Consider the following 548,632-nt stretch of genomic DNA (forward strand, 5'->3'; position numbering starts at 1 on the left):
GCTAATCAGGGCGATATGCAAATTAACTGCCAGCTGAGATGGCGGCGGCAGCCAGGCAGCTTAAAGCGAACAGGAGGCTTGCTTGCTCCAGTGACGGCAGACTCCAACGTTCCCCGCCTGACTTTCCGGCCTCTCAGCTGCAACTCTAAGCAACTATGTTACAAATATAGAAGCTAAACAAAACCCCAGAAACCTGCTTTACTCAGCCAGGCTTCAGCCAGCTGGACCACAACATTGTATCAAATACAGAAGGTAAACAAAGGCCAGAAACCTGCTTTCAGCAGCCGAGGCCTCATAACTAAAGCTGGCCCAGAATAAAAAAAAAAAGAAAAGAAAAAAAGGAGCAGTTGGGAGCTTCAGTCACCCACCAGCCTGAAAACAGCCCTCAGCACCTCAGCCAGACTGGCCAGGCACCCCAGTGGGGACCCCCACCCTGATCCAGGACACCCTTCAGGGAAAACCAGCCAGCCCCCACCCATGCACCAGGCCTCTATTCTATATAGTAAAAGGGTCATATGCCTCCCGGCACTGGGATCAGCGTGACAGGGGGCAGCGCCCAAACCCCCTGATCACCCTGCGGCTCTGTGTGTGACAGGGTGCGGTGCCCCAACCCCCTGATCGGCCCTGCTCTGTGTGTGACAGGGTGCGGAACCCCAACCCCCTGATCGGCCCTGCTCTGTGGGTGGTAGAGGGTGGCGCCCCAATCCCCCGCCCCCCCACGGGCCCTGCTCTGTGTGTGACGGGGTAGAGCCATAACCTCCCCATCGGCCCTGCCCTGAGTGTGACAGGGTGTGGCGTCCCAACCCCCTGATCTGCCCTGCTCTGTGTGTGACAGGGGGCGGTGCCCCAACTCCCCTATCGGCCCTACTCTGTGAGTGACAGGGGGGAACTCCTCAACCCCCTGATTGGCCCTGCTCTGTGCATGACAGAGAGGAGCTCCCCAACCCCCTGATTGGCCCTGCTCTGTTCGTGACAGGGGGGAGCTCCCCAACCCCCTGATTGACCCTGCTCTGTGCGTGACAGGGTACGGAGCCCCAACCCCCTGATGGGCCCTGCTCTGTGAGTGACAGGGGGCAGCACCCCAACCCCCTGATCGGCCCTGCTCTGTGCATGACAGGAGGCGGCACCCCAACTCCCCAATCAGCCCTGCTCTGAGCCCGACCAGGGGCTGCACCTAGGGATTGGGCCTGCCCTCTGCCACCCGGGAGCTGGCCTAAGCCAGCAGGTCATTATCTCCTGAGGGGTCCCAGACTGCGAGAGGGCACAGGCCGGGCTGAGGGACCCCCCCCCCCCGGCCCCCCGAGTGAACAAATTTTTGTGCACCGGGCCTCTAGTCTATCTATATAAAACCCTAATATGCAAATCAACCGAACAATGACTGGTCCCTATGATGCGCTATGACCACCAGGGGGCAGCCGCTCATCACAGGAGCTGCTCTCAGCCTACAGGCCCTGACCAGCAGCGGTGGCAGGGGGCAGGGATGGTGAGTAGGTGGTGCCAGGCCAGCCAAGATGGGTGTGAGCAGGGGTCCCCAATTGTCCCACTGGTTGCCCCACAGATTGGCCCTGATCGCTGGTCTTCCTAGGGACCTTACTTGTGCACTAATTTAGTGCACGGGGCCTCTAGTCCTATCTAGTAATAGACAAACATGGTAATTAACCGTACCTCTGACACACTTCCCATTGGCTAATCAGGGCTATATGCAAATTAACTGCCAATCAAGATGGCGGCCGGCAGCCAGGCAGCTGAAGTGGACAGGAGGCTTGTTTGCTCCAGTGATGGAGGAAGCCAAGGTTCCCTGCCTGCCGCTGCCGGCCTCTGAGCTGCACTCTAAGAAACAATGTTGCAATTATAGAAGCTAAACAAACCCCAGAAACCTGCTTTTAGCGAGCTGGGCCTCAGAGCTTGAGCTGCAACAGTGTTTCAATTATAGAAGCCAAACAAACCTAGATACCTGCTTTCAGCAGCCGAGGTCTCAGAGCTGGAGCCGAGCCTCAGAGCTAAAGCCAGCTCTCAGTTCCAGTTACAGCCATAGAAGGTAAATAAATCCCAGAATGAAAAAAAAAAAAGAAAAAAAGGAGAGGTTGGGAGCTTCAGTCACCCACCATCCTGAAAACAGCCCTCAACCCCTCACCCAGACTGGCCAAGCACCCCAGTGGGGCCCCCCACCCTGAAGGGGGTGTGAGCGGGACCCCCACCCTGATCTGGGACACCCTTCAAGGCAAATCAGCCTGCCCCCACCCGTGCACCAGGCCTCTATCCTATATAGTAAAAGGGTAATAGGCAAACTGACACTAACAGCAGAAAGACTGGGAATGACTGGTCACTATGACACACACTGACCACCAGGGGGCAGACACTCAATGCAGGAGCTGCCCTCTGGTGGTCAGGGTGCTCTCACATGGGGGAGCTCTGCTCAGCCACAAGCCAGGCTGATAGCTGCCAGTACAGTGGTGGTGGTGGGAGCCTCACCTGCCTCCTCAGCAGTGCTAAGGATGTCTGACTGCAGTTTAGGCCTGCTCCCCGCTAGCAAGTGGATATCCCCCGAGGGCTGCCGGGCTGCCAGAGGGATGTCTGATTGCCATCTTAGGCCCGATCCCCTGGGGAGCAGGCCTAAGCCAGCAAGTGGTCACCCCCGAGGGTTCCCAGACTGCGAGAGGGCACAGGCCAGGCTGAGGGACCCCCCCTCCCCCCCAAGTGCACAAATTTTTGTGCACTGGGCCTCTAGTATATATATAAAAGCCTAAGCAACTGTTCAACTTTTCCACTGGTCCACTGGTTGCTATGACACTCACTGGCCACCAGGGGGCAGATGCTCAACGCACAGGATCCGGCTCTCTCCTGTCTGAATTGGGCTTGTGGGCATCAGGCTCCCTCCTGTCTGGACCGGGCCTGCAGGGATTGGGCCAAAACCGGCTCTCCAACATCCCCCGAGGGGTCCTGGATTACAAGAGGGCACAGGCCTGGCCGAGGGACCCCACCAGTGCACAAATCCATGTACCGAGCCTCTAGTTTTATTTATATAAACAGTAAGAATAACAACATTTCATAGAGCTGACATGGAGGTGAAATGAAATAATGCATGGAAAGCACTTCCAAACAGTGCCTAGCACTTAATAAATGTAAGCTGCCGTCACTGCTGTTGTAAATGCATGAGAGAAGTAAATATGTCAATACAAATTGCATATTGGGGTAGAAAATCAGTGTTATGGGGGCACAGAGTAGAAATGGGAGCTGTGTTAACTAGCGGCTTCTGTTAATCAGCCTAGGAAGACTTCATGGAGGAACTGGACTTTCCAGAGATCTCTGAATAATAGATTAGTTGTCTGTCTGGGAGTAGAAATTATATCTAAACAACTGATAAAATTTGGAAGAAGGTTGAGTGGGTGTAGGGTGATCAGATGATGGGAGATTGAAAAGTTTTGAAAAAAGAAGTTTGACAGCCTAAATGCAGGCCTGACCACTTGCTCTAAAATAGAGCAGACTAGGCTTCAAGAGGGTGTTTTCAAAGTCTTAAATTTGACAAGTAGTATGACTGAAAGCATATTTGGCTATGCATAGCTGAGTGGCCTTCACAGACTTCAGATAGAGAGGAGCACTTTAGTAACTCTAATGAGGACTGAGCAACGAGATTTGTTGTTAAAGACAGGGATTCTGAACAGTTCAACAGGCAAATGAATATTAATTGAAGTTTTATCTAATTATGTGGGTGAGGAGAGAAGAAGAAGAGGTGACTATTGGAAAAGTAGAAATTATGAGATTTTCAGGGGGAAGGGTGGACTCTCCACATATAAGAAAGAATAAGAAAAATGCTCTGTTTTAAGAGAGCAGGGATCCAGAAATAATATTTAATTTGTCTTTACAAAGATGTGGTTGATACTGTCTTTGTAAAGGATTTGGTGTCAGAAAGTCTACCAACTTCCAGCCAAAGTTCTTTAGGATGGTGGAGCATGCACCAAATCGAAGAATATTGAAGAGTAAATATTGTTAATCCCATACAAAGGATCATAGGATCACAAAATATGAGGACCATCAGAGATTAATGCTTGCTTAATGTCCTCATTGTATTAGATGAGGAAACTGAGGCTGAGAGAATGGAGTAACCCATCCAAAGTCACACACTTATATCTAGTTCAGTTCTGTCCACATTTTCTTTTAGCTCTCTAACCCCAAAATTTGAGGATTCCCCTAATTTCTTTGTTTCCCATCTGGATAGGAACAGGAAGAACATTCTAGTTTTGCTGTGTGGCGGGTACTGAGAGCAACAATTGAGTCCCCTTTAAGCGCACCCTCTCTTTTTCTCATCTGGCAGCCCACCGCGTTTTTCCATTGGCCATTATTTGTGTCTCCTCGTTCCTTTCCAAGATTCCCAACCAATCCACTGCTCCCTCCGTCGCCAAGGCCAGGCTTTGAGGAATGTACCATGTGAACCGTGAGGGGGGGAGTAGAGAAGGGGAATTGCGAGGCCACAGCTTATTTCTTTATCTTTTGCCTGTAACCGTGAGATTCTGGCACTGTTGGAGCCTGTAGGTAGCAACAGCGTCCCGGAGGTTGGGAGCTACGTGGCACTTCCCGAGGTGCACTTAGATCTGTCACCCCCCAAGGCCGGGGTCCTGTGGTCGCGCTGGAGGGCTGCAGCCCTTGCCCTTCCATGTGCCCTCCCAGCCGGCAGCCTCGCAGCTGCCTGAGCTGCCCGCTCCGTGCAGTGGCCCGCGCTGGATGCTGTTGAGCTGCTGGGTTGTGGCCAGGACCGGCCAGGGGTCGCCGGCGCCAGGTGAACACAGCAGCATGAGGCGGAGGTGAGGACCGGGCTGCACCCCGAGCTCGGGGTTTCCGCGGACGACGGCTGGCGGCCTGGAGCAGGTGATCACAACTACCCGACTTGTGCCCGAAGCGTTGCCGCCCTGGCTTTCGAGGGCGCGGGGGCCGCCGTGTGGCTAGCGCCTCCTTCTGGCGGACTTTCCAAGCCCTTTTCCGGCGGGGCCCGGCCTCCGGGTCCCTGGAATTGGGTGCGGCGCAGGAGTGCGGGCCCGAATCCCAGGGAGGTTTCAGCGCTTTGTGGAAGCGGGAGCGGGAGCTGGACTCGGGTGAAGGCTCTGGAAGGCATTTGGTGCAGGTTCTGGGAGCTGGGGGTGAGTGGGGCCTGCCCGCTGCCGGGCCGCCGGCCTTCCCCGGAGCTGGGGACCGGACCCTCTTCAGTCGCCTGTGGCCGGGCGGATCGTCGGCCTCCACGGGTAGGTCCTGTCCTGAGAGCCTTGGTCTGCAGGCCTGGCGGGGGCTGAGTAGGCTGTTGAGGTCTGTGTGGCAGATGGCCAGGAAAGGACCCTCAAGTTCTTTTTCCTTTTATTTTCTCGGACAGGGTGAGATGATGGCAGCCACATGCATCACTTATCTATGAGCCTCCCCCTCCCGCTTCCCTAACTGCCTCACCAGACCTCGCTGTTGGAGGTCTGCGTGGCACATTGGAAATTCCTACTTTACAAATCACCTCAAGGAGCCCTGTACCCAGATCAGAGGCTCACCGGGTGTTAGCAGGAAGCGGACGCTGTGGCAGCCTGAGCTGTGGGGTTCTGGGAGGATGGTAAGCTAGTCATCGCAGTTTGTTGGGCCCTCAGGCAAGACCTCTTACCTCATCCCGTCCAGGGACATGGACTGGACTTATATCTTGGCTGATTTTTCTCCACAGTCATAATTCAGGGAAAGCGTTTCCACTGAATACAAACCACATTTATGTTCTTTTAATGTTGGTATTTAACGCAGAAGTTAATTATGGTTTACATGAAATGCGTTAATGCAGAGGAATGTTAATGGTTTACATGAAGTGCATTAATGCAGAGGAATGGAGGTGAATTGTAAATAGTGTCTTTTTTTTTTTTTAAGGCATCACTTTTTTTCTTTTTTAGTGGGATGTGGATAAAGAGAATGGCATTTAAACATCAGAACACCAATGTGCATTTGGTCCCATCTGACAGTTTTCGACATAGACAATCATTTAGGATGACAGCTTGTAACCTAGGAGTGAGAATGAGTTGGGTTTTATAGTGAGAAAGACTTCGTACTTGGAATTGTTGCTGCCAGCAGGAAGGCTTTGCTCTCTCATTACCTGGCCACACATATGCCAGTTCATTGTTGTGGTTGCCTTCCCCTGTGAGCACATCTGTAAAAGGCCTTTAAGGGGATCTTATGAATTCCATATTTGTCAGATGTGCTTGAGTCAGAAATCTGGCTCAGGTTGTTTTAGCCCTACATTGAATTCTTGTGCTGCTCCAGGCTTAAAATTTTTTTAAACTTTTAAAATAGTACATTAAATAGCATGAGTTAATTCCAGAATTTTAGGGAAAACAGTTTGGGAGTTCCTCTTGCAAAGGATCTTTAGGAACTTGAACTTGGTTCCTAGCCAAGACTCTTTGTGTTCATAACACTAACCATTGAAATGTCTAGGACTTGATTACCAGATTGTGACTCCCCTCACACCCATCTTCCTGGTATGGTTCCCTGGTTCCCTCCCTGGTGATGGCTGTTTGTGGTGTTTCTAAGTGTGGGAGAGAAAATAGACTCTAGACTACATAGTAGATGTTTAATAAATGTAAATAATCTTTTTTCTCTCAGAACATTTGTGGGTGATGAAATTGGATGCAGTTTGATTGCATGCTCCCCTCTTAAGTTAGGAAGATTAGCCCCCGTCAGTCTTCTTCCCATCCCAACCTCTACCTCTCACATTAAAATTTTAATGTTAAGTTAAAAATGAAATTCAAACCTCTGGACCTAGAAATGAAAATCAAACAAGGAAAAATTGAGCACTTCCTCCTGGCTTGTGTTGCATTTTTTCAGAAAGGATGGTACACACTTAAGGACAACTCTGTGGGTCTGTTGAGTAGCTTGTGGATGAGGATTTTGGTTGTTGCTTTGACATGTCCAAGTGGAACCATAAACCTTTCCTAATTTCTGGCACTGGCATCAGAGCTGGCCCGGATGGGAGAGGCCTGACTGGCAAGTAAGGGCAGTCTTAAGTTTGATGGGCTCTGCCTCTGACCTGGGCTTTATGAAGAGCAGCTGTTTACCTTCTGCTGCTTCTAGCAGGCTCCATGTGACAGATTAAAAGGCTATCAAGGCTGGCCAGAGTTGCTCAGTGGTTGAGAGTTTGACCTATGTTAGATTCTGTCAGGGCATATGCCTGGTTGTGGGCTCAATCCCCAGTGTGGGGCGTGCAAGAGGCAGCTGATCAATGATTCCCTCTCATCATTGATGTTTCTATCTCTCCCTCTCCCTTATCTGAAATAAAAAATATATATATTTTAAAGGTTATCAAAATGTTCTTAAAAGAGTAAGAAACATTACTGGCTTATTTATGTCATATTATTGGGCGTTACATTTTACTTATTTATTTATTAAATATATTTTATCGATTTTTTTACAGAGAGGAAGGGAGAGGGATAGAGAGTTAGAAACATCGATCAGCTGCCTCCTGCACACCCCCTACTGGGGATGTGCCCGCAACCAAGGTATATGCCCTGATTGGAATCGAACCTGGGACCCTTCAGTCTGCAGGCCGACGCTCTATCTACTGAGCCAAACTGGCTAGGGCAAGGCATTACATTTTAATAATAATCATGCTCTGAATTTACTTACTGCTTTTCCTTTGAAGAAGTGAAAGCTTTTTCAAAACCTGTTATCTCATTGATTCTTACTTTTGTGAGGTCATCAAAGTTTAGTACAGTATATTATACCCTTTTTATAGGTGAAGAAATGGAGGTAACATGATTTACTCTGCCTTTTGCTTGGTGTGGGTTTCTGGTTCCCAAGACCTAGAACCTGTTATTGCCCTAGCTCAGCTACTTTATGGATGATTTTTATTTCATGTATTTAGTTTTTTAACCAAACTAGTCTGGATCCTAACCACTGATTGCAACAGAATCTTTTACCCAGTTTGATCATGACTGATCACTCATTTAATTTCCCTGTGAAAAAGAAAAAGGGAAGATTTTAACTAGTGACAGGGACATGTTTAGTTTGTTTTCAAAATAGGTAGGTTTGTCTCAAAAGCAGACATACAGAGGTAGGGGGAAAAATCAATCTGCCTTTTAGCATTATAAACACCATTTAGATAAATGGTTCCTATGGACAATTATATAGTAACTAGAGGCCCGATGCACGAAGATTTGTGCAAGAATGGGCCTTCCTTCCCCGGGGGACGACACTGCCTTTGCTCTGGCCAGAGCCGCCTTTCTACCTTCGTTCCAGCCTGGAGCTGCCTTTCCGCCTTCCCACGCTGCCCAGAGGCCCGGAGCGGCTGAGGCGGTGCGGAAGGCCTGCGTCCCGCCCTGCCCCTGGCCGCTTGGCGCCTGCATATGCAAATTAAGTGCCATATTTGTTGGGTTGATTTGCATACTCACTCCTGATTGGCTGGTGGGTGTGAAGGTACAGTCAATTTGCATCTTTCTCTTTTATTAGAGTAGATAACTGTCACTTACTGAGTTTTATTGTGGACTAGACACTGTGCCAAGTGCTTTGTATACACACATCATTTCTAGTCTTCAGGTAGGTCTAATCACTTCTATTTTACAATAGAACTATTCCAGAGAGTAACAGGTCCATAAACCCAGTAAGTTGCAGAGGCTAGATGACTCCGGGTCCTGTGTGTTTAATTACCTCGCTAAAAAGGTGAAGTGCAAAGGGAGTGAAAGGAAGAGGAAATGGAGAAGAAAAAGTATGGACGGGAAAGAAATTTGTGAGATGGCAACTTGAATCAGGCTCCAGGATTTACTGTATATGGTGTGCTCAGCCTTAGTGGGCAGAGTGGGCACAAAGAAGCTATGGACTTCAACCACCCTTAGGGAGCCAGGAAATATAAGAACTTTAGTTTACACACTGGGACTTTCTTTCAGCACATTTAGTGAGCAAGTACTATATGTGAGCAAGTGCCAGATAATATGATGTTCACCTACAAGAGGTCACTACAATTCTACCGGTGGCAGACACAAATACAGAAAACTATAGTGTTGTGATAAGTGACTTAATTGGCCAGGGAGCTCTGAACATGAAGTGGTAAGAAAATTTATACTGGCCAGTGTGGCTCAGTTGCTTGAGAGTTGTCCCATACACCAAAAGGTTGCTGTTTTGTTTATATTTTTTTACACTTTGTTGTTTGTTTTGTTAATCCTTACCCGAGGATATTTTTCTATTGATCTTTTAGAGAGAGTTGAAGAGAGAGGGAAAGACAGAGAGAAACATCGATGTGAGAGAAACACATCGATTGGTTGCCTCCTGCACTTGCCAGGGCCAGGGCCGGGGAGGAGTCTGCAACCGAGGTACGTGCCCTTGACCGGAATCAAACCTGGGACCCTTCAGTCTGCAGGCCGATGCTCTATTCACTGAGCTAAACTGGCTAGGGCAAGGTTGCTGTTTTGATTCCCTGTCAGAGCACATGCCCAGGTTGTGGGTTTGAACCCTAGTCCTGGTGTGTGCTAGAGGCAACTGATCTATGTTTATCTCTCACATTGATGTTTCTCTCCCTTTCTCTTCCTCTCTTTAAAAATATATTTTTTAAAAAGAAGGGGGAAAAAAAGAAAATGTATACTAATTGGCAAAATAGTTCTTGATTAGGTTTTGTTAATTTTGCACACATAGATTGAGAATTCCTAGAATTTACCTACCCGCTGTGGCTATTGTTTCTGGAATGTTTGTGTTTTTGCAAACAAAGGATCACTTTACAGCTCCTCTCTGAGGACCAGCCTGTACCTTGGTTGCAGGAAAGGCTGGTGCCATCGCCCCTTCCTGCAGGCTGCCTTTAGGCCCATCATCACTGTGGATCTGTTGGGCTTGGCAGATTGTCTTTGCAGTCACTACTTACCTGGAGTCACTGCTCCAGTGGATTGGCAGCCCTTGCTAGAAGAGCCTGCTGTCAGGTTGTTCTCTTTCCCAGGTGTTTCAGCAGGAGTGGGAGTAGTCCTGGGTATGGAGGTGCTTAACTGATGCTTTGGGAATTAGAGGTGACCATGTTATCTTCAAGGCTCTTTTCTCACCCTAGAACCACAATACTGCAGGGACCTTGGAACCTGGTAGTAGCCTTGGAGTGGTGTCTGCCAGGCCTCCCACTCCTCCATCTTCCTTAAGTCCATTCAAATAGAAATTACTTATGTTTTCTAGAAATGAGTTAAGCAACTTCTGATAATTGCTCTGCTATATTAATTGAGTTGTCTCGGTGTGGTAATAACATTTAGACCTTTTTACATGCTGCTAAGGAAAAGTTCTCTCTGTCCATGACAATGACCCCAGAGAAGGGATCATCAGCTTAAAGGTTTCCCTTGCTTTAAAAAAAAACTTGATGTATAGAAATGTGGATTAACTTCCAAAATACCGTGTGTATCTATACTTCTTGGCTTTAAATTTAATTCTTCACAGTACAAGAATTTTGCAAAAGAATTTCTTCTCTAGGAATTTAAAATTTTACTTCTCTAGATACAACTTTTTCAGGAAGTCTGATCTTCCACCATTGGTGGGAATGACTGCCTGTCACTTTTACCTGCCTTGCCCTCTCTGTTGCCCACCACACATGCAACCTTAGAGCCATGGATGTTACTGGGCTCTGCCTTTACAGACCTCCAGGCCTGTCATCCCGCTTGTTGGTGTGGCAGACAGAACCAGGTGCTGTCATGGCTGGCTGTCAGAGTGTGTCCTGGCAGCACACAGCTGGCTAGCCTTTGCTCATATAGTATTAATTGCACAGGAGTCATCTGGAACGTTGCCATCTGTGCTGCTTCACTAAGCTACTTGTGCACTGGCTTTCCTTTCATGCTTGTCTCCAGGCTGTTTTTTGCAGGCTTTTGTGGAATCCAGAGGCTTGGGCATAGGCAATACACAGGAAAACCCAGGGTGGAGTAAAGATTGTTCCCCAGTAGTAAAGGAGGTCAAGGAATTTGGCTAAAATCCTTACTTATATTAAGGATTATATTGAGGTATATGGGAAAGGTGGGAAGGGAACTAATTTATCAGGAGTCTGTTTTATAAATACACCTTATGACAGGATCTCCTTTAATTCTTTTTTTTAATTGATTTTTTTCCAGGAGAGAGGAGAAACAGAGAGAGAGAAAAACATCAATTGGTTGCCTCCCTTAAACCCCCGTAAATGCCCTGACCAGGAATTGAACCCTCAACCTAGGTATATGCCCTGGCCTGGAATCAAACCTGTAACCTTTTGGTGCATGGGATGGTGCTCCTACCAACTGAACGACCCAGCCAGAGCAATCTCCTTTAATTCTTACAATAAGTTAAGTAAATGATGATGCATTTAGTTTGGGAAACATGGGGCGCAGTGAGGTTAGATGACTTACCTGAGATCTCTCACCTGGTAAACGATGGAACTACATTAGATTAAAAAACAACAACCTCCAGCCCTGGCCAGATGACTCAGTTGATTGAAGCATTGTCCCATACACCAAAAGATTGCAGGTTCAATTCCCAGTTAGGGCACCTACCTAGTTGTGGGTTTGATTTTCTCTCTCACATTGATGTTTCTCTCTCCTTTCTTCTCTCTGTAAAAATCAATAAAAACATATCCTTGGGTGAGGGTTAAAAACAAAACAAAACCCAACATGTCTTGAAGAGCATGAACTCTAGAATTAGACTGTGTATGACTTTGGGTTTGTTCTTTAACCTCCCTGGGACTCAGTTTCTTCACCTATACAATGGTCTTAAGCATTTAGAATTCTTCCAAGCACTTGGTAAGTACACAGTGAGCACCCTAAGTGTCAGCTAGTACTATTATTGATCCATACTTATGAAACTCGAAGTGGAATTTTAAGACTTTGGTTTCCTTTCATCTACAAACAGCCTCCAGGGAGCATGAGTGGGTTTGTGCTTATTAATATGAGTTCCCTCAAGTGTCTCCAGCCCCCAACTCCTGCTCTCTATTTCATAATTCTCTGCCTTATCTCTGGCTCTGCATTATTTTTCTTATTAGCAACTCTTTAGACTTCTTGGGATAATTTGTTCATTAATTTACCATTTCTTAGGCTCCTCCTCCATATGTTGAGCTATACTGGGTATTAGGGCAGGGCACAGTTTGTAGAAGTGTATCACGTTATCCCTGCTCATGAACCACTCATTTGGGTAAAGGGGGAGGAAAAACAATGAAATACCAAAATGGGACAGGCAGGTGACTTCATTGAGAATTTATTGTATGCCAAGCACTGGTTTAGATGTTTCCATGCACTGTCAACCCTGCAGGTTAGGTGAGGCTGCAACATCCCACTTTACCAGTGATGACCCCAGAGGTCATCTTATCCAAGATCACACAGACTGGAGTGAGAGGAGCCTGGGGTTTGAACCCTAGTCTGCACTGATTGTCATGGACCTGTGGAGACTGTGTCCCCGGTCATTGCTAGGATTATCTCGATGAGATGAAGGGGTGGTGGGATGAGCAAAGCTTAGGGTTGAGAGTGAGCCTGGTGGGGTTGGGGGAGAGTTCAGTATGTATGGATTGCTGTGCCAGGTTCTGGGAGGTGAGTAAGATGTGTTCCTTGCCCTCTGGAATCTTCCTGTAGCTGGGGAGACAGACACACAAATAGATTTTTAGTGTAGAGTGGTAAGAGATGCAATGAGGGTAAGTATAGGGTGCTGTGGAAGCAGAGGAGAGGGAACCAGGAAGTATTCTTGGGAGATTAAGTTAGCAATGAGCTTAGCAGTTGAAGGCCAGAAGAGTTTTCTAATAGGCAGAGAACAGCATGAACAAAGGCATGGCCTTATGGGCTTTTCTTGTTAGAAGCAAGTTTATTCATCTGGTCTGATGGATGCTATGGCACAGTGTGTAGTATAAGCAACAGGGAGTTCATCAGAGGTGTCTTAAGACTGAACAACAGTATGAAAGTAGCATTTTATGTTGTTTAATCTCGTGGAGGTGGGAGAGATGACAGTCAAGCAAGACCAACTATGGGAGAAGCCAGCAAACTTTTTACTGTAAAGGGTCAGAAAGTAAATATTTTAGGTTTCAGTGGGCCATATGGTCTCTGATGCCTCAGCTCTGCTATTGTAGTATCAAAGCAGCCAGACAACTAGTAAATGAATGGTTGTGGCCATGTGCCAATGAAGCTTTCATTTATGTCCCCCAAATTTGAGTTTCATATAATTCTCACATGTCACCAGTCTTTTTTTTTTTTTTTTTATTTTTGCCTCAGCTGTTTAGAAATGTAAAAGCCATCCTTCACTTGCAGGTTGGATTTGGCCCACAGCTCATGGTTTGCCTACTCTGAGCAACTGGTGGTGTTCAGGTTTGACATGACCAGAAACTGGAACAAAATGTTGGTGATGGAAATAGAGAGGAAGAGACTTGATGCCAGAGAACTTTGGAGAACACTGATTAGATAGAGGAGATAAGGAGAGGTCAGAGCCCAGATAACACTGAAGTTTCAAGTTTGGTGCCTGCCCAGCCCCGTTTTGGTAAACCTGGTCTCGTTTTCCATGTACCAAGAATATGACTTGATTCTGGAGAAAAACCCAGAAAATATGACCTGATTTTAGGGAAAAACCCAGAAATAGCTGGTGTCTTAGGTGCTCCCAGATTCTGTCAGCATGGTTAATTGTTCTGATTGTCTCCCTGTGAGTGTCACAATGCCAGCCACCTTGCTGCCTTGGCTTCTAGGTGCTTTACGCAGGAAGTGGCTCCTGCTGTGACTGGGACAGCATGCCCATCTATCTGTCAGGGAATAGGTAAAGTTCCGTTTTTGGATAACTCTTAATTTTGATAATATTTCAGATTTACAGAGAAGTTGCAAGAGCAGTACTCGGTGCCCCTTCTAGCTGCTATCTACATTTCTTAATTGCATTTTATTAATAGTTTACATTTTGACCTGTGTGCTTTATCTTTCTCCCCCGCTCCCATATATATGCTTTTTTTTTTTTTTTGGACCCATTTGAAAGTTGGAGACTTTGTGCCCCTTTAACCCCTATTTACTTCAGTGTAGGTTTATCAAGAATAAGCGCATCCTCTTCTATAACCATATTATGGTGATCAACATCAGGTACTTAACATTGATACAGTACTATTATCTAATAGTTGTTTTTGAACCTAGCACCCCTCGATAGCTATTACTCTAAGATTACCTGTCATGTGTGAAAAAATAATGCTACTGCTTCCTTTAACAGCATTATAGACACAGGTAGGTACCTGTTCTGCTCTGGAACTCATACTCCCATCATTTACCTAACTGAGCAGCTGCTTAGTGGGGTGTGGCAGGACCAGCAATTGCCTAAAAAGAGCAGCAGTCTAAGAGCTGAAGGATAACTTGTTATCTTGAGCTTCCAGCTGCTAGAGGGCTGGCACTATGTTTTGCTTCACACAGCTCCTGCCATTCCCTGCTGTCTTCATGAAAAAGTTAATCTCTTAAATGGAACAACAGTCACAGTACTCAAGATCTCAATTTTAGTTACAAACATGTTCTTTCTGGGACCTCCACTGCATCTCAACCTATAGAAAATGATTCTTTTAGGATGGATTTTTTTTTTCTAGGTTTGATCTGGAAAATAAAATGAAATTAGATTGGAGTAATTTATTTTGGAAATAAAATGAGTGGAAAAGGTACCCTACCATTTCTGACTTAGTGCAGAAAGGGGTTTTCTTTTTGCTACTTTAAAAGATTGAAATCAGAGATAGGGCAGTGACTAATGCATATTCTGTAATAATAAGAATATTATTATTCTAAGTAGCTAGAGCTTGCTTACTTCCCTGGGAACTATGGGAAAAGGAGTCTGGAAATTCTGCACATGATGAGAAAGGAGTACAGAGAAGGCTCTTTGTGTAAAGGGGGTGATCACTGCATTTAGCTACATTCTCAGTGATGTAACTAAATGTTTGTGCCTTATGCCTGTGTTGATGTGTTTGATACACTGTGTCACTGTTTGGTTCACCGTGTCAATCATTACTATCTGTGAGCCTGTTCTTATGATCCAGAACATCTGAAGTCCTCACTGTCTTAGGTCTATAAGGTTCTGTGCTGGGCATGAGAGGGGATGGGTGGGCCACAAAGGAGGATAAAGCTGTTATGGCCTCTACATTCCCTGATCTCTCAGTCTAGATAAGAAAACTTTGATTCAGCTGCTGCTGTACAGTGAACTCAGGGGAATCACTTAATTGTTCTTTACCATAGTTTTGCCATTTGTAGAGAGATGTTGGCTGTCAGCTAGTTTAAAGGAACATACTAGAGATATGGGACCCTGGGGTGGGGGGTTGGTGTGGGGCAGGGACCCCTTTGCTCATCTCAGGCAACCTACCCTGTGACAGTCTCCCTCCCAATGAAAACAATGGTACATGTGGGTGTCAGACCAGCCTGTTCAGTGCCTCCGCCCCTCCTACCAGTCTCAGTGTGCTTTCTTCTTTACTTCTCTAGTTGTAGGACTTCCATTCAGCCATCTTTCAGGCGGTTCTGAATGATGGTTCTGTATTTTAGTTGTAATTTTGATGTGGTTGTGGGAGGCTGCAAGTACCTGCGTTTACCTATACCACCATCTTGGTTCTTTCAAGGACACAGAAATTGTAAACATTGTCTTTGTCCACTGGTGATGCATTGCAGGGGGAGCAGCCAGATATCTGTAGAGTTCTTCGCTTGGGCCACGAAGTATCAAGCGCACTGTACATGCGCGCCCACACGTGGTATTTTGTGGAAGAGCCACACTCAAGGGGCCAAAGAGCCGCATGTGGCTCGCGAGCCGCAGTTTGCCGACCACTGCTAGACAAAGGGGGTGGAGGCAACTAGAGAAGGCCTCAGCAATTTTTTAAAATAAACCAATGGGAGACAGGAAGACCTTGGCAACCTATTAGAAAATAGGTGATCAAATAGTACTCAGCCAATGAGGAACTGGAGGAAGGTCTAAATAAATAGGCTATGTTTCTTGCCCTACTCGTGATCCTATACAATAGACGCCTGCTCTCAAGAGTGTTAAAAAAAAAAAAAAAAAAAAGAGTGTTATTAAAAGTCTCATTTTCTCCATACTTCTGTTTCCTAGTCCGTCATTTGAAATTTGGGCAGGTGAGCCATTTCTCACAATGCAAATTAAAGTCTATTAGTCCATGTGTGGAGTCCCACATGACCATAAGCCACGAGGGTGCAGGGATGTGCTCCCCCACCACAGGAATGTCAGGAACCCATTACATGCTAAGGAGAAGGAGGAGGCAAGAGGAAGCACACCACTTTTAATCTAGGGGTTGGATACAGCCTTGCTAGCTCCTGATGGGTTCTTTTCCAAGAATCTGCCTTAGCAACATCCTTGGGATTGGTTTATGTGTCTTACTGCCTTGTGATTGGTTATCTGCAAGCTGTCTGTCTTAGCAACATTCATATATTTTAAAGTTTATGTCTCCTGTGTGTGTGCCCTTTCTTCCCTGCCCAGTTGGGGTGCCTTAGTAACAACCTAGATGGCCTTTCTGGTTTTATTTCCCCCTCCCCGCCTTGGTCTTGATTCCTGACTACCTAGCTTCCCTCTGTCTCCTCAAAAATAGTTTATAACTAGAGGGCAGTGCACAAAAATTTGTGCACTCGGGTGGGGGGGTCCCTCAGCCCGGCCTGTGCCCTCTTGCAGTCTGGGACCCCTCGGGGGATAACCACCTGCTGGCTTAGGCCTGCCTCCGGGGGATTAGGCCTAAGCTGGCAGTCAGACATACCTCTGGCAGCCCGGGAGCCCTTGGGGGATGCCTACTTGCCAGCGGAGAGCAGGCCTAAGCTGCAGTCGGACATCCTTGATGCTGCTGAGGCGGCAGGAGAGGCTCCCACCACCACCGCCGTACTGGCAGCCATCAGCCTGGCTTGTGACTGAGCAGAGCTCCCCCTGTGGGAGCGCACTGACCACCAGGGGGCAGCTCCTGCATTGAGCATCTGCCCCCTGGTGGTCAGTGTGTGTCATAGTGACCAGTCATTCCCAGTCGTTCTGCTGTTAGGGTCAATTTGCATATTACCCTTTTATTCTATAGGATAGAGGCCTGGTGCATGGGTGGGGGCCGGCTGGTTTGCCCTGAAGGGTGTCCCGGATAAGAGGGTGGGGGTCCCTCTTGGGTGCCTGGCCAGCCTGGATGAGGGGCTGAAGGCCGTTTTCAGACTGGCCACACCCCCTTCAGGGTGGGGGTCCCTGCTGGAGTGCCTGGCCAGCCTGGGTGAGGGGCTGAGGGCCATTTTCAGGCTGGCCACACCCCATTCAGGGTAAGGGGTCCTGCTGGCATGCCTGGCCAGCCTGGGTGAGTGCTGATGGCTGCTTGCAGGCTGGCCACAGCCCCTTCAGGGAGGTGGTCCCCACTGGGCTGCCTGGCCAGCCTGGGTGAGGGGCTGATGGCTGTTTGCAGGCTGGCCAAGCCCCCCAGCGGGGTCCCTCACCCCATGAGGGTGTGGCCAGCCTGGGTGAGAGGCTGATGGCTGTTTGCAGGCTGGCTACAGCCCCTTCAGGGTGGGGGTCCCCCCTGGGGTGCCTGGCCAGCTTGGGTGAGGGGCTGATGGCTGTTTGCAGGCTGGCCATGGCCCCCAGCCACCCAAGCTCCCAGTGGAGGCTGGTTGGAAACAGGTATCTGGGGTTTATTTATCTTCTATAATTGAAACTTTGTTGCCTTCAGCGGAGGCCAGAGCCGGCCAGGACAGGCGGGAAGCTTGGGTTCCTCCATCGCCAGGGCAACCAAGCCTCCTGCTTGCTCCAGCTCCGTGGCTGCCGGCCGCCATCTTGGTTGGGTTAATTTGCATATAGTCACTCTGATTGGCTGGTGGGTGTGGCTTGGGGCATAGTGAAGGTATAGTCAATTTGCATGTTTCTCTTTTATTAGATTAGATAATTTTCTTGGGAGACCCCAGAAGAGTAATCCACTTTTGACAAGACCCCTTACTGTCTTTATTCCTGATTTATCCCCATCATCTACTGCCCTGGAGTCTGATTATTTCATGAATGCTAATTCTGCCTCTAACCAGACTCCTACAGAGGGCCACATCTATACTTCTCTCCTGGTCCTCCTGGCCCCTTACATGCTTTCAGAACTATGTGTTGGTTTTTTTATCCACCAGAAAAGCATCATAGAATAGGTTTAGAAGAGACTTTAGACAAAGAATATCAGCCTTATGTTTAGGAAATGTGCTGGGCTGGGAGAAGCTGCTGAAGAGGGGCTCATGTCTCCTCCAGGCTGGGACTGTTGCAGAAGTCCCTGAATGCAATGGAGCATTCTTCTAATGAAATCTTCGGTAAAAAAGCTCAACACTTCTATTCTTTTTCTTTTACCAACATTTGTTGAGTATCTACTATGTGCCAGGTCCTGTGTTACTTATGAGAATACAGTGACACATAAGACATGGTTACTGCTCTCAATTTTATTTATTTATTTTTTAATTAATTTATTTATTTTGCTCTCAGTTTTTTAACAGCTTTATTGTATTGTTCATATATCATACAGTTCACTCACTGAACGTTTATGATTCACTGGGTTTTAGAACATTTTTGTTATCCCAAAAAGAAACCCTTTATACATAGCAATAACTTTTTATTTCTCTGTGGTCCCCTTTATCCCAGCCCTAGGCAATCACTAATCTACTTTCTATTTGTTATTCTGGATATTTCATATAAATGAATTCACACAATATGTGCGATTTTGTGACTGCCTTCTTTTGCTTGGCATGATGTTCATTTTGTAGCATGCACGAGAACTTCTTTCTTATGGCCAAGTAATATCTCATTTTATGGATATACTACACTTTCATTCAACAGTTGATAGACATTCCACTTTTGGCTATTTTGAATAGTGTTGATATGAACATTGAAGTACAAGTTTTTGTGTAGACATATGTTTTCATTTCTCTTGTGTATATACCAGGTACATACCTGGGAGTGAAATTGCTTGGTCACATAGTAACTCTACGTTTAACATTTTAAGGAACTGCCGACTGTTTTCCAAAGTGGTTGCACTATTTTCTATCCCCACCAGCAATGTGTGAGGGTTCCAATTTTTCCACCTCCTCAGCAACATTTATTATTATCTATCTTTTTTATTATAGCCATCCTAGTGGATGTGAAGTGATATCTCATGGTGTGTGTGTTTTTGTGGTTTTTTTTTTGTATGTCCCAGTGACCAGACCTTACATAACTTAATATGTGATTATCCCATTAAATCGTGCACCCATCCAGTACCACGCCTAGTTATTAGAATATTATTATTATTTTAAAAACTATTTTTATTGACTTCAGAGAGGGAGGGAGAGGGAGAGAGAGAGATAGAAAGAAATATCAATGATGAGAGAGAATCATTGATTGGCTGCCTCCTGCATGCTCCACACTGAAAATTCAGCCCACAACTCAGGCATGTGTCCTGACCGGAAATTGAACCGTGACCTCCTGGTTCATAGGTCGACGCTTAACCACTGAGTCATGCTGGCCAGGTGAGAATATTATTGACTATATTCCCTATGCTGTACTTTACATCCCCATGACTATTCTGTAACAACCAATTTGTATCCCTTCACCTTTTTCACCCACCCCTCCGAACACCCCTCCCATCTGGCAGCCAACAAAAAATTCTCTGTATCTGTAACTGTTTCTGTTATGCTTGTTGAATTTGCTTGTAGATTCAGTTGTTAATAGATATGTATTTATTGCCATTTTATTGTTCATATTTTTGATTCTCTTTCCTTCTTCTTAAATTAGACCCTTTAGCATGTACACTAATAAAAGAGAAACATGGTAATTAGCGTACGACCGCTACCCTTCCCATTGGCTAATCAGCATATCCTTATGCAAATTAACTGTCAGCCAAGATGGCGGCAGGCAGCCATGCACTGAAGTGAACAGGGAGGCTTGCTTGCTTCAGTGATGGCGAACTCCAACATTTCCCGCCTAACTTGCCGGCCTCTCAGCTGCAACTCTAAGCAACTATGTTGCAAATATAGAAGCTAAACAAAACCCCAGAAACCGGCTTTCAGTCAGCCAGGCTTCAGCCAGCCTGACTGCAACATTGTATCAAAGTTTTCAGCAGCCGAGGCCTCAGAGCTAAAGCTGGCCCAGAATTAAAAAAAAAAAAAAAGGAGCAGTTGGGAGCTTCAGTCACCCGCCAGCCGGAAAACGGCCCTCAGCCCCTCAGCCAGCCTGGCCAGGCACCCCAGTGGGGACCCACACCCTGATCCAGGACACCCTTCAGGGCAAACCAGCCGGCCCCCACCCGTGCACCAGGCCTCTGTTCTATATAGTAAAAGGGTAATATGCCTCCCGGCACCGGGATCAGCGGAGCAGCGAGGCTCCCGGCACCGGGATCAGCGTGACAGGGGGCAGCGCCCAAACCCCCTGATCACCCTGCGGCTCTGTGTGTGACAAGGGGCGGGGCCACAACCTCCCTTTCTGCCCTGCTCTGTTCGTGACAGGGGAAGGCGCCCCAACCCCCTGATCAGCCCTGCTCTGTGCCTGTTAGGGGGGAGCTCCCCAATCCCCTGACCACCCTGCGGCTCTGTGTTTGACAGGGTGCGGCGCCCCAAGCCCCCCCCCCCCCCCCCCACGGGCCCTGCTCTGTGTGTGACAGGGTAGAGCCATAACCTCCCCATTGGCCCTGCCCTGAGTGTGACAGGGTGCAACGCCCCAACCCCCTGATCCGCCCTGCTCTGTGTGTGACGGGGGGGGGGGTGCCCCAACTCCCCTATCGGCCCTACTCTGTGAGTGACGGGGGAGCTCCTCAACCCCCTGATCGATCCTGCTCTGTGCGTGACAGGGTACGGAGCCCCAACCCCCCTGATGGGCCCTGCTCTGTGCGTGATGGGGGAGCTCCCCAACCCTTGATCGGCCCTGCTCTGTGAGTGACAGGGGGCAGCACCCCAACCCCCTGTTTGGCCTGCTCTGTGAGTGACAGGGTGCAGCGCCCCAACCCCCTGATCCGCCCTGCTCTGTGCGTGACAGGGGGTGGCGCCGCAACCTCCCCATCGTCCCTGCCTTGAGTGTGACAGGGGGCGGTGCCCCAACCCCCCAATCGGCCCTACCCTGAGCTATACTGAGGGTGGCATCGCAACCTCCCGATCCACCCTACTCTGTGCATGACAGGGGGCGGCGCCCCAACTCCCCAATCGGCCCTGCTCTGAGCCTGACCAGGGGCTGCATCTAGGGATTGGGCATGCCCTCTGCTACCCGGGAGCAGGCCTAAGCCAACAGGTCATTATCTCCCGAGCGGTCCCAGACTGTGAGAGAGCACAGGCCGGGCTGGCGGGGACCCCCCTCCCCCCCCAGTGCACAAATTTTCGTGCACCGGGCCTCTAGTCCTATATAATAAAAGGTTAATATGCAAATCGACCGAATGGCAGAACAACCGGTCACTATGACACGCACTGACCACCAGGGGGCAGACACTCAACATAGGAGCTGCTCCCCGGTGGTCAGTGCACTCCCAAAGGGGGAGCACCGTTCAGGCAGAAGCTAGGCTCATGTCTGGCGAGCGCAGTGGCAGTGGCAGGAGCCTCTCCCACCTCTGTGGCAGCGCTGAAGATGTCCGACTGACGGCTTAGTCCCACTCCCTGGGGAGCGGGCCTAAGCCTGCAGTCGGACATCCCCCAAGGGTTCCCAGACTGCGAGAGGACACAGGCCGGGCTGAGGGATGCCCCCCCCCCACCCCAAGTGCACGAATTCCGTGCACCAGGTCTCTAGTTTCATATAATACTGGTTTGTTGGTGATAGTTCACCTTTAGCTTTTTCTTGTCTGGGAAGCTCTTTATTTTTCCTTTGATTCTAAATGAGAGCTTTGCAGGGTAGAGTAATCTTGGTTGTATTAGTAGATCTTTGTTTTTTATCACTTTGAATATTTCTTGCCACTCCCTTCTGGGCTGCAAAGTTTGTGTTGAGAAATCAGTTGATAGTCTTATGGTAGCTCCCATGTAGGTAACTAACTACTTTTCTCTTGCTGCTTTTAAGATTTTCTCTTTGTCTTTATCCTGTGGCATTTTAGTTATAATGTGTCTTGGTGTGGGCCTCTTTGATTTCCTCTTTTTGAGACTCACTGCTATTCCTGGACTTGTAAATCTGTTTCCTTTACCAAGTTAGGGAAGTTTTCTATCATTACTTTTCAAATAAGTTTTCAATTTCATGCTCTCTTACTTCTCCTTCCGGCGCCCTCCTGATGCAAATGTTGTTATGCTTGAAGTTGTCCCAGAGGCTCCTTATACTATTCTCTTTTATCCTCTTTTTTTGGGGGAGGAGGGGTTCTTTTAGCTGTTCTGATTGGGTGTTTTTTACTTCCTTATTTCAAATCGCTGGTTTGATTCTCAGCTTCATCTACTCTACTGTTAATTCCCTGTAAATTATTATTTATTGCAGTTAGTGTAACTTTCATTTCTAACTGGTTCTTTTTTATGCTATTGAGGTCCTCACTAAGTTCCTTCAGTATCCTTATAACCAGTGTTTTGAACTCTGCATCTAGTAGCTTGTTTATCTCAATTTTGTTTAGTTCTTTTTCTGCGGTTTTGTTCTGTTGTTGCATATGGGCCATGTTTCTTTCTCTCCTCATTTTGGCAGTCTCCCTCTGTTTGTTTCTATATATTAGGTAGAGCTGCTACATCTCCCAAGCTTAGTAGCATGACCTAAGATAGTAGGTGTCTTATAGGGTCCAGTGGCACAGCCTCCCCGATCACCCCAGCTGGGCACTCGAGGTGTGGCCGCCCCCCTTGTGGGCTGTATACTCTCCTGTTGTAGTTGAGTCTTGATTGCTGTTAGCACATCAATGGGAGGGATTTACCTAGGCCAGTGGTCGGCAAACTTCGTCTCGCGAGCCACATGCGGCTCTTTGGCCCCTTGAGTGTGGCTCTTCCACAAAATACTGACTTCTGCACATGGGCCATGAAGTTTCAGTCACACTATATGTGCGCGCCGCACGTGGTATTTTGTGGAAGAGCCACACCCAAGGTGTCAAAGAGCCGCATGTGGCTCACCAGCCGCAGTTTGCCGACCACTGGCCTAGGCCATCCAGCGGTAAGGACTGGCTGTGACCACTGACCACCAACCTCTAACCACCTTGGAGGATCAGCTGTGTGGATACCCACTGGACAGAGCAGGACTTACTTCAGTAGAGCTCTGGTACCCACTGAGTCTGCCCTTGAATATGTTGCTTATGGAAGTGGTGGTGCTTCGACATGCTCTGAAGCTGTCCTCTGAGTGCACTAGTTCTAGGGCCTCCTAGGAAGTGTAGGCCAAGGTCAACCACCACCTGTGTTCTGCCCAGCGCCACCAGGCAGAAGCTACAAAGTAATCTGCAGATGGCTGCTTCTTGTGCTTAGCTTAGAGGTGCTCAGGTGAGGCCAAGCTATGAACCAAGGCAGGCTGCTGCTAGTGCTGGACCTGAGGCCACTTAGTGAGAGGTACTTGGCAAGCTGAGACCAGATGCTGCTTAATTGAGAGATTTTAGGAAAATCTGAAGCATGAGCCAAGACAGGCCATTCCTATGGTAAAGCTAGTGGAAACCGGTTGGGTGAGCCCAAAAGTTGGGTGGGGCAGGGCCTCAGGGGATTATCAGAGTGGGATAAACTGTGTGAGCCAAGTTGATGGAGTCTCAAATATGGTGCCTGTCTGCTGGCTCTGTGGGGCAGGGCTCATCAAAGGAACAATGGCTTCTGCCAGCACTTCTGTCTGGGAGAAAGCTGTTCCTCTAGCCTTCACCTTGATACTAAACAGTTTAGTTCTTCCCATATGTCTCTGGTGCCTTTCAAGCTGCTGTCCCTGTGCTGGTGCTCAGAGGGTATAAGTCTGAGTAAGTCCATGTGCGAGCCCTTTAAGAGGAACTGTCTGGGACTCCAGCAGCCTCAGCCTTCCTCAGCCTCAATTCCCGCTGGTTTTTTACAGCTAGAGGTGGAGTGAAACCCTGAGCTTGGGTGTTTGGTGTGGGACTGGGACCCTTGCTCCTCATTGGGGACCTCCACAGCCAAGGTATCCCTCCCAATTTTTATCCCCCACTTATGGGTGTGGGACCAGCCCCTTCCAAGTCTCTGTCCCTCCTACCAGTCTCAATGTGGGTTCTTTAATTTCATAGTTGTAGGACTTCCATTCAGCTTGATTTCAGGAGATTCTGAATGATTGTTTTGCTGTAGTTTAGTTGTAATTTTGACATGGTTGTGAGAGGAGGCGGGTACCGTGTTTATCTATGTTGCCATCTTGGCCACCAGCAGTCCTCATTGTGGTTTTGATTTACATTTTCCTAATGGTTAATGATGCTGAGTAGCTTTTTGTATGTTTATTGGTCATTTGTGTGTCTTCTTTGAAGAAACATAATAAAATCTCTAGCTCATTTAAAAATTTGGGTTACTTAATTATTGAATTGTAACAGTTCTTTGCATATTGTGGATATAAGTTCCTTTTCACATATGTGATTTTCAAATATTTTACCCCGTTTTGTGGGTTGTCTTTTCACTTTCTTAATGGTGTTCTTTATGCTGTAAAGCATAAAATGTTTTAATTTTTATGGGTCAAATTTTCCCCCAGCTCTTGATAAACCCAGATTTATATGACAGATTTCTAAGCTTTCAAGTGTTTCTGTTATATTTCTTTGTTGTTGTTGTTATTTTTTTTAGTTATAGAATTTTTATTATTTTTGTTTTTTTCTTTATTGATTAAGGTATTACATATGTGTCCTTATCCCCCTATTACCCCCCACACTCATGCCCTCACCCCTTTGAAAGTCTCTAGAGTTGAATAGTATATAACCAGTCTCATAACTTTTAATACTCAGAGCTTCTTATGTTGGTGACTTTGGTTTAGCTTTTAAACTTCCTCCTTATATTGCTGGTGAAAACAACCATTAGCTGATGATTACTGAACACATAGATTTGGGACTAGACTTGATTTGGAGCTAGACTTCTGAGAATAGTTGGCAGCAAATGTACTGAGGTTGTATTTACACATGCTGGGAAAATGGAGCACTGTCAATTCCCTTTGTAATGTCAGTCAACTCCCTTGTGTTATCTAATATTTTTCAGCTTTATCTACTCTAGTATACGGCACGGAATTTAATAACAAGAAGTGCATTGGGTTATGTAGATAAATTACCAGAATGAAAAGCTTAAACTATCTTCTATGCTGATCCCTACAAAATATCTTAGCAGTCCACCCTCTCCCTCTATTGTTTTGACAAGATTAAGAAGTAAGACATTTTAAAAAATTAAATTTGTTGGGGGTAATAGTGGTTATTAGGATCATATAGGTTTCAGGTGCAGATTTCTCTGCTCCAAGATCTGTATATTGCACTGTGTGCCCACCACCTGAAGGCAAATCTTCTGTCACTATACATTAGGCTCCCTTCACACACCCCAACCCCCAAGGACATTTTACTTACACGATAAAGTTCTGTTTTAAGTCATCTGTGACACACCAAACACCTCTATAACAGTAAGTACCATTCCTGGTCACTGAGGGAGGGAGCAGGCTCAGGAGGTGTGACCTTGGACAGGAAACAGCGTGTCCAAGATCACATTCCCACTGGTAGGTGTTAATGCTGGGTTCTCTTTTGGGGGGCATACTTGTGATTACTTGCAAATGTGTTCTTTCAGAGCCTTATTTGTTTTGTACCCTTTTAACTCTTTACCAAGTATTGTCATTTTAAGATGGGGTAAATAAATGTGTTGGAGTTTTTTCTTTGCATGTAATCTGAACAAGTGGATGTAAATCATGTAGCTGGGGGACAGAGGTGGGTGGTGGAGTGTAGGAACAAAAATGTGAGAAGGAGCGGAACTTTGCTAAGGAAAAATGGAGAAGATGAGAAGTTCTTTCTTTCCAGATGCAACGAAGTTGTGGAATCTATTAAATGAATCAAGTATGGTATAGTACAGTTAAAAAAGTCCCAGGCTTGTTCATTAAGTATTACTCATTGGGCACCAAAGTGCTTGGATGACTTTTTAGTAGGTGTAATTTTGAGATGAAGCATGGCTCCATATTCCCTTTTTGTTTTGTTTTGTTTTAATCCTCACCGCGGATATTTTTCCCTTGATTTTTAGAGAGTGGAAGAGAGAGGGAAAGACAGAGCGAAATATTGATGTCAGAGAAACACATCAATTGGTTGCCTTCTGCATGTGCCCCAACTAGTGCCCAGGCTGGGGAGGAACCTGCAACTGAGGTATGTGCCGTTGACCGGAATCAAACCCAAGACCCTTCGGTCCGCAGGCCGATGCTCTACCACTGAACCAAACCAACTAGGGCCCATATTCCCTTTGTAGATGGTGTTGCCTGGGATCAAGTGGATGCTACTGGGTGATGATGGCATCTTGGATTGTTCTGGCCTTTCTTTTCTGTAGAATGCAGAACCATTACATATGGTTTTATGGTCACAAGTTGACCTGAGGGTGACAGTTCTTCCAAAGAAGTCAGTCCTTCTTGGGATGTTTTTGGAACCTGTGATACTTTGGCTTCTTTGCCTACATTATTCTTGATTTGGGGACAGATTTTTGTACTTTGAAAATGGATCTGATATGGTTAGATGTGTAGGCTTGTGTTCAGTTCTATTGTCTGCTACTTAAAACTATGTGACCTTGAGTACAATACTAAATTTCTGGTTTCTCATCTATAAAAATGTAGATAATACCTATCTCATGCTCTTATTGTGAGGATTAAGTGATATTGCGTGAAGTTCAAAGAATAGCATACAAAATAGTACTCATTACATAGTAAGTATGTATTAAATGTTAGCTATATTGTTGTTGCTTTGAAACAAGCAAAACATTAATTTCCACACAGCTCTTGTAGATGAAGTAGATGATCAAATTTGGCAGCAGTATTTTTAGTAAAACATAAATGTGTGAAAAGAAATAACAATACTATTCCCATTTATTATCTCCTGTGTTAGGCCCTGTAGTGTGTGTATATACATATATATAAATACTAGAGGCCCAGTGCATGAATTTGTGCATGGGTGGAGTCCAGCCGGCCTGCCCTGATGGGGGCCAATCGGGCCAGGCCAGCAGGGGGGAGGGGATGTGGGAGATTGGCCGGCCGGCCCGCCCCCAATTGGGGTGGGGGTGGCTGATCAGGGGCGGGGCTGGTTTGGGGAGGGGCCACTGGAGGTTAGGGGTGGCCTATCAGGGCCCGATCAGGCCAGTTGGCCGCCTCAGTGCAGTCATAGCAACCAGTTGTTCCAGTCATTCCGGTCATTCTGTTGTTTCAGTCGCTTGTCATATATATATATATATATATATATATATATATATATATATATATATATATATACTAGAGGCCCGGTGCACAAAAATTTGTGCACTCGGGGGGGGGGGGGGCGTCCCTCAGCCCGGCCTTTGCCCTCTTGCAGTCTGGGACCCCTCAGGGGATGACCACCTGCTGGCTTAGGCCTGCTCCCCGGGGAATCGGGCCTAAGCTGGCAATCAGACATCCCTCTGGCAGCCCGGCAGCCGTCAGGGGATGTCCACTTGCCAGCGGGGAGCAGACCTAAGCTGCAGTCGGACATCCTTAGCGCTGCTGAGGAGGCAGGAGAGGCTCCCACCCCCACCTCTGTGCTGGCAGCCATCAGCCTGGCTTGTGGCTGAGCAGAGCTCCCCCATGTGAGAGCACCCTGACCACCAGAGGGCAGCTCCTGCATTGAGCGTCTGCCCCCTGGTGGTCAGTGTGTGTCATAGTGATCAGTCATTCCCAGTCTTTCTGCTGTTAGTGTCAGTTTGCCTATTACCCTTTTACTATATAGGATAGAGGCCTGGTGCATGGGTGGGGGCCGGCTGGTTTGCCCTGAAGGGTGTCCCGGATCAGGGTGGGGGTCCCTGTTGGGTGCCTGGCCAGCCTGGATGAGGGGCTGATGGCTGTTTGCAGCTGGTCACACCCCCTTCAGGGTGGGGGTCCCCACTGGGGTGCCCGGCCAGCCTGGGTGAGGGGCTGAGGGCCGTTTTCAGGCTGGCCGGCGACTGAAGCTCCCAGCCTCTCCTTTTTTTCTTTTTATTCTGGGATTTATTTACCTTCTATAATTAAATCTTTGTTGCCGTCACTGGCGCTCCCAGCTCTGAGGCCGCGGCTGGCTGAAAGCAGGTATCTGGGGTTTGTTTGGCTTCTATAATTGAAGCTTTGTTGCTTTCGGAGCTTAGAGCAGGCCGCAGCAGGCGGGGAACCTTGGCTTCCTCCATCACTGGAGCAAGCAAGCCTCCTGCTTGCTTCAGCTGCGTGGCTGCTGGCCGCCATCTTTGTTGGCAGTTAATTTGCATATCTCGCTGATTAGCCAATGGGAAGCGTAGAGGAGGTACGGTTAATTACCCTTTTGTCTTTTATTAGATAGGATATATCTGGCATCATTTAATTCTCATAACAGTCATGCAAGGTGGTTTTATGAGCACCACTGAGGTCCATGCTCATAGTCAGGCAACTAACTGTTCAGTAGAGCTAGTCTTAGTTACACATTTCTCAGGAACTGGGCTTTCTCTTGTCTGTGTGTATCTTGGGAGCCAAAGTAACAAGAACATCATTTTTACCCTGGCCGGGTGGCTGTTGGTTGAAGCATGGTCCAGTATACCAAAAGGTTTCGGGTTCGGTTCCCAGTCAGGGTACATACTCAAGTTACGGGTTTGATCCATGGTCAGGGAGCCTATGGGAAGCAACCGATCTATGTTTCTCTCTCTCTCTCTCTCTTTCTCTCTCTCTCTCTCTCTCTCTCTCCCTTCCTCTCTCTAAAAATCAATAAAAACATATCCTCAGGTGAGGATTAAAAAACAAAAGTCAGTGCTTGCTTTGGCAGCACATATACTAAAATTGGAATGATACAGAGAAGATTAGACTGGCCCTTGCAAAAGGATGACACCCAAACTTGTGAAGCGTTCCATATTTAAAAACAAAAACAAAAAAACGCAAAAGTTATTCTTTGCCCTGGGCCTGTTGTTTCAGTTACTCACATAAAGCCATGGCCCAAAGGGAGGTAGGATATCTAGGACATCAACCCTTTTGGGGTGAGTCTTTTTAGTTGCGATGATTGAACAGCATCCAGGAAGATTTCAGGGGACTTGTCTTTTAAAAAGGCCTATGATCACCTCTTTTTAAGCCAGGCCCTATTGGTCTCTCTTCTACCCACAGGCAGATAGATACCCACAGCCTTAACAGTCACCCCAGGCTGGAGGATAAGAGCCTCATGTCCCCTCCTCACTATCACAATACAGGCTGCTTCATAACTAATTTTGCTACTGTTATGAATCGTAATGTAAATATCTGACATGCAGGATGTATTTAGGCGACCCCTGTGAAAGGGTCGTTCGACCCCCAAAGGGGTCGTGACCCACAGGTTGAGAACCACTGCCTAACTGGTTTGGCTCAGTGGAGAGAGCGTCGGCCTGCGGACTGAAGAGTCCCGGGTTCGATTCCGGTCAAGGGCATGTACCTTGGTTGTGGGCACATCCCCAGTAGGGGGTGTGCAGGAGGCAGCTGATTGATGTTTCTCTCTCATGATGTTTCTCTCTCATAGATGTTTTTAACTCTCTATCCCTCTCCCTTCCTCTATGTAAAAAAAAAAAAAAAAAATCAATAAAATATATTTAAAAATAAAAGAAAAAAGACCTGAAGTTCATTAGGCATTGAGTCTCAGGGTAGAGCTCTGCCTAAAAGACTTAGGGACTGCAGAGAATGGCTGAAGGCTTAATGCAGCCTTATGTGGACAGCCCAGGTGGGCTCTGAGCAGAGCACAGACATAGACTGCCTGGTGCTACAGAGCAGCAGGTATGTGCTGGCGGTGAGAGCACTGAGCATGGTAAGTTGCTTTCGGTTCTAGCAGTGCCAAAGACTACATATGCTGACAGGTCAGGTTATAGTTACTTTGGGAACTGTGACCTTTGAATTTCCTGGCTTACACATAAAATTTCAGTTGCATAATTTGCCTCTTCTCGCCCTCCTTGGCATTTAATTTTTTATCTCAGTGAATTAGATCCATATTTCTCTGCCTAACCTCTTATTAGGGCAGTCTCACTGTTCTTCTCCAGCTCCCCCAGAGTGTCAGGCAGGAGACCAGCTGGGGAGACGCGGGGAGAGGGGCGTTGGCCTGTAGGTATTTTCTTATATCTCCAGGCTAGTCACCTAGGCTGGGGCTGCCTCTGGGATGGATGGCAGTATGTTTCAGCTGCCCTTTCTACATCTGTACTTCTGTGCACACTGCTTTGTGTATATGCAGCATTCTCTCCAGGCAGCTTAGCCAAATTTTCCCCAGACTTCAGTTTCCACTTGGAGTTCCTTCAACTCCAGGAAACCTGTTTCACCACCATAGCCTAAAATTATCCCCCTTCCAATGAACTCTGTATAACCTGAACATTTCATTTGGCCTCAGGATATTTTCCTTGTTTCAAGAACATTTGTCATTTGTGGTTGAAGAGTGGTCTGGTTTCTTTTTTCTAAAAACTAGATTATAAGAATCTTGAGGGCTAAGATTTGAAATCATTGCATTGCTTGTTAAATGTTCACTGGATTTGCTGAAATAAACTTGTATTTTCTTAGTGTCTGCTATGAGAAAAGCAGTGGGCTGGGAGCTATGAAAAACATAGGACAAGCAAGGTCCTTAAATTAAATTCCTTAAGATACTTAGACTGGCCTTGCAAAGCATGGGCTTGCCTGCCTGCCAGCTTCTTCTTCATCTCCCAGTGAACTCTTAATCCACTGGCCTTGATCCCTGGAAAGGCCCAAGTCTATAAGTCTGTTCTCAAACCTGACAGCCTGTGTACGTGTGAATCCTTCTGCCTGCCCCCAGAGAAAGCTCCTTCCTTTACTTTGTGCCATTCTTCCAGCCTCAGTCAAGGCATCACTTCATTACCAAGGCCTTTTCTGATCTCCTCAGCCAAGGATGCCCCTTATATTCTGCTATTTTCCTCCAAAAACTTTTTTTACAATCCAGAAGTGTCTGCTGAGTCCTGGCTGGTGTGGTTCAATAATTAAGAGTATTGGTTCATGCACCAAAGGGTCGCAGGTTCAATTCCCAGTTAAGGGCACAAAGCTGGGTTGCAGATTCCATCCCCAGTCCAGGTCAGGATGCGTGTGGGAGGCAATTGATCACATTGTCTCTCTCACATCAATGTTTTTGTCTTTCCCGCCCTTCCTTTCTCCCTCCTTCTCCCCCTCAATCTCTCTCTCCCATTCTTTCTAAAAATCAATGGAAAGATTATCCTCCAGTGAGGATTAATAAAACAAACAAAAAAGAAGAATGGACTGATTTGTCTATTTGAATTATTGACATTTTTATACTAATGGTTATCACTCCCATCTGAATTTCCATTTCTGGGACATAGGAGACAGCATTTTATTCAGATTTTGTACTTAGACCCATCATGATGTCTGGTATTTACTAGTAGACTCACCGTAAATTCTAAGTAATTGAGTGTTCTTGTAGAAACGTATAGAATTTTTTTTTTTTTTCAGGGACAAGAAAGAAACATAAAATGACTAGTGATTTACCCTCTAGTCACATTGCTTTGTTTTTTTTTTGCAGTAGACAGGCCTTATGTAACCACCAGTGTCCCTCTCTTGAGATGAAAATTGGAATTTCTCTGATCTAGACAAAATACATGTGCTTTTGTTCTCCTTCTTTGTCCCATCTTTCTTCCCTCTTTATTCCTTTTTTGGCTTGTCTTAGAAATAATTTAAGGCAACTTAGGCTCTTGATCTGTGCTGTACGGTGAGGAGGGTAGGCAGGACTATTCTCTTGTGTGAAATTCTAGACGCTTATTTTGGAACCTTTGGGATACCCACTTTTCCTGAAACTCTCAGAAGTATTTTTAGAAGCAGCCTATGCTACCAAGAGATAGGAGAAACAGAGCTCTTAGTTTCATCTCTTTGCTGATTCCCCCAGAGGGTATGTGTGCTTTTCCTAATCTTTGATATCTCAACTTTCCCATGTACTGGATATTGTTTATGACTTGCCTGTGAAATCTTTACATAGAGAAACTGAAGTAAATGTCTCTGAAACACTTCAAGTTCGTCAGGGAAAAAAGAAGTCCTCTGTAAACTCAGAGTATAATTATTAATCAGATTTTCCTTTCCACTTCTCTGTCCTGGGTTTGCCTTCAGCACTGCTCAGACTGCCAGGATTAACACATAGAAAATAACCAGACCATCCCTCCCAACCCCCTCCTGGCACAGTGGCACAGACTGGAGATAAATACAACTCTCTAAGCCAGTGATTTTCTAACACCCTAAGGCAGCGATTTTCAACTTTTTTCATCTCATGACACACAAACTAATTACTAAAATTCTGTAGCCCACCAAAATCTGACAAAAAAAAAATAGGTATAATTCTGATTGTCACACTGGACTGCTATTGTTGTGTTGGCTCTTGGTCATTTTTTCATTTGACAATCAAAGGAAAAAGAGGTCCGTGCCCCTGACTAAATAGTCAGGTATTGCATGTTTTAAAAATTATTTTGACACTCTGGTTAAAAATCCCTGCTCTAAGCGACTGTCATTAGTGTGAAGGTGGCAGCAGTCTCTTTGAGCAGCACTTTGAGGGAGTCTTGCTCCTTCTGGGTATCTCTGGCCTCTATTGCCTTCAGTCCTGCGTGGCATTTTCAGTTGCCTTTGATACCCACTTTTCTTAGTCTGGCCAGAAGGGGGTTCTCCTTCATTAGCCCCCACTAGTGCTGCTGAATACTAGTTGGGAGTGGATGCCAAATTCTAAATATGTCTTTCAGTCCATTTCTGAGTGAGCAGTTAACCAGCTGTGGAGCCCACAGGTTTAGGGTCTCCATTCTCCACCTCAGTTTCCACTGGTCAGTGCTCCCTTTGGCAGTCAGATAAAGAGGCCTCTGTAGTCAGAGCTGTGTCCATTTTAGTACAGCAGCAGATTTTATTGTTTTCAAGCTTTAGTTTTCACTTCTTAAAGAGTATCAGATTTCAATAGTAATATTATGTGTACATTTTTGAAAGAACAAATTCAGAAGCAGAATTTGATAATTATCCCCTTACTGTGTCTCTTTCTGTGTTCCCTTCCTTCTAAGAAGACCTATTCCCTAATGCCTGTAATATTCTTGGCACACAGTAGGTGCTTTAATAGTCCTTAATTGGGCATGGTAGGAAGAAGTATCAAGTCTAACTGTCAAAGCCAGCGATTTTCAACCCTTTTTCTCTCATGGCACACATAAACTAATTCCTAAAAATCTGTGGCACACCAAAAATATATTTTTTGCTGATCTGACCAAAAAAGGTATAATTTTGATTCATCCACACCAGATGGCTAATGTATTGGTTGTTGTCATTTTTTCTTTTAATTTTTTAATTGTTTTTTTTTTTTTTTTTTTTTTTTTTTTTTGAGAGAGAGAGAGACATTGAGAGAGAAAAAACATCAATGTGAGAAAGAAACGTCAATCTGTTGCCTCCCATATGTGCCCTGACTAACCCACAACCTGGACATGTATGCTGACCAGGAATCAAACCCACCACCTTTTGGTGTATGGGAGGATTCTCCAACCAATTGAGTCAAACAGGCCAGGGCTGTTGTCGTTTTTTTAATTTGATAATCTCTTCTAAGGGAAAAGAGATCAGTGCCCCTTGACTAAATAGTCAGCTGTTACATGCTTTAAAAATTCTTGCGGCACACTGGTTGAAAATCACTGGTCTAAGCCATATAATTTAGCAGGATTCACAAAAATGTAGAAAAATGTTTTATTTATTGTGTCTTTCTAGTTCCTATTTATCTTGTCCTCTTTTTTAGCATCCCACCCCATTTTGAGGCAGCACTTCCTAAACTGTGTTCTATGGGCTGTAAAAAAGGGTTCTGGAGAAAATTAAAACATGTTTATAATCAAATGATTGGATTTTACTATTTTTTTTTTTTTTGGTAAGGGGAAGGATTATAAAGCTTTTAAAAACTGATTATGTTCTGCAACTGTTAATTCAGCCATCAGACATTTTATTAGTTGTGGGTTTTTTATTTATAATAATTTTTTTTTTAAATTTCAGAGAGGAAGGGAGAGGGAGAGAGAGAGAGAAACATCAATGATGAGAGAGAATCATTGATTGGCTGCCTCTTGCATGTCCCCCACTGGGGACCGAGCCAAAATCCAGGCATGTGCCCTTGACTGGAATCAAACCTGGACCCTTCAGTCCGCAGGCCAATACTCTATCTACTGAGCCAAACCAGTGGGGATTTTTTAATGAAGTCTTTTATTATTATTATTATTATTATTATTATTACTAGAGGCCCGGTGCACAAAAATTTGTGCACTCGGGGGGGAGGGGGGGTCCCTCAGCCCGGCCTGTGCCCTCTTGCAGTCTGGAACCCCTCAGGGGATGACCACCTGCTGGCTTAGGCCCGCTCCCCAGGTGATTGGGCCTAAGATGGCAATCAGACATCCCTCTGGCAGCCCGGCAGCCCTCGGGGGATGTCCACTTGCTAGCGGGGAGCAGGCCTAAACTGCAGTCGGACATCCTTAGCGCTGCTGAGGAGGCAGGAGAGGCTCCCACCACCACCGCTGTACTGGCAGCCATCAGCCTGGCTTGTGGCTGAACAGAGCTCCTCCCATGTGAGAGTGCCCTGACCACCAGAGGGCAGCTCCTGCATTGAACGTCTGCCCCCTGGTGGTCAGTGTGTGTCATAGTGACCAGTCATTCCCAGTCTTTCTGCTGTTAGCGTCAGTTTGCCTATTACCCTTTTACTATATAGGATAGAGGCCTGGTGCACGGGTGGGGGCTGGCTGGTTTGCCCTGAAGGGTGTCCCGGATCAGGGTGGGGGTCCCCACTGGGGTGCCTGGCCAGCCTAGATGAGGGGATGATGGCTGTTTGCAGCTGATCACACCCCCTTCAGGGAGGGGGTCCCCACTGGGGTGCCTGGCCAGTCTGGGTGAGGGGCTGAGGGCCATTTTCAGGCTGGCGGGTGACTGAAGCTCCCAACCTCTCCTTTTTTTCTTTTTCTTTTTATTCTGGGATTTATTTACCTTCTATGGCTGTCACTGGAGCTGAGAGCCGGCTCCAGCTCTGAGGCCCAGCTCCAGCTTGAGGCCTCGGCTGCTGAAAGCAGGTATCTGGGTTTGTTTGGCTTCTATAATTGAAACACTGTTGCAGCTCAAGCTCTGAGGCCCGGCTGGCTCAAAGCAAGTTTCTGGGGTTTGTTTAGCTTCTATAATTGCAACATTGTTTCTTAGAGTGCAGCTCAGAGGCCGGCAGCGGCAGGCGGGCAACCTTGGCTTCCTCCATCACTGGAGCAAACAAGCCTCCTGTCCACTTCAGCTGCCTGGCTGCCGGCCGCCATCTTGATTGGCAGTTAATTTGCATATAGCCCTGATTAGCCAATGGGAAGTGTGTCAGAGGTACGGTTAATTACCATGTTTGTCTATTATTAGATAGGATTATTGATTTCAGAGAAGAAGGGGGAAGGGAGAAAAAGGGAATCATCATTGATGAGAGAGAATCATTGATTAGCTGCCTCCTGCATGCACCCCACTGGGGATTCAGCCTGCAACCTGGGTATGTCTCCTGACCGGGAATTGAACCTCCTGGTTCTTAGGTCAGTGCTCAACCACTGAGCCATACTGGCCTGGCCATCCATCAGACCTTTTGATTTGTGATTAATAAAATACAAATTTATCAAAAATGTTATTGAATTTATAGGTTGGATCACTAGGCATTTTTAATTTGTCATCCCATGCCAATCTAAGTATACCCTACTACCTCTTGAGCTCTTTTAGTATTTTTGTAAATTTTAATTTAAAACTATTTTGTGGTCAAATCTATTTGAGGAATGTTGGACTAGCATGGAACCAGTCTTACCTTTAAGACTACAGTAAGTCTTCATTTAACAACATCAATAGATTCTTGGAAACTGCAATTTTAATTGAAATGACATCTATCAAAACCAATTTTACCATCAAATAATTGATATCAACAAGTGTTAAGTTCCTACAGCAAAAACATTCCTACTGGTCACAAAAACATTGCCAAACTTCTAAATAAGGACTCAAAACATAATATTAAAAAATGAAATAAATATGAGTTATACATAAATCTAAGAACTATTAATAAAAACAAGTAAGAGAATTATTTTTCAACCCACCTATTCCAGTTCAGAGTTGCATGTGGCCAAAGCCACTCCTGGCAGCTCAGAGCACAAAGCAAGACCCACACTAGACAGAACACCCTTCCATCACATGGTGCACTCACACACATACACATACTCAGATTAGGACAATGTAGACTCTCCAATTAACCCAACATACATATTTTTGGAATATGGGAGAACACCCACACAGACATGGGGAGAATAGGCAAACCACACAGATATTAATTCTTTCCGGGAACCAAAAATTTTTTTTCTCAACAGCATTAGAATGAAATGATGTTGAACAAAACAACGTTATTGAAGGACCTGCTGTACTTTGTGTACTGTGACTAGTCATGGTGATCACTGAGTTATCTGCTATGTTGGACACTGTCCTAATCACTTCAAAATAGTTATTTACTTTGAGCCTCCCTTCAAAACCATTATATTCCTCTGAGTTAAATGGCGTTAGATCTCTATTTAACAGTGGGGGGGCATGTAGGCTTGGGCCTAGTAAGTTTTGGATCCCAGGTTCACGTCTGGATCCTTGGAGCTCTGGAGCCTGTGCTCTTTCCACATTGGCTCTTAGCTGTGTCCTTTCAGTATTGCAGGTCTAAACTTTGTGCCAAGGTCACTAACCCTTCCTTTTACCTGAACATTCCTACAGAGGCAGGCTTTGGTACTTTTGTTTTGCTACTGCATTTCTCCTTTGCTCATGCTTATTCTCTCGTGTTCCTTACTTTCTAATTCTTTGTGCTCATTTATCTTACCCATTTTTCAGGATCTCTTCAGATCCACCTTTTCTTCTGTGAAACTTGTCTGGATCTTGCAACACAACTTTTCTCACAGAAATATTTCCCTTCTTTTTTAAGTAAAAAGGGGAGGGAGGGAAAAGAGGAGAATGCCTGGATTTCCTTCAGCCACAGTTTTCTGTCTGTCTGAGGACTTCTTACCTCTATAAGCAGGAGCCACCTGCCAAGGTCAGCCATGGGCCAAGGTCAGCCCTTCTGGATCTGCCCTGAGACTGAGTGGCCTGAGGTCCCCACTGTGAGCTCTGTCTGCTCTATGTCCCTTTAGCTACAGCATTTCTGTTTAGGAATGTTTTCTTTCCCTAATCCAGGCCTAGAACAGCCATGATTAGCTTCAACAGTGCAACTATATTCAGCAGCCAAGGCCAGTGTCTTGTGGCCACTCCTTCTAAAAAACCCCCAACCCTGTTCTTCCCCAACAGTTGTCTCTGAGTCTTAAATTTATCTGTTTGAAGCAATTCCTATTTGTTTTTTAAACAAAACTCAATCATTGGACTTTGTCCTTTGTAGATGAAGTGAGAGTTGCTTTCTGAGGACTGGCTCATACCAGCTACCAGCTGCTTTTAAATTGCTACAGGTCTTTAAAGAGACAGTTTAGTTGTGGACCAAATTTCCTACCCACAGAACCTTATTGTCTGTAGGATTCTAGTGTAGACTATGACAGTGTTGAGGTGGGTGACACCTGGCAAAGGTGCATGAGAGGTGAATGAGTTTGGTTTTAATCTCCCATTGGGTCAAAGTCTTGTAGAGTTAATCCCCCCCCCCTCTCACACACACACACACACACACACACACACACACACACACGGTTGGCAGTATGTGTGCCATGTGCAGGAATGGTGAACAAAACCCAAACACACACATTATAGCCATATGGGCTGATGATCAAACAGAAGTAAAGCCTCATCATTTGGAGGCCTCTGGCATTGGCAGTGTGTCCTATCTGGAGAGTATCCTCAGTTAGCAGTTACTTTGTAAAAGACCGAAAGACTAGGCTGTGCATATTTGGCCTCAGCCATACAAGATAAAAATGCAGTCAGAAGGATGTGATGGAAGACAGCCTGTTGGAGGAAGGTCCTGAAGAACACAGAGTGAAAGAATGGTAGCCTCAAGCTGGCCTTTCTCCAGCTTTGTCTCTTGGATTTTGCACTGGAGCTGAGAAGGAGGGACTAAGTTTTTGGGTAATGACTGGCTCCTTTCTGCCTTCTTGTTAGAATACAGAATCCCAACTCCAGTAGTAATACCACGTTGAATACTCCATTTATAATGCCCTAAAATTTGGGGTTAGAAAAAAACAGACCTCCATCTGCCTTTGGGAAAGACTAAAAGGAAGTTCCTCTATTAGTATCTTGCTTATTATTGCCATTGCATTTAAAAATCTGTGAGGGGCTCAGATTTTGTCATCCTATATACTAAAGAGGTAGTATGCAAATTGACTGTCACCTCGTACAAGATAGCTGCCTCCATGTGGTCACAGATAGCTGCCCCCATGTGGTCACAGATAGCTGCCCCCATGTGGTCAGAAGATGGCCATGCCCATGTCACAAGATGGCCACCACAAGATAGCTGGCAGGGGAGGGCAGTTGGGGACAAACAGGCCAGCAGGGGAGGGCAGTTGGGGGCGATCGGGCCGGCAGGGGAGCAGTTAGGCGTCGATCCGGCTGGCAGGGTAGTGGTTAGGGGTGATCAGGCTGCCAGGCAGAAGCGGTTTGGGGCAATCAGGGAGGCAGGAAGGCGAGCAGTTGGGAGCCAGCAGTCCCAGATTGGAGAGGGTGCAGACTAGGCTGAGGGACCATCCCTCCCCCCCGCTTGAATTTCGTGCACCAGGCCTCTAGTGTATCATAAATGCAATAAGGGTGGCAACCATGTCCTTAAAATAGTACCATGTGTATGGTATATCTGACCTGGTTGCTGAATGAGTGAAGAGGCTACTAGCCCGAAGTCAGGAGCATCTTGCCTTGAAAGTCTGTGGCATTTTATTTGGGTGTGGGTTAGGATGGGAGATGGCTCCCTCAGTGCATGTGACCATTGATTGTCTTCATTGGAGCCTGACTTGCCAGGTTTGTGGGGACTCCTGAGGATTATAGAGTACTTGTTGTTGGAAGTGGTCTCAGATGAGTGAAAAGTCTTCCTTAGTGCCAAGGGCTGTCAGAGGTACTCTTCAAGCCCCAGCCCATTTCCCCATCATTTGGCCATGGTAGGGAGACGTGGGCATATCACGTGTTAACAACTGCTTACCTTACTTTTTGGGAAGATAGGAATTTTCAGATCTTTCCCTCATGCTTATGTAAAACAGACGGGAACAAAATAATTGCCATGAATGAACAGAGATGGCTGTCATTTAATCTCATGCATATGTGTTCCTAACAGTCTTCCTTTAAACATTCTGTGACTAGGAAAGTTGTGAATAAAGTTAAACCAATGATTAGAAGTAATTGTCAACCTTCCTACCCCTGAACAGGATGCAGATAATAAGTAAAGTCAATATTTGGTTTGTATACTCTCTGTATCTAATCTGCTTTATTATATCTTTCTTCAAAATGTCTTTGGAAATTGGTTATCCTGGCACCTAAAATTACACTTGCCAAAATTGCTGCTCAGTGTTTGTTAAATTACTTTTCCTTTTAAAATTCCTGTTCCTGTTGCCATAGCTCTAAACTGGTCCCCCTTCATTTCATGTCCAAGGGATTGCCCAGGCCCCCTGTACACGCCTGTCTGCAGTTCCACCTTCCTTGGTACCACCCTCCTGGCTACAACCAGACCATTGTGCTTTGAAGGCTGGGTGCTCCTATTCATGTCTCCAGTGAGCTCTCCTGCCTGATCAGCACCACTTTCACCCTCCTCCCAGTCCCCTGCATGCACTCTGCTAAGTTTTGCTCTAGCTTTCTATGCCTTCTCTGTACCCAAAGGGCCTGGTCTCTCTTCTCTGCTTATCAAATCCTAAGCATCCCTACCCTGACAGCTTGGCCATACAGTTTAGAAAATGTTTGCTTGTTTGTTATAGTGCCTGTGTTAGTTTTTTCCTTAATTAGATTGTAAGCTTCTTGAGGGTGGCATATTGTCTTCTTTTCTGCTTGCTTCATTCAGTGGTCATCATACACTTTGTGAACAGTTAGCAAACCCTTCAGGATATAGCTTTTACATTTTGCTGTTGAGTTCAACTGCACCTTTTAATACTTTAAATCAGGGGTTCTCAAACTTTTTAAACAGGGGGCCAGTTCACTGTCCCTCAGACTGTTGGAGGGCCGGACTATAGTTTAAAAAAAAACTATGAACAAATTCCTGTGCACACTGCACATATCTTATTTTGAAGTAAAAAAACAAAACGGGAACAAATACAATATTTGTATTTGCATGTGGCCCGCGGGCCATAGTTTGAGGACCCCTGCTTTAAATCCTATCTAATAAAAGAGAAAGATGCAAATTGACCGTGGCCCCGAACGCTTCCCATTGGCTAACCAGGGAGATATACAAATTAACTGCCAACCAAGATGGCGGCTGGCAGCCAGGCACTTGAAGCGAACAGGAGGTTTGCTTGCTCCAATGACGGAGGAAGCCAAGGTTCCCTGCTTGCTGCTGCCGGCCTCTGAGTTGCAACTCTAAGAAACATTGTTGCAAATATAGAAGGTAAACATTCCCCAGAAACCTGCTTTCAGCCAGCCGGGCTTCAGCCAGCAGGATTGCAACAGTGTTACAATTATAGAACCCAAATAAACCCAGATCCCTGCTTTCAGCAGCGGATGTCTCATACCTGGAGCCGAGCCTCAGAGCTAAAACCGGCTCTCAGCTCCAGTGACAGCCATAGAAGGTAAATAAATCCCAGAATTAAAAAAAAAAAGAATAAAAGGAGAGGTTGGGAGCCTCAGTTGCCCGCCAGCCTGAAAATGGCCCTCAGCCCCTCACCCAGACTGGCCAGGCACCCCAGTGGGGACCCCCACCCTGAAGCAACAAGATGGCGCCTAATTTGCATACTGAAGGCAGGCGGCAGCGGGAAAGGCTGTCCGTGGTCCGGGACCGGGATCTGTGACCCTGCTGGGCGGGGGGCAGTGCTTGAGGCTGTCCGCAGTTCGGGACCCAGATCTGTGACTCTGCCGGGCGGGGGGCAGTGCTTGAGGCTGTCCGCGGTCTGGGACCCGGATCCGTGACCTGGCGGGCGGGGGGCAGTGCTTGAGGCTGTCCGCAGTCCGGGACCCAGGTCTGTGACCCTGCTGGGCGGGGGGCAGTGCTTGAGGCTGTCCGCGGTCTGGGACCCAGATCCGTGACCTGGCGGGTGGGGGGCAGTGCTTGAGGCTGTCCACGGTCCGGACCTGGATCCGTGACCTGGCGGGCGGCGGGGAGCACTTGAGGCTGTCGGCGGTCTGGGACCCGGATCCATGTCCTGGCGGGCGGGGGGCAGCGCTTGAGGCTGTCCGCAGTCCCGGGACCCGGATCTGTGACCCTGCCGGGCTGGGGGCAGTGCTTGAGGCTGTCCGCAGTCCCGGGACCTGGATCTGTGACCCTGCCAGGCTGGGGGCAGTGCTTGAGGCTGTCCGTGGTCCCGGGACCCGGATCTGTGACCCTGCCGGGCGGGGGGCAGCGCTTGAGACTGTCCACGGTCCCGGGACCCGGATCCGTGACCCTTCCCGGCAGGGCAGCAGCTCGCACAGGGGCGGATCGGCTGGGGTTGGGCAGAGCAAGACCCCTGGCTTCCCCCCAGCCCCAGTCACTCTGGGCAGGTGAGCAGTGCAGAGAGCCTCTGGACAGGGGAGGCAGGCCAGCGGAGGGCGGCCTGTACTCCCCACATGGCGGTGGTGATAGCTGTGAGCGCACCAAGCGGAGCCTGCAGGCTGAGCTGAAGTAGCGCCTGTAGGCCATCAGCGCCCAGGAGTGGCTGTGCAAGATCCGCCTCCTGGCCCAGAAGGTGCAGGATCGCAGGGACAGCCACCGTGGCGGGCCAGACTGACGTCCTCCTGGCTGCACCACGGGGCTTTGCGGATCTGCAAAGCCAGAGGCCTCCGGTGTGCACACACACCCCTGGCGTGCGAACATTCCCCAGCACACTGTCACCCTCCCATGCCTGCAACAGTTGCAAACGAAGGCATGCACAAGTTCCCCCCGCCTCTCCCCCGCACTTCCATCAACCCGACATGCCTAACACCCCCACAGGATGTGCACACATCCCCTCTGATGTGCTCACGTCCTTTGGAGAGTGTCTGGGTGTTCTGGGTGCTGTGAGATGACAGTGAGAGGGCAGAGTGGTGATGCCCTGTTCCCACGGAGGCCAGTGCAGCTACGAGATCACCTCTGGGGGGTTAATGCAGGTGCTGAGGCAGGAGCAGGTGCAGACAGACACACCTGGTGGGCACGGGCGGCCCTCGCTGAGGTGCCTTTGGTCAGTGTTCAAGATCAAGAACCCAGAGGCGGAGAGGAATTCCGTCCTCTCAGTGAAACAGTGGGATAGTCGGGGCGACTGTAGAGAAGGAATGTGCACTTTGGGTGCCAGCACCCATGAGCGAAGGCTGCCCTGACTGAGCCTCGCTTGCTTGAGGCCTAGCGCACTCCTGCCAGGCAGCGGGTGACAGGACGTGCTTTTCCGAATTAATGAGAGATAACGTTGATTCTCCTGCTGCTCACGAAGGTGGAAAGTGAAGTGGGGAGACATGTGGGGAGTGAGCGAGGTTCCCTGTCTGGGGGTTCCAAATCTGCTGTTGGTTTATTTCACCGCTGACTAGAGATATACAGGGTGTCCCCTCAAAATGTATACACATTTTGAATACCTACTAATTCCAATGGTTTTAAGCATAAGAAAGAAACAACAATGGAGCTGTTATCTGTTAAAAGTGTGGGCACAAACAGGTAGTTGGACATTCCCTGAGGGGTCTCAGATTGGAGAGGGTGAAGGCCAGACTGAGGGGCCCCTTTCCTCCCCCCCCCGCCACCCCAGTGCACGAATTTCATGCACTGGGCTACTAGTGTTATTATAATGTACTAGAGGCCCGGTGCACGAATTTCGTGCACTGGGGGGGGGGGGGGTGTCCCTCAGCCCAGCCTGCACTCTCTCCAATCCGGGACCCCTTGGGGGTTATCTGCCTAAACCGGCAGTTGGACATCCCTCTCACAATCCGGGACTGCTGGCTCCTAACCACTCGCCTGCCTGATTGCCCCTAACCACTCCCCTGCTGGCCTGATTGACACCTAACTGCTCCCCTGCCAGCCCAATCACCCCTAACTGCCCTCCCCTGCCAGCACGATTGCCCCCAACTGCCTCCCCTGCTCGTTCGATGGCCCTCAACTCCCCTCGCCTGTAGGCCTGGTCGCCCCCAACTGCCCTCCCCTGCTGACCTGGTCGCGCCCAACTGCCCTCCCCTGGAGGCCTGTCCCCCACAACTGCCCTCCCCTGCCGGCCTGGTCGCGCCCAACTGCCCTCCCCTGGAGGCCTGTCCCCCACAACTGCCCTCCCCTGCCGGCCTGGTTGCGCCCAACTGCCCTCCCCTGGAGGCCTGTCCCCCACAACTGCCCACCCCTGCCGGCCTGGTAGCCCCCAACTGCCCTCCCCTGGAGGCGTGGTCCCCCACAACTGCCCTCCCCTGCTGGCCATATTGTGACAATGTGGTGGCGGCCATCTTGTGATGATGTGGCAGCAGCCATATTGTGGCAGCCATCTTGTGATGATGTGGGGGTGGCCATCTTGTGATGACGTGGGGGAGTGGCCATATTGTGATGATGTGAGGGTGTGAGGGTCAATTTGCATATTACCGCTTTATTTATATAGACTAGAGGCCTGGTGCACAAAAATTTGTGCACTCGGGGGGTGGGGGAATGTCCCTCAGCCCGGCCTGTGCCCTCTCACAGTCTGGGACCCCTCGGGGGATGACCACCTGCTGGCTTAGGCCTGCTCCCCAGGGGATTGGGCCTAAGCTGGCAATCAGACATCCCTCTGGCAGCCCGGCAGCCGTCAGGGGATGTCCACTTGCCAGCGGGGAGCAGACCTAAGCTGCAGTCAGACATCCTTAGCGCTGCTGAGGAGGCGGGAGAGGCTCCCACCACCACCGCTGTGCTGGCAGCCATCAGCCTGGCTTGTGGCTGAGCAGAGCTCCCCCATGTGAGAGCACCCTGACCACCAGAGGGCAGCTCCTGCATTGAGCGTCTGCCCCCTGGTGGTCAGTGTGTGTCATAGTGATCAGTCATTCCCAGTCTTTCTGCTGTTAGCGTCAGTTTGCCTATTACCCTTTTACTATATAGGATAGAGGCCTGGTGCACGGGTGGGGGCCGGCTGGTTTGCCCTGAATGGTGTCCTGGATCAGGGTGGGGGTCCCCACTGGGGTGCCTGGCCAGCCTGGATGAGGGGCTGATGGCTGTTTGCAGCTGCCTGCACCCCCTTCAGGGTGGGGGTCCTCACTGGGGTGCCTGGCCAGCCTGGGTGAGGGGCTGAGGGCTGTTTTCAGGCGGGCCAAGCCTGCAACTGAAGCTCCCAGTCTCTCCTTTTTTTCTTTTTTCTTTTATTCTGGGATTTATTTACCTTCTGTAAGTGAAACTTTGTTGCGGCTCCAGCTCGGAGGCTGAAAGCAGGTATCTGGGGTTTGTTTAGCTTCTATAATTGAAACATTGTTGCTTCCGGAGCTCAGAGCTGGGCTGCGGCAGGTGGGGAACCTTGGCTTCCTCCATCACTGGAGCAAGCAAGCTTCCTGCTCGCTTCAGCTGCCTGGCTGCCGGCCGCCATCTTGGTTGGCAGTTAATTTGCATATTACCCTGATTAGCCAATGGGAAGCGTAGCGGAGGTATGGTTAATTACCATGTTTTTCTATTATTAGATAGGATGTCCCTTAGGAAGATGTTGGCTGTAATTCTATTAAGAGATGTTAACTTATGGTTGTTGTACTGGTGTACGAAAACTTCTATAGTTAATCTCCAGTGTGGTACTCATTTCAGTACACATGAACTGTACATTTGTGCAGTGTCATTACTTTAAGAATGACTCTGTGAATGCATTTTGTAGCCTTTCGTGGGGTTGTGGGGGAGTAGTAAAAGAAGAGCATTCCATGTTAAAATTATTGTTTTTTAAACATTGGTCGTGTATTGGGCAGAAACAGTGTTCATAACATTTTTCTGGACTTAGGTATGTTGTTTTGGAGATCTTTATGTATTCGGTATACCCTGTAGTGACCTAACATAGAAAATTGTAGCATGTCATTGCAAGCTTTCTCTGCTGTCACCAATGAAATTATTAAAAAACAAAATAAAATGACAACAATAACAACAAAAAACAATTAGTAAACCCTTGATTCACAAACTGAATCACTGGCCTAGAAAATATTCAGTAAGAAGCATTTTCCTACCATTACCCCATTTTGAATTATTTTTCTATAGGTCTTATTTTCCATTTGGGGCTAAATGTTCAGGACTTAGGAAAAGAAACCTCAAACATTTCGTAAAGTTGGCCTGTGGACTAAAGGGTTCTGGGTTCGATTCCGGTCAAGGGCACATGCCCAGGTTGCGGGCTCAATCCCCAGTAGGGGGCGTGCAGGAGGCATCCAAGCAATGATTCTCTCTCATTGATGTTTCTATCTCTCAATCCCTCTCCCTCTCTCAAATCAATAAAAATATATTTTTTAAAAAAACGAAAGCTGAATCTTGTGGTACTGCAAAGGACTGTTCTGCTCTTTGGAAGGTAAGGTGGTAAAGGAGAGGAGTAGCTATATAGATAGGTGTGATGTGGTAGTTGTGGCAGCAAATGTGGCATGGGGTTCAGAGACCTTCCTCTCAACAGGAGCCCCATACCACACTTGCTGCCACCACTACTGCATCATACCTATCTGAGGGTAGGCACAGCTGGCGGGTGGGAATGGGGTACAGACCCTTCAGCCTCTCTCGCTTTCCCTTTCTTATCTCCTGTTTACCCACCTCCACCCCCAAGTCTGGACAACTCTTGCCATGTTAGAGATATTGCCTCTTCAAGTAGCACAAGTGTAAGGAGCAAACTCTAGGAGTTGGTGTATGTATTGAGAATGTGGGCTTTTACTTTATCAGGAACCCTCTTAAGCTGTTTTGGACCTGTTGAGGATTGGTAAGGGGCTCCAAGAGCATTTCCTATGGGTCTGAGACCATGTGCCCATCTACTTAGGGAAGGATCATGGAGTCGAGAGTGTAGACGCAAAGTGGAGGCTGAGAGGCTGATCTGGAGATAGGAGTTCTCATGGTCAGATTTTGAGAATGGGAGCAGACCTCTGCCAGGTGGCCCTCTTCCCCAGGGGCTGACAGTTCTTGCACAGTGAGACTGGTCTTGGGGTTATTTAGGAAGGAGGTTTCTGTAGTTGCTCTCTTGTTAGTTTGTTCATTTATCTTCTCAGTTCTTCAAGTCAAAAATCTTCGGATTATCCTCTCTTACTCTCATACCTCATATTTTATTCATTAATAAATTCTTTAAATTTTATTTCATATTTTGATCCAGAATCTGACTACAACCTATATTGATACTTCTCTAGGCCATGCCACTATCACCTATCCCCTGGCTTTTTTTTTTTTTTTCCAGTAACCTTCAAACCACTTTCCTTATACCCCTGCCCTTGTATCCTTAGATTGTCAACACAACAGCCAACGTGGTCCTATTAAAACCTGGGTGGCAGTCTCTTCTTTCTTATTTAAACTTCTGCGGTGGTTTCCCAATGCCCCCATCCCACTCTGATGAAAGCTAAAGCCCATCTTGCTTTGCACATGCTGTTCCCTTGCCTCAGAGGCTCCCAGGTAACCCTGGCTGGCTCCCTTAGTACTTTGCTCTGCTTTCACTTTCCTTAAGGCTTCTCAGCCATCCTGGTTAACATCACCACCTCTTCTCAACCCATACAGCACTTCCAGCCCCCCTTCTACCCTGTTTTTCCTTCATAGCATATATTTCTTTTTAATATGTTAGGGTTTGCTGTGTGATGTCTCTCTACCACTAGAATGAAAGCTCCAGGAGGACAGGAAGTTTTGTTTGTTTTGTTCACTATTCTGTGCCAAGTGCCTGGAATATAGGGAGTGAACAGTAAATATCTGTTGGCTTCAGGCATTTATTCTGCATCCATTATGTACTGGGGACCAGGCTCTGGGGCCCATGCATGTACACACACAGGAATAAAACTGGTTGCTACCCCTACTGAGCTCACTGCAAAGTGATGGCAGTGCAGTGAGAGTAGTACTGAGGGAGTTGCGTAAATTTCTGTGGAGGTACAGAGGGAGTTGTGTCATCCCTTGAAGGTGAGCATAACTTCCCTACAACTGCTCTGCTATTCTTTATACACATCCTGTCTTCATCTTTTCCTGTGAGGCGGAGAGAGAATTATCAGCTTCCTTTTGCTAATCAGTCATTTCACAAATATTAAATGCTTTTTGCATATTAAGTGCATTTCTGGGCACTGTAATACTGCTGGATCTTAAAGGCAGGGGAGGTATCGTGTGTATTTTGTTTTATGCCAAATGAGTCCAGTTCCTTTAACCTTTCCTTATAAGACCTGTCTTCCATCCAGTTAATCATTTTTTTCCTGTGCCCATTCCAGTCCCCCACCTCCACCTTTATTTATATTTGTTTTTCTGTTCTAGAAGGATTCCATCCCTATCAGGAGGGAATTTATTTCTTTAATTTACCTAATGCTTTATTAGCAAGAACAATCCTACCCTTCCTCCCTTCTCCAAATGGTAGGCAGCCATTATAAACCACCCTTGGTGCCAGCTGCATTTCACACCATAAAACAGGCCTGAGGTCCAGAGCCACCACCGCCTCAGCCCCGTTCTTTTGGCCAGTTCTGGCCCACAGATAGTTCAACTTGACCTGTCAAGGGATATCTTTGGCTTTTGGGGTAGAGAAATTCATCTGTTCCAGCTTTAATAGAAGAGGATGAGGATTAAGTCTTAGACCAGCTAAGGAGCCATCTTTGGAAGAAGGACAGAGCCATGCTGTAACTTGGCTTTTTTTTTTTCTCTATAACTACTCCAGACATTTGTCATCAACACTACGAAGAGTGTTCATTTCACCTAGCCTCTGACTCTGAGGTGTTTACATTTTGGGGAACATAACACAGTTAACAATATGGCCTGCAGTCCTAAAATCACTCTAGTAAGAGTGAGTCTTATTTGTTGAGTTAATGAACTGTGTTAAGAGATTTGCTGAGCTTTGTATTAGTACGGCTTTTCTGCAGGAGTTAGAACTAGAAGAGGGCTGGCCTAAAAGTGTTAGAATTTGATTGTTAGGGGATTTACATTATTTTAAGGAAAATCTATAGGTTTATATCATCCACGGTTCACTTAAGAGATCAAATCATGCCATCTTATTGGATCTGTTTATCCTGAGATTTCAGTTATGGGTAATGGGAAATATTTAGTTTCTTGGGGGTGGATATTTCTTCCTTTTTAATTCCCTCAGAAAAGCTCTGCCCTTTTATTAGTCGCGGGACTGCTTACCACTGAACTCCAGCCACAGCTGTTTTCTGTAAGCAGGCACCAGTTGATAAGCTGCCATGGTGGAGTCTGTCCTGCCTCCATATAAGACTACTAGAGGCCTGGTGCACGGATTCATGCACCCATGGGGTCCCTCAGCCTGGCCTGCACCCTCTCATAATCCAGGACCCTTCGGGGGATGTCAGTCTGCAGGGATCAGGCTGAAACCAGCAGTCCAACATCCCTGGAAAGATGCAGTGCACGAAGCAGCAGGCGGCCAGGGAGGAGCCTGAGCCTAGGCCAGGTGCCGCGCCACTCCCACTCATCCTGGCCCTGCTGTGCCTGCTGCCACCACCGCCACTCACCAGCTGTGAACCCAGTGTCTGGCTCCTGTCAGTCAGCTGGGTGGCGCTCCTGCTATGGTAGCGCACTGACTACCAGGGGGGCAGCTCCTGCATTGAGCATCTGACCCCTGGTGGTCAATGCGCATCATAGTGACCGGTCAAATGGTTGTTTGGTTGCTTAGGTTTTTATATATATAGACAAGAGGCCCCATGCACAAAATTTGTGCACTGGGGGAGGGGGTCCCTCAGCTCGGCCTGCACCCTTTCGCAGTCTGGGACCCCTTGGGGGATGTCCGACTGCCGTTTAGGCCCGCTCCCCACGGGACCCCTTGCTTCTTACCGCCCACCTGCTCACTGCTCCTTACTGCTTGGCTCGCTGCTCCTTAGCACTGCCGAAGAGGCAGGAGAGGCTCCCGCCACTGCCACTGCACTTGCCAGCCATGAGCCTGGCTTCTGGCTGAGTGGCACTCCCCCTGTGGGAGTGCACTGACCATCAGGGGCAGCTCCTGCATTGAGCATCTGCTGCCTGGTGGTCAGTGCGCATCATGGCGACTGGTCGTTCTGATCATTCCACCATAACAGTTGCTTAGGCTTTTATTATATAGATGAGCCATTTTAGCTCTTTCAGTGTTTCCCTTAAGAAATATAGACTTCTATTAAGGTATATGCATCAGTTACGATTAGTTTCAGTTGGAAATTGCAAAATATGGCTTAAACATGAAAGGAGATTTTCTGCTTTATGTAATAGAAACTTAGAGGTGGGAAGCTCCAGAGCCATTATGGCGGGCTTCATGGTCAAAGTCCTGAATCCTTCTATTTAGAAAGATAGCAGTTTTAGGCCTATTAGCTGCAGCTTGTGGTCCACTCCATGCATTGACAGGTGAGAGTAACTTGACCTAACTTTACTACACTGGCACATGATTTCTATCCTTTTAGGTTTCCATGGTCAAACATGATTGTTGGAGCTCCAGCTATCATATTTTTGTCACCAGGGAAAATATAAAAGGGAGGAAATGTAGAGAAAGACAAAATGTTGCTCTCCCATGTGAGACATTTCCTATAAGGTCTTTCTGGAAGGTTCACACACTTCTGCTCACATTTTATTAGCCAGAACTTAGAAAACATGGTCGCAAGGAAGGCTGGGAAATGTGGTTTTGTAACTGAGCACATTGTTGACCCTAATAAATTTGGGGTTCTATTATAAGAAAGAAGTCTTTGCTGTACTTAGTGTGCTTTAGTTAGTGTCTAACATACTTTTTACTTCATGTGGATCCACTTCTTCCTGCCCTTTCTCTCGTGAACATTGAGAGGAGCTGAACATAAATACAGTGTTTCTTCCTCCAGATACTTTCTGGATGTTCTTGCATCTCTCCTTTGAACTAAATAATAATCTAATTGCAGGAGTTCGTTGGTATTCTAGTGAGTGAGAGAGTGCATGTATTTCTGTGGGTGATATCTTAGCAGCAGTGGCAATAAAGGCCTGGGCATACCTGGGAGGTTGCTGTTCTTATGTCTCTGAGCCCTTCCTCCTCTTCCCCTCTCTAAATCCTGGGGTTTTTTTTAGAAGTTGTGATCTTGATGTTTGGCTTCTCATAGCAGGATGCCTCAGAGGAGTGGGCACTGGGTGAGCACACAGCATCTCTGAACATGGTGGATTGAGCCAGTGCAGACTTAAGTATGAGAAGCTGAAGTGTATGTTTATGTCCCCTCCGCAGCTTCTCTTCTATGGCTGCATCTCCTAAGAGATGGCTCATTTTTCTTCCCTTGTGCACATATACATTCATAAGCACTGTTTAATGGACCAAGATTTTGGTTTATGACTAAAAATTATGAAAACTTTAAATTCTCTGGACCCAAGTCCTTAGGAAACCTGGATCCTATACTCAGCTCAGTGAGTCAGTTAGATACCTCTCGGATCTTCTTCAATTTGAATCCTCAGCAGCTCTGTGATATCAGCTTGGGGCTTTTCAGGCATGAGAAATGTTTCCACCTCCCACCCTGGCTGGAAGTTGTCCAGGAAATTGTCACTGACACATTGAGATGCACAAATGGAGCAAACTGTCAAGAGAAATGTGGAGTTCATCTTAGAAAACGTTGCTCTCAGCAGTAGCACAAGAAAGTGTGAATTTGTAAGAATTAGGTTAGTATATTGAGGGATGATGGTAGGTGAAAATAAGTGTGTGAGTCTAGGAGACTCTCTTGGCTCTTAGATTTTAACTGGTTCTCAGCTGGGAGTCTTTCTATATGTGCACTGCTGCACACAGCTTATTCCAGTGCTGGGTCTGCCTTGGGTGAACAGTCACTGCTAACTCCTCACTGTACTGATATTCACATCCTCTCCTAAGTGGAACAAAAGGAAGGATCCCTGTATAGAATGGGGAATGGGAGGGCATGGATTTCACAGGAACAAAGTCATAGAGTGTTTGGGGGTGGGGCAGACACACCTGTGATTTAGGTTAAGTTAGGGTCAGAATGGAACTGTCATTCCCAGTCCGAACCTTTGAGTCTTTCAGGTGCCTGGCTTTCTTTTATACCTGAACAATCCAGGGGGTTTTGAGGAGTGAGATGGAAAGAGGATGATTACAGCTAATAGCCACCATTTAAAAAAATATTTTTGATATATATTTATTTTTTTATTTCAGAGCAGAAGGGAGAGGGAGAGAGAGATAGAAACATCAATGATGAGAGAGAATCATTGATCAGCTGCCTTCTGCATAACCACTACTGAAGATCAAGCCCACAACCCGGGCATGTGCCCTGACCAGGAATTGAACCTTGACCTCCTGGTTCATAGGTTGGTGCTCAACCATTAAGCCACATTGGCCAGACTAGCCACCATTTATTGAACACTTATTTTGTGCTAGGCATTCTAGTGGCTAAATGCATTATCAATTAATTCTTAACAAAGTTCTATGCTGTGGGTATTGAGTTTCAGAGAGACTGAGTGACTTGATTAAAGTCACACAGCTAATGAGTAGCAAAACCAGGATTTGACTCTAATTCTGTTTGACTCAAGCCTATGCCCTTACCCATATCAGAATTCTGCTTCTCTCTCATTATTCATTCAACAAGTGTTTTAATGCCCACTGTGTTCTAAGCACTCTTCTGCTAGAGATAATAGTAGTGAGCCACACAGTTAAAAATCCTTACCTTCATGGATCTTATATTACAGCAAAGGATAATTTTCCACTTTCTTTCACGATCAGTTTACTATATGTATTACATCTTTCTAGCCCTGTATTTTATATAAATATTACACTTCTTCCCCAGAATATTTCTTTTTAAAAAAATATATATTTTTATTGATTTTAGAGAGGAAGGAAGAGGGAGAGATAGAAACATCAATGATGAGAGAGAATCACCTATCGGCTGCCTCCCGCACACCCCCTTACTGGGGATCGAGTCCACAACCTGGGCATGTGCCCTTGACCGGAATTGAACCTGGGACCCTTCGGTCCGCAGGCTGACACTCTATTCACCGAGCCAAACCGGCTCGGGCCAGAATATTTCTTTAATAACTCTTCTTTTTCTTAAAGACTGAAATGAGGGGATTCTTGCCCTGGCCAGTGTGGCTCAGTTGGTTGGTTTAAAAAAGAGAGGTTTCTTGTTTGTTGGATATTGGGATATTGATTCTTAATACACTTCCTACCCTCACTCCCCCCAAACCATCATAACTGGTCATGGGGTAGGTAAGATAGAGCACTTTATGGAAGGCCTGGGGGTCTTGGGAGCTCACCCATACCTGGGATCTGGCCTCACCTATCAGACCACTTCCCTTATTTCCCAGGGAGAGGTAGTCCTGGCTTATGTGGAGTTCTTTTGCTTGTCCTTCCTACTTCCCACTCTGAGAAGTTGTTTTTGAGGTGGGTGAGAGTGATGTCAGGAAATCAGTGGTGGTTTAGTTCTGCCTCTTCACCTCCAGAATTGTAGCAAATTGTAAAAGGCTGGGAGAGTGTAACGTGGTGTGAGATTTAAGGAGGAGGCATGCTATGCTGCCTTTGCATGTCAGAACTGATCATTTACTGCAGAGATTTATAATCTGGACACTGGAATTTCTTCGATGGTACCTCCAAGAAAAGAAAACACAAGATTGTTGAAAGGGTCTGGAGAAAGGTAAATGGGGTACTGGGGAGGCTGGGGTCTACCTACCCCTATTTCAGTCAGAGCAACTTTTACCTGTTCTAGATTTTGGGGATGGATACTAACAAAAGGTTAAATCACTTAGCTAGTCCAGTCCTGTCTTTTTTACAGAAAAGGAGTCTGCAGCCTTGCCCAAACAAGTGTTATATCCAAGGTTGGATGGTCTAATGAGCTGTTGAATCAGTATAGGAATCCTGTTCCCATCCTTCAGGTCACTTCCACGTTCGGTTTCACGTCAGATAATGTGAGTGGAGTTCTGAGTGATCTGACTCCTGCTAGGCACCTTCACAGAATGTTAACGTATTGATTCTCTAGAAATGAATTAGTAGATTCCTTTCTTAATATCTCATAAAAGAAAAATGTTTGACTTCATGGCATCCTTTAGCAGTCATTTCATTCCTCAAAAGTCATATTTGACCTTAAATAAGTCCACAGTTTCTTTTTGGTGCTTTGAGTTTTTCCTTTCACAAAAGGGATAATAAATACTAGATATAAGCAATGGAGTATTGACATGAAAGGAAGAGTGTCATAAAGGGCCTCTCTGATTTCCCAGTCCCTTTAGGAGTAAAGAATTGTGTTTTTACAGTACTTTACATCTGATGAAGCATTTTCACACACACTGTCAAATTTGATCCACAATAGTAAGGGAGATAGAGTTTGGATTGTAATTTCCATTTTGTAAATGTGTAAATGGATTTAGAGAGGTTATCTAACTTATTAAATGACAGAGCTCTGATTCAGATTCCTGTTCCTAATTCTGAATACAGTTCTTCCATACCACCCTGCCTCTTCAGACACAATGTGCAAGCTATGGGGTCATCAAGGTAACTTTTCCTTGCTTCTGGGCATTCATTTCTGTTTGCTGAGGAACTTATTGAGAACATCAGTGCCACTTGGTCTGAAACAGCAGAGGAATTGACCCAGCCAGGAAGTTGGGCCACATCACCAAATGGCACAGTCGAAGAGACCACTATTCTGGCCCTTCTCCTGGGAGACCTGTGTTAGGAGGCCAACATAGGGTGGAGCTGACAGTGGGATTTCCTTTCCTGTTCATTATGGTATGGTAAGTACTTAAAAATATCTCATGAAACATTCTTTGTCTAGTAGCTGAGTGTGTGCCAAAGTTCAAGGCATTAAACATCTGAGTGTTACCAAGTAGCCAAGCAGTTGGTGCTGCCTTCTGAAAGATGTTCATTCACCATGGGTGTTACCCTTTATTTGATCAACAAACTCAGGTTATTCCGTACTTCAAGCTTATTCTCAGGCGAGTCAGTAAGAAACTCTTATTCTCAGGACTCTTCAAAGAGAATTAAATAATTCTGTAATTCCTGGCAATCAAGGGTTCATACAGTTTAGGAATATTCTATCATTTTAAAAATAGATAACTATACCCTGAATGACCTGTGTGTTTGTGTTTCACCTTTGCCTAAGTTTTTTCCCCTCTTTCTAAAATATTATTTTCTCCCTTCCTGACATTTCACCCAAACTTCTCTAATCTACTCAGTCCTCTAGGGCTCTGTTTTTGATTCACATCTTTACCTTTTCTAGAGTACCCTGGCCCAGGCAATCCTTTGAATGACTTTAGCTCCTTGTTGATCAGTATGGGCATTGTGTAGGACGGGGGTGGGCAAACTTTTTGACTTGAGGGCCACAATGGGTTCTTAAACTGGACCGGAGGGCCGGAACAAAAGCATGGATGGAGTGTTTGTGTGAACTAATATAAATTCAAAGTAAACATCATTACATAAAAGGGTACGGTCTTTTTTTTTTTTTTTTTTTTTAGTTTTATTCATTTCAAACGGGCCGGATCCGAGTTTGCCCACGGCTGGTGTAGGAGCTTGTTAGAAATGTAGCATCTCAGGCACCATCCAGACATACTGAATCCACATAGGAACAGTATTCCTCAGTGATTTGGTGATTTGTGTGCATGGAGAAGCATTTGCTTATAGGTCTCATGTTGTATTTATTTATCACCTTTTATTATTAGTTAACTGTTTCATTATTTCTTCCTCCCCTTTACAAATTATTCTTTTTTAAAAATGTGTTTTTTATTGATTTTTAGAGAGAGGAATAGAGAAGTAGAAACATCGATAAGAGAGAAACTCTTACCCCTCCTGCACGCCCCCTTCTGGGGATAGAGCCTGCAACCTAGGCATGTGCCCTGACTGGGAATTGAACCAATGACCTCTTGGTTCCTGGGTTGACACTCAACCGCTGAGCAACACTGGCCAGACCAAATTCTTCTCTTCTTAATCTCATTGTAGTACCTGACCCAACTTTGACACAGAATAGGCACTAATTAATATTTGTAGATTGACTGGGAGTCACCATTTATTAAAAAATTTGTCAGAGTATGTAGGGAATTGTATAAGAAGTATGACATATGCAGGCTCATAAAAATTTACTTCTGAAAGGACAAGAAATAGTATGAAAGGACACAATAAAATTTAATTCACCAAGTGAGGCAATGTTGATGTAAGGGGCATAGTCATTGGAGCTAGCCAATCCTTAGATAAATTTTCCTAGCTCCATCACTTACTGTCTGTGTGTGACCTGAGAAGATTTGATTATTCTCTCCAAACCTTAACTTATTTATCTGATCTCTAAAATTGGGGTAACATAATGTTACTGAGCCAGGGTTCACTGTTTGACATGTGCAGAAGCGAATACTATTGCACTGGCCTTTGAGAAATGAAAAGAGGTTTTATTATGAGGTCAACTAGCAAGGAGACAGGAGGCAAAGCCCAAATCTGTCTCCTCTGTCCAGAGCTCAGGGCAAGATTTAAGGGTTTCAGCACCAGATCTTTCTGGGCAGTGGACCCTTTGCTTCTAAAAGGGTTCCAGTGTTTACTGTAGTTTCTCTTCAAGTCCCAGTCCTTTGGTTCCATGGCAGGGAGCAGTTAAGAGTTCACAAGTATTACTTGTGAGTGGTGATCACGTGTTACTCTAAGTGCTGAATTCAAGGTTTAAACGTTGGTTCCGAGTCTTGTTATAAACATGATAGGACCAATTTGAGCTGGTTCTGTGGTTACACTTACAGTGTTGTGCTGAAGATAAAATGAGATAATGTAGATAAAGCATATAACATAAGTGCTTGGTGAATGGTAGCTAGATGGTACAAAATGAATGTATTTAGGGACTCAACAATAACTAGAATTTAAAATTACTTTAATTGGATTCTTACTAATCTTTGAGATACTTTACGTTTTATAAAAGGGACAAAATAGAGAAAATTTTTTCTAAGAGTCATGTTATATCAGCGCCCCCACCCCCTACCCCGTATTGTTTTATGATTTCCAGGATGGGCCATAAGCAAGGTTCCTATCTGTGTCTGCTTTCCCAAGAATACCCATCTCATGGAGGAGGAGTGCCTGCTATCAAATGGTGTTTGATGGACATGTGAGGATGTGTGTGGAGCAGGAGCTTGACAGAGGGAAAACACTGCCTTGCTATGCCCTGCCTTGGAGCACTGCGCCCATTCCACCTCTACCCATCCCACCCAGTATTTATGCTTCTACAAATAAATGTATAAAACAGATTATTAGAAGACAGAATCTGAACTAAATAAGTGTCCTGCTAAAAGAACAAGAAAAAGTACCAAAGGACACAATAAATTTTGTGTCCTTCCCCAAGCTCTTGCACTTCCTCTGGACAGGGAGTGGGTGAAGGGACTTGCCAAATTGTAAAAATGATTTTTTCTTTAATGGCAGGCAGCAGAAGGGAAGATGGGTGGTACAAACATTTGGTAGGTCAGCTGGGGACCTGTTAAGCTGTTGTGCATTTACTTTGTTAGAGTAAAGGCTTGAGCACCTGAGACCTTAGCATGAGTGCCCTGTATCAAGTACTGACAGGTTGTGTTTTACCTGTTGTTAGTGATCTCATGATGTATTGGGTGGGAGGCATGGAATCTGTGGATGAATTAACAAATTAATGTCAAGCTCTTTGAAGATGAAAATCATTATGTTCACCAGCTGGACCATCATTTCCTGTACTCTTTTTTTTTTTTTAAATATAGTTTAAAAAAATATATATTTCTTTATTGATTTCAGAGACGAAGGGAGAGGAAGAGAGAGATAGAAACATCAATGATGAGAGAGAATCATTGATTGGCTGCCTCCTACACGCCCCCTACTGGAGATCAAGCCCGCAACCTGGGCATGTGCCCTTGATCAGAATCGAACCTGGGACCCTTCAGTTTGCAGGCCAATGCTCTATCCCAGTGATGGTGAACCTATGACATGCATGTCAGAGGTGACACGTGAACTCATTTTTTTTGGTTGATTTTTCTTTGTTAAATGGCATTTAAATATAAAAATAAATATTAAGAATATAAGTCTTTGTTTTACTATGGTTGCAAATATCAAAAAATTTCTGTATGTGACACGGCACTAGAGTTAAGTTAGGGTTTTTCAAAATGCTGACACGCCAAGCTCAAAAGGTTCGCCATCACTGCTCTATCCACTGAGCCAAACTGGCTAGGGCATTTCCTGTACTCGATTTTTTTTTTTTTTAATATATTTTATTGATTTTTTACAGAGAGGAAGGGAGAGAGATAGAGAGTTAGAAACATCGATGAGAGAGAAACATCGATCAGCTGCCTCCTGCACATCTCCTACTGGGGATGTGCCCACAACCCAGGTACATGCCCTTGACCAGAATCGAACCTGGGACCTTTCAGTCCGCAGGCCGACGCTCTATCCACTGAGCCAAACCGGTTTCGGCTCCTGTACTCGATTTTAAATAAAATAGAGGGCATGCCTTCTGTTAGGCATTGCATCTGTTTCACCCTCTATACCTGAAGCTTGTTATAAATCATGCTAGCATTTTAAAATTCAATACTTAAAATTTTACAATGCCAAGTCAATGAAAAATCAGATTTAACAGTCCACTTTTCAGTACACGTTGGTAATTCTGTAACAGCTGCCTGTATATAATACTGTGAGGTTTAATGAAAGGAGGGCCACATCTTGGAGTTTATCCTAATGTTTTCCTGTTTTCTTAAAGGATCTCTTTTTTCTAACTTACTTGCTTAGTAAAAAGAGAACACTGGCCCAACTCATTGGAGTCCTGGTTTTGCTGGTGGGCGGCGTTGGTTCCTCAGGTTGAGTGACTGTCTTGGCTGGTTCAGCCTTCTCTGCAGGGATACAGGCTGCAAAGTGAATGTGTGCAGTTAGCCATGGGCTTGCCCGAGAGAACAAAGAGGAGAAGGTATGCCAGTCCCGTCTTGTGGCACAGCAGCTTTGCACTGAACTTAGATGGATAAGAATTTATGTATAGTATTTCTCTTCTGAAGTAACACTCCTACTTTCTTTGAAATTTAAAAAATTTCTTCCCTCCCACTTTTACTCCAAGCTCTTCACTCCATACTCTGAAGTCTAAAGAGTAGAGAGGCAATCTCAGGGCTTTCAGCCCTACCTTCCTGCTTGGTGTTAGGGTTCTGTGTCCTCACTAGCGTAGTTTGCTGGAGAACAGAGGGAGGAGCATTCCCGAGGAACAGGACAGGAAGAACCAGCCGCTAAAAATAGGCAGCTTAGGAGAACCTGCTGACTGCTCTCTCAGTCAAATATGGTCCTCCTGTGATTACCAAGCGCAGAGTAGAGTGTGCTTTGGAATAAAGAAGAGAAAATATGTCAACCCTCATTAAAAGGAAGAAATAAACAAACATTACTGCAAAATATAAGCTTTTTACTATATGTTCCAGGTAAAAGGAACTTGGTGATTTTGGATGTGTGTTCCCTGGTAATTCTGGGGATATGTATGTTTGTGAATGTGTATGTGCAGGTGTGCATACGTGTATGACATTGAGAATATTCACTGTGAGGTGTTACGTACGACATTCCGGGTGGTGGTAGGTCTTCTCACAGAGGCTTTTCGTGAGAGATCTTTTGTATATATATATAAGCAGAGATGTGTCCCACTGAGAAAGCAACTCTCCTCACACTTAATGGAAGAAACTCCCACGGGTCATGTTTGTACAGTAAATGCACAGCCTGGGTCACTGTTTCACACAGGAGGCATACCAGCTGCAGAGCAGAGAGTCAAAAAGGAAGCTGTGCCAGCTATTCTAATATGATCTGCAAGCTGTCTTATTTGCCCTTTTTCTGTTTTAAAAAAGTAGGGATCCCAGTCCGACTGGTGTGGCTCAGTGGTTGAATGTTGATCCATGAACCAGAGGTCAGGGTTTGAATTCCCGTCAGGGCACAGGCCGGGATTGTGGGCTCGATCCCCATTAGGGGTTGTGCAGGAGGCAGCCGATCAATGATTCTCATTATTGATGTTTCTCTCTCTCCCTGTCTCTTCTTCTTTCTGAAATCAATTTAAAAAAACAAAACAAAATTTTTTTAAGCAAGAAATCTTTCCAAAATCATGGAAAATGAAATCTTCCCTGGCCTCCCAAACTATAAAGCAGATGCAAAAGGAACTGCTCTGAGTAAAGCTGGTGAGAGTCCCTAAACTCCTGGGACAGACAGAGGAGACCCCAAGGAAAACAATCTCAAGTACTTGAGATGTGACCAGCTCAAGTATGTCTGCATGCCACATTCTCTCCTAATGCTTAATACCCTGTTTTTGCCAGGGAGGATGTTCTGTCTCAACCTTCAGACCAGATTTTTAACAACTTACTAAGGGTATTGCTTTTGTATCCTTCTGGGCTTATTTCTGCCTGTTCCATCTCCTGAGAAAGTAGCTATGCTCTCAGCAAACTGCCCTCAACCCTGCTCTGCCCTGACACCACGTGGCCCGACCTTCCATCATTCTGACCAATAGTGAAGTGCTCATGTGGTGTTTGGCCTTTATGCCTCATTTCATTTCTTTTATCTTGGTCTGGGAGGTGATTATATCTCTCACTCCTCTTTCTCTGATCTCTGGGCAGAAGAGAAGCCTTGTCTGTGGTCTTTGATGTGGTAGGCTGGCCTAGAAAGGCATTCTTTGGTGGGTGGTGAGAACATGGTGGAGGTGGGGCACACTGGTGCTCCTGGCAGGCTGGTGGGGGGCTCCACTGCTTTCACAGAGCCCCTATGTCTCCCTGAGTAGCAGGGTCCACTTTCCCCATTAACAGCCTAGTCGCAAGTGGTCACTTCTCTGGTAGAAGAAATCACTTCCTCATGTGGATCTTGCTATTGTTTTATTTAGGGAAACCCAGGGACATAAATGATTGAGGATCATAGTTGGTGCCTTTGTTCTGGCTCTTCTTTTTCCCATAACGGGTGGCTGTCCTGTTCCCATGATTCAGTGTGGATCGGGTGCTTAGAAGGCTCACAGCAGATGTTGGCACTCATGCTTCAGGTGAGCTAGTCAAGGACCTTGCTTTCAGATGAGCCAGGATGAGCCATACTCAAGGTGTCATCTGAAATTTATACTTTCATATACAGTAGTTGATAAGAGAAAGGGAATACAAGCCTTTGGTGGCTTTAAGATTTAGGTTATATTGCCAAAACCGGTTTGGCTCAGTGGATGGAGCGTCGGCCTGCGGACTGAAGGGTCCCGGGTTCGATTCCGGTCAGGGGCGTGTACCTGGGTTGCGGGCACATCTCCAGTGGGAGATGTGCAGGAGGCAGCTGGTCGATGTTTCTCTCTCATCGATGTTTCTAACTCTATCTCTCTCCCTTCCTCTCTGTAAAAAATCAATAAAATATATATTTAAAAAAAAAAAAAAGATTTAGGTTATGGTAGGGGGAGAGGGTGGAGGGAGGTATAGGGGGAATAAATGGTGATGGGAAAAAATAAAATAAAGACTATCAGCTGGCAGTCTTCTCACTCCACTACAGGCCAAGCAGAACCAGGGGAAATGGACCTAATGGCTAGATTAAGTCTGAAGTTAATATTAGATCATATATTTATTGGCTTAATCTTAATTTTACATCTAGTCATACCTTAAAAAAAAAAGAACCCAAAGTTTCACTGCTTGTGATTGAGACATTCATATTTAATTCATACTCATTATTTAATTTATATTTAATTTGATAGTATATTTATCATTTATAGTAAGCTTTAAGAGCTTAGAGGGGTGCAGTGATATCAGAAGTAAATAGCACAGTGATTTATCAGCATGGTGTGCCCCATTCCATCCTCAGATAACTATGTGAAGACCCAGCATCAGACCATCAGAAGTCTAGGCATCTCCTAACACTTTCAGATGCACTGTTTTCATTTACAAATGCAGTTTTTTCTTATGTAGCTGTAGGTGAGCTGTGTAGTGCCCATCTCTTGAAATCCAGTTGCTTTGGCCTTTGATCAGAGCTAAGTGCTTGTCCTCCTTGCTGCCTGGCTGTGCCCAGCAGTCTTGGCCAGTGGATTCCCAGGAGAGCTGGCTGGTACACAAAATTGTCAGGGTGAACTTTGCATGGATGTTTGTTCCCTTTGTGTCATTAGCAAAGCGGGGGCTGGGTCAGCCATGCTCTCCCTGCCTCCAACTTTATTGTTCAGGACCTAATGTAATAATATGCTTGAATTGGCAGAGAGACCACATTAAGCTTAGCTCTGTGAGTTTTCTTCTTTACCCCCTACTCTCCTGGAGTCCTGTGCCCTCTGTCACTGCCACCCCCTCTCTTCTTGCATATTCTAACTTTAGCTAAATAGCTTCATTCATAATATGGTCCATATTTTCTGTGAAGAAAATGAACTGAAAATAACAAGCTGTGGTGCACAAGTAAGGCTGTTTAATTTCTGTGTAGAGATTTTAGCTAATGTCTGTATAACCAAAGTGTTTTCCTTTTAATCCCCACTCCCTTCACTGCTTTGAAACCCTATGTGAAAACACAGCCCTGGCCAGTGTTGTTCAGTGATTAGAGTGTTAGCCCATGCACCAAAAGGTCATGAATATGATTCCTGGTCAAAGGCACGTGCCTGGGTTGCAGGTTTGATCTCAGGGCCTCAGTTGGGCCTCGGTTGGTTGTGGAGTGTGCAGGAGGCAACCAATCGATGTGTCTCTCTCACATTGATCTCTTTCTCCCCCCTCTCTCTCCCTCTCTTCCTACCTCCCTCCTTCTTTCCCTATCTCTCCTCCCTCTCTCCCTTCCTTCCCTTCTCTTTAAAAATCAATGGAAAAGCCCTAACCGGTTTGGCTCAGTGGATAGAGCGTCGGCCTGTGGACTCAAGGGTCCCAGGTTCGATTCCGGTCAAGGGCATGTACCTTGGTTGCGGGCACATCCCCCGTGGGGAGTGTGCAGGAGGCAGCTGGTCGATGTTTCTCTCTTATCGATGTTTCTAACTCTCTATCCCTCTCCGTTCCTCTCTGTAAAAAATCAATAAAATATATTTTAAAAAAATAAATGGAAAAAATATCCTCAGATGAGGATTAACAACAACATAAAAAGTTAAAAAAGAATACACACATACATGCCCAAGTAACACAAAACAACTTTCCTAAAATTCTATTTCCTTGGCAGTGAGCATGGAGAAGATTTCTCACAGTGCCTCACAGAACAAATGTTTCTGCTGTCAGTCTTGGGAGGAGTAGGAGGTGGCGAGTGGTAGGGGCACAGGTATAAAGACCTGGATGGCCTGTTGCTTACACCTAGGAACTTTTGGGTTTCCCCCACCTGCTTCTCACTTCTATAGTTGAATGCAAAAACAGGGTAAAAGAAAACCCTATTGCACTGCCCCTTGCAATTTGAATTGTAGTGGCTGGTTTCATAGACAAAACCTACTCTGCCATCTCTGTGTTGATAGGTGGCTAATGATGTCATGGCATAAACCTCAAACCTGATTGTTTTCTCTATGGGACAGGCCTCAAAAAGCAGCCAGCAAAGCTCTTGCTCTTTTGTCTTCTCCAGTTCATGCTATCAAGCAAGATAGAAAAAGGAACAGAGCAGAGCCATAACTACAGATCTTTTCGATTTATTCATAAAGCTCAGTCTTGGGTACCTAGAAGAGAGGGGGGCTTCTCACATATGAAAAGAATCTTTGTTTTTTATGAAAGCACCTAGTACTTTTAGACTGAAGAGAATTTGGCTTTTCTGACTTAATTTTCTCTGGTAAGACAAAAATAGAGGCATTTTCAAAGCAACTATTCTACTGGCCTAAGAAAGGTTAGGAGGAAGGGTTAATTCCAGGAAAATAAGTAATTGAAAAAATTTAACTTGGTTTCTTGCAGAGCTTGGGAGCACTTGCTATTAGCATTCTTCCATCATAGAGGTAAATTTTAGCTATATAATGGCAACTCTAATATGTGAATGAAGAGGATGGTACAGCCTCAGAGTGTTGCCTCTGCTCTAAGGAGCTTAAGTTATAAGTGAGTTCCTAGACAAGAAAAAGCTGAAGGAGTTCATTACTACCAAACCAGTATTACAAGAAATGCTAAAGGGACTTCTTTAAGAAAAAAAATCTCACTGATCTCACCGACAAAGACAAACACATAATAAAAGCAACGGATTAACCAATACTAAAGCTAGTATTTAGGTTAAAAGTCAAAAGTAGGAAGATTATATATAATTACAACAGTAAACTAAGGGATGCACACAAACACACACTCACAAAATAAGTAAAAAATAATAACAAAAACATAAATGTGGAGGGGCTAAGTAAAAATGGTAGTGATTTTAGAATGTATTTGAACTCAAGCGACCATCAACTTAAAATAGACTGCTATAAACATAACTTAGTATATCTGAAACACATGGTAACTATAAACCAAAAATCTACAAGAGAGATATACAAGAAATAAAGAGAAAGGAATTTAAACACAAAACTATAGAAAGTCATCAACACACAAGAGAAGAGAATAAGAAAAGAACAGAAAAGAACTACAAAAACAATCCATAAACAATAAAATGACAGTAACTTCACACTTATCAGTAATTATTATGAATATGAATGGACTAAATGCTCCAATCAAAAGATGATTAGCTAAAGAAGATGTAGTACATATACATAATGGAATATTACTCAGCCATAAAAAAGAGTGAAATCTTACCATTTGAGACAACATGGATGGACCTAGAGGATATTATGCTAAGTGAATTTAGCCAGACAGAGAAAGACAAATACCATATAATTTCACTTATATGTGATCTCTAACGAACAAAATAAACAACAGAAACAGACTTTTAAATACTGAGAATAAACTAGGGTTACCAGATGAGAAAGGGGTTGGGGGGCTGGATGAAGAGTGAAGGGATTAAGAAGTACAGATTGATAGTTATAAAATAGTCACAGCGATGTAAAGTACAGCAATAGGGAATATAGTCCATCTATAATAATAATAGCGTAATATGCTATTTAGACCGAACAGCCGAATGACCTTCCAGACGAAGCTGCAGGGGCTGAGGCAGAGGCGGTTGGGGCAATCAGGCAGGCAGGTGAGTGGTTAAGGGCAATCAGGCAGGCAAGCAGAGGTGGTTAGGGGTGATCAGGCAGGCAGGCGAGTGGTTAGAGGCCATCAGGCAGTCAGGCAGGGATGGTTAAGGGCGATGAGGCAGGCAGGCAGAGGTGTTAGGGGCGATGAAGCAGGCAGGCGAGTGGTTAGGAGCCAGCAGTCCCAGATTGTGAGAGGGATCCCAGATTGCGAGAGGGTGCAGGCTGGGCTGAGGGACCCTTCCTCCCCGCCCCCCCCTCTAGAAATATTATAATTACGTATGGTGCCAGGTGGATACTAACACTATTGGGGGGATCACTTTGTAAGCTATATAAATGTCTAACCACTATGCTGTACACCTGAAATTTAATATAATATTGAACGTTAACTGTAATTTTAAAAATATTTTTTAATTTAAAAAAAATGGTACTACATCAAACTAAAAAGGTTTTGCACAACAAAGGAAACTATCAACAAAATGAAAAGACAACCCACTGAATAGAAGAACATATTTGCCAGTGATATATCTGATAAGGGTTTAATATCCAAAATGTATGAAGAACTCATACAACTCAACACCAAAAACAAACAATACAATTAAAAAATGTGCAAAGGACTTGAATAGACACTTCTCCAAGGCAGACATGCACATGGCCAATAGACATATGAAAATGTGCTCAATGTCAGTATCATCAGAGAGATGCAAATTAAAACCATGATGAGATATCACCTCACACCTGTCAGAATGACTGTCATCAATAAACAAGTGTTGTCAAAGATGTGGTGAAAAGGGAACCTCTGTGCATTGTTGGTGGGAATATAGATTGGTACAGCTACTATGGAAAACAGTATGGAGGATTCTCAAAAAATTAAAAATGGAACTGCCTTATGGCCCAGTGATTTCAGTCCTGGGTATATATATCTAAATAAACCCAAAACACTAATTCAAAAGAATACATGCACCCCTATGTTCATTGCAGCATTATTTACAGTAGCGAAGCTATGGAAGCAACCCAAACGCCCATCAGTAAACAAGTAGATTAAAAAAAAAAGCAGTGATACATCTATACAATGGAATGTTACTTGGCCATGAAAAAGAATGAAACCTTACTATTTGTGACAACATGGATGGACCTAAAGGGTTTTATGTTAAGTGAAATAAACATGTATGAATAGACTGATGGTTGGGTGAGGAGGTTGAAGGACTGGGTAAAAAAAGATGAAGGGATCATGAAGTACAGACTAGTAGTTATAAAATAGTCATGGGGATATAAAGTACGGCATAGGAAATATAGTCAATAGTATTGTAATAAGAATATCTGGTGCCAGGTAGCTACTGGAAATATTGGGGGGAACACTGTAAAGTATATGATTGTTTAATCACTATGCTATACACCTGAAACTAATACAAAATAATATTTGAATGTAAACTGTAATTGAAAAAAAATTTTTAATTAGAAAAAAAGGCAAAAAATTTACTACTTTATTTATTCTTGAGTGGGCTTTATGAGATTTGATTTCACCTGGGACCATATTGGGCCTACTGTGGTGTAGATACAACATTGATGATTCAGCAGAACAGACCCGGGCTGAATTTTGTAGGGTCGCGCCCATGAGACTTAAACCCTGCAGGGCTGCCTTTGATGACATCAGGAGTTGGGCTTGCCTTGTATTGAACAGCAGAATTACTGGACACTTGACATCTATAGCTACTCGGACTATTTGGAAACCTAATGAAGAATTCAGTCTCCTTTAGGGGGTTCTATAGCAGATTGCATCACAAATGAACCCCCTAAATGGAGCTCTCTTTTTGTCAGAGATCCACTGGAGGCTATTGTTAGATTTGGTAAGGTCCAAAAAGTTACCTCAGGACACATTTTTTCAACCCATCTTTCTTTCTTCGGACTCATTATCATACCTGAATGAACACTGACCATAATGACCATTTCCAAAAGCTTGACCAAAAAAGTCATACCACTCTGAAAAGTAGAGGAGGTGAATATGTCTGACAGGAGGCATCATTGGTGAGACAGAGGACTGCACAAGGTTCTCCCAATCCATAGAGCTATCCTTGGTGGGGTGAAGCAATATTTATTTACCCTTCTTAGAGCGTGCAGGATTTAGATTTGTTGGACAAAAAGAAACTAAAGCTGGCCTGGCAGCCACAGTCATTCATGTTTATCTTCCTTCACCCACTTGGATTGTGCTTAATTCTGTGCTGTCCTGCAAACATACAGTCACTGGGCTATCTTAAATATCTATATATATAAAAGGCTAATATGCAAAGTGGCCCCTGGGGAGTTCGACCGGGAGACAGGGAGTTTGATTGCTCGCTATGACATGCGCTGACCACCAGGGGGCGGAGCGAAACATGGTGGGTGTCGGCAATGCAGCGCCGGCAGTGGGTTGCAGTGGAAGTGCTGCCGTCCCTGATGGGCCCCGAAGAGAGTGGGACTGCAGAGAGCGGGACTGCAGCGGGATGGTGGAGCAGATGAGCAGGCGGCACCAGGTCAAGGTGGGTGAGAGTGGGGCCCCAGTCGCCCCCCAGACAGCAACTAGCAATGGCCGTGGGCGGTGGGGCCGCTGCCCAGCTCCCAGGTGCTGAGGGAGCTGGGCCAGGGGCCTGGTCCCAACGGATTGCCCTGCAAGTGGGATGGTGGAGCGGGTGAGGGGGCGGCGCCAGGCCGAGATGGGGTGCCAGGCGGGACTGCGAGGCTGGGGGCGCGAGCTGGGGCCCGATCTCCACAGGCCACCCTGAGGGACCCCACCTGTACACGAATTCATGCACCAGGCCTCAAGTATAATATAAATCAAGATATTGAGTGTCTGAGGTTCAGAATTACTTTTTTTCCCACTGGGTGCTCTTGTCTCTCCATGGAAGTATGAATTTGCTTTCCATTTTTGACACATTAGAGCTCTTTGAGACTAATTTGGGCTTTAGATTGGTGCCCAGCTGGGTTTGAATGTTGTCATCTGCAGCTTATTAGCTGAGCAAGTTAATTACCTTCTGATACTCAGTTTTCTCAGTTGCATAGTGATTAATTATAAGAGTTCTTATTAGGGTTCTTGTGAGGAACAAATGAAAATATTTCTATGAAGTGCCAGCACAATGCTTGGCACATAGGGAATTTCAAGAAATGATGATAGTTATATCAACAATTCATGATTGTCAAACCTTAGGCTTCCTCCTTCCAAAGCAGGGGAGTGCACACTTAGTCTTACATTTAGCTGGAAAACTGATTGCTATATCCATTTTACAAGAGGGAGCAGAGAATAATACGTGTTTTTTAAAAAGTGCTTTGTTTGGTTCATTCATGTCTTGATTGCTTCAATGATGGGAATAAGGTAAGACATGGTCCTGGCCCCTAGGAACTCACAAATCTGGGGAGATGGTCATATAACTCGTTACTGGAGTATAATTAAACCTTATACATGCCATGATAGAAGTCATTGTGAGGTATGGTAAAGTAGATAAAGTAAGTGATCTATCTTTGATGGACTCATCCCCCCCCCCTTTTTTTTTTTTTGCTGCTTTGGGCTGACTTGTCTTTTTTTTTTTAATATATTTTATTGATTTTTTACAAAGAGGAAGGGAGAGGGATAGAGAGCTAGAAACATCGATGAGAGACTAACATCGATCAGCTGCCTCCTGCGCACCCCCTACTGGGGATGTGCCCGCAACCAAGGTACATGCCCTTGACCGGAATCGAACCGGGGACCCTCGAGTCCGCAGGCCACTCTATCCACTGAGCCAAACCGGTTAGGGCCTGACTTGTCTTTTTACCGTAAGTATAGAACTGAAGAAGATGGGGGAAAGCTACACTTTGGCATTATTTAATTTAAAAAATTATTATTGGAGGATAGATGGGTCCTTGAAAGGACCTATGGTAAAAGAGTTAGGGAGTATTTCTTTGACTTATTTCTAAGTAATGACATAAAGAAGTAAAGGGAGGTAATGGAGAGGATTTTACCATGGTGCCACTGGTAGCTTGTTATGTGCCTCAGAACAAGTTATTTCATCTCTCTCAACTCCTATTTTGCTCATCTGTTGAGTGGACATTAGGTCTGCCTTCCATACTCAGAATGATGTGAGGAATAGTAGGATCGTGTATGTGAAAGTGCTTTGAAAAGCATAAAGTGCTGCTTCCATAGTGGAAGAGTTGAGATTAGATACAAAGCTGTCACTCCACTCATTATAGAGGAAGCTGGTATTAAGAATCAGCTAGAGAGGAAATCTGCAAGAGGGTTCAAGACTGAGCACATGTTCCTTCCCTCTTCTCGTCTTTTAGACCTCTGTTTTAGGTTACCTGCTCAGAAAAGCTTCTGTGACCACATTATTGTAGGTCCCCTTCTATTATTCGAAGTCACTATAACCTGTGCATTATGTTCCTGGCCCTCATATTTTGTATTTATATGCTTTTTTGCTTACATGTTTATTGACTATTCTCCACCAGATAGTACACACCACAAGGAAGGGGAGCACTGTGTTGCCATTCACCAATGTAAATTTATGCCATGCACAGGACCTGACATATACTACACACTCTGTAAATAATTTGCTGAGTGAAATAAAAGGCAGCAGAGAAGACATGTTGGTCTTCTGCCTGGAAAACAGCTACTTTGAGTACGCACCGATATACATCCTATTCTTTTTGTTGTTGTTAATCCTCACTGGAGGATATTTTCCCATTGATTTTTAGGGAGAGTGGAAGAGAGAGGGAAAGAGAGAGAAACATTGATGTGAGAGAAACACATGGATTGGTTGTCTCCTGCACGAGCCCTGACCAGGGCCCGGGCCAGGGAGGAGCTTGCAATCAAGGTACGTGTCCTTGACCGAAATCGAACCCAGGATCCTTTGGTCCATAGGCCAGCACTCTACCCACTGAGCTAAACCAGCTAGGGCATACATCCTATTCTTGTGTGGATACCCAGATGCAGAGGACTGTCTACCTGAGTAGACATCACTGGTTTGCAGGCTTTAAATGTCACAGACGGGATTTTTTTTTTTAATCCTGTCCCAAGGATATGTTTTTTATTAATTTTTTAGAAAGAGAGTAGGGAAAGGAGGGAGGGAGGGAGGGGGGGAGAGAGAGAGAGAGAGAGAGAGAGAGAGACTTCAAACGGCTACCTCCTGTATGTGAACCGATTGGGGATCTAACCTGCAGCCTAGGTATGTGCCCTGACCGAGAATCGAACCTGCAACCATTTTGGTATATGGGATGATGCTCCAACCAACTGAGCTACCTGGTCAGGGCCACAGGCTGGATTTGTGACTCATGTCTCCCTACCCCCACATGGCCCTTTCTGCCCATTTAGAGACCCTAAACCAGCGGTTCTCAAACTGTGGGTCGCAAACAATGAAAATACATCCTGCATATCAGATATTTACATTACGATTCATAACAGTAGCAAAATTACAGTTATGAAGTAGCAACGAAAATAATTTTATGGTTGGGGGTCACCACAGCATGAAGAACTGTGTTAAAGAGTCGCAGTATTAGGAAGGTTGAGAACCACTGCAACGCATTTGCATTCAGGTTACATTGAATTTTGTGAGTTGGCCTTCAAAAGGGAAAGCTCACTCTGGACTATGGAACTTGGTTCCAGGGAATTGATAGCTTGCCAGGCAGGGAGCATATGTCCTATGTGCTATTTTTAAAATGAACCCTGGCTCTGGTCAGAAGCCACACTTATTGGGCGTTCAGCTGTCTGCCAGATCTTATGCCAAGCAGCTCTGTGTTAGGGTATGTGAGATGTAGCTTAGATTCCATTCATGTGTCTGCTAGGTGATCCTCAGATTAGTGTTTACTCAGGACACTGAAAAGATGCCATTTTGGGGGTTATTCAGGAATTGAACCGTGACTTCCTGGTTCATAGGTCGACTCTCAACCACTGAGCAACACTGGCTGGGCAGGATAAGGGATTTATTATAGGAATTAGACTTTACACAATTGTGGGAGGAGTTGGGGAAGTGAAGGTTGGAGTGGGTGGAGGGGTCTGAAGTTCAGAGAGGAGTACTAACCAGTCTGCTTGACGAATTGGCATGGGTGGGCAAGATAGAACTTACAGGGAAATCTGAGAAGCCAGGCACGTTCATTACTGAAATGGAACCAACAAAGGGGAGCTTCTGGAATTCTCTATGGGAAGGTATTGCCTCTGGGTTGCCAGATTTCTGGTGGTGGGCCTGGGCCTGTCGGTTTGCAGGGTCAGCAGTGAGAAAGAAGAGCTGGATATAGTATGCAGGAGAGCAAGGCAGGCTGGAACCTGCCAGGCATCCCTGTCTTTGTCCCCTACTCCATTGGACTGCTAATACCTTCAGAAAGCAATGCTTACTGCTTTAATTCCATCCTCCAAATCTCATGCATGTTCTTTTTTTGGCCAATTCTAACTGGAGATTCTGGGATTCATACTTCCCAGCTTAATCAAGCTGACACAACACTATCTGGCATATTGTGTAACCACCATCCACATCAGGATCCCAAAGGCTCCCTCTTGCCTTTTCCCAGACAGTAGTACCACCCCACAATCCCCATTCACTGTTCTGATTGATTTCTGCACCATAGATTTGAGTTGTGTTTGTTCTTGATCATCATATAAATGGAGTTGTGCAATATATTCTTTTCTGTATCTGCCTTATCTTGCTCAACATTGATCTATGAGTTTCATCCATGTTGCAGTAGTTCACTCCTTTTCATTGCCGCATAATATTCCATAGTTTGCCTATAACTGCAGCTTATTTCTCATTTTGATATTTTTTGTCTTTGTGTGGTTTCCAGTTTGGGAGTATTGAGAATAAAGATTCTCTAAACATTCTTCTTCTTGTCTTTTGATCAATATGGACATTCATTTCTTTTGGATGTACCCCCAAGAATAAAATTGCTGAGTTTTATGGTAGATTTACATTCAGCTTTAAACTACTGCCGAACAGTTTTCCAAAGTAGTTGTACCAGTTTCTACTCTGTGTCTGAGAGTTCCATTTGTTCCATGTCCTTGCCTATTTAGCTTGATATTATCTGACTTTAGTTTTGTCATTCTAATGGGTGTATAATAATGGTTGGCGTTTTCCTGATGATTAATGATATTGATTCAGCTGCTTCTTGGCAATTTGAATGTCTTATTTTGTAAAGTACCTGGTCAAGTCTTTTGCCCATTTTTCATTTAGTGTCTGGTTTTTTTCCTAGTTGGTTTGTACAAATTTATTACATATTCTGATGTGAGACTTTTCTTAGTTACAGGTAGCCCTTTGGTTTTAAGGAGGCGTGTTCCTTCTCAGGCAGGGAACAGATGGGGATTCTGGTAGTTATTCATTGCTTCTTTCTCAAGGAATTAATACAGTGGAGGATTGGAAGTTAGCAACCTAACTAACATATGATTTTTAATATAAAATATTGAACCCACAAGCATTTCTACTGCTTTTTAAAGATACAACTTAACTTGAACACTGAAAGTATATACTCATAAACCAAAATTTTAATTTATTTTTAAAGATTTGAATGTTTGTTGTATGTCTGTCATTCTGCTAAACGCTGGTGATAGAAGCCTAAGAGAAACTTGCTATCCTCTAAGAGCACAGGGTCTAGTAGGAGGTATTTGAGGGACAGGAGAAAGATCTGTACCTAAGAGGAAGGGAAGAACAAAATTGTTCTGAGAAGCGCTCAGAGAAAACATGAAACTGAAGCCCTGATGGAAAAGATTGAAGGAGGTTGAATGTATGTGCATAGGTGGTGTGAGAAATGGCTCACCCATCTGAATTCAAATGACGGGCTGGGAAACAGAAGCATGGTGAAAATGAGACCTTTAATAACACTCTCCAGAGCAGGTGTCCATTGTACGGCACACACATGGGGCAGGGAGCATAGCCTATTTATTTAGACCCTCCTCCAGTTCCTCATTGGCTGAGTCCTATGAGGTCACCTGTTTTCTCATATGTCTCTTAGGTCTTGCTGTCTCCCATTGGGCCATTAAAAAAAAATGAGCTGAAACCTTTCTAGTTGCCTCAACCTCCCTTTCTTTAGGGGAATCTTTCTGGAAAATGTGCTGTTGGCCACGTGCACAGCTCTCATACCTTCTCCCCACCCCCACATCCTGTTTGCTCTGGAGAAATTCAGTAACTGCCTGGCCACATGCTGTTTCTTCTCTATGAAGATGAATCAGAGGCATGTTTCTTACAGGTGGGGAAGCACATTGTGGGCTATGAAGGCAAGATGTGCAGGAAAGAACATGGCAATGTCCTGGAGCAGCAAACAGATGTGAATGGCGAAAACATGGGGTGGGTGTTGGGAGATAGTGATATGGGTGTGCCAGCATAGGCTGGCAGCCAAGGAGTTTAGTCTGTCAGCAAAATGTGTCTTTCAAAGTGTGTAAACAGCCCGGCTGGTGTGGCTCAGTGGTTGAGCTTCATCCCATGCACCAAGAGGTCGCCAGTTCATTTCCTGGTTAGGGCACATACCTGGGTTGCGGCCTGGTTTCCCGGTATGGGCCATGGAAGAGGCAGCCGATAGATGTTTCTCTCTTTCCCTTCATCTCTCAAATCAATAAAAACCGGTGTTGTGTGTGTTTTTTAAATGTATAAATAGGGGAGTGGCATAATTAGATTTGTTTAGAAAGATCACTTTGAAAGAAACATGGTATATGAATTGGAATTTTAAGCTTGAGGCAGAATCTATAAAATAGCATTATTCCTCATAACCAAAAGATGAAAATAACCCAAATGTCCACCAATGGATGAATAATGTACATACTATGGACTATTATTCAGCAATAAAAAGGAATGAAGTTCTGGTACATGTTACATTACCGATAAACATTGAAAACATTGTGCTAAGTGAAACAGGCCAGATACAAAAGGATAAATATTATATGATTCCACTTATGTGAGGTACCTAGAATAGGCAGATTCATAGGGATAGTAAGTAGAATGTTGGTTATCAGAAGATAGAGGGGAGGGGAGTTTGGGGACATTGTTTAATGGGGACAGAGTTTCTGTTGGGAGTGATGAAAATGTTCTGGAGATAGTGGTAATTATTATACAACATTGTGAATGTACTTAATGCTACTGAATTGTATACTTAAAAATGGCTTAATTAGTAAATTATATATATATATACTAGAGGCCCGGTGCACAAAAATTTGTGCACTCTGGTGGGAGAGGGGGTCCCTCAGCCCGGCCTGTGCCCTCTCGCAGTCTGGGACCCCTCGGGAGATAATCACCTGCTGGCTTAGGCCTGCTCCCGGGTGGCAGAGGGCAGGCCCAATCCCTAGGTGCAGCCCCTGGTCGGGCTCAGAGCAGGGCCGATTGGGGAGTTGGGGCGCCGCCTCCTGTCATGCACAGAGCAGGGCGGATCGGGAGGTTGCGATGCCACCCCTAGTCACGCTCAGGGTAGGGCCGATTGGGGGGTTGGGGCACCGCCCCCTGTCACACTCAAGGCAGGGTTGATGGGGAGGTTGCGGCACCACCCCCTGTCATGCACAGAACAGGGCCAATCAGGAGGTTGGGGCACTGCCCCCTGTCACTCACAGAGCAGGGCCCATCAGGGGGGTTGGGGCTTCGTACCCTGTCACACTCAGAGCAGGGTCCATCAGGGGGTTGGGGAGCTCCCCCCTGTCACGCACAGAGCAGGGCTGATCAGGGGGTTGGGGCGCCTTCCCCTGTCATGAACAGAGCAGGGCAGATAGGGAGGTTATGGCCCCGCCCCCTGTCACACACAGAGCCGCAGGGTGATCTGGGGGTTTGGGCGCTGCCCCCTGTCACGCTGATCCCGGTGCTGGGAGGCCTCGCGACTCCGCTGATTCTGGTGCTGGGAGGCATATTACCCTTTTACTATATAGGATAGAGGCCTGGTGCATGGGTGGGGGCTGGCTGGTTTGCCCTGAAGGGTGTCCTGGATCAGGGTGGGGGTCCCCACTGGGGTGCCTGGCCAGTCTGGGTGAGGGGCTGAGGGCCGTTTTAAGGCGGCGGGTGACTGAAGCTCCCAACCTGTCCTTTTTTTTTTTTTTTCTTTTTTATTCTGGGCCAGCTTTAGCTCTGAGGCTTGGCTCCAGCTCTGAGGCCTCAGCTGCTGAAAGCAGGTATCTGGTTTGTTTGGGTTCTATAATTGTAACACTGTTGCGGTCCTGCTTACTCCAGCTCTGAGATCCCGGCTGGCTGAAAGCAGGGATCTGGGTTTGTTCTATAATTGAAACAATGTTGCAGTCCTGCTGGCTGAAGCCCGGCTGGCTGAAAGCAGGTTTCTGGGGTTTTGTTTAGCTTCTATATTTGTAACATTGTTTCTTAAACTGCAAGCTCAGAGGCCGGCAAGGCAGGCGGGGAACGTTGGCTTCCTCCGCCACTGAAGCAATCAAGCCTCCTGTTCGCTTCAAGCTTCCCGGCTGCCATCTTGGTTGGCAGTTAATTTGCATATCGCCCTGATTAGCCAATGGGAAGGGTAGCGGAGGTATGGCTAATTACCATGTTTCTCTATTATTAGATAGGATATATATACATATCTCTTACCATAAAAATAAAAAAAACCACCATGAGGCAGGATCCATGTGTAGGAGAAATAAATGTAGATCTTGGCCATTGCAAGGGTGCAGTTCAAGGCATTGAGGCTGGAAGGCAGGGATGGGAAGGAAGAACAAATGGGGAGTGCATCCTGTATGTTCTTCACTCCCTCCAGTACTTAACACAGTGCAGTCCCTGACCTCCCTTTTTTTGGCAATGAAAAGAAGGTGGAAGTAATGTTGGAGGCCAAGACCTGGAATTCTGGCTTGGGTGGATGGCAGTTTTACTAGGGTTGTAATCCAGGGGGAGCAATAAGTTTGGTAGAGAAAATAAGTAGTTCTGTTTTAAGTAACCTGACTTGGAGGTGCCTTCATATATTTAGATAGAGATGTCCAGGAGACAGTTAGGGAATAGTGCAGAATGAAATTTTTAAAAAGTCGGCCAAGGACAGAAGAACCCTGGGAGCCCTCATTATTTATCAGTGTGGCGGAAGTCAGAGGAGTGTCCAGAGAAAAAACAGAGGAGGAGACTTCAGTTGTATAATCCTTTGTCCTTTGCCAGATTGACTTTTGGTTGCTCCTAGTGAAATCAGACCTTCTCTCTTGGGGTGTTCCCTCTCCAAGCCAGACTGTCCTAGTTGGGCACAGGCATCTTGGAGTGCTGAGATAAGTGAGGTAAAATGGATTCATTTCCAAACATTTAAGCTGTGTATTGGGAATTTCTAGACCTTTAATCTTCTAACCCAGGGGTGGGCAAACTTTTTGACTCGAGGGCCACAGTGGGTTCTTAAACTGGACCGGAGGGCCGGAACAAAAGCATGGATGGAGTGTTTGTGTGAACTAATACAAATTCAAAGTAAACATCATTACATAAAAGGGTACGGTCTTTTTTTTTTTTAGTTTTATTCATTTCAAACAGGCCGGATCCGGCCCGCGGGCCGTAGTTTGCCCACGGCTGTTCTAACCTGTGCTAATTTTCTGATTCCACTATCCCTTTATTGCTTCTTTTGCTTACATTCTACATTTAACCAGTTAACTGCCACTCGTCCAAAATGGAAACCATCCCCACACGCCACGATATTTTGAATTTAATTTAAAAAATCAATTTGCAATGAATATTATAATAATAAACATAATTTGTGTGTTTTTGAATAGTTTTAGCTGAAAATTCTCATGAAAAATTATTTTAAAGTTGGTCAGGGCTGCCACTTAGGGAAAACATTTTTTTTTAGTGTGGCGTGTAGGGGAGATCCACTGCTTGTGTCTACAGACACTTATGGCGTACAATGGGTTAAATAAAAATTAACAACTTTTCTCCATGGCTAGTTTTGCTCAGTGATTAAAATGTCAGCCCATGGACCAAAGGGTCAAGAGTTCAATTCCCAGTCAAGGGCATGTACCTGAGTTGCAGGTTCCCTAGCCCTGGTGGGGGCACATGTGGGAGGCAGCCAATCAAAGTGTCTCTCTCACATTGATGTTTCTCTCTCTCTCTCTCTCTCTATCTCTCTCTCTCTCTCTCCCTCCCTCTCCCCCCTCCTCCCTCCCTTCCAGTCTCTCTAGAAATCAATGGAAAAAATATCCTTGGGTGAGGATTAAAAAAAAAAATTTGATAGCTTTTGGCCAACATCAGTCTCAGGATAAAAGGCATCTGCAACCCTACAGTCCCATGGGTAACATCAATTAAGATGCCTATGCATTTATTAAAGGTCAAAGCATTTTTTCATACATTTCATTTCTTTTATTGTTTGAGCAGTAATTTAGAAGATTATTAGGTTTGAGATTCATAACCCATTGCTTTCCATTGTGCTTTGGAAATCACACAACTGTCATGAGAAAGGAACAATGCATTTCAACATTTAACTGAAATATATTTGATTCCTTGGCTCTAGTACTTAAGTCTGTCATAATGAAGAGAGATTTGTGCAAGAGTACTACTGGGACATTGTTGGGGGGAGGATGCCAGGAGTTATAAGCAGATTAAGGATTTCTTTGTTTTAGTTTGGGTAGCTCTATTTTCAGCAGTAGTTACCTTAAAAAAATTTCCAGGTCCCCAAGCCAAACCCAGCCATGTGCTTCTCATGCAGAGGCAAGATGGCTGTGACTTTTTTCTGTGGCCTATGTTCTGAGTTCTTCCTGTTGCCAACTTGGCACCAACAGCAAATGGATACAAACGTCTTTCTTCATATCCATCAGCCCCTTAAACCTGACTAAACCATACTCATCTTCAGATTTGGGAGTTACTAAAAATCCCCTCTGAGTGTTGGAAATGTTCTTAAACTAGATTGTGATGATGGTTGCATAGCTTGGTAAATTTACTAAAAATTATTGACTTGTACACTTAAAACAGATGGATCATATTGTATGTAAACTATGCATCCCCTCCAGCCCTCGACACTGTAACCACCTCTCCTGCCTGGGTGCTAGTCTTCATGGGCAGCTAGAACCCTGCTTGAAGTCATAGTTCTTGGTCAAGTACTGCAGAGTTCTGATGTCAAGAATTTGGCACAGCTTGTGGCTCTCACCCAGCTGCTCTCCACTTGGTCTTCCCAGGATGTCTAGTACCTAATCTGGTTGGCATATCTACCATAGATAAGTCAAGCCCATTTACTAGTATATTTTGAGGCTATAAGATGAAAAGCTCAGGTTCTCCAGGGCCTAGGTGCCAATTATCCAGTTTCTGGTTTATTCAGATCCCATGGACTCTCTTTCCCCCCTTGCTTTTTGGCCATTTTATTGTTCTGTTAATACTCAGGTTACAAATTAAGGAGGGAATTTCTGGAAAGCTAAATCTCACAGTATGGCCATTTCTCAACAGTTCCATTTGAAGATTCAGTAGAAGAGGAAGTTAATTAATTATTCCCGTCGTGTATATATTTGCTAACCTCTTTATTCTTTTCTGCTTTTCCCCCCAAAATTATCTAGATGATTGAAATTGACGTAAAAAAATTTTCCCTGCCTTCACCCCAAGTGCCGCTCTATCCAGTTGGACTGCAGTAATATGAAACAAGTCTGGTTCACTAATTATTACTAATTTTCTCTTCAGAAACCATAACCTTATGATCGCAAAGAGCTTATCCACCTTCACTGTTTTTGTGTGTTTGTCAAACACCAGGTGGTTTAAAAAAATGCTATTATTACTAATAGGGATTGAAACTTTAATATGAACAAGTGAGTTAAATTGCCCCATGCAGAGGCTGCCCTTTTCTTTCCCCAATATATTTTTATTTATTTCAGAGAGGAAGGGAAAGGGAGAGTGAGATAAAGAAATCAGTGATGAGAAAGAATCATTGATCGGTTGCCTCCTGCACACTCCCTACTGGGGATTGAGCTTGCAACCCAGGCATGTGCCCTGACCAAGAATCGAACCATGACCTCCTGGTTCATAGGTTGACGCTCAACCACTGAGCCATGCCGGCCAGGGAGAGGCTGCCCTTTTAAATGTCATTCTAGCAGGAATTCCTATTGCCTTCACACTGTAGTTTGAGGTGCTCTGGGGCTTCTGATCAGGTGTTTCCTGAAACACAAACTAAGGCCCTTTAACAAAGTCTTTATAATGTTTAGTATCTGCATCAAATATCTATTTACATTCACTTTTCCCTGTCCTGAAGTGGGTGATATTTCTAAAAGTTGGGTATACTCAGTCTGTACCCAAAGGGGGAACCTGATAGGGTGGGATGCATCCAGGTCAGTTTGATCATGCTGGGCATTGAGCAGTCCTTAGTCATGACTGCAGGCATAGAAGTCCTTCAGTTCATGAGAGGGCAGATGGCATCCTTTGGTTGCCTTCCTGGTAAGGATGGTTTCCATGGAGTCAGACTTGCCTAAGCCATAGCTGGTGAGAGGGTCAAGAAGTATGTACACTGTGTACTATCCCCTATGGAGCACTGGGCTCACTCAGATTTTAGATTTCAGTCCACTGAGCAAGCCAAAGCATTTGCCTTCTGTGTACCACAGCCAGCAGGTCAATTAATAGTGGTCCTGTGCCTGTAATAAATTAGGCAAGTGTTTAGAAAATCAGGTGGTGGGCAAGGAATAGCTTGTAACATGAAATGCTGTTGCTGGACTGGAGAAGAATGCCTGAATGTGGCACTGAGTCTCTTGGACATCAAGTGTTGGCATTGTAGTATGAGGGTGCATGTGCCCTTTCGGGGTTATTCCATCTAATCTCATGGGTGCTGAATTGAGCAAAGATTAATTAGTCTTCTGTAGAAAAACTTTGGTAGATTACTGGCTTTGAGCCCAGAGTAATTGGAATTTGGGAGCCCAAATGTCTCATGGCAGTTAATTGTTGGATATTGGTTTTAGAAGAAAAGAAACTAAAGTTTTGGCTGTACTTCAGCACCCTCTTAGGTAGGGTGGGAGGTCATCCCTATGGCAAGGGAGTGGTATAAGTAGAAGTTGTGGATTATACACTTTCAAGAGCCTGTCAGGGTACAGCTTGGAGAATTTGCAATATTCTTTAAGCATAAGAAAGAAACACTTGTTGTTATTCCCTTTCTTTGGATGTTTTATTTCTAACCAAATGGACTCTTTTCAGTGTGAAGGGGTTAGCTGCAAGAATGATTATCAGAGTCAGAGCGCAACAGGAATCAGAATAGAGTGAGAGAGTGGGCATTGAGGAGCATTTGATCCAGAGAAAACCTATTTCTATGGGAAAATTTTGCCTGAGTCCTATACCCTTTTAAGCTAATTTTGGAGGGAAAGTACAGGGGTGGGCAGAAATAGGTTAATAATAAACAAATAAATAAAACAATAGTTAATGAATAAATAATACAAGAATTAACTTTGTATTTCACGTATTCACAACTACTTTTGCCCACCCCTGTGTATTCTGTAGAGCTGGTTTAAGATTGGCCCTCTTGGTTTCTTTCTGTTATGGAGACAAGTGAGGTTTTCTCCATGAAAATTGTTGAAATAATCAGGGCCTTGGAACCAACTAGCCCTACTCCCTCCTGTGGCCTGGAGTCAAGGCAGAGCTATCAGTTAGCTTGGTGCATGGATGGAGGTGGAGTGGGAACCTCTACCTTACTGGAAATTAAGATCTTTTTCCTTTGCTAGCTGTCAGCCTCTTGAAACAGCTTCTTCTTACCAGTCCTGTTTTGCAGCCAGTCTTCTCCAAAGAGTGCATACTTGTCCTTGGCTTTATCTCCTTCCTCCCCGATTTCCATGTAGGAACCCTGTGTAGCATCTGGTGAGTCTTTTCCTTTTGGACTGACACTTGCGTACTTTGAAATCACAATGCTAGTAACTTAGGGATCTTCTGGTATCTCAAAAAGGTAAATATCATCCTGGAAAGTGAATCAAAAACAGTTGTCCTTTTCATAATTGGTACCTGTACAGAGATGCCTTTGGGACCTCAGTTTTGGTTACTTCTTTGTTCTTTTCTCATCCCCCTAAATTAATAACAAGTTAATAACGAACTAAACATTACACAAATACCTTTCTCCTTTCCTATACTTCTGTGACATTAGACATTGTGGCCCAAGTAAGCCTTTTATTTGTCTTTTCCTTTTTCCCTGGCGCCTCCTTTTCCATGGGCATGTGCACTGACTACAGGTATAAACCTGAATCACCCTTCTGCTAACCAGTGCCATGTAACTTGATGGGTAGACAGTCAAGACTGTCATTCTAGAGCAAGTAGGAAGTATTGAAAGGGAGGTGTGTAGCAAGGTGAGAAGAAATGTAGAGGAGGGAGTGATTAGCTTTGCCTGGTGTTGGGGAGGTGGGGTCATTTCGGTGCAGTCTGGAATAAGTAGTAGAAGTCTCAAGTGGACAGGGAGGAAGGACATATTAGACAAAGGGAACAGCATGAACAAAGTCGAGGAGGCTCCTAAGGCTGTGGTACATCCTTGAAACAAAGTATGAGCTAAGAAAATGGTTTGTGTTTGGAAGTATAGGAAATAAGGCTGATGCTAAATTTTGATGGACATTTTGAACCTTGCTGAGGGTTTAGATTATTCCTTAAAGGCAATGGAGGGCTGTAACAAGATCACATTTGCTCTTAAAAAAGAACACTCTGGCACTCAGGTGGAGGATGGATTGGACAAGAATTAAGATTAAGAGGCTATTGGATAGTCCAGGCTAGAAATCACAGGTGCTTCCATCAAGATAATGGCAGGGAGATGACTTCTATAAGATAGAAGTCCTCAACAGGACTTTGCTTTTGGTTGATTGGATTGAGGGGTGGAGACAGAGAAGGTCTTGGATGACCCTAGATTTCCATTTGGTGGCTGGATGGTGATGGCTGTATGACTATATGAATTGGTGGAAGAGAACAGAAGTATTCCATTTTGGACCACTCAGTTTGAGGTACCTATGGGATGTCTAGATGAAGTAGTTTAGTAGCATCTGGATCTCAGGAGCAAGGTCAAACATGATAAAAGTTAAGGGGTTATCCATTTTATGAAGGAGAGAGGCAGATGAACTAATTGGAGCCTTTTCAGAGAACTGAGCAGCAGTGAGAACAGTAGTAGGAAAAGCAGGAGTTAGAGCCAAGGAAGGGAGAGTTTTTAGGAAGAGCCACAGAGTGGGAACAACTAAGAGAAGGGTTAAAAAGTGTCTGGCCCAGCCAGTGGCTCAGTGTTTGAGCATCGACCTCTGAACTAGGAGGTCAACTGTTCGATTCCCGGTCAGGGCACATGCTTGGGTTGCAGGCTCGGTCCCCAGTTAGAGGCATGCAGGAGGCAGCCAATCAATGATTCTCTCTCATCATTGATGTTTTTATCTATCTCTCCCTTTCCCTACCTCTCAGAAATTCATTAAAAAAATATTTTTAAAGTGTCTGAACCTTTCACAATTAAAATGTTATTGTTGACCTCAGTAGAGTGATGGAGACAGAAGCCTGATTGTAGAGGGAATGAAAGATGAACAGAATGAGGTCATTAGGAGATCTTAAAGTATTGATAACAAGAGTAGACTGCTCTTTCAGGAAAGCAAGAGGGGTAGCCAGTAGTAGCTTGGAGAACACAGTTTAAAGAGAGAGATTAACGATGAGAGAGACCCCAGAATACCGGTAGACTAAGGGAGAAGTAAACTGTAGTGAGGAGGAAGTTTAAAATGTATGACAGATGGACAGTGGTGATGATGCACAACAGGTGAATATACTTAAATGCCACTGAACTATACACTTAAAAAATGGTTGAAATAGAAAACATTTTATAATAGTACTAGTGGCCTGGTGCACAAAATTTGTGCATGGGAGGGGGGATGTCCCTCAGCCTGGCCTGCACCCTCTCCAATCTGGGACCCCTTGGGAGATGTCCTACTGCGGCTGGGATCGGGCCTAAACCAGCAGTCTTGTAATCCGGGACCACTGGCTCCTAACTGCTCACCTGCCTACCTGCCTGATTGCCCCTAACCACTTAGCCTGCTGGCCTGCTTGCCCCCAACTGCCCCCCCCCACCCCGCCAGCTTTCTCACCCCCAACTGCCCCCCTTGCTGGCCTGATCGACCCCAACTGCCCCCCTGCCAGCCAGCTCGCCCCCAACTGCCCCCCCCACCGCTGATCTGCTCACCCCCAACTGCCCGCCCCCCGCCGCTGGCCTGCTCACTCCCAACTGCTCCCCCGGCTGGCATGGTTGCCCCCAGCTGCTCCCCCCGCCCCCCCCGCCAGCCTGATCACCCCTAACCGCCTCTGCCTTGGCCCCACCACCATGGCTTTGTCTGGAAGGATGTCCAGAAGGTCTCCTGGTCTAATTATCATATTACTCTTTTATTAGTATAGATAATAGTCAATGCACAATGATTCAGAGAAGAACAAAGGGGATAGTCTGCATAGCCTCAGATTGGTGTGGGAGGCTTCTCTGGGGTAGAGGAGGGTAGGGATCTTAAGTGTGAGGGCACCCTTGCCCCTCCTCTGGGCCATGTGAGAGGCAAAGGTATTGACAGCGGAAGAGGTGAGAATGGAACCGGAGGCCTGAGAATGCAGAACCAGGTTTATAGGAACCAGTTTGGGTTCTGTAAAAGAATTGCTGGGCAGCATTGAGGCCCTACCTGTGGTTGGAGGTGATGGTGTGGTGTAGCCACATCAATCTGCACTACTAACTTTTTTCCCTCTAGCAGTTCAGAAAAGTTGTTTTTGTCTCATCTCCATCCCCATTTCACTTCTGAAGCTGGTATTTCAGGTATCTAGTGATCTTATCTCTATTTGCCTCTCTCTTTCCACCTAATCTCTGGTGAAGAGTAAAATGCACAATAACCTTTTGGCTCCCCTTTTTCATCCTGCCTTGAATAAAGAAGTGTTGCCTTTTCAGACACCCTGGGCTTATGATAGTTTTGTGGTTTTCTGATGCAGATTTTAAAAACACACAACTTGGATTTAGAAATATTATGGGTCCTTCAATTATCTCTGGGGAGGACTGGGGGCTGTCGTATAGCATTTCATGACACTGATACCACTCTTCTTTCAGAAACCAGTTTGTGTGTGTGTGTGTGTGGTGTGTGTGTGTGTGTGTGTGTGTGTGTGTGTGTGTGTGTTTTATAAGGGACAGATACTCTGAAACAATTTGGCTATTGAAAACAAAGATGCTTCCAGGTCTGGCTCCTGTCTGGAACTGGGTACAGGAGCCTGCAAGGCGGAGCATATATAAGGCAAATCTAGAACAGGTAGTGGTCATGAGAAGGAACAGGTCTCCAGGAAACGAGAGGGCAGAAACCATCTGGATTCCCCTTGTAAGATTTCTGGATCTCTGTGTATATGTTCCTTCTCCCACTCTGGTGGCACTTGCCTGAAGACACTCAATCCATTTGCATTTGATTTGAATTCTGCCTCAGATCCTAACAGAATTTTGCCTGAATTTCCCATCTTCTGGGCAGGCTACAGAAATTCACTTATCTATTCATTCATTAATTCAAGAGGCAGTTATTGTGTACCTGCTTTGAATCAGGAACACATTCTAGGTGCGATAGTACAGCAATGAACAAAATGTCAAAAATCCTTACCCTCATAGAGCTTACATTCATTCTAGAGAGGAAAACAAACAAATGAATATCATTGATAGTATGTCAAGTTGTGGTACGTGCTTTGGGGAAAATCAGGGAGTCTGTTTTTAATGGCAAGGTCATGGAAGGTCACACTGAGGTGATAGTCAAATAAACACCCAAAGGTGGTGAGGAGTCATGCATATGTCATTTCCACTAGAAGGCTAGCGCTCTTAGAGGTAGAGAGAGGCTTTTTTCCTCTGTTATTGTATTAGAGCCTAGATCAGGGGTGGGCAAACTTTTTGACTCGAGGGCCACAATGGGTTCTTAAACTGGACCAGAGGGCCGGAACAAAAGCGTGGATGGAGTGTTTATGTGAACTAATATAAATTCAAAGTAAACATCATTACATAAAAGGGTACGGTCTTTTTTTTTTTTTAGTTTTATTCATTTCAAACGGGCCGGATCCGGCCCGCGGGCCGTAGTTTGCCCACGGCTGGCCTAGATAGATGCTCAATAATATTTTTTGAATGCATGAATGGATTTGGGAGAAGAATATTTTCAAACAAAAGGAGCAGCAAGTGCAAAGGGTGAAGTAAGAGAATGTGTGTCCAGTGTGTACAAGAAGCAGCAAAGAGCAGTGTGGCTGAAGGGTGAGTGAGGAGAGCAACAGAAGGAGGTGACAGAGGTAGGGTGTGTATGGGGTACAGATCTTATAGGGGTTTCCTGAGACCTTTTTTGTTGTTGTTGTTAATCCTCACCCGAGGATATTTTTCCATTGATCTTTAGAGAGAGTGGAAGGGAAGGGGAGAAACAGAGAGAGAGAAACATTAATGTGAAAGACACATCAATTAGTTGCTTCCCATACGTGCCCCAACCAGGGCCAGGGATCGAGCCTACAACCGAGGTACCAGCCCTCGAGTGGACCCTTCTGTCCATGGGCTGACATTCTATCCACTGAGCCAAACTGGCTAGGGCTCCCTGAGAGTTTTTTAGGGGTTCATGAGGTCAAAACTACTTTCACAATACTAAGGTAATGTTATTTTCCTTTTTCACTCACATATGCTCATGTGTACAGTGGAGTTTTCTAGAGGCTACATGATATGTGATCTTGTAACAGAAGGAATGCAAAAGGCAGATATGAGAATCCAGTTGTCTTCTTAAGCCAGACATTAAGGAGAATTGCAAAAATGTAAAACAAGTTTATTCTTCTCACTAAAATTTTGTTTTGGAAAATATTTTTTCATAAAATATGTTACTGTTAATGAATTGTTATTTTTAAAGGAATTAATAAGTATTGACTTTTTTTGAGTTTTAACTTCAAATATTGTAAATATTGATAGATCTTTGGTCCCTCAATATTTTTAAGAGTATAAAGAAGCCCTGACACCAAAATTTTGTAGAACACTATTATAGGGCCTTCTAGGCCATTGTGAAATGTTTGCTTTTATGCTAACACTAGAGGCCCAGTGCACAAATTCATGCATCAGTTGGGTCCCTCGGCCTGGCCTGTGGGATCAGGCCGAAACCGGCTCTCTGACATCCCCCAAAGGGTCCCGGATTGCGAGAGGGCACAGGCCAGTCCGAGGGACCCCACTGGTGCACAATCAGGTCCGGGGAGGGATGCAGGAGGTTGGCCGGCAGGGGAGGGACCGCGGGAGGACTCCAGGGTGTGTCCAGCCCATCTCGCTCAGTCCTAATTGACCAGACCCCAGCAGCAAGCTCACCTACTGGTCAGAGCGTCTGCCCCCTGGTGGTCAGTGCATGTCATAGTGACTGGTTGACTGGTCAACTGTCTGCCCCCTGGTGGTCAGTGCACATCATAGCAAGTGGTTGAGTGGCCATAGCATATCATTAGCATATTACACTTTGATTGGTTGAATGGATGACCAGGCACTTAGCATATAAGGCTTTTATTAGATAGGATGGGGAGCCATAGCCATGGCTCTGGCCGAATCACACAAGATGAAATTTAGTGAAGATTTTTATTTTTCCAAAAAGGTCCCTATATATCTGGAAAACAAAGGGAGATATATAGGGACCTTTGTTTTAGAGGTAACACATTAGTAATAAGAGGACTTTGGAGTTTTCTGTACCATGTGTGTCAGCATCTAGGGGCACATCCCAGAAAGCTCTTTTCTAAATGGGGCTTATGTTCTATTGGAGTAGATAGACCAGGGGTCCTCAAACTATGGCCTGCGGGCCACATGCGGCCCGCCGAAAACATTTATCCGGCCCCCCGGGTGTTTTTGCCGCCGCTGTGTGCATAGGAATTTGTTCATAGTTTTTTTTTAAACTATAGTCCGGCCCTCCAGTGGTCTGAGGGACAGTGAACTGGCCCCCTGTTTAAAAAGTTTGAGGACCCCAGAGATAGACAATAAGCAAACAAATCATATATACTGTGTCAGGGGTAACAAATGCCAGAGGAAAAATAATGCAAGGTGAGGGGAAGGCTTGTGCTCTTTCATATAAGTGATCAGGAAAGTTTTCTCTAACAAGATGGTATTTGAGCAAAGACCTGAATACAGTGAGAAAAAAAAGATGTGACCATCTGGGTGGAGAGCATCAGGCAGAGAGACTATGAAGGGCAAAGACCCAAGATGCGCAGCCTGCTGGGGCTGCTTGATGGTCAGGAAGAAGGCCAGTCTGGCTGGAGCATAAGAGAAGGTAGTAAGGCATGAACAAGAAATGGGAGAGGGGCAGGTCACTTGGAGGCATATAGGCCATAGTAAGATTGTTGTATTTAACTCTGAGATGGGAAGCCATTGGAGCATTTGAGCAGAGGCATGAACTGATTTGACTAACATTTAAGTGAATACTCAGGCTGCTGTATGGAAAATATTCAGGGTTGGGGTGGAGGGATTTGACAGTGGAAGCAGAGAGAGAGAGAGGCTCTTGAAGTAATCTAATGATGGTGATGAGTGAAGATGGTGACTTTGATGAGGATGGTAAAGGAAGACATGGTGAAAAGTGGTTGGACTTGGGCTATATTTTGAAGATAGAACAGACAGAAGTTTCTGAAAAATTGATTATGGGATGTGACAGAAATTAGGATAATTCCAAGGTATTTGGATTGAGCAACTAGGTGGATGGTGGTGCCCTTGCCGAGATGCATAATATTAAATAAGAAGCAGGCGGGAGGTAGGAATGGAATCAAGAACTTGGTTTTATGTGTTAAGCTTTTGTGTATGCCTGTCAAATTCCAATTAAGCAATTGGTTCAGAAAAGAGAAAACAAATATCTGGGTGCTATTGACTATCTCTACTACAAAATGGTACTTAAAGACATGGGACTGGAAGAATTCATAAAGCAGAGTTTTTTTTCTAAGTGGGCTGTGTCTCATTAATGGGTCATGAAATCAATACAGTGGGGACCAGCAATTTTCAAAAATGAAATAGAACAGAGAATATCAGAATATCTCAGTAGTAAAGGTACGTTTATTTTGTGAAAGTTGTTTAAAATTCCACTTATATACATATATAGGAAGAGAACTGTATGTACGATTTCAAAAGTTTGAAAGCCACTGATGTTTAGTGAGTGGATGTAGACTAAAAAGAGACCCAAATGACCCATGGCCATTTCCACATACAGAGGTTGGAGATAATATAAGGGACCAGCAAAGGACACAGGAAGTGGCTAGCAAGGCAAGAGTGTGGTATCCTAGAGGCCAAGAAGACATGTGATGAGCTGTGACTTGTGCTGTGTGTAGATGGGTTGAAGAAACTAGGGTTGCATATTGACCATTGTATTTGACAGTGTGCAAGTCATGCATGTCCTTGAGGATATCTTTGAGGAGGCATTACTTTGGAGTGGTGGGGATGAAGCCTAATTGTTGTAAGTTTGAAGATAGTGAGAGAAGAGAAAGTCATGACCACGAGCACAGATAGTTCTTTCAGGGAGTAGAGTAAACTAGTCAGAGGGGATGGGAAGACGTGATCATTTATGTTGATGGTGATAGTTTGGTTTGTAGGGAAAGGATTGCTGCAGAAGCGGACCAATAAAGAGGCAGTGTGGTTGAGGAAGAAAGGGGGGGATGGGATCAGGTATACAAGTGATGGTTGCTTCAGGTAGGCATGTGGATAGTTGTCTGTTCCTTGTCATAGGAGGGAAGACAGATGAGATGGGTTTCAGTTGCCTTTCAGCAGCCAGTAGGAAGAATTACTTTGAAACAAGACCACCCTTACTTTTATTTATGAAAAGTCTCCATTTCAAAGGAGCAGATGTAGGGATAAATCGTGAGAAGAAAAAATAATCCTGTATTGTGTGTCTTTCCTAAATTTACTTGAAACTATATATCCATTGATAACTGGGCAGTTATCTTCCTAGCAGACAAGGTCTGTCTGTGATCTATTGACTACAGATTCTGGCTCTCAGGCAGCAAGGGGCTTGGAGCATGCATCCTGATGTGCTTTTATTTCTCACTCTGTGTTCTCAGGTGGTAGCAAAACATGGCGGCACTGCTTTCTTACTGTGTGACATTTCAGCTTCTTTAAGCTGCAGTCTCCCCATAGATTCTACCTCATGGGGCTATGGTGAAGATTCAATGAGATGAGGTATGGATCTGACAGCTCATAACTTGTTGGTATCTTAGTTATTTTTGCTGTTATTGATGAAAGTCCTTTTTCTTTTTTATTTATTTATTTTTTTAAAGTTTATAGTTTATTAATCCTCTCATGAAAAATCTGCACAACCATCACAGATAAAGTCACCGAAGAATCTTTACTCCTTCTGTAGTTCAATCTCCAGCTCACTTTTTGCCAGCACCAACGTTGGCCTTTGCAGTCCCCCTGACTTTCTTCATTCTGTTCTTGCGTTCCTTTCTCTGTTTTCTTGAGGTCTTCTTCTTCTCATATAGGCCATGTCTTGCAAGTCTGTGTTTGGGTTCATCTTTCTTTGCATAATCCAGGGAGTCATAAATCATGCCAAAGCCAGTAGTCTTGCCACCACCAAAGTGGGTTCTGAATCCAAACACAAAGATGACATCAGGTGTGGTCTTATACATTTTGGCTAGTTTTTCCCGGATTTCTGTCTTGGGTACTGTTGCCTTCCCAGGGTGAAGGACATCAATGACCATTTGCTTCCGCTGAAGCAGTCTGTTGGTCATGAACTTCCTGGTCCGGATGGTTACTGTGTCATTCATGATGAAGGTTGCTCTTCAGGCAGCCAGGGAGGAAAAGAGCGAAAGTCCTTTTTCTTGTTTTAACATCTAAGTTTGGCAGGAACTTATTAACATAGATCTTATTTCTTGAGCCCCTCCCACCCAATGCCACACCTTTCAGAACAGATGGAATGGAAAGGGTAAAGCGTGATGATGGGACAAAGAAAGTTTTAAAAACATTTTTCTTTTCTTCAGAAAACAACTATCTGAGCTCTCGCATTCTGTTATATAAGTGGCCATTTATTTAGATCTTTTGTTGCTGGGACGATAAACTACTAGATAGTAATAACAATACTACCACTTGCTATGTGCCTGGCACTGCTAAATAGTTTATACCCATGACCTTAATTCTTGTGATTTATTTCATAGATGAGGAAACTATTTATATGACACTTGGTTTTGCAATGCTCTTTTTGACTTCTTGTTTCTCCAGGTTATCTGGGGCAACAGCATCAGCCATTATGTTTACTGGGTGTTTGGTTCTGACTTGGTGACAATCACAAAGCAGAGATCACTTCATTTCTGATTCACTTCATTTCTCTGTTGTGAAGTAATAGGTTGTTAAAAAAGAAAAAAAAAACAAAGACAAAAAGAAAAGAAATAAGTTGTTAGCAAAGAGAGTAAAATAAAAAGTTAGAGAAGATTTAGCATAGGGTTATACCAGTGTCTTTCAGAATTGGAAACTTGGAAGAGAACTCAGGGCCAATGTGGTCCAAGCTCATCTCAGAGCCCTCTATAGAGGGCCATTCCACAGCCAAGAGTAAGGTTGTATAAGAATTCATAACAAAAGTGCTATGCTATGTTCTTGCTAGTTGCTCTTATTCAAATATCAGACACCCCTGCCTTGCTTCCCACAGCTACCCTCCACAGCATGGAGCTTGAGGGAGATTATGCACATCCAGGCCAGGTAGTGTGGCAACCAGATCCAGGGCCAAGTTCTGGGAAGTCATCAGCAATGAGCAGAGTGTAGACCCCAGTGGCAACTATATGGGGGACTGGACCTGCAGTTGGAGTGCATGTGTCTACTACAACAAGGCCTCCTCTCACAAGTATGTACCTTGGGCCATCCTGATGTACTTAGAGCCTGAAACCATGGACGGTGTTTGATCTGGGGCTTTCAGGCACCTCTTCAGGCCTGACAACTTCAGTTTTGGTCAGAGTGGGCCCCAGCAATAGCTGGGCCAAGGGTTACTCCATGAAGGGTGCTAAGCTGGTAGACTGTCCTGGACATGGTGCAGAATGGGCGTGAGAATTGTGAATGCCTGCAGGGCTTCCAGATGACCCCGCTGGATGAGGGCACGGGGTCTAGATGGGCACACTTCTCATCAGCAAGATGCACAAGGAGTACCCAACCACATCATGAACACCTTCAGTGTGATGCCCTCGCCCAAAGTATCAAACACAGTAGTGAAGCCCTACAACGCCATGCTGTCCATCCACCAGCTGGTAAAGAACAACGACAAGACATCCTGCATCAACAACAAGGCCATCTATGACATCTGCTTCAGCACCCTCAAGCTGGCTATGCCCACCTCAGGGACCTCATGAGCAGAGTCACCAGCTCCTTCCACTTTCCTGGCCAGCTGAACACAGACCTGTGCAAGCTGGCCATGAACATGGTGCCCTTCCCTCACCTGCACTTCTATATATATACTAGAGGACCGGTGCACAAAAATTTGTGCACTCATGGGGGAGGGGGGGTCCCTCAGCCCGGCCTGTGCCCTCTCGCAGTCTGGGACCCCTCGGGAGATAACGACCTGCTGACTTAGGCCTGCTCCCGGTGGCAGAGGGCAGGCCCAATCCCTAGGTGCAGCCCCTGGTCAGGCTCAGAGCAGGGCCGATTGGGGGGTTGGGGCACCGCCCCCTGTCACACTCAAGGCAGGGTCGATAGGGAGGTTGCTGCGCCACCCCCTGTCACGCACAGAGCAGGGCCGATCAGGGGGTTGGGGCGCTGCCCCCTGTCACGCACAGAGCAGGGCCCATCAGGGGGATTGGGGCTCCGTACCCTGTCACGCACAGAGCAGGGTCGACCAGGGAGTTGGGGAGCTCCCCCCTGTCACGCACAGAGCAGGGCCGGTCAGGGGGTTGAGGAGCTCCCCCTGTCACTCACAGAGTAGGGCCGATAGGGGAGTTGGGGCACCGCCCCCTGTCACACACAGAGCAGGGCAGATCAGGGGGTTGGGGCGCCGCCACTGTCACACTCAGGGCAGGGCTGATGGGGAGGTTATGGCTCTACCCCGTCACACACAGAGCAGGGCCCGTGGGGGGGAGGGGGCGGGCGGGTTGGGGCGCCGCACCCTGTCACACACAGAGCAGGGCCGATCAGGGGGTTGGGGCGCCGCACCCTGTCACACACAGAGCCGCAGGGCGATCAGGGGGTTGGGGAGCTACCCCCTATCAGGCACAGAGCAGGGCTGATCAGGGGGTTGGGGCGCCTTCCCCTGTCATGAACAGAACAGGGTGGATAGGGAGGTTGTGGCCCCGCCCCCTGTCACACACAGAGCCGCAGGGCGATCAGGGGGTTTGTTCGCTGCCCCCTGTCACACTGATCCCGGTGCTGGGAGGCCTCGCGGCTCCGCTGATCCCGGTGCTGGGAGGCCTCGCTGCTCTGCTGATCCTGGTGCTGGGAGGCATATTACCCTTCTACTATATGGGATAGAGGCCTGGTACACGGGTGGGGGCCGGCTGGTTTGCCCTGAAGGGTGTCCTGGATCAGGGTGGGGGTCCCCACTGGGGTGCCTGGCCAGCCTGGATGAGAAGATGATGGCTGTTTGCAGCTGGTCACAACCCCTTTAGGGTGGGGGTCCCCACTGCAGGGCCTGGCCAGCCTGGATGAGAGGATGATGGCTGTTTGCAGCTGGTCACACACCCTTCAGGGTGGGGGTCCCCACTGGGGTGCCTGGCCAGCCTGGATGAGAGGATGATGGCTGTTTGCAGGTGGTCACAACCCCCTCAGGGTGGGGGTCCCCACTGGGGTGCCTGGCCAGTCTGGGTGAGGGGCTGAGGGCCGTTTTCAGGCTGGTGGGTGACTGAAGCTCCCAACCTGTCCTTTTTTTCTTTTTCTTTTTTATTCTGGGCCAGCTTTAGCTCTGAGGCTTGGCTCCAGCTCTGAGGCCTCGGCTGCTGAAAGCAGGTATCTGGTTTGTTTGGGTTCTATAATTGTAACACTGTTGCGGTCCTGCTCACTCCCGCTCTGAGATCCCGGCTGGCTGAAAGCAGGGATCTGGGTTTGTTCTATAATTGAAACAATGTTGCAGTCCTGCTGGCTGAAGCCCGGCTGGCTGAAAGCAGGTTTCTGGGGTTTTGTTTAGCGTCTATATTTGTAACATTGTTTCTTAAACTGCAAGCTCAGAGGCCGGCAAGGCAGGCGGGGAACGTTGGCTTCCTCCGTCACTGAAGCAAGCAAGCCTCCTGTTCGCTTCAAGCTGCCTGGCTGCCGGCCGCCATCTTGGTTGGCAGTTAATTTGCATATCGCTCTGATTAGCCAATGGGAAGGGTAGTGGAGGTACGGCTAATTACCATGTTTCTCTATTATTAGATAGGAGATAGATAGATAGATAGATAGATAAAGAGAGGAAGGAAGAGGGAGATAGAAACATCAATGATGAGAGAGAATCATTGATCGGCTGCCTCCTGCATGCCCCCTACTGGGGATCGAGCTTGAAACCTGGGCATGTGCCCTGACCAGGAATTGAACCATGACCTCCTAGTTCATAGGTCGATGGTCAACCACAAGCCATGCCAGCCAGGTCCCACCTACACTTCTTCATGCCTGGTTTTGCCAGCTCACTGTCCAGTGCAGCCAGCAGGACCGGGCCCAGACAGTGCCTGAGCTCAACCAGCAGATGCTCGATGCCAAGAACATGATGGCTGCCTGCGACCTCTGCCACAGCCACTACCTGACCGTGTCCACCATCTTCCATGATTGCATTGCATGTCCATGAAGGAGGTGGACAAGCAGATGATGGCCATCCAGAGCAAGAACAGCTGCTTCATGGAGTGGATCCCCAACAATGTGAAGATGGCTACATGTGACATCCTGCCCCACGGGCTCAAGATGTCCTCCACCTTCATCAGCAATAGCATAGCCATCTAGGAGCTATTCAAATGCATCTCAGAGCAGTTCACAGACATGTTTTGGCACAAGGCCTTTCTGCACTGGTACACGGTTGAGGGCATGAATGAAATGGAGTTCACTGAGGCCAAGAACAGCATGAATGACCTGGTGTCCGAGTACCAGCAGTACCAGGACACCATGGCCCAGAAGAAGGGCGAGATATATGAAGACCATGAGGAGGAGTCCAAGACCCAGGACCCCAAGTGAAGCACCTGGAGGGCCAGGGCCTAGAGCCATGTAGCCACTGATGCCACCCCAGTCTCGCCTAGTACTTCTAGTGTCCCTCAGTATTTATGGCACTCATCTCTGTCTTCCCACCATAGGTCATTTCCATTTTTGTGTCACTCATTTGTCTCTACTCTATCAGCTCTGGGCCTGAAATTTTGTTTTGTTTTTTTACTGGTTTGTGTTCATATTGGGGGGCAGGGGGTGGGGGGGAGAATACTTAAAAATTTTGTTGCTGTCAGATTTTAAAAGAAAGAATATCACTCCGTGCCCAGGCTGACCATAACATTGCCAAATACCACTTTTTGGTAGCATATTAGGAATCTCCTCTGTCACATATCTCCCATTCTCCTCCACTCCCCCAGCCACATAGGCCAAAGCTAATGCATCGCCCCAGGATTGGTCCAGTATGGGGCTGCTGGGTTCCCATATAGAAACCTGAGATGGGGTTCTGTTCCCCTCATCAACTCCACAGAAACAGTACATTTCCACTATATGTCAGGTCATAGCTCGAGAGACCTGGTCCCCCAGGCAGCTCTGTCCTTGTAGAAATGCAGGTTCTGAGGAGCTCTGGTGATTAAAGAGCAGCTCAGTGGAATGGAAGGGACATGCAGGTGAGGGTGGGGCTGTTTTCCCATTACCTGGGCATCCTACTGAGTTAGTTTGGTGTTAAATGAAACGGAAAATCAGGAAAGAGCTGAGGGTGGAATACCTCAGAAACTAGAGAATTAAGAATATATGAGGAAGATTGCTTTCCTTATTGTATTTTGAGCTCTCTTCCTAGGTACCCAGTGAACCTTATTTAAGGGCTGTGAAAGACAGAGATGAGAAGCTATTGGTACAGGAGCTGGGAAGGCAACAAGCAATCTTATTCCTAGATGATCTGATTCAGTAGCCCATTGCTCCCCTGAGCGGAGGGCCTCAGTATCCCCACCCACAGATGATAGTGGCCTGAACAGCCCTTGTTTCAGAGGCATAACTCTATAATCTGAAAGCATTTATCATCTAAATTCCCTCCCAGTGACATTCCAAAATATGCTTCCTATATGTCTACTTCTAAGATCTATTTAGACAAGTCAGACTTCTGACTGAATGAGCTGGGAAAGAAGCGTTTGATAGATATTTAAAATAAGATTCAAAGATTTTGCACATTGCCTGGTTTAATGGTTCAGTGGCTAGGGAGAAAATTGACTGAACTCGACTCTGATTTTATACTCTTAAAGTATAATTCTTACTTTGTTGTTTATTTTTTCTTTTTCTATTTTTAAATATAATTCTCCCCCATCCCACAAATAACCACCCATCTATTCTAAGAGCTAGAGATTGAGTGTTCACATAACCAGCCATGAGTCAGTGACAACTGACTTTTTGCTTTTGTTGTAAATAGAAACATAAACATTGCTCCTGCATTTACTTTATAGACAGCCTCTCCAGCACTTTCCTCCACTGCCAAAGGATGTGCACGAATTCTGAGTCAGCAGTCAGCTGCTACAGGACAGAGCATACAGGATGTTGTCAACTGGTAGAAATTGCACTGATGCCTGGAAACCTGTCATTCATCTCTTCTTCCTCTTGCCTACTTAGGCTCCTCACTTCTCTTATCCCTTCCTTCCACATGTTGGGTTTCAGTCCCCAGGATTTCTGATACCTTCCAGCCATGTTTCCTAGTCTATAGGTTCCTATGATTATGAATGTTGATTTTCCCAGGATATTGGGATATAGCATACACAGGGATTTTTCATTTAGGGTATGATCGAGGTTTGACTTTCAGGAATGAGGGAAATGAGGGAGATAACAGGAATGGCCCTTCAGTTTTCCCCAGCTGCTCTAAGAGTGAATCAGAATGCCAGATGAGTCCCTTTGATAAATGAGACATCTGAGTCTGTAGATCTACAGAACAACTGTTCCACCCTGAGTATCTTCCCACTGCTGTCATTTGGCTTGCAAAGTAGGAAAAGTGAGGCAGCCCGAGGGAATAACTCTAGTGTAGTCTTACCTTGGGTGCCTGTCACATTGTTCCAGGAACCAACTTACCTCTATTTATCTGTTGTCATTAGTGACCCGCAGGTCGAAATCCCTTCAGCTGGGCACTTAATACTTGCCTGCTGCTTGGAAGCAGGCCCTTGCTCAGCTGTCTGGGAGCTGTGGCCGAAACCTGTAAATTTCAAAGTGTGTTATATCAACAGAAGGGTTAGGGGCCAGTTATTAGTGGAGGTGTTCATCTGTGCTGGCATTTGATTTGTACTCTCTGTGGTGGTTAGCAACTCTTTGGAAGTGAATATTTATTTCAAACAGAGTGGGCGATAGCCAACCAAAAGGTGTTAGCCTACATAGGCAAATGCTTCTCTGAAAACAAAAGTGTGAGACTCTTTTAGGGAGGTGTGAGCATAAAGTGGGCCTTATGACGGGGGAAGGGCTTTTGGAAACACATATTGCAGGATCTTTAATGTGTTGGTTTTAGCAAGAAAATTATAGTACTGAGTGCTCCAATTCTGGCAAGGAGTGGAAGGTGGCTGCTACTTAGGAACAACAACAACAACAACAACAAATCATTTTCTTTCTTGACACAAGGCAGAGAGATTAGACCAGGTGTATTAAAGCTTTCCAAACATTGTGACTCTGGTGGACTTAAAGTTAATGATGAATACAGGTAGGGTATGCAAGTGGCTTGCAGAGTGCTGTCTGCTTGCCAGAACAGCAAATAAAGCTACAGAAATATCCACAGAGAGGGCCCTTGGCAGAGCAAACACTCTAGGACCTTTGTTTCTAGTCCTTAGTTATGACCTGTCACCCTTCTGCCTTTGGACAAACACTTGTTTTTTTCCTGCCCCTACAGCCATCTATTGACTATCATTTCTAAGATAAGCCTTGATTTGTAAGAAAAAGAATGGACTCTTTAGAGGAACTTTAAAATATTTCTCTTTCTGTTATGTCTACCTAGAATAAACTTTTATTTAGGGGAAATTGGAGATGAATTCCAGTTAATCCCACTCCTTACTGGATTCTTGGCCAGGTAGATATTGGAAGTTTCTTAGTAGTGTAGTTTTTATATCCAAAGCTACAGGGGTTGTTGAGTAAGTGATATATTTGGGAGGAGAAGCCAAGTCAGTGTATTTTGGGTAAAGAATTACCGTCTTGGAGAAACCAAGATGGCGGCATAAGTAAACACCTGAAATTGCTGCCTCACACAACCACTTCAAAAATACAACTAAAAGACAAAACGGACATCATCCAGAACAACAGGAAGGCTGGCTGAGTGGAAATTCTACAACTAGAAGGAAAGAGAAAAGCACACCGAGACTCAGAGGAGGTCCGGAAGTAAAGTGCAGAGGTACAGAGGCGCACACGGAAAGGGCTGGCAACTGAGGACACGGTTGTCTTTTTCGATCAGGAGGGAGTCTCGAGCTACAACTGCTCTGAACTCCAGTTTCAGGCGAGTCTCTGGGGACCCAGACTCATACGGGGAGAAACTGGACTGTCTGGCAGCGGGCAGAACTCGAGGGCGGCTTTCTCTCAGAGGTGCTTGCAGCGATTACCACGGGACCCTGAGACCCGGGGCCTCTTAAGGCAGGACTGAGGATCAGCCATAGCTGTTTGTTCCGCCCTGTTGATTCCCTGAGACCCCGCCCCGCCCCAAGCTGTGCGCAGAGGCTTTAGCATATGAATGGCCTGTCCCTTTGCAATCTAAAATTACCTAACAAACTGCAGCTGGGTCAGAGAGACCCAGAACATCCAAAAGAAGGCCCAAGGCCCCACAGCAGCTTGCATTGCTTCACAGCTGGGCCTCATCTGGGCACCTCCAAACCCCAAACAAAGAAGAGGAATCTGCAGATCGCTCCGTAGCTCCTGCTGGGTAGCCTCAGGCAGAGGCAAAATTAGCACCTCCTTAGAGATCCAAGAGCCAGTGTACCCAGTGGTCAGAGTGGGACCATCCAGATTACAATTCCTCAGATCCATAAGGGACACACTCAGGGGCAGACTCAGTGAGCACCAAAGCCCCACTGAAGCAAGTCTTGCCCCAGAAGGGTGTCTCCAGCACAGAAGTTCTCCCACTACAGACACAGCTGATTCTCACAGCCAATTGGCCTGGAGGCCAATTCCTCCCAGTGATACCTACAACAATCAAGGCTTAACTACGACAAGACTGTGTACACAGCCCACAAAGGGGTGCACCAAGAGTGTCCACCTCAGGTAATTGGGGAGGCTGAGCCACTGGGCCCTATAGGACACCTAGCACAGAAAGCCATTCTATCAACACAGGGAAGCAGCCAAAATGCGGAGACAACGATACAGGTCACAAATGACAGAAATGGAGGAAAGCAAACTACTGGATATAGAGTTCAAAACCACAGTTATAAGGTTTTTCAAGAATTTTCTAGAAACCGCTGATAAATTTAGTGAGACCCTCCATAAATCTAGTGAGACCCTCAAGGATATGAACAAGGACCAACTAGAAATTAAGCATACACTGACTGAAATAAAGAATATTATACAGAGATCCAACAGCAGACTAGAGGATCGCAAGAATCAAATCAAAGATTTGAAATACGAAGAAGCAAAAAACACCCAACCAGAAAAACAAAAAGAAAAAAGAATACAAAAATATGAAGATAGTGTAAGGAGCCTCTGGGACAACTTCAAGTGTACCAACATCCGAATTATGGGGGTGCCAGAAGAAGAGAGAGAGCAAGATATTGAAAACCTATTTGAAGAAATAATATCAGAAAACTTCCCCTACCTGGTGAAAGAAATAAACTTACAAGTCCAGGAAGTGCAGAGAACCCCAAACAAAAGGAATCCAAAGAGGACCACACCAAGACACATCATAATTAAAATGCCTAGAGCAAAAGACAAAGAGAGAATCTTAAAAGCAGCAAGAGGAAAACAGTTAGTTACCTACAAGGGAGTACCCATACGACTGTCAGCTGATTTCTCAACAGAAACTATGCAGGCCAGAAGGGAGTGGCAAGAAATATTCAAAGTGATGAATAGCAAGAATCTACAACCAAGATTACTTTACCCAGCAAAGCTATCATTCAGAATTGGAGGTCAGATAAAGAGCTTCACAGATAAGAAAAAACTAAAGGAGTTCATCACCACCAAACCAGTATTATATGAAATGCTGAAAGGTATCCTTTAAGAAGAGGAAGAAGAAGAAAAAGGTAAAGATAAAAATTATGAACAACAAATACATATCTATCAACAAGTGAATCTAAAAATCAAGTGAATAAGTAATCTGATGAAAAGAATAAACTGGTGAATATAATAGAATCAGGGGCATAGAAAGGACGTGGACTGACAATTCTTGGGAGGAAAGGGGTGTGGGGGAAGAGACTGGGAAAAAATCTTACACCTATGGATGAGGACAGTGGTGGGGAGTAATGGCAGAGGGTGGGGTGGGAACCGGGTAGAGGGGAGCTATGGGGGGAAAAAGAGGAACAACTGTAAAAATCTGAACAATAAAGATTTAATTTTTAAAAAAATTAAAAAGAAGCCACCAAAAAACAAAAAGAATTACTGTCTTTGACTTGGCCTCCACAGTATATAAAGTGTATGCATCGGTTGACATAGAAAACAGAGGGAAATGGCTGTTCCTTGTATTCAGTTATTAACTTTCACTCATGAAACTTAAGATACATTTTCAGTTGACTTGGTTAACCTTATGATATCATGGTGAGCTTTGGAGAGAAGCAGTATGTTACTTCTACTTCACAAAAGGGGATTCTGTTCCTCAGAGGCCTACTCAGTGTAAGAGCTTCAGGAGAGAACATGGATCTCTTCCCGTGTTCTCAGTCTGGAATTTGGTGCCTGTCTTCTGAGAATTGATTTTATTAGCACATACAGTTTGGTGGCTCCCACTACCTTTGGGTTGGTTCATTAACAGTGGGTTACTTCTACAGCTGAACACAGTGGATCAACAACTCACTTCTTCCACCTGCCCCCATCTCCAATAGTAAATCCTCTTTAAAGCAAAGTTCCAGTGTAGTCCTGTTTATCACACTAGTGGTAAATTGGTGTTGCCCCTGTGGTGGACCATCATGACTACAGCACCAGAAATGAGTACTGTGACCATGAAGGTATTCTTAGCACTAAAATTAGAAAACTTCAGAATTAGAAGAGAGTCTTACTGCCTTGCTCTCCCTTTCTGTTCTCCCTATGGATTAGTTTTGGTCTTTGGTCCTTTGCCTCCTTACGTCTCCCCCTCACCCCCATTATACTTCTAAAGAGTGATGATAAATAAAACATGGTACAAAAATTATGAAAAAGACCCAAGGGAGTGAGTAGATAAAGTAGCACCTAACATACCATCTCTCATCTTAAAGCTTCTTCCCAGCAAACACAGGATGGTGGGTGTATGGATAGATGTTTTTGATAAGTGGAAGGTATAGACATCATCATTATTACTGTCAAATATATCGGTGGGCAAAGTGGAATGGCTATAAGATCGTCCCACCCTGCCATATACTATATGCAGTGGCAGGACTTTTTCAGTCTTTAAATCCCTGTTGACTTTGATACTTCTGAACTTTGTGCTTTTTAGACTGCTATGACACTACCCTTTGGTTCCCTTCAGACCTCTCTTCACTGTGCCTCATAATCTTTTTCTAGAGAGCTCATCTATCTCTGCCAGCTCCTTACAAGTTTATGAGTCCCAGGTCTTATTGGAAGCCTATGGCTCTTCTCTTACCACAGACTCTCCTTGTGTTCAGCTATCATTGTTTCAACTACCACCTGTATGCTAATGATGCCTAAATCTAGGGCTGGGTCCCTACCTACTCCCCAAGCTAAAGATTCATACCTATCTGCTTAGTGAGCACCTCCACAAAGGCAGCACAAACATATCAGGTCTAAAAGGTGACTCACCACCCCGCCCTCACAAATGAGTTCTTCTGCTTTTAATTCACTGGCCTGATGTCTTTCACTCAGTGGCCAGGAAACCTGGGGATCATTTTTTACTCTTTTACCTTAAGAGTCACTCCCAAGCCTTCTTGTTTCACTTCTTTTCCCAGGTCCTACACTTCTTCCATACCTGCTAACACTTATTTACCCTGAAAGACTCAGCTGTCACTTCTCACAGGTTCATCTTCAATGAGGATTCTCTCCCTATGACTTAGGTACTCTGCCTTAATGTTCTCAATCCCTTGTGCCTCTCTCACTAATGACACTTAGCATAGTACATTTAACATTCTGTTTATGAATCTGTCTCACCCACTAAACTGCAAATCCTTTGTTGTACTAACTAATATTTCCTTACCTAATACCTCAGTGCCTGGAGTATAGAAGGTGTGCAATATACATTTGTTGAATGAATGACTAGAGCACTTAGGAATTCCATTGAAAAAGAGTTATGTCTCCTAGAAAATGTTTGTAGATAAAATTTGGATTTACCATTTCTTTTTCTTTATTTTTGTTAGTTTAATCTGACAGTGTCAAGTGGACCAACAGCCATCCCACTGCCCCCTTTGTCTGGGGTGCTGAGGGTGGGGAAGCATGGAGGAGAGTAAGAATGAGACAATGAATCAAGCACACACCCTCTTTGACCAATTTGTGCAGGCTACCACCTGCAAGGGGACTCTTAAGGCCTTCCAAGAGCTCTGTGACCATCTTGAACTGAAGCCTAAGGACTATCGGTCCTTTTATCACAAGCTCAAGTCCAAACTCAACTACTGGAAAGCCAAAGCCCTCTGGGCAAAGCTGGACAAACGGGGCAGCCACAAAGACTACAAAAAGGGAAAAGCATGTACTAACACCAAGGTAAGCTTTGGCTATTCTGAGGCCTTGGGGTCATTGACCTAAGGATTTAACCAGAAAAGAAAAGATTTTTGAGTAGGGGTAGGCCTTGAAAAAAGGATCAAGTAGAAGCTGACTGGGTGAAAACTAGGCCAAGTCAGCCATGATCTAGTATAGGAAGTCAAACCTTATACCTTGTGAAGGTTTGTGGAGCCATTATTTATGTTCATTTGACTGTTTCATGTGCCAAACTTTATTCTTATTTCATGTACTTATATATTGAACATTCAGGGTTTCAACTATTTCAGAATAACTTTAATGGTGTAGCAACTTCATTCTTTTGCTGAGGCTTTGTTTTGAATCTCACATTGATCAGCTGCCTCTTGCGCGCGCGCGCGCGCGCGCGCGCGCACACACACACACACACACCACACACACACCGCCCTCATCCCCCCCCATCCCCTCTCCCTACTGGGGATCGTGGATGCAGGTCATTTAGCCAAGAAGTAGCCAGGCCCTATTAGCATCCTATACAAACACAGCTTCATGGTGTTTGGCATATCAACTTTATAAAGTCATTGTTCTATACTCAGTAAATGGTAAGGTATAGATAATATCTGCCAACGTGGGAATTTGCCACAGGCTTCAGACCTCTTTTTATCCATATTTCAAAAGTCTTTTTAAGGGCCTTATGAACCAAATTATTTCTTTTGGTTTCTTCACAATATATAGAAACAGTGTTTTCATGAAAAAGGTAGACCTGGGCAAAGACCTGAGCTATTCAGTCAGGAAGGGTAGGTATGAGGAAGTAGAGAAACAATGCCTTTCCTGCTTATATAAAAACACATCTTCTGGGAGAAAGCTAATAAATAAAGTTGCAAATGACTTCATGATTATGTCATTAATGCTCTTTCATGAGCTTTAATTTGCCTAGTATAGGTACTTAGAGACCCATCCCCAGTGGATTTGCATTTGGTTAAATTTTTTATATTTTTATTGATTTCAGAGAGGAAGGGAAAAGGAGAGAGATACAAACATCAGTGATGAAAGGGAATCATTGATTGGCTGCCTCCTGCACACCCACACTGGGGATCAAGCCTGCAACCTGGGCATGTGCCCTGACCGGGAATCGAACCGTGACCTTCTGGTCCATAGGTCTACTCTCAACCACTGACCCACACTGGCCGGGCCATTTAGTTAGATATTTATCAGCAAAATTCAAGAAATTCAAAGGCATGACTTTTATGAGTGAGTTCGGGAGTTTTATTAAGGATAAAAGGAATTCAAAGCCAAAATATTGCATGTTCTGTTTTTTTCTTCTGCACATGCAATGCAAATTAGTTGTGTCCAGTCTCACCCTAAATACTTCTATAAAATATGGATTTTCAAGATCCTTTCCCTGGACTTTGTCTAAAGTATGATTTAAGAACTTTTTTCAGCACATAAAACTTTGTCTCTTGGAAGTTACCTCCTGGGAATCATTTGAGTGGAAGACCCATTCCAGGACTCTAAGGTTGCGAGGACTATGTATTTAATAATCTATGTCTCCTTGGACAGAAATCTGCTTGACTTAGAAACCTTCCAAAAGAGCCTCTCCTGCCCAGCCAGTGTGGGTCAGTGGTTGATCATCTACCTACGAACGAGGTAGTCATGGTTTGATTGCTCTAATGTGCACTGACCACCAGGGGGCAGATGCCCTGACCAGTAGGTTAGCTTGCTGTTGGGGTCCGGCTGATAAAGACTGAGGGAGATGGGACAGACACACCCTGGAGCCCTCCCACGGTCCCTCCCTGGCTGGCCAACCTCCCGCGTCTCTCCCCAGCCCAGATTGTGCACTGGTGGGGTCCTTCGGCCTGGCCTGCACCCTCTCACAATCTGGGACTCCTCAGGGGATGTCAGAGAGCCGGTTTCTGCCCCATCCCACAGGAAAGGCCGAGGGATCTAACAGGTGCATGAATTTGTGCACCGGGCCTCTAGTAAAAATATATTTAAAAACAAAAAACAAAAGATCCTCTCCTTTTGATGAAAATGAGATGTGATTTTAAATCGTTTGTTGAAACTATGACCCATTTAAATATGTTGCAGATCTACAGGGTGAACATGTGCTAAGTTTGTATCTGGCACTGACAATTATGTCTTCTTTATTCATAGCCACCACCAGCTTTTCTTCAAACCATTGCAAATGTTCTGTTGTGGCCCAGATTGGTTGGAAGTGGAGAGAATAACCCTATTTTGGGGCTTTAGGGAATGATGGTTATGAGATCATGAAACTTTTCTAGAAGTGTGAGCTTTCTCAAGAGATGCTGCCTTTGCCCTAAAAACAGCTGTGTTTTTCAGTGTCTCATCATTGGAGCTGGCCCCTGTGGTCTCCGCACAGCCATCGACTTATCCTTACTGGGAGCTAAGGTAGTTGTTATTGAGAAACGAGATGCCTTCTCCCGCAACAATGTCTTGCATCTCTGGCCATTCACCATACATGATCTGCGAGGTTTGGGTGCCAAGAAGTTCTATGGCAAGTTCTGTGCTGGAGCCATTGACCATATCAGTAAGTAAAACCAGTTCTTTTAGTATCTGTTGTATAGAAACACACTCTACTTGGAGTCAAAATACCTTCCATGTGTTGTTCTGTAACCTAGAAAGATTTAACCTACACAGAATTTAGCTTAGGGATTTCTAAGTTAGATCTTGGACTCTTATTTAACACTTACAATGGTGGGATAGACATTGGGGCCAGGCTAGGAAATAGGATGACCAGTGTGGGCCTTGATTAGACTCTGGTGATTCTTAGTCCAGTAGAAGCAGAACAAAGCATGCAGTTCTTTGGAATGTGATATGAAAGATGCTGTACTAGTATAAGAATAAAAGCTATGAGGACACATCTGGGGAAACCACGGTTATAGAAGAAGCAGACTCCTAGTTTTGGTGAATGGCAAGTTGATAATGCGAGTTCTTTGGTTAGATCAGTGGTTCTCAACCTTCCTAATGCCGCGACCCTTTAATACAGTTCCTCATGTTGTGGTGACCCCCAACCATAAAATTATTTTCGTTGCTACTTCATAACTGTAATTTTGCTACTGTTATGAATTGTAATGTAAATATCTGATATGCAGGATGTATTTTCATTGTTACAAATTGAACATAACTAAAGCATAGTGATTAATCACAAAAACAATATGTAATTATATATGTGTTTTTCGATGGTCTTAGGCAACCCCTGTGAAAGGGTTGTTTGACCCCCAAATGGGTTGCGACCCACAGGTTGAGAACCGCTGGGTTAGACAATTCTCATGAGGTCTACAGCCCAGAGAGTTTTTGCTATACTCTTGTCATATTCAAGCTTTGAAGTAAATACAAGTTAATGCAGTCAGTGATTTTGTTTTCATGACTGTGTGTGTTCATGAAAACAGTGTCTACATTATGAGGTTGAAGTGTGATCATTAATTCCAGAGAAACCTTATCAAGGAACTTTTGTTCTGAGTTCCTTCAGTTGTGTCCTGTAAATACAGTCAACTATTAAACCTTTTGCTGTTTGAAGTGGCTGTGCCAGTTTACCAAACACTGGCCACAGCTGCCACATTCCCTAGGCAGAAGAAGCACTCTGCCCACCTATTGGGCTGTAATGTTTAAAGCATCTTGGAACCCAGTTGTCTGCAAATATAAAATGTGTGCTAACATGGGATTTAATGAGTCACTGCATGTGTGACTCTGAATGAGTCAGGTTGTAAAACCTGGGGAAAATAACCAAATGATCTAGAGGAGGATTTGCATGCACTCCTAGCACATTAGCCACAGGCTGCAGGTAGGACTGTTCTTAAGAGAGGACCAAAGGTCATTCATTCAGTGGATTTGTCTGCCTTATGTATGGCAGGATATGTCTTGGAGCTGTGTCCTACATCAGGGACTAGATTTTTATCTAGTGTGTCTGGCATCTGGCAGGTACTCACTGAATATTAACTATTTGTACGCCATAAGTGTCTATAGATGCAAGCAGGGAATCTTTTTTAATTAAATTCAAAATATCATGGCAGTTAACTGGTTAAATAAATCTCACTAGAATAATGAGCAAGATTTTCATTCATTTTGAACCTTAGCTTCTGCAACTATAGACCAGTAGTGGGAGGGGGAACGGTAAGAGACTACTAAACTTGCATTGAAGTTCCCCTTCTCACCTCTAAGCATCTGTGAAGATCAGTTAGGTAATAAGATGAAGGAGAACTATGTGGAATCCCAGGAAGTAGTACAGCCCCCTTTGGATCTAACTGGAAAGCATACTTGTGGGTGCATATCTTCTGCCTCTTCTAGTAACTACCATGTCCTGTAAGTATTGTAGGTTCTGCTAAATAATTGTGGCTCTAACTGAATCAGGAGAGCATATAAAGTAGAGTCTCCTGTTGGCCACAATTTCTTGTTATCTCAGAGCTTTTGCTTATTTTAAATACAGTGGGGCCTTGACTTACCAGTGTCCCGACTAATGAGTTTTTTGAGATACCGGCTGTCTCTCCTCTGAGTTTTTGCATTGAGTGGATAGAGTAATTTGAGTTAATGAGCTCCTTAACGAGCTCCTTAACGAGCTCGGTCTCAGAACTAATTAAACTCGTAAGTCAAGGCCCCACTGTATCTCACCCAAGAGGTGGGAGTGGGCTTGTGTGTCTCTCTAGAGCAGTGGTTTTCAACCTTGGCTGCACATTAGAATCACCTGGGAATCTTTTTAAAATCCTGATTTCTGGGCCTCATTCTCCGGAAATTCTGTTTCTTTGTTATGGGGTGGGGCCACAACATTAGTAACAAAGAAACAGAATTTCCGGAGGATGAAGCCCAGAAATCAGGATTTTAAAAAGATTCCCAGGTGATTCTAATGTGCAGCCAAGGTTGAGAACCACTGCTCTAGAGCATTTCTTGCCCTTAGTAAAGAAAGAGGCTGTGGAACATGGCTTGGAAAATGTCTCCTGTTATAGGAAGCGTTGAGAATCTGGATAAACTCTGCATAGGTGGACAGGTGGAAACCTGAGCAGTGACTGCTAACTGGTACTCTTTTGTTCAATGTGCCCTAACTTGTGTTATCTTTTTGTTTACCCAGGTATCCGTCAGCTTCAACTAATACTTTTGAAAGTAGCATTGATCCTAGGCATTGAAATTCATGTCAGTGTAGAATTCCAAGGACTTGTACACCCTCCTGAGGACCAAGAAAATGAACGTGAGTTGAATTGGAAAAGGGGGGAGTAGGGATAAAAGGGCATCAAATGGGTGAGAAAAGGTGAGATCAAAGCAGAAAACTATAGGAATCTGTGGGTTGTTTTCAGAACTACTTAAAAAGGGCTTCTCTGTATAGCCAGTATCTTTTGAGGAACTTTTGATTTAATGAAGAGGCCTTCGAGATAGTATTAGACATTGCAGGCACTTGTATTCATTATAGAAAATTGTATGGTGGGAACGTTCCTTTGTGAGGCCTCTTTCTTTCTGTGGTTTGTACCCCATGCTTTTAAACCTATTTTTGGCTTGGTGTTTGCCTACCTGGGTATCTTGAGATGTCTTAGGTGTATGAATATGATCTGGGTGACAACCTTCAATTTTACTTTGGTCTACAGGGATAGGTTGGCGGGCACTGGTGCACCCTAAAACCCATCCTGTGTCAGAATATGAATTTGAAGTGATCATTGGAGGGGATGGCCGTAGGAACACCTTGGAAGGTATTGGTCATTATTCCTTTTCCTGGTTTATTGCAGAGTGAAGGGTGACCTTCTCCAAACCCTGGGGTGAGAATTTGTGTCATCAGAGAGGATCTACATATGTGTGCTACCTACTCTAATTTAATGGCAGTCCCAGCCTTCCCTAGCTAAGTGGTACTTGGTTTACTTCTTACAGGGTACTCTTGTTAGGGTACTAAGAGACAAGCTATACTTTGAGCAGTTGGCACTACAGGATTAAATCTCAGCTTAATAAAAAGATGGCTTCCCTTTTTTTAAAAAAAAAAATGGAATTCCTAGTATTAAGTAACATTCTGGTTAGTCAGATTTCAAATTTTTTGTTAGTGTGTAGGAGACTTTGACTTCTTTTCTGGATTGTTATATTCTTTGATGGGTAAACACCTTATTTTCAGGTTGAGAAGAGCTGCCCTAAAATTTTTCCATTGATTTTTATCACCTATGTTCCCAAATGTCATCATCAATACCCACTTCCTGTTTGAAGTGACCTTCCTTCCTCTCTAGCCAACTGTTGCCACATCTGAAAATTTCTTTCCCTCCAGGATTTCGTCGGAAGGAATTTCGAGGCAAACTGGCCATTGCCATTACAGCAAATTTTATCAACCGAAATACAACAGCAGAAGCCAAAGTGGAAGAGATCAGTGGAGTGGCTTTCATATTCAACCAAAAATTTTTCCAGGAGCTCAGGGAAGCTACAGGTTGGTATCAGTGCCTTGAAAGCAATAAGGATAGAACTTTAAATAACTACTTGTGGCTTTCTCTTGGATAGTTTGGTGGGTGGGTAATCATTGGTGTTACTGTGTCATTTACCCGTTGCTCCTTCCTCACTCACATGCTTTGTTCTAAGTGTAATGCTTTCCATCACTGATTGCTACTCTAATGTTCTTTATCCTCATCACAGGGACTGAGATACTCTGGATTGGGTTTTTACTATATTTGTGTGTTTGTTTTTAAGTGTTCGTGCTGTCTTTTACCAACTCTTCTCCTACCCCTTCCTCTACACTGTGGCTCTAAGTCAGCGGTTCTCAACCTGTGGGTCGCGACCCATTTGGGGGTCGAACAACCCTTTCACAGGGGTCGCCTAAGACCATCAGAAAACACATATATAATTACATATTGTTTTTGTGATTAATCACTATGCTTTAATTATGTTCAATTTGTAACAATGAAATTGGGGGTCACCACAACATGAGGAACTGTATTAAAGGGTCGCGGCATTAGGAAGATTGAGAACCACTGCTCTAAGTGGTTTAATGCAGTAACCTATTGGCTGGTAGTTCTCTGGTTTATTGAGAACCTGACTTTAGGCATTGAGTGTACTACTTTGTCTACTAAGTTCTACTTTGGTCTTGAAGTAAACCATATGCTAGATAGGAATGAGATTTTTATATGATAGCTTTTGAATAAATTAACTTAGATGTTTCAATGCAACAAAAATGTACAGCAGATTCTAATTCTCTGTTTTCTAGAACATGATTTCTTTCCATTACATCTATTTTTTTAGATTAATTGAAATTAAAAGCCAGTAGTTCACTCTCTGCTTCCAGTTCTAGTAGATTCCCCCAGTTGCCTTGATGACTATAAAAGAGGTTTAACCCGATAACTAACCCAGACCGTCTTACTAAGGGTTAATCTTTCTTTTTCTTTCAATCTTTATATATTTCTGCTTACTATTGATCATTGTTTTTAGGATAATTTAGAGTGTCAAGTGAGTTACAGAGCAGTACAAAGATAAACAAAGTTCCCCCTCTTTTTATGAACCGAATGTTCAGGAAGTGAGAATCTGGACTCAGACATCTTTTTTGCTTTCTCTTTTCCTGCTTAGGGTTTTACAACCCTGGTCTCTGTGGACCCACATACAATCTCTCTGCCCTAATATACTTTCAACATTTTTGTTTTGCAGGTATTGACTTGGAGAACATCGTCTACTACAAAGATGACACACACTATTTTGTAATGACGGCCAAAAAGCAGAGTTTACTGGACAAAGGGGTGATACTGCATGTAAGTGATAGATTTCTTTTAAACCTCTTTTTATGTTGTACTGGTTAGTATGATCACCAAGAGAAAGAATTTTATTGTCAGATGAGTTTTCCTGCAAGGGAATGAAAACAAGCCCCCTAACTCATCTGGTAACATGTACTATAATGTTTTTTCGTTAAACTTAAAAAAGTAGTTTATTATGGAAATTTTCTAATATAAACAAAAGTAGAGAGGATTATCTGATGAACTCCCATGTGTCCATTATCTGGCTTTCAGAATTATCAACACATGACCAATATTGTTTCATTAGTACCCAACTCACTCCCCAGTCCTGCAATTGGATTGTTCCAAAGCAAATCTCAGATAATTCAGGAATAAATATTCAGTTTAATTTTAGGTGATTTGATTTGTGGTTCTAGAGAATTTCATGTATGACCAATTATTGGTTAGGTCATCTTTTGGAAGGGGTGCTAGAGGGAATGGAGTTTGACCAAGAAGCAATAGTTGGTGTTTATGGGAGCCTGAAAATGGTTCTGGTTTTACTCTAGATGTGGCTGTCAGAAGTCCAGGGAACCCTGACTCGGTCAGGGTGTATTGAAACCTCTGCATAACCTAACAGTAAAGGCTTCTTATTCATCCTTAGCCAGGTCCTCCTGCTCAGCCTTTTTTTAGGTGACTAAATGTATGACATTCTGTGAGATGATGATCTGAATAGGAAATCAGAAAACCACAGGGTAGAGGGTTCCTTAAGGAGAATTTCTTAAGTCTGATATGGTCTCAATGTGAGAATTACTATCCCCACATATACAATTCCCACCACAGACTCATGGCTGAATTTGAGGGTGTCCTCTGTCTCTGCAGGATACTAATGAATCCAGTCACTTTAATCTGCAGTATACTGTAGCCTTAACTGAGAGCAATGGTAGGGGTGAGCATATGAACATGTACCTGCAGCATAGCCTCTTTCCAGTTGTTACCTTGTATCTGCTTCTTAACCTTGTGGTCCTTTATGTCTATGAGGAGAAACAGGACCAAGCAGTGTGTGCAGCCCATTCTGCCAAGAGCATAAACAAGATGTATTTGAATGTTTTATCAGTAAAAAATAGGCAGTGTGCCCATTGTTATCAGTTGAAATTATGTAGGAACGATCTGGAATGCCAAGACTCTGATTTACTTTTCCTTTTTGTTTACTTATTTTTTTTAGAGGGCAAGAGCCATCCCTTCTGTGTGTGCTGCTAAACACTAAATTCATTCTAACCACTTAATTAATGGTGAACAAACTGTTTCAAGGGCCAACTTGAGTATTTGTGTTTTGGCTTTTAACATCTTGTAGTGGTAACTGAAAGTACCATCAGGGACACTTGGAAACCATAAGCCCCACTTCAGGAGAATAAAGATTTGGCTCAGTATGTCAGGAACTTCCAAAATAGAAAAGTAGTTTTTCAGCCATTTATGTGGAAAACCCCTTTTCTCTCATTATTGTTTTTCTTTGTTGGGGGGTTCTATAGAGCCTTTAAGAATCTTATTATTAATTTTTAAACCTCTGTTCCATTTTGAATATATTTCTTCCCAGTCCCCTGGACTGCTATTGCTCCCACCTCCAAAACCTTTTGGCACTGAAACTTTTGGGTTTGTGGAGTTATGCAAGTTAAGTATTTCGTGTGGCCCCAGTTGCCAAAAGTTATTTGCTACCCAGAAGGTAATAATTGCTGATAGTTACATAAACTATAAAGTGCTTTTTCAGTTTACCAGCACTATCACATAAGTTATTTTATTTAGTATTCAGAATAACTCTATGAAGTGGATTGGACAGTATCAAAGAAGTAGTAATTTGCTCCAAGTACATGGAAAAGCCAGCACTAAGCAGCAAAGCCTGGTCTCTTTTAGAAACAGCCCCCCACCCCTTTTTTTTTATTCTTTATTGATTAAGGTATTACATGTGTGTCCTTATCCCCCGATCCCCCACACACACACCCCTCTTCATGCCCTCACCCCCCTAGTGTCTGTGTCTATTGGTTATGCTAATATGCATGCATACAAGTCCTTTGGTTGATCTCTCCCCCTTCCCCCCACGCTCCCCTGCTTTCCCTCTGAGGTTTGACAGTCTGATCGATGCTTCTCTGTCTCTGGATCTGTTTTTGTTCATCAGTTTATGTTGTTCGTGATATTTATCCTTCTCTGACTGACTTATTTCACTTAGCACAATGCTCTCCAGGTCCATCCTTGCTGTTGCAAATGGTAGGAGTTCCTTCCCTTTTACCGCAACGTAGTATTTCATTGTGTAGATGTACCACAGTTTTTTAATCCACTAATCTGCTGATGGGCACTTAGGCTATTTCCAAATCTTAGCTATTATAAATTGTGCTGCTATGAACATAGGGGTGCATATATCCTTTCTGATTGGTGTTTCTGGTTTCTTGGGATATATTCCTAGAAGTGGGATCACTGGGTCAAATGGGAGTTCCATTTTTCGTTTTTTGAGGAAACTCCATACTGTTCTCCACAGTGGCTGTACCAGCTTGCATTCCCACCAGCAGTGCATGAGTGTTCCCTTTTCTCTGCATCCTCACCAGCACTTGTTGATTTGTTGATGATAGCCATTCTGACAGGTGTGAGATGGTACCTCATTGTCATTTTGATTTACATCTCTCGGATGATTAGTGACTTTGAGCATGTTTTCATATGTCTCTTGTCCTTCTGTATGTCCTCTTTCAAAAAGTATCTTTTTAGGTCCGTTGCCCATTTTTTGATTGGGTTGTTTATCTTTCTTTTGTTAAGTTGTATGAGTTCCCTGTAAATGTTGAAGATTAAACCCTTATCGGATATAACATTGGCAAGTATGTTCTCCCATGCAGTGGGCTCTCTTGTTGTTTTATTGATGGTTTCTTTTGCTGTACAGTAGCTTTTTATTTTGATGTAGTCTCATTTGTTTATTTTCTCTTTAGTTTCCATTTCCCCTGGGAGCTGTATCAGTGAATATATTGCTTCGGCATATGTCTGAGATTTTGCTGCCTGTGGATTTCTCTAAGATTTTTATGGTTTCCCATCTTATGTTTAAGTCTTTTATCCATTTTGAGTTTATTTTTGTGTATGGTGTAAGTGGGTGGTCTAATTTCATTTTTTTTGCATATATCTGTCCAATTTTTCCAACACCATTTATTGAAGAGATTGTCTTGACTCTATTGTATGCTCTTGCCTCTTTTGTCAAATATTAATTGAGCATAGTGGTTTGGGTCGATTTCTGGGTTCTCTATTCTATTCCATTGGTCTGTTCTTGTGCCAGTACCAAGAAGTTTTGAGAACAGTGGCTTTGTAATACAGCTTGATATCTGGTATTGAGATCCCTCCTACTTTGTTCTTCTTTCTCAGGATCGCTGTAGCTATTCGGGGTCTTTTTTTATTCCAGATGAATTTTTGGAGAGTTCGTTCTAGGTCTGTGAAATACGCCGTTGGTATTTTAATGGGGAGTGCATTGAATCTATAGATTGCTTTGGGTAGTATGGACATTTTAATGATGTTGATTCTACCAATCCATGAACACGGTATGTCCTTCCATCTGTTTATGTCTTCCTCTATCTCTATTTTCAGTGTCCTGTAGTTTTCTGAGTACAGGTTTTATACCTCCTTAGTTAAGTTTATTCCTAGGTATCTTAATTTTTTGGTGCGATGGTAAATGGAATTGTTATTTTAATCTCTCTTTCTGTAAGTTCATTATTGGTGTATAAAAATGCCATAGATTTCTTGGTGTTAATTTTGTATCCTGCTACATTGCCAAATTCATTTATTAAGTCTAATAATTTTTTGATGGATTCTTTAGGGTTTTCTCTGTACAGTATCATGTCATCTGCAAATAATGACAGTTTTACTTCTTCTTTTCCAATTTGGATACCTTTTATTTCTTCTTCTTGTCTAATTACTATGGCTAGAACTTCCAGTACTATATCAAACAGGAGTGGTGAAAGTGGGCATCCCTGTCTTGTTCCTGTTCTTAGGTGAAATGGTTTTAGTGTTTGCCCACTGAGTATGATGTTGGCTATAGGTTTGTCATATAAGGCTTTTATTATGTTGAGGTATGATCCTTCTATTCCCACTTAGCCTTCCCCTTTTTCTTTGTAATATGTTTAAAAGACTTGTTTTGGAATATGAAATCACTTTAGGGGAATGGGAAAAGCGGTGAAAAACTCAGTTATGTCCGATATGTGTAGTGTGGCTTGAGCCAGTTAGACTTGTACTTAGACTTTTCCACTGAGCCTCTTCCCTTTCTGGAGCTAGGACTATGCCGACACAGAGCTCTTGCTTTCCCGGGAGAATGTGGACCAAGAGGCTCTGCTGAACTATGCCAGGGAAGCAGCAGACTTCTCCACCCAGCAGCAGCTACCATCTCTGGATTTTGCCATCAATCACTATGGGCAGCCCGATGTGGCCATGTTCGACTTCACTTGTATGTATGCCTCTGAGAATGCTGCCTTGGTGCGAGAGCAGAATGGACACCAGTTACTAGTGGCTCTGGTTGGGGACAGCCTCCTAGAGGTGAGTATTAAGGATGACGGCACTTAATAGTAGTTGGAAACAAACCTAGGTGCTTTGATTGTGGAGTGAGAGTCTACAACATTATACCACATAAGTGAACTCCCTGTAGGAGTTATATTTCCTGATATAGGGAAGCATCATAGGCCATGGGGAACCCAGACTTGCTAAGTAACAATGGAAATGCTGCAACATCCTTGACTTGCCCTTCTACCAATTTATGAAGCAGAAACTTCCTTAACTTGCCCTTCTGCCAGTTTGTGAAGCAGAGAAGTCCAGTATCTGAACAGTTGCCAAAGACTACTTTCAATAGCAATCTCTTACTTAGTTACTTAGTTTACTTTCTCTCTTTTAAAATGTAAGTTATTTTAATTATTTGTTTTATATCTTCTTGATAGCCTTTTTGGCCAATGGGAACAGGAATTGCCCGGGGCTTTCTAGCTGCTATGGACTCCGCCTGGATGGTACGAAGTTGGTCTCTAGGAACAAGTCCCTTGGAAGTCCTGGCAGAGAGGTAATGGGAAGTAACCAGGGGTTCCTTTTGTGAGAAAAAACTGGGAGTGGTGAGTGTTTTGCTCTTAAGACAAAACACAGGTTTGTTCTTCCTTCTATCTCTCTTCCTGTTTTAATTAAAGATGTTTTCTTATTCAAGAGAGGAAAGGCAAGATATCTATTTAAGAAATTATAAAATGTAAAGATTATCTAAGTGTTTTTCTCTTATCCCTGTCCAAACTCAATTTGTTGTGGACTAATGGTATCTGAATCTTTGTATACCTTTGAAAGATGGTATCTGAGTCCTTTATGACAGTCACATAAACAAATACATAAAAATAGTACATTAAATCCTCTCGTTCTTAAACTAGAAAGGTGTAAACTAATGAAATCAATGTCGTAATAGGGGACATACTCAAATAAGAGATGAGATTAAAAGTGACTTTGAATTCAAAGGAAAATACCAAACTGCTTGTAAACATTTCTCAAGTTTTCAAATGTCAGATATTTTGAAGCAGATTATTGCAAATAAGGTAAGAATCTTGGTATTTGCTGATAATGAACAAATACCTTAACCTGAAAAACTAGAGAAAGAAGATTTCCTGGATGAAATTGGTGGTTGATGTCATTTTAAGTCTGTTACTTAAGGCACTCTGGGTAATTTGATGACAAGTTCTTTTTTCATCTGTGATTCTCTTACATATTAAATATTGGCATACTTCAAAAAACAAAGCAGTAAATTACTTGCCTTTTAAATTAAGGTCATACTTTTTATCTCTGCCCACAGCAATGTCTTTGCTATTCTCGTTGGCCCTTAACCAGGCCTGTGGAATTATTGAGCTGGTGGGAATGGGAAGCAAGAGCTGATGTAGGATTGGAGGAAACCAGTCAAGGATGAAGATTTATCATCCTTCAGATAATTTGGGGACTGTCAAAAAATAGAAATATTCTCAAAGTAGAAGGAGATGTTCGTGGTCCTTGTCATGCTCTGAGTATATTGCTGTGTTATTACAGGGAAAGCATTTATAGGTTACTGCCTCAGACAACCCCTGAGAATGTGAGTAAAAACTTCAGCCAATACAGCATAGACCCTGTCACCAGATATCCCAATATTAACATCAACTTTCTCCGGCCAACCCAGGTAAGTGTCTTCTAGTCAGTGATCCATATCTGGGTCCTTTGAAATTTGCCTATTAATAACAAACATATATACAACCTTTCCCTCAAGTAGATTCAAGTAGATGTCTCTCTGAGTTGGTTGAAGTAGATATTATTGTCCATCAACAAGTTGAGCAGCTAAGGCAGAGAGTTGTTGAATAACTTGCCAGAAGATCAGACGTGACAAAAATGATAGATCCAGGGATTTATCCCAGGTCTCCTGATTCACATTGTATCTTGTAGGGAAAGAGCACTTGTTCACTAGTCAGGAAATGTGACTTTCACTTGCATTATCACTAACAGTCTCTTGTAACTTGGAATGGTCATTTCACTTTCTCTGAACCTCAGTTTCTTTATTTGTAAAATGAAGGTGATCATCCCTGCTACTCACAGACAGGATCATTGTGAGGACAACTGAGATTATTCACTGGAAAGAACTTTAAAAGATAAGACACTCTCTACAATTAAAAAATATTGTAGGTCATTTTTGTACTGAGTTATTTTTCAGAATGTCTAAAGCCTTATAACTACTTTAAGAATGACATAGTGTAGACAGAAGTTATGATAATTTACAGAGCACAATTATCCTAAAGAGCCCATCAGTTTTTAGAAAGTAGTCTATTCAACATATTTGCCAATGTTGTAGAGTAATTGTTTATTCACTTTCTACCTGAAGTTGACACCTTTAGGCTTTTTATACTTACGTGTGGTAAGTCTATAAGACATCCATGAAACCTGCTAATAGAGGGCAGCACTAGGGGTCCAACATACCCAACAAAACAAGTGCATAACAACACCAAAAAACATATAATAGGCATTATTCATAACATGCAGAAACCAGAAACAACCTCAACATCCATCAGCAGTAGAATAAATTAATTGTAGTATATTTTACAATAGAACATGTACAGTCATGAGAAAGACTGAAATATTTGCTACATTCAACATGAATGAATCTCAGAGTCATTAACTGTGCAAACAAAATCCACATACAAAAGAATATGTACTTTATAATTTCATTTACATAAAGTTCAAAAACAAGCAAAATTAATCCTTGGTGATAGAAATCAGAATAGTGGTCACCTTTGGGATCAGAATACTGACTGCAAGCCTGGAGATGTTGTAAAGTTTGATCTGGGTTGTTATATGGGTACTCAAGGCCGGGTGCATGAATTCATGGACCAGTGGGGTCCCTTGGCCTGGCCTGTGGGATGGGGCCGAAACCAGCTCTCCAACATCCCCCGAGGGCTCCCAGATTGTGAGAGGGCGCAGGCCAGGCTGAGGGACCCCACCGGTTCACAATCGGGGCCAGGGAGGGACGTGGGAGGGCTTCAGTGCATGTCCAGCCCATCTTGCTCAGTCCCAATCGGCCTCACCCCAGCAGCAAGCTAACCTACCAGTCGGAGCTTCTCCCCACTGGTGGTCAGTGTACATCATAGTGAGCGGTTGAGCAGCCTTAGCATATCATTAGCATATTACCCTTCAATTGGTTGAATGGACGACTGGACACTTAGCATATTAGGCTTTTATTATATAGGATATTCATTTACAAAAATGCATCATTTTACTATATGTATTATCAACTAAAAAGTAGATTTTGCCCGGCTAGTGTGGCTCAGTGGTTGAGCGTAGACCTATGAACCAGGAGGTCATGGTTCAATTCCAGGTCCAGGCACATTCCCAGGTTGCAGGCTTGATCCCCAGTAGGGGGCATGCAGGAGGCAGGTGATCGATGATTCTCTCTCATCATTGATGTTTCTGTCTCTCCTGCCTTCCTCTCTGAAATCAATAAAAAAACATTTTTTAAGTAAATTTTTTTTTTCAAAATAGGTCCAACAGAGATTATCAGAAGGACTTCTGTAGCTGAGTAGTGAATTTTTAGCACAATTTATGTATTTGTTTATATGTAACCTAGGTCATCATCATAACTTCTGTCTAAACTTTGCCCAGTCTGCTATCACAATCTTTCATCTGTCATTCTCTTCTCTGGTGGGAATTTGTTACTTGTTTGATTTTCCTTCTTTACAACTTTTTACATTTCTGCCAGGTGCGCCATTTATATGATACTGGAGAAACAAAAGATATTCATCTGGAAATGGAGAACCTGGTGAATTCCCGAACTACCCCAAAGTTGACTCGCAATGGTGAGTTCTGATAATGCTCTTTTGAAATGTAGGTAACCTATTCAGAGAAGTCTGTAATTATTTATTGAGCTCTTAGTGTACATAGTACTGTGTAAGGCAGTGGTTCTCAACCAGACATGATTTTGCCCCTTAGAGGACATTTGGTAGTTTCTGGGGACATTTTTTATTGTCTTGAGTTGAAGAGGATGTTACTGACATCCAAGGATTCAGCTAAACCTCCTACTGCACATAAATCAGCTCCCAGCCAAAAATATCAGTGTGTCAAGGTTAAGAAACCTTGATTTAAGGTATTATGAAGAAATAAAGAGAAACCAGATAGAGATGCTATTGAGAAAGAGAAAAGGGCAGCATGTGGGCACATACACACGCCAGCTAAGGTTTTGGGGGTAAGGCTTTATGGAAGAAATAGTGGCATTTTAACTGAGTACAATGATATTGCCAGGATACAGTGACAGAGACAAAGGCCATTTCATATTTTGTGTGTATTGAAAGGTCCCTGAAGATTTGTTTTAAAGGAGAGTGATGTGAGTATACCTCTACATGTAAGATGGGATGGAGAAGGCAAATGCCATTACAATAGTCAGCTAACAGTTGTAAAGGCTTAAATCTGGTATTGATATTGAGGATGGAAAGAGAACAGTGGACCATAATTAGAAGAAATCTCACTTTGAGGTCAGGTACAACTGGGTCCCAGTCCAATCTTTGCCATTTGTGAAGTGTGTGGTCATGAGCAGGTTATATAGTATCTCTGAACTTGAGTTCCTTGTCTATGAAATGAGGATAACAACACCTACCTCACATTATGGTTATGAGGATTCCGTAACATACATAGCTGGTTTATCACGATGCCTGACAACTGTGTTCTTCCTACCTTCAATAATTTTTTTAACTGGATATGTGTACTACAAAGAGGATCCCATATAAATGCTACCAAGTGACAACACTATCATTAATATTATTTTTGTTCTTTTAGAGTCTGTACCTCGTTCAAGCAAACTGCTTGGTTGGTGCCAAAGGCAGACAGATGGCTACACAGGGGTCAATGTGACAGATCTCACTATGTCTTGGAAAAGTGGCCTGGCCCTATGTGCAATTATCCATAGATACCGCCCTGATCTGATGTAAGTTGTGACCAGACTTTCTGTTTCATTTTATATTCCCTAAGGATCTTAGAGTACCCTGCTATCAAGTAGCCAAATTTGTACTTTTTTTTTCTAGTAAGAAACTTTCTCTAGAAAGCAATGATTAATTTCGACTTAATTACATTTAAAACTCTGAATGTTAAGTATTATGTAGCTCAACAAAGAAATGATTAGCTGAGTTTTTAACAGCACTCAAAAGGTCAAAAATTTGTTTTAACACCCACTTGGGTGTATTAACTTCACATAATGGAAAACTCTGTTTACTGGCCACGGGTTGAACTCTTCATTTCAGCCAACTATCTCTCAAATGTTATTGGTCATAAGGAAAACCTGGCTAGAACATTTGGCTGGCTGATCGCAAATGTGTCAGGCACTACCAATAAAACAAAACAATTAGTGCTTCCCCACTTTATAATGGTTCATCGGTATTCTCTTATGTTAAGGATTGCACTTTCTGCTAAGATACTTTGTGAATCCCACAAAACTAAGGTCACCTCACCCACCTACACCAGTAACATCCCCTCTTTTGACCATTAGTGACTCACCCAAGGGCAGAATCAGTACAATAGGATGACCCCAGGTCACCTGCGGACACTAGTTCACTCAGGTTTCCACCATGGGCATTCTCCCAAACAAGAATACAGGGGGGCCTTGACTTACGAGTTTAATTCTTCTGAGACCGAGCTCTTTAAGGAGCTCGTTAAATCAAATTACTCTATCAACTCAATGCGAAAAATCGGAGGAGAGATAGCTGGTATCTCAAAAAACTTGTCGGGACACTCGTAAGTCAGGGCCCCACTGTATTTGGAAACAGAAGCAGAGCATGTTGAATTATTTTGGCTGCCTGTTCTTTTATTATTAGGTTCACTTAAGGGCCCAATTTTGGTGTGTTTATTTTAATGATTCCTTAAGAAATCCTAAAGGACATAGTTCCTATTTATTTTAGGTTATGAGTTAATGAGGCAAGAGCTGTAAAAACAGCCTTGTATAATGTGATTTAGGAATGGGAATTTCTGACCTCTATGCTCTTCTACCTTAGCTTATGCACAGATGACAGTAGGGCTTACCCCACCAGAAAAAAAAGGGGGTGACGAGGTGTAAAATTGGAGTTGCTCAAGGATTTACTAGGTGTACTGGTTAATAATGCAGATTTTTTTTTTCCAATAAATGGAGTTACACATATATTGATATATATGCAATTTGATATGTATGCTATTTTGTTGTATTGACAACAAGCTTCAAAACTTCATATGCCAAATTTTCTGAAGGTGTTAACTTCATAGATATTTTTACGCTTAAAAATGTCGAATTTCGTGCCAAAAAAAGAGCATTCGCAGGAAGTTTTAATTCATTACTTTATTTTGAAGAGAAGTGCTGCTGAATACTTCAGGAAGCTTATGGTGAACATGCTCCATCTCAAGATACTTGTGAACGCTGGTTTAAACTCTTTAAAAGTGATGATTTCGATGTGAAAGACAAAGAACGTCCAGGTCAACTGAAAAAGTTTGAAGACCGACAATTACAAGCATTATTGAATGAAGATGCCTATCAAACTCAAAAACAACTTTCAGAAAGATTAAACGTTGCTCGGAAAATAATTTCTGATCATTTACAAGCAATGGGAAAGATTTTAAAGGAAGGAAAATGGGTGCCACGTCAACTGAACAAAAGACAAATGGGAAAACTGAAAAGTCATCAGTAAAATGTTGCTTCAACGGCACCAAAGAAAGTCTTTTGCATCGAATTGTGATTGGTAATGAAAAGTGGATTTATTTTGAGAATCCCAAATGCACAAAATCATGGGTTGATCCAGGTCAACCATCAACATCGACTGCAAGGCCAGATCGCTTCAGAAAGAAGACAATGCTCTGTGTTTGGTGGGATCAGGAAGGTGTGATGTATTATGAGCTTCTAAAACCAGGTGAAACCGTTAATACTGATCGCTACCAACAACAAATAATCAATTTGAACCACGCTTTGATCGTGAAATGACCAGAATGTTCCAGAAGACACAGCAAAGTAATTTTGCTTCATGATGATGCACCATCACACACTTCAAAACCAGTTAAAGACATGTTAAAAGATCTTGCCTGGGAAGTATTAACCTACCCGCTGTATTCACCAGACCTTGCTCCTTCAGATTACCACTTGTTCCGATTGATGGCACACACACTTTCTGAGCAGCACTTCAAAACATAGGAACAAGTGGAAAATTGGGTCTCTGAATGGTTTGCCTCAAAACAAGAAAAGTTCTATTGGGACAGTATCCACAAATTACCTGAAAGATGGGGGAAATGTGTAGCTAGCGATGGACATTACTTTGAATAAAGCACTTTTGATGTTTCTCTTGAAATTATCGTGTTTTCTTTTATTACAAAATCCACCATTATTAACTCATACACCTAGTAGGCTGACGCAGCGAGCAAGCAGGAGGGAAGTTTATTAGAGGGAATGGGGAATGGAGCCACAACCAGGGAAGGTTAGGACTCAGCCTCCACTGTCCTTGGGGTTGAATTTTATGCGCAAAAATCACAAGGGTTGGAGGCTGGGGGATGTAAGTGTTCTAGTCTGATTAGATGGAGTTTATTGTCCTTCAGACTGGTTAGTGCTGGCCGTTGAGGCTGTGGGCTGTAGGTGGCCGTTGTTATCGTTGGCCTGCTGTCTCACCCTCAGGTGCGGCTGCCTCCTGTTGTGCCGGATAGGGTGACCGCAGGCTGTTCCATGAAATGAGGCTGGGGCCACTTTCTCCTTCAGGACTTTCTAATCTGCCTGAGCCAAATGTCCTCTGCTGGCCTGTCAGGAGGAAGAGGGAGAGCTTGAGAAAGACTGTGATAAATGGCAAAGAAGTGCTTAAAGAAGGGCCAGGTGAATCAGCTCTATTCCCTAGGGAAGGCAGTAAAAAGGATGAAATCAGAAGTAATTGACTTCAAAAATTGGTTTTAACACCTACCTGGGTATATTAACTTCATGTAATGGAAAACTCTATTGGCCACAGGTTGAACTCTTCGTTTCAGCCAACTATCTCTCAAACGTTATTGGTCATAAGGAAAACCTGACTAGAACATTTGGCTGGCTGATGGCAAATATGTCAGGCACTACCAACAAAACAAAACAGTTAGTGCTTCCCTGCTTTACAATGGTTCATCGGTATTCTCTTATGTTAAGGATTGCACTTTCTGCTAAGATACTTTGTCAATCCCACAAAACTCAGGGAGAGGTGGGGTGGAGGGGTGAGTGTAGGGTGAGGGACACATCCCTGTTGGAATATACCAAAGGCTGTCTGGAGAAGACCTAGGGCAGGGGTGGGCAACCTTTTTGTGAGTGCGTGCCAAAACCAGCAAAATCTCTGACTCAAAATTCTCCTTCATGCCAACCCTAATTTTTTGAGAACATGTTACGCCTACTTGATATCTCTTAAGGTGTACGTATGTGAAGAACCTTGAAAAAATAATAAAATTCATTCAAGCAACAAAAACATATATGATGATGAAAAATACATTTATTTTTTAATGTATACATGTACACTGATAGTCCGACAGAAAACTTTATGACTCCATTTGATATTATCAGTGGGACTTTTGCTGCTGCATCACTGATGACAGAGATTTTACATCAGGTTTATATTTCGTGACTTTCAGAGATATGCACGAGCTACTATCATCCGTCAGGCTACTCCTATTACGAGACTTAACAAAATTCATCACTGAGAACAAAGATTCACAAGCATATGTGGATGAAACCAAAACACTGGTCGGATCTAGGAAGGCAGGGGAGAGTTAAGGCAGAAGCATAGAAATTGCTCTTCCCCTCTCTCGTCAATCCATGTCTGTGGTCTTTAAGATAACTTGTTATGTAAAATTATTTATCTAAGATGCACCTACACTGAATTTATCTGAAAAATAAAAAAGTCGATAATAAGAAAAAAATTGTAAATGGAAGATTATAAGAGAGGGTTTCGCATTCCAGCAAAAGTTACTGACGTGCCATGTTTGGCACGTGTGCCAGGGATTGCCCACCCCTGACCTAGGGTATTTTCTTGTAACAGAAGGCAGAGCAGTGAGTAGGTAATTTGGCACTGTTTAGACCACAATAACATCATTCAAGATGAGCCTGTAGATTATGAGACTTAAGGAATTTTTTGAAATGGAGTTAGTAGGTTAGCATAATGTAAGGCCTGCCCAGTTAATCTGAAATCACCTGAAGAAGAACGCTTTTAGTTGTTACTTACGATTGAGCAGTAGGAAGCTTGAAATCCGGTGGGAAATGTTTGTTCATCTAAATACTTGGGAAATTTTAAGACATTTAGCAATGGAAAAATCTTTTGAGGAAAGTTTTGGAATTCCCCTTCAAGTAGAAGGCTGAGTAAAGTTTATCAGAGGTGATTTAGCACATCTATAATAGCTTGTCAGGTCCAAAGGACACTATGCGTAATAGTCCCAGGACTTTAGAAATAGTCTGATCCAAATAGGATTTTTATCATTATTTAACATCTATAATAATAAAAGGGTAATATGCTATTTAGACGGGACATCCTTCCCGACAAAGCCGGGGCCAGAGGAAAGCAAGCCTGGGTCCTGGGTGCCAGAGAGAAGCCTGTGCTGGCAGCCGCGGGAAGGAAGGCCTACTCTTACACAAATTTTGTGCATTGGACTTCTAGTTAAGTTTAATAAATACAGATCACACACAAGATGCAAGGGAATACATATTAATGATAGTTCCTATTCTTGAGCTTACATTTTAGTAAGAAATTTCTGTAATTGGAAAAATGAGGATAGTTTAACTTTCCCTCTGTTTTATTCTTTATCATTTTTTCTTTAATCATTTTTTCTCCTTTGAGGATGATTTATATTTCAAGTTTGCTCTCAGATTTCAGTGAAGCACTGCACATAGGATTTTAGCTGAGCAACAAAGACATGAAGTGACTTCTTGATACTGTTTTCTGGTGTGGGGACAAGCACTCCATCTTGATATATTTTTCTTATCCTGTTTCTCAGAGATTTTGATTCTTTGGATGAACAAAATGTGGAGAAGAATAATCAACTGGCCTTTGATATTGCTGAAAAGGAACTGGGCATTTCTCCCATCATGACAGGCAAAGAGATGGCCTCGGTGGGGGAGCCTGACAAGCTGTCCATGGTGATGTACCTAACCCAGTTCTATGAGATGTTCAAGGACTCACTCCCCTCCAGCGGTAAGGACTGAGGGCTCTGGTATGGGAGTCTTTTGTGTTCTCTGTTGTTGCCTGGCTTTCTTCCTTTCCCTGTATCCTACATGAGCACCCACAAAAGCAAACTTGTACTTACTCTGTTTTTACTGGCCAGCTATCAGGGTAAGTCCCTGGGATTTTGCTCCATTGTTTTTTTCCTTCTCAACCACTCATTCTTACCCAAATCTTTCTCACTGTATCTATAAATATGTAAAAATCATTCCTATCCAGAATTTTTTTCTTGACTATTATTTTTTTATACTCTTTCTTTCTGATCCAGCCTTTTAAAAATATATATACACTTTTTTAAAAAATTGTTTTCAGAGAAGAAGAGAGAGGGAGAGATAGATAGAAACATCAGTGATGAGAAAGAATTATCTATCGGCTGCCTCCTGCACGCCCCCCACTGGGGATCGAGTCCGAAACCCAGAATCAAACTGTGACCTCCAGGTTCATAGGTCAACACTCAACCACTGAGCCACACTGGCCTGGCTGAACCACCTTTTTTAAAAAAAGTGGGCTACTTCCTCAGTTGCCTAAACTTTGTACACTTTGCAACCTGGCTTCTGCCATTATTCCTCTGCTAGATTGTTCTCCTTGTTCATGAAGAATTGCCAAATCCATGTTTTTCACTTCTCATCTCTTATGCCCATGGCTTTTTGCATTGTTCAGCACTGTGGAATGACAACTTTTTTTCTGAAACTCTCTTTTCTTTGGCTTCTGTGATCCTGCACTGGACTGGCCTCATTCTCTTCTTTTGGTAACTGTTCCTTCTCTGGCTTCTCTTTCTTCTACATTTTAGTGTTTTCCAAAAATCTTCCTTTCTCCTCAGCCCAATATCTCAGTCTGTCAGCATGCTACAAAAAATATTTCTGTTGTCATTTATTGTCTCTTGGAATAGCATAATGATTAAGAGTGTTGACCTGGGTTTATATCCCAGTACTAACACCTGTTAAACCTTAGGCTAGTTACTCAGTTTTCCTGTGCCTCAGTTTCCCCATCTATAAAATGGGACTTTTTCTATGTATAATTAGATTGTGATATGCTAAGAAGAACGTTTGCAAAACGGAAGCACTTAATAAATGTTAACAATATATTATTAGTTTCAATTATTTTTAAAATTACTATTATGCCGAAACCGGTTTGGCTCAGTGGATAGAGCGTCGGCCTGCGGACTGAAGGGTCCCAGGTTTGATTCCGGTCAAGGGCATGTGCCTGGGTTGCGGGCACATCCCCAGTGGGGGATGTGCAGGAGGCGGCTGATCGATGTTTCTCTCTCATCGATGTTTCTGACTCTCTATCTCTCTCCCTTCCTCTCTGTAAAAAATCAATAAAATATATTTTTAAAAAATAAAATAAAATTACTATTATTACTAATAAAACATTGGAATCCACAGTTTGTGACTCACCAGTGTCTTCCAGCCCATGTACTCTCATAGATGTTTATAGCTTTTTCCAATTAGATACACAGTCTTTACAACAGAAGTCCACAACTCTAACATCAGTGTACACATTCATGGAGAGCAGTGTGCAGCCAAGTGCATGGGGTATGCATACACCAAACCAGTGACCCTGAGCTGCCTGTCCTCCCTCCCTTTCTCTCTGCCCTAAAATTTTATCACAAAGATGAGGCTTCAGCACTCTACTGTAACTCGTATCACGGGTGAATTATAACTTTTGAAAAGCAAAAGTGGAGGTTTTTGTGACTGGCGTGGATGGGGAAAGAATTGGTATTGTTTATGTTGATGGAAAAAAGAAGGCTCAGTGTATAAACCTAAGAATGCATTTTCTTTGTGAAATGTCCTGCTAAGTTCCTCATACTTTTGTCCGAGCAAATGAACCTGTAGAGCAGTGGTTCTCAACCTTCCTAATGCCGCGACCCTTTAATACAGTTCCTTATGTTGTGGTGACCCCCAACCATAAAATTATTTTCGTTGCTACTTCATAACTGTAATTTTGCTACTGTTATGAATCGTAATGTAAATATCTGATATGCAGGATGTATTTTCATTGTTACAAATTGAACATAATTAAAGCATAGTGATTAATCACAAAAACAATATGTAATTATATATGTGTTTTCCGATGGTCTTAGGTGACCCCTGTGAAAGGGTCATTCGACTCCCAAAGGGGTCGCGACCCACATTTTGAGAACTGCTGCTTTAGAGCTTTTGGAGGTTCTGGGAGCCACCTGCAGGCAAGGTAGTTCTGGTCAGTACTTTGAGGCCCCCCCTAATGCTATTGTTGAACATTGCTTTCTGTTCACAGATGCCTTGGACCTGAATGCTGAGGAGAAAGCAGTCCTAATAGCCAGCACCAAATCTCCTATCTCCTTCCTAAGCAAACTTGGGCAGACCATCTCTCGGAAGCGTTCTCCCAAGGTAAGTGGAAAAGATTGTTGTTTTTTACCAGCTGCAAACCCAATGGCAAGATATAGTGACTAGAATAATGCAGTTTGGTCCTCTCTTGGTATAGGATAAGAAGGAAAAGGACTTGGATGGTGCTGGAAAGAGGAGAAAGACCAGTCAATCAGAAGAGGTGAGAATTATATGGGATTTGTTAGAATGATTATACTCAATTGCCCTTTTTGTCTTAAAACCTTAATTTTCAAATTGGTGTTATTAGGTCTTTTTATATTCACCCTTTATGAGAATTTTTGTGAGCAGATGCTTTTTCTGTGGGCTTTTGCCTTTGTTTAATTTTTTGGAGAGCATCCAAGGGAACACACACACATGTGCACCAGAGCTTTCCTGTCTCTTTGGAATCACACATTTGGCAAAGGGCATTGGCTTTCCTGGGGTGTAATAATCCCAGTAAAAGTCTGAGTACCTCTTTGAACTCCATCTTGAGATTAGAACTTTGAAGAGAGCTGTTAAGCTCAACCTAAAGCAGATATACCAGCCACCATGCCAGGTCCTAGCTGTACTTTTCCTTTGAGGGAAGGGCATTTGGGGGCTTCACTAACAGAGGCTGGTTCTTGGGTGTCGATATTGATCAGGAGGAAGTGCCCCGAGTATGCAGAGGAAGATCCACATTAGTGAGCGCTCTGCCTGACAGGAGGACTGATGTCACACTCAGCAACCAGAACAAAGTGAAGTACATGGCAACCCAGCTGCTCGCCAAGTTTGAAGAGAATGCACCTCCACAGTCCACTGGCATAAGGAGACAGGTAAACCCATTTCACGCCTTGCTCATCCACACTTGATCTGACTACATAGGAATGAGGTAGCTTTTCAGCTGAATGAGATGGGATATGTTACAGACCCGAGGACTCATGGGCTCGAGACTGGTGTTTGATTCTCCCCATGTCTGACTGTGGCAGAAGAGAACATTTCAGAAGCTCCTCATGCTTTCAGTACTGCTTCATCCTCACCATTCAGGTCTGAGGTATCTGTGACAAAATTCAGCAGAGGGATTTTTAAATTTATATCTATATTCCTATTGATATGTATATGTTCACATTTAAATTATAAACATACATACTTATTAAGGAAAATGCTTAAAAGTATGATAAAGAGTAATTAAAATATCTCTAATTCTGTTAATATTTTGTTATAGTTCTTTCTGATCTTTTTTTCTTTAGTGCATTCTTGTTTTCATAGTTGAGGTCATTCTCTCTGTCTCTCTCTCTCTCTCTCTCTCTCTATATATATATGTATATATATATATACATATATATATATATATATTATTGATTTTTCACAGAGCGGAAGGAGAGGGATAGAGAGTTAGAAACATCAATGAGAGAGGAACATCGATCAGCTGCTGGGGATGTGCCCGCAACCAAGGTACATGCCCTTGGCCGGAATCGAACCTGGGACCTTTCAGTCCGCAGGCCGACACTCTATCCACTGAGCCAAACTAGTTAGGGCTGAGGTCATTTTTAACATACACTTTTCCATTCTGCTTTTTTTCATGTAACTTTGGTCATATTCCCACATCATTTCAAACTCTTTACAAGCACCTTTAGTGTGTGCCATGCTTCTCTTAACTCTCCTCTAGTGCTAGATGTTCAGTCGTTTCTCTTCAACAAACATTGTTATAAACTGCTTTTGTGTGTTGCAGATGACTTTACTAGGTTCTCTTTGAACTAGGTTGAGAATATGAACTCTTTTTTTTTTTTTGAGAATATGAACATTTTAAAGATTCTTCATGGATACTGACTTGCATTCCTCTAAGTCATACCTGAGAGTGCTGGACAGGAGCCTTGTCTCTCTCCCGCTTATCTAAAAGTCACTAAGACTTCTTGCAAGAGGAGATGCTGAGTTTTTGAAATTTACACTGAAAGTTTCTTGTAAAACTCCCTGGTGATTTGAGAGAGCCCATCCTCTGCATCCTTTCCCTCTTTCTTCATCTTCTCCACATGCATTAATGTTCCTGTGGACAGACTAGGTTGGGCACTGACATACTGACTGTGCTTGGAGTCTGGCCTTAATCAACTTCTCACATCTAGCCATTGGTTATGACTCACAGAGAAGATGATGATATTCATTCCCTGTTGGCTCTGGCAGCCCAGGTCCTACCCACCTTGGGAAGGCTGGAATTACTCTCCATTAGAGGAAGTTTGCCTCTAAGAGATAGTTGCTTCCTCATTTTGAGTGAAAGATTAGTTTTCCAAATCAGAATTAGTATTTTAGGCTCATAACATTGAGTTGGGGAAAAGGATAATGATAATTACAGCTTCTGTTTTTCTTTTTTTTATTTGTTTACATTTGCTTTTGGTTTGGGGAGCAGGGTATTTGCTTCCTTTATAAGCAAAGCTTTCTAAGAATTCTATGTCTTCACCACCACCCCAGTATATAGATGTATGTCTATCCTCCACAAGTATCTTTTTTCTGTCTTCTACTTTAATATATTTTATTTTGTTTTGTCTCCATGTCCTGTCCCCCACCCATACTTGGCCTGTGTGTCACAGCCAACACAAGAGCGTGGGGTCAGCCAGCCGTCCTGCTGCCTACCTGAGCAGGGTCTCCCTGCTCCCATCCCACAGTGGAAACAGGTAAAGGAACTGCTCAAAAACCAGAATGGGTGCTGCATCCCCAGGCCTTCCCACCCTGTTCCTTCTTCTGAGCCAGCCAAGGTAGAGGCCTGCACTCTAGAATCCCAGCTCAAGCATAGGACATCTCTGTGCCCATTTGAGTAATGACTCTAGTAAAAGTATAATAAACAGTACTGTTTGTAGTGCATGATTTATTTAACTCCTTAGGATTTGAGAAACCAGTTAGCAGGGTGGGCTGTGAATTTTATGAAACTAGCTGAAGCTATGTGGTTAATTGTTCAGGTACCCTAACCTTTGGGGTTTTGCTATTACAGCGTTTATTCCAAGTTGACTTCTTGTTCATATGTGTGCTTATGACCATGTTAGTAGGAAAATGTTATCCAAGAAATCATCTTGAACTATAATTTTTATTTGGTTCAGAACCTAGACAAAGATTCTTGTTATAAAGCTGCTTTTGTGTGTTGTAGATGACTTTCCTAGGCTCTCCTTGAACTAGGTCGAGAAAAATGGGCATTTTCTTGGTGTTTTGTATACATTTAAAATACTCTTTTTAGAAATTTTCACTAAAGTAGTTAGTTGTAGGATCTCCTAGAAAGCTGCTTCTCATAAGCAGTACAGAATAGGACAGAAAGAGGAGGAATGGCACTGATTGATAATAGGAAACATCAAAGGAACTGGAGGCCTGTACTGTATCTCCTCCACATCACAGCTGACAAGTTTTTGCTCCAGTGAGTGCACTGGACTTGTCTTGTGGGTTGGTATCATTTAAGACTAAGATTCTGAGAGGTCAAAGGAATAGGCCTTCAATTCCTTCTTATGTTATAGAGTGACAGCTATTGCTGGGAAGCACTGACAAGTGACTGGGTGGTTAATGTTTTTTTTTAACCTTTCTTTTAATAATATGCTGCATTAAAAGCAAGCTCATGAGGCTGAGATGGAAGCTTGGGAACAATGTCCAAACTCATGAAACCAAGCTGCCTCTTTCCCTCTGCTTGGGGGAGATTTGTGCAGGAGTGCTCATTAGAAATTTACCATTTTCTTTCCTCACCCTTTCCTTAAAGTCTAGGTGGAAGGTATAATAAAAAGGTAATCTTCAGTTGAGGATCTGCAGAAGGGGAACATGAACTCTAACCTAGACTTCCTGAACGTCAGATTCTCACAGTACTCACAAAGGCAGCAGAGAGGAAGAGCAGAGAGGAGAGGAGGGTAACTTAATTACATGCAGAGGGGTGAATAAATGACTCAATGGCATGTGTTTGGGTCACTGTGGGTGAGCTTGCGAGGAAGTCTCAGGGGCAGGATATGTGACCCGAGGAGCCTGGCCCAGCTGAGGCCTCTGTCCTGGTGAAGACTGGCACATCAGCTCACTGCCTGATGCAGCTATCCTGAGGGATATCAGGAGCTTAGTGTTTATGGGCTTTCTTGTGTTTTTCATGTTTGTGAAGGATCTGGCCCCTCTAGCCTTATGGACAGTGCTACATGGAGACGAACAGCTAGCTTGTCACCTGGGTAAATAGTTGGTCAAAATTAGTGAAGTAGAATACTGCTGAGCTGTGCAGGCAGCAGACTAGAGCCATTAAATTCAAACATGGGTTCTGTGGAGTGGGTCCCAGAGATGACAGTTAGAAAGAGCACCTGGGTGAAAAAGTGAGAAACTATGAGCAATGAAAATCCTGTGAGATCCTGTGTGCTTCATGTTATATAGAGTTGGGAATTGTAAATTTACTTGGCTGTGAAAGAACTATAATTCACAGTTCTTACATCCATGTGAAATGTATTGTATTCACATCTAATTTTTTTCTCAACACTAAAGCAGGAATGTTTTCATGAATCTTGGCCTTGTAAATTTCTCTCTAAAAAGATAAAACATTGGAAGGCAATGCCAGATGCTACAGAAACCTGGGGACAGAGGGACTCCAGTGGTGCATTGGGGCCCTCTGCTTCTGATTCACCCTGACTGCTGACCCCATTTAACACCCTTTAGGAATTAGGCAGGGGCTGACTGGCAGCACCTTATCATGACTCACTTTGTGCTTCTCTTGAAGTGGTTCAAGAGAGGCAGGAGGGTATGGCAAGCACAGTAGTGATGGCTGAGTTGGCACCAGGGCCAGTTTTTACTTAGGTCATAGTATGAGAGGGAAATGAATAATAATGCTGCTTACCAGTGACTTCTGTTTTTTACCTTCCTGTGTAAACACTTTGGATCTTCCCTCTCCACCCTTTTGTCTTTTGATCTCAGAAGTGCATCCTACAGGCAAACTCCTCATTATCCAGCCTTAGTTTACAAGAAGGTTGTCATGAGAAGTGGGAACAGACAGGGGAACTGCTTCCCTAGTCCCACTAGTTCTCTCAGACCTGTGTGCTGGCCCCACATAGTCTTTCTGGGCTCAAGGAAGCGAGGATTCCTCTGACCTAGGAGTATGTGATTATTTACTAAGTCCTGCAGGGTTCTCTCAATCATAGTTTCTCAAGGAAAAAGATGGGACAAGATTGGAGAGGGATAAGATGGGGAGATAATCTGTAGACATAGGTATGGTTTTCAGGTAGTGGAAGATATTTAATTTTTATATCCTATTTCCTGTACTTTCCTGCATTTTTTTTTTGGTAGTTTTCCAGAACCTTTTGAGTATGAGGGGACTCAGAAGAGGAAATAATGGCAGGATTTTCTCATAGTTGGTCCCGAGGGAGAGTGCTGCTCTGCTCCTGTTGGGTGGCAGGTGATAAGCCATTGGAAGGGTCTGCATGACTCCCTTCTGATGGTGGCCTGTGTGCCCTTTCTCTCTACTTATAACGAAACTCATTTCTTCAGTCCTCCAACTTTGATGATATATAGTCTTGATCCCTGGTGTTTAGAAAGTACTACACTGCAAGTCTGTCCCCAAGACCAGCTGCACCTAACAAACAGCGGGAGTCTGACCTGGAGACCAGTGACAAACTGTGACACGCCACCCTCCCTGACCATGCAGTGATTTGCTGTTGAGGATGGAGGGGCAGGGAAGGGGGCCTCTGATATGTTTTTTACAAATACCCTTTCATCCTTCCAGAACCAGCCTAAATGTGGCCACTGTTTTACCAATCTTCTCTCTGTTTGTGTCTGTTGGTATAAAAGCGACGGGAAAAGGAGCATTCTCGGACCTGCCCCAAAAAAGTGATTGCACTCTCTCCACCCCCTACTCCACCTCCCTGTCGGGCACGTGGCAGTCAGCAGGTGACCTCCTCCGCATGTTCCATTGTCCTATCTGTGTCTTCCTGCCTGCCTTTGTAGGTAGCTAGGGTAGAGACTAAATCAGGACTCCCTGCTTTCAATTATAACTTAAAAAAAATAGAAAAACCATTTGTAGAAACCATTTTTGTAGCAGTAGCAGCCTTTATTGCTACAAATGAGCAAATTCCTGATTGGACCTCAGAAGAGTACAAATTACATTCAAACCCTGGGTGGTTTAACCTAGTCCCATGTAATGGGAATATAACCATACAATCACAAACTAACATTTAAACTATATTTGTCACAGACATGAGATCCAAAAACCCTGGAGAGCAACAAATTTTTATATAACCCTACTTAAAGCAGCCATTTTTGCCTTGCTACCCAAGGAGATTGAGCTAAGATGAACTTTGGAAGCTTTTAATAGGGCTTCACTCTATGAATTTGCTTCCTTCTGATTTTGAGAACCCTATCTCTTGCTTATCCAACTTCTCCCGACAAACACCTGCCCTTCCCATCCACCCCATTAACACTCAGGCAGATCATTCAAAACTGCTTTATAGCAGAGTTAACTGGAGCAACAAGGTTAACGAGGATGACAAGCATACATTTGTGGCAAATACACTTACATAAAGCATATTTACAGAATCGCTTTGTTGACCTTTGTAGTATACTGCTATAAAATAAAATACAAATTTTAAACGTAGGATCTATGGGAAGGCATTTCTCAACTAAGGTGGCCTATTTTAAAAGTGACTCCTCCATAATGTGTCTGATTTTTAAAGGCCCAGCCTGTGCCCCCAGATCTAAGAACTAAGCTGCTGTAGGTGTAGTGCTACCCTGTCCCTTATCTCTACATAAGAGCTAATATTTAGGAGCATTCACTGTGACCCAGGTAGTATTCTAGGCTCTTTTTACATGTAACATTAAGCAGTTCTTTCTATAACCTTACAAGTCTGGTACTATTATCTCTATTTTATAGATCAGGAGACTGAGTCATAGAGTAGGGAGGTAATTTGTACAAGGTCACACAGATGGATCCAGAAACAGATTCTGGGTGGTGTGACTCAAACTCTGGCCTCATCCTGCCTGTGAAGACAATATGCTCATGAGCTCTGGACAAGAGTAGCCATACCGGAAGCTTTGGATCAGTTTCCCACCAGTACGAGGCCATAGGTGAATTTTCAGTTATCCAAAGAGTGATAGGAGCAGCAATTCCTGTCCCCCTATCCCCAGGATTGCTGCTTGAGTGGTTGCCTCAGGTCAGCGGAGGCAACCATGTTCATGTCTTACAGGTTCCTACCCAGTCATGTGTATTTTCCTGCTTACTGAAAATACTTCTAGTCTTTGTCCTCTTCTCCCTTGACAAAAGTATGTGTTTGTCCCATGTTCCTATGAAGGAACCACTCCCCATCCTGCACTTCCCTCTGGATTTTTCTAGCAGTCATGTATTCCAGCCAGTTTTCACCTCCCACCTTCCCTTTATGCTGTCTTACGGAAAGCTTCACCCTTCTAACCTAACTCTCCTTTTAAACCTCCCACTTAATGCCTCTGATCTTGTACCACCCTGTGAAAGAAATATGTGTGTTCCACCTTGGTACTAAGTAGTTCGTTTAAAAAAAAAAAAAGATTTTTTTATTTATTTTTAGAGAGAGAGGAAGGGAGTGGAAGAGAGAGAAACATCGATGTGAGAGCAACAACAATCAGCTGCCTCCTGCATGCTCCCTACCCGGGATCGAGCCTGCAACTCGGGCATGTGCCCTGACTGGGAATCAAACTGGCAACCTTTCAGTGCACAGGACGATGCCCAACCAATTGAGTCACACCGGCCAGGGCTGTACTAACTAGTTCTTTATTTATTGTGTAGCTGACCTCATGGCAGCCCAGGTGGGCAAAATAGCTGTACCAAAAGTTGTCCTTGGGTCACCGGGTTTGATATAGATGGGATTGTGGTTCCCTGGAATGGGGCTTAGTGGGAGGCAGTGGATTTGTGTTGAAATGAACTCTAAACTTCTGGCACTGTCACTTAGTAGTTCCAAATAGAGCATTTTGAAGGAGCTTAAATTTCTACTTTGTTGCCAACAGACATACAGGGATCTTGATGCTGACAGCTGTGGCAAGCAGAGTCCCCATCATGAGAGGGTAAAAGAGCATGAACCATGGCATGGGATGCTGCTGAGAGCCACACAGATGGAACACGCTGGAGGGGTGGGGGGACAGGGGGAGGATGGGGATGGTCCCTTCTCCCCTTGCTTTTTGCACTCTTTTGTCACCCAGCCAAGAGCCAGAGTTTTGTTTTGTTTTTGCTAACAGTGTTGACCCTTGCAGGTAGCATTCACCCACCCAGAGTTCAGATAAGGTATGGATCCTGAAAGTCTGTATTGTTCTAAAAAACCCAGTGACTTCCCATTTCTGCCCACCTTTCTCATTCCAATATATGTGTCAGTGGCAGAATAGCATTTGACTACCAGGTATGACTTAGAGCAAGGCTCTAGGTCAGTGGTTCTCAACCTTCTGGCCCTTTAAATACAGTTCCTCATATTGTGTCCCAACCATAAAATTATTTTCGTTGCTGCTTCATAACTGTAATATTGCTACTGTTATGAATCGTAATGTAAATATCTGATATGCAGGATGGTCTTAGGCGACCCCTGTGAAAGGGTCATTCGACCGCCAAAGGGGTCGTGACCCACAGGTTGAGAACCGCTGCTCTAGATCAAAAGGCAGGAGGCATTTGCTTAGCTCTTTTGACAGTGGAGTAACTTGAGGTAGAAATACTGAGAGAATTCTTACTGATGTGGGGATTTCTCAAGTATGAAGACGACAGAGGGGAAAGAAGGTGATAACAAGATGGGATTGCAAGTAAAAGGGTTTAGCCAGTCTTTCCTGAAAAACTAAAGGGGGAGATTACTGTTTATACCTGGCCATTTTATAATTTGATGAAAAGCAGAGATGGCCCATTTTTAAAGCCTGCTTATTTTATGAAACTTTTTTGGTTGTTATTATTACCCATAAAGATGACCTCTGAGTGGCTGTAGCTGTGCAGCTGCTAATTTCACATGGGTCTCTTAAAAACTTTTATCTCCCCTTCTTCCTTTGCTCTCTGAGAAGTATAATTATGGCTCAGCAGCAAATCTAGTTACTTCTCAGATCTATTGGGAAGTTAGCCATAGTGCTATCTTCCTGTGCCTTGTCACTGAGCCAAAAGCAGGCGGTCTGGACTGCCAAGAGCACTTGGTACCAGGTGCTGCGGCAGCAGGAAGGAGACTTCCTGAAGTGGAGAGTGGGGTCCTTTTCATCTCCTCACCCACAGCCCAGCTCTGCTTTGTTCAGTCTTGGGACTGCTTCCTCTCATGAGCTGTGTGTGTCTAGCCTCTGTCTTCCTTTTCCCCGGGCTATATACTTCTCAAAAAGAAAACTAGCCATTTTCACTGAGCGGGGCAATACCTACATTTTGGGGAATACATATTTAATGAGGTTTTAATGATTTTTACTGAAACTGTGAAATGAAGAATGGAGAGAAGTATGTTGAATAAAAGGAGATGTGGGCAAGGAGAGAATATTAGAAGTCTAGGGCTGCAGTGCACAGGAGGAAAGATAGCAAAATTGCAGGGAGTTTTTTTCTCCATTTTACCAAAAGGCTGGTTTCCAGATTCTTTAGTGCAGGCTCCTGTCTAGATGTTTTTAAGGGTCATTTATGTTCTCTTGCAGGACTTTCCACTATCCCCTAATTGTGCCTGTGCACTCACCTGCCCTCTGCCCCACCATCTTCTCAACTCCTCCCTTTCCCCATTAGCTTCCATTGCTCTGCCACCCCTGGGGAAGCTTTGTCTTCTTTCTACTGGGTCACACTCCTCTACCATGATCTCCCCATGCTCCTCCTTGGGCCTGTGAGTGCTGGCTGAGTTGAGAGCTTATGAGCTGGCTGAGCAGAGGCTGGTGACATTCACATTGTCACCCCTCTAAGCTATGAAGTTAGTATGGGCTGAAGTAGCAGCGCAATAGGTCTGCTTAGAGCTGGCGGGGGGCAGGGGGCTGGGGGGGCAGGTGTGGCAGAGGGTCTCCTCACCATGTTAGTACTTTTCTCTCCCCTGCAAATATTTCACCCTGAACCTGCTAAGAAACTAAACAGTCATTGTTTGTTAATGCCCTTGGCCACCTTCAGTGTCAAGGGACTGCATGGGCCTCTCACTGAGGAAGATCCTGACCCACTTTTGTACACACACTGCATGCAATCTGCAGAGGACTTGGGGGCTCAAGTTTTTTCTCCGGATAATTTCTGGGATTTGGCTGGCTCCTTGGTGAGCAGAGTTTCTCTGAGCACTAGCAGTAGGAGGAGGAAAAGCAATATCCCTAGGCTTTATGTAGAAGTAGCAAGCTTCACTCTAAATTTGTTGTCTCTACTGTCTGCTATTTATAAGGCTAGTGGAGTGATAGGTGGTAGTATCTCCTGCCCAGGAGAAATCCCAGCTCAGGCTGGTGAGAGACTGTGCAGAGCAGAGTATGTGAGTGAGCAGGACATCGCCTCTGCTTCTGGCCACCTTGTGGCTGACAGCGTTATCCACATGGGGCAAATGAAGTAAGCACCAAGAGAAGATGGGCTTTCAGGGTGTTCGTGGCTATGGTGATCATATTCTAGCACAAGCATCCCTGGAAGCAGGAGGGAAGGGTGAATTAAAAGCAAAATGCAAGCCTTGATTGAGCCACTCATGCTTCTGGGTACTAAGGATATGTCTTTACTACATTTGTATTTAAATAACAGTCTAAAGTTTAAAAGGACCCAAAACTGCCAGGTTCCTTATGTTCAGGTCAATGTGTAACTTACTTAAAACGTTTCCTTTGATTTTTTTTTTTCTCCATCTTGTATTTTTATAGCCAGGGCCTGAACCTTCTCGGCGATTTTTTGTCCACCAGTGGGAGCTTTCTCTTAATCTTCGCTCCTCCAGCCGCCCTGCCTCTCCTTCCTCTGACTCCCTCCGACAGGTAGCAGGCCTGGAAATTGGCAAAGCTGTGTTTCCTCTTAAGCCTCTACTCACTTAACCTACACAAATGCCACCTGGCACCAGGGATGATGCAGAGCTCTGAACTTTGCTTGTCTCCTGTAGGAATCCAGTGTGTGTGTGTGTGTCGCACATCAGTCTGTTTTACATTTGGGGTTTGTAAGCATAAACTAAGTTGAAGAGGCTACTAGCTTTCATTGCATCAAGTTCTATTGACATAAACCCACTTTCATTATATTTCAACTATACCAAAAAATTATAACTTTTTCAGCCATTAGCTTTTTTAACTCCAAATGTCTTTATATTAATATGTGTTACAAAATATGAACTACAGTGTAATTAAATCTTTTAAATGGAGTCGTGAATATGCAGTGTCCTGGGTGCCTCATGAATTGTGATCATTTAAGGAATGAACCCTGCTATGTCCTACAGTGGACCTGAAACAGCTATACTGTACAGTAGTTTACAGAGAACAGAGGGTCTCTTTGCCTTTCCTATTTGTTTCTTATTCTCGTGCCTGTAGCAGATCATGGAGTATATGTGTGGAAGCATGTGCATGTGTGGCAGAAATAGTATAAAGCCAGGGATTGCTATGTTGTCACTATTTCCTAAGAATAGGAAGAAGGAAACCATCTGTTTTTTATGCCAGAAACAAATAGAACTTCTCTTGGGGGGATGCTTGTCAGTATTATCACATCACTGAGAACTAAATGTGACAAATGCCTTTGTAGGCCGGCAGCTCTAAACTGTCTTTGCTAATTATAGGATGTAATGACAGCGCTGGTTTCTGGTGCAAGAAAAGGGCTTGCTAAGTTTCCCAGCCTCAAATTTGACATCTGTCCCATGCCCTCACTTACCTGTTGCAAAATTAATGAAGCTGTTAAACAATCTGCTCAACTCTGCCTGGTGTCTGTCTGTTCCAGGCCTCGGCTCTCCTAAGGACTTTAATCTGAAGAAAGTTTAACTTAAGCCACTTGTTATTCTCAACCACTATAATGCTATAGCATTAAAGAGCAAATAGCAGCAATTCTTGAAAATCTCCTTAACTTAAATCAAAAAATATAACTCACTCCTCAGTTCTAGCTAAACCTTAGAGAATGTTTGCCCATTTTTACATAAAGTTAGTTTTCTCCTACGGTGCTTCTCTTGTTGGTTCCTGCTAGCCCAAGGCATGCCATTGCTCAGGCCAGTGATTCCCTCACACATGGCTTTGTGTTTGTCCATGCAAACCAATTTCTAACAAGAGTTATTGGCATCCCCAAGACAACTGCTCTGAGTTCTCTAAGTCACAATTAGAGTCGGGCTCCTCACACTTGGCAGGCAGAACCTATTCCACATAGTTTATGAGAGAAGTGTCACACATTAGGTGTCTTGGCCATCTCCACATGGAAGGGTAACCTGGGCATGGAGTCTCTAAAGGACTGCTAGCAAGACTTTGACCTCTTTCCCTGGGGACAGGCTTGAAGTTAGGTTTCCTAGCAGGAAGGTTTACAGTGGAAATTTGTTAGTTTCTTCCTGTTACTTCTTCAACATTGTTAGGGAAAGGATTGAGTAGATTGGGTTTTTTATCTTGTTTCAACCTATTAAAAAAAAAAAAAATCCTGTGGAATAGAAACATATTCTGACTACCCAAGACTAAACTGACCAACTTGTCTATATGTTACAGGTGTTAGCCTCCTACAGCTGTGTCTAAAATGCCCAACCCAGTCTGGAAGGCTTTGGCATTAGTGCTTGGGTGGAACACAAAATCAACAATGAGAATAGGCTGAGAAGGGGTCTTTCAGATAAAGCTCAGGAATATTTTAGGTATGTGACAGGGCTTATGAGTGAAGTATTAACAATAAGGAAGGAAGTTATCTATTAGCCAAGTAGAGAGTCAGCCTTTGCAAGAATGAGCTTTCTAAATGAGGAAATAACTTCGAAAGCCCTCCAGACCCTTGAATCATGCTGTCAACAGTCTGACATCTGGTGTTTGGATGGGCATCATTCAAGTTCTCTATATGTAATTTGAGTCACCAGGATATAGGCCCTTCTTACTCTCTTCTGTATTTGCATCCGTCCCAATTTCCCACCTCCCCATTCCACAGCACTGTATATTCCAAAAAGACATGAAAGACTATGTTCTTCCTTAATGAATTTAATTGCTCCTGCCTCTGCTGATTGCTCTATGTGGACATTGACACCTGTGTTTCTTACCACCATGTTTCCTTGTCTGTACACTGTGTGGGCATGGTTTGCTGCTGCACCCTGTATTCACTTTATACCTTTCAAAGAGTTTTTTTCCTGTCTTCTTAATTTATTTATTTTTTTCCTTCTCATTTCCCTTCATTCTGGTCATTTCATAATCTCCAACCAATAGAAGTATATAAAGATGTACACGGGTGGAGTGAGCTCATTGGCTGAGCAGATAGCCAATCAGCTTCAAAGGAAAGAACAGCCCAAAACCCTTCTAGACAAGAAGGAACTGGTAAGATATATACTAAGGACACTGTCTCTAGATATAAGACAGCTGTGGTAAACAAACCTGCTTCATTCTAAGTAGTATAGTAACACATTGTATGTGCCAAATGGTAATTTTTTTTGAGGTTGTCTGAATTTTGTAGCTGAATTCCTAGGATTGTGATAGTTGTTTTAATTAAAATGTTGTGTGGGAAAGCATACTTAATATCTCTAAAAGTGATTGCTCTAGAGTCCAGCGTACCCACATCCATGTAGAACTACATGAACACTTAATATATATTTTTATGTTACCTTCAAAAACAGTTGTGTCAAAATAACTTGGTTTGATTTTTATGAAATTCTGTAAAACAGACTCATGTTTCCTCTTGGCTTGAATCACATGGATTCAGAATCCACTGGAGCTGCGTGCTATGTGGGACACATGTGACAGCCACTGTAGTAATGCAGCTGCTCTTTTGGAGAGCCAGGAGCAAAGTGAGCATCTTAGTCAGACTCAGAAGAAAATCCCTTAGTGAGGGTTGGTTTCAACTACAGAAAGGGTCATGCACCTCCTGGAGGTGAGCCCGAGAGACATTGCCCTGACATGTGTGCCCCACACCCCTTTATAGGGCTCAGTAAAGAAGGAGTTTCCACAGAACTTGGGAGGCAGCGACACGTGCTATTTTTGCCAGAAGCGGGTCTACGTGATGGAGAGACTGAGTGCTGAGGGCAAGTTCTTCCATCGGAGCTGCTTCAAATGCGACTACTGTGCCACCACACTGCGCCTCTCGGCCTATGCCTATGACATCGAAGATGGTGAGTCTGTTTTACTTGAGGCCATACTTAGAAACTGAACTTAGGGCCCTTTTTTCCATTTGAGCAGATCTTAGGGCCTCTTACCATGCTCTTATGTATACACTAGAGGCCCAGTGCACGAAATTCGTGCATGGGGTGGAGGGGGGGCGTCCCTCAGCCCAGCCTACACCCTCTCCAATCCGGGATCCCTTGGGGAATGTCCGACTGCCTCTCACAATCCGGGACCGCCGGCTCCTAACCGCTCACCTGCCTGCCTGCCTGCCTGATCGCCCCTAACCACCTCTGCCTGCCTGCCTGATCACCCCTAACTCCTCCCCTACTGGCCTAATCGCCCCTAACTGCTCCCCTGCTGGCCTGATCACCCCTAACTGCCTCTGCCTCACCCCACACCCGGGACCCAGGATTCCTTCCTCCAGCTGGTCACAGGCACCCAGGACCCGGGCTTCCCTCCCTCTGGCCAGCCATAGGCACCCAGGACCCGGGCCAGCTTCACCGGGGCCAGCCGCAGCTGCAGGAGACCGTGGGCAGGTGGCTTCGCCTGGGCCACAGCCTCAGGTGCCCAGGACTGCAGGGCGAGCAGCTTGTCCCTCTCCTGGGCTGCATCCACAGGTGCTGGTGCCCAGGACCTCGGGGCAGGCAGCTTGTCCCTCTCCCGGGCCACAGGTGCAGCCATTGGCGCCCAGGACCACATGGCAAGCGGCTTGTTTCTCTCTCGGGCTACAGGTGCAGACGCAGCTGCTGGTGCTCAGGACCACAGGGCGGGCAGCTTGTCCCTTCCCAGGCCACAGGCGCTGGTGCCCGGGACTGCGGGGCGTGTGGCTTGTCCCTCTCCCGGGCCGCAGGCACAGGTGCAGCCACTGGCACCTGGGACCACGGGGCGGGCAGCTTGTCCCTCTCCTGGGCCACATCCGCAGACTCAGCTGCTGGTTTTCGGGACCACAGGGCGGGCAGCTTGTCCCTCTCCTGGGCCATAGCCATAGATACAGTCACTGGCGCTCGGGACCATGGGGCGGGTAACTTGTTCCTCTCCCGGGCTGCAGGCGCAGGCACAGCCACTGGTGCCTGGGCAGGGCGGGCGGCTTGTCCCTCTCCCGGGTTGCAGCCTGGCTGGTCCCCATTCCTCTCTCTCGAGCTCATTTGTGCCTGGCTGGTCCCCCTTCCTCTCTCCCCCGTGTTGAATGTCTGAGCCATTAAGGCATGACGGCATGAGGGAGTGGTAACCATTTGCATATTAGCTCTTTATTATATAGGATTTTATCATTCTGCCTCTCCTACCCCTTCCCATCCGTCTCCCTCTAGTCTTTGTTTTTTTTCTCTAAAACTCTTATAAATAGTTCCCCAAAGTCATCAGGCTGTATCATAGCATTACTATGATGATGGTAATGAAAATGGCATGCACTTACTTAAATCACTTTCCCGGCTTCACAGACACTTGCTTTCTTACCTCATGGTGGGATCCTAAGATATAAGGGACATGATGTGGATAAGTCTTTTTTGTCTTTACTTTAGAGAAGGGGAATCACAGGCCTATAAAAGTCCCATTTCTTGCCTAAGGTCAATGACAAGTTGAAACCAGATCCCGTGCCCCTGCGTTCTCAGACTTTTGCCTCCTGAAGATGACAGAATTGTGCCCACTGTTCCCACCTCTCTGTAGCCTAGCACAGTGGTTGGCAAACTCATTAGTCAGCTGAGCCAAATATCAACAGTGCAACAATTGAAATTTCTTTTGAGAGCCAAATTTTTTAAACTTAAACTATATAGGTAGGTACATTGTTATTAACTTAATCAGGGTACTCCTAAGCTGGCCTTTGCTAAAAACGTCCTCAGTCTGATTGAGGTACGTTCGCTGAGGTCGACCCCTTCCAACTCTCCCATCCACACTCGTCTTATATACTTCTTTCATCTATCTCCTTTTGTTCATCCTCTCTATATGACCATCTCAACATACCTTTCTTAATCCTCAACACTACATCTTCTTTCACTCTACAATGTTCCCTAAAATTAACTTAATAAACTTTACTTAAAATTTTAAGTCTTAGTTAAACTATAGGTACATTGAATAAAACCTGATATCATACTTAATAATTATATTATTTATTGATAAAATTAAATTCCTTACAAGTTACCTTACAATATCCAAAAATTAAATCATGACAATGGCTGACAAACACTAATGTGAACAATGGCCTTGCATCTCCTTGGAAAGTTTGGGTAAGTCAGGTTTGTATGTTGTTGTTTTTAATTTTAGGCACGATTCCAGGTTCTCATCAATAAGACGACTTCTCAATTTACTTTTGATAAGGTTCATGCTTGAAAATGATTGTTCGCATAAATATGTAGACCCGAATAAGGAAAGAACAGCAAACGCTAGTTTTTTCAGTTGATTATATGAGTCAGGATTACTATTCCAGGTGTTAAAAATCAGCATATCTTCCTTCTCCAGGTCTTTCAAAGCAGACCACTTGTGCTGTGAACTAAGTTCACATTTGTTTTTCTTCAATATTTCTATATCAGCACAAAGACGTTCAAATTTCGAGCTCCACAGTTCTTTGTTTTTTAAATCCAGCAATTGCATTTCAAAGTTGCCAATGTCAATATTAAAGGGAGAAAAATTTAATTCTGTTACAGTAGCATTAAGAGGTTTTTTAACAAAGGCTAATGTCGCTTTGCTGTTTCTGAGTTCCTAAAACCTGTTGAGAAAAGCTTCCCTCATATTTAAAAGTGTTGTTTTGAAATAGCAAATGTCAATATCAATTATTTTCTTGGCGATTTTTCAACAGGCTTGGAAAGTGAATCAAAGTTTCTCTTTCAAAATCTTGAGCAAAAAGAGATAATTTGTTTTTGAATGAAATAACTTATTCTAACATCGAAAAAATTGTGTTTCCTTTTCCCTGTAGTTCACGATTAAGCTGATTTAGATGAGACGTAACGTCTACCATGAAATAAAATTTTTGTATCCACTGATCGTTCGTTAGTTCTGGATAGTGAACACCCTTCTCAAGGAGAAATGCTTTAATTTCTGTTAATAAGGAAGCGAAACGTTTCATCTTGATAACCAACGTACCTTGTTATGCAGTAGAAGATCTGTGTACTCACTCTTCATTTCAACTAAAAATTCTTTAAATTGGCGATGATTAAGAGCTTTAGCTATAATGGAGTTGATAATCTTAATCACCAATTCCATCACTTTGCAAATTTCTTCTGGAAATGTTTGCACACAAAGCCCTTCTTGATAAATGATGCAATGGTAAGTAAGTATCTCGTGATTAATTTTTTCTTTCAAAATAGCAACAAACCCGTTTCTTACGCCGGTGATACTTTTCACCCCGTCTGTTGAAAGTGAGACAGTTTTATCGAGTGGAATATGATGTTTTTCAATGCACTCAATTACAGCATTTGCTGACTTTGCCTGTGACCCAATATATGGTCTATCTTTGAAAATGACCCATGTGCACTTGAGAAGAATGTATATTCTGTGGCTTTGGGGTGAAATGTTCTGAATATGTCAATTCCATCCAATCTAGTGAGTCATTTAGGATTGATGTTTCTTTGCTGATTTTTTGTTTAGAGGATTTGTCCAATGGTGATAGTGGGGTATTAAAGTCCCCTACTATGATTGTATTGCTGTCAATCTCTCTCTCCCTTGATCTCTAGAAGTTTTTTTTTTGTATTTGGGTGCTCCTATATTGGGTGCGTATATGTTTACCAGAGTTATTTCTTCTTGTTGGATTGATCCCTTTAGTATTATGAAGTGGCCTTCCTTATCTCTTTTTATTTCTTTCACTTTGAGATCTAATTTGTCAGATATAAGTATTGCTACCCCAACTTTCTTTTCATTTCCATTCGCCTGAAAAACCTTTTTCCATCCCTTCACCATGAGTCTGTGTGCGTCTTTTTTTCTGAGGTGGGTTTCCTGTAGACAGAAGATATATGGGTCATGTTTTCTTATCCACTCAGTTACCCTATGTCTTTTGATTGGGGCATTTAATCCATTTATATTTAAAGTTATTATTGATAGATAATTGTTAGTCTCCATTTTTATTCTTTATCCCTGTGTTCCTTCTTTGTTTCCTATTTTTTCTTTTTACAGCAGACCCTTTAGCATTTCTTGCATTGCTGGTTTGGTGGTAATAAACTCCCGTAGTCCTTTTTGTCTGTGAAGCTCCTGATTTCACCCTCAATTTTGGTTGATAACCTTGCTGGGTACAGTATTCTTGGATTCAGACCCTTCCTTTGTAGGACTTTGTATATTGCATTCCATTCCCTTCTGGCCTGATGTGTTTCTGTTGAGAAATCAGTCGCTAGTCTGATGGGGGATCCTCTGTAGGTAACTTTCTGTCTCTCTCTGGCCGCTTTTAAGATTCTTGCTTTGTCGTTGGTGTTTGGCAATTTAATTATAATGTGCCTTGGCGTCGGTCTTTTGGGGTTCATTTTGTTTGGGACTCTGTGAGCTTCTTGGATTTGTGTGAGTTTTTTCTTCCCTATATCAGGGAAGTTTTCTGTCGTTATTTTTTCAAACAGATTTTCTATTCCTTGCTCAGTTTCCTCTCCTTCTAGCACCCCTATTATGCAGATGTTGTTTCATTTCATGTTGTCCCAAAGTTCTCTTAGGCTCTCCTCCTGCTTTTTAATTTTTTTTCCTAGAAGCTGCTCTGCTTGGGTGTTTTTTCCTAGCTTGTCTTCTAGCTCACTGATGCGGTCCTCTGCTTCTTCTAGTCTACTGTTGATGTTTTCTTTTGAGTTCTTTATAGCAGTGATGTCATTTTTTATTTCTTCTTGGTTCTTCTTCATTTCCTCTTGGTTCTTACACATATTGTTGAATTTGTCTTCCATTCTTTTCAGCCACCTTATGGCCATTTCTCTGAATTCTTTCTCTGACAGGTTGCTTGCCTCCATTGCCTCCATTTCGTTTACTTCCTTTTCTGGTGATGCCTGTTTTTCTTTCATATGCGGGCTGTTTCTTTGTCTCCCCATAATCTCACTTCTCCAGGTGTTTGGTTATGTAGTTCTCTCTCTGCTGCGTTGATTTAAAGGCACAAAATACAACACAACAAGGCACAACGCACAAGGCAATGAACACAAATGTATTCATGATACTACTAACCCCAAATAAAGGTGACCACCAGAGAAAAGAGAATTAGGGGGTAAGGAAGAAAGAAGAAGAGAAAAAGAAAAAATAGAAAAAGAAAAAAAAAAGAGTGCAAAAATGAAATTGGGAAAAGGAAAAGAAAAGTAAGAGAGAAAAGAAAGAAAATGAAATAGAAGAGGGGAAGAAACTATTTATATGGGGAGAAAACTCCAATAGAACAGCCACTTATCCCAACAAATTCCAGCAACAGATACCTAGAGATGATTGCAAACTACAAAGAACTAATATCACGTGAGGCGAGGGAAAACAGAGGCAAAAAATAACCGGGGAAAAAAAAAAAAAGAAAAAAAGAAAAAGCGAAACAATCTCACAAACAAGCATAAAAAAAACCCAATATAATCAACAATCAAGCAAACAACAACAAAACGACAGCGAGAAAAATAATTTTGGATAGTGAATAAAGAGAAGAGAGAGGTGTATATGTACTTAGAGCAGAGGATTGGAAATTAGATATATAAATAGGGTGAAATTTTAACAGGGGGTAAAAAGAAGGAATAGGGAAAATCTAAAGCAGGAATAGGGTAAGAGAAACAGGACAACAGAAGGGGAAAAGTGAGGAAGAGAGTTTTGGCATAAAGGTAAAGTTGAGATCGAGTGAAATGATGCTAAAGGAAAGATGAAAATAGAATGTAGAACACTAATCCTAAAATAAAATAAATAGAAAATAAAATGACACTTTAAAAAAAAAAGGTAAAATGGTAGTAGTAATAATACTGGTTAAAAATAAAAATGTAATTGAAAAGGTAAAATCAGGTGACGAAAAAAGAAAAAAAATTAGTTTCTTAAAAAAAATAAAAATGTGCAGTACTGAAGGTCCTTCACTTCCTCTATTCTTCTGTTTGGCACATCTTAGTCCTATCAGATATTCAGGAGAGTGTTGAAGTTCCCTGCGATACACTGTTCCTCCGTATTGTAAACCACAGTCCTGATTTTAAAGCAGGCAGTATTTCTTTGTTTCCCAGTCTGCCTTTATTTGTGTTTATAGAAGAGTCAGTTCGTGGTTCAGCCCCTGGGTGGCAGTGTTTCTGGATTGACCTCCGAGGCTATAAGTCCTCTCTAGCCAGTATTTAGTTTTTGTTTTCTCTATCGCACTTAATACTGGTTTGGGAGAGTTGACTGCCCTAGAGCTGGTTCCTTGGTCGTTACTCCATGCTCTGATTCCCAGGTTCCACAAAAACTACTTTCCCCTGCAGTCTCTGTGAGTGACCCCAACTGGGCAATCCTATGTACTGGGTGTAATAACCAAAATCAAAGATTTAAGGAGAAAACAAACAAACAAACAAAAACACAAAAAGAGCCAGAGTGCACAATTCTCCCAAAGTCTCTTCTGCACGTCCTCTCTCCCCTGGCACTAAGCAGCCAGCACGCTGGCAAAATCTGAGGCTGCCTTTTTGGCCCCAGTCCAGCTATGGGCTGATTTTTAGAGTTCCCTTCTGCCAGCAGCCCTGCGGGACCCCTTCCACACTCGCAGATCATGCTGGCCCCAACGGCCGAGGACTTTGTGAGGCGCAGACTTCCCCCGCGCGTGTTCCTCTCTCCGAGCAGAATTACAAACCGCACCTTTATCTGGGCGAAATCTGACCTTTCCGTGAGGAGGAGTAGGGCTCGTCTGAGTCCAAGTGTTCGAGCTGCTTGAGATCCGGTGTTCCTAGGTTCGTAACTGGACCCTGGGTGCCGTGGTTGCAGGGTTTCTGGATGTATACGCTTCTGATATCAGCCACTCAAGATGGCGCGGTCTCCGCAGCTGAGCCAGCCACTCCGGGAGAGATTTCAGCAGCAGTGGAGGCTGCCTGGTTACGGGCTATACTCCAACAGTCCCCTGGAGTATAGCTATCGCTCACCCACAAATTTACAGTCTCGGTACGTCCACACACTCTCTTTTCGTTCTCTCACTCTCACACTATCTTGCAGTCTGCCTTCCCTTCGGCAGCCATCTTCCCATCCCTCTCTGCTCTGATCTTTATTATCTCCTTCCTTCTGCTCACTTTGGGCTTTTCTTGTTACTCTCTTTCTAATTCTTTACATTGTAGAGTTAGATGATATGTTACCATTTTTTCTTGTTTTTTGGGGTAGACCTGTAGAGCTATAAACTTCCCTCTCAGGATTGCTTTCATTGTGTCCCATAGATTTTGGATTGTTGTGTTTCCATTGTCATTCATTTCCAGGGTGTTTTTATTTTCTTCTTTGATCTCTGTGGTAACCCAGTCATTATTTAATAGCATGCTATTCAGCTTTGAAGTGTTTGGATTTTTTTTATTGTTTTTATGGTATTTGATTTCTAATATTATGTCATTTGGTCTGAGAAGATGCTTGATATGATTTCAGTTTTCTTGAATTTGGAGAGACTTTGCCTGTGACCCAATATGTCGTCTGTCTTTGAAAATGTCCCATGTGCACTTGAGAAGAATGTATGTTCCGTTGCTTTGGGTTGAAATGTACTGAAGATGTCAATTAAGTCCATCTGATCTAGTGCGTCATTTAGGATTGCTGTTTCTTCGCTGATTTTTTGTCTAGAGGATTTATCCAGTGATGTCAGTGGGGTATTAAAGACCCCTACTATGATTGTATTGTTGTCGATCTCGCCCTTGATATCTTTCAGGAGTTTTTTTTAATGTATTTGGGTGCTCCTGCATTGGGTGCATATATGTTTACCAGGGTTTTATCCTCTTGTTGTATCGATCCCTATAATATTATGAAATGGCCTTCCTTATCTCTTGTTATTGCCTTCACTTTGAGGTCTGTTTTGTCAGATAGTGTTGCTACCCCAGCTTTTTTTTTTATTTTTTTCATTTCCATTTGCCTGAAAGATATTTTTCCATCCCTTCACTTTCCGTTCATATGAGTCCCTTGTTCGGAGGTGGGTCTCTTGTAGACAGCATATATATGGGTCATGTTTTTTATCCATTCAGCCATTCGATGTCTTTTGATTGGAGAATTTAGTCTGTTTACATTTAAAATTATTATTGGTAGGTACTTGTTTGTAGCCATTTTTATTTTTGTGGCTGTGTTTCTTCTTCCCTTTTTATTTCTCCTTTTTACACCAGTCCCTTTAGCATTTCTTTCATTGCTGGCTTGGTAGTGATAAGCCCCCTTAGAATTCTTTTTGTCTGTGAAGCTCCTTATTTCCCCTTCAATTTTGAATGATAGCCTAGCTGGCTAGAGTATTCTTGGATTCAGTCCCTTGCTTTGCGTCACTTTGTAAATTTCCTGCCATTCTTTTCTGTCCTGATGTGTTTCTGTTGAGAAATCATTTGATAATCTAATGGCAGATCCCTTGTACGTAACTTTCTTTCTCTCTCTTGCAGCCTTTAAGATTCTCTCTTTGTCCTGAACGTTTGCCATCTTAATTATGATGTGTCTTGTTGTGGGTCTTTTCGGGTTTATCTTGTTTGGGACTCTCTGTGCTTGTGTGATTTTTTTTCTTCCCCACATCAGGGAAGTTTTCTAACATGATTTCTTTAATTAGGTTTTCTTACCCTTGTTCCTCTTCCTGTCATTGTGGCACCCCTATTATTCATATGTTGCTTTGTTTCATGTTGTCCCAAAGCTCCCATAGGCTCTCCTCCTGTCTCTTAATTTTTTTCTCCAATTGCAATTAAGTTTGGGTGTGTTTTGCTTCCCTTTTTTCTAATTCGCTAATTCGGTCCTCCACTTCTCCTGGTCTACTGTTGAAACGTTCCATGGTGTTTTTTATTGCAGCTATATCACTCTTTATTTCTTCTTGATTCTTACATAAGTTGTTGATTTTTTTCATCCATCTGGTTTATGAACTGTATGACCCTTATTCTGAATTCTTTTTCTGACATATTGCATGCCTCCATTTCACTTAGCTGCTTTTCTGTTGATTTCTCCTTTTCTTTCCTCTGGGGGTTTCTTTGTCTCCCCATTTTTGCTCTCACTGAAGGATCTAGGTGTCGAGTCATGCAGGGGCTGCTCCTTGGGCAGTGGCTGCTCCTTGGGTGGTGGTGGCAGTGGCTGCTCCTCTTGTCTGCGCTGCTCGCAGTAGTCATGGCTCTGGCTGGCAGGGACAGGCTGCTCACACATTTGCTGCTCTTTGGATGGGGGCGGGCTGCTCACGAGGCTGCTGCTTCTCAGATGGGGGTGGGCTGCACACGCTGCTGCTCCTTGGATGGCTGCAGAGTGCTCATGTAGCTGCTGTTCCTCGGACAGGGGCAGACTGCGCTGGGCTGCCGCTCCTCAGATGTGGGCGGGCCGCTCGTGAGGCTGCTGCTCCTTGGACTGTGGCATATTGCTCACAGGGCTCCTGCTCCTTGGACGGGGGGGGGTGGGGGGGGAGTCAGCTGCTCGTGTGGTTTCTGCTCCTGGGATGGGGGCGGGCTGCTCACGAGGCTGTTGCTCTGGTCATAACATTTGAGATCCATTCTCTTGACAACATTCAAGTATATATGATACAGTATTATTAGCTATAATCAGCATGCTGTACATTAGATCCCTAAATTTGTTAATCTCATAACTAGAACTTTGAACCCTTTGACCTATATCTCACCATATCCCTCATCCCTCAAGCCCTAGCAACCACCACTCTGCTCTGTTTCACTGTGTTTGTCTTTTTACATTACACATGTGATATCATATAGTATTTGTCTTTATCTGCCCTCAAGGTCCATCCATATTGCTGCAAACAATAGTGTTATGTCACTGAAGGAGGAATGCACAAGGCCAGAATGCTGAGGGATTATGAATTTATTCTATCATCTGCACACCCGGTGGCTGAGACCCAGATGGCTCCATCAGCCCCAAAGACTGGGAGTCAGAGATTTTTAAAGGACTCTAGGCGGACTTTTTCTGGGTGGAGAATACTCTGTGCAGGTCCAGATTCTGGGAAAGTCCGGAGGGGAGAGATAATGGTCTAAGTAAGTGGAATGTCCATTGTGATGTGGCCTAAAGGTCAGTTCCCAAGGGGGAGGGTATCGATTCAGTTACTTGATCAGACCTAACATTCCAGCCTTTTTGTTTTATGGAATAGGGACGAAGGTCATATCTTCTGTATTTACTTCCTGCTGAGAGGGGACGTCGAGATCACAGGGGAATGGAATTTGATAGTAGTAGGCTGGACGAGGGGTCTCAGCAGTATGATTTCCCCAAGGGACTGGTTGGTGAAAGCTTGAAAACCTGTTGAGTGACTTGGGAGGTAAAAGCTGGTCCTGAGGCTGCCACAGTATCACCTGTCTGGTTTTGCTGCTTTTCTGGGCTTGGAGCTAAAATACAACTGAGGCTTAGATGTTATCTTTAGGGAGGAAAAGATCAGGGGGTCTTAGTTGCCCGACTAGTTATTTGCTAGGGGAGGATAGGTTATCCTGGGGGTGAGGTTCTTGTTTTCCCAGTTTTGCCCCTTGCTAGCATCCAGAGCTTTCTGGCCCAGTGAGTTTCTATGCCTGTACCTGGCCCATCATCCTTGTTCTGGGTGTCAAAGGGCCAATGAGGCCTGAGCACAAAAGGAGGTTTTGATGGTGTCTAGGGGTGATATTTCCTGAGTGCAAGTAGGGCTTGTAACCTGGTTGAGATGAACTATTTTATAAAATTTAATATTACTGGGGCAAAAGCTAGAAGTACAAGAATTATGATAAATGGTCTGGTGGAAGGAAAGAGACATTAGTTTGGAGGGCTGTAGTCTAATATACCAAAATGAGGTTTATCCTCAATCATTTACTCTTAAGTGTACTGGTTTAGGGAAGATAGGGTTTTCTAGATGGCTGCAAATTGCTTGGCATCTGGATTTTCTAGATGGTTGCAAACTACTGTTTTACTATCTCAGTTTCCCTATTCTGCTTGTAACCTTAATTTTCCAATTACAGCCAGCATTACTTAGATTAACACTTATGAACACTCTCACTTTCAAGAAACATAACTTTGCCGAAACCGGTTTGGCTCAGTGGATAGAGCGTCGGCCTGCGGACTGAAAGGTCCCAGGTTCGATTCCGGTCAAGGGCATGTACCTGGGTTGCGGGCACATCCCCAGTGGGAGATGTGCAGGAGGCAGCTGGTCGATGTTTCTCTCTCATCGATGTTTCTAACTCTCTATCTCTCTCCCTTCCTCTCTGTAAAAAATCAATAAAATATATTTAAAAAAAAAAAAAAAGAAACATAACTTTAACAAAGCACAAGACATTACATTCACAGTTCCAAATCTACTTTAGATGTTCTGTAACAAAAGCTAAAATCAGTTGAACTTAAAACTTATTGAGATATTTAGATATTTACCATTTAACCCAGCAATGCTCCAAAGCTTTTAAGTTGCCAAAGAAAACTTTGGGAAATTACATGTAGGCATATGAGGCTGGAGAAAAGGCTGAGGGGGGTGGCGGGGGGGAGGCGGGGCAGGCCCTACAGCCTGTTATAGGACTGCAGTTTCCAGGCCTCCAGCCGCTTGGATTTAAAACTGCCACATTTTTCCTTAAAGATAACATGCTAAGGTTTGGGTGATAATGAGTTCAGCTTCTGATAGTAGCCAGACTGTTAAGCTTTTGCAGTTTTAGTAAAGAAACTATTCTTTGGGAGCGGGGAGGGTAAGAAGGCGCTGAGGTGAGAGCAGTTTTTAGAGCATTAAAGAGGGTGATAATGCCGGCCTTGGAATCTAAAGGCTCAGTGGGGGGAGGGGGGTCCCTTCGCCATGTCATGTCATAGAGGAGTTTTGCGAGAAGACTGAAGTTGAGAACTCAGAGGGGGGAGTACCCAGCGAGCCCGAGAAAGGAGAGTATTTCTTGTTTAGAGGAGGGGACAATCATGGAGGAGATAAGGTGTTTACAGTCTAAAGCAGCCGTGGGCAAACTACGGCCCGCGGGCCGGATCCGGCCCGTTTGAAATGAATAAAACAAACAAAAAAAAGACCGTACCCTTTTATGTAATGATGTTTACTTTGAATTTATATTAGTTCACACAAACACTCCATCCATGCTTTTGTTCCGGCCCTCTGGTCCAGTTTAAGAACCCATTGTGGCCCTCGAGTCAAAAAGTTTGCCCACCCCTGGTCTAAAGAATGGTGCGACTTTGTGAGGTGAGAGAGAGACTGAGGTAGGCAACTGTGGTTTGGGACAACTGGGCTTTATGAGGGGATGCCCGGTAGCTCTGGTCGGGCATTGAGGTAGAACTAGAAAAGAGTGAATGGGTGTACTTAGTAAGATGCAGTGTAGAGGTGAGGTGGCTAATGGCTGTGAGACTAGTCTATCAACCCCCATAATAGAGACTGAGGAAGGGAAAAGGGTCACAGCGAATTTGGAGAGGGCAGAATAAGTAGCCCCAGTGTCAATTAAAAAGGAGATCTGCTTACCTGCCACCACAATCATTACCCGAGGCTCTGTCCTGGTCATGTATGTCTGTGGGGCCCTGTCAAGGCCTGGGCAGCTTCGGTCTTTGGTGGCCAGTCCCAGGAGGTCTGGGAGCTCCAAACCAGATCCAGTGGGCAGCCTTTCTGAGGTCCAACCTGGAGGGGCCAGACTACAGTCTGATTCCAGTGGCCTTCCCTTCCGCACCTTGGGTAGGGCCCAGGAGGGGATCTCGGGTTTGGACAGGACTTGGTCCAGTGTCCTCCCTTGTTGCATTTGAAGCACAGGCCCGGAGGAGGCTTAGCTCTAACTTACTGTTGGTTGGAGGACTTTGTTTGGGGTTCATGAGAGTGTTGGGCACTTCCTTTGGGGTTCATGAGAGTGGTGGCTAGGATCTGGAAGGCCTACTCTTGGCCTCAGCCTTTGCCTGATCTCAACTTTGTTTTTGAATTTGGGTCTCCTCATCTCTATTATCCAAGACCTTAAAGGTCAGGTTAACGAGGTCTTTCTGAGGGGTTTGTAGATCTGTGTCTATTAAGTTTGCAGTGTATGTCGGGGGCTGACTGGGATATAAAATGGGTGTTCAGAAGAAGGGCTCCCTCTGGGGAGGTGAAGTCTAAGGTGGTAAATTTCTGTAAGGTCTCTGTGAGGCAGAAGAGAAAGAGAGCTGCGTTTTCATCAGGGCCTTGAGTGATTTCATTAAGTTTGTCATAGTTGACAAAATAGGTGGGAAAAGGCTGTTTTGGAGCTTGCGTTCTTGGGATTTGGGCTCTCAGGGGATGGGGAAGAAGGTGGTTGCTGGTTAGGAGGGTCTAGGTTTTGGGAATCTACTGCAGGTGAGGGAGGGGATGTTTAAGGGGGTGGAGGTCAGTGATCTGTTGGGTCAAAAGTAGATTCAGAATCAGAAGTGTCAGGGGTATGATATTTGGTGTGAAGGAGAAGGTTCTGATGGATAGAGCAGGAGTGAGCGAGAGGATTGGGACTGAAGGGTGAAATGGCCTGGACGTAGGGAATCTCTGACCATTTTCCATTGCAGTGACAGCAATTATCTAAATTGTGCAATGTGTTAAAATTAAAAGTGCCATTTTCAGGCCATTGAGACTTATTATCTAGTTTATATTGTGGCCAAACAGTGTTACAAAAGAAAATGAGGTGATTGGGCATGATCTCCCCTGTGAGACTTGCAGAGGGAGTGTAGCATGGCCCACAAGAGAGGAAATGTGAGTGACAGACCACAAATCCAAAGGTGACTGTTTAGGGCAGGCATCCCCGCTGCTAAAAAAATCACCATGAGAAATGAGAGGTGACCCTCTGGACTGGGCGTCCCCAATCCAGAAGGACCCAAAGCCAAATGGCTGAGGAGTCTTCTGGCCTAGTGCTAGGACTTTTAAGACGGGAGACTTTTGAGAAGTCAGTGAGAGAGAGTGGGCAGAAGACTCAAGACGAGGGGAATTGTGGGACATCACTCACCTAGAGAAGATTGGCCAGTGTGGGATGGAGGGTCAGCAATGGAGAAGGAAAGGTTCCCAATCCAGCGTCCTCCTTGGCTGATTCGGGAGGGTCCATAAGGGAGCAATGCCTAATGGAGGCCAGCAATCAAGTCATCCGAATAGGATTCGAAGGTAAGCCCAGGTCAAGCTGCTGCTGCCTACTGCTCTCCAAGTAGCAAACTCAGGGTGACCAAAGCCAAGGCGATGGCTCCCCATCCTCATGGAACCCCCTTGAGTTTTGGTACCAAATGTTAAATCACCGAAGGAGGAACACATGAGGCCAGAATGGTGAGGGTTTACGAATTTATTCAGTCATCCGCACGCCCAATGGCTGAGCCTCAGATGGCTCCAGCAACCCCCAAAGACTGGGAGTCAGAGGTTTTTAAAGGACTCTAGGCAGGCTTTTTCTGGGCAGAGAATTCTCTGTGCAGGTTCAGAGGGGAGAGATCATGGAATATGGTCTCAGCAAGTAAAGTGTGGTCTCAGCAAAAGGGAATGTCCTTGGTGATATGGCCTGAAAAGTCAGTTCCCAGGGGAGGGATATCGATTCAATTGCTCAATCAAACCTAACAAATAGGATTTTCTTTTATTGATAATAATATGTTATTGTGTATATAATCACATCTTCTTTATCCAGTCATCAATCAGTGGACACAGGTTGTTTCCATATCTCGGCTATTGTGATTAATGCTATAGTTAACATGGGGGTGCAGATTTCTTAACAAAATCTTGACTTCTGTTTCTTTAGGTAAATACCCAGAAGTGGGATTGCTAGATCATATGAGTCTTATTTTTCATTTATTGAAGAACCTCTTTACTGTTTTCATAGTGACTTTACCAGTTTACAAAACCCACCAACACTGCACAAGGGTCTCCTTTTCTTCACATCTCACCAACACTTTCTTTTGTTGACAGCCATTGTAACAGGTGTGAGGTGATACCTCATGGTTTTGATTTGCATTTCCCTGGTGATAACTGATGTTGAGCACCTCTTCATCTACCTGTTGGCCATTTGTATGTCTTCTTTGGAAAACTGTGTATTTAGTTTCTCTGCCCATTTTTTAATTAGGTCATTAAATTTTTTGCTATTGAGTTGTATGAGTTCTTTACATATTTTATATATTAACCCCTTGTCATATAATGATTGACAAATATTTTCTTTTATTCCGTTGGCTGCTTTTTCATTTTGATGATGGTTTCTTTTGCTGTGCAGAAACTTTTTAGTTTAATGTAGTCCCACTTGTTTATTTTTTGCCTTTTTTGCTTGTGCCTTTGCTGTCATATCCAGGAAATTACTTCCAAAACCAATGCCAAGGAATTTTCCCTCTGTTTTCTTCTAGGAGTTAGTTTCAGGTCGTACGCTAAGTCTTTAATCCATTTAAAGTTTATTAAGTAGATTAAGATAGAGGTCCAATTTTATGTTTCCACATGTGGTTATCCAGTTTTCCCAGCACCATTTATTGAAGAGACTCTTTCCAGTTGAGTATTCTTAGTTCCCTTGTCAAATATTACTTGACTAGAGGCGCAGTGCATGAAATTCGTGTACTGGTACTGGTAGGGTCCCTAGCCGCTGGCGGCGGCCAGCCAGGTACTCACTCCCTTCCTCCAACTGCCTGCTATCACCTGCCTGCCGCTGATGCCAGCTGGGGCCTCCCTCTGTTCCCCCGGCCCTGCCCCCTGGTAGAACTCCCAGTTAAGGGGACAATTTGTATACTACGCTTTTATTATATAGGACTAGTGGCCTGGTGCACAAAATTCGTGCACATTAAAAGGGAATTAATTAGAGGAAATATTTTAATATTGCTATTTGCCCTTTGTCGGGGGCGGGGACACGAGCCTCATGTCCCGAGGGGCCCATTGCCAGGGTCAGGGACGCGAGCCTCAAGTCCCCAGGCCGGTGCAGGGGGCAGGGACGTGAGCCTCAAGTCCCCAGGCCGGTGCAGGGGGCGAGGACATGAGCCTCATGTCCCGGGGCCCATTGCTTTGGGCAGGGACACGAGCCTCCCGTCCTGGGGCCCGTTGCCAGGGGGCGGAGACACAAGCCTAAAGTCCCCAGGCTGGTGCAGAGGGCGGGGACACGAGCCTCATGTCCCGAGGGGCCTGTTGCCAGGGTCGGGGACGCGAGCCTCAAGTCCCCAGGCTGGCGCAGGGGGCGGGGATGTGAGCCTCACGTCCCCTGGCTGGTGCAGGGAACGGGGACACAAGCCTCACATCCCCAGGCGGCGCAAGTCCCTGCCCACCGATGCTGCAAGTTCCCGCCCACCCACTCCTGCTCACGCAGCCTGCTGATCAGTCGTTATGTGATGGCATCCCGACCAATTTGCATATTACCTATTATTAGATAGATTATATATGTGTGGGCTTAGTTCTAGGCTCTTGACTCTGTTCCATTGGCCTGTGTGCCTATTTTTATGCCAGTATCATAGTGTTTGATTACTATACCTGTGTAATGTAGTTTGAAATTGGGAATATTATGGCTCCAGCTTTGTTTTTCATTCTCAGGATTGCTTTGACTAGGGTCTCTTGTGATTTCATACAAATTTTAAGATTTTTTTTTCTATTTCTGTGAAAAATACCATTGGTATTTTCTTAGGGATTGCATTGAATCTATATATTATTTGGGGTATTATGGATATTTTAATAATATTAATTATCCTAATCTATGAATTTAGTATATCTTTCCATTTGTTTGTGTCTTCTTTAATTTCTTTAATCAGTGTCTTGTTAATTTTGATATACAGGTCTTTCATTCCTTGGTTAGATTTATTCCTCAGTATTTATTGTTTTTGATGCTACTTAAATGAGATTGTTTTATTTCTTTTTCAGATGTTTTGTTGTATCCTAAAACTTTACTGAATTTGTTGATTAGTCCTAGAGGTTGTTGGTGGAGTCTTTAGGATTTTATATATATAAGATCATATTATCTGCAAACAAAAATAATATTACTTCTTCCTTTCCTATTTGGATGCCTTCTGTTTCTTTTTATTGTCAGATTACTCTGGCTAGGACTTCCAGCACTATGTCAAATATATAAAACCCTAAGCAACCGTTATGACTGAACAACCAGAACAACCGTTGCTGTGATGCACACTGACCACCAGGGGGCAGACACTCAACACAGGAGCTTCCCCCTAGTGGTCAGTGCGCTCCCACAGCAGGAGCGCCACTCAGCTGTCCGACCCTTCCCAGCAGCCCACCAGCCCAGTGGCAGCCACTCACTCCTTCAGTAGTCCTGCAGGTCCAATCTCCAGAGTAAGGGCCAGGCACCAAGGGACCAGCACCGCCCTACACTGGGCACAGCAGCCACTTCCCTCCCCCTAGAATCTCTGCAAGGAAGAAACAATATAAAAGCAGCCGCCAGGTGGTTCCCAACAACCAGCATGAATGTCAGCCAGGATGGATCCGGATTGCCTAGCGCCCACTGGGAGGCCCGATCGCATCCTGGCTTCCCCACCCCCTGGGGATCCCACCACACCCTTCAGGACCCCACCAGGCCGCTAGTGTTAAATAAGCGTGGTGAGAATGTGCACCCTTGTCTTGTTCCTGATTTTAGGAAAAGCTTTCAACTTTTCACCATTGAGCATGATGTTAGCTGTGGGCTTGTCATATATGGCCTTTGTTATGTTGAGGTATGTTCCTTCTATACTGAATTTGTTGAGCATTTTTATCACAAAAGGATGTTGTATTTTGTCAAATACTTTTTTTGTAGTGATTGGTATGATCATGTGGTTTTTATCTTTCATTATATTAATGTGGTATATCACATTTATAGATTTGCATATGTTAAATCATCCTTACATCCCAGGAATAAACCCCAGTTTATTATGCCAAGTGATCCTTTTAATGTGATATTGAATTCTGTTTGTTAATATTTTGTTGATAATTTTTGCATCTATGTTCATCAGGGATATTGATCTATAATTTTCTTTTCTCGTAGCTACCTTATCTGGCTTTGGTTTCAGGGTAATACTGGCTTTGTAAAATGAGTTTGGGAGTGTTCCCTCCTGTCCAGTTTTTTGGAAGAGTTTGAGAAGGATTGCTGTTAATTCTTCTTTAAATGTTTGGTATAATTCACCAGTGAAACTATCTATCTGGTCCTGGGCTTTTCTGCTTGGGGAGGGTTTTGGTTACTGAATTTATGGATTACAGACCATTTGATATTGGTCTATTCAGATTTTCTATTTCTTCATGATTTACTCTTAGTAATAGATTGAATGTTTCTAGGAATTTATTTGTCTCTTCTGGGTTATCCAGCTTGTTAGCATATAATTAATTGTTCATAGTAGTTTCTCATGATCCTTTGTATTTCTGTGGTATCATTTGTAATATATCCTTTTTCATTTCTGATTTTATTTAATTGAGTTCTCTGCCTAGTTAAGGTTTGTCGGTTTTATTTATTTATTTATTTATTTTAAAAAACAGCTCTTAGTTTTATTGATCTTTTCTCTTATTTTTCTGGTTAGGTTCTCTTATTTTAACTTTGAGAATGGAAAAGTTCATTTCTCGAATGAGCACTTTATACAAATAAGAAGAATGAGTGGGATTGTTCCTGTTTCAACAGTCTGTATAATAAGGTCTACCCTTTAATTTTCAAAAACCTTGACTCTTTAAGTGGGAATAAAGAAAAGAATCAAAAAATGACCCTTTGTGACTAAGTCACTACCAGTGTCATGGGAAAAGCCAAGATCAGTGTTTTTCATAATTTTGACCATACCCACCATAGCAAATACATTAGTACCCAGTAAACAAATGTAGTCGCAGCTAAAAGTTGCAAGAAATAATACTTAATTCTGATTATGTACTATGCACCACTCTAATGTTTTTTATTTTATTGTATTCTGTTTCATTCTATTTATAGTCCATTGCAGGATTTTTTTGGTTTGGTTTTGCATTGTATTGTTTCTAAATGCTGATCCTAACCCACTAAGGGGTCATAAGTTGCAGTCTGACCAGTGCTGACAAGGGGCAGCAGAGGGGTCCTGTTTGAGTTAACTAACATTCAATGCGTGCCCCACCTCTGCAGCCTCCACACCTCCACCCTGCATTTGTATTCATTCTTGGTTTCCCCACAAATGCTACTCCCAGCTTTTCATGTGACCATGTCTTTGTTCTGCATACACTGCCACTTTGTTTGCTGGCCCTACCATGTAAGCCTTATATCTTTGTTCTGGGCACTGATTGGCTGATGGCTCAATGGCCTTCACATATCCAAAGGATAAAGGGAAGAGGAGGGCTGAAATCAAAGTTTTAGGGAAGGCCTGGCCTCCATGGACAAGAAGCCTGAACCTGGAAAAGGCAAGGGTGGTGATGATGCTCATGGCTACAGGAGATGGATAAAGAATGTGCCAAGACCAGGAAGTCAAGTTCAGAATTATAGAGTTGTGCTCATTCCCCTTTCCTCTGCCTTTTGCTGCCTGCAGGTAAATTCTACTGCAAACCACACTACTGTTACCGACTCTCCAGCTCTGCACAGAGGAAGAGACCAGCAGTGACTCTTCTGTCTGGAAAGGTAATGGTAATCCATCTCTAAGTGGGGAGAAGCAGCAAGCACTATGTATTTCAGTGTTGTGACAGTGTGTAGCCAGCAGAGCCTGCTGAATGGCCACTGAATTGCTTTTCCTATGAGTGGGAAAGGCTTGCTTGAGAGGTGGTCATAGTCGATTTCGGGGAGGGAACCAACTTTTCAAGCCTAATCTAATTCTGCATTTCACTGAAGTAATGTTCTATCCACCACCTTAGTTGGATTTGGAAGACTGTGTCAGACCTTCCCTTCTGCTCACTCTATATAAAAGAAGACGTTTACCTTTGTAAATAAGCATCTCTCTGAGAAAAGGACAGCCTAAAAATGAACTTAGCCGTAAATAATCTGCTCTGCCTGCCGATTCCTTTCACTTTCTTTCTTGTGTGAATAACTTATCTAAGAACCATTTTCCTTTCTCTCTCTCTCTCTCTCTCTTTAAATGAGAGTAACCAGCTCCTCTCTCCATCTTTACTCCATGATGTCTCCTTGTCAGGGAGCAGGCTAGCTAATGCTTACTTGGGAGACTCCTGTTGACTGCAGAAGGACTTGTAAGAAGAGGTATACTTGGGTGCAGCTAGATTTTGACTCCTCATGACTTACATGTGAAATATGTCCTGTTTTTTTAAAGAAAGACTTACTTTGTGTGGAATATAGCTCTGGGTTGACTGGTGAGAGCAACAAACTAACCAGTTGGGGTGTCATTGCCTCCTAAGATTCAAGTGCTTCAGTCAGTCACTCTTCTTTTTCTTTCGGACTTTCCTAGGAGGCCAGAGGACCCCTGCAGGATGGCCCCATTGCAGACGCAAATGCACCTGCCAGTACCATCACCAACCCTGCTGATAGAACTCCAGGTAGCCTCACTTCCTTGTTTGGCTGGGTGGCACGTCACTCGCTTGGCCTCTGTGACAAGGCCAGGGGGATGAGCCAGCACCTCCAAAGCAACATTTCTTCGATTGGGCATCAGGTGGCCCAAAACCCTTTGGACTCCTTTTTCATGTGCCAGCTGCTTGCATTCGGAGTCCCCTTTCTCTATGGCCTGTCAGAGGTGGTGGTACAAATCAGAGGGGAGTTTCACTGGCAAACCTTGGGCCAGTAGGGGCCCCATCTGGTAAGCATTATCACCCAAGCTTCGTAATGTCTACTCAAAGTATTGCTATAGTCTTGTGGCCTGCCCACCTCCATCAAACACATGGAGGTGATTGCTCTAGGCTCTGCCTAGATAAACAGGAAATCTAAACAGGCTGCTTTTGTCATTGACCCAGGCGATAATTCAGAATTTCAGGGCCTTCTTATAGCTCCAGTTTGGGACTCTTGACATAGCACTGAGTTTGATAAGGCCCCATTATCTGGATTTATGTTCTTTTGGACTTGCATCCCATTCCCTATTTAGGTATCTAGATGAACTGATACTTCTCGTCTACTTGATCTAGAACCATTAAAGGACATGCCCTGTCCTGATCATTTTGGGGCATTTGAACTTCTAACAAGGATCAAGCCCTAATTTGTCCCACTCTTACTAACCATTTCCTTGTGTCAGGAGGTGAATGATACCATCCCTCCCTCTAAAAACACATTTATTCTGATTTTTGCAGGGCAGGATTTGGCTCATTTTGAAGAATTGTGTTTTCCCCCCCTTAAAATTGCCCCTATCTATCTATCTATCTACCTGTCTGCTCCATGTCAAACCAGCGTGTGAGATATGTTCATAGTTCCATAAGCTGATGCCCTCAGTACAGCCCAGATTGTTAGCAGGCCAGGGTCGCTGTGTAAGTAAGAGGAAATCAACAGGGCCATGTTTTTATCTATCACACATTTCATCTCATTCAAAGCAAATAATGTCTAAAGCATCCATTTACAAACTCTTAAAAATTACCATATAAAAACTAAGATTATTAGCTAATGCCAGAAACTAAGGAGAAGGAATTGGGGGTGGGAAAAGACAAGAATTTCTTACTCAATCTTCAAATGAAAGGTTCCCAGGGTTGCTTCTTTTTCTGTATGTAAGAACTTAATGTGAACCCATGTGTTCTGGGAGAGAGAATGTGCTAGAGGCTATGTGATACCCCTGGTGAGGTTACCTGGAGGCTAAGACTCAGCATACCCCCGCTGAACTAGGTGAGTTTGGCTCCTTCTACTGTGTGTGCCCTTATTATAATCTGGGGAAACTTTTTTAAGTGCCCTGCAGATTGGACCAACAGTTTATAGCAAAATTTAAGCCACGAATGACTTTGAAACCTTCTATATCCTTGAAACCCTTTACCATCTGTCTCTTTCATGAAGTGCTGATAGCCCTTTACAGAACATAGGGGGAAGCGAAAAATAACCAAAGGGATCCAAGCAGAGGTTTGGGCTCTGCACTCTAGAATGTGCATTTAACCAGGTCTTATTCCAGCAGAGATGGATTTTCCAAAGAACCTGGCTGCTCAGTAAAACAGTTCAAGGAAATTAAACTTTCTTTTTGGGTATAGAGTACAGAACATTCTTTAAAATGAATAAACACCATGAAGTTCAGATTGTTCCTGAGCAAGCTGCATTTATTCACTTTCCCTAATGGTTCAGTTTGCCATTTTATTGTCTAGTTTGAAAGCATAATGGATTTCAGGTTTTGAGGAGTTATAAAGAATTAAGGGTTCCATAGAGAAGAAGCATACTGTACAAAGCAGGGAGAGAAGACGAGAGTTGATTAGGCAGTCATATCCTTTGCAAAGTGACACCCTCTCCTCCCCCCCCCCCCCCCCCGCCCTCCCCCCCTCCACCCCCGCCCCAGGTCTTGATAGTAAAAAAAAGTAGAGTTGGCAATGTGGTTAAAGAATCAAAGCCCTGAGGAAAAAATCAGTCCCCATGGTTCTTGATTCTAAAGGTAACTTGCCTGTTACAGCACAAGGAGTTCAAGATGTGGCATCCCAAGGAACGAGGCAGGCACTGTCCCTGGTTTAAGGGACACTCTAGGTCAGTGATGGCGAACCTATGACACGCGTGTCAGAGGTGACACACGAACTCATTTTTTTGGTTGATTTTTCTTTGTTAAATGGCATTTAAATATATAAAATAAATAGCAAAAAAAAGTCTTTGTTTTACTATGGTTGCAGATATCAAAAAATTTCTATATGTGACACGGCACCAGAGTTAAGTTAGGGTTTTTCAAAATGCTGACACGCCGAGCTCAAAAGGTTCGCCATCACTGCTCTAGGTGGTAAGAAGGCCAGGACTTAGTGCTGATGAGTGCTGATGAGATGCAGTTAGTATCTGCCTCTGGAGACATGAGCTTTTGGAAATCACAGCTCTGAGTCTGAACATGTTCCAAAGCAGCAGCCTTCCCCTATGAGGTGCCTAATTTTGCTAGCCTCTGTAGAAAAGGAGCAAAACCATGGGTGGTCTTTTATAGTTGCCATGAAAGAGATTTTTTTCTCTCCTTTGATAGGGGTTTCCTTCTTTATATCCCAAATTAAGCATTGATTGGTTAACTAGAATTTCCTTTTGAAACGCTTCAGAAAAACTCAGGTGCTTCAGCGGTATCAATGTGTGTCATAGGTAGCAGTCATTAACCCAGATCTATGGCAAATCTTCTCTGCTGTACTCTAAACAAGAAAAGGCTGTAAGTGAATGAACTTGATTTTGCCATGTACAAATAAACCATCCTCCTAGACCAGTGGTCGGCAAACTGCGGCTCGCGAGCCACATGCGGCTCTTTGGCCCCTTGAGTGTGGCTCTTCCACAAAATACCACGTGTGGGCGCGCGTGTACAGTGCGATGGAAACTTCGTGACCCATGCGCAGAAGTCGGTATTTTGTGGAAGAGCCTCACTCAAGGGGCCAAAGAGCCGCATGTGGCTCACGAGCCGCAGTTTGCCGACCACTGTCCTAGACTCATATCCCCAGGGGTCAGAGCCAGAAAAGCTATGACTATAGCTGGAACATGACCCTGCTGTGCTTTTGCTTTTGCTTTGTGCTTCCTCTTTATTTTGTGTCATTTGTCTCCGCTCCCTTATGTTCTTTTCCCCTCATGCCAAAATTACTGTTGCCAAAAAAAACACAACCCACAAGTTAAAAGACCCTACTGTAGGTCTGCCCTACAGTGTTGTCTTTCTCTGGTAACCTAGTCTGTAACTGCTACCTGATTTAATACTTGGAGGACATTGTTCACAGTATTTTTGTTATGTGCTTTTAATACAAAAAAAAAACAACAACCCTCTTTTCTGTTCTCAAATCTGTTTTGTTTCCAACCTTCTTATTCTTAACTGCTACAGATTAGTGGACCTGGCACAGATATTCCTTTCCTCAGAGTACACACCCTGACTTCAGGAAAAGTTATATCTCATGTAGTCCATAACCAAAAATAAAGCATAAAAATTGTGGGGTGTCATAACAAGAAACCGAAGAGCTTTTCTTCTAGTACAGGCAACAGAGATGGAATAGAAGAAACCCTTTAGTTATCTCTTATCTTATGGAAAGGTAATCTTAACTTAAAAAGGTACCTAGCAGAGCAACACATGGCAGGTGCCTTCTCCCAGTCCCCAGATACCCCTTGCATAAGCCATTAGATTTCATAGTGCGGATGCTGAATGGGCATTAGGAAATGCAGGCATTTCTTTGCACACCGGCTAGATTGGCCATGCTTGTACAAGGAATTCTGTTCAGTCCTGGGGCTCCTGTCTGGCAGGAGGAAGTTAGGAAATCTCACTGCTTCCCCTATAAATCCCTTAGGGGCATTTTTGGAAAACCTATTAGTAGAGCAAAGAGATTTTGCAATCTAGCTTAACACCCCAACCCTGGCCCCAAGAGTCATAGTTAATGGTAATGTGTGAGTATTTATTTACATACACTTATCTATTTTTATAGGTTTAACTTCAAATATATGAATAGATATTTAGATAATTATAACCTAAATAATAACAATAATGATGAAGCTGTTTCTAAACCTTCCTATTCCTTGGTTCTGGAAACCAAGGGATTGTACTTTGAGAGCCATGCCATTGGCCTGCTCAGTGCTCTGGTCAGACTGGCAGGGGACAGAGTAGCCAGCATACCTATAGCTCAGAAAATGGGAAGTACACACTCCCAGCCTCAGGAAATTGATTCAAGAGCAAACTAGGAAAGCCTGGGTTCTGTTGCTGGTGAAATGCCACAGAGAACCAACACCCCACCTGGCCTCTGTTTTGCTTTCAGGCTTAGCTACTTGTTCCACTGGGCTAGTCATTGCAGCTTGCTGCTGTCTCTTGGTGTTCAGTGTATCTCTGTAGGACAGTGGAACATTTTTAGTCCCTCCTAAAAGGGGCCCAGAGTAGCCTTGAACACATGACCAGTAAATTAATCGGTACCCTTTTCCACCGCCATTCAGCTCAGGGTAGAGAAAAGGGTGCGAAGGTAGGCAGCAGGCAGGGTTCTCACAGCAATGGTACAAAGAAGCCTGACCAAGGGAGGATGAGCTTTGCCCAGGAGCCCACCCCCTTTCCATCTCTGGCCTCCGTAGCCCTTGTTTTTAACCTGTGCTGTTGTGAGTTTTTGGTGTGTTTCTTTGTGAGTTTTTTTATTTCATTATGTAACTTCGTTTTTGTGGTTTCTGTGAAACTAAGGTGTTGTGCTTTTAATTTTTTTTAACAAATGTTATCATTCTTATTTAAGAGAATAAATTCCAAACAATCTTCAGGTTTCTGAGTTTTTCTTTTCCTTACCTTTTTCCTGGTTGGAGGGTGGGAAAGGGGGTAGCTCAGACTGGTCTCGGAGTTGGCTTGAAACCACTGTGGGGTGGAGTGGGGTGGGGCGGGGTGGGGTAAGGTAGGGCAGGGCAAGGATTAAGCAGAAGTGTATTAAAATGGGGAAACAGGGTATTTATACCTGAAATATAGATTCTCATTAATGGCAGGGCCCCTGTTCGGGCAGCGGGAGACATTTTACTTTGTAGTAGCTGTGGGTAGAAAAGAACAGGAAACATGCTACCTGTGTCCCATATTTGTTTAGCCAGCGTGAGCGGCGTGAGGGCTGGAGCAGATGGAGGGTGGAAGTTCCACACTGAGTGGTGTCTACCATGGGGACGCACAACCTCTGTTTCTGATTCTAGCAGGCTGCTATGGGGACTGTGAGCAATCCTGTCTCCTCTGCCTTGAAGCTTTTCCTAAGGTGCAGTGACTTGCTCCTGGTGACATTGAAGGTTCTTGCTTTGTGCTCCCTGGCTGGCATCTCTCCCGCAACACCTTTGCTGTGACCTGTCACTGAGCTAGTATATCCAGTTCTGCTCATCCACTCAAGCCTGGAGGGTCAGCCTGTCCCCTTCTCACACACTGCTGTGCCTTCGTGGCAGCGGCCTGGTGTGTTGGTCAGCATACTGACCACAGTGGCACAGCCCAGCTTTGGTGCTAAATTGGTCCAAAAGAGGGCAACTTGGTGGGGGAGCACTCAGTGCTAAGTCTGCTCCTACTGGGCTCTAGGAACTTGGGTGTCCGTTGTTAAAAAGGCCTTCCTGGCCTCCTCTACTCTGAAGCAGCTCTCCTGGAACTGGGGGAGTTCTTGGGTTTTCCCACAGAATAGAGCAACAGAATACTGGGTTCTCTTGGTGTTCTGAGTAACCAGTCTCCCCTGTCAGAAAGGGTCTGCATCCCTACATAGCTCACAGCTCTGCCTGAACACTGTCATTTGTTTCATTGTACTCCTCAGAGCACAGCTGTCTCAGTAGAGAGTCTGAGTGGCCTCTTAGCCTGCTCATTCCCACCCACCCCCAAGTTTTCAGTCTGTTGCTCCCCATTCTCTGAAATAAGTCGGTCAGTATCTGGGTGCCCGAAAAAGGCTAAGAGAAAAAGCGTTGGGATGTGGAGTATGCAGTAAGTCACAATAAATTGACTAAGAATTTATTGTGATGAGTGATGAGGAAAGACAGATACATGTATGTGTTCTTCAGATTTAAGCCTTTGCTACTGTTGCCCTCCCATATTCCAATAAGAAAAGAGAGGAGAACCATTATTATTTAGGACAGTGTCCTAAAGTTTCTAAGAAAGGTGGTGACAACAGATGTGACTCTGTGCCACCCTTTGTGAAGATGCTGGAGAACTCCATTTGAGTCTCAATTTCTTTCTGAAACTTCTTGAAATCCGTTTTCTTTTTTTCTCATAAACTCCCCAGTGATTATCCCAATTTAGATACTCCCTAGGAGGGATTCTATGGTGCATACATGAAACAGTACTGGCAATAAAAATGGGGCATTCTTTTTATACTGAAAAATAGGGCAGGATAATGCCATGTAGGGCACATGCCCCACAAGTGTCCCCCTGAGGTACAAATGGAAGAAAAATACCCCCACAGGGCTTTCTTAAATGTAACAGCCAAGCAGGGGATTTCAGGAAGAATCCTCCCTAAATCCCAGTCTTATAAAACTAAAACTTCATCAAGATTCCAAAACCAGCCCTAACCGGTTTGGCTCAGTGGATAGAGAGTCAGCCTGCGGACTCAAAGGTCCCAGGCTCGATTCCGGTCAAGGGCATGTACCTTGGTTGCGGGCACATCCCCAGTGGGGAGTGTGCAGGAGGCAGCTGATCGATGTTTCTCTCTCATCGATGTTTCTAACTCTCTATCCCTCTCCCTTCCTCTCTGTAAAAAATCAATAAAATATATATATTTTTTTTAAAAAGATTCCAAAACCAGTTCTTACCTTGCAACTCAGACCCAGTCAACCAGCCAGCCCACAAGTGCCAACAAGTACATTAGTCATAATGAAACAAGGGGGAGGAAGTCAAATTGGCGCTCCCTGCCTAAGTAAGGCCATGGGCTGCTGGGTCCTCCCTCTTGTTACTGCCCAGTTTTCAACTGTGTGTGTGTGTTCACTGCCGATGCATCTTTCTTCTCAATTGCTCCTTGTCTCTCCACCACTGATGTTCTGGATGGGACAGGCTTTTGTTCATAAACATCTTCCATACGCCTGGAAAGAGGTGGAGCTCCAGGCATATGCCAATCTCTTTTAATTACTTCCAGGTTTCACCAGCCACATGAATACCGTCTCCTTTTTACTTCCTGTGGGTCAACTTCCACATAGCTTTGCATACTTTATGAACATTTTCTAAATATTTCTGAGGCCCTTTAATGGGCAAGAGGTGGAATCAAAACCTAACTCAAACTAACTAATCTGAACCTTGCCTTTGATGTTATTGTTCTCCTCCCAGCATTGGGACAGTATAGTCAGCACTCCAAAATGTGAGGAAGACTCACCCGCTTCCAGTGGCCCCTCATTGGCATAAAGGGAAGTTTTGCCAATGAAGTTTCACCTTTCAGCAGAAGGGAGTCCAGGGCCCCAACTCTGCCTTGCTATACAACAGACTTTCTTGGGGCCATGCTGGGATAATCACTAGAAAAACCATTATAACTGAGTCAGAATTCCTACTGGCCTCTGATATTCAGTTCTCCTTACCTCCTCTGTTCTTTTTGTAGTTATCCAGCTCATTGAGATTATACACTAATCACATGAAGCTGTCTCAAGTGTGCCTATTAATTGACTGAGTTCTTTATTCTGTACTTCAGTAAAATATCAGACTTATTCCCACTATAACTATTATTTCATAGTATAGCCTGATTTCTTTTAGGTCTTTGCCTGGAACTGTAATATATAATAATTATTTTATATTAACTAGCCCCTGTCACTAGAAGAATTCAGGCCCTTACTCCCAGAGCCACCTGTTTCTCTGGGATTCCAAAGCTACCTTCCCAGCACCCTGCATCCCAATGTTACTGGGCCCCTCCAAAGCCATCCCCAAGAAAGGTGAACCCAACTAAAAAGTAAGGTCCCACAGTTCCATTATTGAAGACCAGCACTACCAGGCAAGGACCTAAGGGTACCAGAGCCTCAGTGGGTTTTGGTTTTCCTCAAAAAACATGACAAAATCAAGCTGTTTCACTGACAAAGGCCTACATAATATTTTCATTTAGTTCTCATATTCTTTCTTTTTTCTTTTTCTTTTTTTAGTTCTCATATTCTTTCAAGGTTAATAAAGCCAGGAATACTGTTGAAGTGAGTTCCAGAGAGGGTGATCTCTTGGCTTTTGGTAGTTGCTCAGAATTCAAACTCTAACTGGGAGCTTAAGGAAAGAATGTTGTCTCTAAGAAGCTAACCTATCATGGGTTCTTGGACCTGAGTTCAACCTAGTAACTAGGGAATAGCTGATATTGACTATAATGGAATTAGAACAGCTCATTGTTTTCTAGAACTAAGGATCTAGGAAGACGAGTGTTGGGGAGAGACCAGCTATAAAATATCCTTCCCACCATTCTACCAAAGACTTGAGTTAATAGGTTCTTCTTTAAAAGTAAAAAATCTCTTTGCTGGTAAAATGGTGGGAAGGCATAGAACCATGGAACAGACTGTCGAATCTCAAAGGAAAGGTTGGGGTGGGTGGGTGGGTGGGTGGGTCAGAAGAGATCAACCAAAGAACTTATATGCATATATGCATAACCCATGGACACAGACAATAGTATGGTGAAGGCCTGGGGCCAGTGACTGGTGCAGGCTAAAAGGGGTCAATGGGGATAAAGGGGGACATCTTTAATACTTTCAATAATAAAGATTTTTTTTTAAAAAGTAAGTAGTCTCTCCTGGAGCTTAGTCTTATGTGAATTACTCTAAACCAGCTACCTGCCTGCCTTTTAGATGGGTTCACCTTTCTTAGGAAATTGGCATTGGGAAGCCCAGTAACACTGGGACACGGTGTAGGGAAGTGGCTCCAGGGCAGTCCAAGCCTCAGAGGAGTAGGCTGGGCTGGGTGCCTGGATAACAGGCTGCAGGAGGTGAGAGCCAAAGTCTTATTGGCTTTGCTATGATGCCAGAGCTGGCAACCATGTTCCATGCTACTGAAATACCTGAACAAAGGGCTGTTGATATTTACAACCAAGAGAGTCCCCTTCTCCGTTGAAGTCTTTTCCTAAAAAAAATAAAATGAGACATGTCCAGTGTGGTTCAGTTGGTTAAGCGTCTTTCCATGCATCGGGTTTGATTCCCGGTCAGGGCACATGCCCAGGTTGTGGGCTTGATCCCTGGTAGGGTTTGCAGGAGGCAGCTGATAGATGTTCTCTCTCCCTCTCCCTTCCTTTTTATCTAAAATCAATAAAAGCATATTTTAAAAAAAGTTTTTTAAGGAGAAAAACTTGAAGTGTGCTAACTCATGTTTTCCTCCCATGTGATTAGTACTAGTTAGTTTACCATAGCCTTTGTCACACTAATTCAGAAAATTTGAGGAAGACACACACTAATGATAAGAGCTGGCTTGTAGTAATCACTAGGTACTGGGCACTGTCTAGATGCTTTGTGTGTTAACTCATTAATTCTCATGGCAGCCTATAAGTGGGTATCATTTTGCAGATGGGGAAACAGGCAGTCAAAACAGACTTTACAGAAGACACAAGAGTACAGTGTGCCCACTGTGCTTACACAGCTGCCCTCTTCCTTCTCTACAACTTCAACTTGTCAGCATGTAATAAGAGGGAAGAGTGTTATGTTTTTAGCTCCACAGATAAAATTTTTATTAAACATGCATGAATGCCCTGGGATTCTTATTCTTGGGATATATATGTCCCCCAATTTGCAATGACCCCTAGGAACATGCATTTGGAAAGATAGTAGTAGATTAAAGAGTAAAGGGTTTCATAACCGATATGTGAAGGGGAAAAGTCAAAAGACTGTAGGACCCTGGCCGGTGTGACTCAGTGGTTGAACATTGACCTATGAACCAGGTCACGTTTGATTCCGAGTCAGGGCACATGCCCAGCGGGCTCAATCCCCAGTGTGGGATGTGCAGGAGGCAGCCAATCAATGATTCTCTCTCATCATTGATGTTTCTATCTCTCCCTCTCCCTTCCTCTCTGAAATCAATACAAATATTTTTTAAAGACATTAAGGAAGAGAATTAATAACCATTGAATTGACTATAAATAATATGAAATGGACTCCCTCTTCAGTTTCTCCTTATCAATTCTTTTTTTAATTGAGCTAATATTGGTATATAAATTTTAGGTGTGGAACACTGTAATTCAGCATCTGTACACTACAAAGTGATCACAACCAAAAGTCTAGTTGCTATCCATCATCATACAATTGACACACTTCACCCATTTTGTCCCCAAACTCTCTGTCCCTCTGATTACCACCAATCTGTTCTCTTTATCTATTTGGTTTTGTACAGGGTTTTTTGTGTGTTTTGTTTTGTGTAGATTCCACATATGAATGAAATCAGATGGTCTTTGTCTCTCCATCTGACTTATTTTCACTTAGCAGAGTACCCTCAAGGTCCATATCTATGTTTCACAACTGGCAGTATTTCATATTTTGTTATGGCTGAATAGTATTCCATTGCATATATGTACCTTATCATCTTTATTCGTTCATCCACTGATGGACACTTTTTTTTTTTTTTAATATATTTTATTGATTTTTTACAGAGAGGAAGGGAGAGGGACAGATAGTCAGAAACATCGATGGGAGAGAAACATTGATCAGCTGCCTCCTGCACATCTCCCACTGGGGATGTGCCCGCAACCCAGGTACATGCCCTTGACCGGAATCGAACCTGGGACCTTTCAGTCCGAAGGCCGACGCTCTATCCACTGAGCCAAACCGGTTTTGGCCACTGATGGACACTTTTGTATTAGTAAGAATAAGCCCAGAACAAAACAAACAAAAAAACAGACTGTTGAATCTCAAAGGAAAGGTGGGGGTGGGTTGGTGGGTGGGTGGGTCAGAAGAGATCAACCTCCTTTGGAGGAGATGGGGATTATGCTCGAGGGTGAGGGGATGTTTGTTGTTCTCTGGTCCCCAGTGTGACTACTTCTAACTTATAAATCTTCTGTCATTCTCTTTCTGTACTATGTTATTTTATTACTTTTATAAAAGCCCCCAAAGGTGGTTGAGCTCAAATTTTCATTCTCTTGCTGCTTTTACAGCTACCATTCACAGTCCTTGTAAGAAATTACCTGCCCTGCCCCTGAGTGGAGTGTGGGTATAAGGATAGAAAGAGATGATTGTCTGCCTCTTTTTGTACTGACAGGAGAGAAACATGGAAATTCTTATCTAACTTTAAGCCACTTTGGACTGAACTCACATAAACTTAAACTATATAGGTGGGTACATTGTTATTAACTTAATTAGGGTACTCCTAAGGCTTAGGAAGAGCCACACTCAAGGGGCCAAAGAACCGCATGTGGCTCGAGAGCCGCCGTTTGCCAACCACTGCCCTAGCTGGTTTGGCGCCGTGGATAGAGTGTCAGCCTGCGGACTGAAGGGTCCCGGGTTCATTTCCAGTCAAGGGCACATGGCCAGGTTGCAGGTTTGATACCCAGTAAGGGGCATGCAGGAGGTAGCCAATCAATGGTTCACTCTCATCATTGATGTTTCTAGCTCTCTTTCCCTCTCCCTTCCTCACTGAAATAAATAACAGTATTTTTAAAAATAAAAAATATTATCAAGAGAGCCATGCAATACCCTGGTAGGATTTTTAATGGAGAGCAGGATGTATACCTTAAAGGAAACCTCTTTACTTCAGCCAGATAGAGTGACATGTACCAGGATTTTCAACTGCCAAAAGGCAACTTTGAGGGATATTGTAATAACAGTAAAAATAATTTAACATAAAGATAAAAGTTCCGTGGGATCACACAGAATGAGAGCAGAGGGCTGTGGTGATGAAAGAGCCCTCAGTATCCCTAAGGAATATGAGCACGTGCCCTTAGCGTTCCTGAGACCAGCATCCCCGTCTACATGATGTCCCTTTTCCCCTCTGGGTGGTTTTTCCTGGTACAGTTCTGGTTTGTTCCCTACTGGGGTTTTTCTTCCTTGGACTCTCTGTCGTATAATATTTAGCTTAGAATTTCCCAACTCTTGGTAATTAAATATCTCCAAAGCAACAGAGCTCTCCCTTGAATTCGTATGACCTACTTTTCTCCATGCCCCCACATAAAAATATAGTTATCACAAATGAAGAATAATAAATAGTTCATGTGCAATGGGCAGTTAACAATTCTGTCCTGTGTGGTTGGGTGGAAGGAGCCTCATTTCTGTGTATACAGCTCTGGTTTAGTCTTGGATCTGCCTCATTTGAGCCTTTGGACATATTGTTTAATATCACTGAGACTCAAAACCCTCAGTGTAACAATGATAATAATACTGATTGATGTGAGTGTTATGATATTCAGTGGCCAGTATATGCAACGTGCCTGTCATGAGGCCTGACACAGGTAGTTGTCCTTATTCCTTCATTGCCTGTTTCATAAACAAAGAAACATCTTATACCCTCATGTCATGTGATCTTGGAAATTTTCTGGGACCTCCTACTCCCTGCCAGTAAGAAGCCACAGAAGAATCTGTTAGAGGGTAGATGGGTAGGGACAAAAGTCATCTTGCCATAACAGTGCCTTGGAAAGTTCTTTCTTTGTCCTCCAAAGCAAGAGAAACCCTTCCTATGCACTACCGCAGTGCTTGCAAAGTGTTTAGTGCCTGCTGAGAATGAAAAATAGCTATAAAAGGTATAAAAATTTGAGCCCAGTCAAGCAGAGTCTTCCAAGACAAATTAATTGAGGGCGAAAGAGGGGGAAAGCCCAAATTGGTGGTCCCAGGCACCTTTTAATAAGCAAAGAAAGATCTTTAATAAACTTCAAGGCCTTTTAACTAAGCCCCATTAAATCTACTTCTTCAACCAGGTTCTAGTCTGGGAGTGGCCTCCTCCTCCTAAACACATGCTGAAGCCCTTCTCCCACAGAGGCCGGATCACATTACCCAGCTTGACCAGAGCAGTGATGAAATCCCTGAGGCAGAGAATGACCCAATCCATTATTTCAGGTTTATAAGCCAAGATGATACTCAATGTGGATGGTGGGTGCCTTGCCTACTTTTCAGACAGCTACACAACTCATACAGAAACTTTAGCTCAAAGCAAGATGGAAGGAGTGGACTAATCTCCAAGCTGATTCTTTATTGTTACCCACCCAGCTCAAGTCACTGGGGTCCAACTCCAGCTTAATACATTCCAAGAGAAAGACCTTATCCCATGTGGGAAAATGTCTCTGGGTGAGACAGTGGCTCTGTTTTATAATAGCCACCACTCCAAATGGTTTCATTTATATTTCTTAGTATATGAGGAAGCATGGGAGCATAGCAGCTGTATTATTTCCAACCTGAACAGGAAGAAAACAAAATTGAGGCATAGATCCGCCTTGAAGCCTTGTAAGGATTGGGATTCTGTGTGGGAAGGGACACCCTAATTTCCCAGGGTGATTTTGTGACTCTTTCCAATGGGAGTAAACTAGGCAATGGGAAAGCTCCTTTAACAAATTTTGCATTGGGGGTGGGAATTTAATTTATACTGCCAGCCTGGTAATCTCCTTTCTTCTAGAGCAGTGGTTCTCAACCTTCTGGCCCTTTAAATACAGTTCCTCATGTTGTGACCCAACCATAAAATTATTTTCATTGCTACTTCATAACTGTAATGTTGCTACTGTTATGAATCGTAATGTAAATATCTGATATGCAGGATGGTCTTAGGCGACCCCTGTGAAAGGGTCGTTCGACCACCAAAGGGGTCTCGACCCACAGGTTGAGAACCACTGTTCTAGAGGTTTCATCTTCCTTTACCTCCCTGAGACCTTATAGCTCAGACCTAGTTCATGGCTTCGTATGTTCCTTAGTGCAAAATCATGGACAGGCAAAGTTTGGGGTGGGTGTATGAGGAGGGCATATGAAATGAATTTAGTTAATCTTTTTTAAAAGTGAAGTCACAGCAAAAATATCCAGGAACTTTTTAAATTAAATTTATTGGGAGTGACATTGGTTAATAAGATTATATAAGTTTCAGGCTTACAACATTATAATCATCTATATATTACATTGTGTGCTCACCAAACTTTAGTCTCCTTCCATCACCATATGTTTAACCCTTTTACCTCTTCATCCTCCAGCAACCTTCTTCCCCTCTGATAAACTCCATACTGTTGTCTTTGTCTGTGAGTTTGTTTGTTCATTTTTTCATTTGTTGCTTTCTGTTTTATATCCCACATTTAAGTAAACTCATATGGTTCTTGTCCTTTTCCATCTGACTTAGTTCGCTTAGCATAATACTCTCAAAATCCATCCTTATTCTCACAATTGGCAGTATTTCATCTCTTCTCATGGATGAGTAGTATTTCACTGTATTTATGTACCACATCTTCTTTACCCAGCCATCCATAGAAGGATACTTAGGTTGTTTTCATGTCTTGACCATTGTGAATAATGCTGCAATCAACATAGGGGTTCATATAATTTACGAATAAATATTTTAAAATTTTTGTGTAGGTACCCAGAAGAGGAATTGCTGGGTCACAGTAGCTTATTATTAATTTTTGAGTAACAGCCAAGCTGTTTTCTATAATGGCTTTACCAGTTTACATTCCCACCAGGAGTAAATGAGGGTTCCTTTTTCTCCACAACCTCTCCAACACTTGTTATTTCTTGTCTTATTGATAACAGCCATTCTAACAGGCATGAGGTGGTATCTCATTGTGGTTTGATTTGCATTTGCTTTATAGCTAGTGAGGTTAAGCAGCTTTTCATATATCTGTTGGCCATTTGTATGTCTTGGGAAAAGTGTCTGTTCAGGTCCTCTGCCCATTTTTAGATAGGACTGTTTGTTTTTTATGTCAAATTGTATGAGTTCTTTATATATTTTGGATGTTCGCCCTTATTGGAGGTTTTGTTTGCAAATATTTTCTCCCATTCCTTTTTCTTTTGTATGGTTTCTTTTGCTGTGTAGCTTTTTAGTTTGATGTAGTCCCATTCATTTATTTTTGCTTTTATTTCCCTTGCCTTTGGGGTCAAGTTTATAAAATCCTCTTTGAGACCAATTTAGTACCTATAATTTTTTTCTGTGTATTTTATTGTTTCAGGTCTTATATTTAAGTCTTTGATCCATGTTGAGTTAATTTTTATGTATGGTGTCAAATAGCAATCTAGTTTCATTCTTTTGCATGCAGCTTTCCAATTTTCCCTATTGTAGAGGCTTTCCTTTCTCCACTGTATGTTTTCTGGGGTGAAAAATAAATATCAATTATGTCTCTTTGGACTAATGTGTCATTTAAGGCTGATATTTCCTTATTGATTTTCTGTTTGAATGATCTATTCATTGTTGTTAATGGGGTATTTAAGTCCCCTACTATAATTGTATTTTTGTCAGTTTCTCCCTTTAGTTCTGTTAGCTGTTGTTTTTATATATTTTGGTGCTCCCCAGGTTGGGTGCATAGTAAGTGTTATGTCTTCTTGATGAATTGCCCCCTTTGTCATTATGAGGTGTCGGTTTTGCCACGACCAGCATGGCCAGAGAGCAAACGAGACCTGAGTAGGGGCAACTAGGGATTGAGAAAAAGAAAGAAACAGACACAGAGACAGTAAGTAAAGCTGGGACCAGGTGGGACACTGTTCTCAGATGGAGAGATAGTGACCCAGAACTAGTGCAGCACATTTATTATATACGGCACATTTATTATATAGGAAGTTTTACTAGACTTTAAAACAAAGGAAATTATGTTAAAGTCATGCTTTAAAGATCAGGCTGCATTCTTCATTCTTGTGGCTTTTCGTAATTGTCAAGCCTGGTTGGACCCGGATAATTGCATCCGCCCCTGGTGCCTGGCTGAACCTAGATAATGGCACCCAGCCCCTGGCACCTGAGCTAAATGTTAGGACTGACAACATTCCTGCCTTTGGCGAGGTATGTTTCCAGAACATGGCTCTGCCTACGCCGCTGGACTCAGCTGACGACCTTTGCTCAGGTGCTCTCCCAGGCACTCTCTACAATAAAGCATCCCTCTTTGTAGCTTATTGCCTTTTTTATCTTTAGATCTATTCTGTTTAATAAAAGTATGGCTACCCCTGCTTTTCTCTGGATGCCATTTGCTTGGAGTATCACCTTGCACCCTTCACTATGGGCCTGTTTGTCTTTGCCGCTGAGGTGGGTTTTCTGAAGGCAGCAAATAGTTGCTTTGTTTGTTGTTTTTAATCCTTTCTGCTACTTTGCCTTTTGATTGATGAGTTCAGTCCATTTACATTCAGGGTGATTATTAATATAAGAAAGTTTTCTATAGTCATTTCAACTTTTGTTTTCTGGTAGCTCTGTTTCTTCATTATTTCTTTTCCCTTGTGTTTCTGTCTGTTATTTTAGTTTGGAGGTTTTCTATGATGTTTTCCCTTAGTTCTAGATTTTTGTGTGTGGGGGTACCATTACATTTGTGCAAAAAAAAAAAAAAAAAAAAAAAAAAAAAGTTTCCTAAGTGCAATAGTCCTTTTTCTTCTGAATGTATCTTATCTCCATTCACTTGTGCAAGTTCAATCCTTCCCTTCCTCCTCTTTTATGTTTTTGTTATCACAAATCATTCTTTTTTCTATGCTGTGGATTCACTTCCAAATTGTAATAGTTTTTTTCTTTTTTTTTAATGCTTTTATTTCCTTTAATATTTTTGTTATATTTAAGTATTTAATACCTTCATCTGAACAAGAGTTGCAATTTTCTGCTTCTGTCTTTTAGTCATCTTACAATCTTGTATCCTTTTGTCTTTTTGTTTTAGGTAGAAGAGCACCTTTCAGCATTTCTTGTAATGCAGGACTTGTAGTGGTAAATTGCCTCAGCTTTTGTCTGGAAAAGCCTTTATCCTTCACATTTAAAAGATAAATTTTCTGGATATATTATTCTTGGCTGGTGATTACTTTCTTTCAATAATTTGAATATTTGACTCCACTCTCTCCTCATTTATAGGGTTTCTGTTGAAAATTTTGATGACAATCTAATAGGGTTTCCTTTATAAGTTACTGTCTCCTTTTCCCTGGCTGCCTTGAGAATTCTTTCTTTATCATTAATATTGAACAGCTTTAATATGATATGCCTCGACGAAGGCCTTTTTGGATTGAGATAATGAGGTGTTCTGTTAGCTTCCTGGATTTGAAGGTCCAGTTCTTTCCACAGGTTTGGGAAATTCTTGTAAGGATTATTTGAATATGCTCTCTGTTCCCTTTCCCTTTCTTCTCTTTTGTGTGTGTGTTTTTTTGTTTTGTTTTGTTTTGTTTACTCTCAATTCTCTCTCCTATTTGAGCCATTTCTAGATTTCTATCTTCCATATCACTAAGTCTTTTGTCCATCTGGTTTGCTCTATTTCCTACGCTTGCTAGTTTATTCTTCATCTCATCTATTGAGTTTTTTCAGCTCCAGAATTTCTGTTTGGTTCTTTTTTATAGTTCCAATGTCTTTGATGAATTACTCCTTTCATTCCTTTATTTTATTCCTTATTCCTGAACTTGTTGACTTGCTTTTCTGAGTTTTATATCTTGAGGTTTTTTTAGAACTGCAATATCGAATTCTCTATCATTTAAATTACAGTCTTCCATGTATTTAGTTTATTTTCTGGAGGTTTTTTATTTTCTATCTGAACTCCCTATTACCTTGTTATTCATTGTGTTTGGTGGATTATTTCTCTGCCAGGGCAATTATGGGGATGCAATCTTTTTTTTTTTTTTTTAAGTATTTGACTTCACTGTTTAGCACAGTGGTTCTCAACCTTCATAATGCCGCAACCCTTTAATACAGTTCCTCATGTTGTGGTGACCCCCAATCATAAAATTATTTTTGTTGCTACTTCATAACTGTAATTTTGCTACTGTTATGAATCGTAATGTAAATATCTGATATGCAGGATGTATTTTTATTGTTACAAATTGAACATAATTAAAGCATAGTGATTAATCACAAAAACAATATGCAATTATATATGTGTTTTCCGATGGTCTTAGGTGACCCCTGTGAAAGGGTCGTTTGACTCCCAAAGGGGTCTCGACCCACAAGTTGAGAACCGCTGGTTTAACAGGTTGATAAGTAGGGGTTTTCTTTTGTTTTCCAGTAGGTGGTGCTAAAGTACTAGATTTTATTTTCTCTTATCTACACTACTGGGGCTTCTGGGATCTCTGTGGGGTGGTGTCACCTTGGCCATGGACAACACCTCATATTACCCAAGGAGGTGGGCATCCTCTATGAGCTAATCACCTCAGTCTCAGGGCACTACGCCCACGGTGGCATGTGACAGGCTATGGGTCTCCTGGCCTGTGTGTTCCCAGCACCTCTTTCCTATAGCCAGAAGCTGCTAGCAGAGCTGCTCTGTCTGAGATGACCCAGCAGCCTCTACCAGGCTCCACTGTAATGGGTATGAAAGGGGTAGGCACTGGGAAAGGAGTTCATGCATCTGTGGCTCTGTTTTTTCCAGTGGGTTTAACCACAATGAGAACAGACCACTTACGCTGGAAAGTTGTTTCTGCCCTTTCACCATCTGCCAAGTAAGGATTTTAATGCCAGGTGGTCCACAGGAAGTGAGCAGGGGCTGGATTCCCAAGACTATGGATTTCTCTGTGCAATGATAGGGATATGTGGAATGCTGCCACCCTTAGCACTGCTTCTCTGCCCTGATACTGGGCTCAGCCTCAATGTGTGCCAGCCACCAAGTCCCCATTGCTGTCTCTGCCTCTCCAGTTTGCCCTGTGGGAGCTGCACCCTGACCCTTCACTGCTAATCACATCTGCTGGGAGCACAGTAAGCTCTGAACTGCGTGTGTGGTTCCCATCTCTGCCTTTCCTCCATCCCATCTCCCCTGTTCACTCTCATATGCACACCTTCAGATGTCTCATTGCCCTGATTCCTCAGAAGTATTTGTGTGTTGAGCAGGGAGTCCTTTATTAATTACAGATGTCCAACTTGTAACTTCAAGGGGAGAGACCTGGAGGTCCTCTCACACCGCCATGCCACTTACCTCACTCTCTCAAGTAACTTTTGATAAGAAACAGAAGCAAGAGAGCAACTGTAAGGGAGAATTTCTATTCTAAAATGGCAGGAATGCTTTTCTCCATGTTTCTTCTTAGAACATGGCCACAGTTCACACCTTTTGACACCCTGGACGATTTGTCTATCCTGGCAGGTAGATGGTAACCATATTCCATGAGAATGCAAGCTTCCCAAGGACAGAGGGGTAGTCTGTTTTACTCACTAGAATGCCAGAACACCTAGCACAGTGCCTGGCTAGAAGCAGGTATGCAAATAAGTATTTGTTGAATGAATGGTTGAATGAATTAACCCTAGCATTCATCCTATTTATAGATATGGGGAATGTGATGAAAATCAATCTCAGTTCACTGTGCCCTTTCCTAGGTCCTTGTCAAACTTTTAGATTTCATTGAAGCTTTCCCAAGCTTATAAAGAAGGAAAGTAAAATGGAAAGAAAACAGGCCAGAAATTAATATAGGCAAGGTGAGAAAAGGCCTTCAGTTGTCCCCATCTCTTATATGGTACCCTTCACCATTGCCCAAAGTCCTACAGTGTCCTCAGCAGTTCACTCCTGGTACTGGGGCTTTGTTACTACTGTAGGAGGGGAAGGGGGAGAAAAGCTGCCTGCTGAGGACTCTTGAGTATCATCTATAATCCCTCATGTCTCTCCAGGAATCAGATAGATACAAATGACGGCTTTTGGCACCTCTTGCACATCAACTGAGAGCAGGTTGTCCTGTTAGGAAAAATATTTCTTTCAGGATAATATAGTTGTCATGTAGGCAGCAACTGTTCCCAAACAGAACCTTTAGGCCAGGCCGAGGTTTTTTCCTATTTAGAATGCTACCCAGATCCCAGGAGCTATTTCCTTGTGGTATGTGTGAAGCTGGACTTGGCCTCCAATGACCTGACATCTGCCTGCCCTTACTTAGTGAAGAACCAGCCTTAGGAATTATTCCAAATCTTTCATCTCACTTTTAGCTGGAAAGCCACTGTGTGGTTGTTGCTGCACTAGTATGTGAAGTGGAGGGGCCAGTGGGTTTTGGCCAGCTCCCTGGCCCCACTGGTTAAACTTTGACTTGCCAAACCTACATCTATCAATTTTTTTTCCCTCTGCTCTCCTAGGCTCTTCCATTAGTTGATAAGAGAGGGAGGACCCTGAGGGACAGGGGGAGGTTTGGTGCTTGTTGTAACCATCTGGTCTTGCTCAGGAAAAATAATCAAGGATACTCATTTTGTTAATTTCTTTAATTTCCCATTTTTTAGGTTATGGGCAAGTAATGTTAAGCATATTTTGGCAGGTGGTGAGTTTCATATATTTGCTGAATATCCTTTGAGTGCTACCTTTCTTGGGAAAACTGAGCCTCCACGGGGGCCTGGCCCAAAGGAACATCTTACAGTGCTTTCTCTTGTTGCAGCAAGCTCTGGATAAGATTAGTTCTGCATAGTTAGACCCAGGGCCTGATAGGACTAGACTAGTGAGCTGACTCTGTCTTCCACCTCAATTTTTCCAAAATCTCTGATGGAACACTTCTTACTGTTTTCATGGCCCAAAGCTTTTTTCTTTGTGGTACTGATATGTGAACAATCTGAACAGTTCTGAGTGCCTCTAATTGCTTTTTTGATTATTATAGCCAATCCCAGAATAAATCAACATTTTCCCTCCTCAAACCCCAGACTCTGGGCTTTGGCTGCCAAGTTCTATTGCTTGATGATTCATAAGTGCTCAGAACTTGTAGAAACTCCAGAGAAGTAACACTGGGAGTAGGACAGCATGTGACTCCAAATGCCAGATTCTCTGTTGTAAGATTCTCGCATGAAGTTCTCTGTCCTTCATCTTGAAAATTTCAATATAAGTTGGAGGAGATTATGGTGAAGACTCCTGTAGGGGATAAGAATAGGACTCTTTATAAAAACACATCTTTCATATCCTAAGTCAAGGGACACTGTGGTAGTCTTCTAAAATAATGCTGCCCTCCTCAGACTCAGATCTTGGCCCCACTGTTCACTAGCTCTGTGACCTTGGGCAGCTTATTTCATGTCTCTGAACTTCAGTTATTTCATTTGTAAACTGTTACCTACCTCACAGAGCTTTTTTAAAAAATATATATGTTTTTATTGATTTCAGAGAGGAAGGGAGAGAGAGATGGAAACATCAATGATGAGAGAGAATCATCGAGCCCACAACCCGGACATGTGCCCCTGACCTGAATTAAACCCGGGACCCTTCAGTCTGCAGGCCAACACTCTATCCCAAGCATGTCAAACTCAAAGGCTAACACGGGCCAAATAAACAAGGTTTAAGTTGATGTGGGCAACAAAAAAACAAAAGCTTCCATTTTCATAGAAACAGTTTTATTTCCATAGAGACAGGCTGAATACAAAGGACTAAAATAAATGAGTAATCATTAACATAAAATAGTAGAACATTTTAATAAAAATATTTTTTAACATTAACTTAACAGGCACTGAATAATTGCACAAATTAATAAGTGTAATGCAAATAAACCTATTCTTCTTGTTCTCCGAAAGCGAAATATTTCCTGTTGCACACACCAAACAAGTCAGTCCAAGACTAATGACATGGCAGTCGGCTGCTAAAATATTCACTGCTAGTATTAGTGGAGAGAAGTGGTGCTCCTGCACATAGGCACATAAGGGAAATGAATGCAACATGATTATAGTAATCAGTCGTTAGAAAATGTTGTAGTTCGTTATTAATAATTATGTATAACAGGATATTGTAAAAATTAAGTGATGAAATTATTATTAAAACGTTTTTTACATACCATTATATTGGCTGGGCCACAAAACTATTCGTTGTAGGCCGCATGCGGGCCGCGAGTTTGACACACTAGCTCTATCCACTGAGTCAAACCAGCTAGGACTCACAGAGCTTTTTTAAGCTGGCCTGGCTAACTCCATATTCCTCCAGTACCCTTTCCTTGAATACCCTGGGTAGACTAAACTGCCATTTTATGTATTCTCATCTTGCCACATGTTTCCATAAGTCATAATACTTGATAGCTGCATCAGACTGAAATGATTCCTATACAGGACTGTCTCTCCAGAGACTAGCCTACAGCTCCTTAAGAGTAAAAAGTTTTTTCTGCTTTGTTTACCAAGGTTCTAGTAAAATACCTAGCAAACAATATGCATCACCCACTAAAACAGATATCAGTTCTTGAGTGTTTTTCTACCTGAATGTGTTTTGTCACTTTACCTTGAAATTGCTTAGCTATGAATTGATAAGGTTAGTTGTTTGTTTTCTCGGAAGTGAAAGTTCTTATTCTATTTTTCTTCTCCCACCCAAAAGAAATACTGGGTTTTCTTTCATATTTATGGAGTTCCGCAAAATTTTATGCTTGTATAGTTGCTTCACATTTATTTCCCTTTCTCATCTGCTTTCTATTTAAGGACATTTGTCAAAAATGGTTTTAGAGTCAGGGAATCCTATCCTTCTCATCTTTGTCATATTGGGTTTTGATGAGAAAGAGAGAGGACAGGAAAACCAGTATTTGGAAATGCTATGAGGCAGCATAGTCAGTGCCTGTGCTGGCTGGGGTGTGGCAGGGCAGAATGTCAAGGTGGCATCCACCTGCCATTTCCCGCCTCTTTTTTGCTGTTACCCACTTCTAAGGATGCAGCAACTAGGACAGTAGGCATGTGCACAGGCACAAGCAAACCCAAGGATTGGTGCCCAGACCCCATTGTTGTGCGTTCTACCTAAATTTGTAAATGAACATGCCTGGGTCTTGCTTTTCAGTAAAGATTCTCTAGTAAATGTGAAAGATGCTGTTTGGTGGAAGACCCTGGTAATTCTGCAGATGCACAAAGACTTTATTCTGTGACTACCTGGGTTTATAAAAAATTCTTTCTAATGATATTACAAAGAGATTTAGCACATTGTACACCATGTGCCAAGTTTCCAGAACATGTTCTCCATGACTTATCTGATACTGCTGCTTCTGCCCAGAACTCTCTTCCCATCTTTCTTTGTCAAGTAACAGTTTGCAGTCCAGAACAAATGGATACAACATACCTACACAAGAATTCATACAAATTGGTGGTGAAAATGTCCAGTAGGACATTGGATTCATCACTTAACTCATATTTGCTGAATACTGCCCATGTACTAAGCTTAAGTAGAAGAGGAAGATAATATGTATGGGGCACACACACATACATGTTTATATGTATATAATTTCATTCCATGTTCATAATAATCCTGGGAGATGACACCACCCTTATTATACATCAGGAAATGTGTTCTTAGTTGTTACATAATTTTCTTAAGATCCTCCAGCCTGTCACTGGTGGAGCCTGGATTTGTCTGACCCTGAACCTGTGTGCTACATCATATTACAGTGAGCAAATTAAAGAATAAATCATTTTTGCCCTAGCCAGTGTGGCTCAGTGGATGAGCATCGGCCTGTGGACCAAAGGGTCCTGGTTTCAATTCTGGTCAAGGGGACATACCTCGGTTGCAGGCTCCTCCCCGGCTCTGCCCCGGCCCAGGCCCTGGTCAGGGCTCATGCAGAAGGTAATCAATCGATGTATTTCTCTCACATTGATATTTCTCTCTGTCTTTTCCTCTCTCTTCCATTCTCTCTAAAAAATCAATGGAAAAATATCTTCAGGTGAGGATTAAAAAAATAATAATAATTAATTTTTTTAAATTTGGGTTAATGAGGTGCATCAAAAACTAGTGATGGTGTAAGGGAGACAGAAACTGTTCTAGATTGACAGAAACTAAGTGGTGATAATAGATACAACATTTAAGAATTCAGATGTGAGTCCATAGTGGTACTCAAAAAAATAAAAAGAAATGGGAAAAGTTCTTTACAAAAGAACGCTAGTGGAGAAGGAATGTTAGAATATTTAAAATCACCAGGCAAAGATCACCAATGGATACTAACGCCAGTGGATGAAAGGGTGATGGAAGCAGAATCGTTCCATGTTTCCACATGTCACCACACAGATTACTTATCAATTACAAAGGGGAACGTATCTCTTTACAGCACAGAAATGAGTGGGCACCACCTTAACCAAGCAGTTTAGCCAGTGTCACCAGGAAAGAGGCAGCCTGACTGTATCTATCCTGACCAGGTGCAGTGAGAGGGGCACAGCATTACCTACATGGTATTCTTGTTAAACAAGTGTTCACTGTGAATCTAATCATGGGAAGACAGACAAATCCACAATGGGAGATGTTTAGCAAAACAAGCAGCCTGGACACCTCAGTGAACCAGCCAGATGCAGTGCAGGAACCTTGATTAGATCCTACATCAAGGGTGGGGCCACTGGAAGAACTCACCTTCTTCAGTGAAAGGTGCTTTAGAGCTTCCTCTTCATCTCAAGTCTCCATCACCACCACCCTAAGATGATACAGGAGAGCCAGTGGCCCTCCCCTTGAAGTGCAGTCTTGTTACTTCTCATATTTAGTGAAGTTTTGCCACTCTCAGACCAGGGCTCTCGCCTGGCCTCCATCAAATCCTTGACCTTGTTGACTTTCTATACCCCTCCTCTGGCTCCCTGGCCTGCATGGGGGGAGGGGCACTGTTCCTCCTTTCACTGAAATGAGCAGCGGCTGCCTTGGGTGCTTAGATATCCCTTCCATCAGTGCCTTCTCCCTCCCTGCACCTCCATCATCCACACAGCATGGATTCAGTTCCTATCGTTTGTCATAGAACTTTGCTTTTTTGCTTATCTTGCAGGTTCAAGTGTGAATGGCCTGGAGGAGCCCAGCATTGCCAAGAGACTGAGGGGCACTCCTGAGAGGATTGAGCTAGAGAACTACCGCCTGTCTGTGAAGCAGGCAGAGGAGCTACAGGAAGTGCCTGAGGAGACACAAGCTGAGCACAACCTGAGCAGTGTGCTAGACAAGGGCCTGGAGGAGGACGTGGCCAGCAGGTCAGCCTATGCTGGGAGCTGAGGCCTGGTTTTCCTGTGTGTTGCGTGTACCTGTGGCTTAGCAGCCTCTTCCCCAGATAAACATGCTGCCCTACTTGGGGAAAGCAGCATAGCACCTGCCAACAGCATGGGATCTGAACCAGACTGCCTGCGTTTGAATCTTGTCTGTGCCACCCACCAGCTGTGTGACACTAGTCAAGTTATGTCACCTCTGTATGCTTCTGTTTCCTCATCTGTGAAACAAGGGCAATACTAGCACCTTCCTCACAGAATTGGTGTGAGGTTTAAATAATGTATAGTGTTTAAAACAGTATAAGCACACCTCGTTTATTACACTTTGCTTTATTGTGCTTCACAGATGTTGCATTTTTTTCACAAATTGAAGACAAGGCCCTCTACCAGCACAAAGATTATGGCTCACTTTATTGTGATACTTGCTTTAATTCAGTCACCTGGAACTGAACCCACAATATCTCTTCAAGGTCTGCTGGTGCTCAGGCACATGTAAGCACTATCTATTACTTTGCATAATGCTGGACCATTTACAAGGGACTTCCGTCTCCATCACCTCACTTGGTCATCCTCTCAGGAATCCTGTAAAGTAGACAAGAACATGTATCTTGTCACTATACAGGTAAAGTAGTAATGGTGACTGAGTTAAGGATTAAGGATTGACTAAGATTCAAACTCATGTTTTCTGGGTCCAAGATTCTTCCTGTTTTCCCTGCTGCCTGCTGATTCCTCCTCCCCTGTTCCATTTAGATCCTTCTCTCTTCATCTTGTTAGCCAGTAAAGATCACAATCCATATGACTTAATTCAGAGATTCAGTAAGTATTTATTGAACACCTACTATCACTTTACACTTTGCTATTCATTGAAAAGGTAACAGAAAAATGACAGACATAGGTGCTGCCCTCAGGTTATTGTTTACAAACATAATGGAGGGAAAAGAATCCCACACAGGAACAACAGCAGATCTGAAGCAGTGTGCTATTGGGAGCTGGTGGTTCCGTGGAAGGAGCACCAGGGGTGAAATAGCTGGCTTCTGTTTTAACTTAGCCACCATCTCACTGTGCTATTTTGGGAAAGCTGCCTCACCTCTCTGGGCTTTATTCTTTCCCCTATACATAAAGAGAGGAGCAGAATATTTGTATCCCAGGAACCACACACAGCAGCCAGTGGTTTTATTCTTGGCCAGTCCTAGTGTTTTAATTATGTTTAACTGAGTGATGCCTTTGGGGAACATGCATGCTCCAACCCCTACCACACCCCTGTGTTTGCTGTCTTTACCCAAGGGCTTTATTCTTATTACCTGCCCAGGCCTGCCAGTGTCAGTACAGAAGGATTCAAAGTGCTCAATAGAAGATTATCAAGGAGCTAGAGAAACAAATATATAGCAATATGAAAGAGAAACAAACATTAAAAAAGGAATGCAAACAAGATAACTTTTTTTTTTTTAAGATGGAATAATATTGGTATTGGCCAGACTCTCCTGCAGAGCTGCCACAGTGGGACCACTTCCCATGGCCCCAGACTAATGGACACACACTTCTTTGTAGCCATGAGAAAGGGAACATGTGGGGATAAAGAAAACAGCTTTTTTTTTTTCAAGTTCAAAGAATGTTTTTATGAAGCTGTTTGCTGGAAGATCTCCATTCAGCTGCAGTCCAGCACCTCATCCCTGGTGCCAGACATACTCTGGGTGGACTGCCTTTGGGGCTGGCCCCACCAACAGCTCTTCCATGCATTCTGGGGCAGCCTCCCCCTTGGTACCTGCATTTCTGCAGCCATCACTACATGCATGTTGTTGTCATGCATCCCTGCCCATAGAGACATACCACTCCCTGCTGCATCCATGAGGAAGAGTCCTTGCTTACAGTCAAAGCAGAGCTGGTGGCATGGCCTCAGGTATGGGCCCGATCACTTTCCTGCGGGAATAATGTGTTCTCCGCTGTCATTTATAAACTGGAAACTAATGGGCAACAAGTTGAGACAAAGTAGGAAGGGCATTCCAGGAAGGCTAAGTCATGCCTCTATAGCAGGGTGTGATTGGATGGGTAGCATAGGAGAATATGATATCAGTTAACATCAAACAGTACAATAAATGCCTTTATCTTAAATTTGAGTTTAAAAAAATAAAAGAAACAACTAGCATTAGCTGCATACAGAATAAAACATGGTGTCTTAAAGGTGAAATGCTCTGAGGAAGGAGCAGGAGACTTGGCCTTGTTTCCCACAGGAAAGCAATGGCACATATTTTTTCCATCTTCCCTGCAGCACCAAGAAGTTAGGTGCATTTTCAGCCCTCAGTCCTTCCTTGATGAGGTGTTGGTCTTAAAAATGAGAAATGACAGAGTTTTAAGGAATTAAGCAGTCCAATCCAGAAACTCACTTTTTTTGTTGTTGTTGTTAATCCTTACCTGAGAATATTTTTTTCCATTGATTTTTTTAAAGAGACTGGGAGGGAGAAGGGGAGAGAGAGAGACAGAGAGAGAAACATCCATTTGAGAGTGACACATCAATTGGTTGCCTCCCACATACACCCCAACCAGGGCTGAGGATCAAACCTGCAACCCAGGTACGTGCCCTTGACTGGGAATTGAACCCACAACCCTTTGGTGCACAGGCCAACACTAACCACTAAGCACACCGGACAGGGCCAGAAACTCACTCTTGACTAGTTTAAAGAACTTTAGGTGTCTACTCTGGGAGGCCAGTGCAGTGTGATGTTTCAGAACATGACTTTGTAGTCAAATCAGAACTTAATCCTAGCTCTGCTAGATGTAGGCAAGTTACTTTGTCTTTCTGTGCCTCAGTTTCCTCAACTACAAAGCACACTTCATGGGTTTGTTATGAGGATTAAATCAAATAAAGCAACTGACAGTGTCTGGCACCCAGTGAGCACTGACTCACTGGCAACAGTTACTGTTACTGCTCTCCTTAGCTCCACACACAATGTAGGTGCTCCCACCAGGAGGGACAGGCTGGGCTTCTTCCATTCATTTCCTTAAGTAGTTTATCTGCCAGAAATTGGCTTTGGCTCAAAACCACTTGCCATAGGGAAGTGCTCATCAAAAATTGCCTGCATCAGAATTGCCACAAGGACTTATTAAAGCACACGTTGCTGGGCAGTTTGTGATCCAGTCAGTATGGGCAGAACCCAAGATAATCTATTTCTAAAAGGTTCCAGTGATGCTGTGTTCTAGAGACCCCACTTTGAGGTCCACCACTCAAAATTTTCCTGATGAAAACACCACATGGGACACTTAGTAAAAAGATGATTTCTGGGCCCTCCCCTGGAGTATCAGATATAGTGGATTTGGGATGGAGGCCAGGAATATCTGTTTTTAACAGACATTGGGTAATTCTTACCATGGGCTTCGTGAGTCAGTTCACACAATTGGAGACTCTAGCTCAGGCCTGATCAGCTTATGACCCTTTTTTGGAGTAAGGGAGTGGGAGCATCTTCCCAAGGAGATCCTGGAAATAGTACTTTTATTTTCTTTGGAAGAGACCAAGTGCCCAAAGACCAGAGAAAACTGGCTTTATGATTTTTGTTTTGTTTCTCCCTGATTGCTTATCTGGAAGACTTTGCTTCAGGCAATGAAGATGGCTTGTGCAGTGCCCCTCTGCTGAAATCTTTAGTGTTTATACATTCCTGGCTCTAAAGAACAAGTCAGTAAGAGCTGGAGCAGACAGCTCCAAATGGGACAGCCAAGGCTGTCCCATATGGTGCCCCAGAATTCTATGACAGGCCAGCACACAGGGCCTTGCCCTCCATCTGAGAAACACCACCAGGAAAAGCCTCTCCTTCAGGGCTGACTTTAAATATGTGGAAATTCTTGACTGTTCCTCTCTCTCTCCTGCCACACCCCTCCTCCAGCAGAAGCAGTAATGTGAGTCATTACTGAGCAAATGCCAGTTTTAGCATGCATTAAATTTCCACCATGTAAAAGATTGCTGGACGATGTTAATCCCCAGTAGTCTGCTCAGCTGGGGAGTGTTTACATGGTTGTCAGAGTGGGCGGGATCTAAGAGTGGCCAAGCAGGACAGAAGATTATACAGAGCCCTGACCAGTTTGGCTCAGTGGATAGAGTGTTGGCCTGTGGACTGAGGGGTCCCAGGTTCAGTTCCGGTCAAGGGCATGTACCTTGGTTGCGGCCACTTCCCCAGTAGGGGGTGTTCAGGAGGTGGCTGATCGATGCTTCTCTCTCATCGATGTTTCTAACTCTCTATCCCTCTCCCTTCCTCTCTGTAAAAAATCAATAAAATATATTTTTTAAAAAAAAGATTATACAGAGATTCACTGATTATAAGTACATTAATTTAAAAGTGAAAGCCATGATTCCCCATTTTCCCTTGAAAACATCCAGGAACTTCAAGTGGAATGACATACAATAGCTTGGTTTATTCATAGCAGAGCCTGCCCAAATCCCTGGTCTCCACATTCTGAGGTTTGACCCAGGCATCCAGGACTTGCTGCTGCTGCTCCTCCTGGTTTGCTACCCTGAGAGCTGCTAGTGGCTAAAAAACTCTTGGGTTCTTGGAGAACCACTCAAGAGGGCACAGCATGAGATAGTGTGGTCGCTGAGGGGAACCCTGATTTCTTACACAAATGACCCAGCATCTTTACATGTCAGTTTCTGCATTTATAAAAATGGGGATAATTATAATAGCCATGTCTTAGAGTTATAGTGTAGTTCTGTGAGCTAATATGTGTGCAGGGCCTGAGTAGGTCACCAGGGCACAGTGTTATTGTTGTCCTGAGATGTGTCCTCCTAGACTAGCATAACCTCTGTGGAGTAAACCTCATCTTGTTAGAACCTAGTCCATGTACCCAGCTGTTTTGCTTCCTCCCACCAGACCCCGTCATGGCCTCAAAGAGAGGAAAACACACCTGAGAGTTGTTTCAGGGAAGGTGCTTTGAGATGAGTGAGTGGGTGTAAATTGTAGCATGGAGGATTTTTGCTAGATATTATTCTAACTGAAAGGGGCAGCTCCTTCTCATGGACACTACCAAGAAGCTTCAGAGGTACCATCTCTGACACCTGAGAACTTAGGCAGACCCTGCCCTGGATTTCTATGGTGTGGTGGTCCCTTATATTTCTTGCCCATCTTGGCTGTGTGGTGACCCAGGGGAATCCAACCTAAATCAAACTGTTACATGGAACAATATATTGTTACAAATGACAGATACCTGTTATGACAGAGAGCTGATCTTGATGACTGGATTTTCTGGCCCTCATCTCTCTTTGGAGGCTGAGTCGTAGGAGGTCGCTTGTCCTTTCTAAAGGACAGAGGAGTTGGTTGTCATTATGCTTTGCTCTCATATAGTGATTCTCCCTACTTAAAGTTTCCAGGCTGTATCCAAGGAGGGTGGGGGTGTCCTACAGATTCCAGCCTCTTCAAAGGCCAGATTCAGAAATTCAGACACTAGGAGCAGGCAAGTATGTAAAATAAGCCTTGAGGTGCTGAATTTACATTGGAAATCTTTCGTGATATATGGAACCTGGTCAAACCCAGATAATTACTCCCAAGATCCTGTGGAAATGACTGCCAGGAAAGGAACACTTGGCAGCATCTGTCCTTCTCGAAGGTGGGAAGACCGGCTTGTCTGTCTCAGTTTCCAATGCATCTAGCAAAGACCTCTCAGAAATGGCCTGAGAGTTTGCCGCTTATGAAGAGAGGCAAGGGTTGACCTTTCCGTCCTATTTTTTTTTCTCGTCCTATTTTTTTATGCTCTGTGCCTCACTTGCTATTCTCCCAGGGCCCTTGAGCTGTCATTAAAACTAGCCACTGTGGCACTCATAGCTTTAAGGGCAGCCTCACTGCTCGCATTATGCACAGTGTAGCCCTCATCCTGAGTACAAGGGGCAGGGCTGCACTAAGGCCCCTCCCAGGAAGCTGCAGCGCATCTCGTCCTGCCTGCTGCCACTGGGCAACCACTCAGGCACATAAGAAGGCCAAGTTGGCCTTCCCTCTGCCCACCTAAGACTTAAGATGAGCATAGGAAGCATTCTTATGCTTATTTCATGTTCAAAAGCTATTGAATGACATACATTGGGCTACACGTTGTTTATTAATAAGTAAATAAACAAATGAAAATATAAAGGTTAGGTGAAAAAAATAATACCTAAGTAAATACTGAAAAATAATCAAAATCCAGATCCCAAGCTTTCTGTCTGTAGTCTAAATTCTTATATCTACCCACTTTAAACTGCTTCCCACCAATCCTCCATCCCACTACAGTCATGTTTTGCCTTATTTTATCATGATGTGTTTCCATCTTATCTCCTTTGAGAATAAGGATCTTTTCTGTGTCACATTTATGTTTCCTACAATGTCTAGGAAGTGCATTATAAGTAGAAGATATTCAGTAAATTTTAGTTGGGTGAATGGATGGATAAATGAAGTAGGATTCTCCAAACAGCTGCTTACAGTAAGGAGTTGGCTCTTTTTATTTCTGTGTCCATTGGCTGAGCTTCAGTAGATGCTCAAAAATGTTGAATGAATGAATGTGTAACGAGTAACCAAATAAATGAATGGCTAGAGTCCCAGATTGTAACACAAGCACAATAAAAATCAGTAGAGTTCCTAATCTCCACAACATGCCTACAAGGCAGGTACTAACACTGCCCCCTTACTGAGGCTTGGAGAGCTTAAGTAATCAGCTCAGGGTCACACATCTGGTAAGTAGCAGAGCCAACATGGCCCTATGAGGACCCACCCACCTGAGAAGTAGGAATGCAACCCACAGGAATGCCCTTACTTCTGACCCAGCTGGCATGTAGAAGTTCCACAAACCACCCTACGCTCAATAATTTGCTCGAAGGACTCACAGAATCACTGAAAGGTGTTACACAGGGAAAGGGCACCAGTTGAAGTCAGCCAAGGAAAGACAAGCATAGGGCAGAGTCCAGAAAGATTCAGGTGCAGAGCTTCCTATGCCCTCACCTCATGCAGTTGGGACAATGTCATTTTCTTGATAGTGATGTGTGATGATACCCAGGGAGCTTGGCTCTCCAAGCCTTGCCATTTAGAGTTTTTATTGGGGCTTGGTAACTAGGCAGTGCTTTATCACAGGCAATGCTGTTGCCATTTGAAACTGATTGGTTGACTGATTGATCAATTTACCATGTGGTTGTGGTTGCTCTCCAGGTCCACTGCATGACCCAAAGCACTCACCCTAAATTGCTGGCCTTTCTGATATGGCCAGTCCTTACCCTGAATCACATTAGTAGACTATCCACCATGACCCAAGGCCCCCAGCAAAATGGGCATTCCCACCCAGCAGGGCATTCTAAGGCTAAGTTCACCTCCCAGAAGCTGAGGGCAGGGACCAAACCTTTCTTTGAGCAGGTTAAGTTCTTTACTCCATAGGCAGTGATAGCATTACAGTGTACTAACCGGCCCCTCTCTGGCTAAGGGGAGAGTTACCCACTATCACAGGAAGTGGGCCAGCCGCCCACCCATGCCTGATGCTCCTGGGTTATGAGGCTCCATCATGCCAGAAGTTGGACCATGCTTTATTATGAAAGCCCATTTCCTCCAGTCCAGTCAGCTACACATTTCTCACTAAGAGAAAAGAATCTCCTGGAAAAAACTGGTAATTATCTACCATAAAACAGGTCTGAGCAAACTGTACAGCTTGTGCAGTGACATTTGGGATTTTCTTCCTGCCATGAAGCCCCACAGCGTTGTAGGGCACCAAGTGTTTTTTTTCCTCCACTTCCTGTTGTCCTGCTTCTCTCTGTGAGCAGGGAGGAGGTTGGTGCCTAAAGAGTGGAGCTCCACATTTGGGGTTTGTGTAAGTCATGGTGAGTATTTATCACAGGCAGTGCTGCTGCCATTTGAAACTAAGCCAGGCTGTGCTGTGAAGGGAACAGTAATGGGAATGCAGCTGCTTGTCAAGAGCGATGACCCAGGGGTTGGGGTATTTCCACCCTGCCCCCACAGTCCCTGCACTGTACTGTGCAGTTAATGGGGCCTTTGCTGCCACATTACCTGTCTGTTTCCCACAGTATCCAGCTCAAGTCATGGCACATGGTGGGGACTCAAGGAACATTGTGAAATTGAGTGTGATACCTCCCCTCCAGAACCTGCATCTTGCCTGCCAGCCAGAGTGTGGTTAAGACTTTATTCATTCCTCTCATGGCAGCTCCTCCTTCCTCACCATGGCTCTCATGAGAGCCTTCCTTCCAACCCACCTGAGTCAAGTACAATTGAGTTCCTCAAACCAAATACTGGATCATAATGAAAGGAGACTTAATCTCCATTCTTGATTCCTGGGGTCATGAATTTACATCAAAATGGGCCCACAGCCTGCAGCTTCTGAGGGCCTCCACAAGACCAGACTCTAACCCAGTGATGGCGAACCTTTTGAGCTCCGTGTGTCAGCATTTTGAAAAACCCTAACTTAACTCTGGTGCCCTGTCACATATAGAAATTTTTTGATATTTGCAACCATAGTAAAACAAAGACTTATATTTTTGATATTTATTTTATATATTTAAATGTCATTTAACAAAGAAAAATCAACCAAAAAAATGAGTTTGCGTGTCACCTCTGACACACGTGTCATAGGTTCGCCATCACTGCTCTAAACAGACCACCCACCAGACTAGGCTGTCCACTCACATGGGTTAGGTCATCATGGCTCACATGTAGGTATGCCATTTTGCCCGCTGTTCACTCTCCTCCCATCTCCTCATGTGTCTTACCTGAGCAGAGAAGTAGGCTGGTCTCTCCAAGGTTGTCCTCTCCCCGCCCAGCAGTGCTTTGTGGGACGCTTTGCCTCGGATGTGGCTTTTAACCATCTCCTTCATGGTTTTGTCATTCCCTCACTTTGGTTGTGTGATTGTTTCCCCACAGCAGTTCTGAGTCTGAGATGGAGGAGGAGGAGGAGCCTCCACTGCCCACCTCGGACCTGGGTGGTGTTCCTTGGAAGGAAGCTGTGAGGATCCATGCTCTTTTAAAAGGAAAGAGTGAAGAGGAACTGGACGCCTTGAAGAGCTACGAGCTTAACAATGACAATGAGGAGGAGGACTACTACGAGGAGGAGGGAGAGGAGGACTATGACGAGGAAGAGGAGGAGTCTAGTGAAGGTCAGAAAGCAATCTCTTCTCCTATCCCGGACCCTGCCCGTCACTGAGGCAACCTGTTTTATGCCTGAGCATGAGAGGTTTCTTTGGCTGGAGTCACTTAACGTGCTTACACAGAGCCCCAGAGACATCCTTCCTGTCTCTCTCTGACCTTAGATACAGGGGCAGAGAAGACCATCGACAGTGGAAATGGTGTCCCTTGTGCACGTTCTGAGTTGAAATTGGATGGTAGAGGGTCAAATTAGGTTCTTCATTCTCCTCTCCTCATTTTCTATTTTTTTCCCTTTTAGTTTCAGTGAATGAGGTTTATTTTAATAAAGAAAGGGAATTTAGCTTTCTAGAGGATTCCCTAACACCTAATCCTCGATATTGCAGGCTGCAAAGATTGAACTTCACATTCATTCAGAGCTGCTGTCATTGAGGAGGGAGCTGTGAGCTGGGGGCCCACTGGAGAGTGTTTAGTCAATGATGTGTAGTAGCATGTTTGGACCAGTGTTCTGAGAAGGAGCATCAGTTTCAGCATTGAGTTGGTCTGGTTGGCTCTGAAATGTTCTCTTGGTTTGGACTCAAGATGTCCCAACTCTGTCTCTATATCTGGTTCTGTGTGTCCTTGAGTGAATAAGGAAGAACTTGCTGGGCTTTCTTCTCTTGCCTGTGTAAGAGAGGGTCATTCTTTCCCTCTCCTGGCTGATAGGTGGTAAAGAAGAAAATGGGCAGATAGAGACCCGAGTTCCTCTGAGGGCGATGCCATGACTATTCCCTGTATGCTCGCCAGGAGGCATGGTGAGCACCAATTCCTCCAAGCCATCAGAAGAGCAGTCAGTTCTGGATAGCCTGGGCACGTGGAATTGGCACTAGATGGTTCCGCTGCCCCATCCATCCCAGGGTCTGTTTTCTCTGGCACAGTAAGGACCAAGTGTTGGCCAGACACAGTCCTGCCAGCCAGTATGCATGTTACTGAGTAGTCTCGGGGGGCTGTGTCACTGTAAGACCCCAAGCCTGATTAGGCACAGCAGGCAGAAAGAAAGCACATGCTGACATGACCTTGAGGTGCCCACATCAGCATGAACCGTCAGAGGCAGGACATGCACTCAGGCTCCCTAAGGAGTTTCTCTCCACCTGGTTCTTCTGCTGAGGTAGAACCCACCAGGTTGCACTGCCCCTCCCCCCTTACTCAGTCTTATGTGCAGAAGGAGGCAGGCCCTGGGTCAGGAACCTGACACTGGGTTCTTTTTTCCATATGCTGTGTCTCTGGCATATGGTCCATCACTGGCCTTACATCCCTGCTAGTCATAGGGGTTGAGCGTGTTCACAGCTCTTTCGGGGAAAGGTATTTTGTTTGTATCATTCCAGACATCATTATCTCCATCTGATGATTAATATGTTTGGTGGCCTGTAGCCCCAGACATGGCTTAGGATCACAGCCTATTTCCTTTGCAGGAGCATTTAGCCCTGCCTTCCCTCACACAGACTTAATTTCCCAGACCTGGACCTGGCATCAAGACCAGGGGATGGACTTTAAATAGAAAAACACACATACCAGCAAATTCTGCCAACACTGGGCCTTTGTTCTTGACTTCTAGCCTGTGTGCCTTGAGCAGTGGACTTCAGTGCCTGTGTAGACAATGACAGGACATTATTGCCTTCCACTTAAAGATAACTCTTACTCTTCTCTTTTCTCCCTGTTTATCCCCACATGGGATTCTTGTTGCTGTGCTTGTGGGTGTCTGACTCCACCTTCTGTAGAAGGGGAGTATTGCCCCTGGGACAGAGAACTACAAGGCCAGTGGCTCCAGTGTCCGTCAAAGGAAGAAGATTCGGGTACATGTAAAGGTACCCATTCTGCCTCTTGCCCACCTTCTACCCTGGCTCCCTGGTAGCCTTCACAATCTGCCTCCAAGAGCAGGTCCCACATGAAAATATCTGTGTTATAGAGCTGCTCTGACAGGCTTTGCCACATATCCCTGGGCCCAGTCTTCATGAATGGTCATGTACAAAATAGCACATGAGACAGAGATTCAAGAGGAAGTCAGAGAAGACTCCCGAAGCAGCCTTACAATGCCCCTCATATGTTCTGTTGCAAGTTCCCCTCATCCAGTTAAGACTGGCTTCTTCTCTAATGCAGAAAGCCTCACATTACATCACTACTCCCAGCAGTGGTTCAGATGCCCAGAACCTCCCTCCATGGTGCCTTTTAACATTTCCCTGGGAAAGAAAAGTGCTGGCAGATAAGTCCTCAAGGCTCCAGGGAGAAGATTCACTCTCTTCCCTTTGTTGCCAGGAGGATGAAAAGGAGCCCAACATTTTTCTCTTTGACTTATCTTCCCTAAGACATTCATTCTGTTTGGTGACTTTGCTGTGATTCAGCCCCATCCAGCACCATAAAAACTAATTGGCCTTAGAAACATCCGTGAATCTATAGTGACCTGCAGCTCTGTGTTTAACATAGTGTACTGCCCATATCCACATTTGGTGATCTTTTTGGCATTTTCTGCCTATATCACATTTTCTGTTGCTTGTAAATTAATAGATTGTCTTTATAGTAATAAAGCCAAAGCATATTATACAGTTAGATTGTTGAAAACAGGTTCCCATCAGGAATGACAGAGTCCTTCAGATCAGGTGGCACCTGCTCTTGCTGCCTGAAAAGCCATCCTCCCTTCTACAGTATCCCTTCCCCCATGTTCCTGGCTGTTCCTTTATTTTAACCCAACTGTATGGCCTGGTCCAAGCACTGATTACAGGGATCCCACAGGGCAGGGCCACATGCAGACCCCTTGGGCTCTGACAGCAAGAATAAAATGAGGGACTCTGGTGAGTTCTCATTTAGCTGAGAAACTAGGTCTTGTGACCAATGGGGCACCAAATGGAATTTAAAGACAAAGGGCTTTCACCTCAGAAAATACAGAGACGTATTATCTACCCATGTACTTCCAAAGCTTTGGGAATTTACAGGATGGAGCTCTGCTTCCTCTCCAACCATGCCTCTCCTAATTCCATCTTCTCCCATAGCAGTATCCCTGTGTATGCAGCACGAGGCCTTTTATAGAATGGGTGGGGAATTTTTTTCTATCTCTAGCTCCAGAAGATAAAAACTAAAGTACCAAGAAAGTACATTTCTATCCTATGTGATTGGCTGGTTCATAGCAGAATGGCACTGTCCCATTCCACCTCTCTCTTGACTCAACTGTCAAAGAGAAGCATGGCAGGTGGCAGTAAGCACCTTGCTTTGTGACCAACAGAAGGAGCATTTATAGTGCATCCTCGGGGATCTCCCACTATACTGGGTAACAGCTCAGTACTCATGACCTCTAGAGAGATTGCCCTCAGGGACCAGTTGTAATGTGCTCTTTTTTTCTAATTTGGCATTTGGGTCCCTCGAATGCAGTTAATGTGAGAAGGGCATCAGAAAGGAAAGTTCTTTCTGAATTGGAGTTGAATGTATGAATCTCATTGAAATTAAGTGTATGTGAAACTTGAAATGACAACATCAAATTAGATGAGTAGAAGTCCCTTGTGTGTGTGTTTGCATGTGCCCACATATTCTCAATTTTTTGCCTCTTTCTGATTCATGATCCTAGCAAATATGGTAAATTTTCTGTTTCCTTTCCTGTGGTGTTTCATTCCCTCCTTCCCTTGACTGTTTATTTTCTCCTTTCTTCTTCCCCATCATCTCTCCCTTTCTCATCTCCTTTGAACCTGGTGCAGTAGCTGGGAGTCAGCGGCTACAGCAGATCATAAATGCAACCGATCCCTTGGAGATTCAGGCTGATGTGCACTGGACACATGTTCATGAGAAAGAGGAGGAGGAGCGAACCGTACCAACCTCTGAGCCCTCCACTTCTAGAGGTAACTGCTTCAGGATCCAAGGACCTGAGGCCCCTAGGAGCATATTCTGTCCCTGCAACCCCTCTGCTTGCTGCAGAGTATTTTTCTGTCAGGGCCAAAGCCATCAGTTTAATCAAATGTAAGAGCTGACAGAACATTTCATTTTCTTGGTGTTAATGGTGGCCACTGCCCTGGGCTTTTGTGTGAGAATATGTAAAGTTCTCTGTGGGTTAAGAGGTTATGGGTTCCTTCTCCCCCAAAGCAAAATAGAAAAATGAAACTTGATCTTGAAGAAATTGAGAATTGCTTTCTTTCCCTCATATTACTAGGTAGGGTTATTCTTTCTCCACTTGGTAGAATATTCTGGTCCTTTCCTCATGGAGTGTGTCTGGGTGTGAATGTGCATTGTCAGGATGGGGGCAGGGGAAGCATAGTTTGAATGGAAATTAAGTTTTAAGAAGAAATTTGTATCAAGGAGACTAAGTATTTAGCATAATTTCTAATAGTTAGCTCTAAGTTGTAGGCAAGATGATCTGTGTTCCACAGTAGGATGAAGATGAACCTTATTCTGGATTCTTTTAAGGAATAGCAAGCAATAAAAGAAAAAAAGTGGAGGGCTGTGTCAGCTGCCATGTCATTCTCACACCTTCTGACCTCCCCATACCCATCTTCTAAATACAGATCATCAACCTCTGTCTCTTCCTGTTTGGAACTGATGGAGAGCCACACACCATGCAAGTCTCTGAGTATACAAGGGGGTGGTCCCTGCATTCACGAAACAGCCTTTAATGGGGTCATTTGATTCTCCTCTGCCCCAAATCTTCACCTATCGGCAAAAACAACCTCAGTTAACTATTTCTACAGCAATATAAATGTATCCAGAAGCATCCTGGCTAATATGGCTCAGTTGATTGGGTGTCGTCTGATTCCATTCCTAGTCAGGGCACATGCCTGGGTTTCGAGCTTGATCCCCAGTAGGGGGCATGCAGGAGGCAGCCGATTGATGTTTCACTCTCATCGATGTTTTTCTCTCTCTCTCCCTCTCCCTTCCTTTCTCTAAAAATCAATTTTATCTTTTTTTGTTGGTTTATTAATGTACTTAGAAGTTATGCAGGAGTAGAAGAGAGAGACCCTGCTGACCTGGGACAATGTTACACTGCCTGCAATATAGAGCTATCTCTGCAGCCTTGAAACTGTATTGCCCCTCCCTGTGTTCCCTGTGTTTTCTTTCCTCTCCTGGACTGATACCCTGGTCAGTTCTGGATAGGCCCCTGGCCGTAACATCATCTTAGTTTCTCTTTTGTTTTGGACTTTAGGGTTGTCCTCAACTTTCCTCACTGGGAACACTTATTCCTGTGTAACTTTGTATTTATCGTCTGTTTTAAATTCAGTGCCTGACCTTCCCTCCATACGCCGTGCAGCAGTTCAGGCCTGGCTGGAGACAGTGTCCGGAGGTAGTCTGGTGATGTTTGTTCTCTTTCCACTCACCATAACAACTGTTTCTTGGCAGCTCTGCTGATATCTTAACACTAGAATTCTGATCCTACCACTAGTGCATGCCAAAAGCGGAGGGTGGGGGAATGTGCATGCCTCACTCAGGCAGCCCATCCTTGCATGGACAAGACACGCACCCCACATTCTTCAGGGAAGATCCAGAGGCAAGCAGTAAGTATAGGCAGGACAGAGACAGACACTGATTTTAATTAACAGAGGTTGGGTAAAAGCCAAAGCTAAAGAAACATTTTTAGCACTGAGCTCTAAAGTCTGTAGAAGTTAATTGAGTGTGAAAGTAAAGGAATAAAAAAAATAAAGAAATCAGTTAATATTCCACAAACCTACTGAAATATTAGAGAAGGAGGCAGTCGGTACTCAGGGGGACCGATGGAAAACTTATCTGTGAAAAGGGGAAAGCAAAGGAGGGCAGGTGTTGTTCAGCTAAAAGCAGATGGACATCCTGGGCATAATCAGCTGGGTCCTCAGACTAAGGTGAAAGTATCTCTTTAAGTAATTAAGCCAAGGGGTAGCTAAGAAACCTCAGTTGTCCTTCTGAAACTTTTCTGGAGAGGTGTTTCTCAACAAGGGGGTTCCTGGCATTTGGGGCAGGACAGTTCTTTTCATTGCAAGATGCTTAAAATCCTTGGCCTCTACCCTCTAAATGTCAGTGCAGTCTCCACTCCCACTCCCATCCATAAAGCAACCAAAAGTGCCTCTATACAATACCAGTTAACACTCAGGGAAGGGCAGAAGTGACCCTGGGTGAGAACCAATATGCCAGTGGTTATTTCTGGGATGGACAGGATTGGAACTCATGGATCTTACCACCAGCCTCTTCCCATCCAGCACATTGTCCTCACAGGCAGCAGAGGAAAGGGGCATGAGCACACCATTAGAGGCACCTTCCTGCATACAGCAGGGAGAACTCAACCAGAGTCTTAGCTCTGAGTATAGGAACTGCTGCTCACTCTCTCCTAGTCAGTTTGTATCTCCAGAATGGTTGAACAAGACTGAGGTGTCAGGACTTCCTAGCTGGCGGTTAAGTGTGGCAGTGATTTCTGGCTTCCATAGTGTGTGGCAGCTTCTAGCCCCCTGCACTCCATCTTAACCTGGCTCTAATCCCCAGTTCCATCCCCCAAGCTGTGTCTCTCAACATCTGGTGCTGTACTGATACTCCTCACTTATTTGTGTTGATATATGTGACAATGGTTCTTCTCAAGGACTATGAACTTCTCACCCATCTGACTCTCCAACAAACCTTTCTTAGTAGAAACTCATAATGAGAAACACGTAAGTATGAGGGTCAGGCCTGTGCTGAAGCTGATGCATTGCAGTGTGCCTTGCCCTATGCAGATGAGGTGTCTGGTCCTTGGTCTCCTCTGTGCTTACCAACAATAGTGCAAAGTTACCACCTGATACCCAGGCACTCAGAGTCATTTGAGCACACGTATTGGCACAATGAGCCTCTCCACGACAGGCCCAGGTTGAGTTCCCTCCAGGTTGGGGTGGTGCCAAGGAGAAAGATTCTAGGGAAGGAGCAGTGTCTGCCAGCCTTGTCAGCAATGGGGTAGTACAACCATGAACTTGCTCTCTAGACAGAAAGCTCAGGTGTGAGGAGCACAGAGATTTATTTGTCTGTACCTCAGAGGTCCCACTTTCTGGTGTTGATAAACTGACTTCCTTGAGTGACCAAGGGCAGTGTTACCACACAGAGGTTTTAAAGCTGTGGAAATATTTGGGTAGTATCCCTCAGTCTTTTCTCAGCAGATGCCATTGTCATAGGAATGCATCTTGGCTTTGCCAGCTCTGTGAGCTGCTCTGCTATCTCAAGGGGGAATGTGACATTATCGGTTTGCCAGTCTAGAACTTGTCCTGGAACACTCCAGACCTCTTTAGTATAGTTCTCCAAAGCTGCATGTAAAAACCAGCACCCACTTTTTAGTAAGCTCAGTATACACAGGATGGTACACAGCTTTTAAGGAATTATTAAAAGCAAAAAGTCAAGAAATAAAACATTGCCAGTGTCTTCAAAGTGCCCCTTCCCTTCTTCCTACCCCAAAAGGTAGGCACTTCCTTGATTTTCACTGTACCCTGACCCCAGGGACCATGCTTATGTTTCTGCCACACTCACTCTGCACAACCTTCAGGTATGGGGTACAGATTCACAAGGCTGGCCTGTGAGCAGACAGTGGCCCAGTCATTACATAGCTGTCCTCTAAAATTCAACATAACCTTGTAAGAAATCCATCCAGCTGTGCTACAGCCAAATCCTCTGCCACCCACCTTCCCTTGGGCTTTGATCCTCAGGCTCTTGTATTTGCAAACAAGAGCATAAGCCCTTTTCCTAAATGAAAACCTTTAAGAATGATTTGAGGGAGATTAAAAATGGTGGCAGAGTAAGTGGATGCTGCACGGACACACTGCAAGGAACAAACTGGAATTACAAATAAAATACAGAAAAACTTACTGAATAATCAACAGAAGACTCGCTGGAGAGAACCCTGATAATCAAAGATGGAAAGTGGAGACTGCATAGAGACTGGTAGGAGGGATGGAGGCGTGAAAGGACTGGCTGGGCTGCCACAGACAGCAACTGAAGTTCCAGAGAGATATCTTAGCTGTGAGGGGTTGCCACTGAGAATTCTGGGGTCAAATCCCCAAGCTGGGCCCCCAAACAGAAAGCACCAGAACTGAGAGGGGTACCTACATAACATCTGGATGTGAAAAGCAGCAGGATTGCTGTCTGCCAGGGAGAGATGGCTGGAAATGCAGGCACCCTCTTAAAGGGCTAATGCACAACTGAAGTTAATGCAGTGCAGTATACCTTGTGCTCCAGCAGAGGGAGGGCAGAGTGGATTGGAGCTGTGTGAGCAGAAACCAGGATCAGGAACTCTGGGGTTAGAGCTCAAAAGGCAGACACCCCAATGTCCTATGCTGAGTCATTCCCTCAAGCTGCAGAGATCATTTTATCATGCAGACATTTGCTATACAGGCAGCTTTGCCTGGGGAGAAGACAGTTGACCTACCCCAGTGGTCGGCAAACTGTGGTTCGCGAGCCACATGCGGCTCTTTGGCCCCTTGAGTGTGGCTCTTCCACAAAATACCGACTTCTGCGCATGGGCCACGAAGTTTCAAATGCACTGTACATGCGTGCCCGCACGTGGTAGTTTGTGGAAGAGCCACACTCAAGGGGCCAAAGAGCCGCATGTGGCTCAAGAGCCGCCGTTTGCCGACCACTGACCTACCCTATTGGAAAACACCTTGCCCCACATGAGGAGTTTCTGAGGCCCATTAAGAGACTGAGAATAACAATTAGCCTCCAGGCAAAAGCAATTGCCCCACCCTGTTGAAAAAACACTCACCACACCTGTGGAGGATTGCCTGAGGGATATTCAAGACTGAATCCTATCAGTTGGTAGACAGAGGTGATCTCTGGAGGCTTAGAATCTTTGCCTGATCTAATTAGTTAGAAACAGCATTTGACACTGTCCACACTAGAGATTGAGAGGCATAGCAGATCAACCTAATACATAGACACAAACCCAAACAGGCAGCCAAAATGAGGGTACAAAGAAACAACCCCCAAATGAAAAGCGAGAATTCTCCAGAAGAGATAAATGAAATGGAGATAAGAAATGTATCTGATATAGAGTTCAGAATAATGATGGTAGAGATGCTCAACAGCATGAGAAAAGATATAGTAACTATGAAAACAGGAAATAAAGGATATCAGAGCACAAAGAACACACTGGAAGGAATGCACAGCAGATTAGAGGAAGTTGAGGATTGAATTAGTGAATTAGAAGATAAGGTTGAGAAAAATCACTCAGAGAACCAAGAAGAAAAACAAGAGGACAGCTTAAGGGAGCTGTGGGACAACATGAAATGTAACAATATTTGAATAGTAGGTGTGCCAGAAGAGGCAGAAAGAGAGAAAGGGATAGAGAACATGTTTGACAAAATAATGGCAGAAAGCTTCCCTAACCTGGTAAAGGAAAAAGTCACACAGTCCAGGAGGCACAGAAACCCCAAGCAAGCAGAACCCAAACAGGCCCATGCACAGAAACATCATAATTAAAATGACAAAAATTAAAGAGAGAATCTTAAAGACAGCAAGAGAAAAGCAAACTATTACCTACAAAGGAGCTCCCATAAGGCTGACACCTGATTTATCATCAGAAACTCTCAGGCCAGAAAGGAATAGCATGAAGTACTCAAGGTAATGGAAAGCAAGGATCTGAAACCAAAATTACTTTGAGTGAAAGGCTATCATTCAAAATAGATGGTGAAATAAAGAGCTTCCTAGATAAAAAAGGGCTAACGGAATACATCACCACCAAGCCAGCATTACAAGAAATGCTAAAGGGTCTGCTGTAATGAGAAGAAATAAAGGGAGAAATCTAGGGATACAGAATTAAAATGGCAAAAAATAAGTACCTGTCAGTAATAATCATAAATATAAATGGACTAAATGCTCCAATTAAAAGACACAGGGTAGCTGAATGGATACAAAAACATGACCCAGCTATATGCTGTATACAAGAGACCTGCCTCAGAACAAAACACTCACACAGGATAAGAGTGAAGAGATGGAAAAACATTTTCCATGCAAATGGAAATGAAGCAAAAGCTGGAGTAGCAATACTCATATCTTACAAAATAGACTTCAAAATGAAGGCCATCACAAGAGAAAACAAAGGTCACTACATAATACTAAAGGGATCAATCTAACAAGAGGATATAACCCTGGTAAATATATATGCACCCAATATAGGAGCATCTAAACATATTAAAAAAAAAAAAAAAACTTCTAGAGGCCCCAGTCAGTTTGGCTCAGTGGATAGAGCGTCAGCCTACTGACCAGAGGGCCCCAGGTTCAATTCTGGTCAGGGGCACCTAACTCGGTTGCAGGTTCCTCCCCAGCCTGGGCCCTGGTCAGGGCGCATGCAGGGGCAACCAATCAATGTGTTTATCTCACATCCATTTTCCTATCTGTCTTCCCTTCTCTCTTCCACTCTCTCTAAAATCAGCCCTAACTGGTTTGGCTCAATGGATAGAGCGTCGGCCTGTGGACTAAAAGGCCCCAGGTTCGATTCCAGTCAAGGGCATGTACCTTGGTTGCGGGCACATCCCAGTGGGAGGTGTGCAGGAGGCAGCTGATCGATGTTTCTCTCCCATCAATGTTTCTAACTCTCTGACCCTCTCCCTTCCTCCTCTCTGTAAAAATCAATAAAATATATTTTTTTTAAAAATTTTTAGATAAAATAAAATCAATGGAAAAATACCCTAGGGTGAGGATTAAACAAAAACAATAAAAAAAATTTTAGAGGACTTCAAGGGAGAGATCAACAACAACAGAGTCATAGTAGGGGGCTTTAATACCCCACTGCCTTCACTGGATAGATTTTCCAGACAAAAAATTAACAAGGAAATGGTGACTCTAAATGACACACTGGATCAGATGATTTAATTGACATTTATAGAACATTTCACCCAAAGCTGTGACATTTTTCTCAAGTGCACATGGGTCATTCTCAAAGATAGACCACATGTTAGGACACAAAACTAGTCTCTACAAGTTGAGGAACATTGAGATCATATCAAGCATCTTCTCAGATCACAGTGGAATGAAATTAGAAATCAACTACAGTAAAACATCCAAAACTTTCAAATACATGGAGGCTAAATAGCATGTTATTAAACAATGAATGGATTACCAACAAGATCAAGAAAGAAATAAAAAATCTTCTGGGAAACAAATGAAAATGAACACATAACCCAAAATCTCTGGGACACAGCAAAACCAGTCCTGAGAGGGAAGTTCATAGCACTACAGGACTACCTCAAAAAAACAAAACAAAACAAAAATAATAATAATAATAATAATAAACTAACCCTACAACTTACAGAACTAGAAAGAGAACCCACAACAAAAGCTCAGAGTAAGTAGAAGGAAGGAAATAATAAAGATTGGAGCAGATATAAATGACATAGAGACTAAAAAAATATATACAAAAAAAATAAATGAAACAAGAGCTGGTTCTTGGAAAGGATAAACAGTCTTGATGAGCCATTAGCCAGACTCATCAGGAAACAATGAGAGAGGACACAAACAAATAAAATCAGAAACTAAAGTGGAGAAGTAACCACTGACACCATAGAAATACAATGGATTGTAAGAAAATACTATGAACAACTACTAGTATATGCCAACAAACTGGACAATGGAAGAATTCCTAGAAAAATACAATATCCCAAAACTGAATCAGGAAAAATTAGAAAACCTGAATAGACCAATAACAACTGATGAAATAGAAGCAGTAATAATAAAAATAAAATAAAAACTCCCAGCCGTCCTAGGACTGGACAGCTTCACAGGGGACTTTTACCAAACATTCAAAGAAGATCTAACACTTATCCTCCTCAAACTATTCCAAAAAATCCAAGAGGAAGGAACACTTCCAAGCTCTTTTTATGAGGCCAGCATTACCCTAATTTCAAAACCAGATGCAAACACTACAAAGAAAGAGAATTATAGGCCAATATCCCTAGTGAACACAGATGCTAAAATTCTCAACAAAATATTAGCAACTCAGATTCAGCAATATATTAAAAAGATCATACATCATGACCATAAGGGATGCAAGGCTGGTACAATATTTGCAAATCAATAAATGTGATACATGCCCTGACTGGTTTGGCTCAGTGGATAGAGCAGGGGTCCTCAAACTACGGCCCGCGGGCCACATGCAAATACAAATATTGTATTTGTTCCCGTTTTGTTTTTTTACTTCAAAATAAGATATGGGCAGTGTGCATAGGAATTTTTTCATAGTTTTTTTTTATAACTATAGTCCGGCTCTCCAACAGTCTGAGGGACAGTGAACTGGCCCCCTGTTTAAAAAGTTTGAGGACCCCTGGGATAGAGCGTCGGCCATGGACTGAAGGGTCCCAGGTTTGATTCCGGTCAAGGGCATGTACCTTGGTTGTGGGCACATCCCCAGTAGGGGGTGTGCAGGAGGCAGCTGATCGATGTTTCTCTCTCATCGATGTTTCTAACTCTCTGTCCCACCCCTTCCTCTCTGTAAAAAATCAATAAAATATATATTTTTTAAAAATGTGATACATAAACAAATTGAAAGACAAAAATCACATGATAATATCAATAGATGCAAAAAAAGCATTTGACAAAATCCAACACCCATTTTTTTATCAAAACTCTCAGCAAAGTGGGAATAGAGGGAGCATATCTTAACAGGATAAAGGTCATATATGGCAAACCTACAGCAAACATCATACTCAATGGGCAAAAACTAAAACCATTTCCCCTAAGAACAGGAATAAGACAGCGATGTCTGCTTTCACCACTCTTATTCAATACTAGAGGCCCAGTGCACAAAATTTGTGCACTTGGGGGGTCCCTCAGCCCAGCCTGCACCCTCTCGCAGTCAAGGAGCCCTCGGGGGCAGTCCGACATCCTTAGCGCTTCCACAGAGGCGGAAGAGGCTCCCGCCACTGGCACTGCGCTGCCAGCCATGAGCCTGGCTTCTGGCTGAGCAGCGCTCCCCCTGTGGGAGCACCCGGACCACCAGGGGGCAGCTCCTGCGTTGAGCGTCTGCCTCCTGGTGGTCAGTGCGCATCATAGCGACTGGTCATTCTGCTGTTCTGCCTATTGGCATATTAACCTTTTATACCTGCAGGATCAGGCCGAAACCCGCTCTCTGACATCCCCCAAGGGGTCTCAGATTGCGAGAGGGTGCGGGCCTGGCCGAGGGACCCCACCGGTGCACAATCGGGGCCAGAGAGGGACGCAGGAGGTTGGCCAGCCAGGAAGGGACCGTGGAAGGGCTCCAGGGCATGGTCGGCCCATCTTGCTCAGTCCCAATCGGCTGGACCCCAGCAGCAAGCTAACCTACTGGTCGGAGTGTCTGCCTCCTGGTGGTCAGTGCACATCATAGCAAGAGGTTGAGTGGCCTTAGCATACCATTACCATATTACGCTTTGATTGCTTGAATAGCCAACCGGTCAACCAGACACTTAGCATATTAGGCTTTTATTATATAGGATAGTACTGGAATGCCCAGACATAGCAATCAGACAAGAAGAAAACATAAAAGGCATCCAAATTGGAAAGAGGAAGAAAAACTCATTATTTGCAGATGACATGGTATTGTGCATTAAAAACCTAAAACACCACCAAAAATCTACTAGATTTAATAAATTAATTTGGCAATGTAGCAAGATCCAACAAAACACCCAAAAATCTATGTCTTTTTATACATCAACTAGAGGCCAGGTGCACGAGTTTGTGCATAGGTGGGGTCCAGCTGGCCCACCCCAATGGAGGCCAACCAGGGCCAGGCCAGAGGGGGAGAGGGAATGTGGGCGGGGCCGGCCGGGGGAAGGGCTGTGGGAGGTTGGGGGGTCTGATCGGCAGCCCGATCAGGCCAGTTGGCCGCTGCAGTGCGCGTCATAGTGACTGGTCATTCTGTTTGACCGCAGTGTATGTCATAGCAACTGATCGTTCTGCCCTTCTGGTCACTTGGCATATGTGTGTGTGTGTGTGTGTGTGTGTGTGTGTGTGTGTGTGTGTAGACTGGAGGCCCAGTGCACAAAATTCGTGCACTGGGCGTGGGGTGGGAGTCCCTCAGCCCGGCCTGTGCCTTCTCATAGTCGGGACCCCTTGCTCCTTACCATCCGCCTGCTTGCTGCTCCCTACCGCTCAGCTCGCTGCTCCTTAGTGCTGCCACGGAGGTTCCCGCCACCTACACTGCACTTGCCAGCCGTGAGCCCAGCTTCTGAATGACCACCAGGGGGCAGCTCCTACATTGAGCATCTGCCCCCTGGTAGTCAGTTCATAGTGACCGGTCATTCCACCATTCAGTCGATTTGCATATTAGGGTTTTATTATATAGGATAGGATATTGAATGTAAATGAAAAATAAAATTTATAAAGAACCAAATAAAATTTTAGATCTGAAGGTTTTTTTTTTATATATATATATATATATATATATTTTTTTTTTTTAATTCTCACCTAAGGATGTTTTTTTAATTGATTTTTAGAGAGAGAAACATCCATGTGACAGAGATACCAGTAGGCTGCCTCTGCACCTGCTGACCCACTGGGATCTAACCTAAACCTAAGTATGTGTCCTAACCTAGAATTCACAGGAAATCCTTTGGTGTACAGGTTGAGACTCCAACCAATTGAGCCACCTGGCTAGGGCAGATCTGAAAAAGAATTTTTTAATGTACCTCCAGGCCCTGGTTAGTGTAGATCAGTAGTTAGAGTGTCCTCCCACACACCAAAGGGTCATGGGTTTGATTCCAGATGAGGACACATACACAGGTTGTGGGTTCCATCCCTGTCGGATTGCTTGGGCAACTGATCGATCTTTCTCTTTCTCTTTCCCTCTCCCTTCCTCTCTCTCTAGAATCAATGAAAAGAACATATCCTTAGAGGAGAACTTAAAAAGAAAAAAAAAATGCTGATTTGGTTCAGTGGATAGTGCTTCTGCAGGCAGACTGAAGGGTACCGGGTTGGATTCCGATCAAGGGCACGTACCTGGGTTGCAGGCTCAATCCGGGCCCCTGGTCGGGGATTCAGCAAGAGGCAACCAACTGATGTCTCTCACATTAGTTTCTGTCTTTCTCCCTCCCTTCCATTCTCTGTTTAAAAAAAAAAAAATCAATGCAAAAATGTCCTCAGGTGAGGATTAACCAAAACAAACAAACAAACAAACAAACACCCATTCCCAGTGTGATTATTGACGGAGCATATGAAGTATTTGTTGAATGAGCGGGAAGAAATGGGACTTCGCTTTCTGTTTTAGCAACTCTGCAAGCCAGAGGGTCTATTTTTATTTTTTAATATATTGATTTTTTTACAGAGAGGAAGGGAGCGGTGTTCCTAGATTTAGAAACACCGGTGAGAGAAACATCGATCAGCTGCCTCCTGCACACCCCCCACTGGGGATGTACCTTCAACCAAGGTACATGCCCTTGACCGGAATCGAACCCAGGAACCCTCTGTCCACAGGCCGACGCTCTATCCACTGAGCCAAACTGGTTAGGGCCAGAGGGTTTATTTTTTATTTTAATTTTTATTGATTGATTATTTTAGAGAGAGGAAGGGAGGAAGAGAAACACCAGTGTGCTGTTCCACTTATTATGCTCTCTTTGGTTGCTTCTTGTCTGTGCCCTGACCAGGGATTCAACCCGCAACCTTGTATCAGGAGGAGGTTCTAACCCACTGCGCTGCGGGCTGCCTGTCAGGGCCCCTCAACAAAACCCGTCTGGCTGCCCTGGCCCCTGCTGTGGGTCGGAGCTCCTCTGCCACAGGTCTGGGTTCCATTCTGTCAGGTTTCAGGTTTGATCCCTGGTCGGGGCTGACTGCTGCTCAGGAAGTGACTGAGGACTGTTGAGGTCCATGTGCTCTAGTCATTCAGCAGGGAGCTGGGGTTCCATTGCTGACATGGCCGACTCTGATCCCCGCTACCTCCGCTCCTCCATCAAGGGCGACTTCAACTATGGCGGCTGTGTGGCCTCCAGGTAGGTCGCCCTCTCTACTGCTAGCCAGGCCTGGCTGCCACGCAGTCACCCCGGGAGGCGGATTTCCGTGTTCCCAGGGAGAGCGGGGGTCCCAGAGGGAAAGCACTTCGCTCTGCCTCCCTTTGGGGCTCCCGGGCCAGAGGGGAGCGCTCATCTTGCGCAAGGCTTGGAGGGGAGAGCCACCCCAGGGAGGCCTCCTAGCTGGGTGCTGAGAAAACGAAACTGGAGCCCTTTCTCCTTGAACCCTGTCGTCTTCGGGCATGTGAATGCATTTTATTTTATTTGACGCAGCCTCACGTGCCTGGCCTTGTGTGGCATGCAGCCACGCCCACCCGCTCCTGCCGGACGTTACCTGTGAGGGCGTCCTGGCTAATTAGCATATTCCTCTCTTAATATATAGGATATATATAGATAATGAATTCTCAGAAAGAGAAACTAAAAAAAAAAAAGCATCCCGTTTATCATTGCAACAAAAAATTAAGATACTTAGGAATAAATTTAACCACAGAGGTAAAAGACTTGTACTTGGAAAACGATAGGACACTAAAAAAAGAGAGAGAAGATATAAACAAGTGGAAGAATATTCCATGTTCTAGGATTGGTAGAATCAACATCATTAAAATGTCTATACTGCCCAAGGAAAGTTACAGATTCAACGCAATCCCTACTAAAATAACAACACCATATTTTACAGATCTATAACAAATACTCCAACAATGTATATGAAACCAAAAAAGACTTCGAATAGCTGCAGCAATCTTAAGAAAGAAGAAAAAAGTTGGAGGAATCACAATACCAGATATCATGTTATACTACAAAGCCACCATAATCAAAACAGCTGATACTGGCAAAAGAACAGGCATGTAGATCAATGGAACAAAACAGAGAATCCCAGAAATCAACCTAGCCATTACACGCAATTAATATTTGACAAAGGTGATAAGAGCATACAATGGAGTCAAGACAGTCTCTTCAATAAATGGTGTTAGGAAAACTGGACAGAAACATGCAAAAAAATGAAACTAGACCACCAATTTACACCATACACAAGAACTAACTCAAGATGGATAAAAGACCTAAATGTAAGTCAGGAAACCATAAAAATCGTAGAAGAAACTATAGGCAGCAAAATCTCAGACATCTCTTGTAGCAATATGTTGATAGATACATCTCCTAGGGCAGTGGTCGGCAAACTCATTAGTCAACAGAGTCAAATATCAACAGTACAATGATTTAAATTTCTTTTGAGAGCCAATTTTTTTAAACTTAAACTATATAGGTAGGTACATTGTTATTAACTTAATTAAGGTACTCCTAAGGCTTAGGAAGAGCCACACTCAAGGGGCCAAAGAGCCACATGTGGCTCGCGAGCTGCAGTTTGCTGACCACGGTCCTAGGGCAAAGGAAACTAAGGAGAAAATAAATAAATGGGACTGCATCAAAATAAAAAGTTCCTGCACAGCAAAAAAAAACCATCAACAAAATAAAAGAAAGCTCACTGTATGGGAGAACATATTTGGCAATTATACATCTGCTAAAGGGTTAATATCCAAACTATATAAGGAACTCATACAAGTTAACAAAAGGAAGACAAACAGTCCAATTAAAAAATGGGCAAAGGACCTAAATAGAAAATTCTCCAAAGAGGACACACAGATGGCCAGGAGACATGAAAAAATGCTCTAAGTCACTAATCATCAAAGAGATACTAATTAAAACGACAATGAGAGGAAAAAACCAAGATGGCGGCATAGGTTAACGCCAGAGTTTGCTGCCTCGAACAACCACTTCAAAAATACAACTAAAAGACGGAACGGACATCATCCAGAACCACAGGAAGGCTGGCTGAATGGAAGTTCTACAACTAGGAGGAACCGAGAATCAGAGGAGGCGCAGTGCTGAAGTAAAATACTAAGGTGCGGAGTGCGCACGGCGAGGGCTGGTGGCTGAGGGCGTGGTTGTCTGTTTCAATCCGGAGGGAGCCTCAGACTCAGAGCTCCAGATCTGGGCGAGTCTCTAGGGACCCAGACTCAAACGGGAGAAGCAGGACTGTCTGGCTACGGTCCCTCCGAGGTTTGTAGCTGTTGCTGGGACAGAGAGGCAGAGCCCCTGGGGATGGACTGAGAGCAGCCATAACTGCTCCCTCCTCCGCCCTGTTGATCCCGTGGGACCCGCCCCGCCCAAGCCCTGCACAAAGACATTTGCAGGATAGCCTCAGGCAAAGGCTAGATTAGCACCTCCCTAGAGGACACAAGTTCTTCCACTGCAGACACAGCTGATTATCAAAGCCAGTCGGCCTGGAGGTCAAATCCCTCTAGTATTAACTATAACAATCAAGGCTTAACTACAACAAGACTGCGCACAAAGACCACTAGAGGGTGTACCAAGAAAGCGTAAAAAATGCGGAGACAAAGAAACAGGACAAAACTATCAAGGGAGGATATTGAGTTCAGAACCACACTTTTGAGGTCTCTCAAGAGGCTTCTAGAGTCTGTCAATAAACTTGATGAGATGTATAGGAAATCTAATGAGACTCTCGATGGTGTGATAAAGAACCAACTAGAAATTAAGCATACACTGACTGAAATAAAGAATATTATACAGACTCCCAACAGCAAACCAGAGGAGCGCAAAATCAAGTCAAAGATTTGAAATACGAAGAAGCAAAAAACACCCAACTGGAAAAGCAAAATGAAAAAAGAATCCAAAAATACGAAGATAGTGTAAGGAGCCTCTGGGACAGCTTCAAACGTACCAACATCAGAATTATAGGGGTACCAGAAGATGAGAGAGAGCAAGATATTGAAAACCTATTTGAAGAAATAATGACAGAAAACTTCCCCCACCTGGTGAAAGAAATAGACTTCCAAGTCCAGGAAGCGCAGAGAACCCCAAACAAAAGGAATCCAAAGAGGACCACACCAAGACACATCATAATTAAGATGCCAAGAGCAAAAGACAAAGAGAGAATCTTAAAAGCAGCAAGAGAAAGAAACTCAGTTACCTACAAGGGAATACCCATACGACTGTCAGCTGATTTCTCAACAGAAACTTTGCAGGCCAGAAGGGAGTGGCAAGAAATATTCAAAGTGCTGAATACCAAGAACCTACAACCAAGACTACTTTATCCAGCAAAGCTATCATTCAGAATTGAAGGTCAGATAAAGAGCTTCACAGATAAGGAAAAGCTAAAGGAGTTCATCACCACCAAACCAGTATTATATGAAATGCTGAAAGGTATCCTTTAAGAAGAGGAAGAAGAAGAAAAAGGTAAAGATACAAATTATGAACAACAAACATGCATCTATCAACAAATGAATCTAAGAATCAAGTGAATAAATAACCTGATGTACAGAATGAACTGGTGATTATAATAGAATCAGGGACATAGAAAGGGAATGGACTGACTATTCTTGGGGGGGAAAGGGGTGTGGGAGATGCGGGAAGAGACTGGACAAAAATCGTGCACCTATGGATGAGGACAGTGGGTGGGGAGTGAGGGTGGAGGGTGGGGTGGGAGCTGGAAGGAGGGGAGTTATGGGGGGAAAAAAGAGGAACAAATGTAATAATCTGAACAATAAAGATTTAATAAAATAAAAAAAAAACGACAATGAGGTATCAGAATGTCTGCTATCAATAAATGACAAGTGCTGGCGAGATTGTGGAGAAAAGGAAACCCTAGTACACTGCTGGTGGGAATGCTGATTGGTGCAGCCTTTATGGAAAACAGTATAGAGTTTCCTCAAAAAATTAAATATGGAAGTGCCATTTGACCCAGTGATCCCACTTCTAGGAATGTAGCCTAAGAAACCCGAAACACCAATCAGAAAGAATGTATGCATTCCTGTGTTTGGAGGAGCACAATTTACAATAGCTAAGATCTGGAAACAGCCCAAGTGCCTATGAGTAGATGAGTGGATAAAAAAGCTCTGGTACATTTATACCATGAAATACTATGCAGCAGCAAAAATGAAGAATCTCTTACTCTTTGAGATAGCATGGAGGGACCTGGAGAGTGAAATCAGGTTAAGTGAAATAAGTCCGTCAGAGAAAGACAAGTATCACATGATCTCATTCATATGTGGAATCTAAGTAACAAAATAAGCTGATGAACAGAGTGGATCCAGAGACAAGGAAGCATGGAACAGAATGCAGAATTTGGGAGGAAAGGTTGGGGAGAGTGGGTAGATGGGAGGGAATCAATCAAAGACTTTGTATGCATATATGCATAACCCATGGACACAGACAGTGGGGTAGTGAGTACCTGGGGCAGGGGCCAGGGGTGGACTGGAGGAGGTTGATGCGGGGGGGGGGGGGGGGGGGGGGACATATGTAATACTTTCAATAATAAAGTTTTCTAATTAAAATAAAACAAAAACAATGATTTGTGGTTTGCTGTGTTTCGAACACTAGAAGAAGCCATTAGGACTCCTGACAAGTGAGTACTGTTAGTCTTGGATAGCACTGGCATGTCACAGCATCCTTAAAGCAGTGCTCATTGCTTTCTTAATTGCTTTTTCTTCAAACTGTTAGTGTAAGTTCTAAGTGTCCAGATGGTTGAAGCAGCTGTGAATGTGCGTGTGCGCGTGCGCGCGCGCGCGTGTGTGTGTGTGTGTGTGTGTGTGTGTGTGTGTGTGTGTGTGTTTTAGGGGCTGGTTCCTCAGGAGAAATGAAGTTCATTAGTGCTAGTCCTGAATCCAGAAAATGAACTTTACATATCCCCTTATCCCTCCCTGTTATGCTTTAGAAAAGTATTTCTAAATTATCCCAAGCGAATTTGCCACTTCTGCCAGAATTTGTCCTGCCCCTTCTAGTGGTCTTCGCATCACAGCCTGGGGAGAAGCACTGCTGCTTTCCCACCTGCAAAGGCAGTCTCCCTATCCTGTCTTTCCTTTTCTTCCTTTGACTGTTTCTGCTTTACAGTCCCATTTGATGAGGATTGCCTGGAGGAAGATGTGGATTCGGAGCCGGCAGAAATAGAAGGGGAGGCAGCAGAGAATGGGGACACGGGTGACACTGGTGCTGAGCTGGATGATGGTATGGGGGACCCCAGAGCCTCCCCTCTCCACCATGGTGAACACCCTGTTCCCCACTGCAGGACACGCCAGAGTGCTTTGAACTTAGGAAAGATAAAAACAATACACATTAATCAAAAGCAGGGAGCTCAGGAGAGGCAGCAGATAGATCTGGTTCATTCCATTTTCGGTCACTAACTTGAATACCTGTTATTTCACTCCCATAAGCCACCATTCAACATCACCTGCATTCATTAAGTTGTGGGTGAGAAACTCAGCAGATTTGAGGCTTTATACAGAGCCTTTAATCCAGTAGATGCCCTCTGAAAGCTAGATATAAAGAGATGGTATTTTAAGAATTATAGCCTGGTTGGTTGGGAAACAAGGGCAAAGGATTAGGCTGGGAAAAATGAGAGGAGCAGTCCAGGTAAGATAGTGAAGGAAGCATGGCCTCAGCTGTGGTGGTGGGGTAGCAGGGCTAGGCAGTGCTAACAGGAGAGAAATGCAAGTGGGTGGTAGGCCCAGCAGCAAGGCCTGCCCTCCACAAGCATGCCCACGGTTCTGCTTTCTGTCACGGCCTATCATGTGTCATCTGGCTGTATTTCAGAAGATAGTAGAGTACCGTGTTGCAGAGGATGTGATTTTGGCTGAGTATCAGAAACTGGGTGAGGACCAGCAAGCAGGGCCCCACTGGGGAACAGAGCCTGGTCCAGGCTACAGTCGTCATTCTGTTCTCCAAGGAAGGCAGGAGACTGGAAAGGAGCAGGCCTCACTCAGGTTCCGAGTTCTTCTTTCCCTTTGCCAGATCAGCACTGGTCTGATGACAGCCCATCGGATGCTGAAACAGAGTTTTGCAAGCAGCACCAAGAGGTGGTAGAAGCGGATCTGGAGCTGAACGTCTCAGAAAACCAGGATGAACGACCCCCTGCCACTCTACAGCATAACAAGAGAGGTAAGTGTACTGTCACAGGAGAAGCCACTCCTAGAATTCCTGCTGAGAGCCACTTGAAGACTAGTGGCACCACAGGTACAGGTCATGAAGCAGAGCGGGCACACATCATACCAGCCTTAGATAATGGCCTCCTCCCCCTATGCACAGGCCCTGCGCGTGGCTTTACCAACAGCTCCTTTCTGTGTGTAATTTGGAGCTATGAAAGGGTAGCAGATACAGCTCAAATCTTTTTGTCACAGACCATACACATGACACAAGAAGAGGTTGCATACGGGACGCCCTGGGGAAGCACATTCCCTTTTTTCTTCTTTCCATCTCTGCAGGTGGCCAACCAATGGTTCAACCCCACCGCAGAGCTGGCTAGAAGAGGCACCCTCAGTGGGAATGGGAGTTTTTCTTCTTGTCAATCCTCTGTCTCTTCTTTTTAGCTCCCTCCCAAGTCTCCAGTCCCACCTGGTCCCCTTCGGAACAAGCTGTTCTGTTCTCTCCTGCCCACAGCCCCGTGGGAGAGGTAAGAGTGTGAGCCCCTTTTTTTTGGCTTCTTGTGCTAAGTGGGGTTGTTGAAAACAGGAGTGGGGTTCCAGCTCAGTTCTCGCCTGTGGGGACAAGGTAGCATCTCCCTCACCCTGTTCTGCACCAATTCCAAACCTGGGTCATCCCATTATTGTATCATACTTCGTCTTGTCCACATATCATACCATTTCAAAAATAGTTTATTTTTAAGTTAAAGCAAGAATATATGTGGAATCATTGGTTCTATATGACAGATGCATTTTTCTTAATATTCTGTTAAAATGAGCTATGAATTTTAATTTTATTTTTTCAAATATATTTTTATTGATTTCAGAAAGGAAGGGAGAGGAAGAGAAAGATAAAAATATCAATACTGAGAGAGATTCATTGATCAGCTGCCTCCTGCACACCCCCTATTGGGGATCGAGCCCGCAACCAGGGCATGTGCCCTGACCAGGAATCAAACCATGACCTCCTGGTCCATAGGTCGATGCTCAACCACTGGCTGGGCTGAACTATGAATTTTAAAATTAAAAATACTTACCCAGATTACCAGTGGTATGTGAACCACAGACTAAACACATTGTAATAATATGTCCCGTGGAACATGTTTTAGAAAATACTTTCTGGAGAAAAGATCCGGGAGGGAAGTCCAAACTGAAGATTGGGTCTGCTTGCTCTGATCTTTGAGATTCTAAGAAGCGAGATGAATTTGGTGATTTCACGTCTGAGATGGAGGAGCTTTACTGAGACAAGTGATGGGAGGACAAGGCATAAGGATACATGCAGGAATATCTGGATCTTTGAGCTTCCTGGGGAGGACAGTTTATAATACAGACTGTAAAAAAAATAGATGTTTTTAATCTTCTTACCATGTTGGCCACTATGTTCGTACATCAGAGATCTTGGAGCTATTGAGGAGTGAGAGCTGAATTCATTAGTGTCCTCTGACCAGCACTCACTTCAGTGCACATAGAATATAGGATGTCTTTGAGGTGAGCCAAACCCTGAAAACTGAGTCTGTTCAACTAAGGAAGTGGTTCTAAAAATTACAGAAAGTGAGAAAGGTTCTCCTGGAGCAATTTGATTAATAGCTTAAAGGATGGAGAGAGGAATTTATTTCAGCAAGCACAGGCTCTTTGAGAGAGAAAGCTCCCTAAGGGATCTTTGCTGATCATTAAGTCCCTACCCTCTAAACAGCTTCCATCTATCTTCTTTTTCTGTAGGGGGCCCGGATTCCACTCCCCTCTGAGGCTATCAAAGTGAAATTGCCCAAGGAGCACCTTTTCCCAGAGCTTTTGGTTTCCAAAGCAAAGTTCAAAGCAGAAGTTCCCACTGATCAGAAAGCTGTGCACTCTCCCATCCAGTCCCAGCCAGCAGCTCTGCTGGAAGCCAGGACACATACCTCTCCAGTTAGTTCACAGGGCCTGTCCCCATTGGCCACTTCCACCATCACCCCCACTCCGCACCCCATTTGCTCCCAGCCTAAACCTTCCTGTGAGGCCACCATTCCATCCCCTACCAAGTCCCCCATATGCTTCCAGCCTGTTCCAGCGAAAACATCAACCCCCCTCACCCCCAACCACATGAAGAACCAAGGGGATGCCAAGGACAGACTGGGCAGCCCTCTTGCTATGGACGAGGCCCCGAAGCCAAACGACTTGGTGGCAGAGTTCTGGATGAAGAGCGCTGAAATTCGCCGCAGCCTGGGGCTCACACCCGTGGATCGGAGCAAGGGGCCCAAGCACAGCTTCCCCTCACCTGCCTTTAAGCCATTGTCCCTAAAATCCTATTCAGTTGAGAAGTCTCCTCAGGATGAGGGGCTCCATCTTCTAAAACCTCCATCTAAGAGACTTGCAAAGTTGGATAGTGACCAGCCCTCTCTGCCAACCCCCAAGTCCCCATCTGACAGAGAGCTAAAAAGCTCCCATGAGGAGCGGAGAGACCTGTCCAGCAGTTCTGGGCTGGGCCTTCATGGGAGCTCCTCCAACATGAAGACCTTGGGCAGCCAGAGCTTCAATACCTCAGACTCCACCATGCTTACTCCACCCTCAAGCCCGCCTCCACCCCCACCCCAGGACGAGGAGCCCGCAACTCTTCAAAGGGAGCCATATCAGATATATGGGCAGAAGGAAACCAAGCCCAAGGCCTCCGTAATCCCACCCCCCACACCTGCCACCTTTATGCGGCCCCCCCGAGAGCCTGCCCAGCTGCCCTGGGAAGAGGTACGGAAGTCATTTGTAGAGAGTGTAGCTGAGATCCCCTTTGCTGATGACGTGGAGGATACATATGATGACAAGACCGAGGACTCAGATCTGCAGTTCTTCACACCCCCTTCCTGCTGGCCCCTCTCTGACAAGGCCCTCCCCCCACCCCTAGCCAAGGAGAATTTCAGGTTACTTACTCTAGAGAGCGGGGTCCAACTGCAGAAGAGGGGGCTACCTGTAGTCTCTCCAGAAGCCAAGGAGCTGGCTGAAGAGCGCATGCGAGCCAGAGAGAAGTCTATAAAGAGCCAGGTGTTGAGAGATGCCATGGCCAAACAGCTGAGTCGGATGAAGGAGATGGAAATTGGGGCTGAGACCTCCAGTCCCCCAGGAGGCACCTGCCACAAAGCCTCCTCAATGCCCTCTAAAGGCAAAGCCCTTGGCCTTGAATCTCCTAAACACCCGGTGCACAAAGGCCCTGAGGAGCCCACCTTGAAGCACAAAAACACTAGTGAGGAATTCCTCTCCCCCACATTGGACTCAGGGGCCCCAGATGGTTCAGTCACTTCATCCGAGGGCTCTAGTGGGAAGAGCAAGAAGAGATCGTCACTCTTCTCCCCCCGTAGAAACAAGGAGAGAAAATCTAAAGGTGAGGGCCGGCCCCTGGAGAAACACAGCCCAGATCTCCTGGAGGAAACAGCTGCCAAGCCCAGGTCCTTGTGGAAGTCAGTCTTCTCAGGGTATAAGAAGGACAAGAAGAAGAAGGGTGACAACAAGTCCTGTTCCAGCACCCCATCCAGTGGTGCCACTGTGGCCTCTAGCAAGCACAGGATGTCTCCAATAGTGAGAGCAGGTACATCAGCACCAAGGGACCCCTCCTGGGGCAGAGCATAAGGCGTGCGTTCTTCAGTCATTTGGTTCTTCTCGAAAGGTCCCTTCCCCATGCCGCTCCCCCAAGGGTTCTTAGAGCTGTGCTGACAGGGTAGGGAGAAGAAAACTGAACCATGGGTTCACAGAACATACTCCACTTAATAGGATAATTCTAAAAAACAGCCTGAAGCTAGTTAAGGGAGGTTTATGCACTTCCTAAAGTCGCATCAACCTAACGGAGGGCAGTGCTGCTGGGAGTTCCAGGCAGTCTCTTTGGGCACCATCTATTCCGTGTTGGTCCATCCTGTCTGAACAGATGTGAGCATCCAAGTTCCTGGCTCCCCAATATGGGAAAAGAGTCACTCAAACTAGAAAGAAAACAAACCTCCACCCCACTCCCCCAGGCTATTCTTATGAATGTAGAAATCAGGAAAGCACCGTGGTACTTATGGACTGGTCACAGTCTTCACTCTGCCCCTTCTTTCCATCCCCACAGAGCTTCAGCTGCGGGACCAGCTGAGTTTCTCCGAGGACTCTGACCTCTCCAGCGACGACATCCTCGAGAGGGTCTCCCAGAAGTCCAAGCGAGAGGTATGCAGGCCTGGTCAGCAGTAGGGCTTTAGAGGGGTTGGGAATCTCGACTCCTATCCTCTGTTGAGTGTTGGTCTTTGATGAGGTGGAGGAAAGGAAAGCAAATCTCAAAGCAGGGGTGGATACGAGCTCCCAGCAGACACATACAAATCCTGAGCCTTGCTCAGGGGTCCAAGTAGAAGACACAGAAGGGACCTATCTCAGGCTTTTTCAGTGAGCAGCTAGGGGTTATTGGCTTCTATGGCAAGAGTTCCTGTGTTCAGTTCTGGTGAAGACAGACATTTCATGCCCAAAGATTCATTCTGTCTTTAGGAAGCAGCCCAGTGTTGTCCGTTCATTCTTTTGTCCTCAGAAATCCCATGTGAGTAGCACCCACCAGTGCCCAGAATGACAGGAAAAGAGTTGTTTGTTCCCAGGGTCCAGCCAAGGCTTGGATGGGGAGCCTTCCTACTCCATCTCCATTGTCTAGCCGTGGGCACACACTTACCCTCCTGTCTAAGGTGAAGGTCCAGCTACATTCAGCTCCCTTTTTTTTAATGAAAAACTTCCTCAGAACATTCTGTACCTTCTTTACAAGGCTTCCCAAGGCTTAGATTTGAGTCTTCCCTCTCCATTGACTTCCAGGGAGGCCATGGCTGGTCTGTGTCCAGTTCTCTCCTCCTGGCTTGATCTAGTTCCTCATTTAATAACTTTGCAAATCAGAGGAAACCAATCTTTCGGTTCTCATCTCATTCTTGAGTTGTTCGTCCCCCCTGGGCCATGCCAGCTCTGCATCTGTTCATTCTCCTAGAAGGACACCTAGAATGGGGTTTGATTGACTCATGAGTCAGGCCTCCCATCCCACCCCAGCCATCTGCAGAGCTTCCCCATGTCCCAGCCGGGCCACTCTGGGTTATGGTTGGGATCTTGTATCCAAATCCCCGCAGAGACCTGGCATCAGGTGCTCCCTGCTATGGTTCCCACACAGTAGCTTTAGTACTAAACTGAGAAATTCTTCTGGGTATGTGTGTGGGTTCTTAAACACTGCCTTAGGGGTCCTGAAGGGGTTCTGTCAAGAAGGAGAATAGTGGTCCAAGGTTCACTTTGCCTCAGTGCAGACATTTAGCCAGTTGGTCAAAAACTTCCATCTGTGGTTGCTTTTGTGGTCAGGTCTCTCCACAGTTTCTCTATTGATTAATGAAACCTCCTAGCAAAATGCTGAGGGCCAGACTACCCAAGCTGGCTATGCCAAGGCCGTCATCTGGGTAACATATCTCACTGACCACAGCCTCTCCCTGGATCTCGAAGGCCTGGGGCACACAGGGAGCTTCTCCCCATCAGCGTAAATGACAGGTCATGGACCCCACTCCTAGAATCCAAGCACTTCACGTTCCACATGCTCCCCACAGAGATGGGCCTTTTGTTGGAGGCTGTGAGGGATACTAATGTCCTGACTCCCACTGCAGTGTGCAGTCAGGCTGAGCAGGAGCAAGCCACTGTGTATTTTTAAGAATAGAAGCTAAAGGTAAAGGGATTGAGAAGTACAGATTGATAGTTACTGAATAGTCACCGGCATGTAAAATATAGCATAGGAAACACAGTTAATAATATTATAATAGCTATGTATGGTGCCAGGTGGTTACAGGAAATATCAAGGGGAATACTTTGTAAATTATACAATTGTCTAATAACCACTGTGCTATACACCTGAAACTAATACTAAATAATCTATATATATAAAAGCCAAGCGACCTGAATGGCGGAAGACCAGTCACTATGATGCACACTGCAGCAGCCAACCAGCCCAATGGGGGCCCGATCAGCACCCCCAACCTCCTGTGGCCCCTCCCCCCAGTCACCCCTGCCCCTGATCAGCACCCCCACGGCCAACCTCCCATGCCCCACCTCCCCGGCCGGCCCCATCTCCGATCACCCCCCCCCAATCGGGATCAGGGTTGGCTGACCTCCCACAGCCCCCCTCCTCAGCCAGCCCAGCCCGGATCAGCCCCCCACCTCAATTGGGGGGTGGAGCCAGCCAGCCAACCTCCCGCATCCCCTACCCCCTGCCAGCCCAGCCCCAGTCGGCCCCCTTGGGGCGGGCCGGCCGGACCCCACTCGTGCACAAATTTATGCACCAGGCCTCTAGTATTAAATGTAAACTGTAATTGAAAAAAAAAGAATAGAAACTAAATCAGGAAAACAAACCTAAACAAAAACAGCAATGAAGAACACTTTGGAAATTTAAGGAATTGATCTTAGAAGATATGCACTGATACATAATATTGGCACATCAATACTAAATTCTTGAAAGCTATTAAAGCACTGTAGTCATTTAGGAAAATGTCCCTGTTCTTAGGACGTACGTGTTGAAATTTTAAGGGATGAAGGATCTTGATATCTACAATTGAGTCAGAAAAAAAGATAATATGTAAAGCTTACATCTATCAAGTGTGTGCAAAATCACTTAGCAAATCTAGGTGAAGGTATTCATTGTCCTCCTCTTTCAACTTTTCTATAGGTTTGAAAATTTTCAGAGTAAGAAGTGAGGGGAGCGTGGGGGCACCTAAAGTGAGAATGGGGTTTGATTGACTCATGAGGGAGCCTCTTGCTGACAGTGCCCCTGGACCAGCAAAGGTGGGGAAGTGGTTCCCCTTACATCACAGACCCACCCCTGAGTGAGGCAGCTATGAAACAAGTGCCTGAATTTTGTTTCTTTTCTTTTTTTAAGTAACATATTTTATTGATTTTTTACAGAGAGGAAGGGAAAGGGATAGAGAGTTAGAAACATTGATGAGAGGGAAACATCAACCAGCTGCCTCCTGCACACCCCCTACTGGGGATGTGCCCGCAACCAAGGTACATGCCCTTGACCAGAATCGAACCTGGGACCCTTTGGTCCACAGGCCGAGGCTCTATCCACTGAGCCAAACCAGTTAGGGCATGTTTCATTTTTAAAAAACAAAAGTAAGTTATTTTTATTTAAAATGTTTATATAGAAAATTTAAGATAATACACTTTTTTTTTAATTTACCTTGTAGCCTTACCAAGAGATAATTCATGTTTACCTCTTTTCTTTGCCTCAGTCTGACTAAATACAACCACAGTGGCTTCTTCTTGAGTGCTTTGGCCCAGCCGAGAGCATGTGCATTTGCTTTCTAACGGACCCGGTCCCAGTTCACTGCAAAAGCATTGCTCTGTGGCTGATCCGCACTCTTGGCACATCACAGATATGTCATGATTTTATGTCTCTGTCACTGCCTCTACCAAGTACTCCCTCCCCTCCAGAAATCAGTAAGTAACTGCCCCACATTAGCCAAGGTACAGATGTTGGGTGCCATGCCTTAGGTTGTAGTTACGTGGCTCCTATGGAATTTTTCACATGCTGCTTGGGGAAACCATCTGTCTTCTTTTTCTTTAACTGACTTGTTCTAATAATGACATTTATTCTTTTATCATGGTTGGTGAGAGGGAGGAGTCGGTGAGAGGCAGAATCAACATGCTTAAATTTAAATGTCACCACTAGGAGGCTAGCTCATTCTTCTTGGGGTCAGTATGTTCTTGAAATGCCAGCTGCACAGTGATGGGCTCCCCAGTGCTTCAGGAGAAGCAGCCAGGCCACAGGAGTGCATCCTAAGGCTCTCCGGATCTCCAGACCTCCACCCCTCCCTCCCTCACTCCCTGACTGCCTGTCAACCTTGGAATGGGGATGGTGAGGAAACCAGGTAACTAACCTTGGCTCTGAGCAACTCTGCACAAGGCTTACTGGAGTAAGAGGTTATAATTACTGCCTGAAATGTTTTTTATAAATATCAGTTATTTCTGCTATTTCAGGTCCCTTTCACTGTGTATAATCAAGAAATGACCCACTCCACCTCCATCCCAGGGTTGTTGATGACCCAGTGGGCACCCCTGACCCTGTTCAGGAGCCCTGCCAGTAGAGAGCCTTTTGGAAGAGAACATTAGGTTGCTACTCAGCATGCTCTGTGTCAGTGTCTCTGGTGACAGGAACTCCCCACCACCTGTCCCCCATCCCAGCACCAATAGCATTCAGTGGGAAGGAGTAGTCTCAATCTCCATGAGCAAATGAACTACTAATTGAGAAATAGCATCTATAACTAAATGTTTAAACAGATTAATTTATACATGAAAGAGATTGAGAAGAAAAAAGGGAAGTTTTGAGGCATGAGGAAGAACCTGTCTTCACGGAAGAAAAGTGAGCCCAGCTCTGGCCTGTGTGCCTCAGTTAGTTGAGCATCACCCCATGCATGGAAAAGTTGCTGGCTCGATTCCTGGTCAGGGCACATACCCAGGTTGCGGGTTTGATCCCGTCAGGAGGCAACCGATCGATGTTTATCTCTCCCTTTTTCTGTCTCTAAAATCAATAAAAACACATTTGAAGGAAGGAAAGGGAGGCAGGGAGGCAGGGGAGGGAAGGGGAGGGAAGGGGAGGGAAGGGACGGGAAGGGAAGGGAAGGGAAGGGAAGGGAAGGGAAGGGAAGGGAAGGGAAGGGAAGGGAAGGGAAGGGAAGGGAAGGGAGAGGAGAAGGGACTCAGTAAGGTGCAGCTGCAAGTCTACATCCAGGTTCCTCATCTACCAGCCCTATGTGACATGGTGAAAAATAATCATTTTAGTCAATTTATAAACCACCCAGCTTAGCATTCAGGAGATCATATGCACCAAAGGTAGTGTCTTGTTCCTGTTGGCTGCTCACTGTTGCATGTGTGTCCATGATTAACCATGGGACAGCCCCCAGTCCTAGCCCTGCAGCCATACCCTCACTAACTGTTTATGCGTGCATGGAGCGGTCACGTACACTAGCAGCAGAACTTCCTTTAGCTGTGTCAAGACAGAAAAGGAGGGTGTCATACCCTGCTCTTTGCTGGCTGGAGTGCATGTGGTAGTGTCAGTCTGAGTGGCTAGGGGGACAGGACTGCCCTTTGGGACTGGGCACTGCAGGAATGGGGAATTCACAAGTCCTTGGTTCCTGTTCTGCTAGGTGACATGTTTAGGGCACTGGAACACCACTGACACCTTTAGGGACTACCTGCTCAGTTGGCTCTCTACTATCCCTTGTTCTCTTAGAATAAAGATTACTAGAATACACACCTGAGTTGAATTTGGAAGTCTCCTTTAAAGTCTGTAAAAGACTACTTTTTTATTTCCTTGGAAGCAATAAAGGTGTTATGAATAGAGGCAACCCCCACCCCCACCCCCAGCATTTGCTTCTCAGTGATTGCCCAGAGTTTATTCAAGGCATCTGATACTCCCTTGTGCCCTCATTGCCCACATTTTTAGGTGGAATTGCTCAGGTAGTTCCATTTGTGGAATTGCACTGGATTTGGCTGGTTGCCTCTTGGATTTTGATGGCACTGGCTGAAACAGCCCTGCTCCCTGCCTTCCTTTCAGTGGTTGCTGTGCAGAACCCAGAGTCAGGGCAGGTTCATGTCCATAGTTTCTTCTTCAGACCATTAGTCAGTTTAGGATTCTCTCAGACTTAAAATAGAAGCATCCTTGTTTTCTCTACTTCAAATGTTACTTCTTAAAAGAATCTTATAAATATTGCTCATCTGAAGAAAGTCGTTTTTAATACCAAACAAAAAATGAAAGGACCCTGATTTTTCTTTCCCTGTATATATCCTAGAAGGAGGCATGGGAAACATCTTACCAATATTTTCACTCTAAAAAAGTCTTAAAAAGAGCAGACATCCTTATATGAGAAACAGCTGATACCAACAATAAAGAAGCATATGTCCCTTTGTTGCATTAATTCTCTGTCAGTACTCCACTGAACCTTCTGTCCCTGTCACAGTGGGAAAGCATCTCACTTGTGGAGCTTGAGGTATACCCTGTGGCATTTAGGGCTGCAGCCTGGAAGTCTTCCCACACCTCTGGCCTGCCTGTTTGCCCTGCAGGCACTCTGCAGCCTGGAACGGTGCTCTCCATGTCCTTGCCAACCAGTGCCCAAACATCTCAGGCACCTGACTGAGGAAATCTCTTGTTCTCTCCAGCCAAGAACTTACACAGAGGAAGAACTGAATGCCAAGCTGACCCGGCGTGTGCAGAAGGCAGCTCGGAGACAGGCCAAGCAAGAGGAACTTAAGCGGCTGCACCGAGCCCAGGTAAAACCAGGAGGGGCCACAGCACAGCACCCTTATTTCCAACCAGCTAGTCCTCATCCATGATGAGGGAGGGAGAGGAAGGCAGAGCAGAGGTAGATGGGGTGTCCTATTCCCTGAGAGGACAGCCCCAAAGGCTCAGGTCACAAACCCCTGGCTTGATACAACTACAGAAACCTTGATTTTGTGGAGTTTTGGGTAGGAAGGGAAGACCCAAGCTTTGAGTTTCTAAATTCCTTACTCTGGAATAATCATTTTAAAGTCAACTAGTTCAATTGTAAGAATAATTATTGAGGCAATCAGTGACCTGACAGCCTCTGATAGGCCTGGGATTTAGAGGTCAGAGTAGTGTTCTAGTCATCAGCCTCTGTCTGCAGGCCTCAGAGATCCTAGACCATTCTAGATTGGGGGTGGTGAGGACTAAATAATTTCTTTATACAAAGTCTTAAAAAGATACCTAAATATAATATGGTTTTTTAATTAACTCATTTCTATCTGGTTGTATTCATAGAGATTAATACACTAATCAAAAGCTATACAATGAGAAACATTAACAGAAAATCCAAATACCAATGAAGTATTGCTCTGAATTCCATGTTTCATCAAGCATCTAAAATCACCAGTCTTTTAGTCCTTGTCTTGCACATTATTCCATATGCACATTACCTGTACTGATACTCCACTGGTTGCTGCTGCTTTGGGGGTTGAATGTTCTTCTGATTGCCCATTGTTAGTCCCCACGTAGCACGCAGGAACTTCGCACTGCGGATTCTGGCTGGGTGCTCCATTCTAGATTTCTTCTTTATTTTTAATCTTGTAGAGAGAGGGTGTCTGCAGTAGTGTCCAAGAACCCCTGCTAATGCTTTAACAATATCACCATCAGAAAGGTCCCTGGTCAGTATGGCTCAGGGGCTAGAGCATGGCCCACATACCGAGGGGTTGCGGGTTTGATTCCTGATCAAGGGCACATACCTGGGTTGCAGTTTCGATCCCCAGCCCTGGTTGGGGGGTGCATGTGGGAGGCAACCAACAATGTCTCTCTCTCTCTCCACTCCCCCCCTTCTACTTTCTCTAAGGATCAGTGGAAGAAATATCCTCAGGTGAGGATTAATACCAAAAAAATGAAGAAGCAGAAAGGTCCTAGGCCAGCCGTGGGCAAACTACGGCCCGCGGGCCAGATCCAGCCCGTTTGAAATGAATAAAACTAAAAAAAAAAAAAAGACCGTACCCTTTTATGTAATGATGTTTACTTTGAATTTATATTAGTTCACACAAACACTCCATCCATGCTTTTGTTCTGGCCCTCCGGTCCAGTTTAAGAACCCATTGTGGCCCTCGAGTCAAAAACTTTGCCCACCCCTGTCCTAGGCTGTAGTATTTAATTACTTCTTGCAGGAATTTAATCCACTTCCTCTCTTTGAACTGCCCCGAGAGAGGCTGGTCATTCCTTGATGTGCACCCATATACATGCTGCTGACTGATGATGGGCCCTGAAGACATGTTCTTCACACACTGGGCATGATGCCCATTAACCTAGAGCCTTTCCAAATTTTTTACCATGTTAGTTTTTTCCCCTCTGTGTGTGTGCAGGTTGTTGGCCTCCTGAAGGTTAGGAGATGAGAGGGCTGGGTCTCCTGTTGCTTTGTTCCCACAGATCATCCAGCGGCAGCTGGAGCAGGTGGAGGAGAGGCAGCGACAGCTGGAGGAGAGAGGTGTTGCTGTGGAGAAGGCGCTCCGCGGGGAAGCAGGTACTGCCTGGGCTGTCCTATGAGGAGGTTGTTCCTAAGGGAAACCCCTACCCCCAGCCCCATAGTAGGGCTAGTTTTTTATCACCTCAGCTTCTTTTCCAGCAGGCTTCTCTGGATTCCTTATCACTGAGATTTGGGCTTCCTGTAAAACAAAGGAAAGAAAAGCACCTCTGTTTGTAACTGCCCCAAGGCCCACACCTGTTCTTTCACCCTGTCTTAGAGCTTGCCATTTACCTGTGGGATGAAATCTCAGTCTACTTCCTCTGTTGATGGCAAGCACTGGGCCTTCTCCTCCTTCCCTCCTCCTCTTTTCCCACCCCATCATTTTTTCTAGAAGAAAATAACTGGGAATAAGGGAGACCTGTACCACAAGAAACCATCAGAGAACTGCACAAGCAGAGCCCCTGGCCTGCTCTCCACATGCCACCTCCTGTTTTTGGCTCTCCAGGCTCCCTTCCTGCCCAAGTTGCTCAGAGTATGTGAGGACACACACCCCACAGTGCACTCACCACCTACTGTGGGTTGAGCACACAGATTTCCCAGTGTGAGCCCAGGCTCTGTATTTCCTAGAGTCTGCTTACTCAAGACAGGGTAGAAAGGCTTGGAGGACTATGGCAGACCAGCACTATGTAGACATTGGGAAATAACTGTGAGGGCCATTGTGCTTGGTGACTGCAGTTCCTGGGGAAAATCAAAGTGTAGTGCAGAGACACCCACTGTCCACCCAAGAAACATGTGGGGTGGATTAAGCACAGTTAGGCACAGAGAAAGCAAGGAGTTATCCGGAATCCCAAGCGCCAGGAATCCCTATTGGTGCAAGACCTGAAAACCACTGGGGCCAGCCCCAACTGTAGCTCCAACACAGGCATGGAGTGATTGATGTCTGCTTTTTCAAGAATCCACAAGTCTCTAGATGTGGAAACCTCCATCTCGTAGAGAGCACAGGCTAAGCATTCAAGTTGTGAGGCTGGGGATGAAGAGAGGTAGTGACTTAATTTTGTAGTAGCCCCTTATTACTTCCTTATTCAAGTGTGGCAGAGGGGCTGTGGTACGTCTCCTGGTAGGCAGACTGTCAGTAAACTAAAGAAGAGCCAATAAGAAGCAGCCAGGAATGGGACCAGTTGCTGCCATCTGGTCTTGCTACAAAACTGACCAATGGGGTGACCTTGCAGTATGTGCCTAATGTAAAGATGAATCCATGGGGTTCTTTAAGACTGAAGTTCACATGGGGGGAGTCAGGGGTCAGACATAGAAGTAGGTGGTTTTTCCAGGCCCTTCAAAGGCCTAGAAATTGCAGTTAAACAATTGACTCAGTGATGATCTTCAGGTGAAGAGATGGGGTGGGGGAAAAGATGAGGGTGTGATGTTCTTGGTTTTGTGCCTTACTGATGCTTGACTTACTGCTTGAAGCCCAAGTCACCAAATGAAATGCAAGTACTTGAACCACTGAGGAGCCAATGAGCCAGAAGCCTGGGATGTATGATTGCAAGGCAAGCACTGGCTCTCTGTCCAGGAGTGGAGGTTCAGGTTCACCTAAAAGGGTCCCTGGCTTCCAAATGAAGCTGTGATGTCTCCACCATCCTATTTTTGCTCTGTGTCCTGCATGCTCTGACTTGGCCTCCTCAGTTAAGCCTGAGCCCCTGGAGGAAATTGGCCCAAACCTACCAGAGATGCCCTGAACCTGCTATAAGCAGCTCGCAGGGCCCTGCCCTCGCTGCTTTCTCTTCTTGTAGAAGAAATCAAGAGGGAGCCTGGGCCCATCATTCCTTCTACCCTTCCCCACTAATTACTTCTGCCAAAGTAGAAAGTGAAGGGTAGGTCTCCCAACACATAGTCAGACTAGCTCAACAGGGTGTGCCTCCTTGCTCACAGGTTCAGAGGTTTGGGTGGGTCACCCCAGGGATGATGGTTCCCGTAATGCACTTGCATGCCTGCTGGCTGCCGTGCAATTTGAGTCTATGATGGTGCTTCAGTGTTTCTGCAACAGGCTGTGTGGTTCAAGCTGCTGGCTACCAAGGGATCAGAGAATAATATACCATTGAAGACTGGCATAATATTTTGCCAAAATTCCTCTTTCCAGCTGTTTAGATAATTTTCTTTTCATAAACATATACAGCCAGGATTTCATCTAAGTCATAGGTTTTCAAACTTGTTTTTTAGCAGCAGAACCCTTTTTACAAACCAAATTATAAATTCAAGTAAAAAAGAATTACTTTAAAATGTTAATCAGCACAAATTTGAAAATTTAAAAGCACTGCCTCCACTTCCAGTTCACACCTGTGTAGGGAACATCCTGACACACAGAGGTAGTTGCTGCAAATGGTAAGTTTTTAACAGCTCACCTGGAGATCTCAGGATATACATAGTTTAAATGATGCAGATGCTTGACACTTAAATAGAGTACTGGAAATTGTTTTCACTGGTAAATCACTGACAAATATAATAGTAGTTCATATTCTTCATAAAGTAGATCTCAGATAAAAGCTCCCAAATATACAATGAACACAAACCCAACTATGCTATGATATTGTGGCATGTGTGTTACACACCTAGAGGACCTCATTGTGACAGAAGCTGCTTGAGGCTGAGAGAGAACTCTATCGGGACGCTGAGTACTCTACTTGCCAGAATGTCAATGAATGAATAAATGTCCTCTTCCCTAACACATTTACAGGGCGTACAGATACTTGCACAAAGAGGCAGAAGAAACTTGGTCCTGGGGGCTTCACAAAAGCCATTTTACCTGGTAGCACAAATTAATGTGTTGATGGTCTTCAGTGGGCTAAAAGTTGGCATATCAAACATTTGAACATGGAGTATCTTATTTAAGTTTTTTAAAATAAGGTAAAAGTATTTGTGAATCAGGTATTTGGGAGACTCCTGGAATAGCACTTGAAAAGCCCTAGGATTCCACAGAACAGTTTCAAAACCACTATTGTAGTCCATACTCTTCTAAGCAAGGCTTTAGCCAGAAACCTCCATCCAAACACATAAACATCTATTCTGTTTATAAAGACAGGCTTCAGCAGCCCCATTGGGAGATTTTCTCAAGATGCATTTGGGAAATTCTAAGAATGTAATAGCTCTTACCATAAGAATATATTTCCAAATATATTTTTTTCCTTGTCTTATTTAAGCATATCACTTCCAAAGCCCCCCTTTTGTCAGATGCCCCAGTGGCCCTGTTCCTACTTGGCAGAGATCATCTTTGAGGCAAATCTGTATACACTGGCTGCTTCTTCCTCTGCTGCTTCAGCATTTCTCTCCTTTTGTTAGTCCGGTTGCTTCCAGCTAATCTTAGTATAGCATGACAGGCTGGAGTTTTCCAGCAATGGTCATCAGCCCCTTCCCTGGGGGGCATATATCTGGTCAACTTGTTTGGTCTCTCTGGCTGAGGGGGTCAGACTGCCCAATTAGCCAAGGTGCCTTCCAGAGGAGAGATCTGATATGGACCTGCCATCCATTGGTCTCAACTTACTCAAGGCTCATGAATATCCAGACCACCAGGGTTAGGTTCAGAGCTTTCCGGCCCAGAGCAAGACTAAGACTGACATGATTTCTGGTCTGGAGCATCTGGAAAGCCTGCCCTTTTTGTTCTTGGAACCCTGATTCAAACTTAAACCATTGCATCAACCTTGAGCATGACTTGGAAAACCATTCCAGGTTTGCATTCTACTTTCTGGTGTGTCCATTCTTTTTTTCTCTTTTTTATTGACTTTTTACAGAGAGGAAGGGAGAGAGATAGAGAATTAGAAACATCGATGAGAGAGAAACATCGATCAGCTGCCTCCTGCACACTCCCCATTAAGGATGTGCCCGCAACCAAGGTACATGCCCTTGACCGGAATCGAACCTGGGACCCCTCAGTCTGCAGGCCGACATTCTATCCACTGAGCCAAACCAGTTAGGGCTGGTGTGTCCATTCTTGAAGGGAGAACCCTGTTAGGAAACAAAAGGTTGCTAGGATTAGCATTCAGATTGTGAAATGTGGAGGAAAGGGAGAGAAATAGCAGCTGACCTTTATTGTGCTCTGCATTTGCTTTTGATTCTGCCTAAGTCCAGTCCCTCAGCACAGCCCAGTCTCTGTATCTCAGGCATGTGAAGAACATAACATCCTTACTAGACAGCCACATGGAGCTAAAAAGCTAGGAGTGCCGTGGCCAGCAAACCTTGAAAAGCCTTCAGGCAAATAGCCACAGCTCATTTCCTGCTTTTAGAGAGAAGGCTGGCTGAAGTTAGGGTCTAACCTCAGAAGAAAGAGCATCTCCTTCCTCTCAACCCATCTAGCAAAAGTGGTTCTGCAAGGAGTTTGGTATACTCACCAGTGGGGGTCACATGTGTGAATTCTTGAGAGAGCTCTGACTGCCTTTAACCCTAAGGATTGGTGTCCTTGCCAAGCTTTTTTAGGTGGTTTACGTCTTGCCTTCAGAGCTCTGCCTGGAGTCGCTAATATTCAGTAACTAAGGAAGTAGTTGCCCTGATCTGCCCTTGAATTTTTTAAATCTTCTTAGTTAGATAAGGTTCAGTCCTAGCAGGGCCAGAATTCCCAACAAATCCAAGGCCTTTTGTCCTAACTAATTATTGGAGTTATAAACAGGAATCACATTGACATTGGCTATTAACTCCGTCACCTGTGGTTAGTGAACACCCCCTCCCACCACCAGGAAATATATGGCTCAGCATGTGTGCACACAATGCACTTTCAGAGAGAAGCATGCTTTGCAGCTATTTCTCTTCTCCCTCTTGCTGTCTCTCTTTGTTTCTTATGCTTTTTGCTATTGATTGCTTTGGGTAGGGGGGAACAGGAGGGTTTTATCAGATCCAGTAACTCTCTCTTCATCGATTCCTTGTTGTAGACTATTGGGGAGAGTCTTATTACAGTGACCTCATCGACTTGCATCTGGGTGGTATGTATAGCAGCATCTGTTGCTGACACTAACCCTGCTGACACCCTTTCCCCACCCATTCTCATTAGTCCCTGCTCACAAATGAAAGAAGAAATCAACCTGTTAACCAAATGGCAAACACAGGCTCTTTCCTATCTCATAATGGAGCAGCATACTGGGTCCTCCCCACTACCATATACACTCCAAAGAAGATCTGAGGTAGCTTTTGCTGCCCAGGGTTATCTTAATTTTTTATAATAAAAGTTCACCTGCCCCGACCCATCAACCTCACATCAGCATTCTGGTCCTTCTAATAACTTTTTGGTTGTTTGACAGCCAATACACACACACACTCCAACATGACCTCTGCCTTGGATCTCATCCCTCAGAAGTTGGAGGTGTCATATCTACCAGGAAGCTCACTGCTAACCACACTCGAGAACCAAACATCTGAAGAACTCAGCCTCGACCATTTTCATTAGGATGTGCTCACATTTCCCCTAAGAGATTCAAGTGCATATAAAGATGCCACTTGTGATTTCTACCCAAATTCACCAAGCTTGAGGCTATGTTGACAGATGCCTGTAATAATGCCCTTCCCTCCTTGCTCTGTCCTGGCACTTCCTTCACAGTTCTTTTCAATGAACACAGGAAAAGGATAAGGCAGTGGTTCTCAGCATGGGGTCCCAGGACCAACACATCAGCATCATGACTTGGTAACTTGTTAAAGATACAAGTGATCAATCCCCACCCAAACCCGCCGAATCAGAAACTGGGGGTGAGGCCTGGTTATCTGTATTTTAACAAACCTTCCTAATGATTCTCAGACCCTCTAAAGTCAGAGAACCACTGCCTTAAAAGAAGTCAATATTGAAGTCAATATTTTTTATGTCTTGCTGCATGAAGCTTATCATTTGTATCAGATTAGGGAAATAACCAATTCAGGAGTCTCATTTCTAGACTTTGGGCAGTTTTACTCCTGGAAAGTTAACGTCTTATCAAGAGGAGTGCCAAGCAGCTGCTCCTGAGGTTAATGGTGGGGGGCCTCTGACACTTCCTCTTCTGGAGTTCCTGCTTTCTGAAAGGTCGCAGAAGTGGCCTTAAAACCCAAGAACTGGCAAAAATCATTCTCATTTTTTACCACAATCTCATCCTTTTAAGAAAATCACTTTTTGGCTCATTCCTTTAAAATCCAAAGGTATAATTCTGTGATTCCTACTATGAGATAGTGCCATATTCTTAGAGAACCTCCATCAGTAAGGAGGCTGGCTCTTGGCTTCGTTGGGTGGGTTGGGAGTGACTGGTCTCTCTGTCCCACCCCATTGTCCCATGGATTCCACCCTCCACAGATTCCTTCAGTGCCCCAGAGCTTCTCAGGGACTTCCACACTCACGGCCATTCATGCAGTAATTAACAAAATGTATTTCTTGTTTAATGTCCTTGATTCCTTTCCTAACGCCTCCTAACACTCTTGGGGGATATGTATGTCATTTTTTTTAAAAAATATTTTTAATTGATTTCAGAGAGGAAGAGAGAGATAGAAACATCAATGAAGAGAGAGAATCATCGATTGGCTGCCTCACACTGGAGATCGAGTCTGCAACCTGGGCATGTGCCCTGACCAGGAATCAAACCATGACTTCCTGGTTCATGGGTTGACGATGCTCAATCACTGAGCCACGCCAGCCAGGCTGTTTATGTCATTTTTAAAAATATATATTTTTTTTTATTTCAGAGAGGAAAGGAGAAGGAGAGAGAGAAACATCAATGATAAGAGAGAATCATTGATTGGCTGCTTCCTGCATGCCCCACACTGGGGATCGAGCCCACAACCCAGCACATGTCCTGACCGGGAATCGAACTTGGGACCCTTCAGTCCACAGCCCAATGCTCTATCCACTGAGCCAAACCAGCGAGGACTGTTTATATCATTTTTATTAAGTGAATCTCAATGTGTGAAAATATGTGGTTGGGTTATTGTTGTTTTTTAATTCAAAATCTCCTGGAAGGAAATGTCAAAATCAATTTATTTAAAAGTATATTCACCCTTCCCTCCCAGTTTAAGATACTGTTGCCACACTGATTACCTCATATGTCTAGTTTTGTTTTCTTTATCCCCATTGCTTGAATGATAAATGTAGTTGGCTCTTTTCATTTCTGTGTTTCTGAACTCCCAACTACTAGCCTTTCAGATTTAAAATTCCAACAAATTCTAAGGGAATATGAAATAAATAAAACTCAATGTGTCTTCTGAATTATGAAATGCCCCCATCAAACACCTGATATCCCTGCTACTGGATTCTCATCAACTCATCATTTCTTTTTCAGCTTATGTTATTTTTTCTAAACGTTAGACTTCTCCTGTGGGTTGGGCTCACCACATAGAGGCTGCTATTGCCCTAACAATGAAGCATGAGAGAAACATCCATTCCAAAGGGAGTCACTATATACCCAGGCAGAGAGCAAGAGTCCTCCAGCCTCACTCCCATCAAGCTCCAGGAGGAACATTTAGATAACAGAAATAGGTCCCTTTCAGATTCTGCTGTTTTCTTCTTGGAGCACTTGGTAATATTCATTATTTGAGGGGAGGAAATTATCCTTTTAAAATCTGAAGTCTAAAATGTCGAATCTGATTGCTTCTCTGCTATTGCATCCCCAGAAGGCCACACAGAGACCTCATTGCTGGGCCCAGCACTAATCAAAGCTCAGAGAAGTCCAGACCCATAATGCCTGCCTGGTGCTCTGCTCATTAAACTATATTGTTCCAGTAGGGTCATTTGATAGTTATCAGCTGACTATATAAAGGGTCCAAATCTGTATTAGAAGTCTCTTTTTGAGCCACAGAGTACAGAGAATAAAGATCTTTCTTCTCTTAGCTGAACCTTGTTGTTTCAAAACAAACCATTAAAAAGACAGAATGAGCCTTTGGCCAGAGAGGAAGGGTGCCCAATTGACCTCACCCCCTTCATCTTCTTCCCAAGACACTAGGCAGGCTCCCCACCCTACCCAGTCAGCACATTTTGTTGCACCAGATAGATAGATGACTGGAAATCTTTATATAAAAACCATATCTCTGAATACCTTTAAATTAAAAACATATGGGAAGGGGGTAAATGAGGTTTAAAGTTGTTTATATGGGAAATAATACAATAGTTAATGAATAATACAAGAATAAACTCTTTCATATACACACAACTGTAAACCTAATATTGCTCACCCTGTATACACCTAATTTCTAGTTTTCAAAGACTTTACCTGTTGATTGATCTCAAAGGGAAATTGAAAGAACGTGAATGGTTTAGAAATGTAGCATAAAGGACTGGAAAGTGGTCTTTTATTGTTGCTGGTGAATTGGGGTGAGAGGCACAGAGGGCCCCTCACAAGCCTGCTTACTTCCCTCCTTTCTGGGTCTTCCTGTTCTGTTTGCTTCCTTTAATTTGATGTTCTAGATTTTGGCTTGTCTTTTTGGCTCTGTTTTTGCTTAGGAACTTTAAAGTCCTTGAGATTTCCCAGCATTCTTCTGTGTACATGTGTGCATACACATGTGAATGTACACACATATTGTACGTGCACACACATGGGTGTGTTGGATCACAATTCTTATATTCTGTTTTCTTGTTTTATTCTCTCTTTTTTGCCTTTATTCTAGAGCTCCATTCTGTACTAAGTTTTTTTTAATTAATTTTATTGTTGAGATTATTACAGATGTCCCTCTTTTTTCCTTCCATAGCTCCCCTCTACCCAGTTCCCACCCCACCCCAGGCCCTCACCACCCTATTGTCTGCGTCCATATAAGATCTTTGTCTAATCTCTTCCTGCACCCACCACACACTCCCTTTCCTCTGAGAATCATCAGTCTGTTCCATTTCCATGCCCCTGATTCTGTTCCATTCACCAGTTTATTCTGTTCATCAGATTTTTTTATGCATTTGATTTTTATTTTATTTTTTAATATATTTTTATAGATTTCAGAGAGAAAGGGAGAGGGAGAAAGAGATAGAAACATCAATGATGAGAGAGAATCATTGATCGGCTGCCTCCTGCACACCCCCTACTGGGTATCGAGCCCACAACCCAGGCATGTGCCCTTGACCAGAATATAACCTGGGACACTTCAGTCCCCAGGCCAACGCTCTTTCCACTGAGCCAAACCAGCTAGGGCTATGCATTTGATTTTTAGATTTACTTGTTGATAGATAGGTATTTGTTATCACTTTGTTGTTCATATTTTTTTAAAATATAGTTTATTGATTTTTTTACAGAGAGGAAGGGAGAGAGATAGAGAGTTAGAAACATCAATGAGAGAGAAACATCGATCAGCCGCCTCCTGCACATCTCCCACCAGGGATGTGCCCGCATCCCAGGTACATGCCCTTGACCGGAATCGAACCTGGGACCTTTCAGTCCACAGGCCAATGCTCTATCCACTGAGCCAAACCGGTTTCGGCTGTTGTTCATATTTTTTATCTTTACTTTTTTCTTTTTCCTCTTCTTAAAGAATACTCTTCAGCATTTCATATAATACTGGTTTGGTGGTGATGAACTCCTTTAGCTTTTTCTTGTCTGTGAAGTTCTTTATCTGACCTTCAATTCTAAATGATAGCTTTGCTGGGTAAAGTATTCTTGGTTGTAGGTTCTTGCTATTCATCACTTTGAATATTTGTTGCCACTCCCTTCTGGCCTGCATAGTGTCTGTTGAGAAATCAGCTAACAGTCATATGGGTACTCCCTTGTAGGTAACTGTTTTTCTCTTGCTGCTTTTAAGATTCTCTCTTTGTCTTTTGCCCTTGGCATTTTAATTATGATGTGTCTTGGTGTGGTCCTCTTTGGATTCGTCTTGTTTAGGGTTCTCTGTACTTCCTGGACTTGTAAGTCTATTTCTTTCACCAGGTAGGGGAAGTTTCTGTCATTATTTCTTCAAATATGTTTTCAGTATCTTGTCTCTCTCTCTTCTTCTGGCACCCCATAATTCGGATTTGTCCCAGAGGCTCCTTACACTATCTTCATATTTTTGGATTCTTTTTTCTTTTTGCTCTTCTGGTTGGGTATTATTTGCTTGCTCGTATTTCAAATCATTGATCTGATTCTCTGGATCCCCTAATCTACTGTTGAATCCCTGTATATTATTCTTTTTTTTTTTTTTTTTTCCCACCATAACTCCCCTCCACCCAGTTCCAACCCCACCCTCTGCCCTCACTCACCACCCACTGTCCTCATCCATAGGTGCACGATTGTTGTCTAATCTCTTCACTCACCCCCACACCCCTTTCTCCCCCCCCCCCCAAGAATAGTCAGTCCATTCCCTTTCTATGTCCCTGATTCTATTACAATCACCAGTTCATCAGATTATTTATTCACTTGATTTTTAGATTCACTTGTTGATAGATGTGTATTTGTTGTTCATAATTTGTATCTTTACCTTTTTCTTCTTCTTCCTCTTCTTACAGGATACCTTTCAGCATTTCATATAATACTGGTTTGGTGGTGATGAACTCCTTTAGCTTTTTCTTATCTGTGAAGCTCTTTATCTGGCCTTCACTTCTGAATGATAGCTTTGCTGGATAAAGTAGTCTTGGTTGTAGGTTCTTGGTATTCATCACTTTGAATATTTCTTGCCATTCCCTTCTGGCCTGCAAAGTTTCTGTTGAGAAATCAGCTGACAGTCGTATGGGTACTCCCTTGTAGGTAATTGATCTTCTTTCTCTTGCTGCTTTTAGGATTCTCTCTTTGTCTTTTGCTCTTGGCATTTTAATTATGATGTGTCTTGGTGTGGTCCTCTTTGGATTCCTTTTGTTTGGGGTTCTCTGCGCTTCCTGGACTTGGAAGTCTATTCCTTTCACCAGGTAGGGGAAGTTTTCTGTCATTATTTCTTCAAATACGTTTTCAATATCTTGCTCTCTCTCATCTTCTGGCACCCCTATAATTCGGATGTTGGTACGCTTGAAGCTGTCCCAGAGGCTCCTTACACTATCTTCATATTTTTGGGTTCTTTTTTCATTTTGCTTTTCCGGTTGGGTGTTTTTTGCTTCTTCGTATTTCAAATCTTTGACTTGATCCTTGCGACCCTCTGGTCTGCTGTTGGGAGTCTGTATAATATTCTTTATTTCAGTCAGTGTATGCTTAATTTCTAGTTGGTCCTTTATCACAACATCGAGGGTCTCATTAGATTTCTTGAGGATCTCACTACATTTATCGGCGGTCTTACCAGTCTTTTCGAGGGCTTCTAAACAGTTCTTTAAAGACCTTAAAAGTGTGGTTTTGAACTCTATATCCAACAGTTTGCTTTCCTCCAATTCTGTCGTTTGTGTCCTGTTTCTTTGTCTCGGCATTTTTTTATGCTTCGCTGTGTCGATAGAGTGCCTTTCTGTGCTAAGTGTCCCAATTACCTAAGGTAGACACTCTTGGTGCACCCCCTTGTGGGCTTTGTGCACAGTCTTGTTGTGGTTAAGCCTTGATTGTTGTAGTTATCACTGTGAGGAATTGACCTCCAGGTCAATTGGCTGTGAGAATCAGCTGTGTCTGCGGTGGGAGAACTTCTGTGCTGGAGACACCCCTCTGGGGCTAGACTTGCTTCGATGGGGCTTTGGTGCTCACTCCCTGTATATTATTCTTTACTTCAGTCAGTGTATGCTTAATTTCTGACTGGTTCTTTTCCATTTTTTTGGCATTCTCACTAAGATCCTTGAAAGTCTCACTAAGTTCCTCGGAGGTTTCTAGAAGATTCTTGAGTAACCTTATAACCATGATTTTGAACTCTATATCCAGTAGTTTGCTTTCTTCCATTTCTTTCATTTGTGACATGTTTCTTTGTCTCTGCATTGTGGCTACTTCCCTGTGTTTGTTTCTATGTATTGGGTAGCTGCTAAGTCTCCTTGAGTTGACAGAGTGGCCTTGTGTAGTAGGTGTCCTATAGGGCCCAGTGGCTCAGCCTCCCCAGTCACCTGAGGTGGACACTCTTGCTGCACCCCTTTGTGGGCTGTGTTCACAGTTTTATTGTAGTTGAGCCTTGATTGCTGTTGGTGTCACTGGGAGGAATTGACCGCCAGGCCAAACTGGCTGTGAGGGCCAGCTACGACTACAGTGAGAGAGCTGCTGTGCAGGAGACACCCTTATGGAGCATGACTTGCTTCAGTGGGGCGTTGGTGCTCACTGAGTCTGCCCCTTGAGTGTGTTGCTTATGGATGTGAAGAGTTGTAATCTGGTATAGTCTCACACTGACCACTGGTACACTGGCTCTTGGGTCTCCAGGGAGGTGCAACATCAGCCACTGCCTGGGGCCACCCAGCAGGAGCTACAGAGAGATCTACAGATTCCTCCTCTTTTTATCTGGTTTGGAAGTGCCCAGACGAGGTCCAGCTGTGAAGCAAGGCACGCTGGTGCTAGTGCCAGTTTTTTGGGGCCTTTTATTGACAAGTTTGGGGCTCCCTGACCCAGCTGCAGCTTGTTTAACAGGTTTTCAGTCTGAAAAAGGACAGACCATTCACATGCAAGAGCTGCTGCACACAGCTTGGGTGGGGTTGTAAATTGGGTAGGGGGGGTCTCAGGGAATCACCAGGGCAGAGGGAACAGAAATGGCTGCCAGTCAGCCCTTTACCGGGAAGGTCCCAACACAGGAACAATGACCACTGCAAGCACCTTCATCTGGAAGAAAACCACCCCGTATTCCTGCCCTGATGCCAGACAGTCCAGTTTCTCCTCGTGTGTATCTGGGACCCCAAAGCCTAGCCCGGCACTGGAGCTCAGAGGAAGTGGGAGCTTGTAAATTCAGTTTGCAGTGCCTGCCTTTTAAGAAGAGCAGCTGGGTCTCCAGCAGTCTGTGTGTCACTCAGCCCCAATCTGCACTTGTTTTTACAGTCTGCCCTTAGGGACTTCTTTCCCCAGCTCTGGGACCCTGGGCTTGGGGCCTGGTGTGGGGCTGGGACTCCTTGCTCCTTTAGGGGGCCGCCGCAGAGGCGATCTCTCTCCCAATTAAAAAAGAGGCACACAGGGTGCTGAACCAGCCCGTTGGGTTTGGGACTGGGCACCTCAGTGCCTCCTCACCTCCTACCAGTCTCAGTGTGCTTTCTTCTTTACCTCTCCAGCTGTAGTACTTCCACTCAGCCAGCTTTCCCATGGTTCTGGATGATAGTTGTTCTCTATTGTACTTGTAATTTTTATGTGGTTGTGGGAGGCAGCAAGTACAGGCATTTAGCTATGCACCATCTTAAGATTTATCTGTACTAAGTTTTATAACACAAGGCACCCCCCTAGCCCTGTCATATGTATATAGACTGGGCCTGCTGGGACATAGACCTTTCAGCTTACCACTCTGCAGCTTTGCAGCCAACCACCTTGACTCCCTTGTAGGGTCACAGCATCTGTCATTGCCCCTGGGTTTGGGACTGGGCATCTCAGTTTTACAAATAATGCAAAGGCTAACTCATGTCCTGCATGGCATTTATTGATACAGAGCAAATAGGTTTCTGGGTTAAGGAGTCAGAACAGTTGAGTATAATCTTAGTCAACAAAATATCTGGCCAATCTTCCCTTGCTTTAGACTACATAACCTGAACAACACAGAAAGGAAAATCAGGCTTGGCCAGTGTGGCTCAGTTGAGCATCATCCCATACACCAAAAGGTTGCTGGTTCCATTCACAGTCAGGGCACATGCCCGGGTTGTGGGCTTGATCTCCATCCTGTAGGGGACATTCAGGAGGCAGCTGATGGATATTTCTCTTCCATAGATGTTTCTATCTCTCCCTTTCCCTTCCGCTCTCTTGGAGGCCAAGAGGAAATCAAATAAAAAATAATCTCTTCCTATTTTAAAAAAATATTTGCTTTATAAAAAAGAAAGATTAGTGAAAGCCTCATTCCTTATACCTACATCACCAAGAAATTCTCCCAACCCTGGGCATCTGGCTTTCTGCAAGTTTAATCTGGTTGATTGAGCTAGGAAATGATAGGTAATGTCCCTGATGTTTCTTCTGGATAAAAATAACGAAATTCTGGTAGTATAAATAGGTTGAATTGGGTAAAAAGGTACTTCTGCAATGCTGGGTCAGTTATCAGTAAATATTGTGGCATTATAGCCAAAAACAAGTGTGAGAAATGGAAGTCTGCCCCAGACAGTTGTCCACAAAGACTAGCCCAGCGTCCCTGTAACAAGAAAATGGAGCCTCAAAATGCAACTGAGAAGCAAGCATGCCTCTTGCCTATTTTGAGGAAGTCAAAATCAAACAGAATCTCTTCCTATATGCAGGATTTTCCAAAAGTAGAACTGGAAGGGAAGTACTTAACTCTGGGGTGCTTTACAGATTTTTATGCATGAAACCAGCTGTGGTATATAAAAAGGGAAGGGGCGGCAATTCTGAGCCTAAAAGGATGATATTGTATGATGGTTGTGACTTGATTATTTGGAATTTTGTATTTTCATGTGGAGATCCTATATAATAAAGAGCTAATATGCAAAAGGTCATCACACCCTCGTGCTGGGGCCGGGGGCCCTAAGGCCACACGCCCCGGGACCTGGGGACCTGAGGCCACACCCCCCACCTGGTGGGACTTGACGGGGGACCTGAGGTTGCACCCGCCCCCACCCGGCGGGGCTTGACGGGGGAACTGAGGCTGTGCCCCCTGCCCAGTGGGGCTTGGCGGGGGACCTGAGGCCGGGCAAGGGGACCTGAGGCTAGGCCCACTGCCCCAGGGCTAGGGGACCTGAGGCTAGGCCTGGGGACCTGAGGCCATGTGGGGGGACCTGAGGCCACGCCCCCTGCCCCAGTGCCAGGACCGGGGGACCTGAGGCCAGGCCCGGGGGACCTGAGGCCAGGCCCGGGGACCTGAGGCTGCGCCCCCTGCCCTGGGCCGGGGGACCTGAGGCTGCACCCACCACCCTGCGGGGCTTGACGGGGGTGGGGCCGGCTGGGTCTGGGTCTTGCACGATTTCGAGGTGCACGCGGGTGGGTGGGGACTTGACTCTGGGTCCCACAGTGTGCCCCAGACTCTGACAGGAGGGAGATTTTCATGTACATTTTACTAATTTTCTTTCATCTCTGACACTTCTATTATAGAGAAAGGGCAAATAGCAATATTAAAATATTTCTTCTAATTCTCTTTTAATATGCACGATTTTCATGCACTGGGCCACTAGTACAATTATAAATAGTAGCTCAGCTCACAAAAAGCCCATTTTCCTCATAATGTTTCTAGTATACAGTATTAGGCCCTAACATTCTAGGTCATACCAGTGTTTCTGTTTGTTTGTTTGTTTTTTGTGTTTTTTTCATCTTTATTGTTTAAAGTATTACATAGGTCACCTTTTGTCCCCAATTGACCCCTTTTTAGCCCACCCCCACCAGGCCTTCACCACCTTATTGTCTGTGTCCATGGGTTATGCATATATGCATACATACAAGTTCTTTGGTTGATCTCTTTCCACCCACTCACCCCCGCCTTCCCTCTGAGATTCCACAGTCTGTTCCATGCTTATATGTCTCTGGACCTATTTAGTTTGTCAGTTTATTTTGCTATTAGATTCCACATATGTGTGAGATAATGTGGTACTTGTCTTTCTCTGACTGACTTATTTCACTTAGCATGATACTCTCCAGATCCCTCCATGCTATCTCAAAGTGTACAAGATCCCTCTTTTTCACTGCTACATAGATTTCCACGGTGTAAATGTGCCGCAGCTTTTTTATCCACTCCTCTACTCATGGGCACTTGGGCTGTTTCCACATCTTAGCTATTGTAAATTGTGCTACTATAAACATTGGGGTGCATATATTCTTTCTGATTGGTGTTTCTGGTTTCTTAGGATACATTCCAAGAAGTGGGACCACTGGGTCAAATGGCAGTTCCATATTTAATTTTTTGAGGAAACTCAATACTTTTTTCATAATGGCTGCACCAGTCTGCATTCCCACCAGCAGTGTACTAGGGTTCCCTTTTCTTCATATCCTCACCAGCACTTGTCATTTGTTGATTTGTTAATGGTAGCCATTCTGACAAGTGTAAGGTGATACCTCATTGTCATTTTAATTTGTATCTCTTTGATGATGATTGGTGACTAGGCACTTTTCCATTTGTCTCTTGGCCTTCTCTATGTCCACTTTGGCTTTAAAGAAGTCTCTATTTAGGTCCTACATCCATTTTTTTAATTGGATTGTTTGTCTTCCTTTTGTTAGGTTGTATGAGTTCCTTATATATTTTGGATATTAACCCTTTATCAAATGTATCATTGCCAAATATGTTCTTTCATACAGTGGGCTCCCTTTACATTTTATTGATGGTTTCTTTTGCTGTGCAGAAGCTTTTTATTTTGATGTAGTCCCATTTGTTTATTTTCTCCTTAGTGTCCTTGGCCTTAGGAGATGTATCTGCAAGATGTCTGAGATATGCCTATGCTTTCTTTTAGGATTTTTATGGTTTCACAACTTACATTTAAGTCTTCTTTCCATTTTGAGTTTATTCTTGTGTATGGTTTAAGTTGGTGGTCTAGTTTAATTTTTCTGCATGTATCTGTCCAATTTTCTCAGCACCATTAATTGAACAGACTCTCTTGACTCCATTATATGCTCTTGACTACTTTGTCAAATTTTAATAGAGCATAATGGCTTGAGTTGATTTCTCGGGTCTCTGTTCTATTGCATAATCTATATGCCTGTTCTTGTGCCAGTGCCAGGCTGTTTTGATTACGGTGGCTTTGTGGTATAACTTGATATCTGGGATTGTGATCCCTCCAACGTTGTTTTTCTATCTCAAGATTGCTGAGGCTATTGGGGGTCTCTGTTGGTTCCATATAAATTTTTGGAGTATTTGTTCTAGATCTGTTAAATATGCCATTGGTATTTTAATAGGGAGTGCATTAAATCTATAGATTGCTTTGGGTAGTATGGTCATTTTAATGATGTTAATTCTACCAATCCATGGACACAGTATATTCTTCCACTTTTAGTTTTCTGAGTCTTTTACCTACTTGGTTAAGTTTATTCCTAAGTATCTTAATTTTGTTGTTGTAATGGTAATGGGGATTGTTTGTTTAGTTTCTCTTTTGGACAATCCATTATTGGAGTATAAAAATGCCATCAATTTTGGAGTATTAATTTTGTATCCTGCTACATTGCCAAGTTCATTTATTAAATCTAGTAGTTTTTTGGTGGAGTCGTTAGGGTTTCCTATGTACAGTATCATGTCATCTGCAGATGACAGTCTTACTTCCTCCTTTCCAATTTAGATGCCTTTTATTTCTTCTTCTTGTCTGATCACTATGGCTAGGACTTCCAGTACTGTGTTGAACAGGAGTGGTGAAAGAGGGCATCCCTGTCTTGTTCCTATTCTTAGGGGAAATGCTTTTAGTTTTTGCCCAGTGAGTATGATGTTGCCTATAGGTTCATATGGCCTTTATTATGTTGAGATATGCTCCTTCTCTTCCCACTTTATTGATAGTTTTTATAAAAAATATGTGTTGGATTTTGTCTAATGCTTTTTCTGCATCTATAGATATGATAATGTGATGTTTTTGTTGTTATTAATCCTCACCCTAGGATATTTTTCCATTGATTTTTAGGGAGAGTACAAGAGAGAGGGAAAGACAGAGAGAAACATCAATGTGAGAGAAACACATCGATTGGTTGCCTCCTACACGAGCCCCAACTGGGGTTCGGGCCGGGGAGGAGCCTGTAACCAAGGTACATGCCCTTGATGGGAATCAAACCCAGGACCCATTGGTACCAACCTTGCATCCCTGGCATAAATCCCACTTGGTCATGGTGTATGATCTTTTTAATATATTGTTGGATCTGATTTGCTAATATTTTGTTGAGGATTTTAGCATCTATGTTCATCCCAATATTGGCCTGTAGTTCTGTTTTCTTGTGTCTTTATCTAGTTTTAGGATTAGGATAATGCTGGCCTCATAGAAAGAGTTTGGAAGTGTTCTTTCCTCTTGGATTTTCTGGAATAGGTGTTAATTCTTTTTTGAATATTTGGTAAAACTCCCCTGTGAAGCCATCTGGACCTGGGCTTTTGTTTGCTGGGAGTTTTTACTTATTTATTACTGCTTCAATATCATCAGTTGTTATTGGCCTATTCAGGTTTTCTGATTCAGTTTGGGAATATTGTCTTTTTCTAGGAATTTGTCCATTTCATCCACATTGTCCAACTTGTTGGCATATAGTTGCTCATAGTATTTTCTTACAATCCATTGTATTTCTGTGGTGTCAGTGGTTACTTCACTGCTTTCATTCCTGATTTTGTTTACATGGGTCCTCTCTCACTGTTTCTTGACAAATCTGGTTAACAGTTCATCAATCTTATCTTTTCAAAGAACCAGATCTTGGTCTTAATGATCTTTTGTATTAGTCTCTATGTCATTTATTTTTGCTCTAATCTTTATTATTTCCTTCCTACTACTTACTCTGGGCTTTTCTTGTTGTTCTCTTTCTAATTCTTTAACTTGAGGGTTAATTGTTTATTATTAATTTTTCTTGTGTGTTTTTTTTTTTGAAATAGGCCTATAGTGCTATGAACCTCCCTCTCAGGACTGGTTTTGCTGTGTCCCATAGATTTGGGGTTGTTGTGTGTTCATTTTCATTTGTTTCCAGGAAGTGTCTGATGTCTTTCTTGATCTCCTTGGTAACCCATACATTGTTTAATAACATGCTATTTAGCCTCCATGTGTTTGAATGTTTTTGATTGTTTTTACTGTAGTTGATTTCTAATTTCACTGCACTGTGATCTGAGAAGATGCTTGAAATGATTGCAATCTTATTGAACTTGTAGAGACTTGTTTTGTGTCCTAAAATGTCATCTATCTTTGAGAATGACCCTGTGCACTTGAGAAGAATATATATTTGTCAGCTTTGGGGTGAAATGTTCTATAATTGTCAATTAAATTCATCTGATCCAGCGTGTCCTTTAGAGTCACTATTTCCCTGTTAAGTTTTTGCCTGGAAGATCTAAGATCTATCCAGTGAAGTCAGTATGGTGTTAAAGTCCCCTACTATAGCTGTATTGTTTTTTATCTCTCCCTTAAAGTACCCTGGAAGTGTTTTTTATATATTTAGGTGCTCCTATATTGGGTACATATATGTTTACCAGAGTTATATCCTCTTGTTGGATCATTCCCTTTAGTATTATATAGTGACCTTTGTTGTCTCTTGTGATGGCCTTCATTTTGAAGTCTATTTTGCCAGTTATGAGTATTGCTACTCCAGCTTTTTTATTTTATTTCCATTTTCATGGAAAAAAATTTTCCATCCCTTCACTCTCATCCTGTGTGATTCTTTTGTTCTTAGGTGGGTCTCTTGTAGACAGCATATACAGTGGGGCCTTGACTTACGAGTGTTCCAACTAACTAGTTTTTTGAGATACCAGCTGTCTCTCGGCCGATTTTTTGCATTGAGTTGACAGAGTAATTTGAGTTAACGAGCTCCTTAACGAGCTCCTTAACGAGCTCGGTCTCGGAACGAATTAAACTCATAAGTCAAGGCCCCACTGTCATTGGGTCATGTTTTTGTGTCTATTCAGCTACCTTATGTCTTTTGATTGGAGCATTTAAACCACTTATATTAAAGATTATTGTTGATAGTACAGTATTATTATTGTACTTATTTATTGCCATTTTAATTCTGTATGTCTATGTTTCACTCTCTACATCTTCTCATTATAGCAGTCCCTTTAGCATTTCTTACAGTGCTGGTTTAGTGGCGATAAAGTCCTTTAGCCTCTTTTTTTGTCTGAGAAGCTCTTTATTTCACCTTCTATTTTGAATGCTAGCCTTGCTGGGTATAGTAATCTTGGTTTTAGATCCTTGCTTTCATTATCTTGAGTATTTCATGCCATTCCCTTCTGGCCTGTAGAGTTTTTGATGAGAAATCAGGTGTCAGCTCCTATGGGAGCTCCTTTGTAGGTAACAGTTTGCTTTTCTCTTGCTGCCTTTAAGATTCTCTCTTTGTCTTTAATTTTGGGCATTTTTAAATTATTTTTATTGATTTCAGAGAGGTAGGGAGAGGGAGAGGGAGAGGGAGAGGGAGAGGGAGATAGAAACATTAATGGTGAAAGAGAATCATCAATCGGCTGCCTCCTGCACACATCTTACAGGGGATCAAGCCTGCAGCCTAGCCATGTGCCCCATCCGGGAATCAAAGCATGACCTCCTCGTTCATAGGTCAATGCTCAACCACTGAACCACACCAGCCAGGCAGCATTTTAATTATGATATGTCTGTGCATGGACTTGTTTGTGTTCTTCTCTGTTGTAGCTCTCTGTGCCTCCTAAACTTTTTCCTTCATCAGGTTTCGGTATTTTTCTGCCATTATTTCTTCAAACACATTCTCTATCCCTTGCTCATTTTCTTCACCTTCTGGCACACCTATTATGTGAATATTGTTATGTTTCATGTTGTCCCACAGCTCCCTTAAGCTGTCCTCCTGTTTTTTAATTGCTTTTTCTTTTTGGTCCTCTGAGTGATTTTTTTCTGCCCTGTCTTTTAATTCACTGATGTGATCCTGTGCTTCCCCTAATCTTCTGAATATTCTTTGCACTTAGTTCTTTATTTGTGTTGTGCCTTTCTTCATAGTTACTATATATTTTCTCATGCTGTTGAGCATCTTTGCCATCATTATTCTGAACTCTATGCCTGATAAATTTCTTATCTCCATTTTATTTAGCTCTTCTTCTGGAGAATTCTCTTGTTCTTTCATTTGGGACTTGTTTTTTTGTCTCCCCTTTTTTGCTGCCTGTTTGGGTTTGTGTCTGTGTATTAAGTAGATCTGCTATAACTCCCAATCTCTAGTGCAGGACAATGTCAGACACTTTTTTTTAGCCTCGCTCAAGGATATTTTTCCATTGATTTTTAGAGAGAATGGAAGAGAGAGGGAAAGACAGAGAAATATTGATGAGAGAAACATATCAATTGGTTGCCTCATACACACATCCCAAGGAGGAGCTTACAACCAAGGCACATGCCCTTGACCAGAATCAAACCTGGGACCCTTTGGTCCTCAGGCTGATAACGCTCTATCCACTGAGCCAAACCAGCCTGAGCCAAACCAGCCTGGGCAATATCAGACCCTTTTTGTGACTGGCCCTGAGTACCTTGTTTGGAGATAACTGCAATCCACAGCTTGTGGCTCCCTCTGCTGGGGAAGGATGCCTTTGGAAAGGACAAAGATGGGCACCAGGGTCTGCTTTTCATAGCTCTGGGCCCAGGATTAGATGAAGAAAAGACTCAAAACCTCCTGAGACCTGCCTCTGCCTGCAGTTCAGTTGACACTCAGACTTGATTAGCCTCAGGCTATTGACCCCAAGGTAGGGCAAGAGGTCTTCTATCAGGGGGGCTACTGCCTTCCCCCTCAGGCAAAAACTGCTTGAATAGCAAAATTCCACCATCAGAGAAAGACTTCCTCTGAGCATGAGGAAATTACTCAGCACAGGGAACCAGGGTGGCTGCCCTCCAAGCTCCAACTCCAGAGCTCCCAATCCTGGCTTGTGCTCACTCAGCTCCAGTCCACTCTGCCTTCCCTCTACCGGAGTCCAGGGTGAGTGGCGGCACATGGAATTTTGTGTGTTGGCCCTTTAAGAGGATGCCTGCATTTCCAGCAGTCTCTCGCTGGCAGACGGCATCCCTGCTACTTTTCACAGCCAGATGTTATATGGGCACCTTTCTTAGTTCTGGTGTTCTGGGCTGGGGAGCCCAGCTTGGGGTTTAAGACCCCAGAGTTCTCAGTGGGAACCTCCCACAACTGAGATATCCCTCCAGAACTTCATCGCTGTCTGTGGGAACCCGGTCAACCCTTTATCGCCTCCGCACTTCCTACCATCCTCACCTCTCCTTGTGAGAAAACTTCCAGACCATTCTCTGCCTCTCAGTCTCAGGGAATTTTGACAACCAAAAGGACTGAAGTCATGTTGAGTTTGTATACATCACAGATGAGCATCCACACTCAGGGTCCTGAGTATGGGTTGGTTAGTTTGGTGTTTTTCAGCTAGCCTAACATTTCATTCAGTTAACTGATAGGGTAGGAGGGGAGGGTGCAGTGCTTTGAGGTGAAGTGTCTTGGACAAAGCCTTCATGAGGAAATTGGAGGAAGATGGAAATATAGAAAAGATAAGTGTAGAGAAGAGGGAGTTGCCATAGGATTGTTTGCTTTTCCCACCTGCCAACTGCTCCACAGCCCTGGGCCACACAAGAGGCAGGACCTGGAGTGAGGTGTCTAGTAGGTCAGAGGCAAAGTGGTAGTGTGGAGAGCACCCCTAACTTAGAAAGGCAAGATCTTGAGTCAGGTCCGAGCTTCACTGTGTCCCCAGCCAGGTCACTTATCCTCTCTGGGCCTCTACAATTGGAGGAAAGGGTGGCAGTACCACTCTTTTCCAGGACTGGCATTCTGAATAGGATTTTTGTGTGTGACTCAGTTTCCAGTAGCTACCTATTGTTAGATTTACCTAGAGCCTTTGTTGCCCCTTTAAAGAGGGCAGACTCTTAGTTCAGCATGGGAAAGGCAGATCCAGATTTTAGTCAGGCTGTGCCACATTTAACTTCTTTGATCCTCAGATCACCCATTTCAAAATAGAGATACTAATGGTCATCCAGGTGGCCACCAATGTATGGATCAATGAAATAACACATGTGAGAGTGTTTTGAAATGGTAAAGCACTATCCTTGCTTATTGCATGCATCACTGGAATATGATGAAACATACCTTACTATATGACAATATTCTGCTGCTCTTAAATTCACCTGTCACCTGCCCCCAGTGGTCAAAGTGAATGGGTGCTAAACAGTTGCTGATGGTGGTCACATTTCAAAAGGAATTTTTGTGTCAAATGAAAAAAAAATTAGTTTGCTGTCAAGGTAAAAGATGGAGCAGATAAGCTTGCAGAGTGTTGAAGGCAAGCAGAGCAGTGAGTATGAGAGTGTAGAGTTGCTGATAAAAGGCTTCCAACCAGAACCCAGTTCCAGGGTTTCTCAGAAGTGATGATGAGCCTAGAGGATGCAGAGGTGGTTTGTGAGGTTATAAATGTGGTAGCTGTTACAGAGACAGAACCCTATTTTTAAAAAGTTTGTCATGGGCTTGACTTTAGAACTAGTGGACCAAATCCTCTATTTCTCACATCTCCAAAAAAGGCAAACAAATGGCACTCAAAACCAAATCCTTTGCTTCCTATGCACACTCACCTGAGAGCCAGATCTGGGAGGATGCCCGTTATTTGACTGATGTTTCCAGTCAGTTTTCCCTCCTCAATTTCTTCTTTTTCGAACAATATCTATTGGTTATGTTTTCTGATTATTAAAATAGTATACATTATGGAAATTCCAGAGCATGCAGAAAAGTCTAAAGAAGAAAGTCATAACCACACAGTGTGAGTTTACCCAGCTCCCTTCTGGCCATTTCACATCCTGCCCTCTGCCCCTTATTATAGAACTAGAGGCCCGATGCACGAAATTTGTGCAAGAAGCTCAGCCCTCGCAGTCCCAGCTGCCTCGTGCACCCCCTCCCCCCCCCCCCAGCTCCATCCAGAAGGTCGTTCTGCTGTTCAGTCTAATTAGCATATTAGCTCTTTATTATATAGGACTAGTGGCCCGGTGCACGAAATTCGTGACGGGGGTGAGGGGGTGTCCCTCAGCCCGGCCTGCACCCTCTCCAACCTGGAACCCCTCGGGGGATGTCCGACTGCTGGTTGGGATCGGGCCTAAACTGGCAGTCGGACATCCCTCTCACAATCCGGGACTGCTGGCTCCTAACCGCTCACCTGCCTGCCTGCCTGATTGTCCCTAACCACTCTGCCTGCCGACCTGATCATCCCCTACTGCCACCCCCCTCCCCCCTTCCAGCCAGATCATCCCTAACTGCCCGCCCCTGCTGGACTGGTTGCCCCCAACTGCCCCCCCAGCCGGTCTGCTCCCCCCAACTGCCCCCCCCCCCCCCCCCCCCCCGCCGGCCTGCTCGCCCCTAACCACCTCTGCCTCGGCCCCACCACCATGGCTTTGTCCAGAAGGACATCCGGAAGGTCTCCCAGTCTAATTAGCATATTACCCTTTTATTGGTACAGATGCTTTCTTCTTTTTAAACACTTGCTTTACCTGATGCCCCCCTTTCTAATTTCATTTCCTAATTTCTGTTCTGAATATTTTGTTACTGCATATTGTCGTTTATAATGGAAAAGGTGTATGAGGATGTGGTCTACATAAAAGAAGCTGAAAGCTCTATTTTGTGATTACCAGAAAATTGAAACACATTTTTAAGTTTACGTGCAGGTACATACTTCCTTATTTTGGGTGTGCATTGGTTGTGTATCATTTCACTGTGCCTTGCAAATGGATATAGACACTGTCCACTCTGCACCACAGACTGTCTGGGGTACCATCTGTCCCGCAAAGTGGCACAGAGTGCTCATTGATGTTGTATTTCATGGGATGTATCCAGGTATTCTGAGCACCAAAACAGACTCTACATTTTTGTAACAGAGAAGGTTGAACATAGACTAGTTATGGAAGGAATACTTCTTCCTACCCCAACACATCAGCTGGTCACAGTCATGTCTGTTAGAACGCTGGATATAATCAGCATTTCACACACACATGCACACACAGTATCTGGCTTTAGTTTTGAAGTTTTACCAAACGCCGGATTCACTGCATAGCACAAAGCAATATGGAGATCACTGTGAGAGGCTTAAAGGAAAGAGAAAATGTGGCATCTGCATTTATTTGACTGCAATGCAGAACAGCCTCTCAACCCTTCTGGTGACTAAACCAGGGTAACTTCTTACCCCTGTTCTAATTGTAAAATCACTCACCTGCACACACACACCAGAGTCCTTGAGGTATCTCTGCTGGGGAGGGTGTTCCCTGTCTCCAGTGTGACATGTGGTTCTGTGATGGTCCCTGTGAGCTCCTCCTTTTCCTTGAGTTACCGTCAGGTCTCTAAGTCTCACAGGTGTTTCTCTGCACACTATCTTCTCTCAGTCCCCTGTCCACAGCTCTTATCAGCAGTGTTACTGTGGGTTGGTATGTCCTGTCAGCACCTTTTTTGGTCTTACAGTCCAAAGTGTGACAGCCTTTCCCCACCTATGGCATTGGATCCCTCTGTGCAGATGGAAGGGATGGAAGCAAAGGAGGTGGTTTGCTCTCCCTGGCATGTGGGGGGATAGTGAAACAGACTGGTGGAAGTTGCTTCTGTGTGGACATGTTCCCCAACACATCCTGGCTCCGCATTCAAAGCAGATGTCAGAGCACTGGCAGCCCTCCATAGACTCAGCTGCTTTCTGTGGGCACGGCAACGCAGCGGTCACAAACCCCTTCAGCCCCCTTAGACTTATACAAGCGGAGTTGTAACTGGGGCTCATGTGTCTATGAATATGGGCGCAGGTTTGGTTGGTTGGCTGAGGTTATCACCTACAAAACTGGAAGCAGTTTTGACCACATATATAACACAGTCTGTTCCACAAAGGTAGGCAGACCTATCTAGGGGCTTTGGGCAATTTTAAGGAGGGAACCCAAAACCCAAAGGCCACTGTATGGTAATACCCAGTGTCACCTCCCTCCCCATGGGGACTAGAGGAAGAAGGAGCAGCCCTTACTGGGAGCTGCCCCACCATCGGGAAGGGAGCATGTGCATGTGCATTCCTTTTTTTTAGCCACGTACCTACATCAGGGATGGCCACCCAGGCCTGGGTCTCTCTTACTGAGTTTCCATGCCGATAAAGGGACTTAATTCATTTGTAGACATTGTTTCCCTTTTTTCTGCCTTTCCATTTCTTGTATTTTTTTTCTTTTCCTCCTTTTGTTCCTTTCTCACTTTTATGCTTTTTGTCCTCTGCTTATTTTTTTATTTCACTGTCTCCCTGTCCCTCTTCACTTCCAAACTACTCCTCCTCTTTTCTTTTTGTCTTTCTCTGTCTCCTCCTCCTCTTCTTTGTTTGGTCCTTTTTGAAGTTGAGCCCAGTGGCGGGACTCCACGGCGTAGACCTCTCTCCTTCTGCCCTTGCTGTGTCCAGGAAGGTAACGTAACTCCCCAACCTCATCCCCACTGCCTCTCAGGCCATAGTAACACTAGTTAAAGAGGGAGCCACACCCTGCTGTCTCTCTTTCTTTCTCTGACACTTGATAGCCCTGTTACAAAACTTCATGAGTATGTGGCAGTTTCTTACAAGGTACAGTATCCCTTTGACTGTCTCAGGGGAGGAACGGGGTATGGAGTGAAGCCAGAGAGCCTCTGAGGCAGGCCTCTCAGCAGCAGCAGAGAGTCCCACGATATTGCACCACCATTTGTGGTTGGGCCTTTCAGTCTCAAGTCCAGCAGATAGAGGGGCCAGGTTCATGGGTCAGGAACCTCCCGCCTGTGTGGCAACAATTTGTATTGGTGGAGTCGAGGAATACTGTCCTTACAAAGACTGGTCTATACAAATGCCCCTGAGTTCTTATCCCAAACAACCACTGAAAGCAAACTTCTCTACCCTGTGTCTTGCTGAGTGTGTGTGATTTTTTTTTTTAAGTTTGTCTGATTTGAAGTCTTTTGTGGTGATAAGATTGTTGTTGAAAAGGCATGTGGGAAGGGGAAGGGGAGTGTGTTCATGACTAACCCTTGCTAACCTCTTCCTGTGCTCTCTCCATGGTTCTCACATTTGACTTTCACCCACCCCACCATATACTTTTGCTTATTGGCTGTGAACAATCTACCAAAGCTCATGAGTGGTGTTTAGAGGTTTCCCTGTGGAATTTTGGGGAGGTGGGAAGGAGGAAGCTGCATTTACAGCTTGCCACACTGGATAGCTTGCATGCCTCAGGCTCCATCTTCCATGGCCATGTGGGCACACTGTGCAGAGACACTCAGAAAGGAATGCATGGAACTGAGCTGTAGGCTGCTTTAACAGCCAAAGAGCCAAGTCTATTGGGTTGGGTGAGAAGAGCTTTGGTCCCCAGACACTCCAACACGCACTCCACAGTAGCAGGCTCGACCAATAAGAAGGGAGCTTCCATCCTTCAGAATAGGACTCAGGGGCAAGACTTTACCTTGGGAGCCCAGCTGCATGTGCACCACACAGTGCATTCATTAACCCCTGCTTGTATGAATGTGAGTCATTTCTGCCTCTCCAGAATGTAGCCCCATTGAAAGACTAACTGGCTTGGGCTTCGTGTGTGTCAAGCAAACAACATTGCAGAGAGAGAGAGAGTTGTCTTTGAACAGTATGCTAGAAAGTCAGGTGTGAAGAATGTAGGAAAGCAGTAAGGAGCTTAATACATGAGAGTCATCCCACCTGAGGATGTACTCCATATGTTTCTAGGTCTAGTCTTTACTGGGATAGAACATCCAACCAAGTTACTCATAAAATGGAAAGCACTTTGAAAGATTTCCCAGTGCAGTGCCTCTTCACCTGGGGCCCATGGATGGATTTCAGGAATCCCATGAACACCCTGAAATTCTGTATGAAATGAAATTGTTGGATGTATATGCATGCATTTTTTTTCTAGGAAGGGAGTCCCTAGCTTTCCTGAGATTCTCAAAATGGTTTGTAATCCAAAAATATTGAAGAACCACTGACATAGTTTGTCATTTGCCTTCGGGCAGGACCACACTATGGCTTCTTTGTGCTCCAAGGAAAAGGTGTTTTCCCTCTTTGGGTAGTTTGATTCCTTGGAAAGTTCTTCTGTCCATCCTCCTGCTACAGTGAAGCCCAGTGGGGTCAGGATACTCCTGGTGGAGGTCTAGGTCTCAGCAATGCCATGGTGCAGGGCAGCCTGAGTTAGGCAGGTGCCAGCCCGGACACTGCTGCTGGGGTTGGGTTGAGCGAGTGTTCCACCTCATTTAGTCTCTAGGCCCTAGGGTCTGCTGTTGTTTCTCTGCCCTCGGTGAGAAACCTGCTAGCTTTCCTGGGATGTACCTCATATACCATATAGGATCCAATGGAAGAGTGTTTGGTCAGGATAAAAGAAATGATGAGGCCCCATGGGGGCAGTGCCTAGAAAGAGCTGAGTTAGTGAGTGTGACTTAAAAAGAGACCAAGTGTGGTGTATAACCTCACATTTATCTCCGTCATTAGGCTGTCTTCTTCAAAGCAGGCCTAGTACATAGCAAGTACCAAGTAAATATTAAATGGAAGGAAGGAAGGAAGGAAGGAAGGAAGGAAGGAAGGAAGGAAGGCAGGCAGGCAGGCAGGCAGGCAAAGCACTTAAAATATACCAAAGGAAAACCACTAAGCAGGAGAGGTCTAAACTAGTGGTGACCAGGTTACTGAGGGGTGAGGGCAGGCCTGGGAAGGACAAGCTCAAAGCACAGGCTCAATTAGGCCCTGGGGGTGGGCATGGCGCCCCCTTCTGGGCGGCAGGCAAACGCTGAACCTGGCTTGGGAACGTTCCTGCAGCATCTCGCTCTGCTCTCTTTGCACATTTGCCCCAGTGTGATGACTCCTGCTGGCCAAGTAGACAACAAACCCTTTGTGTGCCTGACTCTCCCTCTTTCTGCAGGCATGGGCAAGAAGGACGACCCCAAGCTGATGCAAGAGTGGTTCAGGCTGGTGCAAGAAAAGAATGCCATGGTGCGCTATGAGTCGGAGCTGATGATCTTGTGAGTGGACCCAGCTATGAGCTCAGTGCCTATCATGGCAGGAGCACAGCTCCTTCCTAATTTAGGGGGTAAGGAGATATGGTCCCCAAGTCACTGTTGCTTGTCTCCTTCCCCTTGCCTACCTTCCCAGCGCCCGGGAGCTGGAACTGGAAGACCGGCAGAGCCGACTGCAGCAGGAACTCCGGGAGCGAATGGCAATGGAAGGTAAGAGGGGAACACGGCTGAGCTGTACATGGGTAGGCTGGGTGTGGCCTCCTGGCCCTACAGACCTGTCTTTTGCTACTGCCCAGATCACCTTAAGACCGAGGAGGAGTTGTCAGAGGAGAAGAAGATCCTGAACGAGATGCTGGAGGTGGTGGAGCAGAGAGACGCCCTTGTGGCGTTGCTAGAGGAGCAGCGGCTCCGGGAGAAAGAGGAAGACAAGGACCTGGAGGCTGTCATGCTGTCAAAGGGCTTCAGCCTAAACTGGTCCTGAGCTCCCACCCACGCTCTGCTAGCTGGTCTGTGAAATCCGCCTGACCCAGCTGGGCTCTTCCACACCACCTAGACCCAAGATCTGAGAAGGTCTGGCAGCTCCTGGGAGTTTGCACTCAAATGTCCATGTGCCTCTTAAAAAGCAGATCAAGTATCTGTGCTGTGGGGAATCCCAAGTGAAGATGAGTATCTGAGGCGGCTCTGCCTCCTTGAATAGACTCACTCTGAATTCCTGATCCAGGGAGTGAAGGCCATGGAGTGCAGAGGTTTAATATGGGGAAAAGAAAGTTCCCCAGGGATGCGCAGTAACCGGCGTCCCTCCTTGTGCAGGCACGTGTAATGAGAGAAGGAAGCTGCTCCCCCTCTGTCAAAACCACAGCCACCAGAGTGCACCCCACAGAGAGGAAGGGGCAACTGTCTTCTTCATGCTCCCTGAAGCACCACCAAAGAAACAAAGGAGACTCCCAGGAAAACCACATGTGAACTAAGAGTGGGAGAGGCCGTGGCCAGTCAGGGTGATGCCTATCCTGCATCTCCTGGAAGCTGAGGGGGCCCCATTTCCTGAGTTCATTATGTAAGTAAGGAGGATCCAGGAGGAGTCTGCTCCCCAGTCCCACACCACACACTGGACTCCACGTGGCCAAATGCCCCAGGCCTCTCTCTAATTGTGGTCTGAGGGTTGTGTATTGCTGCATTTTGCTTTTAATTCACAACCATTTTAACACTGGAAAATACTGACTTTGGGAGACGGGTGAGGCTCTACATTTCAAGCCCCCAGTCACTGTTCAGTACTTCAGTTGGGGCAGGAGTGATCCTCCTTGGTGTTTTTCCTGCGTTTGCACATTGAAATGAAGCTGACAATCTAGCAAGACACTCAGCCACTTCAAACTCTTTTTTTCAATTAACTTATTTTTTTAATACTTGAAAAAAATTTCATTTTTATATCTTTACTAAAGACACTGATCACCTGGCACCTGGTGTGGAAGTGACCATGCCAGCCTGCCTGAACGCTTGCTACATCCATCTATTTATTAGCTCACCTTTATAGAGTTACTGACCCCACTGACATCAGAAAGCAGTGAGTCCCTCATGGGGGCCCCCCACTCACAGCTCTTCTGTCCCCTCCTATACTTTGTGTCTGGATCCTCCTCCTCCACCTGGTACCCTGTTCTCACTCTGGCACCAAACTTTATGTCTACACCACCTACTTGTCAAGGAGACATGTCAGCACTGTTTGAAGCCAGACCAGCAGGCACAGATGCCACTTGTCTTTCCCTGTGGGAATATTGGCTCTGCAGAACCCTTTTTTTTTTTTTTTTTTTTTTTTCAGTTTCTGTACCAGGGGTTTTTAACCTCTCATAACACATTTATTATGGAAAGTTGGGGATAGGCCCTCTTCTAGGCTGGCTGAGACAGTGCCTGGTGGGACCTTGTAATCCATCTGATTAGGATTCCCTCAGCCCAGCCTCAAATCCAACTGGATAGACATGCACAAGTGGGGTTTAGGTTGGTCTCTCCAAACTAGTAACAGCGCCAGCCCAGACCTCCACAGTTCCTGGATCTTCAGGGGGGTGGGCAGGTGGGGGCAAGGGATGATAAGCACCGTGTAACTAGCTCCTTGAGCCAAACTGCTTATTTCTTTCAGCTCAGCCACTGTCTGAGGAAACCTGGTGGGTCACCACTTGTCCATCCACAGAATTAGCTCATGGTGAGCCCAAGGAGAGGCCCACCAGTGCCAGGCCAGTCTGGGAGGGTGTTCTAGCCAACTCCTGTGCAGAGGGGCCAATGTAGAGAGAACAGAAGCATGGCAACTCTTCAAGGCCACCTGAGGGCAGGACAGATTGGGCATCCGTGCTGACCTTGGAACTTCCATGGGAAACCACACTGTGCCTCAACTTGAACATTCGTTCTCACTACAAAGGAGCAAAGAACCTGTCTTCTTCTTCACTTTGTCCCGAAGCTGCCATCTCCCTACTGTGGAAATCCAGGAGTGTGCTGCTGGTAGCCACCACAGCTCTGACTTCTTCACTTCTTGTTTTCAGATGAGTCAAGCAGAATCTCTGTTTTTATTCTCTTTTCTTAAAAGGGGGAGAGAAGGGTGTTCCAGAGTCCATCTTTAAACCCCAACTTCCAATAAAATTGGACTTGGGTCAGGACCTTTATCACCTTTGTGGCCTTTTCCCTAACCCTCCACCTCTCAAAGGCCACCATACCTGACCATGCCCCAGGAGAGCTGCCTCCCTCCATTGTAGCTCCTGCTAACTCCAGGACAAGGAATCAGTTTAGGAAGTGGCTAGAAGGGATGTGGCCATAGTGATCCTCTCTAAGTGGCTTAATGTAGCAGGGGCGTAAGATGTTACTGCCTGCCTCTTGCTGCTAGCCAATACTGCATCCTTCCAAAGTGCACACTGCTTCCTTCAGTTACTAGAAAGGGGCTGAAGACTTTGCAGAGAAGCCTGTGAAATGTTCCCCTGCATTGCACTCCCAACAGTACTTTTTTCAAAGCTTCCATTTTATAACCACTAGTTTGCAGTTTATTTAGTACCTGGTGACATGCTGCATGAAATGTTTTCCAACTCTGGAAATGCATGCAGCTCCAGGCAGGTTTTTCTTCTCAAGAGTTAAGTCCCCTTGAAGGCAGGGGGAACAGGAAATATATTCATCTGAAACGCCTGAGGTTGGGTGAGCCCCAAACACCAGGCCACACAGTGGGCTCCAAGCTCAGCATTACCTAGGACAGCAGCAGGCACCACCATCCCGAGTCAGTCACTGTTGGGGGTGGGGGGGCTGGCCAACAGGAATGGGAGGTTCTAATACTGCTCAGATGGTATTTGAGCCTTAGCCCTCAGGAGCTATTCTCCAGCTTCTTTTGACCAGCAAAGATAGATTATTCTTTATCCCTTCCAAGAGAAGACATTTTCAGTCAGGCACGAAGTGGAAAGAATTTAAAGAAAAAAATTTCTAAAGTGGTAACAACTGAGCTACAAAGGGGAATGGGCCATTTTATGCACAATAAAAGTTTTAAAAGGGATACACAGTGTGTTTCTTAAGTCGTAGTACTGGACTTGGCAGTGCACCAGGATGCATGTCCAGGTCTACCACCTGTCTTTTGCAGGTAGGTGGTATTCATGCAAGTCATTTTATGTCTAATGTATGTGTGAATATGTGCAAGGTTGTTTAAAGACAACTTTGTTTGCTTGTGTGTGTGTGTGCTTTTTTTTATTATACTGGCTCAGCCATCAACTGTTATTACTTGAGAAAATGTCTGAAGCAACCCAATGTGGTAAGAAGCTGTTCTTTAAAACCAAACCCCAGTATTTTCTCTTGAAAAGAAGCATGTTCTAGAAATTATCCAAGTCAGAGTGAACCTGGGTCCTGGCAGCCTTCCTTGCCAGTGCTGCTTCCAGTCTTGCTGGGCACTGGCCTTTGACACAGCTGACCTGAGAGCCAGTGCTGTGGGGTCTGCAGCTTCCAGGCCTCATCATTCAGATGAGTGAATGTCCCCGAGTTCCTTGCACAGGGTCTTGGAGAGAGCTGACACCACCCTTCTTTAGAATGGAAAAATCCCCGAGAAATGGAAGAAAATAATCCTGACTGACTCTCCTCTCTTTGCTACAAGAAGCCTCCTGGGTTGCTTTTCCAGCACTCTCCCCTTCCCTTTGTGTTGACCCATCAGGAATACAGAGCTAATCCCTAAGGCATGATGCTTCCCTTGGGAACAGTAACAAGGGAGAAAAAATGGCAATAAATGGGTGGAGATGAGCCTTGCCCAGCCTGGAGGTCAGCCTTAGAGGCTGGGTCCACAACCTTCTGGCTGTATTGCCAGCTATTCCAGGAGGAAGAAAAGGGCCTAACTGACACAGGTAGAAACAAGAGAGCCAGCATGAGTGAATGTACTGTGGCCCTAGATTACTAAAAAGAAAGATGGATCGAGGTGCATTCCTGCTGGGAAAGAAGAGTTTGGAAGTCACCTGTGCTGGTCCCAAACACCTTTGTCCCTCAGAGGGGCTCACTTTGATTGGAGCTGGAAGCAGGCAGGAGTTAGCAGTTCACAGCAACCCCTGGTGGCAGGAAATGGTGATTGTGGTTTTAGACAGGCAACCAGAAAGGAAGGCTGCTGGAGTACCCGGGAATAGCCCATTAGAAGCACTGCTCCTTTCTGTCCAAGAAACCACCATGTCTGATGGCTTCTAAATCCCTTCTGATCCTTGAATCCTCATAGTATCTTCTTAGAAATCAGAGTGGAAAATGGTAAATGGAGAGAATGTGCTACTTTATTTCACTTTTATGAGCTGGCCAGACTGGCTCACTTAAGGAGACTCCTTTCTGTTAACTGCTCAGAAGATCAGCCATGTTCAGTGAGGAAGGTAAGAAGCCATCCTCCTAGGTGGGTTATGTCCCACCGAAAACACACCTAACCAAGAAGCCTGGTAGACCAGGTGCCTGGGGTCACAGGCCCTCCAGTGACACTCCCAGATAGCCTGTTGCCTCTGAATTTTACTAGGGTAGCATTTTGTGACAGCCTTACTCCTTGTGTCCCTTGCCCTAAGATCTTGATGCAGCTGGGGCTTAAACGAGAAAGTTGGAGTCCCAGCTTCTGTGGGTAGGCCATGTGTGCTGGCTGCCTCTACCTGAGAAGCCACCTGTTACCAAGACAGACAAGGAAGGGGAGACAGAATCCTGTGATGCATACATATGCACACATACACTCCTTTTCACACCCAGCATGATCTTTCTGAACCAGAGTGTGCTTCTAGTTCTAAAGTAGGCTGGATTGCAGCCTTTGGCCCCAAGTGGGGCAACTGTGGTGGTGGCCCAGGCCCCAGAGCTAGGCAAGATCCAAGTTGAGGAATTTCCTGCCACCTTCAACAGCCTGGGCCTGGAAGGCTACAGCTGTATTGACTGGTCTCCAGGGTAGGCAGATGGCCCATCCCCCAGGCCCAGGAGAAGAGGCCTACAGAGTGCCCAGTGTGGGAGTAGAACTGACTCACACAGAAATGAGGGCAAGGTTGCTGGTGTCTAGCCACACATGAGAGGGCAGTAGGGGTATGAGACATGAAACTTGTCCCTGCCTCTTCCCAACTTCAGACATAGCCTTAGGCACATAACTGGTCAATGCCTCTCTTCCTCTGTCTCACCTGGTAACCAGCCCATAGGATCAGGGGAGGGCAGTGCATTAAGGGTTTCTGATTCTTGAACCAGGCACAGACATCTTTCATGAAGGTAACTAACGTTCACCTTGAGAAAGGGTAAGAAACCCGAGGAGGGCTAAGGGGAAGGAGCTCTAGGGGCTGGCTCCCAGCTGCCCAAAACCATCTCAGATCTGGTGAGCCAACAGAGTTAGGCATTTATTTTTAATTATTTTAAATGCTGTGCTGATCTGTTTCAGGAACTTAACTTACTAGAAACAGATCGCTATAAACAGGCAATATTCACAGAATGTTCAGTTGGGCTGCTGCTGGGTATGTGCCTGAGGCTGGGAAGTACTGGGTCTGCAATGGGCACATGGTGCCTTCCTGGAAACAGATGAGCTCTCAGTTCAAGGAGATGCCTGTCTTTTCCCTGCTGCTTCATCTGCCGCCTAGAGAAGGAGCCCAGAGCCTCAACTCCTGAGGGTTGGTGGTCGCCAGTGTTTCTCCAAAGGTAGAAAGGCCTCAGCCCCTGTTCCTGAAAGATGTGAAAGCAGCCCCAGGGGCCTGCCAAGTTCTGTGGGAAACATTGAGAAAGGACAAATTTTCTGGTAGAGGGGAATGCCCCTTTGTGCTGCCTTGGTAGTAGTTACATATAAGTAAAATAAGTTTGTGCCTGTGTATGTGAAAAGCACTGCCGATTCTTCATGATTTTGAGTCATTGGAGCAAAGCAAAAAGGGAAACAAATAGAAAGTACCTTTCTTCAGCTGTGTATGGTGGAGTGCACACCAGTTACACTCCAGCTGTTCCCACTCATGTGGCCAACAACCAAAATAAAGTCAGTATTATTTTTTTCTTCTGTGTGGAAGAGGATAATTTATCCTCTCATTAAGCAAATCCACACCCTCAGCGGTGCTGGGATGTGCCCTTAACTTGAGGGCTGAAAGGGGCCTTCCCTCCTTGAGGCCCTAGCACCAGGACCACCTGCCCATCCAGGCCAGTGACAGGGTCACCCAGTTGGTCCCCAGCAGGGCATGTCCCTGGGGTAGGGAGTGAGAGCTGTGTTCCCTCTGCTCCTCCTCTCTCCCACTCACTACCTCCTTTGTTGGTTTGTTTGGGTTGGAAGAGGGCCACTGCTAGGTAATAAGATTCTCCTTCCTCTTTTTCCCTTAACATTATACAGGCAGACCTTGGAGATATTGCAGGTTTGGTTCCAGACCATTGTAATAAGTAATACAGCCAGTATCACAATAAAGCAAGTTGTAATCTTTTTTTCTGGTCTTGCTTTCAATTTGTAAAATATGCTACACATGGACCAGCCCATGTGGCTCAGCGGTTGAGCCTTGACCTATGAATCAGGAGGTCATGGTTTGATTTCCGGTCAGGGCACATGATTCTCTCTCATCTTTTTTTTTTTTTTTCTTTTTCAGAGAGGGAGAGAGAGACAGAAACATAAATGACAAGAGAGAATCATTGATTGGTTGTCTCCTGCACACCCCACACTGGGGATTGAGCCCACAATCCGGGCATGTGCCCTGACTGGGAATTGAACCTGACCTCCTGGTTCATAAGTCAACACTCAACCACTGAGCCACAGGCTCTCTCTCATTATTGATGTTTCTATCTCTCCATCTCCTTTCCTCTATGAAATCAATAAAAATATATTTAAACAAAAAAATACATGCTACACCTGTGAGGCACAATAAAGCAAAGCATAATAAAACAAGGTGTGCATGTGTATATCTTGCCTGGAAAATGTCAGGCAGAAAAATCATCTTCTTTCCCAAGCTTTTTGCCTGGGCAGAGGACAGACCCTCTCCAGCAGCATGTCCACTTGATTTAAGATTAAGCTCTTCACCCACCTCCAACATAGGATCAGAGGTACATGCTCCCCAGGACTCGATGAGCAGGAGTTATCAGATGACACTAAATAGAGTGCAGCCCACCAGAGCCTGGGTGACGGGAGAGTGGGCCTGTTGGCCTCTTCAGGCTGGGAGCATTCTGGCAGCCTGGCCCACCTTGTACATCCAGCCTGGGGAACGTGCACTTTCTACTCCCATCAGGTTCAAGAGTTGGAGGATGGTGAAGAACATGCTTAGTCCTGACCAGTGTGGCTCGGTTGGAGTGTCCTCCCATACACCAAATGGTGGCGGGTTCAATCCCTGATGTTGGGAGGCAGCCAATTGATATTTCTCATATCAATATTTCTCTCTCTCCCTCTCTCTAAAAATCTATTTTTAAAAAAAATTCATGCTTAAAGCAAGTGAAGCAACAGAACAATGTCCACCCCCCATGCCTCTTCACCCCAAGCCCCATACTTCCTCCTCCCTAGAGAGAAATGCTCCTAGGACCCAGGGGGAGAACTAAGAAACAACCACTTTCTGGGACAGGCTCTGACAGCGGGAGCTGGGAAAAGCTGCCCATACTGCCCAGCAGGCTAGTGACTGAGAAGGATGCTGGCAAGCCTCCCTCCAGCTGAGGTGGAGAATTATGCCCCTGGACCTGGCAACTGAGGAACACAGGTGTGTCTGGGTCTTCAGGTACCTAAGAACTGACCATGACTTTGAGAGCTGAGCAGTGAGTTCAGCCAGTACTGCTGTGTAGGATTGGAGCTGGTCTTCACCACCCAGCGCCCTCTCGGCAGTCCTGTGGGTGTGCTTGGTCCCATGGGATTTGGGTAAGTAGAGTTTCAAACATTTTCCATCCTTCTTTTCCTCTAAGCCAATAAGGTGATCTCCTCAGCCCCTTTCCTTTGTCCTTATGCTCCTCTAAAGATGATCCCAAGTCCTAGACCAGTGATGGCGAACCTTTTGAGCTCGGCGTGTCAGCATTTTGAAAAACCCTAACTTAACTCTAGTGCCGTGTCACATATAGAAATTTTTTGATATTTGCAACCATAGTAAAACAAAGACTTATATTTTTGATATTTATTTTATATATTTAAATGCCATTTAACAAAGACAAATCAACCAAAAAAATGAGTTTGCGTGTCACCTCTGACACGCGTGTCATAGGTTCGCCATCACTGTCCTAGGCCCTTCTTTCCTGCCTCCACCAGGAGAAAATTCTTTATTGGAGGCTATTAGCCGTGTAAAATGAGCACTGGGCCACAAATATTATCTGGCATCTGGCCCCACCTTGGTCACCATCTGGCTGGCTGACCCTTGAAATGGGAAAATAACATCCACTCTCTGCCCTATGAAGTGGGTGTGGGCTGAAAAGAGGTCAGACGTATTGTGTGCTGAGTCTGTGGGCACTGTGCCTGTCCTTTGGTGGCTGCTAAGACATGCTACCCACAGTGCCACAGATATGCAATGTCTTATATGTGGCACTCATTCTGCCACATGGCATCCTCATCTGTGCATCTGAACATACCCATTTGCCCTCTCTTTCTCAACATCCCTCCCTCTAATAAATCACCATGTAAAAACCAGTGATGGCCAGGCTCTTGCCCCATGCATGCCCGGACCCCCACACCCTTCCCTTGGTGTGGTGTGACAGCCAACTCCAAAGAGCTGGTTTCCTGAAAGGCAGAAATGAGATGAAGGAAAAAGCATGGAGACCTTACAACCTAGCCAGCCCTGGAGGACAAGCAAAGGCTGGGGGACCCAGCTCTTTGTTATTGTTGTTAATCCTCACCGGAGGATATTTTTTCATTGACTTTCAGAGAGAGTGGAAAGGAGGGAGAGAGACAGAGAGAGAGAGAAACATGGATGTGAGCAAGACACATCAATTGGTTGCCTCCTGCACACACCCTGACCAGGGCCAGGAATTGAGCCTGCAACCGAGGTACATGTCTCTGACTGGAATCAAACCTGTGACCCTTCAGTCCACAGGCTGGTGTTCTATCCACTGAGTCAAACCGGCCAGGGCAGGTGACCCAGCTCTTTGGCAGAGTCCACCTACCTCCCCCAGGAAATTCTCATCTTCCTCTTTTCTTTTTTTTCTTTTCTTCCTTTCTTTCTTCCTTTCTTTCTTTCTTTCTTTCTTTCTTTCTTTCTTTCTTTCTTTCTTTTTCTTTTTCTTTTTTTTTTTTAGCTCATTCTGACCACAATCAGACTCTGGGAGGAACATTTCTGGAGTTCTCTAGTCCTCAAGTCTTGGGAGCCAGCCTGGAGTCACTGTTTTGATTCCCTGGGCAAAGCCTCACTAGCAGCTTTTGTTTATTGGCCTCATAGAAAGGTCCAGAGGGAAAGATCACTTAAGGTAACATTGGAAACTTCGGATTGGTGGTTTAGCTGGCACAGGCACTGAGTCATAGCTGGGTCTGCCTCTCACAGCTGCCCCCAGGGCAACACCCACCAGCATGCACCGGCCAGGGCTGGGAGAGCTCCAGACAGGCTTCAGCTCTGATGGCTCACCTAGGGCAACTCTAATGGGGGTGGACATGGGGTGGAGGATGTTAATGCAGCTTAGCCCCACAGGCCCTGGCCCTGGATGTATCCATCTGCCCCTCTCCTTCAGCAGGACTTGCTCTCTTTTCCTCTGTCTAGACCAGCCGTTTGCCCACGGCTGCTCTAGCCTCTTCTGCCTCCCAAATCCATCTGCCCTTCAAGGTCCAGAGCCTAGATTCTGTCTTGGAGTACTTTGGAGGTCAGGGGGCTGGTCTACCACCCACTTAAGCCTGGACCCTTTCCTGTCCAGGCATCTCGTCTGTGGCTCCTAGCTCCTGTACACACATTTCTGGGTGCAGTGGAATCCGCCCTCCATACGGGCCATTTTCCTCTGCCTCCAAACACTTTCCATCAGCCCTCCCTGGGCCTATCAGACTGGACTCTCTGACTGTGGCCCCTTAATCCCACTGTTTGTTCTTGTGTGTCAGCTCAGCATCCCCCAGAGATGGAAGCCACTGGCCTGACCCTTCTCTTGGATCCTAGGGCAGAGTCCATGTGGGGCAGAGAGAAGGAGCTCTGAGTGCTTATTCACGTGGGTGTTGCAGGGTCCTGAGGACCATGCTCTTCTGCCCTCTGTTAGACTGTTGTTTAGAGAGCCATTAAGACTTACTATTTAGTTTATATTGTGGCCAAACAGTGTTACAAAAGAAAATGAGGTGATTGGGCATGATCTCCCCTGTGAGACTTGCAGAGGGAGTGTAGCATGGCCCACAAGAGAGGAAAGGTGAGTGACAGACCACAAATCCAAAGGTGACTGTTTAGGGCAGGCGTCCCTGCTGCTAAACAAATCACCATAAGAAATGAGAGGTGACCCTCTGGACTGGGCGTCCCCAATCCAGAAGGACCCAAAGCCAAATGGCTGAGGAGTCTTCTGGCCTAGCACTAGGACTTTCGAGATAAGAGGACTTTTGAGAAGTCAGTGAGAGAGAGTGGGCAGAAGACGAGGGGAATTGTGGACATCACTCACCTAGAAAAGATTGGCCCGTGTGGGATGGAGGGTCAGCAGTGGAGAAGGAGAGATTCCTGATCCGGCATTCTCCTTGCTGGTTCAGGAGGGCCCATAGGGAGGGAGGGAGGCCTAACCGAGGCCAGCAATTGAGTCACCTGAATAGGATTCGAAGGTAAGCCCAGGTTGAGCTGCCGCTGCCTACCTCTCTCCGAGTAAGAAACTCAGGGTGGCCAAAGTGGGCTGAAGATGGCTCCCCTTCCCCGTGGAACCCTCCTAGGTTTCGGCACCAAATGTCAGGGTTGCCAAAGAAGGAAGGCACGAGGCCACAGTGGTAAGGGATTATACATTTATTAGGTCATCAAGATATCAGATGGGCTGATCCCCAAAATGGCGCCAGCCCCCAAAGATGGGATTGGAGGTTTTAAAGGACTCTAGGCGGGCCTTTTCTGGATGGAGAATATTCTGTGCAGGTCCGGATCCTAGGAAGGTCCAAAGGAGAGAGATAATGGTCTTAGCAAATGGAATGTGATCTTAGCAAGTGGAATATGGTCTAAGCCAGTGGTCGGCAAACTGCGGCTCGAGAGCCACATGCGGCTCTTTGGCCCCTTGAGTGTGTGGCTGTTCCACAAAATACCACGTGCGGGCGTGCATATACAGTGCAACTGAAACTTCGTGGCCCATGCGCAGAAGTTGGTATTTTGTGGAAGAGCCACACTCAAGGGGCCAAAGAGCCGCATATGGCTCGAGAGCCACAGTTTGCCAGCCACTGGTCTAAGTGAAAGGGAATGTCCATTGTGAAGTGACCTAAAGGTCAGTTCCCAGGGGAGGGATTATCCATTCAATTACTTGATCAGACCTAACACCTATTTCCCCATGTAGTCTTTGTCCTTCTACCCAATATAAGCAGCTGGCTTATGGGGGAGGGGTGGTGATGGTGGTGTGCAGAGCAGACTTTCTTGGATGACCTGCTGCTCTCCCATGCTGCTAACCCATTATTAGAATAAACACTCATATATGATTCAACCCTCTCTGCTAATTGGCTCAAGTAGTGACATGCAGCCAGGCCCCATTTATTGTCCGTTGTGTAGTTTCAGCTCCAACTTGTTTAGGTTAAAATCCCAAACACCTCACCCAGGCTCCCCAAGCCTCCCTGCTATCACTCTGCACCCTCCGTCCCTCACCCACATGGACAGAAAGGGGCCACATGCTAGCCTAACAAGCTCAGGGAATGTCTGCATGGAAGCCTTGCAAACTCAGAGACCTAAAGTAACCACAAAGGATGGTCTGAAATGAAACTCTTTAAATTAAAAAGCAGTCTATGGTTGGGAGTCATGTCCTCGGCTGGTATGTTCCCAGACAAAGATCAACTTTGATCTTAACTGAGCCTATTGTCTTTTTGCATCTATGATAAGGTACCTTTGGAATGTCAGGGTAACTTGTAACCTCCCTTTTTCTGGACCCCTCAGGGCACAACCAATGCATCAGGGCAAAGACCACAAATTCCTTCATTGTTATTGTTATCCTGTTAGCAATTGACTGTTAACTATCCTGCATGGCATCTAAGTGAAAGAAATGTCTATCATTTTACTTTTTATCTAATCCCAGAACCCCCTCCCCCCACTTTGCTTTCTCCCACCTCCTTAATCTATCACCAATGGATTTCATGTAACCCACTTACATCTCTGCCTTTGATGGTAATTTATAAAACAAGACACATTCTCCCGAGCATTATCTCAGTTCATTGAGATTCTGCTTTCCAGCAGTTGTGGACAGTTTGGCCCAAATAAACTCACAAAAATTCTTTACAGGTTTAAATGTTTCTTACGTTAACATTACTCTGGGCAATCTATGCACACAAAAAATATTGCCCTAATTCTTGGCACTTGGAAGGAAACACTTTGCTTACTTTAGTAAATTTGTAAACCAAAATGGTGGTGCCCACCAGCCTAGCAGTGGAACGTATCTAGGCACTACAAAATAAATTTCTTGATCTGAGGCAAAATTCCTCTGCTTAGAATAAAACCCTCTGCTCAACTTTGAAAACAGACAGCCAAGGTCCAAGAAGGCCTCAGCATATTGCTTGCTGATTCCAAAAAAATAATTCCAAAGAGGACTGGCTGCAAAAATATATTTATTAGTTCTTACATGAACACCAGAATAAGTCTCCCAGCACAGACTTTCCTAGAACAGAATTACTGTATATAAACTACAGAAAACTAAGCAAACAGGGAGAAACCAAGATGGCGGCATAGGTAACACCGGAGTTTGCTGCCTCGAAAAACCACTTCAAAAATACAACTAAAAGACTGAACGAACATCAACCAGAACCACAGGAAGGCTGGCTGAGGAGAGACTCTTCAACTAGAAGGAAAAACAACAGCATTCCGAGGCTCAGAGGAGGTGCAGTGTGGAAAATTTAAAGGTATGGTGGTGCAGCGGTGCGCGCGCAAAGTGGGCTGGTGGCTGAGGGCGCGGTTGTCGTTTTCAATCAGGAGTGAGTCTCAGACTCTGGGCTACAGATCCGGGCGAGTCTCTAGGAACCCAGACTCAAACAGGAGAAGCGGGACTGTCTGGCTACGGTCCTTCCAAGGTTTGCAGCGGTTGCGGGAACAGAGAGGCAGAGCCCCTGGAGACGGACTGAGAGCAGCCATAGCTACTCCCTCCCCCCACCCTGTTGAGCCCGCCCCACCCAAACCCTGCGCAGAGCCATTTGCCGATCGCCTCAGGCAAAGGCTGGACTAGCGCCTCCCCAGAGGACTGAAGTTTTCCACACAGCTGATTCCTACAGCCAGTCGGCCTGGTGGTCAAATCCCTGTAGTGTTAACTACAACAATTAAGGCTTGGCTAGAACAAGACTGTGCACAAAGACCACAAGAGGGTGCACCAAGAAAGCATAAAAGATGCGGAGACAAAAGAACATGACAGAAATGGAGGATATGGAGCTAAGAATCGCAATTTTGAGGGCTTGCTATAAACTTGAGCAGAGCCTCACGAAAACTAATGAGACCCTCGATGCTACGATAAAGAAATTAGAAAGTAAGCATACACGGACTGAAATAAAGAATATTATACCTAATAGCAGACCAGAGGAGCACAAGAATCAAACCGAAGAAGCAAAAAACACCCAACTGGAAAAGCAAAATGAAAAAAGAATCCGAAAATACGAAGATAGTGTAAGGAGCCTCTGGGACAGCTTCAAGCCCACTAATATCAGAATTATTGGGGTGCCAGAAGATGAGAGACAGCAAGATATTGAAAACCTATTTGAAGAAATAATGGCAGAAAACTTCCCCCACCTGGTGAAAGAAATGGACTTACAGGTCCAAGAAGCGCAGAGAACCCCAAACAAAAGGAATCCAAAGAGGACCACACCAAGACACATCATCATTAAAATGCCAAGAGCAAAAGACAAAGAGAGAATCTTAAAAGCAGCAAGAGAAAGAGACTCAATTACCTACAAGGGAATACCCATACGACTGTCAGCTGATTTCTCAACAGAAACTTTGCAGGCCAGAAGGGAATGGCAAGAAATATTCAAAGTGCTGAATACCAAGAACCTACAACCAAGACTACTTTATCCAGCAAAGCTATCATTCAGAATTGAAGGTCAGATAAAGAGCTTCACAGACAAGGAAAAGCTAAAGGAGTTCATCACCACTAAACCAGTATTATACGAAATGCTGAAAGGTATCCTTTAAGAAGAGGAAGAAGAAAAAGGTAAAGATACAAATTGTGAACAACAAACATGCATCTATCAACAAGTGAATCTAAGAATCAAGTGAATAAATAATCTGATTTACAGAATGAACTGGTGATTATAATGAATCAGGGACATAGAAAGGGAATGGACTGACTATTCTTGGGGGGGAAAGGGGAATGGGAGATTCGGGAAGAGACTGGACAAAAATCGTGCACCTATGGATGAACACAGTGGGTGGGGAGTGAGGGCGGAGGGTGGGGCGGGAACTGGGAGGAGGGGAGTTATGGGGGGGAAAAAAAGAGGAACAAATGTAATCTGAACAATAAAGATTTAAAAAATAAATAAATAAATAAATAAATAAATAAATAAAAGAGAAAAAAAACAACTAAGCAAACAGGAAATGCTGGGTGGACATGCTCACGTGCAAACTTTGTGAGATTAAAATGCTAACTGTGCTGTTTTCTTTTTATTTATTGATTGATTAATTTATTTGAGAGAGAGAGAAGCATTGCTTTGATGTTCCACTTTTAAAACAAATTTTACTTCAGAGAAGAAGTGAGAGGGAGAGAGAGATAGAAAGATCAATCATGAGAAAGAATTATTGATCAGCTGCCTCCTGCACACACACACCTCCCCACCACCACCACCACTGGGGATTGAGCCCATAACCTGGGCATGTGCCCTTGACCGGGAATCGAACCCAGGGCCCTTCAGTCCATAGGCCTATCCACTGAACAAAACAGTCTAGGGTTGATGTTGGACTTACTTATGCATTCATTTGTTGCTTCTTGTATGTGCCCTGACCAGAGACCAAACTCCCAACCTTGGTGTATCAGGACAATGCTTTAACCAATTGAGCTACCCAGCCAGGGCCACACTGTGCTGTTTTCACAGCGTGCTGTATCACAATTCAGATGTTTTGTACTATCATTTCCTTCTTCACCACACCCCAAATTGGGTTGGTGCCAATGACTATTGGTTGACAACACCAATCATCATGGAAATAAATATATTTATCGGAGTGAACCTGCTTTTGCTCAAAATTTCTAGATTGTCTCCTTTGACACTTCCTTCAGAGCCAATTTAAGCTTGTGGACGAAAGGGGCCATTTGCTCACCTGACTAGTTCAGGGAAGGTCTGCATGGCGGTTGTACAAACTCAAAGACCTAAAATAACCACAAAAGATGGTCTGAAAACTAAATATTTAACTACAAACAGGTTATGGTGGGTAGTCATGTCCTAGGCCAGTATTTTCCCGGACAAAGATCAACTTAGATCTTTACTGAGCCCATTGTCTTTTTGCCTCTAAGATAACATACCTGTGAAATGTCTGGGTAACTTGTAACTTCCCTTTTCTCTGGACCCCTCAAGACACAACAAATGACACCAGGACATTCCTGCATTGTTACTGTTATCAAGTTAATTGTCAACTGTTAATTATGTAAAACTATCCTGTACCCATCTGTGTAAAAGAAGCACATGTCCGTCATTTCACTTTTTACCCTATCCCAGAAGTTTCCCCACTTTGCTTTCTCCCACCTCCCTAATCTATCACCAATGAATCTCATGTAACCCACTTACATATTTTCCTTTTGATGGTAAATTTATAAAAGCAAGGTATGAACTCCCCATTCTCTGGAGCATTATCTTAATTCGTTGAGGTTCTGATTCCCAGCACGTGTCGACAGTTTGGCTCAAATAAACTCACAAAATTCTTTACAGGTATGAATGTTTTTTACATTAACAAGCTGCACATAAAACCCAGAAATATCATTTAAAGTTAGGTTTGGGGATAAAGGTGGACTCTCTTGAAGTGGAAATTGGTATGCTCCATTCTTTCTTTTTATAATTATGAAACTAATCTCTCTCTCCCTTCCCCGCTCTTTTTGATTTTTGGAGAGAGTGGAAGGGAAGAAGGGAGGACGGGAGGAAGGGAAGAAGGGAGGGGGAGAGGGAGGAGAGGGAGAAAGAGAAAGAGAAAGAGAAAGAAACATTGATGTGGAAGAGACACATGGATTGGTTGCCTCCCATATGCACCCCAACTGGACCAGGGATTGAACCTGCAACCCAGGTACATGCCCTTGAGTGGGACTCAAACATGTGACCCTTTGGTGTGTGTGTGGGCTGATGCTCTAACCACTGAGCAACTGGACAGGGCTCAGAGACATTTATTTATTTTAAAATGTTATTTGCTATTTATACATTAACCATTTGAATATGTAACTGATAAAGAAATCAACTTGAAATATAGATAACACTGCCTGAATTTAACAATTCCATTCTGTAATTTTTTTAAAAATTTGTTTTTATTGATTTCACAGAAAGGAAAGGAGAGGGAGAGAGAGATAGAAACATCAACGATGAGAGAAAATTGATTGGCTGCCTCTTACACAGCCCACATTGGGGATAAAGCCTGCAACCCAGTATGTGCCCTGACCAAGGTTCATGGGTCAATGCTCAACCACTGAGCATCACCAGCTGGGCTGTGATTTTTATTATAATAGTTTTTAGTCATTATAAAATTAGTGCCCCAGTCAGTCATTTAAGAAAAATTGGAGCCCTAGTCAATTTGGATCAGTGGTTAGAGCATCGGTCTGTGGACTGAGGGTCCTGGGTTTGATTCCAGTCAAAGGCACATACCTTGGTTGCAGGCTCAATCCACAGCCCCATTAGGGACCCAGGAGGGAGGCAATCAAATGGTGTGTCCCTTTCACATCAATGTTTCTCTTTCTCTGTCTCTCCTCCTCCTTTCCACTCTCATTAAAAATTCAATGGAAGGAGAAACCAAGATGGTGGCATAGGTAAACACCTGAAATTGCTACCTCACACAACCACTGCAAAACTACAACTAAAAGACAAAACGGACATCATTCAGAACCACAGGAAGGCTGGATGAGTGGAAATTCTACAACTAGAAGGAAAGAGAAAAGCACACTGAGACTCAGAGGAGGTGCGGAAGTAAAGTGCAGAGGTACGGAGGCACACGGAAAGGGCTGGCAACTGAGGACGAGGTTGTCTTTTTCAATCGGGAGGGAGACACAAGCTCCAGACAGCTCTGAACTCCAGTTCCGGGCGAGTCTCTGGGGACCCAGACTCATACAGGGAGAAACTGGACTGTCTGGCATCGGGCAGAACTCAAGGGAGGCTTTCTCTCAGAGGTGCTTGCAGCAATTACTGAGGGACACTGAGACCCGGGGCCTCTTAGTGCAGGACTGAGGATCAGCCATAGCTGCTTGTTCCGCCCTGTTGATTCCCTGAGACCCCACCCCACCCAAGCTGTGCGCAGAGGCTTTTGCATATGAATGGCCTGGCCCTTTGCAATCTAAAATTACCTAACAAACTGCAGCTGGGTCAGAGAGACCCAGAACATCCGAAAGAAGGCCCAAGGCCCCACAGCAGCTTGCATTGCTTCACAGCGGGGCCTCATCTGGGCACCTCCAAACCCCAAACAAGAAAGAGGAATCTGCAGATCTCTTCATAGCTCCTGCTGGGTAGCCTCAGGCAGAGGCAAAATTAGCACCTCCTTAGAGATCCAAGAGACAGTGTACACAGTGTTCAGAGTGGGACCATCCAGATTACAACTCCTCAGATCCATAAGGGACACACTCAGGGGGCAGACTCAGTGAGCACCAAAGCCCCACTGAAGCAAGTCTTACCCCAGAAGGGTATCTCCAGCACAGAAGTTCTCCCACCATAGACACAGCTGATTCTCACAGCCAATTGGCCTGGAGGCCAATTCCTCCCAGTGATACCAACAACAATCAAGGCTTAACTACAACAAGACTGTGCACAAAGCCCACAAAGGGGTTCACCAAGAGTGTCCACCTCAGGTAATTGGGGAGGCTGAGCCACTGGGCCCTATAGGACACCCAGCACAGAAACCCACTCTATCAACACAGGGAAGCAGCCAAAATGTGGAGACAAAGAAACAAGTCACAAATGAAGACATGGAGGAAAGCAAACTACTGGATATAGAGTACAAAACCAGACTTCTAAGGTTTTTCAAGAATTTTCTAGAAACTGCCAATAAATTTAGTGAGACCCTCAAGGATATGAAAAAGGACCAACTAGAAATTAAGCATACACTGACTGAAATAAAGAATAATATACAGAGATCCAACAGCAGACTAGAGGATCGCAAGAATCAAGTCAAAGATTTGAAATACGAAGAAGCAAAAAACACCCAACTGGAAAAGCAAAAAGAAAAAAGAATCCAAAAATATGAAGATAGTGTAAGGAGCCTCTGGGACAACTTCAAGCGTACCAACATCTGAATTATGGGGGTGCCAGAAGAAGAGAGAGAGCAAGATATTGAAAACCTATTTGAAGAAAAAATGACAGAAAACTTCCCCTACCTGGTGAAAGAAATAGACTTACAAGTCCAGGAAGCGCAGAGAACGCTAAACAAGACGAATCCAAAGAGGACCACACCAAGACACATCATAATTAAAATGCCAAGAGCAAAAGACAAATTGAGAATCTTAAAAGCAACAAGAGAAAGACAGTTAGTTAGCCACATGGGAGTACCCATACGACTGTCAGCTGATTCCTCAACAGAAACTATGCAGGCCTGAAGGGAGTGGCAAGAAATATTCAAAGTGATGAATAGCAAGAACCTACAACCAAGATTACTTTACCCAGCAAAGCTATCATTCAGAATTGAAGGTCAGACAAGAGCTTCACAGATAAGAAAAAGCTAAAAGAGTTCATCACCACCAAACCAGTATTATATGAAATGCTGAAAGGTATTCTTTAAGAAGAGGAAGAAGAAGAAAAAGGTAAAGATAAAAAATATGAACAACAAAGTGATAACAAATACATATCTATCAACAAGTGAATCTAAAAATCAAGTGAATAAAAAATCTGATGAACAGAATAAACTGGTGAATATAATAGAATCAGGGGCATAGAAAGGGAGTGGACTGACAATTCTCAGGGGGAACAGGGTGTGGGGGGTGCAGGAAGAGACTGGACAAAAATCGTACACCTATGGATGAGGACAGTGGGGGGCGGGGCGGGTAAGGGCAGAGGGTGGAGTGCTAACCGGGTGGAGGGGAGCTATCTATGGGGGGGGGGAGAGGAACAACTGTAATAATCTGAACAATAAAGATTTAATTTAAAAAAATAAAAATAAATAAAATATATTAAAATAATTTCAATGGAGCCCTGGCTCAGTGGAGATAGAGCATCAGCCTGCCAAGTGAAGGATCGATTCTGGTCAAGGGCACCTGCCTGGGTTGTGGGCTTGATCCCCAGTAGGGGATGTGCAGGAGGCTCCCGATAGATGATTCTCTCTCATCATTGATTTTTCTACCTCTCTCTCCCTTTCCCTTCCTCTCTGAAAGCAATAAAAAATATATTTTAAGCCCTAACCTGTTTGGCTCAGTGGATAGAGCATCAGCCGGCAGACTGAAGGGTCCCAGGTTCGATTCCAGTCAAGGACATGTACCTTGGTTGCGGGCACATCTCCAGTAAGGGGTGTGCAGGAGGCAGCTGATCGATGTTTCTCTCTCATCGATGTTTCTAACTCTCTATCCCTCTCCCTTCCTCTTTGTAAAAAATCAATAAAATATACATATTTAAATACACACACACACACACACACACACACACACATATTTTTTTAAAAAAATCAATGGGAAAAATATCCTTGGGTGAAGATTAACCAAAAAAAGAAAAATTGTAGGTAAACACAATACTTGGAACGTCCTACAACCACATCAAAATTATAACTTAACTACAGAACAACCATTATTGAGAACCACCTGAAATCTAACTGAACAGAATTCCTATAAATAAGGATATAAAGAAGAAGCCATGTTGAGCCTGGTAGGATTGTCAGAGACATGGAACAGGCTGGTCCCACACCCACATGTAATGGTTAAAAATTGGGAGGAATATCTCAGCAGTGGAGGTTCCCCCTGAGGAGTGATTGGTCCCAGCCCCATACCTTACCCACTAGACCAGCGGTCCTCAAACTACGGCCTGCAGGCCACATGCAAATACAAATATTGTACTTGTTCCCGTTTTGTTTTTTTATTTATTTTTTATTTTTTTAATTAAATCTTTATTGTTCAGATTACATTTGTTCCTCTTCCCCCCTCCCCCATAACTCCCCTCCTCCCAGTTCCCGCCCCACCCTCCGCCCTCACTCCCCACCCACTGTCCTCATCCATTGGTGCACGATTTTTGTCCAGTCTCTTCCCGCATCTCCCATTCCCCTTTCCCCCCCAAGAATAGTCTGTCCATTCCCTTTCTATGTCCCTGATTCATTATAATCACCAGTTCATTCTGTACATCAGATTATTTATTCACTTGATTCTTAGATTCACTTGTTGACAGATGCATGTTTGTTGTTCACAATTTGTATCTTACCTTTTTCTTCTTCCTCTTCTTAAAGGATACCTTTCAGCATTTCGTATAATATTGGTTTAGTGGTGATGAACTCCTTTAGCTTTTCCTTGTCTGTGAAGCTCTTTATCTGACCTTCAATTCTGAATGATAGCTTTGCTGGATAAAGTAGTCTTGGTTGTAGGTTCTTGGTATTCAGCACTTTGAATATTTCTTGCCATTCCCTTCTGGCCTGCAAAGTTTCTGTTGAGAAATCAGCTGACAGTCGTATGGGTATTCCCTTGTAGGTAATTGAGTCTCTTTCTCTTGCTGCTTTTAAGATTCTCTCTTTGTCTTTTGCTCTTGGCATTTTAATGATGATGTGTCTTGGTGTGGTCCTCTTTGGATTCCTTTTGTTTGGGGTTCTCTGCGCTTCTTGGACCTGTAAGTCCATTTCTTTCACCAGGTGGGGGAAGTTTTCTGCCATTATTTCTTCAAATAGGTTTTCAATATCTTGCTGTCTCTCATCTTCTGGCACCCCAATAATTCTGATATTAGTGGGCTTGAAGCTGTCCCAGAGGCTCCTTACACTATCTTCGTATTTTCGGATTCTTTTTTCATTTTGCTTTTCCGGTTGGGTGTTTTTTGCTTCTTCGAATTTCAAATCTTTGGCTTGATTCTTGCACTCCTCTGGTCTGCTATTGGGTATAATATTCTTTATTTCAGTCCGTGTATGCTTAATTTCTAGTTTCTTTATCGTAGCATCGAGGGTCTCATTAGTTTTTGTGAGGCTCTCCACAAGTTTATTGCAAGCCCTCAAAATTGTGTTTTTTAGCTCCATATCCTCCATTTCTGTCATGTTTTTTTGTCTCCGCATTTTTTATGCTTTCTTGGTGCACACCCTTGTGGTCTTTGTGCACAGTCTTGTTGTAGTTAAGCCCTGATTGTTGTAGTTAATACTAGAGGGATTTGACCACCAGGCTGACGGGCTGTGAGAATCAGCTGTGTGGAAAACTTCTGTCCTCTGGGGAGGTGCTAATCTAGCCTTTGCCTGGGGGGATCCGGCAAATGGCTCTGCGCAGGGCTTGGGCGGGGCGGGATCAACAGGGTGGGTGGAGGGAGCAGTTATGCCTGCTCTCAGTCCCTTCCCAGAGGCTCTGCTTCTCAGAACCCTGGCAGCCGCTGCAAACCTCGGAGAGAAAGCTGCCCTCAGATTCCAACTGATGCCGGACAATCCCGCTTCTCCCGTCTGAGTCTGAGTCCCTAGAGACTTGCCCGGATCTGGAGCCCAGAGTCTGAGACTCCCTCCCGACTGAAAACGACAACCGCGCCCTCAGCCACCAGCCCGCTTTGCGCGCGCACCTCGGTACCTTTGTATTTTCCACACTGCGCCGCCTCTGAGCCTCGGTTTGCTGTTCTCTTTCCTTCTAGTTGAAGAGTCTCTCCTCAGCCAGCATTCCTGTGGTTCTGGGTGATGTCTGTTCCGTCTTCTAGTTGTATTTTTGAAGTGGTTGTTTTCGGCAGCAGTCTCCGGTGTTTACCTATGCCGCCATCTTGGTTCGATCCCGTTTTGTTTTTTTACTTCAAAATAAGATATGTGCAGTGTGCATAGGAATTTGTTCATAGTTTTTTTTTAAACTATAGTCCGGCCCTCCTACAGTCTGAGGGACATTGAACTGGCCTCCTGTTAAAAAGTTTGAGGATCCCTGCCCTAGACCAGGGTTCCAGTGCTGGGAAGAGAAGTCCCCATAACTTCTGACTGTGAAAACCAGTGGGGATTGTGGATGAGTGAAACAAAGGGCTGCTGGAGTCCCAGGTGTTCCTCTTAAAGAGTCCACATATGAACTTACTTGAAATCACTCACTCTGACCTCCAGTGCTGGGGCAGCAGCTTGAAAGGTGCCAGGGACATACAGGGAAGAATTAAATTGCTTAGCATCAGAATGAGAGCTGGAGGGGCAGCTTTCTCCCAGGTGTGCTAGCAGAGGTCATTGTTCCCTTCCTAAGCCCTCCCCTATCCCTGGAGTTAGCAGGTAGACACCAATCTGACCAATATGTCTTTATCAACCTGGCTAACACACTTTGCCCCACCCTGAGACTTCCACCCACCCAGCTTACAGGCCTATCCAACCTGTTTCCAGTGGTTTTTCCATACAAACAGCCTGTCTTGGCTCAAGCTGCCAACTTTCCTAAAACCTCTCAATCAACTGGCATCTGGCTTCTGCATACAGTGTACTTCTTGCTAAGTGGCCCCAAGCCTGGCACAAGTAGCCGGCATCTGCAGATCGCTTTGTAGCTCATGCTTGGTGGCCCCAGGCAGGCCACAAGTGGCAGCTGACCTTGGCCTGCACCTCCCAGGAAGCCCAATGCCAGCACACCTGGTAAACGGCTTCAGACCATGCCAAAGCATCACCCACCACCTCCATGAGTGACACACTCAGAGGTGGACTTAGCAGGTACCTGAGCCCTTCTTTTTTTTTTTTAAGTATATTTTATTGATTTTTTACAGAGAGGAAGGGAGAGGGATAGAGAGTTAGAAACATCGATGAGAGAGAAACATCGATCAGTTGCCTCCTGCACACCCCCTATTGGAGATGTGCCCGCAACCAAGGTACATGCCCTTGACTGGAATCAAACCTGGGACCCTTCAGTCCACAGGCCAACACTCTGTCCACTGAGCCAAACTGGTCAGGGCTACCTGAGTCCCTCTTAAGGGAGTTATGCTCCTTGGGGTCAGCAAATGCTTCATGGTGTCATGGCCAGTCCTTGCAGCCAATCAGCCTGGATAAATCCCTCCCATTGAGGTGCCAAAAGCAATCAAGGCTTAACTACAATAGGAGGGTCACACAGCCCACATGGGGGCATACTTTGAGCACCCAACTTGGGTAACTGGGAAGGCTGTGCCATTGGGCCCTACAGGAAACCTACTATATAAGGCGGTTCTACCAAATCTGGGAGATATAGCAGCTCTATCTAATACATGGGACCAAACACAGGGAGGCAGATAAAATAAGAAGATAAAGAAACATATCCCAAATGAAAGAACAGGACAAAACTCCAGAAAAAGAATTAAACAAAAAGGAGGCAAATAATTTATTAGATGCAGAGTTTAAACTGTTTGTTAAAAGGATGCACAATGAATTTAGGGGAAGAATAGAGGACCTGAGTGAGAACTTCAACAAAGAGATAGGAACAACTTCAAGTGTACCAACATTCCCATCATGAGTATTAATCCTAAGAAATCTAAAACACTAAATCAAAATTCTCTCTTCCCAACTGGCAATGGCAGAAGCAGACACAGCCTGTTGGCCTTAGGTACGTGTGTGGGTGTGAGTGTGTCACTGCTGGTGAGCTGGAGTGATGTGGCAGGGAGGGAAGCCAGGAATGTAACCTTTTCAAAACAAAATTAAATATTTTGAGACTAAATAAATAAATAATAAAATAAAACACTAAATTGAAAAGACATATGCATTCATATGTTCATTGCAGCATTATTTACAACTAGTGGCCTGGTGCACGAAATTAGTGCTTGGAGGGGGGGTTCCCTCAGCCCAGCCTGCACCTTCTCCAATCGGGGACCCCTTGGGTCATGTCCGACTGCCAGTTAACCTGGCAGTTGGACATCCTTCTCGAAATCTGGGACCGCTGGCTCCTAACCACTCACCTGCCTGCCTGCCTGATCATCCCTAACTGCCTCTGCCTGCCTGATCACCCCTAACCTCTCTGCCTGCCTGCCTGATTGCCCCTAACTGCCCTCCCCTGCCAGCCTGATCTCACCCCCTACTGCTCTCCCCTGCCGGTCTAATTGCCCCTAACTGCCTCTGCCTGCCTGATCACCCCTAACTGCTCTTTCCTGCCAGCCTGATCTCACCAACTGCCCTCCCCTGCCAGCCGATTTGGTTCCAATTGGTTGGGTTCTATGCCAGTCAGTGTCAAAAGCTTCGCCTCCTAGGCAGCCATCGGCTCCTCACAGTTCACCCAGATTTGGTTCTGATTGGTTGGTTTCTATGCCAGTCAGTGTCTGTGGGCCTATCTCTGGGCCTGATCAGAGAGGCAGGGCTGATCAGCGGCGCCCCCCTCCACCTCCCCACTGTGGAGGCCCGAAGAAAAACAGAGGCTTGGCTGCTGGTGAAGCCCAGAGAGAAAGAGAGAGGCAACAGCTAATCAACAGCTGCCACAGAGGCTGCGGATCAGACCCTGCCTCTCTCTGCGGGCCTTATCGAAGTCCCCTTGGTAGTCAGTGCTGGGTCGCCATGGCAACCCAGCACTGACTGCAGGACTGACTTGGGGTGTTCAGTGGAGCCTCCCGTCAGTCATTACGGACCCTGGGTTTTTATATATTAGGATAGCCAAGATATGGAAGCAACTTAAGTGTCCATCAATAGATGAGTGGATAAAGAAGTGGGGCATATATACAATGGAATATGATGCAGCCATAAAAAGAAATGAAATTTTGCCATCTGTAGAGCATGGATGGACCTAACTAGAGGGTATTGTAATGAGTGCAATAAGTCAGACAGAAAATGACAAATGTCAGATGATTTAACTTATATGTGGAAACTAAAAACAAAACAAACAAGCAGGACAGAAAAAGAATCATAGATATATAAAACATTTTGAAGGTTGCCAGATGGGGGAGGGTGGGTTGATGGGACGGGTGAAAAAAGTGAAGGAATTTAGAAGTACAAATTAGTACAGCATAAGGAATATAGTCAATAATATTGTAATAACTATATATGGTGTCAGATGGGTACCAGATTTATTGGGGTGATCACTGCATAACTTACATAAATGCCTAATCACAGGGTTGTACACATGAAACTAATATAATATTGCATGTCAACTGTAATTTAAGAAGAAAAATTGTGTTAGAAACGCTGGTCAACAGTTTCACAGGAATGAGACAAACACTCAAAAGTGGATTGGCAAGGCAGATTTACTTCTTCAGAAGGGTTCAGTTGCAGGCTGAAAATCATGGGCAAGGCACCCCAAACGGGAAGTCTCTCCGGGAAGAGGAAGGGGCGGGTGAGGCGGAGCCTAAGATGGCGACCCCCTGAGAATCTGAAGGTCAAATCAAAATGGCGGAACCCATGACAGCGGGGGAACTCCTTTCTTTGACAGAAAAGATGGCTGGTTCACTCTCACAATTGGAAAATACAAAAAAAGTAGAAATTAGAAAATCATTGTGATTTCTATTATTTTAATGTAACTATGTGATGATTTTTGGTTATATGTCCTTTCTGTCTTTTTTTTTTTAAAGTTCAGTTTCTATTCTTATGTTCAGGTAGAGCAACTTCCTTGGTCCTATTTGCTTCCTCACCCTTTCTAGAAACTCACGTTCCTGTTTCTGTTTCTGTTTCTTGGCGCCACAAGTGATTCTGGCTTAGGTCATCCTGGGGGCATCTGAGCACGGGGCCTGGTGAGGGGCTTTCATTCCATCTTGGCGTCCGGAGGACTAGGCATCCCTGAGCTTCTGAAAGCAGTTCCACGCGAGAAACACTGCGAAGTATCCCCGCGTCGCCGGAGTAAGTGGCCAACCTTCCCAGAGGGCTCCCTGGACAAGCACCGCCTCCTCTGAATATCGGCTGATCCGCCAGGCCTGCCAGGGCTCCAGGCGCCCCAGCTTCGGGACCCGCGCCGCGCAGGCGGCGGGGCCGGGGCGCGCGCTGCACCGGCGGGCGGGAGGCGGGGCCGGCCGGGGGGCGGAGGGACGCAGCGGGGCGCAGCGGCCGCCCGCCGCCGAGAGAGGAAGTCCTCCTCTTCGGGTTCCCGCGCCCGCCCGGCTGCCTCTCTCGGCCTCCCTCGGCTGGTGGGGGTGAGTAGCCGCCAGGGCCCGTCTTTCGGCTCCTGTGCCCTCCTAGGGATCTGCGAGGAGCTCCGAGCTCACGGGGCCCCTGCTTGGGGACGAGGTGTGCGCCGCCAGCCCTCCAGGTGTGGCCCCCGACCGCCTGCGCCCTGGGGTGGGAACGAGGGGCCCCGGGCGCACCACGGTCCTTCCGCACCGGCGTCGGGGCGGCCCTTTCTCGTCTGCCCCCACTCGGTCCCGTGGCCCAGAGGTCGCCGGGAGGCTTCCGGCTCGCAGCCGCCCGGTGCGTACGGAGCCGAGGCGGGAGAGTGGGGACCGCGCGGCTCCATGGTTCACTCCCTTTGCGGAGAGGCCCTGGCCTTCTTCGGGTTGGGAGAGGTTCTGTCCTTTCCGCCCCACGTGAACCTCGGGTTTGGCAGTCGTCTGTGGGGCCTCAGCCCGCCACAATGCAGGGGGAGCAGAGTGGAGATCGGGTGAGGACTTCCAGACACCCGCCCCGCGTGTGGGTTAGACTGGAGGCCGCGGGGTCCCACCCCAGAGAAGAGAAAGGCAACAAAATGGATGGGTCGGCCCCAGATCCCAACCCAAATAGAGATGCAGACCTTGGACTCTGGTCGATAGCACTTTCCCCAACACCTGCCTCAGTGAGGCCAGGGTGAAATTATGTGCAAATACTGGCTGGTGGTAGAAAACAGTTTGAGTGACTCAGGAGCCTGGGAGAGCTCTGAAATCCTCAGTAACCAAGAGGCTGCGGTGGCAGGGGTTTATTCATTCACCCACCAGCAGTAATGTGCACTCAGGGCTGGGCTAGTGGTAGGACAGAGAGGGACCAGCTTGAGGAGCACAGTTAAGACCTCTGTAGAGTTGGCTTTGGGTTTGGGCCTGGGCCTTCTGGGATTGGATTGCCCTTCATCTGATGGGCCTGGAAGGGGTTGAGGAGTAGGATGGGGACCCCGCATAGAGTGCCCCCACCTTTTCAGGCAACTGCCTCATTCCACCACCAGGCTTGCCTGCCCATCCTGCCTGACTTTCCTGCCAAGCCATATCTGCTAACTCAAGCCTCACTCAGTGGCATCTCAGCTGGCCTTTTTCTAGAAAGGAGCTGCAGAAGGAGTGGTTTTTCCACATTCCATCTCCACCCATCTGAAGCTTATGGCAGGCTCTGACTTGGGGAGGTAACTCCTGGGCCTGAGGCTATGCTATCTTGGGGCCTGGGACTCCACTGGGAGTAACTGTTCTGGAAGAGAGGTCTCAGAGCTAGGAGGGAAGAGGGGGGGGGGTCCTGTGGTTTTAAAGATGAGGTGGACAGACCTCTAGTGTGGCATCATTTGGGAAAGGACATCTGCTACCCAGAGTGTGAGCTGTTTTGTCCCTCCTGGGGTGGGAGGAACGCAAGGAGAGGTGTAGGGCAGCACCACAGGAGGGGCACTTAAAGGCAACATCTCACAGGCTCCCTTGAGCACTCTGGATGCCTGTGCTGTGCTGGGCACAGGTTCATGAGGGACAGGGTGCTGTCTCATGGGAATGGAGACACAGACTGGTGGCTAATATATTGTTGGGATGCAGGCCTTGGGGGTGTTGGTGTAAAGAACTGTGGGAACATGGGGTGAGTTGCTGTTAGTTTTTTTTTTTTTCAATTACAGTTTAATGTCAGTATTATTTTGTATTAGCTTCAGGTATCCAGCATAATGGTTAGACAATCACATACTTAACAGAGTGTTCCCCTTATATTTCCATCTGGTACCATACATAGTTATTACAATACTAGAGGCCCAGTGCACAACATTTGTGCACGGGTAGGGTCCCTGGCAGCTGCCAGCTGGGGCCTTCCTTTGTTCTGCACTGCCCCCTGGTGGTCAGTGCTCATCATAGTGAGCAATTGAACTCCTGGTCGATCGAACTCCTGAGGGGACACTTTGCATAGTAGGCTTTTATATATGTAGATTTATTGACTACTAGAGACCTGATGCATGAAATTCATGCAAGAGTAGGCCTTCCTTCCCACAGCTGCCGGCACCAGCTTCCCTCTGGCACCTGGGACCCTTCATCCAGAAGGTCATCCAGGAGGACATCCGATCTAATTAGCATATTACGCTTTTATTATTATAGATATTTCCTATGCTGTACTTTACATCTGAATGGTTACCAATCTGTACTTCTCAATCACTTCACTTTTTTTTCACTCAGTCTCCCAACTCCCCTCCCAGGTTGCTGTTAGTTTCATTTGAGGAGGTTAGGCTATCTGAGATGGACTCTGAAGGATGAATAGTAGCTTGCCAGCTGCAGAAGAAGGAAAAGTGCACTCAGGGCAGTGCAAAGAATTCTGTGGGAGAGTTGTCTAGATGGAAAAGGGGTGTCTCCAGATGGGAAAGGGCATTGCATACCCTGCTCCGAGGCCTTGCCCAGGGCAGCACACAGCCTTCGCCAGCCTGGGAGACTAATTGGAGGATCTGGAAGTTCCACTTATTTGTTAATGAGAATGGCTTGTTCAGGAGCCCCAGGCACCTGGACTCAGGAAGGATGAGGGCATACAGGGGAAGAAGGATATTTGATGATGGAGACTTCCAGGGCAGGAGTCTTGAAGGTAGTGAATGATGTTATCTTTTTGTTTAGTGCATGGTAGAGGGATTGGGGACTGGGACGAGAAGCTGTAACTGTCAGTGTTCATGGCCAAGTAGCCATCCTAATCAAGGACTATGTGTGTCCTGGTGGTGGTACTCAGGATTCTGGCTCTGGACTTTCAGCTCATGAGAACCCTCACTCTAGATTTGTGGCCTTGGGAAGCGCTTCCTGTGATTGCACCTCAGGTGCCCATTTGCCAGGCTGGGGCTGTGGAGGGCAGCACAGGCCTGGAATGCCCCCTGAGGCCAGCTGCCCACCCCATTGGGCCTCCCACACACAGGATCTGATTAGAAGCTCCTTGGTTGCCACACCTGATTGGCCACCTCTAGAGGCTACTACATGTATTCTTGCCCAAAGCCACTGACAGGTCTGAAAAGGACAGCTAATTGAGAATGGTGACCATGACATACAGAGCTCACTGTAAGTCAGATGCACTCACAGAGAATTTTATGTGCATTAATTAGCTCATTTGGAAATCACGGTAATCAGAAACTAGGTTATCCCTGTTCTTTAGATGGGAAAACTGAGGCATGGAGAGATTAAGTAACTTGCCCTGGGTCACAACTGATGGAGTCAGACTCTGGAGTTCTAGCTCCAACCATTACTCTGCTCTGCCTGGATTCCCAGCTTCTCACTGCTCCATTCCCCAAATAGAGCCCATCCACCTTTGCATCTCATACCTGTTAGACATTGAGGGTGAGGGACTGAGAGAAGGATCATGATCTTTCTGTGATTCTCCTTCCTTGAAGGTAGCCCAGGTAACAAGACAATAATGATGTGCATGGGAGAGGGTGATGCTTTACAGGGCACTGTTTTGGACCCTCTCCATGGGATGTCTCCTCAAGAACCATCCCTCAGGCCCCGCAGCCCCCTACTCCTGACTCAGTCCTTCCCTCTCCTCTTCCTGCCTGCATCGGTCAAAATGGGGAAGATAGGAATGTAAAGGCAAACATGATCATCTGGATGAAACACAAAACAACTACTTTAGGAAGTTCTCCAGCCTTGCAAATCAAATTCTAGGTTGTTGTGGGGCTTTTTTGGTATTTGTGTCAAGGGTCCTACAAGCTACCAACTTAGAAAACAAGGAAGTGGTTTGTTTTAAGTTACCCCCTCCCCTCAGTATTCCTGTCAGTTTCTGGATGGTGGAACTGGTGCTGGAGGTGGAGTTTCAAAGGGGAAAAGAGTACCTTTGAAGTCATAAACCAGATTTAAAAGACCACTTACCTCAGGCCCATAGAGTAGGCAGTCTGCTCTGGTGGAAGAATGTGAATGCCCAGGAGAGGGCTGCACAGAAGTGGAGCTGCCACCATGCCAAGAGAGGCCTGTCTACTGGGGCTAGGATGCCAGGGTCCCATGGAGCTTTTTACAAAGCTTCATGCCAGGACTTCTGCTTGGTCTCGATGGGAACCCCCAGCTGGCAGTTAGTAAGCTCCTTACATAAGGGGAACCAAGATGGCAATGTAGGTAACATTGGTACTCACTGCCTCCCACAACCACATCAAAGTTATAACTAAAATACAGAACAACCATCATTCAGATCTGCCTGTAATCTGGCTGAATGGAAGTCCTACAACTAGAGAAGTAAAAAAAGAAAGTACATTGAGACTGGTAGGAGGGGCAGAGGCTCGGAATGGCTGATCCAACACCCATGTATGGTGTTTTTTAATTTTTTAATTTTAATTTTAATTTTTTAAAATATATTTTATTGATTTTTTACAGAGAGGAAGGGAGAGAGAGAGTTAGAAACATCGATGAGAGAGAAACATCGATCAGCTGCCTCCTGCACATCTCCTACTGGGGATGTGACTGCAACCCAGGTACATGCCCTTGACCGGAATCGAACCTGGGACCTTTCAGTCCGCAGGCCGACGCTCTATCCACTGAGCCAAACCGGTTTCGGCTTTAATTTTTATTTTTATTGGGAGGGATATCTCTGCTGTGGAGGCCTCCCATGAGGAGCAAGGGGTCCCATTCCCACACCAGATCCCCAGCCCAGGGTCCCAGAGCTGGGAAGAGAAGCCCCGTAACTTCAGGTTGTAAAAACCAACTGGGATTGTGACTGAGTGACAAGGAGGCTGCTGGAGACCCAGGCAGTTCCTCTTAAAGGGCCGGTGCACAAACTTACTTGGAATTGCTCCCTCTGGGCTCTAGTACTGTGGCAGCAGCTTTGGGGGAAATCCAGAGACATACAGGGAGGAACTAGATTGTCTGGCATTGGGGCAGGAACTCCAGTTGGGTGGCTTTCTCCCAGACCAGAGGGCTCACAAGAGTCATTGTTCCTGTGCTGGGACCTCCCCCATCCCAGAGATGACTGGCAGCCATATCTGAGTTTAGCTTCACCCACTTGATTCCCTGAGACTCAGTCTGTTCCAATTTGCAGCCCTACCCAAGCTGTTTGCAGGAGCTTTTCTGTATGAATGGCCTGCCCTTCCTCAGGCTTCAGATTTTGCTAAAACCTCTTAAACAAGCATCAGCTGGCATCAGCATGCCCCATACTTACTAATAAGAGGCCCAAGAACTGGCACTAGCAGCAGCCTGCCTGCTTCATAGCTTGGTCTCCCCTGGTTACTTCCAAGCCCAATGCAAGTGCAGCCATCTGCAGATGGCTCTGTAGCTCCTAATGGCCCCAGGCAATGGCTAACTTTGCACTTCCCTGGAGGCCCCAGAGTCAGTACACCTGGTGGACAGCTTCAGACCATAGCAGATTACAACTCTACACATCCACAAGCAACACATTCAAGGGGCAGACTCAATGAGCATCAAAGCCCCACTGAAGCAAATCCTGCTCCATGGGGTATCTCCTGCATAGCAGCTCTTCTACTATAATCACAGTTGGTCCTCACAGCCAACTGGCCTGGAGGTCAACTCCTCCAAGTGATGCCAACAGAAATCGAGGCTCAGCTTACAAGACTGTGCTACACAGCCCACACAGGGGCACACCTAGAGTGCCCAGCTGAGGTGATGGGGGAGGCTGAGCTACTGGGCCCCACAGAATACCTACTATACAAGGCCACTCTACCAATTCCAGGAGACATAGCAGCTCTACCTAATACATAGAAATAAACACAGGGAAGCAGCCAAAATGTAAAGACAAACATGTCACAAATGAAAGAACAGAAGAAACTCTGGAAAAAGAAGTAAATAAAATGGAAGCAAACTACTAGATACAGAGTTCAAAACAACATTTATAAGGTTACTCAAGGATTTTAATGAGAACTGCAAAGGACTTTGGTGAGACTTTCAAGGATTTTAGTGAGAATATCAAAGACATGAAAAAGGACCAGTCAGAAATTAAGCATGCACTAACTGAAATAAAGAATAATTTACAGGGATTCAACAGTAGAGGAGAGGATTTCGAGGATCAAGTCAACGATTTGGAATATGAGGAAGCATAAAACACCCAATCAGATGAGCCAAAAGAAAAAAGAATCCAAAAATAATGAAGCTAGTGTAAGGAGCCTCTGGGACAACTTCAAGTGTACCAACATTCTCATTATGGGGGTGCCAGTAGGAACAGAGAGAGCAAGATATGGAAAACCTATTTGAAGAAGTAAAGACAGAAAACTTGCCCCTACCTGGTGAAAGAAATAGACTTATAAGTCCAGGAAGCGCAGAGAGTCCCAAACAAGAGGAACCCAAAGAGACCCACATCAAGACACATCATAATTAAAATGCCAAGGGTTAAAGACAAAGAGAGAATCTTAAAAGCAGCAAGAGAAAAGCAGTTAGTTACCTACAAGGAAGCACCCATACGACTGTCAGCTGATTTCTCAACAGAAACTTCGTTTTTTTTTGTTTTTTTTTGTTTTTTTTTTAATTAAATCTTTATTGTTCAGATTACATTTGTTCCTCTTTTTTTCCCCCCCATAACTCCCCTCCTCCCAGTTCCCGCTCCACCCTCCGCCCTCACTCCCCACCCACTGTCCTCATCCATTGGTGCACGATTTTTGTCCAGTCTCTTCCCGCATCTCCCATTCCCCTTTCCCCCCCAAGAATAGTCTGTCCATTCCCTTTCTATGTCCCTGATTCATTATAATCACCAGTTCATTCTGTACATCAGATTATTTATTCACTTGATTCTTAGATTCACTTGTTGATAGATGCATGTTTGTTGTTCACAATTTGTATCTTTACCTTTTTCTTCTTCCTCTTCTTAAAGGATACCTTTCAGCATTTCGTATAATACTGGTTTAGTGGTGATGAACTCCTTTAGCTTTTCCTTGTCTGTGAAGCTCTTTATCTGACCTTCAATTCTGAATGATAGCTTTGCTGGATAAAGTAGTCTTGGTTGTAGGTTCTTGGTATTCAGCACTTTGAATATTTCTTGCCATTCCCTTCTGGCCTGCAAAGTTTCTGTTGAGAAATCAGCTGACAGTCGTATGGGTATTCCCTTGTAGGTAATTGAGTCTCTTTCTCTTGCTGCTTTTAAGATTCTCTCTTTGTCTTTTGCTCTTGGCATTTTAATGATGATGTGTCTTGGTGTGGTCCTCTTTGGATTCCTTTTGTTTGGGGTTCTCTGCGCTTCTTGGACCTGTAAGTCCATTTCTTTCACCAGGTGGGGGAAGTTTTCTGCCATTATTTCTTCAAATAGGTTTTCAATATCTTGCTGTCTCTCATCTTCTGGCACCCCAATAATTCTGATATTAGTGGGCTTGAAGCTGTCCCAGAGGCTCCTTACACTATCTTCGTATTTTCGGATTCTTTTTTCATTTTGCTTTTCCGGTTGGGTGTTTTTTGCTTCTTCGAATTTCAAATCTTTGGCTTGATTCTTGCACTCCTCTGGTCTGCTATTGGGTATAATATTCTTTATTTCAGTCCGTGTATGCTTAATTTCTAGTTTCTTTATCGTAGCATCGAGGGTCTCATTAGTTTTTGTGAGGCTCTCCACAAGTTTATTGCAAGCCCTCAAAATTGTGTTTTTTAGCTCCATATCCTCCATTTCTGTCATGTTTTTTTGTCTCCGCATTTTTTATGCTTTCTTGGTGCACACCCTTGCGGTCTTTGTGCACAGTCTTGTTGTAGTTAAGCCCTGATTGTTGTAGTTAATACTAGAGGGATTTGACCACCAGGCTGACGGGCTGTGAGAATCAGCTGTGTGGAAAACTTCTGTCCTCTGGGGAGGTGCTAATCTAGCCTTTGCCTGGGGGGATCCGGCAAATGGCTCTGCGCAGGGCTTGGGCGGGGCGGGATCAACAGGGTGGGTGGAGGGAGCAGTTATGCCTGCTCTCAGTCCCTTCCCAGAGGCTCTGCTTCTCAGAACCCTGGCAGCCGCTGCAAACCTCGGAGAGAAAGCTGCCCTCAGATTCCAACTGATGCCGGACAATCCCGCTTCTCCCGTCTGAGTCTGAGTCCCTAGAGACTTGCCCGGATCTGGAGCCCAGAGTCTGAGACTCCCTCCCGACTGAAAACGACAACCGCGCCCTCAGCCACCAGCCCGCTTTGCGCGCGCACCTCGGTATCTTTGTATTTTCCACACTGCGCCGCCTCTGAGCCTCGGTTTGCTGTTCTCTTTCCTTCTAGTTGAAGAGTCTCTCCTCAGCCAGCATTCCTGTGGTTCTGGGTGATATCTGTTCTGTCTTCTAGTTGTATTTTTGAAGTGGTTGTTTGCGGCAGCAGTCTCCGGTGTTTACCTATGCCGCCATCTTGGTTCTCCCTCAACAGAAACTTTGTAGGCCAGAAGGGAGTGGCAAGAAATATTCAAAGTGATGAATAGCAAGACCTACAACCAAGATTACTCTACCTGGCAAAGCTGTCATTTAGAATTGAAGGTCAGATAAAAAGCTTCACAGACCAGAAAAATCTAAAGGAGTTCATCACCACCAGACCAGTATCACATGAAATGTTGAAGGGTATTTTTTTCATTGTCAGCCAGTTTGTGCTTTATTGACTCGAAGATGCTCAGGCCTTGACTGTGTACTTCTGCAGGGGGTATAGTTGCTCCTTCTACTGCTGCTTCTTGGTCTTCAGATTCTCTTCATGCTTGTTGAGATGGAGGCGCATGGCACATGTTTTCTTGGGCCGTAGATCCAGGGGCTTGTACTTCTTGCCCTTATAGAATTTCCTGAGGCTTTCTTTCTGAGTCTGGTTAATGACGGTAAGAACACGGGTGATAGACTTGCCAACAACTCAGATCTTCGAAAGCTTGAAAGTTGTGCTGCCTGTCACTTTGGCTACACACAGCTGGGATAGCTCCACCTTCAGATCATCCAGGTGTTTTAGCAGCTCCTCCTTCTTGCCAAGAGGGTCCCGAGCCTTAATTTTGGTCATGGCTGAATAAGCCGCCACCGCTGCCTGCTCGGAGAGAAAGCTTGAAGGGTATTTTTTAAGAAGAGAAGGAAGAAGTAGGAGGAGGAGGAGGATAAATATGAACAGTAAAATGACAATAAATGCTTATCTATCACAATTGAGTCTAAAAATAAAAAATAAACAAAGAATCTAATGAACAAAATAAATTGATGAATAAAATAGAACCAGAGGCATGGAAACATGGAACAGACTGACGAACCTCAGAGGGAAAAGGGGGGCTTGGGGGGGCGGGAAGAGATTAACCAAATACCTTATATGCATATATGCATAACCTATGGACACAGAAATGCTGAAGGCCTGGGGCAGGGTGGGAATGGGGTGGAAAGGGCCAATGCGGGGGAAAAAGGGAGACATCTGTAATCTGAACAATAAAGATTTTTTTAAAAAAAGCTCCTGCCCTGCTGATGGCTGTACTGACCAGTGGACAGATCAATGTTCACCTTATATGCTCATACTTAACAGATGGAGAAAGTGAGTGCAGCTCGGGGAGGGGGGGGGGTCCATGGTTGGAATTCCAAATGCAGTTGTGTCTATGTAGGGAGTCCAATTTACTGAATATTCCCTTGCTTGTCCTATGTAGACCCTTGGCCCTGAACTTTATCTGATGCCAACGATAATGTAGTTCTGTCACTGGGCATCTGCATCTGTACTTGATTTAATTTGCATAACCATGTGTCTCATTTTAATTCTCATGCTAATTCTGTGAAGTTCTGCAGATGTGAAACATCCATGGTGGGGGTGTTTCTCATATACATGCTCATGTTTGAACAAGTGTTCACGGGGCTGCAGCCCTGTGTCTAGGACTGGCCATGTCCGAAGAGTACTGCTTGGAATACCTCCCTCCCTTAACCTCTCCCTTCCCCCTCTAGCCCCCACAAATGAAGGGAGAGACTTTTTTTTTTTAAATATATTTTATTGATTTTTTACAGAGAGGAAGGGAGAGAGATAGAGAGTCAGAAACATCGATGAGAGAGAAACATCGATCAGCCGCCTCCTGCACATCTCCCACTGGGGATGTGCCCGCAACCCAGGCACACGCCCTTGACCGGAATCGAACCCGGGACCCTTCAGTCCGCAGGCCGACGCTCCATCCACTGAGCCAAACCGGTTTTGGCAAGGGAGAGACTTTTGAATGGCCATTATATGTTGGGCACTTTCTCTGTTATCTTGTTTGATACCATGAGGCATGTGGTGCCCTTTTTTACAGATGGAGAAAGTGAGGTCATGTGGCAGGTGCAGAGCTAGCTGTGAACCCTCCACCTGTCCACCTTCAGAGGCTCCCTCTAGCAGCGGTTCTCAACCTGTGGGTTGCGACCCCTTTGGCGGTCTAACAACTCTTTCACAGGGGTCGCCTAAGACCATCCTGCATATCAGATATTTACATTACGATTCATAACAGTAGCAACATTACAGTTATGAAGTAGCAACAAAAATAATTTTATGGTTGGGTCACAATATGAGGAACTGTATTTATTTATTTATTTAAAATTTTTTTTTTTTTTATTGCTTAAAGCATTACAAAGGGTATTACATATGTGTCCTTTTTTTCCCCCACCCTTGACAATACCCCGGCTTCCCCTACCCCCCAGTGTCTTATGTTCATTGGTTATGCTCATATGCATGCATACAAGTCCTTCAGTTGATCTCTTACCCCCCTCCCTCCTGCCCCCCAACCCTCCCCGGCCTTCCCCCTGCAGATTGACAATCTGTGTGAGGCAGCTCTGCCTCTGTAACTATTATTGTGAGGAACTGTATTTAAAGAGCCAGAAGGTTGAGAACCACTGCTCTATGAGCTGAGAGTACACAGGCCTTTTAACATACTGCTTTGCCCTGCCCTGGATTCTTAAGGAGTTGAGCTTTTTTTTTTTCTTTTTCTTTTTCTGGAGTTTAGATCTGTTTCTCTAGGGAGAGCCAGCTGAAATCAGAGCTGGGAGAACTGGAGTCTAGTTAGGAGCTAGGGCAGCAGGAGAACATGACAGCGTAGGGACTCAGTGCCAGGGAAGGGTATAGGATGTGGGAGTAGAATGGAGGCTGAGGCATGAAGGCATCTGGGAAGCAGTGCCCTTGTGTCCTTCCAGGGAAGTGAGTGCAGGAGAGGGACCTGGAGCTGAGTAATTCTGGTTCTGTGACAATAAAACCAGGCCCAAGGCCTCAGCATATGTGTGCCTCTGTTTTGGAGCAGGCCAGCTTGGCAAATGATCACACCTACCAGAAGCCCCTCCAGCATCAGCGAGTTCATTCTTAATAAGGGACTAGCCATCTGGGAAGCAGATATGTGTCAGAAGGGGCTGGGAAAGGCTCCTGGCACCAGCAGGGAATCTCTTTGGAACCAGGAACGAGGAGGCCGCCTGTAGAGTTCAGTTGGGAACCTGAGCTTTGGTTGCTGGCTTCTGGTGGGGGATGTCACTGCTTTGGGGACTGCTCCATTTCTGGGCCCAGGTGCTTCTGTATCTGTGGTAGTAGGAGGTTGGGGGTGGGGAGGGGTAGAGGGACCACAGCCAGGCTCAGCACCGCCAGGAGACCTGGAATGAAGGCAGGCTCTGCTCTGATTGAGGAGATTAGACTGTCCTTGACTGGAACCTCTCTGGGAATTTCCTCACTTTGCCCTAAAGAGGGTTGCTGTGAGCTGGTGAGCAGGCCCAGGCTGGTGGGCTCCTGGGACTGGGTGACAGCACAGCGTTCAGGAATATTCCTGTCTTTAGTCCACAGCCTTGCAGATATCTCCATTCTTTTGTTACACCCCGAGTTCCAGACAGCAAAGCAAGACTGGCTTCCTAGGCATCCACCACTTCTTAAAAAGCCTTGTTTTCTTTCTGGGGAATCTCTTAGAAACCTTGGCGATATCTAACCTCCCAAACTCTTATCTGGCTGACCAGGGAGCTGGATCCAGGGCCTTTGTTGGTCACAGCATCTCATTGGGGTGATGCTGACCAGTGTGTGAAGTGACTGCATTGATTGTCTTTTTACACTCCAACGGAATACACCGTACTCCCTTTTGTAAATGAGGAAACCATTTCCTGCTAGCACTTGGGAGATGGGAGGAATGTTGTTACCCATGAAAGGTCCTTCTGTCCATGCTTGGTGGCCCACCTGCCAGCTCTGGCCCAGAAGGGTGGTATGAAAGCAGCCCCAGGGCAGCCAGGTTCTGATTTGGCCTTAGTAATGCCCTTTTTTCTCCCTGACTACGCTCTAAGAGGATGATAGTGGTGCAGTGTTGACAGGGGAGGCAGTGAGACTGTCAAAGACCAACCTAGACTTTTTGCAATAGCCCCTGGGACACCTGTCTCCTTCCCTCTAGCCCATCTTGCCCGACACATTGTGCACAGTTCTTGTAGAAGCCCAGGGCTTGAGCATATGAGGGGAAGCAGGAGAATCTAGATCAGTGGTTCTCAACCTTCTGGCCCTTTAAATACAGTTCCTCATGTTGTGACCCAACCATAAAATTATTTTCGTTGCTACTTCATAACTGTAATGTTGCTACTGTTATGAATCATAATGTAAATTTCTGATATGCTGGATGGTCTTAGGCGATCCCTGTGAAAGAGTCGTTAGACTGCCAAAGGGGTCGCGACCCACAGGTTGAGAACCGCTGATCTAGATCATGGAGGCCTTTAGACCCCAGGATGATGGACTCTGAGGACATGTCTGGAGCAGCAGAGCTGTGTGAGGGGATGGCCTGAGTTATCTGGTAAAGAGACCCCTGTGCTTTTATACCACCTTCTTTGAGGCTGCCCTTTTCTTTTTTATTAAGATATTTCCCATATCATAAAATTCACCCATTTAAAGTGGTTATTAATATATTCAGAGTTGTGCAACCATTACCACATTCTAATTTTAGAACATTTCAACACTCCCAAAAGAAACTCAAAATACATTATCAGGTACTCCCAGTCCCCCTCTCCCTGTAGCCCTAGGGCAGTGATGGCGAACCTATGACACACGTGTCAGAGGTGACACGTGAACTCATTTTTTTGGTTGATTTTTCTTTGTTAAATGGCATTTAAATATATAAAATAAATAGCAAAAATATAAGTCTTTGTTTTACTATGGTTGCGAATATCAAAAAATTTCTATATGTGACACGGCACCAGAGTTAAGTTAGGGTTTTTCAAAATGCTGACACGCTGAGCTCAAAAGGTTCGCCATCACTGCCCTAGGACCTAGACAGCCATAATCTACATTCTCTCTGTGGATTTTCCTGTTGTGGGAAGTTCGTATAAATGGAATCATATGTGGCCTTTTGTGACAGGCTTTTTCATTTAGTATGTTTTCATCTATGTTGTAGCATATGGCCAAGTAAATTTCATTGTAGGGATGGATATACCACATTTTGTTTATTGATTCATTATTGAACATCTGGGTTAATTCTACTTTTTTAAAAAAAATATATATTTTTGCCCAGCCGGCATGGCTCAGTGGTTGAGCGTCGATCTATGAACCAGGAGGTCACGGTTTGATTCCCGGTCAGGGCATATGCCTGGGTTGTGGTTTCGATCCCCAATAAATAAATAAATAGATCTATTTTTATTGATTTCAGAGAGGAAGGGAGAGGGAGAGAGTAATAGAAACATCAGTGATGAGAGAGAATCATTGATTGGCTGCCTCCTGTATGCCCCACACTGGGGCTCAACCACTGAGTCACAACAGCTGGGCAGTTTGTACTTCTTAATCCCTTCCCCTTTTTCACCCAGCCCCCAACACCCCCTCTCATCTGGCAACAATCAGTTTGTTCTCTGTATCTATGAGTTTGTTTCTGTTTTGTTCATTTATATTATTCTTTAGATTCCCCATGTAAGTGAAACCATATGGTATTTGTCTTTCTCTGACTTATTTCACTTAGAATAATGCCCTCTAAGTTCATCAATGCTGTTGCAAATGGTAAGATATCATTTTTGTTTATGGCCAAGAAATATTTCATTGAATAAATATGCACATCTTTAGCCATTCATCTTTCTTTGAAGCATTTAATCCATTTACATTTAAAATAATGATTGATAGGAAACAATTAATAAAATGGCAATAACTACATACCTATTTATTTTTGTAGTTCTTTGTTCCTTTCCTATTCTCCTACTCTCTTCTCTTGTATACTGATGACTTCCTGTAGTGTTGTGTTTGGATTCCTCACTCTTTTTTTTTTTATCTCTTGCAGATTTTTGTTTTGTGATTATCATGAGGTTCAGATATACTAAGCTATGTTTATAGCAGTCTATTTTAAGTTGATAGTCGCTTGAGTTCAGGCACATTCTAAAATCACTACCATTTTTACCCAGCCCGTCCATGTTTGTTTTTGTCATTTTTTTTAGTTGTTTTGTGTGCATTCCTTTATTTACTGTTATAGTTACACATGCTCTTCCCACTTTTGCTTTTTAACCTTTGTACTAGCTTTTGTGTTTGTTGATCCACTTTACTATGTTTGCCTTTGTTAGTGAGTTTTTCTTTGTGATATTTTCTTATTCACATTTTTAATTTTTTACTTCTCAAAGAAGTCCCTTTAACATTTCTTGTAATACTTTTTTGGTGGTGATGAAATCCTTCAGCTTTTTCTTGTCTGGGAAATTCTTTATTTGTCCTTTGATTCTAAATGATAGCTTTGCTAGGTAGAGTAGTCTTGGTTATGTTCCTTGCTTTCTATCACTTTGAATATTTTGTGCCAATCTCTTCTGGCCTGCAAAGTTCTGTTGAGAAATCAACTGACAGTCTTATGGGAGCTCCCTTGTTAGGTAACTGCTTTTCTCTTGGAATCTTTAAGATTCTCTCTTTTCTTTTATCCTTTGGTATTTTAATTATGATGTGTGTTGGTGTGGACCTCATTGGGTTCATCTCGTACAGGACTCTGTGCTTCCTGGACTTGGTTGTCTATTTCCGTTACAGGCTAGGGAAGTTTCTAGTCACTGTTTCTTCAAATAGGTTCTCAATATCTTGTTCTCTCTTTTCTCTTTCTGGTATCCCTGTGATTCAAATGTTATGCTTGATGTTGTCCCAGAGATCCTGTAAACTGTCCTCATTTAAAAAAATTTTTTTTCTTTTTGCTGTTCTGATTTGGTGTTTTTGCTACCTTGTCCTCCAAATCACTAATTTGATCCTCTGAGTCATCTAATCTGTTTAGTCTAACCAGTGGTTGGCAAGCTGCGGGCTCGAGAGCCACATGTGGCTCTTTGGCCCCTTGAGTGTGGCTGTTCCACAAAATACCACGTGCGGGCGCGCATGTACAGTGTGATTGAAACTTCGTGGCCCATGCCCAGAAGCCGGTATTTTGTGGAAGAGCCACACTCAAGGGGCCAAAGAGCCGCATGTGGATCGTGAGCCGCAGTTTGCCGACCACTGGTCTAACCCATCAAATGTGTTTTTCATTTTAGCTATTGTAGTCTTCATTTCTTGTTCTTTTTTGTTTTTTATCTTTGTTGAAGTTTTTACTGAGATTATCTATTCTTCCCCTAAGTTCATTGAACAGCCTTATAACCAGTGTTTCCAGCTCTGCATCTGGTAGATTGCTTGCCTCCATTTCTTTTAGTTCTTTTTCTGGAGTTTTGTCCTATTTTTTCATTTGGGAAATGTTTCTTTGTCTTCTCATTTTGGCTATCTCCCTGTGTGGTTTTTGTTTGTTTGTTTGTTTGTTTTTTAATGTATTAGGTTGATCTGCTGTGTTTCCTGGTCTTGGCAGGGTGACCTTGGATAGTAAGTATCCTGTGAGACCCAATGGCACAGTCTTCCTGTTCACTTGAGCCAGTTGCTCCAGGTGTGTCCCCTGTGTAGGTTGTGTGTGCCCTTTTGTTGTAGTTGAGCCTTGATTGCTGTTGTGACATCAGTGGGAGGACTGACCCTCAGTTTGACTGGCTGTAAATACTGACCATGACTACATTGGACAAGCTGTTGTGCAGGGCTTGATTCCATAGAGTGGGATTCACTTTAGCAGAGTTCAGGTCCCAGCAAGTTCATCTTTAGGGTGTGTCATTTGTGGCACTAATTGGGTGTGGTCTGAAGCTGGCCATCAGGTGTGTTGGTTCTGGGGCCTCTTGGGAGGTGCTCAGTGCAGGCCAAGGTCAGCAGCTGCCTGTATACAGCCGAGGACCACTTGATAGGAGCTACACAGTGATCTGCAGTTGGTAGCTGTCTATGCTGGGCTGGGAGGTACCTGGGGGATGGCCACCATTAGTGCCAGGTTTGGGGCTACTTAGCAAAAGGTACTGGGCATTCTGAAGCAATTTGCTGCTTTTTTGGGGTTTGTGGACCTTTGATAGATTTTAGGAAAGGCCTCAGTGTAGGCCTAAGCTGGCCAATTATGTGGACTAGCTACTGAGAGTAATTTAGCTGGGCTGTGAATTGGGTCAGGCTGTGACTCAGAATCACTTAGATTGGGTTAGAGAGGTGTTAGCCAGGTTGATAGAAACTCAGATTTGGGGCACCTGCAGGCTGTGTGTAGGTAGGTCTCAACAAAGGAATAGTCAGTCACCATGAAGCCAGATAATTCAGTTCCTCGCTGAATGTCTCTGGTGCTTTTCGAGGTGCTGTCCCTTTGCTGAAGCTTAGGGCAAGTGTGTGTGAGTGAGTGAGTCTGTGGTTGAGCCCTGTAAGAGTACACCTGAGTCTTTAGAACCTTCCATCTCACTTGGATGGAGTCCCTGCTGATTTTCACATCTAGCTGTTTCTTGGAGTCCTCTTCCTAGCACTGGTGTTCAGGCTGGGGAACCTGGTGTGGGATGGGGACCCCTTGTTCCTCAAGGGGGACCTTTGCAGCCGAGATATTTCTCCCCTAGTGTTCTTAATTACCACACGTGGACCAGCCCCACCTACTACTGTCGATGTGGCTTCTTCTATATATCCTTAGTGTTAGGAGTTCCATTCAGCTAATCTTCTGGTTCTTTTTTTTTTTTGTAGTCAAACATTTTGTTTAATTTTTTCAAATGAACTAATTATACATTTGACAAATTACAATGATAATTTCTGAGTGCAGCAAAAAAAGTTTTCTTGTGAGAATCACTATAAAGTTATAATGTTGATACATTTCTTTTCATGTGAAAAGGCATAAAATTTCCTTTATAGACAACTTATCATTTATCCATCATGTAATGTCAAATGCACCTATAATCCCTTAAAATAAGTATGATTCTTTTGAGGAAAAAGAACCAGATCAAATGCATCATTAAGGAAAAACATGCATACTGAACTATGAAGTCTACTGAGGACAAAGGCCATTATTTTTTTATTCCCCAATTCCTGATGGAGTTCTCAGAATATAGTTTCTCAGTTGATGAGTAGCAAATTGATTTATTGGTTATATTAGCAACTATGGAGTTATATATGTCAGCTATACTGAGAACAGTATAAAATAAATGGATAATTCACCAGAAACTGGCTTCTAGATTTTAATTTTAGTGACCTTGAAATAACATAATTTAGTACCAAATGTTTAAACACCCATTATAATTGCTAACCTGTGAAGTCAGCATTATTTATATCTGATCAGCTATACAAAACTCATTGATTTTTCTTTTGAAAAAGGCAGTAAAAAATCCCAAAGAATAAGGGAGAAACTACTAATTAAAGGTCATGTTTACTAATCTAGCACCATAATTCCAGTCTGAGGCCCTCCCAAGCTGCTAGGAGGAAGGGAAGCGGTGAGGATGTTGGGAAAGTAAGCACAGTTCTTAACTTGTGGCCCCATTTGTGCTCGAAGCAAAGGCTAAGACTGGACAGAAGACAGAAGCTTTGGTTCAGGTGTAAAGGAGGCCCTGGAGAAGAGGAGAGTCAGGATTTCCTGGAGCCAGTGCTGGAGTTAGCCTCATGGATTAGGGCATTTCTTCTTGGCATCCATGTCCTTTTTAATTTCTTCAAGTTTTTTAGCCAGGTTTGGCATGTCATAATTTTGAGCCAGATACATTCCAACCAGGTTGCCAAAAGTAAATCCAACCAGGAACTGGAGCATGATGTCAGCGAAGACGGCGCGAAGGGCCAATCTTCTGGTTCTTAATGGTGGTTGTTCTATAACTTAGTTATAATTTTGATAGTCATAGGAGGAGGCGAGCACAGTGTTCACCTACTCTGCAATCTTGACCGGAAGTCCACATGTGATCTTCTAAATCTATTTTACTGGATATTTTCATAAGAAATCTCCAGACTGAACTTTAAAAGGCTTTTTGAGGCCACAAAAGTGAAGCCAGTGACTTGCCATACCTATATAGATTTGAGTGAGTTTCTCTCCTCTCTAGGTCCCCAAATATCCTGAGGGTCCTGCACCTTCTAGGACCCGACCTTCTTTACTCACCTGGTAAGACTTCTGGGAACCTTGGAACCAAGGTATCAGGATGTTTTTCCAAGGTTTTTATTGGCTTCCATATGTCAATCTTAATTCCTTAAAACTGCCTGGTCATGTCTGAGACTCTGCCTGTTTTTTTCAAACATGACATTCTAGTCAAAGCTTTGATAATATTACTAGTTTCCAATTGTGTCATTGGAAGGATAAAAGACTTTTATTGAACATGCAAATAACCATATTGCCATGTAAATAAGAATACTCGCTGAGAGTTTCTGAATTTTGGTGGGATCAAGTAGGGAGAAAAAGAAAAATGTTTCAATTCTGCTTTAAAAGGTGTAACTTACCAAATTGCTTTAAATCAGCAAATTTCAATCCGTGTGCTACAGAATTTTTAAAACTTGCAATACCTGACTGTTTTAATCAGGGGTACTGACATCCTTTCCCTTGTATTGTCAAATAAAATAATGACAACAGCCAACACAACAATAGCTGTCTGGTGTGAATGAATCAAAATTATACATAGTTTATGTTTGTTTGATTGTTTTGTCAGATTGCCAAAAAATATGTATTTTTGGTATGCCACAGAATTTTAATAATTAAATTAGTTTATGTTTGCCATGAGATGAAAAAGATTGAAAATTGCTGCTCTAAATCAGCGGTAGCATAAGAGAAAAAACCCCAAAAACTTTCTTATTCCAGGAAAACAAAAAAATTAAGGAACTATCAATGTCTTAGACAAAAAAAAAAAAAAAACACATAAAAATTGTCATCATTCTCATTAGTTCATTCAGTCCTGTGTAATTAAAACTTGTTCTGCTTGAATCCAGTTTTTCCATTAGTTCTGTCAACCTTGCCTGATAATTGAGTGTGATGGGATCAATGATAATTCCAAGGAGTTTGTAAAGCTTTCCATCAAGATTCTTATGAATTGCTCAGTGAAGTGGGTACATTGATCACTGGAGGTTGTGGAAGGTATACCCCAAGTGGGAATACATTTTCTAATAGTTTCCTTGGCCACTGTGAGGGCATCAGCCTTTGGCAGCTGAAGTCTTCAATACATTCAGAAAACTACACACAATAAGAACATATTGATAACACTAAGTGGCAGTTGAATGACTATTCTTTAACTTACAGTCATTTTTTACCCATCTTAATTTCTCTGGTTGTGGAGCAGACTGTTGCCAGTTACAAGGGTCTGCAACGAGGGGTCAGTTTTAAAAAAGTATAATAGACTTCACCCATAGGAACCATAATCAGATTTTGTTGCTGTTGCCTTTGCATGAAAGCTTCAGCATTTCAATACAGAAGGTTAGCTTTTACTATTAAAAAGATTCAGTTTTCTTAAATAACCAAATACCTGATTAAGAATTTTGTAATGTACCCCGCGAATCACAGAAGGACGCCTCAAGAAGTCGAATTAAAGAGTCACATTTATTGCAATCCGGGACTATGAGGGGACATTCCCAAATCTCATAGTAATAAGATGGTGGCAAAACCAGACTTATATAGGCAAAAATCACAAAGGTATTGATTACATCCCACGGTTTGGAATGAGGCACCTGGCTCGCAAAAAAAGCAGATTACAGAAGCAGAATTAAGCATGTTAATTACAGTTTCGGGTCTCGGGGTCACTGAATTGACAGAAATACATTATCTAGAGCCTTTGGGTAACCTGGGTTAAACTTAGGCATGTTATCTAAATTATAGTTCTGGGTCTCCGGATCACCGAGTTGATAGAAACACATTATCTAGAGCCATCGAGGCAATTTAGAGTAATTGCACTGTCCTGGTCTTAGGACCACTGAGTCAACTGGAATGCACCACCTGTGGCCACTAAAACAATTTAGGGTAATTGTGCTGTCCTGTTTCCCAGGTACAGAAGAATGTGCTTCGATAACCAGTAAGATCACAATCAATGGGATGGTCATTCAATCAATAAGTCATTCAATCAAATGGGATGACTTATACAATTTAGAAAATCAAAGTAACCTGTCCATTGTTAAACAAAGCAAATAGGTACCATACTTCAAGACAACATAAAATACCAAAATTTATTTGGGTAAAACACAGAATCTTTCTGTCTGGGCAGGCAGTTTTTTTTTTACAGTATCTTCTCTGAAGTAGACCAGTAGTCCAGGAAAACTGTCCTTTTAGCAGCTGAAAGAATATTAAGTTTTAGCACGCAATTGATATTAAAATTAAAAAAAAAAAAATCCTAACAAATTTTGTGAAAGGCCATGGCCAGCGTGGCTTTCCGGTTCAAAGGCTTGGAGGAAGAGCTGACGCACAATTTGACATGCAAGACATAGGAATATTAATTTTTAGAATTACGGGAGGAAACCAGAGGAAAACTCAACTAGAGAAGTTAAGTTCCTGCTGAGTCTCTGTTCCCAGCTGCTTTTATTTACTAGAATACACAATTGCCTTTTAGGAATGCAAACAGACATATCAATGGTAATGCTTAGTAAACAGTAAGATTGTCATGTTTTGGGGGAGTTTGCTTTAAGCCATTGAGTCAGCAGTAGGTAATAAAATGTAAATATTCACCCTGTGAATATCAAAAGGAGTCCAGGCCAGCCTTCTGTCAGACTCCTCACATTTATATTAATTACTGCTGATCTTGGTTTCAAGCATCCCCCCCCCCCCCCTTTAAATTCTTAATAGATGTTGATATGCCGCTTGCAGAGTTTCAATTCTTTTAAGATTTTTATTCCACATCTGCAGACTAAAATTAAACAAATAAGAACAAGAATGAGACAGGTAATAGTGGTTATGCTAAAAGGCAAAAGTAAAGGAGCAAATTCTTTCTTTAAATTGCTGCCAGGCATCTAAGGTAAGTTTGCCTGGGATAATTATACAATATGCTGCTGTAATTCCGAAATATCAAGGGTGGTGTTATTTTTACTTTAAGCACTAAGAAGGTGATTTTTCATTGAAGTTATTAAACGATATCATTTTACTGGTGCAATTGCAGCAGCTGATTTTCATTGATTATTACTATATGCAGACCCATAGGGGCTTCAATCCACAAAAGAAAAAACTGTTCTCAAGTTTGCTGCTAGTGGGTGCCATTCATAAGATTTTTTACATAATAGCTTAGTGTGGGGAGGTCTTAGTAATGTTAAATTCTCTTGGCCTCACCCAAAAGTAAGCAGGGATAGTAATTAATTAGGTTTTCGCTTCCCCTTCCTTTGGTGTGATGCTAGCCAGCTTTAATTCTACACACAATGGAGCCGTAGTTTGATTCTTGTGTCATTTGATTCTTGTGGCATATAAAAAAGGGAAGCCGGGTGGGGACACCCGGGTAATTATACTTTGCCCATATATTTACTATACTAGAGGCCTGTTGCACGAAAAGATTCCCTTCCCCTGGCTGCCAGCACCGGTTTCCCTCCGGCACCCGGGACCCCGGCCTTAGCTTCGGCCGAAGCCGCCTTCAAGCCTTCGCTGCCCCGCCCGGCCGCCCCGGGTCGGGTCGCACACGGGACACCCGCCGCCCCAGTCGCAGATAGCAGGCCCGGATGGCGGCAGGGCAGGCAGGATGGCGCTGTCCCGCCCTGCCTGCAGTATGCAAATTAGCCAATGGGAGGCATAGCAAAGGTACTGTCAATTACCATGTTTGTCTATTATTAGATAGGACTAGGCGGGGGATCAGTCCACGTAAGGGATTTTACCCAGGAAGGACATCCGCATTAGCCCTTGGTAAAATTACCACACAGCTGGTTACTGCCAGCATGGCAAGAAAGACATTTTCAGGCGTTCTTGGGGTTTTGGTCTCTTCACAAATTCGTTGAGCTTCCTGGATCGTCTTCTTTATCACTCCCCAAGTAATCTCTGGGCTGTTCATTGTATGCCATGTTCTTCCACTCCTTATCTTCAGTGTGTAGCCTGGGGCTGCTGTTTGTGGCTGGGGTAGCCGATTGTCTACAGCTGCATGGTGTGGCTCCAGGCGCAAGGTCCTCATTAATCTGGCTAGTTCCTCTCTCGGATCCATGTTGCAATTTAATATTTCTAGCAGGAATCCACACAGGTATGGAGAAATTTTCTGGAAATATACAAGCATACCCTCGGCCGTATGTTAATAATGGATCGGGTCCCTTCCATAAGCCAGATTCAGGGTCTTTCCATTTAACTAGACCATTTTCCTTTGTTTTATTTTGACACCAGTGTAACTCCATGGGTGTCTTGCCATCAGCATCACAAGTGAAAAAATTTAAAGTAATTAAGGCTTGGTGCAGCCTTCCCACAGGTGATTTCTCCATCATAATCCCCCCTTTTTGTTTTTCAAGTTGGGATTTTAGCCATTGATGCTGTTGTTCAATTATACTGAGCGGTTTCCTGGGGCTGTCTTCTTCCTGCGTCCTGCACGGTGAAGGAGACTTGAACTGGTTCATGCAATCTAGGAGGTGCTTTCGGGATTGAAGAAATAATGAAAGACAAACATAAAATAGATTAAAAGCTTGGGCTGGATGTGGTGCCTGCCCTCTGGAGGGACAGAGCACACAGAGAGAGAGCCAGCTCCGAAAGCTGCTTTATTATATACTTGAGTTACAGGAAGTTACATCACATCTGGGTGGGCCTTTGACATCATGAGATCCATCCCCTTAACACTGGGCGGGAGAGTTAAACTGGGTGGCGTCCAATCTTTTGACTGGTCCCGCCCTCAGGGAGTGGCTCTTCCGGCCCCCTGAGTCCAGCTGATGTAAATTAAGCCAAAGTGTATTCTAACGGCCCTTAGCATTCAATAATGGCCTGTCCTTGGGAATTATATGGTATTCCTGTAATGTGCTGAACTTTCCACTTTTTACAAAATTGCTGGAAATGACAGCTTGTGTAAGCAGGCCCTTTATCAGTTTTAATAATGTTTGGAATTCCCATGACAGCAAAAGCAGCTAGGCAATGATTAATAACCTGTTTTGTCGTTTCCCCTGTAGATGCAGTAGCCCAAAGGAAAAGGTGTCTACAGAGACATGCAATGCCCCAAGGCGTACAAAGGAAGTATAATGTGTCACATCCATTTGGTCCATATGGTCCCTTAGCAAACTTCTAGGGTTGACTCCCGTGTTAGGCCCTTGAGGTAGATGTAATATGCAAATGGGACATTCTCTGAGAATCTGTTTTGCCTGCTGTCGAGAGATTGGGAATTGTCTAGATAGCATTTTGGCAGGCTGATGTAAAAGCTGATAAGATTCTGAGGCCTGTTTTAATAAAGCAACCAATTGATCAGCATGTGCATTTCCTTTTGCCAAAGGGCCAGGTAATAAACTGTGAGCCCTTATGTGAGTAATATAGAAAGGATATTGTCTTTGTTGCACAATCTGCTGGACTTGTTTAAATAGTAAAAATAAACTTTGGTCACTGAGCCATTTTAAACAAGCAGTTTCAATTCTATTTAATAAACCTGCAGTGTAAAAAGAATCCGAGATAATATTAAGAGGTTCTTGCAATTCTTGTAATGCAGCCTTAATAGCTTCTAACTCAATTCTTTGTACAGAAGTATGACTAGTTTGGATGACTCGGTTTAAATTCATTGTATGATAAGCAGCTTTGCCATTTGATGATCCATCAGTAAAAACAGTTAATGCTTCAGGAATAGGTTCCTGCCTAGTATTTTTTGGTATAATAATAGGAGTATAATATACAAATTGTAATAATTTGTCTTTTAGTAGGTGACAACTAAGTTCCCCTGAATATCCACTCAGTCCAATTTGCCAATTTAAATCAGTCTGAAATAACATTTCTAATTGCTTCCCAGTAAGGGGAAGGTAAATACATTGGGGTTCTTGTCCTCTAAGCTGTCTGCAGCGTTTTCTAAGCTAAAATATTAATTGAGCCATAGGTTCTATATATGTAACTGCAGTTTTAGAGAATTGATGTCCTAGGTGGACCCATTCAATATAGCAAGAGAGTTTTTATTTTGGAAGATGACTCCAGTGGGACTATTTGCAGTAGGATTAATCTGTCCCAATAAAGGCAATTCAGGCAGTACTCGTGCCACTTGGGCTAAGGAGATTGCCTGCTCAATTCTTTGTAACTCCTTTCTAGCTTCATTTGTCAATACTCAGGGTGAGGAAAGATTAGAGTCACCTCTAAGTATATTAAATAAATTTGTCATTTCTCCTGTAGAGATTTTTAGATAAGGTCTTAACCAATTAATGTCCCCTAATAATTTTTGAAAGTCATTTAAGGTTTTAAGGCAGTCTTTCCTTATTTCTACTTTCTGAGGTTTAATATATTGGTTTTCAGTTATGGTACCTAGATATTTAAAAGGCATTTCTTTCTGTACTTTTTCTGGAGCAATTTTTAAGCCCCATTTAGGAAGTTCCTTTTCTAATTGAGAAAACATTGCTAAAGTCTGTTCTTCCCGTGGACTCGCTAGGAGCAAGTCATCCATGTAATGGACAATATAACACTGGGAATATTTGTCCCTTAAAGGCTAAATAGCTTGAGCTACCTATTTTTGACATAAGTAGGGCTATTGGCCATTCCTTGAGGCAAAACTTTTCATTGATACCTTTTCATGGGCTCTATATTATTAATAGATGGCACTGAAAAGGCAAATCTTTGTTTATCTTGCGGTGCGAAGGGAATGGTGAAGAGACATTCCTTAAGATCTACTACTGTAAGACACCAATCTAGAGGGATTTGTGAAGGCACTGGGAGTCCAGGCTGTAAAGCTCCCATGGTATGCATAGTGGCGTTAATGGCTCTAAGATCATGTAACAATCGCCATTTTCCTTCCGCCTTCTTAGGTATTGTAGATATAGGAGTATTCCAAAGACTATTGGAAGGTTCTATATGACCAGCCTCTACTTCATGAATATGATTTAATTTCTCCTTGGTTAATGGCCACTGATCCACCCATATAGGCCTATCATCTTTCCATTGTATAGGCTCAGCATGGGGGTGAGGAGATTGAGCAGTGACCACTCCTAAAAAGGCTGATATTCTAATTCTTGTTTTCCTGTGTTTTCTTTGGTCTGAATGGGTTCTTTAATCTCCTGATTATGTTTTCCTAAACCTTGATCAGCTTGATATCCTATCTGAGTTATTAACTGTTGTCTTTTACCAGTAATAATACAAGCTTGCAAACCTTCTAAAACAGTGGTTCTCAACCTTCTGGCCCTTTAAATACAGTTTCTCATGTTGTGACCCAACCGTAAAATTATTTTTGTTGCTACTTCATAACTGTAATGTTGCTACTGTTATGAATCATAATGTAAATATCTGATATGCAGGATGGTCTTAGGTGACCCCTGTGAAACGGTCATTCGACCGCCAAAGGGGTCGCGACCCACAGGTTGAGAACCGCTGTTCTAAAATGTCTCGGCCCATAAGTTGACTGCAATTCCAGAGACTATATAAGGCTGAAACCATTCTTCCTCATCTTTCCACTTTAACACTGCAGTGCTGCGTTGCGTGTTATCAGGATTTCCAACACCCGTGATAGAGCCCATAGCTTCTACCATGGACCAACTTGGAGGCCAGAGTTCTTGACTGATGAAACTAATATCTGCTCCAGTGTCTACTAGACCTTTAAACATTTTCCCTCTATTCTTAGATTAATCATAGGACAGGTCTTGCTAATTTCCCATATCCAATATGTATCTGAGATTCCAAATCCTTGTGTCCCTCTCTTCCTATTTATAACTTCACCTTGCTGAATATAAGGTAAAAGCAGGAGTTGAGAAATTCTTTGTCCTGGAATAATTTGCATAATATGTTTGCATTCTAAAATTACTTTGATTTCTCCCTTATATTCTGAATCTATGACTCCAGGAAAAACAGTTAGTCCTTTTAGTGTATTTTCACTCTTTCCTAGGACTAAACCTGACATTCCTGGTGGCACAGGTCCCCAAATTCCTGTGGGAACAACTTGTCTAGCCATATCGGGCATCAGGGTGATTGTTATTGTGCTATTAAGATCAAAGCCAGCATTTCTTTCTGGAGTGACTTGAAGGAGGGAATCTACTGTGGTCCTGGCAGGGTGGAACTTCCCCTTATTTAATAACGGGGCTGCGGGGGAGCCCCTCCGGCCATTTCCCTTCGGCTGACCATTTCCTATGTCTTGATTTAATGGCTGGCCATTTCTATGAAATTTAGATCTACATTGATTGGCCCAATGACTCCCCTTCTTACATCTGGGACATAGATCTGCATTACCTGAGTTGGGAGGTGGAATGTTTATGCCTTCTCCCTCAGTGTCACCTTTTGGTTGCTTACATTCCTTTTTAAAATGTCCTTGTTGTCCACAATTGAAACATAATTTGTTTCTTGTTGTAATTGCGGCAGCTAGTAAGCTTGCCTGAAAAATGCCTGACCCTACATTTTGACATGCTAGAATCATTTCTGTAATGGTACTATTTTTTCTTAGAGGCATTAGACATTTCTTACAATCAGCATTGGCATTTTCATAAGCTAATTGCTGAGTCAAAATATCTCCTGCTGTCTCATGTTGAATCTGCCTTCTCACTGCTCAAGTGAGGGGAGCTACAAAATCAGGGAATGACTCAGTGGGCCTCTGCATGCACTTACTAAAGGCTCCTTCAGGTTCCCCTTTTGCTGGTAAAGTCCACCAGGCTTTTCGTCCACAAAGTCTAATTTGCTCATACGCCTGCTGGACGTATTGGAGCTGATTTTGAACGTCACTAAATTGTCCCTGTCCTGCAAGCATCTCAAAAGTTATGGGAACATTCTGTCTGAGATTTGAAGAAGCTTGCTTTTGACATTTCTCTAAAAATTCTCCTTTCCATAACAAATAATCTCCTCCATCCAGAGTTGCACATCCTAGAGCAGTGATGGCAAACCTTTTGAGCTCAGCGTGTCAAAATTTTGAAAAACTCTAACTTAACTCTGGTGCCGTCACATATAGAAATATTCATAATTTTTTTTTGATATTTGCAACCATAGTAAAAAAAAAGATTTATATTCTTGTTTGTTTTTTCTTTTTGGGGGGCTCGTCCGGGATGGATTTATATTTTTGATATTTATTTTATATATTTAAATGCCATTTAACAAAAAATCAACCAAAAATATGTATAAAATGAACAAAAACAGAAAAACAATGTACATTTAGGGAAAAAAATAATAAAAACAATGATAATCAAATGGTACAAAAACTAGAAATTAGTGACTTTTTTGGTGCTGAAGTTTGTCTGCTAATTATTCGATTGCAGGTTCATACTTGTTTGGGGTTCTCTGGGCTTCCTGAACTTGTAAGTTTATTTCTTTCACCAGGTAAGGGAAGTTTTCTGTCATTATGTCTTCAAATAGGTTTTCAACATCTTGCTCTCTCTCTTTTTCTGGCACCCCCATAATTTGGATGTTGGTACGCTTGAAGTTGTCCCAGAGGCTCCTTACACTATCTTCATATTTTTTTATTATTTTTTCTTTTTTCTTTTCTGGTTGGGTGTTTTTTGCTTCTTCATATTTCAAATCTTTGACTTGATTCTTAGGATCCTCTAGTCTGCTGTTGAATCTCTGTATATTATTCTTTATTTCAGTCAGTGTATGCTTCATTTCTAATTGGTCCTTTTCCATATCCTTGAAGGTCTCACTACATTTCTCGGAGGTTTCTAGAAGATTCTTGAGTAACCTTATAAACGTGGTTTTGAACTCTATATCCAGTATTTTGCTTTCATCCATTTCTTTCATTTGTGACTTGTTTCTTTGTCTCCCTGTGTTTGTTTCTATGTACTGGGTAGCTGCTAAGTCTCCTTGAGTTGATAGAGTGGCCTTGTGTGGTAGGTGTCCTATAGGGCCCAGTGGCTCAGCCTCCCCAATCACCTGAGGTGGACGCTCTTGGTGCACCCCTTTGTAAGCTGTGTGCACAGTTTTGTTGTAGTTAAGCCTTGATTGCTGTTGGTATCACTGGGAGGAATTGATCTCCAGGCTAATTGGCTGTGATGACCAGCTGTGTCTACACTGGAAGATCTGTTGCGCAGGAGACACCCTTATGGGGTAGGACTTGCTTCAGTGGGGCTTTGGTTCTCACTGAGTCTGCCCCTTGAGTGTGTCTCTTATAGATGTGAAGAGTTGTCATCTGCTATGGTCTCACACTGACCACTGGGTACACTGGTCTTGGATCTCCAAGGAGGTGCAAGGTCAGCCACTGTCTGGGGCCGCCCTGCAGAAGCTACAGAGACATCTGCAGATTCCTCCTCTTTCTATGGGGTTTGGAAGTGCCCAGACGAGGCCCAGCTGTGAAAGAAGGCAGGCTGCTGCTGCCCGCCTTGGGCCTTCTTTTGGAAGCTCTGGGGCTCTATGACCCAGCTCCAGTTTGACAGGTTTTAGGCGGAGAAAGGACGGGCCATTTATATGCAAAAGCCGAAGTGCACAGCTTGGGTGGGGTTGTACATTGGGTGGGGCAGGGTCTCTGGGAATCACCAGGCGGAGCAAACAGCAATGGCTGCGTCAGCCCTGCACCAGAGAGGTCCCTGGGTCTCTGCATCCTGCGTCACTGTGCAGGAACAATGATCGCTGCGATCATCTCTGAGAGAAAGCCGCCCTCGCATTCCTGTCCCGATGCCAGACAGTTTCTCCCCATATGTGTCTGGGTCCTCCAGAGTCTCGCCCGGAACTGGAGTTCAGAGCAAGCAGGAGCTTGTATCTCCTTCCCGATTAAAAGAGCAGCACATCCAGGTGCCAGCACTTTCTGCACCTCCGCACCTCTTACCAGTCTCAATGCGCTTTCTTCACCTCTCTAGTTGTGGAACTTCCACTCAGCCTGCTTTCCCATGGTTCTGGGTGGTAGTTTTTCTGCCTTTTAGTTGTAATTTTGATGTGGTTATGACAGACACCAAGCATAGGTGTTTACCTATGCCGCCATCTTGGTTCTTCCGAAAATGTATTTTTTAAAATAAAAACTTGTTTTCAGCCCTGGCTCTTTTGACTTAGTGGATAGAGTATCAGCCCGAGGACCGAAGGGTCCTAGCCGGCATGTGCAGGAGGCAAACGATTGATGTGTCTCTCTCACATTGATGTTTCTCTCTCTCTGTCTCTCCCCTTCACTCCCGCTCTCTCTAAAAATCAATGGAAAAATATCCTTGGGTGAGGAAGGAAGGGAAGGGAAGGGACTTGTTCTCAGAAACAAAACAAAAAACCTATTCCTCATGTTTCAGCCCATGTTGATTTAAGTAATTTTGTTAGCTTAGTTGTTGTGGCTCCCTTTTGTTCCTTCACTCTTTACTCAACACCAAGGCCCAGAAAAGTGGGCTAGCTCTCTGTCCTGCTTCTCTCTTTTTCAGGTGGCACTTTCTTTTCTGGATCCCCAGTCTGGGTTGGTTTCTACATTCTACTCTATATCTATGTCTTTATTTTTAACCTTATGTACAGGGTGGGGCAAAAGTAAGTTTACAGTTGTGAGTACGTGAAACAGAGTTTATTCTTGTATTATTATTAACCATTTGTACGCCATAAGTGTCTATAGACACAAGCGGCGGACCTATTTTAATTAATCTCAAAATATCGTGGCAGTTAACTGTTAAATTGTATTATTTTCCATACGAACAACTGTAAACCTACTTTTGCCCCAACCTGTATATAAAAATATCTATCCTATCTAATAATAGACAAACATGGTAATTAACCATACCTCCGCTACGCTTCCCATTGGCTAATCAGGGTGATATGCAAATTAACTGCCAACCAAGATGGCGGCCAGCAGCCACGCAGCTGAAGCGAACATGAGGCTTGGTTGCCCCGGTGATGGAGGAAGCCAAGGTTCCCCGCCTGCCGCGGCCCAGCTCTGAGCTCCGGATGCAACAATGTTGCAATTATAGAAGCTAAACAAACCCCAGATACCTGCTTTCAGCCAGCCGGCCTCGGAGCTGGAGCTGCAACAAAGTTTCAGTTACGGAAGGTAAATACATCCCAGAATTAAAAAAAAAGAAAAAAGGAGAGACTGGGAGCTTCAGTTGCAGGCTTGGCCTGCCCGAAAACAGCCCTCAGCCCCTCATCCAGCCTGGCCAGGCACCCCAGTGGGGACCCTCAGCCTGAAGGGGGTGCGGGCAGCCTGAAAACAGCCCTCAGCCCCTCACCCAGGCTGGCCAGGCATCCCAGTGGGGACCCCCACCCTGAAGGGGGTGCAGGCAGCCTGAAAACAGCCATCAGCCCCTCATCCAGGATGGCCAGGCACCCCAGTGGGGACCCCCACCCTGAAGGGGGTGCGGGCAGCCTGAAAACAGCCATCAGCCCCTCACCCAGGCTGGCCAGGCACCCAAGCGGGACCCCCACCCTGATGTGGGACACCATTCAGGCCAAACCAGCCGGCCCCCACCCATGCACCAGGCCTCTATCCTATATAGTAAAAGGGTAATATGCAAACTGACCCTAACAGCAGAAAGACTGGGAATGACTGGTCACTATGACACACACTGACCTCCAGGGGGCAGACGCTCAATGCAGGAGCTGCCCTCTTGTGGTCAGAGAGCTCCCACATGGAGGAGCTCTGCTCAGCCACAAGCCAGGCTGATGGCTGTCAGTACAGCGGTGTGGTGGGAGCCTCTCCTGCCTCCTCACTAGCGCTAAGGATGTCCGACTGCAGCTTAGGTCTGCTCCCCACTGGCAAGTGGACATCCCCCGAGGGCTGCCGGGCTGCCAGAGGAATGTCTGATTGCCAGCTTAGGCCCAATCCCCTGGGGAGCAGGCCTCAGCCAGCAGATGGTCATCCCCTGAGGGATGCCCCCCCCCCCCCCCGTGCACAAATTTTTGTGCACCGGGCCTCTAGTCTATATTTGAAAGCCTAAGTGACTGTTACGACCAAACGACTGAAACAACTGGTCAACCAGTCGCACTGACCACCAGGGGCAGATGCTCAATGCAGGAGCTGCCCCCTGGTGGTCAATGCGTTCCAACAGCCAACCTCCTACGGTCTTGCCCGGCCCCCCTGATTGGCCCCGATGGGGGGGCTGGCCAGCCAACCTCCTGCAGCCCCTCCCCCCAGCCGGCCATCCAACTTCCCACGGTCTCTCCCCCTAGGCCCCAATTGGGGGGCTGGCCAGCCAACCTCCCATGATCCCTATCCCCTGCTGACCGGCCCCCTGATAGGCCCCGATCGGGGACCAGCTGGCCAACCTCCCGGGGTCCCTCCCCCTGGCCATCCGGTCCCCTGATAGGCCTTGATCACTGGCCAGGCTGAGGGACACCCCCACCCTGTGCACGAATTCATGTACCGGGCCTCTAGTGTCTTTATAAAGATACTAGTGGCCCGGTGCATGGGGGGTAGGGTGTCCCTCAGCCCAGCCTGCACCTTCTCCAATCTAGGACCCCGCGAAGGATGTCCTACTGCCGGTTTACAGGGATTGGGCCTAAACTGGCAGTTGGACATCCCTCTCACAATCTGGGACTGCTGGCTCCTAACCACTCACCTGCCTGCCTGCCTGATTGTCCCTAACCACTCTGCCTGCCAGCCTGCTTGCCCCCAACTGCCCTCCGCCGCCTGCCTGCTCACCCCCAAATGCCCCCTTGCCAGCCTTATTACCCCCAACTGTCCCCCGTGCCAGTGTGCTCACCTCCAACTACCTCCCCTTGCTGGCCTGCTTGCTCCCACCTTGCCTCCCCACTGGCCTGCTCGCCCCCAACTGCCCCCCTGCTGCCCTGCTCATTCCAAATTGCCCCCCACCCGCTGTCCTGATCACCTCCAACTGACCCCCACTGATGGCCTGCTCACCCCCAACTGGCCCCCCTGCTGGTCTGCTTATCACCAACGGCCCCACCCCCCACCAGCCTGATCACCCACAACTGCCCTCCCCTCTTGGCCTCTCACTGCCTCTACCTCGGCCCCGCCACCATGGCTTTGTCTGGAAGGTCTCCCAGTCTAATTAGCATATTACCCTTTTATTAGTATAGATAGAGGCCTGGTGCATGGGTGGGGGCCGGCTGGTTTGCCCTGAAGGGTGTCCCGGATCAGGGTGGGGGTCCCGCTGGGGTGCCTGGCCAGCCTGGGTGAGGGGCTGAGGGCTGTTTTCAGGCTGGCCACACCCCCCGGCAACCCAAGCTCCCAGCCTCTCCTTTTTATCTTTTTTTTTTCAGCACCTCCTTGAGCGGAGGCCAGGGCGGGCTGGAAGCAGGTATCTGGGATTTATTTATCTTCTATAATTGAAACTTTGTAGCCTTAAGCAGAGCCCAGGGTCGGCCAGGGCAGGCGGGAAGCTTGGCTTCCTCCATCACCAGGGACAACCCAAGCCTCCTGCTCCTCCAGCTCCATGGACACCATCATCTTAGTTGGGTTAATTTGCATACTTGCTCCTGATTGGCTGGTGGGTGTAGCAGCATGGCAGAGCGATGGTTAATTTGCATGTTTCTCTTTTATTAGTGTAGATATCTATAAAATAGATATAAATATCTATATATTATATACTAGAGGCCCAGTGCACAAATTCATGCACAAGGGGGGGGGGTCCCCTCAGCCCAGCCTGCACCCTCTCCAATCTGGGACCCCTCGGGGGATGTCTGACTGCCAGTTTAGGCCCGATCCCTGTGAGGGCAGTCGGACATCCCTCACAATCCTGGACCGCTGGCTCCTAATTGCTCACCTGCCTGCCTGCCTGGTCACCCCTAACTGCCCCCAGCTGCCAGCCTGATCGCCCCCCCCCCCCACCAGCCTGGTCACCCCTTACTGCCCCACCTGCCAGCCTGGCCACCCCCAACTGCCCACCCCCCCACCGGCCTAGTCACCCCTCACTGCCCCCTGCCAACCTAATCATCCCCCCCCTCCCCCCCCCCCCCCCCCGCTGGTTTGGTCACCCCCAACTGCACCCTCTCACCCCGCCGACCTGGTCGCCTCTTTTTGCCCCCACTATGAATTTTGATGGCTACATTAATGATTGGGTTCTTATAACAGCACACACTTTTAAAAATAGTGTTTGTATTTATAATTCTTTGTTGTTGTTGTTGGTAAATAAGCTTCAATGGGGCAGGGACCTGTGGGTCATTTATACCATTGTTCTTCTAGCCCCAAACACAGTGCCTGCATTAAACAAGCTCAAAATGAATGCCACACTCAAAGTCAGATAGGTGATTAAGTGGTGGGCTGGGGATGGATGGGGTGTAATGTTGAGTGACCTTGAGGTTTGCATGGTGCTTGGTTAGGTGCGTGTGGTAGGCGATAGAGTCTTGCTCTTTTTTACTGAAGACAAGTGGTTGTCTTTGTTTTTTACGGCCTGAGTATTTAGGAGCCACAAGAATTTGCCAGATTTGACAGGTTTTGCCGTACACAAGGATCTTTTCATTTGGTGCCACCTAATATTTTGTGTGAATACACACACACAGGCAAATGCATTTTAAAATAGGATTAAAATGAGTGGACCCTGAGGCTGGAGGTGGAGCCTGGGATGCTCTCAGCACCTTGGCAAGTCTGTGCTGAGGAGAGCTCCAGAGTCTACTCACTTTGTTCAGTTTGTTTGGACATCTCTATATGCATGCACTCACAGATCTCTTGTTCTTTTTCATGGTTATATATATATCCCATTTTATGGATATAATCTTTTATATTCAATCTTCATTTGACTTTTGTCTGGTCACTTGTTTATGGTGGTTTATTTAGTTGGAATATATGCCATATGGAACTTTAATCGTTTGTGTAATTATCAACTATGCATTCTCTCTCTTTTGTTATAAACATTTTACAGGAACTCTTTCTATATGAACAGATTACCTTATCTCCCCATCTACTAAGTCAACATCAGCACTGTACACTGCCTGCTTCTCAGCATGCTTTGTGGAACAAAGTGATGATAATGTGGAGCTGTTGTACTAGTATGTTGAGGGGATGGGTTGGTGCTTTTTGATTTGGGTTGTTTTCCTGAGCAGGATGCAAGGGTGATTTCTTTCCCGGGTCCTTGTCTAGATGGATTTGAAGAATTAAGCCATGGACAAAAGGTGGTAGATGAAAGGGTGGAAATTTATTGGAAGCAAATACAGACTCCCAGGTAGGGAGGGGGTCCCAAGGGGGTAACCCACTAAGCTCTTTTTTGCTAAGGTTTATAAAGGCTGCAGTTCTTTGTCTCTTGATGCTGCCTTCCAATTGGTCACTCTTTTTGTAGCTTCAAAGCCCAAACCCCACGTAGTTCCCCTCCCTTTCTCTCCCTCTTATCTTGTAACATTTCTCTATCTCCTGTGAAGGGATGTCTTCCTCTTTCTCTCATACCCTGTGGCTTTTCCTTATCTACTGTGAATGGATGTCTCCCTTTCCCCTTATGCTTTTTTTTTTTCTCTCTCTCTCTCTCTCTCTCTGTGAATGTATGCCTTCTGGCGGCTTCAAGCCCTCATCTATGCATTCCTCCCCTGGACCCTCTTTTTTCCTAAACTCCCTAAACCTGCCTATTTTTATCCCTAAAACTCCTTTCACTTTTGTTATTAGAAGGAATAGTTGTTGTAGTTGCCCTATTAGTGTAATAATAAAATGAATTTCCTGAAAACTTCTATCTAGGTATGATGCTTTATTAGCTAAGTTTATTCTTGTAGGAAACTCACTAATATAAGTATTTACTTAAATAGTATTCATAATCAGACTGCCCTCCTTGCTTGCTCAGTGAGGTCTTAGGATCATGAGCTGGGTGGAAGAGTGGGCCCTGAGGCTGGAGGGTGGAGCCTGGGATGCCCTCAGCATCTTGGCAAGTTTCTACTGAGGAGAGCTCCAGAGTCCACTCACTGGGCAGCTGCTTAATTTCTGTGCAAGGAGGAAAGTGGCCATCCAAGGCCAGCTGGTGGGATGGCGAGGGGAGCCCACTGTGGGGCTGAAGTGCCTCAGAGCCAGGGCTCAGGACAGCATTCTTGATTCCTTCAGGAGGATCCCAGAGGGGTATCCCTACAGGGACCCAGCACCCACCCTGTATGTCTGTGTGTCCCCTTCCAGTCTGCTGCCTTGGACACCTGTGAGCCGGAATCCAGTCAAGCCTCCAACTGCCTGTGCCATGGATCCCAAGGTCAGATGCTTCTGGAGGAGGGATTTGGGGAGCAAGGGCAGCTGAGACCAGCTTGTTCTTTATGCTTAAGACCAGTAAGACCAGCCCAACCTGTGTGACAGCCCTGTAGAAGGGGCCTTGCATTCCCAGCTGACTGGGGTGTGTTAAAGTAAAAAACCATTGAAACCTGTAAAGAATTTTTGTGAGTTTATTTGAGCCAAACTGTTGACATAGGCCAGGAAGCAGAACCTCAACGAATTTTGATAATGCTCCAGAGAATGGCAGGTTACATCTGTATTTATACATTGCAATCAAAGGAAAGGGACGTAGATGGGTTACATGAAATTCATTGGTGATAGATTAGGGAGGTGGGAGAAAGCAAAGTGGGGAAACTTCTGGGATAGGGTAAAAAGTGAAATGACGGACATGTGCTTCTTTTACACAGATGGGTACAGGATAGTTTTACATAATTAACAGTTGACAATTAACTTGATAACAATAACAATGAGGGAATGTCCTGGTGCCATTTGTTGTGCCCTGAGGGGTCCAGAGAAAAGGGAAGTTACAAGTTACCCAGACATTTCCCAGGTATGTTATCTTAGAGGCAAAAAGACAATGGGCTCAGTAAAGATCTAAGTTGATCTTTGTCCGGGAAAATACTGGCCTAGGACATGACTACCCACCATAACCTGTTTGTAGTTAAATATTTAGTTTTCAGACCATCTTTTGTGGTTATTTTAGGTCTTTGAGTTTGTACAACCGCCGTGCAGGCCTTCCCTGAACTAGTCAGGTTAGCATGTGGCCCCTTTCGTCCACAGGTGCTGTAAACAGGGGAGAGAAAGCCCCTCTCACCTCTGTCCTCTCCTGCTTTCCTCCTTTTCCCTTCTGCTCTTCAGACCTCCTCCTATACCTTCTGTCTGGCTTCAAGGAAGCTTTCTTTTTTCTTTTTCTTTGTTTTTTAAATTTTGATTGATTGATTGATTGACTTTAGAGAGAGGGAGAGAGATGAAGGGGGAAAAGAGAGAGAGAAACATCGATTTGTTGTCCCACTTATTTATGCATTCTTGGTTGCTTATTGTATGTGCCCTAACTGGGGATTGAACCCACAACCATGGTGAATCAGGATGACACTTAACCAACTGAGCTACTCAGCCAGGGTCAAGGAGGCTTTCTGATTTGAGACCATTTAAAAGCTATAGAGTGCCTGGCCAGTGTGGCTCACTGGTTGAGCATCGACCTATGAACCAGATTTATAGGTTCAATTCCCGGTCAGGGCACATACCTGGGTTTCGGGCTCAATCCTCAGTGTGGGGAGTGCAGGAGGCAGCCAACTAATGATTCTCTCTCAGCATTGATGTTTCTATCTCTCTCCTCCTTTCCTCTCTAAAATCAATCAATATATATATATATATATATATATATATATATATATGTTAAAAAGGTATAGTTTTGGGGACATATGTAATACTTTGAACATTAAATATAAATTTTAAAAAATAAATCATATAAAAATACGCGCGCACACACACACACACACACACACACACACACAAAATAAAAGCTATAGAGTTCTTGGAAGAGACCAGAGGTCGTATAAGGCTATTCCCCCTGCCTTCAATAGGATGGTACTTAAACTGTGCCTTGTCTATACTTTTGAATCAGTTTAGAAGAGAAAATCACGGCATATCCAATCAATTGTTCTTTATTTTCTATAAGTCTTTCTATTTCCTTTCTTTGCCAAATTCTATAATGTTTTCACGGCCACCAGGACCAGGGCTGACCGGTGTGCACACCCCAGCCTTCTGCTGCTCCCACTGCCCACTGAGGAAGGGATTTGTAAAAAGGTTTGTGGTTAATGAACTCAGTGGCCCACAGGTTCTGAACCCGAGCAGCACCTGGCACCTAGGTTTGCAGTAAGTACTGCTGAACAGCCTTCTAAAGCATGGGAACTGCTTGGTAGCTGGAGGGCCAGAGACATCCCAAGCTTAGCAGAGACATTAGTTGCTTGAACAGAAGAGAGCTCTCCGTGCAGGAAAAGGCCTATTCAGAGACCAAAACACTTCTATTCTGGTCCTTTAAACCTACCCATTGTTGCCTCTTACAGCTTGCAGCTCTGTCCCCTCTTCCGTATTTTTGAGCTGTCTTTGGGTTAGAACCACACTGCCTCCTTATGCTCGAGTAGCTCGTCAACTTTAGGAGTGCTGTCTCCCACAGCATCCTATTTCTCCTGACATCCCTTCAGTTTAGGAAGGTGGATATAATTACTCTCAAATTATTTCTCATGTTCTTTTTTTTCCCTGCAAGGTGAGAAACAGACACAAGTGCCCAGTGTCCCACAGAATCAGGGTTTACAGTGAAACAGAGAGCAATTTCTGCTGATATGTCAGGGTTTGGCCTCTTCCCCCACCATCAGAATTTTATTCCTGTTATAGATTTTTCTTACTTTTTTCTTCAATTATTTTGTCTTAGTGTTTTTAAAGTGTGGTAAAATGTTAAAGATTGTGGTAAAACATACATACTATAAAATTTATCATTTTAACCATTTTAAGTGTCTGTTTAGTGGCATTAAGTACATTCACATTGCTGTGCCACCATTACCACCACCATCCACAGAAGTTTCATCTCCAATTGAAACTCTGTCCCCATTAAACATTCACTTCCCATCACCCCAGCCCCACTCTCCTTTCTGTCTCTCTGAATTAGACGAATTCCAGTACCTCATAAAAGTAAAGTCACATAGTATTTGTTCTTTGGTGTCTGGATTATTCAGTTACCATAATGTCTTAGGTTTGTATTTTTATTTTTTTACTACTTGTATGGTTCATCCATCTTGTAGCATTCTTCTTTGATTTTTATAGAAAGTAAGTAAGATTGGTTTTGTGGGATTTTTTCTTTTTTTCTGTTTATTTGCTGCTCTTTTCACCAGGTTTGGGAACCAGGATTATGGAAATTTATCACACAAGTTGGATAGCTTTCCATCTTTTTCTCTGCACATAACTGATTTTATAGCATGCCTCCTTTAGATGAAGTTTGTAATATTTCCAGCAAGACTTCTAAGTTTTGACCATTTCTCTTAAAAATTTTTTTCCTATGACCTAAAGGATAAACTATTATCAAATCTTTTATCTTTCTGAGATACCCATTTTAACTTTCATTACTGGAAGGATCAAAAAAGGTCATACTATCACCAGCTCTTATTTGTTCTTAATGTTCAATACTGTCAGTCTTCTGAGCCTACTGCCTATTCTGTGGAACAGTCTAGCCTATTTATTAGAATGGAGTCTGTTCATGCTGCTTCCCAGCCAGCCTGGTGCTCAACATTTGGCTTCATGGGTCACTCTTGGCTTCTGGACATCCTTTCCTTCCCCTCCCTGTCAATTCTATTCTTTTAATTTTCCATGGCAAAGGCCAAGATTACTGAAGTTATATTTGATAAGCTGATCTGGCATAGTGTGTAGCAACAACTGCTCTGCATCCAGACTTTGGACACCTATTTTTCAACCTCTAGATCGAAAGGAAGTCCTCAGGCAAAAACTGCCTGTATTAGTTTTCTGGGGCTTTTGAAACAAAATACCACAAGCTGAGTGTTTTCTCTCACAGTTCAGGAGGCTAGAAGTCTGAAATCAAGGTGTCAGCAATGTTGGTTCCTTGTGGGTCTCTGATGAAGAATCTGTCCCATCCTCTTTCCCTGCTTCTGGTGGCTACCAGCAGTGCTTGATGCTCCTTGGTTGTTAAGCACATCACTCCACTTTCAGTCTGTCTTCACATGCCATTGTCCCTGTGTGTCTCTATACAAAACTCTGTCTCCTTCTCTCATAAAGACATCAGTCATTGGATTAGGGCCTGTCCTAATCCAGGATGATCTGATGTTAACTTGATTTCCAAATAAGGTCACATTCACAGGTACTTGTGCTTAGCACTTAAACGTTTCTTTTTGGGGAGCACAGTTTGCCCCACAACACTGCCCCAGTCTTCTCTGTAACCAAGACATCACCATGAGGTGGGAATGAAGCCTGTCCTTGACTTTCTAAGCTCCTCCTGGCCTCACTACAATCATTGACAGTAGAGCTTTTTTTAAAATATATTTTTATTGATTTCAGAGAGGAAATGAGAGGGAAAGAGAGATAGAAACATTAATGATGAGAGAGAATCACTGATCGGCTGCCTCCTGCATGCCCCCCACTGGGGACCAAGCTGCGACCACATGTGCCCTTGACTGGAATTGAACCCAGGACCCTTCAGCCCGCAGGCTGATGTTCTATCCATTGAGCCAAACCAGCCAGGGCAAGGTTTTTTTGTTTTTGTTTTTTTTAATCCTGACCTGAGGGTATTTTTTCCATTGATTTTCAGACAGAGTGGAAGGGAGGGAGGGAGGGCAGAGAGAGAGAGAAATAGAGAGAGAGAGAGAGAGAGAGAGAGAGAGAGAGAGAGAGAGAGAGAAACACTGACATGAGAGAGGCACATGGTCTGGCTGCCTTCCACACAGCTGGGAATCAAACCTGCAATCTAACCTGCAACCATGATAATCAAACCGTGGGCTGACACTTTAACCACTGAGCCAAACTGGCCAGGGCTTGACAGTAGAGCTTTTGTATAACATAATCACCCCCCTTTTTAAAGATATCTTTATTGATTTCAGAGAGGAAGGGAGAGGGAGAGAGAGATAGAAACATCAATGGTGAGAGAGAATCATTGATCAGCTGCCTCCTGCATGTCCCCTACTGGGGATCGAGCTCACAATCCGGACATGTGCCCTGACCTGAATCAAACCGTGACCTCCTGGTTCATAGGTCAACATTCAACCACTGAGCCATGCTAGCTGGGCTCCCCATTTTTTTAGAATAATTTTGGAGAACTAAAGGCTGAATAACAATATATAAGCATTTTATTTTATGCATTTTATTGAAAACTATTTGCCTCCTAAAAACTGTCCTTTAAATGTTTTCTGAATTTTCTAATGAAAAATATTAAGGACTGTCCTGGTTGGTGTGGCTCAGTTCGTTGAGCATTGTCCCATGCACCAAAAGGTCGCAGGTTCCATTCCTGGTCAGAGCACATGCTCAGGTTGAGGGCTTGATCCCCAGTAGGGGGCATGCAGGAGGCAGCTGATCAATGTTTCTCTCTTACATTTATTTTTTTTCTCCCTCTCCTCCTTTTCGCTCTAAAAATCAATGAGAACATATTTTTTTAAAAAAGAAAACTGCTAAGGACTTAGAAGATAGAAATAAATTTTACCTGCACCTTCATTTTCTACTGATCTCATACCATCCAGCATGTTAGTTTTGCATTTATTTATCTGGGCAGATCTTTGGATCCCTGGCCTTCCAGATTATTCCCTCTTTCATCCTAGATCTTTGATTTTTCTGAGCACACCTGACTGCTGATCCCACAAGTTGCTCACCTGTGTTTGTCAAGAACACTGCCCCAAATGCAGTCAGCACACCAGAAATATCCACGCTGTCCCCCATAGCACAGAGGCTGAACTGAGCTACTGCTGTAGTACTGTTCACGGATGGAGAGCTGCTGGGCCACCATCACCAGCCCCTCCGGGTTGGAGCAGGAGCTGTGTTCTCTGTGGGTTTTGGTTAAGAGGCACATCCCTCCAAGCCTGCTCAAGGGGAGAGGGTATCTGGTTACTACTACCAGTATTTATTGAAAATCTGCTGTTTGCACAATACCATACTGGGCCCATAAAGGACATTATGGAGAAGAATGAGCTTCTAACTGCTGGATGCATGGCCATTAAGGCTGGGCTCAGTTTGGTAAAAGACACATGGGGCTTGGCAAAAGCAAGGATGCTTTCTACATGATGATATTTACTTGACTTCCTAAAACAGCCTTTGGGCTTCCTACCCCAAAAGCAAGCTTGCCCCAGCTAGATATTGTCAGGATGTCAGCTAAATGGTAGATAACCAACTTGTGCAGAATTGGAGCTTTCTCTTTGGCATCTGCACACAGGTGTTGCAGACTTGGTCTCTGCCCACTGAGATCTCTTGTGGGACTATTGTGTCCACAGGGTTATTCAGGTCTCTTGGGCTAGTGAGGCTATTTGGGGCCCCACTGTACTCAGAGCCCTTCTGCCAGCTCAGCCTTCCTGACCCCCTTTCATCTTAGGGCAGCAATGGTTCATGCCTCCAGGATGAGCGTATTACAGACTTGCTGGTGTTTGGCTTCCTTCAAAACTGCTCCAACTACAATTTCCACAAAGAGCTGCAGGTGTTGGGCCATGACCTATCTGTGCCAGCTTGTCTATGGGAAAACCATGACGATGAACTGCAGACTGATGGCAGCCAGTACAGCCACTTTGTTCTGGAGAGCCGGGAGACAGGTAAGCATCTGGCCCAGTCTTCTCTGCCTTTCTGTCACCAGTGGCATTTAGGGAACCAGAATGCTAGAAGAGACCTTTGGATTCAGCTCCACCTGTGTGGTGTTAGTCCACCACTGATGTTTGTGTCACGTGATTGTTGGGTCTGTACTTGGTTTCTCTGGTGGAGCAAGCCTAGCTGAGTTTCCAATTAGTTGATAACCTGCTCAGTTTCTCTAAGCACCTTACATTTTTATATATATTACTAGAGGCCCAGTGCACAAAAATTTGTGCACTTGCGGGGAGAGAGGGAGTCCCTCAGCCCGGCTTGTGCCCTCTCGCAGTCTGGGACCCCTCAGGAGATAATGACCTGCTGGCTTAGGCCTGCTCCCTGGTGGCAGAGGGCAGGCCCAATCCCTAGGTGCAGCCCCTGGTCGGGCTCAGAGCAGGGCCGATTGGGGAGTTGGGGCACCACCCCCTGTCATGCACAGAGCAGGGCGGATCGGGAGGTTGCGATGCCACCCCTAGTCATGCTCAGGGTAGGGCCAATTGGGGGGTTGGGGCACCGCCCCCTGTCACACTCAAGGCAGGGTCGATAGGGAGGTTGCGGCGCCAGCCCCTGTCACGCACTGGGGTGCCTGGCCAGTCTGGGTGAGGGGCTGAGGGCCGTTTTCAGGCTGGCGGGTGACTGAAGCTCCCAACCTGTCCTTTTTCCGGCCGATCAGGGGGTTGGGGTGCTGCCCCCTGTCACACACAGAGCAGGGCCCATCAGGGGGGTTGGGGCTCCGTACCCTGTCACGCACAGAGCAGGGCTGATCAGGGGGTTGAGGAGCTCCCCCCTGTCACGCACAGAGCAGGGTCCATCAGGGGGTTGGGGAGCTCCCCCCTGTCACGCACAGAGCAGGGCCGATCAGGGGATTGAGGAGCTCCCCCCTGTCACTCACAGAGTAGGGCCGATAGGGGAGTTGGGGCACCACCCCCTGTCACCCACAGAGCAGGGCTGATCAGGGGGTTGGGGCGCGGCCACTGTCACACTCAGGGCAGGGCCAATAGGGGGTTGGGGCGCCGCACCCTGTCACACACAGAGCCGCAGGACGATCAGGGGGTTGGGGAGCTCCCCCCTATCAGGCACAGAGCAGGGCTCATCAGGGGGTTGGGGCGCCTTCCCCTGTCACAAACAGAGCAGGGCGGATAGGGAGGTTGTGGCCCCGCCCCCTGTCACACACAGAGCCGCAGGGCGATCAGGGGGTTTGGTCGCTGCCCCCTGTCATGCTGATCCCGGTGCTGGGAGGCCTCGCGGCTCTGCTGATCCTGGTGCTGGGAGGCCTCACTGCTCCGCTGATTCTGGTTCTGGGAGGCATATTACCCTTTTACTATATAGGATAGAGGCCTGGTGCATGGGGAGGGGCTGGCTGGTTTTTCCTGAAGGGTGTCCTGGATCAGGGTGGGGGTCCCCACTGGGGTGCCTGGCCAGCCTGGATGAGAGGATGATGGCTGTTTGCAGCTGGTCACACCCCCTTTAGGGTGGGGGTCCCCACTGGGGTGCCTGGCCAGTCTGGATGAGGGGATGATGGCTGTTTGCAGCTGGTCACACCCCCTTTAGGGTGGGGGTCCCCACTGGGGTACCTGGCCAGTCTGGGTGAGGGGCTGAGGGCCGTTTTCAGGCTGGCGGGTGACTGAAGCTCCCAACCTGTCCTTTTTTTTTTTTTTTTATTCTGGGCCAGCTTTAGCTCTGAGGCTTGGCTCCAGCTCTGAGGCCTCAGCTGCTGAAAGCAGGTATCTGGTTTGTTTGGGTTCTATAATTGTAACACTGTTGCGGTCCTGCTCACTCCAGCTCTGAGATCCCGCTGGCTGAAAGCAGGGATCTGCGTTTGTTCTATAATTGAAACAATGTTGCGGTCCTGCTGGCTGAAGCCCGGCTGGCTGAAAGCAGGTTTCTGGGGTTTTGTTTAGCTTCTATATTTGTAACAATGTTTCTTAAACTGCAAGCTCAGAGGCCGGCAAGGCAGGCGGGGAACGTTGGCTTCCTCTGTCACTGAAGCAAGCAAGCCTTCTGTTCGCTTCAAGCTGCCTGGCTGCTGGCCGCCATCTTGGTTGGCAGTTAATTTGCATATTGCCCTGATTAGCCAATGGGAAGGTTAGTGGAGGTATGGATAATTACCATGTTCCTCTTTTATTAGATAGGATGGGGCATTGAAGTATTCTGAATCTCATTTCCAAATGAGGAAACTGAGGCCCAGAAAAGCATAAATACAAGCCCCAAATGACGGTCCAGGCCTCTTTCCTTGAGCTGGGCCCCATCCTCCCATGGTTGCTCCTGCCTCTGAGTACATTACAGTTTCCAGACTTCCTTCACCTTTTCTCACCCATATCTTTGTGCTGTCCTCCAACTTCAGTTTTTACTCTTGCTAACTGCTGATGCTGCCTCCACTGATGGAGACGATCCCAAGCTGATGGCTGAGGGAGCAAGGCTGGGGAACATGTTGAGCGCTTAGCCATTCCCAGATTAGGGAACAGTAGCCCTCAGTAGTGTGCACATTGGAATTCCAAGAGAAAGTTTTTCAAAATGCCTCGTCCCTGGCCCCTACTCCAGCTGCCTGAACCAGTGTGTTCTAGGGTGGGAGACTCTGGTGTAGTCCCTGGTTAGATTTACTGCCTTAAAAGCCTAAGGTGACTCTAAGGACCTAGACCCCAAGCCTCCCTACTTAGAGCAGGACTGAAATCCTGCTATCCTTACATCTCTGGGTTTTTGCACTGCCCTCTGGTGGCCTTGAGGGAGACCAGCAGCCCATCCAGCCTTGGGATCCCTCGCTCTGTCTCAAAGCTGGTGGGTAGGGGTGTGTAGTAAGAGTTCCCCACTAGCCAAGGTGTGCCAGACGTTAGCTGCCTTAGAATCCAGCTAGCATGTCTTCTGGCCCTAAACTGGAATAAGAGCACCTGGACCCTTTGGGGAAGGTTTAGGAAGGGAGGGGCAGGAATGGCTTTGCTGGCAGAAACTGCTAGTAGGAGTAACTACTGCTAGAGGCTGTCCCCTGGGCTCTCCTTTGCTCTTCTGCACCATCCCTTACTTGTAGACTGGAAAGCCTGGCTTGACTCAAATGGCATTTTCAAAACTGATTATGGGGCTGTACACTTAACCTCTCCCTCTGGTAGAAAACTCTCTGCATGTAGATTAAGTACCTGACAAGATTTGGAAGAAAAGGGCAGAATAGAGTCTCTGGCCACTAGAAATGTCATGGTGAATTTATTCACTCAGCTGCACACAGATGAATCAGCCATGACTCCTGAAGTTGCTGAAACGGGGAACACCTAGGGAAATTAGTGAGGCAGAGTCAGTGCTGTGGGAGCTATGGAGAAGGTGGTGAGTACTCCGTTCTCTGTGGGAAATCAGGAGAAATTTCATGGCTGCAATGGAATTGAGCTGAGCTGTGAAGCTGTGTAGTTTTGCTCTGGAGATTGGGAAGAGGGAATGGCAATAGCTTAAGCAAAACCTTGAAGATCAAAAGGCCAGGGCCTGGGAAAGGTCCTGTGAATAGTTGAGTTTAGCTAGAGCAGTGGTCGGCAAACTGCAGCTCGAGAGCCACATGCAGCTCTTTGGCCCCTTGAGTGTGGCTCTTCCACAAAATACCACGTGCGGGCGCGCATGTACAGTGCGATTGAAACTTCGTGGCCCATGTGCAGAAGTCGGTATTTTGTGGAAGAGCCACACTCAAGGGGCCAAAGAGCCGCATGTGGCTCGCGAGCCGCAATTTGCCGACCACCGAGCTAGAGCATTTGAAGGGAATAATTGAAGTTCAGGATGATTTAAGGCTGGGTGGTAACTTGTCACTTAAGAAGCAGAGTTGAGCATGTGGCAAGTTCTGAGTAAGAAAGTGATGTCGTATTGATACTACATGTGTCACAGTCAATGCCACAGTGAGGCAAATGAAACACCCAGGGCACAAAATGTAAGGAGGCACTCACTCCTCTTAATGCCCTCTCATCTTCACCTCTAGGTGCCTTGCTGGCCCAAGTACACTGTGGAGAGTGGACTGGAGGACAGTGAAAATGGAGTGAGGAGAGACTGTAATCGATGATTAGCACAATTTTAAAACATAAAGAGGCCATCAAGAGTGCTGATGTTGCTAAGGGTGTGAAAATGCTAAGGAAACATTGATCACAGGCAATTGAGTAGGTTAAAAGAGGGAATGATTTGGGGATTTGGAATGGATTAATTCAAATTACATTATTTCTAATGGGGAAAAATGATGTTTTTGAACAAATTGCTTTTTGAACAGCCTTCTGGAACGAATTAAGTTCAAGAAGTGAAGTTCCACTGTATAAGATTTAATTGGAGAAATAATAATAGTTGGCATTTATTGAAAATTTACTAGGAGCTAGGTTCAGGGTTCATTCATTTACTCATTCACTCATTCATAAAATTGTTTACATAGCATCTTCTGTGTGCCTTGCATTGTTCTCAGTACTGCATATTTGGCAATAAACAAAACATTAAAAAATCAGAGCCCTGAGAGAACCAAAATGGCAGCATAGCTAAATGTCGGTACTCGCTGCCTCCTACAACCACATCAAAATTACAACTAAAATACAGAGCAACCATCATTCAAAACCACCTGAAAGCTGGCTGAATGGAAGTCCTCCAGCTAGAAAAGTAAAGAAGAAAGCACACTGAGACTGGTAGGAGGGGCGGAGGTGCAGAACGGGCTGGAACAGTACCCACGTGGGCCATGTTTTTTTTTTTTGTCAGATTAGAGGTCGTCCCTGTGGAGACGCAAGGGGTCCCAGCCCCACACTAGACCCCCAGGGTTCCAGAGCTGGGAATAGAAGTCCCCATAACTACAGCTGTAGAAACAAGTGGGGACTGGGGCTCAGTGACACAGAGGCTGCTGGAAACCCAGATGTTCCTTTTAAAGGGCTGGCGCATGAACTGAACTTACAAGGTCCTGCTTCCTCTGAGCTCCAGTGCCAGGATGAGGCTCTGGGGGACCCAAACACATAGGAGGAGGAACTGGATTGCCTGGCATCAGGGCAGGAACTAAGGAGCAGCTTTTTCCCAGACAGAGGTGCTTACAGCGGTCATTGTCTCTGTGCTGGGACCTCCCCCTTCACAGAGCTGACTGGAAGCTATATCTGAGCTTCCATCAGCATGTCCCACACTGTCCCCTCTGCACTGGTGATTCCTTGAGACCCCACCCTATCCAATTTGCAGCCCTACCCAAGCTGTTTGCAGTGGCTTTTGCATATGAATGGCCTGTCCTGGCTTAGGCTTCAGACTTTGCTAAAATCTCTCAAACATGCTACAGCTGGAGCAGCATGCCCCAAACCTATCAATAAAGGGTCCAAGACCCTACACTAACATAAGCCTGCCTTGCTTCACACCTGGGTCTCCCCTGGGCACCTCTAAGCCCAAAACAAATAGCTCCTGCAGGGTGGCCCCAGGCAGTGGCTGACTTTGCACCTCGATGGAGGCACTAGAACCAGTGCACCCAGTGGATAGCATCAGACCATAGCAGACCTCAACTCTACATGTCCACAAGCAACACACTCAAGGGGCAGATTCAGTGAGCACCAAAGCCCCACTGAAGCAAGTCCTGCTCCATAGGAGTATTTCCTGCACAGCAGCTTTCCCACCGTAGTCACAGCTGGTCCTCACAGCCAGCTGGCCTGGAGGTCAATTCCTCCCAGTGACACCAACAGAAATCAAGACTCAACTACAACAAGACTGTGCACAGAGCCCACACAGGGGGACACCCAGAGTGCCCAGCTCAGGTGACTGGGGAGGCAGAGCCACTGGGCCCTACCAGACACCTGCTACACAAGCCACTCTGCCAACTCCAGGAGACATAGCAGCTGTATGTAATACATAAAAACAAACACAGAGGAACAGCCAAAATGAGGAGACAAAGAAACATGTCACAATGAAACAAATGGAAGAAAGCAAAATTTTGGATATGGGTTCAAATCCATGGTTATAAGGTTACTCAGGGATCTTCATGAGACTTTCAAGGATCTTAGTGAGAAAGTCAAAGACATGAAAAAGGACCAGTCAGAAATTAAGTATACATTAACTGAAATAAAGAATAATATACAGCCGAAACCGGTTTGGCTCAGTGGATAAAGCGTCGGCCTGCGGACTGAAGGGTCCCGGGTTTGATTCCGGTCAAGGGCATGTATCTGGGTTGCGGGCACATCCCCAGTGAGGGATGTGCAGGAGGCGGCTGATCGATGTTTATCTCTCATCGGTGTTTCTGACTCTCTGTCTCTCTCCCTTCCTCTCTCTAAAAAATAAATAAAATATATTTAGAAAAAAAAAGAATAATATACAGGAATTCAACAGTAGAGGAGTCTGAGGATCAAATCAACGATATGGAATATGAGGAAGCATAAAACATCCAATCAGAAGAGCAAAAAGAAAAAAGAATCCAAAAATATGAAGATAGTGTAAGGAGCCTCTGGGACAACTTCAAGTGTACCAACATTCTTTTTTTTTTTTTTTTAAATATATTTTATTGAGTTCAAAGAGGAAGGGAGAGGGAGAGAGATAGAGAGATAGAAACATCAATGATGAGAGGGAATCATTGATTGGCTGCCTTCTGCACGCCCCGCTACTGGGGATCGAGCCCGCAACCCAAGTATGTACCCTTGACCGGAATCGAACCTGGGACCCTTCAGTCCGCAGGCCGACGCTCTATCCACTGAGCTAAACCGGGTAGGGCTGTACCAACATTCTCATCATAGGGGTGCCAGAAGGAACAGAGAGAGCAAGATATTGAAAACCTATTTGAAGAAGTAATGATAGAGAACTTCCCCTACCTGGTGAAAGAAATGGACTTACAAGTCCAGGAAGCACAGAGAGTCTCAAACAAGAGGAAGTCAAGACACACCAAGACACATCAAATTAAAATGCCAAGGGCAAAAGATAAAGAGAGAATCTTAAAAGCAGCAAGAGAAAAGCAGTTAGTTACTTACAAGGGAGCGCTCATATGACTGTTAGCTGATTTCTCATCAGAAACTTTGCAGGCCAGAAGGGAGTGGCAAGAAATATTCAAAGTGATGAATAATAAGGGCCAAGAACCAAGAATAGTCTACCCAGCAAAGGTCAGATAAAGAGCATCACAAACAAGAAAAATCTAAAGGAGTTCATCACCACCAAACTAGCATTACATGAAATGTTGAAGGGTATTGTTTATGAAGAAGAGATAAAAAATATGAACAATAAAATGGCAACAAATACATATATATCAACAACTGAATCTAAAAATCAAAATAAACAAGCAAGAAATCTTGTGAATGAAATAAATTGGTGACTAAAATAGAACCAGAGGCATGGAAGCATGGAACAGACTGATGAATCTCAGAGGGAAGGGGAGAGGAGAGGCAGGAAGAGATTAACCAAAGATCTTACCCATGGACACAGAGTAGCAGGGTGAAGGCCTGGGGCAGGTTGGGAACCATGTGGAGGGAGGCCGTCGGGCAGGAGTCGGGGTGGGGGTGTGGGGGGAGAGGAGGAAATCTGTAATACTCTCAACAATAAAGATTTAAAGAAGAAAAAAAATGTAGAAAAAAATCAGAGCCATTGTGAAGTTTACATTCTGAAAGTGAGTCAAAGACTACAGACAGATAAACTGTATGAAACAATCGAGAGTGTCAAGGAAGGTAAAGGTGGGAGTGGAAGAGGACATGTGGCAGTGAAAGTGGTGTTTGATCTTGGACAGAGTGGCATTTGTGTAGACCCAAGGAAGTTAAAGAAGAAGCCTGCACTCTACTGAGGCCAGTGTAGCTGGAGAAGTGGGAAGAGTTCCTGTTAGAGAGGCTGGGCAGATTGTACAAAGCCTTCTAGGTCTGTGTGAAGACGGAGGTTTTACTGAGTGAGACAAGACTGGGGAAAGCAGTGATCCCCATAGCTGCCCTGTGAGGAAGGTAGGAGAGGATGTGTCAAGGTCTCGTGACCAGGAATTGGCAGAGGTGGGGCTCTAACTCGGTCTGACTGCAGAGCCTCTGTCCTAACAACTTCTGAATCTAAAACCTGATAGATGATGGGATACAGAACTAGCAGCCTTAAGGCTGTTGCCAGGTTCATGCCTCAGGTGCCCATAGTCATGGGTGCCACAGCATCACTGATCCTTTTTGTGGGCAGATGTTGAATCTGTATTCAGGGAGAAGTCTGCTTCTTCAGCCAGACTTCTGCTCAGTCAGGCCCATTCCCTGGGGACTCCCCCCTTCTCCCCCCCCCTCTCCCCCCGCAACCCTCTGTGGTGTGCTGTGGAAGTGGGAGCTGGCTTTGTTTTAAAGCAGAATTCCTTCCTTTCTCCAAGGTGGGTGCAGTGGGATGAGGGTTTAGAATGGGACCAATGTCTGAGTCTGCTTTGTCTTTGCTGCCCCTTCCTGAACATTCAGATTCTGAGAGTCAAGATGAAATCATCCAGAATATCGCCAGGCAACTTGCCCATATAGGGGACAGGATGGACCGCAGCATCCCCCCAAGACTGGTGAATCACCTGGCAATACAGTTTATGAATGGGAACCTGTCAGAGGAAGTAAGTGAGAAACCCTTTGGTGCCTTTTCTGGGTAAATTGAGAAGTGTGAGGGCTTTTTGCATTGTCAGTTTAACCAACAAGGTCTGCCCTCTGTCTGCTATCAGACAGACCAGGGTTCAGTGAGGTAATTCAATTCATGACTGTCCACAAAAGTATTGGAAATAGAAATTATAGCATGGTTAATTGTCTTTTAGAAGAATTAAGTTATTTGACATTTAGGAATGAGTCAAAGAGTTTCAGGATAAAAGCCTCTAAAAAGATGAACAAAATGTATATGACTTCCAGAAATAATTTTCTTCAGTTTTAGGGAGCTGAATAAAAATGCCAATAGAGAACTTTAAGTCACTTGCCCAGGTGTGACAAGAAAAGAAACATGTTAGCCTACTACTCTTGGCTTCATGGTTGTAATCCACATACTAATACTTACAGAGCTTCTATCATTTGCCAAGCATTGTGGGGGATACAAAGATAGGTCTAAGACACAAAGAAACTTAGTGGGAGAAATACCCCAAGGTATTTTTTTGACTACCAGCTAAAAATGCAAGTACCTCTCATTACATAAAAATGTATTAATCCTCCAAGATTCAACCAGGCCAGGTCTCCTGCCTCCAAGAAGGCTTATCCCCTCTTTAGTGGTCTCTTCCCATATGATGGTCTCGCCAGCTGTCACAGAATCTGTAAGCATCCAGTGATGTTCTGCCTGGGACCTCTCCCACAATGTTAATTCTCCATGAAAGTAATGAGCCTGCAGGCTCTCTCAAGTCTAATGCTCTATGTGTGTCTGTTCCAGGTGGGAATATCACATGCAGCCCCTCCTCCCTCCCTCTAGCGAGGTCTGCACCAGTAACTGGACATGCGATATCTTGGGTAGTTAACTAATTCTTGATTTGAAGTGCTTCAGAGGTAGGGAATAACTTGGCTTCTTTGGTTCCATCAGTGTTGAATGTGCACACAAGATGCTCAGTGACCACGTGTTTGGTTAATGAGTGTCCCACTCCAGGGAGTAATCTCAGTCTTCCCTTTCCATCTCCTCTCAAAACTAAATTGTTTCTCATTCTCTCTTCCAACCACCTTAGCTATTTAGTAAATACTTCCTTGTAAAATGAGAGCATGTTTCTTCATGCTTTCCACTGGAGGACTACTTTTCATTTAAGAGGGAAGAATATTAGTGACGTAGCCTTCTGTTTTCACCTCTATACAGGACAGAAGGGAGTGCCTTGCTGCTGCCCTGGAGCAGGTCATGCACACTTATCCTAAAGACATGGAAAAGGAGAAGACCATGCTGATGTTGACCATGCTGTTGGCCAAAAAGGTGGCCGATCACACACCATCCTTGCTCCATGATGTCTTTCGCACAACAGTGAATGTTATTAATCAGAACCTACTCACCTATGTGAGAAACTTAGTCAGAAATGTAAGAACCAGTGATGTCAGCTCCTTGGCATTTCATTAAATCCTCTTGGTGTCTGCCTACTCCCTACATCCATTTCCCTTTAAGGTCAGGAAACCCAGCAGAGACCTCTGCTACTTTCCTCCCTTTCTTCTGCTTCTGATGACCAAACCACAAAGAAGGCTGTTATAAACCTTCCTATTCAGGCAAAAAGGCTTGGTTTTGCTTTCACGAACAAGAACGTTATGCAGGTGGCAATGAAAAAAAAATCTTTGAGCTTTATCAGCTTCATTTTCTAAAAAATATATATTTTTAAATTTATTTCAGAGAGAAAGGGAGAGGGAGGGAAACATCAATGAGGAGAGAGAATCATTGATCCGCTGCCTCCTGAATGCCCCCCACTTGGGATCAAGCATGCAACCTGGGCATGTGCCCTGACCAGGAATCGAACTGTGATCTCCTGGTTCATAGGTCGACGCTCAATCATTGAACCATGCCGGCTGGGCAGCTTCATTTTTTTTTAAGATTGCTACTGTAAGTGGGGAAAGGCTTATTTCAAACTGTCCAAAGAATTGTAATAGTGTGATATAGGTGGTATAGACACTTAGAGCATGAAAGAAAGTGGCTGAGGGATCCAAGCTGAGCATCCCCAGATCTGCTGTCAACTTCACTTTGTCACAAAAATAAGTATAATTAAATTCTTTAAAAACATGCTTACAAAACAAATGAAAACATACTTACTAAGAAAGGTGAAGGGGAGAGAGACCAAACAGAGAGATCAAAAAGCAGGGAGGAGAGGTTATCTAAAACCTGTCCCAGAAAACATCTGTCCATAACCAGGATATTAAGTAACAGTTCTTCAGGAGGTTGCCCAAGAAGGCTAGATAGTCCTTAATGTCTGCTGCTTCCATTTCATAGAGCCAACTGGATGTTCAATGGATATATCTTTTCTCTAAATTTGAAAATATTAGTGAATATTTGGGATTTTATGTGTCAGAAGCATTACTCAGGCATCCAAACCCTCTTCAAATTAGTGATAAACCTTGAAAGTTTTCTCTATCTGCTTTGGACTTTAGTTATACCGGCATTTTGAAACAGGAGAATGAATATAAATCTCAAATCAGGTATTAAACCATGCTGAATTGTTGGAAGCAGGTAAACCTGAGAAAGTTCCTGGACAGTGTTCACCAACAACCAACCAAGGGGAGTAAATTGGCAAGACATCAACAGCAGTCTGTATTAACAGCTTACCAAATACTGAACGGCTCAAACAGAATCTTGATTCCTTGGACCCAAGGTGTCTCTTGGAAGCATAAGTGACCCAATAGATGGGAATATCCACATCTCAGCACCTTGAAAGTCTGTTTTTGCAGTTGCTCTCATGGAGCAGAACATAGGATGCAAGAATATAAGGATGACAGGGCTCCAGAGAACATGTTTCTGCACAACCCCCAGTTTCACTTGTATTTCTTATGGCATTAGAGTTCTTAAGGGCTGAATTCTGGTTTGTAAATTAGAACAGCTAATTTAGACTTTAGAACAGGGGTCCTCAAACTTTTTAAACAGGGGGCCAGTTCACTGTCCCTCAGACCGTTGGAGGGCCGGACTATAGTTAAAAAAAACAACTATGAACAAATTCCTATGCACACTGCACATATCTTATTTTGAAGTAAAAAAACAAAACGGGAACAAATACAATATTTGTATTTGCATGTGGCCCACGGGCCGTAGTTTGAGGACCCCTGCTATAGAAAATGATCATCAATAAAGAGTAACATCTATTAAATTATAGGTGTGGAGCACTAAAAAACTCACATGGGAGTTAAAGAACCCAAATCTATGGAGATGATAGTAGTAGAAACTGTATTTTAGACATGCTAAATAAATACATACTAAGGTTTGATGTTGGTTGGGTGAGGGGTTATAGATTCTAATTAATCCTTGAAGCAAATAAGAAACTCAAAAGTTTGGCAGAGACTGCTAGATGCCCCCAATATCTGTACTCCCTATCTTCTGTAGTTATAGGATTTATAACTGGGTCCTGTTGGTCTACATATCCCAGGTTCCCTTGTAAGCCAGGTGTGACCTGTGACTTTTGATTAAAGGGATGCAGGCAGAAGTGATGTATACATTTCTGTACTGTGTCCCTGAAGAGAAGGGGCCTGCCCTCTACTTCCCGCTTCCCCTGTCCACGGGTTGAAGTGTGCATGAGGATTGGGTACAGGTGAGGGCTTTATCTTAGTGACAAGGACCAGTAAGATAGGCTCCTGGCTCCCAAGACTGCAGTGCTGACTGCTGACATATAATTAGAGAAATAAACAAATCTTATTTAAGTCATAGTTAGATTACCTGTCATAGAAGTTGAATGTATATTCAATAAATGCAATGTACATTTGGTAAAAATGAAGGATGTAGAACTTCTAATCATTTACAGAGATTGGTAAATTATGGCCATATGCCAAATCTGGCCTGCTGCTTGTTTTTGTAAACAAAGTTTTATTGTAACACTAGAGGCCCGTTGCAGGAAGATTCCTGCAAGAATAGGGCTTCCTGAGGCTGGAGCAAAGCAGAGAAGAGAGCGAAGCCCGCCGCCTCACCCCTCCAGTCTCCGCTGCCTCAGCTCCCTCCCTTCTCTGTTGCCTCAGCTTCCTCCCATGTTCGCCGCTTCGCTCCCTCCCATCTCCGCCGCCTCGCTCCCTCCCATCTCCACTGCCTCGCTCCCTCCCATGTCCGCCGCCTCGCTCCCTCCCATCTCCACTGCCTCGCTCCCTCCCATGTCCGCCGCCTCGCTCCCTCCCATCTCCGCCGCCTCGCTCCCTCCCATCTCCGCCGCCTTGCTTCCTCCCATGTCCGCCGCCTCACTCCCTCCCATGTCCGCCGCCTCGCTCCCTCCCATCTCCGCCGCCTCGCTCCCTCCCATCTCCGCCGCCTCGCTTCCTCCCATGTCCACTGCCTCACTTCCTCCCATGTCTGCCGCTTCATTCCATCCCATCTCTGCTGCCTTGCTTCCTCCCTTGTCCGCTGCTTCGCTCCCTCCCAAGTCTGCTGCCTCAGCTCCGTTCCCTTCTCCGCTCCCTTCTGCAGCGCTTGGCTTCCTTCTACGCTGTCTTCAGTCTTTGCTCCATGCCTGTGTATGCAAACTAATCGCCATCTTTGTTGGGGTAATTTGCCTATCACTCTGATGAGCTGGTGGGCATAGCGGAGGGACTGTCAATTTGCATGTTTCTCTTTTATTAGTGTAGATAGCCATGCTCATTCTTTTGTGTATTTTCTCTGGCTGCTTCCACACTGTAACATCATAATGGAGCCATTGTGACCATATGGCCAAGACTGAGTGGCCTACAGAGCCTAAAATATTATCTGGGCCATAACAGAAAAAGTGTCCCTGCTGTTAGAAGGAAAGAAAAAGAAAGCCTGGTCATTCATTACAAGTTAGAAAAGAGGGAGAAACAGTAAATAGGAAGTCATAAAGAAGAATTATATATATATATACATGAAAGCCTAACCAGTCGCTAACCAGATGTGCACTGACCACCAGGGGGCAGACGCTCAATGCAGGAGCGGAAACCACAGGCATGGAAACATGGAACAGACTGATGAATCTCAGAGGGGAGGGGGAAGGAGGGAAGGTGGGAAGAGATTAACCAAATATCTTATATGTATACTAGAGGCCCAGTGCACAAAAGCCTCCAGTTTAAAATAAAAAGTTAGAAATATGACTAAATATATTGGTGGGGGAAAAATTATACTGGCTAATTCTGGTTTTTCCTTTCTTGCTCTAGGAGATGGACTGAATGGATGACTGCAAAGCGTGTCTGGTTACAGTGGTTCTCAACCTTCCTAATGCCGCGACCCTTTAATACAGTTCCTCATGTTGTGGTGACCCCCAACCATAAAATTATTTTCGTTGCTACTTCATAACTGTAATTTTGCTACTGTTATGAATCGTAATGTAATTATATATGTGTTTTCTGATGGTCTTAGGCGACCCCTGTGAAAGGGTCGTTCGACTGCCAAAGGGGTCGCGACCCACAGGTTGAGAACCGCTGGGTTAAAACTTGATACAGGACAGCAGTTAGCTGCCTCTGGTGGAGATGGAGTCGTGACCACTTAGAGTTCTTAGAGAAGACAGGCACAAGATAACAGTTATTTATTTCTCACTATTTTTAACGGTGATGTTTTAGGCCCATGACCCATTTAGAAATCTCTACAGTAACATACTTGAATAAAAATGTCAAGTTGGACATATTTGAACAAGCTTGATCTCATCTTTTAAGTCTACACATTTTAGACTTATTTCACTTGAACATTAAAGTTAAAAACAGATTATAAGGCAGAAGAAAAAAAAACAATGTTTTTTGTTAAAAAACCATATACTGTTTATTAAAGTGCAACCTCAGAGCATAGTCTTATAGCAGTGTTGTGTGAGGGGAACAAGGACCAGAGGAGGAATGCACATATCCCTTACAAAGAAAAATTCCTCGCAGAACAGGGACATCTTAATACTACTAAAGAATAGTCTTCTGGTTTAAAAACCAGAGAGCACAGGAGATTCTGGATTCAGGGCATGTTGGACTTTTTTCAACTTGATATCTTTTTATTAAGAGTCAAGAAAAACCATAAGCAAGTAAAAGGTGTGGAGGTGATTTAAGGGCCAGTGTCACCAAGTTTCCAAAACTGGGTAACTAAAGGCACATTTTCTTTTTCCAAGAAGTCAAGGTGGAGTACCAGAAACTACAGCATACATTCTGTGAGGACTGTCTGCTAATAATCTTGTATTTTCATTTTCCAGCCATAGCCCTCAGTTCAAGCCTAAGAGGTTGTGTCAGGAGAGAACAGGTTTTTCTAGGCATAAAAAACAGCCTGGTCAGCATGGCTCAGTGGTTGAGCATCAACCCATGAACCAAGAGGTCATAATTCAATTCCTGGTCAGGGCACATGCCCATGTTGAAAGCTCGATCCCAAGTGTCGGGTGTGCAAGAAGGCAGCCAATCGACGATTCTCTCTCATCATTGATGTTTCTATCTCTCTCTCCCTCTCACTTTCTCTCTGAAATCAATAAAAATATATATTTTTAAAAATGAAAAACCAGACTTAAAAATTCAACATTTGAGTAGTTGCCTTTTCTAGGGATACAGTTAGAATACAAGTAATAACAAAACCAAATTTCTTAGGTCATGCCCAAATAAACCAGGGAGCGCAAACATTTAGAAATGATGCTGAGGTGTCTGGTTCCAAGCAATGATTGTTTCCTAAGGTTCCATTTGTACGTATGATGGTGGATGTTGGGTCCATGTCACACACATTACTTTTACTCTATACTAATACTCTTGTTACTGTGAACATGACACTCTGGAGAAGCATTTGAATAAGAATAATTAAGTACTAATATATATTTCCTTGTTACCATTTTTCTGTTCCTTGAGTATTTAAATCAGAAAAGAAAAAAATGACTGTATCACTTAGCATTAAATACTTAACACACTAGAGTTGGGGCTCAATCTGATATCTGCAATATGTTGCAAATATTGAAAGCAAATATATGTTGTCATGCAGGATGAATGCCATCATTTGGAAAACATTTTCCAGTAATGCTATCATTATGTATGTTTTGGAATGGACTTTTCCCCCCAAAGGATACATATCCCAGTAGAACCATATTGAATCACACGTATACATACATACACTCTCATCCATACAGATTCTCACTGGGGGGAGATATTTTCTTCCAGAAAGAGCAATTTAAATACAAGTAGTTGACTAAACAAATGTAAAAGAGCTCCAAAATAGCAAATAATCCCATACTAATACTTTTAATCTTTCACAGCTTCTTTCTGTTTTGCTTAAATTAATACATTCACTATTTGGTGTAAATTTTTCCAGACCAAGTCAGATATACCTTCTTACTTATAAAGCAAGATTATCACCTTGTCTCCCCCTGAAAAGATTCTACTGTATCATGTGTTCCATCTTGAACACATCCCAGTCATGACTCAGGAGCACACTGGAAGTTGGTGGATTGTACACTGGTAACATAATTCTTGTGGATAGAACTGAGAAGTGACTTTGTTTCAAGGAATGTATTTCATCCTGTTTTATATATATAATTGAATCTAAGTGAAGGATATTCCTTGGTCAAAGATAAAAGTGCCTTCTTCTCCAAAAGATACTTGGCATATCTGAAAGTCAGGTGGAATGTTTGGTGTATTCAGGTTAAATCATCCCTGATGACCTCACCTCTCAGGATCCAACATTAACTGCTGAGATGTGCAGGGCTGCCTTAAGGGCAGTGCATACCCTTATTTTTAAAAAATGTATTTATTGATTTAAGAGAGATAGAGCGAGCTAGAAATATCAATGATGAGAGAGAATCATTGATTGCCTCCTGCATGCCCCACACTGGGGATCGAGCCCACAACCCAACATGCACTGACTGGGAATCAAACCACAATCTCCTGGTTCGTAGGTCAACGCTCAACCACTGAGCCACACTCGATTATTTTCCAACAATTTCATTAACTGTGTTTACCGGTAACTTAAATATGGAGTGTCCTTTGTTATGATCATGTTTTCAGAACCTGAGTCAAACCAGTTATGTACTTAGGAAGGCTACAAGACATTATCTGAAATGATTCCTCCTAAGTAAAGGACATTAATTTAGGTTATATGAATAGAAAGTTGAGTCCATCAATTATCTTCAGATCTCATTTTATTACAACCTCCAATGTGTTCTACCCAATGCAGCACTTACAACAGCAAATATCAGATTTGGATTTTGTCCTGTCCCCTGATTGGCCAAATGCAGATAACAGGTGGGAAAAGGAGCCAGAATGAACCCATAAAAATAAATTGAGCAAATCAGCTGTAGCAAGGGCTAATGAACTTTATATAGAAAAAGGACTCTGCTGATTATGTGAAATGCTTACATTAATTACCAAACATTACTATTTAAATCCAATAGCTGTGAGATGAGAGCATTAGAACCAGTAACTCCAGTCAAAGAATGAAGTATGTAGAAAGAGGCACTTTTAATCTAAAGGAAGAAAGAAATGGAAGACTGATAGGAAAAAAATAAATTCCTTTTTGTAAGGGTCCATCTATATTATAATACTAGAATCATCAGGAATAACCAAGTTATTCCAGACTCTTTAACAGAAAAGATTGTACTTGAGCTTCCTTTTTTCCTGGGAAAGGAGGCAACAAGCTAATCTTAAAATATCAAAACGTTGTTCTACTAGTAAATAGTACATTAGTAAACCAGTTTCTTCTAATGGGTGCAAAGAACACACCCATGTGGGCAATACCACTATAAAATGTCCCCTCAGGATAGGTGAGAAAAGGGCAGGAATCACCTTGAGCCAGCAGCTAACTGATTAAAGGCCTTGCAAATATACCTGAGAACAATTCCAACCTGAGCATAAAGCTGCTTGGCTAGGGCTCTTGTAGTGTAAACATAGTTCACAGGTGGAGGACCCTGGTGACAAGCTAGGTAGAGGTTAGTTTTGTGTAAAGAAAAAAGACAGGATATATTAATATTATAGTAACGACAGTTTCTAACTCTCCATGGCGGGCTATAGTTGGAAGTAACTAAATAGTGACTGAATTTAAATCGGTATTCTATAGGCAAGGCTACGATTAACTTTACATTCCCCAGTATACTGTGGAATGAATGGAAGGTTTGCACTGGGAGTCACCTACTGCCAGCTTCTGAGCAAGATAGGCCTCTCGCTGTGTCTGCTTAACCCTCTTGAATGAGTGTTGAAAAGTCTAGCAATACCTAGAGTTTGCCTCCACTTCCCTCCATCACCCATAGCACAGGCAGGGGAAACAGAACAAAAAGGAACAAACTAGGAAAAAGGGAAGAGAAAGAGTCATGGTGCTACCTTCAAATCATTCAGTGATGATTCCTGTGTCAGATTGCCTTACCCTTGTTTACAAGAAATGTTTATCTAACACATTAAATAAGAAAGCTAATGATAACTGCTAATTCTTTATAAGGCATCTCATTCAACATTTAGAGGCAAAACATTCGGTATAATTCGAAATTGGGAATAATCCTGGACATCTCGTTTGTCTGGGACAACATGCTCGATATTTACTAATTAGGGCACACAATATGGTGAACATAGGCTGCTCTTGTGCAGCAGACAATTGGCACAGCCGTGTGCAGAGAAGAGAGCCTGCCAATACTGTTTTGCAGGGTCACAAAAAATGGTAAAAACTGGAAAAAGCACTAGACTTGGAGTCAGAAAAATTCCAATCATTGCCTCTCATATGCTAGAACACTAGTAAAGTTAGTAAATGCTCAACTAATATTTGCTGAAATTATAATTACCAACACTTCTTTTTAGAAAAAGGATATTCTAATATGGAAAAAGATGCACCCTGAGTTCAAACCCATGTCACGGTTGAACCATCTCAGTTATAATAGGAGATTATCACTAATGGCACATCTTGGTCCTCCACGGAAGAGGCAACTTTCGGGCATCAAGTGTGTTGCTGAGATTTTAAATGAAATAATGCTTGTGAGGGTATTGGTTCAGAGGCTAGAAGCTGTTTCTATAAAGTGAGCAGACAGTGATATTTCATCAGGAGGACCAGCCCTCCTGATATAAATATCATCACCTCAAATTTTTTGAAAGATAAATTTGTGTAAAAAGACAAAAAATTAAGAGAAAAGGGAAAATTTTTCTTAACTGTAATATATTTTTATTTCTATAAAACATCTCTTAAAATAATTTAAAAATTCTATGGGTATGACACTTGTCCACAGGCCATACTTTTAGAAAAAAAGCAAGAGAGCAGGCATCACTTTTATATTACTAGAGAGAATCAGCACAGAGGCTGAGGAAATTAATGGTAGCTGTGGTTCAAAAAACCATGTCTCTGTGTTCGCTGTTTATTCCTCCAGTACAAACCTGGGCAGTAGTAGCTGCATTTAATACAAGAGATGGACACAGGTGAGAGGAGGTATCAAGGATGACTTTGGGTGGTGAATGTGTGAACCAGATGGTCAACGGTTGTTTTTCTTCACCTAGAAAGCTTTCTTTCTAGAGGGCAAGGATGATCATGAGAGTCCCCCTAAGGCACACTGTAGAAATGGATTTCTTTGGGCTCAGAATGATAATTTTATTACGGAGAAGATAAATAAGCATTCTTTAATTCTAGTATTTTTCTCAAGAAACATTCACTAGCTTTTTGCCAAGTGATCAGAAATCATTATATTTAATAGAACAGTTAAGAAGAGTTCTAGACGACTTACTAACAGAAACTTTTCCTCAATAGTTCAAAGAATGAGAAATGATTAACAGGGTGATATTCTTAATTCTGCATTTGAGTTGAATCTATTGTGAATTGTCCCTTTTTCTTAGATTTAGATGCTCTGTAAGTCAGGACAGAAAGGAATAGCCTCCTACTACCAGCCCCCATAAAAAAAAGGGTGGGTAACAAATGATTTCCTTTTAAATGTAATAGCAAAAACAGGAGCTGCTGTAAGAAGCAGTCCTTATTAGTGTGTTCCCTTCCACTGCCAGAGGCAGAGGATAAGGAGATGAAGAAAAAACATGGACACTGACCATCCTATTAACAACTCAGGAATTTTCAACAATTCAATCTAGAGAAAGCCAATGGAAAAGAATAGCTATTTACCATTACACAGCAAAATGCAATTGGCCAAATAACTTTGGGTTAATGTTCAAGAAACGGGAAAATAAAGCTGCAATGGTAGCATCGTATCACATGTCTTATTCTTTTCTTTAATGGAGAACACAGACCCAAATATCCTAAGCCACATATCTCTCTAGCAGCTCAGAAATGAACCTGGTTTATATTAGTGCTTAAATGTGTTTAGCCAATGGGTTTGAGGATACAGAGCTTAAAAGTGTGAACACTGGAAGGAAAATATTTTATTATGAAATAGAGGCCCGGTGCACAAATTCGTGCACTGGTGGGGTCCAGCCGGCTCACCCCCATGGGGGCCATGGGAGGCGGTCCAGCTGGGGTGGGGGCCAATTGGGGGTGGGGCTGGCTGGGGCGAGGGGCCGCGGGCATTCTGGTCGTTCAGTCGTTCGATCAATTTCCATAATGTTCTTTTATTACATAGGAAGGAGGGTGGGGAATCAAGATAACACACCAGTTTGCTCTTACCCTATGCAAACACAAATGTAGCAATTAGAACATAGAGTAATCCACTGCAACAGTCAGAGCCCAAGAAGGAAATAATTCTTTACTACACTAATCCCATTTTTCCCCCTCACCCCTAGCTATTTTAATCAAGGTGCATCAAACCCTCAAAAACATCACTCCCTAAATGGGACACTAAAACTCAGAACATAAAGATACACCCCATGATAAAGCTGAAGTGGCACACAAACACACTTCAGAACTTTTCTTGACCAACTTTTAAATAGTGTTGCTTTAGGGAGAAGGTTTAATTTTTTAAAATATATTTCAAAAAGAAAGCACATTTAAACTTCACATTTTGGTGATCGTGATAAGGTAAAGTAATTTTACTACAAATTTTAGGATCTAAAAAATAATTTGTTACATTTACTAAGATAAATCTGAAATGACCTGTATCAAGCAAGTATGTCCTGCATAGTGACACCGTGATCCTCAGGCATAAAATGACACTTCCCATCCTTCTAGAGGTGGGATCAGCCAGATGAAAGAAAATGCTGATTCTCAACTAGTACATACTAATAGGATCATTTTGGTTTATCACACTGGCATTTGGACTGTGAAGATTTCAGTGAAGAAGCCTGAAAGCCAAACTAGAACTGGAGGGTAACCAAGAAAGTCAAGCTTCTCTTTTCATACTTTTTATTTCAATGATATTTAGGAGACTTTCTGTATTTCATAAGAGTTATAATTCAATTGGTCTGTAAGCTGAGTATAAAAACGCAGTAAAGGACTGCAAAGGGGCTAGATGGTCGACCACTAACACTGAGGCCAGATAGTATAGGGAAAAACGCACAAGCCCAGGTTATAGACAGTGACCATCCCGCAAGGGAGATGCTGCTGGCAAGTAGCCATAAATTCAGTAGGGTGGCCATACACAAAAGAGCCGAAAGAGCTCCAGAGGTCATTTTAGCCATTTTCCTGCTTCTAAATGAGACAGATCTCTCTCTTGTCAGTTGTCATAGCACTTATAGGTAGGGAGCCCACCCCCTCCTTTTTAAAGACTACAAAAGGCAGTATCTTTACAAGGTGAAGCTATAAGAAGCATCAGAGACTTGATAGGTACAGAGCAAGCATGCTCCATGGATCTTAGGAGAAACCTGGGGGTGAAGAAGAGGAGTGTGGTACCTGAGAAGCAGCTGTGACAAAAGAGGAGAATACCCTCACACTATAGGACTAAAAAGGTGGGGAAGAAAAGAAAAGCCAAAAAGGAATGACTGCAAACACAGTATGTTCACCAGAAAAGATGAAATTTCAAGGGCAGGACCGAGTCAGTAGCTGAGGAGCACACAGCTAAGCCCTCTTGCCTGGGAACTTGTATCACAGATGCTCCTAAATTAACCCTCTCCCTCTAAAGCTGTGGCCCGTAAAGGGGAATAATTTTACTTCCAGGGACATTTTACTCCCAGGCAATGTCAGGAGATATTTTTGGTTGTAACAACTGGGGGGGGGGAGGGGGGGGGGAGGGCGGGGGGGGGCGGGGGGTGCTACTGGTATTTAGTGGGTACAGGCCAGGGATGTTGCTAAACACAATGCGCAGGACAACTTCCTACAACAAAGAATTTTCAAGATATAATTAATGCAGAGATTGAGAAACCTATACCAGAGGGAGTACTTCACTCTTAAGCTTCTCTTAAGATTCTTCAGAATCTACCATGAGCCAAGGGTTTTGGAACTTACAGTCAGACAAACATGAACACCCTCTACCTCAAGCCAGAAATCTTCAATTATCCAAGAGTGTTCCACAAATGTCCAATCAGCTGCTGGCAGTTCAAATTCAGTCAATACAACTAAAACCTAATATCCTTTTTGTCTTATTTCTCTTCTAAAAAAATGCTATTTCTTTCTCAGAGCCAATGCTACTCCAATTGCCACTGCCAGGATAGCAAAAGCGGCAGCCCCTCCAAACAATAGTATAGACTTGCCCTCAGACAATGCCATAGACTTCTCTTCTCCAGCAGGGTAGGACCCTTCCATAAGACTCTTTTTCCTTATAGTCATCTCTTCACTCAACAGTGTTTTTGTGGGTTCCAGTATAGGGATCATCTCCTCTCGTTCAATAGGTTCAATTATAGCTGCTTTCATCTCTTCTTCATCAAGCTCTACAAACAATGATGTAGCTGGGCTGACTTTCTCAACTGCAGTCATTTCTGTGTCAGATTCTCTCATGCCCAGCAAGGAAGTGGCAGTGAAATGTGGAAGCAAGGGAGCTGGGGCTTTAGGGAATGCCTCTTGCACCTCCCTGGTTGACAAGACTACAGATGCCACAGCAGCCTCTTCCGCACCCTCAGGTATTTCTTCTTTCTCAACATGCACAATGTCAGAATTAGAGGAATTGTTCTCACTCTTCTCTCCAGCCCCATTGCTATCTAAGCTTTTTACTTCGGGATCCATTGTGATCTGCTGCCAGGACTCAGGACCCAGGGACACTGGTAGGCTTTCTGTATGCCAACTCTGGCTGGCTGACAGGGAAATAGGTAAGCTCTCTGACTGCCAAGAAGTAGTCACAATTGGAGACTCTGGAGGACTGACTTGTCCAGAATTGTCACTGGGCAGGATATAAATGTCATTGCTATCTTCTGCAACAACTTCAGGGTATTCCTCCTCCTCGGACTCAAGATTAAAGACAGTGCCCTAGAAAAGGAGAAGGAGAGTCAATACAAAGAATAGTAAATATATTTTAAATAAATGTAAATCTGGAACAAAAGTTATTTCCTAAACTGAGGTTGCAGGAATAAATACATTATTTAAACCTATACACTCTCTGGATTAAGTGCATTTACTTGTAGATCAATGCAGAGGAAGAATTTTTGACAAGATAGTCCTCTGAATAGTTTCCTTAAGGCTAAAAAATTTTAAAAAGTTAATTTATACTCAATTCAATTATTAATGCAAAATAGCAGAGAAAACAAAGGCAAGAACCTTGCTCTTAAGGAACTTATGACTTAATAAGGTACAAAAATAATGCTATACTACAGTCAAAGTCTAATTAAGAGTTCAGATAGGGAAATGATTTTTTTGGTAGAGGCTGGAGAGGGCAGGGAGATGACTGAAAGCTTCTTGAAGGAAGCAGCATCTATATGGACATCTCAAGATTGGGTGGAAGCCACAAAGAAGATACAATACCAGCAAAAGCATATAAATATGAAAAGTATACATGAAGAAGAATAGAAAGTTCAGTTAAGATGCACCGGGAGGAATTTGACAGAGAGCTAAGAAATATGAAGTTTATTCAATCGGAAATGGTTAGTGAACTAAGTCTTTGAGCTACAAAACAATAAAGCTCCACTTTACAATTATTTTGACAGCAGTAGCAGAATGGAGGGACACCAGAAATGTGGGACTCTTGCTTTCCTCTTTTAACAAGAGTCTACACAAAAGCAAATAGTATCACTTTTCTTTTCCACATTTAACAGTTTAGTTTAACAGGACTCTATTGCAGTGTTCGGCACTAGAGTTATAAGAAGAATGAGACCCAATTTTTGTTCTTAAAAAATTCACTGTCTAGATGCAAAACTGGCATATGAATAACGAATTTCAATATGATATACATTTTAAGATAGGTGTATGCACAGAATGCCAGGGGAACCCAGAGGTTAAGAAATAATGAAAAACACAGGAAGAGAACCAATTGAGTGTAATGTCAAGAGATCAACAGGAAATTTTATAAAAAGTTTGGGTGGCACTCATAAATGCTACAGAGAATTTAAATAGGATATGTAATTCCTATTTCATTCTGTGATTATGGCTGATGTAGACTAATTTTATTCTTCAATCAAGACCGAAAACTTTCAGTGTTTACTAAGGGTCTAATATAAATCAGTAGTCCCTCTAACCACCACACAAAAAAAGAGAAAAACAGATATACAACTAAGCAAATCTCATGATCATAATGTCAACATTATAACTGCCCCACATTCTACCTCAATCCCTGCTTCAATGTCCTTAAGAAGTCCTGAAAACCTGGGCGCCACAACCGCAGGAGCCACTGCTGGGCCCGCCACTTCAAACTAGGACCCTGCGACCACACAACCTGCCACCAAGCCCGCCACAGAAGCCACAGGCCCCACGTGACTCAAGGTCTAGATCAGCGGTTCTCAACCTGTGGGTCACAATCCCTTTGGGGGTTGAATGACCCTTTCACAGAGGTCACCTAAGACCATTGGAAAACACATATATAATTACATATTGTTTTTGTGATTAATCACTATGCTTTAATTATGTTCAATTTGTAACAATGAACTTGGGGGTCACCACAACATGAGGAACTGTATTAAAGGGTCGCGACATTAGGAAGGTTGAGAACCACTGGTCTAGATCCTTTGGTAAGAGCAAAAATGGGGAGACAAAGTAAAAAACCCCAAAGTTAAGAAAAGAAGTCACCAGGAAAGGTACTAAAGGAAACAGAGGCATGCAACATGTCAGAAAAAGAATTCAGAGTAAGGGTCATACAGTTTCTTTTTATATATATATATATATATATATATATTATTGATTTTTTTTTTTTTTTACAGAGAGGAAGAGAGAGGGATAGAGAGTTAGAAACATTGATGAGAGAGAAACATCGATCAGCTGCCTCCTGCACACCTCCTACTGGGGATGTGCCTGCAACCAAGGTACATGCCCTTGACCGGAATCGAACCTGGGACCCTTCAGTCCGCAGGCTGACTATCTATCCACTGAGCCAAACCAGTCAGGGCATGGGGTCATACAGTTTCTAAATCGTCTGGATAAGAAAATCAACAACTTACATAGGAATCATCAAGAGGAAATAAAGAGTGATATAGCTACAATAAAAAACACTATGGAGCCCTAGACAGTTTGGCTCAGTGAATAGAGTGTCGGCCTGTGGACTCAAGGGTCCCAGGTTCAATCCTGGTCAAGGGCCTATCCCCTGCTTGTGGGCACATACCCAATAGGGAGTGTGTAGGAGGCAGCTGATCAATGTTTCTCTCTCATCGATGTTTCTAACTCTCTATCCCTCTCCCTTCCTCTCTGTAAAAAATCAATACAATATATTTTTAAAAAACCACTATGGAATGTTTCAACAGTGGACTAGAAGAAGTGGAAGACCGAATTAGCAAATTAGAAGACAGGGCAGAAAACACACACAATCTGAACAGCAATTGGAAAAAAAATTAGAAAGCATGAGGAGAGCCTAAGGGAGCTTTGGGACAACATGAAATGAAGCAACATACGTATATTAGGGATGCCAGAATGACAAGAAGAGCAGGAAAGATTAGAAAACCTATTTGAAGAAATAATGTCAGAAAACTTCCCTGATTTTGGGAAGAAAAACGTCACACAAGCACAGAGAGTCACAAACAAGATGAACCCAAAAGACCCACACCAAGACATGTCGTAATTACAATGGCAAACGTTAATGACAAAGAGGGAATCTTAAAGGCTGCAAGAGAGACAGAGAGTTACCTACAAGGGACCCGCCATTAGATTATCAAATGATTTCTCAACAGAAACACATCAGGCCAGAAAGGAATGGAAGGCAGTATAAAAAGTGATGCAAAGGAAGGGACTGAATCCAAGAATACTCTATCCAGTAAGGCTATCATTCAAAATTGAAGGGGCAATCAGGAGCTTCACAGACAAAAAAAAAAAAAAAAAAAAAAGGCTAAAGGAGTATATCACTATCAAGCCAGCAATGCAAGAAATGCTAAAGGGACTGTTGTAAAAAGAAGAAATAGAAAGAGAAGAAGGAACACAGGCACAAAAAATAAAAATGGCTACAAACAAGTACCTATCAATAATAACCTTAAATGTAAATGGACTAAATGCTCCAATCAAAAGACACAGAGTAGCTGAATGGATAAGAAAACATGACCCATATATATGCTGTCTACAAGGGACCCACCTCAAAATAAGGGACTCACACGGACTGAAAGTTAAGGGATGGAAAATTATCTTTAATGGAAATGAAAAAAAAAAAAAGCTGGGGTAACAATACTTATACCTGACAAAATAGACCTCAAAATGCAGGCCATAACAAGAATAAGGAAGGCCAGTTCACAATTCTAAAGGGATCGATACAACAGGATATAACTCTGGTAACCATATATGCACCCAATGCAGGAGCACCCAAATACGTTTTAAAAAAAAACAAAACAAACAAACTTCTGGAAGATATCAAGGGAGAGACGGACAACAATACAATCATAATAGGGGACTTTAATATCCCACTGATATCACTGGATAAATCCTCTAGACAAAAAATCAACAAAGAAATAGCAATCCTAACTGACTTGCCAGATCAAATTGACTTAATTGACATCTTCAAAACATTTCACCCCAAAGCTACAGAATATACATTCTTCTTAACACTTGGAGTGGGGGAAACGAGTTAAGTCGGCTCGCGTGAATTGCTCGTACTCTGCGGGAGCCGTCTTAACTCGGTTCATATAGATTTGCGGTGGAGTGCGGGAAACGTGTAAACTCGGGCCGATTGTAACTGCGTATTACCAAATATTTGTTTGTTTGCCGTTCACAAAGATACCTACCTACGTATGCGAACCGTTTCATACCCATTGGGGTAATAGGTATCATAAAAATCCCTGATTTTGCACGGGAAACCTAAATAATTGCCCGCGCCATCTTATATTTTGGCGGGAAATTCACCCCACACCGGAGTGTTAAGTGCACATGGGACATTTTCAAAGATAGACCACATATTGGGTCACAGGCAAAGCCCATCCAAATTCAAGAAGATTGAAACCATATCAAGCATCTTCTCAGACCACAATGGCATATTAGAAATCAACTACAATAACAATAAAAAAAATTCAAACACTTGGAAGCTTAATAGTATGCTATTAAACAATGAGTGGGTTACCAAAGAGATCAAAGAAGAAATAAAACCATCCTGGAAACAAATGACAATGAAAACACAACAATCCAAAATCTATGGGACACAATGAAGTAGTCCTGAGAGGGAAGTTCATAGCATTACTGGTCTACCTCAAAAAACAAGAAACACTGGTAATCCTATATAATAAAAGCCTAATATGCAAATTGTTCCACAGGGAGTTCAACCGGGAGTTTGCTCACTATGATGTGCGTTCACCACTAGGGGGTGGCGCAGAACATGGTGGCACTGACAGCCAGCAGCAGTGGAGGCGCTGTTGGCCTGATAGGCCCCAACAAGAGCGAGCAGGCACCCAATTGCCCTACTGATCGCCCTGCAGACGGCAACCAGCAGCAGCTGCAGGGGGCCCGGCCCAGACTGATTGCCCCGCAGACGGTAACCAACGGCAGTGGCAGGGGGTGGGGCTGCCGCCTCTCGCACAGGCACTGGGGTGGGCCTGGCCCCAATCTATCACCCCGCAGGTGGAATGGTGGAGCAGGTGAGGGGCAGTGTCAGGGAATAGCAAGATGCCAGGTGGGGATGCAGGGCTGCGAAGCTGGGTGCATGAACTGGGGCTGCGAGCCTGGGGGTGCAAGCTGGGGCCTGATCCCCACAGGCCACCCCGAGGGAATCCACCCATGCACGAATTTGTGTACCAGGCCTCTAGTAACTTATCTAACACTACAACTTAAAGAATTAGAAAGAGTGCAACAAGAAAAGCCCAGAGTGAGCAGAAGAAAGGAGATAATAAAGATCAGAGCAGAAATAAATGACACAGAGATAAAAATAAAAACAAACAATACAAAAGATCAATGAGACCAAGAGCTGGTTCTTTAAAAAACAAAACAAAACAAGATTAATGAACCTCTAGCGAGGCTCACCAAGAAGCAAAGAGAGAGGACCCAAGTTAACAAAATCAGAAATGAAAGAGGCGAAATAACAGACCCCACAGAAATACAAAGGATTATAAAAAAATACTATGAACAACTCTATTCCAACAAACTGGACAATCTAGAAGGAATGCACATATTCCTAGAAAAATACAATCTTCCAAAACTCAATCAGGAAAAATAAAAAAATCTTGAATAGGCCAGTAACTATGGAGGAAATTGAAGCAGCAATAAAAAAAACTTCCGGCAAACAAAAGCCCTGGGCAGACGGTTTCACAGGGGAGTTTTACCAAACATTCAAAGATGAACTAACACCTATCCTCCTCAGACTATTTCAAAAAATTCAAGAGGAAGAAACACTTCCAAGCTCTTTCTATGAAGCCAGCATTAACCTAATCCCAAAATCAGATAAAGACAACACAAAGAAAGAGAATTATAGGCCAATATCCCTCATGAACACAGATGCTAAAATCCTCAACAAAATTCTAGCAAATTGGGTCCAGCATCACATTAGAAAGATCATACACCATGACCAAGTGGGATTTATTCCAAGTATGCAAAGATGGTACAATATCCGCAAATCAATATACATCATTGAAAGGGTTAAAGATAAATGGGGCAGAGGAAACTTATTGTGCTTAACAGGTATCTTGCAGAAAGCTTGCAGCCTTGAGCTCCGCATAGCCTAGATAACCACTAGACATCTGGCGATAGGAGGAACCAAGGACAGACCAGACCCTTAGATCAGCAGAAACAGCTTGCAGCCAGCAGAAGTTAATAAAAATCTGCCTCTCCCTTCAGTCTCCACTGATTCCTTTTTTGGACTCAGCCCACTTGCACCCAGGTGTCTGGAATAAAAGTTCTTTTGATACATTATGGCCTCATGTCATAGGTGTGCGACCCCCACCCATTCTGAACCTTTCAGTGATATATCACATAAACAAATTGAGAGATAAAAATCACATAGTCACATCAATTGATGCAGAAAAAGCATTTGACAAAATCCAACACTCTTTCTTGATAAAAACCCTCAGCAAAGTGGAATAGAGGGCTCATACCTCAACATAATAAAAGCCTTATATGACAAACCTACAGCCAACATCATACTCAAAGGGCAAAAGCCAAAACTATTTCCCTTAAGAACAGGAACAATACAGGGATGCCCATTCTCACCACTACTATTCGACATAGTACTGGAAGTGTTAGCCATAGTGATAAGACAAGAAGAAGAAATAAAAGGTATCCAAATTGGAAAAGAAGGAGTAAAACTGTCATTATTTGCAGATGACATGATATTGTACATAGAAAACCCTAAAGCAAGCATGTCAAACTCATGGCCCACAACGAATATTTTGGCGGCCTACCCAATATAACAGTATGTAAGAAATGGTTTAATAAAAATTTCATCACTTAATTTTTACAATATCTTGTTATACACTACTAGAGGCCCAGTGCACAAAAATTTGTGCACTCGCGGGGGGAGGGGGGTCCCCCAGCCCGGCCTGTGCCCTCTCGCAGTCTGGGACCCCTCAGGAGATAATGACCTGCTGGCTTAGGCCTGCTCCCGGGTGGCAGAGGGCAGGCCCAATCCCTAGGTGCAGCCCCTGGTCAGGCTCAGAGCAGGGCCGATTGGGGAGTTGGGACGCTGCCCCGTCATGCACAGAGCAGGGCGGATCAGGAGGTTGTGATGCCACCCTCAGTCACACTCAGGGTAGGGCCGATCAGGGGGTTGGGGCGCTGCCCCCTGTCACAGAGTAGGGCTAATCAGGGGGTTGGGGCACTGCCCCCTGCTACTCACAGAGCAGGGCCAATCAGGGGGTTGGGGCGCTGCCCCCTGTCACTCACAGAGCAGGGCCCATCAGGGGGGTTGGGGCTCCGTACCCTGTCACACACAGAGCAGGGCTGATCAGGGGGTTGGGGAGCTCCCCCCTATCAGGCACAGAGCAGGGCTGATCAGGGGGTTGGGGCGTCTTCCCCTGTCACGAACAGAGCAGGGCAGATAGGGAGGTTGAGGCCCCTCCCCCTGTCACACACAGAGCCTCAGGGCAATCAGGGATTTGGTCAATGCCCCCTGTCATGCTGATCCCGGTGCCGGGAGGCCTGCGGCTCCGCTGATCCCGGTGCCGGGAGGCATATTACCCTTTTACTATATAGGATAGAGGCCTGGTGCACGGGTGGGGGCTGGCTGGTTTGCCCTGAAGGGTGTCCTGGATCAGGGTGGGGGTCCCCACTGGGGTGCCTGGTCAGTCTGGGTGAGGGGCTGAGGGCCGTTTTCTGGCTGGCGGCTGACTGAAGCTCCCAACTGCTCCTTTTTTTCTTTTTTCTTTTTCTATTCTGGACCAGCTTTAGCTCTGAGGCCTCGCTGCTGAAAGCAGGTTTCTGGCCTTTACCTTCTGTATTTGATACAATGTTGCGGTCCGGCTGGCTGAACCCGGCTGACTGAAAGCCGGTTTCTGGGGTTTTGTTTAGCTTCTATATTTGCAACATAGTTTCTTAGAGTTGCAGCTGAGAGGCCGGCAAGTCCGGCGGGGAACGCTGGAGTCCGCAGTCACTGGAGCAAGCAAGCCTCCCTGTTCGCTTCAGTGCATGGCTGCCGCCGCCATCTTGGCTGACAGTTAATTTGCATAAGGATATGCTGATTAGCCAATGGGAAGGGTAGCGGTCCTACGGTGATTACCATGTTTCTCTTTTATTAGTGTAGATTATTATTTTTATTATTATTAAATCTTTATTGTTCAGATTATTACAGTTGTTTGTCTTTTTTCCCCCCATAGCTCCCCTCCACCCAGTTCCCACCCCACCCTCTGCCCTTACTCCCTCTAATATCCTCATCCATAGGTGTACGATTTTTGTCCAGTCTCTTCCTGCACCCCCCACACCCCTGTCCCCCTGAGAATTGTCAGTCCACTCCCTTTCTATGCCCCTGATTCTATTATATTCACCAGTTTATTCTGTTCATCAGATTTTTTTATTCACTTGATTTTTAGATTCACTTGATAGATATGTATTTGTTGTTCATAATTTTTATCTTTACCTTTTTCTTCTTCTTCCTCTTCTTAAAGAATACCTTTCAGCATTTCATATAATACTGGTTTGGTGGTGATGAACTCTTTTAGCTTTTTCTGATCTGTGAAGCTCTTTATCTGACCTTCAATTTTGAATGACAGCTTTGCTGGGTAGAGTAACCTTGGTTGTAGGTACTTGCCATTCATCACTTTGAATATTTCTTGCCACTCCCTTCAGGCCTGCATAGTTTCTATTGAGAAATCAGCTGACAGTCGAATGGGTACTCCCATGTTGGTAACTGACTTTTTTTCTCTTGTTGCTTTTAAGATTCTCTCTTTGTCTTTTGCTCTTGGCATTTTAATTATGATGTGGTCTTCTTTGGATTCGTCTTGTTTGGGGTTCTCTATGCTTCCTGGACTTGTAAGTCTATTTCTTTCACCGGTAGGGGAAAGTGTTCTGTCATTACTTCTTCAAATAGGTTTTCCATATCTTGCTCGCTCTCTTCTTCTGGCACCCCCATAATTCAGATGTTGGTACGCTTGAAGTTGTCCCAGAGGCTCCTTACACTATCTTCATATTTTTGGATTCTCTTTTCATTTTGCTTTTCCAGTTGGGTGTTTTTTGCTTCTTCGTATTTCAAATCTTTGACTTGATTCTTGCGATCCTCTAGTCTGCTGTTGGATCTCTGTATATTATTCTTTATTTCAGTCAGTGTATGCTTAATTTCTAGTTGGTCCTTTTTCATATCCTTGAAAGTCTCACTAAATTTATCGGCAGTTTCTAGAAAAGTCTTGAAAAACCTTTTAACCGTGGTTTTGAACTCTATATCCAGTAGTTTGCTTTCCTCCATTTCTGTCATTTGTGACCTGTTTCTTTGTCTCCACATTTTGGCTGCTTCCCTGTGTTGATAGAGTGGCTTTCTGTGTTAGATGTCCTATAGGGCCCAGTGGCTCAGCCTCCCCAATTACCTGAGGTGGACACTCTTAGTGCACCCCTTTGTGGGCTTTGTGCACAGTCTTGTTGTAGTTAAGCCTTGATTGTTGTTGGTATCACTGGGAGGAATTGACCTCCAGGCCAATTGGCTGTGAGAATCAGCTGTGTCTACTGTGAGAGAACTTCTGTGCTGGAGACACCCTTCTGGGGCAAGACTTGCTTCAGTGGGGCTTTGGTGCTCACTGAGTCTGCCCCCTGAGTGTGTCCCTTATGGATCTGAGGAGTTGTAATCTGGATGGTCCCACTCTGACCACTGGGTACACTGGCACTTGGATCTCTAAGGAGGTGCTAATTTAGCCTCTGCCTGAGGCTACCCAGCAGGAGCTACGGAGAGATCTGCAGATTCCTCTTCCTTGTTTGGGGTTTGGAGATGCCCAGATGAGGCCCCGCTGTGAAGCAATGCAAGTTGCTGTGGGGCCTTGGGCCTTCTTTTGGATGTTCTGGGTCTCTCTGACCCAGCTGCAGTTTGTTAGGTAATTTTAGATTGCAAAGAGCCAGACCATTCATATGCAAAAGCCTCTGCGCACAGCTTGGGTGGGGTGGGGTCTCAGGGAATCAACAGGGCGGAGCAAACAGCTATGGCTGATCCTCAGTCCTACCCTAAGAGGCCCCGGGTCTCAGTGTCCCGCGGTAATTGCTGCAAGCACCTCTGAGAGAAAGCCGCCCTCGAGTTCCGCCCCATGCCAGACAGTCCAGTTTCTCCCTGTATGAGTCTGGGTCCCCAGAGACTTGCCCAGAACTGGAGTTCAGAGTAGTCGGGAGCTTGAGACTCCCTCCCAATTGAAAAAGACAACCGCGTCCTCAGTTGCCAGCCCTTTCCACGTGCGCCTCCGTACCTCTGCACTTTACTTCCGCACCTCCTCTGAGTCAGTGTGCTTTTCTCTTTCCTTCTAGTTGTAGAATTTCCACTCAGCCAGCCTTCCTGTGGTTCTGGATGATGTCCATTTTGTCTTTTAGATGTATTTTTGAAGTGGTTGTGCGAGGCAGCCATTTCCGGTGTTTACCTATGCCGCCATCTTGGTCTATTCTTTACATAATTATTAGTAATGAACTACAACATTCACTAATCACTGATTGCTATAATCATGTTGCATTTATTTCTCTTATGAGCCTTATGCACAGGTGCACCATTTTTCTACACTAATACTAGCAGCGAATATTTTAGCAGCTGACTGCCACATCATTAGTCTTGTACCGACTTGTTTGGTGTACACAACAGGAAATATTTTGCTTTCAGAGAACAAGAAAAATAGCTTTATTTGTGTTATGCTTAATAATTTGTGCAGTTATTCAGTGTCTGGTAAGTTAATGTTCAAGGAAGAGTATTAATTTTTATTAAAATGTTCTATTGTTTTATGTTAACACCAGAAATCTATGGCTTTTTTATACACCAATAGTGAACTTATGGAAAGAGAAATTAAAAAAACAATTCCATTTATCATTGCAACCATGATACCTAGGAGTAAACCCTTTGTATGCCATAAGTGTCTATAGACACTTTAAAAAGCCATTTTCCATGAGAATTTTCAACTGAAAATATTCAAGAGCACCCGAATTGTGAGTAATATATTTATTTTTATAATATTCATTGCAAACTGATTTTTAAAATTAAATTCAAAATATCATGGCATGTGGGGATGGTTTCCATTTTGGACCTGTGGCAGTTAACTGGTTAACTAAGGAGGTACAAGACCTGTACTTGGAAAACTCTAGGACATTGGAAAAAGAGGTAGAGGAAGAAATAAACAAATGGAAGAATATACTGTGTTCATGGATTGGTAGAATCAACATCTTTAAAATGTCCATACTACCCAAAGCAATCTATAGATTAAATGCACTCCCCAATAAAATGCGAACAGCATACTTCAAAGACCTAGAACAGCCGTGGGCAAACTACGGCCCGCGGGCCGGATCCGGCCCGTTCGGCTGTTCTATCCGGCCTGCGGAGCCGAAAGAGCGGACGGTTCTCTTGCTCTCCCCTCCGCTCCTTCACCAGCAGCAGTGTTAACATGGCAACGTCGGGAAACACGGCCTCAGCTCCTTCTTCTGAGTGGGCGGATTTATATCCGCCCATTCAGTAGAAGGAACAACCTCTCAATCTTCCAGAGGCTCCTTGTAATGCCCGCAGACTCGTCTCCCGACATCACCCTGGGAATGCGTAGACACGTTATCATGGTGATGTAGGGAGACACGCCCCTGGAGAGCACAGTATCAGAGCCTTTCTGAGGTAAGATTAAGAGCTCTACTCAAACACATTTTTTTCCTGTTCCCACATTCTGTACATCACAATGACTTGTTAATAAAACAACAAAGACTTTCAGCTTTTAGGGCTTGTATCCACTGCAGTTTTTTTTCCCACTGCGGACGTGCGCAGCAGGGAAAAAGACACACAGAGGACATGTCACACTAGCCATGCTGCGGCTGCATTTTTTTGCTGATACGGATGCGGTATCAGTAATGCTACCGTGGCCACTAACTGCATGTGTTAGCGGCTAAACAAATGCATTTTGCGCTGCGTTTGCTTCTCCCCCTTGCGCCTGTAAAAATGCGTGCTACAGGGCATTTGTGTTAACATGCACCACTGCACATTAGCATCAACGCAAACATGATGGAAACCTGTGTACCCTGCATTAACCCTAGCTGCGCTGCACTGCAGTACTGCACCACACTGCAACGGCAGCACGGCTAGTGTGAACGAACCCTAATTCAGTGGGTTGAACAAAAAGATTGTATAGAAATGTGATGAACTAAAGATTTTATTACAAAATCGCTTAATTTCAGGGTTTCAGAAGTAATATGACAAATGAAAAACTAAAAATCAAATGTTCATATCTAATACTTGGATGAAACCCTTTCCTGGTAATGACAGCCTGAAGTCTTGTACTTATGGACATCACCAGATGCTGGGTTTTCTCCTTTGTGATGCTCTGATAGGCTGTCACAGTAGGGGTATATATATATATAAATATCCTGCCATTTCCAGCTTTTAATAAGAAAAACTGTTGCAATGGGCATTTAAAAGTGGCACTTGGTTGTTTTTATAGAGTTCAGTGGATGCAATCTGACATTGATAATGGGCTCTTTCACACTATGTGCACTGCGGCTGTTTTTTGCCAGTAACGGAAGCGCTAGTGGTAACTACTGGTTACCCATGTTTTGCACTGGCCTAGCACCTCCCATACAAGTGTGTCTGGAAGACACAGCAATGTGCAGCTATGTGTGTTACCATAAACAAAGGGCCTGTGTGAAAGATACACAGGTTTCCTATGGAGGAAAGGGGTTGTTCTCTATGGTCAGGGTGTACCTCTGTCCCATGTCTGAACTTTTTCAGATGATTTTGTTATATATATATTTTTTAGAAGACCAAAAATGTTATAGTAGAGCAAATTTAATCACTTGTTTTTATACTTTACTGTCTTATTTTAGTAAAGAATTTAATAAGAGAATGGTACTGTTGGTTTTAGCCCAATATTAAACATGAGTGGACCAAAGAAAAGGAAAGTGGACAGTGAATGCCAAGTGTTTAAGAGGGAGTGGACAACAAAATATTTTTTCACCGAAGTCCGATCAATGCTGGTATGTCTGATATGCCGGGAAACACTTGCAGTCTTCAAAGAGTACAATCTCAGCCGTCACTTTGCCACAAAGCATGGCAACTATGCTAGCAAGCAGTCACCTCAAGAACGGGAGGCTACTGCACAGAGGTTGATGGCTAAATTACAGGCTCAGCAAAATGTCTTTCACAGACAAACTGCAATTCAAGAGACAACTACCAAAGCAAGTTTTATGCTATCATTCAAATTAGCAAAAGCTAGCAAACCTCTCTCTGAAGGCGAGTTTTTGAAAGAATGTATGATAGAGACAGCAGGTCTCTTGTGTCCAGAGAGCAAAGGCAAGTTTGAAAAACTCAGCTTATCGTGCAGGACAGTGACTCATCGAGTGGAACTGATTGATGAAGACTTGGCCAGCAAGTTAAATAGTAAGGCAGAGTTCTTTAAGTTTTATTCACTAGCATTGGATGAAAGTAATGACGTAAAGGACACTGCTCAGCTCTTAATTTTTATCCGAGGGATTAGTGACAATTTTGAAATTACGGAAGAGTTTTTAGCCATGGAGCCACTGAAAGGAAAAACACGGGGAGAGGACTTGAATGACCGGGTGTCTACTGTCATCGAGAAAATGAAGCTACCATGGAGTAAACTTGCTAATGTCACGACAGATGGATCTCCAAATTTAACTGGAAAAAATGTTGGACTGCTAAAAAGAATTCAGGATAAAGTGAAAGAGGAGAACCCTAACCAAGATGTTATTTTTCTTCACTGTATTATTCACCAGGAATCATTGTGCAAGTCTATATTACAACTTAATCATGTTGTTAATCCAGTCGTAAAGCTTGTTAATTTCATTCAAGCAAAGGGACTTCAGCACCGTCAGTTTATTAAGTTTCTGGAGGAAACTGATGCGGATCACCACGACTTACTTTACCACTCTCGTGTCCGCTGGTTGAGTTTGGGCAAAGTTTTCCAACGAGTGTGGGAGCTCAAAGAAGAGATTGGTGCATTTTTGAACTTAAAGGGGAAGTCTGGCGAATTTACTGAGGTGAGTGACAAGAATTGGCTGTGTGACTTTGCATTTGCTGTAGATATATTTTCACATTTGAATGAGTTAAATGTGAAGCTACAGGGAAAAGATCAGTATGTACATGACATGTACACTAATGTGAAAGCCTTTAAATCGAAGCTGATTTTCTTTTTCAGACAAATTTCAGACAAAGTCTTCACTCATTTTGCCACACTAGCCACACAGAAGGAGACCATCCAAAACGTGAAGAAATACAGCGAATCACTGGATGACCTGCATGCAGAATTCTATCGTCGGTTTTCTGATGTTGAAAAAATTGACCAGTCACTTCAACTGGTGGCCTGTCCTTTGTCACAAAACCCTGAAACAGCACCAGAAGAGGTGCAACTGGAACTCATCGATCTTCAGTCTGACTTTGTCCTAAAGGAGAAATTCAGCTCTCTTTAACTAAGAGACTTCTATGCTTCACTTAGAGAAGCCACTTTCCCAAACATCCGGAGGATGGCACAGAAGATACTGGTGCTGTTTGGGTCAACCTATGTTTGTGAGCAGACATTTAGCGTCGTGAACATCAACAAAGCCCCTCACAGATCCAGCTTAACTGACGAACACCTCAGATCTATCCTGAGAATAGCCACAACAAAACTAACTCCAGACTTTGATGCATTAGCTAAAAAAGGAGACCAACAACACTGTTCCCACTGAAGTTGATGTTTTAAAGACCAAAAACCTTTCAACCCAGTCTACATTGCCATCTACATCTACGTCCCGGGCATAATTTGGAAGTTGTACTAAAGAAAATGTTTAATTTACTGTTTACACATTTTGTTCTTTTCTATTTGTTTTAGTTTTAAATTATTTTATTATATTTAAGTTTAATTTGAAAGGCTTTTGTACCTTTCCTTTGTTAGGCAATTTTATTTTGCCTTTGCCATCTTCAATATAAGGTATGTTATTGTGCTATGATTCCTCCATTTTTTGAAGTTTCAAATTATAATAATTAGTGTTTACATTCTTCTTGTTAAAATGTTTGAAATGAATAAAACTATTGAAATAAAAAAAAAAAAAAAGACTGTACCCTTTTATGTAATGATGCTTACTGTGAATTTATATTAGTTCACACAAACACTCTATCCATGCTTTTGTTCTGACCCTCCGGTCCAGTTTAAGAACCCATTGTGGCCCTCGAGTCAAAAAGTTTGCCCACCCCTGGCCTAGAACAATCTCTCCAAAAATGCATCTGGAATAAAAAAAGACCCTGAATAGAGGCAGCAATCTTGAGAAAGAACAAAATTGGAGGGATCACAATACCAGATATCAAGCCACTGTTCTCAAAACTGCCTGGTACTGGCATAAGAACAGACATATAGACCAGTGGAACAGAACATAGAACCCAGAAATCGACCCAAGCCATTATACTCAATTAATATTTGACAAAAGAGGCAAGAGCATACAATGGAATTAAGACAGTCTCTTCAATAAATGGTGTTGGGAAAATTGGACAAGTACATGCAAAAAAATGAAACTAGACCACGTACTTACACCATACACAAAAATGAACTCAAAATAGATAAAGGCCTTAAATGTAAGATAAGAAACCATAAGAATCTGAGAAATCTTAGAAGAATCCACAGGCAGCAAAATAGCAGACATTTGTTGTAGTTATATCTTTACCGATACGGATCCTAGAGCAATGGAAACTAAGGAGAAAATAAACAAATGGGACTACATCAAAATAAAAAGCTTCTGTACAGCAAAAGAAACCATCAACAAAACAAGAAAGCCCACTGCATGGGAGAATATATTTGCCAATGTTATCACTGATAAGGGTTTAATCTCCAACATTTATAGGGAACTCATACAACTTAACAAAAGGAAGATAAACAATCCAATCAAAAAATGAGCAAAGGACCTAAATAGACACTTTTTGAAAGAGGACAAACTAGGGTATATGAAGTGATACTCACTGTGGTTTTGATTTGCATTTCCTTAATGACTAATGATGCTGAACATCTTTTCATGTGCTTACTGGCTATCTGTGTATCTCTGGAACAACATCTATTCAAATCTGCTGCCCATTGTTAACTTGGCTTGTTTTTTATTATTGAACTAGAGGCCCAGTGAACGAAATTTGTGCACTGGAGGAGTGTCCGTCAGCCCAGCCTGCACCCTCTCCAATCTGGGACCCCTCAGGTACAGGTTTAGAAGGATCAGGCCTAAATTGGCAGTCAGACATCCCTGTCACAATCCAGGACCGCTGGCTCCTAACCACTCACCTGCCTGCCTGCCTGATTGACCCTAACTGCTTCTGCCTGCCAGTCTGATCGACCCCAAACCACTCCCCTGCTGGCCTGATTGACGCCTAACTGCTCCCCTACCGGCCCAATCACCCCCAACTGCCCTCCCCTGCAGGCCCGGTCGCCCCCAGCTGCCCTCTGCCAGCCTGATCTCACCCTCAACTGCCCTCCCCTGTCAGCCTGATGGCCCCCAACTATCCTCCCCTGCAGGCCCGGTCGCCCCCAACTGCCCTTCCATGCCAGCCTGGTCGCCCCCAACTGCCCTCCCCTGCCAGCCTGAATGCTCACAACTGCCCTCCCCTGCGGGCCATCTTGTGACAACATGGGGGCGGCCATCTTGTGATGACACTAGGGCACAAGGGCCACCTAGGCTTTTATTAGTATAGATTGTTAAAATACTTAACTTTTGCCCTGGCTGGTTTGGCTCAGTGGATAGAGCGTCGGCCTGTGGACTGAAGGGTCCCAGGTTTGATTCCGGTCAAGGGCACATGCCCGGGTTGTGGACTCAATCCCCAGTAGGGGACATGCATGAGGCAGCTGATCGATGATTCTCTCTCATCACTGATGTTTCTCTCTCTCTCTCCCTCTCGCTTCCTTTCTAAAATCAATAAAAATATATTTTTTTTAAAAAAGACTTAACTTTTATTCTTGAACAAGACTGACACACAGGTGGACATTAAAGTAACCAATTGTTTGGGGGTGAATCTAAAGAAAGCATACTGGTACAGGTAAAGTACCAAAGTAACCAGTAACTATATTAGTTTATTTTTTTAAAAGCTTTCTTTATTTTATTTGTATTTTAAACATATTTTTATTGATTTTTTAAAAGAGAGACTGGAAGGGTGAGGGAGGAGGAGAGAGAGAGAAAGAAAAGAGAGAAACACTGATCATCAATTGGTTGCCTTTCTCATGCTGGGGATCGAACCCGCAACTTGGGTGTGTGTCCTGACTTGAGAATTGAACCAGTGACCTTTTGGTGCACAGGATGGCGCTCAACCAACTGAGCTACACTAGCCAGGAATCGTATATAATAAAAGAGAAACATGTAAATGGACTGTCCCTCCACTATGCTCACCAGCCAATCAGGAGTGAGTATGCAAATTAACCCGACAAAGATGGCAGATTAATTTGCATGCACAGGCGCCCGGCGTAGAGCAGAGCGGGAGAGCCAGAGGCTTGGGGGGACATGGCTCCCTCGGTCACTCCCAGCGACCGAGGGAGCCACACCCCCCAAGCCGCCAGGTGGAGAGCACAGTGGAAGAGCCGGCAGAGAGTGGAGCGGCTTGAGGGACTTGGCTCCCCAAGCCGCCAGATGGAGAGCAGAGAGGGAGAGCTGGCGGCTTGGAGGACTTGGTAGAGTGGGAGGCTGTGGGACAGAGACAGAGCAGGAAGGGAAAACCAAGAGCGCGGGCAGCACCAGGAATTCTGGGAATAGTCGTTCTGATGGCAGCCCCAGGACTGGAAGCGGAAGCCCAGAGCGCGGGGAGCACTAGGAATGCTGAGAACTGTAGTTCTGGTGGCAGACAGATCTCCTAGACCAGGGGCGGGCAAACCCCGGCATGTGTGCCAAACATGGCATGCCAGTAACTTTTGCTGGCACACGAAACCCTCTCTTATAATCTTCCATTTACAATTTTTTTTTAATATCGACATTTTTATTTTTCAGATAAATTCAGTGTAGGTACATCTTAGATAAATAATTTTACATAAGAAGTTATCTTAAAGACCACAGACATGGATTTACGAGAGAGGGGAAAAGCAATTTCTATGCCTCTGCCTTAACTCTCCCTGCCTTCCTAGATCCAACCAGTGTTTTGGTTTCATCCACATACGCTTGTGAATCTTTGTTCTCAGTGATGAATTTTGTTAAGTCTCATAATAGGAGTAGCCTGACGGATGAAAGTAGTAGCTCGTGCATATCTCTGAAGGTCACAAAATATAAACCAGATGTAAAATCTCTGTCATCAGTGATGCAGCAGCAAAAGTCCCACTGATAATATCAAATGGAGTCATAGAGTTTTCTGTCGCACTATCAGTGTACATGTATACATTAAAAAATAAATGTATTTTTCATCATCATATACTGTGTTTTTGTCACGCAAATGAATTTTATTATTTCTTCAAGGTTCTTCACATACATACACCTTAAGAGATATCAAGTAGGCATAACATGTTCTCAAAAAATTAGGGTTGGCACGCAGAAGAATTTTGAGTCAGAGATTTTGCTGGTTTTGGCACGCACTCACAAAAAGGTTGCCCACCCCTGTCCTAGACACTAGAGCAAAATGAGCCTGGAGCAAGTTACTGTTACGGTGGGGGATGGAGGGAAAGCAAAGGTGAGAGACATAAGTAAAATCAGAGTGTCTAGGAAAAATTAAAGGGGAGATATCCTAAAACTTCCAGGAAATCTCCACCAATGAGGCAAAGAAAAAAAAAATGCCTCTATTATTTTGTGAGCAACAAACCAAACTGGGTTGGGGGTCTCAGACAATTCGCTCATATGATTGCAAAGACAGACAGAAACTCCCGGATTGGAGAGGGCTCCCCTGAGGGCCCCCAGATTGGAGAGGGTGCAGGTTGGGCTGAGGGACCCACCCCCAGTGCACGAAGTTATTTTTTAAAAAAATCTCTGCCATTAAAAGAAGAAAGATCTCTGCCATTAGTGCCATTCTTCATATAAATGACTTTTCCAAGCTTCAAATTCCACAAGAGGAAAAGAGATACAACTCTAACCTTAGAGGATTCCATCTTTTTTAAACTCTCATTATATTTTCATCAGTATATTCCTATATAATAAAAGCCTAATATGCTAAGTGTCCGGTCATCCAGTCATCCATTCAATCAATCAAAGCGTAATATGCTAATGATATACTAAAGACGCTCAACTGCTCGCTATGATGTGCACTGACGAGGGAGTAGACATTCGACTGGTCGACCAGTCACTATGACATGCACTGACCACCAGGGGGCAGACAGTCGACCGGTTGACCAGTCGCTATAATGTGCACTGACCACCACAGAGTAGACGTTCCTACTGGTAGGTTAGCTTGCTGCTGGGTCCAGCCAATTGGGATAGAGCAAGAAGGGCCAGACATGCCCTAGAGCCCTCCCATGCTCCCTCCCCAGCTGGCCAATCTCCTGCGTCCCTCCCCAGCCATGAACGTGCACCAGTGGGGTTCCTTGACCAGGCCTGTACCTTCTCACAATCCGGGACCCCTCGGGGGATGTCGGAGAGCTGGTTTTGGCCCAATCCCACAGGCCAGGCCGAGCAACCCCACTGGCTGTAATGTAAAACCACCCAACAGTTCTGAGAATATCACTAATGACGGACAACAAAGAGTTCCTTAACGAACAAATGCAGTACATAAAGACCATATACCCATAAGCAGCAGATCACTAATTACAGACAGCCAGAAGAAGAATATAAAATACAAATACCACTTCTACATAATTTGTTTTCATATATTTAATAATTTATTTTAGATAGCATCTATCTCATCACATGCCTTTCCTTTTATTTAATCATTTATTACTGAATATGTATCTCAAAATACATATTCTTAAATATATCTTAATGTATCTAAATATATTTTTCTCTTCTATCAACATTTTCTGCTATTATTCTAATACTAGAGGCCCGGTGCATGGATTTGTGCACTGGTGGGGGGGTGTGGCCTGAGGGGATCTGCTCGCTGTGGGAACACTGCTCATCCTGATTAGCCAAGCAGCTGTGAACCTGCCATCTGAGTGGCTGCTGAATGAGGAAATTAGTCTGAGGTAATATCTTCGGTAAGGCATGTTCCGTGTCCTGGAGGAACCTGGTGGAGAGCTTTGCACCCCAAAGCAACTTGGTGAATGTCCTTGATGTGTGATGCCAGGTTGGTGACACCATCAGGGATGTTCAGGGCAGCTGGGCTCCAAGATCCTCAGACATTAGGACAGCTTCCACAGGGGGTCCACAGTCACGTGCCCTCTTGCCATCTGCCTATGCCAACTCCTCGCAGTCTTTCAAGAACACACCTTACAGGGCTGGTGGGGTCAGGCCAGAGTCTGGATTGTCTCAGGTATTTGATAGGTGCAGAGACTCGGCCTCACCTTGGGCCTGCTAGCGGCTGCTCCTGCTGCGTGAGCAGCTGCTAATCCCAGTGAACCAAGTGGCATTCTCACTGTGGGAGCGCACTGACCAAAAGGGGGCAGCTCCTGCATAGAGCATCTGCCCCCTGGTGGTCAGTGGGCATCACAGCAACTGGTCAACCAGTGGTTCTGGTTGTTATGCCATTAGGCCGCTGGGCTTTTACAAATATAGATAAGCAATCACTATCTTTCATCAGGACTAATGGAAAAAAACTGCTGTCTTTTTATTTTTTATATATTTTTCTTTATTAAGGTATTATATATGTGTCCTTACCCCCATTGTCTGCCACCCCCACCCCTGCTCATGCTCTCAACCCCCTAGTGTTTGTGTCCATTGATTATGCTTATATACATGCATACAAGTCCTTTGGTTCCCCTCATCCTCTCCTGCCTTCCCTCTGAGATTTGATGGTCTGATCAATGATTTCTCTGTCTTTTGAATCTCTTTTGTTAATCAGTTTATGTTGTTCATTATATTCCACAAATGAGTGAGATCATGTGATATTTATCTTTCTCCAACTGACTTATTTTGCTTAGCATAATGCTCTCCAGGTCCATCCATGATGTTGCAAATGGAGTTCCTTCCTTTTTACAGCAACGTAGTATTCTATTGTGTTGCTGTACCACAGTTTTTTAATCCACTCATCTGCTGATGGGCATTTAGGCTGTTTCCAAATCTTAGCTATTGTAAATTGTGCTGCTATGAACATAGGGGAGCATATATCCTTTCGGATGGTGTTTCTAGTTTCGTAGGACATATTCCTAGACGTGGGATCACTGGGTCAAATGAGAGTTCCATTTTTAGTTTTTTGAGGAAACTCCATAATGTTCTCCACAGTGGCTGCACCAGTCTGCATTCCCACCAGCAGTGCATGAGGGGTCCTTTTTCTCCACATCCTCACCAGCACTTGACATTTGCTGATTTGTGGATGATAGCCATTCTGACAGGTGTGAGATGGTTCCTCGTTGTTTTGATTTGCATCTCTCAGATGATTAGTGACTTTGAGCATGTTTTCATGTCTCTTGGCCTTCTGTATGTCTTCTTTTGAAAGGTATCTATTTAGGTCTGTTGCACATTTTTTGATTGGGTTGTTTATCCTTTTTTTGTTAAGTTGTATGAGTTCCCTGTAAATGTTGCAGATTAAACCCTTATCGGAGATAACATTGGCAAATATGTTCTCCCATGCAGTGGGCTTTCTTGTTGTTTTGTTGATGGTTTCTTTTGCTGTGCAGAAGATTTTTATTTTGATGTAGTCTCATTTGTTTATTTTCTCTTTAGTTTCCATTTCCCCTGGGAGCTGTATCAGTGAATATATTGCTTCGGCATATGTCTGAGATTTTGCTGTCTGTGGATTCCTCTAAGATTTTTATTGTTTCCTATCTTATGTATAAGTCCTTTATCCATTTTGAGTTTCTTTTTATGTATGGTGTAAGTTTCTGGTATAGTTTCATTTTTCTGCATGTATCTGTCCAATTTCCTAACACCATTTATTGAAGAGACTGTCTTGATTCCATTGTATGCTCTTGCCTCCTTTGTCAAATATGAATTGAGCATAGTGGTTTCGGTTGATTTCTGGGTTCTCTAATCTATTCCATTGTTCTATATGTCTGTTCTTGTGCCTGTACCAGGCAGTTTTGAGAATAGTGGGTTTGTAATATAGCTTGATATCTGGCATTGAGATCCCACCTACTTTGTTCTTATTTCTCAGGATTGCTGCAGCTATTCATTTTTTGTTTTTTTTGTTTTTTTAATTCCAGATGAATTTTTGGAGTGTTCGTTCTAGGTCTGTGAAATACACCGTTGGTATTTTAATGGGGAGTGCATTGAATCTATAGATTGCTTTGGATAGTATGGACATTTTAAAGATGTTGATCCTACCAATCCATGAACAAGGTAATGGTAGGTTCTACCATCTGCTTATGTCTTCCTCTCTCTCTTTTTTCAGTGTCCTGTAGTTTTCTGAGTACAAGTCTTTTTCTTCCTTAATTAAGTTTATTCCTTGGTATCTTAATCTTTTTGGTGCAATGGTAAATGGGATTGTTTTTTTTTTTAGTCTATCTTTCTCTAAGTTCACCATTGGTGTATAGAAATGCCATAGATTTTTGGGCATTAATTTTGTATCCTGCTACATTCCCGAATTCATTTATTACGCCTAATATTTTTTGATGGAATCTTTAGGGTTTTCTACATACAGTATCACATCATCTGCAAATGACAGTTTTACTTCTTTTCCAATTTGGATACCTTTTATTTCTTATTTTTGTCTAATTGCTATGGTTAGCACTTCCAGTACTACATCGAACATGAGTGGTGAAAGTGGGCATCCCTGTCTTGTTCCTGTTCTTAAATGAAATGGTATTAGTTTTTGCCCATTGAGTATGATGTTTATGTGATGTATCACGTTTATTGATTTGCGGATATTGTACCATCCTTGCATTCCCGGGATAAATCCTACTTGGTCATGGTGTATGATCTTCCTGATATAATGCTGGATCCGATTTGCTAGAATTTTGTTCAGGATTTTGGCATCTATGTTCATGAGGGATATTGGCCTGTAATTCTCTTTCTTTGTGTTGCCTTTACCTGGTTTTGGTATTAGGGTAATGCAGGCTTCATAGAGTGAACTTGGAAGTGCTCCTTCCTCTTGAATTTTTTGGAATATTCTGAGGAGGATAGGTTTTAGTTCTTTGAATGTTTGGTAAAACTCCCCTGTGAAGCCATCTGCCCCCAGGCTATTGTTTGCTGGAAGCTTTCATTTTTTTTTTATTGATTTTTTACAGAGAGGAAGGGAGAGGGATACAGAGGTAGAAACATCAATGAGAGAGAAACATCGATCAGCTGCCTCCTGCACACCTCTTACTGGGGATGTGCCCACAACCAAGGTACATGCCCATGACTGGAAGTGAACCTGGGACCTTTCAGTCAGCAGGCTGATGCTCTATCCACTGAGTGAAACTGGTTAGGGTGCTGGAAGCTTTTTCATGACTGCTTCAATTTCCTCCATAGTATTCGGCTTATTGAGATTTTTAGATTCTTCCTGATAGTGTTTTGGAAAGTTGTATTTTTCTAAGAATATGTCCATTTCCTCTAGGTTGTCTAGTTTGTTGGAATAGAGTTGTTCATAGTATTTTTTTTTTTTTACAATCCTTTGTATTTCCATGGGGTCTGTTGTCATTTCACCTCTTTCATTTCTGATTTTGTTTATTTGCGTCCTCTCTCTTTGCTTCTTTGTGAGGCTGGCTAGAGGTTCATCAATCTTGTTATGTTTTCAAAGAACCAGCTCTTGGATTCATTGATCTTTTGTAATGCTTTTTTGGTCTCTATGTTATTTATTTCTGCTCTGATCTTTATTATCTCCTTGGTTCTGCTCACTCTGGGCTTTTCTTGTTGCTCTCTAATTCTTTTAGGTTGTAGAGTTTGATAATTTATTACCATTTTTTTTTGTTTTTTGAGGTACACCTTTAGAGCTATAAACTTCCCTCTCAGGACTGCTTTCACTCTGTCCCATATATTTTGGATTGTTGTGTTTTCATTGTCATTTGTTTTCAGGATGTTTTTAATTTCTTCTTTGATCTCTTTTGTAAGCCAATCATTGCTAAATAGCATGCTATTCAGCTTCCAAGTGTTTGAATTTTTTTGATTGTTTTTATTATAGTTTATTTCTAATATTATGCCATTTGTCTGAGAAGATGCTTGATATGATTTCAATCTTCTAGAATTTGGAGAGACTTTGCCTGTGACCCAATATGTGGTCTATCTTTGAAAATGTCCCATGTGCACTTGAGAAGAATGTGTATTTCATGGCTTTGCGGTGAAATGTTCTGAAGATGTCAATTAAGTCCTTCTGATCTAATGAGTCATTTAGGATTGCTGTTTCTTCACTGATTTTTTGTCTAGAGCAGTGATGGCGAACCTTTTGAGCTCGGCGTGTCATCATTTTGAAAAACCCTAACTTAACTCTGGTGCCGTGTCACATATAGAAATTTTTTGATATTTGCAACCATAGTAAAACAAAGACTTATATTTTTGATATTTATTTTATATATTTAAATGCCATTTAACAAAGAAAAATCAACCAAAAAAATGAGTTCGCGTGTCACCTCTGACACGCATGTCATAGGTTCGCCATCACTGGTCTAGAGGATTTATCCAGTGATATCAGTGGGGTATTAAAGTCCCCTGCTATGATTTTATTGTTGTCAATCTCTCCCTTGATATCTCCCAAGAGTTTTTAAATGTATTTGGGTGCTCCTGTATTGGGTGCATATATGTCTATCAGAGTTATATCCTCTTGTTATATCAATCTCTTTAGTATTATGAAGTGACCTTTCTTATCTCTTATTATGGCCTTCACTTTGAGGTCTATTTTGTCAGATATAAGTATTGCTACTCCAACTTTTTTTTTTTCTTTTCCATTTGCCTGGAAGATATTTTTTCCATCCCTTCACTTTCAGTCTGTGTGAGTCCCTTGTTCTGAGGTGGGTGTCTTGTAGACAGCATATATATGGGTCATGTTTTCTTATCCATTCAGCCACTTTTTTAAAAATATATTTTATTGATTTTGTACAGAGAGGAAGGGAGAGGGATAGATAGTTAGAAACATCAATGAGAGAGAAACATCGATCAGCTGCCTCCTGCACACCCCCTACTGGGGATGTGCCCACAACCAAGGTACATGCCCTTGACTGGAATCGAACCTGGGACCTTTCAGTCCGCAGGCCGACGCTCTATCCACTGAGCCAAACCGGTGAGGGCCATTCAGCCACTTTTGACTGAAGCATTTAGCCCATTTACATTTAAAGTTATTATCGTTAGGTTCTTGTTTCTAGCCATTTTTATTTTTTGTGCCTGTGTTCCTTCTTCCCTTTTTATTTCTTCTTTTTACACCAGTCCCTTTAGCATTTCTTGCATTGCTGGCTTGCTAGTGATAAACTCCCTTAGCCTTTTTTTGTCTGCTAAGCTCCTGATTTCCCCTTCAATTATGAATGATAGCCTTGCTGGCTAGAGTATTCTTGGATTCAGTCCCTTGCTTTGCATCACTTTGTATACTTCTTTCCATTCCTTTCTGGCCTGATGTGTTTCTGTTGAGAAATCATTTGATAATCTAATGGGAGATCCCTTGTACGCAACTTTCTTTCTCTCTCTTGCAGCCTTTAAGATTCTCTCTTTGTCCTGAACATCTGCCATCGTAATTATGACATGTCTTGGTATGGGTCTTTTGGGGTTCATCTTGTTTGTGACTCTCTAGGCTTATGTGACGTTTTTCTTCCCCACATCAGGGAAGTTTTCTGACATCGTTTCTTCAAGTAGGTTTTCTAACCCTCGTTCCTCTTCTTAATAATAGGGGTCGTTCTGGTACCCCTATTATTCGTATGTTGCTTTGTTTCATATAATCCCAAAGCTCCCTTAGGCTCTTCTCCTGTTTCTTAATTTTTTTCTTCAATTGCAGTTCAGTTTGGGTGTTTTGCTTCCCTGTCTTATAATTTGCTAATTCGGTCCTCCACTTCTTCTAGTCTACTGTTGAAACTTCCATAGTGTTTTTTATTGTAGCTATATCACTCTTTATTTCCTCTCGATTCTTACATAAGTTGTTGATTTTCTCATCCATCCAGTTTATGAACTGTATGATTCTTATTTTGAATTGTTTTTTTGACACATTGCATGCCTCCATTTCACTTAGCTCCTTTTCTGGTGATTCCTCCTTTTCTTTACTTTGGGCATTTCTTTGTCTCCCCATTTTTGCTCTCACCAAAGGATCTAGGTGTCGAGTCGTGCAGGGGCTGCTCTTCGGGCAGCAGCAGCTACTTGGTTGGTGGCTGCTGCTTGGGCAGTCATCGCAGCGGCTGCTCCTCAGTTGGCGGTGGCTCCTTGGGTGGGCGCTCTTCGCACGGCTGCTCGCAGCAGTGGGTGGACTGCTTATGTAGCTGCTGCTCCTCGGAGGGGACGGGCTGTGTGTGGCAGCTGCTCCTCGGATGGGGGTGGGCTGCACGTGGCTACTGCCCTTCAGACAGGGGCAAACTGCCACAATTTAATCAGCACTTACTGTGGGCCAGGCACTGTGTCAAGAACTATAGTTATGACAGTAACTGTGAAAAAATAGGCACCTGACTGCTGACTGCTGTACAGAGCATCAGGTGAGGCTTGAGAAGTAACCCTTGGAATTTTTCACCAGGAGGAGAAAAGGCTGGGTTGTGTATCCACTGAATCCTGTCCCTAATTGGTTGGAGGTTGCTTCTTAGGACAGTAATGCTAGCCCTTGCAGTCCTCGCCACTCATAAGCCAAGCAAAATCTTGTGGCTTCCTTTTTTAAAAAACATTTTTTTATTGATTTCAGAGAGGAAGGGAGAGGGAGAGTTAGAAACATCAATGATGAAAGAGAATCATTGATTGGCTGCCTCTTGCATGTCCCCTACTGGGGATCGAGCCTGGAACCTGGGCATGTGCCCTTTATCGGAATCAAACACAGGACCCCTTTAGTCTGCAGGCTGATGCTCTATCCACTGAGCCAAACCAGCTAGGGCAACTCCTGTCTTCTTCTTTTTTAAAAAAAAAATATATTTCATTGATATTTTACAGAGAGGAAGGGAGAGGAATAGAGTGTTAGAAACATCGATGAGAGAGAAACATCGATCAGCTGCCTCCTGCACACCCCCTACTGGGGATGTGCCCGCAACCAAGGTACATGCCCTTGACTGGAATCGAACCTGGGACCCTTCAGTCCGCAGGCCGTCGCTCTATCCACTGAGCCAAACCGGTTAGGGCAACTCCTGTCTTCTTGAACCTGTAATCCTATCTGGAGATGAAAAGCACCACTTCCCAGCCAGTTAAGCAAAAAACCTGGGAGTCATACTGATTCCTCTTATTCCTGAAGTAGTTGTTTCTTACTGCTGGGAACTATGCTATGTGCATGTGAGTGATAAAACACTATCATCTCTGCCCTTAAAGAGTTTCAAATATAGTTAAAACCTAGTAAAGAAGATAAACACAGAGTACTCTAGGAACATGAAGGAGAAAAACTTATTTGGGGAAACATGGAAGGCTTCTTAGAAGAGAGAACATCAGAGCTGGATCTTAAAGAATAAGAATTGATGGACCAAAGAAATGAGAAAGAGGCAGCAGAAAGTGTAAATAAAATCACAATGCCAAGCAATATCATAGTATATACAGGCAACTACAAGTTCTTCAGTATTCCAAAGCATAAGATGAGGAATAAAGAAAGATAAAGGTGGAGAAATAGGAAAGGTCAAGTATGATGCCAATGCATGGAAAGCAAAAGACCTTATCTATAATAATAAAAGCATAATATGCTAGTTAGACCAGACGTCCTTCCGGACGAAGCTGGGGCTGCAAGGGAAGCCCAGGTCCTTGGGTGCCTGTCGGCGGCCGGAGGGGGCCAGAGGGAAGCCCGGGTCCCAGGTGCCAGAGGGAAGCCGGTGCCAGCAGCCAGGGGAAGGAAGGCCTACTCTTGCACAAATCTCTTGCATCGGGCCTCCAGTCTGGATATAAACAAGGATATACCTCTATCTCACAGAAGGTGTATGTTTCCCTCTAGTCTTGCTCCATCTGACAAAGACCTTTGTTCTACCAAAAAATAAACTCAACTTCCCCATACCCCCAAATATGGCAACCCTTAGAGCAGGGGTGGGCAAACTTTTTGACTCGAGGGCCATAATGGGTTCTTAAACTGGACCGGAGGGCCAGAACAAAAGCATGGATGGAGTGTTTGTGTGAACTAATATAAATTCAAAGTAAACATCATTACATAAAAGGGTACGGTCTTTTTTTTTTTTTTTAGTTTTATTCATTTCAAACGGGCCGGATTCGGCCCGCGGGCCGTAGTTTGCCCACGGCTGCCTTAGATTATCAATAACCCTTAGGGCAGAAGAGATGAATCTAAGGCAGTAGCACCCAGCCATTAGAAAAAGACTAAGTTTGAATTTTATAAAAGAGCAGTACTACATTTGAAATCTATCTCTGATTACCTCACTCCTTCAGTTAAAAAAGGAGATAGCCCTGGCTAGTGTGGTTCAGTTGGTTGGAGAGTCATCCCGTGCACCAGTAGGTCGCAGGTTCAATTCTCCATCAAGGCACATACCTAGGTTGCAGGTTCCATCTCTGATCAGGCACATATGGGAGGCAACCGATCAATATATGTCTCTCACATGGATGTTTCTCTCTCTTTCTCCTTCTCTAAAATCAATTTTTTTAAAAAGAAAAAAAAGGCAAGAGGGTAAAGTCATACAATACTTAAAATAATAAAGGGTACAGCAGAAGTAGGTTTACAGTTGTGAGTATGCGAAAGTTTATTCTTGTATTATTTTCCATATGAACAACTGTAAACCTACTTTTTAAAATTATTATTTTTATTGATGTCAGAGAGGAAGGGAGAGGGAGAGATCAATGATGAGAGAGAATCATAGATTGGTTGCCCCCTGCACTCCCCCCTACTGGGGATCAAGCCCACAACCCAAGGATGTGCCCTGACCTGGAATCAAACCCTGACCGCCTAGTTCATAGGCCGATGCTCAACCACTAAGCCACACAAGCCAGGCAACTATAAAACTACTTTTGCCCCACTCTTTATATTATTTCTTCTTGAGCACACTGAATATTTTCCTAAGAAACCAAATATAAAGATTTTTAAAAGGTTGCATTACAGTGAACGGTATTAGAAGAGGTAAAGCCAATTATTTCCTTTCTACTCCTTACAGCTATCATTTAGCCCAAATTTGTCTTGACCTTGTATTAGGTTCCCCACATAAGAGGGAAGGCTTATCTTGGTGAGGTTGCTCATTATCCCCAATAAGTGCTATATTAAATTTCTTGTATTCATGTAGACACTGGTGTTAAAATTTTGGGAGACAAAAAATGTCCTGCAAATATAACAAAAGGTATAAACTTCTTCCTTAAAACTGTGTATGCATACAAAACAGCATACCATTTTAGGTGAAATTTCAGACTCCCTGAAACATATCCAAGGATCATAGTTAAGACTCCCCATCTGGATCTATCAGGATCTGGCTTAAATTCCATCTCCTGTGGAATAAATCCAACCACTCTTATTTCTCCTGAACTTACAGCTATGAGTCCAGGCCACATAAAGTATTATAATTATACATTTGTACCATACTCTCAGTAATTTTTCCATAAGTATTAGTAATCTCCCCCCAACTACATTATAAATAGCTCAAGGGAAGAAGAAATGATTTACACTTTTTTGTTATCCCCCTTGTAATGCCCAACATACAGCAAGCAAATAGGAGTGCTTAACAAATGCTTGAGTGACAAAAAGAAGTTCTGGATATAAAAGAAGCTCTGGGTATAAAACACCCACTGTTTTTATTTTCTCAGGCAGTGATAGTTACAGCTATTTTTCATTTCTATACCTCTACACATATGGACTATATTTCAATCAGGGACCAGGGGTGGGAATTTCTGTCTATATAAGCCAACTCCCCTACTGGAGAGTACACTTTCCCTTTCCACTGAAGCCTGAAGATTGCATTTCCCTGGCTAAACTAAAATACCAAAGATGTCTCACTGGAGCAGAGGAAAGCAGACCAAACAGGTTATAGCAGACTGGCACAGAATGGAGCAGAGCAGAACTGTTTAGTTGGAGAAGGGCGTGGCCACAGGGCTGCCTCATAGCCATGCTATGTTCACAGCTGTGCTGTAATCACAATTGAGGTGTTTTGCACTGAGTAAAGTTTTCTTCTTCAGTGCACTCCAAATTGGAGACTGCTGATGGTGCTGAATTGGTGCCAACAACCATTGGTTGACACTGTCTTATATCCCCTACTAACTATAAGTTCACAGAGACTAAGGGAGAATCATAGTATTCCAACTAGTCTGTGCCCTAACTGTGCTGCAAGGCAAATAAGTCACAATTAAAACTCAAAGGAAATTTCAATCAGACTTAAGAAGAGGGGAAAAAATTGTTACAGACATACGTGAAATGTATTATTTTTAAAAAACACTGTTACATCATAATTTTTGTGAGACAGAGAAGTTATTCTTATACTGTTATAATTAGCTAGTTAATAATAATAGAAAAAAAGGCAAAGAAAAGGCCAGACATTATAGTCATGTCATTTGGGCAGCTTCACCAGAAGCTGCCATTTCACACTCTCTAGGGATCCAACAAAGGGAACACAGACTCATGCCCAGTAAAATTGGGGTGACATAGGAAAGGTCCTTTTCTATCAATCACACCTGGGGACAGAGATGGTTGGTCAGGATGGGCATGACTATTGCAAGCACACAAACATTTGGGACTATATAATCCCCTAAGCAAAGTTCACTCTCTTGTAGCTCTGTTCACTCTCTTGGTTCTCTTGCATTGGCCCGTATGGCCCACAGACATATGGATGGACCCCACACACAATGGATTAATGAACTGCAGCGGGAAAATATAAAATAAGATAGCCTGAAGCTGGATGGACCCGGCTTCAACATGGAAAGGAAACTCTGGACACTGGCTCTGCTTTTAGCTCCACTAAAACCCCAGCTATACTTCTATGACTGGACTAAGAAAAATGGAACTTTGGAAACCCAAGGTGTAATTCCATGAAAATAAAGCTTTCTATCACATCTCCTCTGTGAGTCTCAGAAAATTCCTTTTCTCGGGATATGGCAAAAAGTCCACCCCCCAGCAACAACCAGGGGGCACAGGGACAGGGGCGATGATGCCCTCTCTTCTCCTATAACATTCCCATTTGTAGTTGATAAAACTGAGGCTCAAGGAAGTTAAATAAATTTGCCCCAAACACAGGGCTAATACAGTATTTGGTAGAGCTGGGGCCACTAAAATGTCTTGTAACTTCTAATCCTGTTCTCAAGTCACTCTCTCTAACAGAGTGAAAAAAATAAAGTGAAAAAACAAATACCTTTATCTTGTAATTCCAATCTCAGTATAAACAATAAAACAAAATTACACTCCAAAAATGGAGATCTGGGGCGAGGGTAGGCTGCGGCATGGCGGAATGTGGTGTCACACCAGCTCCATGGCAGCTCCTCAGTGGCCTGCCACTGCCATTGCTGCCACCACCACTGCCAACACCATCACCTACACTCCTCCCAGACAAAGAGAGATTTAACCAGGCCAAAAAGGCAAATGAAACCTGCCGTAGAGCAGTGGTTCTCAACCTGTGGGTCGTGACCCCTTTGGCAGTCGAATGACCCTTTCACAGGGGTCGCCTAAGACCATCCTGCATATCAGATATTTACATTACGATTCATAACAGTAGCAACATTACAGTTATGAAGTAGCAACGAAAATAATTTTATGGTTGGGTCACAACATGAGGAACTGTATTTAAAGGGCCAGAAGGTTGAAAACCACTGCCATAGAGGAAGGCTTTTGGGATTGTAGCATCTGCACCTTCAGAAACAGTGTAGAAGCCTCTATAAATGGAGCATCTGTGATGTGAGAAAAGGCACCGCCATCAGAAAAACCTCCAGTCAATTCTCAGCTGGTGGCACAAGTGGCATAGCAGTATGCCACCCACTACCCCCGAAAAAGGAGGAGAAAGTTGAAAAGCAAGACAAAGAGAAACCTGAAAAAGATAAGGAAATTAGTCCTAGTGTTGAAACTGGACAACCATTGGGTCTGGCTGTCTGTCATTACTTGAGCCAATTAAGCAGAGAGGGTTGAATCATATATGAGCATTTATTCCAATAATGTTGGAAGCATGGGGAGAACAGCAGGTCATCCACAAAAAATCTGCTCTACCCCTCCCCATAAGCCAGCTGCTTAAATTGGGTAGAAGTACAAAGATTACATGGGAAAGAAAGAATTACAGGCATGGGAAAGTAGGCAAGGTATAATGGTTACAGCTTACAGGTAATGCAGGCTGGGAGCGGGGGTCGCAGAAGGCAGGCTTCTCTGGTTGCCTCTGGGACCAGGTTACATGCAACAAGGTTGCTAATCTAGGCAGATCTTGGAAAAGCAGGATGGACTGCATTCCGATGTTAGCTCCATGTCCTAGGGCGTACAACTCTCAGCCAGGTTAGAATGTGCTTTTTCTCATCAGAACAGAACAATCACAGTTAACAGAGCATGATTAATATTTCTTGTAATTATAGCTAGTTCCCAATATTCTATTTCTGCCCTTAACAGTATTACCAAGAAAAATAAGAACAATAATACAAAACCAAAGTCCACCATTTTGAAAGATTCTCCTAGCAAAGCAAACAGTCTGTAGTCTGAAAATGCTACAAACAAAGACATGGTAAATTGAATCACACCACAAGGCCCCAACTAAAGCACGTGGACAGGAGCACTGCACAGCAGTTGGCAGTAACTGTGGGCAACATCACCATCTTACCACAGACTTTAAAGACTTGCTCCTCCTTAACATCCTAATCCACAGTGACCTCCACTGCAGGGTCAGAAAAGCAGAACCACGGCAGATCGGGGTTGGAGAGTACAGACAAGGGCTCCTCCCCTTTAATGCAGTAAATGAATCTTTCTGAAATAGCACATGGAATTGTAAAAACTATGAATCTGGGTATGAAATTCAAATCCTCCACCTACCCATACTGCTTGTACCCCTGAAGAATCTTCTGTGGACATCGACCTGTTAGTGATGCTGTTAGGGGCAGAAATAGAATACTGGAACTAGCTATAATTATAAGAAATATTAATCATGCTCTGTTAACCGTGATTGTTCGGTTCTGATTAGAGAAAGCACATTCTAACCTGGCTGAGGACTGTACACCTGGAACATGGGAGCTAACATCGAAATGCAGTCCATCCTGCTTTTCCAAGAACTGCCTAGATTAACAACTCTGTTGCATGTAATTTAATTCTGGAGGTGCTCGGAGAAGCCTGCCCCTTGAGAACTCCCCTAGCCCTCATTGCCTGTAAGCTGTAACCATTATACCTTGCTTACTTTTCCATGCCTGTATTTCTTACTTTCCTGTTAGGTTAGGTGGCTCAGGAGGCGGCGCAAGAAATAGAGAGTCCAGTGAATCAGAAAAGAAAGGAAAGGAAAGTTTATTTCTGCGTCCCCGGGAGACCCACGTACCCGCAAAGACAGGGCACGTGGATTCACGCCAACAGGGAGGGGGGTGCTTTTTTTATACTGCGGTTGGGTGAGGGGCGGGGACATGAGCTGAGGTATTCAGTTGAGGAAGCTTCAGCTGCAGGGGGGGTCAGCAAGGTATTCAGGAATGAGTCAGCATCTGTGTGGGGGTATGTGGATTCAGGGAGAAGAAGCCGGTATCTGTGTCTGGCACGTTGATCTGTGAGAAATTCCAGGGGGAGTCCATTGTCTCATCACATGCCTGCATGTATCTGATCCTGGGCTCTCTACGACCTAACATTTCCCATGTAATCTTTTTCCTTCTACCCAACATAAGTAGCTGGCTTAAAGGGATAGAGCAAATTTTTTGTGGATGACCTGCTGCTCTTTCCAAACTGCTGACATTATTGGAATAATTGCTCATATATGATTCAACCCTGTCTCTGCTTACTTGGCTCAAGTAGTAGCAGGCAGCCCAGACCCACTGGTTGTCCAGTTCCAATGCTGCCAGGAGAATTTCTATTTGCCATGGGCATTTGGACACTGACAATTACTCTTGACACTTTTATGTATTCCATTGCATAATATGATTTTCTTAACAATCATTTACAATTGGATGTGCTCCTGAATCTACATTTTATTTTTTTAAAATGTGCTGTGCACAATTTTCCATGCTAATCACCAAAAAAAAGTTACATTTCAATTCTAGCTCTGAAAAGCTAATTGCTAATTATAGTTAAGATGTGTATGATTCTATACCTCAACATAATAAAAGCCATATATGACAGGCCCACAGCCAACACCATACTCAATGGACAAAAACTAACACCATTTCCCCTAAGAACAGGAACAAGACAGGGATGCCCACTCTCACCACTCCTGTTCAACATAGTACTGGAAGTATTAGCCATTGCAATTAGACAAGAAGAAGAAATAAAAGGCATCCAAATTGGAAAAGAGGAAGTAAAACTGTCCTTATTTGCAGATGACATGATATCCTATCTAATAAAAGAGAAACATGGCAATTAGCGTACAACCGCTACCCTTTCCATTGGCTAATCAGGGCGACATGCAAATTAACTGCCAGCCAAGATGGCGGTTAACCGCCAACAAAGATGGCGGCTAATTTGCATATGTAGGCACAATGATGGGAGGCGAAAGGGAAAGGACAGAAGAAGCCCCCTGCCACTGACGGTGATCGGAAACCCAGGGGGGAGCTAAGAGCCGGCGGCAGGGCAAAGGCGACCCTGGGGGCCACCTTTGCCCTGCCCCCCAGGTGTGATCAGAGAACCAGGCGCCTTTGCTGCCCGGCCAGTGATAGCAGGAAGCAGGGGTGGAGCCAGCAATGGGAGCTGGGCAGGGACGGAGCCGGCAGTCCGGGGAGCTAGGGATCCCTTGCCCAGGCCTAAAGCTTTGGCCAAAGACGTTAGGCCTGGGCAGGGGTGGAGCCTGCAATCGTAGGGAGCTGGGGGTCCCCTACACAGACCTAACGCCTTGGCCAGAGGCGTTAGGCCTGGGCAGGGGTGGAACCAGTCATCGCAGGGAGCAGGGGCGGAATCAGCGATCCTGGGCAGCTGGGGGTCCCCTGCCCAGGCCTAACGCCTTGGCCAGAGGCATTAGGTCTAGGCAGGGGCAGAGCGGGAGACCGTGGGGAGCTGGGGGTCTCCTGCCCAGGACTAATGCCTCCACCAGAGGCCTTAGGTCTTGGCAGGGGCGGTGCCAGAGATCGTGGGTAGCAGGGGCAGAGCCGGGAATGGTGGGAGCTGGAGGTCCCCTGCCCAGGCCTGACACCTCTGCCGGAGGCCTCAGGCCTGGGCAAGGGGCCGATCCAGTGATCGGCAATCGGAGGTTGATGAGGGTCAGCTCCTCTGGCCGAGGCATCAGGCCTGGGCGGGGGGCGGAGCCAGTAATCAGAGGGGGCTGGGGGTCCCCTGCCCAGGCCTGATACGTGGGCCAGAGGCATCAGGCCTGGGTGGGGGGCGGAGCCGGTGATTGGGGGGATATGAGAGTCCCCTTGCTCAGGCCTGAAGCCTGGGTCAGAGGCGTCAGGCTTGGGCGGGGGGTGGAGCAAGCGATCAGAGGGAGATGGGGGTCCCCTGCCCAGGCATGATTCCTGGGCCAGAGGCATCAGGCCTGGGCGGGGGGCAGAGCCAGTGATCGGGGGGAGATGGGGGTCCCCTGTCCAAGCCTGACACCTCTGGCGGAGGCGTCAGGCCTGGGCAAGGGGCCGATCAGGCGATCGGAGGGTGATGGGGGTCAACGCCTCTGGCCGAGGCATCAGGCCTGGGCGAGGGCAGAGCCGGTGATCGGGCGGAGAGGGGGGTCCCCTGCCCAGGCCTGAATCCTGGGCCAGAGGCATCAGGCCTGGGCCAGGGGCGGAGCCAGCAATCGGAGGGGTCTGGGGGTCCCCTGCCCAGGCCTGACGCCTGGGCCAGAGGCATCAGGCCTGGGCAGGGAGCAGAACCAGTGATCGGGGGGAAATGAGGGTCCCCCGCCCAGGCCTGACACCTCTGGCAGAGGCATCAGGCCTGGGCAAGGGGCCGATCCTGCAATTGGAGGGTGATGGGGGTCAACGCCTGAGGGCTCCCAGTATGTGAGAGGGGGCAGGCTGGGCTGAGGGACACTCCCCCCCACCCACCCAGTGCACGAATTTCGTGCACCGGGCCCCTAGTCTACACTAATAAAAGAGAAACATGCAAGTTGGTGTCACTCCACTACCCTTCCCATTGGCTGATCAGGGCGATATGCAAATTAACACTTGGAGTGCGGGTGAATTTCCCGCCAAAATATAAGATGGCTCTGTCTTTTGGTTTTGTTCCATCCACCAAAAGGGTGGATTACAAACAAATATTTGGTAATACGCAGTTACAATCGGCCCGAGTTTACACGTTTCCCGCACTCCACCGCAAATCTATATGAACCGAGTTTAAGACGGCTCCCGCGGAGTACGCGCAATTCACGCGAGCCGACTTAACTCGTTTCCCGCAATCCAAGTGTTAACTGCCAGCCAAGATGGCGGCTGGCAGCCAGGCAGCTTGAAGCTAACAGGAGGCTTGCTTGCTTCAGTGACGGAGGACTCCAACATTCCCCGCCTGCCGCTGCCGGCCTCCGAGCTTGCAGTTTGAAACATTGTAACAAATATAGAAGCTAAACAAAATCCCAGAAACCTGCTTTCAGCCAGCCGGGATCTCAGAGCTGGAGTTGAAACAGTGTTTCAATTATAGAACCCAAACAAACCAGATACCTGCTTTCAGCAGCCAAGACCTCAGAGCTGGAGCCAAGCTTCAGAGCTAAAGCTGGCCCAGAATAAAAAAGAAAAAAGAAAAAAAGGAGCGGTTGGCAGCTTCAGTCACCCGCCAGCCTGAAGACAGCCCTCAGCCCCTCACCCAGACTGGCCAGGCACCCCAGTGGGGACCCCCATCCTGATCCAGGACACCCTTCAGGGAAAACCAGCCGGCCCCCACCCGTGCACCAGGCCTCTATCCTATATAGTAAAAGGGTAATATGCCTCCCAGCACCGGGATCAGCGGAGCAGTGAGGCTCCCGGCACGGGGATCAGCATGACAGGGGGCAGCGCCCAAACCCCCTGATCGCCCTGCGGCTCTGTGACAGGGGGCGGGGTCACAACCTCCCTATCCACCCTGCTCTGTTTGTGACAGGGGAAGGCGCCCCAACCCCCTGATGAGCCCTGCTCTGTGCCTGATAGGGGGGAGCTCCCCAACCCCCTGATCGCCCTGCTGCTCTGTGTGTGACAGGGTGTGGTGCCCCAACCCTCTGATTGGCCCTGCTCTGTGTGTGACAGGGTGCGGCGCCCCAACCCCCCGCCCCCCCAAGAGCCCTGCTCTGTGTGTGATGGGGTAGAGCCATAACCTCCCCATCGGCCCTGCTCTCTGTGTGACAGGGGGGAGCTCCCCAACCCCCTGATGGGCCCTGCACTGTGCGTGACAGGGGGGAGCTCCCCAACCCCCTGATCAACCCTGCTCTGTGCGTGACAGGGTACAGAGCCCCAACTCCCCTGATGGGCCCTGCTCTGTGAGTGACAGGGGGCAGCGCCCCAACCCCCTGATAGGCCCTGCTCTGTGCATGACAGGGGGTGGTGCCACAACCTCCCTATCGACCCTGCCTTGAGGGTGACAGGGGACGGTGCCCCAACCCCCCAATTGGTCCTACCCTGAGCGTGACTGAGGGTGGCATCACAACCTTCCGATCCGCCCTGCTCTGTGCATGACAGGGGGCGGCGCCCCAACTCCCCAATCAGCCCTGCTCTGAGCCTGACCAGGGGCTGCACCTAGGGATTGGGCCTGCCCTCTGCCACCCGGGAGCAGGCCTAAGCCAGCAGGTCGTTATCTCCCGAGGGGTCCCAGACTGAGAGAAGGCACAGGCCGGGCTGAGGGATGCCCCTCCCCCTGGAGTGCACAAATTTTTGTGCACCGGGCCTCTAGTTATACATATAAAACCCTAGAGACTCCATCAAAAAACTACTAGACTTAATACATGAATTTGGCAATGTAGCAGGATACAAAATTAACCCCAAGAAATCTGAGGCATTTCTATTCACCAATAGTAAACTTTCAGAAAGAGAGATTATAAAAACAATCCCATTTACCATCGCAGCAAAAAAATTAAGCTACCTAGGAATAAACTTAACTAAAGAGGTAAAAGATCTCTACTCAGAAAACTACAGGATGTTGAAAGAAGAGATAGAGGAAGACATAAACAGATGGAAGAACATACCGTGTTCATGGATTGGTAGAATCAACATCATTAAAATGTCCATACTACCCAAAGCAATCTATAAATTAAACGCACTTCCCATTAAAATACCAATGGCATACTTCACAGATCTAGAACGAACTCTCCAAAAATTCATCTGGAATAAAAAAAGACCCCGAATAGCTGCAGCAATCCTGAGAAAGAACAAAGTAGGTGGGATCTCAATACCAGATATCAAGCTGTATTCCAAAGCCACTGTTCTCAAAACTGCCTGGTACTGGCACAAGAACAGACATATAGATCAATGGAATAGAATAGAGACCCCAGAAATCGGCCCGAACCAATATGCTCAATTAATATTTGACAAAGGAGGCAAGAACATACAATGGAGCCAAGATAGTCTCTTCTATAAATGGTGTTGGGAAAATTGGACAGATATATGCAAGAAAATGAAACTAGACCACCAACTTACACCATACACAAAAATAAACTCAAAATGGATAAAGGACTTAAATGTACGACAGGAAACCATAAAAATTCTAGAAGAATCCAAAGGCAACAAAATCTCAGACATATGCCAAAGCAATTTCTTCACTGATACAGCTCCTAGGGCACTTGAAACTAAAGAGAAAATGAACAAATGGGACTACATCAAAATAAAAAGCTTCTGCACAGCAAAAGAAACCATCAACAAAATGAGAAAACCCACTGCGTGGGAAAACATATTTGCCAATGTCATATCTGATAAGGGCCTAATCTCCAAAATTTATAGGGAACTCATACAACTTAACAAAAGGAAGATAAACAATCCAATCAAAAAATGGGCAAAGGAGAGAAACCAAGATGGCGGCATAGGTTAACGCCGGAGTTTGCTGCCTCAAACAACCACTTCAAAAATACAACTAAAAGACGGAATGGACATCATCCAGAACCACAGGAAGGCTGGCTGAATGGAAGTTCTACAACTAGGAGGAACCGAGAATCAGAGGAGGCGCAGTGCTGAAGTAAAATACTAAGGTGCGGAGTGCGCTCGGCGCGGGCTGCTGGCTGAGGGCGTGGCTGTCTGTTTCAATCCGGAGGGAGCCTCAGACTCTGAGCTCCAGACCCGGGCGAGTCTCTAGGGACCCAGACTCAAACGTGAGAAGCAGGACTGTCTGGCTACGGTCCCTCCGAGGTTTGCAGCTGTTGCTGGGACAGAGAGGCAGAGCCCCTGGGGACGGACTGAGAGCAGCCATAACTGCTCCCTCCTCCACCCTGTTGATCCTGTGGGACCCGCCCCGCCCAAGCCCTGCAAAGAGGCATTTGCCGGAAAGCCTCAGGCAAAGGCTAGATTAGCACCTCCCTAGAGGACACAAGTTCTTCCACTGCAGACACAGCTGATTATCACAGCCAGTCGGCCTGGAGGTCAAATCCCTCTAGTATTAACTATAACAATCAAGGCTTAACTACAACAAGACTGCGCACAAAGACCACTAGGGGGTGTACCAAGAAAGCGTAAAAAATGCGGAGACAAAGAAACAGGACAAAACTATCAAGGGAGGATATTGAGTTCAGAACCACACTTTTGAGGTCTTTTAAGAGGCTTCTAGAGTCTGTCGATAAACTTGATGAGATGTACAGGAAATCTAATGAGACCCTCGATGGTGTGATAAAGGACCATCTAGAAAGTAAGCATACACTGACTGAAATAAAGAATATTATACAGACTCCCAAAAGCAGACCAGAGGAGCGCAAGAATCAAGTCAAAGATTTGAAATGCGAACAAGCGAGAAACACCCAACCGGAAAAGCAAAATGAAAAAAGAACCCAAAAATACGAAGATAGTGTAAGGAGCCTCTGGGACAGCTTCAAGCGCACCAACATCCGAATTATAGGGGTGCCAGAAGAAGAGAGAGAGCAAGATATTGAAAACCTATTTGAAGAAATAATGACAGAAAACTTCCCTCACCTGGTGAAAGAAATAGACTTACAGGTCCAGGAAGCGCAGAGAACCCCAAACAAAAGGAATCCAAAGAGGACCACACCAAGACACATCATAATTAAAATGCCAAGAGCAAAAGACAAAGAGAGTATCCTAAAAGCAGCAAGAGAAAGAAACTCAGTTACCTACAAGGGAATACCCATAAGACTGTCAGCTGATTTCTCAACAGAAACTTTGCAGGCCAGAAGGGGGTGGCAAGAAATATTCAAAGTGATGAACAGCAAGAACCTACAACCAAGATTACTTTATCCAGCAAAGCTATCATTCAGAAGTGAAGGTCAGATAAAGAGCTTCACAGATAAGGAAAAGCTAAAGGAGTTCATCACCACCAAACCAGTATTATATGAAATGCTGAAAGGTATCCTTTAAGAAGAGGAAGAAGAAAAAGGTAAAGATACAAATTATGAACAACAAATACACATCTATCAACAAGTGAATCTAAAAATCAAGTGAATAAATAATCTGATGAACAGTATGAACTGGTGATTATAATAGAATCAGGGACATAGAAAGGGAATGGACTGACTATTCTTGGGAGGGAAAGGGGTGTGGGGGATTCGGGAAGAGATTGGACAATAATGTGCACCTATGGATGAGGACAGTGGGTGGGGAGTGAGGGCGGAGGGTGGGGTGGGAACTGGGTGGAGGGGAGTTATGGTGGGAAAAAAGAGGAACCAATGTAATAATCTGAACAATAAAGATTTAAAAAAAAAAAATGGGCAAAGGACCTAAATAGACACCTTTCAAAAGAGGACATTCAGAAAGCCAACAGACATATGAAAACATGCTGAAAGTCACTAATCATCCGAGAGATGCAAATCAAAACAACAATGAGGTACCATCTCACACCTGTCAGAATGGCTATCATCAACAAATCAACAAACGACAAGTGCTGGAGAGGATGTGGAGAAAAAGGAACACTCGTGCACTGCTGGTGGGAATGCAGACTGGTGCAGCCACTATGGAAGACAGTATGGAGTTTCCTCAAAAAACTAAAAATGGAACTCCCATTTGACCCTGTGATCCCACTTCTAGGAATATATCCCAAGAAACCAGAAACACCAATCAGAAAGGATATATGCACCCATATGTTCATAGCAGCACAATTCACCATAGCTAAGATCTGGAAACAGCCTAAGTGCCCATCTGTAGATGAATGGATTAGAAAACTGTGGTACATCTACATGATGGAATACTATGCTGCTGTAAAAAAGAAGGAACTCTTACCATTTGCAATGGCATGGATGGAACTGGAGAGCATTATGCTAAGTGAAATAAGCCAGTCAATGAAGGAAAAATACCACATGATCTCACTCATTCATGGATAATAGAGACCATTATAAACTTTTGAACAATAATAGATACAGAGGCAGAGTTGCCTCAAACAGATTGTCAAACTGCAGCGGGAAGGCCGGGGAGGGTTGGGGGGCAGGAAAGAGGGGGGTAAGAGATCAACCGAAGGACTTATATGCATGCATATCAGCATAACCAATGGACATAAGACACTGGGGGGTAGGGGAGGCCAGGGGATTGTCAAGGGCGGGGAAAAAAAGGGACACATATGTAATACCCTTTGTAATACTTTAAGCAATAAAAAAATTTTTAAAAATACTGAAAGAAAAAAAAAAGAATATGAGTAAAGCTTCAAGATGAATATTTTGTTTTAGCACCAGTCCTCCTACCTGCGTTGCTATCCCCCACTTCCCACCATATAACCTAGCAATTAATGACAAAGTTTCACTGCTAAGTGACATTTTACCCAGGTTAATTTTCAAAATTGTAAACATGAGGGTTCTATTTTTCAGGTGTTTTTCAAATAAATCTTTAGTGTGTGTGTATCCTTATGATAATTTAATTTTTTTGTTGATATGAAATAAAACTAAAAAAATGCAGAATTTCACACATTTCTATGCCAGATTTTAATATCAAACATTATAAGTGACAGCACTTATTAAAAAAAAAAAAAAGAATAAAAGTGGTGCCTGGGTGGCATGGCTCAGTGGTTGAGTAGTGACCTATGAACCAGAAAGTCGCAGTTCGATTCCCAGTCAGGGAACATGCCTGGGCTATGTGCTCGATCCCAGGTGCAGGGAGTGCAGGAGGAAGCCAATCAATGATTCTCTTTCAACACTGATGTTTCTCTCTCCCTCCCCCCCCCCTCTCTCCCCCTCTCCCTTCCTCTCTGAAATCAATAAAAATATTAAAAACAATAAAAGCAGCGATAAATAAGTATGAATAATAAACTTAAATGTAAGTGAATTAAACACTCCAATCAAAACACATAGGGTAATGGAATGGATAAGAAAATATGGCCCATATATATGCTGTCTACGAGAGAACCACATTAGAACAAAAGACTCACACAGGATGAAAGTGAAGGGATGGGAAACATTTTCCATGCAAATGGCAACAAATAAACAAAAATTGTAGGGGTAGCAGTACTTATCCTATATAATAAAATGGTAATAGACCAATTGACCGAATGGTGGAACAACTGGTTGCTATGATGTGCACTGACCACCAGCGGCAGATGCTCAACACAGGAGCTGCCCCTGGTGGTCAATGTGCTCCCACAGGAGAAGCGCCGTTCAGCCACAAGCCTGGCTGACAGCTGATGAGCACAGCGGCCCAACTCCACGGCAGTGCTGAGGATGTCCCGGGGGGAGCAGGCCTAAGCCGTCAGTCAGACATCTCCCAAGGGCTCTCAAACTGCGAAAGGGCACAGGCTGGGCTGAAGGGACCTCCCCCCCCCCCCACCCAAGTGCACAAATGTCAAGCACCAGGCCTCTAGTATCTGATAAAATAGACTTCAAAACAAAGACCATAACAAGAAGGTCACTAAAAAATACTCAATGGATCAATGGATTCAACAAAAGGATATAACCATCGTAAACCCATATACTCCCAATACAGGAGCACCTACACATATAAAAAAATTTTGGAGGACTTTAAGGGAGAGACTGACAGAAATATAGTCATCATGGGGGATTTTAACGCCCCCCTGACATCAATAGATAGATTTTCCAGACAAAAAAGTAATAAAGAAACAGAGACCTTAAATGACACACTACACCAGATGGATTTAATTGACATTTACAAAACATCTCATCCCAAAGCAGCACAATATATATTCTTCTGAAGTACTCATGGGACATTCTCAAGGATACAACACATCTTAGGACACAAAACAAGTCTCTATAAGTTAAAGAACATTGAAATCATATCAAGCATCTTCTCAGATCACAATGGCATGAAACTAGAAATCAACTAAATAAAAACACTCAAGAACTTTCAAACACATGTAGGCTAAGTAGTATTTTAGTAAACAATGAATGAGTTACAAATGAAATCAAGGAAGACATCAAAATCTTCCTGGAAACAAATGAAAATGAACACAAACACCCAAAATAAATGGGACACAGAAAAATCAGCCCTGAGAGGGAAGTTCACAGCATTACAGACCTACCTCAAGAAATAAGAAAAAGGTCAAATAAACTATCTAACCCTAAAACTAAAAGAATTAGAAAGAGAACATCAAGAAAAGTCCAGAGAAAGTAGAAGGAAAAAAATAATGAAGACCACAGAAATAAATGACACAGAGACTAAAAAAACAATACAAAAGATAAATGAAACAAAGAGCTGGTTCTTTGAGAAGATAAACAAGGCTGATGAACCTTTATCCAAACTCATCAAGAAAAAAACCAGACTCAAATAAATAAAATCAAAATGAAACACAACACCATGGCCGGTTTGGCTCAGTGGATAGAGCGTTGGCCTGCATATTGCAGGGTCTCAGGTTCAATTCCCAGTCAGGGCACATGCCTGGGTTGCGGGCTCAATCCCCAATAAGGGGGGGTGCAGGAGGCAGCTGATCAATGATTCTCTCATCAATGATGTTTCTATCTATCTCTCCCTCTCCCTTCCTCTCTGAAATCAATAAAAAATATATTAAAAAAGAAAAGAAAAGACGAGAAGTAACAATTGACACCACAGAAATAAAAAGCATTGTAAGAAAATACTATGAACAGCTATATGCCAACAAATTGGACAACCTGGGTTAAATGGAAAAATTCCTAAAGCATACCATCATCCAAAACTCAATCAGGAAGAATCAGAAAACCTGAATAGACCAATAAAAATTAATGAAATATAAGCGATAATCATAAAACTTCCAGAAAACAAAAGTCCTGGAGATTAAAAATGGTGGTGGAGTAAGTGGATGCTACATGGACACACTCCCAGGACCAAACTGGAATCACAACTAAAATATAGAAAAACTTCGTGAATAATCAATGGAAGACTCAGTGGAGAGAACCCTGAATACCAAGGACAGAAAATAGAGACTGCATAAAGACTGGTAGGAAGGGCTGAGGTGTGAAAGGGCTGGCTGGGATCACACAGATAGCAACTGAAGCTCTGGAGAAATATCTCAACTTTGGGGGGTTGCCAATGAGAATTTTTGGGGTCTAATCCCCAAGCTGGTCCCCCCAGCAGAGAACATCAAAACTCACATAACATTAGGCTGTGAAAAGCAGTGGGGTTGCTGTCTGCTAGGGAGAGATGGCTGGAAACTCACATACCTTCTTAAAGGGCCAATGAACATAATTCCCTGTAGAGCCACTCATCTTGTGCTCCAGCAGTGGGAGGGCAGAGTGGAATGAAGTTGTGTGAGCAGAAGCCAGGATCGGGGGCTCTGGGGTTACAACTCAGAAGGCATGCTGCGGAGGTCATCTTTCGAAAGTAGACATTTACTATACAAGCGACCTTGCCTGGGGGGAAGATACCTGATGCACCCTATTGGAAAACACTTTGCCCACTGTGCAGAGTTGCTCAGGCCCATTACAAAACTGAGAATAACAATTAGCCTCCAAGAAGAAGCAATTGGCCCACCCTATTGAAAAAAACTGTTTCTATACCTGTGGAGGATTACCTGAGGGCAATTCAAGAAAAAATCCTAACCATCTGTCATCAGAGGTGGTCTCTGGAGGCTTTGAATCTTTGCCTTATCTAATTAGTCAGAAACAATGTTTGACACTGTGCTGTACTAGAGATTGAGAGGTGTAGCAGATCTACCTAATACATAGTCATAAACCCAAACTGACAGCCAAAATGAGGAGACAAAGAAACAACTCCCAAATGAAAGAACAAGAGCATTCTCCAGAAGAAATAAATGAAATAAGATAAGAAATTGATCTGATACAGAATTCATGATAATGATGTTAAAGTTGCTCAATAGCATGAGAAAAGATATACAAACTAGGAAAACAGAAATAAAGAATGACATAGCACAAATAAAGAACACACTGGAAGGAATACACAGCAGATTAGAGGAGCTGAGGATAAAATCAATGAATTACAAGACAGGGTTGAAAAAAATCACTCAATCAGACAACCAAAAAGAAAAAAACAATTAAAAAAACAAGAGGGCAGCTTAAGGGAGCTGAGGGAAAACATGATAACAACTGCTGAAATAGAAGCAGTAATTAAGAAACTCCTAGCAAACAAAACCCTGGGTCCGGATGGCTTCACAGGGGAGTTTTACCAAACATTCAAAGAAGAACTAACACCCATCCTTCTCTAACTATTCCAAAAAATCCAAGAGGAACACTTACAAGATCCTTTTATGACAATATTTGAATAGCAGGTGTACCATAAGAGGCAGGAAGGGATAAAGGAATAGAGAACATGCTTAAAGAAGTAATGGCAGAAAACTTCCCTAATCTGGTAAAGGAAAAAGTCAGACAAGTTCAGGAGGCACAGAGAACCCGAGGCAAGAAGAACCCAAACAGGCCCACGCACAGGCACATCATAATTAAAATGCCAAAAATTAAAGACAAAGGTAGAATCTAAAAGGCAACAAGAGAAAAGCAAACTGTTACCTACAAAGGATCTCCCATGAGGCTGACACCTGATTTCTCATCAGAAATTCTATAGGCCAGAAGGGAATGGCATGAAGTAATCAAGGTAATGGAAAGCAAGGATCTGAAACCAAGATTACTATATCCAGCAAGGGTATCATTCAAAATAGATGGTCAAATGAAGAGCTTTCTGGACACAAAAAGGCTAAAGGAGTACACCAACACCAAGCCAGCATTACAAGAAATACTAAAGAGACTACTGTAATGAGAAAAAGAAATAGAGAGAGAAACCTAGGCAGACAAAAATAAAATGGCTATAAACAAGTACCTATCAACAGTAACCTTAAATGTAAATGGATTAAATGCTTCAATCAAAAGGCATAGGGTAGCTGAACGGATACAAAAACATGATCCATCTATAAGCTGCCTAAAAGAGACCCACATCATAACAAAACAATCACACAGGATGACTGTGAAGGAATGGAAATAAACTTTCCATGCAAATGGAAAAGAAAAGGAAAAAAGCTGGAGTAGCAGTACTCACATCTGACAAAATAGATTTCAAAAGGAAGGCCAATAAAAGAGACAACAAAGGTCAATACGTAATACTAAAGGGATCGATCCAATAAGAGGATATAACCCCGGTAAACATATGCACCCAATACTGGCACACCTAAATATATAAAAAAGTTCCAGAGAGGAGAAACCAAGATGGTGGCATAGGTAAACACCTGAAATTGCTGCCTCCCACAACAAATTCAAAAATACAACTAAAAGACAAAACGGACATCATCCAGAAAAACAGGAAGGCTGACTGAGTGGAAATTCTACAACTAGAAGGAAAGAGAAAAGCACACTGAGACTCAGAGGAGGTGCGGAAGTAAAGTGCAGAGGTACGGAGGCGCACGTGGAAAGGGCTGGCAACTGAGGACACGGTTGTCTTTTTCAAACGGGAGGGAGTCTCAAGCTCCCAACTGCTCTGAACTCCAGTTCCGGGCGAGTCTCTGGGGACCCAGACTCATACAGGGAGAAACTGGACTGTCTGGCAGCGGGCAGAACTTGAGGGCGGCTTTCTCTCAGAGGTGCTTGCAGCGATTACCAGGACACTGAAACATGGGGCCTCTTAGAGTAGGACTGAAGATCAGCCATAGCTGTTTGCTCCGCCCTGTTGATTCCCTGAGACCCCGCCCCGCCCCAAGCTGTGCGCAGAGGCTTTTGCATATGAAAGGCCTGGCCCTTTGCAATCTGAAAATTACTTAACAAACTGCAGCTGGGTCAGAGAGACCCAGAACTTCCAAAAGAAGGCCCAAGGCCCCACAGCAGCTTGCATTGCTTCACAGCTGGGCCTCATCTGGGCACCTCCAAACCCCAAACAAAGAAGAGGAATCTGCAGATCTCTCCATAGCTCCTGCTGGGTAGCCTCAGGCAGAGGCTAAATTAGCACCTCCTTAGAGATCCAAGTGCCAGTGTACCCAGTGGTCAGAGTGGGACCATCCAGATTACAACTCCTCAGATCCATAAGGGACACACTCAGGGGGCAGACTCAGTGAGCACCAAAGCCCCACTGAAGCAAGTCTTGCCCCAGAAGGGTGTCTCCAGCACAGAAGTTCTCTCACAGTAGACACAGCTGATTCTCACAGCCAATTGGCCTGGAGGTCAATTCCTCCCAGTGATATCAACAACAATCAAGGCTTAACTACAACAAGACTGTGCACAAAGCCCACAAAGGGGTGCACTAAGAGTGTCCACCTCAGGTAATTGGGGAGGCTGAGCCACTGGGCCCTATAGGACATCTAACACAGAAAGCCACTCTATCAACACAGGGAAGCAACCAAAATGTGGAGACAAAGAAACAGGTCACAAATGACAGAAATGGAGGAAAGCAAACTACTGGATATAGAGTTCAAAACCACACTTCTAAGGTTTTTCAAGAATTTTCTAGAAACCGCCAATAAATTTAGTAAGACCCTCAATAAGTCTAGTGAGACCACCGATAAATTTAGTGAGACCCTCAAGAAATCTAGTGAGACCCTTGAGGATATGAAAAAGGACCAACTAGAAATTAAGCTTACACTGACTGAAATAAAGAATATTATACAGAGTTCCAACACCAGACTAGAGGATTGCAAGAATCAAGTCAAAGATTTGAAATACGAAGAAGCAGAAAACACCCAACCGGAAAATCAAAAAGAAAAAGAATCCAAAAATATGAAGATAGTGTAAAGAGCCTCTGGGACAACTTCAAGCGTACCAACATCCGAATTATGGGGGTGCCAGAAGAAGAGAGAGAGCAAGATATTGAAAACCTATTTGAAGAAACCAAGATGGCGGCGTAGGGAGTGGACCTGTGCGTGCTGCTCTCTCACAGCATCATTGAAACTACCAACTATGAGGCAAACAACCACCACTCAGAACCATGGTGAAGTTGGCCCAGTGGTAGATCTACAACTGGAAGAAAAGAAAGAAGCGCAGTGAGACTGAGTGGGAGCTACGGAGGCGCCAAAATCAGAGGTACGCAGTCACACACCAGGCGGGCTGCAACTGGATTCGCGGTTTTTTTTTTCAATCGGAAGTGGTTACGAACCCTGGAATCCTCTGGGCTTGCTCAGGGCGGGTCTCTGAGGCCCCAGATCCCACGGGGAGAGGCGGCCATGGCCTTGCAGCGGTCGGAAAGCGAGGGAAGCTCTGACGCGCGGCTGCTCGCCGGCACTGAGGGACACGAAGTCCTGGTGTCCCGGGGAGGCGAGGGGCGCGGAGACGCCGCCATTGCTATTTCCTCCGCGCTGGCCACTCCCTGAAACCCCACCCTACTCAATTTACATCCCCATCCGGGCTGTGCCAGAGGCACAAGAGGAAATGACTGTGCTTTTACAAACTCTCAAATCCACTGAGCTGGTTCGGGCGGGTCTCTGAGGCCCAGGCCCCATGGGGAGAGACGGCACGGCCTTCCAGCGGTCAGAAAGCGAGGGAGGCTCTGGCGCGCGGCTGCTCACTGGCACTGGGGGACGCAACGTCCCTGTGTCCTGGATAGGCGAGGGGCCGCTGAGACTCTGCCCCGGTGACTCCCTGAGACCCCACCCTACTCAATTTACATGCCCATCCGGGCTGTGCTGGAGACACAAGAGGAAACACCTGTGCTTTTGCAAACTCTCAAATCCACTGAGCTGGTTCGGGCGGGATCATGAGGCACCAGACCCTACAGGGAGAGGCAGCACGGCCATGCAGCCGTCAGAAAGCGAGGGAGGCTCTGTCGCACAGCTGCTCGCCGGCACTGGGGGAAGCGAAGCCCCGGTGTCCCGAAGAGGCGAGGGGCCACGGAGACGCACCCAGTGCTATTTGCTCCGCCATGGCGACTCCCTGAGACCCAGCCCTAATCAATTTACATCCCCATCCAAGCTGTGCCAGGTGCACAAAAACTCCCACCTGCGCTTTTGCAGCCTAACCCAACAAATTGCAGACTTCAACTGCTCGCAGCCATGGGAGACACACTCAAGAAGCAGACCCAGGAGAACCAAGATGGCAGTGTAAGGAAGAGACCTGTGTGTGCTGCCTCACACAACAACATCGAAACTACCAACTATAGGACAAACAGCTATCATACAGAACCATGGGAAAGTTGGCCCAGTGGAAGCTCTACAACTGGAAGGAAAGAAAGAACATTGAGACTGAGTAGGATGTGCAGAGACACCAAGTACAGAGCCCAACCCAACAAACTGCAGATTTCAACTCCTCTCATAGAAAGAAGAGCATTGAGACTGAGTAGGATGTGCAGAGGCACCAAGTACAGAGCCCAACCCAGCAGGCTGCAGATTTCAGCTCCTCGCATCCGGGAGGGACGCAATCGGAGGGCGGAGTTGGGTTCGGGGCAGGCCGGGGTTGGGCCCGGCTTGGCCGGCGTTGTGGAACCACTGTACCAGCAGGCGCACAAACATGCCCACCAGTTCCAGTCTCGAGTGGGGTGCAGGGGGATGGCAGACGGGCAGTCTGTGCACTTGGTGGAGGGCGTGGTCCGAGCAGGAGTGCTGGATGTTCAGCCACCAGGAACGCCTAGAGATTTTGTCTGGCGGGGAGCCGCCTGGCAGGGGACAGAGGGCCAAACTTCGTGTTTCCCTGGTGAGGCTGGGACGGCCCCGGTGAGGTTGGGACGGCCCTAGTGAGGTCGGGATGGCCCCGGTGAGGTTGAAACGGCCCCAGTGAGGCCGGGACGGCCCCAGTGAGGTCGGGATGCCCCCAGAAAGATCGAGATGGCCCTGGTGAGGTCGAGACTGCCCCGGTGAGGTCGGGATGGCCCCGGTGAGGTTGAAACAGCCCTGGTGAGGTCAGGACGGCCCCGGTGAGGTTGAAACGGCCCCGGTGAGGTCAGGACAGCCCCAGTGAGGCTGAAACGGCCCCGGTGAGGTCGGGACAGCCCTGGTGAGGTTGAAAAGTCCCTGGTGAGGTCGGGACGGCCCCAGTGAGGTTGAAATGGCCCCGGTGAGGTCGGGACAGCCCCGGTCAGGTTGAAACGGCCCCGGTGAGGTCAGGACGGCCCCGGTGAGGTTGAAGTGGCCCCGGTGAGGTTGAATCGACCCCGGTGAGGTAGGGACGGACCCGGTGAGGTTGAAACGGCCCCAGTGAGGTAGGGACGGACCCGGTGAGGTTGAAATGGCCCTGGTGAGGCTGAGATGGCCCCGGTGAGGGTGGGACTGCTCCAGTGAGGTTGGGACAGATAATGGGGACCAGTATAGACTGATGAACAGGGGTACATGCAGAGGCAGAGCAACATTGAACAGACTGTCAAACTACAATGGGAAGCCTGGGGAAGGTTTGGGGGGGGATTAAGAGATCAACCAAAGGACTTATATGCATGCATATAAGATTAACCAATGGACACAAGACACCAGGGGGGTAGGGGCTGGGGGAATATCAAGGGGGGGGGGGAAGGAGACATATGTAATACTCTTTTTAATACTTTAAGAAATAAAAATTATTAAAAAAAAAAAGAAGAAGTAAAAGAACTGGGGAAAAAAAAAAAACCTATATGAAGAAATAATGACAGAAAACTTCCCCTACCTGGTGAAAGAAATAGACTTACAAGTCCAGGAAGCGCAGAGAACCCCAAACAAAAGGAATCCAAAGAGGACCACACCAAGACACATCATAATTAAAAAGCCAAGAGCAAAAGACAAAGAGAGAATCTGAAAAGCAGCAAGAGAATAAAAGTCAGTTACCTACAAGGGAGTACTCATACGACTGTCAGCTGATTTCTCAACAGAAACTATGCAGGCCTGAAGGGAGTGGCAAGAAATATTCAAAGTGCTGAATACCAAGAACCTACAACCAAGATTACTTTACCCAGCAAAGCTATAATGCAGAATTGAAGGTCAGACAAGAGCTTCACAGATAAGAAAAAGCTAAAAGAGTTCATCACCACCAAACCAGTATTATATGAAATGCTGAAAGGTATCCTTTAAGAAGAGGAAGAAGAAGAAAAAGGTAAAGATAAAAATTATGAACAACAAATACACATGTATCAACAAGTGTATCTAAAAATCAAGTGAATAAAAAATCTGATGAACAGAATAAACTGGTGAATATAATAGAATCAGGGGCATAGAAAGGGAGTGGACTGACTATTCTCGGCGGGGGGGAAAGAGGTGTGGGGGGTGCGGGAAGAGACTGGACAAAAATCGTACACCTATGGATGAGGACAGTGGGGGGGTAGGGATAAGGGCAGAGGGTGGGGTGGGAACCGGGTGCAGGGGAGCTTTGGGGGGGAAAAAGAGGAACAACTGTAATAATCTGAACAATAAAGATTTAATTTTAAAAAATTAAAAATAAATAAAAATAAAATTATGAACCAAAAAAAAAAAAAAAAAAAAAAAAAGGCTAAGGCCAAGTCAGCATTATAAGAAATGCTAAAGGGACTGCTGTAATGAAAAGAAGAAAGAGAGAAATCTAGGCATACAGAATTAAAATGGCAATAAAGAAGTACCTATCAATAATTACATTCAATAGATTAAATGCTCCAATCAAAGGACATAGAGTAGCTGAATGGATACAAAAACATGACCCAACTATATGATATCTACAAGAGACCCACCTCAGAACAAAAGACTCACACAGGATGAAAGTGAAGGGATGGAAAAACAAATGGAAAAAAAAGCTGGAGTAACAATACTCTTATCTGACAAAATATACTTCAAAATGAACTCCATCACAAGAGACAACAAAGGTCACTACATAATACTAAAGGGACCAAACCAACAAGAGGATATAACCTGGTAAACATATATACACCCAATATAGAAGCACCTCAATATATATATAAAAAAAAAAAATTTAAGGGCTTTAAAGGAGAGTTTAACAACACCACAGTCATAGTAGGGGACTTAAACAGCCCCACTGACTTCACTGGATTGATCTTACAGACAAAAAATTAACAAGAAAACAGTGCCTCTTAAGAACACTGGATCAGATGGATTTAATTGATATTTATAGAACATTTCACCCGAACACTGCAGAATATACATTCTTCTCAAGTACACAAGAGTCATTCACAAAGATAGACTACATGTTAGACAAAAAACAAGTTAAAGAAGATTGCAGCTCTAACCGGTTTGGCTCAGTGGATAGAGCATCGGCCTGCCGACTGAAAGGTCCCAGGTTCAATTCCGGTCAAGGGCATGTACCTTGGTTGCATGCACGTCCCCAGTAGGAGGTGTGCAGGAGGCAGCTGATCGATGTTTCTCTCTCATCGATGTTTCTAACTCTCTATCCCTCTCCCTTCCTTTCTGTAAAAAATCAATAAAATATATTAAAAAAATAATTTAAAAAAAAAAGAAGATTGCAATCAGGATAGGAAGATGGAGGCATAGGTAAACACCTGTACTCACCGCCTCCCACAACCACATCAAAATTACAACCCAAATACAGAACAACCATCATCCAGAACTGCTGTAAAGCTGGCTCAATGGATGTCCTACAACTAGAGAAGTAAAGAAGAAAGAGCACTAAGACTGGTAGGAGGTGTGGAGGTGCAAATTGGCTGGTCTGGCACCCACATGTGCTGCTTTTATTTTTTTTATTATTTTTTAAAGTATTACATACCCTGCCCTGGCCACTCCCACCCCCCATTGTCCATACCCATTGGTTATGCTAATATGCATGCATACAGGTCCTTTGGTAGATCTGTTATACCCCTCCCCCACTCCTCCCCTGCCTTCCCTCTGAGGTTTGACGGTCTGTTTGGTGTTTCTCTGTCTCTGGATCTATTTTTGTTTATCAGTTTATGTTGTTCATTATATTCCATACATGAGTGAGATCATATAATATTTTTCTTTCTCTGACTGGCTTATTTCGCTTAGCATAATGCTCTTCAGGTTCATCCTTGCTGTTGCAAATGGTAAAAGTTCCTTCTTTTTTACAGCAGCATAGTATTCCATTGTGTAGATATACCAGTTTTTTAATCTACTCATCTGCTGATGGGCACTTAAGTTGTGTCGCTTTTTTTATTTGGAGGGAGATCACTTCTGCGGAGGCCACCCAGAGGAGCAAGGGGTCCCAGCCCCACCCAGACTCCCAGCCCAGGGTCCCAGAGTTGAGAAAAGAAGTCCCTATGGACAGTAAGAACTGCGGGCTGTAAAAACTAGTGTGGACTAGGGCTCGGTGACACAGAGGCTGCTGGAGACCCAGCTGTTCCTCTTAAAAGACCGGCACCATGAACTGAACTTATAAGGTTCCACTTCCTCCCGCTCCCTCTGAGCTCCAGCACAAGGATGAGGTGTAAGGGAACACAGACACATACGAGGAGAAACTGGATTGTCTGGCATCTGGAAAGAACTCCGGCCACTTTCTTCCAGACAAAGGTGCTCGCAGGGATCATTGTTCCTGTGCTAGGACCTCCTTGGTCAAAGGGCTGACTGGCAGCCATTTCTGTTTGCTCCCCCATCGTGATTCCCTAACACCTGGCCTTATCCAATTTACAACCACACCCAAACTGGGTGCACAGGCTTTTGCATATGAATGGCCTGTCCCTGCTCAGACTAAAATCTCTCAAAACAAGTTACAGCTGGGTCAGGGAACCCCAAACCTTTTAATAAAAGGCCCAAGACCTAGAACCAGGACCAGCCTGGCCTGCTTCATAGTTGGGCCTCATCTGGGCACTTCCAAACCCGATGCAAAGAGGAGGAATCTGCAGATCTCTCTGTAGGTCCTGCTAGGTGGCCTGTCAGTGGCTGACTTTGCACCTCCCTGACACCCAAGAGCCAGTATACCCAGTGGTCAGTGTCAGACCATACCAGATTACAACTCTACACATCCACAAGTGACACACTCAAGGGGCAGACTCAGTGAGCACCAAAGCCCCACTAAAGCAAGTCCTGCTCCATAGGGGTGTCTCCTTCACAGCAGCTCTCCCACTGTAGTTGCAGCTGGTCCTTACAGCCAATTGGCCTGGAAGTCAATTCCTCCCAGTGACGCGAACAGGAATCAAGTCTCAACTACAACAAAACTGTGCTCACAGCCCACAAAGGGGTGAACCTAGGGCTCCCAGCTAAGGTGACTGGGGAGGCAGAGCAACTGGACCTTATAGGATACCTACTACATAAGGCCACTCTACCAGCTCAAGGAGACATAGTAGCTCCACCCAACACATAGATACAAACACAGGGAAGCAACCAAAATGCAGAGACAAAGAAACATGTTACAAATGAAAGAAATGGAAGAAAGCAAACTCCTGCATGAGGGGTCCTCAAACTTTTTAAACAGGGGGCCAGTTCACTGTCCCTCAGACCGTTGGAGGGCTGGACTATAGTTTAAAAAAAAAACTATGAACAAATTCCTATGCACACTGCACATATCTTATTTTGAAGTAAAAAAACAAAACGGGAACAAATACAATATTTGTATTTGCATGTGGCCCGCGGGCCGTAGTTTGAGAACCCCTGCTACTGCATATAGGGTTCAAATCAACGGTTATAAAGTTACTCAAAAATATTCCAGAAACCTCCAATGGACTTAGTAAGACTTTCAAGTATCTTAGTGAGAATGCCAAAAAAAAAAAAAGGAAAAGGACCATTTGGATATTAGGCATACACTGACTGAAATAAAGAATAATAGACAGGGATTCAACAGCAGAGAAGAGGATTCCGAGAATAAATTCAATGATTTGAAATATGAGTAAGCAAAAAACGCCCAACTAGAAGAGAAAAAAGAAATAAGAATACAAAAATATGAAGCTAGTGTAAGAAGCCTCTGGGACAACTTCAAGCATACCAATATTCGCATTATGGGGGTACCAGAAGGAACAGAGAGAGCAAGATATTGAAAACCTATTTGAAGAAATAATGACAGAAAACTTCCCCTACCTGGTTGCCACATGAAGGAGGGCCAACAACACAATAAATACATTATACAAAAATATGAATTTGGAAGGCATTGGGGGGCCAGGTGGAACCTCTTCTGTGAATAGGAACACTGAGTCCTGACCTAGTCCACTTTTATTTGCTTTGAATACACATTTGCTCTTTAGCCATGCATACAGGCAGATCAAAGGTAAAGTTTGGTAAACAATGTAAAGATTATCAGGTCATCGAAATCACAGCTTCTGCTGAAATTCAGCCCTGCAGAATGTCAAATTCCATTGGCTTACTAATGTTTTTTTGATGCTAACTGCTGTTTGCTTTAGCCTCTGGCACCTCATGAAAGAAATGGACCAGTGGTTCTCAACCTGTGGGTCCCGAGCCCTTTGGGGGTCAAACGACCCTTTCACAGGGGTTGCCTAAGACCATCTGAAAACACATATTTTCGATGGTCTTAGGAACCGAGACACCGCTCCTCTATCCGTCTCCAGGGGGGTCTGCCCACATGCAGATACGCCCACATACGAGTACCCGGCATGATACTTTTACACCACAACATAATCGCGCCAACCCCATCACATACACCCCGTACAAATACAGGCACCATAATGTACTTATGCGGACCAGTCACACACATGTAGAGAGCAGCTACTGTGTAGAAAGCAGCTGCTGTGTTGAAAGCAGCTACTCTGTTAAAAGCAGCTACTGTGTTGAAAGCAGCAGTATTGGAGGTAAATCGATAATTCATGAATTATAATTACTGGGTAAATGTAAAATCATGTACTGTAAAATCATCAACTACTGCAAAAAAAAAAATCTATACCATGGGGACTTAATCTGGATGCTCATCGGTCTTTTTATATTCAGCTGTGGTTGATGTGAATACTGCCCCCTTGTGATAGTAACAGGTATGTAAAAACAACAACACAGAGAATGGTAAATCATAGGAAACTTTAATGAACTGTATTGACTGAACTATGCCATGTATCATCTTTTGTATTATTAAAGCTATTGTTATATATTATTTTCATTAGCAAACCATCCCATAACAATGGACCGTGTAGAGAAGAACGTTAAGAAAAGAAAATATAGTGAGGATTTTTTACAGTGTGGTTTTACCTCAATAATTATAGCAGGAATTGAGAAACCACAATGTGTTATTTGTTGTGAAGTTCTATCAGCTGAATCTATGAAGCCGAACAAACTAAAATGCCATTTTGATAGCAAGCATCCAAGCTTTGCCGGCAAGGATACCAACTATTTTAGAAGCAAAGCTGATGGACTCAAGAAAGCCAGACTTGACACTGGTGGCAAGTACCACGAACAAAATGTAGCAGCTGTTGAAGCTTCATATTTGGTGGCACTCAGAATTGCCAGAGCTATGAAACCTCACACCATTGCTGAGGATTTACTGTTGCCAGCAGCCAAAGACATTGTTCGAGTTATGATTGGAGACAAATTTGTTATGAAATTGAGTGCAATTTCCTTATCTAACGACACTGTCCGCAGAAGAATAGACAACATGTCTGCTGATATTCTTGATCAGGTAATCCAGGAAATTAAATCTGCTCCACTTCCAATATTTACAATCCAGCTTGATGAATCTACAGACGGTGCAAACCGTTCACAGTTTCTGGTTTACGTGAGGTATATTAATGATGGTGACTTTAAAGATGAGTTTCTTTTTTGCAAACCTCTTGAAATGACAACTACTGCACGTGAGGTATTTGACACAGTTGGTTCATTTCTGAAAGAGCATAAGATCTCTTGGGAAAAGGTTTGTGGTGTTTGCACAGATGGTGCTTCAGCTATGCTAGGATGTTGATCTGGATTTCAACGTTTGGTACTGAATGAGTCACCAAAAGTCATCAGAACTCACTGTATGATTCATCGGCAAATATTAGCAACGAAGACGCTGCCACAAGAGTTACAAGAAGTAATGAAAAGCATCATAAGTTGTGTCAATTTTGTAAAGGTGAGCACTTTAAACAGTCGACTGTTTTCACAACTGCGCAATGAGTTGGATGCGCCGAACAATGCTCTGCTATTTCACACTGAAGTGAGATGGTTGTCGAGAGGAAAAATTTTAAAACGTGTTTTTGAGCTTCGTGATGAACTCAAAACGTTTTTTAATCAGAAAGCAAGACCACAGTTTGAAGCACTTTTCGGCGATAAAAGTGAACTGCAGAAAATAGCTTACTTAGTTGACATCTTTGCCATCTTGAATGACTTAAATTTATCACTGCAAGGACCAAATGCAACATGCCTCGATTTGTCCGAAAAGATCCGTTCATTCCAAATGAAACTTTAGCTTTGGCAAAAAAATTGGATGAAAATATAATTTACATGTTGCCTACCTTATCTGCTTTCTTTGAGGAACATGACATTGAACCAGACAAAAGGATTACAATGATAATTTCTGTGAAAGAACACTTGCACATGCTTGCAGACGAAATTTCATCGTAGTTTCCAAATCTACCTGACACCCCATTTGCACTTGCCAGAAGCCCATTCATAGTCCAAGTTGAAGATGTTCCTGAGACAGCACACGAGGAGTTCATTGAACTTATTAACAACGATGCAGCGAGAACTGATTTCTCTACAATGCCAGTTACAAAATTCTGGATCAAGTGTTTGCAGTCATATCCTGTTCTGTCTGAGACTGTGTTGTGCCCTCTTCTTCCAATTCCAACAACATATCTTTGTGAAACAGGGTTTTCCAGCTTGTTGGTTATCAAGTCTAAATACAGAAGTAGACTTGTTGTGGAAGATGATCTTCGCTGTGCTCTTGCAAAGACTGCCCCGAGAATTTCTGATCTGGTGAGAAAGAAGCAATCTCAACCTTCACACTGACGTTGGCTTTTTACGCATACTGTCGCAAAATGTAGCAATGTAGTTTACTGTTGTTATATTAAGACTGTTACCCATGCTACACCATGCTTCACGACAAAATTTCACTTATTTGTAATTAGAAATAAACATTTCACAATATATAATTACATACTGTTTCTGTGATTAATCACTATGTTTTAATTATGTCCAATTTGTAACAATGAAAATACATCCTGCATATCAGATATTTACATTATGATTCATAACAGTAGCAAAATTACAGTTATGAAGTAGCAACGAAAATAATTTTATGGTTGGGGGTCACCACAACATGAGGAACTGTATTAAAGGGTTGCAGCATTAGGAAGCTTGAGAACCACTGAAATAGACTTACAAGTCCAGGAAACACAGAGAATCCCAAACAAAAGAAATCCAAAGAGGACCACACCAAGACACATCAAAATTACAATGCCAAGGGCTAAAGACAAAGAAAGAATATTAAAAGCAGCAAGAGAAAAGCAGTTAGTTACCTACAAGGGAATGCCCATAGGACTGTCAGCTGATTTCTCAACAGAAATTATGCAGGCCAGAAGGGAGTGGCAAAAAATATTCAAAGTGATGAATAGCAAGGACCTAAAGCAAGGTTACTCTACCCAGCAAAGCTATCATTTAGAATTGAAGGTCAGATAAAGAGCTTCACAGACAAGAAAAAGCTAAAGGAGTTATCACCACCCAACTAGTATTATATGAAATGTTGAAGGTTATTCCTTAAGAAGAGGAAGAAGAGGAAAAAGAAAAAGGTAAAGAATATGAACAACTAGATGGCAACAAATACATACCTATCAATAACTGAATCTAAAAATAAACGAATATGGAATTAACAAACAACATAAACTGATGTACAAAAATAGATTCAGAGACAGAGAAGCATGGAACAGATGTCAAACCTCAGAGGGGAGGCAGGGAAAGGGAGGGGGAGAAGAGATCAACCAAAGGACTTATATGCATGCATATAAGCATAACCAATGGATAGAGACAGTAGGGGGGTAAGGGCATGTGCTGGGGAGTGGAGTGGACGGGGAGAGACCAATGGGTGGAAAAGGAGACATATGTAATACTTTAAACAATAAAGAATTTAAATTTTTAAAAAAAGAAGAAGATTGCAATCATATCAAGCATCTTCTTAGATCACAATGGAATGAAATTATAATCAACTACAGTAAAAACATCCCAAAACATTCTAACCCAAGGAGGCTAAATAGCATATTATTAAACAATGAATGGGTTACCAATGAGATCAAGAAAGAAATAAAAAACTTTCTGGAAACAAATGAAAATGAAGATATAACAACCCAAATTTATGGGACACAGTTATAGCACTTCTTTGAGGAAGTTCATAGGCCTGGTATTGGCACAAAAACAGGCATATCGATAAATGGAACAGAACAGAGACCCTAGAAATTGAACCAAGCAATTACGCTCTATTAAAATTTGAGAAAGTAGGCAAGAAAATACAATGGAGTCAAGACAGTCTCTTCAATAAATGGCATTTGGAAAATTGGACAGATACAAGTGGAAAACTAAAACAAGACCACCAACTTACAGCATACACAAGAATAAATTCAAAATGGATACAAGATTTACATGTAAGTTGTGAAACCATAAATATCCTAGAAGAAATCACAGGCAGCAAAATCTCAGACATCTCTTGTAACAATATGTTTACAGATACATATCCTAGGGAAAGGGAAACTAAGGAGAAAATAAACAAATGAGACTACATCAAAATAAAAAGCTTCTGCACAGCAAAAGAAACCATCAACAAAATGAAAAGGGAGCCCACTGTATGGGAGAACATATTTGGCAATGTCACAACTGATAAAGGGTTAATATCCAAAATATATAAAGAACTCATACAATTTAACAAAAGAAAGATAATCCAATTAAAAAATGGGCAAAGGACCTAAATAGACACTTCTCCAAAGTGGACACACAGAAGGCCAAAAAACATATGACAAAATGCTCAAAGTCACTGATCATCAGAGAGATGCAAATTAAAATGACAACAAGGTATCACCTCACAACTGTCAGAAAGGCTATCATCAACAAATCAACAAATGACAAGTGCTGGCAACAAAGTGGAGAAAAGGGAACCCTAGTACACTGCTGGTGGGAATGCAGAATTGTGCAGCCATTATGGAAAACAGTATGGAATTTCCTCAAAAATTAAATATGGAACTACCATTTGACCCAGTGATCCCACTTCTGGAAATATATCCTAAAAAACCTGAAACACCAATCAGAAGGAATATATGTACTCCTCTGTTCATAGCAGCACAATTTACAATAGCTAAGATCTGGAAACAGCCCAAGTGCCCATCAGTAGATGAGTGTATAAAAAAGCCGTGGTACCTTTATACCATGGAATACTATGCATCAGTAAAAAAGAAGGATCTCTTACCCTTTGAGACAGCATGGAGGGACCTGAAGAATATTGTGCTTAGTGAAATAAGCCAGTCAGAGAAAGGTAAGTATCACATAACTCACTCATATGTGGAGTCTAATCAACAAAATAAACTGATGAACTGAGTGGATCCAGAGACATGGAAGCATGGAACAGATTGTAGAATCTCAGAAGGAAGGTAGGGGAGGGTGGGTAGGTGGGAAGTAATCAACCAAAGAACTTATATGCATATATGCATAACTCATGTACACAGACAATAGGGTGGTGAACCTCAGGGGTGAATGAGGGAAAAACGGGACATATGTAATACTTTCAATAATGATTAAAAAAAAAAAAAGTAGAGCTCATACCCAGCCACCTTGCTGGATGATGTACTCTGCTGCATAGTCTTCCAGATATGTCACACCAAACTGCAGCAATGTACTCAAAGGTTCTTGACCACGCCTTGTCAACTCCAAAAGCATTTGTTGTAGCAAAACCAGCGGCACCAAAATCTTCAATGTAAAGATGAGAGAATAAAAACACAAAGTTAAATACTTATAATTTATTTTATTAGTTCAAGTACTAGAAAATCATACTCAGGTGCGTCATTATGAAATTTCATTCTTATTACAATAAGGGAAATAAATCATTGACCCCTACTAGAATTTTTGTGAATAATGCATATAGATTTTATACCTTATAGCAGGGATTTTCAACAGTGTGCACAGTGGTATAAAGCAGAATTTTTAAAACATGAAATATCTGACTATTTAGTCAGAGGCACTCACCTCTTTTCCCTTAGATTGTCAAATAAAAAAATGACAATAGCCAACACAACAATATTCGTCTGGTATGAATGAATCAAAATTATACCTTTTTTTTTTGTCAGATCAGCAAAAAAATGTATTGTTGGTGTGCCACAGAATTTTAGTAATTAATTTATGTGGGCATGAGATTAAAAAGGTTGAAAATTACAGACTTGGGGTTTTAGAAGTAATTATATGAAAATAAGTGGGCCTGTGGGGGGGGAGGGGCAACATATGGACAGAAAAATCATTGAAGCATTATTTATAAATAGCAAAAGCCTTGGGACTGGTTAAATATATTAGATTGTTTACTGCCCAATCACCAAGATTTACTTTCAGAGAAATAAGCAAAATACAGGAGATTGTGTAAAATAATACCTTCATTTCTAAATGAATCAGAGAGCTTGGGAAACAGAGCAGGACAGATGGAAGACAGATTTAGTGATCTTAAAGATAGAAATCTAGAAATTACTCAGGTGAAAGGAGAGAACTGATAGGTTTAAGAAAATGAAATAACTCGCTGAGAACTCCTGACTCCATTAGAGAGAGCAATATAACAATAATGCGTATGAGAAGGAGAATGAAAAAGAGAGCCAAATCAACCAAATAATCGATGAGAACTTCCCAAACTGGAAAAAGCTGGAACCTCAAATCTGAGAAACTAACAGAATACCTAATTATCTCAATCCAAAACAAGCCTTCTCCAAGGCACAGGATATTAAAGATGTCAAAAATTAATGATAAAGAAAGAATCCTCAAGGCAGCCAGGATAAAGAAGATAGTAACCTATAAAGAAAAACCCATTTGCCCAGCCAGTGTGGCTCAGCGGTTGAGCATCAGTTCAGGAACCAAGAGGTCCCTGGTTCGAATCCTGGTCAGGGCACATAGACAGATTGTGGGCTTGATCCCAGTGGGGGGGGGGGGGTGCATAAGGCAGCCGATTGATGATGCCCTCGGTCATTTATGTTTCTCTCTCTTTTTCCCTCTCCCTCTCCCTCTCCCTCTCTCTAAAAAACAAAAACATATTTTAAACAAAGAAAACCCCATTAGATTATCATCAGATTTTTCAGCAGAAACCCTACAAGCAATGAGAGAGGGGAATCAAATATTCAAATTACTGAAAGAGATAAATCATCAGCCAAGGATAATATATCCAGAAAATTAAACCTTTAGATGTTAAGGAGAAATAAAGGCTTTTCCAGACATACAGAAGCTGAGGAAATTTATCCACACAAGACCTGCATTACAAGAAATGTTGAAAGGAGCTCTTCTACCTAAAACAAAAAGAAAAAAGAACCCAAAACTGTAAGATAAACAAATGGACAGAAGCAGGAATTTGCAACTCTGCTTCAGAAGAGGATACAAAATTCTTAATTATAACATACAGGTTAAGGGAGGAAAGTATTTTAAAAGAACTGGTGGGCCTGCTGGTGTGGCTCAATGGTTTGTGGAAGGTCAACCCATTAACAGGAGGTCATGGTTTGATTCCTGGTTACAGCATATGCCCAGGTTGTAGTTTTGATCCCCAGTAGGGGGCGTGCAGGAGTCAGCCAATCAATGATTCTCATCATTGATGTTTCTATCCCCCCCCTCCCTTCCTCTCCTGAAATCAATAAAAACATATTTTAAAAAAATGTTTTAATTGGTGGGGTAGGTAAATGTACTTGCCTCCTTCCATAACCACATAAAATAAACAACTAGATTATAATAAACAACCATCCCTGATAAGCATCTGAAAAATAGATAAAAAGAACTCCTATAACTAAGGATATAAAGAAGAACCCACATCAATACAGGTGGGAGGGGAGAACACACGAAATGGACTGGTTCCATACTCATGTGTGGCAGTCAAGAATTGGGAAGACTGTTACCCTGGCTGGCAGCACGGAGGCTGCACGATGCCCAGAGTTACTGTAAAAGACGTGAACCAGCAGGAGTTCGTTAAGAGCTCTGGCAGCCTTCCTCAAAAAGTCCGGGAAGCTGAAAGTCCCTGAATGGGTGGACACTGTCAAGCTGGCCAAGCATAACGAGCTTGCTCCCTACAACGACAATTGGTTCTATACACGAGCTGCTTCCATAGCACAGCACCTGTACCTTCGGGAAGGAGCTGGGTTGGCTCCATGACCAAGATCTATGGAGGATGACAGAGAAATGGTGTCATGCCCAGCTACTTTAGCAGAGGCTCTAAGTGTGTGGCCCGCAGGGTCCTCCAAGTCTTGGAGGGGCTGAAAATGATGAAAAGGGATCAGGACGGGGGCCGAAAATTGACACCTCAGAGACAGAGATCTGGACAGAATTGCAGGGCAGGTGGCAGCTGCCAACAAGAAGTATTAGAACAAATGCTGGGTTAATAAATTGCCTCATTTGTAAAAAAAAATAAATAAAAAATAAAATTGGGAAGGATATCTTGGCATCCTCGCATATCTGGCTGTAAAAACCAACACAGACTGTGGCCGAAGAAGGAGGACTGCTGGAGATTCAGGCATTACTCTAAAAGATTCTACACACACACACACTTGTTCACAAATACTTGCACTAAGCTCCAGAGAAAGGACAGGAGCTCAAATCTCCAAGGACATATGGGGATGAACTAAATTGTCTGACTTCTGGGTGAGGCCTGGAAGGAGAGAAGTGCTGGCAAGGGCCATTGTTTCATTGTTGAGCCCTCCTCCCACCCAGTGGGCAGCCAGGCACCATTGTTCCTTTGTTGAACCTTCTTCCCCCTATACAGCCGGTGCAATCCAGTGCCAAATCTGACACTCCATGAAACTGTCTAACACCACTCCTCCATCCTGCTGACTCCTTGAGACCCCCACTCCACCCAACTCACACACAGGCCTGAATCTCTTTCAATAGCTGTTCTTCACAAAGAGCCAGCCTCAACCCATGCTACATGTGGACTTTCCAAAAATCTCTCAAAAGTCCACAATCCTCAAAAAAATAGAGGATGGCCTCAGCATGCCCTGTACCTCTTGCTAAGTGGTCCCAAGCCCAACACTAGTGGCAGCTGGCCTAGGTTTTCAGTATAGCCTCTCCCAGGGGCCTCCAAGGCCAGCACAGGCAGCTATCAACTGCAGCTCACTTTGTAGCTCCTATCAGGTGGCCCGGAGCTAGGCACAGGCAGTAGCTCAGATGGTCCTCCACCAGAGCCCCACCCAGGAGGCCCCAGAGCCAATACACCCACTGGCTGGATTCAGATCACACCAGAGCACCACCCAATTAGCTCCACAAATGGCACACCCAAAGGGTGGAATCAACAGGCATCAGAGCCCTGCTAAAGCTAATCTCCCTCTGTAAGGTCAGCACCTGGATAAGAGCCCATCCTCTGTAGTCATGGACAGTCCTCAAAGGAGTCTCTAATACTGGGCCCCACAGGATACCTACTATGTAATAATAAGACTGAAAGATGTAGCAGATCTACCTTATATAAAGAAACAAACACAGGAAGGCAAGTAAAAAGAGGAAACAAAGAAACATGGTTCTCTCTCTCTGCCTCTCCCCCTCCCTTCCACTCTCTCTAAAAATGAATGGGAAAATATCCTTGGGTGAAGATTAACAACAACAACAAAAACAAAAACAATCTCATAGACATAGAGAACAAACTAAGGTTGCCAGATAGGAGTGGGGTTAGGAAGCTGGGTAAAAAGGGGGAAGGGATTAAGTACAAACTGACAGTTACAAATTTTCATAAAGATGGAAAGTACAGAATAGAGAATATAGTCAATAGTATTATAATACCTATGTATGATTCAGGTAGCTACTACTAGAGTTATCAGGGGGATCACTTCATAAGTTACATAAATGTCTAACCCTCTGTGCTCTCTACCTGTAACTATAAAATATTAAATGTCAACTGCAATTGAAAAATTTAAAAAATATATTTCAAAAGACAATAACTTCTGAAATTTGGAAATGAACATAAAAAAGGTATAATTTGTGACAACAAAAACAAATGGGAGTGAAAAAGGTAATGAACTTACACAGGTGAATAAAGATAAGACACAATTAGAAGAAACAAGACTATTGTATGCATGAATCTCCTTTTACATAAATCTAATGGTCACCACAAAATAAAAATCCAGAATTGAGGCATGTAGCACAAAGAATAAGGAAATGGAGAAAAAATCATAGGAACAACCAAACTAAAATAGTAGGGGGAAAAAGGAAAAATAAACAGTGGAAACACAGAGCAACCTGAAAACTAAAGGTAAAATAGATGTAAATGCTAAATATAAATGGACTGAATTAACCAATCAAAAGGCAAAGATTAGCAGGATGGGTTACAAAATATCAGCCAGCTATATGTTGCCTTCAGGAAACTCACCTCAGCTATAAAAACAAACAGACTCAAAGCAAAGGAGTGGAAGACAATACTCTAAACAAATGGAATCCAGAGAAAAGTTGGTATAGCCATACTTATATCAGAAAAAACAGATTTCAAGAGACAAAAATGTACATAAAGGGGCCAATTCATCAAGAATACATAGCACTTAATAAATGCCCCCAACTTGTGAGCACCAAAATATATAAAGCCATTACTAATAGACCTAAAGGGAGAAACTAAAACAACAACAATTATATTAGGGACCTGAATACCCCACTGACAGCAATCCTGTATAATAAAGATGTAATATGCAAATGGCCATTATGCCATGAAACATAACAACCGACCTCGTAACGACTGGATCACGGATCAGCAGGAGGGTGGGGCAGCGAGCTACAAGCGGGTGGCAGAGAGTTACAGGCAGGAGGGCGGCAAGAGTGACTGGCTACAAGCGGGCGGCAGAGAGGTACAGGAGGGGGCAGGGCAGCAAGCTATGAGAGGGGGCGGTGGGGGGGGGCGGACAGGGGGAGCCACAGGAGGGCGGGGCAGCAGGCGGAGAGCTACTGAAGGGCAGCAGCGAGCTACTGGCGAGCTACTGGTGCACAGATTCATGCGCAGGGCTACTAGTGAATAAATCATTGACATAGAAAATCAGTAAGAAAATATTGGACTTAATGACACATTAGACCAGTGGTTCTCAACCTTCCTAATGCCTGGACCCTTTAATACAGTTCCTCATGTTGTAGTGACCCCCAATTTCATTGTTACAAATTGAACATAATTAAAGCATAGTGATTAATCACAAAAACAGTATGTAATTATATATGTGTTTTCTTAATCTGAACAATAAAGATTTAATTAAAAAAATATATGTGTTTTCCGATGGTCTTAGGCGACCCCTGTGAAAGGGTCATTCGACCCCCAAAGGGGTTACGACCCACAGGTTGAGAACCGCTGCATTAGATCAAATAGACATAGTTGATATTTATAGAGCTTTCCATCCCAAGATGACAGAATATATATTCTCTCAAGTGCACTTGGAACCAAAACTAGTCTCAAAACATTTAAGACTGAAATAATACCAAGCATATTCTTCAACCACAACAATAATAAATTGCAAGTTAACTACAAGAAAAAAACCTGTAAAAACCACAAATATGTGGAGATTAAACAATATGCTATTGAACAACTATTGGGACAATTAAATACTACTCAGCCAAACAAAAGGATGAAATGCTGCTGTTTGCAACAACATGTGTGAAAGAGTATCATGTTAGCGAAATAATTCAGATGGAAAAGAACAAGAATCATATAATTTCACTCATATCCTAATATATAAAAACCCAGGGTCCGTAACATCCAAAATGACTGAAGACTCAACCAACCAGAAGTCAGTGCTGGGTTGCAGTAACCTAGCACTGACTGCTGCCGCTGCAGGCACCCCGACCCAGCACTGACTGTGGAGGGGGCTGCGGATCAGGCCTGAAGAGAGGCCTGGAGAGAGAAGCAGGGTCTGATGTGTAGCCTCCATGGCAGCTGTTGATCAGCACTTGCCTCTCTCTTTCGCTCTGGGCCGGGCCAGCAGCCACGCCTCTCTTTCTCTCAGGCCTCCCCTGGGACTGCTGATAAGCACCGCCTCTCTGATCAGGCCCAGAGATAGGCCCAGAGATGCTGACTGCCATAGAAACTGACCAATCAGAACCAAATCTAGGTGAAGTGTAAGCAGCTAATGGCTGCCTAGGAGGCAGAGCTTTTGACACCAACTGGTATAGAAACCGACCAATCAGAACCAAATATGGGTGAAGTGTGAGGAGCCAATGGCTGCCTAGGAGGCGGAGCTTTTGACGCTGACTGGCGTAGAAACTGACCAATCAGAACCTAATCTGGGTGAACTGCAAAGGCAGAACCTAAGGTGGGGGCTGAGGAGGGCTTTTAAGGGAAACAGCTGTTTGGTGTAAGGTGTAAGAAAGCGGTTAACTTTTTAATGACAGGTTTGGCAGTATAGTGCATATGGCTGGCTATCAGTCCAGATAGATGGATTATGTGTTTTTGTCTGCCAAGAGCATCTCCTACTGATGAAAAAGGCTCCCCCCTGCCCCCGCCATTTAAGAAATTCTATCCTATATAATCAATCTATTCTATTATAAGGGTAATATGCTATTTAGATCAGGTCGACCAGCCATCTTCTGGACATCTGACTTCCTTCTGGACAAAGCCATGATGGTGGGGGCTGAGGCAGAGGCTGTTAGGGGTGATCAGGCCGGCAGGGGAGGGCAATTGGGGGCAACCAGGCTGACAGGGGAGAGCAGTTGAGGGGCAAGATCAGGCTGGCAGGGGAGAGCCGTTGGGAGCGAGATCAGGCCGGCAGGGGAGGGCAGGTGGGGCTGAGATCAGGCCGGCAGGGGTGGGCAGTGGGGGGTGAGATCAGGCCGGCAGGGGAGGGAAGTTGTGGGCAACCAGGCCAGCAGGGGAGGGCAGTTAAGGGGCGAGATCAGGCCGGCAGGGGAGGGCAGTTGGGGGCGAGATCAGGCTGGCAAGGGAGGGCAGTTAGGGGCAATCAGGCAGGCAGGCAGAGAGGTTAGGGGCAGTCAGGCAGGCAGGCAGGTGAGCGGTTAGGAGCCAGTGGTCCCAGAATGCGAGAGGTATGTCCGACCGCCATTTTAGACCCGATCCCACCAAGGGGTCCCTGATTGGAGAGGGTGTAGGCTGGGCTGAGGGAACCTCCCCCCCCCCCCCCCCCGTGCATGAATTTCATGCACCAGGCCACTAGTGTGGGATATAAAGCAGAAACCTATACACAAACAAACAAAACGAATTCATAGACAGTATGGTGGTTACCAAAGAAAAAGGGGGATATAGGGAAAATAAAGAGGATAAGGAGCATCAACTATATAATGGGGCCCTAGCTGGGTAGCTCAGTTGTTTAGGGGGTCGTCCCATATATCAAGGTTGGGGGTTCGATCCCTGGTCAGGACACATACACTAATCAACCAATGAATGCACAAATAAGTGGAACAAATCAATGTCTCTATCTCTCTCCCTTCCCCTATCTCTAAAACAACTCAATTAAAAAATAAAAGAAACAACCAATGAATCCACGAATAAGTGAAACAACAAACTGATGTTTCTCTCTCTTTCCCTTCCTCTCTCTAAAAATCCTATATAATAAAGAGCTAATATGCAAATTGACCATCACACCTTTGCACAAAGATGGCCGCCTCCATGTGGTCACAAGATGGCTGGCAGGGGAGGGCAGTTAGGGGCCACCAGGCCAGCAGGGGAGGGCAGTTGGGGGTGACCAGGCAAGCAGGGGAGAGCAGTTGGGGGCGACCAGGCCTTCAGGGGAGGGCAGTTGGGGGCAATTGGGCCAGCAGGAGAGGGCAGATGGGGGTGACTGGGCCTGCAAGGGAGGGCAGGTGGGGGAAAACAGGCCTGCAGTGGAGGGCAGTTAGGGGCGACCAGACTCTTGGCAGGGGAGGACAGTTGGAGGGGATCAGGCCAGCAGAGGAGGGCAGTTAGGGGCAAATGGGCCAGCAGGGCAGGGAAGTTAGGGGCAACCAGTCCGGCAGGAGGGGGGGGGGCAGTTGGGGGTGACCAGGCAGGCAGGGGAGGGCAGTTAGGGGCGATAGGGTCAGCAGGGGAGGGCAGTTGGGGGTGATCGGGACTGCAGGGAGCAGTTAGTCGTCGATCTGGCTGGCAGGGGAGTGGTTAGGGATTGATCAGGCTGGCAGGCAGAAGCAGTTAGGAGCAATGAGGCAGGCAGGCATGCAAGGGGTTGGGAACCAGCAGTCCCAGATTGTAAGAAGGATGTCCAACTGACAACCCCTGTGGGATCGGGCCTAAACCGCCAGTGGAACATCCCCTGAGGGGTCCCAGATTGGACAGAGTACAGGCTGGGCTGAGGGACACCTCCCCGCCCCCCCAGTGCATGAATTTTATGCACCGGGCCTCTAGTCCAGTGATGGCCAACCTATGACATGCGTGTCAAAGGTGACATGCGAACTCATTTTTGGGGTTGATTTTTCTTTGTTAAATGGCATTTAAATATATAAAATAAATATCAAAAATATAAATCTTTGTTTTACTATAATTGCAAATATCAAAAAATTTCTATATGTGACACGGCACCAGAGTTAAGTTAGGGTTTTTCAAAATGCTGATACGCCAAGCTCAAAAGGTTCGCCATCACTGCTCCAGTCAATAAATAAAATTCTAAAAAACAATATTTATACTAGGGGCCCGGTGCACAAAATTCGTGCACTGGGGGGAAGGGGTTTCCCTCAGCCCAGCCTGCCCTCTCTCACAGACTGGGAGCCCTCAGGGGATGTCCTACTGACTGTTTAGGCCCGCTCCCCGTGGGGAGCAGGTCTAAGCCAGTCTGGCCTCCTTCTGGGGGAGGTGACTGATCAGGGGAAGGCGCCAGCCCCATCATCCCGCTGCTGCAGCCACTGCCAGCCACCGCAGCCGCCAAGGTGTTTTCATCAACACAGACTCCAGTACCTTCACCATGAAAAAATGACAACTTTCTCTAGGCATTTTCAAGATGTGTCTTTCATAGGATATAACATTTCTTTCTTTCTTTCTTTTTTTATCCTCACCTGAGGATATGTTTCCATTGATTTTTTAGTGAGTGTGGAAGAGAGAGGGAGAGGCAGAGAGAAATATCAATGGGAGGGACACTTTGATTGGATGCCTCCTGCATGAGCCCTGACCTGGGCCCCAGCCAGGGAGAAGCCTGCAACCTAGGTACATGCCCTTGATCATAATCGAATCCAGACCCTGCGGTCGGCAGCCCAAGGCTCTATCTACTGAGCCAAACTGGTTAGGGCAGGATATGACATTTCTTAGCCCCTCCAGCAGCAGACCTTGGTTTTTTCCTCCAGAAGTGAGGTGGAAAAACCCTAGATCACCTTCTTGGATTCTTATAACCCAAGTTACCAAGAACACTGCAAGTGGCGGCATACAGGGAGCTTAGCCAATGAGCGGCCAGAAAAGGTGTTTATGCTCGAACTGCTTTGGCTCAGTGGATAGAACGTCAGCCTGCAGACTGAAGGGTCCCAGGTTTGATTCCTGTTAAGGGCATGTACCTTGGTTGGGGGCACATCCCCAATGGGGAGTGTGCAGGAGGCAGCTGATCCATGTTTCTCTCTCATCGATGTTTCCGACTATCTATCCCTCTCCCATCTTCTTTGTAAAAAATCAATAAAATATATTTTTAAAAAAAGAAAAGGTGTTTGCTCTGCAGCTCATGAGCAGAGGACCCCCCGCTTTGTGTCCACTGGGCTAAGGGTGTGTCCCCGCTACCGGGGGGGGGCCCCACACCCCCAAGGCCGGCAGCCAGCCCTGTGTTGTGGGCACTGGGCTTGTGGGAGTGTGAAGACTCTGGGCCACGTGCAGCGGCCGCCTCCGCCGGGGGCACGGCCCCCAGGCCAGCAGCCAGCCCTGCGTTGTGGGCACCCAGCTTGTGGGAGTGTGAAGACTCTGGGCCACACGCAGCGGCCGCCTCCGCCGGGGGCATGGCCCCCAGGCCGGCAGCCCCACATTGTGGGCATTGGGCTGGGGGGCGTGGACCCAGGCCGCCATTTGGCCCCGGTGGACGCACAAGCAGCCACATGGTGGGAACATCTGCTTGGCACCTGTGCCCATAGGCCCGGAGTGGCTGGGGGCTTCTGGGACACCGGCCACTCAGAGGATGTTCCCGGGACCCAGGTCACTTTGGTGCCTGTGTATGCAAATTAACCTGCCATCTTTGTCAGGTTAATTTGCATACTCACTCCTGATTGGCTGGTGAGCGTAGCGGAGAGACGGTCAATTTACATGCTTCTCTTTTATTATATAGAATATATATATGATAATGACAGGAGACTAGACTTTGAGTAGTGAGCACACAATGGAATATAATAATGATGTATTATAAAATTATATACCTGAAGCTTATATAATGTTACTAACAACTGTTACCCCAATAAATTTAATTTTTAACGGAGTCAATGTATATGAAATATCAAGAATAATCAAATTTGCAGAGACAATCAGCATATTAGTGGTTGCTTACGGCTGAGGGTAACAGGGGAATTGGAGAGTGATATCAAAAAAATATGGAGTTCCTTTCTGAGATAATGAAATTTTTCAAAAATTGTGATGATGGTTGCATAATTCTGTGAATATTCTAAACACCACTGGATTATGTGCTTTAAATGGTAAATTGGCCTGGCCAGTGTGGGTCAGTGGTTGAGCGTCAACCTATGAACCAGGAGGTCACAGTTCAATTCCTGGTCAGGACACATGCCTGTGTTGCAGGCTCGATCCCCAATTGGGAGTGTGCAGGAGGCAGCCAATCAATGATTCTCTCTTATCATTGATGTTTCCATCTCTCTCCCTCTCCCTTCCTCTGTAAAATCAATAAAAACATAAAAAATATATATTTATATAAATTATATTGCCCTGGCCGGTGTTGCTCAGTGGTTACAGCACTGGCTCACACACCAGAGGGTTGTGGGTTCAATTCCCAGTCAAGGGTATGTACCTGGGTTGCAGTTTCTATCCCTGGCCCTGGTCAGGACACATGTGGGAGGCAACCAACCGATGTGTCACTCTCACATCGATGTTTCTCTCTCTCTTTCTCTCTCCCCCCTCCGTCTTTCCCTTCCACTCTCTCTAAAATAATCAATAGAAAATACATCCTCGGGGTGAGGATTAACACCCCCCAAAAAAAGGTAAACTGCAAGGCATTCTATCTCAATAAAGCTGTTAGAAAATAAAGAAAAAGGAAAGGTGTAAGAGACATATTAACCAAATGTTTAGATACTTTTCAAACAAATCACCTTTTAAAAATACCTTTACAAATTTGAATAGTGAATGGATAATGTGATATTAGAATTACTATTAATATTTGATATGTAACAATGGTATTATCAGCTGGTTAAAAAAAGGGATACATTTTTCTTGGAAATACATCTACACTAATAAAAGAGAAACATGGTAATTGGCGTACGACTGCTACCCTTTTCATTGGCTAATCAGTGAGTATATGCAAATTAACTGTCAGCCAAGATGGCCGCCGGCAGCCAGGCAGCTGAGAACTGGATGCTTGGTTGCCCCAGCGATAGAGGAAACCAAGGTTCCCGCCTGCAGCTGCGGGGCTCTGAGCTCCTGAAGCAACAGCTCCAAAAGATACAATGTTTCAATTATAGAAGCTAAAAGATGGTGGTTAATCTGCATACTCAGGCTCCAAGCCGTAGAGCGAAGCCTAACAGCCCTGGAGCCGCAGAGCAGATTGGCCTCACTGCCCGGGGATCAGCAGAGCCGGGAGGCCTCTGGGCCCCGGGATGAGCGGAGCCGCGAGGCCTCCCTGCCCCGGGATCAGTGGAGCCACGAGGCCTCCCGGCCCCAGGATCAGCGGAGCCGAGAGGCCTCAGGGCCCCAGGATCAGTGGAGCCGAAAGGCCTCTGGGCCCAGGGATCAGCGAAGCTGAGAGGCCTCCCGGCCCGGGTTTCAGTGGAGTCAAGAGGCCTCCCGGGCCTGGGATCAGTGGTGCCTGATGGAAGCCCTGTGTGTTTATGCACCCTGGGGGTGCAGAGGTCCTGTCCTAGGCAGAGGCCTATGGCGAAATTTTCGACTCTGAGAAGCAGCCTACGGGCTGGAAGGCGGCTCCTCTGACCTCAGTGCTGGAGAAGACCATTAAGCAGAAAACTAAAGAAACCGATTTTACATCATTTCCCAGGTGGAGAACAGTTGGCATGTAAGCCCCTGACCAGTGCCCAGCCTCTCCTCTGTCAGTCTATCTCACTCTTAGGTACCATGTTCTTTGTTCTCTCTTAACTGCAACTCATTTTTTAAACTAGATTGCTTTTAAAAGAAGACTAAATAAAGTTTCCCTTAAGTTATTTAGGTGCTGCTGGGGCTGCTGGGGCTGCTGGGGGCCTGATAGAAGACACAAACACGCAACCGGGGGCCTGTACCCAGCAGCCCCAAGGCCCGCCACCTTGGTGCTGGGGCTGCTGGGGGTATCAGAGACACAAACCCGCAGGCCCGGCACCCAGCAGACCCAAGGCCTTCCTGGCAGCACTAAGGAGCAGCAAGCCAAGCGGTAGGAAGCAGCAAGCAGGTGGGCAGTAACAAGGGAGGGGTCCCGGACTGCAATAGGGCACATGCTGGGGTCAGGGACCCCCCACCCATCCCCAGTGCACGAATTTCGTGCACCGGGTCTCTAGTACTAATATATTTATGAATAAAATAATATGTATAGGGTCTACTTCAAAATAATCTAGGGGAAAGTAGGAAGAATGTGTTTGTATGTGTGGGGGAGGATGGATAAGTAAAACAAGACCAGCCATCTATCTATCTATATAAAAGCCCAGCGACCATAATGGCGGAACAACCAGAACGACCGGTCGCTATGATGCACACTGACCACCAGGTGGAAGATGCTCAACGCAGGAGCTGCCCCCTGGTGGTCAGTGTGCTCCCACAGTGGGAGTGCTGCTCAGCCAGAAGCGGGACTCATGGCTGGCGAGCGCAGTGGCGGTGGCAGGAGCAAGCAGTCGGATATCCTCCAAGGGGTCCCAGATTGTGAGAGGGCACAGGCCAGGATGAGAGACACCCCCACCCCCCGCCCCCGTGCACAAATTTCATGCATCGGGCCTCTAGTATATTAATAATTGTTGAAGCTGAGTAATGGATACATGGGATTATAAAAATCTCTCTACTTCTGTATATGCTTAAGATTTTAATAAAAAATTTAAAAGATTAGTGATTTAATATTCCACTAAAATTAATCAAGGCAAATAATTCATTTATCTTTGCTATTATTTTTCCAAAGTCTATTTATTATACTATGAACATCATACAGGAACACTCTAGTTGCCTTTTTCTTTTCTTTTTTTCTTTTAAAAAAATGTTTTTTATTGATTTCAGAGAGAAGTGAGAGGGAGAGATAGAAATATCAATGATGAGAGAATCATTGTCTGCCTCCTGCACGCACCACACTAGGGATCAAGCCTGCAACCCAGGCATGTGCCCTGACCAGAAATCAATCAAACAATGACCTCCTGGTTCATAGGCTGATGCTCAACCACTGAGCTATGCCAGCCAGAGTGCCTTTTTCTTTTTGATGGTCATTTTCTTCATTTTTTCTATAAACAGATAAGTATATAGGGAAAAAAAACACAATATTAACCAGGGAAAAAGAAAATTACCTACAATTCTGAGATAACTACTATGTATTATCCAATATTTTGGCACACATTTCATTACATTTCTAGGCATATATATACGACATTAATAGTCAACATTAACACGTGTACTTAAAAAAAATCATACTATTAATACAGGTTTGTGACCAGCTTTTTTCCTCCCCTTCTTCTGATATATTTAAAGAGTGTGACCAAGATGCTTTTACAATTCTTATACCACTGATATTGTTTGCCCCATAACCTGACATGCTTTGTGGACAATTTTTTTTTCTCTCTGATGGGTGTTTCTTCTCTCTGATGAGACTCATTTACCTGCCAGACAGCCGAATTCATATATAACAATGTTATATCAGAATTTTGCAAATATTCATGCAAAATGTAAAATATTAGCTAACTGCTTCAAATTAGCCAATATGATTTTGATTGGGAAGGGGACTCCTGTTGCCTAGCATAAGCCAGATTCTTTTCAGCCCTGGAGGACTTAGATTCCTCTAGGTGGTTCTCAACCTTCCTAATGCCGCGACCCTTTAATACAGTTCCTCATGTTGTGGTGACCCCCAACCATAAAATTATTTTCGTTGCTACTTCATAACTGTAGTTTTGCTACTGTTATGAATCATAATGTAAATATCTGATATGCAGGATGTATTTTCATTGTTACAAATTGAACATAATTAAAGCATAGTGATTAATCACAAAAACAATATGTAATTATATATGTGTTTTCCAATGGTCTTAGGTGACCCCTGTGAAAGGGTCGTTTGACCCCCAAAGGAGTCGCAACCCACAGGTTGAGAACCGCTGGTCTAGGAGATCCGTCTGCCACCAGAACTACAATTCCCAGCACTCCTGGTGCTCCCCGCGCTCTGGGCTTCCGCTTCTGGTCCTGGGGCTGCCACCAGTACTACTATTCCCAGAATTCCGGGTGCTCCCCACGCTCTTGGTTTTCCTGTCCCACGGCCTCCCACTCTGCCAAGTCCTCCAGGCTGCCAGCTCTCCCTCTCTACTCTCCGTCTGGCGACTTGGGGAGCCAAGCTCTCCAAGTCATTCCACTCTCTGCCAGCTATTCTGCTCTGCTCTCCACCTGGCAGCTTGGGGGGAGCGACCGAGGGAGCCATGTTCCCCCAAGCCACCGGCTCTCCTGCTCTGCTCTCTGCCCTGCGCCTCTGTATGCAAATTAACCCGCCAGCTTTGTCGGGGTGATTTGCATACTCACTCCTGATTGGCTGGTGAGCGCAGCAGAGGGATGGTCAATTTACATGTTTCTCTTTTATTATATAGGATTTTATATATTATGTATATTATATAGTAGATAAATATTCTAATTGTTATGCCTCATTTATATGAGGCATTCAAGCCACAGACTTTAAAATGAACCGTTAGCCCTTGGTCCAGATGTGGAACTAAAACAAAGCATGGGGGAAAAGGACACATGAAGAGAGTCAGTGAAGACTGGGGTTTACTCAAGTTTTTTAAGATAACCTCAGGATCAAGGAGAGGAGGACATACAAGAGTTAATAATAACATTCACTAGACAGGAATGAAAGAAAGAGAATATATAATAGGAAAAGAAGGCTAGTAATATTAGGTACCTAAATATTTGTTCTTTGATATACTAAGAAATATGACAGAGCTCATTTTTATTTATAAAAATCTATTTCAAATGTCCATATGAGAATTTTTTTTCATTCCAAAAAAGCAAATACAGTCTGATTTAAAAAATATATATATTTTTATTGATTTCAGAGAGGAAAGGAGAGGGAGAGAGAGACTGAAACATCAATGATGAAAATCATTGATCAGCTGCCTCCTGCATGCCCCGTGCTGGGGATAGAGCCTGTAACCACATGTGCCCTTGACCAGAATCAAACCCGGGACTCTTCAGTCCCCAAGCCATTGCTCTATCCACTGAGCCAAACCGACCAGGGCTATAGTCAGATTTTTTAACTAATTATTTACAGCCAAGTAACATGTAAAATTCCACAATTGTGACTATTTCAGAACAAGGTCTCATGTGTTTAGTAGCCATGGTTTATTGCGTGTTTACTCTGGTACCAGACAATGTGCTAAATAATCATTTAACATACATTATGTCATTAATTCTCATAAAATTCATGGTTAGTATTATCATTCCATTTCACATATGTGAAAATTAAGGTTTAGAAAGCTTAATTAACCTGTCCAAAGACATGCATCTAGTCCTTGGCAAAGCTGATATTTGAAACAAAGTCCAATAATAAAGCCTATGATGCTAATTATGCCATAATGATCCCAAAGCCTGTATTAAGGTGAGTAACAATAATATAAATCAGTTAGGTATGTGAGGTCACATGGTCAGAGTCCTATTACTAACAATTCTCAATAAAGGTGATTATCTGAAAAATTCCACAAATTTTCTCATCCCTAGCACTTTATCACTCAGGTTCAAACTTCATATTGAGCTTAGCCATCCTATATTGTATTCCTTTAGACTGCCTTTTCAAAGTGATATATAGATAATACAATCTAACATAATGGATAAGCAGTATGGTACACTGGAGCTGGAATTAGATTTTAACTCTAATGTTAATTCAGAAATATTTACTAGTTAGTGTAGGGGTCCTAGGCAAGTCTAACTTTTTTCTTTGATTACTCACCTGACCTAAATAAACAAGTAACAACTAATAAAATCTATTCCGCCTTCTGCAAAGGGTGGTTGTGAAGATCAAATGAGATGTGACATGAGAGACTTTGTAAAATCTAAAACACAAATGGTACTATTATTCATTTAAGAGACTCAGAAGTTGTCTCCCAAAATGAAGCCCTTATTCTTTTCCCCACCCCAAGACACACTTACATGTTAACATATACTAGTAAAAATCTGGAGGTAAATGTCATATATAACAGAGAAATGAAGAAATGATGGGAAGAGTTAGTTGCACATGCTCGCTTCCTGAAGATGGCGGTGGCTAGAGATGCCTGTGGCTTAGGAGAACTGGCTTCAGGGAAGGGGGGCGGCTCCACCTAGGGATTCCTGAAGCTGTTTGTGGAACATGTGGATTCCTACATGAAACAGCCTGGGAATGAGACTGCGGGTACTGAGCTAAAGAAGTTGGATGAACAGTACCAGAAGTGTAAGTTTACGGAACTCAACCTTGTTCAAAAGAAAAGGAGGCTGAAGGGTCAGATTCCTTTCTTACCATTTGCAACAGCATGTATGGAACTGGAGAGCACTATGCTAAGTGAAATAAGCCAGTCAGAGAAAGATAAATATTACATGATCTCACTCATTTATGGAATATAATGAACAATATAAACTGATGAACAAAAACAGATCCAGAGACAGAGAAGCATCAACCAGACCGTCAAACCTCAGAGAGAAGGTAGGGGAGGGTGAGGGTAAAGGGGAGAGATCAACCAAAGGACTTGTATGCATACATATAAGCCTAACCAATGGACCCAGACAACAGGGGTGTGAGGGCATGAGTGGGGGTGGGGGTATTTAGGAGAGGTAATGGGGCAATAAGGACACATATGTAATACCTTAATCAATCAAGAAAAAAAATTTTTTAAAAAGACTTAAAAGTCAAAAAATAAAAATAAAAATAAAGGGTCAGATTCCTGAAATAAAGCAGATTTTAGAAATTTTGAAATGCATGCAGAAGAAGAAAGAGTACACCAATTCAATGGAGACCAGATTCTTACTGGCAGATAACCTGTACTGCAAAGCTTTAGTTCCTCCTAACGATAAAGTGTGTCTGTGGTTGGGGGCTAATGTAATGATTGAATATGATATTGATGAAGCTCAGGCATTGTTGAAAAAAAATGTAACCACTGCCACAAAGAATCTGGATTCTCGTGAGGAAGACCTTGACTTTCTTCAAGATTAATTTACTACCACTGAAGTCAGTATGGCCAGAGTTTATCATTGGGACATAAAGAGAAGAAACAAAGATGATTCTACCAAGAACAAAGCATAATTCTGGCAATGAAAAATGTGGTTCATTTTTCCAAACTTGTTCTTTTAAATATTCCAAAGCTTATTCTTAAAGGTTGGCACTAGTTTGAATTTTTTTTAAAACAGTAAGGATGATAATTAAAACTTTGAGATAAACACCAACACCATTTTATTTATTTATGAAAACAAAATTAGTTCCAAATATTTTATGGGATTAGCAGTATTTTTATTTTTTATTTTTTGCATTTCCAACATAGTAAATGCTACTTTCATTATTTTTTGTTTGTCATAAGAAAAGTCTTAGTTGAAATGGCTGAAAACTGATGTACGCTGAGGAAGCTGAATTCTAGACACCTTAGCACAGTTTACTTATTTATTATATGATGTTACTCTCACTTAAATATTTGCAAACTTGCTTTTCTTCAGTACATGTGGAGCTTTATGGTCCTCTGTTGTTGTGACTTATAATATTCTGTACATTATAGGAAATGGTCATTTGCCCTCTTAAGTTTTAAGAGGGTTGTTAAGACAACACTTTTTCCTGTCCCCTGTAATAAGTGCACAGTGTCTTTGCAATGCCACCATAAGGGAGATTTCAGCCAACATGAAATAACAAAATTACCCAGTCAAAACTGCATTTCTTAGCTGTTCTCCAAAGCAGCTGAACAAGAATATTAAGATTAAAAACAACGGTTGAAAAGACTTGTGTTTTTTAAATTTTATTCATGTTAAAACCATAGTAGTGGGTGATACAGATTCTGGTAAAAACACAAATGTATTATTCCATATCCATGTAGTAAAAAAGTATTCGTGTACAATGTATTGTACTTGTATTTCATGATATTAAAACAGTAAAGTTAAAACTGGGGAAAAAAATGATGGGAAATTAAGGATAAATGGAAAAGAAGAGTGGGATACTATAGGAAACCTTCGGAGCAGCAGTCGCCAACTGGTGGTCCGTGAGGTCCAAAAGGTTGGCGACCGCTATACTATAGGACTTATATATTTTGGGGCCAAGCAGACCATGCAGCATTAATCTAAAGCCGCTTTAATAAAAATATCCACTTTAGTGTGCAGAAGAAGATGGCGGTCTCCACAGGAGTTAAAGTTCCTCATAATTTTTGCTTGTTGGAAGAACTTGAAGAAGGATAAAAAGGAGTAGGCGTTGGTACGGTTAGCTGGAGCCTTGAAGATGATGAAGATATGACACTTACAAGGTGGACAGGCATGATTACTGGGCCACCAAGGACAACTTATGAAAACAGAATATATAGCCTGAAAGTCGAATGTGGACATAAATACCCAGAAGCTCCTCCATCAGTTAGATTTGTAACCAAAATTAATATGAATGGAACAAATAATTCCAGTGGAATGGCAGATGCACAGAGCATGCCAGTATTAGCAAAATGGCAAAATTCACATAGCATTAAAGTTGTACTACAAGAACTAAGACATCTAATGATGTCCAAAGAAAATATGAAGCTTCCACAGCCACCAGAACGACAAACATACAATAATTAATTTTAATGGATCTCAAACTTAAATCAACAATCTCCTACTCATGTTAATGTCTTGATTAAATATCTCAATGCAAAATACCCACACATTAAGTAAAAGAATGCCAACTGGTAAACATGACCTGGACATGTGTAAGAATATATTTAATATATGTACACACATTATGTTTTCAGGTAATAGGAGAAAAATTGCAGCACAATTTTTTTAAGGCTCTGTCATTTAAACATAAACCTGGAATATTAAAAATAGAATTCAGGTTTACAAGATGAAAGTACGGTGATTTTTACTAAAAAGTAAAAATTTCAAGAAGGAAAAAAGAGAAATGGCATGCTTTATCCATCTTGCTTAGTGAAAGAGCTTCAATTTAAATTGTCTAAAGTAGAAGGTACAATGAATATTGTCTCAAGTTGTTTTAATTTTTTAAGTGGTGTGGGTGCTGACTACCAATAGTATCAAAAATATGTTCAGGATTGTTTTGATACCTGTGTTTACAATAAAAAAATGTCATGGGGAAGGTCAATGAATTTCTGTTAAAAGCTGTTTCTGTGTGTTACATGTAACAGACATGGTAAATATTTGTTTACAGTCTTTGTTTGACAATCCATGCATTTAGTTTTAAGTGAAATCAGCAAAAAGGAAATAGGTGAATGGATATGTGATTTTTTAGATTAAAGTTAGTCTTAAAATGTAAATAAAATGTGGATCATGTTCTCAAAAAAAAATATCCACTTTACACAGTTGAACTTATGCATTAAATAATGAGCTCTAACAGTTTTCTCTTATAGGATGCTAGCAATTCCTCCTCTACTTTATCATTAACACACTAAAATCTTACAAGAGAAGAGATAATTTGGTTAATACCTTATTCCAGCCGCTGGCATGAACTGTGGTCTCCAGTGTACATTCCCGATATGTCTGATATGTCACTGGCCTGTAGAAATTTTTTTTAAAAGTCTGTGTCACTAAGTAGAAAAATTCTAAATTTCCAGGTGAATAAATATACAGTCATTACTCTAATGTTGTAGGAACTTTTTGCAAAACTAATACAGATAATTCAACATATTGTTTTGTTTTGAGATATGGCTATTAACATTTGGTATACACTTTTCTTCAAGCATTCTCAATAGGCTGAGATGCATATTACCAGTTTCGAAAATCAGTTAACATAACAAGTAATAATAAAAATAATAAATTTTTATAATTGCATTAAAGTTACCCAACAGGATTTCTATATTGTAGATAAACATGAACACTTGGATTATTAATATGGGATCAAATAATAAGTATTATCTTATTAATAAAATTAAAAGCATAATTTTATTTTTTAAGACAAAAAATCTAAAATATTTAAAAATTAAAGAGACTTGTCACTGGAACATTTTTCAAATTGAGGATATAAGAAGTTGTAATAAACAAGGCCAATAAACGGAGCTCTATTTTTAACTTGGTGTCTTATAACATAAAATCCTAGAGGGCAGAGAGAGAAGCCTTTATGATTGTTTCCATGAATGTTTTAGTTATGCCAAAATTCAAATCACTGAGCGACGACAATGCTCAATCAATAATTTTTTAATGTTTTTATTGATTTTTAGAGAGAGAGGAAGGGAGAGGGATAGAGAGATAGAAACATTGATGAGAGAGGAACATCATCCATTGGCTGCCTCCTGCACACACCCCTACTGGGGATCAAGCCTGCAACCTCAACATGTGCCCTGACCAATAATTGAACCGGCGACCTCTTTTTTCCTGGGTCGATGCTCAACTGCTAAGCCACACCAGCTGGGCTCAATCTATAATTTATTGAGGGACTTTGAGTACTATATTTTAAGTCTTGGTTTCATGTGCAAATTAACAATAACAACAACAAAATACTTGATAACCAAGTAACATGTAAGCATGAACAGCTTAGATAATAGATTTAGTAAAATGTAAGCCCCCTTTTGTGGGCAAATTATTAACATACTAGAGGCCCAGTGCAAGGATTCATGCACTGGCGGGGTTCCTCGGCCTGGCCTGTGGGGATTGGGCCAAAACTGGCTCTTCGATATCCCCCAAGGGGTCCCGAATTGTGAGAGGGCGTGAATTCATGCACCAGACCTCTACTATTCATCTAAGATCTTTGATTAATCTCTTTTCGCCCTCCTCCTTACCCCCTCCCCTCTGAGATTCATCAGTCTGTTCCATGTTTCCATGCCTGTGGTTTCCACTACTGCATTGAGCGTCTGCCCCCTGGTGATCAGTGAGTGTCATAGCTACCGTTTGGACGGTCAGATGGTCACTTAGGCTTTTATATATATAGATTAGAGGCCCAGTGCATGAAATTGATGCATGTGGGGGAGGGGCCCTCAGCCTGGCCTGCACCCTCTCCAATCCAGGACCCCTCAGGGGATGTCTGACTGCCTCTCGCAATCTGGAACCACTGGCACCTAACTGCTCGCCTGCCTACCTGCCTGATCGCCCCTAACCCCTCTGCCTGCCTGCCTGATCGCCCCTAACTACCTCTGCCTGCCTGATCATCCGGGACCGCAGGGCGTGCAGCTTGTCCCTCTCCCGGGCCGCAGGAGTAGGCGCAGCCGCTGGCACCCGGGACCGTGGGGCGGGCAGCTTGTCTCTCTCCCAAGCTGCAGCCCCAGCCACTAGCACCCGGGACCGCAGATCATGCAGCTTGTCCCTCACCCGGGCCGCAGGCGCAGCTGCTGGCACCCAGGATCTCAGGGCGGGCAGCTTGTCCCTCTCCTGGCCACAGCCTGGCTGGTCCCCATTCCTCTCTTGCAAGCTCATTTGTGCCTGGCTGGTCCGCATTCCTCTCTCCCCCGTGTTGAGTGTCTGAGCCGTTACAGCATGACAACCATTTGCATATTAGCTCTCTATTATATAGGATATGTAAAAAAGAGAGGAGTCTTATTTTAAAATCCATCTCAAAGGTATTTTCTGATCTGACCACTCAACTCTGTGATTTCTTCAGCCTGTGAATACAGACGACTGCTAACAGCTACCACTTATTGGCAGCCTACTGTTAGGTTTTATTTTTCACATATTTCATATTATCATTTTATATATTAGGAAACTGAAGCTCAGAAAAGCTAAGAGACTATCCCAAATCCACATAGCTGGCAAGAGCAATGTAGGAATTTATACTCAATTAGATATGGCCTTAAAAGCCACACTATTTTAACTTAGGATTTTGACACATGACATGATAAAGTCTAGATGCAACATGTAGCTAACAAGCACTTGAAATGTGGCTAGTGATGTGCTGAAAGTATAAATACACACCAGATTTCAAAGAAAAAAGAATGTAAAGTATTTCATTAATAAGTCATTATATTGAGTATATATTAAAACTATATTTTAATATATTACATTAAATAAAATGTTATTTAAAATCATAATTTAATTTTTATATGGCTGCAAAAAATTGTAATTACATATATGTGACTTTCATTATCTCTATTGGAAAGGGCTGGTCTAGGTATTTCAGAATAATGGTTATGATGACATGGGTATCATTCTTTTATACAAGTCAAAATAAAATCAATACTACAGTGATGCTGAGATACCAGGGGTGACCTTTTTAATAAGATTTTATATAACCAATTTCACCCCAATAAATTTAATTTAAAAATATATATATGTTATATACTACCTTCCTGATATATTCCCATCCAAATGAGCTTAGTATTTTTTTTAGAAAACTTGTACTAAATACTACGTGTTTGTAAATCCTAAACTTCAGAAGATACTATATAGTCTACCTACCTATATTCTCCCTGAAGCTTTACTTGTGTATATCAGCCCCTTCACTTCCTTTCCTGAACTGTTTGATGCTACTGTGTGTCACAGTAGATCTTATTGGTAGTTTGTCTATCAGGCTAAAATAGCATCCTTCAGAATGAAATGATTTGAAACATATGTACACACATATATGCACATTAACAATCCAGCAGATTAAAACAATCAAAGGACATCTAATACATAGAAAAGTGTAGCAGAAAAGCCAGCCCTTTCAAATGAGCTACTTGAAAACAGAACAAGAAAGAAAATGGAGGGTGGGTGGTATCTTCCACCTTAAAAAATACTGCCATGAACCTATATAATAATTCTAGTTCATGCTCGGCAGGTGTGGCTCAGTGGTTGGTCGACCCATGAACCAAGAGATCACCAATATGATTCCCAGTCAGGGCACATGCACGGGGTGTGAGCTTGAAACCCAGTGAAGGGTGTACAGGAGGCAGCCCATCAATGATGTTTCTCTCATCAATGTTTCTATCTCTCTATCCCTCTCCCTCTTCTCTCTCTAAAAATGAAAACGTATTTTTAAAAAAATGTTTTAAGTAATTCTAGCTCTAGCCAGTCTTGCTCAGTGAACAGAGCATTGGCCCATGGACTAAAGGGCCCCAGGTTTGATTCTGGTCAAGGGCACGTACCTCAGTTGCAGACTCCATCCCAGCCCTGCGGAGTGCGTGTGGGAAGCAATCATCAATGTGTCTCTCTCACATCAATGTTTCTCTCTCTGTCTCTCTTCCTCCCTTCTACTCTCTCCAAAAATCAATGGAGAAATATCCTCAGATGAGGATCAACAACAAAAAATAATTCTAGTTCATCATCAGATAGTTATTTTTAAGGTATTAGTAAAAGCACTTAACAACTTTCAAAAGTGTATTTCTGATAATCACACATATTTTTTTCAAAATTGGCTAAAATCTACTAGAACATTTCTTCTTGACTGCTAAAACAGGATATATGTTGAGTTCAATATTCCTTAAAAAATAAAAGACCTCTGCTTTAGTATTTGCCATTTGAAAATTACATCAGATATCCTTTAGATTCTATAAAGGAAACATCTTAACATGTCTTAAAAGTAAAAATATTTATCTTTGAGTAGAAGAAAAATACTGAAAATAAACACAATACAAAAGGAAAAATGAGATTTCTGAAAAAAAAATTTTATTCAGGTGCCTAACCACCAGAGATACCAATTTCAAAAATAATTATATCAGTATTCAGAGTCTAGAGAAAAATAAATAAATAAATAAATAAATAAATAAAATTCATCAAAAATAAGATTTTTAAAAATATCACTTACATTGCAGTGAGAAAATGTCAATTTTTCTTATACACTATGAAAAGGACTCCAAAAACAATACTTTTTCAAAAACCTATATAATACTGTTCTTTAGAGTGCTCATAATATCCAAGTTAAGTTAAAATTGACAGATGGATAAATTGAGATATAGAGTGAAATGGTTTGCTCAAAGCTACAAATAGTTTGTATCAAAACCAGAAACAGGCTGGGCTGATGTGGCTCAGTGGTTGAGTGTCGAACTATGAATCAGGAGGTCACACAGTTCGATTTCCAATCAGGACACATGGCCAGGTTTCAGGTTCAAATTCCAGTAGGAGGATGCAGGAGGCAGCCAATCAATGATTATCTCTCATCATTAATGTTTCTATCTCTCTTCCCCTCTCCCTTCCTCTCTGAAATCAATAAAAATATATTTTTTAAAAATAAATTGGGCTGAAACCGGTTTGGCTCAGTGGATAGAGCGTCAGCCTGCGGACTGAAAGGTCCCGGGTTCAATTCCGGTCAAGGGCATGTACCTGAGTTGCGGGCACATCCCCAGTAGGAGATGTGCAGGAGGCGGCTGATCGATGTTTCTCTCTCATTGATGTTTCTAACTCTCTATCTCTCTCCCTTCCTCTCTGTAAAAAATCAATAAAAATATATTTAAAAAATAAAATAAATAAATAAATAAATAAATAAATTGGAAACAGGGCTCTGGCAGGGTAACTTAGTTGGTTAGAGCATCATTCTAATACACTAGGCTTCAGGTTAGATATCTGGTCAGGGCACATACAAGAAGCAACCAATAAATGCATAAATAAGTAGAACAAATCAATGCTTCCTTCTCTTTCCCTCCCTCCCTCCCTAAAAATTATTTTAAAAAATTGGAAACAGAATTTTTTTAAAAACATATTTTATTGATTTTTTTACAGAGAGGAAGGGAGAAGGATAGAGAGTTAGAAACATCCATGAGAGAGAAACAATGATCAGCTGCCTCCTGCACACCCCCTACTGGGGATGTGCCCACAACCAAGGTACATGCCCTTGACCGGAATCGAACCTGGGACTCTTCAGTCCACAGGCCGACGCTCTAGCCACTGAGCCAAACTGGTCAGGGTGGAAACAGAATTTTTTTGTCTTATATATCTCAGTTATTCTACACCCAGTCCCAATAGCTTGTACAAGTTTTGTTTGTTTTGGCAAACAAAATTTCTTCAAATCTTACATGAAACATCAATATATAACATATGTGAAAGTATAGCTATTCTGGTTTAAGAGCAGTGGAGAGGCACTAATAAACCCCACCCACTCACCCTGTCCTCACCTCTGCAAGGGCCCAGAAGGCTCCAAAGAATACTTTGAAATCCACAGCCATCTCCAAATTTCCTATTGTCTTATTTCCCAACACCTATATTGTAATCTCCTCTCCATATTTATTTATTTTTATTTTTTGTAAATCTTCACCTGAAGATATTTTTTCCATTGATTTTTAGAGAGACTGGAAAGGAGGGAGGGGGAAAGAGAGAGACAAAGAGAAACTTCGATGCGAGAGAGACACAATGATTAGTTGCCTCCCACACATGCCCCATCTGGGGCCAGGGATCAAACCAACAACCCAGGTATGTGCCCTTAATGGGGGAATCAAATCTGCATGGGGCTGACACTCTAACTACTGAGCAAACCAGCCAGGGCTCCATATTTGTTTTTAAACTTTCCTATATATAAGGTTAAGAAGATACAAATGTAATTTTCATTTCACTGTTTCCTATATATAATTGCATTTTTACATTTGCTCATGTCACCTTAACAAAGTGAATTCTCGTTAAACCCATATTGCTTCCTTCTACTACATGGTAACATATAAACTCTGCCTCCATGAAAGTAAGGAATTACCTTACTACAACAACACTGTAGCATCTGAATTTTGGCCCTTTTATTATTTACTAGAGGCTTGGTGCACGACATTTGTGCACTCAGGGGGTGAGGATCCCTCAGCCCAGCGTGTGCCCTTTTGTAATCCGGGAGCCCTCGGGGGATGCCTGACTGATGGCTTAGGTGGGGAGAGGGCCTAAGCCACAGTTAGACATCCTTAGCACTGCCACGGAGGTGGGAGAGGCTCCCGTCACTGCTGCTGCACTTGCCAGCCATCAGCCCAGCTTGTGGCTGAGTGGCACTCCCCATGTGGGAGCACACTGACCACCAGGGGGTAGCTGCTGCATTGAGCGCCTGCCCCCTGGTGGTCAGTGCACGTCATAGCAACCAGTCATTCTGCCATTTGGTCTATTTGCATATTACCCTTTTATTATATAGGATTTATTTATTTTATATTTTATTGATTTTAACTGAGAAAAAGGGAGAGGGATAAAGAGTTAGAAATATCAATTAGCTGCCTCCTGCATGCCCCCTACTGGAGATTGAGCCTGCAACCAAGGTAAATGCCCTTGACCAGAATCCAACCTGGGACCCTTCAGTCCGTGGGCTGATGCTCTATCCACTGAGTAAAACCGGTTAGGGCTGAATTTTGGCCCTTTTAGAAAAAGAAGAGATGTCATCCTGTTTTAGATAGTTGCCAACGTTCATTAAAACAAATGTTTTTTCTAATTCATATCAATTCCTTAATGATTCTCAGCAAAAAATTAGGAAAAATGAATTTTTAAGATTTATAAAAAATGATGTGGTTCTATTTTAATATACTTTCACTATAAGCCTCTTGCCTTTAGCTGTAAGGGAGGGAGGGGGAAAGAGAGAGAGAAAGTCAGAACCATAGCTAGGAGCTGAGTTCACACTATGAGAATATAGCAGTAGTTCCATGGGCAGATGGTGCAACCCCAAAGTACAGCAACATCTGGGATACCTAAAATACAGATGTAATGTTAATCCCAAAATACAAGACATAAAAACCGAGCCATTATATTTGTGTTGGCCACTAGAGAATGGTAGTAAAAGTGGTCAGGACAAATAATATAGCTTGTATTTACGCAGTGAAAGTATCTGCTGAAACCTGACAGCTCAACAAGAAAATACAAATAGTCAAATCCATGTTGGAATAGTTAAATCACTTCTTTGATGCAAATATTGTCACTCAAAACACAACCAGAGATGCTTTGAAAAAGCAAGAGAAGAAAGAGTGAAAAAAATTAAGTGATAAAAGAAGTTACACCGTTTATGTAAAACAAAGTCTTAACCAACCCACTGCAGAAGACTACTTAGAGAAGCAATGGTAACTCACTGGCTGAGGAGCACTTGCAATGCCTTATGTAGAGGCTCTTTCAGTTCCTGGGACACTCTTTCCCCAAGATGAGCCAAGCAGTCTTCTACTGGGTTAGCAGGGCTGAACACTGGAGACGTGTGCTGGTCAAAGCCTATGTTGGTGAAGGCTAAGACAGGGTAAAAGAAAATCTAATTCAATATACATTATCAAAAGTTGTGCTATAAAAGCTCAGGGGATTAAGACAACTGCTACTGAGAATGAGCTAAGTTATAAGTCACTTATAAAGGTCAGAAAATCACTACAAGATATCAATCTTTCCTGGATAGGTCCTACATTTAGAGATTTTTTTTTTAAGAAAATATGTTTATGGAACATCTCAGTTTCCATAAGAAAAAGACTAAACTGAAATGTTAAAATATACAAACCAATTTAGTGCATTATTACAGACCAATGTGATATAAGAATGATATATGAGAGGCAACTGCCAGATCTATCATCCCTCTCTTAATATTTTCCTTTTAAACTTTTGTTTTTTACCTTTATAAATGCAGCACTGTTTTTTAATATATCTTTATTGATTTCAGAGAAGAAAGGAGAGGGAGAGAGATAGAAACATCAATGATGAGAGAGAATCATTGATTGGCTGCCTCCTGCACACCCCTTACTGGGGATTGAGCCTGAAACCCAGGCATGTGCCCTTGACCAGAATTGAACCCAGGACGCTTCAGTTCACAGGTCGATGCTCTATCCACTGAGCCAAACTGGCTAGGGCAATGTGGCACTTCTTAAACCAGACTCAAATCAGTTTATTCCACCTCAGAAAATGAGTCAATTACTTCCACTCCCTTTTTAAATTGAACTTTTTAACTCCATGAATAAATGTTAAAACTCTGAAGATTATACAAGTAGACAAATTGCACATGGATAAAGAGTCATAGCCTGTTCTCCTCAGCTCAAACCGTCAGCTTCTCATTTGCTTCTTTACTCCATGTTATACTGACTTAGCCATTCTCAAAATGCAGGATAACAAGCAGAATCATTGTTGTTCCAAGGTACAAACAGGATTCAGGGCACAGAATCCCAGTAAAGTAAGCAGCTTACACCCACTCACAAGAGTTATCAATAATCTCCATGAAGTATTTATTGCATTAATCTAAGGCTTGCTCCTAGAAGGCTGTTACGTATACTACTTCTTTATTAAGTGTATGAAAGATGCACAAATATTTTGTTGTCTGAGCAAGCTTGAGGATGCGCATTATAATGATTAGTCTTGGTTAATAAGAGGGTTCAATGAGGTGAGTGCAATTAAGCCTTTGTTGTTGTTTCTCTTCTTTTGACCTTTTGCCCATTTTACTATGTCTAAGTACTGCCACCAGAAGTGGACAAAGACTTAAAATAGAATTGGAACTTTAGTCAGTTAAAAATAGTGGTTGGGGTGTGTGGGAGGTAGCCGATAGATGCTACACTCCCATATCGATGTTTCTCTCTTTTCCCTTCCTCTCTCTCTAAAAATCAATAAAATACTCTGAAAATGAAAATGTTGGTAAAGACCCTGGCCAGGTGGCTCCGTTGGTTGGAGCATCGTCCTGTACACCAAACGGTTGCAGGTTCGATTTCTGGTCAGGGTGCATACAGAAGGCAACGGAGCGATGTTTCTCTCTCACATCGATGTGTGTGTTTTTTTCTCTCTCTCTTTCAATCTCTCTCTCTCTCTCTCTCTCTTTGTTAAGTATATATTTATTAATTTCAGAGAGGAAGGGAGAGGGAGAGAGATAAAAACATCAATAATGAAAGGGAATCCTTAAAAGGCTGCCTCCTGCACGCCCCACACTGGGGATTGAGCCTGCAACCCTGGCATGTGCCTTGACCAGGAATAGAACGGTGGCCTCCCGGTTCACAGGTCGACGCTCAACCACTGAGCAATGATGAACAAGCACGTGATCACATGCTCTTGCACTCGCACGTGCGCGCTCTCTCTCTCTCTCTCTCTCTCTAAACATATCTGTGGGTGAGGATTTAAAAAAAATTTTTAATGTCAGCAAAGGAAAATAAAAGACTAAAATTAGGTTTCTGGATGATTTGTAAATCTTTATTCATATTCTTTACTAACAGGGAACTGATTTTATAAACATGATTTATAATTTTTCTTGTTAAAAATTATTGGGCAATAGCCCAAATGGAGTGGCTTGGTGGTTGAGCATCGACCTACATACCAGGAGGTCACGGTTCAATTCCCAGTCAGGGCACATGCCTGGGTTGCAGGCCCAATCCCCAGTGTGGGGTGTGCAAGAGGCAGCGGATCAATGATTCTCTCTCATCATTGATGCTTCTATCTCTCTCTCTCTCTCTCCCTCTCCCTTTCTCTCTGAAATCAATAAAAATATATTTTTTAAAACAATTATTGGGCAATATATATCCACACAAAAACTTGTACTAGGCACTGGCCAGTGTGGCTGAGCTGGTTGAGCATTATCCCATGCACTGAAAAGTCACTGCACTGAAAGGTCACTGGTTCGATTCCTGGTCAGGGCACATGCCCATATTGTGGGTTCAAAATAATCCAAATGCTCTCCTCAATAATAAGAGAATGATTGAACAGTCATTCAATGCATTGAATTTCATTTACTTACTACAATGATAACAATTTTTAAAGTTTATGACATAATTTAATTACAAAACATACGGCTATAAAATTACATCTATATTACTATTACAACTATCTATAGCAGTGGTCACCAACCGGTGGCCCACGGAGGTCCGAAAGGTTGGCAACAGCTGATCTATAGCATATATAATGCAAAACTGAAAGCAGTTTGCTCACATTTTTTTAAAAAATTTATTTTACTGATTTTTTACAGAGAGGAAGGGAGAAAGAGAGAGTTAGAAACATCAATGAGAGAGAAACATCGATCAGCTGCCTCCTGCACACCTCCCACTGGGGATGTGCCTGCAACCAAGGTACATGCCCTTGACTGGAATCAAACCTGGGACCTTTCAGTCCGCAGGCCAACGCTCTATCCACTGAGCCAAACCAGTTAGGGCAGTTTACTCACATTTTTCCCCTTAATGTTGTTACATTGAATGGAAAGTACCTTAACATGATTGTTGAACCCATCACTTAACATCAGAAAAGGCTACATTTAAACTGTTGTGGACAGTTAGGAAAAATTTAGAAACATATCCCCTAGGAAAGAAAAATGAGTAACCACTAGTTGCACTCTTATAATCCTGTACCAATGAAGCTGTGTAATGTTGAGAACACACTATTGTAAAGAATCAAATTAAACCAACTGTAAAACACACCAAACAGAATCTTCTAATTAACTAGGAAAGTAATAATAAAGAGACCTTCAGAAATTTCTTTGTCCAGAAATCTTAGCTCTTCTTCAATTTCAGTTTTAACTTTTAATAAAACTTCTTGATCCAGAGATTGTGAAGCTACATCTTGTTGAACTCCTGAAACCAACAGAAAGGTTATTATTGACAGAGGCAGAGAGAAGCCATTAATATATGGGTAGTATTTTAACTAAGTAAAAAATATAAAATTAAAATTATCAAAGCTAGGGGGCTGGGAGATATTTAAAAATGATAAAGGTGAAGCTTGGGTAAGTTATATCACTACTATGGAGAAGCTATGATTGGAACTCAGGTCAATCTGAATACAAAACTATTAATGCAGGCTGTCCTCATCTTCTGGTTGGGTGATTAGAAAGGAGGTATCTCAGAAACATTTTTGACATTAAAGAAAAGGAAACCTGAAAGGTTGTTTAGATCAGTGATAATATATTGTGATAGTGATCTTTATGGTTCCTTATCTTTACATAAACTGCAGCCCAAGAGAAAGCCTATAATCATCAAAAGATATATATTCTCCAACTTAAGAAAACTATATTCTCACGCAGTAAAAGGGGATAAAAAGGTGCTGGTCTCTAGCACAGAATAGAGAACTAAAAGAAAGAGTCTGAAGGAAAAAAATATACCAGATACTTAACTACTTACTAATTTCTCCTGCCTCAGATATTTGCAGAACTTCATCATTTCTTCTAAAACAATGAATGCAAATAAGATACTCTCTACCCTAACTATTCAGAATATATTTATATTACCTTTCCATATTATTTGTTTTCTACTACTGACAAGTTTTATAAAGAGAGGGATTAGCTCTTTATGTTTTCATTTTTGCAAGCAAAATATTCTGAATTCAAAGATAAGTTTATTAATTTAGACCAAGAAACTTGATTATTATAGCATCTATGAATCTTTAAAATACCACTGAAAAACAAAAGGTTAAACATTTCTCTAACTTAGATTTTAAAGTTGACAAAAGTAATTGTCCTTTAAGCCACATAAGACACTTTCCTACTTTTCTGTTTTTATTTTATTGATATCAGAGAGGAAGGGAGAGGAAGAGAGAGATAGAAACATCAATGATGAGAGAGAATCATTGATCTGCTGCCTCCTGCACGCCCACACTGGAGATCGAGGCCACAACCCAGGTATGTGCCCTCCCGATTCGTAGGTCGACACTCAATCACTGAGCTACGTTGGTCAAGTAAACCTGTTCCTTCTGAGCTGAGACTATCCAAAATAAAATTTAGATTCTTAAAAAAAAAAATTGTGGAAAATTTCTAGTTGAACTGCAATACAAAAAATCTCCTCAATGTAATGACTGACATATACTTTGCTTACCTAGATAGACATTTCACTTAACTTCAGCCTATATAAATACCTTAGATCAGTGGTTCTCAACCTTCCTAATGCCGCGACCCTTTAATACAGTTCCTCATGTTGTGGTGACCCCCAACCATAAAATTATTTTCGTTGCTACTTCATAACTGTAATTTTGCTACTGTTATGAATCATAATGTAAATATCTGATATGCAGGATGTATTTTCATTGTTACAAATTGGACATAATTAAAACAGTGATTAATCACAAAAACAATATGTAATTATATATTGTGAAATATTTATTTCTAATTACAAATAAGTGAAATTTTGTCTTGAAGCATGGTGTAGCATGGGTAACAGTCTTAATATAACAACAGTAAACTACATTGCTACATTTTGCGACAGTATGTGTAAAAAGCCAACGTCAGTGTGAAGGTTGAGATTGCTTCTTTCTCACCAGATCAGAAATTCTCGGGGCAGTCTTTGCAAGAGCACAGCGAAGATCATCTTCCACAACAAGTCTTCTTCTGTATTTAGACTTGATAACCAACAAGCTGGAAAACCCTGTTTCACAAAGATATGTTGTTGGAAATGGAAGAAGAAGGCGCAACACAGTCTCAGACAGAACAGGATATGACTGCAAACACTTGATCCGGAATTTTGTAACTGGCATTGTAGAGAAATCAGTTCTCGCTGCATCGTTGTTAATAAGTTCAATGAACTCCTCGTGTGCTGTCTCAGGAACATCTTCAACTTGGACTATGAATGGGCTTCTGGCAAGTGCAAATGGGGTGTCAGGTAGATTTGGAAAGTACGATGAAATTTCGTCTGCAAGCATGTGCAAGTGTTCTTTCACAGAAATTATCATCGTAATCCTTTTGTCTGGTTCAATGTCATGTTCCTCAAAGAAAGCAGGTAAGGTAGGCAACATGTAAATTTTTTTTAACTTTTTCTTTTTTTATTTAATTAATTAATTAATTAATTAATTTTTTTATTGCTTAAAGTATTACAAAGGGTATTACATATGTGTCCCTTTTTTTTCCCCCCGCCCTTGACAATCCCTGGCCTCCCTAAGACCATCGGAAAACACATATTTTCGATGGTCTTAGGAACCGAGACACCGCTCCTCTATCCGTCTCCAGGCGGGTCCGCCCACATGCAGATACACTCACATACAAGTACCCAGCGTGATGACATCATCGTGCCAACCCCATCACATACACCCCGTACAAATACAGGTGTATGTGACAGGGTTGGCGCCATAATGTACTTATGTGGACCAGTCACACACGTGTAGAGAGCAGCTACTGTGTAGAAAGCAGCTGCTGTGTTGAAAGCAGCTACTCTGTTAAAAGCAGCTACTGTGTTGAAAGCAGCAGTATTGGAGGTAAAACGACACTTCATGAATTATAATTACTGGATAAATGTAAAATCATGTACTGTAAAATCATCAACTATTGCAAAAAAAAACTATCTGTACCATGGGAACTTAATCTGGATGCTCATCGGTCTTTTTATATTCGGCTGTGGTTGATGTGAATACTGCCCCCTTGTGATAGTAACAGGTATGTAAAAAAAACAACACAGAGAATGGTAAATCATAGGAAACTTTAATGAACTGTATTGACTAAACTATGCCATGTATCATCTTTTGTATTATTAAAGCTATTGTTATATATTATTTTCATTAGCAAACCATCCCATGACAATGGACCGTGTAGAAATGACGTTAAGAAAAGAAAATATAGTGAGGATTTTTTACAGTGTGGTTTTACCTCAATAATTATAGCAGGAATTGAGAAACCGCAATGTGTTATTTGTTGTGAAGTTCTATCAGCTGAATCTATGAAGCCGAACAAACTAAAATGCCATTTTGATAGCAAGCACCCAAGCTTTGCCGGCAAGGATACCAACTATTTTAGAAGCAAAGCTGATGGACTCAAGAAAGCCAGACTTGACACTGGTGGCAAGTACCACGAACAAAATGTAGCAGCCGTTGAAGCTTCATATTTGATGGCACTCAGAATTGCCAGAGCTATGAAACCTCACACCATTGCTGAGGATTTACTGTTGCCAGCAGCCAAAGACAATGTTCGAGTTATGATTGGAGACAAATTTGTTATGAAATTGAGTGCAATTTCCTTATCTAACGACACTGTCCGCAGAAGAATAGACAACATGTCTGCTGATATTCTTGATCAGGTAATCCAGGAAATTAAATCTGCTCCACTTCCAATATTTACAATCCAGCTTGATGAATCTACAGACCAGACGGTGCAAACCGTTCACAGTTTCTGGTTTACGTGAGGTATATTAATGATGGCGACTTTAAAGATGAGTTTCTTTTTTGCAAACCTCTTGAAACGACAACTACTGCACGTGAGGTATTTGACACAGTTGGTTCATTTCTGAAAGAGCATAGGATCTCTTGGGAAAAGGTTTGTGGTGTTTGCACAGATGGTACTCCAGCTATGCTAGGATGTCGATCTGGATTTCAACGTTTGGTACTGAATGAGTCACCAAAAGTCATCAGAACTCACTGTATGATTCATCGGCAAATATTAGCAATGAAGACGCTGCCACAAGAGTTACAAGAAGTAATGAAAAGCATCATAAGTTGTGTCAATTTTGTAAAGGTGAGCACTTTAAACAGTCGACTGTTTTCACAACTGTGCAATGAGTTGGATGCGCCGAACAATGCTCTGCTATTTCACACTGAAGTGAGATGGTTGTCGAGAGGAAAAATTTTAAAACGTGTTTTTGAGCTTCGTGATGAACTCAAAACGTTTTTTAATCAGAAAGCAAGACCACAGTTTGAAGCACTTTTCGGCGATAAAAGTGAACTGCAGAAAATAGCTTACTTGGTTGACATCTTTGCCATCTTGAATGACTTAAATTTATCACTGCAAGGACCAAATGCAACATGCCTCGATTTGTCTGAAAAGATCCGATCATTCCAAATGAAACTTCAGCTTTGGCAAAAAAAAATTGGATGAAAATTTACATGTTGCCTACCTTACCTGCTCTCTTCGAGGAACATGACATTGAACCAGACAAAAGGATTACGATGATAATTTCTGTGAAAGAACACTTGCACATGCTTGCAGACGAAATTTCATCGTACTTTCCAAATCTACCTGACACCCCATTTGCACTTGCCAGAAGCCCATTCATAGTCCAAGTTGAAGATGTTCCTGAGACAGCACACGAGGAGTTCATTGAACTTATTAACAACGATGCAGCGAGAACTGATTTCTCTACAATGCCAGTTACAAAATTCCGGATCAAGTGTTTGCAGTCATATCCTGTTCTGTCTGAGACTGTGTTGCGCCTTCTTCTTCCATTTCCAACAACATATCTTTGTGAAACAGGGTTTTCCAGCTTGTTGGTTATCAAGTCTAAATACAGAAGAAGACTTGTTGTGGAAGATGATCTTCGCTGTGCTCTTGCAAAGACTGCCCCGAGAATTTCTGATCTGGTGAGAAAGAAGCAATCTCAACCTTCACACTGACGTTGGCTTTTTACACATACTGTCGCAAAATGTAGCAATGTAGTTTACTGTTGTTATATTAAGACTGTTACCCATGCTACACCATGCTTCAAGACAAAATTTCACTTATTTGTAATTAGAAATAAATATTTCACAATATATAATTACATATTGTTTTTGTGATTAATCACTGTTTTAATTATGTCCAATTTGTAACAATGAAAATACATCCTGCATATCAGATATTTACATTATGATTCATAACAGTAGCAAAATTACAGTTATGAAGTAGCAACGAAAATAATTTTATGGTTGGGGGTCACCACAACATGAGGAACTGTATTAAAGGGTCGCGGCATTAGGAAGGTTGAGAACCACTGATCTAGGTTGTCCTCTTTGGAAGTACTTTGTAGTTTTAGATAGGTCTGCAATGCATAGATTATAACAATACAGTAAGTAAAGTGACCTCCAGAATATTTTGTAACACTAGACGCCTGGCGCAAAAAATTCTGGCACTTGGCAGGGGGATGGTTGTTCCCACTGCTCAGATAGTGAGAGGGCTCAGGCCAAAGGACCCCACCATGCATGATCAGGGCAGGGGTGGGATGCGGGAGTTTGGCCAGCCAGGAAGGGACCACGGGAGGGCTCCAAGGTGTGTCCAGCCTGTCTTGCTCAGTCCTGATCAGCCCGACCCCAGCAGCAAGCTAACCTACCGGTTGGAGCATCTACCCTCTGGTGGTCAGTACACATCACAGAGACTTGTTCATGAGTCAACTCTCTGCCCCTGGTGGTCAGTGCACATCATAGTGAGCGTTTCAGCAGCCTTAGCATATCATTAGCATATTATGCTTTGATTGGTTGAATGGCCAACCAGCCAACCAGACACTTAGCATATTAGGCTTTTATTATATAGGATTATTAAAACAAGGCACAGACTGGTAAATTTATTTAAGATCAATTTTATTTCTTTCAATAAAATTATCTTTCTCCCTGTGACTTCCTAGAAGGCAGCTCAGTGAAGTGGAAGAAAAGCTTTGCTGTCAAGCACTTTAGCTCATCACTCCATATAACGTTGAGCAAGAAAAATAATCTTGCACCTTCCCTCTTATGTAAAATGGGGAAATAACACTTACCTCAAGGAATGAGATAAGTCTCATTACATCAAAAATGCTCAACTAATAGTAGCAGCCACTCACCAATTCTTTTTTTATATTATTATGAAAATAGTTTTGTTTGTTTGTTAAATTCTTTATTGTTTATGTCTTACATAAGTCTCTTTTTCCTCCCACTGACCTCTCCCCAGCCACCCCCACACCCCCCTCACCAATTCTTTTGATTCTCTAAAATGTTGTTACTATTGCCGTGGGTGGTATTGCTCAGTGGTTAGAGTGCAGGTTCAATTCCTGGTCAAGGGCACATGCCTGGGTTGCCGGGAGGGCACCTACGGGAGGCAACCAATCCATGTGTCTCTCTTACATGGATGTTTCTTTCTCTCTTTCTCTTTCCCTCTCTCTCTTTCCCCGCCCCCCCTCTCTCCTCCCTAACCCCCTTCTTCCCACCATTCCACTTTCTCTAAAATCAGTGGGAAAAAATATCCTCAGGTGAGGATTAACATACATAATAAATAAATAAATAAATAAATAAATAAATAAATAAATAAATAAATAAAATGTTTTCACTATTTGACAGTAATCTTTCTCCTGTCTCTGTGAACATAATCAGCTCATCATAGATTTCTAATCAATGATGCTAATACAGAATCTGCTTTCTGTACTCTAAGTGTTGGGATCAGCAGGAAAAACTTTCTGAGAGTTTCGATAATGTCAAGTGACATAAAATAGGGCTGTTATAATACAAACTAGGAGAAATCCTGGTAAACAATTACTCTTGCTCTTCAATTGCTGCAAGAGAGAATGACTTAATATCAATAGATCTAAAACAAAAATCTTTTTTTTCATAAGCATATATCCAAAAAAGTTTAAGGTCAATCTTATTTCTTTCAATGAAATTATCATTTTCGCTTCTGGCTTCCTGGAAAGCAGATCAGTAAAGTAGAAGATAAGCTTTGGAATCAAGCACTGCAGCTCATTTTAAAATTTAAGGGTTGCCCTAGCTGGTTTGGCTCAGTGGACAGAACATCAGCCTGTGTACTGAAAGGTCCTGGGTTCGACTCCGGCCAAGAGCACATGCCCAGGTTGGAGGCTTGATCCCCAGTAGGGGGCGAGCAGGAGGCAGCCAATGGATGGTTCTCTCTAATCACTGATATTTCTATCTCTCTGTCCCTATCCCTTCCTCTCTGAAATCAATAAACGTATTTTTTAAATAATTAAATAAATAAAATTTAAGGGTAAAATGCACAATAAAATCATCTGAAACGTTTCATTAAGGAGCTACATTCCTGAATACCAGATGTTCCATGGTTTTCTGCTTCCAGGTGTGACTTGCCTCTAAAAGATGTGACTTCAAACTTTTTCTGGGCTAAAATAATTTCTGCCATAATCAAGAATGTTAGAGTTTGGATCAATCATTGTCATGAGCTACAGTGAATAGAAGTGTTTTAGAGAAATCCTTTTTATACATACTGATTTTTTTTTCAAACATACTTCCATGACAGAATTAAGGTAATAGCTATGCTGATAAAGTTGTGGTTAGCCTTTTAAGATCTGCAAAACATTTCAAATTTAACATCTGCTATTGTGCTCTTAACCTGCCCTTAATCAGAAACATAGAACACCTAAGCATTTCAAGCTCTTGGCAAAGAACACAACCTGTTGGATCTAATTTTTTAATCCTCACCCAAGGATATGTATTTATTGGTGTGTGTTTTTCTACAGACAGAGAGAGAGACAGAGAAAGAGAAACATGGATGGGTTGCCACCAATACAGATCCTGACCGGGGAATGAACCAGCAACCTGACCTGGAATGAAACCCGCAACCTTTTGGTGTGTGGGACAATGGTCCAAGCAACCGAACCATTAGCCAGGGCTAGATATAATTTTTTATAAGTTTCCTGACATGACAGGCAGTCTCTTCATCCCTCTGCATTCTAGATTTTATCTTCATATTAAGCTAGATCATCAGAAAAGTACATACATATAATCTAGGTCCACAGATAGTTTTAACATTTGTTTTAATTGCATTTTAGTGCCATTTCCTTAGCTTTTTTTTTTTTTTAATTAAATCTTTATTGTTCAGATTATTACATTTGTTCCTCTTTTTTCCCCCCATAACTCCCCTCCTTCCAGCTCCCACCCCACCCTCCACCCTCACTCCCCACCCACTGTGTTCATCCATAGGTGCATGATTTTTGTCCAGTCACTTCCCGCATCTCCCATTCCCCTTTCCCCCCCAAGAATAGTCAGTCCATTCCCTTTCTATGTCCCTGATTCATTATAATCACCAGTTCATTCTGTACATCAGATTATTTATTCACTTGATTCTTAGATTCACTTGTTGATAGATGCATGTTTGTTGTTCACAATTTGTATCTTTACCTTTTTCTTCTTCCTCTTCTTAAAGGATACCTTTCAGCATTTCATATAATACTGGTTTGGCGGTGATGAACTCCTTTAGCTTTTCCTTATCTGTGAAGCTCTTTATCTGACCTTCAATTCTGAATGATAGCTTTGCTGGATAAAGTAATCTTGGTTGTAGGTTCTTGGTATTCAGCACTTTGAATATTTCTTGCCATTCCCTTCTGGCCTGCAAAGTTTCTGTTGAGAAATCAGCTGACAGTCGTATGGGTATTCCCTTGTAGGTAATTGAGCCTCTTTCTCTTGCTGCTTTTAAGATTTTCTCTTTGTCTTTTGCTCTTGGCATTTTAATGATGATGTGTCTTGGTGTGGTCCTCTTTGGATTCCTTTTGTTTGGGGTTCTCTGCGCTTCTTGGACCTGTAAGTCCATTTCTTTCTCCAGATGGGGGAAGTTTTCTGCCATTATTTCTTGAAATAGGTTTTCAATATCTTGCTGTCTCTCATCTTCTGGCACTCCAATAATTCTGATATTAGACCGCTTAAAGCTGTCCCAGAGGCTCCTTACACTATCTTCACACTTTCGGATTCTTTTTTCATTTTGCTTTTCCAATTGGGTGTTTTTTGTGGAATCTTTGGTTTGATTATTGTGCTCCTCTGGTCTGCTATTGGGTATAATATTCTTTATTTCAGTCCGTGTATGCTTACTTTCTAATTTCTTTATCGTAGCATCGAGGGTCTCATTAGTTTTCGTGAGGCTCTGCACAAATTTATGGCAAGCCCTCAAAATTGCGATTCTTAGCTCCATATCCTCCATTTCTGTCATGTTTTTTTGTCTCCGCATCTTTTATGCTTTCTTGGTGCACCCCTTTGTGGTCTCTGTGCACAGTCTTGTTCTAGCCAAGCCTTAATTGTTGTAGTTAACACTAGAGGGATTTGACCACCAGGCCAACTGGCTATAGGAATCAGCTGTATGGAAAACGTCTGCCTTCTGGGGAGGCGCTAATCCAGCCTTTGCCTGAGGCAATCGGCAAATGGCTGTGGGCAGGGTTTGGGCGGGGCGGGCTCAACAGGGCGGGCGGAGGGAGCAGTTATGGCCGCGCTCAGTCCTGTTCCCAGAGGCTCTGCTTCTCAGAACCCCGGCAGCCGCTGCAAACCTCGGAGAGAAAGCTGCCCTCAGGTTCCAACTGATGCCGGATAATACCGCTTCTCCCGTTTGAGTCTGGGTCCCTAGATACTCGCCCGGATCCGGAGCCCAGAGTCTGAGACTCACTCCCGACAGAAAATGACAACCGTGCCCTCAGCCACCAGCCCGCTTTGCGCGCGCACCTCAGTACCTTTGTATTTTCCACACTGCGCCGCCTCTGAGCCTCGATTTGCTGTTCTCTTTCCTTCTAGTTGTAGAGTCTCTCTTCAGCCAGCCTTCCTGTGGTTCTGGGTGATGTCCGTTCCGTCTTTTAGTTGTATTTTTGAAATGGTTGTTTGCGGCAGCGGTCTCCGGTGTTTACCTACACCGCCATCTTGGTCTCCTCTCTTCCATTTCCTTAGCTTTTATCCAGAATCACATTGAGATAGTTTTAAAACCTAATACTGTACTTAATATTGACAACATTTTCTACTGCATTTCTCTGTGCCATCTATATATATAAAACCCTAATATGCAAATTTTTCAACCTGTAGTTTGACCTGTAGTTCAACCGCCCACTATGACGTGCACTGACCACCAGGGGGCGGCATGGAACATAACAGGCGACGCGGCACTGGCAGCGGGCGGCAGTGGAGGCGCTGCCAGCCCCAATGGGCCCTGACGAGAGCGGGACCGCAGTGGGATGGTGGAGCAGGTGAGTGGGCGGTGCCAAGCCAAGGCGGGTGTGAGCGGAGGCCCAATTGCCCCAACCAATCGCCCTGAAGACAGTGACCAGCGGGGGCGGTGAGGGGCCCAGCCCCGATCAATCACCCCGCAGGCAGGATGGTGGAGCAGGGAGAGAGCGGCGCCAGGCCACAGCGGGGTGCCAGGCAGGGTTGCAGAACTGCGAGGCTGGGGGCACAGGCTGGAACTGCAAGCCTGGGAGCGTGAGCTGGAGTCCAATCCCCACAGGCCACCCCGAGGGACCCCACCCATGCACGAATTCATGCACCAGGCCTCTAGTCCTATATAATAAAAGGCTAATATTGTATTAGAGTTTAGCACCTGATTTCATCCAATAATGTTTAAATTAATTCTTAAAATAAAAATAGTTGTACCAATATGAAGTATTTAATCCTATATAATAAAAGGCTAATATGCAAATAGACCAAACAGCAGAACAACCGGTTGCTATGACACGCACTGACCACCAGGGGGCAAACGCTCAATGCAGAAGCTGCCCCCTGGTGGTTAGTGTGCTCCCACAGGGGGAGCGCCACTCAGCCAGAAGCCCTGAGCCAGGCTCACAGCCTCTCCCACCTCCACAGCAGTGCTAAGGATGTCCGAATGATGGCTTCCAAGCCCGCTCCCCGCGGGGAGCGGGCCTAAGCCATCAGTCAGACATGCCACGAGGGCTCCCAGACTGCGAGAGGGCGCAGGCCAGGCTGAGGAACACCACCCCCAACAAGTGCACGAATTTAGTGCACCAGGCCTCTAGTATGTAATAAAGTTCTACGTGAAAAAAATATTTTTTAAAGAATAATGTTTCACTTAAAAGAAAATAGGATGGCTTCCTATATGAAGTATAACTATACTTTTTTTCGCTTTACTTCAAAACCAAACTCACTGCTCTATGCCAGTATTACCGTATAGTACCTTATAAACTACATATCTGTAATCTATTATTTCCACTATGGAAATGTATAGTTTTCCTATTCTGATTTTACTTATTAAAATACTTTTATTTTTTTAGATTTTTTCCATTATGCATTATTATGAGCTACATTAAATTATATGTGGTAAAGACTTTGCTTACTTCATTCCTCTTCCTACGCAGAATGAACTCACTGCAAATTTCTTCACTAACAAAAAAGACATTATGCTAAAATTTTACCTAACCTGGACTATACTTCCTTTTCTTGATTATTCAAATTCTATTTACCCTGCAAGGACCAATGTAAGTATCTTTACTCCTGAATGCCCCCTACTGGGCCTGTGCCCTCACTGGGAATGAAACCCGTGACTTCTTAGTAAATGGAATGATGCTCAATCAACTGAGCCATACTGGTCGGGCGAAGTCTCTTTCCTTCTCCATAATATCTTCACTAACTATTTCTGTATCACTGACTTTTGAACAGTTAAGATCATTTAGTCTGTGCCACACAGTTCAACAATTAAGTATATACTATCTCATACTGTTCCATTATTATATAGTATTGTTCTAACCAGATAACAAACTATTTGAGAGGGGAGAAACCAAGATGGCGGCATAGGTAAACACCGGAGTTTGCTGCCTCGAACAACCACTTTAAAAATACAACTAAAAGACGGAACGGACATCACCCAGAACCACAGGAAGGCTGGCTGAGGAGAGACTCTTCAACTAGAAGGAAAAACAACAGCATTACGAGGCCCAGAGGAGGCGCAGTGTGGAAAATTTAAAGGTACGGTGGTGCGGCGGTGCGCGCGCAAAGCGGGCTGGTGGCTGAGGGCGCGGTTGTCGTTTTCAATCAGGAGGAAGTCACAGACTCTGGGCTCCAGATCCGGGCAAGTCTCTAGGGACCCAGACTCAAACGGGAGAAGCGGGACTGTCTGGCTACGGTCCCTCCGAGGTTTGCAGCGGTTGTGGGGACAGAGAGGCAGAGCCCCTGGAGACGGACTGAGAGCAGCCATAGCTGCTCCCTCCCCCCACCCTGTTGAGCCCGCCCCGCCCAAACCCTGCGCAGAGCCATTTGCCGATCGCCTCAGGCAAAGGCTGGACTAGCGCCTCCCCAGAGGACTGAAGTTTTCCACACAGCTGATTCCAACAGCCAGTCGGCCTGGTGGTCAAATCCCTCTAGTGTTAACTACAACAATTAAGGCTTGGCTAGAACAAGACTGCGCACAAAGACCACAAGGGGGTGCACCAAGAAAGCATAAAAGATGCGGAGACAAAAAAACATGACAGAAATGGAGGATATGGAGCTAAGAATCGCAATTTTGAGGGCTTGCTATAAACTTGTGCAGAGCCTCACGAAAACTAATGAGACCCTCGATGCTACGATAAAGAAATTAGAAAGTAAGCATACACGGACTGAAATAAAGAATATTATACCCAATAGCAAACCAGAGGAGCACAAGAATCAAACCAAAGATTTGACAAAAAACACCCAACTGGAAAAGCAAAATGAAAAAAGAATCCGAAAGTGTGAAGATAGTGTAAGGAGCCTCTGGGACAGTTTCAAGCGTACCAACATCAGAATAATAGGGGTGCCAGAAGATGAAAGACAGCAAGATATTGAAAACCTATTTCAAGAAATAATGGCAGAGAACTTCCCCCACCTGGTGAAAGAAATGGACTTACAGGTCCAAGAAGCGCAGAGAACCCCAAACAAAAGGAATCCAAAGAGGACCACACCAAGACACATCATCATTAAAATGCCAAGAGCAAAAGACAAAGAGAGAATCTTAAAAGCAGCAAGAGAAAGAGACTCAATTACCTACAAGGGAATACCCATACGACTGTCAGCTGATTTCTCAACAGAAACTTTGCAGGCCAGAAGGGAGTGGCAAGAAATATTCAAAGTGCTGAATACCAAGAACCTACAACCAAGATTACTTTATCCAGCAAAGCTATCATTCAGAATTGAAGGTCAGATAAAGAGCTTCACAGACAAGAAAAAGCTAAAGGAGTTGATCACCACTAAACCAGTATTATACGAAATACTGAAAGGTATCCTTTAAGAAGAGGAAGAAGAAAAAGGTAAAGATACAAATTGTGAACAACAAACATGCATCTGTCAACAAGTGAATCTAAGAATCAAGTGAATAAATAATCTGATGTACAGAATGAACTGGTGATTATAATGAATCAGGGACATAGAAAGGGAATGGACTGACTATTCTTGGGGGGGAAAGGGGAATGGGAGATTCGGGAAGAGACTGGACAGAAATCGTGCACCTATGGATGAGGACAGTGGGTGGGGAGTGAGGGCGGAGAGTGGGGCGGGAACTGGAAGGAGGGGAGTTATGGGGGGGGGGAAGAGGAACAAATGTAATCTGAACAATAAAAATTTAATAAAAAAAAAAAAAACTATTTGAGATACCTCCTTTGTCCTAGACCTGTGTCCAGCATAAACTAAAAAAGAACTCAAATATTTTATAGTGAGAGCTATCACTGTCACTGGGATAAAGATTCAAATAATTACAATATATAGATATACAAATATAAATGACAACTTTGTTAGGGAGAGAGGACACTTAATAAAAAATAAAAGACAGTAAAGACAAAGTTATATATAAACTCAGCAAGATTATAAAAACAAAGTTATCAGTATATTTTCAACCTAGCTCAAATGACAAGAATTTAAAAAAATAAAGAAAATGAAAAATCATTTTACATAAGAGAGTAAAACCAACCACATACATAGGACAGTAACTAAAATTTTTTTTCTTTTTTTTTTTTGATTCAAACTTTTTTTTTATTGCTTAAAGTATTACAAAGGGTATTACATATGTCTCCTTTTTTCCCCCGCCCTTGACAATCCCCTGGCCTCCCCTAGGACAGTAACTAAAATTTATGGTGATGGATCTATGATGGATAATCTTAAAAATGACGAATAAAGAGATCTCAAAAAGATCTCCATGCTTATGAGAATTTTAATCAATATCTATATCATAGAATTTTAGATTTTGAAAAGTCTATAAAGTAAAGGCTCTTTGAGTAGTTCATCCTCCTCATTATTAGATAAAGGATATGGGACTTGGAAAATTGACTTTACTAGGCTCAAATAAATCACACAAAAATAAGATTACAAAGTAGATAATCTGGTAAGTAAATTATTACTGAATTCTAAAACAGCAGTCACCAACTGGTGGTCCCCGGACCACCGGTGGTCCGTGAGGTCCAAAAAGTTGGCAACCGCTGTTCTAAAACATATTATAATTGATGTATGATGAAAAATAAGGAATACATAAATGTTTTACCTGTCTCTTTTTGAAAAATCTATATACTTAAAACATGCACACACACACAATCATACTACCACCAAACCACAACCATGTCACAACGTACATGACAATAATGTCTAGGTTACCATAGGAATCACACAGCCAGATTACGAAAAAGCAGCTGATTAAAGGAATGAGACCAATGTGATGCTAACTACAGAAGACAAGTTGTCATCCTATATAATAAAAGCCTAATAGGCAAATTGTCCCCTTGGGTGGTCATTTGACATGCTCTGACCACCAGGGGTTGGTGCAGAACATGGGAGGCGTCAGCGACACGACAGTGGAGGCGCTGCAGGCCCCAATGGGCCCCCACAAGAGTGGAACCGCAACGGGATGGTAGAGGAGGTAAGTGGGTGGTGCCAGGTCAAGGTAGGTGCGAGCGGGGGCCCAATTGCCCCACAGACGGTGACCCATGGCAGTGGCATGGAGTGGGGCCGCCAACTGGCTCCCAGGCGCTGAGGGAGCCAGGTGGGGGGCCTGTCCCGGATCGATCGCCCTGCAAACGGCAACCATCGGTGGTGGTAGGGGGGCAGGGCCACTGCCCAGCTCCCAGGAACTGAGGGAACTGGGCACGGGGCCTGGCCCTGAACAATCGCCCCGCAGGTAGGATGATGGAGGTGAGGGGCCGGTGCCAGGCCATGGCAGGGTGCCAGGCAGGGCTGCGGGACTGCGAAGCTGGGGGTGTGAGCTGGGGTCCAATCTCCGCAGGCCACCCCGAGGGACCCCAACTGTGCATGAATTCATGCACCGGGCCTCTAGTAGTTAATAAACCATGTGGAAAATCTAAACCAGAAAAATTCTATTGATGTCAGAGCGCAAAAGGTAATTTATTTAGTTAACTAATGACACAGATTCTGTGATTTTCATTTAACCAACCTACTTCCCAGACTTTCAAAAACACACAGAGCTATGCACTAGTACCAATGCAACATAAAACCTGCACTATAAACCCTGAAAAAATATTTAAAAGATAAATAGACTTGAGTACACTAAATCCCACACCCAAATGTCAAATGAAGAGTCAGGTGATTCCATAATCAACAGATTCTAGCCCTGAAATATACTTATGATTTTCAAAGTGAATATCAGATTAACAAATTTAGGGTACTTTTATGAACTAGACATTCCAGAAAAAAATAATTTCTAAGTCTATGGTTCCCCAAACGGGGTCACATTAAAATTACCAAGAGAATCTATTACAAATATAGATTTCCTTCCTGGCTGGTGTGTCTCAGTGGTTGAGCATCGACCTATGAAACAGGAGTACACAGTTCAAGTCCCAGTCAGGGCACATGCCCGGGGGGTGAGCTCAATCCGCTCAATCTTGCCCCCTACTGCAAGAGGCAGCCGATCAATGATTCTCTCTCATCATTGATGTTTCTAAGTCTCCCTCTCCCTTCCTCTCTGAAATCAATAACAATGTATTTTGAAAAATACAGAGTCCAGAAAGAATATATGCACCCTTATGTTCACAGCCCGAGTGCCCATCAAGAGATGAGTAGATAAAAAAACTGTGGTACATCTACACAATGGAATACTATACAGCTGTGAAAAAGAAGAATCTCTTACCATATGCAACATCATGGATGGACCTGAAGAGTATTATGCTAACTGAAATAAGCCAGTCAGAGAAAGACAAGTTTTACATGATCTCACTCATATGTGGAATCTAATGAAAAAAATAAATTCAGAGACACAGAAGCATGGAACAGAATGTGAAATCTCAGAGGGAAGGTGGGAAAGGGTGGGTAAGTGGGAAGAGATCAACCAAAGAACTTGTATGCACATATGCATAACCCATGGATACAGACAATAGGGTGGTGAAGGTCTGGTGCAGGGGACAGGGGCAGGCTAGAAAAAGTCAGTGATGGGAAAAAAGGGGATTATGGAATACTTTCAAAAATTAAGACTTCAAAAAAATACAGATTCCAAAGTCCCAGAATGAAGCCTCTGGCTCAATAAGTCTGGGGTAGGGAATCCAAGATGGTGACTGACAGGATGGCAGTCAGCAAGATAGTGTGAGTGAGTGAGAAAGCAAAAGAAGAGTGCGTGGACATGTGGGGAGTGTATTTGTGAGTGAGGGACAGTCATACTCCACAGGACTGTCTGGCACTGGCATACCAGGCTCCCCTTGCTGGGCAGACTCTACTACTGCTAAAATCTCTCTGGGGCCAACCGGCTCTGCCGCAGAAACCGCACCATCTTGAAGGGGAGAGCGGCTGTGATTGGAAGCCCAGCCTTACCTTCACCGGGGAGACCTCAGATAACTCCCAGGACCCTACAGACACATCGCCCAGGGACCACCTGCCTTGGCTGCAAACCCACTGACACCAAGACTCCAGCATCCCTGGCTGTGGGAGCCTAAAAAGTTTGTCCGGGGGAGACAAGGAGGCACCCGAATATGTGGACGGGTCCTGAGCCTTCTCACACAGCAGACATAAGAAACAGCTGAATCGAGTAACATCCACCCGGAATTAGTGAATTAAACACAGCTGGACAAAAAGGTCAGCGATCACCTGGAGAGAGGTGGGATTTGGGATCAGGGCTGGAAGGAAAAATGTGCACAGCGGGGACTAGAGCCTCAGAGGAAGACTGCAATGCACCAAATCCGAGACCCTTGGGGTCAGGTATAGCCCTCGAATATGGAAGGGGGTCCACAGGGCTGCTGGCAGAGGGGGACTCTAGATCTAAGCCCACAGCTGTGGGAGACTGAGCCCAGGAGGGCAGCCTGAAGTGCTATACCGACCATGCAGTGCCGGGGGAGGGGGGAGGGGAGGGGGAAGAGCTAGGCGGCGTGCTTGCTTTGTCTTTATAACTTCCTTGCTTTTACTTGCTCAACCCAGTGCATAGGGTCTTTCAATTAAAAACACTCAGTGAGACTGCAGGGGAAGGTGGTTTTGTGGAAACTGGGGAGCAGAATAGGGAGAGATGAGCAGGAAACCAACCCTGGGACAGTCCATCCCTCCTGAACAGACTTTTTTTCTCCTGAAGACCAGGCTCCTCCTAGCAGCGCAGCCACAGCCAATCTTGAGCGCAGCAGGGAAAGGAAGATTGCAAATACCCCCAGGGAACCCTGGGGGACTGGGTTGAGGGGCCATTTGGTCCCGGAAACTAATACAGAAACACCGCCACCCAGGGGCCATGTCAGAAATATACATGTGTGTAAATACAACTGAAAGCATGCAGAAAAACAAAGAAGGTAGAAGGATCCTGCCTGCCTGAAGCCAAGGTTGTGGCTTATGACACAGAGGAGCAATGGATCCGCTAGAACTTCAATCTGTGCTGACTATCTAACAGGAAAATGAAACGTGCCAGGCAGAACAGTAGAGAGGGGTCTTAAACCAGCCCCGATGGGTCATTGAAGCTCCACTGAAGCAAACAAACTTCACTACTTCACTTTTTTATTTATCCTTTACTTAAGAAACTGAAATTTTTTTCTCATTTTATTTTTTATTATATTTTTATTATTATTACTACTATTATTTTACCATGTTTTTAAGTTTTATTTTATTTTTTATTTTTTTGGATTACTGTTCAACATTCTATTTTTATTTTTTTATCATTATTTTACTCTATCTCAACTTTTTCTTTATTCCAACTTTCTTTCTCCCTTTTCCCTTTTATCCTCTTTCTCTTCCACTGTTCCTGCTTTAGTTTTTCTCTATCTCTTCTTTTTACTCTCAGTTAAAAATTGATCTTACTCATATATCTAATTTCCTCTCCCCTGATCCAAATCCATACACACTTCTCTTTTCCTTCACTAGCCAAATTTTGATTCATTTTTTTCTTTTCTTTCTTTCTTTTTTCTTGTTTGTTTGTTTGTTATTTTTTTCTGTTTTGTTGGTTTTATTTTATGCTTCTCTTTTTCCTCTCCTCACTTGTTCTCTTCTACTAATAGCTTAATTAGTTTCAATCACCAACTCAGGCCTATCTGCTCTCTATTCTTCTTTTCCAAAAATACATAGATACATATTTATTTTAATATATGTATTTTCAATTATTTTTTTAATTATTATTTTCTGTGTGATTTTTTTTTTTTTTTAGTATATTGATTTTTACTTTTCTTCTTATACACTCATTCTCTTTCTACCTCCTCTATACTGAATTGTGGCCATTCCCCCATTCATTCAATTCCTTTACCTTACCTTCTGGTAATAAGCTCTGCCTCTTCAGATTCAGCTCCCCTCCTTTTTTTCTGGGTGTTTGTTATTTGCGTTTTTTGGATAAGTGGTTGGTTTTGTGAAGTTTTCTCCCCATTTACGCATATTTCTTTCCGGTTCTGTTTTCCTTTTATTCTTTTCTCTCTTACCTTTTTTCCTTTTATCAATATCAATTTTGTGCTATTTTCTCTCCCCTAATTCTCTTTTCTCTGGTGGTAACTTTTATTTGGGGTTATTGGTATCGTGAATACATTCATGTATTGTTCTCTCTATGTTGTGTCTTGTTAAGTTGTATTTTGTGCCTTTTGGTCAACGCAGTAGAGAATGAGTCACATACCAGATACACTAAGAGGAGTGAAAATGGGGAGACAAAGAAACAGCCCCATACAAAAGAAAAGGAAGAATCACCGGAAAAGGAAGTAAATGAAATGGAGGAAAGCAATTTGTCAGAGAAAGAATTCAGAGAAATGGTCATAAGGATGCTGAAAAGGATGGAAGACAAATTCAACAACATGTGAAAGAACCAAGAGGAAATGAAGAAGAACCAAGAAGACATAGCTGCAATAAATAACACAACAGAAAGCATCAACAGTAGACTAGAAGAAGCAGAGGACAGCATCAGTGAGCTAGAAGACAAGGTAGGAAAAAATACCCAAGCAGAGCAGCAACTGGAAAAAAAAATTAAAACGGAGGGGGAGAGCCTAAGAGAACTTTGGGACAACACGAAACGAAACAACATCCACATAATAGGGGTGCCAGGAGAAGAGGAAACTAAGCAAGGAATAGAAAACCCATTTGAAGAAATAATGACAGAAAACTTCCCTGATATTGGGAAGAAAAAACTCACAAGTCCAAGAAACTCAGAGTCCCAACCAAGATGAACCCAAAAAGACCGACACCAAGACACATTATAATTAAATTGGCAAACACCAATGACAAGTAAGGATCTTAAAGGCTGCAAGGGAGAGACAGAAAGTTACCTACAAGGGTTCTCCCATCAGACTATCGACTGATTTCTCAACAGAAATACATCAGGGCAGAATGGAATGAAATGAAATGAAATATACAAAGTCATGCAAAGGAAGGGTCTGAATCCAATAATACTATGCCCAGCAGGGCTATCATTCAAAATTGAAGGGGAAATCAGGAGCTACACAGACAAAAAAAGACTAAGGGAGTTTATTAGCACCAAACCAGCAATGCAAGAAATGCTAAAGGGTCTGCTGTAAAAAGAAGAAATAGGAAAGAAAGAAGGAACACAGGCATAAAGAATAAAAATGGCAACAAACAAATACCTATCAATAATAACTTTAAATATAAGTGGAGTAAATGCTCTAATCAAAAGACATAGGGTTTCTGAATGGATAAGAAAACATGACCCATGTATCTGCTGTCTACAAGAGACCCTCCTCAGAACAAAGGACTCACACAGACTGATAGTGAATGGATGGAAAAAAAAATCTTTCAGGTGAATGGAAATGAAAAAAAAAGCTGGGGTAGCAATACTTACATCTGAAAATTAGACCTCAAAGTGAAGGCCATAACAAAAGATAAGGGAGCAATTCAACAAGAAGATATAATTCTGGTAAACATATATGCACCCAATACAGGAGCACCCAAATACATAAAAAACTTCTGGAAGATATCAAGGGAGAGATTGACAGCAATACATATAGTAGGGGACTTTAATAACCACCAAAACCACTGGATAAATCCTCTAAACATAAAATCTGTGAAGAAACATCAATCCTAAATGACTCACTAGATCAGATGGAATTGACATCTTCAGAACATTTCATCCGAAAGCCACAGAATATACATTCTCCTCAAGTGCACACGGGTCATTTTCAAAGATAGACCACATATTGGGACACAGGCAAAGTCTACTCAAATTCAAGGAGATAGAAAATTATATCAAGCATCTTCTCAGATCACAATGGCATAAAATTAGAAATCAACTACAATAAAGACAAACACTTGGAGGCTAAACAGCATGGTATTAAATAATGATTGGGTTACCAAAGAGATCTAAGAAGAAATAAAAAAACATCCTGGCAACAAACAACAATGAAAACACAACAATCCAGTGAAAGCAGTCTTGAGAGAGAAGTTCATAGCTCTACAGGCCTACGTCAAAGAAAGAAAAAACACAAGAAAAAATGGTAATAAATTATCTAACCCAACAACTCAAAGAGTTAGAAAGAGAGCAACAAGAAAAGCCCAGCATAAGCAGAAGGAAGAAATAATAAAGATAAGAGTGGTAATAAACTATATAGAGACAAAAAAAAAAACAACAATACAAAAGATCAACAAAACCAAGAGCTGGTTCTCTGAAAGGATAAACAAGATTGATAAACAAGACTGACCAGTGGTTCTCAACCTTCCTAATGCCTCGACCCTTTAATACAGTTCCTCATGTTGTGGTGACCCCCAACCATAAAATTATTTTCGTTGCTACTTCATAACTGTAATTTTGCTACTGTTATGAATCGTAATGTAAATATCTGATATGCAGGATGTATTTTCATTGTTACAAATTGAACATAATTAAAGCATAGTGATTAGTCACAAAAACAATATGTAATTATATATGTGTTTTCCGATGGTCTTAGGCGACCCCTGTGAAAGGGTCGTTCGACCCCCAAAAGGGTCGCGACCCACAGGTTGAGAACCCCTGCTCCGGCCAGTCTCACCAAGAAGCAAAGAGAGAGGACCCAAATAAACAAAATCAGAAATAAAAGAGGTGAAGTAACAACCGATCCCAAAGAAATACAAAGGATTATGAAAAAATACTTTGAACAACTCTATTCCAACAAACTGGACAACCTAGACGAAATGGACATATTCTCATTAAGTCTGGGATAAGCCTCCATTATATTTCCTTCTTTCTTTTTATTAAATACTAGAGGCCCAGTACACGAAATTTGTGCACAGGTATGGTCCCTAGGCCTGGTCTGCAATCAGGGCCATCTTCCCCACCTGCCAGCAGCTGGCCCCATCCCCCATCACCACCCACCCGGTTCCCAGTTTGCCATCAGGCGGTAAGAGCCTGCTGGCCAGAAGGAGGGACTGAGAGGTCAGCCGTTCCTGCCTGCTGGCCAGCCCCACTCCTGCTGCAGGTCGCCCTGTGTGTGTGGGGCGACCGGCAGGTCAGGGGCCTTGGCCTGGCACTACCCGTGTCCCCCCACACATCCCCATTTCGCCGTACTCCATCGGGCAATCGGAGCCTGCCAGCTGGGGGGAGGAACCAAGAGGTGGGCCGTTCCCACCCGCTCACCAGCCCTGCCCCTGCCACGGGTCGCCCTTTGTGGGGCGACCTGTGGGTCGGGGGCCTTGGCCTGGCACTGCCCATGTCCTCCACCACTCACCCTTGTTTCCCCATTCACTGGCCAGGGGCAGGGACCGAGAGGTCGGCCGTCCCGCCTGCCCGCCTGCCCCGCCCCTGCCGCTGGTAGCCCTCTGTGTCTGGAGCAACCCGCGGGTCGGGTGCCTTGGCCTGGCGCAGCCCACATCCCCTGCCACCCACCCCTGATTCCCCATTCGCCATCAGGTGATTGGAGCCTGCCAGCTGCGAAAGGGACCAAGAGGTGGTCAGTGCACCTCATAGTGACTGGTTGAACGGTCATTCTGGTCATTCCACCATTAGGGTCAATTTGCATTATGAAAAAATACTTTGAACAACTCTACTCCAACAAACTGGACAACCTGGATGACCTAGACAACCTAGATTGTCCTTTTATTATATAGGATATTGGGGTAACATTGGCTAATAAAATTATATAGGTTTCAAGTACACAATTCTATAACATATCACCAGTACACTGTATTGTTCACCACCCTAAGTCAAGTCTATGTCCATCACTACTTATCCCCCTTATGCCCTCCTTCATTTCTCCCCACCCCGCTTTCCCCTGGCAATAACCACACTGTTATCTGTGTCCACTAGTGCTTTCGTTTTTTCTTTTTTGCTCAGTTTCACCACATACCCCCATCTCCCCTTCCAACAGCTCTCAAAATGCTCTCTGAGTCTGTCTCTATTTTCATGTTAGTTCATTTAGTTCATTAGATTCCACAAGTACCATCATATAGTACTTGTCTTTCTCTGATGGGCTTATTCCTCTTAGCATAATGCTCTCCTGGTCCATCCATGCTGTTGCAAAGGGTAAAATTTCCTTCTTTTTTACAACTGAGCAGTGTAAATGTGCCACAGCTGTTTTATCCACTCATCTACTGATGAACACTTGAGCTGCTTCCAAATCTTGGGCTATTGTAAATAACCCTGCAATGAACAAAGGGGTGCATACATTCTTCTGAATTAGTGTTTCTAATTTCTTCAGATAAATTCCCAGAAGTGGAATCACTGGGTTATAAGTCAGTGCCATTTTTAAGTTTTTGAGTTAACTCCACACTGCTTTCCAGTGACTGCAACACTGCATTCCCACCAACAGTGCATGAAGATTCCCTTTTTACCACATCCTTGCCAACAACAATGTTGTTTATTTATCAATGGTGGCCAGTCCAGCAGATGTGGACTGATATTTCATTGTGGTTTTAATTTGCATTTCTCTCATGATTAGTGATGCTGAGCGTCTAATCTATTGGCTATGTGTATGTACTCTTGGAGAAGTGTCTCTATTTTGGAAATTAACCCATTATCAGATGTGTCATTGGCAAATGAAATGGGTTCCCTTTTTGTAATGGTTTCTTTCGCTGTACAGAATTTTTTGGGGTTGTTGTTTTGTTTTTTTTATTGATTTCAGAGAGGAAGGGAGAGGGAGAGAAAGATAGAAACATCAATGATGTTGGGGAGAGGGGGTTAGGAGAGGTCAATGGGGAGAAAAGGAGACAATACTGTATTTTTCCGTGTATAAGATGCCCCCACGTATAAGACGCCTCCCACTTTTCCAACCCAAAATTAATAAATCAATATTTTAAACATTGTGCTGGTTTTCCTCTTAAGGCCTTCTTCCTTTTTTGGCATCTTAAGGAGTTTTCTTCCTTTTTTTCTACTCTCTAATCATACACTCAGTGGGAAGAGGTCCAAACTGTCTCTCTACAGCTCTATTTCCATGCTCTTTTGCATAGCTGATTACATTCAGTTTGAATTTTGCAGAGTAAGACAATCGCTTACTGGTATTTATCTTTTTATTTTTTGACATCTTTATGGGCTCAGAACGCTCCAGTCCCTGTTGCATCTGCGCACTCCCCACCTCCACCTCCAATTATGGCATCAGTGACGTCAGTAACAATAAGGCTCGTGATTGGAGGAAGCCTGTTTGACAAGGTATGAGCAGCTACTAACCCACACGCCTCCCTCTTTGGCTGACTTTCATGTATAAGACACCCCTCAATTTTCAGTCTAACGATTTTAGAAAAAAATAGCATTTTATACATGGAAAAATACAGTAATACTTTCAACAATAAAGTATTTTTTTAAAAAAAGAAATTAAAAAAAAGAAAGATCAATGATGAGAGAGAACCATTAATCCACTGCCTCCTGCATACCCCCTACTGGGGATCGAGCCTGCAACCCAGGCATGTGCCCTTGACAGAAATCGAACACAGGACCCTTCAGTCCACAGGCCAACACTTTATCCACTGGGCCAAACCACCTAGGGCAGTATGGACATTTTAATCCATAAACACAGTATATATGCTTCCAATTATTTGTATCTTCCGCCATTTCTTTCTTCAACGTCCTATAGTTTTCCAAGCATGTCTTTTACCTCCTAGGTTACATTTATTCTTAAGTACCTTATTTTTTTGTTGCTGCAATGGTACATGGAATTATTCTCTTAGTTTCTTTCTTATAGTTCACTAGAGGCCCGGTGCACAAAAATTTGTGCACTCGGGGGTCCCTCAGCCCGGCCTATGCCCTCTTGCAGTGTGGGACCCCTCAGAGGATGTCCACTCCAGTGGGGACCCTCCCCCCATGGAGGTTTGGCCAGCCTGGGTGAGGGACTCATGGCTGTTTACAGGCTGGCCACACCCCCTTTAGGGTAGGGGGTCCCCACTGGGGTGCCTGGCCAGTCTGGGTGAGGGGCTGAGGGCCGTTTTCAGGCTGGCCAAGCACCCTGGTGATGTAAGCTCCCAGCCTCTCCTTTTTTCCTTTTTTTTTTTATTCTAGGATTTATTTACCTTCTATAATAGAAACTTTGTTGCTTTCAGTGGAGCTCAGAGACAGCTCCTGCTCGCTCCAGCTCCGTGGCCACGGCTGGCTGAAAGCAGGTATCTGGGGTTTATTTACCTTCTATAATTGAAACTTTGTGCCTTTCAGTGGAGCTCAGAGCTGGGCCGCGGCAGGCGGGGAACCTTGGCTTCCTCCATCACTGGAGCAAGCAAGCCTCCTGCTCGCTCCAGCTCCGTGGCTGCCGGCCGCCATCTTGGTTGGGTTAATTTGCATATAGTCGCTCTGATTGGCTGGTGGGCGTGGCTTAAGGCATAGCGAAAGTATGGTCAATTTGCATGTTTGTCTTTTATTAGTATAGGATTACTGGTATATAAAAATGCCACAATTTCTGGATGTTAATTTTGTACCCTGCCACTTTGCCAAATTCATTTATTAGATCTAGTAGTTTTCTGACACTTAGGGTTTTCTATGTACAATATTATGTCATCTGTGAGTAATGAGTTTTACTTCCTCCTTTCTAATTTACATGCCTTTTATAGCTTCTTCTTTTCTGATCACTGTATCTAGGACTTTCAGCACTATGTAGAATAAGAATGGTGAAAGCAGATAGCCCTCTCTTGTTTCTGATCTTAAGGGAAATGCTTTTTGTTTTTGCCCATCAAGGTGGCTGTAAATTTTTCATATATGGCATTTATTACGTTGGGGTATGATCTCTCTAGTCCCACTTTGCTGATTTTTTTATCATATATGGGTCCCATATTTTATCAAATGTGTTTTCTGAACCCACTGATATAATCAGGTGATTTTTAAATATTGATTCTAGAGAGAGAAGGGAGAGGAAAAGAGAAAAAAAATCCATGTGAGAAACATCAATCAGTTGCACCCATATGCACCCCGACAGGGGATTGAACCCACAGCTGGGGTAGATGCCCAGACCAGAAATTGAACCTGTGACCCTTTCTTATATAGTACAATGCTGCAAACAACTGCACCACACTGGAGAGTGTGATCATGTCATTTACATCTTTCATTTATGTGATGTATTACACATACAGATTCCGAATACTGTAGAATGTCACTTGAATATGTTGTGTGATCTTTTTAATGTATTGCTGGATCCTATTTGCTAATATTTTGTTGAGGATTTTAGCGTCTATGTTCATCAAAGATAATTTTCTTTCTTTGTATTATCTTTATCTGGTTTAAGAATTGAAATAATGCTGGCCTCGTAAAAAGTGTTTGGAAGGCTTCCCTCCTCATGAAATTTTGGAATAATTTGAGGATAGGTTTTAGTTCTTTGAATATTTGGTAAAATTCGACTGTGAAACCACCTGGTCCAGGATTTTTGTTTGCTGGGAGTTTTTTTTTACTGCCTCATTTTCATTAACTGTTATTGGTCTATTCAGGTTTTCTGATTCTTCCCGTTTTGGAAAAACATGTTTCTAGGAATTTGTCCATTTTGCCCACTTTGTTGGCATATAATTGTTCATAGTATTTTATTACAAATCTTTGTATTTCTGTGATGTCAACTGTTACTTCTCTTTCATTTCTGATTTTATCTGGGTTATCCCTCTGTTTCTTGATTAGTCAGGTTAAAGACTTACCAATCTTGTTTATCTTTTCAAAGAACCACCTTGTGGTTTCATTGATCATTTTTATTATTTATTTAGTCTCTATTACATCTATTTCTGCACTGATCTTTATTATGTCCTTCTTTCTAGTGTCTTTGGTCTTTTCTTGCTGTTCTCTTTCTGATTCTTTTATGTTGTTGTGTTAAACAGTTTATCAGAACTTTTTTTTCTTCATGTAATACTATGGACTTTCTTCTCGGGACTCTTTCACTGTGTCCCATAGATTTTAGGTTGTTTTGTGTTTATTTTCATTTGTTTCCAGGTAATTTACTTCTGCCATGATCCATTGGCAACCCATTCACTTTATTATGTGAACGCTGTCTGAGCTCAGGCAATCCCATAGCAGTGCTATATTCACAAAGTGGAATACTGAAGAATTATGAATCATTATGCTATAGAAGACTTAATGGGACAACAGACCAAAACCACAAGTCATGCAGCAGAAAAATGTGCACTGGAGAGAACTTTGACCTCCAGCTGTACCCAGAACCAAAGTCTCAACCTCCCCCTAACCCCCATTGAAACAAAGGAACAAGATATGACAGGAACTTGAATGCCAGAACCCTTGCAGAAGCCATGACCCGTTGTCCAGAAAGATCCATTGCTGATGCCCCTTTACCATAAGTGGCCAAGTTCCAATGTCCTCCACTTAGAACGTGCCTGCCAGCACTTCCCCTAAATTCTTATAAATCCTTATAAATACTTGGCCTGGTCCAGTGAGCAAAAGGGATTTGAGACGCCATTAGGTCTCCCATTTTCTTTATTGGCACCTTCTCAATCAATAAACCTTTCCTTACTAAAAGAAAAAAAAAAATCGCCGAAACCGGTTTGGCTCAGTGGATAGAGCATCGGCCTGTGGACTGAAAAGTCCCGGGTTCGATTCCGGTCAAGGGCATGTACCTGGGTTGTGGGCACATCCCCAGTAGGAGATGTGCAGGAGGCAGCTAATCGATGTTTCTCTCTCATCGATGTTTCTAACTATCTATCCCTCTCCCTTCCTCTCTGTAAAAAATCAATAAAATATATTTTTAAAAAAATCCTCCTATATAATAAAAGTCTAATATGCAAATGGTCCCCTCAACCAGAAGTTCGACCGCTCGCTATGATGTGTGCTGACCACCAGGGGGTGGTGCAGAACATGGGAGGCATCAGCCATGCTGCGCTTGCAGCAGTGGAGGCACTGCCGGCCCCAATGGGCCACAACAAGAGCGGGACCACGGCAGGATGGTGGAGCAGGTAAGCAGGCAGCACCAGGCCAAGGTGGGTGAGAGCAGAGGCCCGATTTCCCTGCCGATTGCCCGACAGATGGTGACCAGAGGCGACAGCGGGGGCGGGCCCGCCACCCGGCTCCCAGGCACTAAGGGAGCTGGACAGGGGCCTCCCCCAACCAATCGCCCCACAGACAGTGACCAGCAGCCAACAGACTCTGATCGCCTGATTGGGGCCGGGACCAGGGCTAGGATGGAGAACTGGGGGTGGGTGGCGGTGACCAACCTCCTGCAGTGCCGGGCAGGTGGACTGCAACCTCTCATCAGCTACCTGGGGGCGGGGGTGATGGGGATGGAAGTGCGGTGAGGATGTGGGGTATCCACCAAGCTCGCTCTCACTCCCTCTGAAGACTCTTCCGGGTGACCCAGGCCGCAGCTGCCGGGACTGCAGGTGCCAGTCAGGCTTCCTGTGGGTTCACGCAGGAGCCAGTCTGCGAGGCCAGCCGGGAGAAAGCGAGCTGCCCGCCTGGCTTCCATGCAGCACTGCTGGGCGGCCCAGAGACCCATACTGCACCCCGGCCTGCAGCATCCAGACACGCTCACTGCATCTCCGTGTGGGAACTTGGGTGCCATGACTCAGGAGGAGGGGGGCGCGTGGAGGCCCAGGGGCCCAGGTGCTGCCCAGGGCTCAGAGGACAGCTGGGACCTGCCCTTCCATGCCAGACGCTCATGCTTCGATCGCCGGCTAGGCCTAAACCCATGCATGAATTTCATGCACCGGGCCTCCAGTATATACTTATGCACACACACACACACACACACACATACACTAGAGGCTGGTGCATGAAATTCGTGCACTCAGAATCCCTCAGCCTGGCTTGCTCCCTCTTGCAGTTCGGGAGCTCTCAGGGGATGTCGACTGATGGCTTAGGCCTAAGCCGGCAGTCGGACATCCTTAGCGCTGCTGCGGAGGCAGGAGAGGCTCCCGCCACCACCACTGCACTCGCCAGCCGTGAGCCTGACTGTTGGAGCACTGACCACCAGGGGCCAGGTCCTGCATTGAGCATCTGTCCTCTGGTTGTCAGTGCGTATCATAGCAACTGGTCGTTTAGCCATTCAGTCTATTTGCATATTAGGCTTTTATTATATAGGATATCTATCTATCTATCTATATCTATATCTATATATCTATATCTATATCTATATCATGCTATCTATATCTATATCTATATCTATATCTATATCTATATCATGCTATTAAGCCTCCATATGTTTGACTGTTTTTGACTTTTTTTAAAAATATATCTTATAGATTTTTTTACAGAGAGGAAGGGAAAAGGATAGAGAGTTAGAAACATCGATCAGCTGCCTCCTGCACACCGCCCACTGAGGATGTGCCCGCAACCAAAGTACATGCCCTTGACTGGAATCGAACCTGGGACCCTTCAGTCCGCAGGCCGACGCTCTATCTACTGAGCCAAACCAGTTAGGGCTTGACTTTTTTTTTATTGTAGTTGATTTCTAGTTTCACGCCACTGTGATCCTAGAAATAATTTCCATTTTAGGATTGCTTTCCCTTGTCCCACAGATTTTGGGTTGTGTCCTCTTTCATTTCTTTCAAAATATCCTTTGATCTCTTCATTAACATCATTGTTAACTCATTCATTGTTTAGTGACATGTTCTTCAGCCTTTATGTCGCTGTGTGTTAAGTTTTCTTCTTGTGATTGATTTCTGGTTTCATACCATTATGGTCAGATAAGATGCTTGATATTTCAATCTTTTTAAATTTACTGAAACTTGTATTGTGATCTACCCTAGAAAATGTTCCAAGTAGGTTTTGCTGCTTTGGGTTGGATCTAGTGTATCATTTAAGGCCGCATCTCCTTGTTGATTTTCTGTCTGAAAGATCTATCAAGTGATGTCAATGGGGTGTTAAAATCCCCTACTATAACTGCATTATTGTCAATCTCTCCCTTTATGTCCATCAAGATTTGCTTTACATATATAGTTGCTCATCTGTTGTACTATAAACTCTTGTTGGATTGTTCCCTTGATCATTAGTGTCCTTCATTTCTTACTATAACATTGGTTTTAAAATATATTTTATTAGCTATAAGTGTTGCTACACCAGCATTTTTTTTGTTGTTAATCCTCACCTGAGGATATTCTACCATTGATTTTTAGAGAGTGGAGTGGGAGAGACAGAGAGAAAGAAACATCAATGTGAGAGAGACATCAACTGGTTGCCTCTCACACTGCCACCAAGGCATGTGCCCTTGACCAGAATCAAACACTTAGCCAAAACAGCCAGAGCAGCTTTTTTTTTCCTTTTCATTTGCATGAAATATATTTTTCCATCCCTTTACTTTGAGTCTGTGTGTATCTTTCATTTTGAGATGGGTCTCTAATAGACAGCATATACATGGATCTTGTCTTCCTATCTATTCAGCAATCCTCTGTCTCTTGATTACAGCATTTGAGGCATTTACATTTAAAATGATTATTGATAGGTAATTATTGCCATTTTATTCTTTTCACAATGCCTCTGTGTTGCAGTTGTCCTCTTCCTCTCCTCTCTCCTCTTCCTTCCACTCCCCCTCCTCCTCCTCCCTGCTCCCTCCCCTTCCACCTCTTCCTCCTTCTTCAAGCAGGCCCTTCAACATTTCTTGTAATGCTGATTTGTTGGTAACAAACTCCTTTAGCTTTTGTTGTCTTTTGATAGCAGCATATAAGTCATTTACAGTTAACATGATTACTGACAGGCACATATTCACTGCCATTTTATTCCTTTCACTATGTTCCTGTGTTGTAACCCTTCTTCCCCTCTGCCCACTCCCACTTCTTTTGCTTTATATTTTTATTGACTTTAGAGAAGAAAGGCAAGGGAGAGAGAGAACCATCAATGTGAGAAAGTAACATCATCAATCGCTTGTCTCCCTCCACACCCCTTGTGGGAATGAACCCGCAACCCAGGCATGTGCCCTGACAAGGAATTGAACCAGTGTACAGAGCCATACCAAGCAGGGCTCATCTCCTCCTCCTTCTTTTTTCTTTTCTTAATCCTCACTCGATGATATTCCATTGATTTTTAGAAAGAGTAGGAGAGGGAAAGACAGAGATAAATATCAATGTGAGAGAAACACATCGATTGGTTGCCTACTGCATGTGGCCCAACCAGGGCCTGGACAGAGGAGCCTGCAACAGAGGTGCGTGCCCTTAACTGGAATCGAACCTGGGACCCTTCGGTCTCCAGGCCGACGCTCTATCCACTGAGCCAAACCAGCTAAGGCTCCTCCTTCTTCTTAAAGGAGGCCCTCTTTTTTTCTCCTTCAATTTTAAATGAAAAACCTTGCTGGGTTAAGTAGTCTTGGTTGTTGGTCCTTGCTTTTCATCACTTTGAATATTTTATGTTACCCTTCTGGTCTACAGTTTCTGTTAAATCAGCGGGCAGTCGTATGGGCACTCCCTTGTAGGTAACTAACCTGCCTTTCTCTTCCAGCTTTTAAAATTGTTTCTTTGTCTTTAATCTTTGCCATTTTAATTATGATGTGCCTTGGTGTGGGCTTCTTTGGCTCCATCTTGTTTGGGAATCTCCGCCTCCTGGACTTATGTGTCTTTTTCCTTTACCAAATTAGGAAAGTTTTCAGTCATTATTTCTTCAAATAGGTTCTCAATACCTTGCTCTCTATCTTCTCCTTCTCATAAAACTGGTCAGCTGATTTCAGGCCAGAAGGGATTGGCATGAAATATTCAGTGATGTAAAGCAAAGACCTTTAACCAAGACTACTTTACCCAACAAAGCTATCATTTAAAACTGAAAGAGAAATAAAAAACTTCCCAAAACAGAAAATTTACGTGAAATGGTAAAGGGTCTTCTTTAAGAAGAAAAAAAATGATAAAAAATATGGACAATAGGGGGAACCAAGATGGCGGCGTAGGGAGCGGACCTGTGTGTGCTGCTCTCTCACAGCATCATTGAAACTATCAACTATGAAGTAAACAACCGCCACTCAGAACCATGGGGAAGTTGGCCCAGTGGGAGATCTACAACTGGAGGAAAAGAAAGAAGCGCAGTGAGACTGAGTGGGAGCTACGGAGGCACCAAAACCAGAGGTACGCAGTCACACGCCACGCGGGCTGCAAATGGATTCTCGGTTTTTTACGAACCCTCGAATCCTCTGGGCTTGCTCGGGGCGGGTCTCTGAGGCCCCAGATCCCACAGGGAGAGGCGGCCACGGCCTTGCAGTGGTCGGAGAGCAAGGGAAGCTCTGACACGCGGCTGCTCGCCTGCACCGAGGGACAAGAAGTCCTGGTGTCCCGGGGAGGCGAGGGGCGCGGAGACGCCGCCATCGCTATTTCCTCCACGCTGGCGACTCCCTGTGACCCCGCCCTACCCTCAGGGCTGTGCCAGAGGCACAAGAGGGAATGACTGTGCTTTTACAAACTCTCAAATCCACTGAGCTGGTTCGGGCGGGTCTCTGAGTCCCCAGGCCCCAAGGCGAGAGACAGCACGGCCTTCCAGTGGTCAGAAAGCGAGGGAGGCTCTGGCGCTCGGCTGCTCGCCGGCACTGGGGGACGCAAAGTCCTGGAGTCCTGGATAGGCAAGGGGCTGCTGAGTCTCCGCCCCGGCGACTCCCTGTGACCCCGCCCTACGCAATTTACATTCCCATCTGGGCTGTGCCAGACTCACAAGTAGAAACGCCTTTGCTTCTGCAAACTTTCAAATCCACTGAGCTGGTTCAGGCGGGATCATGAGGCACCAGACCCTACGGGGAGAGGCAGCACGGCCTTGCAGCCATCAGAAAGCGAGGGAGACTCTGTTGCACAGCTGCTCGCCGGCACTGGGGGACACAAAGCCCTGGCAGAGATTCAAGGGGCCGCGGAGACTCAGCCAGTGCTATTTGCTCCGCCATGGCGACTCCCTGAGTCTCAGCCCTAATCAATTTACATCCCCATCCAAGCTGTGCCAGGTGCACAAAAAGACCCACCTGCGCTTTTGCAGCCTATCCCAACAAATTGCAGACTTCAACTGCTCGCAGCCATGAGAGACACACTCAAGAAGCAGACCCAGGAGAACCAGGATGGCGGCAGAAGGAAGAGACCTGTGCGTGCTACCTCACACAACAACATCGAAACTACCAAATATCAGACAAACACCTATCATACAGAACCATGGGAAAGCTGGCCCAGTGGAAGCTCTACAACTGGAAGGAGAGAAAGAACATTGAGACTGAGTAGGATGTGACACCAAGTACAGAGCCCAACCCAACAAACTGCAGATTTCAACTCCTTGCATCTGGGAGGGACGCAATCGGGGGGCAGAGTCCGGTCCGGGGCCGGCCAGGGCTGGGCCTGACTCGGCCGGCACTGTGGAACTGCTGTACCAGCAAGCGCACAAACATGCCCACTGGTCCCAATCTCTTGTGGGGCGCTGGGGGACAGCAGACAGGCAGTCTGTGCACTTGGTGGAGGGCAGGAATGCTGGATGTTCAACCACCAGGAACGCCTGGAGATTTTGTCTAGTGGGGAGCCGCCGGCAGGGGACAGAGGGCCAAACTTCCTGTTTCCCTGGTAAGGCTGGGATGGCACCGGTGAGGTCGGGATGGCCCCGGTGAGGTTGAAACGGTTCCGGTGTGGTAGGGACGACCCCGGTCAGGTCGAAACGGCCCCGGTGTGGTAGGGACGACCCCGGTGAGGTTGAAACGGCCCCCGTGAGGTAGGGACGACCCTGGTCAGGTCGAAACGGCCCCGGTGTGGTAGGGACAACCCCGGTCAGGTTGAAACGGCCCCCGTGAGGTAGGGACGACCCCGGTGAGGTTGAAACAGCCCCCGTGCGGTAGGGACGACCCTGGTCAGGTCGAAACGGCCCGGGTGTGGTAGGGACGACCCCGGTGAGGTTGAAACAGCCCCCATGAGGTAGGGACGACCCCAGTCAGGTCGAAACGGCCCCGGTGTGGTAGGGACAACGCCGGTGAGGTTGAAACGGCCCCGGTGTGGTAGGGACGACCCCGGTGAGGTTGAAATGGCCCCCGTGAGGTAGGGACGACCCTGGTCAGGTCGAAACGGCCCCGGTGTGGTAGGGACGACCCCGGTGAGGTTGAAACGGCCCCCGTGAGGTAGGGACGACCCCAGTCAGGTCGAAACGGCCCCGGTGTGGTAGGGAAGACCCCGGTGAGGTTGAAAGGGCCCCTGTGAGGTAGGGACGACCCTGGTCAGGTCGAAACGGCCCCAGTGTGGTAGGGACGACCCCGGTGAGGTTGAAACGGCCCCCGTGAGGTAGGGACGACCCCAGTCAGGTCGAAACGGCCCCGGTGTGGTAGGGACAACCCCAGTCAGGTTGAAACAGCCCCGGTGTGGTAGGGACAACCCCGGTGAGGTTGAAACGGCCCCCATGAGGTAGGGAAGACCCTGGTCAGGTCGAAACGGCCCCGGTGTGGTGGGGACAACCCCAGTCAGGTTGAAACAGCCCTGGTGTGGTAGGGACAACCCCGGTGAGGTTGAAACGGCCCCCGTGAGGTAGGGACGACCCTGGTCAGGTCGAAACGGCCCCGGTGTGGTAGGGACAACCCCGGTCAGGTTGAAACGGTCCCCGTGAGGTAGGGACGACCCCGGTGAGGTTGAAACGGCCCCCGTGAGGTAGGGACGACCCCAGTCAGGTCGAAACGGCCCGGGTGTGGTAGGGACGACCCCGGTGAGGTTGAAACGGCCCCCGTGAGGTAGGGACGACCCCGGTCAGGTCGAAACGGCCCCGGTGTGGTAGGGACGACCCCGGTGCGGTTGAAACGGCCCCCGTGAGGTAGGGACGACCCCAGTCAGGTCGAAACGGCCCCGGTGTGGTAGGGACGACCCCGGTGAGGTTGAAACGGCCCCCGTGAGGTAGGGACGACCCCAGTCAGGTCGAAACGGCCCCGGTGTGGTAGGGACGACCCCGGTGAGGTTGAAAGGGCCCCTGTGAGGTAGGGACGACCCTGGTCAGGTCGAAACGGCCCCGGTGTGGTAGGGACAACCCCGGTCAGGTTGAAACGGCCCCCGTGAGGTAGGGACGACCCTGGTCAGGTCGAAACGGCCCCGGTGTGGTAGGGACAACCCCGGTCAGGTTGAAACAGCCCTGGTGTGGTAGGGACAACCCCGGTGAGGTTGAAACGGCCCCTGTGAGGTAGGGACGACCCCAGTCAGGTCGAAACGGCCCCTGTGTGGTAGGGACGACCCCGGTGAGGTTGAAACAGCCCCCGTGAGGTAGGGACGACCCCAGTCAGGTCGAAACGGCCCCGGTGTGGTAGGGACAACCCCGGTGAGGTTGAAACAGCCCCGGTGTGGTAGGGACAACCCCGGTGAGGTTGAAACGGCCCCCGTGAGGTAGGGACGACCCCGGTGAGGTTGAAACGGCCCCCGTGAGGTAGGGACGACCCCGGTAAGGTCGAAACGGCCCCGGTGTGGTAGGGACGACCCCAGTGAGGTTGAAACAGCCCCGGTGTGGTAGGGACAACCCCGGTGAGGTTGAAACGGCCCCCGTGAGGTAGGGACGACCCTGGTCAGGTCGAAACGGCCCCGGTGTGGTAGGGACAACCCCGGTGAGGTTGAAACGGCCCCCATGAGGTAGGGACGACCCTGGTCAGATCAAAACGGCCCCGGTGTGGTAGGGACAACCCCGGTCAGGTTGAAACGGCCCAGGTGTGGTAGGGACGACCCCGGTGAGGTTGAAACGGCCCCCGTGAGGTAGGGACGACCCCGGTGAGGTTGAAACGGCCCCCGTGAGGTAGGGACGGCCCCGGTGAGGTTGAAATGGCCCTGGTGAGGCTCAGACGGCCCTGGTGAGGTTGAGACTACTCCAGTGAGGTTGGGACAAATAAAGGGGACCAGTATGGACTGATGAACAGGGGTAGATACAGAAGCAGAGCAACATTGAACAGAATGTTAAACTACAGTGGGAAGCCTGGGGAGGGTTGGTGGGGGGGGGATTAAGAGACCAACTGAAGGACTTATATGCATGCATATAAGATTAACCAATGGACACAAGACACAGGGCGGGGGGGGGCGGGGGGTAGGGGCCGGGGGAATGTCAAGGGGGGGAAAAAAGGAGACATATGTAATACTCTTTGTAATACTTTAAGAAATAAAAATTATTAAAATAAAAAAAAAAAGAAAGAAAAAAAGATATGGACAATAACATGGCAATAAATACATATCTATCAACAATTGAATTTTAAAAACAAAAACAAACAGAACAGAAACAGACTCATAGATACAGAGAACATTTTGATGGTTACCAGGTAGGAGGGGAGTTAGGAGGTTAGGTGAAAAAGATAAAGGGATTAAGAAGTACAAATCAGGAGTAACAAAACAGTTACCCGGATGTAAAGTACAGCATAGGGAATCTAGTCAATAACATTCTAATAACTATGTATGGTGTCAGCTGAGTATGAGTTTTGTGTTTTGTTCTAATATATTTTATTGATTTTTTACAGAGAGGAAGAGAAGGGGATAGAGAGTTAGAAACATGGATGAGAGAGAAAATCCATCAGCCGCCTCCTGCACAACCACTACTGGGGATGTGCCCACAACCAAGGTACATGCCCTTGACCGGAATCGAACCTGGGACCTTTCAGTCCGCAGGCCAAAGCTCTATCCACTGAGCCAAACCAGTTACGGCCTGAGTATGAGTTTTAATGGGATGATCACTTAGTAAGTTTTATAATGTCTAATCACTGGGGTGTATACCTGAAACTAATATAATATTGTGGGCCAACTGTAAGTGAAAAATAAGAGATGATTTTAATTAGTTAATTCATTAAAAGGTGGAGAAACCAAGATGGCGGCATAGGTAAACACAGAGTTTGCTGCCTCGAACAACCACTTTAAAAATACAACTAAAAGACGGAACGGACATCACCCAGAACCACAGGAAGGCTGGCTGAGGAGAGACTCTTCAACTAGAAGGAAAAACAATAGCATTACGAGGCTTAGAGGAGGCGCAGTGTGGAAAATTTAAAGGTACGGTGGTGCGGCGGTGCGCGCACAAAGCGGGCTGGTGGCTGAGGGCGCGGTTGTCGTTTTCAATCAGGAGGGAGTCTCAGACTCTGGGCTCCAGGTCCGGGCGAGTCTCTAGGGACCCAGACTCAAACGGGAGAAGCGGGACTGTCTGGCTACGGTCCCTCCGAGGTTTGCAGCGGTTGTGGGGACAGAGAGGCAGAGCCCCTGGAGACGGACTGAGAGCAGCCATAGCTGCTCCCTCCCCCCACCCTGTTGAGCCCGCCCCGCCCAAACCCTGCGCAGAGCCATTTGCCGATCGCCTCAGGCAAAGGCTGGACTAGCGCCTCCCCAGAGGACTGAAGTTTTCCACACAGCTGATTCCTACAGCCAGTCGGCCTGGTGGTCAAATCCCTCTAGTGTTAACTACAACAATTAAGGCTTGGCTAGAACAAGACTGCGCACAAAGACCACAAGGGGGTGCACCAAGAAAGCATAAAAGATGCGGAGACAAAAAAACATGACAGAAATGGAGGATATGGAGCTAAAAATCGCAATTTTGAGGGTTTGCTATAAACTTGAGCAGAGCCTCACGAAAACTAATGAGACCCTCGATGCTACGATAAAGAAATTAGAAAGTAAGCATACACGGACTGAAATAAAGAATATTATACCCAATAGCAGACCAGAGGAGCACAAGAATCAAACCGAAGAAGCAAAAAACACCCAACTGGAAAAGCAAAATGAAAAAAGAATCCAAAAGTGTGAAGATAGTGTAAGGAGCCTCTGGGACAGCTACAAGCATACCAACATCAGAATAATAGGAGTGCCAGAAGATGAGAGACAGCAAGATATTGAAAACCTATTTGAAGACATAATGACAGAAAACTTCCCCCACCTGGTGAAAGAAATGGACTTACAGGTCCAAGAAGCGCAGAGAACCCCAAACAAAAGGAATCCAAAGAGGACCACACCAAGACACATCATCATTAAAATGCCAAGAGCAAAAGACAAAGAGAGAATCTTAAAAGCAGCAAGAGAAAGAGACTCAATTACCTACAAGGGAATACCCATACGACTGTCAGCTGATTTCTCAACAGAAACTTTGCAGGCCAGAAGGGAATGGCAAGAAATATTCAAAGTGCTGAATACCAAGAACCTACAACCAAGATTACTTTATCCAGCAAAGCTATCATTCAGAATTGAAGGTCAGATAAAGAGCTTCACAGACAAGGAAAAGCTAAAGGAGTTCATCACCACTAAACCAGTATTATACGAAATACTGAAAGGTATCCTTTAAGAAGAGGAAGAAGAAAAAGGTAAAGATACAAATTGTGAACAACAAACATGCATCTATCAACAAGTGAATCTAAGAATCAAGTGAATAAATAATCTGATGTACAGAATGAACTGGTGATTATAATGAATCAGGGACATAGAAAGGGAATGGACTGACTATTCTTGGGGGGGAAAGGGGAATGGGAGATTCGGGAAGAGACTGGACAAAAATCGTGCACCTATGGATGAGGACAGTGGTTGGGGAGTGAGGGCGGAGGGTGGGGTGGGAACTGGGAGGAGGGGAGTTATGGGGGGGGGGGAAGAGGAACAAATGTAATCTGAACAATAAAAATTTAATAAAATAAAAAATAAATAAAATTAAAAAAAAATAAAAAAAATTCATTAAAAGGTGGAAGATAACAAATAAATATTTTAATAAAAAATTTATTAAAATATAAGCCTGGCCAATGTGGCTCAGTTAATTGAGCATCAACTCCTGCACCAGGATGACTAGTTCAATTCCTGCTCAGGGCACATGCCTGGGTTGCAGGCTCAACCCCCAGTAGGGGGCGTGCAGGAGGCAACCAAGCAACATTTCTAATCAATGTTTCTCTCTCTCCCTCTCCCTTTATCTCTCTGAAATCAATAAAAACATACTTAAGGAAAAAAAGGAATTTGATTAAAGAATGTAAGTGACAGATTTGGTTTTATGTTGTAAAAAAGCATTTAGTTTTGTTCATAAATGTAATGACCTTCTTAGTGATAATAAGAAAAATAGTGTTTCTTGCACCTAATATGTCAGGTCTCAGCAAACTTTGCATCTTCTTATATAGCCTACAAGCTAAGAATGATTTTTACATTTTTAAATGGTTGAAAAAAATAAAAAGATTAGTATTTGATGACATATAAAACTTTTAGGAAATTTAGTACCAATAAATAAAATTTAATTGGAGTATAGTCATACTCATTGATTCATGTATTATTTATGCTAGTTTTGTGATACAATGGCAGGGATGACCAGATGATCTCATGGCTGATCAGCACTATATATAGCAGTGACACAATTATAACTACACAGCTTTTCAACTGCCATGTGTGCTGCCATACCACAACTTTTATCTTATCTGTGCATGCCCATTATGTCAAATAAGAAGAGAAAAGTGGTCCAGCCAGCATGACTCAATGGTTGAGCATCAACATATGATCCAGGAGGTCACAGTTCGATTCCTGGTCATGGCATATGCCCAAGTAGTGGGTTCAACACCCAGTGTGGGGCATACAGGAGGCAGCCAATCAATGATTCTCTCTGATCACTTATGTTTCTATCTCTCTCTCTCTCCCTTTCTCTGAAATCAATAAAATATCCATTTTTTTAAAAAAAGAGAAAAGTGAACTTTAAAATATCCTGTTTTTGCTTGTTTGTTTTTTAAATATATTGTTATTGATTTCATAGAGGAAGGGAGAGGGAGAGGGAGAGGGAGATAGAAACATCAATGATGAGAGAGAATCATTGATTGGCTGCCTCCAGCACACCCCCTACTTGGGATCAAGCCCACAACCTGGGTATGTGCCCTGACCAGGAATCAAACCTGGGACCCTTCAGTCTGCAGACGATTCTCTATCCACAGAGGCAAACCAGATATGTCTAAAATATGCTGTTTTTAAGGCACAATGGAGTATAGATTATTTTGTTATCAAATTAGATGGCAAAGTATTATGTTTATTATGCAACTAGAGGACCAGTGCATGGATTTCTGCACATTGAAAACAAATTAATTAGAAGAAATATTTTAATATCGCTATTCACCCTTTCTCTATAATAGAAGTGTCAACCAAATTCACAATCCACAATGACAGATGGAAACACACGTGTGCAATTGGCACCAGCGAGAGCTTTATATGTGTGTGTGTGTGTGTGTGTGTGTGTGTGTGTACCTAGTGGCCCGGTGCACAAAATTTGTGCATGGGGGGGGGGGGGATTCCCTCAGCCCAGCCTGCACCCTCTCTAATCGTGGACCCCTTGGGAAATGTCCGACTGGGATCAGGCCTAAACCGACAGTTGGACATCATTCTCACAATCTGGGACCACTGGCTTCTAACAGCTCACCTGCCTGCCTGTCTGCCTGCCTGATCACCCCTACCTCTGCCTGCCTGCCTGATCACCCCAACCTCTCTGCCTGCCTGCCTGATCGCCCCTAACCTCTCTGCCTGCCTGCCTGATTGTCCCTAACTGCCCTCCCCTGCCGGCCTGATCTCACTCCCAACTGCCCTTCCTGCAGGCCTGGTTGCCCCCAACTGCCCTCACCTGCCGGCCTGGTCTTGCCCCCAACAGCCCTCCCCTGCTGGCCTGATCTCACCCCCAACTGCCCTCCCCTGCCAGCCTGATCTCGCCCTAGCTGCCTCTGCCTGCCTGATCGCCCCTAACTGCCCTCCCCTGCCAGCCTGATCTCACCCTTAACTGCCTCCGGCTGCCTGATTGCCCCTAACTGCCCTCCCCTACCGGCCTGGTTGCCCCCAATGGCTCTCCCCTGCCGGCCTGATTGCCCCTAACCCCCTACTGGCCTGATCTTGCCCCCAACTACCCTCCCCTGCAGGCCTGATCATCCCTACCTGCCTCTGCCTTGGCCCCCACCACCATGGCTTTGTCCAGAAGGAAGTCAGACGTCCGGAAAATGGCCGGTTGACCAGGTCTAATTCGCATATTAACCTTTTATTAGTATAGATAGATTATATAGGATAGGATTGCTTAAATGGGGGGGAGCCTTTTTCAGCAGGAGGAGATGCTCTTGGCAGACAAGAACACATAATCTCCATATCTGGACTGATAGCCAGCCAAATGCACTATACTGCCAAAGTGGTTATTAAAATACTGAACCGATTTCTTACACCTTACACCAAACAGCTGTTGCCCTTAAAATCCCTCATCAGCCCCCACCTTAGGTTCTGCCTTCATAGTTCATCCAGGTTAGGTTCTGATTGGTCGGTTTCTATGCCAGTCAGCGTCAAAAGCTCCTCCTCCTAGGCAGCCATTGGCCGCTCAAACTTCACCCAGATTAGGTTCTGATTGGTCGGTTTCTATGCCAGTCAGCGTCAAAAGCTCCGTCTCCTAGGCAGCCATTGGCTCCTGGCACTTCACCCAGATTTGGTTCTGATTGGTCAGTTTCTATGCCAGTCAGCATCTCCAGGCCTATCTCTGGGCCTGATCAAAGAGGCGGGACCGATCAGCAGCCCCGTGGAGGCCCAGAAACAGGCGCAGCTGCTGGTGAAGCACAGAGAGAAAGAGAGAGGCAATGTTTGATGAACAGCTGCCACTGAGGCTGCAGATCAGACCCTGCCTCTCTCTCTGCAGGCCTCTCTCCGGGCCTAATCCGCAGCCCCCTTGGCAGTCAGTGCTGGGTCGCTGCCCCAGCACTCTGGGTTCATTGACTGCCACTCTGGGTTGCCATAGCAACCCAGCACTGACTTCCGGTGTTAGGTCGAGTCTTCAGTTGTTACGGACCCTGGCTCCTTATATATATAGATATAAACTTGCTTAATTAGACCTGCTTTCTGATTTAACTAAACTTTTCCCAGCCCAGTGAAGTACCCCAACTTCTCTTTCAGATAATTGTCAGCAACACAGCAGTAAATATCAACATGAAGCACGTGATTATTGTAGATCATGCAGGGAGAACAAAGGGTAAAATATTTAACTGCAGCAGTGTTTGACTATATTCTGCGCAGTGAGACAACCTGAAGTCATTTTCAAGGTCCACCATTTTTTACTTCTTTTCAGTCGGGTCAAGTTTCTAAACTTTCTAAATCTCCATTTTCTGGCTAATGAAAAGAAAATAGGATTTTACCGAGTCTCCTATCTACCTACTCCAGGACTTCTGTGAGGATCAAATGAGATGAGGCACGGGAAAACGCTTCACAGACATTTGATTAAAGTGTAAAATGTTTGCACCTGGCTATAAAGCAAGTCATGTTCCTGGGCTGAAGAAACTCCAAGGAGGTTAGTCGCTAGGGAGAGGAAGCTGGGCGTTGCTACGTGACATTACCCAGCGCCCACAGTGACCTTTTCCGGGCTGGGCTGGGCTGAGCTGTGGGCCAAATTTTGCGCCATGGGGTCTTGGCAGCGTTGGCTGCAATTTGGTAGGCTATTGCTCCGAGGTGGTGGCGGGGCCTGTGTCCCACTTGGGGGAAGCCAAGTGTTGGTTTATTGGCAGTAGGTCCGAGATGCCATTTCTTTTTAAATGGCCAGTGCACGTCATGGCAGCTCCTACATTGAGCATCTGCCCCCTGGTGGTCAGTGTGCAACATAGCTAACAGTCGGACAGACAGACATCAGCCATGGTTGGGTAGTCCAGTAGTCAGAGCATCGTCCCAATATACCAAGGTTGTAGGGTCAATCTCAAGTAGGGCACATACAAGAATACACCAATGAATACACAAATAAGTGGAACAATAAATCGATATTTCTCTCTCTTTCTTTCTCCCACCCATTCTCTCTCTCTCTCTCTAAAATCAATAAGTAAAAAAATTTTTAATTAAATAAAATAAAATCATAGATATCATTGAAACATGATTGTACAAAAAAACTTGATATTTCTATGAAAACTAAATTCAACATTTTGGGAAGTTACTTCTTCAAATATCATTTCATCGTGGCTTGTTTTCTCAATGGTTAGAGCGTCGGCCTGTGGACCAAAGGGTCACAGGTTCAATTCCCAGTCAAGAGCACAAACTTTGGTTGCAGTTTCCCTAACCGGTGAGAGCACATGCGGGAGAAAGCCAGTTGATGTGTCTCTCTGGTATCAATGTTACTCTCCCTCTTTCTCCCCAACCCCTCCTCCCTCCCTTCTACTTTCTCTAGAAACCAATGAAGGAAGTATCCTCTGGTGAGGATAACAAAAATCAAAAATCAACCCTTTCAGCTCTGGCTGGTGTTGCTCAGTGGTCAGGGCATTGGCCCACACACTGAAGGATTGTAGGTTCAAATCCCGGTCAAGGGCATGTACCTGGATAGGGGTGCATGCAGGAGGCAACCAACCAATGTGTCTCTCTCACATTAATGTCTCTGTCTCTCTCTCCTCCTCTCCCTACCTTCCATCTTCTCTAAAAATTAAAAATTAAGCCCTAGCTGGTTTGCTCAGTAGACAGAGTGTCGGTCTGTGGTCTGAAGGGTCCCAGGTTCAATTCCAGTTGAGGGCACATGCCTGAGTTGTGGGCTCAATCCCCAGTAGGGGGCATGCAGGAGGCAGCCAATCGATGATTCTCTCTCATCATTGATGTTTCTATCATTCTATCCCTCTCCCTTCCTCTATGAAATCAATAAAAATGTACTTAAAATAAATAAATTTAAAAAACACTCTCAAGTGAGAATTAACAAAAAAAAAACACAAAAAAAACATTTCAGATTGGATATGAGAGAAACAACTGTAGAAAAATGGGGGGAAATCATGAAAATCTATAATGACTCTTTAATCAGATGATTTTATAAGTGTGTTTATGTGCTACTGTACTTTAAATAAACATAAATTGGAAACTATAAACAACAGACCCATATTTTTAAAAAAGCCTTGGCCCTACATCAGAATTGCTAAATAAACGTATATTTATTAACACTTTATTTTTTTTAATATATTTTATTGATTTTTTACAGAGAGGAAGGGAGAGGGGTAGAGAGTTAGAAATATCGATGAGAGAGAAATATCAATTCAGCTGCCTCCTCCACACTCCCTACTGGGGATGTGCCTGCAACCAAGGTACATGCCCTTGACTGGAATCGAACCTGGCACCTTTCAGTCTGCAGGCCAAACCAGTTAGGGCTATTAACACTTCAAATAAAATTTCTTATAATATCCTCTTTGTGTCTGATTCCCTCTTTAATTGACCATTTCAATTTAAGCTCCATTACCAGTAAAAGTGAACTAAGCTTTTATGTTAAACCAAAAATTTCATGAGTACTAATGACTTAAAAAAAAAAAGGGGGGGGGGGGGGCCTGGCCTGTGTGTCTCAGTTGGTTGGACATCAACCTATGCACTTAAAGGGTTGCTGGTTCGATTCCCTTTCAGGACATATGACCAAGTTCCCAGGAGGGGCATGCAAGAGGCTGCTGATCGAAGATTCACTCTCACATCAATGTTTCTCTCCCTCTCCCTCCTTCTCTCTCTCTCTCAAAATCAATACAGACATATTTTTTAAAAACCTGAAGACACAATGGGGGGACAAGGACACATATGTAATACCTTAATCAATTTAAAAAAAAAAACCTGAAGACATTTAGACATACAATAAAGAACGTGAACATAGAAACATTTTAAAACTGAGTGAGCCCTAGCCATTTTGGCTCAGGGCTTCGGCCTGTGGACTAAAGGGTCCCAGGTTCAATTCTAGTCAAGGGCACATGCCCAGGTTGCGGGCTTGATCCCCAGTAGGGGGCATGCAGGAGGCAGCCAATCAATGATTCTCTCTCATCATTGATGTTTCTATCTCTCTCTCCCTCTCCCTTCCTCTCTGAAATCAATAAAAATATATTTAAAAATAAAAAAATTTTAAAAAGATAAAACTGAGCGAAAAAAATCACAAATAATTGATTACTACTATGTACAAACTATGTATATTAATAAAGACTAGAAAACAATAGAAAGTAAAATAATTGCTGTGTGAGTCTGGTAAAATAATAAATTAGATATTTGGTATCACATTTTCTTTAATGAGTTTTAAAAGTCATTTTGATGTAATTTTGTTTTTAGAATAGCAACCTAACATGGGGTACTTAAAATGATTCAATATGTAAAAATATAACACTCATTAGTTATATAAAAACTTGTAAATTAGCATTGTTAGGACACCTTCTTTCATTGCTCCTACCTGCTAGAATGGCCACTACATTTCATCATTTCTAAATGCTCAACACTACCCTTTCTTGAACCAGAATGACAGAGGATGCAATAGAAATCTTTGGATGAGAATATTTAAGATGATATTACATCTTAATGAAGTAAAATGATTCAGTCTCTAGTAACTATTTTAACGTTCGTTTGGCAAACTATTTAAAGAAGGAGAACCAAGATGGTGGCATAAGTACTCGCCGCCTGCCATAACCACATCAAAATTACAACTAAAATACTGAACAACCATCATTCAAAATCATCTGAAAGCTGACTGAATGGAAGTCATACAACTAAAGAAGAAAAGAAACAATTGAGACTGGTAGGAGGGGCAGAGGAATGGAAGGGGCTGGTGTGGCACCCATGTGTGCTGTTTTTTTTAATGGGGAGGGAGATCGTCTCTGTGGAAACCACCCATGAGGAGCAAGGGGTACTAGCCCCTCACCAGACCTCCCAGCCCAGGTTCCAGAGCTGGGAAGAGAAGTCTCTGTAAATATGGGCTGTAAAAACCAGCAGGGATTGGGGTTGAGTGACATGGAGGCTACCGGAGACTCGGGTGTTCCTTTTAAAGGCCAGTGCAGGAACTTACAAGTTCCTACTTCCTCTGAGCTCTAGCATCAGGTGGGTGGTGGATCTGAGGAATCCAACACATACAGGTAGAAACTGGACTGTTTGACATCAGGGCAGGAACTCAGGGTGGCTTTCTCCCAGACAGGAGTGATCGCAGGGGTCATTATTCCTGTGTTAGGATCTCCCCTGTCAAAGGGCTAACTGGAAGCAATATCTGAGTCTCCAGCAGCAAGGAGCACACTGTTTGCTCTGCCATGGGGATTCCCTGAGACCAGCCCCATCCAATTTGCAGCCTCACCAAACCTGTTTGCAGTGACTTTTCCATATGAATGGCCTGTCCTGGCTCAGGCTTCAGACTTTGCTAAAATCTCTCAAACAAGCTGAAGCTGATGATAGTGTGCCCCAAACCAATCAATAAAAGGCCCAAGACCCAGCACTAGCACCAGCCTGCCTTACTTCACAGCTGGGCCTCCCCTGGGCACCTCCAAGCCCAAGACAAATAGCTCCTGCAGGGTGGCCCCATGCAGTGGCTAACTTTGCATCCCCCTGGAGGCCCTATAGTCAGTGGACCCAGTGGACTGCTTGAGACCATACCAGATTACAACTCTACACGTCCACAAGCAACATACTCAAGGGGCAGGCTCAGTAAGCACTAAAGCAAATCCTGCTCCATAGGGGTATTTCCTGCACAGCAGCTCTCCCACTGTAGTTGCAGCTGGTCCTCACAGCCAATTGGCCTGGAGGTCAACTCCTCCCAGTGATGTCAACATCAATCAAGACTCAACTACAAGACTGTGCACACAGCCCACAAAGAGTCACACCTAGAGTGCCCAGCTCAGGTGACTGGAGAGGCTGAGCCACTGGGCCCTACGGGACATGCACTACACAAGGCCACTCTACCAATTCCAGGAGACATAGCAACTCTACCTAAAACAGCCAAAATGTAGAGACAAAGAAATATGTCACAAATGAAAGCAAGAAAACTATTAGATAGAGTTCAAAATGGTGGTTACAAGGTTACTCAAGGATCTTCATGAGACTGTCAAGGATCTCAGTGAGAATGTCAAAGACATGAAAAAGGACCAGCCAGAAATTAAGTATAAACTAACTGAAATAAAGAATAATTTACAGGATTTCAACAGTAGAGTAGAGGATTTCAAGAATCAAATCAATGATTTGGCATATGAAGAAACAAAAAACACCCAATCAGAAGAGCAAAAAGAAAAGAGAATCCAAAAATATGAAGATAGTGTAAGGAGCCTCTGAGACAACTATAAACCTACCAACATATGCATTATGAGGGTGCCAGAAGGAGAAGAGAGAGAGCAAAATACTGAAAATCTATTTGAAGAAATAATGACAGAAAACTTGCCCTACCTGGTGAAAGAAATAGACTTACAAGTCCAGGAAGTGCAGAGTCCAAAACAAGAGAAACCCAAAGAGGCCCACACCAAGACACATCATAATCAAAATGCCCAGGGTTAAAGACAAAAAGAGAATCTTAAAAGCAGCAAGAGAAAAGCAGTTAATTACCTACAAGGGTGCTCCCATAGGAATGTCAGCTGATTTTTCAACAGAAACTTTGCAGGTCAGAAGGGAATGGCAAGAAATATTCAAAGTGATGAATAGAAAGGACCTACAACCAAGATTACTCTACCCAGCAAAGCTATCATTTAGAATGAGGGTCAGATAAAGAGCTTGACAAACGAGAAAAAGCTAATGGAGTTCATCACCACCACAACAATATTACATGAAATGTTGAAGGGTATTCTTTAAGAAGAGGAATAAGAAGAAGAACAGGAAGAGGAAGAAGAAGAAGAAGAAGAGGAAGAAGAAGAAGAAGAGGAAGAAGAAGAAGAGGAAGAGGAAGAGCAAGAGGAAGAGGAAGAAGAAGAAGAAGAAGAAGAAGAAGAAGAAGAAGAAGAAGAAGGAGAAGAGATAAAAAATATGAAAAATAAAATGACAATAAATACTATCAACAATTGAATCTTAAAAATCAAAATAAAGGAACAAGAAATCTAATGAACAGGAGGTCACGGTTCGATTCCTGATCAGGGCACATGCCCGGGTTACGGGCTCAATCCCCAGTGTGACGCCTGCAGGAGGCAGCTAGTCAATGATTCTCTCTCATCATTGATGTTTCTATCTCTCACTCCTTCTCCCTTCCTCTCTGAAATCAAAAAATATATATTTAAAAGAAATCTAATGAACAAAATAAACTGGCGAATAAAGTAGAATTAGTGGCATGGAAGCATGGAACAGACTGACGAATTTCAGAGGGATGGGGGAAGGAGGTGGTGGGGGAGGGAAGATGTTAACCAAGGATCTTACCTATGGACACAGACAGTAGGGTGGTGAAGGCCTGGGGCAGGGTGGGAACTAGGTGGAGGCGGGCAATGGGGGAAATAAGGGGGATACCTGTAATAGTCTCAACAATAAAGACTTAAAAATAAAGAAGTATATATACAACTTCCCAATACAAAGAATTGTACAAAAATTATCAAATATAAGAATTCAATGTTTAAATCTAATAGCATTGAAAAAAGGCAATCCAAGCAACTAAACTGTATTATGAATTTAAAAATAATTATGTAGCCCTAGCCAATTTGGCTCAGTGGATAGAGCATCGGCCCGTGGACTGCAGGGTCCCAGGTTCAATTCCGGTCAAGGGCACATGCCCAGGTTGAGGCAACCAATCAATGATTCTCATCATTGATGTTTCTACCTCTCTCTCACACTCCCTTCCTCTCTGAAGTCAATAAAAGTATACTTTAAAAGAATAATAATAATAATGTAATTCTAACCTATGTCTTATTAAATATAAAATCTCTAAAGACACATGTATTTCTTTTTATTTACATGTACTTAACAGATCTGTACCTGTACCAAAGGCAATCATTTAAAATATCAAGATCTTGCCCTAGCCCGTTTGGCTAAGTGGATAGAGCGTCAGCCTGTGGACTGAAGGGTCCTAGATTGGATTTTGGTCAAGGGCATGTACCTTGGTTACAAGCTCGATCCCCAGCCCTGATCAGGGCAAGTGCAGGAGGCAAACAATCAATGTGTCTCTCTCACATTGCTGTTTTCGTTCTCTCTGTCTCTCCCCCTCCTTTCTACTCTCTCTCAAAAACCAATGGAAAATATCCTAGGGTGAGGATTAACAACAAAAGTAAAAAACTTTTAAAAATAAAATATCAAGCTTTTTCAAAAAATATTTTTTTATTGATTTAAGAGAGGAAGGGAGAAGGAGAGAGAGATAGAAACATCAATGATAAGAGAGAATCATTGATTGGCTGCCTCACTGGGGATGGAGTCTGCAACCTAGGCATGTGCCCTGACTGGGAATCGAACTGTGACCTCCTGGTTCATAGGTGGATGTTCAACCACTGTGCCATGCTGGCTGGGAAAAATATCAAGCTTTTAAAAAGCATTCAAAGTAGTTGCTTCTGTAACTACAACAAGCCTGTGCACAAAGACCACAAGGGGGTGCACCAAGAGTATCCTCCTCAGGTAATTGGGGAGGCTGAACCACGGGCCCTAGAGGACACTTAGCACAGAAAACCACTTTATCAACAAAGGGAAGCATAAAAAAGGCGGAGACAAAGAAAAAGGACACAAATGACAGAAATGGAGGAAAGCAAACTACTGGATATAGAGTTCAAAACCACACTTTTAAGGTTTTTCAAGAATTTTCTAGAAACTGCCGATAAACTTAATGAGATCTACAAGAAATCTAATGAGACCCTCGACGTTGTGATAAAGGACCAACTAGAAATTAGGCATACACTGACTGAAATAAAGAATATTATGCAGACTCCCAACAGTAGACTAGAGGATTGCAAGAATCAAGTCAAAGATTTGAAATACGAAGAAGCAAAAAACACCCAACCAGAAAAGCAAAATGAAAAAAGAATCCAAAAATACGAAGATAGTGTAAGGAGCCTCTGGGACAGCTTCAAGCGTACCAACATCCGAATTATAGGGGTGCCAGAAGAAGAGAGAGAGCAAGATATTGAAAACCTATTTGAAGAAATAATGACAGAAAACTTCCCTTACCTGGTGAAAGAAATAGACTTACAAGTCCAGGAAGCACAGAGAACCCCAAACAAAAGGAATCCAAAGAGGACCACACCAAGACACATCATAATTAAAATGCCAAGAGCAAAAGACAAAGAGAGAATCTTAAAAGCAGCAAGAGAAAGAAAGTCAGTTACCTACAAGGGAGTACCCATACGACTGTCAGCTGATTTCTCAACAGAAACCTTGCAGGCCAGAAGGGAGTGGCAAGAAATATTCAAAGTGATGAATGCCAAGAATCTACAACCAAGATTACTTTACCCATCAATGCTATCATTCAGAATTGAAGGTCAGATAAAGAGCTTCACAGATAAGAAAAAGCTAAAGGAGTTCATCACCACCAAACCAGTATTATATGATATGCTGAAAGGTATCCTTTAAGAAGAGGAAGAAGAAGAAAAAGGTAAAGATACAAATTATGAACAACAAATACACATCTATCAACAAGTGAATCTGAAAATCAAGTGAATAATCTAATGAACAGAATGAACTGGTGATTATAATAGAATCAGGGGCATAGAAAGGGAGTGGACTGGCTATTCTTGGGGGGGGAAAGGGGTGAGGGGGATGCGGGAAGAGACTGGACAAAAATCGTGCACCTATGGATGAGGACAGTGGGTGGGGAGTGAGGGAGGAGGGTGGGGTGGGAACTGGGTGGAGGGGAGTTATGGGGGAAAAAAGAGGAACAAATGTAATAATCTGAACAATGAAGATTCAATTAATAAAAAAAATAAAAATAAAAATAAACAAAGTAGTTGCTTCTGGGAATGGATCAGGGAATGGAAAGAGAGGAAAGGTTATTCCTTAAAAGCTTATTGGTATTTAAAAAAATGAGGAGAGGGTCAAGATGGTGGCATAGGTAAACTCCAGGACCCACCTCTTCCCATAATCACATCAAAATTACAACTAAAATACAGAACAATCATCATTCAGAACCACCTGATATCTGGCAGACTGGAAATCCTACAACTAGAGAATTAAAGAAGAAACCACACTGAAATTGATAGGAGGGCTGGAGATGCAGAATGTGTGGCATTTTGTTTGTTTTCTTGTTTTTAAATATATTTTTTATTTATTTGAGAGAGGAAGGGAGAGATAAAAACATCAATGATAAAAAAACACACATCAATGATGAGAAAACAGTATGGACTGTCCTCAAAAAATTAAAAATGGAACTCCCATTTGACCCAGTAATCCCACTTCTAGGAATATCTCCCAAGAAAACTAGAAACACCAATCAGAAAGGATATATGCACCCCTATGCTCATAGCAGCACTATTTACAATAGCTAAGATTTGGAAACAGCTTAAGTGCCCATCAGCAGATGAGTGGATTAAAAAACTGTGGTACATCTACACAATGGAATACTACACTGCTGTAAAAACGAAAGAACTCCTACCATTTGCAACATCATAGGGGGGATGAGGATTAGAGATCAACCAAAGGACTTGTATGCATGCATATAAGCATAACCAATGGACACAGACAGTATGGGGGCAAGGGCATGTGCTAGAGGGTGGGAGCAGCCAGGGAGAGGTTACTGGGGGGGAAAGGAAACATATGTAATACTTTCAATAATAAAGAATTTAAATTAGAAAAAAAAATCAATGATGAGAGAGAATTATTGATCAACTTCCTTCATGCCCCCTACTGAGGACAGAGTCTGAAACCCAGGCATGTCCCAGATAGGGAATTGAACCATGACCTTCAGGTTCGTAAATCGATGATCAACCACTAAGCCACACCAGTTGAAAGTATGCTGATTTTTAACAAGGAGGGATATCTTGGCTGCAGAATTCCCCTGTGAGGAGCAAGGGGTCCCAGCCCCACAGCAGACCCCTCAGTCTAGGGTTCTAGTGCTGGGAAGAGAAGTCCCTATAACTTCAGGCTGTAAAAAACCAATGAGGATTATTGCTGGGTGACACAGAGGTTGCTAGAGCCCCAGGCAGTTCCACTTAAAGGCCCCATGCATGGACTTACTCAGATACGCTCCCACTGATCTCCAGCACTTGGGCAGCAGCTTGAAAGGATCCAGGGACATACAGAGGAAATAAAGTGTATGGCTTTAGGACAAGAGCTGGGGGACTTCCCAGAGAAAAGTGCTGGCAGAGGTCATTGTTCCTTTGCTGAGACCTCCCAGCCACAGGGCCACTGGCAGATGCCATATCTGAATCTCCATCAACCTGGCCCACACTGTTTGCCCAGCCCTGGTGATTCCCTGAGACCCCAACAAAGCTGTTTGCAGTGGCTTTTCTATATGAATAGCGTGTCCTAACTCAGGCTTCAGACATTCCTAAAATGTCTCCAACAGCTGGCCTCAGTATATCCCATACCTCTTGCTAAGTGGTCCTAGGCCCAGCACTAGCAGCATGCTACCTTGGTTCACAGCTTGGCCTCTTCTTGGCATCTCCAAGCCCAACACAAGTAGCAGTCATCTAAACATTGATCTGTAGTTCATGCCAGTGGCCTTGGGCAGAATACTGGCAGTGGTGATCTTGGCCTGCACCTCCTGGAAAGCCACAGAGCCAGCACACCTGGTAGACTATATCAGATCACCCTGTAGCATCACCACCCCCACAAACAACAGACAAGGGACAGGCTCAGCAGGTATCAGAGACCTGCTGAAGTAAGTCCTACTCTGTGGGGTGGGCCCCTGCACATCTGATCCTCGTTGGTCACAGCCACTCCTTCCAGCTGACTGGCCTGGGAATAAATCCCTTCCTATTGACATGCCAACAGCAATCAAACTGAACTACAACAGAGGATGTGCACAGCCCATCCAAGTGGGAGGGGGGGCGGGGGGGGTGGGGGAACACACACCTTGAGCGCTCAGCTTCGTGATCAAGAAAGCTGTGCCGCTGGACTCTACAAAACACCTACTACATAAGGCAACTCAACCAAGCCTAGGAAATGGACCAACTCTACCTAAAACACAAAAACAAACACAGGGAGGCTGCTAAAATGAGGACTCAAAAAAAACACGTCCCAAATGAAAGAACAGGACAAAACTCCAGAAAAGGAAATAAAGAAAATGGAGACAAGCAATCTACTAAAAGCAGAGTTCAAAACACTGATTATAAGGATGCTCAATGAACTTAGTGCAAACTACAAAAGCATAAAAAAGAACCAGTCAGAAATGAATGATACACTAACTTCAGTGAAGAATATTGTATAGAGAATCAACAGTAGAGTAGATGAACCTGAGAATCAAATCAGCAAGTTGGAATATAAGGAAGCAAAAAACACCCAATGAGAACAGCAAAAAGAAAAATGAATCTAAAAGAATGAGGAAAGTGCAAGGAGCCTCTGGGACAACTTGAAGCATATCAACAATTGCATCATTGGGGTGCCAGAAGGAGAAGAGAGAGATCAAGAAGTTGAAAACCTATTTGAAAAAATGACAGAGCCCAGCCAGTGTAGCTCAGTGCTTGAGCACTGGACTTCTGAACCAGGAGGTCACGGTTCGATTCCCTGTTAAGGCACATGCCCAGGTTGCGGGCTCAATTTCCAGTGTGTGTGTGTGTGTGTGTGGGGCGGGGGGGGGGGGGGGGGGGGGGGGGGGAGGGAGGGTTTACAGGGGGAGGCCAATTGGTGATTCTCTCTCAACATTGATGTTTCTATCTCTCCCTCTCCCTTTCTCTCTGAAATCAATAAAAACATTTTTTTTTAATTTTTAAAATAATGACAGAAAACTTCCCTAACTTGGTGAAGGAAATAGATATACAAGTCCAGGAAGTACAGAGAGTCCCCAACAAGATGAATCCAGAGTCCCACACCAAGACACATCATAATTAAAATGCCAAAGGTTAAAGAGAAACAGAATCTTAAAACCAACAAGAGGAAAGCAGTTAGTTATCTACAAGGGAGCACCCATAAGACTGTCAGCTGATTTCTCAACAGAAACTTTGCAGGCCAGAAGAGAGTGGCAAGAAATATTCAGTGATTAAAAGGACTTGCAACCAAGATCACTCTACCCAGCAAAGCTATCATTTAGAATTGAAGGACAGATAAAGAGCTTCATAGACAAGAAAATGCTAAAGGAGTTCATCACCACCAAACCAGTATTACATGAAATGTATGGGTATTCTTTAAGAAGTAAAAATAAAAAATATGAACAATAAAATGGCAATAAATGCATATCTATCAACAACTAATCTAAAAATTAAAATAAAGGAACAAGGCGTCTAATGAACAAAATAAACTGATAAATAAAATAGAACCAAAGGCAAGGAAACATGCACCAGACTGATGAATCTTAGAGGGAAAGGCAGAAAGGGGGAGAGATTAACTGGAGAACTTATATGTGTTACCCATGGAGGCAGACAATAAGGTGTTGAAGGCTTAGAGCAGGGTAGGAACCGGCAGGAGGGAGGGTAATGGGGGGAAAATGGAGGGACATCTGTAATACTCTCAACAATAAAGCTTTTTAAAAGCTTATTGGTATTATTTGATCATAAAACCATAAATATAAATTATTTAGGTATATATGCTTTTATATATGATGTTATTATTGCTACTAAATATAACCACCATAAGCCAAAGGTAATACCTTGTAGTGAGGAACGATGATGCTCTTGCAGCTTCTCCTGAGAGAGGTGTCTCAAGTAGCTGAGAACAACATACTTTGTTTCATAGTGAAATCCCAGAGGCACAGAAGTAGAAGACGCCATTGAGTTGGGTGGCAGAGCTCCAAAAAGGTCTATTAACAGATGCGTAAAACCTAAAAACATGAAAGCATTTTTTCAGTTTAAAGTTTATTACATGCTGCCCAGCTGTTGTCGCCAGTGGTTGAGCATAGACCTATGACCCAGGTGTCATGGTTTGATTCCAGGTCAAGGCACATGCCCAGATTGTGGGCTCAACCCCTGGTTGGGGGGAGAGTTGCAGGAGGCAGCCAACCAATGATTCTCTCTCATCGATAAAAATATATATTAAAAAATAAAGTTTATTACAGTAGGTGCTCAGGTTATGTCGGAGATCCACTCCTACAGCACAACGTAAAGCAGTTTTTGCCGTAAATCGGAATCCACCTACATAAGCACCTTCGTCACTCACATGGAGCACATACACAGCAGTAATGAATCGAAACAGTAAAAAAAAATTTAAAAGAAAGATAACAATTCCTGACCTTTACTTGTGGTAAATAATAAAAACCATAAAGCACATATGTACATACATCAAAATGACAGATCTTTTTTTTTTATAAGTAAATGGGAGATGGCGACATAACCACAAAACGATGTACTTCGAGTCGGATGTAACCCGAGGACTCTGTACATGCTAGTAAATTTTCTTCTTGACTTCAATTAGTCAACTAAATACCAAAATAAGTATTTCTAAGACTTTTCTTCTGAGTAATGTTTTAAAAATATATTTACTTACAAGTGGTAATTTATTCAAATTTCATATCAAAAGCACACTTCCCTCTCTCCCTAGTTTCTCTATTTTCACCTATATGGCAAAAACACTAGTCATGCCCCCACTGCACCTCCATCCAGTATGTTCTCTTATTTCCTTTACTAATGAAGCCTCCTAAATTGTGGCCACACAGTTGCCATTTATATTTCCTAGTCTCCTTTGCAACTGAATGTACCATATGATCAGTCCTAGCCACAGGAATATGAGTGGAAGTTATATCTGCAATTTGTGGGTCTTTCCTCAAAGAATTCCTCTTCCCTCCTTTCTATGGTTTGAAATGCGAATATGGCAAACATGCAAACAAGAACACCATTTTAGGGGATGGTGAAGCAACAAGACAGAAGAAACCTGTGTCCCAGAATGACCATGTAGAACAGAGTGACCTTGCCAACCTGACCACTAGCTTCTGGACTGTTATTTAAGCGCCTACGTTCTGAATCTCTTCATTAGGCTTCCTAACTTGTCCCCTAGTCAACACAACTACAACTCTCCCTTTTTCACCTGGACTTAGTAGCAGTTTTACCTACCATGTACCTTTTTATTTATTTCTTTTTTAAAAAAATATGTTTATATTGCCCAGCTGGCTAAGTGGTTGAGCGTCCACCTATGAACTAGGAGATCATGGTTCAACATGCCCGGGTTGTGGGCGCAATCCCCGGTGTGGAGCATGCAAGAAGCAGCCTATCAGTGGTTCTCTCTCATCACTGATGTTTCTCCCTCTCTCTCTACCTCTTCGTTCCTCTCTGAAATCAATAAAAATATATTTTTTAATGTTTTTATCCATCTTTAGAGAGATAGAAACATCGATGAGAGAGAAACATAATTAATTGGCTGCCTCCTGCGCACTCCACACTGGGAATCGAGACCGCAACCCAGGCATGTACCCTAACCCGGAATCAAACTGTGACCTCCTGGTTCATGGGTCGATGCTCAATCACTGAACCACACTGGCCAGGCTACCTTCTTAAGATTTATTCTCAGCATGTTCTCTCTCTCTTTTCTGGAGCCCACCCATGCCCCTCTTCCCTCTTTTGTCCCTCAAGGCACTTATCTCTCTCTCTCTCTCTTTCTACTAAGCTCCAGAGGCCCTTCTTTTGCTTCTGTAACTTGTTTCCTGAGTGCATTTCTTCTATAGCTCACTTCTTCTACCTCTGTGACTTTCTAAATACACTTTCTTTTATAACTTGAAATAAATAAATAAATTTATTCTCACATGCTGTACAGCTGAAAGTAATACAAATATTGAATGAAATTGAAAAAATTTTAATTAAAAAATATTTATGCTCTTAGCAACTTTCAAATATGCAATACAGTATTATTAACTACAGTCACCATGATGTACATTATATCCTCAAGAATGATTTCTTTTATAACTGAAAATCTATACCTGTTGACCCCTACTATGTACCTTACTAGCTGTTTCCAACCATAATATCTCATCAAGAGGTTTCCAAATAACTGTTTTCTACTTAAAACAACACTACAGACTTCTTTAAGATCTCAAGAAATATCCAGTAGCCCTGGCCAGTGTGACTCAGTTGTTTGAGCATTGTTCAGTATACCAAGAGGTTGCTGGTTCAATACCAGGTCAGGGCTCATGCCCAGGTGTGGGCTTGATCCCCAGTAGGGGGCATGCAAGAGGCAGCCAATCAATGTTTCTCTCCCTCTATCTTAAAAAAAAATCAATAAAAACATATTTTAAAAAAAGAAAAGAAAAAGAGGTTCAGCTATAGCTAACAACAGGAAAAAGAGACAGGCAAGGTTGGCAAAATTTAAGATCTGTTAAAAGCAAACTAAGAGAAATGTCCTAGAATAATTATTGTTTCTATCTTCTGGGGGCAATGCTACAAAAATTATATCAAAATACCCAATAAATCAACAATATGCCTTGGACTGCCCTGCTCAACTTTAAGTTCCCATAAACTTCAGAAAGGTATATTTAAAAATTATTAATACATAACGCCAAAGAAAGGGAGAAGGTATTATAGCTTACATCACAGGAATAAAAGCAACATCCCTTGTGTTCTTACAGGATATTCAAAATATTTGATGACAAAAGAAGACAGAGAAAGAAAAAAATATATTTGATTACACTTTTACATTGTTATTACCATTTAATAATGAAAAGATAGTGTTTCAAATTTACAAATAATAAAAGAGAGACCCATAAAAGTGAAATAAATTTTCTGAGATCTATGTATCAGATATTAACTAGCAGTAGTGCTATAATGCATTTTCACCTTTTTTTTTTAATCCTCACCCTAGGACAGTGGTCGGCAAACTCATTAGGCAACAGAGCCAAATATCAACAGTACAACGACTAAAATTTCTTTTGAGAGCCAAATTTTTTAAACTTCAACTATATAGGTAGGTACATTGTTATTAACTTAATTAGGGTACTCCTAAGCTGGCCTTTGCTAAAAATGTCCTCAATCTGATTGAGGTACGTTCGCTGAGGTCGACCCCTTCCAACTCTCCCATCCACACTCGTCTTCTATACTTGTTTCAGATAGACGAGTGTGGATGGGAGAGTTGAAAGGGGTCGACCTCAGCGAAAGTACCTCAAAACAATGTACCTCCCCCTCGCTGCGTATCCCACGGCCCGCCTGCGTGTCACCCGACCAACACCCCCCACTTCTTCTAACACCACTTCTTCAAAATAGACTCGCCCAGGCCGAAAACCGACTTCTGTGCATGGGCCACGAAGTTTCAATCGCACTGTACGTGCACCCGCACGTGGTATTTTGTGGAAGAGCCACACTCAAGGGGCCAAAGAGCCGCATGTGGCTCCCGAGTCTCGGTTTGCCGACCACTACCCTAGGATATGCTTTTATTGATTTTAGAGAGGAAGGGAGAAACATCGATGTGAGAAACATCAATCAAATGCCTCCCACACACTCCCCGACCAAGAATCAAATCCACAACCTAAGTATGTGTCCTGACCAGGAACTGAAGCACAACTTTTTGGTCTATGAGATGGGGCTTCAACTAACTTAGCCCCCCAACCAGAGCTAATTTCACTGTTTGTTTGGTTTTTTTACTTTTTTGCCTACCAGCCATCTGACCTCAATTTCCTATCTATGGAGCATCCAACAGTGTCAATCATGGTAGAAAACAAATACCTCACTACAAAAGCTAAAACTGACTAGATATTTTCTCTCCTGTTCTGGTCCGTGGACCTCAGGCTACAGATATGTAATCTAGGCTCAGCCCCAAGTCAGAGGTTCTAGATTTGGAATCTAAAAAGACATTAAAAGGTAAGTTATGGAATAGTGGTGGTGTGGGTTCAGCAGAGGCAGTGGTGCAAATCCAGTAGCAGTATACTATTCTATTCCTGTGGCCAGACCTTGGCTGAGTGTGCAGCAGTCTCCCTTGATTCCTGCCTATTTCCCAAACCTAATTTTCCACCTTTCCTGTCCATTCTGTAAGATATCCAATGCCCTTGCAGTAAGTTCCTTTCTGCTCAAATAAGCTAAATTACTTTGTGTTGTTTGTAACCAATACCTGACTGGAATCTACTTTTCTTAAAATTTCTAAGGAAGTTTCCAAATGAATATAACACACTACATTCTAAAAGATTACTAGACTATTTATATTTAGAAAATCTAATTCTACAAAGTCCACATACAGACTAATAATTACATCTATTAAAATAGACAACAGTGCCTTCTGACAATTTTTTGTATTCATTCCACACATATCTTAAGATACAAGGTACTTGCTCGACCACTGTGGCTCAGTAGTTGAGCATCGACCTAGGACCCAGAGGGTCATGGTTCGATTCCCAGTCAGGGCACATGCCTGGGATGCGAGCTTGATCCCCACTAGGGGGCATGCAGGAGGCGGCCAAACAATGATTCTCTCTCATCATTGATGTTTCTCTTTCCCCCTCTTCCTTCCTCTCTGAAATCAATAAAATATATTAAAGAAAAAAATATACAAGGTACTCTATACACATTAGACACAAAGACAACTAAGATAAATTACTGCCCTCAGAAGTTATCAACCAAGTAGAAGAAAACAAAAATATATAAACAAGAACAATAAAGTTCTATAATACAAGTCAGTATCCATAGAGTGGGAGAGAACAACCCAAAAGAAGAAAAAGACAAGTCTCCCTGGGGAAGGGGGAAAAGAAGAGGAAATTAATTATGTCTTGAAAGACCTTACTTTTTCCTGGCCCGGGGCTGCCCCTTGTTTCCCCAGCGCTCTGTGACCCGCCAAGGCGTCGGTGAGCACAAAGCATTCCTGGTTCAACTTCCAGATGCAGCGGGTTTGGGGAAATGCCCTCAGCCACTTCCAGATGATTCAGCCCTGCCGACATGCTGGAATTGGCTTCCGGCAGCAATGGGGGGAGACCAAGATGGCGGCGTAGGTAAACACCGGAGACCGCTGCCGCAAACAACCATTTCATAAATACAACTAAAAGACTGAACGGACATCACCCAGAACCACAGGAAGGCTGGCTGAAGAGAGACTCTACAACTAGAAGGAAAGAGAACAGCAAATCGAGGCTCAGAGGCGGCGCAGTGTGGAAAATACAAAGGTACCGAGGTGCGCGCGCAAAGCGGGCTGGTGGCTGAGGGCGCGGTTGTCGTTTTCTGTCGGGAGCGAGTCTCAGACTCTGGGCTCCAGATCCGGGCGAGTATCTAGGGACCCAGACTCAAACGGGAGAAGCGGGATTATCCGGCATCAGTTGGGACCTGAGGGCAGCTTTCTCTCCGAGGTTTGCAGTGGCTGCCGGGGTTCTGAGAAGCAGAGCCTCTGGGAACGGGACTGAGCGTGGCCATAACTGCTCCCTCCGCCCGCCCTGTTGATCCCGCCCCGCCCAAACCCTGCGCACAGCCATTTGCCGATCGCCTCAGGCAAAGGCTGGATTAGCGCCTCCCCAGAAGGCAGACGTTTTCCATACAGCTGATTCCTATAGCCAGTCGGCCTGGGGGTCAAATCCCTCTAGTGTTAACTACAACAATTAAGGCTTGGCTAGAACAAGACTGCGCACAGAGACCACAAGGGGGTGCACCAAGAAAGCATAAAAGATGCGGAGACAAAAAAACTTGACAGAAATGGAGGATATGGAGCTAAGAATCGCAATTTTGAGGGCTTGCCATAAATTTGTGCAGAGCCTCACGAAAACTAATGAGACCCTCGATGCTACGATAAAGAAATTAGAAAGTAAGCATACACGGACTGAAATAAAGAATATTATACCCAATAGCAGACCAGAGGAGTACAATAATCAAACCAAAGATTCGACAAAAAACACCCAATTGGAAAAGCAAAATGAAAAAAGAATCCGAAAGTGTGAAGATAGTGTAAGGAGCCTCTGGGACAGCTTTAAGCGGTCTAATATCAGAGTCATTGGAGTGCCAGAAGATGAGAGACAGCAAGATATTGAAAACCTATTTCAAGAAATAATGGCAGAAAACTTCCCCCACCTGGAGAAAGAAATGGACTTACAGGTCCAAGAAGCGCAGAGAACCCCAAACAAAAGGAATCCAAAGAGGACCACACCAAGACACATCATCATTAAAATGCCAAGAGCAAAAGACAAAGAGAAAATCTTAAAAGCAGCAAGAGAAAGAGGCTCAATTACCTACAAGGGAATACCCATACGACTGTCAGCTGATTTCTCAACAGAAACTTTGCAGGCCAGAAGGGAATGGCAAGAAATATTCAAAGTGCTGAATACCAAGAACCTACAACCAAGATTACTTTATCCAGCAAAGCTATCATTCAGAATTGAAGGTCAGATAAAGAGCTTCACAGATAAGGAAAAGCTAAAGGAGTTCATCACCGCCAAACCAGTATTATATGAAATGCTGAAAGGTATCCTTTAAGAAGAGGAAGAAGAAGGTAAAGATACAAATTATGAACAACAAACATGCATCTATCAACAAATGAATCTAAGAATCAAGTGAATAAATAACCTGATGTACAGAATGAACTGGTGATTATAATAGAATCAGGGACATAGAAAGGGAATAGACTGACTATTCTTGGGGGAAAAAGGGGTGTGGGAGATGCGGGAAGTGACTGGACAAAAATCATGCACCTATGGATGAACACAGTGGGTGGGGAGTGAGGGTGGAGGGTGGGGTGGGAGCTGGAAGGAGGGGAGTTAAGGGGGGAAAAAGGGGAACAAATGTAATAATCTGAACAATAAAGATTTAATTTAAAAAAAAAAATTAATTATGTCTTTATAAACTAAAAACTGAGCCAGGCTTGGAACATGAATAGGTATTCACTAATTGAATCAGCTGGGCAATGAGAAAGGGGTGAATTTTAGATGTAAAGTAGGTCAGAAAAGGGCACAGAAGCATTTTGAAACAGCATGGAATAATACAAAAATTAAGGAATTTGACTTATCTGAATCACTAGTGGCCCAGTGCATGAAATTCGTGCACATTAAAAGGGAATTAATTAGAGGAAATATTTTAATATTGCTATTAGCCCTTTCTCTATAATAGAAGTGTCAGAGATGAAAGAAAATTAGTAACATGTATATAAAAATCTTCCTCCTGTCAGAGTCTGGGGCGCACCGCGGGACCCAGAGCCAAGACCCCGCCCGCACCTCAAAATTGCACAAGACCCAGACCTGGCCGGCCCCACCCCATTGGGCGAGACCCAGACCAGACCTGCCCCATCCCCGTCAAGCCCCACCAGACGGGGGGTGCAGCCTCAGGTCCCTTGTCAAGCACTGCCAGGTGGGGGGCACAGCCTCAGGGCCCCCATCAAGCACTGCCGGGCAGGGAGCGCAGCCTCAGGTCCCCTGGTGCATGCTGGGCAGGGGGGTGCAGCCTCAGGTCCCCTGGTGCATGCTGGGCAGGGGGGTGCAGCCTCAGGTCCCCTGGCGCATGCTGGGCAGGGGCACAGCCTCGGGTCCCCCAGCACACCCTCAGGTTCCCCAGCCCGGCGCCGGGGCAGGGGGTGTGACCTGAAGTCCCCTGGTCCGGCCCAGGGTGGGGGGCATGGCCTGAGGTCCCCTGGCCCAGCGCCGGAGCGGGGGTTGCAGCCTGAGGTACCCTGGCCTGGGCCGGGGTGGGGGACATGCCTTGAGGTCCCCTGTCAAGCCCCACCAGGCGGGGGACGCGGCTTGAGGTCCCCCTGCCTGGCACCAGGGCGGGGGTCATGGCCTGAGGTCCCCTGGCCCAGGCCAGGGCGGGGGGCCCACCTTGAGGTCCCCCATTCAAGCCCTGCCAGGTGGGGGGACAGCCTGAGGTTCCCGGTCAAGCCCTGCCGGGCAGGGGGTGCGGCTTGAGGTGCCCCATCAAACCCTTACCGGGCAGGGGGCGCAGCCTCAGGTCCCTGATGATGGCTCATTATGGCTTGTTATGGGAACCCCGCCTCTGCTGTGGGCGCAGTCATCTTGTGATGGTGTGATGGAGGGAGGGTCAATTTGCATATTACCTCTTTATTATATAGGAGGATTTGGTGGCATCTTTAAAACCAGTCACATATAAAACCCCCATGATCCTTCAGTAACAAACATAATATCCCAATCAGACAATAAATGGTTTGCTTTTTTTAACCAGATTTCTATTATGAGGATCAGTGCAAATCCCAGGATGCTAGGATGGATAAGACTGCAGGAATTAAGCTTTATTTAACTTTATATTTTATTTTATTTTATTTTATTTATTTTATTATTTTATTTATTTATTTATTTATTTTATTTATTTCACTTCATTTCATTTTAGAGAGGGAAGAAGGGGAAGAGAGAGAGAGACATCAATGTAAGAGACACACCAGGATCAGTGTGCCCCGACCAGGGATCAATCCTGCAACCTAACCCTAGCCGGTTTGGCTAAGTGGATAGAGCATCAGCCTGCGGACTGAAGGGTCCCGGGTTCGATTCCAGTCAAGGGCACATGCCCAGGTTGTGGGCTCGATCCCCAGTAGGGGGCTGCAAAAGGCAGCTGACCAATGATTCTCTCTCATTGATATTTCTATCTCTCCCTCTCCCTTCCTCTCTGAAATCAATAAAAATATATTTTTTTAAAAACCTGCAACCTCAGTATATTCCCTGACCTGGAATCTAACCTGCTACCTTCCATTGCATAGACCACGCTCCAACTGAACCACACTGGCCAGGGTGAATTAAGCATATTTTATAAACTCTAACCAGAAAGTATGCAACAACTCTTAAATTCTACTTTAAATTCTTATGAAAAGCAAATCTTCACCGTGAGTGTTTTGCACCTGTTTCCCAAACTTGTCTGTTCATAATCAACTTGGATACTTGTTAAAAATAGAAATTTATAGCCCTAGCCGTTTTGGCTCAGTGGGTAGAGCATCGGCCTGCAGTCTGAAGGGTCCCGGGTTCAATTCCAGTCAAGGGCACATGCCCACATTGTGGGTTCGATCCCCAGTAGGGGGCATGCAGGAGGCAGCCTATCAATGATTCTCTCTCATCATTGATGTTTCTAGCTCTCTCTCCCTCTCCCTTCCTCTCTGAAATCATTAAAAAATAAAAAAATATAAAAAAGAAAAGAAGAAATTTATAAGCCCTGGCCAGGTAACACAGTTGGTTAGAGTGTTGTCCCCATACATAGCCAAGGTTGCAGGTTTGATCCCTGGTCAGGGCACATACAAGAATCAACCAATGGCCCCGCTGGTGTGGCTCAGTTGGTTGGAGTACAGTAGGTCCTTGGGTTACGTTGGAGATCCGTACCTACGGCGCGACATAACGCGATTTTCGCCGTAATTTGGAACCCACTTATATAAGCATCTACGTCACTCACACTGAGCACGTACACAGCAGTAATGAAGTGAAACAGTAAAAAAAATTTAAAAGAAAGGTAACAATTCCTGACTTTTACTTGTGTAAATAAATAATAAAAAACATAAAGCACCTATGTACATATGTCAAAATGACGGAACTCTTTTTTTTATAAATAAATGGGAGGTGGCGACGTAACCACAAAACGACGTATGTCGAGTCCGATGTAACCCGAGGACTGTCTGTATAGTCCAGTGATGGCGAACCTTTTGAGCTTAGCGTGTCAGCATTTTGAAAAACCCTAACTTAACTCTGGTGCTGTGTCACATATAGAAATTTTTTGATATTTGCAACCATAGTAAAACAAAGACTTATATTTTTGATATTTATTTTATATATTTAAATGCCATTTAACAAAGAAAAATCAACAAAAAAATGAGTTCGCGTGTCACCTCTGACATGCGTGTCATAGGTTCGCCATCACTGGTATAGTCCTATGCACCAAAGGGTTTCAGGTTGATTCTTGGTCAGGGCACATATCCAAATTGGGAGTTCATTCCCAGTTGGGGTGTGTACAGGAAGCAAGCCATCAATGTTTCTCTCTCACATCCATGTTTCTCTATCTCCCTCTCTCTTCTTCTCTCTCTAAAAAAAATCAGTAATTAAAAGAAAAAAAAGAATTCCCAGGCAGCGTGTCTCAGTGGTTGAGCATCAGCCTATGAACCAGGAGGTCAAGTTTGATTCCTGGTCAGGGCACATGCAGGTTTGATCCCCAGTGTGGGGCGTGCGATCCCCAGTGTGGGGCATGCAGGAGGTAGCCTATCAATTATTCTCTCTTATCATTGATGTTTCTATCTCTCTCTCCTTCCCTTCCTCTCTGAAATAAATAAAAATATATTTTTTTAAAAAATCAATCAATAGCCCTAACCGGTTTGGCTCAGTGGATAGAGCGTCAGCCTGCGGACTCAAGGGTCCCAGGTTCAATTCCGGTCAAGGGCATGTACATTGGTTGCGGGCACATCCCCAGTAGAGGGTGTGCAGGAGGCAGCTGATTGATGTTTCTCTCTCATTGATGTTTCTAACTCTCTATCCCTCTCCCTTCCTCTCTGTAAAAAATCAATAAAATATATATTTTTAAAAAATCAACCAATGACAGCCCCGGTGTGGTAGGGACAACCCCGGTCAGGTTGAAACGGCCCCGGTGTGGTAGGGACAACCCCGGTCAGGTTGAAACGGCCCCCGTGAGGTAGGGACGACCCCGGTGAGGTTGAAACGGCCCCCGTGAGGTAGGGACGACCCCGGTCTGGTAGGGACAACCCCGGTCAGGTCGAAATGGCCCCGGTGTGGTAGGGACAACCCCGGTCAGGTTGAAACGGCCCCGGTGTGGTAGGGACGACCCCGATGAGGTTGAAACAGCCCCCGTGAGGTAGGGACGACCCCGGTGAGGTTGAAACGGCCCCCGTGAGGTAGGGACGACCCCGGTGAGGTTGAAACGGCCCCCGTGAGGTAGGGACGGCCCCGGTGAGGTTGAAATGGCCCTGGTGAGGCTCAGACGGCCCTGGTGAGGTTGAGACTACTCCAGTGAGGTTGGGACAAATAAAGGGGACCAGTATGGACTGATGAACAGGGGTAGATACAGAAGCAGAGCAACATTGAACAGAATGTTAAACTACAGTGGGAAGCCTGGGGAGGGTTGGGGGCGGGGGATTAAGAGACCAACTGAAGGACTTATATGCATGCATATAAGATTAACCAATGGACACAAGACACGGGGCGGGGGGGGGGGCGGGGGGTAGGGGCCAGGGGAATGTCAAGGGGGGGAAAAAAGGAGACATATGTAATACTCTTTGTAATACTTTAAGAAATAAAAATTATTAAAATTAAAAAAAAAAATTAAAAAAAAAAATCAACCAATGAATGCACAACTAAGTGGAACAACAAAATTGCTATTTTCTATCTCTTAATCCCTTTCTCTATAAAATCAATCAATACATAAAAATATTTTAAGAAATAAATATTTATAGCACCTACCTCAAACATACTAATTTAGAATATCATACCTATATTGTAGTCCTTAACCCCTTAGAACTATAACAGAAACTCATCATTTAACATGTTTTTCTAAAATATTTATTTATTTTAATATATATTTATTGATTTCAGAGAGGAAGGGAAAGGGAGCAAGAGCTAGAAGTATCAATGATGAGAGAGAATCATTGATCGGCTGCCTCCTGCATGCCCCTACTGGGGATCAAGCCCGCAACCTGGGCATGTGCCCTGACTGGAATCGAACTCGGGATCCTTCAATCTGCAGGCCAATGCTCTGTCCACTGAGCCAAACTGGCCAGGGCTTATCCTATATAATAAAAGGCCAGGGACCATAAGCGTAACGACCAGAACGACCGCTCGACCAGTTGTCATGAGGTGCATTGACCACTTCTCGGTCCCTCCCCTCCCCCACCTCCCCCACACCCCAGTCCCCGCCCGCAGGCGAACAGGGAACCATGGGAAAGTGGGTGGGTGGTGGCAGGGCAGGCCTGGGGACTGGCAAGCAGATGGAATGGCTGACCTCTTGGTCCCTTCCCCCAGCCTGCAGGTTCCGATGGATCAGCGATAGTGAACAGGGGAACCAGGGTGGGTGCGGGAGGACTGGGCTTGCTATCAGGCTATTGAAATCCCTAGCTCATCCCCGGCTGCTCGGGGGCTCAGGCCAGAGGGTAAGCGGGCGCCAGCGACTTCACCTCCATGCACGTGCGCCGAGCTGGCCGCTGATGGAACGTGCTGCCTGCTTGGGGCCACTCACACGGGCGCCACTGCTGCCGCCGCTGCTGGAGCTTGCAGCGCTGATGGAAGCTCTGGGGCATGCCCGCAACCTACCCGCCCCGGTGGCAAAGGTGACGTTCGGCCTGGGGACTGGCAAACAGGCAGAAGATGGCCCTGATCACAGGCTAGGCCTAGGGACCCTACCCGCACAATTTCGTGCACTGGGCCTCCAGTTTATTTTTAAAGAGAGAGAAAGGGAGAGAAACACCAATGAAAGAGAAACATTGATTGGCCACCTCCTGAATGCCACCTGCTGAGTATTGAGCCAGCAACCTGGGGACGTTCCCGGACCGGGAATCCAACCAGCAACCTCTTAGTGCAATGCTCAATCAACTGAGCCATACCAACAAGGACAATTTAACATGTTTTAATTAAATTATTTCAGGAAGCTCTTTGTTTTTAGACCATTTCTTTCTACTAAAATAAAATTATAATGTAATAAGATTGTTACTCAAGTAATATGGAGTTGAACAGATCAATAATACCAGTTTGTAAAGAGAAAAATAAATATCCACAGATAACTATGTCACAAATCAAAACTTATAATTTTATGTTTTTAATGTTTATTGATATCAGAAAGAGGAAGGGAAAGGCAGAGAGAGATAGAAACATTGATGAGAGAGCAACATGGATTGGCTACCTCCTGCACACCCCCTACCGGGGATGGAGCCTGAACCTATGCATGTGCCGCAACCAGAAATCATACAGGTGACCTCCTGGTGCATGGCATGATGCTCAACCAACTGAGCCACACCAACTAGGTCAAAACTTAAAATTGTAAGCATTAACACGTTAAGCCCCATGTCAGTCACTAGTGACTGATACTATATTTTCCTTCCGGAAGACAAAACAGGCTGGGCGCTTAACATGTTAACAAAATTTTTTGATTACCACATCTCTATCTAGTCCCAAGACTCACTAGTGGTCTGAGTAGGAAAAATATTTTTGTGAAGTTCCACAAATTAACATGAATCCAATAACTCTATTTTTTTAATCCATGTTTTATTAGCTCCTATGGCATTCTAAGACTTTCTCAAAAAAGAAGAAGTAAAATTAAATAATCCTAAGCCCTGGCTGATGTGGCTCAGTTGGTTGGAGTGTTTTCCCATATACCAAAGTGGTTGCAGGTTTGATTCCCAGTCAGGACACATATCCAGGTTTCAGTTTGAATCAGAGTGCATGCAGGAGGCAACCAATCAATGTTTCTCTCTCGCATCAATATTTCTCTCTCTCTCTCTCTCTCTCTCTCTCTCTCTCTCCCCCACACACACACATCAATATTCCTTCCTCCCTCCCTCCCTCCCTCTCTTAAAAAAAAAATCAATAAAAGCCCTAGCCGGTTTGGCTCAGGGGATAGAGCGTCGGCCTGCTGACCGAAGGGTCCCAGGTTCAATTTCAGTCAAGGGCACATGCCTGGGTTGCGGGCTTGGTCCAAAATGCAGGAGGCAGCCGATCAATGATTCTCTCTCATCATTGATGTTTCTATCTCTCTCTTCCTCTCCCTTCTTCTCTGAAATCAATAAAAATATATTTTAAAAATCAATAAAAATAATGAAACCTTTACATAATCCTAATAAAAATTATGAAATTGTAATAATTTACCCCATCCAGCTGAGAAATGCAACTAAGCAAGGTGTCATTTAAAAAATCAGCAGACTCTAAGTATTCTAATGTAGGCTATCCCTTTCCAACTGAAACACGCCTAACTGAAGTTCTCTAGTTCAATCTTGTGTTAAGAATTGCCCAGAGAGCATTTTCTCAATAAACTGAGATTTTCCTTCCTGGTAATTGTTGTCAGTTTGACTCAAGTAAAGTCATAAAAAAAACAAAAAAAAAGGTGCCCCACAATGTTCTCACTCATCAATTGGCACTCACAGATAATATACCTATACAGGAATGCCTTAGTTGTACTCTCTCCCCAGACATACAATTAATTAGGCAGTGTGTGTGCGTATGTGTGTGTGTGTGTGTGTGTGTAACTTGTATAAAAAGGAGGCAAAATTCAGTTACTCTGTTACATTCGTCACAGAGAAATGGAAACACATTTCTACACAAAATCCTGCACATGAATAATAATAGTAACATTACATAGAAAAGCCAAATAATTGCCCATCAACTGATAAAAAAAAGTATATTCATACAATGGAATATTATGAGACCATAAAAAGGAATGAAGTACTAACACAGGCTACAGCAACCAGAAAACATTATGCTAAATCAAAGAAGCCAGTAACAAAGTCCACATCGCCGGGCCGGTTTGGCTCGGTGGATAGAGCGTCGGCCTGCGGACTGAGGGGTCCCGGGTTCGATTCCGGTCGGGGGCATGTGCCTGGGTTGCGGGCACGTCCCCACTGGGGGATGTGCAGGAGGCAGCTGGTCGATGTTTCTCTCTCATCGATGTTTCTGGCTCTCTGTCTCTCTCCCTTCCTCTCTGTAAAAAGTCAATAAAATATATTTAAAAAAAAAACAAAAAAAAAACAAAGTCCACATCTATCTATCTATCTATCTATCTATATATATATATATGTATATATATATACATAATGAAGGAATATGCAAATTTGCCCTCCTGGCAAAGGCTGGAGCATAACAACCAGCTGGAGCGGGTGGGTGTGGCTGCATGCCCCACGAGGCCGGGGGACGTGAGGCTGCATCAAATAAAATAAAATGCATTCACATGCCCTAAAGCACAAACATCCCAGCAAATAACTCAATGCAGGATATTGTGTAATCACAATGATTACACAATAAACTTATTTTCACCGAAAAAAAATAACATCTTCACTTAAAGATGCCCCAGTAAGGCTGCTGAGGCTTTCATCTGTCCCTTTCTACACCAAAGACGACAGGGTTCAAGGAGGAAGGGTTCCAGTTTCGTTTTCTCAGCACCCAGCTAGGAGGCCTCCCTGGGGTGGCTCTCCCCTCCGAGCCCTGCACAGGACAGGCACTCCACTCCAGCCCGGGAGCCCCAAAGGGAGACAGAGCGAAGTGCTTTCCCTCGGGGACCCCGCTCTCCCTGGGAGTCCGTCGCAGAAGGTGCTCTCCCTGGGAACCCAGAAATCCGTCTCCTGGGGCAACTGCGCAGCAGCAGGGCCTGGCGAGCTGCAGGAGGGCGACCTACCCATACGGATGTGTAGGCTGGCGGAGGCCACGCAGCTGCCATAGTTGAAGTCGTGCTCCATGGAGGAGCAGGCGTAGTGGGGATCAGAGTTGGCCATATTGGCAATGATACCCCAGCTCCCCGCCTAATGACTAGAGCACAGGGACCTCAACAGTCCTCAGTCACTTATGACACAGCCTAATTGTATGTCTGGGGAGAGAGTGGGACTAAGGCATTCCTGTATAGGTATATTATCTGTGAGTGCCCTGACAGAATGGAGCCCAAACCTTTGCTGTGGCAGAAGAGCTCCGACACCCAGCAGGGGCCAGGGCACACCAGAGGGGTTTTGTTGAGGGCCCTGACAGGCAGCCCACAGCGCAGTGGGTTAGAACCTCCTCCTGATACAGCAAGGTTGCGGGTTGGATCCCTGGTCAGGGCACAGACAAGAAGCAACCAAAGAGAGCATAATAAGTGGAACAACACACTGGTGTTTCTCTCCCTTCCTCTCTCTAAAATAATCAATCAATAAAAATTAAAATAAAAAATAAACCCTCTGGCTTGCAGAGTTGCTAAAACAGTTAGAAAGCAAAGTCCCATCCCTTCTCGTTCATTCAACAAATTCTTCATATGCTCCTTCAATAATCACACTGAGAATGGGTGTTTGTTTGTTTGTTTTGGTTAATCCTCACCTGAGGACATTTTTGCATTGATTTTTTTTTTTTTTTTTACAGACTGTGGAAGAAAGGGAGAAAGACAGAAACTAATGTGAGACATCAATTGGTTGCCTCTTGCTGAATCCCTGACCAGGGCCAGGGATTAAGCCTGCAACCCAGTATGTGCCCTTGATTGGAATCCAACCCGGTACCCTTCAATCCACCTGCAGAAGCACTATCCACTGAACCAAACCAGCATTTTTTTTCTTTTTAAGTCCTCCTCTAAGGATATGTTCTTTTCATTGATTCTAGAGAGACAGGAAGGGAGAGGGAAAGAGAAAGAGAAACATCAATCAGTTGCCCAAGCAATCCGACAGGGATGGAACCCACAACCTGTGTATGTGCCCTCACCAGGAATCGAACCCATGATCCTTTGGTGCGTGGGAGGACACACTAACTACTGATCCACACCGACCAGGGTCCGGAGGTACATTTAAAAATTTTTTTCAGATCTGCCCTAGCCAGGTGGCTCAATTGGTTGGAGTCTCAACCTGTACACCAAAGGATTTCCTGTTGGATTCTAGGTTAGGGCACATACTTAGGTTTAGGTTAGATCCAGGTGGGTCAGCAGGTGCAGAGGCAGCCTACTGGTATTTCTGTGTCATATGGATGTTTCTCTCTCTAAAAATCAATTTTAAAACATTCTCAGGTGAGAATTAAAAAAATATATATATATCTATATTAATAAAAGGGCAATATGCTAATTAGACCGGGTCGACCAACATCTTCCGGATGTCCAACTTCCTTCCGGACAGTTAGGGGGCAACCAGGCCAGCAGGGGGGCAGTTAGGGGGTGACCAGACCGGCGGGGGGGGAGTTAGGGGGTGACCAGGCCGACAAGCAGAGGCAATTAGGGGCGATCAGGCAGGCAGGTAGAGTGGTTAGGGGCAATCAGGCAGGCCAGCAGGGGAGCAGTTAGGGAGTGGCCAGGTCAGCAGGGGAGCAGTCAGGGGGACTGCCCCCCCACCCCGAATGAATTTCATGCATTGGGCCTCTAGTGCAGCCGTGGGCAAACTACGGCCCGCAGGCCGGATCCGGCCCGTTTGAAATGAATAAAACTAAAAAAATAAAAGACCCTACCCTTTTATGTAATGATGTTTACTTTGAATTTATATTAGTTCACACAAACACTCCATCCATGCTTTTGTTCCGGCCCTCCGGTCCAGTTTAAGAACCCATTGTGGCCTCGAGTCAAAAAGTTTGCCACCCCTGCTCTAGTGTGTATGTGTGTGTGTGTGTGTGTGTGTGTGTGTGTATTACCTAAATAGACACTTTTCAAAAGAGGACATTCAGAAAGCCAAGAGACATATGAAAACATGCTCAAAGTCACTAATCATCTGAGAGATGCAAATCAAAACAACAATGAGGTACCATCTCACACCTGTCAGAATGGCTATCATCAACAAATCAGCAAACAACAAGTGCTGGAGACGATGCTGAGAAAAGGGAACACTCGTGCACTGCTGGTGGGAATGCAGACTGGTGCAGCCACTATGGAAGACAGTATGGAGTTTCCTCAAAAAGTTAACCCTTTGAGTGCCAACCAATATCCTAGGAACTATGCTAAAATTGCCAAGGCATTTTTGCTGATTTTACAGCAGTTTAGGCTAAAAATTATGAATCTCAAGTAAATGAAGTTACATATTCAAAAACTTAAGGAAACCTTTACTACATTGACATATTTAGCAATATCATCATCATTAATAAAAGCAGACTTAGAACTGGATGCCATTTCGAAGCTTTGATAGCGCTCCTGGCACTTTTGGCGAAAGACAGGAGGAGCGCGATTGCGCTCCCCAGCACTCTAGGGGTTAAAAATGGAGCTCCCATTTGACCCAGTGATCCCACTTCTAGGAATATATCCCAAGAAACCAGAAACACCAATCAAAAATGATATATGCATCCCTATGTTCATAGCAGCACAATTTACCATAGCTAAGATTTGGAAACAGCCTAAGTGCCCATCAGCAGATGAATGGATTAGAAAACTGTGGTACATCTACACAATGGAATACTATGCTGCTGTAAAAAAGAAGGAATTCTTACCATTTGCAACAGCATGGATGGAACTGGAGAGCATTATGCTAAGTGAAATAAGCCAGTCAATGAAAGAAAAATACCACATGATCTCACTCATTTATGGATAATAAAGACCATTATAAACTGATGAACAAAAATAGATACAGAGGCAGAGCAGCATCAGACTGTCAAACTACAGCGGGAAGGCCAGGAGGGTTGGGGTGGGGGGGAAGCGCGTAAGAGATCAACCGAAGGACTTGTATGCATGCATATAAGCATAACCAATGGACACAAGACACTGGAGGGTAGAGGAGGCTGGGGGAATGTCGGGGGGGGGGGGGGGGGGAGGAGACATATGTAATACTCTTTGTAATAAAAACTATTTAAGCAATAAAACAAAATTTAAAAAATATATATAATGTATATTAAAGTTTTTTCAGCTCTAAAATTTTATTTGGCTCTTTTTTAAATTTTATTTTTCATTTACAGTTCACATTCAATATCCTATCCTATATAATAAAACCCTAATATGCAAATCGACCAAACAGTGGAATGACTGGTTGCCATGAACTGACCACCAGGGGGCAGATGCTCAACATAGGAGCTGTCCCCTGGTGGTCAGTGCACTCCCACAGGGGGAGCACCACTCAGCCAGAAGCCGGGCTCACGGCTGGTGAGTGCAGCAGCGGTGGCAGGAGCCTTCGCGGCAGCACTAAGGAGCAGTGAGCTAAGTGGTAGGGAGTAGCAAGCAGGCAGGCGGTAAGGAGCGAGGGGTCCTGGACTGCGAGAGGGGACAGGCCGGGCTGAGGTTCCCCCCACCCCCAGTGCACGAATTTCGTGCACCGAGCCTCTAGGCTCTAATAATAAAAGCATAATATGCTAATTAGACCAGACATCCTTCCAGACAACCTTCCAGATGAAGCCAGGGCTGCAAGGGAAGCCCGGGTCCTGGGTGCCTGCCAGTGGCCAGAGGGAAGCCCAAGTCCCAGGTATCTGCCGGCGGCTGGAGGGAAGCTGGTGCTGGCAGCCGGGGGAAGGAAGGCCTACTCTTGCATGAATTTCATGCATTGGGCCTCTAGTATTATATAATTCCATTTATATGAAACTAGAGGCCCAGTGCACAAAATTCATGCATGGGGGGGGGCAGTCCTTCAGCCCTGCTGGCACCTTCTCACAGTCTGGGACCCCTGGTTCCTAACCACTTGCCTGACAGCCTGCTTGATTGCCCCTAACCACTCTGCTTGCCTGCCTCATCGCCCCTAACCGCTTGCCTGCCTATCTCATTGCCCCTAATTGTCTCTGCCTGCCTGCCTGATCGCCCCTAACCACTCTGCCTGCCTGATCGCTCCAACTGCTCACCTGCCTGCCTGATCACCCCTAATTGCCTCTGCCTGCCTGCCTCATCACCCCTAACCCCTCTGCCTGCCTGCCTGATTGCCCCTCATATTACACTTTTATTATTATAGATAGTTGCCTTGCTCCAAGCTGTAAGGACCTGCTTATCATAGAGATAAAAACGTTTGTTTTTATTCTTGGTTATGGCAATTAACTAACACAGATAGCCACCAAAAAGGTGACTTACCAAAAGGTGTATAACAAACGGTGCTGTTAAGTCCTCTTCCATGAAAACATGCATGCCGTGCATTATATCTGCCTGGGTACATAAAAGAGTGAAGTTTCTGTCTGTCTTTGCAATCATATGAGCAAATTGTGTGAGACCCCAGCCCAGTCTGGTTTGGTGCTCACAGAATATTAGAGCTTTTTTTTTCTTTGCTCCATTGGTGGAGATTTCCTAGAAGTTGCAGGATATCTTCCTTTTAATTTTTCCTCGACACTCTGACTTTACTTATGTCTCTCACCTCTGCTTTCCCTCCATCCCCCACCCGCAACAGTAACTTGCTCCAGGCTCACTTCGCTCGAGTGTCTGGGAGATTGCACAATGCATCCGCCACCAGAACCACGATTCCCAGCATTCCTGGTGCTCCCTGCGCTCTCGGCTTCTGCTTCCGGACCAGGGACCACAGAAACCGAAAGGACTGGGGACTCCAGCGGCGGGGCTAAAAGGACTGGGGACTCCAGAGGGAGGCAAGCGGCACGGCCAGACCAACGGGTCCAGGGACTCCGGCCGTGCTGCTTGCCCACCGCCCCCCCCCCCCCCCGGCGGGGCTGAAAGGACCGAGGACTCCTGCGGTGCTGATGGGACTGGGCACCGCCATCTTGTGGCTATGGGCACCGCCATCTTTGTGACAACATGAGGGTCAATTTGCATATTCTCTCTTTATTAGATAGGATGTCCAGAATCAGAGAGTCAATTGAGACAGAAAGTAAAATGATGGTTGCCCAGGTAGGGGAGATAAGGGAGAGGGAGAATAAAGAATAACTCCTATGGAAAGATGCTCAAGGTCACTAATCATCAGAGAAATGCAAATTAAAACCACAAAGAAATATCAACTCACACCTGTCAAAATAGCTATCATCAATAAATCAACCAACAAGTGCTGGTGAGAATGTGGAGAAAGGGAAACCTAGAGCACTGTTGGTGGAAATGAAGACGGGTGCAGCCACTGTGGAAAACAGTATGGAGTTACCTCAAAAAATTAAATACGGAACTGCCTTATGACTCAGTGATTCCACTTTTGAATATTTATCTCAAGAAATCCGAAACACTAATTCAAAACAATATATGTACCCCTGTGCTCGTTGCAGTATTATTTACAATATCCAGGATTTGGAAGCAGCACAAGTGTCCAGCAGCAGGTGAGTGGATAAAAGAGCTATGGCACATTTATATAACAGAACTAGTGGCCTGATGCATGAATTCATGCACATTGAAAGGAAATGAATTAGAAAAAATATTTTGATATTGCTATTCGCCCTTTCTCTGTAATAGAAGTGTCAACCAAATTCACGATCGACAATGACAGATCGAAACACATGCATGCAAATGGCATCAGTGAGAGCTTTATATGTATCACACATGCGCAAGTCAACTTAGCCTAGAATAAACTTATTTAATTAGACCTGCTTTCTGATTTAGCTAAACTTTTTCCAGCCCAGTGAAGTACCCCAACTTCTCTTTCAGGTAATTGTCAGCAACACAGCAGTAAATATTAACACAAAGTTATTATTGTAGATCACACAGGGAGAACAAAGGGTAAAATATTTAACTGCAGCAGTGTTTGACTATATTCTGCGCAGTGAGAAAACCTGAAGTCATTTTCAAGGTCCACCATTTTTTACTTCTTTTCAGACAGGTCAAGTTTCTAAACTTTCTAAATCTCCATTTTCTGGCTAATGAAAAGAAAATAGGATTCTACCGAGTCTCCTATCTACCTACTCCAGGACTTCTGTGAGGATCAAATGAGATGAGGCACGGGAAAATGGTTCACAGACATTTGGTTACAGTGTAAAATGTTTGCACCTGGCTATAAAGTAAGTCATGTTCCTGGGCTGAAGAAACTGCAAGGGGGCTAGTCGTCACTAGGGAGAGGAAGCACGGCGTTGCTACATGAAGTCATTCCTGGCACCTACAGCGACTGTTTCTGGGAGGGGCTGAGCTGGGGGCTGCATTTTGTGCCATGGGGTCTCAGCAGCATCAGCTGTGATTTGGTGGGCTGCCAATCTGGGGTGGTGGCAGGGCCTGTGTCCCACTTGGGGGAAGCCAAGTATTGCTTTGTAGACACCAGGCCCGCTATGTCGTTTCTCTGTGCTTGTCACAGCAGCTCCTGCATTGAGCATCTGCCCCCTGGTGGTCAGTGTGCATCATAGTGACCAGTCAGAAGGTGGGAAAGACACTTAGCATATTAGCCTTTTATATAGATAGATACTGCTCTGCCATAAAAAGGAACAAAATTTTACCCTTAACATGGATGCACCTGGAGAACATTACGCTAAGTGAAATAAGCCAGTCAAAACAAGTACCATATGATTTCATTCTTATGTGGAATTTAATGAACAAACTGAACTACCAAGCAAAATAGAGATAAACTCATAGACAGCAGTCAGGCAGATGGGGGAGTGGGGGATTGAGAAAAAAAAAAAAAAAGAGAGAGAACTCATGGATATGGACAACAATGTGATGATTGCAGGCGCAGGGGGCAGAGGGGGGAAAGGGCATAGGGGAAAGGATAAATAGTGATAAAAAAAATTAAATGAAATAAATTAAAAAATAAAAAGAATCACTCCTGCCCTGGCCCGTGTGGCTCAGTCGCCTCCCACAACCTCATCAAAATTACAATTAAAATGCAGAACAATCATCATTCAGAACCTCCTGAAAGTTGGCTGAATGGAAGTCCTGCAATTAGAGAAGTAAAGAAGAAAGCACAGTGAGACTAGTAGGAGGGGCGGAGGCAAGGAACAGACTGGTCCAACACCCATGTATGCATTTTCTTAATTGGGAGGGAGATCATCTTTGTGGAGGCCACCCGTTAGAAGCAAGGGGTACCAGCCCCATACCAGACTCCCCAAGTCCAGGGTTCCAGAGCTGGGAAGAGAAGTCCATATAACTTCCAGTGGGGATTGTGGCTGAGGGACACGGAGGCTACTGGAGACCCAAGTGTTCCATTTAAAGAACTGGGACACAAACTTGCTTGGAATCCTACCACCGGGAGGCTTACACCTATGGGGAGAAACTGGATTGTCTGGCATCTGGGCAGGAATTCAGGGCAGCTTTCTTCCAGACAGAGGATGCTCGCAGGGGTCGTTATTCCTGTGCTGAGACCTCCCCAGTCGCAGGGCTGACTAGCAGCCATATCTGAGTCTCCATCAGTCTGGAGTATACTGTTTGTTCCACCCTGGGGATTCCCTAGCACCCCACTCTGTCCAATTTGCAGCCCCACTCAACCTGCTTGCAGCAGCTTTTTCATATGAATGGCCTGTACTGGCTCAGGCTTCAGACTTTGCTAAAATCTCTCAAACAAGCTGAAGCTGGTGACAACGTGCTCCAAACCTATCAATAAAAGACCCAAGACATGGCACTAGCACCAGCCTGCCTTGATTCTGAACTGGGCCTCGCCTGAGCACCTCCAAGTCCAATACAAATAGCAAATAACAACTGTCTGCACCTCTGTAGGTGGCCCTAGGCAGTGGCTAACTTTGCACCTTCCTGGAGGCCCTACAGCCAGTGCACCCAGTGGACAGCTTCAGACCTTACTAGGTTACAACTCTACACATCCACGAGCAACACACTCAAGAGGCAGACTCAGTGAGCACCAAAGCCCCACTGAAGCAAGTCCTGCTCCATATGGATGTCTCCTGTATAGCACCTCTCCCACTGTAGTCCCAGCTGGTCCTCACAGCCAATTTTCCTGGAGGTCAACTACAGCCAGTGACACCAACAGCCATCAAAGCTCAACTACAAGACTGGGCACACAGCCCACACAGGGTCACACCTAGAGTGCCCAGCTCAGATGACTGGAGAGGCTGAACCACTGGGCCCTACACAAGGCCACTCTACCAATTCCAGGAGACAAAGAAACAAACACAGGGAAGCAGCCAAAATGCAGAGACAAAGGAAAATGTGACAACTGAAAGAAATGAAAGCAAGCAAACTTCTGGATACAGAGTTCAAAACCATGGTTATAAGCTTACTCAAAGATCTCCATGAGACTTTCAAGGATCTTAGTGAGAATGTCAAAGACATGAAAAAGAACCAGTCAGAAATTAGGTATACACTAACTGAAACAAAGAATCATTTACAGGGTTTCAACAGTAGAGTAGAGGATTCTAAGAATCAAATCAATGATTTGGAATATGAGGAAGCAAAAAACACCCAATTAGAAGAGCAAAAAGAAAAAAGAATCAAAAAATATGAAAATAGTGTAAGGACCCTCTGGGACAATTTCAAGCCTACCAACATTCGCATGATGGGGGTTGCCAGAAGGAGATGAGAGAAAGCAAAATACTGAAAACCTATTTGAAGAAATAATGACAGAAAACTTCCCCTACCTGGTGAAAGAAATAGACTTACAAGTCCAGGAAGCGCAGAGAACCCCAAACAAGAGGCCCACACCAAGACACATCATAATTAAAATGCCAAGGGTTAAAGACAGAGAGAATCTTAAAAGCAGCAAGAGAAAAGCAATTAGTTACCTACAAGGGAGCTCCCGTGGGAATGTCAGCTGATTTCTCAATAAACACTTTGCAATTCTGAATTGGGTGGCAAGAAATATTCAAAGTGATAAATATATTTAAAAGGAAGGGAGGGAGGGAGGGAGGGAGGGAAGGAGGGAGGGAGGGAGGGAGGAAGGAAGGAAGGAAGGAAGGAAGGAAGGAAAGAAGGAAAAGAAAGAAAGAAAGAAAGAAAGAAAGAAAGAAAGAAAGAAAGAAAGAAAGAAAGAAAGAAAGAAAGAAAGAAGTGATGAATAGTAAGGACCTACAACCAAGATTACTCTACCCAGCAAAGCTCTCATTTAGAATTGAGGGTCAGATAAAGAGCTTCTCAAACGAGAAAAAGGTAAAGGAGTTCATCACAACCAATCCAATATTACATGAAAAGTTAAAGGGTATCCTATATAATAAAAGCCTAGGTGGTGTCATGCCCTTGCGCAACGCCCTCACGTGACGTTGTCACAAGATGGCCGCCACAACATGGCCGGCAGGGGAGGGCAGTTGGGAGTGATTGGGCCAGCAGGGGAGGGCATTTAGGGGCGATCGGGCTGGCAGGGCAGTGGTTAGGGGGCAATCAGGCTGGCAGGCAGAAGTGGTTAGAGGCAATCTGGCAGGCAGGCAGGCAAGCAGTTAGGAGCCAGCGGTCCCGATTGTGAGAGAGTTGTCCAACTGCCAGTTTAGGCCCAATCCCTGGATCAGGCCTAAACCGGCAGTCAGACATCCCCCAAGGGGTCCCAGATTGGAGAGGGTGCAGGCTGGGCTGAGGGACACCCCCCCCTCCCCCGTGCACGAATTTCGTGCACTGGGCCTCTAGTTCTTTAAGAGGAGGAGGAGGAAGAAGAAATAAAAAATATGAATAAAATGGCAACATATACATATCTATCAACAAGTGAATCAAAATAAACAAGCAAGAAATCTAATGAAAATAAACTGGTGAATAAAATAGAATCAGTGGCATGAAAGCATAGAACAGACTGACAAATCTCAGAGGAAAGGTGAGTGGGGAGCAGGCAGAGAGTAAACAAAGATTATACCTATGGATCCAGACAGTAGGGTGTTGAAGACCTGGGATAGGTTGGAAACCAGGTGGAGGAGGGCAATGGGTGGAAAAGGGGGACATCTGTAATACTCTCAACAATAAATATTTAAAATTTAAATAAATAAATAAAACAATGATTATTATTATTGTAAATCACTTCTCCTCAAAGCTTAGTATATGATATTGAGTAAATCTTGATTAACTGATGTGCTCATGAGTACATCTTTTCTTTACTAATCTGGTGGGACACAACCTTACATATCCTTCCACTGAACTCAACTATTGGGGTACAATCCTCCATAAGAAAGTAAGTCTTGCCCTAACTGGTTTGGCTCAGTGGATAGAGCATCAGCCTGCGGACTCAAGGGTCCCAGGTTCAATTCCAGTCAAGGGCATGTACCTTGGTTGCGGGCACATTCCCAGTAGGGAGTGTGAAGGAGGCAGCTGATCAATGTTTCTCTCTCATCGATGTTTCTAACTCTCTATCCCTCTCCCTTCCTCTCTGTAAAAAATCAATAAAATATATTTTTAAAAAAAGAAAAGAAGTCTTTGGGGGGAGGGGCGACTGAGAATAGTACCTGACTAATCAAGAGTTAAAGCATTTTCAAAATCCTTAGTAGCAAAAAAAAAAATCCTTAGTAGCCTATCATCAAATGAAGACTATGTCATGCCTGCGCTAATGTGGCCCAATGGTTAGAGCGTTGGCCCAAGCACTGAAGGGTCTCAGGTTTGATTCCCTGTCAAGGGCACGTACCTGGGTTGCAGGTCTGATTCCTGGCCCCAGTTAGAGCCTGTGCTGGAGGCAACCAATCTCTCTCTCTCTCTCTCTCTTTTCCTCCCTTCTACTCTCTCTAAAAATCAATGTAAAAAATATCCTCAGATGAGGATTAACAAGACAAAACAAAACATTTTTCATAATGGTATGAATATTTTCAATTTGCAGGTATCAATGTGCAATGTATATGTATCCAACTGTGTATATGAAGTAGAAACAGTTCACTACCTATACAAACATTTGCTTAATTTTCTGGGAGCTAAAAAAGAAAAAAAAAAAAGAAGGTATTATAAGGGTATGGCAACTCATCCAAGGTCACACAAGTCAGGGCAGAGATCAACATTCTGGTTTACCACAAACCTCCAGGGGAAATCTTACTGACAATTTGGCAAAAAGACTTTCTGTCTGTTTTACTTTATATAATATAAAAGGGGATGTTATCAGTTTAGCTAAAACTTCTAAATAAACACAGTGAGATCTATTTTGGATAAACCAGCCTGTGAACAACTGTCCAAATCCGTCCAATTTTCACCCTAGGTTAAAGCCTCAATTCAAAAAATCTAGCAGCTTTCCTTCATAGTTGGTTACGAAGGAAAAAAACTTGGGGTCTCCTTGAAATGGTGAAAGGATACAAATCATAGGTAGAAACGACACACTGTGAGTTGCATTGCCTCCAAGGATAAGGAAGGTTTTCTGAAAAAATATAATGATAATAATAATAATAGTGTCAGGACATCAATGAAGAAAGGATTTAAAAAATCCTAACACCAGAAACTACCAGGATTGGCAGAGCTAATCTATAATCATTCTAAACAAATCACAAGAAAAATACCTCTTCCTCACCCAAAAGATGTCCACATTCCCCAGCCCTGTTCTAAAAATGGAGCCGGATTTGTGTGTGAAGGTGCACAGCAGGAGCCGACCTCCTTCGCCTCCCGCAGCACTCAGAAAGCCCGCTCCACGAGCGTTCGCGGTGGACAGGTAGGTGCAGTTACAATGAGATGGGCCCTCTCGGCTCCGAAGACGCCCGGGAGAAGGCACCGGGACGCGCGCACTTGCACAGTCACGGCCACACCATCACTGACACTCCGGCGGCGTCGGAACTACTGAGGAGCCGGCGGTTCGGGACCGGCTCCGGACACCTTCCTAACACAGTGAAAACCGCCTGAGAAGCTGGGTGAGGACTAGCTCCGCCTGCCCGGAACCCCAGGCCCCTCACCTGACACGGTGCCTGACCCAGAAGAAAAGAAAGAGGAGGCGGCGGCGGCAGCTGTTTCCAACAGGGTCCTCCAGGGGCGATGGTGGCTTCGACCCGCTGCCCTAGCCTACCGCTACCGCCATGTTGGGAGGTTGGGTCACCGCGGCGTGCTTCCGTCACCGCCGGCGGCGCGGCGGGCTGGGGGCGCCGAGGGACGCCGAAAGGGGCGGCTCTCTGCTCCAGCGGAAGTGCGAGCCATAGAGGCCTGGAGGTCCCTTCGCGCAGATGTGACCCGAAAGAGCCGACCTCCCTAGCCCTCTTTTCCCAGGAGCGGCTCAAATCTGTGATTCCCGGGCTTGGTGGATACGTTGATAACTGGAGGCAGGGAGGTGGTCTACTGATGTGCTGTGAGAGAGGCTGGCGATTCCCCTGGTCAAGGAGCATTGCCGCCTCCACAGAACATGTTCTGTATCCACAAGACAATATTGAGCTTTTAGTATGTGCACGCAGGCGTGATAGAGAAGTTCCAGGAGAGCTGCGAAGTTCGCAGCCAGTTTTGGGGAAGATGGACTTTGAAAGTTGGGAAAGATTTCTGGGGGGCGGGTGGAGGTAAAGAGGTCATTCTAGGTAGAGAACCCTGCATGAGTAGAGGCACTGTGGAGATAAAGGGAATCTTCAGTGGTAATCCATTTTGTTCACAGCACCTAGCACTGGACCTGGAATAGAATGTGTGTTAATGGATGTGGACTTGAACTCAGCATCTTCTGCAGGAGTCACTGAAGGTATCTAGTGGAGAGGACAGAATATGTAAACCATGCTTTAGGGCAAACCTTTTGAGCTCGGAGTGTCAGCATTTTGAAAAACCCTAACTTAACTCTGGTGCCGTGTCACATATAGAAATTTTTTGATATTTGCAACCATAGTAAAACAAAGACTTATATTTTATTTATTTTATATATGTAAATGCCATTTAACAAAGAAAAATCAACAACAAAAATGAGTTCGCGTGTCATAGGTTTGCCATCACTGCTTTAGGGAAATAAAATGGCTTGTGGTGTACATGAGATAAATTGGAAGAAGGAAAGTGTTAAAAATGAGTTAGAAGGCTGTTACCAGGAGCCAGATCAGGAGCAATAAAAGCCTGACGAGTGTTTGCTAATGGATACCAATTTCTTTTTGGGGTAATGGTTGCACAACTCTGTGAATATACTTGAATATATTTAAAATAGGTGAATTGTATGGCATACATAGCTCAATTAAGCTATGGGGGGAAAGTGATAAGAACCTGAATTGATATTGATAGAGTAGGCAGTTAAACATGCATGAGCAGTGCAGGAACCATAGGCCAGGTACAGAATGTCACCAGAGCTGAAAGTCCCAGGTGCCTAGCAATATGCAAAACTAGAGAAAACAACTATCAACCTTCCTAATGCCTCGACCCTTTAACACAGTTCCTCATGTTGTGGTGACCCCCAACCATAAAATTATTTTCGTTGCTACTTCATAACTGTAATTTTGCTACTGTTATGAATCGTAATGTAAATATCTGATATGCTATATGTGTTTTCTGATGGTCGCGACCCACAGGTTGAGAACCGCTGCGTGATATTTCCTCCCTAGTCATGTGATTTAGACCCCCTGACCTTTCATATCACTAATCATCTGGTTTTTGACCCCCTTAGAGAAGGAACAAGGCTTTGCTCTACCACTCCCTTAAGCATTAAGCCCTCAGGACAAGAAGGGTCTGTCAGTCTTGTGATGACAACAGAGTTTTGGTCAAACTAGAGGTAACATCTAGGCCTCAGTTTTGTTTCAGCTCCAGGCCCAGAAAAGCAACAAAACCAGATGAAGCAATACCATAGCCCACATCAGGACCAGATGCAAAGACTAATGACCCCCTCCTCTAGTGCAGCTGACCAATCAGTAGAGACCCTGAAAGGACACACCTGGAAAGCTGATGAATATTTCTGTTGAGATCCTCCGCTGATACCTTCTCTAAAATCCCCACCTTTAGAGAACTGATAAAAACCCTAAGACAAAAGACCCAGTTTTCTCTCTCTCTCTCTCTCTCTCTCTCTCTCCTGTGCCTCCCTCTCCTCCCCGCCCCCCGTCCTTTCCTTAGGCATGTATTTTTTCCTTTCTCCTAAGCCACAAGGGCCCTATTTTGCCTCTGAAACTTTTTTTTTACTCACCCAAGGTTATTTTTTCATTGATTTTTTTAGAGAGAGTGGAAAGGAGGGAGAGGAGGGGTAGAAAGAGACACATTGATGTGAGAGAAATACATCGATTTGGTTGCCTCCCACTCACACTCTGACCAGGGGCCAGGGATTGAACCTGGAACTGAGGTAGATACCCTGGGTCAGGAATCAAACCTAAGAACCTTCAGTCCGACAGCTGACTCTCTAACCAACCACTGAGCCAAACGGCCAGGGCTGTAACTTTTTGAAAAATATCTTTATTGATTTTAGAGAACGAAGAAGGGAGAGATAAAAACATCTGTAACATGTTTCCTGGGTGCATGTAGGCCAAGAGGCTCACTTCTTCTACCTCTGTGACTTTCTAAATAAACTTCTTGCATTAGAGTCCTTGAGCAGAATTCTTTCTTAGCCAAACTCAAGGACCAAGGTCTAACTCCTCATTCTCCATTAACATCATGAGAATGCATGGGGATTTAAAAAAAGAATTAAGCCTGAGGCCCTGGGCCAGGTAACTCAGTTGGTTAGAGTGTTGTTCGCATATGCCAAGTTTGTGAGTTCAATCTCCAGTCAGGGCACTACAAGAAGCAACCAATGAATGCATAAATAAGTGGAACAACAGATCAAAGTTCTCTCTCTCAAATCAATAAAAAAAAAATTTTTTTTTAAAGAATTAAGCATGCCCTAACCGGTTTGGCTCAGTGGATAGAGTGTCGGCCTGTGGACTGAAAGGTCCCAGGTTCGATTCCGGTCAAGGGCATGTACCTTGGTTGCGGGCACATCCCCAGTAGGGGGTGTGCAGGAGGCAGCTGGTCTATGTTTCTCTCTCATCGATGTTTCTAACTCTCTATCCCTCTCCCTTCCTCTCTGTAAAAAATCAATAAAATATATTTTTTAAAAAAAGAATTAAGCATGAGTGACTGAGAAGAATGAAAGACAAGTCGGGAGCCAAAAACCAGGATTACAGGCTTTATTAGGAGAAAGACCTGCCGGGCTGTCTCGCAAGGGGAGAACAGCAACCCGTACAGAGGTGAGCACTCCTTTTCAGGGGGGGAATGGGAAGGAATGGGGGCTTAGGGTACTCGGCGCACACTGATTGGTGGCTTAATGTATGGTCCATATAAGGTACATAGTTAGGCACTCAGGTACTTAGGGACAAGGGCTTAGGGTATTTGGCAGGTGCTGATGGGTGGTTCAATGTATAGTCCATATAACATACATGGTTAGGCACTCAGGTATTTCCGGGCTGCAGGTTACGTCATACTCCACCCACCAGTTGGGGGAAGGGAGTATCTATCAAAAACAGTGGTGCCATTAATAGAGAAATTAGACAGAAAAGTTTTAGTGAGCTAAGAAAACTATCAAAATTCCCTAATAGTATCTACTAACCAGTACATGATTAAATTTTTACAATTGTCAAAGTAATGGATTTATGGTTTGTGTGTGTGTGTGTGTTTAATACCAGGATCATAAATTGCCTTTGGTTATTACATCTTTTATTTGTCCTAGTCTCATTTTTTAAAAATATTTTTAAATATATTTTTATTGATTTCAGAGAGGAAGGGAGAGTGAGAGAGAGACAGAAACAGCAATGATAAGAGAGAATCATTGAGGTAGTGGGGATCAAGCCCAAAACCTGGGCATGTGCCCTTGACCAGAATCGAACCCAGGACCCTTCCGCCTGCAGACCAATGCTCTATCCACTGAGCAAAACCGGTGAGGGCTACAATATTTTTTTATTGATTTCAGAGAAGAAGGGAGATAGAGAGAGATAGAAACATCAATGATGACAGAAAATCATTGATCGGCCTCCAATACAAACTCTACTGGGGATCGACCCTGCAACCCTGGCATGTGCCCTGACTGGAAATCAAACCCTGACCCCCTGGTTCATAGGTTGATACTCAACCACTGAGCAAAACAAGCAGGCTGTCTCCTAGTCGTTTAATAACATTAACTTTTTGAAGTCTATTCATACAATGGAAATTACACAGCATAGACAAAATAAATCAGTTATATGAGGAAATACAAATTAATCTCAAAAACACTGTAGTGGTCCAGCCCACGTGGCATTGACCCATGCACAAAGAGGTCACTGGTTTGATTCCTGGTCAGGGCACATGCCCAGGTTGCTGGCTCGATCCCCAGTTGTGGGTGTGCTTCAGGCAACCCATCTTTCATTGATGTTTCTATCTCTCAATCCTTCTCCCTTCCTCTCAAATCAATAAAAGCATATATTTTTTGAAAACATTGTATTGCCCTAGCCCAGTGGTCAGCAAACTCATTAGTCAACAGAGCCAAATATCAACAGTAAAACGATTGAAATTTCTTTTTCTTTAAATTTTTCTAATTGCTTAAAGTATTACAAAGGGTATTAGATATGTGTCCTTTTTTTTTCCCTGCCCTTGACGATCCTCTGGCCTCCCCTACCCCCCAGTGTCTTATGTCCATTGGTTATGCTTATATGCATGCATACAAGTCCTTCAGTTGATCTCTTACCCCCCTCCCTCCTGCCCCTCAACCCTCCCCGGCCTTCCCGCTGCAGTTTGACAATCTGTTTGAGGCAGCTCTGCCTCTGTATCTATTATTGCTCAAAAGTTTATAATGGTCTTTATTATCCATGAATGAGTGAGATCATGTGGTATTTTTCCTTCATTGACTGGCTTGTTTCACTTAGCATAATGCTCTCCAGTTCCATCCATGCTGTTGCAAATGGTAAGAGTTCCTTCTTTTTTACAGCATCATAGTATTCCATCGTGTAGATGTACCACAGCTTTCTAATCCATTCATCTACTGATGGGCACTTAGGCTGTTTCCAGATCTTAGCTATGGTGAATTGTGCTGCTATGAACATATGGGTGCATATATCCTTTCTGATTGGTGTTTCTGGTTTCTTGGGATATATTCCTAGAAGTGGGATCACAGGGTCAAATGGGAGTTCCATTTTTAGTTTTTTGAGGAAACTCCATACTATCTTCCATAGTGGCTGCACCAGTCTGCATTCCCACCAGCAGTGCACAAGTGTTCCTTTTTCTCCACATCCTCTCCAGCACTTGTCGTTTGTTGATTTGTTGATGATAGCCATTCTGACAGGTGTGAGATGATACCTCATTGTTGTTTTAATTTGCATCTCTCCGATGATTAGTGACTTTCAGCATGTTTTCATATGTCTCTTGGCTTTCTGAACGTCCTCATTTGAAAGGTGTCTATTTAGATCCTTTGCCCATTTTTTGTTTGGATTGTTTATCTTACTTTTGTTGAGTTGTATGAGTTCCCTATAAATTTTGGAGATTAGGCCCTTATCAGATATGACATTGGCAAATATGTTTTCCCACACAGTAGGTTTTCTTGTTGTTTTGTTGATGGTTTCTTTGGCTGTGCAGAAGCTTTTTATTTTGATGTAATCCCATTTTTTCATTTTCTCTTTAGTTTCAAGTGCCCTAGGAGCTGTATCAGTGAAGAAATTGCTTCGGCATATGTCTGAGATTTTATTGCCTTTGGATTCTTCTAGAATTTTTATGCTTTCCTGTTGTACATTTAAGTCCTTTATCCATTTTGAGTTTATTTTTGTGTATGGTGTAAGTTGGTGGTCTAGTTTCATTTTCTTCATATATCTGTCCAACATTCTGAACACCGCTTATTGAAGAAACTATCTTGGCTCCATTGAATGTTCTTGCCTCCCATGTCAAATATTAATTGAGCATATTGGTTCGGGCCGATTTCTGGGTTCTCTATTCTATTCCATTGATCTATATGCCTGTTCTTGTGCCAGTACCAGGCAGTTTTGAGAACAGTGGCTTTGTAATACATCTTGATATCTGGTATTGAGATCCCACCTACTTTGTTCTTTCTCAGGATTGCAGCAGCTATTCGGGGTCTTTTTTTATTCTAGATGAATTTTTGGAGAGTTCGTTCTAGATCTGTGAAATATGCCGTTGGTATTTTAATGGGAAGTGCGTTGAATTTATAGATTGCTTTGGGTAGTATGGACATTTTAATGATGTTGATTCTACCAATCCAAAAACATGGTATGTTCTTCCATCTGTTTATGTCTTCCTCTATCTCTTTTTTCAAAGTCCTGTAGTTTTCTGAGTAGAGGTCTTTTACCTCTTTAGTTAATTCCTAGGTAGCTTAATTTTTTTGGTGTGATGGTAAATGGGATTGATTTTTTAGTCTCTCTTTCTGAAAGTTCACTATTGGTGTATAGAAATGCCTCAGATTTCTTGGGATTAATTTTGTATCCTGCTACATTGCCAAATTCATGTATTAAGTCTAATAGTTTTTTGATGGAGTCTCTAGGGTTTTGTATGTATAATATCATGTCGTCTGCAAATAAGGACAGTTTTACTTCCTCTTTTCCAATTTGGATGCCTTTTATTTCTTCTTCTTGTCTAATTACAATGGTTAATACTTCCAGTACTATGTTGAACAGGAGTGGTGAGAGTGGGCATCCCTGTCTTGTTCCTGTTCTTAGGGGAAATGGTGTTAGTTTTTGTCCATTGAGTATGATGTTGGCTGTGGGCCTGTCATATATGGCTTTTATTATGTTGAGGTATGATCCTTCTACTCCCATCTTGCTGAGAGTTTTTATCAAAAATGGGTGTTGGATTTTGTCAAATGCTTTTTCTGCATCAATTGATATGACCATGTGGTTTTTTCTTTCAATTTGTTTATGTGATGTATCACGTTTATTGATTTACGGATATTGTACCTGTTATGCCCAGATTTCAGGATCCCCAAGAAACCACATCAGGGAGCCAGCCATGTTCGATGCAAAAGCATAAGAGTCTTTATTCGAGCTAGCTCGGCTCCCCCACCTTGCCGACACAGCAGCAGGAAGCAGAGAGCAATAACTCTGTGTGGAGATGGGTTATATAGGGGGAGTTGGAGTAAGGGGAGGAGAAAGGACTGTGCTCTGCCGATTGGCCAGGCACAAGTCGGTGTCTTGTTCCTGGGTGTGGCTAACAGAGGCTTAGACTTCCGGGAAGAAGCTCCTTGCCAAGCACGTGGCCAAGGTAAGATGGAGCCCTTACCCTGGGGCAAGGTGGAGGGCGTAGCCCTTACCCTGGGGCAGGGTGGAGGGCCTAGCCCTCGCCCTTTCATTCCCCCCTTTGTCTTGGAACTTCCGGCTCAATCATGAGACGGACTGCATTTCTATTCCACCGTTGCTAGAGGCCCGAACTGGGCACACAGAACTATCAACTGAACTATCCCTATATGCTTAACAAATGGTCCGGTGAAAGGGAAAGAAACCATTTTAGCTTTAACAACTTCTATTGAAATAGGATTTTTCTTCTTAAAATTCCTCCATGGCTATCAAACCTGATGTTTGCATAAACACAATAAGAATGGTAACCGACCACCTTTGCTGGAATCTCATGGTTGAATCTTAATGTGCCCCATAGGGCCAGGAAGCCAAGCCATCCAGTTGCCATCAGGCCTGCCTGCAGTATCTGCTGAGTTAGGTGAATCCTTCACCTGTAGCAACTCCACCTGAGCCCATGCTCCAGGCTTTAAGGCCCATCTCAGTAGCCCTCCTACTCGTTGCGGCCCAGAGTGTGTGGGGGTTCCACAGGGATGCAGAGGCATCCTTATTGCTCCCCTTCTACTCTTACCAACCGCCAGTGATGGTAGGGCATGGGCCTGACGCTCCAGCGCCAGCCATCTTCAGGGTTCCCAAGCAGGATACCAGATTTTCTTCATGGCATTCTTACTGGCTTAAAGTCTTTAGAGCTCAGACAGGGCTCTTTAAAACATGATACTCCTATATCTGAGCAGAGTGGCGCAGCGGAAGCGTGCTGGGCCCATAAAACATGATACTCCAGTCAAAGTTTTCCATTAATAAAACCACTATTAGGAACCAGTCTTATTGAATCTATGCAAAGAAATGTATTGCCATGACTTATTTAGTATTGCCAATATTTCGGAGGAATTATGTAAGGAGAAAAACATACTGATCTGCTCTAAGATTTTCTGATTTTTCCTTGCCAATTCCTTTTCATGGAGTTATAACAAAACAGTAACTGTTGGCATTAAACGTTCTTTCTATGCATAACCATGCCTTAGACCTTCTATTCCAAACAGGCCTTTCCCAGCTTTCTACAGTTGAGGTTTGTACTACCCCTGACATGGGCATGGTTACGCAGGCCTGCAAGACAATATACAGGCTGCCAACCATCAACTGTCTCTCAACAGAGACCAAAACCTGATGGGCACCCTTCCCGGCCCAGTTGGGCACCTGCCCTCTTGGCAGCCAGACACCCTCTACTCTTGGGGTTCACCCCACACAGTCCCCTTCCAGGACAGCCAACATACATTCAAACCTGCAAGAGAATCAAAGGTCAATATAACATATCAATACAATGAAACATAATGTTGGCATCATGGCCGCTTCAGGCAGCCAAATCCTACTAAAGTCTATTCTTGACCTTCTTATGAATTATCCTTGTCTCTTTGGAGCCATGTCCATGAAGATGCAGGCATCATCTCAGTCTATTACACAGTATTGTGGGGGCTCCCGGTAGCAGGAGTGATTGCGAGCAATGTTACCAGCATCAGGCAGGTCGAGCATGCCGTAGCTTGAGCTTGAGCGGGTTGCGTTGATCTCGATCGACACTCCATTTGGTGATGAAGTCGTCCCAGATCACAGATGGACCCAGGTGGCGACGCCGTCTACCTTGAGAGCGGTGGGGGTCGTCAGCACCACAGTGTAGGGACCCTTCCAACGTGGCTCGAGGGTCTCCTGGTGGTGCCTTCTGCTGTAGACCCAATCTCCTGGTCTGTGCTGATGAGGAGGAGTTGGGGTTGGGCTGGTCTCGTACAGATTCTAGGGCCCGTTGCCTTCCTTTCACAGGCAGGGGGAAGGACCCATGAAATCTCTGCCCTGAGGAACTGTGAGCCCCACCCTTAAATGTCCCAATCAGACTAGAAAAGCCACAAATACCTTTTAAATCTACCCCAGAATTCCAAAATCCCAACCCAGCACAGAACATCACATAACAAATCAAAGTTCCCAGCAAACAAACAGGGATGCTTACAAACATCAAATAAACATTTACACTTACACCTTTTCAGTGAACAAGTATTTTTACAGTCTTGGGCTCTTGAGCTGATAACAGGAACATCGCCCAAGTCCCCTGATGGGGGCCTGACAGGAACAGATGTGGGGGCCTTTCCCACATCCCAGGACAGGATTCTTGACCTATGTCTCTTTCAGATAGAAACGGTTTTCATCACAAACAAACAAACAAACCCAAAACCAAAAACCAAGAAAATCAAGGCCAGAAGTACCCTCCGATGTTTCAGGGGTACCAAGGAAGGAGAAGTTAGGCAATGTCCAGCCCTTCTCACAATCCACCACCAGTGACCAGTTCCAGATTACTGGCCTACCATCCATTCAAAATTTCTTTCCTCCCATCACACCAAAGCCATGCTTTTCAGTTAGTTAAGACTTTTAGCCTTAATTTTTAGGTGACATGTAAATAATTGACATTCCTCGGATTAACAATACATTCAAATTTAACAAGGATACATATTTAAGCAATAAGGACAGATCAATTTACAGAAGCAGAGACAGCATGCAATCCAAACCACAGCTTTGGGTAAACACATTATCTAGAGTCCTTGGGTAACCTAGGTTAAACTTAGGCATATCCTGGGTCTCCCGAACACTGAGTTGCAAGTTAGCTGGAGCCCTCCCGACCCTGGGACAGCTGCACTGTCCCTCCCAGGCAAAGGAAAAATATGCCCTTGAATATCAGCATGAAACCACAGTCTCTATCTGACTTTTAGAAATTGGATTACTGCTATCAGTCCCTTTTAAAGACTTTGACATAACCTTTGATTGTCCTTAGTTTAAGGAAAGCAGGGTTTTCTAGATTTAAGAGATCAGCTTAAAAATAAATCCTCGAGGCAAGCATAATTCTGCCCCATAAAACTCCGCCTTAAAGCTCCAGCCCTGACTAAATCAGAGGGAGGGGCCTTTGCTGTTTCAAGATGGCAGCCCCCAGGGGAGCGGCAAACCATGCGGCCGACATGGCGGCTGCCAAGTCATGCAGCCCAAAATGGTGGCTGTACCAATAAGCAAAGGCATTTAGTTACCACAATAACACAATTTTTCCCAATTCAATCCGAACCTTAAACTTTTAGCTGGCAAGTCAAAATATTCAGCATTTCTCAATCAGTCTAGAATCTAGCTAGCATCCGTTTTTTTCTTTGGGTAAATGATCAGTCTTGGGCTCCATCCTGCACATCTGCAAAGAGACTCTAGCTCAAAACTCTATCCAAAATCGGACAGTGCGCACATTAGTTTTAGGCCAGCTTTTCTCTCTACATGTGCACAGAAATCCCAGACGCATTTACTTGGGGAGGGGGTGACCTGTTTTCACAGATCCTCACTCAGATGCCCACCTGACCGAAGTCGTGGAGCCACACAAAGGAGGGGAGAGGGCAGGCCCCCTGCCTCCACACTCACACACTTTCACCAGACATTCACTCAGAGTTTAAACAATAACAACTTCCCAACTCCTGAGGGAGCTCTACAGCCTCCCCCAATCTCCTTGAAATGATCAATCACAATACCCAAAGGAGCAGTCTGAGTTCGTCCCATAACATCCATCTAGTAAGTCCACAGAAAACAGAAAAACACAGACACAGACAAAAAGAGGGCCCCAAAGAACAGCCTTCCAACTCCATGGAAGCAACTAGATGATGGCCTTACGCCAAACCGGCGGGAGCGACCCGCCTCGTCTCAGATTGAGGGGGTTCCTACAGACCTTCCGACTCCGCGGAAGCAAAACTACACCCCTCCAGATGGAGGGTCGAGGCGTCCCCCGACTCCTCCCACCCTTGATCCCCCTGTGCGTCCACTTAGATCATTGGGGGTGATTACAGATTTCAGAAGTGAGCTCACACAGAACAGATACAGAACAAGTCCCTGAACAGAGGCAGTAGAAAACTGCCTAGGAATGGTTCTCTTCTACCTTTTTTAAAAGATAGGCCAGATTCGAGCCTTTAGCCAGTCCGAGTTTTGATGGTGAGTACCATCTAGAAGCCATTCCTCCAGATACAGGATGAGTCCCTTAGAGATAACGTATATCACACAGAACAGAATACACAACACACAGACACTTACCGCGGCCAGTCAGACTCTTTGAACTGGGGGTCCCTGGATGGTCTTGGGAATCCCAGACGAGCCCCCAAATGTTATGCCCAGATTTCAGGATCCCCAAGAAACCATATCAGGGAGCCAGCCATGTCCGATGCAAAAGCATAAGAGTCTTTATTTGAGCTAGCTCGGCTCCCCCACCTTGCCGACACAGCAGCAGGAAGCAGAGAGCAATAACTCTGTGTGGAGATGGGTTATATAGGGGGAGTTGGAGTAAGGGGAGGAGAAAGGACTGTGCTCTGCCGATTGGCCAGGCACAAGTCGGTGTCTTGTTCCTGGGTGTGGCTAACAGAGGCTTAGACTTCCGGGAAGAAGCTCCTTGCCAAGCACGTGGCCAAGGTAAGATGGAGCCCTTACCCTGGGGCAAGGTGGAGGGCGTAGCCCTTACCCTGGGGCAGGGTGGAGGGCCTAGCCCTCGCCCTTTCAGTACCATCCTTGCATCCTGGGATAAATCCTACTTGGTCATGGTGTATGATCTTTCTGATGTACTGCTGGATCCAATTTGCTAGAATTTTGTTGAGGATTTTGGCATCTATGTTCATGAGGGATATTGGCCTGTAATTCTCTTTCATTGTGTTGTCTTTACCTGGTTTTGGTATTAGGGTGATGCTGGCTTCATAGAATGAGCTTGGAAGTGTTCCTTCCTCTTGAATTCTTTGTAGTAGTTTGAGGAGGATAGGTTTTGGTTCTTCCTTTAATGTTTGGTAAAACTCCCCTGTGAAGCCGTCTGGCCCTGGGCTTTTGTTTGCTGGAAGCTTTTTGATCACTGCTTCAATTTCTTCCATAGTTATTGGCCTATTGAGATTTTTAGATTCTTCCTGATTGAGTTTTGGAATGTTGTATTTTTCTAGGAATTTGTCCATTTCCTCCAGGTTGTCTAGTTTGTTGGAGTAGAGCTGTCCATAGTATTTTTTAATAATCATTTGTATTTCTGTGGGGTCTGTTGTTATTTTGCCTCTATCGTTTCTGATTTTGTTTATTTGGGTCCTCACCCTTTGCTTCTTGGTGAGCCTGGCTAGAGGTTTGTCAATCTTGTTTATCCGTTCAAAGAACCAGCTCTTGGTTTCATTGATTTTCTGTATTGTTTTTTTGGTCTCTATGTCATTTATTTCTGCTCTGATCTTTATTATCTCCTTCCTACTGCTCACTCTGGGGTTTTCTTGTTGCTCTCTTTCTAATTCTTTGAGTTGTAGAGTTAGATGATTTACTACCATTTTTTCTTGTTTTTTGAGATAGGCCTGTAGAGCTATAAAACTCCCTCTCAGGACTGCTTTCATTGTGTCCCATAGGTTTTGGATTGTTGTGTTTTCATTGTCATTAGTTTCCAGGATGTTTTTAATTTCTTCTTTGATCTCATTGGTAACCCAATCATTATTTAATAACATACTATTCAGCTTCCAAGTGTTTGAGTATTTTGGGTTGTTTTTATTGTAGTTTATTTCTAATATTATGCCATTGTGGTATGAGAAGATGCTTTTTATTATTTCAATCTTCTTGAATTTGGGGAGACTTTGTGACCCAAAATGTGGCCTATTTTTGAATCTGTCCCATGAGCACTTGAGTAGAATGTATATTCCATGGCTGTGGGGTGAAGTGTTCTGAAGATGTCTATTAAGTCCATCTGATCTAGTGAGTCATTTAGGATTGCTCTTTCTTTGCTGATTGTTTGTCTAGAGGACTTATCCAGTGATGTCAGTGGTGTATTAAAGTCCCCTACTATGATTGTTTTGTTGTTGATCTCTCCTTTGATATCTTCTAGGAGTTTTTTTATGTATTTGGGTGCTCCTGCATTGGGTGCATATATGTTTACCAGGGTTATATCTTCTTGTTGTATTGATCCCTTTAGTATTATGAAGTGACCTTCCTTATCTCTTGTTATGGCCTTCACTTTGAGGTCTATTTAGTCCAAAATAAGTATTGCTACCCCAGCTTTCTTTTCCTTTCCATTTGCCTGAAAGATATTTTTCCATCCCTTCACTTTCAGTCTGTGTGAGTTCCTTATTCTGAGGTGGGTCTCTTGTAGACAGCAGATATATGGGTCGTGTTTTTTTATCCATTCAGCCACTTGATGTCTTTTGGTTGGAGCATTTAGTCCATTACATTTAAAGTTATTATTGAAAGGTACTTATTTGTAGCCATTCCTTTTTTTGTGTGGCTGTTTTCTTTCTTAGCTTTTTATTTCTTCTTTTTACAGCATTCCCTTTAGCATTTCTTGCATTGCTGGCTTGGTGGTGATAAACTCCCTTAGCCTTTTTTTTTTTTTTAATATATTTTATTGATTTTTTTACAGAGAGGAAGGGAGAGAGATAGAGAGTTAGAAACATCGATGAGAGAGAAACATCGATCAGCTGCCTCCTGCACATCTCCTACTGGGGGTGTGCCCGCAACCCAGGTACATGCCCTTGACCGGAATCGAACCTGGGACCCTTCAGTCCGCAGGCCGACGCTCTATCCACCGAGCCAAACCGGTTTCAGCCCTTAGCCTTTTTTTGTCTGTGAAGCTTCTTATTTCCCCTTCAATTTTGAATGATAGCCTTGCTGGATAGAGTATTCTTGGATTCAGTCCTTTGCTTTGCATCACTTTGTAAATTTCCATCCATTCTCTTCTGGCCTGATGTGTTTCTGTTGAGAAATCATTTGATAATCTAATGGGAGATCCCTTGTATATAACTTTCCATCTCTCTCTTGCAGCCTTTTAGATTCTCTCTTTGTCCTGAACATTTGCCATGGTAATTATGATGTGTCTTGGTGTGGGTCTTTTTGGGTTCACCTTGTTTGGGACTCTCTGTGCTTGTGTGACTTTTTTCTTCCCCACCTCAGGGAAGTTTTCTGATATTATTTCTTTGAGTAGGTTTTCTAATCCTTGTTCCTCTTTCTGTTGTTCTGGCACCCCTATTATTTGTATGTTGTTTCGTTTCATGTTATCCCAAGGCTCCCTTAGGCTCTCCTCCTATCTTTTAATTTTTTTCTCCAATTGCAGTACAGTTTGGGTGTGTTTTGCTTCCTTGTCTTCTAATTCACTAATTCGGTCCTCTGCTTCTCCTAGTCTACTGTTGATGCTTTCAATGGTGTTTTTTATTGCAGCTATATCGCTCTTCATTTCTTCTTGGGTCTTGCATAATTTATTGATTTTTTCATCTGTTTCTTCTTGCTTCTTGTATAAGTAGGTGATTTTTTCCTCCATCTGGTTTATGCATGCTAGGACCCTTATTCTGAATTCTTTTTCTGTCATTCTGAATGCCTCCGTCTCACTTAGCTGCTTTTCTGGCGAGCCCTCCTTTTCTTTCCTTTGGGGGTTTCTTTGTCTACCCATGTTTGATCTCACTGACATATCTAGATGTTGAGTCATTCAGTGGCTGCTCCCTGGGTGGCAGTGGCTCCTTGGGCTGTGGTTGCTCCTTGGGTGGTTGTGGTAGCAGCTGCTCCTCAGTTGGCAGCAGCTCCTCTTGTGGGTGCTGTTCACAGCTGTGGTGGCTCTTCTGGCTGGTGGGGGGAGGCTTCATGTACAGCTGCTGTTCCTCAGACAGAGGGTGTGGTGATCAGGAGGCTGCTGTTGCTTGGATCTGCTGTGTTGATTTAAAGGCACAAAATACAACACAACAAGGCACAACATACCAGGCACTGAACACAAATATATTCACGATATTAATAACCCCAAATAAAGGTGACCACCCGAATTAATAGAATTAGGGGGTAAGGAAGAAAGAAGAGAAAAATATAAAAGAGAAAAAAGAAAAGAAAAGAAAAATAAGAAAAAAAACAAAAACGGACTACAAAAATGAAATTGGGGGAAAAAGAGGGGGAAAAAAAGAAAAGAAAAAAAAAGAGCGAAAAGAGAGAATGAAGTAGAAGAGGGGAAGAGACTATTTGTATGAGGAGAAAACTCTGATAGAACTGCCACTAATCCCAACAAATTCCAGCAACAGATCCCTGGAGATGAATGCAAACTACAAACAACCAATGATATCAAGAGAGGCAAGGGAAAACAGACGCACAAAAATAGCTGGGGGGTGGGGGAGGGGAAGGAGGGGAAAAACCAGCAGGAAAAAAGAAAAAGAAACAGCAAAACAACCTCACAACCAGTCCTAAAAAAGAAAAAGCACACAAAACAAAACAAGCAAAACAAAAACAAAAACAATATGCTCAACAATCAAGCAAACAGCAAGAAAACAATAGAAAGATAAGAGAAAAAAAATGTTTGGATAGTGAAGAAGGATAAAGGATAGGTGTATAAGGATTTAGAGCAGTGGATTGGAAATAGGATATATAAGTAGGGTGAAATTAGACAGGGGTAAAAAGACGGAATAGGGAAAATCAAAGCAGGAATAGGGTAAGAGAAACAGGACACCAAAAGGGGAAAAGTGAGGAAGAGGGTTTTAGCATAGAGGTAAAATTGAGGTAGGGAAAATTGATGCTAAAGGAACGATGGAAATAGAATGGAGAACACTACTCCCAAAATAAAATAAAGAGAAAATAAAATGGCACTTTAAAAATTGGTAAAATGGTAGCAGTAATAATACTGCTTAAAAATAAAAATGTAGTAATTAAAAGAGTAAAATCAGGTGATGGAAAAAGAAGAAAAAGAAAAAAAATTGGTTTCTTAGTTAAAAGGCGAAAAAAGAAAAAAATTGCAGTAGTGAAGGTCTTTCGGTTCTTCTACTCTTCAGCCTGGCTCGCCTTAGTCCTGCCAGGTATTCAGGAGAGTGTTGAATTTCCCTGCAATACACTGTTCCTCTGTGTTGTAAATCACAGTCCTGATTTTAAAGCAGGCCGTATTTGTGATCCAGACTGCCTTAATTTGTGTTCACCTAAGAGTCAGTTTGTGGCTCAGCCTCTGGGTGGCAGTGTTTTGGGGTTGGCCTCTGAGGCTATATGGCTTCTCTATCCAGCAGCAAGGGTTTATTTTCTCTATTGCACTTAAAACTGGTTTGGGGAGGTCAACTGCCCAAAGCTGGTTCTTAAATAATCATTACCCTGCTCTGTGTTGTTGGTGGGACTGAAAGTCCCTCTATAGGCCAGACCCTGGTAACTCCCAGGGACTAATCAGATTATTTTAATCCTTTATCTCATACAGGGTGGAATCTGGGTGTGGCTGTGCTCCTTGCCTGGGGGCTGGGGGGAGGAATTCCACTCTCCAGAGAGAATGGCTGCCCCAGTCCTGGGCCCAGGGGTGTCTCAGCACTCAATTCGCTGCCACCTCTCCCGGCCCCCCCCTCTCTTCTCAGCCTCTCCCCAGATTCCACTCGTCCGCACCTTCTCCCTCTCTTCAGCACAGGTGAGTGTCTGTATCCAAACTGTCCTATGAGCAGGGTTCAGTGAAAACAAAGAAACAAACAAACGCCGGCCAGCCTCGGAAACACTCCTCTCTTACCAGCACTGCATGATCTGGTCAGCTCCTCAGGCTGCCCCCTTTAGGCTCAGTCCTCTGTAATCACAGAATCCAAATCTCAAATCCCCCGGCACCAGGAATCCCGAGGAACTCCTTCCCCCAGTCAGGGGCTGTGTCTGTCCCAAGAGACGGAGGCTGTCTCTGAAATTTCTTTTGAGAGCCAAATTTTTTAAACTTAAACTATATAGGTAGGTACATTCAACTTTAAATTCACAGTTTTCGTCTTCCGTTTTTCTTTGCTTCTTCTTTGTAGCCATCTCAAACAGGCCACCTAAAAAAATGTTTCATTTTATAATAATAAAGCCACCAACACAAAAGAATTACAATTCTTAAATTGATAACAAAAATACCTGTAGGATTTGCAGCTGGTTGGAAAAATACAGGTAACTTTATGCTTCGAGTAGGTACTTTTGTCACCCGTGCGCGATTTGCAGACACGACTAGCACTAACCACTGCACAATGAGACTGCTGACTGACTGGCTCACTCAACTCGTGCATGAATGGCTCGTGCCTCCCCCGCGCTGCGTATCCTGCGGCCTGCCTGCGCTGCTTCTCCTGTGGCCCGACCGACCAACACCCCCCACTACTTCTAATGCCACTTCTTCAAAATAGACTCACCCAGGCCGAAAACCGACTTCTGCGCATGGGCCACGAAGTTACAATCGCATTATACATGCACGCCCGCACGTGGTACTTTGTGGAAGAGCCACACTCAAGGGGCCAAAGAGCCGCATGTGGCTCGCGAGCCACGGCTTGCCGACCACTGCCCTAGCCAGCTCGGCTCAGTGGATAGAGTGTCAGCCTGCAAACTGAAGGTTCCCAGGTTTGATTCTGGCCAAGGGCACATGCCTGGATTGTGGGCTCGATCCCCAGTAGGTGTGCAGGAGGCAGCTGATCAATGTTTCTCACTCATCATTGATGTTTCTATCTCTCTCTCCTCCCTTCCTCTCTGAAATCAATAAAGAAATATATTGAAAAAAAAACATTGTATTGAATGAAAGAAGTCAGACTTAAAAATGTACATGCTGTGTGATCCTGTTTATATAAATTTCAAGAACAAGCTAAATTAATCAATAGTTATAGAAATCAGCACACTATTGCCTGGGGGTAGGAGGTGTGGGATTGACAGGAAAGGAACTTCCTTTCTGGGTGATGGAAATATTCAGTATCTTGTTTGGGATGATGATCACACAGATATCAAAACTCATCTACTGGAGAAACCAAGATGGCGGGGGAGGGGGAAGAGGAACAACTGTAATAATCTGAACAATAAAGATTTAATTTTTAAAAAAATAAAAAATAAAAAAAAACCTCATCAACTTGTACTTTTTAGGTCTATGAAGTTTATTGTATGTAAATTTCTCCCCCAAAGGTAACATGAAATAATTCTGGGTAGTTATGTTAAAAGATTAGATTCATTTCTTTCAGGTTGCTTTCAGTTTTAGAGTTTGCTTACCTCCCTCTTTTTTTTTTTTTTTTTTTTAATACCATAAGGATAGCAGATAGGTCAATGGAACAAAATAGAAAGTCCAGAATGGTCAATTGATTTGTGTTTTGTTGTTGTTGTTGTTGTTGTTGTTGTTAATCCTCACATGAGGGTATTTTTTTCCATTGATTTTTGGAGAGAGTGGAAAGGAGGAGGAAGAGGAAGGGAGAGGGAGATAGAGAGAAACATTGATGTGAGAGAAGGATATTGATTGGTTGCCTCCTAACAGGCCCGAGACTGGGGCTGGAGATCAAACCTGAAACCCAGTTACGTGCCATTGATGGGGAATTGAACCTGAGACCCTTCTGTGTGCAGGCTGACTCTCTAACAACTGAGCAACACTGGTCAGGACAAAGGTGTCAAGGCAATTCAGTGGGGAAAGGGATAGATTTTTCAGCAGAGGGTGTGAAATAATATAGTCTTTTACAGAAATTATTTTATCAGTGTGTGGGGTTATTTTCTTTTCTTTTTACAGATCTTATGAGTGATGCAGAGTGATAGCCTCAGCCAAATGTGATTATAAATTCTAAACATGAGATGCATTTTATTCATTCTCATTTCATCAATTATTTATTAAACTCCCACTATGTACCAAGCAATGTGCTGGATGCTGACAAAAACAATGATGAGTAGGTCAGACATCGTCCTTGTTGTAAAACTGACATTTTTATTGAAAAAAAAACAGATGAAAACCAAAACACAATAAGAGAAAAAATTGTTTATTTGTGGCATGTCCTGAAGTTAACAAAAAAGGGACTGGAATAGAAAATAAGATGAACGGGTGTTTATGAAAAGAAAGAAAGAAAGAAAGAAAGAAAGAAAGAAAGAAAGAAAGAAAGGAAGGAAGGAAGGAAGGAAGGAAGGAAGGAAGGAAAGAGAGAGAGAGAGAGAGAGAGAGAGAAAGAAAGAAAGAAAGAAAGAAAGAAAGAAAGAAAGAAAGAAAGAAAGATCTCTCCCAGGAGGGGATATTTTAAGTTGAGACCTAAAGAAAGCTAAGGGTAAGTAGAGAAAAAGAACTTCTCAAGTTAAATGCTTGATATTTTCCAGGAACTGAAAAGAAACCAGTAAAACTTTGAGGTGGAGAACAAGGGAAGAGGAGTAATGAGATCAGACAAGTAAGACCAGGTCAGGCAGCACTTACACAATCCACACGAGCAAATGGAAGCCACTAGAAGATTATAAATTGGCGCTAGATGCCAACTAGGTTTTCAACCACTCTTTCTGCTGTGAGGTAAATTGGTTGGAAAGGAACAAAAAATGCAAGTGCCTAAGTTAGAGTTTCACTACTTTTTGCTACCATTTGTTCTTTCTTTGTAAAATTCATTCTTCACCATTCAAAAATAGAGATGATTTACATTTACCTTGAGTCTCTCTCTGTTTCCTCTACAGCAAACAAACTCAAGAGTTGGTTTGTCGCCGAAACCGGTTTGGCTCAGTGGATAGAGCGTCGGCCTGCGGACTCAAAGGTCCCAGGTTCGATTCCGGTCAAGGGCATGTACCTGGGTTGCGGGCACATCCCCAGTAGGAGATGTGCAGGAGGCGGCTCATCGATGTTTCTCTCTCATCAATGTTTCTGACTCTCTATCTCTCTCCCTTCCTCTCTGTAAAAAATCAATAAAATATATTAAAAAAAAAAAAAAAAGAGTTGGTTTGTCATCCGGCCAGTGTGGGTCAGTGGGTGAGGGTCAATGTATGAACTGGGACGTCATGGTTCGATTCCAGGTCAGGACACATGCTCAGATCCCCAAAACTGAGCGTGCAGGAGGCAGCCAATCAATGAATCTGTCTCATCATTGATGTTTCTATCTCTCTCTCCCTCTTGCTTCCTCTATGAAATCAATAAAAATATATTTTTAGAGCTTGATGCTAAGTTCTCAGCAGACAGTGGGCTGGGGACACAGTGGGCAGCAGGTGCACAGGAAAGCATGCCCCGAGTTGCCTGAACACGCAGCGCTAGATGGCAGCAGAGATCCCGCACTCCGGGACAACTTGGGGTTCCGGCATTCTAGCGCCTCAGCTTCCCGCGCCCCGGTAAGCCCCGCCCCTCCAGCCCCGCCCAGGTGGACTCGGCACCACTCACTAATCACTGGCTCCGCCCCTTCTGGCAGGGGACGTGCACCCTCAGCTGGAACCCCCGCCCTGGAGACACAGGCATCCTCAGCCCTGTCCCCTCAGCAGGCCTCCACTTCCCAGGGCATTCGAATCCGGAATCCCCACCTGCTGCTGGGCAGGTGAAGGGCGGGTGGGTGGGCCACCTCCTGCTGCAGCCACTGGCAAGCTCAGGTCCAAGGCCACTCTTAGCCCTTGGGTCTCCGGCCCCTCCCCCTCCCAGTCTCATGAGCTTCTCTTGCCTGCCTGGGGGTGCGGAGGGGTTGGCGGGAGATGCTGGACCCACAACACACAGTACCAGCTCTTCAGCCGGTCCTTGGTCGGACCAAGTGGTGGCCAGCAGGTTCTTTCAGGAGCCCACCTTGGACCTTGTCCTCAGGGGGCTGGACCCCAGGGAGCCCCTGGGCCTGTGCCCACCCAGAAGCCCACCCTTCTGGCCTGGAACCTTCATTCTGACCCCTCAGCACTCCCCCACCCCCTTAGCCCCTCTTTTTTTTAAAAAAAAAATATTTTATTGATTTTTTACAGAGAAGAAGGGAGAGGGATAGAGAGTTAGAAACATCGATGAGAGAGAAACATCCATCAGCTGCCTCCTGCACACCCGCTACCAGGGATGTGCCCCCAACCAAGGTACATGCCGGAATTGAACCTGGGACCATTCAGTCCACAGGCCGAGGCTCTATCCACTGAGCCAAACCGATTAGGGCCCCTTAGCCCCTCTTAGGTCTCGTCATCCCTATTGGCTCAGCCGTGGCCTGGGTCACATGGACCTGACCCTCCGCCCACACCCTCTGAATGTGTGCAGTCACTTGTGCCCTGAGCCATCCTGACCCCAGAGCAGGACCCTTCTTACCCTGGAAACCCCTGCCTTGTGGGGACTGCCATGGCCCTGGGCCCTCGCGACCATGATTTTTAGAAATACAAAGGAAAGTAATTGTTACTGAACTGTCACTTCTCAAACTGATCTGTGGTTAATACACTCTGTCAGCCCCAGAAAAATTATATATATATATATATTTAGAGTTTATCAAAATAAAAGAAAGAATATGTCATCAGAAAAAAATAATAAAGGCACATACTAGTAAACAATGAAAAAAAAAGTTTATTCTGCTAACTCAATTTCTAATTAAACCACAGACTGAAGCCTCATTTTGGGTGAGACAATGAGCTAGCAAAACATCTCTGTGATGAACCTGACTGGAATTTACATCAGTGATTTTGGAGAAGCCATAGGAAAATAGGCTTATCTAGGAGTGGGATTTTTGAATTTACCTGTAAAGCTGTTTTAATAAAGATTCTCCACAAAACCTAAGCTAGTGTAGGAGAAAACTGGATTTAGGAAACTACCAATAGTTAATTTTTGCATCTACTAATAATAACTTTTTCACGCCAGAGACTGTCTCTGTGAAGCTTACCACATTCCTATCAGACAGCAAAATACGGCTGAAACTAGTTGTAAACAGCAAAACACTGCAGAAACTAGTTATAAAGAGCATTATCATAGGGGAGGGGGTGTTAATTATATCTGTAACACTTTTATTTTAAAAATGAAGTCTTCTGCCCTAGCCGGTTTGGCGCAGTGGATGGAGCGTCGGCCTGCGGACTCAAGGGTTCCAGATTCGATTCCAGTCAAGGGCATGTACCTTAGTTGTGGGCACATACCCACTAGGGAGTGTGCAGGAGGCAGCTGATCGATGTTTCTTTCTCATAGATGTTTCTAGCTCTCTGTCCCTCTCCCCTCTTCTCTGTAAAAAATCAATAAAATATATTTTAAAAAAATGAAGTCTTAGGACAAATGTGACAAATATTAATTGTCAATTCTGGGTGTTGGTACGTGATTATATGTATTTGAATTATTCTTTGTATGGGTGATGTAAGAAACATACAAACCTGCAGAGAATTTTTATGAGTTTATTTGAGCCAAACTGATGACATATGCCAGGGAGCAAAATCTCATGCTCCAGAGAGTAAAAGTTTTGCAGGTTCTTTTATGTATTTGTAATTAAGGAGGGAATAAAAGGAAGATTACATGATAATGGAAGAAAGCAAGGTAAGGATTGGATTACATGATGGTTAACAACATTATTTGTTCTCTGAAGGTAGAATTTATTTTAAAGGTGTGTTAACCTGGATGCACAGAAACAATGAACAAGAGGGAGAAACCAAGATGGCGGCATAGGTAAACACTGGAAATTGCTGCCTCGCACAACCACTTCAAAAATACAACTAAAAGGCAAAACGGACATCATCCAGAACCACAGGAAGGCTGGCTGAGTGGAAATTCTACAACTAGAAGGAAAGAGAAAAGCACACTGAGACTCAGAGGAGGTGTGGTGTGGAAGTAAAGTGCGGAGGTACGGAGGTGCACATGAAAAGGGCTGGCAACTGAGGATCCGGTTGTCTTTTACAATCGGAAGGGAGTCACAAGCTCCCGGCTGCTCTGAACTCCAGTTCTGGGCGAGTCTCTGGGGACCCAGACTCATACGGGGAGAAACTGGACTGTCTGGCATTGGGCGGAACTCGAGGGCGGCTTTCTCTCAGAGGTGCTTGCAGCGATTACTGGGACACTGAGACGCGGGGCCTCTTAGGGAAGGACTGAGGAGCAGCCATAGCTGTTTGCTCCACTCTGTTGATTCCCTGAGACCCCGTCCCACCAAAGCTGTGCGCAGAGGCTTTTGCATATGAAAGGCCTGGCCCTTTGCAATCTAAAATTACCTAACAAACTGCAGCTGGGTCAGAGAGACCCAGAACTTCCAAAAGAAGGCCCAAGGCCCCACAGCAGCTTGCATTGCCTCACAGCTGGGCCTCATCTGGGCACCTCCAAACCCCAAACAAAGAAGAGGAGTCTGCAGATCTCTCCATAGCTCCTGCTGGGTAGCCTCAGGCAGAGGCTAAATTAGCACCTCCTTAGAGATCCAAGAGCCAGTGTACCCAGTGGTCAGAGTGGGACCATCCAGATTACAACTCCTCAGATCCATAAGGGACACACTCAGGGGGCAGACTCAGTGAGCACCAAAGCCCCACTGAAGCAAGTCTTGCCCCAGAAGGGTGTCTCCAGCACAGAAGTTCTCCCACTGCAGACACAGCTGATTCTCACAGCCAATTGGCCTGGAGGTCAATTCCTCCCAGTGATACCTACAACAATCAAGGCTTAACTACAATAAGACTGTGCACAAAGCCCACAAAGGGGAGCAACAAGAGTGTCCACCTCAGGTAATTGGGGAGGCTGAACCATTGGGCCCTATAGGACACCTAGCACAGAAAGCCACTCTATCAACACAGGGAAGCATAAAAAAGGCGGAGACAAAGAAACAGGTCACAAATGACAGAAATGGAGGAAAGCAAAATACTGGATATAGAGTTCAAAACCACACTTATAAGGTTTTTCAAGAATTTTCTAGAAACCGCCGGTAAATTTAGTGAGACCCTCAAGAAATCTAGTGAGACCCTTGAGGATATGAAAAAGGACCAACTAGAAATTAAGCATACACTGACTGAAATAAAGAATATTATACAGAGTTCCAACAGCAGACTAAAGGATCACAAGAATCAAGTCAAAGATTTGGAATACGAAGACAAAAAGAAAAAAGAATACAAAAATATGAAGATAGTGTAAGGAGCCTCTGGGACAACTTCAAACATACCAACATCCGAATTATGGGGGTGCCAGGAGAAGAGAGAGAGCAAGATATTGAAAACCTATTTGAAGAAATAATGACAGAAAACTTCCCCTACCTGGTGAAAGAAATAGACTTACAAGTCCAGGAAGCGCAGAGAACCCCAAACAAAAGGAATCCACAGAGGACCACACCAAGACACATCATCATTAAAATGCCAAGAGCAAAAGACAAAGAGAGAATCTTAAAAGCAGCAAGAGAATAAAAGTCAGTTACCTACAAGGGAGTACCCATACGACTGTCAGCTGATTTCTCAACAGAAACTACGCAGGCCAGAAGGGAGTGGCAGGAAATATTCAAAGTGATGAATAGCAAGAACCTACAACCAAGATTACTTTACCCAGCAAAGCTATCATTCAGAAATGAAGGTCAGATAAAGAGCTTCACAGGTAAGAAAAAGCTAAAGGAGTTCATCACCACCAAACCAGTATTATATGAAATGCTGAAAGGTATCCTTTAAGAAGAGGAAGAAGAAGAAAAAGGTAAAGATACAAATTATGAACAACAAATACACATCTATCAACAAGTGAATCTAAAAATCAAGTGAATAAATAATCTGATGAACAGAATAAACTGGTGAATATAATAGAATCAGGGGCATAGAAAGGGAGTGGACTGACTACTCTCGGTGGGGGAGAAAGGGGTGTTGGGGATGCGGGAAGAGACTGGTCAAAAATCGTACACCTATGGATGAGGACAGTGGCGGGGGAGTAAGGGCAGAGGGTGGGGTGTGAACCAGGTGGAGGGGAGCTATGGGGGGAAAAAAGACGGACAACTGTAATAATCTGAACAATAAAGATTTAATTTAATAAAAAAGAAACAATGAAGAAGAAGGTATACGCCCCTTGAGGGAGGGGTTGGGGCTGGGAGGAGGGGGAGCATGGGAGATATTTGTAATACTGTCAACAATAAAAATATATTTTAAAAAAAGAACGTATATGCCTGGGGTGTGACTACACATTGTTTTCCACCCAGTTAGGAATTTATGATCAAATCACCTCCTGAGGTTACTTTACATACAGCCCCCCCTTTTCTCCCCATCCACAGTACTTTTCTGTGTCTTTTAAAATATATTTTTATTGATTTCGGAGAGAAAGGGAGAGGGAGAGAGAGGTAGAAACATCAATGATGAGAGAGAATCATCGATTGGCTCCTTCCTGCACACCCACACTGAGGATTGAGCCCACAATCTGGGCATGTTCCCTGACCAGGAATGGAACCAGTGACCTGGTTCATGGATGGGTGTTCAACCACTGAGCAGCACCAGCTGAGCATTTTTCTGTATTTTTAATGTCTCAAAATTATGATAAATAGATATCAGCACATGGTATTAAGAAAAGAGCACATTGATCTGAACAATCCTTTATTTGTTTCAAACATGAATTTCATAAATTATTATACACATGTCATTAGATTTCTGCTTTCACTCCCCTACCTGTCATTTGCAGGACATTGTAAAAATCAATGGGAGGAGGGATTGTAATCCAAATGAGTGAATATGTATCACCTCATCCTGACCTAGAAATAAGAGAAGGAGGAAATCTGTCTCTGGGATTGTGAAGAATGAAGTCATTAATACAAAAACTAGCAAGATGAGAGAAACCTATCATCTGGTTTAGCTCAGCCCATTAGAATACTGAATAAGAGAAGGTCAATTTCGTGGATTTCTGTTGCCCTAAAGTTTTACCATCCTGTGCCCGAATCATTCTCTTATGAAATATTAACAGTTTTATCAAATATGTGTTCCAATCTTTCATACACTACAAAGAACACTACAGCCTTAGCTGGTTTGGCTCAGTGCATAGAGCATCAACCTGTGGACTGAAGGATCCAATGTTCAATTCTGGTCAAGGGCACATGCCCAGGTTGTGGGCTCGATCCCCAGTAGGGGATGTGCAGGAGGCAGCCTATCAATGATTCTCTCTCATCATTGATGTTTCTATCTTTCCCTTCCTCTCTGAAATCAATAAAAAATATATTAAAAGAAAAAAGAACATTACATTTTAATAGAGCTGGAAAACAATTTGTTAGCCTTAAAAATGTGGACCATTGCCCAGCCAGTGTTGCTCAATGATTGAGCATCGACCTATGAACCAGGAGGTCACGGTTCGATTCCAACATGCTCTGGTTGCAGCCTCAATCCTTAGTGGGGGGCATGCAGGAGGCAGCCAATCAATGATTCTCTCTCAACATTGATGTTTCTATCTCTCTCCCTCTTACTTCCTCTCTGAAAACAATAAAAACATTTTAAAAAATGTGTACCATTGCTATCAAAAGCACAAACCAACAGGTGCTTCACTGAGGACACAATACACATGCAGTTTTTCTGTAATGCATAACTTGAATCAAATTATGAGGAAATGGTCAGAAAAAAACAACTTGAGGGATTTTCTTCTTTTAAAAAATATTTTTATTCACTAGAGGCCCGGTGCATGAAATTTGTGCACTGGGGGGGGGGGCGGTGTCCCTCAGCCCAGCCTGCACCCTCTTCAATCTGGGATCCCTCTCACAATCCAGGACTGCTGACTCCCAACTGCTCACCTGCCTGCCTGCCTGATTGCCCCTAACTGCCCTTCCCTGCAGGCCTGGTTCCCCCGCAACTGCCCTCCCCTGCAGTCCTTGTCCCTCACAACTGCCCTCCCCTGCTGACCTGGTTGCCCCTAACTGCCCCCCCTGCATGCCTGGATGCCCCCAACTGCCCTCCCCTGCTGGCCTGATCGCCCACAACTGCCCTCCCTTGCTGGCCATCTTGTGGCAGCCACCTTTGACCACATGGGAGCAGCTATCTTGTGTGTTGGAGTGATGGTCAATTTGCATATTACCTCTTTATTATATAGGACTTCAGAGAGAATTATGGCTGCCCCCTGCTGGGGATCGAGCCCACAACCTGGTCTTGTGCCCTGACCAAGAATCGAACCTGGACCCTTCAGTCCACCAGCAGAGGCTCTATCCACTGAGCCAAACCAGCCAGGACTTGAGGGATTTTCTAGAACTGGCCTCTTCAAATGTTTTGTACTCTTCAAAAATGTCATTATCAGGACTTGGCTAGATAGTTTGGTTGGTTAAAGGGTTGTCCCTATCCAGTGGTGGGAAATTTTTTGCCAAGGGCTATTTGAATATTTATAACATCACTAGAGGACCAGTGCATGAGTTCGTGCACTGGTGGGGGTCGTGGCCAGTGGGGATCGCCTGCTATGGGAGCACCGCTCATCCTACTCAGCTAAGCAGTGCTCTCACTGTGGGAGTGCACTAACCACCAGGGGGAAGCTCCTGCGTTGAGCATCTGCCCCCTGGTGGTCAGTGCGCATCATAGTGACTGGTCGACCAGTCGTTCTGGTCATTCCGCCATTCAGTTGCTGGGCTTTTACTATATAGGATTTGTGGGCCATATAAAATTATCAACTTAAAAATTAGCCTGTTATATTTGGTCAAACATTTAATTAACTCACCACTAATGACTCGGCAGGGCCAGACCAAATGATTTCTCAGGTCTCATACTGGACATTCTCCACCCCTGCATTGTTTATCCTGCTGATCTGAGCACTGACTGGGAGCTGTGGCTCACTGACAGTGCCCAGTATCATGAGAGAGTATCACACCTCGTATTGCATATCACTAGCCTGGGAAAAGATTAAAATTCAAAATCTGAAGAACAGTTTCTACTGAAATCATATTGCTTTTCCATTATCATAAAGTAAAAAAAAAACCTTAAGTCTAGCTATTGTAAGTTGAGAGCTATCAGTGTATGAAAAGTGATGAAGCAAATATAGCAAAATGTTTACAATTGGTGGATCTAGGTGAAGAAAATTGATTGTACTATTCTTACAACTTACTGTATTTGAAATTTCTTCAAAATAAAAAGCTAGTATTATGTGTGAGCACCTGGTTGGTGTGGCTCAGTGGTTGAGCATTAGCCCATGCACCAAGAGGTCACCGGTTTGATTCCCGGTCAGGACACATGCTGGGGTTTTGGGCTAGATCCCCAGCAGGAGGCAGACAATTGATGTTAATGTTTCTCTATCATCAATGTTTCTATCTCCCTCTCCCTCTCCCTTTCTCTCTCTCTAAAAAAAAATCAATAAAAACATATTTTAGCTCTAACCGGTTTGGCTCAGTGGATAGAGCGTCGGCCTGCAGACTCAAGGGTTCCAGGTTCGATTCCGGTCAAGGGCATGTACCTTGGTTGTGGGCACATACCCACTAGGGAGTGTGCAGGAGGCAGCTGATCAATGTTTCTCTCTCATCGATGTTTCTAACTCTCTATCCCTCTCCTTTCCTCTCTGTAAAAATTCAATAAAATATATTTTTTTTAAAAAGCATATTTTAAAAAATGTGTGTATGCCCTGGCAGGTGTGACTCAGTTGGTTGGAGTGTTGTCCTGTACACCAAAAGGTGTTGGATTCTATTTCCAGACAGGGCACATACACATATCCAGGTTGCAGGTTTGCTTGCCAGTTGGAGCATGGGTGCAGAAGGCAACAGCTCAATGTTTCTCTCTCTCTCTCTCTCTCTCCCTTCCTCTCTCTAAAATCAATTTTAAAAAAAACATGTCAGCAGTGAGGATTTTGAAAAAAAGAATGTATGAACCCTTTAAGTCTACTAGGAGTCTATCCTAAAAATAACTTTTTCAAATCTTTGCTTCTGTAGCTGGGGGAAAAAAATGGGAGTTTGAAGCAAACAAGACTGGAGGAATTTCTGCCCTAATTTTCTGAATAAGTCCCTCTAAGTGGGTTTTGGGAATGAAGTTAAAAAATGCATAGAGCCATTCAGAAGAATTCTAAATAAACTATGTTGATACTCCACCCTAAAGGGCGAGGAGCATGACTCCTCACTCCTTAGTACTTCCTTC

At 44.1% G+C, this 548,632-nt stretch overlaps 5 protein-coding genes, 1 non-coding gene and 5 pseudogenes across 29 annotated transcripts; 7 read left to right on the forward strand and 4 right to left on the reverse strand.

Moving 5' to 3' along the window:
- Window positions 1–4,712: 4,712 nt before the first annotated feature.
- Window positions 4,713–258,537, forward strand: MICAL3 (microtubule associated monooxygenase, calponin and LIM domain containing 3). 7 transcript variants are annotated; one of them, XM_070409265.1, is made up of 41 exons: window positions 69,709–70,066; window positions 100,236–100,575; window positions 102,889–103,096; window positions 105,629–105,745; window positions 106,137–106,238; window positions 106,796–106,951; window positions 108,157–108,257; window positions 112,509–112,766; window positions 113,162–113,277; window positions 114,270–114,396; window positions 116,461–116,557; window positions 117,531–117,678; window positions 122,694–122,890; window positions 125,174–125,286; window positions 125,381–125,443; window positions 125,904–126,074; window positions 127,821–127,904; window positions 131,014–131,112; window positions 133,195–133,251; window positions 135,985–136,092; window positions 138,469–138,576; window positions 139,178–139,364; window positions 158,707–158,795; window positions 159,571–159,658; window positions 184,314–184,509; window positions 193,383–193,615; window positions 195,359–195,445; window positions 197,321–197,461; window positions 198,832–198,894; window positions 214,412–214,525; window positions 215,309–215,455; window positions 215,884–215,966; window positions 217,195–219,025; window positions 219,539–219,633; window positions 225,622–225,732; window positions 227,384–227,477; window positions 232,334–232,384; window positions 253,279–253,344; window positions 255,808–255,907; window positions 256,038–256,111; window positions 256,198–258,537. In XM_070409265.1, exons 2-41 carry the CDS (start codon window positions 100,312–100,314, stop codon window positions 256,380–256,382), a joined length of 6,729 nt encoding a protein of 2,242 aa, XP_070265366.1. In that variant the 5' UTR covers window positions 69,709–70,066; window positions 100,236–100,311; the 3' UTR covers window positions 256,383–258,537. The 7 variants fall into 7 exon arrangements, with proteins under 7 accessions (XP_070265372.1, XP_070265367.1, XP_070265368.1 ...); XM_070409266.1 differs by lacking the exons at window positions 69,709–70,066; window positions 133,195–133,251; window positions 135,985–136,092 and adding an exon at window positions 4,714–4,863; XM_070409267.1 differs by lacking the exons at window positions 69,709–70,066; window positions 131,014–131,112; window positions 133,195–133,251; window positions 135,985–136,092; window positions 138,469–138,576 and adding an exon at window positions 4,715–4,863.
- LOC139007770 (U6 spliceosomal RNA) lies at window positions 28,669–28,775 on the forward strand. Its single transcript, XR_011470933.1, has one exon. It is a non-coding gene; the product is annotated as a U6 spliceosomal RNA (small nuclear RNA).
- Window positions 87,955–88,499, reverse strand: LOC139006718 (small ribosomal subunit protein eS24 pseudogene; annotated as a pseudogene).
- LOC139006717 (tubulin beta-3 chain-like) lies at window positions 89,401–92,823 on the forward strand (annotated as a pseudogene).
- Window positions 258,538–282,341: 23,804 nt separating the features above from the next.
- On the forward strand, window positions 282,342–338,257 carry BID (BH3 interacting domain death agonist). Of its 9 annotated transcripts, XM_070409285.1 has the most exons (6): window positions 282,626–282,698; window positions 317,660–317,798; window positions 323,892–324,105; window positions 332,479–332,618; window positions 333,821–334,033; window positions 337,792–338,257. In XM_070409285.1, the coding sequence occupies exons 2-6, from the start codon at window positions 317,787–317,789 to the stop codon at window positions 337,801–337,803; spliced, it is 591 nt and encodes a 196-aa protein (XP_070265386.1). In that variant the 5' UTR covers window positions 282,626–282,698; window positions 317,660–317,786; the 3' UTR covers window positions 337,804–338,257. The 9 variants fall into 9 exon arrangements, with proteins under 9 accessions (XP_070265385.1, XP_070265390.1, XP_070265387.1 ...); XM_070409284.1 differs by lacking the exons at window positions 282,626–282,698; window positions 337,792–338,257 and adding an exon at window positions 282,342–282,408 and having other exon boundaries at window positions 317,729–317,798; window positions 333,821–336,727; XM_070409289.1 differs by lacking the exons at window positions 282,626–282,698; window positions 337,792–338,257 and adding an exon at window positions 282,359–282,408 and having other exon boundaries at window positions 333,821–336,727.
- On the reverse strand, window positions 290,873–291,610 carry LOC139005157 (large ribosomal subunit protein uL29 pseudogene; annotated as a pseudogene).
- LOC139005158 (short transmembrane mitochondrial protein 1-like) lies at window positions 299,893–300,564 on the reverse strand. Its single transcript, XM_070407514.1, has one exon. The coding sequence runs from the start codon at window positions 300,541–300,543 to the stop codon at window positions 300,400–300,402; it is 144 nt and encodes a 47-aa protein (XP_070263615.1). The 5' UTR covers window positions 300,544–300,564; the 3' UTR covers window positions 299,893–300,399.
- Window positions 336,925–519,912, reverse strand: BCL2L13 (BCL2 like 13). 10 transcript variants are annotated; one of them, XM_070409272.1, is made up of 7 exons: window positions 519,782–519,912; window positions 492,395–492,565; window positions 438,546–438,653; window positions 435,216–435,363; window positions 427,783–427,852; window positions 407,511–407,654; window positions 336,925–346,822 (listed from the first exon to the last, which is right to left on the reverse strand). In XM_070409272.1, exons 2-7 carry the CDS (start codon window positions 492,513–492,515, stop codon window positions 346,025–346,027), a joined length of 1,389 nt encoding a protein of 462 aa, XP_070265373.1. In that variant the 5' UTR covers window positions 492,516–492,565; window positions 519,782–519,912; the 3' UTR covers window positions 336,925–346,024. The 10 variants fall into 10 exon arrangements, with proteins under 10 accessions (XP_070265373.1, XP_070265374.1, XP_070265375.1 ...); XM_070409273.1 differs by lacking the exon at window positions 519,782–519,912 and adding an exon at window positions 516,731–516,751; XM_070409276.1 differs by lacking the exon at window positions 336,925–346,822 and adding an exon at window positions 402,810–404,681.
- LOC139005134 (RING1 and YY1-binding protein-like) lies at window positions 351,285–379,406 on the forward strand (annotated as a pseudogene).
- On the forward strand, window positions 409,847–410,308 carry LOC139005159 (small ribosomal subunit protein eS19 pseudogene; annotated as a pseudogene).
- Window positions 424,513–425,335, forward strand: LOC139005161 (prefoldin subunit 3-like). The gene is made up of 3 exons (XM_070407515.1): window positions 424,513–424,627; window positions 424,952–424,956; window positions 425,063–425,335. Exons 1-3 carry the CDS (start codon window positions 424,513–424,515, stop codon window positions 425,333–425,335), a joined length of 393 nt encoding a protein of 130 aa, XP_070263616.1.
- Window positions 519,913–548,632: the final 28,720 nt, after the last annotated feature.

This window comes from Myotis yumanensis, unplaced genomic scaffold (genome assembly GCF_028538775.1).
Source record: "Myotis yumanensis isolate MYYU_CA2020_CCGP unplaced genomic scaffold, mMyoYum1.0.hap1 SCAF_3, whole genome shotgun sequence".
NCBI classification, from domain to species: Eukaryota; Metazoa; Chordata; class Mammalia; order Chiroptera; family Vespertilionidae; genus Myotis; species Myotis yumanensis.

Bases quoted from the DNA above. Each gene is read 5' to 3' on its own strand.
- MICAL3 (XM_070409265.1), top strand. From the start codon at position 100,312: ATGGAGGAGAGTAAGAATGAGACAATGAATCAAGCACACACCCTCTTT. The intron at 219,634-225,621 runs GTATGCAGGCCT...TGTTCTCTCCAG, and splicing joins CCCAGAAGTCCAAGCGAGAG to CCAAGAACTTACACAGAGGA. The intron at 256,112-256,197 runs GTAAGAGGGGAA...GCTACTGCCCAG, and splicing joins GGAGCGAATGGCAATGGAAG to ATCACCTTAAGACCGAGGAG.
- LOC139005158 (XM_070407514.1), bottom strand. From the start codon at position 300,543: ATGCTCCAGTTCCTGGTTGGATTTACTTTTGGCAACCTGGTTGGAATG.
- BID (XM_070409284.1), top strand. The intron at 324,106-332,478 runs GTAAGCATCTGG...CTGAACATTCAG, and splicing joins TCTGGAGAGCCGGGAGACAG to ATTCTGAGAGTCAAGATGAA. The intron at 332,619-333,820 runs GTAAGTGAGAAA...ACCTCTATACAG, and splicing joins ATGGGAACCTGTCAGAGGAA to GACAGAAGGGAGTGCCTTGC.
- LOC139005161 (XM_070407515.1), top strand. From the start codon at position 424,513: ATGAAACAGCCTGGGAATGAGACTGCGGGTACTGAGCTAAAGAAGTTG.
- BCL2L13 (XM_070409272.1), bottom strand. From the start codon at position 492,515: ATGGCGTCTTCTACTTCTGTGCCTCTGGGATTTCACTATGAAACAAAG. The intron at 407,655-427,782 runs GTATTAACCAAA...TTTACATTGAAG, and splicing joins ATGCCAGCGGCTGGAATAAG to ATTTTGGTGCCGCTGGTTTT. The intron at 346,823-407,510 runs GTATGAGCTCTA...CTCCTTTTCTAG, and splicing joins TCATCCAGCAAGGTGGCTGG to GGCACTGTCTTTAATCTTGA.